Source organism: Kogia breviceps, chromosome 17, assembly GCF_026419965.1.
Source record: "Kogia breviceps isolate mKogBre1 chromosome 17, mKogBre1 haplotype 1, whole genome shotgun sequence".
Classification (NCBI taxonomy): domain Eukaryota; kingdom Metazoa; phylum Chordata; class Mammalia; order Artiodactyla; family Physeteridae; genus Kogia; species Kogia breviceps.
In genome coordinates this window covers 3,341,073-3,845,887 of record NC_081326.1, presented here as the reverse complement: position 1 = coordinate 3,845,887, position 504,815 = coordinate 3,341,073, and the positions used below count along the sequence as shown (strand labels likewise).

Genomic DNA, 504,815 nt, shown 5'->3' with positions numbered 1-504,815 from the left:
AGCTCTATCTAGTTCCGAGAACATTTCATCACCCCAAAAGGAAACCCTGTGCCCCTTGAGGCAGTCACTCCCCATTCCCTTGTGTGGGAGCCCCTTGCCGGCCTGGCAGGGATGCTTAGACACCGGCACTCAAAAGTAAAACAATAAAGCGTCACACGTGTTTCTTGTGGGGCATGAATCTCAGCCAGGAATGCAGAAACGACCCTCTTCCTTGAGCTGTTCTTCTTGCTGTTGAGATAACAGCGTATTATTCTTTTGTCAGAACGGGATTGAATCTGATCTATTGAAACTGGAACTTACGATACTAAAGCTAGAAATCTCTTAAGTTGGAATTTGAGTAGTATGCAATACAATATTATGGAAATATGCATAAAATATCTATTTCCTTCTAGGTTTTATTCACATTTACTATAGAACTTTATAAAAAATTGTTGGCTGGATTCTTCTCAATGAACAAAAGCACTTCAAACAGTAAATAACCCTCACACCTATTTATATTTTATTTAATATCTATTTTATTAATATTATGATTTATTTAAGCATCCTTCAGACATTAAACATAAATGATTGATATTCTTCTAAGTATTTACATGCTGCTTAAGATGAATAAATCAAAAATTACACATTTAACAAATTAAATTATCTATCCAAATGCTTAAGCATTGATTGCAAACATTTAATCATACTCTTCTAAACATTCAATAAAATCATGGATTTCACCTATCCAATGCTTCAAATACCTTAAGAAGCAGAAAAGAAATGCACAGAAGTATAGTGATAATTACCAAACTGACGACACTTGCTAATACCAGTTGCAAATGTGGCTATGTCATGGATTGATTAATCGATTTCACATATTTTTCTGGAGTTGGCCTTCCTAGAGTTGCAGAGAGATTTAAGAGCCCTAAGAGGAAAAGACTTCCTCCTCAGACTAGCTGAGGCTGCAGCATTTGGTTGTCAAGCAACTGATTCTTGGTCAGGACCCAGAATCCACTGTGGTGTCCAAGTTAAATGTGAGCCTCTATAAAAAGGCCAAGTCTGTTTTTATAATTCCATTTTTCTTTTACATCAAGGGGAACTTTAAGTCCATGTCTTTTAGGAGGACTTTAGTTCTTGAAGCTTCACGTATTTCCAGGAAATGATATATTCTTTAACTTTCACATGGTCTTCTGCATGATCAAGGTCATTTTTGCCATTATGATTCAATTTCTTAGTCTTACTGGAAATTTGTGGGTTGTATGCATTATATTTAATAAAGTTATTCAGAGTGTATGTATGTAAGTGAACGAGGGGTAATTTAATCTTTGGGACGGTCGGCTAACTGACTGACAACTAGTATTGATGGCCTGCTTTCTCCAGGGGATCTCATAGTTCCCTGAGGTTCTGTGCACTTTTTAAAATATACATTTTTTCCCTCTGTTTTTCATACTGGAAAATTTCTATTTTTATCTTTTTAAGAAATTCTGACGTTCCCAGTCTGCTCTTAAGCTCATCCAAAGAATTTTAAATTTCAAATATTAAACTTTTCAGTCATAGAATTTTGATTTGGTTCTTTTTTATGGTTTCTATTTTTCTGCTGAGATTTTTTTTTCCCTCTGCATTAATTATGAACATATTGTTTTGAATCCTAGAGCATAGTCTTAATAGCTGCTTTAAAGCCATTCCAATTGCTGGATCACCTCAGAGTTAGTATCTACTGATTGTCTTTTCTTTTAAGTACGGGTCACGTTTTCCTGTTTCTTTGTATGTCATATAATTTTGGAATGTGTCATGAATGTTGTGAGTGATATACCATATAGATCTTGATTCTGCTATGTTACTACAAAGAGCATTAGTGTTTTGTTTAGGCAGATGGGTAACTTGTTGAACTCAAACCACAAGCTCTGTCTTCCCTGTTTCATTCTACCTGGAGTTGGGCTGTGCAAGTGTGATTTAGAGGTTGGCAAGGGTCTGGGCCACGTTGATACACAGAATTTAGTTCTCTGGCTCTCTTGTTTCTGAGGACTTTCCTCCTCATTTCCCAGCTGTGAATTCTATCCAATCTCGGTTCTCTTATTCTTCAAGCAAATAAGACTTAAAAAAAAACTTTTTAAAATCTCAAGTGGAGGCACATGATACAGACTGGGACATACCCTCAGGTTAAAAACCATAAAAACAGAAAATTCACCCTGTGCCTTGCCTTCTTCCTTGTGCTAATCTCGTTCTGATATCTTCCTGCTCTTGTCTGTTCTCTAGTATCTTCAGCTAGTTGTTTTTATATTTTATCCCGAGTTTATAGTTATTATTTGTGGAAAGATTGGTCCAACAGGAACTACCTGGCCATTGCCAGAGCATCTTTTTAAGGTCAACGGTTAAGCCAAATTTTTCCGGTTTACCACTATATATGTTGTTCTCACTCCTTTTTACAATATGAAGTCTCAGTGACATAAAATTGTTTTATTGCACTATCAGAAATGATTGCAAGGGAAGGGTTTCCTCCAAAAAGGGAGTACTAAACAAGTTGGCTAAATCTTGTATAAATGTAATTCTATAGTATTTTGCAAGAGGTTATGGGGCGGGGAATGATCTACACAGATTCTGATCCCACCTGATCACAATTACACAATCTGGGGCAGACTTTTAATTTCTCAAAGTTGTTTCTTTCTTTTTATAAGAGAAAGACTGATTCACTCTCCTCTCTACATCCACAAAGTTGACATTAAAATTAAATGATATGCTACACTGAAAAGTATTTTAAAATAAAAGCAGAAGAAATCTGCATTTTTGACAAGCAGGAAAATCTGAGATTGATGGCGAAGTGATGGCCGGAGGCATGGTGTAGTTAGGACACACTATGTGGTAGATGGTAATATTATGCTTTAAAAATATCTTGACACTTAATATTTACACTAACACAAACAAGAGAAAGTTGAATTAAATAAATGTAATGAACTCTATTAGAAATAAATTGGTTGCTCTACTATGGTTCATATAAAAAAGAGATTGTAGGATGTAACATGGTACAACGTAAGTGTAGGGTTCAGGACAATCAGTGTTAGTGTCCAAGTCAAAGGATGTGATAGCTCCACACTGTACACTTTTGGATCACCGTACACTTACATGTCCATCGGCGCCATTACTTTTTTTTTTTTTTAAATTTTTTTTAATTTTTTTTTTTGCGGTATGCGGGCCTCTCACTGTTGTGGCCTCTCCCGTTGCGGAGCACAGGCTCCGGACGCGCAGGCCTAGCGGCCACGGCTCACAGGCTTAGTTGCTCCGCGGCATGTGGGATCTTCCCGGACTAGGGCACGAACCCGTGTCTCTTGCATCGGCAGGCGGACTCTCAACCACGGCGCCACCAGGGAAGCCCCCGCCATTACTTTTTGAGAAAGCTCCTCATGTGTTGGAGTATATCTGTAAAAGGATGACCGGAATTAGCATGGGGTAGAAGCCCTCAACCGAAACCAACCCCTGCAAACTGTTCAGGGTTCTGTAGCAAAAGAGCTGAATTTATTCTGTGCAGACACAAGGCACAGAACTAAGACCCACTGAGAAATTCTTGCAGAAGTGGATTTTACCTTTATACGAGGAAGCTCTTTTTAAGAATGAGCGTTGTTCAAAAGTGGAGTGAATTTTCCTGAATCACAGGAAGTATTCAAACAGAATAAATAACCATGAGTTGGTGATGTTGTAGCTGAAATTTCTGAATTAAGTAGACAGACTCATTTCAAAGATACTTCCTCACTCTAAAATTCAAAGCCAATTTTTAATCCTTTGGGGGGCCTAAGTTTCCTCATAGGTAAGATAGTATACATCTTACAGAGTTTTATTAGTATATGATGATTCCTTTTATTATAAAAATGTAAAACTATTTCAAGTGACTAGATTCTTTTTCTTCAGCATGTCTGTGGAGAAAGGGGTGTGAATCTGTATGATTGTACAGGGCAAATCTGATTTCCACCCTGAAACTAGTGTCGAAGATGGAACGGCCAGCCTCTTCCTACTTATTCCCAGCTCTGGGACTTCTGGCTTGGCCTCAGTGGCCAGTTTTGTCCCATCAGCTAGCTCTCTGTTCTGTAAACGTGAGCAGTGAGATTAGGGCCTGAAGGAGAGGGAGGTGGAATAAGACTTTCCAATTTTATTGCTGAGTTCTTCCCGTTTGAAGATATTGAATCAAAGCCTCTGCTACTCTGATAAGTTTCTCTTCTTTCTTTTAAACAAATTGTGGGCAAATTAAATTGGCTTTATCAATTTAATGGTGGGGGAAATTGTAAATCTCCCCCCTCCACACTTTTGGATTGACAAGGACTCTGTTCATTGGAAAATATACAAACACATCAAAGCCCCGAACTGACCAGGTTTTGAGTTGTTCTAATAAATGGAATTTGGAAGAGGCCAATCACGGATTCCTTTTAAATCTGTCACTTCTCCTAAACCATGTATAATCATTGCCATGTGAGCGGCTCTATGTCTGGGCATCTGAAATGGATTGAAGGCAAAATGATGGACAAAGATAACTGTTTATAAATGTTGTGAGTGACTTTTATTGACACTTAGTGAGCCTTCCTTGTCCTAATTCTATAACCCACAGCACAAAGCGCCCTGAACTTTGCCTATGCCTCCTTTATTTGTTCTGATAAGGCTTCCTCATTTGTATAGTTAATTAGACACCAAAGTTAATTAAAAACCTGATGAATACTTCCTGCCACCTGAATTCCTCAAGGTCTGTTATAATTGCTGGTTATTTTGTTTATTCATAATAACTCTGTTGGAACTTCCTCTCTGGTTGGACTCAGGAGAATTCTTCTATGTTTGCTTTAAAACTTTTACAACTTCGTTCCCTAGACAGATCTTCTGTAGAAGACTAGCCAAAGAAAGCAGGAACAATAAGAGCTATTGTGGCTGGAATAGTGGAGAGGATCCAGGACCCCAACTTTCTGGCCCTTCTCTTTCATGTGATTCCACTTAAGGATGCACTGGTCTGTCCTGTGTTTAAGCAGGAAACGTCTTTACTCCCCTAAATTACCGATCCACTTGGAACATTCCATCTAATGATAGCAGCGGTTCCTGACAATGGCTAGTTTCTTTTCTCAGGCTAGTAAGTGGCCTTTGAGAACTTATTACACTTGATTGCTGTTATGGAGAAATAGGTGAGGGACTAGATGGTTCACAGTCTCTGCTGCCTTTGATTTTGGACGGGGAACTAGTCAGAATAGGTCACGTGAACTGACCATGTATCTTGGTCACTGACGCGTACACATAACTTGTAATGAATACTATTGTGAGATTCAAAATCAGCAGCAAAGACAGTCTACTGAGAAATTAGATGAGTATAAATAGTTTGGAAGAGGGGTATATTTTGCTTTCCTTTTACACCCCTTATAAAAAAAATGTACATTCATGATTTGAGCTGCTTTCAGATGCATTAGGATCTTACCCCTCTGGTCCTATTTGCTGAAGATATGCGTTTATAGTCACAAGTAGAAGTAGTCTCAGGAGTGGTTGTGCTCTATAAGTAGTGAGAAAGAATGGTTTAAAACTAACTACTCTAAAACCTTTTAGATCAACATTTACGGGAAATGCCCTCAACATTTAATTGTCAACAATTTTGTGTAGTTGGATCAACTCCCTTAGAGGCTCAGGAGTACATTTTCCAACTAATTTTGCCCTGGAGGTTTTCTAAGACACTGTTTAAAATCAATTATTTCACAGGGGCCTCATTGAGGGTTTGTTTGTTTTTTTTAAATGGCAAAGGTGAGAAGTTTATAAGTGCCTTATATTTTTTTCCAGACCAAAATGACATTAATAATGTCCTCCAGGGCTTCCCTGGTGGCGCAGTGGTTGAGAATCCGCCTGCCGATGCAGGGGACGCGGGTTCGTGCCCCGGTCCGGGAGGATCCCACGTGCCGCGGAGCAGCTGGGCCCGTGAGCCATGGCCGCTGAGCCTGCGCATCCGGAGCCTGTGCTCCGCAACGGGAGAGGCCACAGCAGCGAGAGGCCCACGTACTGCAAAAAAAAAAAAAATAATAATGTCCTCCAGTGTGGAATTTTGGCCCCCAGCCTGGAAGCAGACACAGAATTCTGTTTTGAAGAAATGTTGGCCCTAACTGGAGAATATTCCTCCTCGCCCGTCTTCTAGTCTGACGTAAGTCTGATTACGTTCTTAATTTTTATAAGATGATTCAAGTCTATTAAAAAGATACAGCTCTTTAAAAATCTTGCAGCAAGAATGTGTGCCCTGGGCTCTTGTTAGCAAATATACCCTTGATCACAACCTACTTCTCTTTGTAGCTTCGTTTCAGGCAGAAAGAGGGAGTGTCTGAAGGATATATAGTTCATCCATCCCACGGAGATTTGTGTTTCACAAGGTCTGGTCCGTGGGCCAGCAGCACAGAATCACTGAGGCCTGGCGCCCGTGCTCTTCTGCAATCCGAACCTCTGGCCTGTGACAAAGACCCCCGCAATGAACCGAGCAGGGCTGCGCTCTGGGTGGACCCATCCTCTCCACGTCCTAATCTACCCAGACCAAGCCAGACCACAGAATCTTTATACGACATGGTGCTGTGGTGTTAGGCCCTCAGAGACCTTGGAAGAAGCAGTCGTGTAGAGAAAGAATCCAATTTTCTGAGAAGCCACGGCTGTACAGCGGCCCCTCTCTGGTCTCCGCCGTCTGTGTGGACCGGAGAGGGAACCACCGGAACTTGTAATTCCCCTCTTTGGTCGGCATTCACCCACCTCTTATACACCCACCTCTTATATGGGTCTCAGAAGTCTCAGCTTCTTTTTTATTTTAATCATTAAATAGAAATGCAATATTGTTGTGGCTTTTGTAGGAATGTTTCTCAGGATGTCGCGGATGTCTCTTCTGTGTCCTCAGTGCATAGGAGGTCTCTCAGTGTCAGCTGGGGTAATTTTCTTTAGGTCTTGCTGCTACTGACAGCTGTAGCCTCTCATGCAAATAACATTCAGTCCGTCTCATGGGCAATGTGAGTGCTGGAACTGCTCTTTTTTTTGGCCAAGCCATGCAGCTTGTGGGATCTTGGTTCCTCGACCAGGGATTGAAACCGGGCCCTCGCAGTGAAAGCACGGAGTCCTAACCACTGGACTTCCAGGGAATTCCCTAACTGCTTATGTTTTTGGCTTTGCTTTGGTAAGTAGGCAATTCAGCATTAAGTGTGTGGCCCACTTTTAATAACTAATTGCAGGCCATTATGACACATGTCGTTCTTAAGTTTTCTTGTTTTTAATCTCATTATGTGACATCAATTCTTCCTTCACCAAGATTTTTTAATCTTTGGGGCAAAATCTTTTAATTGTCCAATATATTTTTTGATTCTTTAAATTCTTTGGGAATGAAGATACAAATTCAATACTAAACAAAATGGAACGAATTGGACTTCCCTGGTGGCGCAGTGGTTGAGAGTCTGCCTGCCGATGCGGGGGACACGGGTTCGTGCCCCGGTCTGGGAAGATCCCACGTGCCGCGGAGCGGCTGGGCCCGTGAGCCGTGGCCGCTGAGCCTGCGCTCCGCAATGGGAGAGGCCACAACACTGAGAGGCCCACGTACCACACACACAAAAAAAAAGGAACGAATTAAATTTTTGTTTTCAATTGTGCTCTGCACATAAAAGATACTTAATGAAAATTTGCTGAATGAGTGGTGAATTCTGGAAGGTCTGTAAGGAAAATTTGGACATAAGCTATTTTAGCAGAAGATACAGGAATAGAACCAATGGTCAGTAATAATAGTAATAAAAACAGCGATTGCGAGCTGTATGCTGTAGATGCGACGTCACTTCCTCTTAACAAGGAATGAGTGAGCAAGCTATAACTATTACAGATAGAGACCGAGAGCCACCGAGAGGGTGATGACACCCCCAGGTCACCAGGGGGCAGGTGGCCGAGCAGGCAGTTGGGCACATCTTATAGTCAAAAGCTTGGTTTAGGAATTGCTGAGAACCCAGAGGATACGGGACCTTGGCTGGCTTCTCTCCACTTTGCTCCAAGTGTTAATTTGCTCAGCCTAACTCAGCTTTCAGCTGAGGTGGTCCTGTTTTCTGAGCTCAAGCGAGATTAATACAAACTCTTGCCTCACATCCTGGATAAAAACCAGTGCCTTCCCTGAGTTCTCCTTGGATTCCTGGAGACTTTTGTTCCCCTGCTCTGTTCTGGCCCAAAGTTCCTGCTTCGTGGGTTCTGGAACTTCTACCGTCTCTCCTTTTGGACTATTTCTTCTCACTTCTCTCTGTGCTGTGCTGACCCAAAGTGGAAGTCTGTTGCTTTGGCTGATCTCCACAAGCCCTCTCTTGTGATGCACTTGTGTGTGGCAGACTTTAGGAAGGTGTGGGGAGACACACTATTTCCAGGCAGAATCTCAAGCCACTTAGCGTTGGTCATTGGGCGCTCCAGCCCCCGCTACGTGTCCTTGGGTTGCCTTGCTCAGGACATTGCTTAGTGGCCACTTTTTCCATCAGGTGCCAGGCTCAGCACCTTTCCCTTCTCCCCACCCAGTGGCTGCACAACCCGGAAATGGGCACTGGAGATAAGGGAGTACAAAAGGCATCCGTGTTTTTGGAGCATGGAGAGCTTTAAGGTAATCCACTTTAAGACTGTCAACATGCAGGACAATGGATGTGCCTGAGAAGGGCCCCCTGTGGCCCAGGTGTTTTTCTGCTTCTTTCCCACCACCCCTTTCATACTGACCCCTTTCCTGCTTAACAGAAGGAAGGGGTACCTTGCGCCCATCCCAAATCTTACTACAGCATATTTTGCTCTGAGCCCTTTTTTTTTTTTGGCTAAGCCATGCAGCTTGTGGGATCTTAGTTCCTCGACCAGGGATTGAACCTGGGCCCTCAGCAAGAAAGCACAGAGTCTTAACCACTGGACCGCCAGCGAATTCCCTTACAGCGTATTGCTCTGGAGTGTTGACACCTTCATGCAAAGGGATCCTTTGAAATATTGATGTGGGTCTGAGAAACTGATAAACTCTAGCAAGTGGGTAGCTATTCCTTTTTAAGTCAGGTGGTTTCCGATTCTTGGCTTCCAACAAAATTGAAGGAGAACTTGATTGTCAGCGGACAGATCATTTAAAAATACATTTTGAGGATACATAACTATGCTAATTGGGGGAAATAGAACTCTGGGAGAATTCAGCAGTTGAGTGACATTATATCCGCAAATGTCTTCATTCCCATCTACGTATTTAGGTGAGTAAGGAATTCTCAGCATTTTCATCAATGAAAAAGAAAAGTCAGGATAGAATTAATGCTGTGCCCTGTGTCATTTTAGCAATACGTTGTCATCACCTAAGGATAAAGGAATGCATCAGAAAAAAAGAACTGTGCAAAATCTGTTGGGGTGAACATTTCCAATTTTTCTTTTACTTTGCATGTAATATATTTGACCATCTACTGTATCAGTCATTTGACTGATAATTCAATCCACACATTTTAAAACATTTCGAACTTTAGATTCATAGGAAATAAACAACCAACTCCAAATTGTAACTTGGATTCGTTGAGGGTAATCAATAAAAAGGCTTTCAAACGTAAAAATATATTAAATTTGAATAAAATTCTATGGCAGAAATGGAATGGAAACCCACGTTTAAGGGTAAGACAAACATTCACAAAAAATAAGATAAACAGAAGCATAAAAAGAAATAAATGAAGCTGTAGTGTTTTTTCCCCCGGTAACTCAGGAGATCATCCTGCACAGAACATAGTACAAAGGTACCCAAACCACGTGGGAGGGTCCTCCGGGGATCCAGCGCGTGGACGCGTCTTCTGCGCATGCGCGAGAGGAAGCGGGCTGGTGAAGACGGTTCGTGATTCTGCTTCTGCACGAGTCACCGCCACCGGCCGGGGGTTCCATGTGCCCCGTGATTACTCACTTTTTCTTTCTTCAATATACTTACTCTGCGCTGAAAAATCAAAATGCTTTACAAAGACTTCCCAATAAAAACCGTGTTATCTCTTCTCCCCAGATGGTGCAGTAAAGACCTAAACACACCAAGGAACTTTCCTGCAATATTACAGGTAAGTGGAAGGAAGAGGAAGGGTCCTCATTCTCGGGTTATTGGGCAGTAAATAGTGACTTCAGGTGGGAGTGGAGGCGCATTGCTGGAGGCTTTTCGCCACCCTCGTGGTTTAGCGTGACTTGTGAAAACTGCTGGATACCAAGCTCCTTCTTTTGACGTTTCCCGGAATTGCCTTTTGAAACAGGCCCCATCAGGTTTGCTGCTGCCGGGTCTCCCGCGCCTTCGCCCAGTTCCTCCAAGGGTGACATCGCACGTAACTGCAGAGCAATGTCAAAGTCAGGACTCTGCCGGCTGAATAACAGAGGAGATTCCCCTCGGCTGTGTGGCTGCTCCTTCACCTCGCGGAGCTCAGGTGAGCTGAGCGCGCTGACACCCAGGAGGAGACGCGGGGAGGCGCAGGGGGACACGGAAGGAGAGGGAGGGCGCTGCAGTGCGGACACAGTTTGCTGATTCGGCAAATGCCCCCCCTGATGGCCCCCCAGGAGACGAGCCCCAGGAAACCTGGGGGCAGCCGCTGTCCCGTCCAAGAGGGATAGTTAACATCACACCCACGTGGCCCCGTGGAGACAGGAGGGAATCCTGATTCTGAGGGGCTGGAATAGGGAGGGATCTCTTGCAAGTGATGCTTCTCTGATTTTTTCCCCTTGAGATATAATTCACATAGCATAAAATTCACTCTTTTAAAAGTATACAGTTCCGTGGTTTTTAGTATATTCTCAGAGTTGTGCAACCATCACCACTACTGCATCTGATCCTGGAATATTTTCATCACCTCAGAAAGAAACCCCATGCCCACTGGTCCCCACTCCTCCCTCCCTTTGGCCCCTGGCAACCATTTCTGTCTCTATGGGCTCCTGTGATGTGCCTCTTACGGGCATTTTAAAAAAGTAGAATCACACATGTGAGCTTCTGTGTTTGGTTTCTTTCAGTCAGCACAGTGTTCTCAACGTTCTTCCATGTCTCAATCCTTCATTCCTTTAATTTTTATTTTATTTTACTTTTAATTTTTTGCCTGCACCGGGTCTTCATTGCTGGGTCCAGGCTTTCTCTAGTTGTGGCCAGCGGGAGCTACTCTTCATTGCAGTGCACGGGCTTCTCATTGCAGTGGCTTCTCTTGTTGCGGAGCACGGGCTGAAGGCCGTGTGGGCTTCACTGGTTGTGGCTCGCAGGCTCAGTAGTTGTGGCGCACGGGCTTAGTTGCTGTGCGGCACGTGGGATCTTCCCGGACCAGGGATTGAACCCGTGTCCCCTGCATCGGCAGGCGGACTCTCAACCACTGCGCCACCAGGGAAGCCCCAATCCTTCACTCCTTTTAATGGCTGAATAATATTCCACTGTGTGGATATAAGGGTTTTCCACAGACAAAGGCAGACTGAGGACATGGGGGGGTGGAGGGGAAGGACCATAGGGCCCTGCTCTGTTTCAAATTGAGGGAAATTAAAGAATTTCTATTTACTTCATTATGCATCAGGGATGTGAAGAGAATATGTTATTTGCCTGTCTCATCTACCTATTTTCAAATCTCCTTTAGAAATTTAGTTCAAAGGTGTTCATTGGGGCTTCCCTGCTGGCGCAGTGGTTGAGAGTCCGCCTGCCGATTCAGGGGATACGAGTTCGTGCCCGGGTCCGGGAGGATCCCACATGCCACGGAGTGGCTGGGCCCGTGAGCCATGCGTGTCCGGAGCCTGGGCTCCACAGCAGGAGAGGCCCGCGTTCTGCAAAAAAAAAAAAAAAAGGTGTTGGTTGATTACATCTTCACTTTTGTGGTTGTGTCACATTTGTACTTCAGAAAGGTTTCCTGTTATATAAGGTCTTTCATGGTTTGACTTCAACCTATTCACCAGCCTAGTGGTTTCCAAACTGAGTGCTGAGGTGCCTTTGGGTACCACAAGAAAATTGGCGGGGCGCTGCAGGAATTTCTGAAATTTTCACGTTTAGGGTACTAGTCCTTTTTTCCCTTAATTTCTGATCCTTGCTACATTGAATTCTCATTATTTCTAAAACATATCCCTCCCTTTCATGAGTCCGTGTGTCTCTTTAACTTGGAGTTCCCCCTTTCTCTCCATTCTTCTTTCCGCTGGAAAACTTTTTTTCACCTTTCAAGACTCCGCTCAAATACCCCTTCCTCTGGGAAGCCTTCCTGGACTTCTCCAGGCAAAATCGGTTGCTAAATCTTCAGTGATCTCATAACAACCAGTCCGTCCTTCCACTCCAATGCCTACAGTGGGTCACTGGGCTGTGAGTTTGTTTGGATTACTCAACTTCCTCTCCTAATCTGAGTTCCACAATCACAGGAACCACATCTTAACACCTCTGTACCCCCAGCCTGGTGCCTAATGTACTGTAAATGACTGGCTAGCTGCCTGGATAGACTGAGGATAGTGCAAGCTACCATCACTTCTCTTTCAGGATTCACATTTTTCATTGGAAGCAATTTACTAGGGCACTACTGGAGAGGACTGTAAATAACCATGATTGCATTGACCATAAAGCTTTGTAATCTATCAGAGAGACCATTGGAATACCGAGTGTGACAATTGCAAAGACAATTTCCCCACTACCTCAAAAGCATGTGGCAAACACAAAAGTTGTGACAATCTAAGATCTCCTCCACTTTAAACCATAGAGTTCACTGCAAGTTCAGCCTGAATTGGGCTTCAATGAAATGAAATCGATAGCAGATGAAAGCTCAACAGGTTCCAGAATAATTATATACTTGTTATGATGTTCTCGCTAATTGGAGCACCAGCTCAATGAACCTCAGCTTCTGGAACTGCTCCGGGGGTAACTGGCAGACACAGCTGTTTGGGACAAATCTGCATATTTGCTCATTTGCCAAAAATGTAAAGTAGAGCCCTGAATTAGTTTCAGTTCACTTCATCACTGCCAAGCTGAAGAATCAACTGAATATATTACAGTGCTGCCCCTCTCCTGCACATGCCAAATTTCATCCATAAGTGAACATTCAAAAAAGGCCATTTAAAAGCGGGTTGTCTGCAATGGTGATGCCCAGAGATACATACATCCTTCGGACGGACGTATACTACTCTCATTTATCTAAATAGGAGCTGAGCGCTCACACCAAAGAGGAGGGTGATAGAAAGAAACTTTGTGGAAGCTCTTATTTTCGAGAGGAAAATGAGACTTGCATTTTCTTAAAGGAAAACCCCTTTAACTCGCATTTCATTCCCTTTGGCAACGTGTGCGTTAATAGATAAGCATTGGCTTCGGGGTTTCAAAAATGGTGCTTCTCACAGAATTAACGTCGAACCTCGGTGGTATTGTCTCTAAAAGAACTTCTGTTATAGCCCTTGAAGGCCATGTTCATTTTACTTTATCATGGTTCTTAAATTATAATAATCCTCCCATCCCTTGGATCTGGTATAGAGCAATTTCATATTTATATTGTACGGGGCAAATTCAAGTTATCTTCCAATGTTCTGCAAAAATACAACTCTCAGCCTCCAAAGCAGCAGCCACCCCGCGGAGGTGAAATGAGAGCTAAGACAGCTTCACTTCCTCTTCACCAAGTCTGACCGTTAGAACAGAGCCTCACTTTGCTGCTCTTGGTTAATAGTTACGGAATCTTTATTCAGAGCGAGGAGCAGTGAGTGACTGAGTTAGCTTTGGGGTAGAAATTCATTTATGGGAAACGTCCTTACCTGCAAGGCGAGCTCCGTGGGCCTGGTGGGGGCCTGAAGCTCCTCCTCCCCGGGCCCCTTGCAGGTTTCCTTGAACTGATGCCATGATTCAAGGATCCACTGGGTCCCGACTGTGGGCCAGACTCTGTGTGTCCGGGAGTGAAGACACAGTCTGCCTGCCCCGAGGAGTTCATAGTCCAATGGGAGATACAGACCGAAAGGAACAGAGCCCAGAAACATCAAGATCAGAATAAAATGATAATACGGTTGAAGCAGGGTGATGGGAAAAGAATAATTTCTGGATATAAGGAGAGCGCTGGTGGTCAGGGAAGGCTCTTGTGAGGAGCATTGAAGATGAGGCCAAGGATGAGAAGGAGCCGGCCTTGAAGAGACCTGGGGGAGGAGCATCCCAGGTCGGGGGGACAGGAATTACGGAGCCCTGATCCCTGAGTCACCGAACCCCTGTCCCGCCCCCGCCCGCTCCCCTGCCTCCCATGAGTTCCCCCGTACTTTGTTTCATACATGTCAACTGACCAAAGATTCCATCAGGTAAACCCTCTGCATGGGCCCAAAGGGTCTAGGTGACCCCCCAAAGCCAGCCATACCTACTACCCAGAAGGCGGGGGTCTTAATAAATTACAGGAACTGATATTTAAATCCACGAAAACTAAAAATGCAGAGTTTTCTAGAAGATAGTTTTGTGGGGGGTGGCTCTGTGTTTTATCAGTAAACCCCGGGAAACTTACAGACCTGTAAGGCGGGTCCTGTTCTCACATTCTGTGAGTTCTACTTACCTGCAAGTTCTGTACAAAGATGAGGAGTTGCTATTTTGCCTGTTTGGTCTCTGAAAGGTTGCTAGCCTCTCGGATTCTTTTCAGGTACAGGGGTCCGAACCAGGCGGACCCGGCAGTACAGCTGTGCTCTCCCCTGTGGCCGGCGGGCGTTCCGGGGGCTGTGGGCACCCTCAGCATCTTTCAGTGACGTCATCTGCCGTCATCACATCCGTGGTTCTTCCTGCCCCAAGGGGGTACTTCCACTGAGAAGAGGTAAAATGAGCATCAAGGGTGACAATGCCTTTGGACGACCTGTTGCCATCTTCCTGGGATTAAGAAACAGAAGAACACAAAGATGGGACAGCTTTGCCTGGTGGGAGGCGCTGCAGTAAGGGCTGGTGATGCTCTCCCAGAAGCCTAAAGAATTCTCCCCGTTGGTGGTTCAAGACCCAGCCCAGATGACTCTCTGAAATTTTGCCTGATCACACCTCTTCCCAGCCCCGAGGGCACTGTTAGTCTACACAGTCTCTCTGCACCCATGGATCTTTGAACTTGTCCATCCCAGTGAATTAGAGTGTACCTGGCTGTAAACCTCGATCCCTGTTCGGACTGTGAGCTTGTCTGCATTTTGCTCATTGAGCTATCTCCAGAATGCCTGCTCGAAAGTTGTTTGCTGTAAATCAAGAAGTAAATGCACGATGTATAATCCATACAGCTCTACCGAAGCAATATCAGCAATGCTGGCTGCAAACCAGTAGCAGAGCCCAAGGCACTGTGATAACTTGGAGGAGGACAGGGGTGCCTCTTCCTCAGCAGAAGCCCCCCGTCTTCAAGAAATCAGGACCATCACCCACTTCGGACTGTTCATCTTTCATCCCGGTAGACATTTTATTTTCCTCTGCGTTGGAAAATAGGGGGCCGAAGGTGGAGGAACTGAGATGTTTTGATGAAATCATCCCAGTACTTAATGGGTTAGCCTGCACCCTATTTTTGTGGTTGTAAAGTCTGCCAAGATGTGTTTCAGCCTCTGTCTTCATAAGTGCAATCTTCTGAACAAAATGGAATCTTTCTTTGAAGGTTGAAGCTATTGTAATGCCCTAAGGCTATCATAACATCTAGACCCCCGCCATGGTTTCTTCTGGAATATGCACAGGAAATATAGCCAAGTCTTCACTGACCCCACGGCGTGACTGGCACAGTAGATTTTTGAATAAATCTGAAAATAATCTGGTTTCCTTATGACCCACCCTTTTCTTTCCAAAGTCATAAGCTATAAAAAATTCGGATGGGTTCACGTCTCTGGTTAATCAGGTTTACTGTCTGCTTTCAACTTAGTGCCAAGCGGCACCCAGTAATCATTCCTTGTTTGGAGCAGCCAGCAGCAGAGAAGTCAAATTCATCACCAAGTGACAGCTGCACTCACGTTCCAGAAGAGAGACAATTCATAAACCTCTCATCTTGATTTATTTTTCTTTTACCCCCATCATCAGGGAATTTTCTAGCCTGATGCTATGATTAGACAGAGCATGACCTTCCACACTACTGTAATATTTCTTCAGCTGGTGTGTTTAGTAAGAAGTCTCTGGAAAAATGGGTATGGAGAAAGCAGGATATATAATTCCTGCCTTCCTAGGATATGTCACAGTGCTAAGTGGGTGATGAATGCTGATGAGCGTTGACTACTTCCTCAATCAGGCCGTGTGTGTGTGTGTGTGTGTGTGTGTGTGTGTGTGTGTGTGTGTTTTGCAGCTGCTGTCTAGACCAGACTCTCTATTATTAAACCGTCAGGATGATCACAGCTCATCAAGGCAAAAAAACTGAAATGACATCAGATGCATCATTTAATCCATCTACGGTATTAACAGCGTGGCTTAACAAAACACCCTGGAACACATTTTGCCTCAATAATGTATCAGTGGCAATAGCTGCAAAGACTTTCTGAAATCTCAGTCAAGTCCCAGATGTGGACATGGTTTTATGAATTTAAAGATAACAAAATAATTGTTTTGACTAGAGGGTATGTAATGGAAATGGGTTTCATTTGATGATCATTCCTTTGTATGTCATCTACATCTGAAGACGAAAGGACCTGGATCAAACACCTGCTTCCAGGTACTATGGTCGGGTTATTAACCCTCCTAAACCTTGGAACCTGCTGTTGGGAGGAGAAGGCTGCAGAGGAAGGCTGTTACCGGGGGATGCGGGCCTGAAGTCTGATCAGCAAGCTTCACTTCTCGGCGACGGAGTCACACTGGTCCAGCTGTCTACCTTCTCTGAGTCCCATTTCCTCATTCAGTGGATGTGGATAACAATATAGTCCTCACTGGATTGTTAGGAGGAATTAGATGGAGATATTCCAAGGAAAACACCTGGAATATACCAGGTGCTCCCTGGGTGTGCAGGCTGTTCCCTCTCCTAATAAGCTGGAAGAAACCCTTTTCCTTATATGAGACCGAGATCAAATGACGCAAGTCAAATTACTCAGCACAATCAATAAATATTGGGTAATGAAAAACGATGTGAAAGCACTCTGTCAATATAAGTTATTATTAATGACAAAATTTAACGATCAAGAGACTTTCCCTCCCACTAAAATGTCTAAAACCGGATGCAACATAGGAGGCAAGTCTTTTCAGGTGCTGGTGTCAATGCCTGAAAAGTTATTTCACATACTATGCTTGGTCTTTAATTGCTTCTGGCGAAATGATAAATCCAGTCCAGGTTACTCCATTGTGGCCGGAAGGGGAGGACTGCCGGCGGTCTGCAATAAGTTAAAGATGCACATACTAAAAAAGTAATGATAAGAAGCATAGCTAAAAAGCCAATACAAGAATTATTAAGTATTAAAGAATATTAAAATTATTTGATGACCCCAGATGGAAGCAGGAAGAGAGAAACAGGCATAAAAAGTATGAAAAAATAGAAAACAAAGATATGGTAGATGAAAACCCAACCATATCAATAATTACATTGAATGTAAGTGAACCGAACATTCCACTTAAAGACAGACTGGATGGAAGCCAAGAGTATGGTGGACATAAAGCTGCTCTAGCAGACCCTCTTCAAGGAAGGACTTGTTGCCCACGCCCTTCCCAGTGCGGTTCGCATCCAATTACTGACTGAGGCAGGAACACAGAGACCTGACCATTTCAGCCCAAGCTGGGGCAACTCTGACAAGCCCCGCGTGCACCAGAGCTCCCTCTCGGGTCAGCTGAGTCTCTCTGCAAAGACTTCAGGGCAGCTTGACTTCTTCTTCGGCCCCATCCTGCTTACGCCCCGCCCCTGCTTCCACAGTTGCTGTGCAGTAAGTACTCTGCACAGCAAACTCCAGTTCAGCATCTGCCTTTGGAGAATGTAACCTATGACAAAGACCCAATTATATGAGGTCCATAAGAGATGGACTTTAACTATAAAGACCAGTAGATGAAATAAAAGGCTAAGTGAAAGAAGTCAATCTGAAAAGGCCATATTCTGTATGAGCCGCACTTCTGGAAAAGGCAAAACCACGGAGACACTGAAAAGATCAGTGGTTGCCAGGGGTGGGTGCAGGGGGAGGGAGGAATTGGTGGTACACGGAAGATCTCTAGGGCCGTGAAAATACTCTGTATGGTACCATAAGGATGAATGCATATCATTGTACATTTGTCCAAACCCATGGAACATACAACACCAAGAGTGAACCCTCGTGGAAACTATGGACTCTTGGTGATAATTATGTGTCAGTCAGCTGCTCCTCGATTGTAACAGATGTACCATCTGACGGGGGTGTTGACGGGGGGGGCTGGGGGGAGGAAGGAAGCTATGCATGTGTGGAGGGAGCAGGTATTTGGGAAATCCATACCTCCGCCTCAGTTTTGCTGAGAACCTGAAACTGCTCTAAAAGAACTGCCTTAAAAAAAGAAGAAAAAACACAAATCTCGTGGTTTACTTAATCAATTAACAAACACCAGGCAAAAGAAGCAAGAAAAGAGACATGGGGGTATTCAGCACATTTTGGAGAGAGTGCAGGCAGATGGAAGTGCCACCTTATCTGAACCCTGGGCTCTGCTAGGTTCACCTGTCCTGTCTCTCCCTCTGCATCATCTGCCTTCTCCACTGACAATGTGTTACAAGGACAAGAATTGAGGTTTGAGCAGGGGGCCTCACAGACAGAAGATGTCCTGGGCCAGTGACACACCCTTGCTCTCCTGGAATGACGTAGATGCAATAAAACCTGGCCATAGCTGTTGCTTGCTCTTCGCTTGTTGAACAGGCTTGGGTTTTGTTTCTCTTGAGGCCAGAATGAATGTCACCAAGGATGGTGAATTAAGGCCTCTTGAATATGGAGTGCCCATGAATATGTACTGTAACCTGAATATTTTGAGCTTCTTGTATATTTAGTTCTGTATACACCTCTTAAATGTTTAATATATCCCGAATATTTAGTACCTCCAGGGTACATGGTGTGTCATGAATATTCAGTATCCAGGTGCTGCATGAATATTAGGTATTTTTTTGCTCCTTCCACCCCCTTTACCTATGTTTAGCACACACACGCTCTACTTTGTAACTCCTTATCTTTACTTAACACATTTTAGACATTTTAACATTTGGGGGCAATGTTTATTCTTTTTTTTTTTTTTTTGTGGTACGCGGCGGGCCTCTCACTGTTGTGGCTTCTCCCGTTGCGGAGCACAGGCTCCAGACACGCAGGCCCAGCGGCCATGGCTCACGGGCCAGCCGCTCCGCGGCACGTGGGATCTAACCAGACCGGGGCACGAACCAGCATCCCCTGCATCGGCAGGCAGACTCTCAACCACTGCGCCACCAGGGAAGCCCGGTAATGTTTTTTCTTAAAAAGATTTTGCTTACTAAGTTATCTATACTTAAAACACTTAAAAAGTTTTTGCCAATGTTTTAGAAACTATAAACATTTTCATCATTTATAATAAAATTGAACATTTTCACAATAAATGTACATTACATGTGCAAGACCTGTACACTGAAATTATAAAACACTGCTGGGAGTAATTTAAACAGGCTGCCATAAGTGGAGAGATATACCATGTTCATATTTTAGAAAACTCAATATTGATAAGATATCAAATCTCCCCAAATCAATTCATGGATTCTACACAATTCCATTAAAAAAAAATTCCAGCAGTCTTTCTTCGGAGGGGTGGGGAGGGTAGAAATCCACAATTTGATTCTAAAATCTACATGGAAATGCAAAATAGTTTTGAAAAAGGAGAAAAAAGCGGAAGGACCTAAACTACCTGGTTTCAAGACTTAACTTCAAGACAGTGAAGTGTTGGCCACATGTACAGAAACAGATTCATGCTGATTTTCAACAATGGTGCTCAGGTGATTCAATGGGGGAAAAAGATAATCTCCTCAACAATTTGAGCCAGTTTAACTAGATAAAAAAAATGCAGTGCAACCTATACCTCATACTATATATAAAAATTAATTTGTTGCCAAGGGGGAGGGGCAGGGGGAGGGATGGATTGGGAGTTTGGGGTCAGCAGATGCAAACTATTATATACAGAATGGATAAACAGCAAGGTCCTGCTGTATAGCACAGGGAACTACATTCAGTATCCTGTAGTAAACCATAATGGAAAAGAATATGAATAATAATTATATATATATATATATATATATATATATATCGGAATCACTTTGCTGTACAAAAGAAACTAACACAACATTGTAAATCAACTGTACTTCAATTAAAATGAAAAAGTTAATTTGACATGTATCATTACCCTAAATGTAGAAGCTAAAAAGCAGAAAAAGTAGGAGAAAATCTTCATGACCCTGGAGTAGACAAATATTTCTTAGACACAAAACACTAGCATTAAAGAAAAAGTTCAAATTGGAGTCTACGGAAACTAAAACTTTCTGTTCTTCAAGGCCACCATGAAGACAATGAAAACGCAAGCCACTGACTGGGAGAAAATATTCACAATACATATATCTGACAAATGTCTTGTATCCAGAACTCAGTAGTAAGAAGATAAACAACTCTTTTTAAAAATAGGTAAAAGAGGGCTTCCCTGGTGGCGCAGTGGTTGAGAGTCTGCCTGCCAATTCAGGGGACGCGGGTTCGTGCCCCGGTCTGGGAAGATCCCACATACCACGGAGCGGCTGGGCCCGTGAGCCATGGCCGCTGAGCCTGCACATCTGGAGGCTGCGCTCCGCAAAGGGAGAGGCCACAACAGTGAGAGGCCCGCATACAGAAAAAAATAAAAATAAAAAATAAATAAATAAAAATAGGTAAAAGACTTGAACAGATACAAAAAAAACAAAAAAGAAGGAGAAGGAGAGGACCACAAATGTCCAGTAAGCATACAAAAAGATGATCAACATCACTAGTTATCAGAGAAATGCAAATTAAAACCAAAACAAGGTACCACTTCACTAAAATGAAAAATATGACAACACCAAGTGTTGATAAAGATGTGGAGCCACTAGAACTTCCCTACCTTGCTGTGGGAGGATACAGTCATGCAGGTACTTTGAGAAACCTTGTGCCAATTTCTTACAAAATTAAATGTGCTCCTATTTATGACCCAACGATCCTACTGCTAGGTATTTATCAAGGGAAATGAAAACATATGTCCACGAAGAAACTTGTATCTGAATTTTAATAGCAGTTTTATTCATCAGAACCCTGAATTGGAAGAAACCTAAAAATCTATCAACAGGATAAGGTCTAAACAATATATTAAAAAAATGTAAACAATATAAGGGTGCGTATTATATCTGCCCTCAGAAGTCCCCGAATTCCCTTGTAGCCGTCCATCTCTGCTCACTTGTGATGTGAGGGGTGATATAAACACTGCTCTGTGGGCCTCACCTCACAAGGCGGTGGAGGGCAGAGCTTCCCATGGCAGGTGGCTGAGATAGAGTCCAGGGAAGAGGAGAAACTTCTTTACTTCTCTTTTTTCTACTCCACCGAAGGGTTTTCAAACCCTTTTGAGAGCAAAGGAGCAAACTTGCTGTGAAAATCAGTTGGTGTGCAACGATTCAGCCGCAAAAAGGAACGAAGTATTGATACACACTCTGCTAGATGGATGAATCCTGAAAATAGGGGAAATGAAGGAAGCCAGGCAAACAAGGGCACACATCGCATGATGCCATTTATGCGGAACCTTTAGAGTAAGCAAATCCATTGAGACAGAAAGTGGTGGCCAGGGAGTGAGAACTGGCTGCCAACAGGTATGGTGATGAAAATGTTCTAGAATTAGACTGTGTTGATGGTTGCACAACCTGCTGACTACAGCAGAAATCACTGAACTGTATACTTCAATTTTAAGATGTATGATTCTATCTCAATAAAAATCCAGTGGATACTTTTCAGTCCTTAAATCTTGCTTTACTTCTCTGCTGCATTTTTTCTTCTTAATACTGTTCTCTGTCTTGATTTACTTTCTTCGTTTTTTTCTGTGATAACACATTCTCGTGATTTTACCTCTACTGTCATACTGTTCCTTTTTGATTTCCATTGGAATATTCATTCCTTAAAGAAATGTCGGTAGTCCTAAGACTGCTTTCACAGGCCTCTTCTCTCTCTGAGCATCTCTCCTCTCGTTTCAATTTTCCTCTGTGAAAGAATTTATTGGTATGTCTATGTCTACATCTGATAGACCCATCTCTCTGTCCCGAGCTTCATATCTTATGTCCAAGCCTGGTGATCTCACAGCCTCTCAGTCTCAATATATGCCAAGCAATTTACATGCCTTTGCCCCAAATAAAACTTGCTAGTCCTTTTGTTTTTTCCTTATCTCAAAAAATCCAGGGATCACTTGACACATCCACTCCCCTCAAGGTGGTCTCCCAGAGAAGTTGCTGGCCTCCAGCAGAACTCCATAAAACTGGCTACGGCGTACTCATAGCATCCAGTCTGGGGTGAGGGCCCAGGTGGCAGATGGGGCGTGGAGCCTCTCGTCCACTGTCTTACGCAGTTGTAGCAACAAGTAGGTACAAGCTTGAACCTCACTGCCTGTTTATTTCAAGAGGGATCCTGAGATTCAAAACAAAATGATTAAATGAAAAAGAATATAGTATAACCCGGCAAATAATTTAGTTTCATTAACAGGTAAATAGCTCATTTTTAGCTTTCTGGAGATGAGACTAAACGGGACGGAGGAGGAAAAACTGCCCTAATAGTGGAACTGGTTTAGTTCAATTTCCTTCTTGTTGCTTCGTGGACATGGTTCATGGATTTCCAAACTAATCCAGGAAAAAAAATAAGTTGTCTTCTTAGGGAAATATCACCTCATCGTAGTCCATTCATCATTTCACGGTGACAGAGTGAAACCACATCTGCCTAAACATAAAAAGGAGTTAGAGGGGCTTCCCTGGTGGCGCAGAGGTTGAGAGTCCGCCTGCCGATGCAGGGGACGCGGGTTCGTGCCCCGGTCCGGGAGGATCCCACATGCCGCGGAGCGGCTGGGCCCGTGAGCCGTGGCCACTGCGCCTGCGTGTTCGGAGCCTGTGCTCCGCAACGGGAGAGGCCACAGCAGTGAGAGGCCCGCGTACCGCAAAAAAAAAAAAAAAAAAAAAAAGGAGTTAGAGAAACCGCATCTACAGAAACAGAACTATGAGTGTTTATAACCGTGGTGTGAAGGAACCGTGGAAGCTCATCTGGTCAAGGATGGACGTTAAGAACAGCTTAGGACACACACGGGATGCTTACAAGACACAAAAGAACCGTGCAGAAGGAGGCCTGAGACAGCGAGCAAATGCATTAGGAGTGGAAAGAGAATGCCTTAGAGCTCAGAGAAATAAACCATGAATATTGCAAAAACTGCTGTCTCCGTAGGAGTTTTCAAATCACTGAACACGATACAGATAAAAGGCAGCACGTCTTCACCAAAGCGGTTTTCAAGGGCTTATTTCAGATGATAAAGCCGTGCTCGAGCAATGAAATGGTTACTTTGCATTTGTTTGAGAAAAAGGACAGAGAATGAAGATGGACTTCAGATCACAACCTCAGCGTTCTGCAGGAGCTATGGCAACAACTAAATCGTGCTCAGAGATGACCAGGCACCTGATGCTACAGAAAATGCATCGTCCTGTTTCCATTTTCTTCTGACTGTTGCTCTGAGAGCAAAGAATTCGTGAGACATGAAGCTAAATACTGGATCGTGAATTTTAGTCCTGGCCTTGCTCCAGGAGAAGTGCTTGATCTTGGCTAAACATTCTGCCTCTGTGTCTCATTGTTTTTTTTTTTTTTTTGCGGTATGCGGGCCTCTCACTGTTGTGGCCTCTCCCGTTGCGGAGCACAGGCTCCGGACGCGCAGGCCTAGCGGCCATGGCTCACGGGCTTAGTTACTCCGCGGCATGTGGGATCTTCCCGGACCAGGGCACGAACCCGCGTCCCCTGCATCGGCAGGCGGATTCTCAACCACTGCGCCACCAGGGAAGCCCTGTGTCTCATTGTTTTAAACCTAGCTGCTGAGATTGTTTACTTATTTGGCCAGCATTTCTGAGGCCCCCATTGTATGCTGGGCTGGATGGCCTCGCACATCTTCCCCCTCGAGTCTTTAGAGAAAGATGCTTACGCTGACGGGAGAGGCCGGTTTTTAGCTCACATCCCTCACTTAGAAGATGGTGTAAACTGAGACCCAGAGAAGTTAATAATTCAGTGAAGATCTGTCTGCTAGAACAGAACTGGGGTGAGAGTCCTGGTCCCTGCTGCTGGTTGCAGCGTAAAGGCTAAGTGGTGGGTGCTTGCTGAAAGGTGGAAAGTTCCAGTTAATACGGAGTGAACGTTCCTCTGCTTCATCTGGCAGAAAAATAATACCAGCCTTAAGAAGTTCTTTACTTTTTGAAATACATAATAAAACCTCGCTGCCTCCTCTTCTTTGGAAAAACAAACCTGTTAAAGATTAAATGCTCTAAGAAGACCAGTGACTGCTTACTGAATACACAGTGTGTGAGGAGAAGCCCGGCCTTGTGAGGTCCTTGTTGGGCCCATTTGCAGGTGAGGAAACAGAGGCCTGAAGAGTGAAGAGACTGGGCGCGGGGCTGGGTCCTGGGCTGAGCCCGGCTGCGCAGCGCACGTACTGATCGGAGGCTGAGGACCACGGCCCCGCGCAGGGTCTCCACGGGGAGAGGCCAGAGCAGGCGTCCCCGCCCAGAGCGGTGAGCCGGGAAAGACCACTGGGAACGGAGACAATGCTGAGGGGTGGTGGCCAGTGGCGGCCTGCAGCCTCCGAGACGGTCCAGCTCCCAAGGGCTGCCGGTGCGCCCACGGCTGCGCCGGGGCCGGGAGCACAGCTGCCCTCCCACCCACGAGCCTCCGGCCCTCGTGGCTGCCCGCTTCCTTCCAAAGCGGCCGATTCCGCCCTACTTCCTGCAAGTGGTGATACACGTCAACATACCAAATAATATTGTTATCGTTGCCTGTCTCCTGGTCCACGTGCCCTGCTGAGCGCGCCAAGGCCAGGGGTGGGGGCAGGGACAGTTGGCCCCAGCACCTGTGACACCCGTGGGCCACAGGGGGCTTCATCAACGCTGGGTTGCCTGTGGGTAGGAAATGCCGGGTAGAGTGCCTGGCAGAGAAGAGGGGCTAAATAAATGGTAGTGATGATTCGTTAGTACCCCAGCTCTAAGATCCCAGGGTTATAGAAAACCGACTAATTGCAGAGCCGGCATCTGGTGGGCATTGATCGCGCTGAGATGAACCTACAAATCTGCACAATTTGAAAACCAAATGTAGACTCTGCAGGGGAAAAGAATTCCCATTTACAAATGGAGCCCTGCCAGTGGCCCTCCAAGCGGCTGGAGCTGGGGGGGCCGTCTCTTTTTTTTTTTTTTTAACAAAATTCACATTTTATTTAGGTTGGAATAAACTATACAAAATTGATTTTCCTCAGCAAAGATAACAGCACTATTTTCTGGATTATTCCTAGATAAACCACAAAACACTTCTTTTTGTAGGTTTTCTAGGTGTCGCTTGTCAGTCCGGGGGGCCGTCTGGACAGCTCCCCTGCCGGGATCGCACCGCGCCCCGGGTGCCTGTGTGGAGACGCGACACCCGCTCGTGGGCCCGCGCCTGCCCGCGCTGTGGTTTCCTCCTTTCAGCGTCCACCTCGCACTTGGCGCTCAGGAGCCTTTCTTGACTTCCTGGCTAGACGTGATTCCCCGCCCTCCCCGCTCTCAAAGCGCCTCCGTTCGTGCCGTCCTGATGCTGGGAAGACAACCTGTGGGTGCCGAACCCCGAATTACGCCACCCGCTCGGGAACGTCACGTGTTACTGCACGCGATCTCGACCACCACCTCTGAAGAAGGTACTACCGTCATCCCCATTGTATAGATGGGGAAACTGAGGCTCCGACCCTTGCTCAGAAGCGTCGGAGCCCTGGATCTGCCTTGAGCTCAATTGCGTGAGCTTCTGCTCTGCCTCAGGGAGGTTGTTTTGTCTTACTTGGCAGGAGTAGACTTTAAAATATCTTTTTTTTTTTTTACTTTACGTTTTATTTTTCAATGTAGACGTTTGAAAAGAGTTTTATGTAGTCAAATCCCCTCTTCCCTTTTTAAGTGGCTTTGGGGTGTTGAATCTTTATTACAAAGATTTTTCCCACTTCGGGGTAATAAAACAGTCTCCCAAGATTTCCTCTAATCCTCGTATAAGGGTGTCATTAAAAAAAAAAAAAAAAAAAGTCGAAGCCTTTCAGACCTCTGTAGTTTATTTCAGTGTAAAATGGGAGTTCGTGATCCAACTAATTTTCTTTCCCGGTAGCTGCTTGTGGATGGAAAGGTCCATCTTGTCCTCACAAATGGCAAAGCCACCCTTGTCACTAACTAAACGCTCATCTGCGTGGGGGTTTATTTCTGGACTCTCTCTTCTGTGCCAATCACCTCGTTTATCCACACACCAGTGCTGTTCTGTTAGTTACTGCAGCTTTGTAACAGAGTGAACTCTTTGGGAGTCTAGTTCGCCCAAGTGTTCTTGTTTTGAGAGGAATTTTTCACATTGTGTTTGTATATTTATTCTGCAGTTCCTTCTTAGGACTTAACTTGACACAGGTGACACTGAAGTGTACACATTAAACTCACTGATGACTTCACTTTGGGCTTCTGGAAACAAGGACTTGTGAGCCGCCTTTAGACTGTAACCTGATTATAGGTAGAAAAGGTGTGCTTTGCACGGTCTGGTGCAGACGTCAGGGCAGTTAACCAAGGAAGGGGAAAGTGGGAAGGAAAGATGCAGAGTTGGGCAGTACACAGTTGCCAGAGATTCGAGAGTATTAGGTTTGATAGATGAGGAAACTTTTTGTTTTTAAATTTAAGTGACTTGGCTAAGATCACACAATTAGTTGGTGACAAAATCAGGACTAGAGCGGCCCAGGGTCCCATCGCTCCATTGAATCTTCTTCCTACTAAACAGTGTCTCACCCCATCTAGAACCATAAGCAGAAGGTTTTTGTTTTTGAAATAAAAGTGTGGGAGACTTCAGTCCTTTCTAGTCCCTCCCCTTTAAACTTTCCACGAAAAGGTACATATTAAAAGAAAACATACCAGTTCTGAAAATTCTGTGAGATTGTTTCTTCATTTAAAGCCTACTTAGTAAGTTAGCCAGAGTTGAAGCATAAAAATGGGACTCTGGAATGTTTCTCTTTACCCACATTAGTTAGGGTAACTCATACGTTTTGCATGAATTGTACACATCTTTACCTCTGCTTTTCATTTTTCCTATTGATAAAATACCCTAAGCCAGCTGGAGAGAGCTGGAGCTTGGCTTCATTTCTGTTTAGCGGCAATTTGGGCCAGGAGGGAGGGGAGTGAAATACCTCTGGAGTAATCGTTTCCCCAGCCAATGAATGCCAGGTCTAGGGATAACTTGATATGTTTCCCTACAGTGATGTAGCTGAAGTTTGCAAATGTTTGCTCGGGAAGCAAGACCTCTCAAATGCATACTCACTTCACAGAAAAAAATTCGAATGATATCTTCAGACAGCTCAGAGGAGACAGGTACTTTCTAAATTAACATTGACAAATAATGACTCAGTGTGCAGTTCAGAAACCAGGTTTATCTTCCAGGGTTAAAGCTGGATAAAAATGGTTGCTCTCTACATGTCATGTCATGCTGATTACTTGGGTGGTATGTATCTGTGTTAATCATTTTCTATTTAAGTGAAAGGCAGTTTAAAATGTGCTAAAATGTAGACCGAATGCATCCAGCTTTACCTCATTTGAGCCGTTTTTTTAATGCCCCATTTTCCAATAATACACCTTACTCCAGGCAGAAGTCTAGATACCCGGCCAGAGTTAAGGATATTGGATATTAACAGTCTGCGAGATGCATGTGACTATTTACAAAATGCTCTAGTTTTGCCATCTGTTCTCCACATTCCCTGGTCTCTTTATGTCCTTCTTTTCCTAAAATGTTAGTTGCGGCTTCTAAATTAATTTCCAAGTCTTTTTTCTTTTTTTGGCTGGGATTCCTTTTCAGCGTTTGACATCACTCAGGGTTTTTCTAATGAAATGCCCTCCACTCTGCTCAAACCCAGATTCCGTTCTTTGTTCTTGTCCTTCCTTCTGTTCAGAGCATCGCACATCCTCGTCTCTGTGCATCCCGCAGACCCAGGGCGGATGGGAGCCTCTGGAGTGTTCCTGAGGCCTCTCGCGCCGCTGGTGAGCCTTGAGGACGAGGCCCCGAGTTCCAGCCTGCGCCTAGCCAAACCATTCTCCTCAGAGGAGCTTCTTTCATCAAACCCGAATCCATGTTTAGATCACTGCATTTTATTTTATTCTACTTTAAAATTTTTCTTTTATATTGGAGTGCAGTTGATTAAAAATGTGGTGTTAGTTTCAGGTGCACAGCAAAGTGATTCAGTTATACATGTACCTGTATCTATTCTTTTTCAAATTTCTTTTCCCATGTAGGTTATTACAGAGCATTGAGCAGAGTTCCCTGTGCTGTACAGTGGGTCCTTGCTGGTTATCTCTTTTAAATATAGCCGTGTGTACGTGTCAATCTCAAACTCCCAATCTATCCCTCCTCCCCCATCCTTCCCCACCCCCGCTCCCCGCCCCGGTATCCAGAAGTTTGTTCTCTAAGTCTGTGAGTCTGTTTCTGTTTTGTAAATAAGTTCATTTGTATCATTTTTTTTAGGTCCCACATGTAAGCGGTATCATATATTTGTCTTTCTCTGTCTGACTTACTTCAGTTAGGATGATCATCTCCAGGTCCAGCCATGTTGCTGCAAATGGCATTCTTGGATTCTTTTTTATGGCTGAGTAATATTCCATTGTATATATGTACCACATCTTCTTTATCCATTCCTCTGTCAATGGATGTTTAGGTCGCTTCCATGTCCTGGCTACTGTAAATAGCACTGCAACAAACGTTGGGGTGCACGGATCCTTTCGAACCATGTTTTTCTCCAGGTATATGCCCAAGAGTGGGATTTCTGGATCATATGGTAGCTCTATTTTTAGTTTCTTAGGGACCCTCCATCCTGTTCTCCATAGTGACTGTATCAATTTACATTCCCACCAGAAGTGTAGGAGGGTTCCCTTTTCTCCACACTCTCTCCAGCATTTATTGTTTGTAGACTTTAAATCACTGATTTTAGATGAACATGATTTTCTTAGAAATTTCAAGTGTAGTCTCCCCGTTTTATGGGTGCGGAAACTGAAACTCAGACTGGTAAGCGGCTTGCAGAAGGGCACAGGAGCGTTGGCAGAGGAGAATATTTTCATTAGTAGAGTGTGTTACCCTATGTTTGTGACAGATTTAGAACATTTAAGTGTGAAGTAAAATTAACAGATCCTACAAACGAAATGATACTAGTGACACCCATGAACCCTTCCTAAGCCTCATGACAACCTTGTATATTAGTTAGCTGGGGCCGTCACAGAAAAATACTGCAGACTGGATGACGTCAACAACAGAGATTTATTTTCTCACAGTCCTAGAGGCTACAGGTCCACCATCATGGTATGGGCAGGCTTTGTTTCTCCTGAGGCCTCTCTGCTTGGCCTGCAGATGGCTGCCTTCTCGCTGTGTCCTCATATTGGCCTTTCCTTTGCCTGCTCATCCCTGGTGTCCCTTAGGTGTCCAAATTTCTTCCTCTTCTGTTAAAAAAAAAATTTATTTATTTATTTATTTTGGGGGGGCTGTGTTGGGTCTTCATTGCTGCGCACGGGCTTTCTCTAGTTGCGGCGAGCGGGGGCTACTCTTCGTTGCGGTGCGCGGGCTTCTCATTGCGGTGGCTTCTCTTGTTGCGGAGCACGGGCTCTAGGTGTGTGGGCTTCAGGAGTTGTGGCTCACGGGCTCTAGAGCGCCGGCTCAGTAGTTGTGGCTCACGGGCTTAGCTGCTCCGCGGCATGTGGGATCTTCCCGGACCGGGGCTCAAACCTGTGTCCCCTGCACTGGCAGGTGGATTCTTAACCACTGCACCACCAGGGAAGCCCCAGATTTCTTCCTCTTATAAGGACACCAATCAGATTGGATTTGGGCGCCACATTAATGGCTCATTTTAACTTAATCATCTCTTTAAAGGCTCTACTCCAAATATAGTCACAGTCTGAGGTACTGGAGGTTAGGGCTTCAACACATGAATTTTGGGGGGACACAGTTTAGCCCAAAACACCTTGTGAGGTCAGGATTATTAGTATCCCCATTAACTGATGATGAAAGGGTGACCCAGAGACGTTAAGTAACTTGCTCAAGGTTGCTCAGCGAGTAAATGGTAGAGCCAGGATTTGAACACAATCCAGCCTCAGAAAATCTGCTGAGAATGTTGGTTGGTGCTTAGAGGCCTGCTTAGAAGTGTTTCATAATAACACTATTGTAATGTTAAGAATCTTCCCTTGAATAATTTGTGCTAAATATATATATATATATATATATATATATATATATATTTTTTTTTTTTTTTAACAAGGGACAGTTTTTGTTCATTTGCCGTGACTTTTTCAGGTCCATCCCACTGTATGTAAGAAGGTCAGGCCCCATGTCTCCCAAGGTTGTATAAACACTGTCATGTCACCCGAGACATGCATGAAATATATAGGAAATAGTCAAAGCAGATATGAATTTGTCTTTTGAACACCTTCTCTTAGCTCATCCATAGCCAATTAAATCCGAAAGAAAAGGTGTATGAATAAATAATTGTAATCCCAGAATTTTCACTAAGAATACCTGATTACACCTTCACTTTATAGAAGGTTGCTATAGCCTATCATCTTAAGAAATGGATATGGTCCTGTAATAGTCCTATAATCTGCAGAAAATTTCCCAAGGAAATTCAATAACACAACCAAAGAGTTGAGTGTCTAGAAAGGGATGATTTTCTGTCTCAGAGGCTATAGGTTCATCATCATTACTGGTGACCCTATGGTCTAATGCAGCAGAGTCAGCCTGTCAACTCCCTTCTTAATTGTAACTTTAACACATGTAGGACAAAAATAGCTGTCCTCACTTCCATAGATCTTCCACAGGAAAAATGAGTTGCCCAGGCTCGGCTATTATAAAATTTTCATGGTCACTGTCAGCGTCAGTGAAACTGCGGAAGGAAGAACCCAGGCCTTTTCCTCAGCGAAAGTGAGGTCCAAAATTTAACCTCTGCTTAACACTTGCGATTGAAACAAGATGAAAGCATGTGCACAAATTTACACAGAAAATTTTTGTAATATTAAAATTAAAGTAAGGTCTTTTCCAGTCATAAATTTCAAACCTCTCAGCGAATAAATAAAATGCATTCACGTCCCAACTTTAACAACCAACTGTAATATTACAAAGTAAAATGTGAGCCTATGTTATGAGAAAGCCCAGCGACGGTAGAAGAGATGTTAATAGCCTCGTTAATAACAGCATTTCTAAAATAAAGCAGAGCATGAGGAGACGCGACATCTGTCTCAGTGTTAACGATGAAAGTCTAGAAAAATTAGTTGTCATCTCTCTCTCATTGCTTTCAAGGCTGGCTTCCAGTTTTTGAAGGAAACCTAGGTACTTTTTCACAGACACTATCACGTAACCTTAAGGATCAGGGAGTCAAATTTCTGATTTGTTTATGTGGAATTTTAGACCCAGACGAGTGTCGTCCATCTAAATCCCGCAGCAGATGCTGTAGGCTGGGTCCAGGACTAAAATCTAGGTCTCCTGCCTCCCTGTCAGCTTCTGTCCACCCTTGTCTTTATGGGAAGATGATACTGGAGAAGATGGTACAGAAAAACTTCCCCTGGCACGGAGAACCTTTAACCTTATGTCTTTTTTTTTTTTTTGTGGTACGCGGGCCTCTCACTGTTGTGGCCTCTCCCGTTGCAGAGCACAGGCTCCAGACGCACAGGCTCAGCGGCCATGGCTCACGGGCCCAGCCGCTCCACGGCACGTGGGATCCTCCCGGACCGGGGCACGAACCCGTGTCCCCTGCATCGGCAGGTGGACTCTCAACCACCGCGCCACCAGGGAAGCCCTAACCTTATGTCTTTAACCTTATTGAAATTATGATCCCTTTACTAAGGGAGTTTTATCGAAGGTAATGATATCATCTAGGTACTTCCATTAAACCCAAATATATTTTCCCCTTGTTCCTAAAACTACATTCACTACGATATTTACAATTCTAGAACCAGGTGCAGCGTTAATCTCCTGCACCATAATTAAGTATGGGAAGCAATCTGCAAAATCCCAAAGCATGCAGGTTTTACTGCAGCTGCAAACTTGTAAATATAGTGAGCGAACACATAAACAATTGTAGCTGATTAGTGAGAAATGCCAGAACACTTCGTTCTAAAAAGGATTTGAAAAGCAAACAAACACCTGCCTGTGTAGAAGCATCTACAGAAAAGGAAGAGACAATTATCATGTTATGAAAATGGTGTCTTCAGAGATGCAGTAATCACAGGTAGATTGGGTCTCTGCGTAGAACAGGGTAAGTTTACAAAAATGGGCTCCTGACGTAAAACACGTACGTCAGCGTCCTAGCAATCTGGGTTGACGTGGTGGCCTTGTGGTTGGGCTGCAAATCCGGATTGTAGGGTTGCAGAGACCAGAACAAGCCCTTGGAATTTCCCCTGAAGCCTGTGCAGAGTGAGATGCCTGGTGAGAATGGATAAGCCTTGTCTGGTCGTCCAGTTCTGTTCAAATATGGGTGAGAGTTCATAGGCTCCCTGGTGAGATGGAGTCATGTGCAGTTACGCTCCCTGATCCTTGTCAACAAAGTATCGGAATTCAAAGGAAAAGCAGTGATGCTGCGTGAGAGGAAATATCTACATAGGTGGAGTTTGTGCTGAAGGATGAGTCTGAAGTGTTCACTCTGGCAGAGCACAGACACGGGGAAAAGCAAAGGTCCCTGGCAGTGAACACGTTAAACAAAGTCACGGGTGCATCAGAGGGCAGAGCCTGGTCAGGGTTGGGAGTCCTGGGAGGAGAATTTGTGCATGAGGAGTGGAAAATAAGGCTGACCAGAGCTGGGCTGTGACAGGTCTTACGCTTCCATAGTGCATCAGTGGGGCAGCACCCCCAAAATGATGCCGTCAGGGTGTTTCCAGCCTGGTTCCACGGCATCACTGCCTCTTGGTTAAGCATCTGTCCTTTCTGGTTGTAAGTCTGGAGGCCTTACCAAGGTCATCTTACCAAGGGATGCTCAGATATTTCGAACCAAAGTTATGCCCAAAGTAGAAAAGTAGTTACTGATGTGCTTTGTATTTGACAGGACACAGTGGTTAGTCTTCTGCAGAATGTACTTCCTTTCCAGTTAGGTATGAGTCAAGGAGATAAGATCGTTGTCTTCTAGATCTTGGCTCAATCTTGGAATGTTGAACAAGGAAGCCAGTCCTCTAATTCCTTCCCCTCACCCCCAGTCTCCAGTGGGGCTGATTCATAGCACATAATCTAATCAGAACCAAGGAGGCATTTCATTTGGGTAGGTTGAGATACTGTTCCTTGGATTTGTCCTGGGACCATGAGCTGTGAGATGCTGACATCTGTTTGCAACTGCAAGGGGAGAGCATCCTAGAATGGAGCAAAAAATAAGAAGATGAAGTTCAGAGGTATGGAGGAGAAACCAGGTCCTGGAGACATTTTTTTAGAGGCCTGGATCAAGCTGTGCCTGAAGCATGATCAGTCACACAGCCGAGAAACCCCCCTTATGCTTAAGCGAGTTTCGGCTCAGTTGTCTCTTCCTCATAATGGAAAATCCTGAAATGGAAGCCATCTCTGCGATGGACATAGTCAAGTCATGATTTGGCCGGTTTAGTTTTTAAGAACAATGTCCAAAGACAGAGAGATCTGGGAATGACCCACATTCGGAGTCTAGGAAGACAGTGAGAAGCTGGACATGGACACCAGTCTCCTGGAGATAAAAGATGAGAGTCAGGACAATATAGCTTCTCTGGATCCAAGGGAAAAGAGGGAGGGACCAGCAGTGTGGACTCATGCAGAGCTCGAGGACCAAGAGCACCAAGAGAGACAATCAGGTTGGAGGACGGGGACGTCCTGGTGACACTGGAGAGAGACTTTTCAGGGGAGTCACGTGGCAGAAATCTGACTGCAAAGGCTCAGGAATACGTTGGTGGAAAAAAGTGGAAAAGCCAACTTTTAAAAATTACATTCGAGCCAAGAGGGATGGAGAGCAAAAGGATGCCACCTATTGGGCAGGGGGGCAAAAGTCTAAAGGGAACTCTTTTTTTAAAAAATTCTTTATTGGGCTTCCCTGGTGGTGCAGTGGTTGAGAATCTGCCTGCTAATGCAGGGGACACGGGTTCGAGCCCTGGTCCGGGAAGATCCCACATGCCACGGAGCAACTAGGCCCGTGTGCCACAACTACTGAGCCTGCGCGTCTGGAGCCTGTGCTCCACAACAAGAGAGGCCGCGATAGTGAGAGGCCTGCGCACCGCGATCAAGAGTGGCCCCCGCTTGCCACAACTAGAGAAAGCCCTCGCACAGAAACGAAGACCCAACACAGCCAAAAGTAAATAAATTAATTTTTAAAAAGTCTTCATTGAATTTGTCACAATGTTGCTTCTTCTTCTTCTTTTTTTTTTTTTTTGGTGGTATGCGGGCCTCTCACTGTCGTGGCCTCTCCCGTTGCGGAGCACAGGCTCCGGACGCGCAGGCGCAGCAGCCACGGCTCACGGGCCCAGCCGCTCCGCGGCACGTGGGATCCTCCCGGACCGGGGCACGAACCCGCGTCCCCCGCATCGGCAGGCGGACTCTCCACCCCTGCGCCACCAGGGAAGCCCCTACTTGTCTTTTAAAGATATTTTTTTACCCCTAAGGCCTTGTTCGAACATTTCTCTTCCAACAGAACATTCCAGATCCCTGAGACATTAATTTCTTCCTTCCCAGTCCTTCTGTACCCTCTGTTAATATCTCAGTTGTCCCGCAGGTCACAGTGAGCCCTGCTTTCAGTTTGCTTGGGTCTGCGCTGGTCTTTCCCCAGGACCCTGTGCCCCCGCAGGGCTCCCATTTGTCTCCATAGCCCCTGTTGCACTTGTCTAGGAGTGATTTGTAGAGAGGGAATCCTAAATAAATATGTGTTTTCCTGAATTCTCAGAAGTCATAATTTTCACGTTATTTCAAACCGTTTCATTATTACTATATTTGTCATGGTGATCTGTGATCAGTGATCTCTGATGTTACTATTGTGATTAAAGTTTTGGGCACCAACACTCCCATAGAAGATGGAAAACTTAATTGATAAATGTTGTGTGTGTTCTGACTGCTGTACCAGCCAACCATTCCCCCATCTCCATCCCTGTCCTTGGGCCTCCCTATTCCCTGAGACATGACAGTATTGAAATTAGGCCAAGGGAGACGAAGAGTCCCATGTCTCTCACTTTAAATCAAAAGCTGGAAATAATTAAGCTTAGTGAGGAAGGCAGGTTGAAAGCCGAGATAGGCCAAAAGGTAGGCTTCTTTCCCCAAACAGTTAGCCAAGTTGTGAATGTAAAGAAAAAGTTCCTGAAGGGAAATTAAAAGTGCTGCTCCAGTGAATACACCGATGATAAGAAAACAAAACGGCCTTATTGCTGATATGGAGAAAGTCTGAGTGGTCTGGATAGCAGATCAAACCAGCCACAACATACCCTTAAGCCAAAGCCTAATCCAGAGCAAGGCCCTAACTCTTTTCAATACTGTGAAGGCTGAGAGAGGTAAGGAAGCTGCAAAAGGAAAGTCTGAAGCCAGCAGAGGCTGGTTCATGAGGTTTAAGGGGAGAAACCATCTCCATGCAAAGTGAAGCAGCAAGTGCTGATGTAGAAGCGGCAGCAAGTTATCCAGAAGATCTAGCTAAGATATTCATGAAGGTGGCTACACTAAACAACAGAGTTTCAATGTAGAAGAAACAGCCTTCTACTGGAAGAAGATGCCATCTAGGACTTTCATAGTTAGAGAGGAGAAGTCAATGCCTGGCTTCAAAGCTTCAAAGGACCGGCTGTCTCTCTCATTAGGGGCTCATGCAGCTGGTGACTTTATGTTGAAGCCAAGGCTCATTTACCATTTTGAAAATCCTAGGACCCTTAAGAGTTATGCTAAATCTACTCTGCCTGTGCTCTACAAATGGAACAACACAGCCTGGAAACGGCACATCTCTTTATAACATGGTTTACTGAATATTTTAATCTCACCGTTGAGAACTACTGCTCAGAAGAAAAGATTCCTTTCAAAATATTACTGCTTATTGACAATGCACCTGGTCCCTCAAGAGCTCTGCTGGAAATGAACAATGAGATTAATGTTGTTTTCTTGTCTGTTAATACAACATCCATTTTGCAGCCCATGGATCGGGGAGTAATTTCAACTTTCAAGTCTTATGATTTAGGAAACACATTTCACGAGGCTATAACTGCCATAGAGAGTGATTCCTCTGCTAGATCTGGGCAAAGGCAATGGAAAACATTCTGGAAAAGATTCACCATTCTAGATGCACTAAGAGCATTCATGTTTCATGGGAAGAGGTCAAATTAACAACACTCACAAGAGTTTGGGAGAAGTTGACTGCAACCCTCAAAGATGACTTTGAGGGGTTCAAGACTTCAGTGGAGGAAGTACCTGTAGATGTGGTGGAAACAGCAGGAGAACTAGAGTTAGAAGTGGAGCCGGAAGGTGCCACAGAATTGCTGTAACCTCGTGATGAAGCTTGAACAGATGAGGGTCATCTTATGGATGAACAAAGAAAGTGGTTTCTTGAGATGGGATCTACTCCTGGTGAAGATGCTGTGAAGATCATTGAAATGACTGCAAAGGGTTTAGAATATGACACAAACTTAGTCGATAAAGCAGCAGCAGGGTTTGAGAGGACTGACTCTCATTTTGAAAGTACTCTCTCAAACAGCATTGCAAGCTGCAGAGAAGTCTTTCCTGAAAGAGGGAGTCAACTGGTGGGGCTAAGTTCATTATTGTCTTATTTTTTTAAATTTCCACGGCCACCCCAACTTCAGCACACACCACCCTGATCGGTGAGCGGCCATCAGCATCGAGGCAAGCCCCTCCACCAGCACAAAGATTAGGACTCACTGAAGGCTCAGGCGATGGTTCCCATTCTTTTGGCAATAAAGTATTTTGAAATTAAGGTGTGTATGTTGTTTTTTTAGACATAATGCCATTGCACACTTAATAGAGCACAGTATAATGTAAACATAACTTTTATATGCATTGGGAAACCAAGAAATTCATGTGACTCGATTTATTTTGATATTTGCTTTCTTGTGGCGGTCTGGAACCGAACCCGCAATTTCACCGAGGTGTGCCTCTACGTGTACAGCATTCCCTGTCACTTTTCCCTGAAGGAAGCTCACAGGGCAAAACCTAGGACAATGGAATACAGAAGTTTTGGTTTTCTTTAGGGACTAGAGGAGCCCCGGACATGGTGTGTGCTGAGTAAGTGTGAAGAGAGCCTTTGTATGTATCCTTGTCTGTATCCTTTCCTTCCATTTGGCTTCCTGTACCTTTGATCTGAATGCGCCAGCCGCTGTTGGAAACCATTTGGTGCTAATTACAAGTTTTACTCCTAAAATAATTATCAACCTCTTGGTAGAATTGTCGACATCATCCCAGGATCAGACAGGGCAGTCTGACCTTTTCAGAAGGGACTGTGTTTTATTTAGACTATTTGAGAACACAGAGAACACATTCCAGATTTAATCAAGTTAGTTCATGGAATTAGACATTTATTGTAAGGGGAAGTCGATTGTCAAGTGTGGCAAGTATGAATTGTTTGCACAAGGCTGAGATGAACGGAAATGAATATTTTTTTAACTTTTTCTAAGTCAGGTAAATTGGCCGGACCCCCACTCGCCAGAGTTGGTGGGAAAGTCACAGGTAGCCATGGCTGAGCTGTCTTTCTTCCTCAGGGTTCTAAGAACCTGGGAGAAAAATCCCCAGAACACAAGCCCTCATGTTCACGAACATCTCAACTTCATCCCACTAGTGTCCTGTTGGCCAACGCGGTCACGCGGTAGAGCCCAGAGGCAAATGAGTAGGGTGACTGCATACAGCCGTGGACACAGAGGTGGGTTCCTTGGGGGCCACACTGCAACCCCTCAGCACAGGCTGGCCTTGCTCACCCTCTTAACACGAGGTCACTGCTGGGTCCATTTCTCCGTGTCGTCGTCGTGTGTTTTTATAGCATTTGGCGCGTATTGTCTCTGTGTTCGATCCGGCTGTGAGTGCTGGCGGTAGAAACCACATGGGTTTTGTTCAAGGCAGAGTTTAAGTTTCTTATTTTATTATTTTGTCTGGGGGATAGAAAGGCAGCAAGGGCCTCAGTTATGGGAAGGATCAGGGTGGACCAGGCTTGGTCATACATGGAGAAAAGATAAGGGAATTGCCTGGAAATGAGTAGGAGTCTTTTAAAGACAGCGCTGGCTCAATCGAATTGTTCCGACAACTGTTGGCTTTTGTTTCTCTTAAACTCCACTGAGATGCTGTGGCGTAGAGCAGGCGCTGCGATGCTTTTGGCCTATTGAGTAACCACAAGTGGTTTCCTCGCAAGACCCCTTCGGCCGTCCTGGCTTTTCCCGCATGCGTGTTCAAGGTGGCCATTTCTCATTGCCTCTCTTTTTTCGTAGGGACTTTGACTGAAAAACACAGCCTTTTCCTAAAGTCTCTCCAGACCCAATCGCTTTTTATAAACCAGCTCCAGGTACAAATTCTTCAGAGGGACTTTCAATCACTGCCCTCCACGGTTCCCTCTTTTTCAAACATCTGTCAAATAAATTCAGTTCACACCTAGCAGAGCTGCCAATTTCGTACTCACTGATCAACTGGTGTGGCAGACGAGACTGTCGTCAGGTAGCTGCGTGTTCACCTACGGCCAGTTCTCTTCCCTGCAATGTCCTTTTGCTCGTTAGACCAGCCTTTGCTTCGTGTTCTATTGCACTGCTGCACTTTCGTTTATCGTTTGCCAAGACTTTTGTTTCTTTGTTCTTTACTTTCAAAAGGAAGTTTTTAACAGTTAATATTGTTTAAAAAAATTTTTTTTAAACTTAAAAAAATTGAAGTATAGTTGACTTACAATGTTGTGTTAGTTTCAGGTGTACAGCAAAGTGATTCGGTTTTATATATATATATATACTTTTTCAGATTCTTTTCCCTTATAGATTATTATAAAATATTGACTATAGTTCCCTGTGCTGTACAGTAGGTCCTTGTTGGTTACCTATTTTATATGTAGTGGTGTGTGTCTGTTAATCCCAAACTCCTAATCTATCCTCACCCCACCTTTGCCAATATTGTTATTTAATACAATAAAGATACTTTTAGAGTATTTATTAGTTTTAGTTGTTACGGGGTGTCTCACTATAAGAATGTACCATAGTTTATTTGATTTCTTATTGCTTGTTTTTCAGTTATTTCCAATTTTTCCTCTACGAACAGCATTGTGTATACATTGTAGGATGTTTGTCCAACCTAGTAGGTTCAAGATTTTTTTCAGTTGATTTTTGGACATTTGTATTTCTCCTTTAAGGGAAGTAATGGAAATCTATCTATCATCTATTTATCTATATCACTGTAGCCTACTTTCTTACGGATTATAATCTCTCTCTCTCTCTCATTTGGAATAAAACTTAGAAAATATTTCCCACCTCAGGTGATATTAACATACTAGTTTCACAGTTGTGTTTTTCTACCATTATATCTTTCATCTATACAATCTGATTTTGTGTAGGAGGTGTCCCTAGTAGTGCGCTGGCCTAAGACCATCTATGGAAGAGGCCGTCCTTTTTCTACTGATTTTAAATGATCACATATTAACTTCATTTATATTACATGTACAGATTCTGTTTCTGGACTTTTAAATGTATTCTTGTGCTGGTAGTAAACTTATGGTTATTGCAACTTATAATAGGTTGGGAGGGCAAACCTCCATCAATACACATTTAAAAACAAACTATTTGGTTATTCTAGTGTTTTTATTCCTCCATAAACTTTATAATCATTTAGTCAAGTTTTATAAAATATCTTTGGGGCTTTGTTTGGAGTTGTATTGTGTTTCTAGATTAATTAGAGGCAAATTACATTCCTTACCAAATTAAGTTTTCTAACTCAGGAGGATGGTGTGTTTTTCTTTTTAAAAAAATCTCCCCTTAAATATACATTTCATTGGTTTTCAGATGATAATAACAACAGTCATTCATTGTAGAGAAGATGAAAACAAACAAACAAATAGCCATTTCTTTTTCTCCTTGATTTCGGACCACAGGTAGAGAGAGTTGAATTAATCATCCCATGGTTGAACTAATTGTACATCACTAGTCCATGGAATGCTCCTTAAAAGCAGAAAGTAGCAGACAACCGCAAATGTCAGTCGCCCAACCCAGCAGAAGTTCATGTTTTGCTCGTGTCCATTTTGGTTCGGCCAGGGTGGGGGGGGGGACTCTGCTCCATCCACTCATGCAGGGATTCCAGGCTCCTTCCGTGGCGTGACTCCCCACCTGCACCCCTGCAGGCTGAATTCGAAACTCCTCTAAGAGCCCGGGCACGTCTCTGCTTTTGCTTTTACTAACAAACAATATAATAATTAGCGTTTCTGGACTCATTTCCCCACTACACTGTATTCTTTAAGAAGAAAATATGTTTTATTCATATTTATAACCCCAATACCATGCATGTCAAATGGTTGTGATTTTCAAAAATAGTTGTTAAAATCACAATGTAAAAAATACAAATGCTTACAAAAAGACTGGAAACAGGTACTTCAAAATGGTGGGCTTCAATATTTACATTTAGCACGTGTTACGACTATAGTCAGGAAGAAAGAAAACTCTGATGAATTACTCTAGAAAAGAAACGAGCGACACCTCATTGTAGTTTTGATTCATATTTCTCTAATAATTAGTGAAGTCTAGAAAAACGGTACAGATGAACTTATTTGCAAAGCAGGAATAGAGTCACAGGTGTAGAGAACGAACATGGTTACCAAGGGGGGAAAGGGGGGAGGGATAAACTGGGAGATTGGGATCGACATATACACACTACTATATATAAAATAGATAACTAATGAGAACCTACTGTACAGCACAGGGAACTCAATGTTCTGTGGTGACCTAAATGGGAAGGAAATCTAAAAAAGAGTCCATATATGTATATGTATAACTGACTCACTTTGCTGTACAGCAGAAACTAACTCAACATTGTAAAGCAACTATACTCTAATTAAAAAAAAAAAAAAGAAACAAGTGAATTCTTGACAATCTTTTTGCATGTTTTTGTTCCTTCTAAAAGTTTTGCAATTTGTTCTTATTTGTTATGTATAGCAGTTTCTACACACATAGAGCTTATGCTACAGCTCCTTTTAAACATTTTAAGAAAGGCTTCTATAAACCAGTAGAACGCTCACCAAACCACAGAAAATAGAACATTTCTTTAAAAGATTAGAATATTTTAAGAAATACAATTATGTATAGCATAAACCCTAATTTTGTAAAAAAATCAGGCACTTAGAAATGTCGTCTTTTTAAAAAGTACTTTTGTTCATTGACAATTTTTCCTTTTCTTAATGTTTAAACAAATTATTTACATTTTTAAGCCTCTTTGTGGCCTGAAACATCTTTTTGCTTTTATAGCGGTTCTAGAGAAACATTCTTTAGCGCTTTTCAGAAATAAAATGAGTAAGTGAAACATATCCTAGAAACTGATATAATTTGATTTTAAATTTATTTCAGATTTGACAAAACTCAGCTATTTATTTTCAGGTTTAAATCACATTGTCAGGAGACTATGCCCGTGAACGTGGCCTTCTCCTACTTTCTCATCTTAGAGCCACAGTGTCCTGCTCTCTTCTTAGACTTCGAAAGAATCAGGAACTCAGACTTCTGTTAAAATGACCACAGTGTACTTTATTTAATGATTTTGGTACCTTGTGTTGCAATAAAATAAAAAAAAAAATCTACAAAATCCAAATATATAAAATTTCAAGTTTTCTTCTTTTTTTTTTTTAAAGTTTTACAAGAAAAATCATGTAACCAAGGAAATCTGTTCATTATGAAGCACTACTTCCACTTCGTTTCATCACAAATTGCAACTTACTTAACAGACCAAAATAACGATGGTACTGCAGTACATCAAATACTCCACACACTGTGCTTTCAACTACAGCAGGTGGAGACCGTGTCCGGAGACAGTGGCCTCCAGCCAATAAAAGACACTCTTACGATCCGAACGCTAAAGGAATGTTTGGATACATGGAATTTGAATATATATATTTACAGGAAGGAAAAAAATTTAATAACGAGTTTAATTCTTCATTTCAAATAAAATTCCAAATACATTTGTACAGTGTTTACAAAGTAAAAGCACAAGAACTGCCAAGGTTATCACTGAGGTCCAGGCAATGCGCTTGTACTGGGGGCGGGGCGGGGAATGTCGACTCCATTCCCTAAACACACGCACGGGGTCTCTCAGACCTTACTTCTGTATTGGTCAAGGGAGAGGGGAGCACAGGAATGGCCATTTCCCACACTTGGAAGGTCATGCGGAGAGTTTGACAACAGGGCACCCAGAAATGATGGACCGTTCTCATCAGCTGGCTGTTCACCTCCCACCTGGTACATTTTCTTTCCAGAGATAGATTTAACACAAAAACAACAGAAAAATTGAGCTCGGAAAGGAGCACAGAATGTTTAAGGCAAATTAAGCAAATATAGAGCAGCTTCTCTTGGTGTTGAATGGAAACAAGGATTTCACCCGCACTCGAACTTAGGAGCAAACAAAATGAAGTACCACCTCTTGAGGCTGGGTTGCTTACGTCATGTACGAACTTTCTGAAAATTGCTTTGCACCAAGTATCCTTTTGGAATTTTAAATGAAAAAGCTTATTGGTTACAAAGTGCATAATTTCGTGTTTCAAAAGAAAACAGTAGCTGAGGTAGTTAGATGTGAAACTTATTTACTTAAGATAACTGGAGGATGAAGAACAAATGTCAGTAGCAAAAATCCTTGCTGTTTGGAAGCAGGTTTCCATTGTGCAATGGTTTAACGCTGACCTAAATGCTTTTACTTTTCTACTGGATATTATTAATGAAACCAAAATATTAGTGGTAGTAGTATATATGTTTCCAATTTGCTTGGTAGGATGTCAGTACAGGTGAAGTCTACATCCCCAGTAATTTTATAATTCATGCTCTCCCTATTTCTGCGAAGCTATAACATATCAGGGCATTATCGTTACTAGAAATTTTGATCTAAACTGTAAAAAGTATTTAGTAGGAACAGAGAAAAATCAATAGGAAGGATGACTTCACTCTTATACTTTTATGACGTTTTTGTCTTTAGCCCTAAATTCAAAGTACTATTTGGTTTCAAAGGGGGAGGAAACGTCTGGCTTACTGGCTGCCCTCCTTGTTCGGAGAATGGGAAAGCCTATTTGCATATCCATCATCTTATCTCTCTCCAGGTCACTGAGCTCTCTGTTAACTAAGATGAAATGCAGGAGTGACCTGGCAGAGGCAAAATTCTCACCCAACACCCCCTCTTGCAGCCTAAAGAGAGGCTTCAGGTGGGACAGTCAATAAGCAATTGACCGAAAACTTCCTTTTTTACCTGTATCTGGTACCATCTAGATATGAAAGGAGTTTTGTGATAATAACACGCCAAGGATAAGAATGGATATAAACAAGTTGGGAGACATTCCTTTTGAGCAAAACAGAATTTTCCATGTGTTTTCTTCTCTTTGTTTATGGGATAGAATGTTAACCGGAAGTAGCCGTGCAAGTTGACAGCTACGTTTAAAAAGCATCATCATATACATGATGAGGACACGACGACTGGTCCACAGCAGTATAATCAGATTTATCTTTGCCAGAAACTAGTTTTTCTAAAAGAGTCTCTTATTTTCAGGGAGGACGCTGGAGAGTTTCCTGTGGGGCTGGGAAGTCTTAAGAAGAGTGAAATGTGAGGGGCATTGAAATCCCCTTTTCCCCAGTAATTAGATACACAGCTTATATCTAATAGCATCTTGTCTCTAATAACATCTTTCCACCTGGAAAGCTGCCTCACCCCATCTTATTTCCAGGTCCTTGCACCAAGGCCAGTCAACCTCAGTTTTCTTGTGCAAAAGCAAAGGAAAGACATGGATATTTCCATTCATAGCAACAAGGATATTCCACCACACTTTCGGTTGAAAAGGTTTTGATGCTACGAACTGGAAATTTTAAAAAAGCCAGAGAAATCCAAATTATTTTGACTCAATTCCTATAATCATATTTTGAGTCTAAACCCCCCACAAAACCAAAACCAAAAGAACAACACCACCACCAAAATGATACTTAAGTCTGATGTGGCAACATAATTTTTTTCAATGGGTCAGATAATTGCCTAGGTTAAATTCATGCTTCAGAAAGCTTAATACCATGCATTAGAAATGTTTAACCAGTCTGAAATTTTAAGCCTTGGATGTACCACTGGCAACAAGATTTTAGAATCCAGAAGAGAGTCTGTTGGATACGTATGTTATGTCAGGTCGATAGGCACAACATGATTTTAAACCCACTTATCTGGTGAACGTTCTGAAACCCTATTTCATATTTTTAAGAGCATGCATTTTTTTTTTGCAAAGGAATATGGTTATTAAATAAGGGCACAATGATAATATTTATGTACAACAACTACCTCTCATGAAGTCACATCATTACAGCATTTTCTGCACTGTTAGTATTGTTTCATGGGTATATTCCCATTAATAATATTTTACAATACTGCCTCCCTGACTCAAAAATGACAAATCATATTCCTTAGCACTAGCTCTTCTCAGGACTAAATATTTAAGAGAAAACAAGTTCCTTTGGCAGGAAGTTGCACAGGACGTTCTCTGTGGTGGTCTCCCCACCATCTCCTCTGTTCTGGAAAGTACTCACATCTGTGTACGTGTAAGAATAGACGTGTATCCGTGTACAGCCGAAGCCCTTGTGTAAATGAACACTTCTCTGAAATATTTAAAATATATTTATAATCTGAAAGTAAATCAACTCAAGAGTTTGGGAAGAAATAAGGCTTTAGATTCTTTTATTGGGTTGTAAAGGGAGACATGTGTCCTCTTAGGGATGAGAAAGAATCTCATTGTAAACAACACAAAATCTAATCTCAATAGTATCTATTAAAATTCTCCCTCCTGGTAGTGGGTTTCAGAGCACCACTTGCTAATCATTAGTACTGAATCAGGTGTCATGCAAGCGTTCTGGAAAGCGTAGCTTGGGATCAGGGTGCCAACTTTTTAGGCTTCAGAAGGAGCCAAGTTTTCTGGATACGTTTGAGAAGTATTTCGTAAAATTCAGTTTGGTTGAGAGGAAAATTCCCATTCTCAGTGTTCGTATGAAAAGAGTTAATTTTCTCAGTAAAAAACTCATAATTAAAAAGAAGTTCTACAGAGACTTTTGAAGAAAAAGTTTTGCTTTTATTAAGTGATCAAGAATAGTCAGTCTTTGCTCGGTGAGTTATTGCTGTTCTGTTTTGTTTGTAATCTGCCTCCACCTGCCGCCGAAGCCTAATCCCTCCTGGCCGTGCGGTTCTCCTTTGTGCTAATACAAGTTCCGGGGTGTCAAAGCACTCTTTGAACTCTAACTGATCTTCCCAACGCGGCTATGAGGTGGGTAGATAAATAGCATCTGTCTTTCACGTGTGAGAAAAATACGGCCAAGGATGAGGATGCCAGGTGCTCAGGTTTCCCGACCCTGTGTCCCCATCACTGGACCAACCCCTCCGTGTCCTTGTTTCCAGAAAGGAATCTATGCCATAGTGTAAAAGGAATCTGTTTCATAGAATATACTTACGTATATTTAAAACAATCAGGATATTCAACACAGGGATTTTGGGTTTTCTACTAAACCATAAATTCTGTTTAATTACCACATAAGAAAAGATAACTGAAAAAATGCTTAGTGTTTTTGGGGCTTACTGACCGATTGTTGCCTCTTTGTTGCCAATTCACCTAAACCTTGGACTTGAACTTTCTGTCAATTACATGAAGGGAAAAAGAGGTGGAAAAGGGCTTAGTGAACTACACGTCTCAGGGAAGAAGAAAGGCAAATCCCAGCTAGATTGGTGTGCACACATGCACCTGGGGGTCGCAGCTCTCCAAGACCACCCTCCAAGGAGCGTTTACAAAGCACAGAGCAACGACCCTGGGGGCTGGAGGCCCTTGTGGCACCAGGGACCCACTTGATTTGGGGAAACTTCTGCATCTGATGGGAGGGGCGACCCGACAAGGAGGGGACCGCCTACCCCATGCAGGTGTTGTAACTTGGCACCCCGGGCAGAATTCAGCACAAACATTACCTAAGAACCTACTAGGTATTTTGGTTTTCTCTGGAAATGCTCTCACGGTCTTTGCATAGCTGAACACCCTCGGGGCTCTGTGTGCAGACGGAACAGCGCCTCGGATTTCATTCTGCAGCATAAGCGCCCTTTGAAAGGAATGGGTCTGAATTTGGACCGGCTTCAGGACAATGACGAAGTAGGCACACAATTGAGGAAATACACGCGCTCACCAATCCAGAGCCAAATCAGACGAAACAAGGAAGGAACGCCCTCCGATAATTACCAGTTTGAAAGTCCTAAGACTATCTCAAACTTCCCTTCTGGAAGGTGAGTTTCCCTCTGATGTAATCTTTTTCTTTTTGTTCCCGTGACTACAAAGAAAACACGAATATTCCAAAGTGATAAGCAGTTAGTTCTTGGCCATTGGAAGGACATCAATAAAGCAAACCGAAAACATTATGTGTTCTGTTGAACTTGGGAAAGACAGCTTTTGCTTCTTTCACGGTGAAATAACTGCAGTGAGTAAGGTCCACCCTGGGCCTCCACAGGGCATTGCTTCCAGGCCTGCGTTGGATACCAAAATCCGAGGATGCTCAAGTCTCTTACAGTGGCCCTCCCTCTGTATCCTTGGATATGGAACCCTCGGATACAGGAGCCGACTGTAGTTTATATTTTTATGCTTAAAAGGTCTAAGAAATCCTTAAAATCTAAACTTCCTATTTGAAGAATAAAACATTCACAAATTTGGATTTCCCGTGGATGATTCTGTCAGGTAGACTTTGTGAAGGATTGAGCATATGTGAAAAGCAGAGGCGCAATTATAACATTATAAAAGATGGAAAACGGCTGAACAACAAGGTTCCTTGCCAGGCGGGAGCAGAGAGGCAGGCCTCCAGAACTGTTGCTCTGCAGGAGGTCTGTGACAAAACCGCCTCCCAATACACCCAGGACAGCCTCCCAAACCTCTCCCCTCCACACGTTTGCCGAAAGTAAATAAAAATCAAATAGCATTGGCTCTGCATTATTTATTTCCCTTTGCACAACAAAGAGAGTTTTAGCAGCAGAATATCACCAGCAATAGAGCAATGCACAAGAAGGTTAAATTCCATGACCTACAGCACCTGAGCATTTTCTGTCTTATCTAGACAACGCCAGACAACCGCATGGAAAAGAGGATTCAAACATCTGGATTCCCCCAACTACCCAGATGTCTGACACCGCAAAGACCAGATTCCCTCCTTGAGTGACCTACTTCTTTACTTTTTGTTGGGATGTTTGCATTTGTGTGGACGGTCTTTATTTTTTCATAATGCCACAGTGTCTACTTCTGTTTAGTGAAGATGGATCAGCAGTCCTTTGGAAAATTCAGAAGTTGAAATCCCCCAAATGAAAAGAAACTTAGTCTTGAGGAAAAATCAGGGCTTTCGGGCTGTCTATGGTCTGGTGGTTTCGTCTCCATTGAAAAATTGCTTCCTTGTTCACCTTTTTTCACTTCCATTATTCTGAAAAGCATTCTCACCAGAATTCTTTTTGCTATTTGGGGATAGAGACACAGACTAGGTGAGGGCAGAATCAAGATCCAAAATATGTTGAAATGATTCAACTAATAAATTTGTAAACCTGGCTTAGTGGATTTGAACACAGAGGTTCTTGGGATGTCAGGATGTATACTTACAATGGGATGCTGGGTAAGGCCATGGCCACCCTGCATCTCACTGCTGTTGAAAGGAGGGAAGATTCAACGGTCATGTGTTACAGGCAAGAGTACTTACTATACCTTAAGATATCTCGTTTTGTAATCCGTCAGAAGCCCTTGGCGTGCAGAGCCAGCTAGCAGCGAACCGGCCAATGACCAAGGAAAACTGTCAAGGGGGAGAGTCCGCGTAGGGACAGAGTTAGTCTCAGACACAGAGCCACTGATGTCATCTCTGTCCTTCCACTTCAGCCATGCCTTGTCCTTTCATAAGTGGACGCATCTATTGTCATAACCTCCAACCTCTGCTCTACAAAGCGGCAAATAGTCCTGATGAGCCACTGACAGGTTTGCCCTTCAATCCCCATACCTGCACCTCTATGGCTATAGAAACCTTGTGTTCCAACACCTCTCACAGTTACTCTTACTCAGGAGCCTTGTTTTACAGGATGGTTTATTGCTCCTATGTCCCCACAGCCAATCAACTTATTGGACAACACAGAGGATCTTTGTGCCTTTTTGGGGGGCTTTGGAGATCAGGAAATTCACAGTCTTCACCCTCTTAGTTTTCATTGCCTTGCAATTGAAAATAAGTTACCTGCTGGTGGGCCACTGTTTACCATTACATTTCAGTGCTTGCGTCTAGAGCTAGTTCTGCAAAATGACTTTGCCAAAGCAGGGCATGCAGGACAATCCTGGTGCCTATACCTGGGACTCTGACTTGGTACCTCATGGTACATCTTGGAGACTCTGTCACCACGATGGCCCTTTATGAAGGAGAATCGCCTCTGGAACACACACAAAAAGCATCCCTGCTTCTGCTTTTTCTGTTAGATTGTTTACCGGATACATCTGAAGACTTTCACTCAATTCTTCTAGTGTTAACTCCTAAAACTGTTATACTGAAAGGTTAGACAGAAAACTTTACAACAACATAGGGATGCCTGACTCTCTTGCAGACTCTGAAACTGTGAACTGAAGTACATTTATTCTTACCTTGCAGCTCAAACCTTTCCTTAAAGACAGAGCAGTGGAAAAGAACCATGATTTTTAAGTATGAGATCACCTGTTTACTTTTAAGTGAACACTCAGGTGCTGAGAACGTCCGCTCCGTGATCTCAGAGCTCCTAACCAAGGTCTGGCAGGACCTCAGAAGCAACAGGAGAGCCAAGTCCACATACAAATGTCTCTCAGTTTGAAACTGGCAATGTCACCACCTAGGAAGGCAGGAATCAAATTACTCAATAGCTACATCCATGCAGATTTTACCTCTGAAATTGAATTATAGATTCAACTTTTATAAATTGGTTATTACAATGCTGACAATGGTACTCTCAAGAAAGGAAGAGCAGCACCTGTACTCAGACGGATCAATCATGAAGCAGATGACAATGAGTCTTTTCTCATTTCCAGATACAGGTAGATTTGTGTCCATTTAAGGCGAGCCTCCATAACCCAGTACCCTGAGATATGAAAGCCCCCAGGAATCCATTGACTTCTTTCTCTTTTTTCAAAGCCGTCCTTACTGGAAAAAACAAATGAAGCAGGTGGATATTCATAGCATGAATGACAAAGCAGGAAGCAGGAATTCCTGAGTGCACTACTTCACAGAGGTCTTTCTCTCCAGGCCTGGGCACTGACACCGCCCTACCAGTGCTCCTTTCCACCAACTGGTCCATTTCCCCTTGCAATAGCTTGGCTACAATCTTACAAGTCAAGAATTTGCAAGATTAAAGGGTCTGTTGGATTAAGTAATGCAAATCACCTTCAGTAAAGCTTGACAAATTCCGAGATGTTTCTGTAAAAAAAAGAAGGGAATCAACAGCATCAGCAGTATGCAGCTTTGTGGAAGCTGAGGCTCGAGTTTCTGGTGTGGCTGGATCTTCTCAGCCCCCTTCCCCTTCCTCAAGGCAGGAGAGATTGCTTTCTTTGCAGAGAGATCCAACACTCTGATTCAGACCAAGGAAAATGTTTCAGCCCAGGCTTTCAAGACACACTTCAGAGATTCGTTTCTTTCTCTAGGTACAATATCTTAGAAAGGTTAATAAGGGGGTCTGAATATTTTAGCTCCTTGAAAGGAAGATAAGAAATGACAATTCTTTGACCAGCTGACAGATCTTCTTTGGTTACAGGATGATGTGCTATCGCTCACAATTTGGATAGAATAAGAACTCTCAGCAGCACAAAGAGAAAGCCACAGGTGGAAGGTTAATTGTGAAGTTATGATAGAGGTACCCAACACCCAAACTCAAGTGCTCATCTGCCAGAACCACAATGGAATAAAATGCCAGTGTTGATTAAGGTGCATTCTACTGGCTTGTAATCAAAACAGGAATTTCTTACAATGGTAGAAACCCCAAACGTATTTTCAAAACACTTAAGAATGCTTTAGAACTTGTTTTGATAGATGAATTAATTTGAAATAATTAAGAGTGTTGATTTGATATAACTGTATACCAGACTGCCACTAGAACAGTCCAATTAAATTAGCTTAAACACATCTCCATTTGTTAGTATTTGTAGCACCTAAATGAAGTAAGAATTTGATTAGTTCCATTTGAATGCAAATCAAGCCAGAGAGAGGGGAGATGGCCACCCCTTAATTTGGTAGATGGAAGTAAAATAAAAACATGAAACCTTACATTTTCTGAAATTCTAATAACAGAGTAGGTGGCGGGCTTCAATAATAGCACGAGAGAATTTTGTGCTGGTGATATTTGCTTATCAAGTTGATGAATTCGTTTTGATGTTGATCTGCTTTGTTAAATGTGATCTTTTGTCTGCAGACATCATTATCAGTAACTGTACTCTTCTTGTCTGGTACCACAGCTGAAACAGCAGCAGTTATCACAATGAGCCACTAACGGTGGCAGGAACTGCGAAATCAGGGCTCTGACTTAGCACTATATCAGCTCAGCTGTTTAACTGATGCTTCATGGGGTTCGCCAAGGAATTCCTGGTGTTGTATTCTGTGCGCATAAAAATTAATATGCTTCCTTCTCTCTCTCCTTTTACTCCGTAGAGGACCTATGGGTTTATAGGATTCCCTGACTAGAATTATTTCACTCAGAGAAAATTAGTTATGCAAGTTAACAGACATCTTTAAATAAGATGCTCTTTACATCTGTGGGAAGCCAGTCACTCCGGGCCATATTGCAGGAGGGAAATGGATTGGGTACCATGCGAACATGTACCTCATGGGGTGGGGCTGGCTGTCCGGACTCCTGAAAGGTGATGCATCTCTTCCAGACCTGGGAGCAGGGCTTCAGAGCAACCTCTCAGGTTGCAATAACTGAGGTTTATGTCTGGAAATTTGTTATTCCTAAATAACGCAGATGCTGGAGGCTATGTTCTGGGGAAGTCTACTAGGACATCTAACTTTTGTCCACAGAGAGAGATCTTTGCGATGATTCTCTACTGATCGTGGGGAAAGGGGGTCTTTTATAAACCCACATGTCCCGTTTGCACTGTCCAGAGTGGGGTTTCTGGCGACCTCACAACACGTCCTGATGCTGTCTACCCGATGGCCCCTCTTCCATTCCTCTGTGGCCAGACAGAACCACTCCATTAAAAACCAGAATGGTGACTGGGACAAAAAAAGTGTCATATGTGCTCATGACGGATGCTTCCTGAAGATCAGAGAGGTGCCTATTAGAAAAGTTTTCAGACATCTCAGAGGCATCCTAATTTCATGTCTCTTCTTAAAAGAAATTCTCAGGAATATTTCCAAAGTTAATGCAGAGATGATTGGTTTGAGTCAAATACTTTGTGCCAAAGAATGTATCGATTTTTTTTTGTTGCTTTGTGGCCTTGATTTAAAAGTATCTAGGGTCGGAGAGGCATAAAAACAAACTACAAAACTACTTTTCTTTTTATAGGCTGCCATCCATTGTTGATTTATCTTTATCTTTATATCATTACCTTATGTTTGCCATTATGTGTGCTAATTGTGTATTGCGAGGCTTACGTAACACAACCTTGGAAAAGCTTATGTTTCTTTATTGCTCTAGTATAGAATTAAATATAGACATTAGAAAGAGAAGCAGTGTGGTAGAGTAGAAAGCATTAGAGCTGAAGTCAGCAGACTCTTCTTCTGCTACCAATAACCAAAGTGCGAGCTGCTGGAATGTGGAATTCCTTTTGCACGTGACTGTGTGTCGCCGGGCAATGGCAGTCATATAGATCACGTGTGACAGACGAATGACTGAAGGAATCCTGAAGATAAAACATGCCTGAAGGAAGTGTTCTCAAGTCACACAGATCTCGCTTAGATGCTATTTGCTATAAAGATTAGTGACTCCTAACTTCATAAAGATCTGCTTAAATGATATCAAAGTCAGAAGATAGAAGATTGCTTGTATTTTTCATATGTTAAATTCAGACTGATCCCTGTATCTATCTGTTTAAATAAACACCAGGGTTGAGAAAATTTGGGGTTTATTATTGGCTGCCTTTTTAGCACAAATTCAAGCAACACACACACAGCCATATCTTTGGTTGGGTCACAACTCTGTCATCCTGTAGGCCCCAGATGTGTTACATCTAAGCTGAGGAGGGAGAGGACACTTACATTATTTTACAATCCAACTCAACATATACTTGGTACATGTCTGCTCTATTTTTTGTAGGTAAGCTTTCCATCTAAGATGAGGTTCCCGGATTTATATGATGGTTCCACTAGTGGTATAATAGCCCTCACAAGTATTAAATTTTGTGACTTGCAAGACATTAAATAAAATTTAGGGAAAATTATTGCAATGGAATAGAATTATCTTATAATATGAAAAGAATGTCACTACTTCCTTCCTTTCTCTCGCTCACCTTTTTTTTTTTTTCCCCAGTCAGAGGGTCAAGGTAAGTAGTGGGGTTTGGCTATTTTTCACTCTCCCTAACTGGATGACAGTAGCATACATGTAGAGAATACAAGCAAAGAACCATCGGTTAATTTATATTTGTCACTTACTTTAGTGCAAAGTAGGGCCGTGGGGGCGGGTGGGACAATTGTCTGGATTGGAAGACAAGCATTTGTCTGCCTACTCTGCACTAGGCAGTTGCAGTAAAATTCAGTGACAGACGATAGAGACTCCTGTTTCTCATCACTGACTTTTTTATTTTCAACTTTTCATGTTGAAGGACGTCTCTGACTTTTCAATGAAATGTTCTTTGAAAAATGTGATCATCAGACCCTGTTTTTGTTTCTCCGGAGACCTTGCCCAGTCAGGAAGAGATTTTGGTGGGAAACTATTCCTTGGTTTTCTAGGAAGATTTGTAGTCATTAGAAGTCATGACAAGCCGTGTGCAACTCTCAGCTCCAGTGTTTCCTAGCTGCGGGAGCGCCCCTTGGATAGTTTAGTGTCTCTGAGCTTAAATTTTGTCATCTGTAAATGGTACTCAATTCACAGATGGCCTTGAGGAGGGGACGAGATCACACAGGTAAGGCTGGTTAGCACAGACCAGGCACACCATAGGCTCGGGCACAAGTCAGCTACCATCCATATGGGGAAATGAACGGCATGAGGTCTTTGGGGGTGGGGGGGATAACCAAAGCAAAAATCTGATTCAGTCAGTGTTCCTGACTTATGTCAGTATATTATGTCAATGATTTTAGCAAAGAAATCAGACATTAACTGACCCCTATTTAGCAGAACATAGGCCCACAAAAGGTTAAAGTTGTACAGTTCTGCGCTAGCTCACTGCATGCAGTATTACAAAGCATCCGATTTTGTTTCTTATGGAATCTAGAGAAAGAGCTTCAAATGGATGGCAAAACAACATGATGCCTCGAACACTCCAGGGAGAGCTCCTGAACCCCTCATTTCTGTGGGTAAATTGCTGTTTGCCACGTCCTCCATCTGGCTTTCTGCTGTTGCGGGAGCTGGCCTAATTGCTACAATTAGCAAAATTAAATGGCGCGTTGTCTTTTTATACAATTCCACCCACGTGCCGCCGAGTTTTACTTTGGAGGCTGTTGATCACAGACACTCATTGCATCTTCCCATGTGCCCATTTTTAGGACAGCCACCGGACGAGCCGTATGTCCACAGGGAGCGCTCTGCGGTAGACAGTGCAGCCTGCCCTGGGGAGGAGAGGAGGTGGTACCCAGCTGTCAGGATCGTTTCACAGCCTGATACAGGTCGGGACCAGAAACTTGGAAACGGAGGTGGGGTGGGGGTGACTGAGGGACATGGCCCATCCTTAGCCATTTTGAAAGGCTCCAGCTTCAGATGCGGAGAAAGGGTGTTATGTGTCACAACCGGGCAGAAGCCATCATTTTGATTGTTTTCAAAAGTGACATTGGGTTGCTGAAGATAAATGAACATGAGCTGATTGGCATCCATCACGGAAATTAGAGAAATGACCACCTCAGTCCTGCTGTGTTTCCACGGCGCACATCAACCATCCTCTGAGCTATTTTTCTGAAAGACAGCCTGAGCTATTTTTTAACAGCCTTTAAGGAATCCTCCTTAGAAACGTAAAAACGCAGGCAACTCATCCAGTAATGATGAGAAACAGTAATGGCTAAGGGCAAAGACTCGTCAGAATGCAGGGGAACGTATATTTCGTCTCAGAAATGGGTCATTAGAAAAAAAATTTCTGGATTCTTGTCCAAACATCGTGTCAGAGCTTGTTTCCACCTCAGTGGCATTTGGTACACTTAAAGGCAAATATGTAACCTTACATAATCCTGCTAAGGACACCAGAGGTTTTCTTTGCTCCATTCAATCTGTTCAGAGAAAGGAACTTTGAAATGACTCAAAACTAGTCTAGTCAACTGCTTACAAGATGAGATCCTTGAGGGGGGGAAAAGTCATACAAGCTAAAGGTGCTAAATTATATCTAGGTATTTCCAACCAAAGTTCACAGGTGTGCTGATGTCTTACAGACATGGGCTCTGTGCTTGGGCTGATGCCAAAAAGGAGAGGGGGAAAAAGCTTTTAATCTAAAAGTTCATGTGTCAGTAACATACCAATTTATATGCATGAAAGGGGCAGTACATACTTTACTCTTTTCATCTGTTACTTTAGTTGTGTGTGTGTGCGCGTGTACTATATGTAATATGTATCTGTTATCCATACCATACACACGTATATACAAAATTTCTTTAAACGGTCTTTGAGCTTTCAATTATTCCTGTTCACTTTTAATTGGCTTAATTACTTCATTTATTCATAGAGCCAAAGGAATTGGGCATTTAGGAATTAAGTAGAAATACTTCAATGTATTTTATCTTAGGATTATCTTCGTATTTTCTCTTTTGCTAATACTTGAATTGCATATTCTTGCCATGTCAGTAGGAGAATTTATTTCATTTGTCGTGTTCACAGCAATATCATAAAGGAATAGTAACAAATGTCTGCAAAGTCAAGGTTACTGAACTAGATAGTACATAGTTAAGTAGGACAACGGAAATGGGAGAAGATTTAAAGGACATAGTCATTTTGGGGGACCAAACTTTGACTTACATGGAGAAAAAATTTTTTTTTCTTCCACACAAATACTTAAAGTCTCCGTGTGGTTAAGATACCTGTGGTCCTTCATTTCAAATAAGGTTCTGTTGAGAAATGCTAATTTAAAAGTGAAAAAAATTTATAATATTTTCTTTTAGAAAATTTCATGGTCCTATGCAAAAATCAAGCACTAAAAACAGACCCCTCACCCCCTACAGGGGACTCAAGTAGACCCAGTCCAGGAAGTTAGTTGGAAGCCACAGATAAAGAATCCAGCGTTTCCAACTCGTACGCCAACCACGGCTGCTTCCTTTTGCATTCTTGAGTTACTCTCCGTGGACGACGTAATGGTAAATTGAAAATGAAATCTTAGGAAGAACTAAACTATACATATGAAAATCAAACTTTGTTCCTTTGTACGTTGACAATGTCTCTTTAAATCCTAATACTCTAAACTCTCTGTTATCGGTGGATCTAGAAACTAATACACGTTCTCATCACCACACAGTCTGATGGCAATGCAGCACTTTATGAATCATGGAAGCAAGATTAAGTCATGATTCTCCTTGGAAGTAAAAAATTTGTTGTTGTTTTTCTTGTTTGTAATCTTGAGAAAGTTTGTAATTTATAACATGGTGGAGATGTCATTGCCCTCACAAGAATTTTTGACTAAAACATCAAAATCTTCAAGTATGCTGGATAACAGAGTATTTACAGTATTTGGGAGATTACTGACAAATTCAAACTTCTTGCACCCTCCTGACTGCATTCTCACCTCCAAGACAAAGCACAGTGTGTCATTTTTTTAGCCACACGGCACTTATTTTGACTCTTGACCTGTGAAATGAAGGATCAAGTTGAGAAATAATTTAGGACTTACATGATTGAAGAGTGATGGGGTCTGTTGTGTTTGTTGACTGACATTATTATAATCTGTTATTTACTCGTGGAATCAAAGGTAGAGTTCAACTGAGCAATTCAGTTTCCAAAGATCATTAATTAATTAAGCTAGTGACTCGCGTGGTTTGGCACCAATGTGAAGAATCTGCCATGATAATCATTTTTTTCCTTCTACAGTTGGGGGTGGGATGTTTTCACTAATTGCTGACAAGAAGAGCGTCTTCCTGGGCCTCTACTGGTGACTAGATAATGTTTTCACATCCAGACAAAAGACTATTATCTTTTAGCGGACTCTTGCTTGAAGGATCAAATCAAGGAGTACTAGGAAAATATGTCTCCTGATAAAAATCATCCATTTTTGAAAACATTGCTTTGGGGTTTAGTACCAAAAGAAGTCCTAGGTCAAGCCCTCTGTCACTTCCTGTGGGTGTCATCATAGGGACAGCAGTCTCTGTATGATACACCCATTACAGGTGGTGGCTCTAGACCTTGACTATTTAAAGTTAATTGGACAGTCTGAAAAACTGAATATGTTACACTGATTTTTTTTTTTTAAGTGACTTGACTAATATTTAGTGTATCAGTCGGGTTAATATAAAACCAGGGAAGGAGGTCTAAGACATCTTCCACCGTGGTCAGGTTTGTCATCACAGATGGAAGAAAGTAACCACTTACGTCTTTGATTGCCTGGGAAACTTTGGCCAGTCTTGACAAGCCCTTTCTAGTTAAGCTGATTCCCTTGTCCCCTGATATTCTGATAGCACCCTTGGCCAGCTTCCTGGGGGCACCAACATGGCAAAGTGGGGTGATCTTGCAAGAGACGCATGTTCTTAACCTGCCGAGGCAGGTTGATGGGATCTGCGGACCAGTTTCTGACATCCCAAGTAACTGTGATGCTTAAAGTATTTTAAACGATTCCAGGTCTATAAAAAAAGTGATGATGCTTATATGTATACCCTATATTATTTTTTTTTATTACAAAAATATTGAAATAATCCATGAGTTATTCCACTCTGCACCAACTATAAAAAAATACTATCAAAGTTTGACCGGCACTTTTAATGCAACAAAAAGCACCATGACCGGGGGACGCTGGGAACAGAAAGTGAGGAACGTTTACTTGCTGGACGGAGGTATTTAAAACCCAGAAGCTTGTTGTAAGAGTGCGGCTTTACAAAGGACTCAAAGACGAATCTTAGCTGGATCTAGCGATAAGCCCTCAATCGGTTCAGAAGGGTTTTCTCATAGCACATTCACTGCATCTGTCTGCTCCTACTTACTAAAACGTGTCCCGAAGCCTCTAAAAGACACATCACTTTGACCTGGGATGGGGGAGGGACTTTGACCTGGGATGGGGGAGGGGGAGTCTGTACACAGCGGAGAACTTGATCGTTCGCGCTCTCTCTTCCTCTTCCGTGGGGCTCCAGCCAGCCACGCTCAGCCGTTCAGGGCGTCCCCGTCAGGCCCGTGTTGGACGGTGTTTGGCACTAGAAGGGTGTGGCGTGGTGTGTTCTGGAATCCGGCCTCTCCGCCCTCGCGCAGAGCCTCCACTCCCGGTCCTGCGCACAGCCCGGCTCTCCCTCCGCTCTGCCCTGACCTTCCCATGTGAGCTGCACAGGCCGGGAAATCAGATGCTCATTTTGCTTTTTTGCTCCAGCTTCCTCGTCGTGGTTTTATCAAATGTTTGAGCTTGAATACTGCATCCTGATTATCACTGAACTTTCATCACCGAGGTATCTAGCTCCTTGGTCTCGTCAAAAGCCAGCCATGGGCTGCGTGGGGTATCTGTCATGAAAGATGTTCTCAACTGCAAATTTAAAATGAAAAAAAAAAAAAAAATCCTGACGTGTTGAAAACGAACCATTCCATCAATTCTAATACATGCGTAAACACACTTGGGTTTTCTGTCCATTGGATGGGCTTTTCACGCATGGGATTGGTTTTCACGTGAGAATGGTTTATGAATTCTTTCTAAGCTTTACTGTCTTGTTTTGCTTTGCTTTTTCTGGAGTCTTGAGGGATATGTTTTCTCTCTCTTTGCTTTTATATTCCCGTGGGAATCACAGCTTTGCATCAAAAGAAATCACCTAAGCTATGTTGACAGCATTGGTGTGTGTGTGTGTGTGTGAGTGTGTGTACACGTGTGTGTGTGACTCAGTATATTCTTATGCAAAGATCAGTTATAACTCCGTCAAAACACCCTACTGATCAGAGGCGACAAGTCCTATAATAATAGTACCCTCAGGTGGATGTGCTGAAAGGTGGGGCGGGGGGGGGGGTTGGTGGCAACAAGGGGTCCTACTGAGCCGGCCTGTTCCCTTCCGATGGAGCAGGAGGGTCTCTGGGCTGCTTTTGCAAAGGAGGCCAGCAGTAGGCTGTCGGCTGATGGAGGGCCAGACACGCATCCTGACGACGGTCAGGCCGGGAACGTCACAGCTCGCTGCCCGACGCCAGGGCAGAGTTTCATTATTGCCACAGCCCGGCTGTCACCCCTCGGTCTGGAGCCCGGGGCCCCTCCAAGTCCTTTCGTTTCACAGAGTGGTTTCGTACTCCAGCCGCTCCTGAATGAGAGCATCGTCTTTGTACTGCAGCCTCGGAGGAGACGGGGAACCTTCGAAGGCTAAAATGGCCTTTCGGAGGCTTCGGTCCAAAACGTGCCTCTCCCACGCTGGGTACCTGTTCCTGAACAGGTCAATTTTAATGACGGATTCTTCAGTCCGCGGTGGGCGAGAGGACGGGGTGGGCGGGGCCGTGGGCCTCACCTGAAACACAGGTGCGCAGCCGTCCCGCTCCGCGAACTTCTGGTCGCGCTCGCCGGCGACGCTGCGGGTGCTGGAGAGGGAGCGCGGGGCGCCCGCGGCCGCCTCTGGAGACGGCGTGAAGGCGGCGGCGGGGTCCCCGCAAGCGCAACTGGGGGACCTCCCGAGTCTGGGTCCGTTGGGGTGGAAGAAGGCATAGTACATCAGCATAAAAACGACGCCCGTTAGAAAGCTGCTGAATACCACGCACAGCGCTGGGACGGCAAAGGCGTCCGCGATCTGGGGGGCCTTGTAGAGGTACCAGAGCGCGCTCAAGGCCGTGTTTTCCAAAAGGATCACCAAGTAGTAAATGAAGAGCCTGCAGCGTGTCCTGCCCTCCTTGACGTTGAACCAGCTGAAGATGTAGATGATTCCTACTACCATGTCGAACACGATCTCTTCCCATTTGGTGATGCAGAATTCCGTCTCACAGTGGACGACCCAGAAGGTCATGACGCACCAGTGAAGGACGATGAAGATGCCAAAGTAGAGCTGGAAAACCGAGGCGAAGAGGGCGAAGGTGATGACCCTGGCCGCAATGGTGAAGAAGTGCCAGCAGAACTGGATGGCCACGGCCATGTAGCTGATGGGCTTCTTGTCGTCGCGGGAGTCCCGGAGGGCCTTCTGGTAGGAGGCCAAGGCCCAGGCCAGGGACACGAGGGACGCGGCCGCCGTGAAACCTGCAAAGGCAGACGGGGAGACAGGCTGTCAGAAGCGGGATTCAGTGTCGCCCCTGGAAAGAAGTCACGTGGGGGCGGGGGCTTGGGGCGGGCTAGCTTCTACCACAGCAGAGCTCTTCGCGTCTCTAAACACTCAGATGGGGGTCCTAGGGCCTGTCCTCTAAGGGGCCCCGATTACATGGACAAGACGGGAGGCTAGCCTGGGGCTGAAGACGGGGAGGGGTGTTAGCTTTCTGTGTGTTCGGTGTAAAAAGACGGGGGAGGTCCCGTCCTATATTCCGGTTTGGCCGGAATATAACTGGCGATGGGGGCTTGACAGAACCTGGTTGCTGCTTCATCTCTGCCACTTATGACCTGCGCGACTTTGGACGGTCACTTAAATTGGCGCGTCCTCATTCAGAAAGTGGATGATCTCCAGGGCCCCCTGTCAGCTTTGAGATTCTGATTGAAAGGGACAAATAGTGACAGGTAACTTGAGGGGCTGGTTGGTTGACCTTTCTGCTCCTAAACAAGAATACATGGAGTGCATCCACCAAAGAAAGTTAACTGCTTCTTGAAAATGAGAAAAGGAGTCCGTGGAACCTCCTTGGCCGTGTTTCTTGCGATACCCGGTGTGCAGTCTGTCCTAATATGATCCGAGACTCTTCCTACAGCTTCTTCGCGCTCAGAAGAAGAAATGTCTGCTCAGCGTCACACACCTCTTATTCTTTCGCAAATTAAATATTGTACAGAAATCGCGTACCAGCCACTTTTCTTCATATGCGGTGAGCCCCATTTGGTCAGTATCCCCCCAAAAGTATGTCTCCAAATTTAAAAATATCATTCTCATTGCCCCCCTCCACTCTTACTCCGCCTGCTGTGTCGGAAACGTCACCTCTGTGGTCGTGATGTGGACGGGGCTCATCTGAAAACACACCACCTCCTTCAGGACAGAGCTCTCCGGGGGGTTCCGCTTTGTCCCTGACGCATCAGGTCAGTCTGCACCGCGGCTGGTTTCCTTAATAAGCCGTAACAAGGCTTACCAACACTAACAAAGGGTTTGTGTGTGTTTGAAGTCCAGCTAGCTTTTCCTCACCAGATCTACTCCTAATCATAGTTCTTCCGCTATGGAATGGGGGTTGCCAACAACTTAGGATGGAATTTGCACTTTTCTTTTTATACATTAATAGAGAAAAGCTGTTGTCTATGGTCCTTGAAAAATGAATTTCAAAAAATGACTCTTGTGGGAAAGAGCCACACTAATTGATAGAAAAAAAAAGAAAAACATTCAACCTAGAAAACCATTTCTTACACATTCTCCTTGAGAAAGGTGAACTCCCAAAAACAATTATTGATAAAGAAAATCTTTTCCGACAACACGTCTCGTGTCTGCTCTCAATCAGGCCAGCGGAACATCCACTTCTTACACTGGGCCTTCAGGTTTTGTTCCAGCCAGCAAAAAAAACCTTTCATTGCTGCAACCCTCAGGCAGTGTAGGCGATATTGCTAGGTCACTTACCACCAGGGCACCAAGGAGTTTGCGATAGTATAACTTCTAGGCAGTGGAGGCACCAACATCTATTCTAAAGCACCTCCAAGAGTGAGAAGAGAGGGAAGGAGGAAAAGTTACAGAAAGAAGAAACAAGCTGAGAGGATGGGAGATAAAAGGTGGTGGAATAATTATGCGAAGGACATACTTATGATCAGTTTCGTGTATAAGAACACAGCGTAGTGCCATTTTGATGTCAACACCCGTGTGGTGTTGGGACACAGAAGCCCTCAGGAGCTCGCCCCTGATTGGCACCATTTGCGACGGTGCGGGTTCTTTTTTTTTTTTTTTTTTTTTTGAAGGGTCCAGTCTGTTTTATTCACTGCCTTATCTGGAGCACACAGGATAAATAGCACCTGGTTTACACTTGTGTTAAAAGAATAACATAAGCATACCTCAAAACATAAGTAGTTGGTACCAGCTAGATTTTTGCCAAGTATGCCAACAGATCACGGTCATAAAGTTCCAGATAAGGTATTTCTTTTTTTTAATTTCTTTTTTTATTTTTTACTTTCTTTCTTTTTTTTTTTTTTATAATTTAACATCTTTATTTGAGTATAACTGTTTTACAATAGTGTGTTAGTTTCTCCTTTACAACAAAGTAAATCAGTTATACATGCGTTCTCCTTATGCATTTGAGCTGTGCACCTGGGCTGCTTCTCGACCTGCGCGCATCCTTCAGGACCGCGCGGAGCACAGCGCCACCTTCAGGAGGATGGCCGCATTGTTGGTCAGGCTCCGGCCAAGGAAGGAGCGAGCGACGCCATCGGCCAGTCGGATCAGGGTACCAGTTATTGAAGGCTGTTATTCAAAGCAGTGAAAGTAGCAAACACCACCAACAAACTTTACGTATACAGCGTCCTAAAATTATCCGTTGTCAGATTTTAAGAGAATTGGAAAAGTAGCTTCGTCCAAATTCCCCTGTAATCATCACCCCTTTTATTATTATGCCCTAAAAAAGGAATTCAGCCTGCATTTGACACACCATAAAATTGTTATGACAATATTCTGGCAGTAGACAAATGAAGACTTTCTATCAGCTTTGCTTTCTATGTATCTTAGGATTTAAAAAGCCATTACCGGGCTTCCCTGGTGGCGCAGTGGTTGAGAGTCCGCCTGCCGATGCAGGGGACGCGGGTTCGTGCCCCGGTCCGGGAGGATCCCACGTGCCGCGGAGCGGCTGGGCCCGTGAGCCGCGGCCGCTGCGCCTGCGCGTCCGGAGCCTGTGCTCCGCAACGGGAGAGGCCACAAGAGTGAGAGGCCCGCGTACCGCAAAAAAAAAAAAAAAAAAAAAAAAAAAAAGCCATTACCAAAGGCAAATTTCGGGTCCGTCATAACCGCTCCCTTCATGAATTATCTGTTTCACAAGAACTAGAATTTCCCTTGTTCATTTGATGGTGATTTTCTTTTTCATCTCTTTAGCAATTAATCTGTATAAGACAAATATATGCCTGAACAGAAAATAGGGGGCCATTTTAGAATTACACCTCATTACAAATTCACACCCGCCATGAAACGCTTTAATTCTTTTGCTTTTCATGCAAACGATATCAGCTCAGTTGTTTCAAATGCGAACGGTAGATGTCCTCCACAAGGCACTGTGTTATTATAGGGGTAGAATCCTCTAGAACTTCTGAGGCGCTGTGCTGGAACAGGGAACTCTAAGTGCTCCTTTAGCCAACAACCTATATTTTAACTTTTTATTTGAAAAGACTTGTAAACTTACAGAAAAGTTGCAAGAATAAAAATAGTAATTGGACACATATATCTTTGCCCAGATTGTCATTTGGCCTCATTTGCTTTTTCACTGCCTTCTCTCTCCCTCGAACATTTGAAAGTATACTGCACACATCACAGCTGCCGTGTTCCAAATTTACAGGTTGAAATCCTACCCCCTAAAGGTGACGGTATTAGTAGGTGGGGCCTTTGGGAGGCCCCCACGAGCAGGATCCCTGGAGACAACCCTCACTCTTCTGCCATGTAAGAATATCACGAAGAGTCTTCCACCCGGAAGAGAAGAGGGCTCTCACCAGACTGTGCTGGAACCCTGACTTGCGGCTTCCAGATTCCAGAACTGTGAACAAGATGTTCCTGCTGTTTATAAGCCACCCAGTCCGTGGTATTTTGATATAGCAGCTGCAAAGGACTATAGCACAAGGACTCTTCACCCTAAAATACACCAGTGTCTCTTTCCCATGAAGAGGGATATTCTCTTAGATAACCACAGTACATTTATCAACTTCAGTCCATTTAACATTGGTACAATTTTTCTTTTTAATCCACCATCAATGTTCCATTTTCATCCACTGGCAAACAAGGTCCATTACAGGATTTTCCCTCTCGTACAAGATTGAGTCTAGAGCCAGGCATTGCATTTGGTTGTCTTATCCATTTAGTTTTCTTGAATCTGGAATGTTTGCACAGACTTTCTTTGCCTTTAATTATTTGACATTTTTTGAAGAGTACACTACCTAAAAAAGAAAGAAAGAGAGAGAGAGAAAGAGAAAGAAAAAGGAAAGAAAAAGAGTGTTCCTCTTCCTCATTTTGGGTTTGTCTGTTTGTTTCCTCATGACTATGCATTCTAAGCTGCAATACTACATAAGTGACACTGAACAATATTATTCCCAGCACATCATTAAAATACTGAAATATAAAGATTCCTTCTGTAGTCCTGGGAGGTGTACAGTGGGTCTCATAGTATTTTCTTTCAAACCAATGAATAGCATATGAGCTCATGAAAACTTCATTCTAAGGTAAAAACCAGCTCCAGAGGACTCCATGGGATCGCACTATTTATTAGAAGGTTAAAAAAGGTGACAAGACCTCAGAGCTTCCCTAGTGCGACAATCTCATTTTAAAGAAAAGAAACTGAGTCTTACTCTCAGGCGTTAAGTGATTTATCTTCCCTCCCTCCTCTCTCTAACTTGCCTCCAGTGGAAATTACGGAAGAGGTGTGGGCAAAAGTTCTACCATCTGCATTTTAACATTATCTCCTCTTGGAAATTATGGATAAAGGGATTAGGATGGGATATAAGACCCTTGAAATATTACAATCCAAGAGATTGTTTTATGTTGAAACCTCTAAACTAGAAGGGGACTACTTCTGGCCCCTGAATGAAATTAGTTCTCTCTAGGAGCATGTTTTATATCAAGCACGCCCCTGCCCCGATTCTCTTCCTTCAGATCACTTATCCCAGCTTATAATTATGTTTTATTTTGTGCTTGTTTAATCATTGTGTTTCTTACTGGAGTGGACCTTTAGGCAAGGAAAAGTACCTGCTTATTTACTTTTCTGTCATTTTGTGCCTTGCGTGGTGCCTGGCATATATTACGACTTGGAAGGAAGAAAGAGAGAGAGAGAGAGAAAGAAAGGAAGGAAGGAAGGAAGGAAAGAAAGCAAGAAGGAAGAAAGGAAGGATTCTAAAGATAGAATCAGAACCACAGATAGAATGAGACATTCAAAAAATTTGCACCATTCTTCATTGCTCTCCTATTATGCTTCTTTGCCATTTCAGTCTGAGCTGCAAATGCCAAAACACTGTCAAATGAAACCTGTCCTCCCGTTGTGTTGTTCGTGGCCTGAGTGTAAACAAGAGTTCCTGGAAAAAACCTAGGGAACGCTTTATAGGATTTATAGTCTAATTCCCTGGATGTAGGAGATTCAGGGAATTGATTGAACTAATTATTTGATTCTTCAACAAACAGAATGAGCCTGTCTCTTTCCTTCTCCCTAGGGAGGGCAGAACTGCTGCCCTTGCCCTGCTACAGGCCAGCCAAGGGTTAGTGTCAGGGATACACCTGGCCACTGGCCCATGTTCACAACCAAACTGCAGCTGGTGAGAAGGGCTCTTTTTCTTTAAAAGAAATTATTATTGTGTAAAATTTCAAACATACATAATAGCAGAGAGAATAATAAAACAGGTGTACCCTTCGTGCAGAATTAACTCCTAGGTCTGAGCTCTGAAATCCACCACGAGGGAAGCGTGAGGTTTGGCCGGCAGGGGGCGCCTCTCGACGGAGCGTTGGCTCGCGCCTTCCTGAGTCTCCCTGATGCCCGTCTCCCTTTACTGCGAGACAGAAGAGCTGTGCTGCAAGCTGACTCGCCGATAGCGGACGTTTCTCGGCTCTTCCTGGGAAGCCTGAACTGGTAGCTCTCAGCCCGACTCCCTCTAGCTCACCTGGTTCCCCAGCCACCTGCCAGCTCTCCCTTTCCCCCGAGACAGGAAACGCTGTGCTCTTCCTTGAAAAGCCACATCTCTCCGGTTGATCCCTCCTCATCCTTCAGTGTCTAGTTTAAGCACCATTCCTCTGCTTAGGGAAGCCTGTCCCAATTCCTAATCCAAGTCCAGCTCCCCTGCTCTAAGCGCGCACCGCACCTTGTGCTCTGCACACGCACTTCAGCGTGCCAGCATCTGCCACCCTGTACCAATTTCCGCAAATAGCCCATTTGTCATCCAGGAGCTGCTCTCAGATTGTCTCGCAGTCTGCCCACCATCTTGATCGCAAACTTGTTCTTTTTTTTTTTTTTTTTTTTCGGCACGCGGGCCTCTCACGGGCGTGGCCTCTCCCGTTGCGGAGCACAGGCTCCGGACGCGCAGGCGCAGCGGCCACGGCTCACGGGCCCAGCCGCTCCGCGGCACGTGGGATCTTCCCGGACCGGGGCACGAACCCGTGTCCCTGCATCGACAGGTGGACTCTCAACCGCTGCACCACCAGGGAAGCCCACACAGGTAACTTTTTTGTTTGTTTGGTTTTTTTTTTTTTTTGGCGGTGCGCGGGCCTCTCACTGTCGCGGCCTCTCCCGTTGCGGGGCACAGGCTCCGGACGCGCAGGCGCAGCGGCCATGGCTCACGGGCCCAGCCGCTCCGCTGCACGTGGGATCCTCCCGGACCGGGGCACGAACCCGCGTCCCCCGCATCGGCAGGCGGACCCTCAACCACTGCGCCACCAGGGAAGCCCGCAAACTTCTTTGTTTCCCTTCTTTCCAACCCATTTCTCCATCCTGTCAATTTCAACATTTTTTGGAGGAAATTTTAAGTATTTTTCTCACCAATGGTTTGGGAACGGATTATTTACAATTTAACCCTCCTCGTTCTGGAGGCGAGATTATCACATGACCATTCACAACGTATGTAGTCTTTCATCACAAACACGATGACTTTTTCCCCCTACAGTCCCTGAACAAACAGACAAAATATTGAATTTTAAATGACCACATAATGTTGATTTCTTGCAGTCAAAACAAGTTATGGTTTCCTTTTTTTCCCTTCTTCACTCAAGTCACAGAAGATAAAACCTACAGCTTCTGACTTTGAGTTCTGAGTTTCTCTTACCCGAAAGAAAGATATACACTCTAAAAAAAAAAAAAAAGTTACTGTTCCGTTAGTGAGTGGGAGGTACATAATCATAGACAAAAAAGGAGGGAGTGTTTGTGGGGTCCTTGCTTTGTGCATAGGGATGAGCTAGCTACCTACAGCCTTTGTCCAATTTAAATTTCATGATGACAGTTAGAGGCAAGCACTGTTTTGCATTCAGGGAAACAGAGACCCAGAGAGAGGCTAAATAACTTGCCCAAGCCGATGTGATTAGCCAGGAGGATAGACATCTGAATTCATGGATTCCAAACTCTGCACCATGGCCACCGACTGGATGGGATCGGCTGCCCCAGCAGGCAGGGTGAGGTGTGGACACGTGTGTGAGGTGTAGACCTCGTGGTGCCCAATTCAAGAGTAGCAGGTCATGAAACCAGAAAGGTTTTCCATTTCTTCCGCATGTTTAGAGCTTGTCTCTTAGTTACAGAGATAAAAGCAGGAGATCCACTTGGCTGGACTCTTATTGAATTCACCTAGTTGAAAGAATGTCATAAATGAAAAAATGGAAAGCCCCCTAGGCTGTGATCTTTGTGGAGTGAGGTGAAGGGAAGGACAGTAATACAAACTTCACTGGGTCTAAGATGTTCGAAATCTTCTTGCGTTGAAACCGTTTTATCTCTGTTGTAAACCTTGTAATAGTTGTGATTAAAAATATTTAAATGCTTTAATATGTTTAATTTTGGTAGGGATATGCACTCTCTTCGTAATACGTCCTGAGGATTTCAGCTTCTTTGCAAGGCAAATTTAAGGCTGCTAAGGAGTTGATAAGGGAAACACTGAATTGAAATTTTAAAAAGTATTTTAATAGGAAAGCAGTGGAAGAAAGTTGTTGGGAGAAGCAAAGTGTCTCTCCTCCTTAAGAAATGTGGAAAGTAATTTCCTTCTGATTGGAAAAAAAAAATCTTAGGTGATCTCACATAGCTGCAGCTCATCTTAATTTTAAAATTATTTTTAGATTAAAAAAAAAAATCCCAAGAAGGCAAACATTCTGTGTGTAGGAATTTGAAAACATCTAATAGTTTTTCTCTAGGAAAAAATTCTGTATTTAGGAGAAGGTGAGAAGTCACCATTCTTTGTACAGTATTACAAATTGCAAGGTTAAATTTACATTGAAAATAAAAAGATGATAGAAATGACTACTCAAAAGACATAAAATAAGTAACCCGAGATGCCCAGTAGAATTAAATTGTTCTTTAGAGTAAGTTTATTTTCCACACCATTTTTTTTACTATCACTCTATTTTTTTCTTATAGATTAAAAAATTATTTATTTATTTAATTTTTGGCTGCTTTGGGTCTTCATTTCTGCACCTGGGCTTTCTCTAGTTGTAGCGAGTGGGGTCTACTCTTTGTTGCGGTGCGCAGGCTTCCCATTGTGGTGGCTTCTCTTGTCGCAGAGCATGGGATCTAGGCACGCGGGCTTCAGTAGTTGTGGCTCGTGGGCTCAGTAGTTGTGGCATGTGGGCTCAGTAGTTGTGGCTCGTGGGCTCTAGAACACAGGCTCAGTAGTTGTGGTGCACGGGCTTAGTTGCTCCGCGGCATGTGGGATCTTCCCGGACCAGGGCTCGAACCCATGTCCGCTGCACTGGCAGGCGGATTCTTAACCACTGCGCCGCCAGGGAAGCCCTCTATTTTTCTCTTGAAGTTTTCCTCTGTTGGATGGTAGGGGGTGTAGTGGGGCAAAATGAAGAGAAACAAAAAGGCAAAAACCGGGACAGAGACAGGCAGACAGCAGCTGTAACCTTCTCTCACGTGGCAAAGAGGGACACGGATGGAGAAGAGCAAAATTAAAATAATAATTAAAAAAAAAAACCCCGATATGTATCAAACTGCTCTGTGGTTGACTTTCCACATTGTTTAGCCCCTTTATTCCTCACAGCATCACTTCCTGAATGTAAGTATTTTGCCCATTTTACAGATGGGGAAACTGAGGCTCAGAGAGATGAAATATTCTTATCAAAGGGTGGCAAACTTTTTCTGTAAACATAAGAAATATTTGGGGTTTTGTAGGCCGTATGGCTCTCTGTCAGAAGAGTTCAACTTTGCCCTTGTAGGGAGAAAGCAGCCGTAGGCTATACTTAAACGGAAGAAAAAGTAGGTGATGGGCTGAATTTGGTCCACGGGCCTTAGTTTCCCAAACCCTCAGCTGACCCGTGGACACATTTTTAACAAGTAGCAGAGTTAGGATTTATACCCACATTTTTCTGACTTTAAACTCCCTAAACTCATTGAAACATTTTGGACCAATGATGAAACCTGGTAACTTTGGGACACTTTTTGAGGTGGCTATAGTGTGGTCACTGTCTGGATTAAAGCCCGGAGGCCCTGTCACCATTCCCCCAACCAAAGAAATGAAGCTACAGGAAAGCGCTGTTGCAGGGTATCCTGTACCTAGGATGACGTCTGGGCGTGAACAGTCGACTGTAAAGTTATCTAATAAGGAGCATGAATGCCCCACCTCAGTACGCTTGATCATTTCCAGGAAAGCAGGTGGGCATCTGCAAAGTGAAAGGGCAAGACGGCCCCCTGGTCCAGGCGGTTCCCCACCTGTGGGCAGACCATCTCCTGCTCCTGGTGGGGCCCCAACCGTACCAGTGGAAGCGTCTGAGACAGAGTCTCTGACTGTTTCTCTCCCCTTATGTCCCAAGGTGCTTCTGCAGTCTGTCATGCATGTAAATGTGATGGCCCGCATGCCACCACTCACCTGCTAGTGTCACCAGTATAGACAGTTACTGGCCTATTGAGAAAGACCTGTGATTCAGGGCATCCCTGGGAGAGTGACAGAGTCTTGGTCCCCAGGGTTTAAAATCAAGTATTAATTCTAATGAAGGCTGCTGTCTACTTACTCACCCACATTCAGAGTTATTCGTGCTTAGAGAACTTGGAAGGGGGCCCAGAGGATGCAAAATGGTGACACTAACCCAGGGTAAATAAAACTAACAAGAGTGAGGCACACAGGGGCGGCGGGTGGCTGGTGTCGGGGGGGGGCGGCGAGGGTGGAACAGAGCCAAAGATGTGTTCTGGGAGGGCGGGGTGCTGGCACGTGATGCTCTCGGTGACACGAGGCGGCATAAATATTTGTGTCGCTGGAAACGAGGGCCAAGAAGGTCTCTTCTGGTAGGAGAGTTGAGAATCTGCCTACATGGAAGGGAAGAAGGTGAAAAGAATGCCCCTGATGGAAGAGGGTCCAAAGCGGAGACCTGGGAGCACACACCAGCCGGCCTGTGTGTGGACACGCGTGTTTGGTGCCTTCGTGCAACGATAAAAGGGTAACGGGTTTGCATCCTGAAGGCCCGGACGCAGGTCCTCCCCTGCTTCCCTCCTCTCTGTCCCTCCCTCCACGCTTTCCGCTGATAAACGCTGGCACCTATTAAGTGCTGGTCGCTGAGGACACAAACGCAGGTCCCTAGAGGGTCAGCACAGGGGCGTGGGAAAGAGACATACTCCAACGAGGTGAGCGGAGTGCAGCGCAGAGAAACAGACTGTACCCCGAGGGGAGACAGCCCAGCCGGAGCCGCAGCGGAGAGCTGGCCAGGGAAGCCAGGAGACCGCGGACGTGACACGCCAGACAGGAGGGCGGGGGCCTTGCCTGGGAGCCAAGGGCACCTTCAGAGCCTGGCGGTGAGGCGCGTGTGAGCCCTGAGTGGCTGGGAGACACCCCCGGCAGAGGTGGGCAGCTTTGGCAACACATCCATGGAAATGGGGGGAAACTCTACCTACTGACCCCGAGCCTCTGCGCCGGTGGCCCGATCACACCTGCTCTTCACAGGTTTGACGGTCAGTGAACTAGGGTTCCTGAAAGTTCTGGTGAGCAGAGAACTTTCTGCAGAAACAGGATTGGCCTCTCCAAAGCCTAGCTGTCCTCTTAACTTCGCACCCTTCCGGCCCCTCCTCAGGAGCTCTTTTATGTCTGGATTCTTACTGAAGGAGGTCGGCTTCAAGAGAATAACAGGACAGAGAAAGAACAGAATAGGAGGTACAATTTCTAGGGTAAAGACTTTTTCTCTTTACAGATACGGAAGCCATTCTTTTGACAGGATCCAGTTTCTAAAAGTCACTTGGAAACAGGAGGAAAAAATAGTTGCCATTATCTACAGAGGTGGAATATGTACTTCACTTTATTTGCATGAAAAGCAGGTAAAATAGAAGCCACTCAGCTGAAGGAAGGAGGGGAGGTGGAGGTACGGTGTCGGGGGTGCAGGAAAGTCTGAGGCAGGAGCAGGCTTCCGCGGCCCCATCTTGAGAAACCCAGGTGATGGGGGACAGTGTTGGTCACAGGATTTCCCTTAACTGTGTACCAGGAGCGAGGCTCCCTGCAGGAGGGCAGGGCGCGGCCTGGGGCCCTCCCGAGAACAAGAGGGGGGCGGTGGAGGGAAAGATGCCGGGCGGGGCTGTGCGAGAAGGACCGGGACCAGGGGCTGGGGGGAGCAGCTGCCCCCAGACCGCCTGGAGGCCCTCGGGAAGGACAACGGACTCTTCGTTTACCTGCTTTCCATTGCTTCTTTTCCGCTGGCTTCCTTCCTCACAATTTCCGGCGGCAATGGATGTCCTTTAAAATAAAAGCCCTCTTTACACCCTGATGGAGCGTTCTCGAAGGATCCCCGACGTCGGATTGTGGGGTTCCTGCGGGCTTCAGGAAGGAGGCCTTTTGGGGGGGCGGTGAGGGCTGGAACCCCCGCTTCTGCTCTCATTTCCCGGCGCCCTGCCCTTTGGGTTGCCTGCGTTTCACTCTGCAAGGAAAAGGCCGGCTTGCGCTGGGACCATTTAATAATGCGGCAGTAAATTGTGCCTTGCGGCCCGACCAGGCCTTTCTGGCTGATTTACAAGAAGTGACTCGATACCCCGAGGCCTGGAATTTGCAGGCTTGTCTGCTCTCCCGGCGGGGCCGGCCCCGAGAAAGGCGACCCGCCGGGAAGGGGCCGGGCGGCGGCGCAGGGGCGCAGAGCCAGGCAGCGGGGGGCGCCCGGCGTCTCCGCGGCCCCGGTCCTCCGTGCGCGCGCCGCGAGCTTCCAACGCTGCGCGAAGAGCGCCCGCGGGAGGGGAGGCGCCGCCGCTCGGGTCCCTGCGCCCGAGCTGCCGAGAACTCGCATCGCCCGGGGTCAGGAGGCGGCGGAGCGAGGGTTTCGCCTCGGGCCCCGCGGGCCCGCAGCAACTTGACGCCCCTCCTTTCCCACCTGCTGGCCCCCCGGCGTCAGGACCCCATCGGGCACAGCCTCCCACCTGGTCCTTCCCATCTCCATCGCCCACCCGCAATCGGTGCTCATCCGTGGCTAAAGGGAGCTGCCCACGAAGGGCATCTGATCAGATCTCTCCACAGATGAAGACCCTTCAGGGGTTTCCGGCTGCCCTGCGCCTAACCAGGTTTCAAGCCCTTCCAGGACCTGCCCTTGGAAGACCCTCCGGTTCTCTCCTGCTCCCCCCCCCCGCCGCCCCCCGCCAGCCCCTTCCTCTGTCCTGCCTGTGAAAGGGCGCAGGACCCTATGGTCCTTACCACCGCCCCCCTACACCCCCGTGTCCTCTGCTGGCCTTTTGTCTGTGGAAAAACGTTGGCCGAAGAATAAGATTAATCAGAGAAGTGAGAAAATGCAGAAGCAAAGGAAGACAGTCCAAGGAGACCAAATAATAATAGTTTAGTCCTTGAGCAAAGTCGAGGGCCTGTAGTTCCTCCTGAAGGGCTATGGATAACATTCTGAGCCGTATCCTGGGAGCTGCCGTGTAGGTACCGAATCCCCCTCCAGGTGGAAGAAGGGAACTACACGATGACCAGGCTGTAGCCATGACAGAAGCTGCCACAATTCCGAGAACTGGCCTCAAGGAAATGGGAACAAACCGACCCCGGAACTGAAGGCTACGTGTACCTAAAACAGTCGAGATGACTCTGCTCAGACCACCGATGGCCAATTTCAAGATGCCGGTCAGAGCCGCCTGTGCTGTTTCCGCGTGTAGCCCCCTCCCTCTGTCTATAGAAGCTCTTGCTTCTTGAGTGTTGGTGGGGGGAGTCGGCCTTTGGACAGGCGTCTGCCCTGCCCCCTCGTTCGCCCGCCTCCAAAATAAAGCAAACTTACTTTCCAACAACTGCGCCTCTTCATTGGCTTTTGAGCGGCGACCAGCTGGACGCCACTTTTGGTTACACTTGGGCCTCTGTGTCCAGCCCGCCTGGCGGACTGCTTCCTCCCTTCCTCCAGCATCTACCACCGCAGGGGAGCCGCCAGCGCTGCCCGCCTCCACCATGTCAGACACCGAGGGGGAGCCTGTCTGCCCCTGGGTGCTGTGCTGTGGCTTAATCACCCGGACAGACTAGACTCTTAATCTGAGGGCCGAGGCTAGGAACTGGGGAGAGTGGCTGTGAAGGCACTTTGTAAACTGTAAGAGTTTTACAAATATTAGGGGTTGTCTCCAATGCTCAAAACATAAAATCCAAAGGAGAGACCCTCACAGTCTGGATATACTGAGGAACATTGTGAAATTTCTTTCAATACTTCTCTGGGTGTGAGTGATACCTTCTTGTCCAAAAGGTAGACTATCAGACCTGTCAAGGATTATTCTGGTCTCAGATGAGAAAACGTCCAGCACTTTGGGAGATCTTAAAGCTTGTGAAGGATGCCCGGCTTCCGGGCCCTCTGTCCAGGGGTGCAGAGAACAATACAACCAAGCCTTTTTAGTATAACCTTATTTTAGAAATAAGTGAGCCTTTCACCAGCTCGGGTAAACTAGTTCCATGTGCACCTTACACGATTATAGCAAGGCTCCTCCCAGCAACTACTTTTACGAATATGAGGGTCACCTTTTAGCTGATCTGTCATAGTTTGAGGTGCCCTCAATATTTCGAACCAAAAAACTCTGTTTGGGAAGCCACATTTACTTGAAATGACCTATGTCACTGCTAGTTTGGGATGATTATGGAGATTTAACAACAAAATCACTAAAAAGATAAAGAAAAAGAAAGGATAAAGAGAAAGGAAAAGCGGGGGGAAGGAGGCAAAAAATTTAACTCAAATTGGAAATTGTTCCTGGAAGTAGGAGTTCACAATTAAGTTTTGCCTTTGGCAGGGTTGAAGACAGGCTACCCCCAAATATGACACCTCAGCACACTGAATATTTCAAACTGAAAGAATGTGAGAAACAGCAGGTACAGAAAGGAGTTTCTGACCTTTTCCTGAAGCTGGTCATGAGATCCTCACGTGAGAGGTGCCCTCTCCATCCCAAGAGGAAAGAAGCATCCTTATCTCCAAAGATGGAGGGCCTCAGAGAGGAAGCTGAATGAACAGGCCTTGCTAAGTCTCCCCCAGTTTACTGCATACACTGTCACATTTTCCCATGACTTCCCCATCTTCATCAACCCCAGTATCAAAACACTCAGGTTTTTCTGCTTCTTCACGTCTTCACTTCCTTAGGAAGGTTCATGTGTCACGTAAAACATTTATTAGATACATTTGTAAGCTTTTCTCTTGTTAATCTGTCTATTGTTATAGGGGCCCCAGCCAAGAACTGAGAAGGGAGGAAGGAAAAGATATTTTTCAGGTCCTACAGCTCTTACAAATCAGCTTTTTAAAGCAACACAGTAAGTGGTTATGAAGATCACTAATAGCAAACGAGAAGCAGCAACAGGGAACAGGTCTCCAGCGAGAGGCTTGCAAACCTGCTCCGAATCTGTCTTAAACAGAAGGGAGGAGGGGCAGGGCTCCCGAAACTGTGCTGGATGACTAAGAAATGGTGACGAAACAAAAAGGTACAATTTCTCAACCTATATAACATTTGACATGCATGTGTGATTAAATTGAGTTAAATAGTATGAATAGACATTCAGCTATTTCATCTCCACCCCGCAAAGTTTATATATATATATATATATATTTTTTTAAGTTGAAGAATAGTTGATTCACAATGTTGTGTTAGTTTCAGGAATAGAAACAACTTTTTATTTTTATTTATGTATTTATTTTTGTGGTACGCGGGCCTATCTCACTGTTGTGGCCTCTCCCGTTGCGGAGCACAGGGTCCGGACGCACAGGCTCAGTGGCCGTGGCTCACGGGCCCAGCCGCTCTGCGGCATGTGGGATCTTCCCGGACCGGGGCACGAACCCGCGTCCCCTGCATCGGCAGGCGGACTCTCAGCCACTGCGCCACCAGGGAAGCCCAAAGTTTATATATTTAAATTGGCTTCAAAACTATTTTAGATCTCCTCCTTTCATTGACCAAATGGAGAATTGCTTTATATAAAGAAGCACCTCAGAATCAGGTAAATACACGGATTCCCCAGTTCGGTCTGTAGCCTGAATTTGGAACACCGTTAGAGGCCCAGATAAATAAGTAGTAACGACCCCTTCCTGATCACTTTTCACACGATTGGGCTTCTTTTGAGATTCCTTTGTACTTCACTCGTTCAATTCCACAGACATTCATGGGGGCCTTCCTCGCCTACCTTGGTTCTGCCACTAGGCTAAGGCTGAGAGCCCCAGGGAGATCCCATCTCTCTTGAATCTTTGGGATTTTTGACCCCTGTCTGGGCCTAGACTTCCATCACGTTTCCCCCTCTGACTGCTCTGTGATGCCTGAGCCACCCCCGTTGGAAAGCCTATCCTGCCCTCTCCCCACTGGCTAGAAACTCCATTTCTGTGCCCCCTTAGCTCCTCACGTACACCTTGATTTCAATGTTCGAGCTGTTGATGAGTCTTCTCTTTTTGTGAGCTCCACGGAGGTAGGGGCTGACTCCTGTTCATGGCTATACGCCTAGGGACTTGAAAAATGCCTAGCACACTTGATAAGTACTTGATAAATAGCACTGAATTGAATTGAATGGAACCTGGATTTGCTCTAAATTGGGGTATTGTATGGATGCCGTTCTTGCCTATAACAAAGAGATACAAATGTCCTGAATCTGGGACGGTATATTAGTGTCCTGGGGCTGAGCTCACCCTAAGGTTTATTAGTGTCCTGGGGCTGAGCTCACCCTAAGGAACAGACTATCTGAAACGCAAATCATCAAGATTCCAATGTGCGTTCCTTCCTTGACCAAGACATGTCCCTAATAGAACAGGAGTAAATTAAATGCATGCCATCACCACGTGTAAAGGTGCTTCAATTAGGATTTTGTATGCTAGCAAGCAGTAAAAGAACAGTCATTTCCCAAGGCAGAGACCTTTAAATGGAAATGAGCTATTCCAGATTCGAGGTTCTCTCGAACTCTTCTGAAATTGACCAGAAGAAATTATTTTAAGGTTTCTAAAATCCATGTAAGGGTGATTTTCATTGTATTAAGGATACTGAAGTCTGAGTTCTCAACAGAAACTCTGGGATTATATGTGTCTTAGAATTTTTCAATTAGTACAATACAAGGAACTGTACCAATTTGGAGACAGTGATATATATAAGTGGTCCAATAGTCATAACAATTACATGACCGCTCTGGAACAAATCTATTTCAGTTTATTCGGAGTGATAAACTTGTAAAAAAGATTTGAAGCAGATAATTATAAAATAAACATAGCTAAGTAAATGATTAATAGAGAATAAGAAAAAAATGAGTGACAGCACAAGCCTAGAGGCTAATATTATTCTTCTAATTGAACACTTAGATTTATGTCTGAGCTTCCAAGAAGCCAAAGTGAAAAAGTAAAAAAATGAGTTAAATTATTAAATATTAATTAATTATAATATTGATATACAAATATATAATATGTAAATATTAACTAATAGTTAAATAATTCTCACTGTTGGATAAAAGCAAGTAGTACTTGTCATGGTAAAATGTTCTAAAAGTGGTGAACCAGCAAAGTCACCGTACTTTTCATGGGCTAAGTTCTGGGTTCACAACCTATGGTTTCCATTACGAACTTTGCCAAAAATCTAAGACAGCTTATATATGCAGTAGGTCTGTCCTGCAAGGACTTTTCCCCTCAGGAAAGGAGAAAGGGCACAATGGCCTTAAGATATGAATCAAGCATGGCATGAAACCAGCTTTTATCAGAGATTAGTAGGGAAAAGGGATGTAAACCATGGACAGATAATGAAGCAGGGTGCGTGTAATATGGTCTCTACTTTGCAAAAAAGACGAGATTTTAAACAAAATCGGTGTTCTCTGCAAGGTGGAAGGTAGGGAGGTGGCCTTTCTAAGGCTTCAGCAAGGTGCTTGATAGGACACTGAGAGAAGGCAGACAAGAAAACACTGCAGCTGCTGCTGAGGGTAGTGATGAGGCCTTGCCGGATGGGCCTATTGTGCGTGCCTGACACTCAGCTGTGTTCCTCCTGACTGAGGTCCTGAGTGGGGACACTTGCAACTGGTGTGTGATTTCCACTGTGAGCCCTTCAGGACCATATCTATTTGATCTCTAGGCAGCAGAGACCCCAGACTGACTCAGCAGTCCTTCCTCTGCATTACCCGCTTTCCTAAGCCCCTCTGGGATGCCCTGTGGTTCGGCAGAGTTGCATCTGCATCTTATGCATTCATGGCAGGGGGAACACGAAAACTTTGATCAGGATACAGGCTGTGCTTTGGGAGGACAATTGAATTTTGCCCTTACGCTGTCCCAGGGCTATGAAAAGGGGCTACTGGTCTGTTGAAAGCAAACACCAGTTGTACAAATCCATATTGGATAGTGCACACCCCATATGACCAAATGTGACAGCACTGGAAACAGTTGCTTAAAAAGTTTAAACATATATTTTGATATAAGAAGATTATTTAATGTGTGGTGGACATGGTCTGAATCAGAAGAGATTATTTCAAGTGTCTTCTTTAGCTTTGCTAAGATTTGTTTTTAAAGAAAAATCAGGTGCTGAACAACCAGAAAGAAGACCAATAAGGAACTCGAGGACTTGAACAATCAAGGTACCAACTGGACCTAACAAACATAAACATATAAACAGACATGTTCTCACATAAACAGAATACTGCACCCAATGACAGTAGAATACACATTTTTCTCTAGGGTGTGTGAAACATTCTCCAGCGTAGACTACATGTTAGGCCACAAAACAAGTCCTAGTAAATTAAAAAAGATTAAAATTATACAAAATATCTTTTCTGTTTACAAGGGAATGAAAGTAGAAATCAACAGTAGAAGGGAAACTAGAAAATTCATAAATATGTGAAAATTAAACAGTACAATGTGTCACAGAAGAAATCATGAGGGAAATTAGAAAATATCTTGAGGCAAATGAAAAGAAAAACAAAACATATCAAAAATCATGGAATGCAATGAAGCAGTGCGAAGAGAAAATTTATACCTGTAAATGCTTACACTGAACAAGGAGAAAGATCTCAAAACAACAATCTACCCTTACACCTTAAGGAACTTGAAAAAGAAGAACTAAACCCAACGGTAGCAGAAGAAAATAATAAAGATTAGTGCAGAGATAAATAAAATAGAGAATAGAAAAACAATAGAAAAAAAAATCAATGAAACCAAAACTGGTTCTTTGTAAAGATAAAAATAAGTTGACCAACCTTTAGCTAGACTGGATGAAAAAAAGAGAGAAATTAGTAATATTAGAAATGAAAGTGGGAACATTATTACTGATTTTATGGAACTAAAAAGATTATAACAGACTACTATGAACAACTATATGCCAACAAATTGAATAACTTAGATGAAATAGACCAATTCCTAGAAATGCACAACCTACTAAGAATCATGAAGAAATAGAATATCTGAATAGACCTATAAAACTATAAGGGAATTTAATCGGTAATCAGTAACCCCCCAACAACTCTCCCCACCCCCCCACCTCCCCAGAGCTGATGGCTTCATTGGTGAAATATACCAAATATTAAAACAGAACAAAACAAAACCAGCAACACTTCTCAAAGGCTTCCAAAAAATTGAAGAGGAGGAAATACTTCCCTTCATTCTATGAGGTCAGGTCAAGATTACCCTGATACTAAAGTCAAAGATACACCAAGAAAATTACACACCAATATCCCTGATAAATATTGATGCAAAACATCCTCAACAAAATGCTAGCGAACTGAATTCAGCAGCGTATTGAAAGGATTATATAACACAACCAAGTGGCATTTATTTCTGGAATGCAAGGATGGTTTAATAGATGAAAATCAATCAATGTAATACACTACATTAATAGAATAAAGGAAAAAAAACCCACATGATCATCTCAGATGATTCAGAAAAGCATGTGACAAAATTCAACACTCTTTCATGATTAAAAGAAACACTCAGCGAACTAGGAATAGAAGGAAACTACCTCAACATAATGAAGGCCACATGTGAAAAGCCCACAGGTAACATCATACTCAATGGTGAAAGACAGAAAACTTTTCCTCCAAGATCAGGAATAAAACAAGGATGCCTACTTTTGCCACTTCTATTCAACATAGGATTGGAAGTTCCAAGCAGAGTGATTAGGCAAGAAAAAGAAAGAAAAGGCCACCAAACTGGATAGAAAAAAGTAAAACTATCTCTGTTCACAGGCGACATATTACATGTGGAAAACCCTAAAGATCCGCCCCCCCCACACACAAAAAAACTATTAGAACTAATACATTAATTGAACAAAGTTGGAGGATACAAAATCAACATGTAAAAATCAGTCGCCTTTCTATACACTAACAATGAACCACCTGAAAAGGGGAGGAGGGATAGGGAGTTATTGTTTAATGTGTACAGAGTTACCATTTGGGAAGATGAGAAAGTTCTGGGGATGGACAGTGGTGACGGTTGCACAGCAACGTGAATAGACTTAATACCACTGAACCATACACTTAAAAATGGTTAAGATGGTACATTTTATGCTTTGCGCATTTTATCACAATAAAAACAATCAGGTGCTGTTCCTAGCTAAAGGTAACCACTAAAGCAGACATTGCACAGAATATATCCTGAGTATTACACCTTGTCTGTTTCACTTAGTTACCTGCTGGGAACCCAAAGTTATTTGGGTTTGAAACCCACGTAATTCCACCTTGATCTCTCCTATTTCTATCCTTTTGCTAGCACCTGCCTGTGGGGTGAATAGCTGTTCTTAGTTACCTGTGGGAACGTGTGGTAGAATGGCAAGAGGCTGGATTTGGGACCTCTGTTTAGACTTAGAATTGAATGCTAGCTCTGCCCGCATGAGCCCTATGGCACGTGGAGCTTCAGTTTTCTAATTTGTAAAACAGGGTTAATAACAGTAATTTCATAGGACTTTGGGAGGGTTAGATGAGACTGTAAATACAAAAGCACCCAGTATGGGCCTGTGAGCACCAGAGGGTTCAGCAAACGTTGGTTTCCTTCTTCTTGTGCTTCCATAAGTGATGAGTCTTCCTGTGCAAGGGAAAGATGCCCGTGCCGTGCAATTTTCACACGTTAGTGGTGGGAGGGGACAGGAAGAGTGGTTTTAGTGGTTTGCATAAGGGCGTCCTGTGGTTAGCTGAACTGTAAGTTCCTGGATGACAAGGGCTGGCCGTTTTTGTCTTTCATCTATAGGTCTAACATGCTGCTTAATAAATGCTTAGAGAATAATGCGTGAATTTTGTCAACGCGGCAAAATAAGCATCAAAATGACATCCACCTAGCTTTGATGGCAGGGAGGGAAAAAATAGGTCATCTGGACCCTTAGGAATAGAATATGGCTTTCAGTACTGCTGAAGATAAGACTTTAGGCTTGCAGAAATCTGGAGAAAAATTAAAGCTAGAAAGAAAAATAGAACTCAAGGATTAAGAACTTATTATTCATTTTTTCCTTCTTGCTGCAATATTCTCATCTCTTTAAGTTTTTGGCCCAATTTTCAGGAGCAGATGCTTTTCCCAGGACCTCTGACCAACTTGCTCTGAAAGCTACCCCTCCTCCCTGGGCCACAGAGCCTTCTGGGGGTTACATTTTGGGCAGGAACAGCATTTCTTCTTACCTCTACTCTCAAATCCTAGAGAAGTAGAGTGGAAGAAATGAAAGAAGAAAATGAATGCTATCACATCTCTGACTCTGGCTCTTATTTTTCTTCCCTCTTACTTTCAAGAGATCTGCATGCTCTGTTTCCTACAGAGATGAGGAAAGCACACCCAGGGACTGATAAACTCAAAACTGGAGGAAAGTCTCTGGGCTCCATCCCGAATTCCAGCTGTAGCCCAGACAAAAGAAAACAAACTCAGAAAGGAGACTGTGGGCTAGAGATGGAGCAGTAGCTGGCTGTTTGGCCGACCACTGTGTAAATACATAATTAGAGACCAGGTTAGTGTCATTAGTGCAGGATGGCTCTCCCTGCCAAGCCGCTGCCATCATTCACTTTCAATGCTCCTCATCCTCTTTGCAAGTTTCCGCTTCTGGCCTGATTGGTCCCAGGGACCTTCCCGCAATATGCCACTGCAGATGTGGAGAGTGAGCTCTCTCTGCTTGTTAACTGACTACCCTTCAGGAACACTTTTCAGGTTCTTAACCTGTAAATTCGCAAAGATAATACCAGAAAAGATATTTTACCAGTTATTATTTTTTCAAAGACGAAGCCCTCTGGAGCTGAAAATCTCTGCTCCCAGAGTCCCAAGGACTAACCAGATGTGTGTCACATGGTAGGCAGGAAATGCTTTTCAAATAGCAGGAAGGATAATATTGAGAGAAAGTTACCTTAATTTAAGGACCATGTTAATAACCCATTTCTTTAATGAACCTCTACACTCCAGGCATTGAAAAGAATGATAATGTCTCCTTGAGCTCAAGTAATAGTATTTTGCAGTGCTTTTTCATATATTATCTTAGTGTAGACGGTGGTTTGATATTTTTCACATGTGGTGTTTAACCTTTGAGCCTATAGTTTCCATAAGGTGACTATCTAGAAGTCAGTCAACACCCCTCTGGTGTCTGAAGATATTAGTTAGTTTCCTCATCTAAACAGAAGATGACCAAATAAAATAAGATGGCATTTTATCTTACGTTTGATTCAAATAGCAGATAAATTTGCGGAGGCTTTATTTATGGCCAGTGAATTCTTCTTTCTCAAACTAAGTTTTGCCACCTAGGAAGGCACTACAATAGTCCAGTGGTTCCAAGCAGGGTCTCCTAGGCACGCTGCCTGGATGGAATCCTGGTGCTGTGACATTAGGCAAGTCACTTCCCATCTCTGATCTCAATTTTCTCATCTACAGAATGGGCACTCAGTCATGCAGCAAATTTTCGTGAACACCCACTTGCAAGTTTCCAATTCTAGGGATGCAGCAGTGAGCAAACCCTAACACGCCCTGCTCTCCTAGAGCTTAGATTTTATGGAGAGAGGATGCCATAAACACCTAATCATGAGGGTGAACACGTTCTGAAGAAAATTAAACCGGGGAAAGGGGACGGAGAAGGATGGGTGGGGAGGCTAGTTCTTCGGGGTGGGTGGGAAGCCGCCCAGGATGGCATTTGGCCGAGCTCCTGGAGACCTCAGGGACAAGCCCTGCGGGGTCTGGGGGGGCAACTGTGCAGAGGGAAGAAGCGGTCGTTGCAAAGTGCTGAGATGGGGCTGCCTGCACGTCTGAGGAACAGCAAGGAGGCGGGCTGGGCAGTGCGGCCCAGCGCAAAGTGAAAACGGGGGATGCTGGCCGGGGCGGAGCGCCACCTGCTCTTTCCGTGGGCGGTCATCGCACCTGCCACAGACCCGAGGGCCCGAGACTGCGGCCTCCCCGGCCCGGAGCGCGCGGCGCTACAGGCGCGCCGGGGCCAGAGCCTGAAGGTTTCGGGGGGCGCGCGGCCACCCAGGGCTCCCCTCGCCCTGCCCAGGTCCCGCCGCGATCGGGGCGACGGGGGGAGCGCGGCCTTCCTTCCCGGGGCGAGGGGACTCGGTTGGTCCAATGGGGACGGGGCGGCCGGGCGGGTCCCAGGGGGCCGGGGGCGGCGAGAGCGCATCCCCGGAGGCGGGTCCAGCGGGCGGCGGCGTTACCGACCTTCGCTTACGCGACACGCATCCCGAGATCAAATCGTGAAAAATATCAGCGCGCAGAGCGTGAAACCCCGAGGCGGGGCCCTGCGGAGTGAGCCTGGGCCCCTGCTCGATGGGCTGGGCGGCCCGGGAGGGGGTGTGGCCGGAGGAGAGGAGGGGGCGGGGCGCGCGAGGGGGCGGGGAGGAGAGGACCCCGCCCACGCCTGGAGGGGCTGGCGGCCAGCGCGTGACTTCCGGCTCTCTCTGCGTGCGCCCGGAAGCTGTGGGAGGGTCCTGAGCAGAGGGTGACGCTCTCTATCGGGCTTGGGCTTGTGTCTGAAAAAGATGTGTGGTCCCTGCAGGGAACAGGGATGAAGGCACGGCTGCTGCTTAGGAGGGAGCCGCCGGAATAAGCCAGGAGGCCGGGAATTAAAAAAAAAGAAAGCCACGGAAATGTAAAATTCCTAATTTGCAACTTGCTCATGGTTTGGATGTGGGGTGGGAATGAGCGAGAAGAATCGGCGCTGAAAGTTTGGGGCTAAAAAACTAGAAGACCGGAGTTCTTATTTTCTGAGATGGGATCTTGGGATGACAGTAAAGATAATGACGGGACCTGGTTCACTGGATTGTTTTGAGGGTAGAAAAGTCAATAAAGCAAAAGTTTAGAACAGTGACATATAATAAACATTCAAGAAATATTAGCTATTTTCTCTCCAAAGGACATTTAAAAACACTCAGCAGAATACATACGCTCCATATCCGTTACTATGGTCTATTAAAAAACATATTGAAATAATAAAAACGAACAAGTAAACAATCTGCCCACAGCAGTTTTGTAAAGTTAATATCAGAGCCACTCTTATAATTATATTTTGATTGGCACATACGAGTTTATAGTCAATCTTTTATGTGACTTTCACTGTTCAGATACAGTTCTAAAAATAATAAGGAAATGACAATTTGATAAATGGGCGTCTGGGAGATACTGCTCAGAACTGTGATTTTCGAGCTCAAAAATAGTTTTTACTGATCACTGAAAAGAAGGGAGACACTTTCATATACAAAACTGCATCGATAAGTCAAACTCCTTATCCTGATTCCTATGGGAAAGTGTTTACTTAACTTTTAGGTGTGGGGTTGGGGAATTCTTGGGCAAGCTCGTACAGGCTTCATTTTTCAGGTGAAGATCACTACTGAAGGAAAAACAGATTGGGTAGACTGGCATGAAAATGGGACTTTTTTCCCTTTCAACTACTCAGATCCACTGAATAAATCCTGATGTATCAAATGCTACTTTATTAGGATGGGATCATACTTTATGAAAATACTTCAAACATTTGAGAAATATTACACTAGGAGAATTAATTTCCCACTACATCCAGAATTATATATTTAGTGTTTTGTCTGAGGTGGATTTGTCGTATGTATGACACATAGGTATTCAAATTCAAAATCACATTCAAAAGCCAAATTGATTGCCTTTTGGAGTCTAGCTTTCAGTTTTAGTTTTTAAAGAGGATAACTGATCCAGAGTTGCCTGTAATTTCGGGTTGGTTTTATAATAAAAATATGCATTACTTACGTGAGTGCTCTGCAACCTTGAAACATTATTATCAATGCCCTGAATTTTTAGGTAAGTCATCTGAAGCTTAGCAAGCTGTTTTAAGATCCCTTTTCTAAGGGACAGGGGCAGAATTTGAACCCAGGTCTCTGGCTAGCTCAAAGGCTGATACTTTTTAAAAACGACAACAGGATTTTTTTTTTTGGGGGGGTGGCTCTGGTTAAAGAGATATACATGTTATCAATTCCTGGTCCAGGAACTGGCTGGGCTGCTGGATAAGAGATAGTGAGTGATTCTGTTGGATGTGGAAAGGTTTCCAGAGTCTTAATCTCTATCCATTAAGCATTATTTCTTAGAAGGGTTCTCCTTAACTTGAACAGCTCCATCCACTGGGTACAGCAAGTACCCCCTGCCCTCATTACTATTAATTAACATATATCAAATGTCTACCGCTGTCCTGGGTTCCTTACAGACATATAATCAACCCCCTCCCCGTGCCAGTCAAGCTCTCAGAGGGTCAGCAGGAGACCCTTCATTGAGAAACTGAATTCATTTTTTATTGACATACAGTTGATTTACGATGTTGTACCAATCTCTGCTGTACAGCAAAGAGACTCAGTTTTACACATATACACATTCTTGTTTAGTGTTCTTTTCCGTCATGGTTTATCCCAGGAGACTGAATAGAGTTCCCTGTGCTATATGGTAGGACCTTAGTGTTTATCCATTCTAAATGTAATAGTTTGCATCTACCAACCCCAAATTCCCAGTTTATCCCTCTCCGTTCCCTCCACTATCTATCTATCTCTCTATCTATCTATCTATCTATCTATCTATCTATCTAGTGCTTTTGAGGCATGTGAACATATACATTGGGAAAGAACTTCCTTTACTGTGAATGGACGGATACAAAGGTTATTAACTTATACAGTGTTTGGGGACCACAAGCAATTAATATCACAGTGAGCAGGAAATCAATACGATCTTTGTTTTATCCCTCCCTGAATGGGAAAATGAGAACTGTGTGAATGGGTAAAGCTATGGGGTAAAGGGCAGAGTCACCCTTACAGTCTGTTTCTGTATGGTCAGCCCAGATCTTCATTCTATTGTTTTCACTTTTATTCAATTATTTATTAACTAATAATGACCAAACACACAATGATTTATTGTGAGTTTCCTATATGCCAGACAATTTTCTAAGAGCTTTATAAACTACAGCTCCTTTAATTCTTGCAATAACCCTATGAGGTAGGTGTATCATCATCACTATTGTATGAACAGGAAGACTGACTCTTAGTAGGTGGAGTAGCTGGCCCAATAAACTCTGCCAAGTATCATCTGTTGAAATGGCCCCTACTTGGCCTTTTATACTTTCCCCTAAGCCACTGTGGCTGGAAACCTGCAAACTTCGTTTTCCAGACTCCCTGCTTAGTTGGGGTCCATGGGAGAAAACGGTAGGTGCATATAACTAATTAACTGTGAAAAGAAAGCAGAAACTACCCTGTTTCTGGCGGTGGCAGGTGACTGCAGACTACTGCAGTAGGTGCCAGCAGTTCTAGTACCACTGGAAGATGAGCATGGACCCCTACAGAGGCAAGAGCTAGCAAAAACCCAGGCCTTCTGGAGCACACCTGTTGGACCAGGGAAGAACAGTATGGGTTCAGATGAGTGCTACCTTCCTCCAGGATTCTAAGGCTTTCTGCCATCTCTGATCTCTGGAGACCCCCAACTTTTCCATTTTTCGCTCCTTCAGCCCCCAGATTTTGTCCTTTAATTCCCTAATTTAAATACCCTTATGTTCAAGATACCTAGACAGGTTCGTATTTTCCCAAATCAACAAATATCCTACCCATCTGACCTATATTATCTTCTTGAGCCCACTTTTCACAGTCTAAGTATGGCTAGATAGTATCTTTTTGGTAATCTCAAAGAGCTGTTGTTGGCATATCACCATTGCCCTGCTACTACTATGTCTGTGCCACATCTCTGTAAGGCTGTGCTGGTCCAGTGCTCACAGATTCATAGGGCCCCTATGTCAACAGAGTGACTTCAGATGTTACAGCTGCAAGTTTGATGGAGCCGTGTGAAATATCTAAAATACAGTTGAATATCAATATACCATCTGTAAGTCTTGAGACTGAAAAAATGCAGAATTCCATAGAGTTTAAAGGTTATATATATATATATGCAGAATCTGATTAATTGATAAACCTGGGTAGTTGTGGACTTCTATAAATAGACTGAGGAATTCGGTAATGTGTTTATCCTGAGTCCATGGATGTGGGCTAAGTGACACTTCTTGTCGGTTATGGCATCATTGACATAACAGTTAAAAATAGGACATGAGTCTCATCAGCACTGCCCAGATGAACACAGTGTTGTGTTGTGGTTAAGACCTGTTCACTTAACTGGAATGGCAACTGTCTTCCTTAATGGGTGAGAATCTTTCTAACAGGATTTAGTACAGCAGGGGTTAAGAAAAGTAAAATTGTGGCAGTAGCATTTTGGGGCTAACAAAGACTATGTACATACTTAGTGTTTAATGTACTTGTAATTTTTAAGAAAAGACAATCTTACAACTTAAGTAAGTTTAAAAAAATTCGACAGAGTACCCAGTACTAGATTTTTCCCTCTTGCCATTAGCAACTAGAAACCTGGACAAAATATATCAGATGACTGTTTCAGATGCTGGACAAAAGACAGCAAGAGCTTGCATCCTAGGTAGAAAGGAAACAAATCAGGTGAGACCAACAACTGCCATGGCTTTTTGCCTGTAGACATTTTCTAAACTATGGTGCAGCTAGGGGAACTCAAGTAGAGCACTGCTTTGAAAGATAGATATTAGTATTCAGGAAAGCTTAGATGGCTGGAATTTGTGGAGAAAATACTAGAGAGAAGGAAGTATTCTGAGAAAGAACTCTAGAAATCTGCATAGGCATCCTGTTGAATTTTTTGCTGAATACCAAGCCATATGTGCATAAGCCAGGCAAAAAAATTATGTACTGGGGAGCTGCAAGCTGAACAATTCCCAGAGCTTTCACAGGGCTAGGAGACTGTAAACTCTGACGAGCCTGACATAAAAGAGCTGATGGAGCATTCAGAAAAGAATGCAGAAAGAGCATGCTTTAAAAAATAGGGCTAAACTAGCCCTATAATATTTTGTACTCCAGACTTGACTTCCTGCTTAAAAAGAAGCCCTGAAAGCATCAAGCTCATCTCTAAGTAAATTAATTGCCTACCAGCTCAAAATTCAACTTTCTTCTAAAGAAAACAACAAAATTCAGATTCACAATACCCAGCATCCAGTCAAAAATCACTGGCCATTCAAAGATGCAGAAGAATGTGGCCCATAACCAGGAGAAAAACCAGCCAATAGAAGCGGAAGCTGAGATGACAAAGATGATGGAATTAACAGACAAAAACATTAAACTTGCCGTTATAAATTTGCTTGAGAATATAGAAAAAAGCATGAACATGATGAAGGAAAAAATGGAAGACATAACAAAGACCCAAATGAAACTTTAGAGATGAAAAATACAATGTCAGAAATTTAAAAATATACTGGTTAGGATTAACAGAATATTAGCTCTCAGAAGATAAAAATGAGTGAACTTGAATATTTAGCAATAGAAACAATCTAAACCGAAGCACAGAGAGAAAAAAGGTTGAAAAAAATCCCCCCGAATCACCCATGAAACAATCATGAAATAATAGAAACCTATCTGTCATACATGTAATTAGAGTGTCAGAAGGGAAGGAGGGAGCAGAAAAAAATATATTGGAGGTACAGTGACTGAAAATTTCCAAATTTGATTGAACTGTAAACTGAGATCTCAACAAACTACAGGCAGGATAAACACACACACATACACACCATACACATTCCCCAAAGCACTGCATGGCCAGATCACTAAAAGCTGTCAGAGCTAAAAGACATGTTATATGCACAGGAACAGAGCTAGGAATGATGGCTGACACTGGAGACAACAGAAGTCAGGAGACAATGGAATAGCATTTCTAAAGTGCTGAAAGAAAAAAGGAAGGACCTGACAAACTGCAATTCTATATCCAGAGCAAATATCCTTCCAAAAGGAAGGCAAAATAAAGACATTTCAAACAAACACAAGCTGAAAGAATTTGTCACCAGTACACTGGCACTATAAGAAATGTGAAAGGAAGTTTAGGTGGTAGAGAAATAATAACAGATGCAAATTTGGGTCTACACAGTGTAATGAAGATTGCCAGAAATGGTCGATAGTTGAGTAAATAAAAAATACTTCTCATTTTAAATTTCTTTAAAGATAACTGACTTATCCGATTGCAATATATTGTGGACTTTATAACACACGTGGAGGTAAATGTAGTATGGTAATAGCACACAGACTGGGAAGGGCAGATGAAAATACACTATTGTAAGATTTTTGCACATAGAATGTTATAAAGTAATTTGAAGGAAGGTACCAATAAGTTAAAGATGCATATGTAACCAGTTTAATGTGTAATTCCTTTTGACTTGATTTTTGTGTTGAAAACTGAAGTTTATGCAGTTGAAAATACTGTAGATTATTGTATTTATAAATGATATATTTCTAGGAATTATTTAAAACATTCTGAATATGTTGGACCCATGAAATAGTTAAAAAAGAAATTGAATATATTAAATGCACAGATCTAGTTTAAAATATTTGATGCATAATCATTATCTTATTTTTTCTCTTCTTTTTAAAAAAGTGTTAGAGGTCTAGTGAGGTTGACTCACGTAAATTCACACAATAGGAAGAGCCAAGACTTCATCTTTTCACTCCATTAAAAAATTTTTTTTAATTTAAAAATTTAAAAAAATTTTTTATTTTATTATTATTATTATTTTTTGCGTTATGCGGGCGTCTCACTGTTGTGGCCTCTCCCGTTGCGGAGCACAGGCTCGGGACGCGCAGGCGCAGCGGCCACGGCTCACGGGCCCAGTTGCTCCGCGGCACGTGGGATCCTCCCGGACCGGGGCACGAACCCGCGTCCCCTGCATCGGCAGGCGGACTCTCAACCACTGCACCACCAGGGAGGCCCCCATTTTATTTTTAAACATAACTGACTCTCCATGCCATTATATTTGCAAAAATATCTCTATGCCTTTATTATAAATGTTCTTAACTAATAAGTACTTGAAACCCTCTTTTGTGGAAAAATCAATAAGTAGTTTTTGAGAGGGTGTTACTGTTATGATTAAGTTATATCTTTAAAAAAATTAACAGATTTTATTTTCTAGAGCAGTTTTACGTTTACAGAAAAACGGAGTGGAATGTACAGCGAGTTCCCGTCACCAACAGCCTCCCCTCCCCAAGTTACCCTTGTTATTAACATCTTGTAGAAGTATGGGCATTTGTTGCCACTGATGAGCCAATATTGATACATTGTTATTAACTGAAGTCCACAGTTTACATTATGGTTCACTCTTGGTTTTATATGTTCTGTGAGTTGTGATAAAGTATAAGGGCATGTATCCACCACTGCAGCATAAAATGCAATAGTTTCACTGCTCTAAGATCCCCTTTACTCGGCCTGCTCACCCCTCTCTCCCCACCAGCCCCTGGCAGCCACTGATCTTTTTACTGTCTTCATAGTTTTGCCTTTTCCAGATGTCGTGTTGTTGGAATCACACAATATCTAGCCTTTTCAAATTGGCTTCGTTCACTTAGTAACATGCATTTAAGCTTCCTGCATGTCTTTTCATGGCTTGATGGCTCATTTATTTTTAGCGCTGAATAATATTTGATTGTCTGGATGTACCAGACGATCGAATACGATTTCTCCATTCACCTAGAGAAGGACATCTTGGTTACCTCCAAGTTTTGGCAATTATGAATAAAGCTGCTAGAAACATTTGTGTACAGGTTTCTGTGCAGATCCAACTTTTCACTCTATTTGGGTAAAATACCTAGGAGCGTGATTGCTGGAACGTTTGCTAAGACTGTGTTTAGCTCTGTAATAAACTGGCAGACCATCCGCCAAGGTGGCTGCACCTTTGTGCGTTCCCACCAGCAGTGGATGAGAGTCCCTGCTGACCCTACATCCTCATCTGCTTTTGGCGTTGTCAGTCTTCTGGATTCTGGCCATTCTAATAGGTATGTAGTGCTAGCTCGTTGTTTTATGTGGCCTTTTAAATGTTATTTACTGGGAATTCCCTGGCAGTCCAGTGGTTAGGACTCTGCGTTTCCTCTGCAGAGGACACGAGGTCAACCCCTGGTCGGAGAACTGAGATCCTGCATATGCCACGTGGCATGGCCAACAAAAAAATGTTATTTACTTACATGTGATAGACCATGAGACAGGATCATATTTCCGAGTTGTTAACTCTGGTTAATAACTTCTTGCTGCACCTCCCAGAGGCAGGATTCTTGTCGAAGAAGAACGGAAATTGAAAGGAAAGAGCCAAGCACCCTGAGCTGGCAGGGTTGTGCTTATTGAGAGCTGAGGTCTCTTGGTTTTGGAGGAAAGGGGTGTGACAGGCAGTTGGATGGTCCCCTGAAAGTTCTCTTCTCTCCGTTCAGGCACAGATCTCCGCAGCTAGACGGGTTTGCACACAACTGGAAACTAGGCCATTTCCCTTTCCCCTCTCTGCAGCTTCTTACAAGCTCCGACCTGTTTTCTCAGCTTGGCCACCCCAAGGTAAAAAGGCACCCAGCCCACTTCTTCCTTAGGCTCAGCCCTTGGGGCCCACACAGCAGCCAGTGCCTTCCCACGCTCAATCCCAAACAGAGAAACCACAGGGAATACAGTGGCAGTCTGTAAGCAATGGGAAAAGAAATATATATATATATATATATATATATATAGCAGTCTGCGGGCCTCTCACTGTCGTGGCTTCTCCCGTTGCGGAGCACAGGCTCCGGACGCGCAGGCGCAGCGGCCACGGCTCACGGGCCCAGCCGCTCCGCGGCACGTGGGATCCTCCCGGACCTGGGCACGAACCCGCGTCCCCTGCATCGGCAGGTGGACTCTCAACCACTGCGCCACCAGGGAAGCCCCATGTTGTCTTAATTTTGAGTTTGAAGATTTCTCTGCCTATTTTGGATAGCGGTCCTTTATCGATATGTGTCTTTTCCACATATTTTCTCCTAGTCTGTGGCCTGTCTTCTCATTCTCTTGACATTGTTTTTCACAGCGCAGAAGCTTTAAATTTTAGTGAAGTCCAGCTTATCAATTATTTCTTTCATAGGTCATGCCTTTGGTGTTGAAGACACAGTTTTGAGAGGAGGTTGAGTTCAATTCCGTGCTTGTTAGATTTGAGTCCCCTTTGGACGCCGGTGAGGAGGCCCCCTTGGGTGCCCAGCTGGTCACAATGCACTACGCTCAGGAGAAAGCGCTTGGCAAGTTCATCAGGGCCCTGACTTTCCCCTGCTTTCCTCCCCAGCACTCATACGCCTGGATCAGGACCCCCAAGGAAGTGCACTTCTCCTCTGGAGGCCTCCTCACGCTTCCTTCAGCGACCTCCTCTTCAAAAGTAGCGTGGCAGCATTCAGAGACAGAAGTGCTGTTCCCTTGGCATTCCAGGGCCAATTTTCAGTCTGCCATCAGGCAGCAAAGCTTTCTATGTGCCCTGTTCTCAGGGGAGAGCTTGGCTTTACACCAAGAGATTCTGGGCTGTGGATTCCTGAATAAGGAATGGGAAATCTGATTTTCAGCTGCACGATGGTATGCGAGAGAGAAATGGTTTGATGCGGATTCTCAAGGGCCTTTGGCTCAGAGGAGCCTCTGGATTTTCAACCACAAAGAGGGAAGACGGAAGCACGTGACAAGGCAGCAGAAGACCCCCCAGGACACCCAAAAGGGAATAGTGCTTGGCTTTCTGCCTGGAAACAGGGGAAGAGATGGCGTCCCATGAGAGACACGTGGAGTGCGCCTGGCCAGTTCTTCAGCCTCTGGGTGGGGGCTGTCTGAGCCGCAGAAGCTGTCTGTAGGGAGAGCCACTCAGGCTCCAGGCTTGGATCAATTAATAGCTAATGCTTAGAGGTGAAGGGCAGAGAGACTCTGTAATTAACCACCTGAACAGAAGCCTCTTCCTTGATACCTGCACAACTCTAGGTATTGACTGTAGAAACTGAGATCACCTCCTGGGAGAAGCCTGAGTTTGACCTAATATTTGTCCCCAGTAGGCCAAGCCGTAACATAGGAGGAACCGGGTTGCCATGAAAGACTAGGGCAAAGATTTCTTATTTCTCTTTTCCCTTGTCCTTAATGTAAATCAGTGTTCCTGGGCAAGTGAAGATGGGGAAAATAAAGTTCCATTTCTGCAGACTGGAGTGTGACAGTTTGCGTCTTCTACACAAGTCCCCGTGTCACTGCTAGAACGTGCAGCTCTTTCTTTGGACTTTCTTAAAGGCCATACTGTTTAATCACAGCATCCTTCCGTAACTTTATCCATCCTTCCCTGACATCTGCCTGCCCTTGCTCCCTGACAGCACCTCTAGCCCTTTCAATGTATTTCAATACCTGTGCGGGCCTTTTGTTCCTGCCTTTAGCCTCATGATTCCTTGACTTCTTGTTGCGAAATCTTCACCTCATTATAGCCACAAAGTAACAACTTACTGTTACACTATACCTCTCTGCTCTCAAAGGCTGGGAGTTGGCACGACCCTCCCTCTTTCCCTTTCTACATCCTAATTCAGCCTTCAGGAGCCAACCAGCTTTCACTATTCAGTAACCCCCTTGCTGTCTCATTTACTTCCCTGTCCAATCTGGATACCCTGGTCAGCCATTTTAACGTGTCTTCATTACACAAGGCTTTCCTACCATCTTACGGTACCCGATTTTCTAACATTTCATATCACTCATTCTGACCCATTTTGAAGTGTGGTGTTTAGTTTCCAGGAGTTTCCACCTGGCCTCCACTGACAATGCAGGAGTGAGGGGATCAGCTGGGCTTTTAAAAATTTACTTATTTATTTTTTATTGACGTATAGTTGAATTACAATGTTGTGTTAATTACTGCTGTACAGCAAAGTGACTCTATTGTACATTTTATATATATATATAATATATGCATTCTTTTTTACATTCTTTTCCATTCTGGTTTATCACAGGATATTGAATATAGTTCCCTGTGCTACACAGTAGGACCTTTTGTCTGTTTGTTTGTTTCTGGCATGCGGGATCTTAGTTCCCAGACCAGGGATCGAACCCATGCCCCCTACAGTGGAAGCACGCAGTCTTAACCACTAGACCTCCAGGGAAGTCCAGGATCCTGTTGTTTATTCATTTCTCAAGTCCTCCACGATTCGGCTCCATCTAACTTACAGAATGCTTTCCTGTTACTGCTTGCAACAAAAACCCCATTTCTGGACTAAGTTAATGTTCCGTGCCACTCTCTGAATATCACCTTGCGTCTTGCTGGCTTCACATGTCTGCTTATATTTAGAATTCTTTGACAATCAGTTTTGTTGTTTGTTTCTGCTTTTTTTTAGTTTCCCAGATAATGGTTGCAAAGTCATTCTAAGGCTATTCGATTGCTTAGAATAAAATTGTATTTGAACGAAATTGTACTTGAAATTATGGAAATTTAATAAGGAGGGATGATTCTGGAGGGAAAGATACAGCCTAAAAAGAGTGATCAGGTGAGTGTCCACAGTTTGGGCTCCTAACAATGCATGCAGTTCGTCCCCAGCTGTGCCTTGAGAGTGTGTGATGAATGTCTGTTGCGATCTCAGTAAATGATTTCATAGTCAACTCTCACTCATGTTCATTTGCTTTGAGAAAGCGAGTAAATTCTTCATATTTTCTGAGTTTCTTTTCAACAGGGCTAATAATGATTCATTTGCAAAATGCCTGTGGAAAGAAGAGCTCATATCTGCAAATTTTTTTTTAAACCCATAATTAATAACAGCCTGGCATGAGGTTTCACAGAATATTATTACAGTATTTAATCTGAGAGAACAAACACATCTAATTGAGGCCTCTTAAATAGAGATGAATAAAAAATTCTTTTCTGGAAACCAAAATACATTCAGTGAAAATTATTAGGTAGCAAATGTAATGCAAACAATTTCATTTTATTGTAACCCTTTGAATTTACATTGTACTCCTTTCTAAATTCAAAGAATTGAATGATTTTTTTTTTTTTTTTTTTTTTTTTTACAAAACCAACATATAATCATCCAGTAAAATCTACTGGTTACTAAATGAATCATAGAATAATACTTCTGTATGTTAGGTTTGTATATGTGTTTATAATTTCTAACATGAAATTTCACCAGTTAAAATGCTACCTGTTTCTTGCTCTGAGTGGAATTTTGATCTTTGGATGGATCACTCCAGAATTCCAGTCCCTTTCTCTGTACCTCTTATTCATGGTGGTTAGGAAGATCCATTACTGACTTCCCTTCTAGGTCACAGGTGGACTGGTCTTGGGTGAAAGCCTTTGGCAGTGGTCCTCACACTGGAGTCCTTGAACTCACTCTATCTTTGGGAGACTTGTGAAAATGCACTTTCCCAGGCTCTATGCCCTAGCCACAGAATCAGAATATACAAAAGTGATCTTGAAGTCTCCTTTTTTTTTAAAAAAAAAACCACTCTAAGTAAAATCAAAGCTCATGAACATTTATGAATCACTGGTCTGAAACACGACAACCTGTATTGTCAAGTATGGGATTTCTCCGTGCATATAGCACAATTAGGCTCACCTGCCCACGTCTCTGGGGGCATTAGACATAGCATGACTATCATTCTATGAATGTTGCTCTCTGTGTCTGGGTACCCCACAGCTGCTGCGAACAGAGGACAAGATTTTACTCTTCCTCTTGTCAATATTCATGGTCCTAACCTACTGTGTATCTGTGTACTGTTGTGTGTGTGACTGATTACTTATTATATTATTTTGCATGTGTTATAGGTGCTTAGGTTATTGTTTTGACTTGTATAACGTGTGTGTGTAGATTTTGTTTCTCTGACCAGATTTTAAACTCTTTGAAGACAGAGAGAATGGCTTGTTTCTTTAATATTCTGGACCAGTGCCTTGCTCTGAGCTCTGAGGCCAGCAGGTATCATGAAGTGCATTTTAACAGACTGGTTTCCTCGTACACACACTCAGTTTTAGAAGAACAAGTGTGGCCTGGGAGCTCTGAGGTAATGCAGTGCCTGGATGTCCATGGATGGATCACCTAACGAGACACAGAGGCCTAAATGCACGGCTCGGTCGGCACCTTGGGAGAGGGAAGGGGCCGTTCGGGTAGAGCTTTATTAGCATCCAGGGGAGACTTGCGATTAATTAAAAATGTTAGTGATCATCAGTGCCTGCGAGTCAGGGGAGACGGTTACTCAGCATCTGCTCTAATTATAACTTAAATGCCCCAAAAATTTTGCCTATGTTCCAGTCACCTTAATGTATAGTTATTCCAGGAACATCTCAGAATAATAGATGACATTTCACTGAAGCAATTAGCATTTCCTAAAACCCCAAGGATGCTTTAGTTTCATCTTCTAAAAAAATTATACTCTTTTTTTCTTAAGATGGTAGTGTGTGTGTGTGTGTGTGTGTGTGTGTGTGTGTGTGTGTGTGTGTATATACGAGTGTGTGGACCTTAGCAAGGCTACCTGATTTTTGGCTCTAATGAGGGCAGAGCATATTCTGCTAATACATGCTAATTAGTGGGTAGCATTTAGTTGTAATTGTGAAAACCGAGATCCTGTCCTAGATGGAAGGTTTTATATCCTTATGGTAACTGCCTGTCAGTGATCAATAAATTAGTATGTTTGCTTGTGTTGAAAAGTGGGTTTTTAACTTAACGTTTTAAACGAAGTTTTGCTGAAGGATGATGTCATGAGAAGCCACTGTATGAAATGTTCCACTACCTTTGTTTACAGAAATGCCCTCTATGTGAACATGTGCGTCTGAAGTTTCGTTGAGAACTTAGGCAAGGAGGTACTTTGGCCCCTCTGAGAAACTGGCACTCTTATTCCTTTATGAAAATAGGAGCTGTGTAATTGACAGTGTCCGGCTTTTTGTTTGGTTGCCAAAAACTCAGAGCTAAATTTAAACCTGAGCTGTGCCAATTATGTAGAGATTTAACAACTGAATATCTATGTTCTTTCATCACCTAGTCTTGACATTCTACTCATTATTTTTCAGACTCCTACCTGGAGTCCTTCATGGAAAATGTGGGCTGAATACATTAATAAAACAGATAAGATAGGATTGTTGCATCGTGATGAGGAACAGGGAGATATTGGACAAATCATAGGACCTCAATTTTCATCTGCAAAATAAGCACCATAATACTTTCCTACCTACTTCATTGGAGGGCTGTGGGAACTCAGTTAGGCCAACTCAGCTGTAAGGAACTATACACATGGTATTTTTATTTTATTTTTATTTTTTTTTTTTTGCGGTACGCGGGCCTCTCACTGCTGTGGCCTCTCCCGTTGCGGAGCACAGGCTCCGGACGCGCAGGCCTAGCGGCCATGGCTCACGGGCTTAGTTGCTCCGCGGCATGTGGGATCTTCCCGGACCAGGGCACGAACCCGCGTCTCCTGCATCGGCGGGCGGACTCTCAACCCCTGCGCCACCAGGGAAGCCCTACACATGGTATTTTTGTAGAGAAGGTCCAAGCTTTAAAGCCTGAGCTATATTTGCTCTAAGCGCTCAGACATGTCATCAGGGTATGTGGGGCAGGACAGGAAGATGGGCCGGATAAGAGGAATTCCAGAAGGGAACCCACCCCAGGTGAAGGGAGGACGAAGGTGAGCTCACTGGTTGTCTGGCATCAGTGGATCCCTATCAGCAGGTGGAATGATCTTCGAGTATGCTAGCCTTTGCGGGCCATGCTTTCCAGGGCCCTGGGGAAAGTAGAAAAATTAGAACTGCTTTCACTGAAATCTCTGTAAGCTACTGCAAATGTAAGGGGACCCTTCTGTAACCAAAGAACAGTGCAAGATATACATTTACCTTTGCTGCGCCATTTCCTCACCTATTTTTGTTTTAACCTTTTCATTCTCCTTAGTTGATGTGCCAAATTGTCCCCAGTTGCTCTACAGAAATGGCTTTGAAAGGTTCTGTGATGGCCACCTAAGAGCAAAGTCCAGCGTTTCATCTTTCTGGCCTCTGGGATACGGCCGTGCTCATTGCTTCCTCTTGGAAATGCTCTCTGTCGACTTTGGGGACACCATGCTGTTACTTCTCTGACCATCTCTTCTCCCCTCTTGCCGGCTCCCCTGCTGCAGCCCGCACTCCAGAATCAGAGAGAAAGGGACTGAGCCCTGACACCTGTCCCTTTTCACCACACACACGTGACACGTTATACATACTATTACTCAGAATAACAATGTAGGTTATTTATTTATTAAGGGTTTTTTTTTGATGTGGACCACTTTAAAAGTCTTTGTTGAATTTGTTACAATGTTGCTTTTGTTTTATGTTTTGGTTTTTTGGCCGTGAGGCATGTGGTATCTTAGCTCCCTGACCAGGGATCGAACCCGCACCCCCTGCATTGGAAGGCAAAGTCTTAACCACTGGACTGCCAGGGAAGCCCCTATTTATTTTTTTAAAATAGAATATACTCACATCTAACAGACCAAATCTGTATTTTGAGATGCTTCCTTGAATAGGAGAAAAAAGGAACCAGCATGTGGAGAATTGCACCCAAATCTAGACACCCCCTCAGAATTTACAGACACATATAGAAACGCTGTTTTTGTAGAGCTATTCACCCATCCGTTCCTGGCTAATGTACCACCGAAATTCTGATGACTCTAAATCTGTATCTCCATTCCAGAACTCTCTCCTGATTTCTAGACTGATACTCCCAACTGGATCATAATAATTGAGCATCGCTCAGGAACTCAAACTCAAACCCCTTATCTTTTCCCTTGAATATGTTTCCCCATCTATCCTCACCCACCCACCTGAGTTAGCCTAAATTCGTTCTTCCTCTGTATACCCCACGCTGGGCTACCGAGTTTCTAGTATTTCTGTACATACTTTTCAGATCTGTCCCTTCCTCTCAATCAACAGTCTTCCTCCTTCAGTGAGCATCAGAATTCCCTGAAGGACTTGTCACAGCCTAGAAGGCGGGGCGTCATTCTCCGAGTTTCTGATCCAGTGCGTCCAGGGTGTGCTGAGAATTTGCATTTCTAACGCGTTCCCAGAGATCCGATGCTGCTGGTTGAGGGGCTGGGACTGTGCCAAGTACGCTTCGAGAGTCATTGGCTCAAGTCTCTACTGATTTGTGGCTGCACCTTTTCTCCGATCCCTTCTCACCTGTGCTGGCTAGCGGTCCCCTGCTCTGCGTTTCCCCATCTCACAAAGCTCCAGTGCATCCTCTGTATCAGTGCTGTCCGGAAAGACTTTCTGTGACGACAGGAATGTTGATCCTGTCCCAGCCGGTTCACTCGCCCTTAGTTACACGTGGCTACTGGGCACTAACTGAGGACTGAGCTTTTAAGTATGAAATTATTATTTGATTTTCAATATATGTGGTGATTACTGGATTCGACCGTGCAACTCTACACTGTTGGCAGACTATTCCAAGACAAGAATCCATTCATATGTCTTCTTTGTTTCAAATGCTCTGATGGTCCATACTGTCCCCAGATTAAAGACGGATTATAGTGTCATCCACCTGTGTTCAGCTTTGAAACCAGGAGGACCTTATTCAAATATTGACCCCAATACTTAAGAGCTATATTGCTTTAGGCAAGAAAGTTAACCTTTGATTCTCAGTTTCTTTTCGTAGTTATCGTAGCAAGTGATCAATAAACAGAACCCATCAATTATAATGAGAAATTGATAATTATTAGTAAAAAATGGTAGTAACGATCATAATTATTCCAAACTCCTTTGTAAGGTATTACAAGTCCCTTTATAATTTAGAGCTTGCCTCGCTTTCCAATCTAATTTTGATATGCCTTATCTTTTACCTTAACTTCCAGACTCTCTAAATTGTTTGTATTTTCCCCAGATGCTTGCATCTAATTCATGCTTTGGTTGTGTTGGTTCCTTGCTGGCCTCCCCTGATGTATACAACTTTTCTTTCTTTATTAAGCCTGAGGGGTTATCTCATCTATGAAATCTTTCCGCTTTACCCTGTCACATTAGGTAGAGCTGTCACTACCACCTCCTTCGTGTCTGAACAACGCACGGCTTCTACCACAGCACCTGTCACCTTTAGTACATGTATCTGTCCACATATATATCCTCCTCCTCAACTGTGTTTCTGGAAAGCATTTCATTTCTATATTCTCAGGACCCAGAACACCACCCATCGCAGGCACTAAATACCTAATTGTTGAGGGGATGATGGGTCAGGTCCTCTGAAAAGGTAAGTTTTGATAGTTTCTTGAACTATAAAAAAACCGTTCAAATCTTTGGTCCAGGATTTGGTCCTGAGCAGCTGTGTGACCTTTGTGAGATGCCTCACTTTTCTGATCTTTTCCAGTGGGAGACTGGAGTAGAGGAATCTCAAGAGTCCATCCAACTCTCACACACTCAACCCTCAGTGTCTTCTGCACAGACATTTTAAAAAGTTGTTTTTAGATTTTAAAAAAATTAAACAAAATTCTTTTTGGCCGTACTGTGCAGCATGTGGGATCTTAGTTCCCCGACCAGGGATGGAACCCGCACCCCCTGCAGTGGAAGCGTGGAGTCTTAACCACTGGACCGCCAGGGAAGTCCCTGCACAGACAGTTTCTTTTAAAATTCTGCTGTATTTCACTGATATGTGATATATTTTTTGGCCCCAAGAAAAAAGAAATACTGAGCTTTTTTGGAACGAGGATAAAGATTTTAAATGATTACTTATTATTGTCTTCTTGTTTTAGCTTAAGTAGATACCTCAAACATTTACAGAAATTTTAAACACTGAAAGTAAGAATTCGAAACCTGACGAAAGGGCTTCCCTGGTGGCGCAGTGGTTGAGAGTCCTCCTGCCGATGCGGGGGACGCGGGTTCGTGCCCCGGTCCGGGAGGATCCCACGTGCCGCGGAGCGGCTGGGCCCGTGAGCCGTGGCCGCTGCGCCTGCGCGTCCGGAGCCTGTGCTCCGCAACGGGAGAGGCCACAGCAGTGAGAGGCCCGCGTACCGCAAACAAAACAAAACAAAAAAACAACAACCTGACGAAAAAGGCAAGGACATAGCAAAACATTCAGGAAGTGTTCAGGAAACAGCAGGTATCCTGGGTGGCTAAGGCACTGAGCATGAATAGAGGGGAAAGGCTGGAAAGCCAGGCTGCGCGTGTTGTAGAAGGGCTGCATTGCCAGGCAACGTAGTTTGTTCTTCATTCATAAGACAAGAGCTGTAGGAACATCAACCTGGCTGCAGTGTTTTGGATAACTCTTATCATGAAAAATAAAGAAGAGAAACATTTTTCAGCATTGGGTCCTGAAATGACATAACTAGGAGCCTGAACTAATACGCTGGTAAGAATCGAAAGAAGGTCAAGAAGACAAATATTGCAGCAGACACATATTCTGGCCTTGGATACTGAGTAAATGAGGGGGAAGAGAAAGATGATGAAAAAAGAGCTTGTATTTCATGTCTGCATACTAAGAAGGAGAGTGGTATCGATCCCAGGAATATGGAAACCGAGAGGTTTGAGAGGGATGGTAAGAGTACTCTTTTGGATCCATTGACTTTCAAAGAATAATGACGTGTTTTACAAGAATGCCTAGCAGGAATCTGGAAATTAAAAGAGGGGTCACCTGAAGGCACGACTTATGACTGGGACTTTGAAAAGGCCACAAAAGGATGTGAGCAGAAAATCTTGAGTTGAACATCCAGTAGAATCCGAGTGTTAGATTTGAGTAGGACCTCAGAGATCAACTAGATTAACTTCCTCATTTTCTAGACAAGGAAATTTAATGCCCAGGCTGCAAGAAAGCCTTAAGGAACTTACTTAGATCCTTATATTATGATTTACTCTCTATAAATGGAGGAGGGATTTGAGGCTACTTTTTAACAGATAAATCATAAAGTGATTTTGCTTCTGCCAAGGAGATATTTCATCGTTATCTTTTCGATTCAACAAGGAGAAGTGCTCTTGCCTGAAAGGCATACTTTCTTGGTTATCCAAAGTGTTGTTTTTTCCTGTTTTTTTTTTTTTTAAATAAGACTAGTTTTAGGTCCCAGATTAAAATGGAACTAGTGACTATAATATGGCCCTAGTGCTTAGAGATGGGGAGAAACTGAAGAGCAAGACTAAAGGCTTTAGAAAAAAGCGGATCTCGTCCTTCTGTTTGCTTTCAAATACTCAGAGCTGTAATTTGACAGCCCAAAGACAAGACAAGAAAACAATAAATAAAGCTGACGCTCTGTGTCCTGAACTGTTAACTGAACAATGCGGTCTACTCCCCTTGGCCAAGCCATTTGAAGGAAAGACACAGTCTTTGCTCTGGCAGGACACCTTAGGTTCAGAATCGGTTTATGTACAATTAGAAGTCTGATGGGCACTGAGTTATTAGAAACTTCATCTTTGCACAGTATTGGTTCAGTTGAGAGTCCCTGTCAGTCACCTGAGATGGAAACTGGAAACCCCAACAGATTCCTTTACTTCTCTTTTTAGAAATTAAAAGCTCAGGAAAACATGTCAGGCCATAAAATAACAACACGTAAAGAAACCATAAAAATTAGTAGGTCTGATTCTGAAAGTTAAACTTTTTTTTCTTTTTAGCATGGTGCAAGGCACTGGATCCCAGTTGAAAAGAAAATACATCAAGAGAAAGTACTTGCTATGTGGGCCATTAATAGTTAATATTCTTGACATTCAAAATAGGATTACAAAGCAACAAGTAACAGAAAATTAGCCCTAGGGAAAAACAGTCAAATAAATATTAATAGATAGATATTTTGCAAAGGAGAATTAAGAATTACCAAAGACCATAATAATCTTGACCCACAGAATAAACTTGACCCACAGAAATGGTGAGGTAATACATGTATTTCATTTGAAGCTGCAAAGTTCATGGCAATTTATTCCAAAGCGATAGAAGAGGAATACATATTTTGAGTAACTAAGTCTGACCTTGGGAAGTCATCCTGAGGTTATAATCAGACACACAAACAAAATTACATGTAAAAGGATTTTTGTTGAAGCACCATTTATTGGTGAGAAACAGGAAACAACCTAAAAATCTAATATTAATGGACAGAGCTATGGGATTTTGACCCACTACCACTCCCCACCTACATGACAGTTCAGTCAGCACCCCCGGCTCCAAAGCTGATGGTTTCCATTTCCAATCTCAGGCTGGTAACACCAGTGTTCTCACTTTCTGAACTTGGAGGAAGGATGCGAACAGTCCGTGTGAAGATCACAGACGGCCACTGCCCTTGCCTGGAGCTCAGAAAATTTTCAAGTATAAGTGCATCTCAATTTGCTATCTGCCTTTAGTCAGTTTCCAGAATCCTAAAATGTTTTTTCCAATTTTATACTTTTTTTTTTCCCTAAGTGGATTTGCTGAGCTGTTAACCTCACCATGGCTGGAAGTTCAAGCCGTCTATTGTTTATGCAATACACAAATCATAAAATTAGATTTTAGGGCTGTTGGAAGAGCTTAATGTAAAGCACTGTTTTGGGTCTGTAAGGCCGTTTCTCAGAGTCGCAAGTCGTGGCATGTCCTTCCATTGTCACTCTTTGATTTCTTGATCTGTGTACAGGGCTGCCCAGGCTGGTTCACCGTGGTTCCTTGTAATGTCGTGAGGAATATATAACAACCATGTTTGTGGTCTCTAGCTCATCCCTGTTCTAGGAAGCAAAGCTCTAGCAGACCAGGCCGACCACACTGCACTGCAGCTGACTATTGCTGTGTAGTTCATACCGAAGATCTTCGGTAGAGATAAATGGTGGGCAAGAATCCAGAAAACCAAGAATTGTAATCATCTTATTAAAGAGCAGATTCCCAATAAGACAGAAATAAATAAAATGTGCTAGTTAGTAAACCCCACCTGGAGCCTGTTCCCCAAACCACAATCTCTCCACCGATGAAAAACATCTCACTTATGAGTTAGATGTTACTTGGATGAGTAGATTTTGGTTTGATTAATCAAATTCCAGTAGCATGGGTTTGCCTGGATTCATGTTGATTGCCAAGATCCATTCAATCAGTTTCCTTCCTTGTAAAGGAAATGTTTAGATCTTCAAGACTAAGTTTTATTTTGCATGAGATGGTTTACGTTTCGTTGATTGTTCATAGCATGCACTTTGCTCTCTGGCTAGGAGTCCAGGTGTCTGTGAACAAGACCACTTCATTGAGTCACCCTTTCCCAGAGTGACACCTATTTAATAAAGTTTAATATATCATCTGGTAATGCCAGGCTAGTGAATAAGAATATATAAAACATAGAAAAGGAAACTGATCTCTGCCAACCTAAAAATACACTGAAAAAAGAGAGGAACTGCAAAATTGTACACGCTTGGCTGTTCTTACTTTTACTGTTCTTTTTAGCAAAATTGACAGGCAGCTTGCCCACCAGGGAGCTTTATCCCCGTGGCTGACTCAGTCTCAGGAGCAAGGGTGGCAGCTCAGTATGGTTCACTTCCTGATGCCCTGATATCCCACCAAGAGGATTTGAAAGACAGGCGCCATTTACTGTGAGGGGTTAACATAACCTTCCTTCAAAAGGAATAGTTTAATAAACTAAGCATCCAAAAAAGTTAAGGAAGTCTCAAATCCCCCAGTCTCACATTCCCAATTCTTCTGCTAGAGAGAAAACACAGATGGGAATGTAAGGAGATTATTGGCTGTTCCTTAAAATGCTACCAGTTAGAAAAAAGGTCTTAAGAAAGAAAAATATCTTGCCTGAATTGTATTGAATGCTGCAACATGACTGCTGGTGATGAGCAGTTTCCTTTCTGTGAAGGGAGGCCTATGAGGTTGTCTTTTAGACAGTAGAGGACAGATGCCATTTCTTGGCAGTCAAGAAACTCTCAATGAAAGGATAATGACAATGGTAGACAGTGATACTAACATTGAAGTAGAAGATAGTGTCACAGGGCTTGTCGAGTGGAGTCTCTTTGCTTCCAACCCTGCTGTTACCCTTGATCTTTCCTTTCTTTCTTGGCCAGTCTTCGTGGAAAACTGGTCTACATTTGCTATTTTCACTGCTTTCCCTCTCAGCGCATATCAAGAGCATTGGGGGTAAGAATACACCATCTGTTTTCCACAATTTCAACCTTTGAATGACGCACAGATTTGGCTTTCACTATGTATCTGAGTTAAGTTATACCCTCTTTTCACTCTTGCCACATAGAATGGTTTCTAAGCTTCTCTTGTGCTCTCTGGCCTTTTAACTACTAGCACATTCCTAGATTTAGCTTTGGCTATCTCCTAACTGGCAGGTCATACAGATCCTGTCCAGATAAATACAGCTCTCCATCTCTGCATTTTTATTGTTAGGGGCCTTATTCCCCACTTCAACCCTTGCTTTATGGTTTTTTTTTCAACCAGATAGGCTATACCATTATTTCAAAACATTGGATAAGATAGAAGACTCAATTTCTTCTCTGAGGTTAATGGAAATTAGATTTTTTCCTATCCGACTTTGCACAAAAGTGGGATTGAGCTTTTTGACAATAACATACAAATGGGAAGTACATTGTCCTTTTCTGTAGGGGTCGGCGCCCTGGAGACTCACTGTCCCTCACTTTGTAGGTGTCAATTGATCCATGCATGGGACCATTTCCTTGGATGATTGGAAGACTCTCTTCCAGAAGGTACCGTCTGGACAAGGGCTTGGTTGTCACTGAATAGGTATTTGATGGTGGATACATGAAGCCACTGTCCTACAACTTTATTGGGCAAGCTCATGGCAACAGAAGCACTTTCAGAAGGATCCCTTGCTGAAATTTGTGAGTTAAAGCACATTTGTTTCAGCCCAGCTCTTGGATAATCTCCCAGTGCCAAAATCCTGGAGGAACTACTGAGCCTGCCAGGCTTGGGCCCCACCAACCCACTGTAGCATGCAGACATGAGTCCCAAGAGCAGTTTGCACTGAGCCACGTAGCTCCATATGATGGGTGAGTTGGACCTGCAGCACACCTATCCTATGCAATCCTGAGGGTAAAGCTGTAGGTTTGGGATGGGGGCCAAGCCAGGCATTGGTGTGGCGAGAGGAAGGAGGACAAAGTCCAGAAACACAGAGGCTGCAGGTTGAGGACAGTAATTTGCTGCTGGCTCACTGGATCAGCCAATCCTTCACACAGAAGTGGTTCAGAGCCCCAGATAGCACAAAGAGACTTTTCTCTGGAAGATTTTCACAGGCATGCAGTTGGGGCCTTTTCTCTAGAGAATTTGAGCTTCTGCAGCTGGCACTGTAGACACAGAATGGCAGCCTATTTAGCAAGGCCTGGTATTGAGCATCCATGCACACGAATAAGAATACCTGACATAGTGTTGCTGCTACTATTACTGTGGGAACAGTTAACTCTTCTAATGGTTTTTCTCATTTGTCAAAGCTTTTGATGTGTGGTGGGAGGGACCATGTCAGAAGACCATGTCTTCTGATGTGGCCTGGGGCGCTCCATGCCTAATCAGCAGGCTAAGGGCAAAGGCATCCCAGTCGAATCTTCCTCCCCAACCAGTGTACGCTCTGAAAGTATGAACTTTCTTTCTGTTCATGGTCCAAAAAACGCACCCCAGAAGATGTAATTTCAGGCCAGAAAGTTGAAGCCATGATTTTTATGCCCTTTTCTTTTAGGGAAGAAATATTTAGCAGGTCTTCCTTAGTTGAGTGAGGGTCTCAATTAATGGGGGCAGTTATATTCTTACAGTCACTTTATATGAAATGAAAGGAATATAAAATAATCCGGGTACAGTGCCCTTCTGTGATTTGGTTTTCCCACTTCATTCAATTTTATATTTTAAAAATTTATCCATGTTAATATAGCTGTAGTTTATTTATTTTCATGGCAGTATAGGTTTCTATGATACAATTAGATCACAATTTTTATTTTTCCTCTTTACATTCAAAGGACATTTAGGTTGCTTTGTAATAATTGCAGATAATGCTGCTATGAATAATTTTGTGCTTGTCACCTGATATGTGTGCAAGAATTTCTCTAGCGTATACGCACAGTAGTAGAATTGCTGAGTCCTTGCACTGTGTATATTAAACTTTAATAGGCAGTGCCACAAGTAAGAATTTACAATGTTTTATTACTGTTGTATTCCAATTATTTTTCAACTTGCTTCATGCTTTGACTCTGTTGTTTTGGTTTTTGACTTTGTTTTTTAAAAATTGTATCTTTAAAGAAACACTTTTTAAGTTATATTTTTTCTACTGATTTATGTAAAGTTGTAGTCTGTGAAATGTTCTCTGTGTAAAACCAACTCTTTGAAATATATTAAGACCTGATTTATGGCCTAGAATTTGGTGAATTTTCATAAAAGATCCATGCATACACTAAAGGAATGTGTATTCTGGAGTTGAGTGCAATGTTCTATGTATGTACATTATCAGATCAAGCTTAAAAACTTATTTTTCAAGTATTCTATGTACTGACTCATTTTTGTCTAGTTTATTGTTTACTGAGAGCTTGCTCTATGATTTACTTAATCTCTTATTTAAATCTATTATTTAAACTCGCTTTGATGCTGGATTTGTCAATTTCTCCTTACATTTCTGAAACTATGTGCTTTTTATATATTTCGTTGGCATATTATTAGCTGTTATAAGTTTAGACTTATTCTATTTTCCTGGTGAATTATTTATTTTTAACTGCCATTACTTTCTGTGGCTATGTGTTTTACTTTAAAGCTTCTATTTTTTCCTGATTATTAAGTAAGTACACAGGGTATATATTGTCATATTTTTATTCTTTAAACCTTTGAGTCCTTAGATTTTGAAGTGGTGTGTTTTTGTTTCTTGTTTTTTGTTTTGTAGAAAGAGCCTGACAATTCTTGTGTTTTAACTGGTGATTGTAGTCCATTTACAACCATTGCTATTTTCAATATATTTGTATTTATCTCTACCATATAATTTATGCTCTATATTTGCCCCTACATTTTGCTCTCTCTTATTTTCTGCTTTTCTTACCATCATTTTGATTGATTAATATTTCCTCTCTCATTCCATTTTTTTGCTACTAGTTTGTAAGTTATACACTCTACTTGTATTCTTTTAGAGGTTGCCTTCAAAACCTTAACATGCGTGTTTAACCTAAAGTCTAAATAAGAATCTTGGCCCTCTCAAATAATCCCCAGACCATAACTTTTAATTCTGATCATGCTGTCCAGATATATATGCTTATTTTCCCAGGATTTCAATTCTATCTCAACATCTAAAATCCCCTAAATTAGACATTACTTTTTGTTGTTTAATACCATCACTGTTTGCTTAGATTTACCTACCCAGTGATCTCCTTTTCTCACCCCCTCTCACCATTCCTTTCTGTATCTTATATCTTCTTTATGGAATCTTTCTTGTTCTACCTATTTAATAAGTTCTTTTAGTGAGGGTCTGTTGATATTAAAATTTCTCAGTTTCCTTCTCTGTGAAAATGTCTTTAGCCCTTTTGTTAAACCATACTTTCACTTGATATATACTTCTAGGTTGATAGTTTTTTCTCTCCACATTTTGAACATATTTTTCTAACACTGGCTTCCATTTCTGTTCTTGAAAGCTCAGCTCTTAGTCTAAGACTAATTTCTTTGTAAATAATCTGTCTTTGTTCTCCTTCCTCCCACCCCTCAAGGCTCCTTTGCTCCCTCGACTTATCTTTGTTTCTTTGATGTCCTGGAGCTTCACTGTGTTTCTGTGTCTAGTTAGGGATTTGCTTTTATTTCTTCTGTTTAAGATTTATTGTTAGGCTTCTTGAATATGAAATACATTATTCAATCAGTTCTGGAAAATTCTCAGCCATTGTGTCTTCAAATACTGCCTATCCCTAAACCCATATAGTGCTTATCCTTTAGTAGATTCCTTTGGAACTACAATGAAATATATGGTAACACGTTTGTGTTCCGTCTTCTACACAGTTTAACATTTAAAACATTTTTTCTATGTCTTTGTTTTCTCGTGTTGCATTTCTTCAGAATTCTCTTCCAACTCACCAATTATTTCTCCGGCTGTATCTCACCTGCTGTTTAATCCATCGATTGAGATTATAATTTTGATTCCTTAATGTTTCACTTCTAGACATTTTATTTGGTCTGGCTCCACTTGATTGCCTCTCATTTTTGCACCATGTTTTACGTTTCTCAAAAATATTAAAGTATTTTATATTTTGACTCATCATTCTAATGTTCTGCCGACTTCACAGATCTGTTTCTGAGGTCTTCTGACTCTCCCACTTGGGGGCTTGTTTCCTTGTGTGTTTCGAGAATTTGGGCTGGGAGGGAGCTCTTGCTCCGTGGGATTTTCTATGTGGGCATTATTTGAGGCGTGGATTCAAAGTGCATTTGTGTTTCCTTCTGACAAGTGCTTGGGGGAAAACCAATCCGTGGCGCTTTCAATTAAATTGTTAGGCGTTTTGGGCCCCACAAGTAATGTGAATTTAAGGCACATGTCCAGGAGCAGGCCTCTCACTGTTGTGGGCTATCCCGTTGCGGAGCACAGGCTCCAGACGTGCAGGCTCCGGACGCGCAGGCGCAGCGGCCACGGCTCACGGGCCCAGCCGCTCCGTGGCATGTGGGATCTTCCCGGACCGGGGCACGAACCCGCGTCCCCTGCATCGGCAGGCGGATTCTCAACCACGGCGCCACCAGGGAAGCCCCAGGAGGTTTTAATCATAGTTGCTCCTCTGCTCAGAGTCTAGGCTTTCAAGTTCAAGTTCCCCTGTGCAAGATCATTCTCTCCACTTCCCACCTCTTCTCTGCTCTGGTTTCCCCACACCTTGAAGTTCTGGCTTTACTTGTGGGTCTCTGATTGGCCCTCGTCACTGCTTGGGGTGTCAATAAAAACTGGTTTCAAACTCACTGTTCTGGGTTATGCTTTCCTGTTGTTTGTTACTTCTCTTGTCCTTATATTCTTGCCAACTCAGCCATGCTCAATATTTTAAAATATATTATAGCCAACATTTTATGAATTTTTGTTCCAGAGGGTTTTCTTAATCTAGATAATAGGCCATATTGCCTGGCATAGAAGACCACTGATTCCTTCTTTAAATTGATTAGGGTGAACTTATTTCTTAGCATCTTCTTTTATAAGCCTCTCACTTTTTGATCCTCTCTTTGTGTTTTGCTTCCTATTTCCATATTTTAGTCACCTTCAGGCCAGAAAGGAGCCCGTCCTGAGTCACTGCTCACTGAACATGCAAGGCTATTTTGGTGCATTGCTTTAGGTGTTCCCCACTGAATTGCGCTGAGACCTAAGTTAACTTTCTTCATCAGGTAATGTGTCCCTAGTGTCCACCCACTGAGTCGTGCTGGGTCCAACCTCTCTCTGCTCTCCAGCTGCTCTAGTTATCACATCTTTTCTTGTGAGTATGCACAGAACTTTTCCAGTTTTAATCCATTCATCTTGTTTCTGCCCTGTCCTAATTTCTTTAAAGGAGGTCCTGTGATGCTTCACATTTGTGCTTCTTTGCTCTTTGTAACTCACTTAACGTTTCCTTTTTAAAACGTCTCACTCCTATTGTTCCCAGATCTTAATTGCCAGTCGGGCCTATCTGCGAACCGCAAAACAATTCTTGCTCAGCCATGAATTTTAATAAACATAGATAGATCATTTGCTAACTTTATCTGAGTATCTTCTTTGGATCTTGCTTTAATCACTGTGTAGCATTATCTCATTTAACCTTCCCAACTATCTCAAGAAGCAAGTATTATTTAAAATCTCCGTTTTATAGAAGAGAAAGTTGATGCATATACAGATTAACTATCATGCCTATCTTTTATTGACAGTGAATAATGTAGACAGATTTGACCAAGCAGTTGATTTCAAAGCTCACATCTTTTGCATTTCAATAAATAAAGCAATGTATGTATAGTAACTAGCACCGTTAGTGTCACATAGTAGGCACTTAGCAAGTGTTTATCCCTCCTCCTTACATCATTCATATCCTCAGATACATGTAATTAGGGGGACTGTGGGATTTCTTTATAGCAAGGCTCTAAAATTGACCATGTAGGTAGCTGGGAACCTAATTACAATCAAAGACGCTTTGGACTAGTGTTATAAACCCTTGAGATTAGATCAGAATCCTTAGACCATCATCCGTATTGCTACTTAACCCTGATTCAAAAATCACATGTAAACTTCTAAATCTGATTTGAGCTAGAAATCTCCCTCCTTAATATAGCAAATTGAATAAGCCTCTTGCTAAAACCATCTCTCGATTCAAGTTGTGTATCAGATCCTGCTATCAGTATCCTTATGCACAACTTACTTTATAGAATTTTTTTTTACTATGAAGAACACATATTTAATCTTCAATCTCTGGGTTGAACTCTGAGCAGAAACAGCAAATTCCATAACTTTTGTAATACAGATGATTTTTTTCTTTGTTTAGAAAACTAGATATGGCAGAAACAGCAATGAAAGTAATGAGAAACTCTGTGTTCTGAGAGCTCTCTGGGCGGGCACAGACCCTGCCCTCAGGTAGATTACCGGTGGGACCTTCCGTGATGTCTGGATCTATCAGCTCTTGGAGCTTGAAGGGTCCGTGAAGACAGTCAGGTCCAGCATCTTTACTTTGTAGAGGGAAGTGGAGCTCAGAGAAGAAAAGTGATGTGCAGGGTGGCCACCCATGAACCCTGTGCTGTGGTCACAGAAGCATGGGTCTGAGCCATTTCTGTCTTTCTTTTTCTGTGGTTCAGAGCACAGGACATTTATTTGACTTAATTGTTTTTATAAATATCTTTGCAACTGAACATGACAGCATAACAAACTGTGTGGGGCTTCCCCGGTGACGCAGTGGTTAAGAATCCGCCTGCCAATGCAGGGGACACGGGTCGAGCCCTGGTCCGGGAAGATCCCACGTGCTGTGGAGCAACTGAGCCCGTGCGCCACAGCTACTGAGCCTGCGCTCTAGAGCCCGTGAGCCACAACTACTGAGCCCGCGTGCCACAATTACTGAGCCCCCGTGCCACAACTACTGAAGCCCGCGTGCCTAGGGCCCATGCTCTGAAATAAGAGAAGCCACTGCAATGAGAAGCCCGCGCACCGCAACAAAGAGTAGCCCCCGCTCGCCGCAACTAGAGAAAGCCCACGCGCAGCAACAAAGACCCAATGCAGCCAAAAAAAAAAAAATAAATAAATTTATTTAACCCCCCCCCAAACCCTGTGTGTTATTTGTATTTGTTTCATTAAGTCTGCACTATCCATACTTTTCTATTGCTCCTGCATCATGAAGGCCCACAAAAGATGGAGGATTTCGCCCAAAAGTGGAGACTCAGCTCAGCAGGGTTTGGATCCTGTGATTACGAATGACGATTTGCAGGGGGAGCTGCTCAGTTGCCTGCGGTTCAGAAAGCTCAGGAGGAGTGTCAGTGGGGACCAGAAACACGGATGTCCTCTGATGCTGAGTCTTACCAGGCCTCCTGCTTCCTGCTGGAGTTTTCACAATGTTCCCCAGTACAGAGGTCTGGAAGAGCTGCTGAAATCTGAAACCGCAGTATTTGACCCGCTATACCTGTGCAACTCTAAAAGTGCTGTAGTTTATTACTTAATCTTGTTTGGAAAAGAATTGTATTTTATGGTGATGCAGAGTTACCTACTTGGCGTTTAGGAAAAAAAAAAGTTTCTGTACGCTGTGTGCAGTCATAGTAGGAATGTGAGCTATGTTAAGGACCGGCCATTTCTGACGACATGTACTTGACAATGACTTGGCCATGTGTGAGGTTAGCGGTCCAAAGACCCTGAGAAGAAAAGTCCTCTTCGAGTTATAAGAAAAAGTGTGGCCAAGAGAAGCCCAAGTAACTTTCCAATGTCATGAACAAAGACTTCTGAGATCAAATCGGAACACATCTCAGGGATTTTCCAGGATACACTTCAGCGTCTATGCAACACCCTTCTAATTTGGTCGTGGTAAATATAGGCTTCTGATCAGCAACTTGTCAAATACATTTATTTTTAAATCCCTCTTTACTTAAAAGCGCATCTGCAACTCTTCTTAGTAGACCAGTAAAATCAGTGACACTCATTTCTGACTGACTGTGGCAATGAAGAACTCTCAGGGGTTAAATTTTGGCTAAATTGTGTCATTAAAAATAGAAGCAGTGCGAAGTAAAGCACCTCAGCATTCTGTGGGCGATAAGAACCTGCTAATTTGTCTTAATAAGAAAAATGTTTGTGATTGAACATATTAGAACCCAATCCGTAAAATGGCTTGTACGTTAAACATAAACATAGAGATAATACATTTGCATATGTAAGGAAAATGGTATACTTGATAAATACGAAGCATTGGAGAAAAATATACTGTACGGAAAAGTGATTTGTAACAGGGCAGCTTGTCAGAATTAAACTGTCCTTCCGCTGAACAAAGAAAAGCAGCTCGATGTGCAAAAACTTTTGCAGGGCGTTTGTCTTTCTGTCCTCAAACACAACACTAGCAGCCCTTTGAGGATCAGCTGGAAGGTTTCAGGGGCAGCTAACTTATCTCTAAGTACGTATTTTAAGCGGATTAAAAAGTTAGGCTGCCTGTTAGCTCTAGCCACAGGCACGACTATGAAATGGGCAAAATTTGTCTGGAAGTTCCTTTCCTCCTGCTGCGGTCAACTATGAAGCCTTTGTCCTGCTCAATGCCCCACCCTGGGGGGACTCACAGGGTCCCTCCCAGAAATGCCCCAACCTTCAAAGTTGTCTCCTTTCCTCCACTGTCCTCCCTCCTAAGGAAGAAGACCACCCTTCTGTCTGGAGCACAAGGGGTCATGATGAGTCAGTCCTCAAACTAATATACTAACCCTACACATGGACGGAAAGTTTCATCCCAGCTAAAATGCATGCATCTTCTGAAAACCCTGAGCGAGGGGCACTGAGGCCACGATCGGTACATCCTCTGGTTCACCGATGGGGGTTGTCTGAGCCGCTAAGACGCCTGGTACCATTGTGGGCATGTGGGTGGCCCCGTTTTCAAAGCACGCCTATTCCTTAGACTTAGAAGGGCCTGTACGCCTGCTTAGTTGTGTGTGTGTGTAGCAAACACATTGATTTTTGCGGGATAAGGAGTTGTATGGTGGGCTGCAGGCTGAAGCCCACTTGGCATGTCTGGGAAGGGAGAACTGGCCACGTGGCCCTCCATGTAACCTTCAGAGCCAGGCAAGAGCAGCTCTGGGGCTTAAATAAGCAGGCATAGTGCAACTGTGCAAAGAAGTTCTGAATTAAACTGTCTTTTCACCGAACAAATAAAAAAGCAGTGAAGTAGAAGCACAGTGGGATTCATCCTCACTAGACTGAGTGGGTGGAAATTCCATTACCGTGAACAGATTTACACATGTAAGTCTAACACATCCACAGGAGACTGCTTGCAAACTTTGTATGATGAATAATAATGATGAAAATAAAATCTTAGGACTCTTTACTCTGTGCATGTTAATGAGGTGTAGCTTTTGTTTTCACATCACCAATCTCATAGTGGAATCTCATTTTCAATCTGGGTTGTTCACTATGCTTGGATTTTATCCAGTTAACGAACACCTAAACAGTCTTGAATACCTTCTACCCATGTATAGTTACGGACAAAAACTTAGTATCAAGCAAAAACATCTAAAATGAAGGTTTTCAAACTCACATGAAGTTCTTGCATGAGATATTTTCAAAGCTGCATTTCATTCTTTTCCATTGGCAGGACTACTGAAATCTACAAAAAGCTAAACGAGGAAGATTCCCTTGAGAGCTGATTCAATTATGTTACAAATTTTAGAGAATAGAGAAAACATACTAGAGTTTTACACTGTGCTTCATTGCTAAATTTATCTAATCTATATATAAGTTGACCATATTCTACATTATAAATATATATATATACATATAATTTAAGTAAGCAAACTATTTTAAAGAAAAAGAGAAGCACATTATCTTGAGTTAGATTTTTCTCTGGTGGTAGTTAGTTATTTAAAGAGCTGGACAATGTCCATCAACAGATGAATGGATAAATATGTGGTACATATATACAATGGAATATTACTCAGCCATAAAAAAGAATGAAATAATGCCATTGGCAGCAACATGGATGGACCTAGAGATTATCATACTAAGCGAAGTAAGTCAGTCAGAGGAAGATAAGTATCATGTGATATCACTTCTATATGGAATCTAAAAAAATGATACAAATGAACTTACTTGCAAAACAGAAACAGACTAAAAAACATAGAAAACAAACCTGTGGTCACCAAAGGGGGAAGCGGGGGAGGGATAAATTAGGAGCTTGGGATTAGCAGATACACACGACTCTACACACTACTATATATAAAATAATAATAATAATAATAATAATAATCAACAAGGTCCTACTGTAGAGCACGGGAAACTCTATTCAATATCTTATAATAACCTATAATGGAAAAGAATCTGAAAAAGTATATATATATATATACATATATATGTGTATATGTATACATAAATACATACAACTGAATCACTTTGCTGTACACCTGAAATTAACACATTATAAATCAACTATACTTAAAAAAAAAAAGAACTGAACCCTTGCTCTCTATCTCTCCATTCCATTCTTCATTTAACAAACATTTATAGGATTTTATTCATTTAAGGAAGGTTTTTGCCTTTGTAGAGAAGACAATGCCTTCTTCTCTAGGTTGAAATAGCAGCTCATAGAAACTCAAACTTTTCTTCATTTATGAATGACCATCAATAGACCCATAAGAAGGGAGAACTTCACTCAAATCAGTAGTCTTGAAAGTAAGAGTACAAAAAGGTAAGTAGAACTTGAGCTAATGATTTGCTATTATTGTCTGTTCCTATATTAACCACTGTTCAGTCACAGTTATAGTAAAAGCAACTCCTGGATTCTATTGGCAAATAACTGTGAAATGCCATCACTGAGTGAATTCTATATAGATTCACTATTATCAATGCCATTAATGAAAAAAAATTCCCTCTATGGTATGTTATGATTCCAAGGCAAAGTTTGTTTGTGAACTAATATTTAAGAAATTATAAGCCAATTGCATATATAGTTATTTTGCTCTTTTCCTCTGTGATATAGTTTTTTTCTCAATATTTTGAATAGAAAAAAAATTGATTCTTGGGTTGGGAAAAAACAAACTGTTTCTGCAAGAAAAGTGCCACATATACTTACAAAATACATCTGTATTTTAAATTTGAATTTCAAAATATTTTAAGTCAACTGAAAAGCACTGTTTCTTTAAGAGCCATACTGTCTCCTTGAAGACTGGACGTAGAGGGCAGGGGGTGACCAGTGATTGAATGGTGACCAGGAAGGAGAGAAGTGGGTGCTGGCCGAGCGGGGCCATGGGTGAACCACAGGAAGACCCAGACTGAAACGTGTTCCCTGGTCTTCCGATGCTTTGCCTTCCTCTGAGGTTAAGAGGGAGAGAAAGTCAAGGAGGGAAGGAGCTTAGATTTAAGAGGGCCAAGATGGCCTTTTCATGGAAAAGTTGATAAAAATAAGATCAAGGGAGGCAGTTAGATAAGAAGGCTTTCCAGAAGAAAGAGGAAGAATAAGGATGTAAGTAACATAATTTCTCTGATAAGCAGAATTTTCTGAGAACTTCAGACTTCCCCCCGCAAATGCTTTCATATTTATAAAATATGTAACTGTATGTATGCTCAACGACCTACCACTTAGTTTACTCGAAAATTACTGCCAATTCCAATGCAGCTTTCCCCACTCTGCCCCGCCCCAGCACCCCCATTTCTGCCTTTTTCTAATTGGAGACAAAGCCAGACCGGGTGCCAGAATAATACAAGGAATAGGTCGTTTGTAACGGCTCAAGGACGAACAAAAAACGCACTTACATATTGCTCACTTTGCGCCAGTGCTGTTTTAAGAGGTTCACAAATATTTAATCTTCACCGAACCCCTAGGAGGTAGGTATTATGATTGTCTTCATTTAACAGATGAAGAAACTGAGGTGCAGAGAGGTTCGAATAGTTACCCTAAGTCACACAGCAAATAGATGGTGGAGTCAGGAGTTCAGCCATGCAGGCGGGCTCCAGAGCTTACGCTCGTAAACATTACACTTTGCAAGACAACCTTCCCTCTGTCCCGGGCAACCACCACACATAAGTCTGTGTTTAGACTGCATGGAGCCTCTTCTTGGATGAAACTCAGAATTACAACTGTAAGAGATGGCATTTTTTTTAAATTTATTTTTTTAACATCTTTATTGGAGTATAATTGCTTTACAATGGTGTGTTAGTTACTGCCGTATAACAAAGTGACTCAGCTATGTGTATACATACATCCCCATATCCCCTCCCTCTTGCGTCTCCCTCCCTCCCACCGTCCCTATCCCACCCCTCTAAATCGCAGAAAGACCTAAATGCTGCAATCCATAATATTACGTGGGCATGATTGGATTAACCATCCTGTCCACGAAGAATGAATCAGATTCCAGAAAATTCAGTTGAGCCACCCCAAGAAATGCATCTTATCTGATGAGTGAGTTTCCCTTGAGTAGTTTGTTAGCTTTTCCAAGAATCCAGTTAAGGAAAAATACAGAAGGAAGTATATGATAATGAAGAAAATTTAGTACAAAAGGTGCTGACGCCAGGAACTGAAATGTACAATTTCAGATTAGCTGTATGTGGTGCTAATACTGGAAACTGTTCATAGGGTTGCGGATTTGCATACACCGCATACAGATCAGGTGCTTTTGATAAACGCCAACAAAGAATTCACTTTGAGTGGCGTAGATGCAAGCATGCCTACTTCCTGCTCAAATAATAGGAGCAACCAGAGGCGTTCTCAAGCTAAAAAAGAACCTACATTCCTGAAATCTCAGCTGGCCAAGGTAATTGATCTTTATTTATTTTTTTTTTTTTCTGTAGTACGCGGGCCTCTCACTGCTGTGGCCTCTCCCGTTGCGGGGCACAGGCTCCGGACGCGCAGGCGCAGCGGCCATGGCTCACGGGCCCAGCCGCTCCGCGGCACGTGGGATCTTCCCGGACGGGGGCACGAACCCATGTCCCCTGCATCGGCAGGCGGACTCTCAACCACTGCGCCACCAGGGAAGCCCGGTAATTGATCTTTAGTTATAGTTCCTGATATTATTAAATACCGGAATTTAAGAGTATTTTGAACTTTGATTCTGAATTCCTTTTAACCGGAAATGAATTCACATTCAATCTATACGTAGTGTTACACAGCCTAATGCTGTTTTGGGGATTAAAGAAATTCTGTCAATTTAAATCATTACAAAGCTTCTCTCTCTGCATAAAGCACACAGAAGCCCCCTTTAGCAGCACTGTTCTTCCTTCTTTGATGCTGTTGTCCCCTTAGGCTTCAGCGGGAAGTGATGAGAAGCCCTCGTGTTTGCAAGGCCATCCTGGAGGCCCAGGGGTTGGATCCATAGTTTCTTTTTTTTTTAAATGGACTTGCCTCTAGCAAGTAGGCTGTACGGTAAGAGAGGAAGATCCCTGGACTTATGTTTTGAAGATAAATTTTCACCTTCCACCCAGCTCTACCTTTAATTGCTCTGTGACCTCGAGCAAATTGCTGAAGCTACCAGAGGTTTGGCTACCTCACCTCTAAACAAAGTTACTGTGAGAACCAGACAGGAAAAAATATGGGAAATTTCATAAACTTCAAAAAGTTCATAAACTTCAAAGCACATCACTAGGATGAACTGCTATTAGTAGAAGATAGGAGTAAAGTAGGGCTTTTAATTCAATTGTTAGAAATTTTGAATTAAAAGTCTAATTGGCTTACCTGCTCGTTTTTTGGGGAAAGCGTTTTATAAAGCCAAGATGGCATAGAGCTCGCCAGATAATTCTGAAGTATACTTACAAATACTTTATATTTCTCAACCTTATTGATAAGATTTAATAATTAAACCGCAAGGAGTGAATAGTAACTGTCAGAATCTGTAAAGCTAATCAAACGTGAAAGAAAAATGCAGCTTAGCATCCTATCTGAACAACAGCAAGAAGATACTTATAAACGCTCTTCTGGACTTTCCTTGTTCTAGATGAGAAAGATAGCACAGCTCCCTTTATGCACACGCTTTTAAAATTGAGAGAGGTCAACTTAGTTTATTGTTTTCTTTGCATTCTGAGAAAGAAAGATTTAATCTCAAAAGTAATAGCAAGAGCAAATATAAAACAAAAGCCAAACCACACCAAAGCAAAGCAAAAAAGAGCTTTCACTATTTGTACAAGTTCTTGAGTGAAAATACCAAGGCTTTTTATTAAAATTATTGGAGTGATTCTTATTTCAGAAATCAAATGGCAAGAATTTCACTCTAACCTCAAAAGAACTTCGCGTTGTTCTCGCCGTGGATTTAGGAGGAAGGTACTGGAAGAAGAAGTCGACGAAAAATAGAGAGAAAGTTTCCAAATCTCTGCATTCTACCATCTAATTCTCTTCAATATCCTGAGTAATAAACAACAAGCAGACCAAACCAAACCCAAACACTCTTTTGATGTTTTGTGTGATGGAAAGAATGGTTATTGAAGAGACGAAGAGTCTGGAATCACTGAAGAGCAGATCAATCTGTTATTAACTTGTCAAGTAGTAGGATCCTAACTAGGTCTCGGGAGATCATTTTATTGATTCATTATCTGCTTGAGAAGGTACCATATTCCCTTTAGATGCCTCAGAGAGCTGGTGCAGTTACAGCACGCCTCAAACGTATTTGAATACAATAGTAGCAATAACAAAACACACAAGGAAAATTGTCAGAACTAGTGGTTCACACTGAATCATGGAGTCTCGAACGGTCAGTTTTAAAAGAGGCATCCAATCATGGCAGCGCCAATGAGGTGCTGCACGTGTTGCAACTCAGTGTCTCCTCCTGGGTCTTTGTGCTTGGACTGAGCTTGGGCCACAAGTCAGGCACTGCCCCAGGCGCTCGGAGATACCCGGGAAACACAATACGCAGAGATCCTGCCCATCCTAATGGAGCTTATATTCTTCTGGGAAGGACAGTCAAGGAGCACCTCTAAAAAGGAGAAATGGGTGATGCTTGATGGAAATAAATGGTAATGAGAAAGAGTAGGGCAAAGACTGGGGAGGTGAAGCGTCAAAGGGGAGGATGGCTGGTGAGGCCAGGCCGGGAAGGTGCAGGAGCTGCCTACAGAGTGTGGGAGGGCCAGCCAGGTAGAGAACGGGTTAGGACCCTGCCGAGCTGGGAACGGCAGGGGTCGGGGGCCAGGGCTGAGGAAAACCCGCACTGAGGCTGGAGCTATGACTCGGTGTGGGTCAGCGAGGACCTGGGCAGACCTTGAAGGATTGTGAACCTAGGAGTGAGCTGACCTGGGTCTCCATTCCACAGGATCAGTTCGGCTGCTGTGTTGCCAGCAGAGGGGCCGAAGGCAGAAGAAACGTGAGGGTGTGGACCAGTTTCTCAGGCTGCTTTAAGAATCAGGACAATATAGAATCAGAATGACGGCTATGGAGGCCGTGAGATGCAGTTGAACTCGGGATCCGTTTTTAAGTTAAACCAACGGGGTTTACGGATGGGACAGATGCAAGTGTGAAAGCTACAGTGGAGTCGAGGGTAGCAGTAAGGCTTTTTAGCTCGAACCGCTGCAAAAAAGAATTTGCCACTAACTGAGACGGGGAGGTATGGAAATGAACACGTCTGGGGAGGGCTAGCAGGGGCTCACGTCAGGTCTGAAATGCGCTTGCTACTACGGATGGCTCTGAGCTGAATTCCTCCCTGGGCGTGGCCCTCTGATGGGCGCTGCCTTGCCAAGGTCACGCCTCCAGTGGGCGCAGCCGAGGTCCAATGTCATGGCGCGGCTGCAGGCCTCGCCCACAGGCCTTAGCCAGGACCACTGGGAGGCTCCCGGCATGGGCTCAGGGCTCACCGCCCTGCTCCTCCCCTGGCCCATAAGGCACCTCACAGGCTCGCTACTGACAGCACAGCCCAGTAAACTTTCTGTACCCAAATCTCCGTCTGTTTTCCGGGGACCCACCTTAAGACCCCTTCTAGGGGCCCCCCACATAGAAACTGTGGCCTTCTTCTTGGTGTAGCTGATATCACCCTGTTCCGCTCAGTCTCTGCTTTACAGAGACCCGTAATGATCATCCTCCGACAAGATCACACGAGATCCGGCAACCGCGCTACATTTATTTATATACTTTGCTCCTAAAAGAGAGTGAATGAATATCTGTCATGTGGTTAATAGATAACTGTAATGCCCCCGAACAGAAACTAAAAAGAAGAAATTAAAGACGAAAAGCAGTACTTTCAAACTGAATTCAGATGTCTGTTTCCCTTTGAGATTCACGTAACGGCAAAAGCAAAATCACAACACCCTCTCGCTGTTGCTTCCTTGGCCTTTTGAGTGCTAGAAGTCTGATAGTGTGAAGACCGATTTGTAACCGGCTTTTCTCTTCAGGCCTCTACACTTGGATCTGCGTTCTGTCCACAGTTCAAAACAGAAACATCTAGGCAGCTATAAGCAATTGTTTTTGTCTGCAATGTTCCAGACAACATCACATTTGACTCTATCCTTTTTTTTTTAAACATCTTTATTGGAGTATAATTGCTTTACAATGGTGTGTTAGTTTCTGCTTTATAACAAAGCGAATCAGTTATACATATACATATGTTCCCATATCCTTTCCCTCTTGCATCTCCCTTGACTGTATCCTTTTGAATGGACTGATCTGTGAACTGAATTAACCAATTTATGAAATGTTTGACTAGCTGGACAGCCTATGAAAAAAATACAAGAGAAATATTTTTCTAAGACCCTTTGCTCTGTGTACAGGACGGACTGCACCTCGGCATCACTTAGTCCATTCTCAAAATGCCCACAGGGGAAAAACTCACACAACTCCTGAGAGCTGTATTTGGGGAAAAAGGAAACTGGAGTTTACTGACTGCTTCCCTCAGGCTGGGACCTTTGTGGGCCCTTTTCATTCAAGTCTCAGCACCGCCCTCCACAGTGCGGCTCTCAGCCTCGGGGGCCCATTGAATCACCGGAGGAGTTTAACGCCCTGGTGCCCGGATCCGGCCCCCAGAGATTCTGATGTAGTTGGTCTGGGGTTGTGGCCTGGGTATCAGGATATTTGAAAGCTGAAAACCTCCCCAGGTGACTCTAATATGCAGAGCAGGCTGAGAATCGCTGCTCCGTCAAGTGAAATACACTTGTGGCGGAAAACAATCTGCTGGCCAGCCTGTGGCCAGATACAGCGTGGCTAAGAGCAGCGAGGCGGGCTGCTGACCTCGGTGCCGTCCCCGACGTCAGCCCCTCCGGTCACCCCCTGTTCACGGTCCTGCAGCCTTGATCGCGAGCCAGAGGGAGTCAGCCGGGTCCTGCTTCCGCTCTGCACGCCTATCCCGGGTCACTGCCATCATATTAATGTCGACAACCTTCTATCAACAGAATTGACCTCCGCCAGCTGATTTCCAGTGGGATCCTTGAGTACTGCGCCACTGAGTCCAGCGATGGAGGCTGTGAAGCTATGGTTCAAACAGGTTAAGGAAGCAGGCGAGTAAGAGATGGACGTGTCGTTCAAACCCACAACTAAAGTACCTTTGAAAGGGATTCTTCTGTGAATTCAGAAGGTTCTTGTATAATATAATCGAAAGAGGATGAGTAACAGCCATCCTTCCTACAGCCTAAGTTACAGTCCTTCACAGTTCTTTTCCATTCTCTATAGCTTTATTTCTTCTGGGCTTTTCTCATTGGCCCCGTTCTCCGGCCCTTTAATCACTCGCAGTGCATTCCTCCAAAGAGCTCTCCGAGTTCTGCACATTCCTTTAACCTGCAGGGTTCCAGGCCAGGCCTTTAATTACAAATTTTATTTATATATATATATATATTTTTTTTTGTGTGGTACGCGGGCCTCTCACCGTTGTGGCCTCTCCCGTTGCGGAGCACAGGCTCCGGACGCGCAGGCGCAGCAGCCACGGCTCACGGGCCCAGCCGCTCCGCGGCACGTGGGATCTTCCCGGACCGGGGCTCGAACCCGTGTCCCCCGCATCGGCAGGCGGACTCTCAACCCCTGCGCCACCAGGGAAGCCCTAATTACAAATTGTAAAACGCTGGCGGCAGTGAAATCACAATGACCTCATAGTGCTTGTGCTGTGCTTTTGCTCCTCAGACGACCTTGTGCTGTTTCTGTTACATTAGCTTTATTTCCACATCACGCTAAGCCACCAGGTTACAACTCCCTTTGTGTGTGATTATTATTGTAATAATGCTGGCTTGCATTTACTGTGCAGCTACTCTATTCCAAGTGGTGCTCTACGGAATTTTCAAGAGTTATGTTATTTACTTCTCATAACTTTGTGCATTACGCCTTATGGCCAAGCTTATAGCTTTTAACTTGCAAGGCCATGGTCAAACCTAGGTCTCTCTGACTCCATAATCTATGTGTTTCCACCTCATAATCACTCTGTCCTTACAGTGACTTTCTAATGAGGTTTTAATTGGTTGAAAATTAGAAAATAAAAATGTAGTGGACCAGGAATTCTTCTGTAGTAGTACCCTTCGAGGGAGTCTAATGGTTTTCAAACACAAAAGAGGATACCGGTTTCCTGTAGCAATAAAATGTTGATGTATATTCAGATTTTTTTCTTCTTCTTCATCTCTGGATTCAGCACCTGACCCATAATAGGAACTCAGTATAGTATAATGCTTGCTGAATCCAAGGTTTAAGGACTAAGAATCTATTTCTTTTCTCACATCTCATGAAGGTAACCCAACTGTCGTGCATTTAGCTTCTGACATATTCATGACTTTTTACAACCATGGTTTTTCGGACCCAACTTCCCCACCAGGTGCACGAGGCCTGGCCCTCCCAGGCCCCCCACACCTCACACAAACGTAAACAGGGCAATCAGAAAGGGTAAAACTTCCCTTATCCCTAATCTGAGTAATCCGAGATGAAATCATGACTTTGAAAAGGCAGTACACATGGTCACCTGGCATTTCTTTGTTCAGCTGTCTTTAAGGCTTTAGTTCTTTTTCTGCGCGATCGCAGACTATTGTTGGCTACGCAAGACACGCTCTGCCTGTCTGGACAGGACTAAACATTCCGAACAGGAAACAAGGCGAAGAGACAGGTAAAGCTCTCCTGCACACCGAGTCTCCTGTCCTGGAGACACTCAACCACCACAGCTACCTCGAGATGGCTGGAGGACACAAATGTTATGATTCCTTAATAATATACAGGCAAGGCAGTGAGACACATAGGATGTTTGTCCTCTTCCCATCATTCTTCTTAGACTTTTGACTCAAGATGGGTTTGGAAAATTGGATGGGGAACCCCAGACACAGCAGCATTTACATAGGAAAGTAGGGCTTCCCTGGTGGCGCAGCGGTTGAGAGTCCGCCTGCCGATGCGGGGGACGCGGGTTCGTGCCCCGGTCCGGGAGGATCCCACGTGCCGCGGAGCGGCTGGGCCCGTGAGCCGTGGCCGCTGCGCCTGCGCGTCTGGAGCCTGTGCTCCGCGACGGGAGGGGCCACAACAGTGAGAGGCCCGCGAACCGCAAAAAAAATTAATAATAAATACATAGGAAAGTAGTGTATCTGTGGTAGGCAACCTCTGAGATGGTCCTCGTGGTCCCCACCTTTGTATGCTTGAGTAATGCCCTACCCTTGGATGTGGGCTGGACTTCGTGAATAGAATACAGCACATCGAGATTAGGTTATTAAAAAACTGTGGCTTCCAGCTCGCGTGCTGTTTCTTAGACCACCTGCCATGAGGAAGCCAGCTGTCATATCACATGGCAGCACTGCGGAGAGGCCCACAGGGCGAGGGGCCTGGCCAACAATCACACTAGGGTGTTTGGAAGTAGCTACCCCTCCTCACCCCACCCCAGCTGAAACTTCAGATGAAACTGTGGCCACAGGTGACACAGCCTGACTGGAAGCTCCGGAGAGACCCTGAGACAGAGGAACTCAGCTCAGCCACACCCAGATTCCTGTACGACAGTAACTATGAGATAACAAATATTTGTTGTTTTAAGCCTCTAAGTTTTGGGATAATTTGTGGAACAGCAGTAAGTGATTAATATACTATGTTAAAGATGCGGAAGCTTTCCCTCTACTAAATTCCAATTGTGTTTTCTGTCCCTTGTCCTTTGTGGTAAAATACTAACACATTCACTTGTGACATTCGCCCCTTTTTAACCTTTATCACAGGTATGTGTCATTTCTCCTGTTTGTCTGTAAATTTCTGGAGGATAGAAACTCACGGCTATTGACTTTTGAATTCCTCTAGATCCCAGAAATGAGCCTCACACATAGCAAATGCCGAATGAACACCTGGTTAGTAAATATGTGAATAAATCTTGCCTTTAAGGACCACGATGCAGCTGGGTAACTGGATGTAAGAGAAGGCTTCCATGTGACCTGCAAATCATTTCCTTGATTCGTCACAATCTTAATATATTAATAACTGACTTTCAAGCATAATCTCTGCTGAGATTTCTCTTTCTATTGTAGAAAACACAATTAAGGCTTGAGTAACTGACGTGGCTTCATTATTTCTTTATGATGTAGCGAAATTGTAACAGACAATCATAAATCAAAGCATAATCTCTATTTCTACTGTCAAAAAGCCACAGTTTATGTAAAAATGAGGAATCGTTTGAAAGTACATAGGGAATGAGCTTGTGTTCATCAGCAATGCATACAACTGTTACTAATAAGCAGCAAAGCAGTATTGTCACCTAAACATTTATTCTTATATTCTTGTCCTGTATTCGTTTGCTGTTGTTATCTTTGGACATAAAAACATGACTGGGAGAGGAAGGAGAAGAGGGTCACTGAGACCGATGTGGGACGCGGAAACCGTGGGCCTGGGACCCACAGATGTCACTTGTGTAACAGAACACGCTGTTCTGGTTATTATGCAAATTGACAGAAATCAGACTGAGTTTTGAAGGATTTGAACAGAGAGACAGTTTTTGTTTCTGTTTTTTTCTTTTGCTTACTTTTTTTTTTGGTGGGTGGGGGTGGAGTAGAAAAGGATAGTTTTATTACTTTGCCAGGCAAAGGGGGACACACAGGACATCTGCCTCGAAAAACTATGTGTCCTAATCTGGGAGGATTTTTTTTTTCTTAATCTTTTTTTTTTTAAACCTCTTTATTAGAGTATAATTGCTTTACACAGTTGTGTTAGTTTCTGCTGTATAACAAAGTGAATCAGCTATAAGCATACATATATCCCCATATCCCCTCCCTCTTGCGTCTCCCTCCCACCCTCCCTATCCCACCCCTCTAGGTGGTCACAGAGCACTGAGCTGATCTCCCTGTGCTGTGCGGCTGCTTCCCACTAGCTATCTGTTTTACAGTTGGTAGTGTATATACGTCCACGCCACTCTCTCACTTCGTCCCAGCTTACCCTTCCCCCTCCCCGTGTCCTCAAGTCCATTCTCTACATCTGTGTCTTTATTCCTGTCCTGCCCCTAGGTTCCTCAGAACCTTTTTTTTTTTCCAGATTCCATATATATGTGTTAGCATACGGTATTTGTTTTTCTCTTTCTGACTTACTTCACTTTGTATGACAGACTCTAGGTCCATGCACCTCACTACAAATAACTCAATTTTGAGAAACAGAGGTTTTAAAAATTGTTTATATTAAAGGACATTTAAAGGGTGCTCTTTTGCTGCCATCACAAAAGGAAGTAATAAGGGAAGAAACTTTAAGTGAAGATGGTGAGAGGAAAGTGAAGACACGTATGTCATAGGGTCAGTATAGCAGTTGACCTTTTATCTTCATTTCTTCTCATATCAAGAAAAAAGCCAGTAGGACATTGTCATATATATGACTATATATATATATATATATATATGATAAGTACATATATGTACTTATATATATGATTATATATACATATATGATTTTGGACTAAATACTACCAACTAAAGGAGCTGGAAATGTCTATAAAGTTATCCAGCATGAACTGGTCTAATGTGTCTTCTGATTCCCATCCTTCTGGCCCACCATCACTGTCAATGATTTTGTTATCTGACCCAAACCTGAGGGCGGTTCTGCTGGTGGCTTTAATTATTTTCTCATCAAAGCCGCTTTGGACAGTCTCAGAAATTTCTTCTTTGCCTCTTGGGGCGCCTTAAAGGACAAATCATTCTCCTCCCTCCGTCCTTCAACAGAAATGGCAGGAAATCATTTGGTTTCTGCAACTGCAGTCAGGTTCTTCAGGCACTGCGTGTGCGTGGCGGGGACGGGGGTGTGAGGGCATATTCCCGAGTCTTCTCACGTCCTGAACTAGACGTGGTTGGCTCTTCCTGAGCTAAGAGTCTCCTATTCCAACCAGGCTGACTAGCAAGAAGGGACCCGATGATTCTGTGTCTCAATTGTTTCAAATTATCTTAATTACCTGAGAACTAAATGAGTGTTTTGAGGGCTTAAAATGTCTCAATTTCATCAGTGTCCTATGGCCTCTTGTGACTGAAGGAAAGGGACCGTGTGCATTGAGTAAGCCAAGGGCACCTGGTACAAAAGTTATAAAGAAATGAATATTGGACCAAGGACTGGGGTCCTGGATCGTTGTTCTCGGCTCTGCCATTATAACTTCCTGGATTTTGCATTTTTTTTTTTTAAATAAGAGAGGTTGTTACTTTCCCCTTTACTTATCTGAGAACTACGGACAGGGGTCACAGTTTACAGAATGACAACTTAGTTGTGTAATTGCTTCCTCCTTCCTCCGATTTATAGAGAGGTGGGTTCTCATTTTCACGGTTGATCAGTGGATGCCAGAGCTTGAGAGACAGCTGGTCCAGGACACAGCCCACAGACCACCAGCACTTGCTCTGTTTCTTTTCTACTTTCCCTCAGTGACTGGTAAAGCGATCTGTGCATAAGTCCACATGAGTTAGCATCTACCCAGCTGCCCATTTCCGGTTGCCAGCCACAGCTCTGAGAGTTCCCTACTGTCCGGAGCCCTATGAAATCGTTCTAGGGGTTGACATCGTGATACGATGTTTCCCTGAATAACCTCCCTGCCTGATCTGGGGAGACCAAATGTGAATCTCCTAAGGGGAGCATCTTGCAGGGAAGCGGGCTTGTCAGGGAAGCCGCTTCCACGTCCGTGAGCTGCCAGGATGTCTTGCCGCCGTCCTTCACGGCTCAGTGTAGCCTGAGAGCTGCCAGGCAGTTCTGGGCCTGGGGACCCGGCGCCCACTGTGATGGATCATTACTGCACCTGGGCCACTTCACTGCACCGGGTGGCTCTATCCTTTACCAAATTCCGTTTCACTCGGCTGGAAGACAGACACTGATTGTCAGGGACAGGGAGGGATGCTGACCCACTTCTCCTGGCTGGCCTCAGTCCCACAGCACTGAAGGTCTTGGTCTCCGGTTTCTAGCCTGCTTTTCCATTTTGTGCTTTCGGTGTCAGCGTTATAGATAGGTGAGTGGTCAATTGACCGAGAACTTGCGGAAACATTCCGACCTCAGCCTGTTCCTAGATGGTCTGCATGTGACCCCGAGTCATGTCTTACCTCTGCTCTATTAATAAGACTGGAGTTAGTGGGTTCTAAAAAATTCCGTTTCTCAATTGAGGAGTAGATGCCTTTCTTCATTTTGCTGGGGGCTGGGACTTGTGGCTTAAAAAAAAAAAAATCACTTTTGAGTAGGATGTAATTTTTGTCTGTTTATTTTTTTTTTTAAGAATCCTCCAGAGCAGCATGGGAGACCCTGGATTTAAGAACGTTTTCTTGGAAGAATTTAATTTTAAAAACTCACCGAGTGCTTTCCCACTGCTCCAGGTACAAAACCGAATAATAATAATCATGACGAAATCAAAGATCGCATGTATTATGCACTCGTGTACTTACGGAGCATGGATTATGTACCGGGCTCCATGCTGGGCACTTTGCATCTATGATGCTATTCAGTCCTCGCAAGAATCTGCTAACCGAGGGTCGGTGATGAGCTCACTTGCACATCAGGAAAGTGAAGTGAGGGTGAGTGGGTCACCTGCCCCGAAGTCCACAGCTCACTAGCGCTGGACCCAGTGGTCCTCCGTCAGGGCCTGGCCCCTGAACCACCACCCAGCACCCAAGAAACGTGCGGCCTCCTTGCGGACGGCACTCCAGAAACTTCCAGTCTCGTGAAGGACGCAAGCAACCAACGTTAGTACGAGACAAAATTAAATAATTGTTGGACAGTGGTGGAAGCAACGCTGTGTGGGAGCACATGGGAGAAGAAGTTGTTTTTAGCTCAGATGCTGCTGGCTGAGGCCAGAGCAGAGGATGGACCAGACGTGAAGACCCAGGGGGGCTGTGCCTCGGGAACGCAGGGCTCCGCGAGCCGGGGGCGTGCGCCCCGAGGAGGGCTGGGATGGCAGCACAGCCTGGAACGCGGTCTGGAACCGTCATGAGTGGGTCCAAACCAACCGCGTGGGTTTTACTCTGTAGACAACAGGCGCTGACTTCGAATCTTAGAGGTGGATGCTGTGAGCCCCCCTGTGTTTAAGGAGGTGCCTTGGACGTCGGTAGGAGGATTCGGGCTGGAGAGACGGAAGCAGGGCGGCCTGTCAGGGTCCAGGTGAGAGGTGGGAGGCGTCCAAGCGGAGCGGGGACGAGGGGCGACGGACGGGAGTAGAGACACGGAGCCGGCAGGCCCGCGGACGGCTCCCGCACGCGGGGAAGGGCCCTGGCTAGCAGCCTGGGTGGCAGAGGCCGGAGCAGCCAGGACAGGGTGACCCAGAGGAACAGAGGTCGTGGGAAGTGCTGCAGAGCTGGGGAGTCTGAGCCCCGCCCGTGCACGCGTGACAGTGCTGGGGGCCACCTCTGCGGAGCACCCAGGGGAGCCCAGCGCGCGCGCTCAGAGCGCGGGACGAGGTGCGGGCTGCGCGCACGGGTGCAGGCGTGATCGTCGGACGTCCCACCGTGGGTGGCCGGTCCGGGCAGCTGGCGGGGCGGGGGGCCCGGGATGGCGAGAGCCCCTTGCCCTCTGAGAGGCAGAGCGCTCGCTCGAGAGGGGAGACATCGGAGAGACGCAGCGAGGAGGGTGAATCCAGAGACGGGAGGAGAGGCCCTCGGGGAGGAGAGAGAACTTTTTCCGTCTCCATGTCCGAAGGCCTCACTTATTTCTTCTTGTCTCCCCCAAGGCAAGCGACAGAGGGGAATCGACTTCGCACGGCAGACAGACAGACGCGAAGCGATTCTCCACCCCCACCCCCCCCAGCTCCGCTCTGACCATTCAACACGATTTATTTCAAACGGATGAAGGTGTGTTTCAGGGTGGCTGGGAGCAGTCAGTTAAAGGGATTAAAGGCAGAAGAGCTACCGCAGCAAAAGTATTTAAGTTTTAGTTCTTGGACAGCTGTGCTTCCTCTGCTTCTCGGCAAAGAATTCCCTCACCCAGCGCTCCTTCTGGCTGTTGGAACTGAATGGAAGATACTTCTTTCTCTCCTACAGGTTTTTTTTTTTTTTTTTTAAGCGATCCTAGGGTCACAGATTTCCATATTTTCAGTATTTATATTATGTATATGGTCGAAGCATGGGAGTGTTTTATGTGGTCTAAATTACCGTAGCCTCTATCCCCAACCTATAGCCGAGGAAATCAAAGTTAAAGGCTTTCCTAAGATTAAACACCATAGGTTAGCCCGCATCAAAAATATGTTTTGTCCCAACTGAAGGCTCTTGGTTTGTTTTTGTGTTTTTGTTTTTTTTTTTTTACCATTCATCTCTTTTCTGCCTATCTCCTGTGCAAAAAGTCCACATGGAACATGATCGAATGAGACCTCTTAGCTAAAGCAGTTAATATGAAGAATGAGCCCGTGCAGTGCTTTGGTGTCCTTAGACACTTCTTAGGAGTTTCTCGAGCATCCACTGGCACCTGGCCTTCTTACCTATTCCTGGCAAAAGACCTGGAAGAGAGAGCATTTTAAAACTCATTTTGCAAAAAGGGAAACTAAGTTTCAGAGAAGCTGAGAGACTTCCCTGGTGACACAGGGAGTAAGTGGTGGAGCTGCGTTTTGAGCTCAGGTGCATTTGACCCAGAGACTCTCTGCTTCTTCTACGGACGCTGCTTCTCCCAGCAGGCGCACGAACACCAGGCGGGCTCCAGGACACTCAGGCTGAGAGCTGATGGTAATGGGACCTATAGGCGACACTGCAGCTCTTCCAGGTCAGCAATTCTCAGGTGGGATATTGAAAGTCACCTTACTGACCGCTACAACCCCATAATCAGGTGCCTGGAGCTCCTCTCCCTCCCCGCACAGGGAGATCATTTAAGGCAATGAGTATCAGCAGCACAGCTAGACTCCTGACCGTTTCCCCTTTTCCCTGAAGACTCCTCCCCCCTTAATAAGGACCTGAACACTCACCATGTGAGGCTGACCCTACGTGGTCCTTCTGACCATGGTCCACATGGGGAGGGTGTCACAGAGTGCCCTGTCCCTGCCTCCCAGGCCCCCTGTGGTCTGGAGACTCTCAGGTTAGGCTGCTGCAGCCACCGCGGGACCTCACGGGAGGCCCTGGGGGTGGTGAGAGTGTTGCCAGGCCAGGGAAGCGAAGAGAAGGGTAACTGGGCTTTGCCGTCCTTCTGGTTTCCTGGCTCAGGCTTTGGGACCCCGGCAACGAGCGTAAAAATATGTGAATCTTTTTTTTTTTTTACTAAGAACTACTATGAACTATTGGTACATTTCCAGCAAAGAAGGGATGGAACATTTCGGTCAATAATGCTTCCCTGTCTTCCTCCCCGCCTTCGATATCTACTGACTCTCTGAAAGAGTAAAAGGAATTAATAATCAGAGTCTCATTCTTTCATTCATTCTCTCATTTATTCCCTCGATAGACACTGAGTGATTCATATGTACCAGATAGCATATTAGATACTATGTTCCCCACTGTACCTTCTCAACAATCTGTAGGTACTATTGTTCCCACTTTACAGCTTGGGCAAATTAGCCTCAGAAGCATTAAATAATTTGCTCCAAATCACAATGCTCATAAAAGATAGGGCTGGGATCCAATGCTTGTTGGCACACATGCTGACCAAAGTTCCTTGGCAGGTGAGACCTTAGTTCAGGGGTCAGACAGACCTGGGTCTTTATGCATATAGAGAGCTGGGTCTCTACATTATGTATATATATATATATATACATATATTTAATAGATAGTATATATGTATATGTAAAAGCTCTATGATCATGGGCAAGGTACGTAACTTTGCTCGGGCTCAGTCTCACCTGTGCACTGAGATGGGAACAGCATCTACCTCACCCACGGAGGTGCTGGGAAGGCTGGATGATGCACGTGCACCCTGAGTCCTGTGTCTGTACAGGCAAAGCTCATAGGCGACTCTTGTTTTTATCATTATCTCTGCTACTAAATCCAGAGGCTGGAAGAAAAGATGCCATCAGAGAAGCACTTGATTGTCTTCATGACAGTACTGGCTACATATATTTTACAAGTCTGATTACTGTCAAGTCACTCTTATCCAAAGGCCATGTCTCCAACCAGATGTCCTACACCCAGAGGCTGAGGAGGAGGAGACATCCCATTGCCGAGTCCAAGGTCAACAGATTGACCGCAAATTAGTGAAAACTGTAAAATTCACGTGCGTTTTCAGGATGGTTCAGCATCCCATGGCTTTGATGCTGTTCCGTCCTGCACACAAATGGAAGGACTTAGAAAGAAGGACCCCGGCACCGAGTCCCGGAGGCCAGTTTCCACTGGGCGTTGTCCCCCTTTAACAGAGGCCCTCAGAACACACCTTGTAAGAGGCAGCAGTGAAATTATGATGATAAAACTACCCCATCTGGGGTAAGTCTTACCCTTCTTGGACTCAGAGCGTGCTTCTGAACGAGCCTCCTTGTCCAAACACCCTGGAGGTGACCGTATTCCAAAATTAGAAGATTAGGGGAATTGAAGGGTATCAGGAGTGTATGTACCACCCCGTGTGTACTCCTCACTGGCTTCTCAGGGCCTCTGGGTCTTTGTCAGAGTCAAGTGCCATCCAAATCCTGAGTTGTAATGTTTCCCTATCTCATCTTGTTGCTTTAGAACCGATAGCATCTTGGAAGCACAGAGGCGATAACGTGCTGGCGTCTCTCAGCTCTCCTCACCATAAAAAAGGTGGTGGGATTTTGGAAGTTTCACGAAGCAAACAATAAAGCCAGCTAGCCATGCTTTCCTGATGACAGTTCTCATGGTGACGGTCATTTAAGCTTCTTTTAGGGAGCAAATCCCAAAACGTGGGCAGCGGCTTTACTGCCGGCTGTTTATTAGAGTTCCTCGTCCTCTCCGCTTGTCCATCCAGGCTGTCACGCCTAATTCTTTGCTACACGTGTCTAATCCGGCCATTACAATGCTGATGGCTTGACTTCCAAAGGGGCGAGGGTTTCTCCTCTGGTCCAAAGAGCGTTAGGAGAGGTAACACATCAGCGATATCTCAGGCAAACAGGACTTCCCTCTCGCGAAGCGGAGAAGCCCTTTAAAAGAAACGTCTAAATCACCTGCTGCACCGAGGCATCAAATTCTTGCACAAATTGTAACAGACATCTTGTTCGTCGCGGAGAGACAGAGATTTTGCGAAGATGTCAAATCGCGTAAAGCCGCAGCGCAGCACAGCTTCAGAGGTGTCATCTGCGCTGTCTTTTCGTGAGGCAGGAAGCCACGTAGGCATGAACCCACCCTGGAGAGAAGCGGCTCCAGACAAGGCTATGCCTCTCCGTGACGGGCAGGTGAATGCCTCGCAAGAGTTCCCCTTCTCTCTGCCCCTGGGTATCGACTGTCTTCTTCTCATCTGCAAGGCAGCCAGCGAGACAGGCGGGAATCAGGGGCTGTGAGACACGGGTGCGCAGAGCAAGGGCCGCGCAGGCTTGTGCAGTGTGGCTGTCGTCATGGATCGATCACAAAACTGAAAGCAGCGACGACAGGACGAGGCAGGGAAACGGACGCGAGGGCAGTTTTGTAGTCAGCATGGAAGTGGCTGTTTACTTGATCTTTCTTCAGACTGGGAGCTCTTGGGAAATGACTCTACCCCAGGCTCCAGACACACAAGACACAAGACAACAGGTTTGCTGCTCGTCATGGTAGCTAAAGATGACTTCAGGTTACATTTTCTGGTCCCTAATCACCGAAGGAAGAAGGTATTATAAATACCTATCTATTACCTATCTATGTCTATTTATGTATCTATCGTCTTTCTATCTACCTATCACCCATTTCTACACACACGCACATACATTGTTTAGCCTTCCTAATATCAGCAGGTACCAATAGAAACAGAGTCAATATTTTGAAATAATATAAGGATACTATGAAACAGGTTTTAAGGTAATCAAATACATATATACACAAACACAGACATATATATCTGTGTTTATATATATATATATATACACACACACACCTTCTCTTCCAGAAACTACTCCTGGGACTGCTCTCTGCTTTCCTCCTTCTCCAAGGCTGTAGCCGGCTGGTTGAGGGCATAAATGGGCCCTGGAAGAGTGAGCAATAAAGGCCGATTGGTGGTCAAGCTGGGAGGGGGCAGCCGGCCGTGCGTGGGGCATTCTGTGAACTTCTGAGCTGTGATGCTTGTCAGGTCTTGGCAGCGATCACCTTACAGCTCTTCGCCGGGGAAAAAACCAGAGTTCCTAACTAAATGGGGGTTCTCACTACCTGTTTATCGGATGGAGGAGGGTGAGAGGAAGGGGAAGAGAAAGAGAGGGAAGAAAGTTGGTGGGGAAAGGCTGACGGAGTCTGCTTGGAGCCCTCAGAAGACCGATGACGTTACACTGTCTCGAAAAGCTACTGGCTTCCCGTGGTTTTGCTTATAATGGACGCTCGGTAGAGACTTGACTGATTAATACGTGGTAATGAGACAAACAGAAATACACACAACCCTTCAGTTACTTAACTGCTGGCCATAAAGTGACAGCTGACTGGCCGAAAGGCTAATGCTTGTCTGTAAGAGGATGACATTTTTCTAAAGTAAGTCTATTTACTTGTCCTTCACTGGCAGTTGTTCATAGCGTGAATAAGTTACTTCTAATGGACTTATCTTACTTCAATTATCAATTGTTCCCACACAAGTAGCCTAGCTATACAGTGAGAAAACGATAAAAAATTGGGAAAACTACTGAAAAGCCCAAGTAATAGGTAAGAGATCATTTTGGACCCTAAGGGCGAAATTTGCAAAGTTAATGGAAAATGTAGTTCAAAAAAGATGTCCATAGAAATCTTTAAACGTTAAAAGCTGACATGAAATATTATTTTAAAATCTCAGCGAAATGCTTTTACTGATCAAGTTGAACGTAAGTACATAATCTCTATTGTAGAAATGGCGTTAGCTATATTCTGTAGATACACCATATGGCATCAGGTGCGGCGACCAGCAAAGCAGAACCTCCATATCCGGAAGCCTCCTGCTGCCAACGCGGCGTTGAGGGCGGGAGCCAAGCCCCGGCCGGCCCTTGCCCTTCCTGGTTCTGCCTTATGATGCTCCTGACCTTGAGCTGAGCTGGCAGGGGTCTGTGTTCCTGACCATGGCTCTGCAGCCTGGCTCCAGTGGGTGGGTCTGCTGCGTTTCCCCTCCAGGTCCTCATCTCCGTGTTCACCTCGCTCCAGCCTGTTAACCTGACCTTGGATCCTGTCTGATTCCCTGGCCTGAAGCTTCAGGTTGATAGTCATCATCTGGAATATGCTACCCTGATTCTGCTTAATCCCACCCAAGGAGAAAAGCAGCCAGTGTCCTCTGCCTGCCCCATGACATACAGAGGTCCACCTTTTCACAGTGAAAGTCAGAAGCAGCACTTTGGAGTCAATGTCTCTGATGTGCTGAACAGAAGTTGATACACAGAGGATGAGGTCTACGGCTGGGTCCATCTGGCAGGGGAGGAGCAGTTCCTGGCCTCCCAGGGTGTGGCAATCCCCCTTCCTAAGAAGCACAGCCTTGCAGGCACTGTAAGGGTGATGAGGTTACTCTTTGGGGTCCACATGAGCAAATGAGAAACCCGCATCCGCACGGGAAGCCTCAACCGTGAGATCCTTAAAGCGATGTTTCTGAGGCTAACTTGCACAGTGTTTCCTGGTCTGTGGTTGCCCTGCGTGTTGGGGAGGAGATTCCAGAGCAAACACAGCCAAGGGACCTGCACGGGTGTGTGCCCCAGTGCAGCCGGTCTCCGAGTGTGGTCTGGGGACCCTTGGGGTCCCAGACACTCTTCTAGGGAGTCTTCGAGGTAAGAACTGTTTTCAAAATAATACTAAGACATTTTTCACTCGTGAGTTATCCCGGGGAATTCTCTAAAGGCTACACGATGATATGCTGTGACAACTGAATGCAGAAGAAGATACAAGAATCTTCTCTTAGCCAGACATTAAAGAGATGTGCAAAAGCATCAAACAACATTGTTCTCATTAAATATTTTTTGTTTCGGAAGTTAGTTTTCTGGGCTTCCCTGGTGGCGCAGTGGTTGAGAATCCGCCTGCCGATGCAGGGGACACGGGTTCGTGCCCTGGTCCGGGAAGATCCCACATGCCGCGGAGCAACTAAGCCCGTGAGCCATGGCCGCTAGGCCTGCGCGTCCGGAGCCTGTGCTCCGCAACGGGAGAGGCCACAACAGTGAGAGGCCCGCATACCGCAAAAAAATAAAAATAAAAATAAAATAAAAAGAAAGTTAGTTTTCTTAAGATGGGCTATTTTTAACATGTAATTTTGATTTTATTATTAATTTAAAATGAATTGCTAAATGCATATTTTCAAATGTTCTCAGTTTTAATGTCCAAGATGGTAAATATTAATATATGTCACCAACACAAACAAAGGTCTTTTGGGGTCCTCAGTAACCTCTGAGGGGGTAAAGGGTCCCAATAACGAAAAGCATACGAAGCAGCGGTGCCCACAGCCAGCCCTCAGGTCCCTTCGCCCGGGGGCTGTCAGGACACTGAGTGCACCGCCCCTTGGCCCTCAGCCCGGCGCAAGGAGGGGGGGGTGCTGCTTTCTGTGAACTTGAAGGACTGGGTTCCCTCCTGCGGGCTCGTTCTCCTCTCCCCTTCGTCTGCCCTCTCCTGAAGATGCACGAGCACTGAAACGTCTCGTGCTCTCTCTGCGCTCTGCGCCCCCGACGGTAGGAGCTGGACCGACGGCCGGCTCAGGCGGGGCGTTCTCCTGGGTCACGGGTGACACAAGCGGGGCGCACGGCCCCGGACTGGTATCTACGCGACAGCAAAGCGGGGCGCCCGCAGCAGAGCACCGTCCCTGCTCGTCTGCATCCGCCGCCGACCCTCGGCTGCTCGACGCTTTCCCCGGGCGGGTCCTAATGAAGTGCCCTGTGTCCTGCGCACGGCGGGCGGCCCGGGCCGGCCGGGTGGGAGCTCCGGACGGAGGCTGAGCCGATGCGCGGCCCACCCGCGCCCCTCTCACTGCCTGCCTGTAAGGCCCTGACCTCCAGGTCTTTCTCTGGTGGGGGCACAAGGCGCTCAGTCCCTCACGTCGGACAGAGAGCCCCACCCACCGGCTCAGCACAGAGGCAGGCGAGCGGGCAGATGGAAACCGCGCGGTGCGACTCCTCCGGATCCCGAAAGCACTGTGGCAGCGTGTCCTGGTCCAGGGCATTCGGAAAAGCTCTGATCAGCGAGGACGCAGACCCTAGGTCTCAGGGATCAGTGCTGGGGTGGGAGCCTCTCCGGACCCGGAGGCGCGGGGGTGTCTGATCGGCTGTGGAGTCCCCGCTGTCCTCAGGGACCGTGTATCATTAAGGTGACATCTCTCCAGGTGTGCTCTAGTAATCGCCCGCATTCTTGGATCCAGCTCAGACAGCCTGCCCCCGATGGATCCAGGTGAGGAGAAGGAAGGGGGCTGTATTTATAAGGCCCCAAGGTGGTTCTTACACGGCCCCAATTTAAGGATCACTGCATAACGATGCTACATGTTTTCATATTGTGACCTTGATTTAGAGGCAGTTTTAAGAGCACACTGGCCTGAGTCTATGGGGGAGGTCTTATCTGAGTGTTTTCATGGAAGATTCCAGAGGGGTATATAGCTGATAAGCCAGGGCCAGGAAGGAATGAATGGCTTTGGGGGCGCAGTGAGGTGCAGCTCAGCTATGAACAGGACACTAGAAACTGGAATTGGGGACCTGTGGAGAATCCAGGTCTGAGTTAGAATTTTGGGGGGGGGGCATTTCTTAGAGGGACAGCGTTTAGGCAGATCACTACCACAGGATATGCAAGTAAGATGGCGCCGGTAGAATCCAGGGAGCAGGTGGGAAACTGGAGACAGCCTCTCACAGGCTAGAGGATTTTAGGTCTAGGAAGGTTCTTTGCTCCTTGGGGCGGTTTCCTCAGGATTTGAAACTTGCAAAAGATTTGTAATTTGGGAAGCTGACTTCTGCGTTGGCTGTCTTCTCTGAAGTGATGTTCTCTTCATTTTCCTTCAGTGTGTTTCTCTGGGTGAGTCCATGTGGCTCTCAAGTTGAAGACTTCCAGGACAAAGGTACAGGAGAAGTCTCTTCTGTCTTAGGGTGTGAGCTTTTATGAGAGAGGGGCCTGTTCTTGGCACATCGGGGACAGTGGGAGAAACCCAACAGCTCAGGAGTGGGGGCCCCAAAGCCCCTGAAGCCCCTTCCCCTCCAGCACCCTGGGCGTGGGGCTGCTCTCTTCTCTGCCCTTCCAGCCTCACCGCGGCTGCGCAGGGCTTGCCCTCTCTCTTCTGTTCTTGGGTTCTCTCTGCTCACCCAGCTTTTCTGCCCAGGAAAAAGGTATGGTATGTTCACTGGGCTCTTGTGTCTGGTCCAAGGCTGTCAACAAGCCCTCCCCGGACACCTGACTGACAGGACCACCCAGGTCATCTCCAGAACTATGCGAATGGTTTCCTTCTCAAGGACAACCGGGATTACATACTGGGATTCCTGTCTGTGCCCCGAGTCGAAGATCTCAAAGTCTCCCGTGCATTTCTACACATTTTATGGGTGGGGGCGGGAACAGAAACAAGTATTTTAAATGATAGAAATAGGAGGAGAGGCTTAATAAAATCAGGTAAAAATCAAGATTACAGGGACCATTACGCTCACACAGTGACCAGGTAACTTAGGAGCAGCCACTGGGAAGAAGGTAGCTCACAAGCCTATTGTTTAGCTACTGGCTTGTTCCAGAAAAAGTGGCTATAAATGCCACTTGGACTTCAGGCTGAATTGTATCTCTTTCCTCTGGTTCTTTCTGCTTCCTTCTCTATCAGATGTCCATCTTCTGTACATGGGGACAGTAATGGGTGTAGAAAACGCCAGACCTGGAGAGTCTGAAGTGGTGATGCCAATATAGTCCCGTCAGGACACACGTGTGGCGAATCCACACTCCCTGCTACGAAGTCAGGGGCAGAAGACAGGCTCCAATCCCGCTCCGAAGAAACCTCCTTCCTTCAGGTAAATCAAGACAGCAACTCGATAACTTCCTAATCCCCGGAGATCTTTGTTGGTGGCAGACAGAGGGGTGGACGGCGTTCCTGTGTATCCGATGTTGCCATGGTGCACAGTAAAATCTCATATTCGAGACGTTGTGGCATTCAACAGGCACGTGAACTTTTGTAGAAAACTGTTGCTGTTTCTGTAAGGCCTCAAATACTTAATTTTTTCCAAATAAAATAAATGTTTCAGCAAAACGCTATGTTTTTCAGATCTTACTATCCGAAGGCAACAAGAACCTTAAACGTTGTGTAAAGGTCACCCGGCTGCTCTCACAATGAATTTGCTGACATGTTTTCTTGGGCTTTAAATTTTTAAAAATAAATGTCTTCAGGGTGCCATCAAGCCCCGTTTCCTACAGCCTTGTGTTTTCATTCCTTTCTAGTTCTTTCTGGTATCCTCCCGATGGTTACGAATCTGATGCTAGATTGTGTTTTTTCAGTGTCTTCATGTTAAAGATGAAGGCCCAGGGAGGTGAAGGGATTTACTAAGGCCACAGAGCCTGTTCATTCACAAGCAAAGACGAAGCGTTCAAAGATGAACGCTCCTTCCACTTGTGTTCTTTCCTCGACGAGGCCACCTCACCTGAATTTTTTAATCCACTCAGTAAAGAGCAACTCTGTTCAGATGTATTTTCACATAGCGTGCTATTTTGGACTGATATGGAAATTTGCAAAGATACAAACGAGATCTGCAGAACGACAGCACTGGCCCGAGTGCAAACAACATCTGAACAAGACCCTCCAGTCACGGATCAGCGCTCATCTGCCCCCGAATTTGGTTGGCCAGGTGGGGCTGGGCGAGGGGAGCGGTGACCAATGGAACCGATGTCCCTCCCTCTCTGTGGGGTGGCTGGCTGAATCTGTGCACGCGTCACTCCTGGGAAGCCTTTCCGCTCGGGCTGGCCCGTTTTGAAGAGAGAGAGGAAGGTTTCGAGGATGGAGGGAAAATTCTCTCTCTTCCATTCTTTCGTAGTGCACGTACGCCTGGTGGGGTATCAAGTCTTTTCTCCCTAAAAATCGACTTTTCTATCTCTTAGCATCTTACTTGGAAAAAACGGCATAGGTTTTTCACTAAAGTTGGGTGATAGTTTGGGTTGGCCTGATTTCAAATAACACCGCAGTGCATGCGTGGGGGCTCCCCAAAGAGAAGATTCCACCCTGCGTGGTGAGATTGGAGCTCCCCCCAGCGTGTCAGGGGAGCTCACACTCTCAGGGGTGCTTGCCGTTCACGTGGTGCCCAGGACGAGGGATCCTGCTGAGTGCCCACGGGTCCTACAGAGAATCAGCTATGTCGGATCAGTCAACTGTGTCAGAACACCTAGGGCTGCCTAAGCTACTGGGGTTTTGAAAGATGTGCAGTGAGTCCTGGAGAGAACTGACCAATCAGGGGCTTAGCTGAAAAATTAGCTGATTGTGATACTGGACTTAAAACACATACCTGGGTGGGGGAGCATCGTGTGTGTGTGTGTGAGGGGGGATCGTGCGCGTGCACGTGTGTGGTGGGTAGGACCGCAGAAGGAGGTTCCTAAGGGATAAGGGAAAGCTGAGCTTCACCGGAAGCACTGCTCTGAAGATGTCAGAGTCACACCCCACTGACTGTACGCACTGATCGTGGTTCTTGCTGGCCGTGCCAATCAGCCCCTCTTCCTTTCAGGTCACAAGTCTCCAAACCCACGCCACCTCCTGCAGAGACATGCTTGTCTGAGCTTCAGGGTACGGCTCCAAGAGAGGGGTTGGCAGCCTGATGAATACAGCTCTTCCAAGGGCTCTGCTTTCCTTGCCTTGTTTCCTGAAAACCTCTCCATGGAGCTGACACAACAGAGGCTACAATAACCAGGGCAGGACAAAGTATAAATAGGACTGGCATTCTTTACAGATGTGCAGGCAGTGTCTGAAGAACGGAAGCGAACGCCACACCACTCGCCTCTGAAATGTGTTTCCATTGAAATAAAGAGAATCATTGAGTCAAAAAGTTAATGGTGTTCCGAGTCACCTCGAATATTGCCTTTTCTCACTTGATATTTGCAGACATGGAATTAGGTGAGCCAATCGGAGAGAAATGGTGGGGACGTATCAGTCCTTAAACAACAAGCCAGTTTGAGATGAATCTGTATTTCCTTTCACTTAGGCTGTTTTATGGGTGGCAATATACAAACTACTCCCTGAAAATGAAAGGGTAACAAGAATTATTATCGGGGGTTGGAAAATATATTCAGAGAGGTTCCTCAGCAGATTTGATGCTTTATTGGAAATGACACGAACACAACTCAGCCAACTATGACAGCTGGGAAATCCAAAGTGAATACATGTTCGTTGCTTAAAGCGTCGTTTTAGTTCTTGGAGTACGGTTAAACCTCACTAATGTATTCAGAAAAGCCAAGGCTGGAATGGGATGTGAACACGCATATGTGCATACAGGATAGATTCTTCTTAGAAGACATCACAACAAAACATTTTCAGTTCTGCTGCTCTCTCCTCCTGAAGCTAGCATCCAAGAGCAAGGGGTGAAGGGATGCAGGGGAAGTGCCAGCCTTTCCTGCAGCAGTGGAGTAGGTGCAACCTTTCCTTAGGCCCTTCTCTGGCTCTGTGCTTATTCTCTCCCACCCTCGGGGCCTCTGGTGGTTTTATGCTCCTTCCTTCTGCTGCGGATGCTCTTGGACTGGCCCCCAGCGGCCCTGAGTTCCCCGCGACGTGGATTTTATCCCCGGCAGCTCATCTTCCCCGTGCCCTTCATCCAAACAGAAAACCATAAAAACAAGGGACAGATTTGCTGTGGAGAATGTTCCCCAGCCCAATAGCAACTTGCATTTCAAAAGAGACCCTAGTCCCATAAGAACTAAGTGATATCAAAATCATCAGCACTGTTTCAGGGTCATGGATGCTACACGCTTTCCCCCTAGATCTCCGGTGGGCAGCGTGGACCCAACTACGTAAAAACCCTCCTGTCCTCACTTCTTGCTTCCAGCCCATTTATCCTGCCCGTTGTGCGGAGGCCACTGTCCCTTGGGCCACCTTCCCTGGTTCCCCATTACCGGCTAAACGGGTCCTGTCTTTAGACGTCCTGTGGGCAGCTGGTCCTGCTCTCCTGCCTCTCGTGTGATTAACCCCAGCACCAATCCTGGCCCCTCAGGCCATCACACTGCTTTCCATTTCTCTGCACCTGCACTTTCCTACTTCATGGGCACACCTGGCCTCGGCCTGGACTGTCTCTCCCTCCATCCTCCGTTTGCAAACTACCAAATTCGTATTTCCAGGTTTAGCTTACTTGCTCCCGTCTCTGCGGAAATCCAGCCTTGTATGCTCAGTATACCACAGTCTTCCTCAGTGGTTCTCTATGGAAAGGGGGACTTGTCATAGTTACTTGAGGAACTTTCCCAAAGGATTCCTAACCCAGATCACTTCATAAAGCTCCTCAGGTGATGTGATACCTCCAGAGAAGGAGGCGCTGCCCATGGCGACACTGATATATACAGAAGGGGTCATTAGCAGAGCACTCGCTGTAAGTCTACCACTTCACAGAGGGGGAAAATCTGACTAACAAATTGACCTCTTACACAATTCGCTCCCTCAGGCACGCCTTCCTGATGAACACCCGCAACTGTTCTGGTGGTCTCTCTTGGTCACTCTTGCTGGGTTTTGGATGGCAAAATGCAAAGCGATTATAAAGTGAAGGTGAAAATATACGGAATTTCATGAAGTTGATGAAACTGATGATGGGGAACCTAAACCACAAGCAAGATCAATGGGTATTGGCCAAGACTAGATAGTTGAAGGAGAGAAAATAAAAAATGATAATTACTGACACGACAGGTGCTTCTAAAGAGAATGATTTGAAGAGACCTGATTAAGACATGCTTATGAGAAAGCTGGTGAACTGTGTGTGCATTTTGAAAGAATTCTCTTTATGATCCTGCTGTGAAAGTCAAACAGGGAGTGAGGGTATTATATTACATGATTATACAACTTGTTTGGAAGATTATGCCCACACCCTCCCTCAACATGTGTAGTTCTTTGTTTTATGAATCTGTGCACGGTGTAGGATAAACTATGTCTTATTAAATACAAGAAAACAAATCTATTTTCATTATGCTTCGTTTCATTTTTTAAAGATTCAATTTTTTCAGTGAAGTTTTAACCTTTATTTGTGAGAGCTATTTTAACTTGATCTTTTCTAGTATCAGTTTTCTTCAAATAGTAAGGACCTCCTATACTTAAGTTATGCCGATGTCTAAATACCTTACAGGCAGTAAGCATCTTGCAGGCATGAACCTTGTCTTCGTTCTTCCATCCACATTTATGCAGTCAGAAGAGAGAGTGAATGAAGGGGAAACTAGTTAAAATTATCAGTGAATGTAAAATCTGTGTTGGTTTCCTTTTGCTTAGAAGGCGCTGACAATGGGATTCTTTCAGGCTTCAGAAAAGCAGTCTAGTCTTGTATCTTGGCTATCAAACTGAGATGTTGTTTTTGTCCTTTTCTTATGTCTATTTCTTGCATTTGTCCTATGTTACCAGTTAAGCTCTGTTTTATGGCTAGTGCTTCAAGATAGTTCAATCTCTTTAAAAGGACTGTTTGTTTATTATTATCAACCCAACTCCTGTGCTTTGGATGTTCACCTGAAACTAGGAGTCAAGTGGATGTCACTGTCAGGTATACTGTCATCTGCAGCTGGGTTGGATATTGCAGACAGCAGAGAGAGCCACGCTGATCCAGGGTTTCTATGTATCATAAGACTAAACATTTTCTCATTTTTCATTAGGAAAAGTTTCAAACAAAACAATAGTGGAAGGACTAGTATGATAAACTCCCATATATCACCGCATGACTTCAACTATTATTAATATTTTGCCATGTTTGCTTCATCTGTTTCCCTCCCTCCCTCCCTTCCTTCCTTTTCTTTCTTCTTCCAGAAGTGTATTCCATTCATTTGTCATTCCACCCTTACTTCAGAAGACCAGTTATGCTTTAGAATTCCCATAATTTAGAATTTTCTGTTTCATTCCTTGTGGCGTTAACTCGATTACATTTTCCTTCTTTTCTGGAGAGGAAGTGGTGGCGAGTCCTTCATGTTGCTTCATTTAGGAAGATACACTAGGTCTTGCTGTCCACTTTCTATGATGCTAAGACAGTCTGATCTCTACGTTATGACTTTTTCCATTGACCTTTTCTCACATGGCTTCATCCATGAACGATCCTTGCTGAAGCCATGATTTCCTTTGGTGTTTCAAAATGATGATTTTTCTCTTTCTGTCATTCTTTCCAGATTTATGAACTGAAATTCTTTTTGTACAGGAACCCACTGTGTAGCTATATCATAATTTTTTCAACCAGTCCTTTATTAATGGACATTTGGGCTGATTCCAATTTTTATTATTAGTAGTAATACTGTAATGAATAAAGCTGTTAAACATTGTTTCATATTTTGGAGGCGTATCTCAGGGTAGATTCTAAGAAGTGGGTTTGCTGGGTCAAGGACAGTGCAAGGATAAACTCTGTTAGATATTGTTCAATCACTGTACACCCCATCATCCATGCATGGGGGCTCCTGTTTCTCCACAGTGTCCCCAACAGAGAACACTGTCAAACATTTGGATTCTTGTCAATATTATAAGAAAGAATATCTCACTCGAGTTGCTCTTACTGTAAGGGAGGCAAGTCATTTTTGCATGATTCATACGCCCACAGAGAATGTTGTCCAACTTTTGCGGTGTTTTAGAGTAAAGCACTCAAACTCACCATGTAACCTGCCAATTTGGGAACTCAAATGTATTTTTAGATTAAAAAATTTGGTAGCAGGAAAGGAACAACATGAGAAGGACTTCCAAGTTTGTTCTATAATCTATTGGGGGGGCTCCCTCAGATAATTAAATCTCTCAGGGCACCTGGCAGTACACAAGGAGCCAACTCATTGTCAAGGTCACCACTGTGGCCCTGGGTAAGCAGCAAGCTCCAGGTGCCTTTTAGGGCCAGAAGCTGGTGTATGGAGAAGACCAGCAGGAGAAAGCGAAACGATGTTTTGAAAATCAATACGAGGGAAAGTGATTCAAATAGAAAGTTCCAAAGACTGTTTTACAACGTCAGGGTCTCCTACACGCTGAGGAAAACAATCATTTGATGCAAACTATAATGTATGTTGATGGAACAGAAATGCAGTGCTTACTTTGTGAAAAAGCCTTTTCAGAATTCTCTAACGTGACACCAAATGATACAGGACGAAGGCTAATTTCTTTTTGATGTAAAAATTATGTTTATTATTAAGGCTTATATAGCTAATCATAAACTTTACCTTGAAATGGACACATGATACCATTAACCTAACTTCCTCAGTGTTTTAGTGTGATTCACAAAAACATCACTAGAAGCGCAAAGGCAAGAAGTTAACTAGAGGAAGAAAGATTTTTCTTTCTGTTTTTAAGTGTACCTCAGCCAGAAGCCCCCACATGCTCACAAATGGGTTGTTAAATTTATCTCTTGACCTACCTATGGGCAACCTTACTGGAAATTGAGACAACCACAGGCCAGTTTCCATTTGTCAAAATTTACTTCTCTCCCTTAGCATTTTCTCCTGGGTTCAGGGGTTACTGAAGAGGCCCCGGTACAGCTTGCACATAACAGTTGGAGCACAGAAACCAGCCCCCAGCAGGGACTTTGACAGTGAGCCTTGGGCAGACGGAGAGAAAGAGAAATATTACAGGTATGGGTTCTAGCAGGTTCTAGCAACCTAAGCACATGGATTGGTTCCCATAGAAGGAGCAGGAACTCTGCAAGACGAGAGTGGGCTGCCAGGGACTTGAAGACAGGCTTATGGCTTCACTTTGTTTCACCAGATACTAAATAATAAGCACTGGGATGAGAAGAGCCTCGCAAACGAGAGGCACTCAATATGTATGTGTTAAATGAGAAAATGATTGTGAAACCCTGGAGTACACGCTGCAGGAGATAAAATCTAGCACTGATTTTAAGTTTCTCACTTGAATAGCGTATTCATGTTCTTTCTGTACTACTTGCCAGTTGATTTATTCCATTTTCCCTCGGAAATTTCATGTTAAAGGCACTTTGTCCAATACATTTTCTGTTGGATTCCAGGAGACTGACAGTGTTCATTCGCCACTATGTAGTCTTCATGTTACATGGCTCTTTATTTTATTTTGTCTTATTTATTTTTTTGCATGTCATATTTTATTTTATTTATTTTTAAATTAATTTTTATTGGAGTAGAGTTGATTTACAATGTTGTGTTAGTTTCTGGTATACAGAAAAGTGAATCTGTTATACATATACACATATCCACTCTTTTTTAGATTCTATTCCCATATAGGTCTTTACAGAGTATTGAGTAGAGGTCCCTGTTCTATACAGTAGGTCCTTATTTATTATCTTTTTAATGTACTGTAGTGTGTATATGTCAATCCCAATCTCCCAAATTATCCATCCCCCCTATGGCTCTTTCTTTTAAAGGGTCGATTTTATAAAAATCTCAGGTCTTCCGAACATTACATAAATTCTGAGTAAGTTGCAGGTGATTGGAGTAACATACTAGCCAGTAAGAAATCGTTTTCCGTCAGTAGGAAGATTGTATTAGTTTGCTAGGGCCTCCGTAACGAAGCACCACAAACTGAGTGGCTTAAACAACAGATATGTATCGTCTCACAGTTCTAGAGGCTAGAGATTGGAGACTAAGGTGTTGGCAGAGGTGTGCTCACCCCGAAGGTCCAAGGGAAGGATCTGTCCCAGGTCTCCCAGTTTCTGATGGTTCCCTGGCTTGTGGCAGCATAATTCCCATCCTCACATGGTGTTGTCCGTGTGTGTGCGCACGTGCGTACGTGTGTGTGTGTGTCTGAGTGTCTGTGTCCAAATCTCCCCTTTTTAGAAGTAGACCAGTAATACTGGGTTAGGTCTCACCCTAATGATGTCATCTTGACTAATTACATCTGTAACACTCTTATTTTTAAGTCCCTCACATCCTGAGGGACTAGGGGTTTGGATGTCAACGTGAATTTGCGGGTGTCACAATTCAGCTCACAACAGAGATCTCAGCGGTGAGATCACCAGTGGAAATCAATTATTGCTATTAAATTCCTGGGTGCAAAAATCTGAGGCTGCTAGAGGTTGATATGGGATTAAAAGGACCTATTATTCTCCATTGTCCTATGAGGTAGACATGGCTGGGGAAGCAGGACAATATGCAAAATCTTATTCCAGAATTGAGAATGTGCCCATAACAATAAGACATATACATTTGACCTTAAAGGAAATTATCTCACTGAGATGCCTGAACACGTGTATGAAAATGTATAAAGCGACATATTGATTAATATTAAATGACACCCTTCTGATCCTATCATGAAAAGAAGGTAAATATTCAGATTGCCATGCTTGTAAGAATTTAAGGCGAGGTTGACTCCCTAAATGGAAGAGTTAAGAGCTAGGCAGACCCTCTTTCCAGTGAAACAACCCTTTAACTGCTGAAAATTATTTTAAAAAAATACACAACACCCCAAATCTCTGAAAATTATCCTAAAGGACTATATCAAATGGAGAAACATCTATTCAAGAACATCTGCTATGGAGATATATATATATATACTCTACCAAACGTGGGGTGGATAGCTAGTGGGAAGCAGCCGCATAGCACAGGGAGATCAGCTCGGGGCTGTGTGATCACCTGGAGGGGTGGGATAGGGAGGGTGGGAGGGAGGGAGACGCAAGAGGGAAGAGATATGGGAACATATGCATACGTATAACTGATTCACTTTGTTGTAAAGCGGAAACAGACACACCATTGTAAAGCAATTATACTCCAATAAAGATGTTAAAACAAAAACAAAAACAAAAAACCAAAAAACATCTGCTAAATCTCTGTAAGAACAGCCAGACACTGTTCCATTGAGCCGGGACCTGCTCACGTTACTCCTCCCCTCCCCCAGCTCAGGGTGATGGACGCTCTACTCTGGGTGGGTGTGGTCACGAGGGTGGGGCTCCCGCTCCCTGTGTCTCTCGCTGTTTCACCCTCGGAGGGCAGGCTGCTGGCATCACTCAGCACCTCCCACTCCCAGCTGGGCTGTTGGGCTCCGTGCATCATGTGAAGGTCATGCGCGGAGCAGGCTCACTGGGACAGGTCAGAGGAGGCCCGGTGGACTCCCAGCAAGTAGAGACGTAATACACACCCCGATCCAGGAAGGGTCCCTATGCATTTGAATGTTACTACACTTGGTGTGAACGGATGCTTCACGTTGGTGATCATTTGCTGTATCGTAGTCCTATAAAATGACGAGTGTTTCGATGTGTTGATATTTCATTAAGCATGGGCATATTCTATTTCTGACAGTAGCTGTTCTGTTTTGAGTCTCTTTACATATGCATTAAATAAAATGGATTTACAAGAATTTAAAAATATTGTACATATGAAATCGCTAAACAATTAACAGAGAAAAACAGGCAGCACACAGAATTTGAAGGCACAGAATACGTTTGTGTTTCTATCACATTCACTACCAGCTTTTTGTGGATTCTTTCGGTTGGTACAATAAAATGTAAAATGTCTCTCCTCTTGGTTCTTTCTAAAGGGTTAAGCATAACACACACCTGAGTGAGGTTATATATTTTCTAAAAGGCGAGACTAAAGAGGAACTATTTTTAAACAGATATACCAAAATGTACACATCTAAGCTAGAATTATTGGTTTTTCCAAGCAATTTTCTTAGGAGGCTGTTCTATCTCCTCTCTTCTGTGATGTAACTTTGCTTGACATTCTCTGGAATTGGCTTGTTTCATTCGCTTACTCAACAAATATTTATTGAGTACTTATTACGTCCTAGGTACTCTGTAGAAGCTATAGGTACAAAGATAAAACATGTTTCTTGACTACAGGAAGCCCACAGCTTAGTGAAGAAGGGAAAAGTCAGGTACCTGCCAGTGGATGTGTGTTCCAAGTTCTACTGAGGGTCAGAGACGGCTTCACAGCAAAGAGGTAACATTTGAATAACCTCTTCTCAAGTATGGTGTGACACGAAATGCCGGAAGACTGGGCCAGACATCAGGAAGGGCTTCCAATAAAAGGGCTTTTAGTCAATAACACCTATCTCTTTCTTTATAATAATCACTTCCTGGTTGCCCCTAGAGCATATTGCAAATTTAGAGCACCCTTCTTTACTACACTTAATCCTGTAAATTTTGCTTACATTCTCCAAAACTCACACCTACTCTCAAAGAAAAAATATATACTATTTGTCGTATTAAGGACATTCAAAAGAATGGCCACCAGCCATGATGGCAATTCTCAGAGTGGCCCCTGGTGTATTTCCAGCCATGAGGATAATTCACTAAGCTTACCCATGGAGTCTGTTTAAGAGGTGATAATCATTATTTGAAATTTGTAAGTTGGGTGTATTTGCTAAAGAATCAGCCTTTACTACCTTATAAACACACCTCGTGCGGGCTGAGGGCTGCTTCCAGAGGCATCTTGCACTCACTCTCTGCTATTGGCTTCGATTGAGTTTCTTCACAGCCTGTATTTACTGTCATGCTTAATTCCCTGTTTACTAATTTGTAGGTAAATGTCTCCAAGGTGTTTTGCCACCTCCCTATTTTCACGGATTCTTCCCCTCCAGTCAGCATAAATTTAACTCCTTTAGTCATTCTGTCCAATGATTTAGTTAAAAACAAAGTAAAAAGGCCAGAGTCCTCACCTGGAATTGCCATTTCTCATCCTATCTTTGGCTATTATTTTCTCCCTTGGTAAAAATATTTCAGTAGCTAAAGGGTAAGTTACAAGGCTACTATTTCTAGGACTTTTTGGCTCCGACCCTGCAGCCGTTCTTGCTCTAACCATGACCTGACAAGTTAAACACAGCCAATGAAGTAATATAAAATAACACACTTGATACCTTACCCAGCTTTCCCAAGGTACACTTCCTCGTCCCCCAGAGAAGTGGACAAGTATTTTCCCTGAATGGTTTTTCTGCCGGAAGATCTGACACCAAGTGGCTCTTCCGAGCTTAGCCTACAACTTCCCATCAACAACCCCGCTGGTCACCTCCAGGCACGGAGGGCAAGTTGCTGTTCCCGAAACACGCCCTCCTGCCCTGTGCTCTGACATATGCCAGTTCTCCTCTTGAAAAGTTCTCCCCTGCGATGTTGTACTTTCTGCAGCGAGAACACCAGTGACGATTCACAAGGGAGACGTGTGGAAGAGGCTCAGGATTCTAATTCGACTCCTCCCTTCACTGAATGTACATTAAAATATAAGACAGAATGGGAGACAATTAATGGTAAATACGGTTTGTAGTATAGAGGAGTGGGTACGCATGCTATTTCTGCAGTCAGATGGCCTACATTTGAATCGTGGTTCTGTCCTTTTTTCTTCCCATGACCTTAGACAAGTTATTTTTCTGCAGCTCTGTTTCCTTTTACGTGACATTGGGATAGTAAAGTACCACCCCAGTCTTCTCATCACACTTTTTTAACATCTTTATTGGAGTCGAATTGCTTTACAATGGTGTGTTAGCTTCTGCTGTATAACAAAGTGAATCAGCTGTACGTATACATATATCCCCATATCTCCTCCCTCTTGCGTCTCCCTCCCACCCTCCCTATCCCACCCCTCTAGGTGGTCACAAAGCACCGAGCTGATCTCCCTGTGCTATGTGGCTGCTTCCCACTAGCTAGCTATTTTACATTTGGTAGTGTATATATGTCCATGCCACTCTCTCACTTCGTCCCAGCTTACACTTCCCCCTCCCCGTGTCCTCAAGTCCATTCTCTACATCTGTGTCTTTATTCCTGTCCTGCCCCTAGGTCCTTCAGAACCTTTTTTTTTTTTTTTTTTAGATTCCACATATGTGTGTCAGCATATGGTATTTGTTTTTCTCTTTCAGACTTACTTCACTCTGTATGACAGACTCTAGGTCCATGCACCTCACTACAAATAACTCAATTTGTTTCTTTTGTGGCTGAGTAATATTCCATTGTATCTATGTCCCACATCTTCTTTATCCATTTATCTGTCGAAAGACACTTAGGTTGCTTCCATGTCCTGGCTATTGTAAATAGAGGTGCAATGAACATTTTGGTACATGTCTCTTTTTGAATTATGGTTTTCTCAGGGTATATGCCTAGTAGTGGGATTGCTGGATCATATGGTAGTTCTTATTTGTAGTTTTTAAAGGAACCTCCATACTGTTCTCCATAGTGGCTGTATCAATTTACATTCCCACCAACAGTGCAAGAGTGTTCCCTTTTCTCCACACCCTCTCCAGCATTTATTGTTTGTAGATTTTTTTTTTTTTTTTTTGCGGTACGCGGGCCTCTCACTGTTGTGGCCTCTCCCTTGCGGAGCACAGGCTCCGGACGCGCAGGCTCAGTGCCCATGGCTCACAGGCCCAGCTGCTCCACGGTATGTGGGATCTTCCCGGACCGGAGCATGAACCCACGTCCCCTGCATCAGCAGGCGGATTCTCAACCACTGCGCCACCAGGGAAGCCCATGTTTGTAGATTTTTTGATGATGGCCATTCTGACTAGTGTGAGGTGATACCTCATTGTAGTTTTGATTTGCATTTCTCTAATGATTAGTGATGTTGAACATCCTTTCATGTGTTTGTTGGAAATCTGTATATCTTCTTTGGAGAAATGTCTATTTAGGTCTTCTGCCCATTTTTGGATTGGGTTGTTTGTTTTTTTGATATTGAGCCGCATGAGTTGCTTGTATGCTTTGGAGATTAATCCTTTGTCAGTTGCTTCTTTTGCAAATATTTCCTCCCATTCTGAGGGTTGTCTTTTCGTCTTGTTTATGGTTTCCTTTGCTGTGCAAATGCTTTTAAGTTTCATTAGGTCCCATTTGTTTATTTTTGTTTTTATTTCCATTTCTCTAGGAGGTGGGTCAAAAAGGATCTTGCTGTGATTTATGTCATAGACTGTTCTGCCTTCTGCCTATGCTTTCTTCTAAGAGTTTTATAATGTCTGGTCTTACATTTAGGTCTTTAATCCATTTTGAATTTATTTTTGTGTATGGTTTTAGGGAGTGTTCTAATTTTATTCTTTTACATGTAGCTGTACAGTTTTCCCAGCACCACTTATTGAAAAAGCTGTCTTTTCCCCAATGTATATTCTTGCCTCCTTTATCAAAGATAAGGTGACCATATGTGCATGGGTTTATCTCTGGGTTTTCTATCCTGTGCCATTGATCTATATTTCTGTTTTTGTGCCAGTACCATACTGTCTTGATTACCGTGTAGCTTTGTAGTAGAGTCTGAAGTCAGGGAGCCTGATTCCTCCAGCTCCGTTTTTCTTTCTCAAGACTGCTTTGGCTACCAGGGGTCTTTTGTGTTTCCAGACAAATTGTGAAATATTTTGTTCTAGTTCTGTGAAAAATGCCAGTGGTAGTTTGATAGGGATTGCACTGAATCTGTAGATTGCTTTGGGTAGTGTAGTCATTTTCACAATGTTGATTCTTCCAATCCAAGAACATGGTATATCTCTCCATCTGTTTGTATCATCTTTAATTTCTTTCATCAGTGTCTCATAGTTTTCTGCATACAGGTCTTTTGTCCCCTTAGGTAGGTTTATTCTTAGGTATTTTATTCTTTTTGTTGCAGTAATAAATGGGAGTGTTTCCTTAAGTTCTCTTTCAAATTTTTCATCATTAGTGTATAGGAATGCAAGAGATTTCTCTGCGTTAATTTTGTATCTTGCTAGTTTACTAAATTCATTGATTAGCTCTAGTAGTTTTCTGGTAGATTCTCTATGTATAGTATCATGGCATCTGCAAACAGAGACAGCTTTACTTCTTTTCTGATTTGAATTCCTCTTAGTTTTTTTTCTTCTCTGATTGCTGTGGCTAAAATCTCAAAAACTGTTGAATAATAGTGGTGAGAAAGGGCAACTTTGTCTTGTTCCTGGTCTTAGAGGAAATGGTTTCAGTTTTTCACCATTGAGAATGATGTTGGCTATGGGTTTGTCATATATGGCCTTTATTATGTTGACGTAGTTTCCCTCTATGCCTACTTTACGGAGGGTTTTTATCATAAATGGGTGTTGAATTTTGTTGCAAGCTTTTTCTACATCTATTGAGATGATCATATGGTTTTTCTCCTTCAATTTGTTAATATGATGTATAACATTGATTTATTTGCATATATTGAAGAATCCTTGCATTCCTGGGATAAAGTCCACTTGATCATGGTGTATGATCCTTTTAATGTGCTGTTGGATTCTGTTTGCTCATATTTCGTTGAGGATTTTTGCATCTATATTCATCAGTGATATTGACCTGTAGTTTTCTTTCTTTGTGACAACTTTGTCTGGTTGGTATCAGGGTGATGGTGGCCTTGTAGAATGAGTTTGGGAGTGGTCCTCCATCTGCTATATTTTGGAAGAGTTTGAGAAGGATAGGTGTTAGCTCTTCTCTAAATGTTTGATAGAATTTGCCTGTGAAGCCATCTGGTCCTGGGCTTTCATTTGCTGGAAGATTTTTAATCACAGTCTCAATTTCGTTGTTTGTGATTGGTCTGTTTATATTTTCTATTTCTTCCTCGTTCAGTTTTGGAATGTTGTGCTTTTCTAAGAATTTTTCCATTTCTTCCAGGTTGTCCATTTTATTGGCACATAGTTGCTTGTAGTAATCTCTCATGATCCTTTGTATTTCTGCAGTGTCAGTTGTTACTTCTCCCTTTTCATTTCTAATTCTATTGATTTGAATCTTCTCCCTTTTTTTCTTGATGAGTCTGGCTAATGGTTTAATCAATTTTGCTTATCTTCTCAAAGAACCAGCTTTTAGTTTTACTGATCTTTGCTATTGTTTCCTTCATTTCTTTTTCATTTATTTCTGATCTGATCTTTATGATTTCTTTCCTTCTGCTAACTTTGGAGTTCTTTTGTTCTTCTTTCTCTAATTGCTTTAGGTGTAAGGTTAGGTTGTCTATTTAAGATGTTTCTTGTTTCTTGAAGTAGGATTGTACTGCTATAAACTTCCCTCTTAGAATTGCTTTTGCTGCATCCCATAGGTTTTGGGTCATTGTGTTTTCATTGTCATTAGTTTCTAGGTAGTTTTTGATTTCCTCTTTGATTTCTTCAGTGATCTCTTGGTTATTAAGTAGTGTATTGTTTAGCCTCCGTGTGTTTGTATTTTTTACAGATCTTTTCCTGTAATTGATATCTAGTCTCATAGCGTTGTGGTTGGAAGAGATAATTGATACGATTTCAATTTTCTTAAATTTACCAAAGCTAGATTTGTGACCCAATATATGATCTATCCTGGAGAACGTTCCATGAGCACTTGAGAAAAATGTGTATTCTGTTGTTTTTGGATGGAATGTCCTATAAATATCAATTAAGTCCATCTTGTTTAATGTATCATTTAAAGCTTGTGTTTCCTTATTTATTTTCATTTTGGATGATCTGTCCATTGGTGAAAGTGGGGTGTTAAAGCCCCCTACTATGATTGTGTTACTGTTGATTTCCCCTTTTATGGCTGTTAGCATTTGCCTTATGTATTGAGGTGCTCCTATGTTGGGTGCATAAATATTTACAATTGTTATATCTTTTTGGATTGATCCCTTGATCATTATGTAGTGTCCTTCTTTGTCTCTTATACTAGTCTTTATTTTAAAGTCTATTTTGTCTGATATGAGAATTGCTACTCCAGCTTTCTTTTGATTTCCATTTGCATGGAATATCTTTTTCCATCCCCTCACTTTCAGTCTGTATGTGTCCCTAGATCTGAAGTGGGTCTCCTGTAGACAGCATATATACGGGTCTTGTTTTTGTATCCATTCAGCCAGTGTATGTCTTTTGCTTGGAGCATTTAATCCATTTACATTTAAGGTAATTACCGATATGTATGTCCCTATTATCATTTTCTTAATTGTTTTGGGTTTGTTATTGTAGGTCTTTTCCTTCTCTTGTGTTTTCTGCCTAGAGAAGCTCCTTTAGCATTTGTTGTAAAGCTGATTTGGTGGTGCTGAATTCTCTTAGCTTTTGCTTGTCTGTAAAGGTTTTAATTTCTCTGTTGAATCTGAATGAGATTCTTTCTGGGTAGAGGATTCTTGGTTGTAGGTTTTTCCCTTTCATCACTTTAAATATGTCCTGCTACTCCCTTCTGGCTTGCAGAGTTTCTGCTGAAAGATCATCTGTTAACCTCATGGGGATTCCCTTGTATGTTACTTGTTGCTTTTCCCTTGCTGCTTTTAATATTTTTTCTTTGTATTTAATTTTTGATAGTTTGACTAACATGTGTCCTGGCATGTTTCTCCTTGGATTTATCCTGTATGGACCTCTGCACTTCCTGGACTTGATTGACTATTTCCTTTCCCACATTAGGGAAGTTTTCAACTCTAAGCATTTCAAGTATTTTCTCAGTTCCTTTCTTTTTCTCTTCTTCTTCTGGGACCCCTATAATTCAAATGTTGGTGCTTTTAATGTTGTCCCATAGGTCTCTAAGACTGTCCTCAATTCTTTTCAATCTTTTTTCTTTTTCTGCTCTGCAGTAGTTATTCCCACTATTTTATCTTCCAGGTCACTTATCCTTTCTTCTGCTTCAGTTACTCTGCTATTGATTCCTTCTAGAGAATTTTAAGTTTCATTTATTGTGTTGTTCCTCATTGTTTGTTTGCTCTTTAGTTCTTCTAGGTCCTTGTTAAACGTTTTGTGTATTTTCTCCATTCTATTTCCAAGATTTTGGATCATCTTTCTATCATTACTCTGAATTCTTTTTCAGGTAGACTGCCTATTTCCTCTTCATTTGTTTGGTTGGTGGGTTTTTACCTTGCTCCTTTATCTGCTGTGTGTTTCACTCTGTCTTCTCATTTTGCTTAACTTACTGTGTTTGGAGTCTCCTTTTCACAGGCTGCAGGTTCGTAGTTCCTGTTGTTCTTGGTGTCTGTCCCCAGTGGCTAAGGTTGGTTCAGTGGCTTGTGTAGGCTTCCTGGTGGAGGGGACTGGTGCCTGTGTTCTGGTGGAGGAGGCTGGCTCTTGTCTTTCTGGTGGGCAGGACCACGTCCAGTGGTGTGTTTTGGGGGTGTCTGTGACCTTATTATGATTTTAGGCAGCCTCTCTGCTAATGGGTGGGGTTGTGTTCCTGTCTTGCTAGTTGTTTGGTATGGGGCATCAAGCACTGTAGCTTGCTGGTCGTTGAGTGGAGCTGGGTCTTAGCATTGAGATGGAGATCTCTGGGAGAGCTCTTGCCGTTTGATATTACATGGAGCCGGGAGGTCTCTGGTGGACCAATGTCCTGAACTCGGCTCTCCCATCTCAGAGGCTTGGCCTGACAGCCGGCTGGAGCACCAAGACCCTGTCAGCCACATGGCTGGGTTTCCACTGCAGCACAGCCTCGGCTTGAGGCGAGTCTGCCAGCCCGGTCCTAGGTTAGCAATGGCCAATGGTGCGCACAGGGACCGCCGTCCTCCTTGGGCTCACTTCTCGTCACACTTTTATGTAAAATGGGGATAACATTAGAACTTCAAAGACCACTGTGGGGCAGTGGGGGTTCAATGAAATTCATACATAAACAGTGAGAACATTATTCTAATTATTAGGAAGATGGGAATCATTTCAGAGACGTTAACTATTGAATACTTATCATCTTAGCAAATTCCAAATCATGGTACTAATTTGCCTAAAATAAGTTTCATCCACACCGAAAAATAAAACAATGCAACCAAAAAGTCCTGCTCGATCAAATGCCTAAACTAAGAGGTCTCATAGTTTCCCTTACACTTGATTAAGTGGTTTACTCTCCTCCTTAGGCACTGAAGAAATTCCTGTAGCTCTTGCTGGAGGTACTGAGGATCAAAAAATATGCCAGAGACTTGAGATATGGAAGAAGTTCAGTCAGAGGTGTGATTAGGCACACAGGAGGCTGGGGGGAAGGACTGCTTTCAGTCTGTTTAGGTTTGAGCATTTGGCATTCATTTACCACCTGAACCTTTGCCCTGGTCTGTGGCATCTACATCTACACTCTCCCCACCATCCAGCCCACCCTCTGCAATATTTGGGGAATTAATGAGACCAGGTACCTAACGTCCTGAGTGATAAAAGAAGAGATACTAAGAAAATAGCAAGTGTCAATGAATGGGATTTCCCTCCAGAATACCAGCTGATAAAGCTTGGTATTAGTCGGGCACCCACCCAACCTTTGGTAACAAAGGGATTTTTACAAACTAATTTTCCACCTTTCAGTGTTCCAAGTGTCAGTGGAATCAACACCTAATTGAAATCTTTGGGAATCGAAGTTCTGACCTTCCCAACACCCGCCCTTTCTCCTTCCTTAATGGCTACACTGCAGTCCTCTTGGCAACGTTAAGAATTACCTGATCACCTTTATTGCTATAAACCCTAAAACGAACTGCCTCAGCCGTATCAGCCAAAATATATTGCCCCTCAGGAACTCAGTATCACCTCTTATTCTGCTTCTCAAAACCTAGTCGCTAGCATTTTATTCTTTGGCATATATTCACAACAGCTCTTAAAAAGTGGTTCTCTAAAAATAAATGCTGCCACTTTGTGTCATGTTCAGAGTAATATCGTCCCAGGTCAGTGATCACTTCCATTCATGACTGCATAGTCTTGTTGGAATAGAGTGAAATACAAGCCACACTTTGAGTTCTTCTGCTAAAATATCAAACCTCAGCATCAGAAAATTAATTATTGCCGCCTCTCTTGGCCATTTAGGATGAGAGACATTGACAAAGCCATCTCCAATTATAATGTTATAAAGATTTAAAGAATAACTCTTTTCTTTAATAGTAATATTTAGAATTTGCATAATATTTAATTTTGTTTTGGAGGAAACACAATGTAAGCGGAAGACAAGACACAAGTCTCTTTCTGACCCTGACTTGACATCTCCTCTTAGTCCTAATGTTTGACCTTCTGGACCTCAGCTCCCCATTTGGAAAACAGGAATAAGGCTAGAGATTCTACTTGTGGGGGAAGAAAGAGGTGTGATGGGAGTGCAAGTGCTCTGATGAAATAACGCTGTGTAAAAGTTCCAAAATCACTGGAAATTTTCCTTAACTTGAGCACCTACTGAGTATGCTCAGAGAAGTCATATTTACAGATGGACACCTTATTACTGATGCTCAATTATTTTCCTCTGCCTTGGCAACGAAAATAAAATATTTCTTGGTTAAGAGGAAGAGGCAAAGGAAAACAATTTGGAACCAACAAGTATGTGACAGACTATGTAAGCTGAGATCTGAAATACATCATATTCAGAATAATTTTACTATTTTCTTCTTGAAATGAAAATAATCACCATTTTTTCAATGTGACTAATAAATTTGGATTTTTTGATATCTGGTTTTGTTAACTATATGAAATATATATGGCCAAATCTTTTGTGTTGGGGGTTCAGCACATCACTATTTAATTTCTTTTTACACGTGAAATGGTTTTAAAGGATAATTGTTACCGCAATACTAGATCCACCAAAAAAGATGAACGGAATATTAGTAAAACATTTTTTAAACGGAAGTAAACATGTTTTAATGTATTTTGAACCTTAGGTTTAGAGATGATCAAGTTGGATTGTTTCCTCGAATGCATAAATCACCTCTATTCTGTTGAGAGTCACTATGTTGATAAACAGTAGGTGTGAAGCACAGAGCAGGCGCCACAGACACCAAAGCCACCCCTGCAGAAGCCACAGAGATTGTTCTGGGAGCACCTGGGTGGTGGTTGGGGGCTTGGGTTCTCCTTCTGGTGATTTAATGGATAAAGCCCAGTCTCTCCCTCTGCACGTCGGGCCCCACAATAAATCACTTGATGGTTCTCTGAACAAACTGAAAACTTTAAAAATAACTGGGAATGAAGGAAATGACAAAAATACAGCAGCTGAAAGTTCACCTAAATCGTGTGTTTTTGCTATTATCTGGACGTTGGCAGAAGCAGAAGAATGTCACAGGACTCAGATTTAATTTCCTGAGGGGTTTCCTTTCTTCTTTCAACATTTAGAAGGAACACGTCTTTCCTCGATAATTTTGATGATCATAGGAATGGCTTGTACTCTTCTACATGTTATCACAGATATTGTGCACACATTTCTTATTTATCCGTACTCTGGACTCTTACTGAAGGGAGCTGGGGTAAGGAACGTGGCCAAATCACCTCCAAAGAAGCCTCTCGATGACATCGGTCTTTTGCTTTTGCTTCCTCAGATGCCGCAACACGTCTGGTGGCCTGCGTTGCCTCCCTTAAGTGTATGCTTCAATGTGATTATTCCTCAGGAAGCCTGGGCATCTTTGAGAGAATTGGATGCTATCAGATTCCCTCAGTCAGACTTTCATCGGAACCAACAGAGCAGGATGGCAGCAGGCAGTTCTTCTGAGGACAGAAGCTTTCCCTTGGGAACGTGACTGTGGATTTAATTTATTTAGTTAGAACTCTAAGAGGAAGCACACGAAATGGTTCTTTTTTCATGACAATGGTTTCACTGTCAGCATCATTATCATTACAAGTGTGAGACCTTAACATGCCCCAGAACCAAACTCACAGGCGCTTTATACACATTATCCCACTTAATTGTCACCGCCACCTTATGGAGTAGATCCTGCTGTGAACACAGGCCTCTGTGACTCTACGGCCACCTTCCCCCTCTTCCAGGATCTCATCTCAGGTAAGGAACAAAAATATGGTAGAAACACAGACTATGGGCTGAGAGAAAACTCTGTGATGTCCCAGGAGTCCTCTGGGTTTGTCAGTGTCTGAATGGGCCGGAGAACTCCCCCGGCCCTGATTGGCTGGGCACTCAGAGGGAAGTAGGGTCACGTTGGTTTGTTTCTTTGTCACCCACCCCCAGGCCTTGTCAAAGAGTTCCCAGACCTGAGACACCACCTAACAGAACACTGTCTCCTGCAGCGTCTCTTTCCCAAACAGTCCCAACTCAGTGCTCTGCTGGGAGAGCCGGGAGATCCCTGCAGGGGTCACGTCACAGGGTGGACACTTGGGGCTGTCGTCCAGCTGCCTCAGCTATGGCAGCTTAGGCTGGGATGATTTGGGGATCAGGCGACAAAATGCTTTTTGAGTTAACAGTAAGCGGCAGGCCTCGAGCTCAGGGTCTTATGTGTGTTATGCCAAAATTCGTGTTCACAGCATTCATTGTAACACTTGAGGTAGTTCCCCATCTCAAAGGGAATAAATAGAGCCTCGGAGAGGTTAAGAGCTTTACCCCAGTTTTCAGAGCCCAGGACTCTGCGTGGGAAACCAGCCCGGGGTGTGAGCTGGGCAGAGTCCACAGAAGTGCATCCTGATTCTTCATGTGACACTGGAGCCTCAGACAAAACCCGAAGGGGAAGAGAGCAGCTCCGATCTACCTGTCCTCCTCTGACGCTGGAATCTAAATGCGTGTGAGCAAATACCAGTGCCTGGGAAATTTGCTACAATGCCCCAGAACACAGCCATAAAAATCAGACCTCCTATCTGTTCTCTGAGGAATTAAGTAGGAACCAGCAGAGGACTTGGCCCGGCCTAGGCAGCCAGAAACACTGGCGGGAAGAATAAGGAAAGAGGATGTTTCTGTCTTTTGGATTCTGCAAACCAAAAAGGAGCATTTCCTTGAAACTCAGCTGGGAGGATTAGCCCGGTCCTGAAAAGCATAGTTACTTTTTCGGTAATTTGAGGGGGGAGATACAATGCACCTGACAGCATGAGCATGAAATAATTAAATGCCTCTTGAGTTTATGATGTTGCCGTTTTACATTCAGAGAAGCTCTGAATGACAAGACGGGTTGACAGACCGAGGAGGAATATGGAACGCAGTGCCAGCCAGGACCACTGACTTTCCCACACCGTCAGCGCCATCACCTGATGACTCCATAGCATCTCGCCGCATAAAGAATCTCCAAAACTCCACTCAAGGAACAGCAACTCGGAATGAGAGAATAATTGACTCTGCTGGTCAAACGGGCGCAGATGATTGGCTGGTCGCTGTTGGATTTGTTGTTTTTGCATGATGAAAGATAGTATTTCCCCAACATGACTAATTCAGCGAGACTGTATTCCACGTGATAAACATAGAGCTGTATCGTTTTCAAGCCAAGGGGAATATACTGACCATTGAGCATGCCTTAATTAAAGCTGAGAAAACTGAGGTTCAGCCGAGGTGACACGCTAATCCTTTAGCTACTTAGCGGAAGAGTCAAGAATTGAGTCCTCGGCCCCGGTTCACTTACTTGCCACCTTCTATATTCTCTCTCTCTCTACCTCCTGAAGTACATTTTTACTGTGAATGTACGAAATATCTATGTGGAGCTCCAAGAAGAAGAAGTAAATACGCTTCAACTTAAGAAAGTGAACGTAACCGATGTCTCTGACACCCTTCTTCTCTCCACCTCACCCCCACGGGCAACCACTTTCCTGAAGTTCAAGTTAATCATTCTCTTGTTTTTCTCCATAGCAGACTACCTCTCTCGATCTGCAATATTTCTTTTGTTATGAGAGCCAAATGCACAGATGATCCCCAAAGCACAATGGATGTTTTACAGCTCTGATACAAGATCAGAATTTTAAAGCCATAAAAATAGCCAATTAGGCTTCCAGATCAATCCTGCATTTGAACTCCATTAGTCACCAACTTTCTCTCTCTGGCTGGGAGATGACACTACCGCTTCTGACCATTAAGAACTTGCTTTTTGGCCTTTCCGTATCCTTTGATAATGTAAATTTATAAGAATAATGAGCTCCTTTGGGGGATTCTTTGTTTCTCTGAACTCACTGGACTGTACTCATTTTATTTATTTATTTATGTTTGGCTGTGTTGGGTCTTCGTTTCTGTGCGAGGGTTTTCTCTAGTTGCGGCGAGCGGGGGCCACTCTTCATCGCGGTGCGTGGGCCTCTCACTGTCGCGGCCTCTCTTGTTGCGGAGCACAGGCTCCGGACGCGCAGGCTCAGTAGTTGTGGCTCACGGGCCCAGTTGCTCCGGGGCATGTGGGATCCTCCCAGACCAGGGCTCGAACCCGTGTCTCCTGCATCAGCAGGCAGACTCTCAACCACTGCGCCACCAGGGAAGCCCCTGTACTCATTTTAATGTAGTATTGTCTTGAAACCAGAAAACAACAACAAAACTAGACCTCCTCCCTTTTCAAGCCCTCACACTGCTTACAGGAACCAACAAAAATAATTACACTCAAACATTGTCAGTTTTAATTTCTATTCCCCGATGAAGATGAAATCTGATTGGTACCATGGCAACACATTGCCTGGGGCATCCAATAGCTATTACTTGTGCACAATCTCGCTCACAAATTCTCTTTATATGTGTTAGGAGAGGTGTGATCTTCTCCTAGAATGCACTAAATTAAAAAAGGCTGAAGAAAATCCAATTAGCGTTTCCAGAAGTACCTTTCTAGGGTCTGATAATATCAGATTACTGTTTCACATCCCCCCCCGCCCCGTATCCACTAGGTTCAGGCAAAGCATTAGACATCCTGACAAGCATCAAGTAGGTGGAGAGTTGAGGTACCACTGGGGCATGGAGGCACAATGAACTTACAGAGTTCTGGCATTTTTCTTTGACTTTTGATATTTCAGTTTGTTGACTTTTTCTACCTTCCTTCCTTCCTTCCTTCCTTCCTTCCTTCCTTCCTTCCTTCCTTCCTTCCTTCCTTCCTTCCTTCCTTCCTTCTTTCCAGGAAGAAGCAGTGACGTATGATGTAGTACTCCTAATTCCCTGAATTGGTAGTACAGTCTTGGTGGTAAGGTTGATACCTTAGTTATAGATGATCTGTTTTCTCATTGTCTGTACCAAGACATCAGAGTTAACTATTCCCCGTGTGATGTAAGAGGATGCTTCTTGAGTACCTGCCATATACTGGGTCTGATTCAGGGCATTTGTCCTTCACAGTGTCTCAGCAAATTCTTCCAGGTGCCTTTCTTATGAGGTAGGGCTTGCTTTCCCCACTCCTTTGATGAAGAAATAGATGCAGACAAGTAGCGAAATGAGCCGCAGCTCCAAGTTATTAGGTGGTGGAGCCAAGATCACAACAAAGTCTGTTGAATCTGAACTCTCTCTCCATTCTGCCCCTTGAGGAGGCAGCCTGCATCTCTCTCTCATCCTCTGGGTGGTGGGGGAGGTTGGGGACAAGTGTCATTGTCATCAGGCATTATGGCTTTCAAATCTTGTGTTATAACTTGAGACGCAGTCTGTCATGCCCCTTACCTTAAATACCATTTGCACCAGCACCCCCCAAAATGAAATAGTAAGTATACATCTAACAAAATATGTACAATATCTATATGGAGACAGCTATAAAACTCTGATGAAAGAAATCAAAGAACTAAATAAATGGAAAGATATGCCATGTTCATGGAAGAAAAAAAAGAAGACCCAATATTGGCAAGATGTCAGTTCTTCCCCACTTGATCTATAGATTCAATTCAATCCCAATCAAAATGCCAGCAAGTAATTTGTGGATATTGATTAACTCATTCTAAAGTTCATGTGGAGAGGCAAAAGACCCAGTACAACCAATATAAAACTGAAGGAGAAGAACAAAGTTGGAGGACTGACCCTACCCCACTTGAAGATTTTCTATAAAGCTCCAGTAATCAAGAAGTGTGATACTGGTGAAAAACTGACAAACAGATCAATAGGACAGGACGGAGGGTCTAGAATAGGTCCACATAAATGCAGTCAATTGATGTCTGACAAAGGAGCAAAGCCAACAGAGAAAAGATAGTGTTTCCAACAAGCAGTCCGGGAACAACTAGACACCCACGTGCAACAAAAATGGAATCTAGACACAAACTGTGTACACTTCATAAAAATTAACTTAAAATGGATCACACTCAACGCAAAATGCAACACTATAAAACCCTTAGCAGATAACATAGGAGAGAATTTCGATGACCCTGAGTATAGCAATGACTTTTCAGATGCAACACCAAAGGCGTGATCCATAGAATAGATAATGGATAAGCTGAATTTCATTACAATGAAGAACTTCTGCTCTGTGAAAAAGACCATCAAGAAAACAAAATGACAAGCCACAGACTGAGAGAAAGTATTTGCAAAAGGCAACTGATAAAGGATTATTATTCAAAATATACAAAGAACCCTTAAAACCCAACAATAAAAAAATACAACAACCCAACTCAAAAAATGGGTGGAAGACCTTAACAGACACCTCACCCAAGAAGAAATACAGATGGCAAAAAAGCATATAAAAAGGTGCTCCAGATCACATGTCATCACGAAAATGCAAACTAAAACAGCAGTGAGATACCACCACACACCTCCTAAAACGGCCAAAATCCAAAACACTGATAACATCAAGTGCTGGTGAGGAATTGTCATTCATTGCTGGTGGGAATGCAAGATGGTACAGCCACGCTGGAAGACAGTTTGGTGGTTCCTCATGTAATCCTTGATATATTACTAAAGGAACTGAAAGATTTATGTCCACACAAAAACCTGCACACAAATGTTTACAGCAGCTTCATTCGTAATTGCCAAAACTTGGAAGCAACCAAGGTGTCCTTCAGTGGGTGACTGGATGAATAAACTGTGGTCCATGCAGACAGTGGGATATGATTCAGCACAAAAAGAGATGAGCTCACAGGCCATGAAGAGACGTGGAGGGGCCTTAAAGGCATATGACTTATTTTCCTGGGGGAGCCGCCGGGTGGAGAGGGGCGTGGCCTTCTCCTCGCCCCGCCCTGGTGTGTGCTCGTCCACTGATATCAGCGTACTCCAAAAAGGGGGAGTCATCTGGCAAAAATGTCACTTTGCCTGCTGTGTTCAAGGCTCCCATTCGACCAGATATTGTGAACTGTGTTCACACCAACTTGTGCAAAAACAACAGACAGCCCCATGCTGTCAGTGAACTAGCAGGCCATCAAACCGGTGCTGAGTCTTGGGTACTGGCAGAGCTGTGGCTTGAATTCCCAGGGTTCGACGTGGCAGGACTCACACTCTGGCCAGGATGCTTTTGGAAATATGTGTCCCGGGGGGGCCGCATGTTTGCACCAACCAAGACCTGGCGACGCCGGCACCACGGAGTGAGTACCACACCGAAGGGATATGCCGTCTGCTCTGCACTGGCTGCCTCGGCGTTACCAGCGCGGGTCATGTCCAAAGGTCCTCGTATTGAGGAAACTCCTGAACTTCCCTTGGTGGCTGAAGATTAAGACGAAGGCTACAAGAAGACCAAGGAGGTTGTTTTGCTTCTGAAGAAACTTGAGGCCTGGAATGATATCCAAAAGGTGTACGCCTCTCAGCAAATGAGAGCTGGCAAAGGCGAAACGAGAAACCGTCACCGTACCCAGTGCAGGAGACCCTGCCTCATCTGTAATGAGTGCATCATCAAGGCCTTCAGAAACATCCCTGGAATTACTCTGCCTCATGTGAGCAAACCGAACCTTTCGAAACTTGCTCCTGGTGGGCATGTGCTACGTTCCTGCGTTTGGACTGAAAGTGCTTGCCGCAAGTTAGATGAGCTGTATGGCACTTGGCGTAAAGCTGCTCCCCTCAAGAGGAGCTACAACCTCCCCGTGCACAAGATGCTCAGGACAGACCTTAGCAGAATCTTGAAAAGCCCAGAGATCCAAAGAGCTCTCCGAGCACCACGCGAGAGGATTCATCAGAGTCCCGAAGAGGAGCCCACCAAAAAGCCTGAGAATCACGCTGAAGCTAAACCCACATGCAAAGACCACGCACCGGAACAGCACTCTGCGCCAGGCCGAGTACCACAAAATCCGGATGGATAGGGCAGCATCAGCACTAAAAGCCAAATCAGATGAGAAGGGGGTTCCAGGCAAGACGCCCGTGGTGGGAAAGGAAGGAAAGGAGGATGTTGGCATTAAGAAGCAGAAGAAGCCTTTGGTGGGGACAAAAGGCTGCAGTGACCAAGAAACCAGCAGCTGAAAAGAAGCCCACAGAAAAGAAACCCACCTCAGAGAAAAAAAAGGCTGCTGCATAACCTTAAATTTGCTTATTACGTGGAGGTCAAATCATTTTCGACAGCTAATTTTGAATAAAGACCTGATTTTTAAAAATGCGTATGACTTAAGTGAAAGAAACCTATCTGAAAAGCCCAACTATATGACATCCTGCAAAGGGAAAAGCTATGGAGACAGTAAAAAGATCAGTGGCTGCCAGGGGTTGGGGGTAGGGAAGAATGAACAAGAGGTGCATGTAGGATTTTTAGGGCACTGAAAATCCTCTGTATGATATTATAACGATGGATATATGTCATTATACATTTGTCCAACCCCACAGAGGGTACAACACCAAGAGTGAACCCCACGTAAACTATGGATTTTGAGTGATAATGATGTGTCAACAGAGGTTCATCCCTGGTAACAAACGTACCATCTGCTGGAGATGTTGATACTGGGGAAAGCCATGCCTCCGGAGGCAGGGACTACATGGGAAATCTCCGTGCCTTCCCCTCAATTTTGCTGTGAACCTAAAACTGCTTTAAAAAATAAAGTCCATGAAAATATGAAGAAAATATGACCACCAATGACAGGAATCATACTTTCTTAGACTGTAGAAAATATCTCAACACTTACAATATGAATGCTAATAAGCTTGTGGAAAACAGATTCGTTTCCACGTCTAATGGCGTGGAGACGATGTGCTTAGAAAATGTAAAGAGAATGCACATTTGTTCTCCTCATAAATGTATATTCTTTCAAAAAACGTCAAGGCTGAAAGTACTTCATGCTAAAAATATAGGTCAGTGGACAGATCAAAGTCTGTGTGGCATTTGCTGGAAGACCCCTGAGGTTTCAAAACCCTACTGGACACCTCTGAGGTCAACAGTCAAGATCACAACACGGTCAGTGGGCACTGACCGTGCGGGACAGAAGCGACCAAGGCCACACAGAGCGGCCGGGGCGAGAGCAGGCTCCGATTTACTCCCAAAGTTAGGGAAAACGAATTCAAATGGGTTTACATCCATTTAAAAGAGAAATAAAATGGGCATTTTGAAAGCTCATTTCATAGCACATTTAGAAATACACTACGGGTGCCCTTCTCCACGTGAGACGGGAAGGAAGGAGGGCGGAAGACGGCCCACGTGGACCACTTGACACCCCCAAGTGCCAGACAGGAGGTTAAGGTCCTTTTCATCGTTTATGTGATTCTAACACAACGTGGCGACTTAGATCAGGAAATTCGTTTTCGATCAGAGAAGCGAATTCTCAGTGTGGTTAAGGAACCCCACTGAAGGCTACAAGGTGAGTGAAGATGTAAAAGGTCATTCATGATGGAATGTCTCCACGCCGGGGTCCTTTATCCATGAGAGGAGCCCTGAACCCGGGGCTCTGGTCCCAGCTGCACCTGCTCCTGGTAGTGTCACTTTTGTTAACTCACACTAACCTTTGTTAGCTACTAGGGAAGGAGAGCAGGAACTGGATTAGATAAAGATTTTGCTTTTGTTCTGCTTCTCAAGCCTACCCTTCACCGCATGGTTTATGTCTTATGGTTTTTTTTGTTTGTTTGTTTGTTTGTTTTCGGTACGCGGGCCTCTCACCGCTGTGGCCTCTCCCGTTGCGGAGCACAGGCTCCGGACGCGCAGGCTCAGCGGCCACGGCTCACGGGCCCAGCCGCTCCGCGGCACGTGGGATCCTCCCGGACCGGGGCACGAACCCGCGTCCCCCGCATCGGCAGGCGGACCCCCAACCACTACGCCACCAGGGAAGCCCCTGTCTTACGTTTATGTCTCTTTCTTGAAACTTGATTTTCTTCTTCCTTTTATAGTCTAGAAGTTCTACCCTGCTGCCATGATTTCTTCTCCTCTAATTTGCAATCTTTACTTCTTTCCTAAGCTTGGTCCTGATGACAGCAATGTCATCATTGCCGAGTCTAATAGACTATTCAGTTCTCGTCTTGGCTGGTCCCTCATGAGCATCTCTTTTGAAATAACCGCCTTGGCTACCATATCACCGTGCTCTTCTGATTACCCCACTTCTCTCTTACTTCCTCTGCTTCACTGACTGGTCTTGGTCACCATTCTTCTAGCATTCAAATCAGTGCCTGCCGTGGATAGGGACTCAACAAATGTATGTTCAGTAAATAATGTAATAAATAATGAAGAATTTTTTCAGGTCCTAATTAAGACATTGTGGTCCATTATTGAGAGATGTGTTGCTGGACCTTCTATGGACAAAGAGGTTCAGGACCCTCGAGCTTCAAGATCAAGTTCAAATCATGCCCCTCCTACTTCTGGGAGTTGGTAGTGTTACAACACAGGCACCTCTTGCTCTGACTTCCTCCTCAGGGCCCAGCAGACCTGCCTCCCAAACATTTCTACGTTCAAAACCATTTCACTCATTCTTTAAGATCCAGTACCCTCTCTTTCACAAAATTCCCTAGCATCTCTGAATTTGGAAAAAATGTCTTCTTCTGGGCTCACAAAACATTTCAAAAATGAAATTTTTTTCACATGCTTTTTCTTAATAGCTTCTTCACTTATCTGCGTTGAGTTTTAAAAATCTGTGAATTTAAAAATCTATGCATTTATTTACTCAGTCACTTATTCCCAAAGTCTATGTTAAAAATATCTATTGCCTTTTTACATACTAGCAGATGTGTTTTAGATATTTTTAAATCTGAATTTTAACTCAGTGTTTTAGCTAACAAAAATCTGGTAGTACCTGCCTTCACAGAAGCCTACACACGGGAAAGGCCTACATTTCAACGCTGCACTGGAGAACTTCACACCCTATAAGATGGTCCAGGTGTGTGAAGTGATAATATTATGTATGCTTTAAAAGTTTGGGAGGTTTGGAGTCTCCTTAGCCTCACGGACTCTCAAGACTTTTTCTACAGCTGAGTGGAAAGCTGTGGAAATTTAGAATCACAATGAAAAGTGCTGACAAAACCTTCCACGGGCAGCTCTCAGCAGGCCTGTCCTTCCGCAATCAGAAGCTCATTGTGAGCTTCGGGGAGTGAATCTCCATGTGGTTTTATACTAAGGAACGCTTACAGACCAATTGAATCAGTTGCTCCTTTTTTGCTTCTGCCTGCATCTGGCTCAGCATGCAGGGATCTCATCCCTCCCGACTGCATACATATAGGCTCCCATGCGTGAGGGAGCAGTACGGTGAAGAAAAGGCCTTTCTGAAATCAGTCAACAGGAAATGATCCCAGTTTTTTTATTCCTGCTGAGTCATCAAGAAAATATTAGCCTCCATGTCTAAGCACTGCTTCAAAACTCAGTCTAACTCCAAGCTGCCCAATGAATGTAAAATATTTCTAGACTCGACTGCGTGCTCTGTGATGGTACAAGTTTGTCATAGAGAAGAGGTTTCAGAGTGAAAACGATTTCATTGGTTGTGGGTGCTTCCCTCATTCACCCGCCCAATCATAATTGGGTCAGAAACTCCTGATCGTGTAACTGTGTCTGTGGCTTCCTAGAAAAAAAAAAAGTTATTTAGGGAAATACCATACTGAGCCACTTTTGAATTTTTTATTACGTTGACCTCACTTTGACTCTGCTCAGCAAGGATCTGGGTTACTATTCACGATAGTTATCTTTAGTTTTTAGAAATAACAATTACAGTACATGGATATTCAAAGTAAATACCTGCTCTGAGTTTGGGGTAAAGGTCAGGTGAGTGGCCTGCTGTTTCCTTTGCAGACAAACAAGACCTGCCCAAAGAGCGTTGCACATCAGCCAGCTCTACAGGGGTTCAGTCGCTAGTCACCGCAGAGCTGAGGGACAGTGCATCCTGGGAGAGATGCAGGGTGAAGTCAGGATGAGACGCTCTGGGCTTTGGAAAAACAGTCCCCTAGACAGTTAGATGTGTAACTCAGGAAGAATTTTAATGAACCCAGATTCTTGCATCTTCTATACATAGAAAAGCACTGAAATCATTAACTTGAGATATCTGTTCTTCAAGACCAGCAGTACCATTTTACCAGGACGTATGCTGGACTACACACTTTCCCAGCCAAAAATCACATCTATCCTGGTTCCTTTCCTACCTCTTTGGAAGAGCTTCCTCGGAGCTAAATTATCTAAATTTATTTATCACCCTAAATAAAACTTAAACTCACGACTCCTACGTTGTACGTTTTTTTTTTTTTAAGTTGTCGCCTTGAAGGTACGAAGTGCTGAAAAATTACTGAAATATTTGAGGAGGTTGGAGGTTGGCAAACAAGGAAGCCACAAGAAAGGCGAAGGAACGGTGAGTGTTTGGGGACATCATTCCCTGCAGACACAGCCCTTATGTCTGTTTGCTTCTCTGCTGCGCCAACCTCTCCGCAACTTCCCGCCAGGCTGCTGCTCTCCCAAGCCAGGCGCGTGCGATTGTTCGCATCTGTTCACCAGCTACCCTCACCCCACCCGGTCTATCACCCAGTGCCTGAACAAGCACGCACCCATGCTCACTCCCATCTCACCGGGAAGGAGAGGGAGAGAGAAGGAATACTGAGTGGAAAAATACCAAGATTTGTGCTTGATTATTGGAGATAATTAAGTAGGACCTAAAAATAGTCACACCCTTATTTCATATTATGTTCAAAATGATTCAAATTCAAAACTATTCACAGCTGTGCTGGGGGCTGCTACCATACAGAGTCGATTTCAAGCACTTGAATCAACGATCAGCAAATGAAGCTTCTCTCTGTTCTTCTAAGTATAACTTGGAGTGGTACCATGACTCAGAGGCTATTGAATGTGAAATAAAGGGATCAATGATATCATTACCCTCGTGACACCCATCGTTTATTCTGCCAATACTTTTCAATAGAGGGAAGCGGTGTGGCCACCAAGCCCTGTCGGCTGTGTGAGCCTCTCCGTACAAAGATGTTGATGATGATGAGTCTTTAAAATTCAACTCCGTATAGGTATTGATTAAGCAGACTGGCAGTTTACTATCTTATTGATTGATTTATTGATAACCCCCAAATGCCGAACGATGCCGAAACAGGCTGGAAAGTAAGACGTACAGAAGAATACATGTATTTTTTAAGTATATATGCAGGACTTACCCTGCTACTAGAAATATCTTTCAAATATGAGGAACAAATCTAATCATGCGCCACAAGTAACACCAACAATCCCATTGCTTTGAGGAGACTGTTATCCACCAGCATTGCTGAGCAGACCGGTGTAGACAAAACCCCTGGCCTCCCTCTGGTTTTATTCATGTTGCTATCTTGTCTTTACTGAACATGACAAAATGTTAGGCTTCGGCTGTGACCCAGCTCAAAGGCTGCTCCTTTCATGAAAACTTCCCCGATTCTTCCAACATTCTCTGACGTCACAGACGGCACCGCATTTCTACTTTCTGTGTGTCATTTTCTTTCTTTCTTTTTGATTTTTACTCAAGTGTAGTTGATTTACAATGTTGCACCTATCTCCGCTGTACAGCAAAGTGACTCAGGTATACACATACGTACCTTCTTTTTTTATATTCTTTTCCGTTATGGTTTATCACAGGAGATTGGATATAGTTCCCTGTGCTCTACAGCAGGACGTTGGTGTTTATGCGTATTCTAAATGTCATCCTTTGCATCTACCAACCCCAGACTCACAGGCCAACCTTCTCCCTCCCGCCTCCCCTTGGCAACCACAAGTCTGTTCTCTGTGTCTGTGAGTCTGTTTCTGCTTTGTAGACAGGTTCATTTGTGCCATATTTTAGATTCCACGTGTAAGTGATATCATATGGTTATTTGCCTTTCTCTTTCTGACTTACTTCACTTAGTATGATCATCTCTAGTTGCATCCATGTTGCTGCAAATGGCAGTATTTCATTCTTTTTTATGGCTGAGTAGTATTCCATTGTATATATGTACCACATCTTCTTTATCCATTCATCTGTTGATGGACATTTAGGTTGTTTCCATGTTTTGGCTATTGTGATCTGTATCATTTTCTATAAGAGATCATTTTATGTCACCAAAGGGCCTTAACGTGGCCACCAACAGTAAAGAGTGCATTGAATAATAACAATTTTTTGGTCTTTCTTTTCCATTAGGTTGAATTCTTTGAGAGCAGGGGCTATGCCATTTGGTTTTGTATCAAGTACACCTAGCCTAGGGCTTTGTCACCCAGCAGACATTCATTCCTCCTTTTATTCAACAAATATCCACCAACTGCTTATAATGGGCCCAGAGCAGAGGGTCCATGCAGCCGCGAAGTAATGCGTGCCAGGCTTTGCTGTGACATCATCACCCGCGTCAGCCTCTACGGAATCTGTCAGCACCTGGGAGGGAGGACGTGCTGTCTTTTTTTAATACCCAGTGGGCCTTCACACTAAATACTATTGAATACATTTAACGTATCCATAACGCCAAAAGAAATCACACCTGTCCAGTGTAAAGGCTGCTGTTTTATAATTTTTGTGTGGTTTAGCTCTTTAAAAGTTTTCTTGGGTCAGATTTTTGTTATGTGTCTTGAGGAACCTATGTCTACTTTCCTAACAATTTTGGTTCAAATTCAAAGTCTTTGATGAAGCTGTTCTTAAAATTTTGTTTCCTCAATAATGAGCTGCTGCTTAATAGAATAGATTTAATAAAGTTTAGATGGTGGGTACAATGAATAACAAGGGAAGAAGCTAGGACACTTCTTGGAATTAAGCCCTTCCTATGCCAGTGGGCACCATTAAGAGCTCTTTCCCAAATCTCAAAAGATTTGTCCCATTCCCAGTCCTTGGCACATTTATTGCCCTCACTGACTTCCTGTGCATTTGGATCAGAAAGTTGAGACACTGCAGAACTCTCAAGAAGTGTACTTTAAAATTGCCAGTTTGACATTAAGTATCAACAGCCTTCAAGCCCGCAAGCTTGCCCTCAAATCCACCCATTTCACTTTAGGTATTTAACTAAGGCTGCAAAGATTTTCTTAATGTGTTTATAATAGGATTATCATAGGGTTATTGATTATGGTGACTACAGACGATCACTTATCATTCCGAAAACAGGGAATCAGTGGAAAAGAAAAAGATAACCCATGTGCTAGTAAATTACGCAGTAGATAGAAAGGATGTAGAATTACATACATCGTCATGGACATATATTCATGATGTATTGCCAAAAACGAGGAGGTTACAAAATAGTATCCATATTTTAATTCTATTTTAATGTGATATATACGAAACATGAAAGAACTCGATAAGCACTAAAATGTAATTAATTGTGGTAATATGGTAGTAGGTGATAGGGGACAATTGTTTTAAAAACAAAGATCAGAGTTATCACGGTGTGCTTGTTTATGTGTGCTGGCAATGATCCAGTAGAAAGGAGAAACTGATGTTGCAGGAGAGAGAGAGAGGGTAATTTCACGAACAGGATGCTTATGTAGGTGAGAGCGCACGGGATCCAGCGCAGAGGAAGAGGGGTCAGGAGATGGAAGCAGGCACAGCTAACCCGTAGTAACTGGAGGGAAGCCAGGCGATGGGTGCGGAAGCAGGCGGGGTTAGCGGTGGGAAAACAAAGGCGCTCTTATTTCACTGCTTCTGTTTTCTCACTGACATAGGAAGTGAAAGCAGTGGTTTGAAGTGATGGAGGTGGACGGCTGAAGTGTGAGGACCCAGAAGAAGGAAGGAAACAGTCCGTTTTATAGCAGGAGAGTGAATTTCAAGGAGAAACAATGTCGGAGGCTTGACAGTGCTGAGTGACCACTTGAGATCTGTGGTCAGACGTTTCAGGGAGATGTTTCAGTTGCCGAACTCGGCTGCTTGGATATATTTAATACGACACAGTCTCCGTGGTCCAAAATGCGTGCGTTTGTCTCATACGATAGTCTTTCAGGCTTTCAGGCTTTTAACTAGCTTGATGATCAGCTCTCTTAGGTGGAAGCAGGCGAAAGGAGCCCAGCAGCGTGGGGCACGCGTGCCAGTTACCTGGCAGAGGGGGGTCCCCAGCTCCGTGACTCCAGCTTCCCGCTAGAGTGGGCGGTGGCCAGAGCTTGGAAAGTGGGAGGCGAGGAAAGGAGACCGTTTGCTGGCTTCCTGCTCAGATGAGCGTCCAGTTAGTCCTGGACTTCTCCAGCCACCAGCCCTCGGCTCTTTTTTATTTTTATTTTTATTTTTTTTGCGGTACGCGGGCCTCTCTCACTGCTGTGGCCTCTCCGGTTGCGCAGCACAGGCTCCGGACGCGCAGGCTCAGCGGCCACGGCTCACGGGCCCAGCCGCTCCGCGGCACGTGGGATCCTCCCGGACCGAGGCACGAACCCGCGTCCCCTGCATCGGCAGGCGGACTCTCAACCACTGCGCCACCAGGGAAGCCCCGGCCCTCGGCTCTTTGGGGCGCAGCCTCAGGGCAGCGTGGGGAACGGCAGCTGGGACGGGGCCCTCAGAAGTAAGATGATTTCTGTGAGCGTCGCTCCATCCCTGCCTGGCAGCCTCTGCAGCGGCTAGACTGGCCCCTCTGGTCACCCAGCACTTGCTAGGTCGGGCCGCTCCCCAGAGACCTGTGCACATGTTCCTGATTCTCCTGGCCCCCGGGCCGGGAGCTGCTTCCTTTAATGAAGAATCCTGGACTTGTAGAAGCACCCTCTTTTTGTCGGCTTATCTTCCTGCGGAGTAGATTCCCTGATTTAAATCCCTTCTTTCTGAGATACCTAACCTGTTTTGTTTTCCTGGTTGGGGATGATATTCTAATGGACACACAAAAAGCAAGACACAGCAGCTGATGAAACAGCAAAAGTCCCAGAGTGGTGGGAGGACATTAAAGTATGTGCATAAGCTCTTGGCAAGGGCTGTGCAAGGAAGAGCCAAGGGGCAGGTGCAGCCCCCCGACCCGCAGCATCCTTGGACCAGACACCAGGGGGCAGGAGAGGGGTCCCAACGCTACGTGATTGGAAACGCACTGCCCTCTGATCTACGTTTTCCAAAGCTATCAGTATAGATCTCATAGAAACAACTCTCTTTTCACACTCGTATTTCATCAGTTTAAATGCTAATTAAGCGAAATGACCACCAGAACAAGAACCTTGAGATACGCAGCTTCAGAAAACCAGACTGACCCTTGCCAAGCGTTCGGCTCAACTTGAGGAGACAGCTGGGCCTGCGGACCCAAGGCCTCCCGGTTGGCGTAAACGTTCAACGCACTAAGGGCATCAGGAAGAACATTCTGCAGAGGGAATGGAGAACTGCCTGCCCGGCGCTGGAGAGGAGAGCTTTTGCCGCATCCCTGTTGCAATAACGAGCAGCCTTCCTGGTGGGAGGGTGGAGCCTCAGGTTGGCACTGGTGAGCGGGGGTGGTTTGGATCAGAGACCCACGCGTCAGGTGGTGACGGGCTAGACGCCCGTGACCGTGCCTTCCACGTGGTGTCTGTGATGCAGCGTGAACTGCCCTCTGGTGAAGAACGGGCTCAAGCAGGGGCTGTGTGGTCCCTCTGTGCGGGACGGGGACATAGACCTGCTCTCGTTTCCTCTCATCCCATCTAGAAGATGGAACAGCTCTTCCGGAATACACCCAGATGAGTTAGGCCTTTCTAAATATGTTTTGTCACGCTGTTTATAATGTCCCATTACAAACTTCTAATAAAAAGTGAATTTTTTTTTAGGACAAATTTTACAGCCCTTCATACACCATCATGCACACAGTAGACATTCGATAAATGTGTTCATGAACTTAACAAAAATAGCAACAGAAAACCAGACAGATCAAAAGGGACAGGACACAGTCCCGCTCACAGGCTGACACTGTCCCCGGCGTTTTCCCTCCCCTGCAGAAATCCACGGGTGGAGCCGGGTGCAGAGACCGGAACTGGGCACAGAGGACTGGGGCCTGGGGGTTGACGGGTTCCTTCTCTAACCTCAGCCTCGGGAAGGTAGCCGGGCGTGGCTCCACCTGCTTTACCATAAAATGGAGCAACTGGAAATGCAGCGCTTTAGGTCTTAAAAGTCCTCATCAGGATGTGACAAAGGAGGCAGCTGTCACACTCAAGGTGTCTCCTACCGTGACTGGCTGGGGACAGTGTTTGTTTAAGGAGAGCCCCTTAACTTCTGACTTCCCTGTAGCCTCGTGGGATGCAAGACAGGAAAAGAATAATTAGAAACTTCTTCCAGCCCCCTTTGCTTTTTTCCGTTCACGAAGTGTTCAGTAGGCAAAACGGGTAACCACGGGGGTTTTGGATACGAAGAAATCGGAACCGAGGTAGGTGTAGGTGTCTTTTCCTGCTCAGCAAAGCTTTCCCGGGCACACGGCCTGCGGGAGAGCATTTGTTCCCAACTCACTCTGTGCAGCACAGCTTAAATACACAGGGAGCGTAAAATGAGATTTTCCAACAAGGGCAAGTAAAGGTGGAAATCGGAAACGAAGAACTAAAGCCATCTGGAAGAAGTGGAAACGACTGCGCTGCTAGGTAGGCACCCACTTGCATCTGGCGAGGGCCTGATTTCTTCTGTTTTAGACGGTTCCTTCCAGGAAGCGCTGTTCCCACACGTGGGCGTGTAGCGCTGTTCCTACACGTGGGCGCGCGCACCTGGCCGTCAGAGCCAGGTGACTGTGCCGCATGCAGCCTGCGCCGTGGTTCACACGTCCCGGCTGAGAAGCTTTCACGGTGTGTGCGCGCGGTGACCCCGCACGCATGGGCTTCCACCCCATGGCGCGGCTCTGAGCAACGCTGCCGGCTAGGCAGGGCCTGTGGACACCTGTCCCTGCACGAATCCGTATCCTCTCTGCCAGCTGCTCTACACAACCAAAGCCGAGTGCTCAGAGTATCACGGAGCTAAAAGTGACTTCAACGACCCTCCAGCCCAGCCAGCCCTTTCGTAAGGAGGGGTAGCTTTGGTCTGCAGAAGGTACTTAACCTTCTACCTTTGCTTGCACCACCTGTAAGAGATAGAATCAAATGTCCTGGATGGGTTTGAGCTGTTGCTTGAAAATAGGACTGACAGGCCTTGGACCGCATCTTACATCTCTAACACAGAGGGCTGCATCCTCTACACGGAGACCACCAGAGCCCTAAGGAAACGTCGGGGCGGATCTGTTATCAATGGAACCGTCTTACTGACGAGATGATCAAACACGACGGCAAAACCCCCAAATATCAATCTGACTGTGATATTCATCTTATAAAACTTAGTACTACATAAACAATACATTATTAAATGCTGACCACATTTTCCCGTATGACCTTCTTATTAAAAATATTAAGGTGATCTTTATCATTTCCTTTCATCTCTCTCCTTTTGTGTCCTAATATCAAAAAGAAATGGTGGCGATTACCCTAATATTCCAATATGTATTATGTATATAAATTTATACATAAAATGTATATAATATATGTAATAGTTAATATACATACAACATTAGAGAGGGCTATGGGTCTTTCTTCAAATTCTTGGAAATTACCGTACAAGCCAGAAAGCCTCAGTGGACTCTGTTCTCAAATTGAGCAAAGCGTAAAATCATAAGGATTGTTTTTCCTACTCGGAGGGCAGCTTGAGGGCAAAAAAGTCTTTCTGTAAATTACCCATGATAAGTGACGGCGAAGAAGAAAAGAGGCGTCATTCACAAATACAGGCGTCAAGCGGCCGAGAGTAACACGGAGCGCCGTGACCCGCGTCACAGGGTCCCGGAACGGGGCTCGGGTTGCAGAAGAGGAGCCGACCTCCTCTCCCCCAGCGCAGAAGGTGAATCGCAAGCCCTTACCTTGGAGGGCCTGCAGGCTGTGAGTCTGTACGACGATGCAGAGCTGGAGGACCAGCTGCGGCGCGCTCTCCAGGAAGGTGGCGAGCAGGTGCAACAGGCTCACGTCCGCGCACTCGTAGACCATCCGCCAGTAAAACCTCCACCGGCCATTCTCTCCGCCCCGCCGGCTTCGGATACCTAAGTATATCGTGTGGAAGTACCTAGAAAGGAAACACAGAGGAAGAGAAAGACCAGGGTGATGACGAATCCTTCAAACAGCAGGGCTGTTGTTTCTCTTCTGCAAACTGCCGTCTGTGCGCAATTGCATCCAGGAAACAACTATCTTAGTGGCTTATCACTTAAGGCCCCAAGCTGGCCCTTATTCCCAAAGGGTCACTTTGAGGAGCCACTGCAATCTGGGTCTTCATTAAAGCATCCCATTGCGTTGTAATATGAAGAGGGAGGTGAGACACAGGCGTAGAAGGGATTTGCCGCTTTGATCATCTACAGACACCCTTCCTGGTCAGTTCCACCACGTGCTCGATGGGCCTCAGCAGAGGGAGGTCCCCAAGGGCGTGACGCAAGTCAAGTTCTAGGACGTATGTGTTTGCAAACCCTCCTGACGCCTTTTCAAAAAACTTTTACCACTGAAAATTTCAAAAGCTATACAAAAGAAGAAAAAAAAAAACAGTGTATTGAATCCATAATAAAATTACCCCACTGCTTGAAGAACGTTTCCTGATAATAATCACCAACGTGGTAATCTTAAATATTGCATATTAATTTTCCAAATGTGTTTGGAAAAGTATGAGAATGAAAACAAGCCTGGCGATCCTGAAAGCCAGTGCCGTCTCCCACTGGGTGTGAAAGATGCTGTCTCTGAATGGTCATCGCATTTTATTCTGACAAACTTGTATTTGTTCTTTAATACCATGAAAAAGAAGTCAAATTCTCCTATGGAGAGAAAAGACAAGAGGCGATAGATACTACAGAGAGAGTAAAGCGACAAAGTCCTTGATCTAATTGGTGCTCTGGCTTTCTTGTTCTTTGGGTCATGATGTGCTCATTCCTTATGAATAGTGATGAAGTTCTCAAAATCGGGTCCTTGAGTAACAGGCCAGTGCTGTTAGGGAGAGCGTTTCTGAAACTGGTCCTCCTGCATCACCTTTGCTTCCGGTTCATCCCCTGAGGGTCACATTGAACAAATCCAATGCATCTTTTCTACACAACCTTTCTAATCCTGGAAGACACCTCAGAGACCCCAGAGATTTCCGCTTTCCTCCCCTCCCTTCCGAAAGTCCTAGTGACCCCAGCCACGTGTCCCATGACCCCCCCAAGTCCCCTGACACCCTGGTCACTCTCTGAACATGCTTCAATTTCTCCTTCACAGCACTTGGAACTTTAATTACTTCTAAATGGAACATGTATACATACAATGGAATATTACTCAGTTATTAAAAAGAATGAAATGATGCCACTTGCAGCAACATGGATGGACCTGGAGATTATCATACTAAGCAAGGAAACTCAGGCAGAGAAAGACAAATATCATATGATACTGACACGGAGCCAGACCCTATTGTTCTTCCCCTATGCCCCGCCCCCCCGTGTCCTCTGCTGGCCTTCTGTCTGTGGAAGAAAATTAGCCAAAGAATAAATTTAATCAGAGAAGTGAGAAAATGCAGAAGCAAAGGAAGACAGTCCAAGGAGACCAAATAATAATAGTTTAGTCCTTGAGCAAAGTCGAGGGCCTGTAGTTCCTCCTGAAGGGCTATGGATAACATTCTGAGCCGTATCCTGGGAGCTGCCTTGTAAGTACCGAATCCCCCTCCAGGTGGAAGGAGGGAACTACACGATGACCAGGCTGTAGCCATGACAGAAGCTGCCACAATTCCGAGAACTGGCCTCAAGGAAATGGGAACAAACCGACCCCGGAACTGAAGGCTACGTGTACCTAAAACAGTCGAGATGACTCTGCTCAGACCACCGATGGCCAATTTCAAGATGCCGGTCAGGGCCGCCTGTGCTGTTTCCGCGTGTAGCCCCCTCCCTCTGTCTATAGAAGCTCTTGCTTCTTGAGTGTTGGGGGGGGGGGAGTCGGCCTTTGGACAGGCGTCTGCCCTGCCCCCTCGTTCGCCCGCCTCCAAAATAAAGCAACCTTTCCCTTCCTACCAACACGTGTCTCTCGAGAATTGACTTTTGAGCGGCGTAACAGTATCATTTAAATGCGGAATCTTAAAAAATTGACACACATGAACTTATTTACAAAACAGAAACAGACTGACAGACACAGAGGACGAACTTATGTTACTGCAGGGGAATGGGGGGGGGGAGGGATAGACTGGGAGCTTGGGATTGACATGTACACACGGCTATATTTAAAAGAGAAAACCAGCAAGGACCTGCTGTGCAGCACAGGGGACTCTGCTCAATGCTCTGTAATAACCTACATGGGAAAATAATTTGAAAAAGAATAGATACATGTGTACGTATAACGGAATCACTTTGCTGTACACCTGAAACTAACACCACATTGTTAATCAACTCTACTCCAATATAAAATAAAAATTAAAAAAATTAAAATTAAAAAAATAATATGGATTTATGTTATATGTTCCCTCCCTGTGAATCCAAAGCTTTCCTCTGCTATAAGCATCTTGATCAAGTTGACTGTAGGTCAACATTCCTAAGCTGCTTGGCCACAGTTTTTCCTGATTTATGTTAAATTGGTTTGTATATTTTCCTTTGTGTTCCATTTCATTCATTCCTTCCATGAATAACATTTGAAAATTTGATTCTGGAACAGAAATAAAAGGTGATTTTGTTTTCCCATCACAGTATTATGGCACAGGACAGTGGCGGGGGGAAGGTAGGGGTTAACAGAGCCGCAGGGGCTTGTTTAACACCCATACATCACTGAATACAAAGGTTGCCTTCTTGCTTGAAGAAAGTTGACCAGAAAGTCGAAGTCCTTATAATAATTTTATCTGACTACTTAAAAATTCCAAGGTGACCCCAAAACACACACATTATATATATAATATATATTTATACAAGCATTATATATATGGGTAACATGAATGTGCAAAAGATTTCAGAATTTTATAAATTCAGAACACGCAAAAATTTCCAAAAAAAGCCCCAGGGAACTACATATGTAAAGACACAAAGATGGGGAAAATGCCCTGCGTTCTGATAAGAAGTGTATTTGCATACGTAGCTCTCTTGCCCTGAAATGCATTTTTCACATTCACGTTACCTTTTCTTAGAATGACCTTATCTCCTTTCTCCACTGGGGAAACTTACAGTTGTGGTTTAAAACTCTGCCAATGTGTCTCACCTCAGAAGACCTTCCTTGATGACCCCAACCGAGAATCCTTCCCTGCACCCGACTTGTGCATGCCGCTAGCACGGGAGCTACCTCACTGGGTGGGTTTATCTGTTTCTGTGTTGGCTTCTGTTCCAGACCTCCAAGGCTGGAGGGTGCTCACTCATCACTGAAGCTCACCACTGGGCACTATTTGCTGTTCACGCTGGGACTCACCAAAGTGTGTGAGATTGAACTGGGGGGAAAGTCTCAAATTCTATTTCTTTATAATTAGCTACTGTCATGAGACGGACCAAGAGCCTACATCATACCAGTTTTTGCTTTCAGCTGCAAGCACACAACGGTTTATGCGATTTATCGGACATTAGCCCGATTAGGAGTATTACACAATATCAGGAGAGTTTTCTACTTTGTCTAAATCAGCAGTGATGGACTCAGGAGTCTTATGCCCACAGCTCAGTCAGCTTGGGCTTTTCTCGAGTTTGTGCTCTGAAAAACGATGACAGTAAAGAGGCTTTGAGATCACAATTGGTTCTCTTCCATCTTGTCAATATGTAAATGGTTTACCACATTTTGTCACGTTATTAGTTTTTTTCACCATCTTCTTTTTTTTTAATTAAAAAAAATTTTTGACTTCGTTTCTGGGTGCGGGCTTTCTCTAGCTGTGGCGAGCGAGGGCTGCTCTTCGTTGCGGTGCGCAGGCTTCTCATTGCGGTGGCCTCTCTTGTTGCGGAGCACGGGCTCTAGGCGCGTGGGCTTCGGTAGTTGTGGCTCGCGGGCTCAGTAGTTGTGGCTCGCGGGCTCAGTAGTTGTGGCTCGTGGGCTCAGTCACACCGCGGCATGTGGGATCTTCCCAGACCAAGGATCGAACCCGTGTCCCCCGCATCGGCAGGTGGACTCCTAACCACTGCGCCCCCAGGGAAGTCCCTCACCGTCTTCTTTATCAGCTGCCGGAAGGGAAGGTTGGAAGAGAAGAGGCCCAATGAGCGTGAGTAGAAATGTGGACCGTGAGTCACAACTGTTCCCACCAGCCCCTCATACCACATGGTAAGAAAAAGTTGCCCCACGTGAACGGGGGATGAAAGCACAAATTTGTACTTCAGCGTCACGTTCTCTCCCCTCTGCCACGGCCGTCGCCCGTGTGGGCGGTGCGGACACCAGCCCTCCAGTTGCAGAGCAAGTCCCTGAGAGAGAGGTCTTCAGGGCTTCAGCTCTTGTTCCACGTTTGACCTGTATCATGCAATTCCATGTCACGCTTCCCCGGAGCGTACAGACAGAGGTTTGACTCCAGGGAGATCTGGTTTCATAATAATTTACTTCTCAGGGCAGGGAATTTTGTCCACGTTGACCGACAGCCCCAAACTCCCCTCTACTAACTGGTAATAGCAGCTGTTCTAGAGCCAGAACATCCGTGCAGAAAGCAAAGGAAGACTGGTCATATTTGTCATTGAGTTCTAACACATGGGGACAGATGAGAGATTATTCAAAGAAGCTAGACGATTATGTCTTTTAATCTAGTAAACTGCATAGGGAATTGAGAAATAAATATAAAAGAATAAGCTCATGAGTTCTTTCCCACAGAAATTTAGAATGACGTGAAGAAAGACTTGTGTTCCAGTGAAAAGTCATTGTGTTCCAGAAACAAGAGCAAAACTGTCAAGTTAACTCTTCTGTGCAGGTGTTTTGGTTTGTTTGTGTTTTTAGTAGCTACCAGGACAAGAGCCTTGGAGGTACTACTTGTGTTAAGCACCCTTAGGTGAGTTTCAAAAAGGGAAGAGGTTTTAAAACAGAAATATTCTGTAAGAAGTTACAATCCCTTTGGTGAGAACTAATGATGTGGTAGACGTGAGGCCTCAGGTCTGAAACTGAACCCCCGGAGACAGCGGCCCCCAACGAGGGACAGCTGTGTAAGAGGTCCCCGAGTCAAAATCAGGACCGAAGAAACTTGGGAGGTGCTGAATTGCACCCTTGGTCGTAGACAGCTATGATGGCGACGTGACCCTGTGCTGTCTGCCTCCCACGAAGGGCCCTCATCATGGCTGCCTCTGCACCTTCACTCAGCGGACCTGACAAGACGCTTCCACCGTGCTCCATCCGACCCACCAGTGGAATCTGGGAACTTACAGTGCTGGTCAGAGATGCCGAGGGGACGCCTTGATATGTGACTCCACAAGTTACCTTTTTGTAAAAAATTTATTTATTTATTTATTTATTTTTGGCTGCGTTTGGTCTTCGTTGCTGAGCATGGGCTTTCTCTAGTTGAGGTGAGCGGTGGCTACTCTTCGTGGCGGTGCGCGGGCTTCTCACTGCAGTGGCTTCTCTTGTTGCGGAGCAAGGGCTCTAGAGCGCAGGCTCAGTAGTTGTGGCGCACGGGCTTAGTTGCTCCGCGGCATGTGGGACCTTCCCGGACCGGGGCTCGAACCCGCGTCCCCTGCGTTGGCAGGCGGATTCTTAACCACTGCGTCACCAGGGAAGCCCCCAAGTTAGCTTTTGAATGGTTCTTGGCAGTCATCTACTGGGTAGACAGAGTCGAGAAGTTCATGGTTGTGAGCTGCCCTCCTAGAGTCTAATCCAGATCCTTCACATTGCATTCGAACATGTGTCTACTCTGGCGGAGGGGAGGATGGCTGATGGCCTTTCCCTGGAAAGCGATCCTTGGCATACTTGAAGACAAAGGCCAAGCAGTCTTGTCGGCTTGGCATCTGTGTTATCATGATTTAACTGGGAGGTATTTTCTCCCCTCTGATTCTTATGGCCACTTAGCTTCTGATCCAAGTTTCTTTATCTGAAGGTGGAGAGAACCGTACCTCCTTGACGGCTGTGTGAGCGCTAAACAAGAAGACGTGTCTCGTGCACGTGCTGGGTTCACGATGTGCAGGGATGTCACTGTACACCAAGGTTATCGGTGTTCTGGGCTCATCTATAAGGCCGTCTCTCTGACCCTAAAAATTCAGGTGGTTTTCTGTTTTCAGTTCTTTTTGTTTCCTTCAGGCATTTTATTCTGGGAAGTGTTTCCATCCCGTTGGATTTGGCCTTTGCCTGTTCTTCCCGAGGGCAGATGCAGAAGGTCACCACTCTGCCTGGAAACAAGGTAGTTTCTAGCCCTCCCGAGTGTCAAAGGAATCCGGCGTGGGGGCCAGGTGGGGCTTGGAGGGGTCACTCTGGTTCTTTTTCTTAGGATTCTGCTTTGCTGTATTAATAAAAAGACAAATAACACCCAACAGGCATGGGTGACCAAGGAAGTTGATGTCAATGAAAAGACATTTAAATAGGCAGGATTTGGAAAAAGCCATATTTACGGTTAAAATTTTAGCATAATTACCAATGAATTCCCTTCATTTAAGAAGGAAAAAATTTCAAGTCTTCGTCATCGAGGATGGAGGATGCTGTAAGCACGAGTGGGTAGTGGCTTAAACACACAGCTCTCATTCCTGCTAACAGGAGATGTTCCCGATAAGCCCCACCCTGAAATGTCAGCGTGTCCAACTCCTCCTCTGAGGTGAACACATCCGGAAGATGTTCGCCATCTTTACTGTATGACGGATTCATTTTCTGATAGGGTCATTCTTATTTATCGTCTTGTGGAGCATGCTAATGGAAGACAGCGTTTTCCTTACATCACAAAGTGACGCCAGGAATTCTGCACCAACCTTATCAACATAATCTCATTCCTAAGAATATCTTAACTTTGTAATTTCCTCAGCATTACTGAAGACGCAGACACACAGACACATCTACGTAACTCCGAACCACAGCTCACACACAGACACCCACACGTAACCCACGCCCTCCACATACCTACACAAAATCTAGTCCACTGATTTTCTGAAGATGCAAGTTGCATTTAAATTCTAGGCTCCCTTTCATCAATATTTTCCAGGTGCAAAGAGAAACCTGGACTAAATTCACAGCCCCTCACATTACCACCTTCAGACCTAAACATAATATGGCAAAAGTGATAAGCTCGGGAGGAAAATTCCAAACATTCAGCATGTCAAGCATTATGTATCTAGTATGTATTTAATCTACGATTTAATGTGATTGAGATAATCTTTACATTACTTGTGGGAAAATGAGATATATATAACAAGTTTCAGATAGTGCATATTTATGAGGAATACCTCAGTCCTTAAGTAATATTTGATTAAATGTTAACTACTGAGATAGCTGAATCAGAAATCATTGACAGCTATGAGGGTGTTATGCATATATATTCTAATATTGCATTTTCTTTCTCTATCTTATAGCACATTAAACAGGTTAGCTGTTAACAGCTGTTATTTTTACTCTCTGAAAAATGCAGAGAGTAAAAAATCTGAACAGAAGAGCTTTAAAGAAACAACATAAATAAACACTGATTCCAGCAACTGGTATTTTCTTCTGTGGCCTGGCTACAAGCAAAGCTTTAACTATTATATATGTATATACAATCACTATATATATATATATATATATCATACTACACACACATATGTCTGTCTATCGATCATCTCTCTCTCTCTCTCTCTCTCATCAATAGTAGGGACTGACAAGGAATGAAATTGTACGGTTTGTCATCTTAAATATTCTGTATTGAATATTTTAAACAACAGCCATGACCACAAAACCTTGTTTGGACACCAGAACATCAAGTTTCTGTTGTCTCCATTATGCCAATAACAGTAAAAGTGACACTATTCTGTCCTATGTTTCTACAGTGGAAAATTTCCTCGTGACTGTTGTTCTAAAATTAGATTCTATTTCCCATCAATCATTCCAAGGGGGGGAAAAATGTGCGTTAGGAGGGAACGAACACTTCGCTTGACCTTACGGTTGACCCAAGCGTTAGGGGTCACAGCCCTAAGAGGTCAGGCCGAGCCACGCTGACCCGAGGGGACAGCGCTGCCGAGCCGTCCCCTCACAGCGTCCTGGGGGTCACCGCTCACCCAGAGCCCCTAAGCGCTCCAGTGCGCGTGTGCGTGTCGTGCCTCTCCTGTGCTTTTCACGGATATTTGCGATAAGGGAAGAGAGATCCTTGGGGTCTCCCAGAAATCCTCCACTGGGACAAGAACCTCAACGCCTTTTCCTCACTCACGATGCTTTTATTTTTCTCCCCAAAGCAACACTGCCTCTTAGACTAACGAGGCTTTGGCTTTCTCTGCATGTATCTGACCTGTGTGCTGTGTTTCCCTCACCTCTCTCTCTCTTGCTCAGACAGTTAGAATTAATTTGGGTTCTCAGAGGAGAATAGTACTCTAGTGCTATTAAGATATTAAGAGCTTCTATCACGGTATAGAGCATTCTCATACAGTATGAGCTTACACAACGTGAAAGCATACTCGGTTGGCATCTTGTGTTTGATAAAAAGGCCCTCTTATTGATTTTATTTTTAGTCTTCTCGGAAAATAAAATGTACCTATGGGATATGGTTATTTTTGTTTTTTTTAAATTTTCATGCATACCTCTCATAATGATACTTATTGCATAAACAAGTTCTCATGTATTTCTCAAACCTAGAGTGGGAAATAATAGAACTTTTTTCTCCACCAAATAATTTTCCTTGTAATGGGCATTGTGACCAGGGCCTCTGGGTCTGCTTAGTAAGTTCAGCTAAAACAGATGAGAAAGTTATTGAACTTGAAAGGAAGATTCTTTATTCACTCTGAACACCTCATGGCAACTGGTACCCAGCCTTCAGAGAGAATAAAAGGAGCATTTCTCCCCCGATTAGTTTTTTCCTTAGAGTCCCAATATACTAATATTTCATAGTAAAACCAACGTAGTAATATTTTAATAGTAAACAATGTGTTAAAATGGAGAAGGGTGGCTTGGAGCTAATATAGCAGTGACTACTATTTGACATAATACTGACATGGTACAACTTAAGACTTCAAAAGATTAAAAGAACACTAGTTAAAGCAGAAACTAACAGACCATTGTAAAGCAATTATACTCCAATAAAGATGTTAAAAAAAAAAGAACACTAGTAGAAATCATTAACTATGTTTAAAAAAACAGATTAATAGAATATTTGTTATTACTCAGGAAATAGTGATTGTGACAGAATCAGAACTTCTATCCTCAGCCCCGTTGAATTGACTGATTTTATGACAAATGAGGAAAGCTCCGTTGTGTGCATGTGTATAATGTTCTATTCTTTTTAAAAGACAAGCTATTGCCTTGCAGCTTTTTCATCCTTCACTTGAGCAGACTTATGGCGATTTATACTTTTAAAAGTTGCCTGACAAATCCACAGGCCTGGGGCCTCTGACCCATCACGTCCATTGGGCAACCGAGTTGGGAGGAAAGAGAGAAGGAGAGGCAGGTCAGGCTACCGCGTTACAGCCCAGGGTGGGCTGGGGTCCTGCCTGAAAGGTCCACGAGCAGATGTACATTACAGGGATCGATTTCGCCAGCACCACTGGACTCTTAGAGTGGTTCAGGTCCAAACACAACGATTTTGCATTCGCCTTCAGACGCTTTATTACTGTTCATATCGTCGTCTTATTAGAATTGTATTGTCTATTTTATTTATTCATCCATTCTAGGGGAAGAAGAGATTCAAGTTGCGTCTCTCCAGAATCTTGGCAGAATTAGACCACATAAAACATAGCGCTGTGACAAGGTGGGGGACAGAAAGACGGTAGGTCTGCGCTCATTGGGTCTAAACTACGTCATTCTGATGCGGAGGAGAGCTTCGTCGTGAGTGGCAGGCGTCTGTCCCTTTGCCCGGCAGCCTCACTATCCGCGGAGGCATCGACCGTGTCTCGTGTCGCCAGATGCTGAGAGCAGAACACTCGATGCTCGCGTGCTCCAAGCTTACACCGGCTGGTTTGACCCTGAGCACCTAATTTCTGAGAGCAGAGAGTTGAAAGGCTCCTCGGGCCAGAGTTTTGCAGGTCGTGCTGTCAGCTCAGGAGGAGGCAAAGCAGAGGAACTTCCCGTGCTGACAGCTAGCACTTGTTCTAAGCTTGGAATGTTCCCTCCTGGGGAGGGCTTACATGGAATGCAGTCCAGAGTGGCTCATGGAGATGCGTTACGATGGGGAGAAGACGTTTCTCCGTCATCACAGACACAATGATTTCCTTACCCTATTTGCTCAGCAATCTGTGTTCTCAGCTGTGTTTAATAACCCAGAGAAAATCGTCATACCACAACTGGCCGCAAAAATTTAGTGAACGGGATGTGAAAAAACAAAGTGCTAAACATGGCAGGGGGCTGAGCCTCCACGTCGAACAACATGTAGGGTCCCTTTTGGGAAGACCCCAGTCAAAACATCCATGACCACGTACCAAGCTAATAACTATGGAGATGGTGCCCTAGGAATTGTACCCACATACATAAAGTTCAGTGTTTCCAAAAGGAAAGTCCCCTTCATCTAAAACAATGAACTCCTTTACTCATCCATTCACTCAAGTATTTGTTGAGCATTTATCTGGAGACAGCACTCCTCTGGGCTCTGGAACAGAGCAGGGAATGAAACATGTACAGACTTACATCGTAGTGGGGGAATGACAGACAAAGAGCAAGATAAACAAGTAGAAGGTAAAATATAAACTCTCATGCTAAGTGTCAAGGAAAATATAAGCCAGGAAAGGAAATGAGGAATGTCAGGGTGCTGGTCAGTTAAGTGATATAGCCAGGGAAATTCCCTGGAGAGATGAAATCTGGGTCAAAATCCAAAGGAAGGAGAGGAAATAAGCCATCTCCACTTAAAACCTGAGGAAGAACGTTCCAGGCAGAAAGGACAGGAGGTCCAAGGGGCCGAGGTGGAGGTGGGCATGTGCTGAGTTCATCCCCGGAGCACCAGGTAGGCGGGTGTGAGCAGGGGAGGGGTAATGGGGAAAATGGGAGGGTCTGGTCTGGTCACAGAGGGCCTGGTGGGCTCTGTGCAGACTGCATCAGTGAGAAAGGTAGCGATTTGCATATTCGAGCAGGTGAGGGACACAATCCGGCCACGAGGCTCCTCTGACAGCTGTGCTGAGCATAGAATGAAGGGAAGCAGAGTAGAATCAGCACGGTTATTGCAATAAGCTTGCAAGCGATACTGTTTGGATCTGGACAGTAGCGGTGGAGAATGAGGCAGATTCTGGGTATTTATTTGGCAGTTAAGGCCAAGGGAACTTGCTGCCAGATCAGATGTGGGTGTGAGAGAAGGAGGAAGCCATCTAGAATCCAAGCCGTTTGCCCTGAGCTACTGCGGAGATGGAGCTGCCGTTCACTGCAGTGAGCACATTACTGGATGATGGCGGGCTTCACACGTGGCAATTCGGAAGTGTGTTTCAATATCCAGGTGGAGATCTTGGGTCGGCCATGGGATCAGAGTCTCAAATGCAGGCCCACTTAACGATGATTTGGGAGGCATTTTAGAATTTACAGCCACAAGATGGGCTCACCCCTACTTACACTGAGACTGTGCCAGCCTTACTAAGCATGGCGCAGCTCCTCCCTAGGCTTGGGTTTGATGCCCACTGAGAAGGCTTTGCTTAAAAGGCACCACACCTGAGTACATCAGGCAACCTTGGGACGGGACATCCAGCTTCTCTCGGGGACGGTGAGTGCTCAGGGGGTCTTTCCCTTCCCACAGCCTACCTCAGGGGGTGCCGGGGTTATTTCAAACTCCTAGGAGAAAGTTGAACGGTAGGGGCTTGGAACTAATGTGATAAGGTTTCCGTGATGTCTAATCCTAGATGCAATTTTGGTTGCCTTTTCTCAGTGGATATGCTGACCAAAATGGCACAGATATCTTTAGAGAGTCCATCTTTATAGAGCAGCCAGAAATGGCTGGGCTGCCCCTTAACTGAACTGGGAGGATGGGAAACACGGAGAATCTGGGGAAGCCTCACGGCGAGCTGAATCCCCGTCCGCAGCCCCGCATCACCCGCGCTCTGGTGCGAGACGAGGGTTTTCTCTTGACCCCCATGCAGGCAGCTTGGAAGGGCTGAGGAGTGAAATGCCCTGGGTCAGCCCTCCGCCAACGCCCAGAGGTATGGTTGGAAAAACACCCCCGCTGCCTCAGGTGCTGTAATTCTGAAGTGAGTCCCTGGGGGGCTTGAGTCCCCGAGGCCCACGGTGCGACCCACTCGTTGACAGCCACCCCTCTGACTGTCCTCCCTTCCCGGTCTCACTTCCCCACCCCCACCAGTGCTTCCTAGAATTGCCTTCAGATCAGCCACGTACACTCAAACCCTCCTCTCGGGCACATCGCAGGCGCACGGCAGCACCTTCAACGATGCACTCTCTTCCCTCTGGACTTAAATCCTCCAAAATACCACTCACGCGGCATCAGTGCCATCGGCCCCCAGACGGCCCCCAGTTTCCCCTGCTCGGCTCTCCACACTTTCTCTTATCAAGTCCGACGTCACAGGTTACCTTCTCACGTGGAAATGCACACGCGGCCCGTGCAGACTGCTTCCCCCTCCCCGCCTGCCCTTTTCCCTTCTTCCTTTGGTGTCTGTGCACACTTGTCCTCCTGCACCAAGTGTCCAGCCAAGTCCAAGGGCCACGTCTCCAGGCTTAGCTCAAGCTTTTCCTAACCTCTCTTCCTACCACAGTGACCCTGACGCCCTGAGTTGCTACTGAACACTCACTCAGCACCGGAAGTCCGGACACCACGTGGTCCCTAATTCCCGAGTGAAAAATAGTTTGGTTTTGCATGCAAACTCTCATCAGTCGGAAATAAGTGAGTTGGGAAGCATTCTGAGCTGGCCTTTGAGCTCCTTGGTATCAGTGAGTGACATCTGCCATCGGATGAGTGATATAGCCAATGCAATAGGTATTTGGTCGAGTTGCTTCATGTGCTATTTACTTTTGACTCTCACTAGATTACAAATCCCTGAAGGTGATTACTCTGCGATACGTATTTTCTCTCTCCTTGTTCCTTTCCAACTCATCGGTCTAAATGTAAGTTCATTAATCTAAACTTAAAGCTGAATTATGAGGTTCAAACATATATGTGTGTGTATATATATATATATATATATATATATATATATATATATATATATATATATAATATATCCACACACACGGGGTGCATCAAGAACCAACATCACACAGGCTCAGCTGAAAATGCATCTCTGTGGGCTGGCAATTGACAGTTGTGTATGTAATAGCATATAAAGTATTTAAAACCTTTTTTGTTGTTATTCTCATCTTTGAGCATTCTGTCACACAGACCTTCCTCCTGTGTCACCATATCATATTTTATTATCAACTAGTGCCTGCCAGCCAATTTTCTTTAAAATCATAACACAAGTCAAGAGAGAATGGGAACGTACACGCATTCTTTCAGGATAGAATTTGAGCTTTTCTGGTAATTTATGAACTAAAGTCATGCATTGTGCTTTGGACTCAATTCAACCACATTAGTGATCAATGAGATTTGATTTTGTGTATTACGTCACAGAGGAAAATCCGACCGATTTCACGCTTTATTTAGGGGACGGTTTTAGTTGAGGAAAAATAATAGTAGTAAAAATCTAGCATGTCCTTACAGCCTTTGCCTGAACTTCTGCTGTGGTTTATGGAAATGTGATTCAAGATGATCTATTAAATATTAAAACCAATGTAAGGTTTAATTGAAACTATAGGGTGGCTTTTCTTAATTTACTGTTTATCGCGTAATTTTTAGCACACTGCATAAAGAACAAAAGATTGCCTACCCTTCTGTTGTTTTACCATAGCCCAGAATGAAATTAAACTTGCTGACATTAAAAAAAGGAGGTGCCATGCCACCCTGACTTGAACTCCCAATATGGTTGTGAATGGGCAGCTGAGGGGTGTACATGGACCCCGTCTGAGGGAGGTTAAGCCAGTATCTGAGCGGTTTCAAGGTTTGCTTTTGTTTTTCAGCTTTTGAGAATGAATGCACATAACCAGACAAAGGGAATTAACAATAACTTTCCTCCTAAAACACAGAGGCACTGGGTAAAATGCTTTATATACATTTTCTTTTTCTTCTCAGACACTTAATGAAGGTGGTGCAATCTACTACCTCTGACCCGGGAGGAATCCTCACCATGAGAGGACATTTAGGAAGGCTGCACAGCTAGTAAGCAGTTGAGCTGATCATAGATGCCATTTCTGTTGGTCTCCCAAATCCACGCTATCTACACAGAACCAGAACCACTTCAGCATCGTAAGTTATAAAGCAGCCTCAGGTTTCCAGTGCAGGAAAATGTGTCCGCGACCTATGCCGAAATTGCCACTTGCTCATTTTATATCAAAATGTTACCTGGGGACTATTACTCAGCCATAAACAAGAACGAAATTCTGCCATTTGCAACAATGTGGATGGACCTAGAGAACATTATGCTTAGTGAAGTAAGACAAAGAAAGACAAGTACTGTATGTGGAATCTAAAAAATAATACAAATGAATGTATATGTAAACCAGAAACAGATATAGAAAACAAACTAGTGGTTACCAAAGGGGAGAGGGAAGGGGGCAGGGACAAATTGGGAGTATGAGATTAACAGATACAAACTACTGTATATAAAGTAGATAAGCAACAAGGCTATATCATATAGCACAGGGACTCAGAGCCATTATAAGTGTTACGAAAGTCTTGGTAGTAACTTTCAATGGAGTATAATCTGTAAAAATACTAAATCACTAAGCTGTACACCTGAAACTAATATAATATTGTAAATCAACTATACCTAGATTAAAAAAAATGTTTAATGTTATTTGGGTCAGAACTAACTGGCTCCCTCAATATGGAGTTGAACCTGATACACCTGTGATTCAGAGCACGCTTTAAAGGTTGCGATTCTCTAGGGCAAAAGGCTGAGATTCCTATTCTGGGTCCTGACACAGAACCGCCTGCTTGTGAACAGCAGCCTGAGATACTTCAATTTATTTATTATTTAACGTTGTCACAAATAAGCATGAAAATGCTTAAAAGTGTCGCCGAGTGATTGTCCCGACCCCCACGGCTGCCATGTGACATGCCTCCCAGCCTCTGCCTAACTTTACTTAAGCTGTGGCTGACTTTATGGACCTCAGAGAGGGGGGATGAGTAGAACCTTTGCTGGAGCTGCGGTCTTTCCTCCTCATCTTTGCCCCAGGACTTCTCATTCTTGGGGCCACCCTTGACCGGGGAGGATGAGAGGAGTCACTGAATCGGAACTCCCTCTCCCCTCACCTGGGGGTGTCTAGCCCATTCCCCACAGTGGAGACCAGCTCCACAGTGCGCCCTGGGCTGGTGGCCCCTCCTTTCCTGTCTCCTACTCCCTGAAACCACCTCTCCAAATAAACCACATATGCACACTGGCTCTTGTCTCAGGCTCTGCTTTCTGGCGGATCCAGGCTAAGATGTTGGCCAGAAGTGAATCTAGAGCTTTATTTTTCTCCTCAAGGATTGTGCGGGAGGAGGAACTAGGTTAAGTGAAAGTTGCCCAGATTAAAGATGTGAATTTAAAAACAAAATTTGGGAGAGCAATTAGCATTTTAAAAAACAGATCCTTTTTTTATTTTTAAGAGGACATCTCTCTCAAATCCACACGATTTTCTATTTTCATGAAGCCTAACAAAATTGTTACATTTTTAACTTATTGCTCAATTAAGTTTGTCACACGGGGTAATCCAAGCCAGGCTATTTCTGTAATCAGTTTTTGTTTCTACCCAGCTCAAGCAAGAGACAAAGCAGAAGACATGCTGTTCACAGGAAAAGGAAGACACTTCCTATAGAATATGGCACCAGGGTAATCAAGAGTCACGTGGCTGACTTTCTTATATGATAGGGAGAAAATACCCTGCCTTTCCTGTCAAGAATAAGAAAACTACTTGTCCTCTTCTCAGAATGTCAACAGCATTCAGAGAAGAGAAAAGCTAGCAAAGGGTCTTCTTTTAGAAAAATTCCCTCCAAGGTAGTTCAATGATGTTTTCAGATCATGTGAACTTTTCAGAGCGCCCCCTTTCACGTCCACCTAGTTACTGAAAAACCCATCAGTTTACCATCAACCCCCACCTCCACGTACAAATTCTCTCTCCCACCCGCCTCCTTCCTCCCTCTCTCCCTTTCACTGACTTCTGTCTTTTCTCCATGTCATCCGTTAACATGATGTGCTCTTCCTCGATGTTTTCACTCTTCCCCAGCATAAACCAGCAACAAGGAGTAAGATCGTTTCTCAACCTTCATTACACATTTAAGGACGGCAATTACTAGTTGAGAAACACGGCCTTGATTCATAAAATATCCAAAAGGAATATTAAATTACACGCGGGCCCACTTAAGGTGAAAGAGGAGCATGAGGAAAATACAAAAGCTAGTGAAACAAAAAATGTGGTTTGATTAATGGGGCATCTTAATTCAAGAGTTCCAGTTGGGTTCCAGAAACCTCCATGTGGACATTTCTAGGAACTATAATTTCTCTTCTGTTGAAAGGAAAAATCTTGACGGGAAGAGACACGAGGGCCCTTCTCGGGTCACATTGGTCTCCCATCTGCTTTTTCCACTGAATTCCTGAACTTACTGATGGCAGTCGCATCCTTTGCGACTTTGGGGGAAGAGCTAGGCATGATATAACTGAATCATACAAAAATGTTTCAGACCTAAATATAAAGCGTAACGGTTAAAGTATGCATTCACAAAATATCAACATTTCCACGAAAACAGTAACACAGACTTGCGAATTTAGGATTGGTGGCTTTATGGAGTTCAGCTATGAAATAGATATGTTCACTAGTTCATTTGTTCAACAATAGAACGAATGTTCATTCTGAACCTAATATACACACATCGCTGTGCTAGTCACTGAGAGATCCACAAATAACTAAGAAACAGTTCTTGACCTCACGGTGAGTATAATCTAGTAATAGAGAACTGCAATGTCGCCCCCTTAAAATTATAAATCAAGTATTTAAATAGACTCTGGAATACCTTTCTCTCTGCCCCTCTGGTCCCCATTTCTTTCCTCACATAGGCAACCATGAAAATGTGTTTAATATGCATTCTTTTAATTGGCATTTGTTCCTAAAAAAAACCTTTTCACTTAGAAATAATTTTAGACTCACACAGAAGTTGAAAAAATAGTATAGAGTTCCCAAGTGACCTTCCCCAAGAATGCCCCAAAGATAACATCTTACATAACCATATTACAATTATCAATCAGAATATTGACATTGACACTGGAGCAATACTATTAACCAAGCTACACACCTTATTTTGGCTTTCATCAGTTTTTTTGTTTCTGGGGTTTTTTTTTTCGGTACGCGGGCCTCTCACCGCTGCGGCCTCTCCCGCTGCGGAGCACAGGCTCCGGACGCGCAGGCGCAGCGGCCGCCGCTCACGGGCCCAGCCGCTCCACGGCACGTGGGATCTTCCCAGACCGGGGCACGAACCCGTGTCCCCCGCATCGGCAGGCGGACTCTCAACCACTGCGCCACCAGGGAAGCCCACACAGGTAACATTTTCTTTTTTTTTTTTTTTTTTTTTTTTTTGTGGTGCGCGGGCCTCTCACTGTTGTGGCCCCTCCCCTTGCGGAGCACAGGCTCCGGACGCGCAGGCGCAGCGGCCACGGCTCACGGGCCCAGCCGCTCCGCGGCACGTGGGATCCTCCCGGACCGGGGCACGAACCCGCGTCCCCCGCATCGGCAGGCGGACTCTCAACCACTGCGCCACCAGGGAAGCCCACACAGGTAACATTTTCTCTTTTTTTAATTTTTTTATTTTTTGCGGTGCGCGGGCCTCTCACTGTTGTGGCCCCTCCCGTTGCGGAGCACAGGCTCCGGACGCGCAGGCGCAGCGGCCGCGGCTCACGGGCCCAGCTGCTCCGTGGCACGTGGGATCTTCCCGGACCGGGGCACGAACCCGTGTCCCCCGCATCGGCAGGCGGACTCTCAACCACTGCGCCCCCAGGGAAGCCCACACAGGTAACTTCTTTTTTTTTTTTTTTTGCGGTACGCGGGCCTCTCACCGTTGTGGCCCCTCCCCTTGCGGAGCACCGGCTCTGGACGCGCAGGCGCAGCGGCCACGGCTCACGGGCCCAGCCGCTCCGCGGCACGTGGGATCCTCCCGGACCGGGGCACGAACCCGCGTCCCCCGCATCGGCAGGCGGACTCTCAACCACTGCGCCACCAGGGAAGCCCACACAGGTAACATTTTCTTTTTTTTATTTTTTGCGGTGCGCGGGCCTCTCACTGTTGTGGCCCCTCCCGTTGCGGAGCACAGGCTCCGGACGCGCAGGCGCAGCGGCCAAGGCTCACGGGCCCAGCCGCCCTGCGGCACGTGGGACCTTCCCGGACCGGGGCACGAACCCGCGTCCCCTGCATCGGCAGGCGGACTCTCAACCACTGCGCCACCAGGGAAGCCCTCATCAGTTTTTATAAGCACACTATTTTTCTTTCTTTGGTGTATAGCTCTATAAAATTTCATCACATGTGTAGATTCATTAAACTTGTCATGAGTCAGGCTAAGGTTATCCTAAACAAACACCCGGTGCTATACGCAGTTATACTTATACTCAACCCTAACCCTGGCAGATACCGATCTGTTCTCCATCACTGTACTTTTGACATTTCAGGAATGTTATATAAACACAATCACACAGTGTTGAGTATTTTGAGATTAGGTTTTCTTCACTCCACCTGAGATTCATTCAAGGTGTCGCCTGTATCAATCAACCGTTTCTCTTTGTTGCTGAGCAGTTTTCTGTTGTACAGAAGAGCCACAGTCTGGGCCGGCTTCCGTAGTGTACTGGTTTCCACGTTCCCCTCACACAGTCTGTTTATCCATTTACCCTTTGAAGGACATTTGGGCTATCTCCATGTTTGGGTGATTGTAAATATAACTGCTGTAAATATTCAAATGCATGATTTTGTGTGAATGTATGCTTCCTTTCTCTAGAATAAATAACTAAGTGGGATTGCTGGGGCACATGGTGAATGTATGTGTAACATTCTAAGAAACTGGCATTCGTTCTTGTATTTGTTCTGTTTGCACGCATTTGTTTATTAAATGGCATTGTATTAAAAATATTTTACTTTTTCATCCAGTGCCATGTTTTTCAGACCCATAGGTATTGCTACGCGTATATCTAATTCATAAAGATATTCCGTTAATTGCCGCATAGTACTGCAAGGAACTCTTTACTGCAAAGAACCCTATAATTAGTCATTTTGTAAAGCAAGTGATTCTTTGGAAATGTGTATACCCCACAACTGTAGTTTATGTTTAGTGAATTTAGGTTTCTACTTATTGGGTTTTCTAATATAAGGTGTATCTTTATTACCTTTGGATTTGCTTCGTGGTTTTACACATTGATGAAAACATCATCAGGTCCTAACAGCAGCTGTCTAAGTTCAGGAGATGCCTGGGTATATGCCCATCTCAGGGATGTCGAGGTGAAGAGTTCAGGAAGTTTAAGATCTCGGTAGAAAGCTTCGAGGGAGCGTGGCTTCATTCCCGTTGAACTCAGTCACTTTGGGTAGAAGAAGCAACCCTTCAAATGTATTAAATCAAGAGGATTTAGATAGCTTTTGAGGTACTGTGGGCTCTAATATATATTTTTATAGAACAGCACGTCTTCCTCAAGTTTCTACCCTGAGAGAAGTTGGTACTAACGTAAATGATAATTGAGTGCGTATCATGTGCCAGATACCCTATTAAACCCTATGGGCATTTTCTTATTTTACCCTTGTTTCCTGCCGCTGAGGTGAAGACAATTATTTTCCTCATTTTTCAGGTGAGGAAACTGGATCTTAGTGAGACTGGGTAACTGGAGAGAAGTCACATAACTACTAAGTGGCAGAGCTAGACTGCAGCGAAGTCTTAACTGCTGCTACACAGCCTCATTTATTCTGGTGACAGATACTGGGAAAAGAGAAATATTATATGCCGATTAAAAAACCACCAGTAATGTCTGATCTGGGTCAAAGATAATGATGATGGTGATGATTCGATACCATTTATAACCCAATTTAAAATGCTCACATTTAAAATGCTCACAATTTTTAAATGCTCACATTTAAACCAAACTTCTGTACTCAATGGCTAAAATCTGTTATTACTTATGTTGCCTCATGTCAGTGTGCTTTTGACAGTTGAAAATGGGCCGGATATGGAAACACAAAGCAATAGTCTTAATGATAAGATCAGATGATTTATTTATTGTTTCGAGTGGATTGATGAAAGCCTTATCATTTTGTAGTCACCTTTTATAGGGAACATTGGGAAACCTTAATGCATCTCAGAGAAAGAACAAGGGAAAGTGAGTCTGTAAAAAGTCTAGGAAGCACAGACTAGAAAATAGAAATGAAATCTTTAGAATCTCTAATTACTAAGGTGTCAAGTGCAATTAATTATGTTCTCTTTTATCTAGTGTACTACTTTTGTTACTTAAATTTGGTCCATGCAGAGTATTTATGTAGACTCTACGGGCTAATTTGGGACTGTGGCCACCTCTTTCCTTCAGCTCTTTCCCTTTCCCATTTTCCTCCACGATTTTAAATACATCAACTGTGAACTGTAGCTTCCTGAGGTAGAAGCAGAGACAGAGGCAGAGGCATAAGAAGGTTTAGGAAGCCAACTTTCCTGCTTGAAGGGGAAATGCCATGTTATTAAATCAGGAGAATTGTGAAGATTCCACACACATTCGCTGAGGGTCCACCTCATTCCCAGCAGTGATCTGGGCACTGGAGACAGAGTTGGGAACAAGACGGTCAGGGTCCCCCGTCTTGGGGAGTCTACAGGTCGTGGAGAAGAGACCATGAACAAATACACAAACAAGGTCATTTCAGAGAATTATTTCTATGAAGCAAAGAAAACAGAGAGCGTGCGTGTGTGGTGGGTAAATTCAACTGAGTAGTTAGGGAAGGGTTCTCTTAGGAGGGGACATTGCAGCTGAGATCTGAATGACGCGACAGTGCTAGCCCTGAGAAGGTTCAGGGGAGGGAGCTGCAGGAAGAGAAGGGTAAGTGCAAAGGCCCTGAGGTTGGCATTTTCTGCTCTTCAAAGAGCAGCAAGAGAGCCACATAGTGGGATCACTTGTGAGTGACGGGAGATGAGGCTAGGGAGGGAGCCGGGCCAGGCTGGGCAGGACCAGGCAGCCTTAGTAGGTGGCTGCTTCTTGCTTGGCTGTACAGGGCGAACCCACTTCAATGCTCCCTGTGGAACTGGATTGCAGGGAGTGTGGGTGGAGGCTGCTGTGCTTCTTTCTAGAGGCCAAGCTGATGGTACTTTCCAAAGGCCTAGATGTGAGGAGTAAGGAGATGCATCCCAAGGCAATTTAGAAAATCTGAGACACCATACAAGTATTATTTTGTAATTTGTGACATTCTCTGGGACACTGATATTGTGTCCCTACGTCAACATGGGGACTGTCCCCTCTTTACTCACCATGTACCTTTCCAGTAACATCATGAACCTTTCTTTTGAAGCCTAGACATGAAAAATTCCATCCATAGAAATTGGGATGTGAAATTTTCCAAGATTTGGTTGATGCCATCACCACACTATACTAGCATTTTGATCGCAAAACTGTACCTCATTTTCTGCTGCTAGAGTTAACTGTGTGAACTTGGCAATTGGCATCTTATTTGTTCTGGCTGAAAGGTCAGGCAGACTTATTTTTCCCCATGCAAAATGTCACAAAAGTCAAGGTTATTATAGGGAAAATTTGTTTTTACTCTGGTATTTTGCTGAGTTCTATGTCAAATATGGTCCTTTACGAGTAAAGAATGTTAATAACCTTTGTGGCAATCATTTAAAAGATACTGTGCTGCACTTCTATTCAGTAAGCGGTAGGGAGGCTTATTTTAAACTCTGGTTTTACTTCTGTGCCATCTCCAGCAATGAATTAACAATATTGTTTGTTCGAAATCAAAGGGGAAGCTGCCTTAAACATAGCACTTAAGCAGTTTGTGTACTTTTAGGGCACTGATTTCCCTCCAATTCTTTTGATTTGGTGACAATATAATGAGGCCTTCTAAATCAGAAATGGATTTCGAGCATATATTGAAAATACTTAATTTTTCTAAATGAGGACAAATCTACCGACTTCAATAAAAAGGCCCTGACATAAAGGCCAAACTAGCCAAACTGTGAAGCAGGTCAGGGTTCTTGTGACTGCCCTGCCGCCCTCATTTAGGCGCCTGCTGACCCCGTGCTTTGGTTTCCGCCCACGGTAGCCGAAATCTTTCAGCCAGAGATGATCTGACATGTTTCACATATGCCTCGGAGTGAACGCAACTTGTGTGTCTTCTCTTGGGGCTACTGGAATCCTAGGTCTTGCCTTTTGTAAAATGATTTTAAGCAGCGGAATGCGATGCACGTCCTCACTGTTCCTCAAATCATCTTGTGCAACAGTCCTGCTTGTGACCCTGGCCATGTTCATTTTCTGGCCTCTTTAGGCCTCCTTGTCCTTGAAAATTCAAATCAATCAGGCTTAGAAGCTCAGATATAATTTTGCAGCTACACCCATTACCCCAATCCACCTAACTTTCACAAATGAGGGTAATGTTGTGTAGTACTTCTTAGGATCCAGACAGACCCGATGACTTGATTTATAATCTCATGGAACAAATCACGTAATCACTGTGAAACTCTTTCTTCATGTGCAAGATGAAACAATAATATGGATCTCACTTGGTTACCATGAGAAATGGAAGTAATATATGCTAAGCACCCATGTCAGGGCCTGGAATAGTAAGTATGAAACAAATAGTGGTCACTAGTATCACCAATATCCCTATCCACGTGTACACAGCTTCCTGTCTGGACAGTTATATCCCCAACAGATCTGCCTTCTGCCTGTTTTCTATCCTCTATATTCATCTTCCTAAATATCATCCCCATCAGGTCATTCAGCAGATCAGATGTATTCTGTGGTTACTTGACTAAAGGATCAAGTCCAAAATATCCCATTTGGGCATCAAAATCACAGGCTACACAATTTGACTCAATCCACACTTCATCCTTACCTCTGCTCTAGATCCTGGCGCATGTATGCTTCTGATTTGAAACTGATCATAATTACACCTTGTGTAATAGTTTTTTCCCCTTGTGAACAAGCCTTATCTCCCCAACTATATATGAATTTCTTAGAGACGAATTATCATGCCTTATTCTTTTGTAAACATTTCCCCATAGGATCTATATGTAGAGTGCCTCTTACACATCAAGTTTCCGAAAAATTGTTCCTGACCGTGATAAGATTGCAGGTCAGGAAGACGGGCAATTTTGTATAATAATGATGAGGAAAGTGAACAATATTTTAGTAACTAGTGCTTTTGTATTTTGTCACCTCTTCCTGAATCCTTCTGAAATTAATTAGGAATGAAAAAATAATATTTAAAGTTACATAAAGCTTTTTTTTTTTTTTTTAACAAAGTCTTCAAAACCTCTTTAGGTGTTAAAGCCATTTTATTTATATTCAAACTCAGAGGGGAATTATTCTCTTCTTAAAACGAACTGAAGGCCTGGCAAAGTAAATTTTTACTCATGCCTACACACTAAATCAGGAAGATTTAGGATCAGAATCACATCTTTCTACCTCACTGTCTGGATACTCAAAACAGAGGGATTAATGGAAAGAATATGTGAGGTCAGAAGCCCTGGATGCAGACCCAAAGGTCAGCCCAGTGTATAGAATTGAACCTAATCCATTAAAATTAAAATAAATATATACACAAATCTGTAGGAAACATGTTCTTCTCTGTTTTTGTTTTCTGATTCTAGCATAGCAATATTCACATCTTCCAAATGGAATACTCTTTGAGCTTGTTAGCCAGAACATAGCTAAAATTATGCTTCATATTTTTCCCTTGACTAGGGTTTTATTTAGGTTTTTTTTCAAATCTTAATGTGCATTTATTTAGCATCTATTAAGTGGAATGTAAAATTTGTGGTATACAAAAGAAGTGGTAAATATTTTGAGAGATACACGGAAGAAACAGAAGACTCAGTAAACTAACTGTCAAGAATCTGTCATTCTTAGTGGAGAAATAAGTTAAATTAGTCAATGACCCTACAGGACCATGTGCTGAGAAAGGAGGTGAAAGATTTATACAGGGGCCATATTAAAGGCCTTTAAAGTTTGATATGGTAAGGGAAGGTTTCATGAGGCTGTGAAAGGTGGTGGTCAAATAACAAGTTTTTGCACGAGATGATGATTCTCCTTAGTTATATGATCTTAGAAAAGTTATTTCCCAGTCTCTAATCTCAATCACCTCCTATGTAAATCAGGCATAAACATATCCACTTCACTGAGGCATTGCTTTCTAACACAAGGTTTAATACATACAAAGACCTCAATAAATGATAGTTTTCTTTTACATTGAGTTAAGCCATAGTAAAAATTGCCTAAGTAAAGATGAAGGCAAAATCATCAAAGGTTGGTAGAACACTGAGCAAAACTTCATGTTCAGAGGAAAATGGCATGCTTGTATAATAATGGGTACAAGTTTATTTGAGCTACAGAGCCATGGGCAGTAAAGATGGGTAGATAGAAACAGTAGCGTGGGGACCTCAGGGAAACTGGATTTGTAAATAGCAAGGGAGATGCTAAGGTCCATAGCACCTGAGCTCCTAAAGAAGTAGCCTTTTTGTGCTGATGTATAACTGAAAGCTCACGTTACAGACGCTTGTTTTCTGTCTCAGTTTGAGAAGAGTCTGTTCTTCCTCGATTCTTTTATATCCTGATGAATGGAGAAAGGGGAATTGCTGCAAAAATGAAAAACAGACTTGGCAGCGCAAATTCAGGGGTGAATACAGAAGAGAGGAGATAAGAAAATGCTTCTGTAGCATTAGAAGGAGGAGATGGAATAGTCTGATAAGCTGGATAATGGCAGAAGAAAACAGAGTTGAGAGGTATTTAAACATCGTCATGTTTAAGTGACGGTGTGGTTACCGAGGAGCAGAGAGAGGGAGGTATCCAGAATGACTCCTGGGCGTCTGCACAGCTGGAGGAATGGCGTTGCCTTTCATGAGAGAAAGGCTTCTACAATAGATAGGACATTGGTAGCAAGTGCTGTGGCCCTGCAGGTCAAGTGCTGAGGCAACCCAAATGCCCTTCAACTGGTGAATGGATAGACAAATGACACATCTCCACAATGGAGAACTATTCAGTGGTAAAAAGGAACAAGGTGCCAATAAACACAGCAACAGGGCTGACTCTCAAATGAATGGATCTCAAATCTCAAGTGAAACCCAGCAATCTCACTACTGGACATACACCCTGAGAAAACCATCATTCAAAAAGAGTCATGAACCACAATGTTCACTGCAGCTCTATTTCCAATAGCCAGGACATGGAAGCAACCTAAGTGTCCATCGACAGATGAATGGATATAGAAGATGTGGCACATATATACAATGGGATATTACTCAGCCATAACAAGAAACGATATTGAGTTATTTGTAGTGAGGTGGATGGACCTACAGTCTGTCATACAGAGTGAAGTAAGTCAGAAAGAGAAAAACAAATACCGTATGCTAACACTTATACATGGAATCTTAAAAAAATGGTCATGAAGAATCTAGGGGCAAGATGGGAATAAAGACACAGACCTACTAGAGAATGGACTTGAGGACATGGGGAGGGGGAAGGGTAAGCTGGGAGGAAGCGAGAGAATGACATGGACATAGATACACTACCAAACGTAAAATAGATAGCTAGTGGGAAGCAGCCGCATAGCACGGGGAGATCAGCTCGTGCTTTGTGACCACCTAGAGGGGTGGGATAGGGAGGGTGGGAGGGAGACGCAAGAGGGAGGGGATATGGGGATGTATGTATACGTATAGCTGATTCACTTTGTTACACAGCAGAAACTAACACACCATTGTAAAGCAGTTATACTCCAATAAAGATGTTTAAAAAAAAGCTACATAGTAAACGATTCCATTTATATGACAGTCTAGAAAACATAAGATTATTGAGACGGAAAACAGATCAGTGATTGCCAAAGGCAAGAGCTGGGGGTGGGTTGACTACAAAGAAGTAGAATAATTGGTTACCCGTTGGAACGACGAACCGTTCTATGTCTTGGTTCCAATGGTGGGTACGTGACTGAATGCCTTTATCAAAACGGATAGATCTGTACACCAAAAAAGCCAATTTTACTCTAAGTAAATAATAACAATAATAATAATGTTAGTAAACACTGACCACATTAATAAATTAAAGGAGCAAGATCATACGATTATCTCAAAAATGCACAAAACCCACTTGTTTTAATGAAACATCCACTTATGATTTAACTGAAAATATTTTAACAAACTGGGGCCATAAGAGAAAGTTCTTAACCTAATATATGGTATGTACAAAACCCTTATAGAAAACAAACTGAATGGTGAAACACTGAAATATTAAGGTAAAGAAAATTATACAAGAATGACTGTTCTCATGCTTCTTTTCAACATTACACTGGAGGCCCTAGCAGGAAAGAGGCCAGAAAAAGAAATATAAGATATAAATATTGGCAATGCAGAATAAAGCTGTCACTTTTGACAGATAATAATTTTTCCTGTGTTATACTAAAAAGGAATCTAAGGTAAATGATTAGAGGATTAGCAAGTGTGAACTGGACAAAATCAGTGCACAAATTGTAAATATCATTTTAAAAGATAGCATATTCTGGAGCAGGGAAATGCAAATTAAGACCTAAATGAGATATGATTCTACATTCATCTGATTGGCAAAACTTAAAAAGTCTAACCATATCGTGTCTGGTAATCTCATAGAGCAAAAGGAGCTCTTACTCTGTAATGGTCAGAGTATGACTTGTTTTTTAAAAATCCTTTGAAAACACTTTGATAATATCAGGCAAATTTAGAAATGTTCACAGCCTACCAATCCTGCCAATTTCAAGCAAAATCATATCCTGGAGAGAAACATTTGCACATTTGTCAAAGATGATGTGTATATGAATGCTCAGTCATACCACCCATCTATTTTATCAATATTATTTTTATCTTTTCGACACTTAATAAGAAGCAAAGTAAAAAATATCTAACATCTAGGAAGGAAGGATGAGTCTGCAAGGAAGATGGAGACTATGAAGAGGGGAAAAAAATCAGAATAAGATGTCACTGAAGCCAAGGTCACTGTCAAGAGTCTCCAAGGGAGCTGAAAAGCCAAGGAAATGAGGACCCAAAAGCTCCCATCGGAACTCACTGGTAACCTCAGGAGAACAGTTTCAATGAAGTAATTAATGGGTGTGGTGGGTTGAGTAGAAAGTCAAGGTTAGGAAATGGAAGCAACAGAGTACAGACGATACTTTCAAGAAGTTATGCTCTGATGGAGAGTACAGAGAGCTGAGTAGCTGGACATTAGACAGGTTGTTGAAGGAAGGTTTTGTTTTATTTATTTCAATGAGCTTGTTGAGTTTAAAACTAACAAGAAAGAATCTCATTAAGAGACAACTTGAGTCAACAAAATAGAGAAGGGGGTAGTTCGTGGTTTAGGTTTTATGAGAAAGCAAGAAGAGGCAATGATCAAAGCAAAGCCAGGTGGAAGGACTGGTCCCAGGTAGAGGGAAGGTTAGCTCCTCTTTTCTATAGGAAGAGAAGGGGAAAAGGAGGCAAGCGGTGGGGGTGAAGATGGAGCTTTAATGGAGGGACACTAAGAGGCTCCAATCTGACTCCTTTTTTCTCTGTAAAGAAAGATGTTTGAAGAAGGTAAAGAGGTGATGTCTCAGGTTTGAAGAATGTAGAGAAAGTCTGAAATAGTCCTTTTGGATACAGAAGTCGATCAAAGGAACAAAGTAGGGTTACCGCAGAATATTGGTGACAGCATGGGGCGGGTGGTCATGAATTTCTCACGGCACCGATCTGTATTATTGTCGGAACCACTGTGGAAGCACGCAGTGCTGCTCAGCTGCTCTGGTTCAGCTGAAGACCCGGGTACACCCAGGACTGGGACTTTGTCAAATGCATGTGTCAGAAAAAGAGAGTATACTGGGAGTTCAGGATCCTGGTGGAAGTATTATGTCAAAGTGAAGAAAGGAGAAGACTGATTGGTAGTCCTTTAATTCAAGGAGTTTGTGGCTACCTTAAATTTAGAGGGAGACACAAATAAATCAACAACTCTGATAGGAGACTGATCTATCTGGAAGGCACAAAGAAGGCTGCATCTCGTCGAGGTGAGGGGATCACGTCTGGCTTTAGAGAAGGGTTACTGGTTTTTTGTTTGAATTTTATTTAATTTATTTTTTATACAGCAGGTTCTTATCAGTTATCCATTTTATACATATTAGTGTATATGTCAATCCCAATCTCCCAGTTCATTTCCCACCCCCCGCCCCGCCAAGGGTTACTGTTGAGTTGAGTCTTGATCAATGATGCCTACATAATAGATCAATGATCTATTATGTAGGCAAGTGATCAGAATAAGGGGTGATGAAATCAGTCAAGATTCAGTGGAGATGCAAGAGAAGGATATGCTCCCCCCAAATAACATTAGGATTTTAGGTAGATCTGATGTAACATAATTAATGTACCTGAATTTAACATCCAAATAAACCATTTCTACTTTTGTGAAAAGAAGCCCAACCACTGTGTTTTCACAGTACTTGTACAAAAAGCAGAGCATTCCTCCTTTCTCCAGCTCGAAGCGCGTTGGTTCAGGACCAGTTGGCTGTTTCTCGATACTACGGCAAGTGGCCTAATTTACACTGAACTCAAATCCCTTTCATCATCCTGGAAAGTTAGCTAACGGCTAGGTAAGCACATTCACTCCTGCAAATTATCAGGTCAACTTCTGAGTCCAAAGGTGAAGTACTGGGGTTATATAAAAGTCAAGTAAGTGGTTTTGCTTTTTTCCCTCGCTTAAAAATATGCATTGTTTGAACAGACCGTTAGTTCCGTTGTTTTGCATTGTTAAAGGCTGTTTTTCAGATCAATATATAATAACTCTTTCCAGCCTGCTTAGCTTGACATAACTCATGGCAGTGCACTGGCTGCACTGCCAGTGCAAGAGGGGTTCTAAACCCCTCTTGTCGTGCGAGAGACGGCACAAGATCAGGTGCAGAAATGAAAGCAGGCAGAGGGGGAAGTCAGTTTCACTTTCCAGCAAGAAACCGGGGTGGGGGGGGAAATCATAATAAGTGCTATCAAGGCTCACCTTTATTTTACTTCTTCAACAAATGCTACCTTCTCCTTGATCACACAGCTTTGCTGAGAGGTATCAATTATTGGTCGTACAATCATATAGACATGAATGTCATGTCTACCACTGCCTAACTAGGAAAACGTGGGGCGACTATTGCATCTTTCCAAGTAACTTTTATCTCTAAGATAAAAATAATAACTTACTTTCTAGGATTGTAAAGATTAGGAGATGAAAATAGCTTTAGCCTAATGTAGGTCCTTAGTGCATTGTTGTATTATATTACGAGTATTTTGTAGCACTTCCCATGGTTGTTTTGAGGGTCACGGTTAAGTGTGCTTATGTTGTTTCCTCCAGGAGATGAGATGGTAAACTCCTTAAGAGAAGGGCTGATGACTGATTCATCTCTGTAGACCAGCAGTACATATTACGTTTGCTCGCCCATGAACTAACGTAAATTGGAGAATGATTATTTTCATATTTTTATTCTTACAACAGAATGGCCTTTAGGGGCACAGCAAATGACTTCAGTGTACCAACCTTTTGGTATCCAATAGTGCATGCACAAAGAGAGTGATATAGTTGATACGGGAAAAGAACTTAGATACTTATATTTCATGATATGTTAATGGTTAAGGAACAATGCTTTTGCTTTTCTGTAGTACAACTATTTAAAATTCACCAAAGAATCACAAACTGCAAAATGTACTTCTGAGAACCAAGTCAAAGCTTATGAGTCTAGGTTTTACTTTTCTTTTGAACTTCTCTTAGAAAAAAATCACAGAAAAAAATAGGTAATGTAAGAGTGCCTTTGATCTGAATTGATTATGAACTTTTTCCAGTGATTTTCTCTTTTCTCTCTCACTCAGAAACATAGAATGTCACAATGGCCTTAAGTTTCCCACACAGAGAATCAGATGCAGAGAGAGCAAGCTGCCACAAACAGAAAAAATGAACAAAAGTCAGATAATTTACAATTTCTTGGGAGACTCTGCTCTTATGCTTTGACAATATGTACTGTACTAAAACATTCTTGTCCTGCAATTTTAAATCGTGAAACCAAATTTATTATCCCTAGATGCTCTTTCTAATTGTGGATCTATGTTGCCCTGCTTATTAATTTGTCACATCTGATGATAAAAAAAGCTATAACAACTCTTCTTGCAAAGGGGGAAGCACTGTTTTGTATGGGATGTCGGTGTTGAGCTTAGGTGTCTGGTGGGAACAGACATGTTCGCTCCCAGGGAAACATCCTATGTGTGTGTCCTCCCTCTCAGACCATTTCAAGCCAGTGACCCTGCTGTGCTCCTCTTTGCACCCCAAAAGTCCAGCGCCGTGCTCGACACATCGTAGGTTCTCAATAAACTTTTCCCAAGGGCAAGCATAAGCCCACATTTCTGAGATAGCTCATTTCACAAGAAGTCAGACTTGCACTTGGTCTACTCTCTGGTTTGGGGCCAGGCCACGGAGAGAGATCCCTTGGTGTCTGTCTGAGGTGAGAGAACAGAGGCACTGAGGTCAACACTGTTTGCTTTATGCCATCAGAACCTCCTGCACTCTTCCCAGTTGATAGCAGGTGCTCAGTTCAACACTGTGGATGTGAATAGAAACATTTTAAAATTTTTATTTTATTTATTTATTTTTGGCTGTGTTGGGTCTTCATTGCTGCACGCAGGCTTTCTCTAGTTGCGGCGAGCAGGGGCTACTCTTGGTTGCGGTGCGTGGGCTTCTCACTACGGTGGCTTCTCTTGTTGTGGAGCACGGGCTCTAGGTGCGTGGGCTTCAGTAGTCGTGGCACACAGGCTCAGCAGTTGTGGCTCACGGGCTCAGTAGTTGTGGCTCGTGGGCTCTAGAGCGCAGGCTCAGTAGTTGTGGCGCACAGGCTTAGTTGCTCCGGGGCATGTGGGATCTTCCCGGATCAGGGCTTGAGCCTGTGTCCCTTACATTGGCAGATGGATTCTTAACCACTGTGCCACCAGGGAAGCCCATGAATAGACACATTTCATTGGATTTTTACTTTAATCGAGAACAACCATTTATCAATAATCAAAATCAAAATACTTATAATGTAACTTTTGGCTTCATCACTCTCCCAATTATCTGTTCTTTTTGTACTTTGTTTGTTTGTTTTTTTGCGGTACGCGGGCCTCTCACTGTTGTGGCCTCTCCCGTTGCGGAGCACAGGCTCCGGACGCGCAGGCTCAGGGGCCACGGCTCACGGGCCCAGCCGCTCCGCGGCACGTGGGATCCTCCCGGACCGGGGCACGAACCCGTGTCCCCTGCATCGGCAGGCGGACTCTCAACCGCTGCGCCGCCAGGGAAGCACCCTTTTTGTACCTTTCTGTCATGATTCAAATAGACGGAGGACGTGTGCCAATGATACAAGCTAGTGAGGGTAATTTTGCAGGAAGATGTTTGCAAAATAGATCATCCTGGCTCCAAACCTAACATGACTGTGTCGGCAGACATGTCCACCCAAGCCAACTGAGGCCAGCTAGCATCAAGCCAACTTTGCCCTGGTTTTTGTCCAACGCTGAACATTGGTTCTAGTAGACGGGGCTCTTACTTGGTCCCTGTGAATAAATTACAACCTGGTACTACATTTTCAGGAAATAGCTTCCTATCTTTTTTTCTTTTTTTTTCCTGGACTCTGACTCCATCTAGATCGTAGCTGTCATCCTTGGGCTTAGGGTCCTGTTCTGAAGCCGAGCCCCTGGGTCGCCTCCCACAGACCTCTTTGCCACCAATCCACTCTGTACTGCCGGGTGGTTTCTACCATGTTTTCCTGACACCATGCGCTCTTCCTGCCTACCTGCTGCCCGGGGTGTCTCCTGTGGTCTCCATCACCCACAGCAGTGCAGGGACCTCTAGATACTGAGCCTTCTGTCACTGCCTGGGCCCCGCGCGGACCAGATCAAGGTCTGTCGTGATCACTGGCTGCTGGAAGCCTGGGGCTTATTCTCAGCAGACTCTGAGCTGAGAGCTCCACGGTACCGGCTCCTGTCCATACAGATATCAGAGCCAGTATCAATAGTCAATGTGCAAATGCTACATGCTATAACTCCTGCTTTCTCAGACGTGGTATGAATTGTTTTCGAACAAACATGGCATGATTGGCGGGGGGGTATTTCATTTTACCAAAGCCTTGCTCAAAAAACTTAGACTAAAATCCCAGACACAAAGAGACCCAGGAAACCTGAGGCTAGAAAAATGATGACCAACTGTGGGGAGGGGGTTGGGTTTTTAAATGTATTTATTCATGATCAATCTTTCAGAGACACTTAGATGCAAAACTGGAGACTAATTCCATGCTATTTTAGATGTAAGTCGTTGTTTTGGCCACGCGTGGTCTATGATAGCACGCCAAGTACTTCAGTAATTATTTTAGAGGGTACTGTGAGTGGTGAGAGGGGCTGTGGATGCTGTGGATCGGGGAGAAAAAATAAAAATGGTTAAAACACAGTAAATTGAGTTGTGTTTATCCTCTTCAAGTGTTGCACCTTTCAGCCCACCCCAGTATAGGAACAATAACTATTTTAGGGTATACGAACCTGGCACGGCAAGGCCACAGATATTGCTCCAAGGACGACCTTAGACATTGCATACAGGCAACCTCCCTACTTTGTATGTAAGGAAATGGGACCAGTGCAGTAAGGGAGAGCAAGAGGCACCAGAGCCAGAATTCAGATCTCTTCACGCAGATTCTCTGCCCACCGTGTCATTTAGACATTTACACACCCACGCATTTGGATCGCTCTCTCTTTGGGGAATTACGTCAAGGCTTGTTGGCAAAACACATGTGCTTCTGGCACATGTTGGCAAAACACATGTGCTTCTGGCAAAGCACGTGTTTACCGTCCAGCTTCTAGGTAGTTCAGGCTCCGTGAGTGGAATCTCAAGAATAATTGGTCTCATGGGAAAATGGCCCAGAAAAGAAAGGACGTCAAAAGGAGAGGGGAAGTGTAAAGTGATGTGACCAAGGATAGAATGTAAGAGATGCTTAAAGTAGAAAATTTTTTAATGTAATAAGCCACTGCTTTAAACAAATAAGATTCTGGAGAATTCCGATGAGTTACGCACAGAGCACCACCCGTCACTGACTCAGGTCTTCCTGAAGTAATCATTTCATCCGAGATACCGGTTATGAATTTAATTGACCAAGGACCTCTCTCTTGTCAGGAAAGAAAAATAAGTCCTTAACTATTACAAGCAAATGAAATCCATCTCAGGCTATTTTTAATGAAGGCTATGGAGTCGTCTCCGTGCTCTCCCCTCCCCTCCGGCAGCCTTATTTTTAAGCCATAGACAGTAAACGTTTATTAAAAGCTTCCCAGCCAGCAATTCCTTTCAATTAACAGTCCCCTTAAGATCTGATATCCTTCTGGTGGTCCCTGAAGAACCATTTTAGCTGCAATCTGCACTTAATATTGAATTTGCACCAGAGAAATCCTTAAATACAAAGAGCATAATTCCTTTATGTTTCTATCCTTTTAGTTCAGTCCAAACCACTGTACCTCTGAGTCACATCAAACACGCTTGGAGGTTGGGGTAGAGCGTGGATGGAGGGGAGCAGGACCTAGGGAAGGAACAGAGAAAACGGACCTGGGTGCGGAGACAGGTAAACGCAGGTGAGTGCAGGTGCGCTGCAGGGGCCAGGGGCCAGGTGGAGAGGGACCAGGGCAAGGGATAGAAGAAAAGAGGGGGGAATGGGAGATTCACGCGGGTTAGCTGCAACACAGGGCAGCTGAGCTTCGTAAACCATCTTTCCAAACCCAAATCAATGTGATTTGCTTTCAACGCCATCTATAAACGATACATCTCCTTAGCAGAGTTTCTCTTTTAAATAGATCTGTGCTATAATCAACTTTGAAAAAAGAGTTTATCGAGGCAAGTCACGACTTTAAGCTTGAATCAAAGGCACGTGTTGCATCGTAGGCACATATCAGGAATCGTGGGCCAAGGGCTGTGGGATGAACCCCGTGAGGCTAGAGCTTGCGTGTGACTGTCCCCTTCTTTACAGCCTGGGATTTGGTGCCGCTGGTCACAAGGGCCAGGACAGGAAAGCTTCCGTGCTTGGGTGAGGAACTGCCCTCAACAGAGACACAAAAAGAAAAGAAAATGCATGAGAATGCACTTTAGAAATTGCAGAATTTCAGCCTGAGATATCATTGTTTTCTTGCAAAGAGTCCACATAAAATGGTTCATCTGAAATCAAGCAGATCCTTCTGTTTTAAAGCCTCTATTAATTCAAATAACCAGTTTGAGTGACTTCTTTCCTTTCGAGCTGGTTGTTTTTGTTTCATGCAGCCGTGAGCCAAGGTCTAAGATCCCAGGACGGCAGGGACTTCACGAGGTGCACCGATGAGTCATCTCATCTTCAGTTCGAATCACGCTAACCCATGAGGGTCCACCCAGTTTTTAGGATTTTCAGAGAGGTGCTGTCGTGTTCCTGCGCTGAGGTTTTTACTCAGTGAAGAGCACTGAAAATATGGAAAGGGCACTAAAAACTCCAGTGTTTCTTTATATTTTACTAAAATCATGGGGAGCCACTTTCTCCTTTTCGCAGAATATTGATTAAGCACATCTTGGCATTTTCTGGACTGAAAAAACAAAGTGAGGTAGTTTTGCAGAATCAACAGTTCCTCCCCTCTGAATGGGCTCCAGGACCTCCTGGGAATTGCACAACCCAAGGCTGAGGTCACCGGCAGCTGACTGTCCAGGCGTCTCCCTCAGAGAGCAGGTAAGTTGCCCTTGCAAAGCTCTATTTATTTGGAAACATTGCCCAGAAAATGTTCCTCTCCTACACCGACCAAGGCCGGACAGGAAACCCAACCATTTATTGCATTTCCAAAAATTCCATTGGCGCCCTTGGACGGTAAACTCCTGACATGTAGCACCTGGTTTACTCTTCTCTGTGTCCTTGGAGCCTAGCACAGCTGGTCCGTGAATAAGTGCTAAAGCTAATTGCTAATAAAATTAGTACCTGTCACTTAAAATAGGTATCTCTGTCCCATTCCACTCAGGTATCAAGTGGACACATTGCTCTAACCTGGAATTGTTTTTTCACTAGAACACTCAGGAAATGCATTTTTATTATTTTTTTGTTGTACCTAAAAAAATATATTTATTTATTTGGTTGTACTGGGTCTTAGCTGCGGCTCCAGGGCTCCTTAGTTGCGGCTCCAGGGCTCCTTAGCTGCGGCATGCAAACTCTTAGTTGTGGTGTGCATGTGGGATCTAGTTCCCTGACCAGGGATGGAACCCGGGCCCCCTGCATTGGGAGCATGGAGTCTCATCCAGTGCGCCACCAGGGAAGTCCCAGGAAATGCATTTTTAGTCTTAAAGGCTGTTAGTAATGAAAACGATGCCGTAAAATCACCTAGCTCAGGAGGAATGGCAAAGGCTCAGCCTGTTTGCTTTCTCGCGACTCTCCTGTCTTTGTAAGGTCAATATTCCTTGTCCATGTGGGTGAGGCTGCACTGCAGAAGAACCCACCTTCCCTCCTTGATCTAGTTTAGTTTGTCTTCACATTTTATGGATGGGAAGCTGAGCTTCAGAATATGAGATGACTTTCCCCAGGGGTTTGGTGGGGGGGAGGGGATTAGCTACCAGATTTTAGCAGGTTGTTAACCATTGTTTCTCTCCCTGTCTCTCTCTTTCCCTCTCTTTCTCCACCTGTCAAATCTTTTCTTCTTGTTGCCGTTTTTGGGGGAAAGAGTAGGAACATAGGATGAACAAAAAGGCAAATTCTGCAAATTATACATTTTGTTATTTACTTTCTTTTTTTAAATTGGGGTATAGTTGTTTTATAATGTTGTGTTAGTTTCTACTGTATAGTACATTTTTCTATTATCATGAGCAACGTGAGGGCAAATTAATTTAAAAATTTTTTTAAAAACGGAGGCTTGAAATTATTTCACGTTTAACTATGCCTTAATATCACTTCTTAAATACCATCCTGGCTGCACACTTGCTGTCATATAAAAATATCTTTCTTTAACATATTGACGTGGACAGATTTGACTACATATGAATTTTTACCATGCTCACAGTATCTAAATAATAATAATCATAATTAGTAGTAGTAGAAGCAGAACTTTATTTTTTTTTACATCTTTCTTGGAGTATAATTTCTTTACAATGTTGTGTTAGTTTCTGCTGTATAACAAAGTAAATCAGCTGTACATATACATATGTTCCCATATCTCTTCCCTCTTGCGTCTCCCTCCCACCCTCCCTATCCCACCCCTCTAGGTGGTCACAAAGCACCGAGCTGATCTCCCTGTGCTGTGCGGCTGCTTCCCACTAGCTAGCTATTTTACAGTTGGTAGCGTATCTATGTCCATGAATAGCAATACTTTAAAGGCAGAATACTTATATTAGAAAGAAAATTTTTTTTGAATTTTTGAATTTTGAATTTTGTTTTTTTACACAGCAGGTTTTTATTAGTTATTCATTTTATACATATTAGTGTATATATGTCAATCCCAGTCTCTCAATTCATCACCCCCACCACCACCATTTTCCTCCCTTGGCGTCCATACGTCTGTTCTCTACATCTGTGTCTCTATTTCTGCCCTACAAACCGGTTCATCTGTACCATTTTTCTAGGTTCCACATACATGCATTAATATACAACATTTGTTTTTCTCTCTCTGACTTACTTCACTCTGTATGACAGTCTCTAGATCCATCCACGTCTCTACAAATGACCCAATTTCATTCCTTTTTATGGCTGAGTAGTATTCCATTGTATCTATGTGCCACATCTTCTTTATCCATTCGTCTGTTGATGGACACTTAGGTTGCTTCCATGTCCTGGCTATTGTAAATAGAGCTGCAATGAACATTGTGGTACATGACTCTGTTTGAATGATGGTTTTCTCAGGGTATAGGCCCAGTAGTGGGATTGCTGGGTCGTACGGTAGTTCTCTTTGTAGTTTTTTAAGGACCCTCCATACTGTTCTCCATAGTGTCTGTATCCATTTACATTTCCACCAACAGTGCAGGAGGGTTCCCTTTTCTCCACACCCTCTCCAGCATTTGTTGTTTGTAGATTTTCTGGTGATGCCCATTCTAACTGGTGTGAGGTGATACCTCATTGTAGTTTTGACTTGCATTTCTCTAATGATTGGTGATGTGGAGCAGCTTTCCATGTGCCTCCTGGCCATCTGCATGTCTTCTTTGGAGAACGGTCTATTTAGGTCCTCTGCCCGTTTTTGGACTGGGTTGTTTGTTTGTTTTTATATTGAGCTGCATGAGCTGTTTATATATTTTGGAGATTAATCCTTTGTCCGTTGATTCGTTTGCAAATATTTTCTCCCATTCTGAGGGTTGTCTTTTCGTCTTGTTTATGGTTTCCTTTGCTGTGCAAAAGCTTAAAAAAAAATTTATGGTCAAAAAATTCTACTCCTTAAAGAAAAACATTTCCACCTCAAGATCTTATCAGAAATACGAACCAACCCTCCAGGAATCTTTCTGTAATAAATGCAGCAAAGGCAAACTTGGCCATCAGCATGGCAGTTTCCCAAGGAGGTGAATGTCAGAACAGATGGTGTCCACCTGCTATTCTCCAAGGTCAGTGCCCCAGAGATGTGGGCTTGGGGCAGGAAGGGCATCCCAGGATATCTTTAGCCCAGAAAGACCTATTATAACTACCAGGCTTCCTGGGGTCAGAGCGCCTGCATGCCTGGGGCTGCGATCTAATTGAATTACCCCTGGTAAAAGGAATAACATCGCTGACCTAAATTCAGGCTATCTGTCTGCCAGCTTTCGGCACAAGTTTGGCTCCTGAGTTGACTACGTTTTAAAATCTTCATTGCTCTCGTAATTGGGTTTTGCCAAGTTCACCAATCGGCCAAGATCTTAGCAGAATCTGAAGCAAAGGATGGAGTTTGCAGTTGGTGTTGGCTGCGTCCTGAAATCACTGCCACTACTGCTGCTGGCCCTCTCTTCCCCCTCTGATGTACTGATTGAAGGACTGACCACTTTTGGAGCTCACTTACAAAGTACAAAAGGTAATGTCATTATTGGTGGCTGCCACTGCAAAGACAGAAAACTGCAAGCATCCAAGGTTTAAATGACTGGGCCAGAATTACCCAGAACTCGGGAGAAAAACTAAGCAAAACTCCTTATTTCTATGCTAATTAGTCATTCTGGATCGATCCGTTTCCCAGAGGAAAGCCATTCGCAATCAGGAGCCCCAAGGCCCCGAAGATCTAAATGGCAACCGTTCCCTACTGAAAGCATGGGAGGCAGCAGCAGCCCCGAGTGACTTTTTTTTCCTTTCTTTTTGAAAAAGAATTTTATTGGAGTAGAGTGGATTTACAGTTCTGTGTTAGTTTCTGCCGTACAGCAAAGTGAATCAGTTATACATGTACATATATCCACTCTTTTTTAGATTCTTTTCCCATATAGGTCATTACAGAGTATTGAGTACAGTTCCCTGTGCTCTACAGTAGGTCCTTATTAGTGATCTAGTTTATATATAGTAGTGTGTGTATGCCAATCCCAATCTCCCAATTTTATCCCTCCCCCAGCTTTCCCCCCATAACCATGTTCCTTTTCTACATCTGTGACTCTAGTTCTGTTTTGTAAATAAGTTCGTTTGTACTATTTTTAATTTTAATTTGTAAATTAATTTTTATTGGAGTATAGTTGACTTACAACGTGTACTTTTTTTTAGAGTCTACATATATGCAGTATCATATGATATTTGTTTTTCTCTGGCTGACTTACTTCACTCGTATGACAATCTCTAGGTCCATCCATGCTGCTGCAAATGACATTATCTCATTTTTTTTATGGCTGAGTAACAGTTCATTGTATATATGTGCCACATCTTCTTTATGCATTTCTCAGCACATTTCCCCTTCTGTAGAGGAATGGTCTTGAGGAGGATGGAATTTACCCTTAGATCAACTTTTACTTCTTTTTTGCCAGTGGGCTTATGGAGTATTAGACCAGATTAAATAAGCAGACACCCCCATCTAGTGGCTTCCACCGACCAGCTCTCTCAGCACTGGGGCTTCTTTTCTGCCCAAACATCATATACAGCTGCTCTGTAGCTTGTGCACCTACTTCTACTGGTGCCAGAGAGTGTTCAGGAAACTGTCAAGGGCACTGCCTCCCAAGCCCTGATGCCACTTTGATCTTTTCCCCGAGGTAAATTTTAGCAAATTCGCACTCTCTTCATTTCACCCATTCTTCTAATTGTGTCCTCAGAATGGGTCGGACACTGAGCTTGTGCAAATCAATGTCACAGCTCTTTGCCAGTTACTGTTTATCCCACCATAAAACGTTCCTCCTACTCATGATAGGGTGTTGTAAAAAGCACACAATGTATATAATAGCAACTTTATTTCAAAGAGAGTCTACCAAAGCTCTAACAGACTGGGAAATGCATAATAATAACACTTTTTACTTCCATGGGTTCCATCCACCAAAGGAATTATGTATGCTTTCTATGAAGCACAAGATTAAAACAGCAATTAAAATGCCATAACCCTAGAGAAAGGAAGGAAAACGAAGTAACCAAACAAGTGTGTCATGTGAAGTTCTTTAACAAAAACTCATCAAGTGCTCTGTCTTGTTTAAAGACTCTAAATGCAGGGCTTCCCTGGTGGCGCAGTGGTTGAGAGTCCGCCTGCTGATGCAGGGGTCACGGGTTCGTGCCCTGGTCCGGGAGGATCCCACATGCCGCGGAGCGGCTGGGCCCGTGAGCCATGGCCGCTGGGCCTGCGCGTCCGGAGCCTGTGCCCCGCAACGGGAGAGGCCGCGACGACTCTAAATGCAAACCTATCCTAAGAGGTGGGACTGAAAGATTCCCATCTAACACAACCACAACAGCTTGGGTCTCGGCTCTTTCTACTGGTCTTGATCCACCTGTAAGATCAGGCAGGTCTCAGGCTGCTTCTGGCCTTTGGAGTCTAGGGATTAGAACTTTATCAGAAAGATCTGAGTTAATTCCAGAAGAATAAAAAAAATTACCTTCGTTATAAGAGAAAGCCACTCGTGAAATTCATGAAAAGAGAATACTGCTAAACAAGGTCCTGCTGGGTATTAATTACATTGATGACGGAATGCTTGTTCTACCGATATCCCAACAGAAGGAATATTTGCATCATGGTTAAATTCCAATGATCAAAGCTCAAGTGCCTGCAGTTTTGTATCTGAAGACTTCCTACTGTTCAAATACCACCAAAAGTGCTAAACTGTGGTCCTACGATAGAGATCTCGGAGGTGGCAGATATAATCACAGTTTGGGGGTTTCTATTAACTTGTTAAATATGCAGAGCAATTGGAACGCTCTTGCAATTGATCATAAAAATAAATGAAACAAATACCAAATTTACTGCTTAAAAGACTCATGCAATGAACTTTGAAAAAGACGAAGGTTTTTATTGTAGGTTGACAGTGTACGACTTATTGCTATTGCCTTTCACTAACTTGAGGAAATAGTTCAGTAATCTGTAACAACAGAACTATCCAAAGGTGATCTCCTATTTTAGTCCAGAGGTCACCAGCAAACACTTTATTGTATGCACACCTAAAAAACACAGAACAGGTTTAGAAGAGGCTACTTTTGCAGCTAAAAATCACAAGAGGCTCAAGGCTAGAAGCTTTTTGGAATAATTATCCTCATTTGACCATGAAATTAAATTGTACTAGAACAGGCTGTCTCGGAGCAAATCTAAACGAGAATCTACAGATTTAATTCAGTAGATGGTAGACTAGTCTAGACCACGAAATGAGGAAAATCCATAACATTATAGCATAATCAACCATAGAAGCTCTTCTTGCGTTTAGTTTTTTTTTTTTCCTAAGCTAAATCACACATACATTTCTAGTTGTTTTAGGCTCTCTATACATATTCCTTTACCTTCAAGCGTGCAAGGAATATAAAGAGAAATTTAAACCTACCCAGCTTCAATGCCTTCCAAGTGTTTGGGTGTCCCCAGTGACTCCTTTTTCTATAGTTCATGGATGTTAAGGGGAAAATAGGATCCAGCCTACAGGTTATCATCTCTTTGTAAATTAAGAAATTTGCATCCTTTTCTCAGCTGATACTTGCCTCTATTCAAAGTGTGTATTTTTGGACTAGATCCTTCAAGTCAACTCATGTCATTCCCTTCACAATCCAGCTTCGCCTCACCTTCCAGCCCCATCTTCAGCCACCTCCTTCTCCTTCGATCCAATGATACTGGGCTTCCTTTACTTCCCTGTGTGTCACGTTCTCTTTAGCTGGTTGGACCACGTTCACCTCTCAGTGCCTCCCTGTTTTCCTTGGCTAATCCCTCCGTTCCTTCATTTGCTCCTGGGAGCGCTCCAGGCTCCTCCCTACCAGCCAAGGTGCATTAAGGTCATCTGGCCTGTGTTCTCCAGCACCCTGTATGTATCTACCCACTTCCAGCCGTGTAGCTACTTGTCACTTCTCCACTGCCTTATAAGTGCCATCAACGGAGAGTAAAGTTCCCCCTTGCAGATGTTGCCGATACTTTGTCCTGAACGTTTTGGACCCCATTTCAACTTCAGGCACACAGCTCATGGTGTGCTTTCAGTCCTCTAGTAGCCAACACTCCGTGTGCTTCTGCCAAAAGGCTGCCCTCGGGCAGTCAGAATTTGCTCGGCTGGCTCTTGCACAGAGCAGGTGGTGCCTGGCAATTTATGTAGATGTGACCTGCCCTGGACAATGACCAGCTGGTACAGGGGTACAAATACCCCAGCTCCCTGGCCTCTGGTGGGGGTGATGTTGGGGTAACTTACATCGTCTCTAGCACTCTCTGAAAGATTGACCCCAAGCCACCTTCCGTGGGCCTTTGCTTGAGCTTTTTCTGTTCTTCTCACCACTTCGCCATTTGCTCTGGGTTTCCTGGATACACCAGAAAAACTCATTCTCGTGAATCCCTGCTCCGGGTTCATGAGAACTTCTGGGGACCTCAACCTAAGAAGAGCCTAAGGGACTGCCCTTAAATGCCTGTGGAGTGAATTAAGGCATCCCGATAACCCGTGCAGAGAATTACTCCAAATCACAAAGCTTTAGTCGTCTTATTCAATGAGCCAGAGGCAGAGCAAGTCTACCGGCCTCAGTGCTCCTGCCACGAAACTATTCTCACTTTATTCTGTTATTTTGAAAAGTTCCTTTGCAAAGAACAATCAGAACCTTTAGTTCTTTCCGTTTTAATCACAATACTAACAACACTAACAAGGGTGATATCTACTGAGTTCTTACCACGTGTGAGGCACTCTGCTAGATGATTTATATACATTACTTCATTTGAAACTCACAATGACCTATGAAATAGGAAGTATTAGTTTCCACGTTTCATAGATGACAAAACTGAGGCTTAGAAAGGACAATAATCTTGCCATAGGTCACAGTCTAATATATGACAGATCTGGGATTGGAAACTTGGAAACCTGACTCCAGAGCCCATTCTACTAAAAATCATTTACACTTTCTCACATTTAAAAAAATGGATGCAGTTGTGCATACCATTACTTTAAATAGCTCCAAAGATATATATATATATATATTTTTACACTCCTGTCTTGCCACTCCCTTTTTTTTATTATGTAAAAAACACACAACATAAAATCTACCATCTTAACTATTCTCAAGTGTACAGTAGTGTTAACTATATGTACATTTGTTTTGCAACAGAACTCTAGAACTTTTTCATCTTGGAACACTGAAACTCTATACCCATTGAATAACAACTCCTCTTTTCCCCCCTCCCTCCTGCCTCAGTTTCATAATGATCCTGATGCTGAAAATTTGGCCTCTGTGCACTGGTGCCAACTCAGATCTTGGAGACATTGGGTGAAGTAGGAAAGGATAGCTTTATTGCTTTGCCAGGCAAATGGGGACACAGTGGGCTCCAGCCCCAAAAAACTATGTGTCCCCAAAGACATATTTTTTTTTTATTTTTTTGTGGTATGCGGGCCTCTCACTGCTGTGGCCTCTCCCGTTGCGGAGCACAGGCTCCGGACGCGCAGGCTCAGCGGCCACGGCTCACGGGCTTAGTTGCTCCGCGGCATGTGGGATCTTCCCGGACCAGGGCACGAACCCGCGTCCCCTGCATCGGCAGGCGGACTCTCAACCACTGCGCCACCAGGGAAGCCCCAAAGACATATTTTTAAAGTTCATATTTAGTGTGTTTCTAAGGACCTTGTTTCTAAATTATAGGATTGCCAATTTCTGAGGCAATAATTCTTGATCATTTTTTTAGGGGAATAACAGAACCCTTAGAAAAATCATAGGCTCTTTTGAAAGAGGCACACACATACACATGTGATATTGATAGCAATTTCCAGGTGAATTAAGGACTCCCGATCCACGGAAACAGGTTAACGTTCCCTGCTCTAAGGCACATTCAGACGCGTCACCATTAATAAAAAGCGTCTAAATGATTAATGCCATTTGCTGCTGAGGATCTAGTGTACAAGGGTCATTAGGCAGCCTTTCCCCTACCTTCGAAGTTTTAACTAAGACAGTTCACAGTCACGGCTATACTAAGATAACAATTTTCTACAATATTTTTCCTTGAAAATTTTATAGAGAGAACTATAGATTCACAGGCAGTTGTAAGAAATAATACAAGAGATCCTTTGTACACTTCACCCTGTTTCCCCAGTGATGACATTTTGCAAAACTACAGTATAATATCTCGACCAGAATATTGACATCTACCAATATTACTCACATTTCCCAGTTTCACTTGTACTTATTTGTGTGTGTATTAAGTCCTATACGATTTTATCACCTGTATAGGTTCGTGTATACACCCCTACAGTCAAGATGCTGAACAATTCCATTGCTACAAATACCCATCATGTTGCTTTTTTAAAACAATACCAACTTTCCTTCCACTCGCCCACCCCATTCTCAACTCTTGGTAACCATTAAATCTGTCCTCCTTTCCTAAAATGTTGTCACACCAAAACTGTTATCTAAATGGAATCAAACAGTCTGTAAGATTTTGTGGCTGGGTCTCTCACTCTGTATCATTTTCTGGAGCTTCACCCAAGTGGCCGTGGGTATCAAGTTCATTCTTTATTGAGCACTCATGGTGCATGTATTAGTTTTCTATCACTGCTGTAACAAATGACCACAGACTTAGTGGCTTAAACCAACACAAATATACTATCTCATTGTTCTGTAGGTCAGAAGTCCTGCATGGGTGTCACTGGGTAAAAACTAAGGTATTGGCAGGGTTGCGTTAGTTTCTGGAGGTTCTAGGAAGAATCTATTTCCTTGACTTTTCCAGCTGCAACCTTAATTCACCTTTGCCATGTAACATAACATAGTCACTGGTTCTAGGGACCAGGCTGTGGACATCTTGGAGAAGCCATTATTCTTCCCATTGCAGCCTGTTTATACCAGTTTGTTTATCCATCACCTGCTTAACAGTGTCTGGACTGATTCCAGTTTTTGGTTATTTCAAGCAAAGCGCCCATGAACATTCATGTACAGAGTTCTGTGCAAACATTTCACTTGTCTAGTATAAATGCACACAGACAGAGAGAGAGAGAGAGAGAGAGAGGAGAAAATGATAAAACAAATGTGGTGATATATTAAACTTGATGATTTTAGAGTAAAGGGTGTAGGAAATCTGTGTATTATTCTTGCAATTTTTCTGTAAGTTTTGAATTATTTTACCAAAAAATGTTAAAAAGAAAGTTCTAGAATTTTTGATTTCCAGTTTTGTAACTGTTGTCAAGCAAATGTGAGAGATTCTGTTCTTGTCATTATTTTTGGTTTATAAGAGCTAAAATTAAAAGGTGTCATAGAAATTCTTACAGTATAAAATGTTTTATTTAAGAAAAATTGCTGGGTAAATGCCAGAAGAATAGACTGTAAGTGAATTAATCATATACAATGTTTAGGAAAATCCTGAGTGTACACAAAATAATATTACCATTGGACAGTGGAACTGTTGATGGGATTTTACATAATTTTATTTTCTTTATTCTTATTCTTTTGTCTAATTTAATACAGTAAATATGTGTGAATTGGTTAATAAAATTGAAAATAAATAAGGTACTTTACGATGAACAGAAAAAAGAAAAGAGAGCAAATAGGTTCCATTTTCGCCATAGCCTTGGCTGATGGGGTCTGGGAATAAAGCACGTTTAGACAGAGCCCTCTTGAGAAGCATCTTAGGTTAGTTGGTTGTCTATATACCTAAGGAGTCTAATTATACCTTTCTAGAGATAGTCACAACATTTTTATGTTTTCCTTATTTCCATCCCTTTCCCAATAAAACGTCAACCAGCCTTTGCCCTGTAAGGATGAACTTTTGTATCACAATAGATCTTGATCGATTATATGACAAACACGTTTTGCCATATCTCAAAAATCCACCTAAATTCTGGATCCTATAAGCCAATGTTGTGTGTTGTAGGCTTTCTGAAGAGAGGGAGCCTGCCTGTTTCAACCCTGTTGAGTACCCAGCACATGCTGATTTTTAAAATTAATTTATTTATTTGTTTTTATTTCTGGCTGCGTTGGGTCTTCGTTGCTGCACGCAGGCTTTCTCTAGTTGCGGCGAGTGGGGGCTACTCTTCACTGCATTGCACGGGCTTCTCATTGTCGTGGCTTCTCTAATTGCGGAGCACAGGCTCTAGGCATGTGCGCTTCAGTAGTTGTGGCACGTGGGCTCAGTAGTTGTGGCTCGCGGGCTCTAGAGCGCAGGCTCAGTAGTTGTGGCGCACGGGCTTAGTTGCTCCGCGACACGTGGGATCTTCCCGAGCCAGGGCTCGAACCCGTGTCCCCTGCATTGGCAGTCGGATTCTTAACCGCCGCGCCACCAGGGAAGCACCCACATGTTGATTTTTAACAAACACTTTATGCAGAAATAGCAGCATTCTAACCCAACCTTGCCTCAACTGGACATTTTCTGCCCCTTCTAATTTGTTAATTTTAATTTTAGTATTGGATCTTGGTTTCAGATAATAAAATTATAATTCAGTGTTACTCACTCAACAAATTGGATGGTTCCAGTATGAATTTGGAGCCCCTTCTAAGCATGTTCCCCAAGCAACTGATGGGTCTTCCCATCGGTTACTGCATTTTCCAGGCTGCACTGCAGTGGCCTGTGCACGAGTCTGCACCAAACCCCCAGGCCCAACCCAAGAGAACATTAGTTCCTTGAAGCATTTATTCACATGTCTAGAACGACGTGTGGCACAGAACTGATTTTCAAAGAGCATTTTCTGTGGTTAAGAAATCTAACGTGACATCCTTATTTTAAGAAGAAATGTAGACCTTGGAGGTGAAACGTCTTATTTAGGACCACACGACTAGGTATCTTCAGACAGTAATAAGAACCCAGACTTCTCATTGCGATTTGTTGCTCTTTCTTTTGTAATATGATTCTTTATGAACCATTGCTCTTTTTAAAAATACTATGATTCTGTTGTTTTTTTCTTTTGAACATCTACATATGTTCATAAACACGTAAATGCTTCGGCCCAAAACAAGAGATGTAGTGAGTGTGAGAATTTCTGATTTTATCTCAGTCCAATTTGATTCCCCATCTGCAGGCCTCCTCTGATCCCGCCTCATCTTAGGCAATTTCTTTATGTCTGAAACTATTAATTCCACCTTCTCATCTCAACAGGAGCTCAACTATGACCTTGCATGTGTGCATGGGTTCATTACTGTTCATTAACTCTATACATTTTCATTGGAATTAGATTCCAATGATGAGTTTCCGTGTAGTATCCGCATTTCTTTTCAACACGAGGAAAAAAAATAGTGGCTAATTAGGCAGAAGGATAAAGGAACAAAAGGTTTTCATCAACGAAATGACTTGCTTATCATTTTAACAGGTCATTATGACAGAAACCATGAGCTGCAGCCCAATATCCAATATACACCTTTAATAATAGAATGCCACCTCTTAGCCGGTCATATGGACATTCAGCCAAAGGCTCCATTTTGCAGTCTCCTTATGAGGGTGGCTCTGTGACTAACTTCTAAACAGTGGAATGAAAACGGAAGTGATACGTACAATATCTGGTTCATTACCTTAAATGGAAGGAATATGTCCCTATCCTTCTCTCTTTCCCCTTGTGCTGGCTGGAATCCTGGTAGGTTAGTGGAAGATGGAGCGTTCCTATTCAACATGAGATAGAGGATGTGTGACAGGACACAGTCCCCTGGACCATTCATCTTCCTTTTGTATGAGAGAGAAATGAACCTCTATCTTATCTATGTCACTATTATTTTGAATTTCTCTGTTACAGCAGGCAAACTGATAGCCTATGAAATAAAATCTTCATTTAATGCTATTCAATCAAAGTCTTAATAGATTTGTGGAGTATGAAATAATAAAAATGGAATAAAACATTAATTAAAACCACTGGAACATAAAGTGAATACATATGATCCATAAATCTACCCCATCTATAAGCTACGAGGAATAGACAGATAATTAGTATTTATACTCTACTGAGCATTTTAATTATCTTTTTTTTTGGCAATTAGCTTAGAAGACAAAGTTCTAACAAAGAAGAAGTTTGAAGTCCAGTGAGTGACAATCAAACATACCCTGTAAATTAACAAGTGTCCATTCTTATCTCAATGATCCTATTTTGCACATACACAGCTTTTATCCCTTATTTTGCACAGCTCGTTGCTCCAGCTCCACTGACTTACTTACAGTTTGACTCAAGAATCACTTAATATATTGTTGCTGATTCTTTGTCCCTGCTACTAGCACATAGTAGGTCCAGGGAAGACCACCACTCATAAGCGAGAGGGAGAGATCCATGTGTGTGTCGGGGGGAGGGGGGAGGGGGGATGTGGATCTATTGGAGTGATGATGGTGTGAAGGAAAACGTGCACTTGACCAACACAGGAATAGTCAGTTTGAAATGTATCATTAAGGTGGTGCTTCAGGGAACTGATCTGAAAATCAATCAGTATAATCCATGATGATAACAAATGATGCACAAAAAACATTTGACAAAATTCAACACACACTCATGACTTTTAAAAATCCCTCAGAAAAATAGGAATAGAGAACTTCTTCAGTTTGTTGAGTATCTGCAAAAAAATCTATTTGTTCCTATTTGCAGATGAGATGATCATCTACATGGAAAATCGTGAAGAATATACCCAAAAACACCCCACTCTTAGAACTAATAATTTGGATTCGGCAAGGTCGCAAGATACAAGATAACACGCAAAACTCAACTGTAATTCTGTGTACTAGTAATACACAGCTGGATGAAACTAACATCTTTACTTCTCACAATCACGCAAAAAAAAAAAAAAAATGAAATACTTAGGTGTAAATCTAACACAGCGTATAGAATTGTATGCTGAAAGCCACGATCTAAATAAATCGAGAGATGTACAGTGCCCTTGGATTGGGAGACTCAGCATAGCAAAGACGTCAGTTCTTTCAAAATTAACATATGGTTTTAACAAAAAGTCTATTAAAAAAATCCCAGCAAGATTATTTGTAGACTTAGACAAGATAATCCTAAAATTCACATGGAATGTGAAAGGAACTAAAATAGCTAAAACATTTTTGATAAGAAGAATAAAGTGAGAGCAGTCAGTCCACCCAATTCCAGGACTGATTATATAGCTCTGCTAATCAAGACTATGGAGTATTGGCAAGGGGTAAACACATAGATCAGTGAGACAGAATACAGATCCTAGAAATAGCTCCATGCAAACATGCCCAACTAAGTATTGAGAGAAGTACAAAAGCAATTCATGGAAGAAAGACAGCCTTTTCAACAAAGGTGTTGGAACAATTGGACACATATAGACCAAAAAAAAAAAAAATCCCAATCTAAGCCGTACACTTTATATACAAAATAACACAAAATGGATTCCAGTCTTAAACACAAAACATAAAATGATAAGCGTTTTAGAATAAACATAGGAAATATTTAGAGAAACGTGGGAAATCTTCAAGATCTAGGGCTAGGCAAAGGGTTCTTAGATTTGACGCCAAAGCATGATTTAACACCAAAATCATTATCCCTAAGGATTAATAGATAACTTCATAATTGAAAACTTTCACTCCAAAAAAGACCTTGTTAAGAGGATGAAAAGACAAGCTACGGTCTGAGAGGAAATATTTATATACCACACATCTAACAACAATCTAGTATCCAGAATTTATAAAAAGCTTTCCATACTCAACAGTATGTATACAAAAATAAACAATCCAATTAGAAGTTGGGCAAAAATGTGAAGAGGCTTTTTCGAAACGAGGATATACAGATGGCAAGTAAGCACAGGAAAAGGTGTTCGTTAGCATCAGCCATTGGGGAAATGCAAATTAAAACCACAAAGAGATATCACTAAACACCTACCAGAATGGCTAAAATGAAAAACAGCAACATCGCCAAATGCTGGTAAGGGTGCGGAGAAACGTGATCAGTCATTCACTGCAGGTGAGAATGTAAAATGGCCTGGCCACTCCAGAAAATAACTTGGCAGTTTCTTATAAAACTCAACAGGCAGCTTCCACAGGACCCAGCAATCACGCTACTAGGGACTTATTCCAGGGAAGTTAAAATTTATGTCCGTACAAATGCATACACGTGCTTATAGCAACTTTATTCATAATAGTAAACACCTGGAGACCACCCAAGTGTCTTTCAACAGGAGAACAGTAAACAAATAGTGGGGAACCTCCTTGCCACCGAATACAAGTTAGCAAGATGCATGGGAAAACTTGGATGAATGCGCACAGAACTAGGTGAAGAAAAAGCGAATCCCCAAAGGTTACATACCGTATAATCCCACTCATACAACATTCTTGAGAAGAGAACTGTTCGGTAGTTGCCGGGTTTAAATCAGGGGTGAGCAGAAAGAAGGGAGCGTGTTTATAAAAAGGCCACATGGGGCTTCCCTGGTGGCGCAGTGGTTGGGAGTCCGCCTGCCGATGCAGGGGTCGCGGGTTCGTGCCCTGGTCCGGGAGGATCCCGCGTGCCGCGGAGCGGCTGGGCCCGTGAGCCATGGCCGCTGGGCCTGCGCGTCCGGAGCCTGTGCTCCGCAACGGGAGAGGCCGCGTTAGTGAGAGGCCCGCATACCGAAAAAAAAAAAAAAAAAGGCCACATGAGGCTCCTTGAAGTGGTAGGAAGGTTCTTGACTGTATCAATGTTAATAGCCTGGTTGCGACACTGTGCTCAAGTTTTGCAAGATGTTACCCTTGGGGGAAACTGGACAAAGGGTACAAGGATCTATCTCTCCGTATTATCTCTTACAAGTGCGTGTTGGTCTGCAATTTTGTCGAAATAACAAATCATATCAGAAAAATGCAACAGAAAAGACAGCAGTGGGGGGAAACAATGGGCATTTGTTTTAAAAACTATTTGCTCTGTACTGAACTAAAATGTTCTCCAAGTATAAACCTCAGTATTATTTGGTGCACTAGGAAGGTGAGACTGAAATGGCTTTTACAAGTGAATTATAATACCTAGTTTCCTTCCTGAAAGTACCTTCAGGATCCACTGCAGAAGCCACGATTCTGAAGCTTTTAAGCGCAAGATTTTTAAGTGAATTAAATGAATTGTACGTCCCTTAATCTTCTTGGCAATACCTTTCGCTATTATTCTTTAACTGCTGCAAAACAACAAAGGCTAAAATGAAGTCAGTAGGCACTGTAGTCTTTGCAAAAGCCACAGGGTTCTTTCCCTGAATGCTGAGCTGCAGTCTTTGTGTGTGACTGAATACTGAATGCTGCCTCTGAAACTGATAGAATTCCTCATAATCTTAGATTCAGGAAGGGGGAACACGTCCTGTGCAAAGGAAGTTCGGTCAGGTTCTAACAGTAAGTCAGAATTACTCTTTTTCCTACTAACGAACTTGGGTTAGCAAAGCTCAGAGAAAACCGCTTTTAAAACGTTAGCTTAACAGGTTTCTAGGAACGATACACTGCTGCTCAAGAGGGCTTTCAGCTCCCACAAGCAAAGGCCCCAGGAATGGCATTCTGTGTAAGGCCCTTAGAGAGAACAGGGGTGGGAAAAGAGGTCACACGGGCTGCCCCCCTCCCCCAATAGGGGGAGCAGCCTGCTAGTCTGCAAAGAAAGCTTTCTGGTGAGGCTACCATACCTGGCTTTGTTAGGAGAGCAGGATCTGGTGGGCACACAGCGCATTTCAACATCCATTTCCAAGATTTCCTCTCTCTCGTTAAGTAAAAGGTTTTCTTTGGCTCTGGGTTCCCTGCCTGGAATGCTAAGGCCTCTTAGGAGAAGTTGAAACATCTTGGATATTGAGAATTAGTACCTGGGCGTTCTTAATGCCTGTTCTCATCAGCACTTCAAGCTTAGCAGCTGTACCTGAAGTCTCTAATATGCAAATATGCTTAAACTTCAGCTGATTTTCTAGATAAGGCTTTGGACTTGGTAGCCCTACACAAGACTGTCCTTTTGAAATTTCCAGTGACCAGTAGTATCTGATCGCTGAGTATGTGATTGTATTCCAACTTTTGGCACTTCTAATTCGCCTATGTATATTTTGACTTTTTGAAAATATAAATTGAAATGATTAAAAATGATAAACTGAAATTTGAAAATGTTTGGTGATTTGTTCTCGTATTTTTTTTAATTTAAAATGCTTCCTGAGTCATGGAAGTATTTTTCAAGAAACATTCGAAATACCTGTTTTGACAATTAAATTTCAAACCTCAGAATATAACTTTCTCTTCTGTATGTCAATGATCTACAAAAAACAAAAACAGAGAGCCTCTAACCGACTAGATTTTGTTTGCCTGTTTTCACATAAAGGTGTGGGACCAACTAGAACGCAGTTATTTTAAAAGAATCTTTAAAGCATAAAGAGAAAAAAGGAACCGTGAAAATGAAAAACAATATAAATGAAGAAGTATCACAAAACTACGCTGCATTTTTGGAAGTTAAAAAACCCCTAGACTACATAATTTTGTTGTCCTAAAACAGAGTTTAAGGACAATTTCTGGAGGGCTTTAGTTTGGTCCTGAGCAGAAATCTATGTCAGGTCACTTCGTGTATCTTTCCTTAGAACACAGACCACCCTTTAACATTTGACACTAAATACTTTTAAATCTCGGTCTTTTGCAGAAGGGCTCTCCTATTGGACAAGAGGCGGGGGCTAATAGCATCTAAGGACGGTCCCTATCATGCACATTCACTGAAGGAATAAACCTGAAGGCTCTGTGATCCCACAAAGGCAGGAAAGGAGCCCAACCCCCCAGACGTTACCAGCTTTCGGCTGCAGGCACCCTGCCATCGAGGTGAGCACATCTGTTTCCTGGACAACACCGGCTGCTGGCTTGGTGCTCAGGGACCTGTGCCAGCTCTGCTGTTGGGGACTCTCCCTCGCAAGGAGGCTCACGCCTGCCTTCCTGTGGGCTCACCACTCAGAACACCATCCTCACCATCCCGTATCCCCGTGAAGCCAGAACACGCAGCCTCCTACCCAGTGCTCCCAGAGCAGAGAGGCTGCCTTTGGGCACAACGCTTTGGAAAGATGCTGTTCTGTGCATTCGCAAGAGGGACGCGGGAGAAGAAATGCTGCCTGGTGTCCAGTTGTAGCCCTGAAGACGACATTCTCTCTGGGCTGCCTTCCCCCTTCACAGCCCAGCTGCACCTCCCCATCTTCGGACCTTCCCAGAGAATCTCACTGTGGCGTGACTCCTTTCTCTTTCTCTGCCGTTTTTAGTTTCAGAACCAGAACTACTCATTTCACAACTGTCATCTTGAGATAGGAGACCCTGGGAAATCCTCTTTATGCTGCACTGGGGGACTTTTTGACGAAATCTATGACAATTCTTTCTTCATGCAGGAAATAAATGTTGACTATTATTCCCAAGCCAGGTACCGGAGGGCTCGATGCAGCCTCCTCCGAAGATAGATTCATACATGCCATGGATGAAGAATCAATAATGTCTGCAGGATTGCTGCAAGCCCCACATTCAGAGCGGCTGGGGGCAGAGCTAGTATGTAAGAGTGGGTCTTCTAACGAGAAGATGCTCAATATTGCTAATTATTAGAAAAAGGCACATCAAAACTACAACGAGGTATCAATCACCTCACACCAGTCAGAATGGCCATCATGAAAAAGTCTACAAATAATAAGCGCTGTAGAGAATGTGGAGGAAAGGGAACCCTCCTACACTGTTTGCAGGAATGTAAAATGGTACAGCCGCTATGGAAAACAGTATGGAGGTTCCTTAAAAAATGAAAAATAGAGCTACCATACGATCCAGCAATCCCACTCCTGGGCATGTATCTGGAGAAAACTCTAATTCGAAAAGGTACCTGCACCCCAACGTTCACAGCAGAACAATTTCCGATAGCCAAGACTTGGGAGCAAGCTAAATGTTCATTGACAGATAAATGGGTAAACAAGGTGTGATACACACACACACACACACACACACACATAGTGGAAAATTACTCACCCATAAAAAAGAATGAAATAATGCCATTTGCAGCAATATGGATGGACTTAGAGATGATCATATTAAGTGAAGTAAGTCAGACAGAGAAACACACACATAATATGATATCACTTATATGTGGAATCTAACAAAAGGATACAAATGAACTTATTTACAAAAGAGAAAGAGACTCACAGACCCGGAAAACAAACTTATGGTCACCAAAGGGGACAGCAGGTTGCGGGGTGAGGAGAAATTAGGAGTTGGGGATTAACAGGTACTCACGACTCTATATAAAATAGGTAAACAACAAGGACCTACTGTACAGCACAGGGAACTCTATTCAATATCTTGTAATGACCTGCAAAGGAAAAGAATCTGAAAAAGAATATATATATATGTATAACTGAATCGCTTTGCTGTACACTTGAAACTAACACAACCTTGTAAATTAACTTTGCCTCAATGAAAAGTGGGTCTTCTATCCACTACTGCATAGCTACTTCTCCAAATCACCCAGTTGGCATTAAAAATAAAGCATTCAGCGCCATGCCAGCTATATAATAACAGTACAATAAATTATTGTCATGAAGGAACAAAATGATATCCTGCTCTAAAAAGCACAGTGGCTAGAGTTCTTCCACTATAATTAGTTTGTGATACGGATTCCTCCGACTCCATCCCATTAGAATCCTCACTTGGGTGCCCTGTCACTTCACAGACTTGATGCTGGGGCGCAGCTTCCACTGACCAGGCCTTGGAAAGGAGCACATGGCCGCAGAAGGTATTTGGTGAGCTCCACACTTACTTTGCCAGCTCACTCTGTGGATAATCCTCCCTGGCAGGGCTGTGAGGGGAGGTTTGGAAGAAGCAGTATGTAAATGAGCCATCAAAACGTTAATGTGAACAACCTTTTACTTTCCAGCAGGATGAGGGGGCATCTAGAAAAGGAGGACAAGGTAGCCAAGCTGACCCAGGTAGGATCGTTCTGGCCAAGGTCTCCAACAAGGATGAGGTGTTTCAAGAGGAACGAGACAAAATAAGGGCACACAGTTTTACTTAGGGCCAACCCTACACACCACGTGCTTTGAACTAATTAGTATAAAGTAAACAAACTTGGGATCGCTCCGTCAACCTGCGGACATGTGACCTTTTCTTGGCCGAGCGAACCGCTGAGGGAGAAATCCATGAGGAGTGCAAACAATAGCCTACTGTATTTTATGGCAGAATATTCGTGCTGCAACTCTGCATTCCTGGCTGGGGATGCATTTCTTCTCAGGATGACCCAGCCATGAAGAAAGATTGTTGGGTCTCACGCTCCTAAGACCTTTTCCTGACATTCTGTAGCTTCATTACACCCAAACCAACAATGCTATTTACATCGTTTAGCCCTGAATGACTGTCTTTATTATACAATATCTTGGAGGAGTCAAAGATGACCATGTGATTTCAACTTTCTTTCCTTATGTAAATAAAAATCAAATTTCATTATTGTAGTTCCTTTTTCAAATATTTAAGCTTTAGTACCATAAAATCTATTCACACTATCTTCTACAATAATCGTATATAAGACAGCCTTATGATAAAGTTCCATGTTTTAAAAAGCTATTTTTAGATACTTTATTCTAAGTAGCTATTAAAAGAGAAATGTGAAATAATGAATACTTTTACTTTCAATATTGAAATGATTTTCTTTAAAGCATGTCTGTCTTTCAGATATTTTGTACAGATGTTTCATTTTATAGGATTTTCTGCAAAACACATAAACATTAAATTTTAAATAAGATTTTAGAATTCCAGTATTCTAATATTTCCCTAGAAAACAAGATGTAATTCCAGATGTTTCAACACAGCAGTCTGTCTTTTACCCCAAACACACAATAAAGGCTCCTGCTCTTTGCTGCAAGAGGCACTTGTCATGGCTGAACTGTGTCCCCCCCCTAAAATTCATATGTTGACGTCCCAACACCCCAGGACCTCAGCATGTGACTGTATTTGAAGACAGGGCCTTTCGAGAGGTGACTAAGTTAAAATGAGGTTTTCAGTGTGGGCCCTACTCCAAAATGACTAGTGTCCTTATACGTAGAGGAAATTAGGACAGAGACAGCCACAGAGGGAAGATCGCGTGAGGACACAGTGAGAAGGCGGCCGTCTGAAGCCAAGGAGAGAGGCCTCTGAAGGCACCCACCCTGCCCACCCCTTGATCTTGGACTTCCGGCCTCCAGAACTCTGAGAAAACAGATGCCTGTTGTTTAAGCCCCCCTGTCTGCAGTAATTTGTTATGGCAGCCCGAGCAGACGCATACAGCACTAGACACACTGTGAGCAATGGTGGCGCTGTTATTATTTTGTTTTTCGCTTTTCTGGACTGATGACTCCCATATGCAGCATCTTTATCTAGTTTATATGTACCTGAACTTGTTCAGTGCCCTCATTTCAGTTTGCTGAAATTCTTATGCAGGAACACAGTGAAAGAAAGGGCTCTAGGCAAACAAGCTTTATTCCTAGACTCCTCATCTTTTTTTTTTTTTTTTTTTTTTTTGCGGTACGCGGGCCTCTCACGGCCGTGGCCTCTCCCGTAGCGGAGCACAGGCTCCGGACGCGCAGGCGCAGCGACCACGGCTCACGGGCCCAGGCGCTCCGCGGCACGTGGGATCCTCCCGGACCGGGGCACGAACCCGTGACCCCTGCATCGGCAGGCGGACTCTCAACCACTGCGCCACCAGGGAAGCCCTAGACTCCTCATCTTTAAGGGCAGGAATTCAGAATGAGAGAGTACTGCTTATACCATCTCCTTTGAGCTTCACTAGTTGCTGCTGGCTGCTGACAAATCTACTAACAAAGGCATAATGTAGTCGGTGAAGCCATGGCAGCACACACGCACGCACACGCACGCACACGCACGCACGCGCACACACGCACACGCACGCACATGCACACACGCACACACGCGCGCACACACACGCACATGCGCACACGCACACACACGCGCACACACACGCACACACGCGCGCGCACACACACACACACGCACACACACACACACCCCTTGTTACCCCATACTTTATTGCCTTCATTATATTCTATTCCTATTACGCTTGTGGGAAAAAATTAAGTTAACAGATATTGTAATGTTTTCTCCCGTTCAATGTGATTACATTACCCCATCACACCCATTACAGCCAGGCTGAGGCATTCTAGGCATTTTTGTTGAAATACAGTTAACTGGCCTACAGTGGGTATTATATATCAGAGGAGTCTATGTCCAGTAGTTTAGATATACCTCCAGGCATGATTAATTAATAGAGAAAAGTCAGTCGTTCTACAGCTAATTAAAATTTAGTCTAAAACATCATTCTTAGAATCCTTCTTTAAGGGACAGGGTAAATAACTGTTCTCCATAATGACAGCTGAACACACGGAGGTGTCATGGGCAGCAGGTTGTAAGGGTGTTGAGAGCGTTGAAGTATAACGTGGCGCTTGTGTTTGCTGATTCAGCATCACTCAGGGGTAGCAGAGACAGAAACTAAGGGAGAGGCAGGTACCCAAGATAAATTCCGCGAGATCCCGGAGGCAGAGCTGAGGCTGGCAGATGGACCATTAATGAAGCGCTAAGAACCTGCCAGGGATGTTCCAAAGCAGCATCCAGGAAGCAGGCTTCCATCTAACCCTGGGGGTGGTCGGGAGGCGTTACGTCCCATTGGATGGCTTCTCCTTTGCCACTGCTGTCTGTATTGGGCTGGCCCATTACACCGCGGCTTCACCTGGCAGCATCTTTCAGGCCTTATGCCCACAAATCTGAAATTTATTTTCTATCCAATTACCTGTTAATTGGGGTTACTAAATTACTCTGAATCTTTCTTTTTAAGGTCAAAGCCTTCCACTCCGTACGTGCTCTTAACACTGGTAGCACGGGCCCTATTCTTGTATGAAGATGCCCCTGCCATCTTAGTGAGGCTTGTTTTACGGAGAATGACATCATTTCTTACTGCCTGCTCTATTAACAGCGGCTCCTCTTAAGGTCTATCCCCGCCTAGACACCTCTGTGGCCGACTCCCTTCCCTGTTCCCTGCCACCACCATGCTCACACATAGACAGCAGACTCTTAGTTTACATCTCTGTCTTGGGAAACTAGATATACAAATGGACGAAGGCCAGAGGACATATATAAAAATTGAACTTTGACCCATAACCTGGAGCAACCTGCCCAGGAAACCAATCCCTTCTCTACGATAAACAGCCCAGAATGCCAGCATCTGTAAGTCAGACTTGGAGGAAGTCAGACCAATATCTCTAGAGACAATCCAGGAAGCTAGACAAGAACTTCTGTAACAATCAGCCCCAAGTGGCGAGGACGTGATTAATAACTGACAGCTTCCCTAATGTTTGTCCCTGCTTCCAACTTACGACGAACCGGACAGAGCCAAGTATGCTCCCCTACCGATTCTGTATCCGCTGCTTCTATGCAGCCCACTTACAGCTTCCCCGGGCCAACAGCCTCCTCGCAGGGTGCACGCATCTGAAGCCTTCCCTTTTTTGCACTACGAGGCTTTGCCACTCCTCCCTGGGCCTTTGAGTCTCTGCCAAAACTCCAGTAACATGGCAGACGCCCTGTTCTCAAGCTCAGAATAGTCTCTGCTTTCCTCACTTGGTTGGTTTTCATTTATTTCTACAATCTTTTCCTTCCCTGACTTTTCTCTTTATCGTTACTTTTCGGAGTCCTTAAAACAAAAACAAGCCCTCAAAGATATGTGCCCTTAGCCTTGCCTTCCATGATTTTATTTCTCTGTAGGCTCAACGTTTACTTTATTTAGCAACAGTTGCTACTGTCATTCGGCTTTCCAATTCCCTCATTCCCTTAGCTTTATATTAATTAACGATTAACTTTGATATATTATGCTTTCTTTTTTTTTTTAAACATCCTTATTGGAGTATAATTGCTTTACAATAGTGTGTTAGTTTCCGCTTTATAACAAAGTGCATCAGTTATACATATACACACGTTCCCATATCTCCTCCCTCTTGCGCCTCCCTCCCTCCCACCCTCTACTATGCTTTCTTGAACCAGGAAGCAAGCAGTGGAGAAGGAACGGTGGCTTCACAGGTGACGAATCCAGGACCTGATGACTTTCTCGCTAGGAGGGGGCGAGAAAGAAGAGTTAGAAGTCAAAGATGACTGTGATATTTTGAAGACCAATGACGGGAAATTGGTCATGCTTATAAAAGCAAAAGCGGCAGTGTGAAGGAAGGGGCTTGTCGCAGAGAATATGCCAGCTGTCCACCCAAGTGCATGCTCTCCACTCCTCTTGATCACAAGAACAGGACCCATGTCCCAGACCCGTTGCTCTTAGGTCTGGCCAGAGGACAGTGTTCTGGCCTATGGTGTTCAGCAGAAATGCTGCTCTGGGCGCCAGAGCCTTTAAGGCCAAGGTCTACTTCCTCTTCACTGCCTTCTCCTGGCCAAGACGGCCACAGGCAGCGTGGCCTTGAAGCCATGTGTTGAAGATGGACTCAACGGCCCTGGCAAGAGAGCCAGCAGCAAAACGGAGCAGCTACCCTGGTCAGTTAGCCGTTCCAGACTCTCACACGCTGAAGAATCTGGGGGCATCTGGTCCAAGCCGTTTCGCCTGTGTTTTCTAATGTACGTCAGCTTGAATCATATATTCTCAGGGCACTGTGATTACACTGAAACCACATTACTTGAGTACCTGCAACGCTCTAGGTGTCAGGAGAGACCCCGGGAGCATGAACACGCATAACACACTGTGCTCACAGTGGAACGATCCGACAGACAAGCCATAGAGCACGATCAGCAACCCAGCCAAGCGGGTCTGAAGCACAGAGGCCGTTCACGCGGGGAGTAGCTAACTCTTCCTGCCCGAGTGGAGAGGGGGCTCCGAGGCTGGAAGCGCAGGCGCTGCCTCTCGAAGGACGACGAGCAGGTTGCCCAGCGGCCAGATCTCAGCAGAGGCACAAACGGAAGACGGTGTCGAAAGCAAAAGGGGGAGGAGCGCTAAGCCGCAGCTCGGCAGGGCACAGAGCGGGGGCCACACAGGGGCCAGGTGGGGTTGACAGGGGCTTTGATCTGACATCCATCTGATGGACGAGCCTTCTCTACGGCCCCCCAGGCATGGGGCCCGGTCCTTCTAGAATAACCAGAGTACCGGGAACTCAGAGCTTGAAGGAGGGGTCCATTCTTCGAAGAACACGCCTCAATGTAGGATATTTTTGTTTACTCTGAGTTAAAGGAAGGTGCTGGTGACATAGTTAAACTGATTAATTCATGTTTGGCCAATTGCTAAAAATAAAAGGTATAGATAACGACAGCAGCGCGACTCTCGAGTAACAACACCCCCAGGAACGCAGCGCGATTGTACCGGCGACTCAGCACGGTGACCCCCTGTATGCCTTATACGTGCAGAACTTACTGACTGACATTTCTGTCACGGGGGTCCCCACGTTCACTCAGTTACCAACCACAGGGGGTCCCCGAGCACAGTTACCAGCAGAAAAAGTGCAAAACCCGCAGTGGGCAGAGCATCCAAGCTCCAGATCCCAGGATTCCTTTGTGCTTTTGCCACTTTCGGTCTGTTCTTCAGGCAGCTGTGAAGATGTAGGTTCTTGAGGTCAGGGGAAGCTCGGATCGGCTCCCGCCCTTGTAAAGGCCGGCTTCCCCGGACCTGGCTCCCGCCCTGGCTCTCATCAACCAGGACAGGACCTCGGATGGTGGCTCTCATTCTAACCCCTCCTTCCCTTTTGCTCTTTCTCTGTCCACGGACGTACGCAGCCTTCCGGGGACATCACATGCATCCAGAAGTACTTTTTCTGTCCTGGAGGCGAAAGCTGAGGGCTTTGGAGCCACACCGATGATTTCAGATTAAACAGTCCATAAACTGTGCTCAGGGTTTAGTGACCATGAAGAGATTCTAGGAGGTAAAGTATTGATGATGTTTTCTTCTCGCAACCGTATGCCACGGCATCTCATTTATTCTGTAGCCTAACTGCTCTCATCCAGGTGCGGAACCAGAAGGGAGACGGAACAAATGACTAGAAGCCCGAGAGCAGCCAGAATACACAATGTTTCTTTCACACATGCATTACTGTGTTGCGAGCAAGTTCACCTGGACTTCATTCACAGATAATTTACTCTCTCACTAACACACAATCCGAACTGTTTCGATTCCTGCCAGTCTGAAGCCACCCAGAAAGGGACCGGAGCCCCAAAAGCACCACATGAAAACAAAACGAAATGTGGGCTACGCAACCCTCCTACGTAGTCAAGGCAAGTTCTCAGGAACGCTTCTGTCCTGTGGAGCCTATGCCGCGTGCACTAGCCAAGTTCATCCAAAGTGACTAAGACAGATACAGGCACTTTGGATATTTCTTCATGTATCTGCAAAGTTATTGACGGAGGACCACCTGTTCTCTGAGAGCTGGATGAACGGTCTCAGCCTCTATTTCCTCGTCTATAAAACGGAGGCAGAAATCGCGCCCCTCACAAGGTCAACGCGAGGTTCACGACTTCACGCCGGCCGCTATTGTCGCCGTAGTTATTATTACGGATTGTCGCTCGTGTGACTATTGCCTCCCTGACTCGATCTTCTCCTTTCTGGAAGGCAGGGACCGTATATTAAACTTCTTTTTATTTCCTCTACCACTTGGGACAGGGCCTTGCTTTGGGTACATATGTAGTAAATACCTGTTGACTGAGGAAACCCGGGTACATAATACAGTAATTTACATACCCAGTATTAAAATATTTATGATAGCACCGTTAAAAGTATCCATGTCATTTGCACCTGTCCTTCCTTTATGTGCTAAATGTCTTCAACATGGTAGCCATGGAGGCTACCATGGCTATGAGTATGCTTATTTACTGTGAAGATAGAAATACATTCCTTTAAAAATTATTATCTCGTAAAGTTCTCCTCTGCTAGATCTCAACTGAAGTGCTGAAAGTATGACATACTTTCCTTTCTCAAGATGAAAATGAATGACTCTAATTTATGGAGAATCTTGTTACTCTGCCTGTTTATTTTAATCTTGAGAAGGTAAGAGGATAATGTACCCTTGATGGCAAAATCAATAGGCTTGTGCACTGTTCCAATAATGAATTTTCATAATTGTATATTATCCATTAGTTGATGGGATAAACATGTAAGATAGGGCAGAGCCCAACTGCACGGCTTTATTTTTTTTCTCATTTCCACATGTTTCTTTACCTCTCCTTTTATTCCTCAGCTCAGATTTTTTTTCCTAAATCAACATCATTCAAAAGAGAAATAAAGTTGTCTCAATTTATACATAACTACAAAGTATTCCGCAAATGTTTGCTTTCTTTCTTTCTTTTCTTGAATTTATCAAGTTAGACGATGTAATTCTCCATGGGTCACGATCGCTAAGAACAAAACAACATAATGGAAAGTGGAATAAACCAGTCAAGTTTATAGTTACCCTGATTTAAGAAAAAAATTCACAAATAAAATGTAACTTTCCAAACAAATCCTTACAATGATCATATGATCACACTAGATTTTATTCTAATTTACAAAAAAACGGTTAGACAATCACATAGTATCAAACGCTTCAACACAGTGGATTCCACTTTGTCAAGAAAGAAAAAAACAAGCAGTTCTTAAATTTTCTTCGCTCTCTGTAGCAAATGTTGTAGAAAATTAAAGTTTTGCTTCTAAAAATACGTTTCCATGTGGTTGTGGTGTTGTCAACTGGTGCTATCAGGGTCAGAAGCACCAAAGACATGAGAAATTTAACCACTGAAGTGTCATTTTCCATAAAAGCTAAAAATTTCCTTAAAAGTCTGGAGTGAGGTCCTCTGCTGGGTGCGTTAGTCATTTTAAATTAAATGTGGAATAAAAGCTACAAAAAGTATGAGTTCTTTCAACATAAAAAGTTGTGTAGGGCTTCCCTGGTGGTGCAGTGGTTGAGAATCTAACTGCTAATGCAGGAGACAAGGGTTCGAGCCCGGGTCTGGGAAGATCCCACATGCGGCCCGTGAGCCACAATTACTGAGCCTGCGCGTCTGGAGCTTGTGCTCCGCAACAAGAGAGGCCCGCACACCGCAATGAAGAGTGGCCACCGCTTGTCACAACTAGAGAAAGCCCTCGTACAGAAACAAAGACCCAAACAGCAAAAATAAATAATTAAAAAAAAAAAAAAAGTTGTGTAGCCGAAGTGTGGGCTCCTTTGCCATACAAAAGCAGCCTCAATACAATGTTTCAACAAACATGTCCTGCGAGCCCTCTTCTTCCTGCAGAACACAGACTCCGCATAGTGGGAGAAATCATGCCGCCCGAAGCACAGGCTCTTAAATGAGTCCCGCCTTCCAAGTTCAGAAAGTGATAAAAGGATTGTCCTCTGTCAACTGTTAAATTATTATAGTTTCATTATAAAATGAAACTATTTTAGAAAACCAGGAAACAATAGATGAAAGAAGTAAAATTCATCCGTCTGCCACACTATCAGAGAACAGCCCTCAGCATCACCTTGTGATGGGCTATACTTCCTGCAAATATAAGAACCACAATATCGCCCACCCCATGCGTTCTGCTTACAGCGGCCCAATGACACTCCCCACATTGTACCTTGTACCACTGAAGGAATTAAAGCAGGAAAACAACATAAATCATTTTTAGTTTAAAGAGATCATTTCAGGGCTAGGATGAACGGAACAGGCAGGACTGAAGGCAGGGAGACCAATGGGGAGAGAGGGTGCTGATGAACTAAAGCAGGAAGAGCAGGGGCGCCCGGAGGACAGACCGACGTAAGGGGAAGCGGCGGTGCGGGGCTTAGAGGCTGATTCTGTGGGGCGTGCGTGGGAAAGGAGAAACCTAGGAAGGCATCTCCCACTTCCTGGGTTTCTACGCTGGCGAGAAAGGAGTTACTCCCGTGAGGCTCTAGCTCCTTAGACCACAGTGATCCCAAATACTTTGTGGCTCCGCCTGGCCCAGTCGGTACCCCCTTGCCCACGGCAGCTTCCTTGATCCCATATCCTTGTAAGTGCGTGCTCTGAGACTGGACAGAGCTGGATTCTCATACCACTGTCTTAGCGCAGGCTGCCATAACAAATACCACACACTGGGCAGCTGTTCTGGAGGCTGAGAAGTGCAAGAACAAGGTGCCAGCTGATTCGGCTCTTGGTCGGGCTCTCCTCCTGGCTTGCAGACAGCCGCCTTCTAGTTGTGTGCTCAGATGGCCACTGTGTGCTCTTGGAGAGAGAAAGCTCTGGTCTCTCTTCCTTTCTTACAAGGAAACTAATCCCATTATAACAGCTCCACCCTCATGACTTCACCTAAACCCAACCACCTCCTAACACCATCACACTGGGTGTTAGGGCTTCACCATATGAATTTGGGGACACACACACACACACACACACACACACACACGTTCAGTCCATAACAACTCATTAACTCTCAATATTTAGTCTTAGGCAAGTATCAGACCTCTTGGAGCCTCTTTCCCCAAGCATTTCATGGGAAAATAATATCTCCCTCACATATTTGTTGACTGTATTAATTTTGGCAATGTATATGAAAGGCTTGTTCTGAGAAGTTGTTTAATAAATGTCAGTGCCATTCTAATTAACATGTTTCATTAATGAATTAAGTTATTTATCAACATCCTGCCTATTTATTAATGTTCAGAAAATATTTACATGTACATTCTCCATTAATACTACACAAAGTCAAACTCATTTTAAAACTAAGGCAGTTTTCAGATGAAATCAGGGAAATGTTTGTTCTGACCTTGTTCATCAAAGTTCCCCAAATTAGGGCTCCCATGATCTCTCATTTTAATAAAACGAATAAACTCTCTCTCTCTCTCTTCCAGGACATGGATAAAGATTGATCACAATCTAACAGCAGATCCTCTGTATGAGTATATATTTTTTAAGCCAAGTCTTCTATTTTTCAGTGGAGACAACTTAATATTACCAGCAGCATCCCATATTCCAAAAGAGTGACCCTTTAGCCTATTAACAACCAAAGCCGATATTTAAATTCCTGGCATTTCCACCCCCCCCCCCCCCCCCCCCCGCCCATGGAGAGTCAATGTGATATTTACAGAAGGAAATCTGCTCTGGCTGCCTGTTTCCAAATTCCCATTTGTTTCAAGCCAATTTTATTTTCAAAGAAAACTTCTAGCTTTCTTTTGCATGTTTTGCATGAGCCTAGAGAACAAATTTAAAAGGTTGCCAAAGGCCACCTTCCATCAGTTTTGAAAACCCTGACAGTTTTGTTTCTATTACTCCTCAGAAAATGAAGGGTCGGCTTGGGTGCAAAGGAATTCAAAATAGAAGCCCTTATTGCTCCAATCATGTTGGAGCGATACTTATACCTGTGGAAGGAAAACAATTTCCTTAGCAATTTCCTTAGCATGGTAGAAAGAAGCAAAGCCCGTAAAAGGTCCCTGACGTTAGAAAACATATTTTAAGTTAGTTTGAGATGCAGTGTTAGAGCTGGTTACACCTACAGTCGATGGTTGGATGTAGAATAATAGATCTTTGGAGACCTTCGAGGTCCTCTGGACGGACCCACTCATTCTCCAGGGAAGGAAACTTAGTTCTGGAGAAATTCAGTACTTTCCCAAAGTCACATGAAGTAATAGCCAGCATTAGAACCCAAGTTCCTGACCCCTATCCTTTCCACTGTATCTTTTCTTTCCTCTCCTTTTTTCCCTCGGATAGAATATGGTTTCCCTGAAGTCTCACTTCCCTGGCCATTAATGAGAGAAAATACTAAAGAGTCTTTTCATACCTTTCAGAAAAATAAATTTAATACATCGAAGGCAAAACAGACCCATATCACTTACTTACTAGTTTAACTGAGGTCACAACAGGCGATGGAATAGAAATAAAACACCACAAAGAGTTTTAGGAGCAAGTTGTCAAAGAGGGGAGGTAGCCTGATTAGCTGGAGAATGTAGGTTCTGTGGACTAGGCGGGCCGAAGAGCGGGCAGTCACAGGGGAGACGGTACGGATGTCTTTGTCCACCTGTTCTGCAAGGGTTCACTGAACACCAGCCACGGCGGCTCTCGCTGTAGCGCGGGAGATGGAAAGCAAGCAAGGTAAGTGCGTAAACACAAAGAATCCCGGATCTCGGTAGGTGCGAAGTAGGACACAGAAGGAGGGAAGAATAACAGAAGTTTCCTCCGTCGGTTGGGCGGGGGTGCGTGCATGTGTGTTGCTGGGAATTGCAGACAGGACGGCTAGGGCACCCCTCACGGAGATGCTATTTGAAAACCATGGGAAGAGAATTAAGTTTAGTAAGAATTTCTCATTTCTGAGTGTAATGAATTCAGAACCATTAATTAGCGTAAACCTTCAAATTCTACACTAAAAAGTGCCCTAAGAATGACCAGATAGGCGGATCAATAGGGCTAACAATTTCCATCATTACAGTGCAAGAGGCTTGATAGAAATCCATCAGGTCCCTCGACTGTCTCACTGTGTTTCAGCCTCAGGCACATCAAAGGAGGGTCCTCACGCACCCAAGGCCGCTGTGCTTCCTGGGAGCACGGGGGTGTCTGAGGGTCTCGGGAAGGCAGGAGGGGCGGGGCTTGCTGTCAGGTGCACCTGAGAACTGCCCCCACCCCCAGCTGCTCTAATAGCTTTGTAACCCTGGACAGACGTCATTCATTCTCTGCCCCTGGGCGGCCCCATCCACAACAGAGGAATAAGGAATAAATCAATTAATATAATATTAGTAGCTGTCATTTATACAGTGTTTATTATGCCAGACCCAACGTTAAATTCCTTCCCTACGTTACCTAGTTTAATGCTCATGATTAAAGCAGGTATTATCATCACCATCTTGCAAACGTGCAAAGAAACCAAGCGTTAGAAGGTTAAAGAATTTTCTCAACAAGGACCTGAACCCACAATCATGGGCCTGAAGCCCCAGGTGAGCTCATCACTGGGCTGCATCCCCTGCCCGGGGGTCCCTCTGAGGATGCAGGGGCTTGACCCACACTGACTTCATTTTCTCACACCTCGTGCATCGAGTTGTGGGATACGGCAGCTTAAAGAATCGCAGGCGTTTTTCCAGTGTGGCAGCGCCCCTGTGAGCGGACTGCACCGTGCTGGCTGAACCAAGCCCTTCCTGGAGGCCGGTGAGCGCCTGCCACTAGAAAAGGAGCTAGCCCGGCCATTCACGTCAGATGAGCCCGCTCCACTGGCATAGGTACAGTTTGTGCCAACAGAGTGATGTCTGGGCTCACAGAGTGAACCAATGCTCTATTTGTTCAATGTTTGCGACCCTTCTCTCTGTGATCTAGAAAAATAATAGAGGTCAAGACTAGAAAGGTCTGCGTGGACCCAAAAACTTGCCTGTCCAATCCCGAAGGACAAGGGCCAGGAGAGATAAATCACCCAAACTTCAGCTAAAAGCAAACATTCTGATGAGGGAAATGTCAGCAGAAGGGCTCCCGCGCCAGAAGGTGGAGACGAGGTGGGAGAGGAGGGGCGCTGGGTGAGAAAGGAGGAGGTGGGCTCCAGAGTGAGGACCGAGGAAGAAAGGCCGTGGAGAACCTTCCCCGTAAGGCAGGCACCTCCTCCTTCCCCACAGCCAGCACTGCAGCTGCAGGACAGCCAGGCACGACCTCCGGCGGAACCTGGAACCTGGGGTCCCTCGGGCAAACCCCCTCCTGCTGCCGGGAATCACGGCGAGGATGGCAGCGCTTTTAGGCAAGGGTCTCTCCGCCACAGGCCACCCCTTTCCCAGAAGATACAGGGCACTGAGGGGCCAGATTAGCATGTATGAGCCCCCTGTGTGAAGGGCCTTTTTAAAGGTGGATTTCTCCCTAAGTAGAACAGGGAGGAACTTATCTCTTTTTGCCCCCAGTAAAGGCAAAGAGTGTTTAAGGGGATTTCTTCCTGGGTAAAAATGATAGTAATTGAATGTTATTAGAATGGAGCATCTTGCCCCAGGAAAGGAATGCTAAGGGGTGGCTCCCCTGGTCCAGCCTGCTACACTCAGCTGGGAGGTGGCGCCTCTGAGGTCAGCCCACCCAGGGCCACACCAGCACCGGGACAGCCTGGGGGGTCAAGGTCTCCAGCGAGGGCTGCAAGCAGGACAGGTAACACCGGAGGCTCCTCGTGTGCTGTGACTGTGTCTTTCCACCGTATCCTGAAATTTCAGTCTCACTGTGATGAAGACACATTCAGTTGACCGTCCGGCCAAGAGCAGGCTGTGCCCTTAAATCTGGGCAGATCCTAAAAGCAACCTGTCCTGCCTTGGCTTCGCCCCCTCCCTGGTGGCCGCCCAGTCCCTCAGCTGTGGAGTGTGTGTGATTTATAGGGGACAGCAAGGAAGTCACAAGTACTCTAAAGCCCATTCTCCAGGGCAGTGCAGATTCAGACCATTCAAATCATAATAAAATACAGGGAATTCCTGGGTGGTCCAGTGGTTAAGACTCTGCGCTTTCACTGCCTAGGGCCCGGGTTCGATCCCTGGTTGGGGAACTAACATCCCACAAGCCAAGCGGCGGCCGGCCAGAAAAAAATAAAAAAGATAATAAAAAACAAAAGATTTTTAAGGAATTATTCCATTAAGACCGGTATTAATTAAACACACAATAGAGCTTATTTTAATAATGATGATGATGATTGCAGAATATGGAGTGTTTCGTCATGACCAGACCTGGGGCTAAGGGCTTTTCCCCGTGTTCTCCTGATTTCACATCTCCAAGGGGAAGACGATATTATCCTTCCTTTGGATTGGACAGAACCGAGACGCGGCTGTTAGGTGCCTTGGCCAAGGTCACCAGCTCAGGCCCCAGTGCTGGGACTTGAACCAGGCCTATCCACTCCTGCTCACAGCCTGTGGCCTGAACTGGCTCACTGGCTTCCCCCATCTCCGGCCACAGCTCCTGCCGGCGTCCACTGGTGGCAGGAAGGAGCCTGATGGCCAATGGGGGTGCCTCCTGGGAGGACAGAGCAGGGTCTGTGTATGAGGAAAACAGGTGTGCCCTGAGAAAGAGCTGAAAAGTCACAGAGGCTCAAAGAAAACACCCGAATGCAAAAATCAATCGCTTTCCTCTTTCTTAGCCCTGGAAAGGTCTTCCCTTCACTTGAGAGTGAATATAGCCATGGTATCTATTCAATATTAATAACTATGTGTCACAAACCTGAACATACCCTGAAAAGCTCAAAATGGAAACACATGGGTATTTGGCGTACGTGTATATTATGGATTCTGTAGATACTGGCAAAACAGTTTAAGTTTCCCACTTGAAGAAGGGCGAGGGACTGCCACTGGATTTTTAGTCCATGCTGCAAGTGGCCGGGATCATCTTCAAATTCTCATGAACAGAACGTTTTTTCTCCTCCCATGAGATTCTCTCCCTCTCTCTTCTTTTCTTTTTCCCTCTGAATTGCTCCGTACTCTCTTTCTCCTCTCCTCTCTTCCCTCCTTTGTTTTTTCATGCTTATCCCCTCTCTTTCTCTTTAAAAATATTTATTTTTTAATATTAAACTGTGAATACATGTCTACTGGATGAACTCTTTTGATGCCGTTCTTTATTTTAAAATTTGTGGGTTGACTGCTTCCCCTAATTCTCCAGGAAGCCTTAGGAAGTTTAAAGTAATGACACACAAGCTTTTATCCCCCCCACATTGGATCAGCTTTCTACTTGGGTTATATACGTGGGTCCACTGGTCACAGTGATGCCATAGAACCACCTCAGACTGAAATTCCTGTCGTTCTTGGGGTAGATGACCCCACGCCTCTAGTCTAACCCTCTTCTCTGAGGTTCAAGCTCGAAATCTTTAGCATCCAACAAGCATCTCAGATCTGCCCCATCATCTCTACCTCTAAAAACCCATCCGTCCTCTGGCATTCTCTCTCTCGGTGGATAAAATCAACTTACGTCTTAGCCATGCAAGCTGAAAATCTCAAATTGTCTTAATCTCTTCCCTCAACTTCACTCCAACAGCCCATCAATCATCAAATTTCAGCTGATATTATCTCCTAAATATTTCTCAAATTACTACCTACTCTCCATCTCAACCTGCACGGCCCTGGTCTCCAGTTTCTCAGACTAATTGCAAACACAGTCCCTCTGCTGTCACCCAGAACCCGGTTCTGTCTTCCTCGGATCCATTCTCCACAGAGCTCCTGCGGGGATTCATTCAAAATGCAATCTGGTCACTCCATTCCTTGGCTTAAAAAGTTTCGGGGCAGCAAGTATCTGCAGAATCAAGTTCAAGTTCCTTAATAAGATCCATGGGGCGCAAGACTTCCCTTACTCTCAACCTCATCCTTTACCCCCTTGCAACGTAAGGCTCGACCTCTACAAAGTCTCCACTTAATTTTGCTAAATATCCTTCTCCTGGGATGCCTTCACCCTGCCCTGCCCTACCTCCAGGTCACCTCCAACTTCCCTGAGCTACTGCTTTACACCCCAGTGAGGCACAACCCCACCAGGAAACAGCCCTTCCTCAGCCCTGCCCCAGGTACCCATGGAATCCTAGGCTCACCTCTGTCACTGCTCTTCTCTCCCTATTGTCACCGTCTGACTGTGTCTCTCTTACATTTGCCTGTAAGCTCGTTAGGGGCAGGAAACACATCCTTCCTGCACTTTTACTTCCAGCACCTAGAACTTCACCTGGCATGGGATGAAACTCATTTGTATGTCTCTGGTTCTGACTGCAAGTGATTTGTCTGTCCTATAGCTCATGTAATTCATTACTGCCCAAGTTAAGAACAGAGCTACTCCCTAATCTCAGTATCTCCTACTTGTATAGTCTTTGTCTGCATATGCAAGTGTTTATTATTATCACTATTTTAAAAAAGATTTATTTGGTTCCACTGGGTCTTAGTTGCAGCAGGCAGGCTCCTTTAGTTGAGGCTTGAGGGCCCCTTAGTTGCGGCTCGCTGGCTCCTTAGCTGTGGCATGCGAACTCTTAGTTGCTGCATGCACGTGGGATCCAGTTCCCTGACCAGGGATGGAATCTGGCCCCCTTGCATTGGGAGCGCGGAGTCTTAACCACTGTGCCACCAGGGATGTCCCTATTATTACTATCAGTATTATTTGACATCACGCATTAAAATTTCATCATTCATTCATCACTAAGCACGTACGGAGTGCTTTCTCTGTGCTTACACAACAAACAGTGTTAATGTTGAGATTCCAAACACAAAAGATCCCGTCTCTGCCTTCATGACATTTACAATAAAATGTTTATTTATTAATTGGGTCATTCGGTGAAAATAAAAAGTTGTTAGGATATATGCTAGGAAATGTGGAGCAAACCGTCCTGGACACTAATATAAGTGATGGGTAGCTAATTTGAAAAGTTCTACATCCATTGAATATTCCTTATTTACCAGGCACTGTGGTAGGCACTTCACCTATTTTCTCTTCTGTTCTTACTATAGACTCTGAGGAGATAACTTGCCTAAGATTACATAGCTAGTAAAATTTAAAACCACACCTGTCAGATTCAAAACACACACCCTTCACTACCCAGAACCTGAACATATGCAGAGATCAGTTTCCTCTAAAAGCGAGTGGAGGTACGCAGTTTCCTAATGGAAATATCGCCTTTATACTCGAGAAAGCTGTGCAGAATAATTCAAAACCTGTGAGCTGTGCTCGGTTTAGCTCGAATTCCACAAACAGAAAGTGCTGGTTCCTTTACGGCAGCCAGGAGCTCAACTTCGCTGTCAGGTAGGACACTGGCTAGCAGAGAACGCGTATCGCCGCTTCGGAAGTACAACTTGCTGGTGGATAAAATCTTTCTATATTGGGGGTCTGCAGGAAGGAGTCCTAAGAGGGGCCCTTGGCAGTCAGGCCGTTTGTTACCAGCAGGTCAGGCAGTTGACAGGTGTAGGAAATCACTGGAGCCTGGACTCCACTCCCGGGGGCAGCGGCCGCAGCACGGGGACTGATCTGAGATGGCGTGAGAGTCTCAAAGTCACGGGAACAAGTCAGCACCCCCCACCCCAGTTTCCAGCACAGCCGGAGGCACGACCAATGCCTCCCCAGCACCAGCGACAAGAGGGTCCAGGGGCGCTTTGGGTCTGACTGCCTTTATCCAAGCGTGAACATTTCTTTCCATTTTAAATAGCACAGGGAGATCAGCTCGGTGCTCTGTGACCACCTAGAGGGGTGGGATAGGGAGGGTGGGAGGGAGACTCAAGAGGGAGGGGATATGGGGACATATGTATATGTATAGCTGATTCACTTTGTTGTACAGCAGAAACTAACACACCACTGTAAAGCAGTTCCACTCCTATAAAGATGTTAATAAATAATAAATAAATAAATATAAATAAATAGAAAGGATCACTTGTTCCATGAGATTATTTAGCAAGGCATTGAAAAAGAGCCATTCATAGATTTTCTTGGAAAAAAGAAAAGCACTTAGGTTCGTGCTTTACCCTGTACTTTGAACTGCTTTACAGCTCACCCGTGACTCTTCTGTGTAATGGGGACACGTGTGCCAATTGTGACAGAATTACGTACACTGATTATTTGGTTGGGAGAAACAGTTCCGCTGTGTTTAAGATGTGCTCAAGTCCGTCCTCATAGGCACCACACAAGTTGATGATTTTTCATATTTGGAGACGAAGAGGAGGGCGGTGAGAACAGAAAGAGCCTATCTCATCAGTCGTCTTTATTTTTTTTTTTTTGGACATTTTTCAACTGAAAAATGTAATCGGTATCAATTTAACAACTTCCCTGTAGGAAGTACTTTCACATGATGAAGAGAAAAAGACTGAAGCATGAGTGGAAGAGGAAAGACAACGTGTGCACGAGAACTTGAGACGACCTTTGAGAGAGATGCTCGCCAGACACAACGCCACGTGTCCCAAAGACCATGACCCCATCTCTGCTGACTGTGATCTTCTCTGAATAAAACGTGACTTGCTGCCTGCGTTAAAGCTCATCATAAATCCTTGCGATAAGACTCTTGGAACGCGATGCCGCTTCGGCGGTGCCCGAGGACAAAGGTTCTAGAACTCTGCTCATCTTTCATGTGCGTCATGGCCAGTCTGAAAACTACGGGGTTGAATATTATTCTACCAGTACTTTACCTATTGCTGTAAAAATAAACCCAGTGAAACTGGTACATGCAATTGGCCCCCCCAAACTGTGCTTCGCTACCATCTACGTGATAAATGGTATAAATCCATCATCTGTGTGAAGAAGCGTCCCAGGGAAAAAAAACACGGCGCTAGGTTGCCGCTGCTTTGCATTTGGCTTCCATGGTGGCTAAACGTTTAGGGATAATTTTTTACCACCATTGAGCTGAGGAAGGAAGAGAATATTTACAGAGAAAGGAAAAGGCATAGCACAGCAAATAAAATTTTCAGATCACCCAAATACTCCATTTTTGCAAATTGTTTGTGCACACAAAACTCTTCAAGAAAGCAGTTAAAATCAGGCAGGTTCATTTGACTTGTGTTTTTGCCATTCCGCCACGTTTTCCTGTATCTTACTGCACTGGCTCTGGTTTTAGGAACTCTAGAGACCAGGGTAACCCTTTTTTGGTCCCCTGCCTGCATAGATTTATACAAGCTAAGGAAGGCTGCAGGTGTGAGCGCCAGGAATAGCCTCTGACATCTCATTTGGTCTCTGCTCTTTCTGATTTGACTCATATCTATTCTCTGTGGTAGCTTCTGCCTTAGACCCTCCAGCTCGACACAGAAACGGGCTAGGTCCCAGCTCCTCACCTTTCAGGTCACCTCAGAGACTTCAAGAGGGATCCCTTCCTTCCAAGAATGCTCCCCCATAGGCCGACTCATCAGTAATCAGTAATCAACGCATTTTCTGGCGTAAACAACACGGGCCCTCTCTCCTATACGGACCTGGATGCAGCTCGTGCTGGGAACGGCCCATTTGGTGAGGGCAGATCTCGGCGGTTTATGCACAAGACTAGGGACTGCGAATTCTTACAGATTTCAGATGATTATTTGCAGCAATTCGATTTTCCATCCTTGGAAAATCAGTCCCTCTCCCGTGCTTTACCTCTCCTCCCCGGCCAATGACTCAGACACTCAGCAGACACTTATCAGTCTGTATTGTTCCAAGCACAAGCAGTCAAAATACAATGATGAAACAAAACTGGTCCCAGCCTGTCGGGGTGCGTGGTTGAAATCCTTCAGCATGAGGAAAACAGGAAAATCAAAGCCAAGAGTTTATCCCATTCTACACCTGTTTTTTTGTGAATAGGAAATTTCAGCAGACTTCTCCGTCTTGATGCCAAGAATCTAACTGAAAAGAAGACGTCATAGACTCATTTGCTTTTCTCATCCTGTGTTGAGTTACCGCTGCTCTCAACAGCTCTCTCGCTGAAACTGCTGGGCCGCACTGAATCTCGCTGGGGAAAATTTCTGCACATGCACACAATTTCAATCTGCTGGAAGAGGAATGACATTTCTCCAAAGTTTTATCCGTTCAGATCCACTGTGGGACAAGCATGGATTTTCCATCAGGGAGGAAACTGATACGGCTATAGAAATACAAGCCTCGGGTACTCAGGGGATTTTGCCAGTTAGTATAATATGCTGTGACAAAAACGACCAATAGGGCTTCCCTGGTGGCGCAGTGGTTGAGAGTCCGCCTGCCGATGCGGGGGACGCGGGTTCGTGTCCCGGTCCGGGAGGATCCCACGTGCCACGGAGCGGCTGGGCCCGTGAGCCGTGGCCGCTGCGCCTGCGCGTCCGGAGCCTGTGCTCCGCAACGGGAGGGGCCACAACATTGAGAGGCCCGCGTACCGCAAAAAAAAAAAAAACGACCAATAATGACAAACAGAGCAAGTACCTGATATAAAAACTGGCCCGATATTATAGCAAGGCATGAGAAAGCTAATACATTTGTTTTGGAGACTGACAAACTATGCTGGAATATTTTCTTACTAGCACTTCGAGCCAAACATCTGTGAAGTCCCTAAAGACAAAATAAATGTTCCCGTCATTACTGTATCTGAGAAGAGGTACAAGGGGTAAAAGTACTGGAACAATGGCTTCATGCTCATTTGGATCCTCCTGGGCTACTGTGTTAAAATCAAATAGAGGATAATGGAGTGCCCTCACGGTTTAGAGATTTAGATCTAGAATTTTTAAAAATTCGTGGATTCTTTTACTCGTCAAGCTTGCACATCATCAACAAACGTGACCAAAGCTGTGTGGGTCTCTAGGACCTCTTCTTCCCTTGCTCCACAACTAGCTGTCTCAGTCAACGGTATGTAGGTCTAAACAAATTCAACGGGTTGACATGGCAACAAAGACAATATTCCATGTAAACCTTGCAGAAGAACCAGCTGCCACTTAAGTGCAATTTGAAATTTAACACCCCTTTAGGATTGGGCAGCTGAGGGCTGTCTCTAACTCCGTTCATCTTGACCTTAAATGATTGTGGGTGGTCTTCAGAGGTCTGGATGACACCAGAAGGTTCAGTCATTGGTGGGAGCAGGTAACAGAAAAGGACACTATTAATAGCTGTAGCTATGCTTATTCCTATTCTTATTTGCATAGCTTCTGGAGGGTGTATCTGGTTCCCTGTTGAATCCTTAGGGCTGCCACAGTATGTGTAATAAATAGTATGGAATCTATAACTACACTGTTCTCCCAGAAACGAGGATGAATTATGGTGACCGCTGAAAGTGGCATGATACCAGTTTCCTGCCAAAGTGTCTAACAGCAGGGTTTGCACCATTTTAAGGTAAAGGATCACTCACTGAAGTATTCATAAAGTACAAATGGCTGACCCTTAAGTACTGAGTCCTGTCTTCATGTCTACATTAATTGAACACCCTAAAATTGACATTTACAGTTGGTATTCTATTTTTTTTTCCATTTCAAACAAGATGATCATAAGTCAAAGCATGTATTTTATTAGATGTTAGAAAGTGAAAATGGTAAAATGACATCTATGAAAAATCTTCTTAATTTAGGGGAACCCACAGCCATTGGGGGCAGGTAGGATGGACCAGATGAACGAAGATGTGGGGCTCACACGAGGTGGTTCTAGGTTCTCGTGGGAATTAGGGAACTCATCCAATGCTCTTAGAAAAGCTTCTTATGAAGCAATAAATTAGACATCCAAAGATATAGAATTAGGGCATCCAAAGCCAGAAAATGAAAAAAAAAAAAAACAAGTAAACAGAAGGAGAGGCAGATGACCTGTTTTTGTACACTTCCCTCAGGATCTACAGCATTTTTTTTTTACAGTAAATACGAGTCATTCTGTCATGTTTTTGTTGGAAGAAAGATAATTTTGTCGTTATGTGTGGAAACCAACCTGCTGCATCCTTTCTGAAAAAAAAAAAAAAAATGTGTTCTCTGATTCACATGTAGCTATCTTTTAGCTGTCCCTAAAGTTCATACTTCTTAAATACCCATAGTAACTTTCTAGTCAAACCATCAGAAGCTTAAGCCACTTTCTCTGACAGAATTATGAAATTTTAAAATGACCTTGAAAATAGGTATTAACTTTAATGCCATTAAGGTTTTAGTGGATGAGAAAAGGCTCATGCAACTTGCTAATGCTAGAAAGAAAAAGACACACGTAACTTTTCTGATAATTTCCCTGATCCAAAAGGTTGAAAAAAAGCATTAATAAGTAGTTCCTGGGTATTGAAGTTTTTAGTTTCTCACTCGTATTCTTATACGTTAGAATGCCTCAAGTGATGCTATTTAATGACGGTCAACTCTATACACAAACAAATGTAGTCAATATACATATAAAGTAAGAATCACAAGAGTCGACACATTAATTCTACAGAATCATAAGCCTAAGTGGGACACTAAATGTGATGTGACTACATCACTGGCTTGTCGTAAACAAGCCACTTCATCTTAATTAGGTCTTTGTGGACATTCTCTGATGCTGAGTGCGACTGGGTTTCCAGAAAGTTGGAAAGAACGTAACCTATTCTAATAGATGTTCCCAAAGCTTGAAACTCAAATATGGCAAATTTGAAATTATCAGCCCACAAAACCACGCGAGCTGCATCGTGTCCTCGGTCCAGGAACGGAGTCAGCTCCGGGTGGACCGGGCCCGTCACGAAAGCCAGGAATTCAGAGATTCCACTAGGAGGTCGGGGTCAGGCCGCCATTTGACCACGTGTAACTCAGACAAAGCCCATCTACAGAGGGAAGAGTGGCGCTGCCGTGAACAAGTACAGAAGAGACACAGACACCCACAACGCTCGAGCAGCACGAGGGTGAGGGCAAGGGCCATCGCTCTATCTCCAAAGACTTCTTCATTTCCGATTTAGCCCTTCACGCCCACTGATGAGATGCGTGTCCTCGAAGGTCACGACACACCTCTCTGAGAGCCGGAGCAGGTTTCCTTCCGTTATAACCAAACAATTCCAGACCAGAATACGAGCTTCATGAAAGCAGGAACGTGGCCTGAGTTGACCATGACTTAAGAACCATACTTAGCAACCAACAGAGATCGTTGAATGAATTGACTACACAGAAATATAAATCCCGCCAAAGGAGTGTGGGAAGGAGTCGTGGTGAGGACAGAAGCAGAGCAAGGCCTTGAATACTGGGAGGGACTTAAATGAGAAGCAAAGACAAGTTTCAGGCAGACAGGGCACCCGTAAAAGTGTGTTTGGATCTAACCAACGTTGAGTGTGTGCCTATGTGCTCCAGGAACGGGGTGAAGTGATTTCCCAGACGTAATTAACAGAGGACCTCACTTTGCTGTTATGTCTCAATGCCTTAGCCACACCCTAAAGATCGAATCTTCCTTTCTTTGTGTCTCCACTGAGACCTATATGAGGAGGAACAGGCAAAGGAGTGCCTACGAGTCAATATGAGATGACAGTGCTCGAGGCCACCTGCTCCCGGACTCCCGCCCACCTACCTTGACCATCGCAGCACTTTATGTAGTTTTCAAATTTATAGGGACGGTGGGGGGGGGGAGTCTAGGAAAGGCAGAGAAAGAAAAGAAATAGATGGCTTAGCTTATGTGAAGGAATATTAAGTTTGAAAATGTGCTGTTACCTATATCTACTGTATAAGAACATTTAAATTATTTACCGGCAGATGCCCCTATGAAATATGCACAAAAACGGAGGCTAAATGAGGCAGAGTGGCCACGTGACCATTTTGAGGAGCAGAGAGTCTCTCTGTAAACACAGGGCACGGTTATGTATTATTTTGATATCCAATAAAAGATTCATCACTGAATGAGGGACACGGAGGGAAAACCCGTGTGTAAGGCAATTTGGTTTTCAAACTCAGCCGACACGTCAGCTAATTCTGAGCTCTGATGCTAGTGGAAGCAACCACATGCACGTGGGAATGTCAAATGTCGGAAAAGAAATCACGGAACAGAGGAAGAATGCTCTCTGGTGGGAACGAATCAGCTATTCGGAAAGCAGGTCTGACGTCGCGTGTCTATGAAAAGGGAAGATGGATAATATTGGAGACGGGGCTTCATGGGAGGGGTGATAAATGTTCCAGGGAGAGGCTTCCAGAGGCTCCATGGGATCTTTGGTCGGGTAACTAAAAAGAAGGCGTTCCAGTACGGTTGCTCGGAGCAGCCCCACTGAGCTCATAAGAGAAAGGGAAAAGCACTGTGAACTGAGGAGAAGAAACCAGATCTTTAGTCCGGCAGAAAATGCAAAGGGGATGAACGCTTGCAGGTCACGGGCGTTCCAGCATCATTTCCTTGAGTGCTCAGTAATATTTCTATGTCAAGAGGCTACAAGACTTACACTTAGAGGTCCTAGGTTTCCATCCAACCGTATGATTTGTTGGCCAGACGGGCTCAGGAAAGCCACTTCCTTTCTCAAGACCCGGCGTCTTCATCAGTAAAACGATGCTAGTAATGCTTTTTCCCCCAAGCAAAGAATCGCGAACATCAAAAGGGCTAAGGCTTGTAAAAGTACTTCCAAAATTGGTATTATAAAAACTGCATCATGAAAAACTTTCCTTGGAGGAGTCCTAGGGCAAGGCTGGGGTCAGGGAGTTTGAGACGCAGCTTAAGTGGCAGGAAAAAGGATTACTCTCCCGAATGGTTCTAGGACAGTTTCTGGCTCACAGCCCCTGATCTGCCTGTTCACACCCTTTGAACCTCCAATTGCACTTTCAGAATTCCCCTTGCTGTTCATATGAACACAATTTCTTCCCTTTGGCTTAAACCGTTGAGAAGACGGTGTATTGGGGAGGATGGGGAAGAGGAAGCAAAGCAGCGTCGGGGAGGGTTTTCCTCAGCCCGGGTCCCCCAAAGAATGCCCCCACCCCACCTTTCCATCATCCTCCCGGAGTGGATTTTATGAGACTCTTCTCCAGACACTAAGATGTCTTTGCACTCAGCTCACCCCTAGGGATTCTCCTCCCAGAAACCCAGGGCACAGAGAACAAGGGGGAGTCTCCACGACGCTCTGGGAGGTGGATTGTGACAGCTTTCGTTATTTTCCTGTTACAAATGAGCAAGGTTAGGGGCTGAAAGGCTGAGAGATTGATTCAAAGAACAGCTCTGAGTCACTGATGAAGCTGAAAATGGAATCCGAACCTCCTCCATCTGGACTCAAAATTCAATGAGGTCGGGGCTTCCCTGGTGGCGCAGTGGTTAAGAATCCGCCTGCCAATGGAGGGGACACGGGTTCTATCCCTGGTCCGGGAAGATCCCACATGCCGCGGAGCAACTAAGCCCGTGTGCCACAACTACCGAGCCTGCGCTCTAGAGCCCGCGAGCCACAACTACTGAGCCCGCATGCCACAACTACTGAAGCCCGTGCGCCTAGAGCCCGTGCTCTGTGCACAATGAAGAGTAGCCCCCGCTCACCGCAACTAGAGAAAGCCTGCGCGCAGCAACGAAGACCCAATGCAGCCAAAAAAAATTCAATGAGGTCTTTCTTCTTGAGACCAGAAACCTCCCAGAATGCTCATTACTCTCAATGGTTTTGGGAGGAATTTGCTTTTTAAAAATTTTTTATTTTTCTTTATTTTTTAAACTATGTTTTTTAACAGTTGATTTTCAGTGTTGTGTTAATTTCTGCTGTACAGCAAAGTGACTCACTTATACACATACATACATTCTTTTTTATATTCTTGTCCATTATGGTTTATCACAGGAGATTGGGTATAGTTCCCTGTGCTCTGCAGTAGGACCTTGTTGTTGATCCTTTATCGTACATCCCAGATTGAGGAAGAAAGGAACATTTACCTGCCTGATATTAATTATATACTTGGCAGGTAGAAGAAACCCTTTCAAGGGACTAGGATAAGGAAACCTGTTCCATAGGCCATGGAGTCAAGAGCGGATCAGTCCATTTGATTTGTCTGCAGGTACAACCGGCCACGAATCAACGGGACCAGGACATTCTTTCATTCCTTTCCTCAAATTACGTTCTGGCTGCTGACCTGCTGGGGGAACCACAGCCGCGCTCTCTCGTGGTAAGCCCTCCCCCATGCTCCTCTTTGCTGTGTGTGCCGACCTAACGACCTGCCTCGGACCGAGTCCCCGCTGCCACCGAGGCACCAAGCGACAGCAGATCCTCCTCCCCTCCCGCCTCGCTGAGTGATCTTTTAGGCCCTCATCCATTTCTTCAATTCCGTGGTGTTTTCCAGACACTGGTGGGTCCCAGGGATGCTTGGGTGAACGAGGCAGACACACTCCCCGCACAGAAACATGAAAGACAGAGGCTGCTGAGGGGACAAGGGAATAGGGCTGGAAGGTTCTAGGTGCGTGTGTGAGCGTGTACACGGGTGTGCTGGAGCCTCGCGCGCACCGTCTTAGCCAGGGGGGTCCGGGACGGTGAGGGCTGAGGGGACAGCGGAGAAAGTCAAGGAGGAATCGCGCGGATAACTGGGCTAAGAGTTTTCTAGACGAGGGAGTAGCAAACATAAAACTGCAGCGTTGGGCTGCACGGAGGGCGGGTCTGGCCACTGAAGATCTTACAAGGCGTGGTAAAGACCTCGAACTCCTTCTGGGACATCCGCATTTCAGATGGAGAGCAGTGGGGGGGGGGGGGCCTTGCAGGTTTTTCACCCACCGGATGGTTTCGAGCAGTGAAGCTCGAATAGGAACGCTGTGGCTGCAACCGGACAAGGAGACCCGTCTCGGCGCGGAGAGTCCAGGCGACAGATGAGAGAGGCTCCGACTGGGGTGCGTGGAGTCGAGCCGGTGCGAAGCGGCTGCGTCGGGGGCCGTTTCGGAGACAGAGGTAACTGGAGTTGATGGCCGCGCGTGGGGTGTGGGGGAGACGGGGGTCAAGGGGGACATGCAAGTCACGGCCCGACCCGGCGGGGATCTTCGGCCCCTCACTGAGACGGGGACACCCTCGGGCAGCCTGTGGAAAACTCGGTAGTTCTGCGGCGGGTTTGTTGAGTTTGGTGGGTCTTGCTCAGTCTCCAAGGAGAGATGCCCTCTGGACACCAAGAGCAGGAGAAACGGGCCAGCAAAAAACTCCCTCAAGACTGGGAGATCAAGCAAGAGTGGGGACTGATCAGCGGGGAGACACGAGGGCCATTCTTTTAGGCTGCTGGTCCACACTGCAGGGCTATGTTTCTATAAAAGGTTTATTGCTTACTTGGAAAGAAAAAGGATTTACTGGGGGGAAATATAAAATAGCCAAAAAATAAGAATCATAATATTTAGTATTCGGTCTGTAGCCATTGCCCGTGAGCACACAGGCACGTGGGCACAAATTAATTACGCCAACGCTTATTTACTGAGTGCCTCCCGCGTGCACGGCAGGCGCTGCCTCTTCTCGGTGAACCCGCACCACTGTGTGTCAGGGAGATCCCACCATCGCCTTCATGCCTGAGTTGTGCACTTGGCAGAGCTGTGACCGGAACTCAGGTTTTCTGATTCCGGAGCCTGGGCTTTGCCTACGGCACCCTCGAGCCTCCCAGGACTGCAATCAACATGTGCAGATTCAGCAACGGGAGCTCTCATTCATCGCTGGTGGAAATGCAAAATTATGCAGCCACTTTGCAAGACAGTCTGGTAGTTTCTTGCTAAACATACTCTTACCATACGACCCAGCAGTCAAGCTCCTTGGTATTCACCCAAATTAACTGAGAACTTAGATCCATGCAAAACCCTGCACACAGATGTTTATAGCAGCTCTACGCGTAATTGCCAAAGCTTGGAAGTAACCGATGAAAAGACATGGAAGAAACTTAAATGTATATTACTGGCTGAAAGAAGCCAATCTAAAAAGGCTACATACTGTATGATTCTAGCAGTATGACCTTCACACCTATAGGGACAGGAGAGAGATTGGAGGTTGCCAGGCTTTGGGGAGGAGGGGTTGGGGGGGGATTGATGGAGTACAGGGAATTGTTAGGGCAGTGAAAGTTATTCTGTATGATAGAACCGTGTTGGATACATGCTGCTATATATTTGTCAAAACCTATAGTGTGTACATTCAACACCAAGAGTGAACCTTAATGTAAGCTACGGACTTTGGGTGATAATAAGTTGTCAGTGTGGGTTCGCCGATTACAACGATGAGAGAGCTGCATAGATGGGGCCTTTACAGAGAGCTGTGGAGCTGACACTGCCACCCCAGTAGGTCTTCAGGGCAGAGTGATAAATCAAAGAGGATTATTCTTGAGTCTTAAGAGCTAAAGGAATTTGTCTTGCTAAGTTTTGGACACGTGTGGGACCCATCACCCCTTACTTCTTTCCTGCTTCTCCCTTTTGGAATGGGATTGTCTACCCTATGCCTGCTCCAGCATTGTATTTCGGAAGCACGTAGCTGTCTGGCTTCACAGGTTCACAGCTGGAGGGGAATTTTGCCTCAGGATGAGTCATACCTCAAAGCCTCACCCACACACATATCTGATTTCAGTGATATTTAGATGCGACTTTGGACTTTATGCTTTAGTAGACGCTGGAATAAGTTAAGACTTTGGGGGCTGTCGGGATGGAGTGAATGTTTTTTGCATGCGAAGTCATACATTTAGGGGATTGGGGTAAAATGTTTTGGACTGAATGTTTGTGTCCAAAATTCACTTGTTGAAGCCCTAATTCCCAGTGTGGCCATATTTGAAGCTGGGCCTCCAGGAAGTAATTAAGATTAAATGAAGTCATAAGGGTAAGGCCTCTGATAGGATCTGATGCGATTCATGTCCTTATAAGAAGAGACAGCAGAGCTCTTGCTGTGTGTGTGTGTGAGCTTGCATGTGTGTGCGTGTGCTCTCGTGCACACAGAGGAAAGATCATGTGAAGGTGCAGCAAGGAGGTGGCCATCTGCAAGCCAAGAAGAAAGTGCTCACCAGGAATTGAATCACTGGCATCTTGATCCTAGGCTTCCAGCCTCCAGAACCATGAGAAATAAATTTCTGTTAAGGCCCCCCAGTCTGTGGTATTTTGTTATAGCAGCCAGAGTGGACTAATGCAGTGCATAATATTTTTTATTTAGTGTCTTACATTTATTTTTTAAATAAATGTGATGGTATTTGTAGGTGGGGTCTTTGGGAGGTAATTAGGTTAGATGAAGTCGTGAGGGTGGGGCCCTCATGCTGGGATTAGCGTCCTTACAAGAAGAGACCCCAGAGAACCTGCTATCTCTCTCTCTCTGTGAAAGCACAAAAAAGAGGTTACATGAGCACACACAGCAAGGTGGAAGCTGCCTACAAGCCAAGAGGAGAGCCCTTGCAGTGAACTCCACCTGCTGGCACCTGATCTTAGACTCACAGCCTTCAGAACAGTGAGAAATAAATTTCTGTTGCTTAAGGCCACCCCATCTATGGTATCTTGCTACAGCTGCCCGAGCTATGACACTCGCTACAATTTTTCTCATGTAATGAATGCTTTTCTTTTTTTAAAAAAAAATTAATTAATTTATTGATTTTTGGCTGTGTTGGGTCTTCGTTTCTGTGCGAGGGCTTTCTCTAGTTGCGGCGAGCAGGGGCCACTCTTCATCGCGGTGCGCGGGCCTCTCACCATCGCGGACTCTCTTGTTGCGGAGCCCAAGCTCCAGACGCACAGGCTCAGTAGTTCTGGCTCACGGGCCCAGCCGCTCCGCGGCACGTGGCATCTTCCCGGACCGGGGCACGAACCCGCGTCCCCTGCATCGGCGGGTGGACTCTCGACCACTGCGCCACCAGGGAAGCCCACAAATGCTTTTAAACAGAAATCTCTGGACACATTTCTGATACCATCCAATGAAAAAATCCCTGGTACTAAAACTGTACGCATGCTTCCTATGCCGTTCACTGACAACTGTCCTCTGGGACCATGACACTGACCGGAGCCTCACTGCAGTGCACACGCAGGCCCCTCCTCCTGCAAGCCCACCAGCACTCTGAGTTATTGTTTTTTTTCACTTGTTACCATTTTGAAAGTGATAATGGTATCTTACCAAATATTCTGTTTTCATTTCCCTGATTGTCAATGGATATTTTAAAATGCTTTTATTCACTCTAAAATCCTATTCCTTTTTGAACTGTCCAAGTGACTAGGAATCTCGTCTTTATGTCTTCCTTCTTGCACTGTCCCGTTTTATGTCTCATCCCATCTCCTCTCTCACAGGTGATGCACTAAGTTCTGTGGTCCAACCTGTTTCCCTCCAAGACTTAGGAAGACAATTGATGCTGACGTGGCAAGGATGAAACTGGTACAAGGCTACTGTAGGCTGGTCCCCGCCATACTCCTTGCCCTCATAACCTTATACAGAATGGAAGGAGGACACCAAGGAGGTGCTGATTCTGACTTCCTCTTCCCAGCAGAGTCTCCAAAGAAATGCTAACAATCAAGACAGGAGCAGAGCTACGGAACCCTACGGGGAAGTGAAAAGAAATTCAGAAGGCATTAAGTTGAAAGAAAGTAAGAACAAAACTAGTATTTAGTGAGGGGATAAATGGATGAACCTAAGTTGCGTTTATCTTTTGGCATTTAATACATCACTTAGGGTGTGAAAGAGTTCTTTTTTCAATAGTAATGTTTTCTAGAAGAGATAAGAACTAAAAGTTTAGGAGTTTCAGATCTGTAGATGCGTTAATAGCCAAAATGTATTATTATTATTTTCATCATTGCTATTGTTGTTGTTACACAGAGCTAGGAAGTTAGAATCATGTTTAAGCCTTAATCTATGTACTAATCACAGTAATTACATTTATCTATAACAGCTATCATTTACTATCTAATACATGTCAGGTGTTACGCACTTATAAACATGATCTCATCTGATTAAAATCCAGCTCCGGAACTCTGAAATATCAAGGCAGGCCAGAAGTGGAGGTAATCGCATCAAGTTCCTTGAGCCAAATATGAAAAATAATGAAGGGCACCTATAGGCTGAATGACCAACACTCTGAAGTCCTGTTTTTGAGATTTTGCAAAGAAGAGGGAACGAAGCCAAGGCAACCTCTGAGAAGGCCAGAAATTCCCTGCCTGGGAAACAAAACACATCCAGGGACACGGGGGCTCCCAGGAGTCTCCAGGCCAGTCCCCGAAGGAAATGTGTTCTCGGGCTGAAGGTACCGCAGTGAAGACAGAGAAAGGCTGGCTGTCAAGGGCTTAAGAGAAAAAGGATGTATTCGGTCACGGCTAAAGTACTCGCGCGACTTTGAAAGAAGCGAGCGCAGAAGCAATGAGAGGACAACCAAGGCTGCTGCTGCAGGGCAGGGAACACTGCCACTGAGTGCAAATCTCAGGACCTGGCTCAATACCCCAGGGAAGGAGAAGGGGCTGCTATGGACACCCCACGAGGACAGGGACATACAAGGACCATACAAAGAACAGACGTGGAAAATATAAATAGGAAGAGACAACAAATTCTTGCTGGAGGAATGAATGATTGAGGAAATGAATGAATGGGTTCGAGGTTCCAATAACCAAAACATGAGGCGAAGCGCCAATTCACCATATACTCATTGTCTGAGGTTAAACCAGAGTCATACACGGTAGATTCTGGTTTGCCTTCATAGCTGTTTTTTGTTTGTGTGTTTGTTTTTTACTAAGCATGCACAGTCTGTAGGCAAAGGAGAAGGGAGGTAGGGAGAGAGTGGGTGTTGAGGGGAAAGGTGATGTTCTTATAAATGTACCTGCGAATGAATCTATGACAAATAAAAATGAGCTTAGGTTTACTGAGTGAGTGTGACCTTTTCACTCACTACTACAATTAACAGCTAAAACACACACACTGCTTGCCACAGACAGAGTGCGGCTCTAAGCCCCCTATCTCCATTACCTGATATGACAACCTAGGAAGCAGGGGTTCTTAGCACCCACCTTGTAATGTTGAGGCCCCTTCGGTGGGTTGAACAGCGACGCCCCCCCAAAAAAAAAGAAATTCCTGTCCACCAGGAACCTCAGAATGTCACCCTATTTGGAAACAGAATCTTTGCGGAAGTAACTGAGCAAGAACGGAGGTGAGCGCATACAGGGTTAGGGTGGCCCTAAATCCAGTGACAGACGGCATCGTAGGGGAGACGACACACAGACACACAGAGAAGAGGGCACGTGAAGTCGGAGGCAAAGAGCGCAGGGATGCACCTGGAAGCCAAGGAGCCCCAGAGACTGGTGGCCACCGCCAGAAACTGGGAGAGAGGCGAGGAGCATCGGATTCTCCTTCCGAGCCTCCAGCAGGAACCAAACAACCCCGGCGACACCTTGGTTGCAGGCTTCTGGCTTCCTGAACCGTGAGAGAATAAACTTCTGGTTTTTCAAAGCTCTCCAGTTTATATAGTTTTTTAAGGCAGCCACAGGAAACCAGCAAAGCCACTGACACCCTTGTCCAAGGACACACGGGCGCCAGTACAGAGCCGAGCAGTCCTGATCCAGAGTCTGTGTTCCTGTCACTCTGCTGAGATGCCTCCAGAGCTCAGCGGCTCTGTGGATGCCCTGAGAGGGTCCCTAGGGCCTTCATACCTGGTTCTCACTGCGTCTTTAATGCCTCTGACGATTGTCTTCTTGGTGAGGAGCCGTTCAGTGTTCCCATTTGCTGCAATGTTCCTGGGTTTGCTCAGCTGGCTGCCACATTACAATGCTTGTTAAAATAAATATGCTTCGATAACCTTAAAATCACTCAACACTGCCAGGGTCCCGACTGCTGTAAAACGACTGCAGCGATACACATTTTAACGAGAGTTTGAATTGCGAAGTGATAAGGTTTTGTGATATGTGTAATGCGGAGTGATTTCAGCAGAAGACATTCCGAAATGTCGGGTTCCGACTAAAGAGAGCTCAGTTCAGAGGTGGTCTTTAGACTCAGCCTCCAGAGGTATTTAATTTGGGGCGACCTAAAAATCTGTGCCTCTTCTGTTTTTATCAACCCTTTTCGTTCAAAATTCATGTTTGTTTTCAATGAAAAGTATTTTTGAGGTAGCTATAAAAGGACAAGGATGGAAAACAAAGTATTTTTCCAAAAATCTAACTACTACAATCAGAACATTTTTTTTTTTCTTCAAGAAGAATATCCAAATCTATAGGCTGGATCCAAGCCTGACAGCATTTTTAGGCCTGAGGCTCTCCAGGCTGTGAAAATCACACCAGTGTGAAATGGAAAGCTGCATCTATGTGGGTAATGAAGGACTCTCCATTCCTGGACCATGGGAATTACATCTTGCTAATATCTTTCTTGACCACAGTTTCCTAAATTCCATGCAATATTAATTTGGACTTCAGGGGATGGATAACGGCACTGACTCTGGTACTTGCCCACAAGCTCCGCGGGCTCTGGCACAGTTTTCTGGGTCTCCCATTTAGGACAATTCTTCTTAGCCAGTTTTCGTCTTTCATCTCTAAGTCCACAGATGTAATAAGCACAACCCTGGAAATACTGTCTTCTGCTCCTGCATCCTTTTTTTCACTTTATTCAGAGGGTTTGCAATAGGTATACACTTGTTGCATTCTTCTAGCCCAGTATTAAGGGCGGGTGTTTCAGTGGAGTTAAGGAGACAAGGAGCTAAAGCAAATGCGGGAGAAGCTCGTGAAAATGTGTCAGACCTCATTCACAGGTTCCTTAAATTTCCAGTTCAGGAAGCTTGGGGGCATTTCCTCCCACAAGTTATAAGCTCTATGGAATCAGGTCCATCTTGCTATGGCACATGTCACGGCGTTTAGCCACGTGATCAGATGTACTTGCAAACACGGCATGTCCGCGCCTTCTCAGAGAATCTTCCAGAGCCTGTGGGCTGCAGGCCTGAGGGGCCACCCTTCTCACACAACAGCCAACTGGACCCAGCGCTGCTCCGGACCCGAAAGGGACCATCCACAGATGTGTGTCCTGGGGAAAAAAGGGGTGGGCTGGATCGGACTCTCCTCTGGGGGCTGGGAGGGGATGAGACGAAGTCAGCAGCAGGATGGCAACCCGTAGACCTGACGGAATGTAGGTGAATTTTATTCTCCGCTGGACACTGGAGTGAAATTCCACCTCTACTTCCTGCCCTTTCGGAGACCAGGTCTGTGAAACATCTCCGTGTCCCTGTAACGAATTCCCCTTCCCGACACAGTGGCTTTAATTTACAATCAGTTGCCTGGATCAAAACACAGAGTGAAAAATGACCCCGGAACAGAGCTTTCCCCAGACCAGTCCGGCCAGCCCTGCGAACACCTACTTCCTCTCCTACAGATGCCCTGTCCCTCCTTCCTGCCGTGCCCTACTCACAGTGTGGCGGGGGGGTGGGGGGCCAGTGCAGAAACGATAGATGGACACAGCCTGAAATGGGTGCAGCCTCAGAGATGGCTGGGAGAGACAAGGGATCCCAGAGAGCCAGAAGGCAGGGTGCGGGGAGGGTGAGGCGGGGGGCGGGGGCCGGGCAGGGAGATGCACCAAGCGGAGAGAACCAGGCCCGCGGAGGTGGGCCAGGCTGTGGGCGGCTCAAGTATGCCCACGGGTTGAACCCTGGGATGGCTGATTTGACTGGGCCAAAGGGTTCCCTGGTGAAACATGGTTTCTGGAAGTGCCTGTGAGGGGGTTTGGGATGAGCTGAGCATGTGAATCAGTGGACTTGGCCAAGTTGGTTTTCCCTTCCCAGGGTGAGGGGGCCCCATCCAACCCATCGAAGGCCCGAACAGAGCAAAACGAGGGAGGAAGGAGAAATCTGCGCTTTTCGTTGCCTCCTTGAGCTTCTTCTGGTCTTGGGTGCAGGTTGACACCACTGGCTGCCCTGGACTCAGGGGCGGTCTTTGAACTCGGAAGATCTCTGGACTCAGACTGGAACTAAACCAGAGGCTTTCCTGAGTCTCCAGAGGGTGGGACTTCTCAGCCTCCATAATTGCACAAGGCAATTCCTCATAAGAAACTTCCTCCTATATAGACCCTACCGGTTCTCTTTCTCTGGAAACCCTGACGAGTACAGTCCCTTATCTCCTTGTTGGAAGTGCCTGCAAGTGAGACAGGAGACACGGAGGACCAAACAGTTGTTTTCTTTAAGCCTAAGGAGAGCCACCATCCTAAGATTTTGATACATCATTATCACTACTGATTTTTTCATTTCGCTCATAAGCTATTTTTTAAGTATGGGTTTTGCATTTGACACAATCCTATTATGGGAAAAAAAGCAGGCTTCTACATGATTCTCTGTATGTGCATAAAGATAAAATTTGGCAAATCGGTGCATAAAGATAAAGATTTGGTCTTTCACCCGATGTTTCCAAACAAGCCTCGTGTACACCCAGCGCATGGGGGACTGACCTCACTTTTCACTTTTCTTCTGTCTTTTTGATGCCTGAGGGACCAGGTATCAAAATGATGGTGGAGTACAATTCACCTCTGCATGCGTTCCAGGAGAGAAGCACGGTTTCCAGGCTGTGAACATACAGCGTGCTTCACATTCCAAACCGCAGCTGGCAGCTGGGCGGTAAGGGACTCTTCCCAGCGGTGCGCCCGGCTAACGGCTAATGGCCTCTTCCTGGCACTTGGTCAAGCATCGCTAACGACCAGCAAGCACCCTGCCCACACCCAAAGCGAGTCTACTTTCGTATTTAAGAGGCAGCCGAAGGTCTCTCCCTTTGGCCACAAGAGCCAAGGGACTTGGATGGACAGCCCAATAGGGAACGAGTTTTGAGAGGCAAGATATGCTCAGTGGTCAGAAGGACAAAAGCTTGGGCAAGGAATCACTTCTGAACCAACGATGCCTTGTCAGGAAGACATCAAACTGCAAGGGACAAAACGCCTTTCTGTTATGAGCCCATCCATCAGTTTGATGGGGATGTCAATATCAAGTATGTGTGAAACTCCCCGTTACCCTAGATGGATCTGGAATGATGACTGGCCCTCAGGGCTGGACTTCTGCACGTGAATGTGTTGGAATTGAGAATCTCAAGCTCTCTCAGCTCCCTGCCCCTTCCTCATGCACACGGGGCGGGGGGGGGGGGGAGGGGGCAGGAACTCTTTCAAACTAGATCAACTGGGAGGGATTTCTAGGGTTGATGCCCCCACCCTCTGCTCTGCAGCTGGGGTTCACATGTGGACCCTGCATCCATGTCCCTCTGCACTCACTTTCCCCTCGGCTCTTTCTAGGCAGCACTGGAAGTCCTCACAGCACACTCACAAGATCACATCCACCTGCCAAGATCAGGGATCCCAAGCCTCATCATTCCTTTGCCAAAAAAGATGAATTGGCATGATTGATGGGTCGCCCGCCCTCTCCCTTTTTTTTTGGCTACCTCAATCTGAACTCTACCTCAGTCAAGAGTGGGAAGGGTACGGGGGCTGGAGGAGAACAGAGCAAACTCAAAGGGATGAAAAACGACGGTGTCCGTTAAATCAATGGCTCCTTTGCAGCTAAATGAGGTGGGAGGGCAAATTCTCTCCAAGGATGTCAGGGATGGTTTTGTTTTCCCCCCAGACTAAAAGGATGTGCGTGAAAGGTCGATTTTCGTCATCCCGTCCCATTCACTCTGATGTTCTCTGCTTTCCCCAACTTACAGATGTCAAGGGACCCAATGGCGAATCAAGAACAGTTTCAGTTTCATACTTTGATTTATTCCGCATCTTCTGATGGGAAGATCCTTGCCTATAATCCTCGATATTTTAATTTGAGTTTATGCGATGGTAAACCAGATTTCAAGGAATACAGGGCAGCGCCTGACACGGGGACAGCGTCACCAGTCCAGGGAATAAGGAGGTACAGCGGCCAGTGGTTGGAGGTTTTCACAAAAGCGTTGCTTCCAATGTGAAAGGTTGTCTTCTGAGATTGCCATGTCTACCACTTAGGGTTAAAACGTAATAACTGCTACCACCGACGGCAATTTCAGAAACGCCTTTACTAGGAGAAATACGTGATTTCCCTCCCTAATATTTTTCTAGTTTTGATTTTTTTTCTAGCTTTGATTGTTTTTTTCTAGTTGCTTTATTTACTGCTCTATCATGTCTAAAATTCTGGGAAACCACTGCCTTAAGCTAGAACGAGTCACTGGAGACTTTAAAATCAGAGAGTCACGTGACCAGAGAAGTAATTTGGGAAAATTAATTGTTCTTCAGTGCATAGTATCAACCTCAGTGGGAAGAAAATGGAATCAGGAAGCCTGTTTAGAAAACTGCAACACAATCATGACAGAGTGAGAGGACTGAGCTGGGAGTGAAGTGAGGGGGGCGCGGGGGCTGCGACAGCACCAGGCAGAGGAGAGGCAAAGAGGCGAAGATGACCATGAGATTTCTGGCCCAGCTACCCAAGGGGGCCAGGAAAACCTGGAGGACCTTGAAGAAAAAAACCCACCTGATTAATTTGGGGATAGCTCTGGTTGGTTTGGGGATATGGTAGATGCACGGCGGAGATGTTGGCCCAATTGGAATTTGGCGACACAAGACCAAGGTTCTGTAGGGGGGCTGAGGGAATCCTGTGGGAAACCCACAAAAATGGGGCCATTCACAAGAATGGAGAGAGAAGAGAGCCACAGAGGACCAAGGGCTGGAGAGAGTACTGTGTCCTTCGCAGAGGATTGTGACGGAGACTGATAAAATCAGGAAGAAAGGAGAGTTTTCATACAGAAGAAACAGTGTTCAAGACCTTCCTTCCTTCCTCCCTCTCTCTCCCCTTTCCTCTTTCTTCTTTTCATCCATCCATCCAACTATTTACTGAGCACTTCATATATTCCAGACCCTGAACTTGGTTCCAGACAAGCCAAAGGCTGCAGTCTAGGTACGGAGAAGGCTGAAACCACCAAAGGAAACGATCAGGTTCTAAGGAAGGGTGGGGCACAAGGCCATCAGCCCAGAGTCTCCTAGCTCTCCCTCTCTGCTTTACTGTGCTTTTTTGCTCATGACCTCTGGTCACGCCCAGAAGCACTGGTCAGAGTGCCGAGTGGAAGTCCACAAGATGTGGACACAGCGACACCAAGTGTCAACCCACGTAAGCTGTAGGGCAGAGGCTACCGTCGCAGCCTACGTTACGGGCAGAGTACATTTAAGCAAAAGGACCATCAGGATCCTTATCCAAGGGAGGTAGGCTCAGCTCCGGGCACCTGGCCGCAGACCTCTGACAGCACGCTTCCCGTCGGGGGCAGAAGCTGCTGCCCTGAACCTCTGCAAAAGCTTTACTTAGTTCTTTAGACAGAAGAAGTGCCTTAGCGGCGAGATATAGAAATTCCTGGCTGAAGGGAAGGGATTCCTTTTGAACTAAACATCAGTCAATGGCAGAAGTCTCCATGACCAGTGCTGTTTACAGACAACCTGTGCTTTTAATAAACCCGTGCATCCAGAATCACAGCTGAGAAACAGAAACAGAAGCGTGTATGTGTGTGTGTGCGTGTGTGTCTACCTGTGTACACACACACATACACATGTTATATACATATACACACATAGATGCATACACACATCTCAACAAAAAATTTAATGAGACACACACAACGAAAACAAAGAAAACAATTACAACAGTGGTCAGCTATGGGAAAAACAGATATGGTTCTACTACATAAGGAATAACAGGAGGGGCCCTACAGGAAGCTAGATTTAATCTCCTCATCTTGGAGACAAGGGTGAAGGCCTTATTAAATTCTTGAAGTTGGTACATGTTTTAAGTGATTTCTTCAATTAAATTGTAAACAGTAACATTGCATTGATTTTTCTTTTCCTTTCTGAGAATTTTAACTATTGGATTTAATTATTCCATTTACACCTCACACACACACATGCCCCAGGCTTCTGAGAAATGAGAGCACTGGGAATAAGTCAAATAAATAAAACACATTCTCAGATGACTTTACATTAAAGTCTGACTGTCCTTAAAAGTTGCTGTTTCCTGTAGGTTCATCCTCTTTATTTAAAGAGCAGTTGCTTTTGCTTCTTTCTGATATCTGATCTCCATAGCAAATTATTCTTAAAACTGTGTCGTACAATTTGCTACATTCAAAGATATGGATGCCTCTTTTGTCTCCTCTCTCTGACTATCTCGGTCTCCTCTCTCACCGTCCCAGTGTGACCGTGACTCAAGCAGCTCAGCCAGAGCCCTTCCAAGGCTTATGGGTTCAGGCAACTAACGTAGTTCCCACATTTTAAGGAAGAGACATTGACCAAAATGGAGAGAGCTGGGTTTGGACTCAGGCCAGGTGAGGACCCTCATCTGACCACACCGTGTCACTGCCAGGCGAAGCCAGCAAATGGGACCGCACCCTCAGCACTGGCTCTGCCTTAGCTCCTCAGTGATTACTTAGTGAATGAAATCAGTTATCTGGAAATTGCATCTGTTGAATAAGTGAAACTTCTCAAGTCTCTGTGCATAGCGCAGTGGGACCATTCCATCACTAATGGATAATAACGGTAACAGTAAATAATGATAATCAGTAACTAGTTGAGGCCCATCACATGGCAGAATTACTCGTGGTCTAGGAGAAGGACATAGATAAGAAAATAGGCAGGATGCATGTGACCAAGGTCATGAGAAAGCTATGCCCAGGGCACCCTGGCAGAAGGGCGGGTGGCATTGGAGTGTCCCGGGAGGGCTTCTTGAATGAGCTGGTGCCCAAGAGTTTGCACTGAGAAGCAAGACTGGGCCCGGCGTATGGGTGCATTTTATGAAGCAGCCAGACAGGAGAGGCAAGGCAGTAAAGATCCCCACACGTCTCGCTCAGGTTCTTGAGTTTCATCTTCAAGGTGACGGGTGGCCAGTAAAGGATTCCGAGTTACAGGCTGACATGGTCAGATTCATGTTTTAGGAAGACCACTCCATCAACAGCAGGATTCTTCTACCAAGACGCATTGAAAGGAAGGTGGGGGGCGGGGGTTCACTTGTTCGAAGGTGGCTTTGGCAGTCCGGGCAAGAATGACGGCGACGGTGAGGATGGAGAGGAAGACAGAGCGGGAGCTGCTGAGGAAGTAGGACAGGTCGCACTGGACGACGTACTGGACGTCAGGCGTGCTGAGGGAGGGGGCGCATTCTGGGAGGGATCTTCGCAAAACGCGTCGGCGAGACGGATTTTCACCCAGAAGGATGCATGCCTCGCTCTCTACCGAAGCACGGCTGCCATTCCTCTTGACATTCAGTGTGAAAACATTTCATGCTGGGAGTACACAATCATTTCACAGGTCACAGACCGTGTGAAAGCCCCCCTCTGTCATTGTCTTAGTTTCATACCTAAGAAAATGTCCTCTAGCTTAATGCATATGCTCAATCACTGAGTGTGCATTTTCTCTCTTCCGTGGATTAATGCACAATTTCTGTAGATCTGAGAAAAGATGTGTATTCTTCCCTTAATTTTGAAGTTTCTTAAGCCACAGTTCCGTCTTGTTTCATGAATCCTTGAATCAATTATACATTGGTAATCTTTGTAGAGAAAGACGACACTGACCTACCCTTCTCAGGGTGTGTTGTGGTTCTTGGTTATATATATATTTTTGTGTGTGTGTGTGATACACGGGCCTCTCACTGCTGCGGCCTCTCCCGTTGCGGAGCACAGGCTCCGGACGCGCAGGCCCAGCGGCCACGGCTCACGGGCCCAGCCGCTCCGCGGCACGTGGGATCTTCCCTGACCGGGGCACGAACCCCCATCCTCCGCATCGGCAGGCGGACTCTCAACCGCTGCACCACCAGGGAAGCCCTCTTGGTTATATTTCGAAGGACTTTTTAAAAGGCTGCTTCACTGGTGGGTTTGGCCCAGGTGTCCATGTGGACCTTGGTCGCCAGGGGACGCACAGTGGGGAGCCATGGCTGAAGGCAGAGCTGTCCGGTCCACGCGGGGACGTGGGTCTTAAGACCGTGCCCGTCTCCACTCTTGCCAGCTCTCATCACTAAACGCTTCCCGTACTGCTTCACCTCTCACACAACAAAACAAACTTCCTTATTTTAAAAAAGCAAATAAACGAAGACACCTGAGACTCACAACAATAAATTCCACGTGGAGTGTCTAGTTTCACTTTCTGGTTGGTGCTTGTTTCTAATGTTCTCTAGAAAACAATGACAGTTCTCAGCACCACACCGTGCAATGCCATTTACTCCAGACAGTTGGTCACTGCACTGGAACCACTGATGTGCACTTGTTCATGGGAGCTCGTGCTAAGATGTGATGGTCTCCTGCACAGCTCAGCCTTTGGATCTGGAGAAATATGACCAGAATGCAAACAGGAGTCCAGGAGCTACAGCACTGGGGTCCCTGCCAAAGCCATCTGCCTGCATAGGAGGGGAATGGCCCCATAGACCCTTTGCAGGCGTGGATATCATTCGTATGACCATTTGTCGCCGTGCACCGTGGGGCGGTGGGTCAATGACAGCAATGATCCTATTACACAGCCCATTTAGGCTGTAGGAAATGCAGCAAGGCTAACAGGCAAAGAGTGCCATGGAGGTCATTATAATGGTCTATGCCAGCCAAAGTGCAATTTCTAAATATTACAATTGTGCTATAAAATACGTATGCTTATCTAGAAATAACCATTCAACCTGCAGAGGCCGCCATCATCTTTTTAAAAATGTAAGTACACACCGTGACGTGTACGCGCCACATCTGCCATTTTAGCAAACGCCCTGGTAGCTGCTCTACACCAAGCAACTTGCCCCACACTTTGCTAAGCCTGACACTGTTTGAACTTTGTTACACTTGGGACAGGAAAGCGGTCTCATCGGTCATCTCCGATGCCTGCACCTCCAGGATGCCCTCCAGCCGTGGCTGCACGCAGAGGCTCTCCCTAAAGGTCCAGGTGGGTGAGTGAGCAGAGCTACTCTGCAGACTTTGCAGTGAATTTTTGGAAATCGCCACCTCTAATGGCTGCTCTATACTTGACCTTGTAAAAAGAGGGCTTACATCTGAGTTTAGAGATGATCTCATTTCTTTCTTTCAAGCTTCATCAAAAGGTGATACATTTTAGTCTGTCCTTTACTTAGAAGCAGAATAAAATCTTACCTAAATGGAGGTACTCATACCTTGAAGGGATTGCAGTTGTGCTGAGATCCCTGGGCACGGAACAGAGAAGAACAAACCTGACTCCGTATGGAATCCATTCCTTTAGCTCTAACCTTTGTGCTCTGCTGCCTGAGCTGAGCCCTGCTGGCTCTGCACCTTTTGTAGAAAACTGTTGCCTGTCGCCTGAAATATACTGTAGAGCCCATTCTCAAGGCTCTGTCCTTTAACATTATAACACTTTTCTATTCATAGAGAAATAAAAAGTTGCAGAACAGAGGATAACATTTGTCCTGCTGGAGGGCTGTGGGAGCATCGTGACCAGACCTAGCTAGACAGGTGCAAGAAGCAAGAATGCCAGCACCAAGAGGTCTGCAACAGCCAGTCACACTGGCTCCCCTTTTAGTATAAAAGGAGCCTGAATTCTAACTTGGGTAAGACGGTTCTTTGGGACGCTAGCCCACCATCTTTTCAGGCTGCTGGCTTTGCGAATAAGGCCGCTATCCCTTGTCCCGGTGCCGCATCTCTTGATTAGTGGCCCACGGAGCAGTACAGGCTTGGGCTCGGACACACACAGGACCTCAGAGCCACAGGACAGCCCCGGTCCCTGACCTCTAAGCCATAAATGTTGGCCATTTCCAGGCAGTCCATGCTGACAGAACTTTGGAAGTGCTGACTAAGGAGCCTTCCTGGTGAGGAAAATGCTAAGCAACATGCTGATTGCAGCAAGCACGAGAGGCATATAAGGAACGTATCCACGGTAAACTGTGCAATGCTCACCGCTGGTCTGGAATCGTTTGCATATGGCACTGAAGGTGAACTCCAAGTCCGTGAAGGGTCCCTCTGGCGAGGGCATCCTTTCAGGGTATGGCTCAGTCTGGAAAGCACAGTGTGTAGCTCTTGCCTACACACCTCCTAAGGCAACTCCACACCTCTGTCAGAAGTCCCCCCACTCGGGTCCTATAAATCATTTCACTTCCCGTAAGGCCCTGAGCCAACTGGCGTAATGACATATCGAACTTCGAGTCCCTTGTGCCCCTGGCTGATTACATATTCACTAGCTTTTAAGAGGCAAGTCCAAGCTATTGAGTACCCTTCAAATTTGAGGCCAGTTCCCTCATTAGGGGTTCGTCCTTATTAGAATCTGAATGGCTGTTGGCACCGTTTCTTCCTCTCCACACTGTTTGCCTAAATGAGAAAATTCTCGAGCAGTTCCTACGCTTTAACACAGGTAACATGGAGCAAAATGAACACCGAAGCCTCCATTTTGTAAATAAAGAAATTATGTCTCCAAAGAATGATGCTCCTTTTCAATATTAAGAGGACGTCTGATTTAATAACACATTTGCCAAACCACATAGAGAGAGGCCCTATTTGGACAAACAAGATATTGATTGGAAGCAGCCTCTTCCTATAAACGCTCGACGGTATAGGCAACAAGAGGCCACACAAATTCAACGGGCAATCTCAGTGCCTCTCCAGAGCCACGGGAATGTTGGCTTTCGATTTGGTCATGCAGTCATCCCTGTTTTCACAAAGGGCTGGAAAATTCCAGAACATTCCAGAATCAGATCTAAATCATTCCTTCTCTCTCTCCTGATTACAGAGCTCCCCCATGGCTCTCTCCCACGTGAGCTCTCCTACAGACGGGGTAAGAGGTGAAGCTGGATGTGCCCACTGCACAGCAGCTGTGTCCTCCCTGGTGAATTATAACAAATTCTCTGCGTCTCAATTTTCCCAGAAATGCTGTGAGAAAAATGACATATTTTAAATTACCCTGGAGTCCAGAGAGGACAGGGGTATACAACTGAAACACAGCATTCTCCTTACTGTTTAGGTTAAACTAAGTTTGCATTATACCAGCTTGAGCTCTGTCACACCCCAATTGTTGGCATAGAAACGTCCCAGTGACGTGACGTTTCAGATGCGTTGTCTTCTCAATTCGGCTGCAGCCACAGATTTTTTTGAGTGCCTTTTATTTGCCTGCACTGTCCTAGGCTCTGCAGATAGACATTAAAAGACAAAGTACTGATTAATTTTTTACTACTTCCTGATTTTCAACTAGGAGATAGAAAGCCAACCTTATCCGCTTGATTCACTTTTAGATTCTCGTTTGTTTCATTATCTGTGCTGGAGCCAAAATCTACCCTTAAAAACACAAGCAAACAGCAACTGCAAAACCCCTGAAGAGTACCTTACGATATTCGGCTGAAAGGAAATGTTACTCAAATAGGTCGTACCTCATTATTATTAGTTAACATAAATTTAAAAGGTATTTTAGTTAGATTCAGCTGGTCTACTATTAACTAGGATTCAGTACTGATACAGCTTAGAGCAACAGTTTACAAATATTTAGTTTGTCTAGTTTGTTACCTTCTGTTTAACCTGTTTAGCCATCATTAAAACATTAAAAACACGACTGTTTCTGCTGGCAGATGCCCCAGAAGTCAAGGAGGTGTAGATTCTGGTGTAGACCCAGCCATGCTACAGACAGCTTCCCTCCGTCATAACTTCCATCAACAAGGCTTTCTTTAGGCTTGGCCAAAAAGTTCATCTGCATTTTTCCATAACGTCTTACTTTTTGGCCAACGCCAATAAAAATGCTGTTAAGTCACACTACTGTGTCAACATGTTATTGCAAATCTGACTATGGAATATGACCTGATTTATTGGATAAATACGATGATTTTTAACTCACTCCTAAAATGCTTGAAGAAAACGTGATCACTTCTATTTCCACAATCATTTTACTGATATGATTTTTACATTTAACTTTCCTGGCAAACAGATCAAATATAAACTTTAGGATTGCCTAAAATACCTACCAAAAGTTCTGAATATTTCACTCTATTTGTAATCATTTTTCTGGCTACCTTTCTTCTTACCATCTCTTATTGGAATGATAAATAGGGTACAGACTTAGCCACATGGTATCATATAACTGATGCGGTGAAATGGTTAGGGGTTGAGGGTTCTGGAATCAGTCGGTACGTTTCATTCTGAGGCTCTAAACTTGTCAGCTGCATGACCTCAAGCAAGTCACTTAATCTCCTTCAGCCTCAGCATCTTCTTCTAAAAAGTAGACAAAATGGTAGCACCGACCTCAGAAGGATGACGAGAGGGTTAAAGGACAGAGCAGGTAAGATGCTTAGTGCAACGCCTGTCACACAGTAAGCCTGGGATACATGTGAGCAGTTCACATGAAGCAGCTGTCTTACATGTAGTTCAACACTAAATCTTCCATTGATCAAATTAGAGGAGTTTTTGGTTTGTCTATTTGAGCCCATGTTAATGGTACGGAGCTACGATCAGGAGAGCTGGCATACTGTAGAAGCCACTGAATTGAGTGCAAAGACTCGATGCACTGATCCTGTAACTTATTAACTCCGAAACTCTGTGCAGGTCATTCATGTCCCTGGGCCTCTGTTCCCTGCACAATGGGGCCGTAATTCATAGAGAAGTTTGTGAGGAGGATGAAATAAAGCAGCCATATGCAGAAATATTTTGGAACTTGTACAGCAAGCACCTAAGAGATGTAAGTTATTATCAATGGATGTTTTAAATAAAATGTAGTCATGATGAATTGGCTGTGATAATTAATTATTTAGTGCTTTTACCACGAGGCAAACATAGTGCTAAGCACTGTAGATGCATCATTGCCTGTCTCTAGGTGTAATCCGAGACCATCCAAAGGGAATTTCGTAGTTTTGCAATCTATAAATAGCTGAATTGCAGATTTTAACCTCTCTTCTTTTACTTTAGTGTTATTATTTTTTAAATCAAGGTCTGATCCATTCCACTGTCGTTTTGGGAAATGCCTTTGGCCTTCTGTCACTGTGCTATTACCTCTAGCTCTGTAATGGACCATTTTACAATGTATATAAGAAGTAGTACTTACATATGTAAGAAGTAGTACTACAAATGCATTTATTGCCTTAATCTTGTTGCCTACACTGAGATAAGTTTTTAATAGCTTCTTTGTACGTGAACTGAATACTTTCTTTGCTTTTTTTTTGTGTGTGTGTGGTACGCGGGCCTCTCCCTGTTGCGGCCTCTCCCGTTGCGGAGCACAGGCTCCGGACGCGCAGGCTCAGCGGCCACGGCTCACGGGCCCAGCCGCCCCGCGGCACGTGGGATCCTCCCGGACCGGGACACGAACCCGCGTCCCAGGCGTCGGCAGGCGGACTCTCAACCACTGCGCCACCAGGGAAGCCCTTTCTTTGCTTTTTAAAATTACTTTATATATCCTTTCCAATTGCAGGAAGCTGAGGTGCTTATAGCTGGTTCAAAGTCTAGACTATCAATTTCCTAAATTTAAGGTTAAATTATGTTTTTTGTAGACATCAGAATATGTAATAACTCTCACCATAAAACAGAAAGAGTTGAGGTGCATTTGTTGTATTTACCCTAATGTTCCCAAAGGGCCACCACCTACATTTATTTATAAGTTGTATTTTGTACAGTTGTAGAAGTCCCATTCACACTGTAATGATTATCTATTTATTATGACAGATATTAGTCTATTTTTCTAACAAAATCAGTATTTTAGTATAATTTTCTAATTGATGACAAGGGTATTCAAAAGTGGAATCTACTTCTTCATTTACAGGAAGGCGCTTTTATGGGCTGTACCTCTAAAATATGTATATTGATAGAACATATATGTATATATAATCAAAATAAAGTATTTATAAGTAGATCTATAAAGTTATATTCATAACTATTCTTGATTTAAACACTCCGAATGTAATCCTCATCAGTTTTAAGCTGTTCTTTTACTATTTCTATTGATTTTTGATCATCTCTTCTGTATTCCATAACAAAGGTTATTGAAGGTCAAGGAGCTGTGTTTTAGATGTGACATGAAACTGCAAGTTTACCCAGGCAGAGTAGATTAGACTTGACATCACTGTCACGATCAGTCATTACTTTGACAAAATCACTACCAGGATAGCACAGATATCTCAGTCCGCGGAGACCCAATCCGGTTGACAGGTCCACAGGCAGACCACTTTTACCTTCATCTTTTAGCTGCTATCTCGGAATCAACAGCAGCCATGGCAGAGACGTATCAAAACTTCATGAAAAACACATCAGGAAAATCAAGGCCTGATATTGTCAATTAGGCAAGACCTTTGATTTCCAGGAAAACACTTTATTTGGCCAGCGTAGACGCTGTTAGGTTGGGCACTGATTTTTTTCTGACAGTCTCAGGATTCTTAGGACCACCATAAAATTAGGCAGAGCTTTAGTGAAAATTCCTTACTGTACTTTTAATTAGGGATCTTAGTCATAAAACTTCATTTGTAAAAATCTGGCTGAAGCCCGTGTTTTTGTGTTGGACAGATTCCATTTTAAAGTTCAAAATACAAAGCTCATAAGGAGCTTACTGTCTCTATTCATTTCATTACATTAAAATTATCACAAAGTGAATGCTTTTTGTCCATAAAGTAACAAAAATCCAATTTTTGCAAGAAGCTCATTAACGGTCACTGTGGGTAGGGATACTCCTCACTAAATACTATTCATACACCAGCAACCCACTGCCTCCTATGAAGGTATGTGGATACACCCCTTTAAAGAATCACGGAGCAAAAGAAATTCAGATTATAGATGGATGAAAATGACTGAGACAGTGAGTAAACTAAATCATCAAGAGTTGTGGCAACCTTAAACTTTATCACCCCAAACATCAGTAGCGTTGTCATGGCAACTAAAAAGCAAGGTCAGCTACCAAGTCGAGGGTTCTCCCTACTGACATCCATAACTGCCAGATGATAGAAGAGGAATATGGCCTCTTTTCCCCTCCACACGTCTTCTCTGTAGTCAGGCTTGTGTTACTAGTTACTTATCTTGCATCCGTCAATCATACCAGGAATGACCGCAGGCAAGCAGACCACAAGTCTTCCACTGACCCTACTCGGGACGGGTTCTCCGCCCAAATCCTCGTGTAAAGTCCAGCCACGTCTACTGTGTGCACCGCTGGGAAGCACGGAAGAAAGCGAGGGTCACCCTTCTCTCGTTCCCCTTTGTGCTGCCTTAAATATTCGAACACCTTCTCCCTCTTTCCAATCCATTCTTTTGTTTTTTTTTTACATCCCCTAACAACTTCTCACCCCATTTCTCTTTTCAGCCCTCATTATCTTTTGACTTTCCAAGTATTGAACTTGTTTGTGTAGTGTCTCTCCTTCCTCACTGGATTGTAAGCTTCACGAGGGCAGGGGTATTTTTGCACTTTGTCATTGCTTTACCTCCAATACTGCACATTGTAAAGTAGGGACACAATAAATATATGTTGGAAGAATGAATTAATTACATGAGATCAAAGAAACTTTATAATTCTGTGGTTTCTTCGAATCCACATATGGACCTACAAGTCAGCGTTTTTCAGTTGCTACTTAGTTTTCTCTTTTGTTTTTCGACCTTTTTAACATCTTTATTGGAGTATAATTGCTTTACAATGGTGTGTTAGTTTCTGCTTTACAATAAAGTGAATCAGTTATACTTATACATACATCCCCATATCCCCTCCCTCTTGCATCTCCCTCCCTCCCACTCTCCCTATCCCACCCCTCTAGGTGGTCACAGACCACCGAGCTGATCTCCCTGTGCTGTGCGGCTGCTTCCCACTAGCTATCCACCCTACATTTGGTAGTGTATATATGTCCATGCCACTCTCTCACTTCGTCACAACTTAGCCTTCCCCCTCCCCATATCCTCAAGTCCATGCTCTAGTAGGTCTGTGTTTTATTCCCATCCTACCCCTAGTCTCTTCATGACATTTTTTTTCTTAGATTCCATATATATGTGTTAGGATACGGTATTTGTTTTTCTCCTTCTGACTTACTTCACTCTGTATGACAGACAATCCATTCTTATTCTTTTAACAGAAATCTAGACATTAGCACTGTTTTATTTTTTTCTGATTCTTTTATTCAACAAATTCAATTGTCTCCTAATTTTTTTCAACAGGTAAATTACATAAGTAAATTATGTCTTTATCTGCCTATGATATTTGCTCTTGCAAACCCATAATCTGGTTGAGATTTTTAAGGTTGTAAGAAAATAATGCAACGTTTTTAAGACACCCAATTATGAGCTTTGAAAACACAAATTTAAAATCCTCAGTGAAAGCACAACCACACATTCATGTGAAGGTTAATATACTTACGACAAAGGAGTTGGGGGAAACTGCCTCTTATTAAGAGATCACCATGTATCGGGCACAGTTCTCTCTGGAACAAGTGGCTGCTCTCCCTCCCTCTCCCACTGCTTCCCTGACAGCTCAGATGACAGCAGAAAGATACTGCCCTCAGCTCTGAGAAACAGAAAAGAGAAACTCTCCAAAAGGGTCTGGACAAGCTTAGGCTGTGTCCGTTGGTGCCATAAAGCAGCAGATGGTAAGCTAACTGCTTGGCTGACACACCTGGAGTGATTTATAAAACCATAGATTCCTAAGCCACATGGCCAGAGATTCTGTTCCTGCAGGTTTGGGGGTGTGGCCAGCTTTAGTACTGGTAAACGTAAAAAGACCTCAAAATGGTTTTGATAGGTAGCCTCATTTAGAGACCATGCCCAGTATCTTAAACAGTAGTCTTCAAATATTTCTTTGTATACTCAGAAGGATTTTGAAGACCAGATACCTCCTCTGACATTTAAAAGTGAAAATCTGAAATGTTTCATTGTAAGCTTTAAAACGTGTAAAAAGAAGTAAAACTGATGCCATTTTAAATGTTAACTATTATATCACCCTTTAAAATATTTGCAATGGAATCTAAGTATCTGAGCAATTTGATAGCCAAAACTGTCCATTTAAAAAATACGTGAAAAATATGGAAACACAAAAAACCCTTCCAAGTGGCCAAAGCAATATTGAGAAAGAAGGACAAAGCTAGAAGCATCTCGATGCCTGATTTCAAACTATATTACAAAGCAATCGTAATCAAAACTTTGGTACTGGCATGAAAACAGATACATAGATCAATGGAACAGGACAGTCCAGAAAAAAACCCACACATATATGGTTAATTAATTTAGGACAAAAGAGCCAAAAATACACAACGGGGAAAGGACTGTCTTTTCAATAAATGGTGTTGGACAGACACATGGAAAAGAATGAAACTGGACCCCTATCTTATGCCATACACAAAAGTTAGCGCAAAACATATTAAAAATTTGAACGTAAGACCTACCACCATAGAACTCCTAGAAGAATATTTAGGCAGTAAGTTCACTGACATTGATCTAGGCAATGATTTTTTGACTTGACACCAGAAGCAAAGGCAGCAAGAGCCAAAAAAACCAAACAGGGACACATCAAACTAAAAAGCTTCCACACAGCAAAAGAAACCATCAACAAAATGGAAAGGAAACCTACCATCGGAGAAAATATTTTGCAAATCTTATATCTGGTAAGGGGTTAATATCCAAACTATGTAAAGAACTCATACAACTCAATAGCATAAAAACAAATAATCTGATTTGAAAATGGGCAAAAGATCTGAATAGACGTTTTTTCCAAAGAAGACACACAGATGGCCAACAGGTACATGAAAAGATGCTCAGCATCACTCATCCTCAGGGAAATGCAAAGCAAAACCACAAGGAGCTATCATCTCACACCTGTCAGAATGGCTGTTATCAAAAAGACAAGAAACAACAAGTGTCGGTGAGGATGTGGAGAAAAAGGAAAATTTCTGTACTGTTAGTGGGAGCTTTAATTGGTGCAGCCACTATAGAAAACAGTAACTTGAAAAGATATCTGCACCGCCATGTTCACTGCAGCATTATTTACAATAGCCAAGACATGGAAGCACCTTAAGTGTCCATCAATAAATGGATGGATAAAGAAAACATGGTATATACACATACAGTGAAATAGTAATCCGCCGTAAAAAGAAGGAAATCTTGCCATTTGCAGCAACATGGATGGACGTGAGGGCATTATGCTAAGTGAAATAAGTCAGACAGAGAACGACAAATATCATATCATCTCACGTATATGTGGAATCTAAAAACAAAACAAACACACACAACCTCATAGATATAGAGAACAGATTGGTGAAATAGGTGAAGGGTACAAAACTTCAAAAGGTACAAACTTCCAGTTATACAACAAATAAGTCCTGGGATGTAATGCACAGTATAGTATTGGGATTAGTAATACTGTATTGTATTGGGACCGGTAACACCGCATCGTACTGGGACCGGTAATGGTGCATCGTATTGGCACTGGTAACGCTGCTTCGTACTGGGACTGGTAACATCACATAGTATTGGGACTAGTTAATACTCTTTTGTATGTTTGAAAGCCGCTAAGAGAAAAAATCTTGAAAGTTCTCATCACAGCAAAATTTGTAACTGTGGTGTTCAGTTGATATACAAATATCAAATCATTTTCTTGTACACTTGAAACTAATAGAATGTATCAATTATATCTCAATAAAAATGTAAACATTACTTTACATATTTTTTACATAAACAACTAAACATTTTTTTCTCTAATTCCTTGTACTCCATGAATTTCTAATCTCCATTTCACTTCCCTTATTGTACTTTAGACTAATATATGTTTATTTTGAAAATTTAATTAATCATGCTATCAGACTTTCTTGACACAAATATTATGTATTTAAATGAAATTTTTAAAAGACTGATATAACCGTAGATCTCTAAAGTGTTAAAAAAAACCTTTTTTCACATTCATTACATGATGAAATGCGATGCCTGCCTGCCTCGCTTGTGAGGTTCTTTAAGCGGGTCAGCACTGAGAATCTACACAGCACCCAAGTCCTTCCTCAAGGAGGGAGGTTTTCCCTGAAGCCTCCAGAGAGAGTGGGTCGGCACCTCTCAGTCATCAGGGGTTCTGGGGAGCTGACTAAAAATATCCCACAGCATCTGCGGGGCTGAATGACACGTCATTTCAGTGGCTGCTGGGGGCACCAAACTGTCAGTCTGCAAGACAACTGGACCACTCAGTCTGGATTAAGGAAACGCTCTCTCTCTGAGACATCAGGAAATCCGACCTGGCATTTAGTTACTCTACAGATCCTGAAGGCAGGTGAGCGCTGCAAGGTGTCCAGGGCACAGGCTCAGAGGCAGCCGAGAGGGGTACCTCCCCAGGGGGCCTTGTGACCTGGGCTAAACGCCAGGGGAGGGGGTGGGGGGACGAGGTCACAGGCCAGCAAGGAGCTGATGGAGGCCTCACGTTCTCAGCCGCTGGTGGCCGCTCTCCGGACCAGAAGCACAGCGCGTGTCCCTCGGCTGTGTCACACCTAGAGTTCCCAAGCGCCCGCAGGGGACATTTTCAGCAGCAGCAGCCCTGGTGGCCTAAGAGGGCCTCCTGCCCCATGGCTGCTAAGACAATCACATGGACGCTCCAGTGTTCCCGTGGGGCTCCTTGCGCCCTGCCTTTTCCAGCCCAGGGACTTCTGCAGACCAGTGGCCACTGCAGGAGGGGACCCCAGCAGTAGGCTCCTGGGAAGAGGGGGGTCGGGAAGGGGGCCATGGGCGCTGGACCCCAGGATGCGGTGGAGGCACCTGCAGGGGGGCCCAGTGAGGGAACCAGGCCAGAGACGCAGCGGAGATCAGGACGCAGAGGGACAGGGGCGTGGGGACCGTCCCAAGGGTTCTACGCGCAGAAGGGGATGAAATGCGTGTGTGCCCGGAGGAGCATGGAGGTCAGCCACGAAGAAACCACGGAAAAGACAAGAACGGGCAGAGAAGACAGAGGTTCAAAAGGCATCCGTGAGATTCCTCACCATAGAATGGCTGGAGTTCAAAAGAGGAGTCTGTTTCTGTTGCGTAAGTAAGTTCGTCGGGCTTGGCACATACACACTGCTATGTTTAAAACGGGGAACCAACAAGGACCTACTGTAGAGCACAGGGAACCCTATGCAACAACCTAAACGGGAAAAGAACTCGGGAAAGAATAGGTACTCGTATATGCACAGCTGAATCACTTCGCCGTACACCCGAATCTAGCAACGTTGTTAATCAACTACGCTCCGATATAAAAGAAAAGGTTTAAAAAGACAGCGAGAGGAGCATAAATAAATCAAGGTTATCTGCCCCAGGCAGCAGTGCGACGGCTGACGGGGAAACGCGAGGGCAGCTCTCGGCCAGCCGAGCCGGTCCAGCCTTTTCCTCCCAAGACCTCTGCACAGTCTCCTTGGACAGGTCGCTTCTACGTCCCTGCATCCCTTCGCATTCGGAGGGGACAGGACGGGAAGGATGGAGCGCGGAGGGTCTAGGCGGGCCTCCGCGGTGCTCTGAGCCCCCCTCCACCAGCCACGCGGGGACGTTCACCCACGAAACGGGGACCTGAGCCCCCCAGCGCCGCCCCGCAGCCCGTCTGCAACGCCGCGCCCGCTCCGGGGCACCAGCCCAGCCGTGGAGCGGCTTTTCCTCCCTGGAGGCTTGTTATCCTCACTTGCTCTCACCATATGCGCCCCCAACCCTGGAGCCCCCGTGAGTCTAACGAGAACAAAGGCTCCGTTAAGATGAATGACGTACTTGCTGCATGTTCACTTTTGTACAGTACACTTGCGCAGCGCCAGCTATTATGTTGCTATACAGCTGGTAGCAGAAAAATCTAGAATGCTCCCCCTCCCGAGGTCTGCCTCAGTAACACAAGAGTCCCCAGTCATTTACACGGCTGTCTATTTCAGATCAACTTTGATCCAGTGTGAAAAACTCTGGATTTTCCTTTTTGTGCCTAAATGCACAAAAATATATATAAACGTTAGAAAAACAAAGCATATACATTTATTTTAAAAAACGGACAGAACTACAAATCATTCGAAATTGCCCATATTTTGGTACCCAGGCATCAAATTCACCACTTTTTAATAGTTTGATTTAACAAACACCTCCTAACTTAACTTGGTGGGTTTACGTTGCAAGTCACTTCTGACCATAATTCAACATGGAATGGGCAGCGCAGGGACGTCCACAAAGAAGTTAAGGAGCTCTGCAAGAATCATATTTTAAAAAAAACTGGCAGTGGGGGGCTTCCCTGGTGGCGCAGTGGTTGCGAATCCGCCTGCCGATGCAGGAGACACGGGTTCGTGCCCCGGTCCGGGAAGATCCCACGTGCCGCGGAGCGGCTGAGCCCGTGAGCCGTGGCCGCTGCGCCTGCGCGTCCGGAGCCTGTGCTCCGCAACGGGAGAGGCCACGACAGTGAGAGGCCCGCGTACCGCAAAAAAAAAAACAAAAAAAAAACCTGGCAATGGAAGCATGGTCTACTCCTAAGTGTCACAGTGTATGTTTACATAATGGTTGAGTGACTTATTGGTCTTGATTTACTTGGACACTAAGCCTTTTAACGCGTGCTCCTGCAAAGAGGCAGATCCACAGAGAGCAGGTCACGGTCTGTAGTGAAAGGCTAGTTCTGGGCAATTGAAGGTCTAAAGGTCTAATGGCAGAGATCTGGTTTCAAATAAAACCTAAGGGACTGAATCAGAATGTATAACCTGAACAAATATCATCAACTATAGAAATCTGGCCACCGTACCATCCTGTCTGTAAGCTGCATTCCAGGATGGTCACAGGATTTGGGGGAGGGGAGGAGTACTCCCAGCAGACAGCAAAGCCAGCAGGGCCTGAGGTAGCAGAAGGAGAGGCTTGAGGGTCTTCACAAACGCTCAGTGTTTGGAAGACTCTTAGGAACTCGTGAAACAGGACACAGACAGACTCCTTGAAAGCCCACCTCTCCACCCAGGCTTTAAAGGAGGATGGAAGGGGATTTGCCCACAGAGCCATTGACTGAGGCAAACTCGATTACAAATGAAGACTAGAGAAATCCCCCTCATTTAGTTCCACGGGGCTTTTGAAGGGCCAGACATTTACCTAACAGCGGCTTTCCATTTTATACACACCCGTGTATATGTGTCAATCCCAATCTCCCAGTTCATCGCACCACCACACCCCCGCCGCTTTCCCCCCTTGGTGTCCATTTGTTTGTTCTCTACATCTGTGTCTCTATTTCTGCCCTGCAAACTGGTTCATCTGTAGCACTTTTCTAGGTTCCACATATATGCGTTAATATACGATATTTGTTTTTCTCTTTCTGACTTACTTCACTCTGTGTGACAGTCTCTAGATCCATCCACGTCTCTACAAATGATCTAATTTCATTCCTTTTTCTGGCTGAGTAATATTCCATTGTACATATGTGCCACATCTTCTTTATCCATTCGTCTGTCGATGGGCATTTAGGTTGCTTCCATGACCTGGCTATTGTAAACAGTGCTGCAATGAACACGGGGGTGCATGTGTATTTTTGAATTATGGTTTTCTCTGGATGTATGCCCAGTTGTGGGACTGCTGGGTCATATGGTAATTCTATTTTTCATTTTTTAAGGAACCTCCATACTGTTCTCCATAGTGGCTGTATCAATTTACATTCCCACCAACAGTGCAAGAGGGTTCCCTTTTCTCCACACCCTCTCCAGAATTTGTTCCTTGTAGATTTTCTGATGATGCCCATTCTAACTGGTGTGAGGTGATACCTCATTGTACTTTTGATCTGCATTTCTCTAATAATTAGTGATACTGAGCACCTTTTCATGTGCTCCTTGGCCATCTGTATGTCTTCTTTGGAGAAATGTCTAGGTCTTCTGCCCATTTTTGGATTGGGTTGTTTGTTTCTTTAATACTGAGCTGCATGAGCTGTTTATATATTTTGGAGACTAATCATTCGTTTGCAAATATTTTCTCCCATTTTGAGGGTTGTCTTTTTCTCTGTTTATGGTTTCCTTTGCTGTGCAAAAGCTTCTAAGTTTCATTAGGTCCCATTTGTTTATTTTTCTTTTTATTTCCATTACTCTAGGAGGTGGATCAAAAAAGATCTTGCTGTGATTTATGTCAAAGAGTGTTCTTCCTATGTTTTCCTCTAAGAGTTTTATAGTGTCCGATCTTACATTTAGGTCTCTAATCCATTTTGGGTTTATTTTTGTGTATGGTGTTAGGGAGTGTTCTAATTTCATTCTTTTACATGCAGCTGTCCAGTTTTCCCAGCACCACTTATTGAAGAGGCTGTCTTTTCTCCATGGTATATCCTTGCCTCCTTGGTCAAAGATTATTTGACCATAGGTGTGTGGGTTTATCTCTGGGCTTTCTATCTTGTTCCATTGATCTATGTTTCTGTTTTTGTGCCAGTACCATACTGTCTTGATTACTGTAGCCTTGTAGTATAGACTGAGGTCAGGGAGTCTGATTCCTCCAGCTCGTTTTTTCCTTCAAGACTGCTTTGGCTATTCGGGGTCTTTTCTGTCTCCATACACATTTTAAGATTTTTTGTTCTAGTTCCGTAAAAAATGCCATTGGTAATTTGATAGGAATTGCATTGAATCTGTAGATTGCTTTGGGTAGTATAGTCATTTCCACAATATTGATTTTTCCAATCCAATAACATGGTATATCTCTCCATCTGTTGGTACCATTTTTAATTTCTTTCATCAGTGTCTTATAGTTTTCTGCATACAGGTCTTTTGTCTCCCTAGGTAGGTTTATTCCTAGGTATTTTATTCTTCTTGTTGCAGTGGTAAATGGGAGTGTTTCCTTAATTCCTCTTTCAGATTTTTTGTCATTAGTGTATAGGAATGCAAGAGATTTCTATGCATTAATTTTGTATCCTGCAACTTTACCAAATTCATTGATTAGCTCTCGTACTTTTCTGGTGGCATCTTGAGGATTCTCTATGTATAGCATCATGTCATCTGCAAACAGTGACAGCTTTACTTCTTCCTTTCTGATTTGTATTCCTTTTATTTCTTTTTCTTCTCTGATTGCCATGGCTAGGACTTCCAAAACTATGTTGAATAATAGTGGTGAGTGTGGATATCCTTGTTTTGTTCCTGATCTTAGAGGAAACGCTTCCAGTTTTTCTCCATTGAGAATGATGTTTGCTGTGGGTTTGTCATATATGGCCTTTGTTATGTTGAGGTAGTTTCCCTCTATGCCCACTTTCTGGAGTTTTTATCATAAATGGGTGTTGAAGTTTGTCAAAAGCTTTTTCTGCATCTATTGAGATGATCATATGGTTTTTATTCTTCAATTTGTTAACATGGTGTATCACATTGATTGATTTGCATATATTAAAGAACTCTTGCATTCCTGGGATAAATCCCACTTGATCAGGGTGTATGACCCTTTAATGTGTTGTTGGATTCTGTTTGCTAGTATTTTGTTGAGATTTTTCCATCTATATTCATCAGTGATATTGGTCTTTAATTTTCTTTTTTTGTAGTATCTTTGTCTGGTTTTGGTATCAGGCTGATGGTGGCCTCATAGAATGAGTTTGGGAGTTTTCCTTCCTCTGCAATTTTTTGGAAGAGTTTGAGAAGGATGGGTGTTAGCTCTTCTCTAAATGTTTGATAGAATTCACCTGTGAAGCCATCTGGTCCTGGACTTTTGTTTGTTGGAAGACTTTTAATCACAGTTTCAATTTCATCACTTCTGATTGGTCTGTTCATATTTTCTATTTCTTCCTGGTTCAGTCTTGGAAGGTTATACCTTTCTAAGAATTTGTCCATTTCTTCCAGGTTGCCCATTTTATTGGCATGGAGTTGCTTGTAGTAGTCTCTTATGACGCTTTGTATTTCTGCGGTGTCTGTTTTAACTTCTCCTTTTTCATTTCTAATTTTATTGAGTCCTCTCCCTCTTTTTCTTGATGAGTCTGGCTAATGGTTTATCAATTTTGTTTATCTTCTCAAAGAACCAACTTTTAGTTTTGTTAATGTTTGCTATTGTTTTCTTTGTTTCTATTTCATTTATTTCTGCTCTGATCTTGATGATTTCTTCCTTCTGCTAACTTTGGGTTTTGTTTGTTCTTCTTTCTCTAGTTCCTTTAGGTGTAAGGTTAGATTATTTATTTGAGATTTTTCTTGTTTCTTGAGGTAGGATTGTATAGCTATAAACTTCCCTCTTAGAACTGCTTTTGCTGCATCCCATAGGTTTTGGATCATTGTGTTTTCATTGTCATTTGTCTCAAGGTATTTTTTGATTTCTACAGTGATTGCTTGGTTATTTAGTAATGTATTGTTTAGCCTCCGTGTATTTGTGTTTTTTATGTTTTTTTCCCTGTAATTGATTTTTAATCTCATAGTGTTGTGGTCAGAAAAGATGCTTGATATGATTTCAATTTTCTTAAATTTACTGAGGGTTGATTTGTGACCCAAGATATGATCTATCCTGGAGAATATTCTGTGTATACTTGAGAAGAAAGTGTAATCTGCTGTTTTTGGATGGAATGTCCTATAAATGTCAATTAAATCTATGTGGTCTATTGTGTCATTTAAAGCTTGTGTTTGCTTATTAATTTTCTGCTTGGATGATCTGTCCATTGGTGTAAGCGAGGTGTTAAAGTCCCCCACTATTACTGTGTCACTGTCGATTTCCTCTCTTATAGCTGTTAGCAGTTGCCTTATGTATTGAGGTGCTCCTATGTTGGGTGCATATATATTTATAATTGTTATATCTTCTTGGATTGATCCCTTGATCATTATGTAGTGTCCTTCCTTGTCTCTTATTTTAAAGTCTATTTTATCTGATATGAGTATTGCTACTGCAGCTTTCTTTTGATTTCCATTTGCATGGAATATCTTTTTCCATCCTCTCACTTTCAGTCTGTATGTGTCCCTAGGTCTGAAGTGGGTCTCTTGTAAACAGCATATATATGGGTCTTGTTTTTGTATCCATTCAGTGAGCTTGTGCCTTTTGGTTGGAGCATTTAATCCATTCATGTTTAAGGTAATTATTGATATGTATGTTCCTATTACCATTTTCTTAATCGTTTTGGGTTTGTTTTTGTAGGTCCTTTCCTTCCCTTTTGTTTCCCACTTAGAGAAGTTCCTTTAGCATTTGCTGTAGAGCTGGTTTGGTGGTACTGAATTCTCTTAGCTTTCGCTTGTCTGTAAAGCTTTTGATTTCTCCATCAAATCTGAATGAGATCTTTGCTGGGTAGAGTAATCTTGGTTGTACGTTTTTCCCTTCATCACTTTAAGTATATCATGCCACTCCCTTCTGGCTTGTAGAGTTTCTGCTGAAAAATCAACTGTTAACCTTATGGGAGTTCCCTTGTATGTCATTTGTTATTTTTCCCTTGCTTTCAATAAATTTTTGTTGTCTTTAATTTTTGCCAATTTGATTACTATGGGTCTCGGCGTGTTTCTCCTTGGGTTTATCCTGTATGGGACTCTCTGGGCTTCCTGGACTTGGGTGGCTATTTCCTTTCCCATGTTAGGGAGGTTATGGACTATAATCTCTTCAAATATTTTCTCGGGTCCTTTCTCTCTCTCTTCTCCTTCTGGGACCCCTATAATGTGAATGTTGTTGCATTTAATGTTGTCCCAGAGGTTTCTTAGGCTGTCTTCATTTCTTTTCATTCTTTTTTCTTTATTCTCTTCTGCAGCAGTGAATTCCACCAATCTGTCTTCCAGGTCACTTATCCGTTCTTCTGCCTCAGTTATTCTGCTGCTTAGTCCTTCTAGTGTATTTTTCATTTCAATTATTGTATTGTTCATCTCTGTTTGTTTGTTCTTTAATTCTTCTAGATCTTTGTTAAACATTTCTTTCATCTTCTCGATCTTTGCCTCCATTCCTTTTCCGAGCTCCTGGATCATCTTCACTATCATTATTCTGAATTCTTTTTCTGGAAGGTTGTCTATTTCCACTTCATTTCGTTGTTTTTCTTGGGTTTTATCTTGTTCCTTCATTTGGTACATAGCCTTCTGCCTTTTCATCTTGTGTATCTTTCTATGAATGTGGTTTCTGTTCCACAGGCTGCAGGATTGTAGTTCTGGCTTCTTCTCAGCTTAAATTAATTCCCAGACTGTCCTCCCCTTTTTGTTCTCTCTCTCTTCCTCTTTCTCTCATTCTTTCTTTCTTCTCTCAATTGATAATGAGCAGAGGAATAGAGAAAATGGAATTGATCTGCTAGTGTTGGAGGGTCTCCTGCAGAGGCGGGAGGTGGTTGTGGCTCACCATGAGGACATGGACACTGGCAGCAGAAGTTCTGGGAAGTACTCCTTGGCATGAGCCTTTCCCGAGTCCGCCAACAAAGCACTATCTTTCCCAGATGATGCTAGCCTCTTTTTCTAGGTATATATCTAGATATGCTCATTCTTGGGAAAAAAAAAAAATACTGAAATAAAAACTAAGGTGAACAGGGGTCACAATTCCATTGAAAGCACAATTAACTCATCAGTTTAGGAGTTGGGGACCTGGTAGAGCAGAGAGAGAGTAGCTTAAGACTTTGATCCCATGTATCTAAACTCGTACATGGAATTATAACAGTGTTTAGATTTCTGGTTCCCAATCAAGATCACAGAAGAAATTTGTGTATCCTATTACCTAGCATAGAGCTGGTACTCCCTATATATAAGTCAAATCAATAATAACTGATAATAATTGAACACTTGCTAGAAGCTAGATTCTGTGTAAAGGACTCTAACTCACATTAGCTCATTTAGCCATCTTAACCACTCTATAAATAGATACTGTTATTATTTCCATTTTATAGATGGGAAAACTGAGGCTTAGCAAAGTTAAGTAACATGCTTGATGTCACACAGTTACTAAGCATTGTCCCATACTTGTCACCTACCTAGGATGTGGTGGAACAAGGTTTTAAGCCCTAGGAACTTGGCCCTAGACCCCAAACTCGTGATCATTTCTTTCTCTTCCTTTTGTAGATCAACTCACTTGGGCAACACTGGGAATTTTATTTCTCCAGTTTTAAAAACTTCAAAAAATGACCCCTCCTTTAAACTTAGAGGATTGATGAGGCCAGATCTGTTGAGCTAATGGACTGTCTTAGGAAAGGGTGCACTTCCAACTTGAGGTCTTATTCTTACCATTTGGCTTCTCTTAACCACTGAGGATTATTTTGGACAAATTGTGAATGAGTAAAAGGTCTTAAAGAGTTGTAAGGCTGCTTTTTTCTTTAAAAAAAAAAAAGGAGGTTAGTTGCAAGAGTTAGATCCATAGATTTAACTCTAGTTGTAACTTAAATACATACAGTCTGGCATGTTCCTATGAATCCAGACCCAAATGTCTAATTCAATATCCACATTTCTGAAACAAAATTAACAGCATTCTTTTAACAGATCATTTCTACACTTTTAAGAAAACTATACAGTCACCAGGAAAAAGTTGTGATTTTTGTCTTCATTGGAAAAGGCAAAAACCATATACACACACTGCAGAAAGCTCTTAAATTTCCAAGCAGACAGAAAAAATTCAATCTGTTTGTGAAAGAGATGGCTTTTATAATTAACTTGAATTTAAAAAGCAAGGAATGTTTACAGCTAATAGGAAATGGAGCTACTGGAAATGCTTCACAGGACCTCCTTTGCAATTTTACATCCATCACAGGAGTTTCTCAGTTGGCGATCTGGTCTTACTTATCTCCATTTCTCTGTGCCAACCATGGAATGAATAAACACACAGAATTACCCAGAATCTGAAAAACATACAACATCCCCAAACAAAGACAGACAGAAAACAAGAGCCTTGAGGTCTATCTGAAATGTAAATGTTTTTGCTAAATAGAATTTTTTTTTTAAATGCTATTATCTCTAAAGTAGAATTCTTATGTTACATTGTACCAGTAAAAACAAGATTTTGATGGCCTAGATTCCTGGGAAAAAAAACTACTCAGCCCCATTCACATGTATAACAAGGTCTCAAAACCCCTTAATATTCACAGGCAAGTCAGACAACTTCAGTATATATTTCCCCCCCACTGTTCAGTTTTTCCATGTGTTTACTACTGCCCTAGTCCATTCTGGCTGCTATAACAAAAAAACCCCGCAGACTGGTTAGCTGATAAAGAGCAGTTCTGAAGCTGAAAGTCCAAGATCAGGATGCCAGCACAGTTGGGTGGGGTGCCAGCAGGCTTCTCCCTGTGTCCTCACTTGGCCCGAGGGGCTAGCGAGCTCTCAGGAGGCTTCTTTTTTTTTTTTTTTTTTTTTTTTAGTTTTTACTGGAGTCAAGTTGATTTACCACGTTATGTTAGTTTCAGGTGTACAGCAAAGTGAATCAGCTATATACATATGTCCACGCTTTTTTTAGATTCTTTTCCCTCAGGAACAAGACAAGGATGTCCACTCTCGCCACGCTTATTCAACATAGCTTTGGAAGTCCTAACCACAGCAATAAGAGAAGAAAAAGAAATAAAAGGAATCCAAATTGGAAAAGAAGAAGTAAAGCTGTCACTGTTTGCAGATGACATGATACTGTACATAGAAAATCCTAAGGATGCCACCAGAAAACTACTAGAGCTCATCAATGAATTTGGGAAAGTTGTAACAGGGAAGAGCTAAATCGGACTCCATGTTCCATCTGTTTCTTTGACTTTAACCTTTGCTTTTCATTGCTTTTGGGAACCCTGCCCCTCTGCCTGAATGTTAAACTAAAGTGCCTTTGTTCAGCTCACAGGGAGACAATGGGACCCTGCCCACCTCTGAATGGCTGCAGAAAAGAAGAAATTAACACATCGCCTCCCCAAGGCTGGCCATTCCAGGAGATGTTTTGCAAGACTGATGGCCCTTTTTACTTTACTTCCTCACCACCTCTCCCTCTCTGATTCTATTAAAGAAACTGGCATCCAGACCCCCAACAAGATGGTTTATCATAGACACTAGTCTGCCATCTTCTCAGTCTGCCAGCATTCCGAATAAAGTCGTATTCCTTGCCTCAGCACCTCCTCTCTGATTCACTGGCCTGTCGTGCGGCGAGCAGAGCTAGCTTGGATTCGGTAACAAATTTACAGGATACGAAATAAATACACAGAAATCTCTTGCATTCCTATACACTAACAATGAAAGATCAGAAAGAGAAATTAAGGAAGCAATCCCATTTACCACTGCAACAAAAAGGATAAAATATCTAGGAATAAACCTACCTATGGAGGCAAAAGACCTGTACTCAGAAAACTGTAAGACACTGATGAAAGACATCAAAGGTGACACAAACAAGATGGAGAGATATACCATGTTCTTGGATTGGAAGAATTAATATTGTGAAAATGACTTTACTACCCAAAGCAATCTACAGATTCAATGCAATCCCTATCAGATTACCAATGGCATTTTTCACAGAATTAGAACAAATAATTTTACAATTTGTATGGAAACACAAAAGACCAAGAAGAGCCAAAGCAATCTCTGGAGGCATTTTTACAAGGCACTAATCCCATTCATGAGGGCTCCACCCTCACTACTTAAGCATCCCCCAAAGGCCCCACCTACTAATACCAGCACCTTTGGGGGTTAGAATTTTAACGTATGAACTTACTGGGGGACACAGACATTCAGACCATAGCAACTATGTTTCCTTAGTTCCATCACTATCAATAGCAGGTGTTTTTTATCTTTCTTTCCTTCTCCCACTAGACAAGAGACCCTGTCAGGATGCGGGGGTGTGATGCCAGGCTGTCTACATTCCTGCACAGAAACACTGCAGTCAATGATTCAAATCCTTGCTGTACTGTAGTTACAGGTAAACCACCATCCTTCAAACCACAAGTCTCTGGGTTGAAACTAAGAATGTCAAATTCATGAATGCCAAGGGTTCCTGTATTAGATTGTGTGTGACAGACACGCATTCCTTCAGACCTAACCAAATATTCTCTATAGATTAGAGGCTGTGTTACGGAAATGTCAGTCTTAAGAAAAAAAAAAAAAAAGCACAACTAAGAGGGTTTATCTTTCATCATAATTACTTCTTTAGTAATCATAGCTCATATAATTGCTTGTTCCCTAGATACTGGCCACTTATGACTACATAATTACTGATTACAAATATAATGGTCTATTATTTCATTACTTTTATTATCTTAATCTAGGGAGCATTATTTCCTTCAAGAAAAGCAGGATATATCCTGAAGCACATTTGAGGGTGAAAAAAGTCTATACGCTGTATAAAACAATTCACAGTTGATTATCTCAGAGAGATCACCCCTATTTGGATTTTTTAAGCCAAATTTTGTTTTCAAATTCTTAGATATTGTCATCACTTTGACTTAATTAAGCACTTCCTTAACGTAAAGGGGGGTCCAGGTAAACACAAATTCGCAATTTTGTTATGAGGGTTGAGCTTGTATTTATACTGATCTTCTGCATTATTCTGAGAGGTGAAATAGTCCATGGCCAGCAAGGATGGGACAACTGAATTACAGCTGACTCTTGAACAAGGCAGGGGTTAGCGGCGCTGACCCTCTGAGCAGTGGAAAATCCAGGTATAAATTATAGTCGGCCCTCCGTACATACCCACAGTTCCTCTGGATACATAGTCCTGCAGCCAGGGATTCAACCAACTGCAGACAGTGTGCTGTAGTATCTACTACTGAAAGAAATCTGCGTATAAATGGACCCTTTCAGTTCAAACCCGTGTTGTTCAAGGGTCGACTGTATTGAGTTTGCAGTTTGCTTTTATCGGGCTCTTTGGGGTAAACTGAATGTCTAGAACCTTAGAGAGACCCTTCTGATGTAAATACGGAGCATTTCTCCAAAAGAAAAATATAAGGAGTTTAGTAATTACCAACCATTTTTGACGATCAGTTTCATGCTTTGTTTCCATTAACAATCTCACTTGCTTTTTTGAGCCTAAGAAGTTCACGTTCACAAAAACTGAACATGACTTGGCTGCATGAAGGCCTTGGGTAGGCAAAGATGGCAGGCATTTAACTGTCCTCCCTGGGTGGAATCAAACTCTTACACTCTCTTTTGGGAAACTGCTACTGTCTATTAATAAGTTAATAATCTGTCATTTCAGCTACAGCTATGATGCATGTAATTCTCTAAGCAGAGCTACATATTTTAACCAGGCACTTTTCACCTAACCACAGAAAGTGACGGCAAACCCTTAAGAGTCCAGAGTTCTGAAATTCCAAATAATGCTTAAATACCTATGATTGCTTTTCATCAAAACCTCACCTAGTTCCATTCCTATTACTCTAAATATCATCCTAATGGGTGTTTTAGCAAGGACTTTTATTAGGTGCTAAAACATCTTACAATTATGAAGAGGTAATTCAAATTGTGGTTATTTTCTGTTTGTGTCCGTCAGAAAACTCAGAGGATATGAAAAAATAGCTTCATGAAAGGAAGTGCATGTACACTGGATGTAAAAGAAGTTAAAGGAAGACTAAAGCAGGAGAAGGTGACTTTTCAATAGGAATTACTGCCTCAATGTCACTAGGTAGAAGTGGGATTTCTAAACTCAAACATATCAATACTGAAAAAATTACTCTAAGTCAATTACACAGTGATAGATGGGCTTTGGTTTGAAATGGTTTTGCAAGTGAGATCGCCTCAAGCAGTAAAAACAGGATCCCCATATTTCTCTGACCCCTTTTCACAAGCTAAGCTATTTTTAAAATAAATTTGCTTTATGTCACTGCTTACCAACACAATGTTTCAGATCAGCTTATATGCAAAAATTGGTTTTTTGTCTTTTTTTACAATTTGAAATTGAATCTCAAATGATATAAGATTAGATGAACTATAATTAATGATTGGCATTAATTATTCATTCAATATTAAGATACTGGTATTCATAGCTTTTTGGAGTTAAGTGATCCTTCAGCTTTATATTACTGTGCTGCTTCTAATAATGATTTATCCCTAAAAAATGGAAAAATAGAAATACTCCTGAGAAGATTTCTATTATCTTAACACAACACACATCCTGGTTAGAAGACAGAAGAGCTAGGGTTAATGCTGGAGAAATATTGCTTTGGAGACTGTAAAAGTGAGTGATGTTTACCACTGATATCACTGAGATCATCATCACCCTTATTTAACACATACTCAGCAGTGATATCGAGTGGCTCAGAGATTCAAAAGTAGCTTTCTTCCAAAAAAAATAAAATAAAATAAAAAAAGAAATGATGTAATTATACAGACACACAGAACAGATACACTTGAATATGAAAGAGAACAGAAGAAATATATACAATTTCCAATGTGAAAAGTCAATGCTTGAAAGCGTCCAGAAAGATGGAAGTAATATTCTGCCAGCAGAGAGATTCAGGAGACCATGATTCCTATAAACAAGAAAAGCCAAAGGGAAAAATAGCACAGATTGCTATCAGCAAGGTGGTGGCAACAACAAAAGCAGAGATTTTCAATTCTCAAAAATATTTGCAAGGCATCTGGTTCCAGCCTGGAAATGTGGAGAGTGTCACCTCCACTCTTACAACAAGGTAAACGCTGAAGAAACAGCAAATTAACAACTCTTCTTAAGCTGATGAGAAATCAGGTTGGAGAGCAAATCACCAAGGTGAAATCTGGGGAAAGAAAGACATTTACAGGGAACAACAGAACTCAGGCATTTGCTTATGTGGAGCAAACACTGCTGAACACCATATAAGCTGGTAAGAAAATTCAGCTAAAAATGTTTCTAACAAACTAATGAAGGCTAAATGTAGGTTATATCAAGAGGGGCAAAGTCCCTGGGGATGCAGAATAGGAGGATTCACACTCCTTGTAGGATTCCTCTCCATGAACCCTGCCAGGCACTCAGGCAAGTTTGGTGAGAATCCTGAGAAAGTTTCCTTGATGGAGCTGACTGAGGGACGGGAAGGGTAACCATCCTAAATATATACACCCTAAAGAGATTTCAAATTACACAAGGCAAAAACCAATAGAATTGAAAAGGGAGATAGACAAATCCACCACTGAAATTGGAGACTTCATAATTCTCCTCTCTCAGTAATTGATAGAATATGTAGGCAGAAAATAAGTAGGGATACAGACGACTGGAACAACAGTACCTGCCATCTCAGTTGACGTTCATAGAACATCCCACTCAACAACTGCATCACAGACATTCTTCTTAAGAGACCATGCGGCATTCACCATGACAGACCATATTCCAGGGCATAAAACAAACCTTGACAAATTTAGAAAACTAGAAACCACACAAAGCATGTTCTCAGATCATAAAGGGATTAGATTCTAAATCAATAACCCAAAGATACATGGAAAATCTGTAAACATTTAGAAATTAAACAGCACACTTATTCATAACCCATGAATCAAAGAGGACATGTCATGGAAATTTTTTAAATATTTTGAATTGAATGAAAGTGCATATAAAAATGTATGGGGCACAGCTAAAGCAGCATTTAGAAGTAAGTTTGTAGCACTAGTGCTTACAATAAAAAAAGAAGAAAGGTCTCAAATCATTAACTTAAGTTTCCACTAGAAGAAACCAGAGAAAGAAAGATAAATTTAAGCACAAAGCAAGCAGAAGAGAGACAATAATAAACACAAGAGCAGACATCAATGAAACTGAAAATAGAAAAATAATAAGAAAATCCGAGAAACCAAAAGCTGGTTCTTAGAAAAGATCAATAAAATTGACAGAACTCTAGCCAGACTGGATAAGAAAAAGAAAGAAAATACAAATAATCAATATTGAGAACAAAAGAAGGACTATCAGTATTGACCCCATAGACATTGAAAGGATCATTGGGATACTATGAACAACTCTAGCCTCATAAATTTGACAGCTTATGTGAAATCAATAAATTCCTGAGGATACAAACCACCAAAAGTCTTTCAAGAATAGACAACATGAATTAAAGAGATGGGATTATAGTTAATAATCTAATCCAGGCCCCAATGGCTTCACTGATCTAGAGCTAATAAGTGAGTTTAGCAAGGTCACAGGATATAAGGTCAATATACAAAAGTAAGTCTGATTTCTAAATGCCAGCAATGAACAATTGGAATAAAACACAGACACACACACAAAACAAAACATAAACAAAACAAAAAATTTTTCTCACGGGATGTGGGTTAGTAACTCTAAAACTACTTTATAGGTACATGAGGGCTGAATAAATAATGAAATACATTGTATATAATGACAGGGTCTCAATTTTGGATAAGCTACAAAATAAGCAAAGGGGAATGCTAGAATGAATCCATCAGCAGTATGGACTCTCATGTATATTTAAATAGCTTAGATAGATAGATTGATAGAGATACAGAAATATAGATGCATGCAATCCATGCATTATTACACACACATACATTTCCTAACTGTCTGCTGAAAGGGATTAGAAGCGGTGACCCCCAAGTATCAACCAACACATCCCGTGCCCAGAACTTGGATTCGAAAATAACATTCTCCAATAAAAGGAACTGGGGCTCCTTGGAGAAACTGCTGAGTGTAGGGCTGGGGCAGGGAAAATACTAGAAGAACCTGGGGCGTCATTCTGTGCCAAAAAGTAGGAAGGTGCATAACCTCCCCTCCCCTCCCCAAAACACCAAACCATGGGTCTTAGGTAAAGGACACAGAGGTTGATCCATAAAAGCTCCCAACGCTGGAAAAATTTTACCAATAAAATAAATGACAATAGTTCTGGATTCTAACACAAAGCTTAAAATAAATATCTGTGAGTCTACGCAGATATAAATAGGTGATAGTATAAATAAACTTATGGGGGAGAAGGAACAAGTCTTCCTTATAGAAGAATTCCAGTCAAAACATGTAGAAAAAAATTAGAGAAACAGAATCACCATTATAGCATTATCTCGATAGTTGTTGCCGGCAAAAATCCACCAATGAGTGCTGAAATCAGTAGACAAAACTCTGAGGAAAAACAGGATATTTGCGTAGGCTCAACATGTCTCCTCCAAAATACTATTTCCTGGGTGGTTTTAACACATGTCCACAAATTCTTCGACTTTCCTTCCTTCAGGAGGCAGGGCTTAAGTTCCCTTTCCTTGAGAATAGGCTGGACTTCGTGACTTGTTTACAAAGAATATAGGGTGTAAAGAAGAAATAGTGATTTACAATGGAGAGGGAAACCAGACAGACACCACCTTAACCACGTGATCAAGATTAACATCACCAGCAATAAAACCTATTGACAGCACGCACCACTGATGTGATGTGACAGGAAGGGGACATCACTTTTGGGATGATTCTCCCCCAAATGCATAACCTTGAGTTATTCATGAAAATATATCAGACAAAGCCCAATTGAGGTACATCATACAAAATACCTGGCCAGCACCCTTTAAAAGTGTCAAGATCATAAAAAAAAGAAAAGAAAAACAGTGAAGATTAGATGGAGGAACTTTGAGAGACACAGGAGGAGACTAAGGAAAAACGACAACAATCTGTGGTATTTCTGGTGCAATTCTAACACAGAAAAAGGACACGGGTGGAAAAACTTGGAAAATCTGAATCAAGTTTGTGATTTACTTAATAGCATTTACATTAATTTTTGATTGATCACATTAACTGGTTATATGTGCTATATTAATATCAATTTTTAAATGCTGATAATTTTACCGTGGTTATAGAAGGGACAGGAGCTTCTAGGTGAAGGGTATATACCAGAATGCACTTTACTATCTTTTTACTATCTTTTTACTATCTTTGCCACTCTTCTGTATGCCTAACAAAAATTTAAAAACGTATTTGTAAGTTACTCATGGATTTCTGACCCCTGTTTTATGGCAGCCTGAGAAAGTCACAGAACTGGAGTGTCTTCAGATGTAAGAAAATTGTACAGAAAATAACACGTGCGTTCAACATGAAATAGGGATTCGGTCCCCTGGTATCTGCTGAGGACTTGAGACCCGCAGGCCATCATGCCATGTGTAGAAGATAAATACTGAATCATGTACAGCCTCAGACTTGAGGAGATCATAAATCTTCAATGTTTAAAATCCACAGAAACAAATAATTTTAACTCAATATAATGTGATGGAAATCAAGAGACAGGAGCAATTCATTCTGTTTGAAGGAGTTCAAGAAAGATTCATGGAGGAAAGGGAGGATTTTGAGCTGATCGGGCCTTAAACTGTCCACTGAGGACAGAAATTCTCCACTCCTCTTTGCCCCCCTTGCTTTAATGTACACCCCTCCCTCCCCCACAAATCTATACCCAAGTCCTCTGCATCTTACCATTCTGCTGCTTCTCATCTTTCTCCTCCCCTCTCTCCCCAAAGTCCAGGTCCTTATCATCTCCTGCTGGCAAGGAGGCAGCAGGCTCCGGATAGGTCTTCCCGCCTCTCAGCCTTCACCCTGTTGCACAGGTGGCCCTTCTCACGTGGACACGAGTCACTCCTCATTCGTTCCACAAAGACGTATCCAGCGTCTACTGCACATCAGGGAGGGGGCCTTCATCTTGCTTAAAACATTTCAATAAAGATTCCCCACAAACGAACGGAATGAATGGAAGGAAGACAGAAAGGAAGGGAAGGGAGTGAAGGAGAAGAAAAGGCTAGGGGACAGGGAAGGAAGTACAGAGGCTTGCGGAAACGTCATCAGAGCGACCCCCATATAGGATGTGTGTGAGGTGCCAGGAGATGCTATGACCCGAATGAAATGTGTGGAGAGAAAGAAACAACAATTTTAAACCCAACCATTTAATCCCCACAAAGAATAGCCTGGAGAATATAGATGCTTATTTGAAAATCAAGCCTAAGTACCAGAAGAAGAAGGACACTGGAAGCCAGAGAGGGATAATAAATAAGACGTGCTCCCTTTCCTCGGAATTGCGAATGTACTCCATTGAGACATAGTAGGAACTTGGACCTTTTCATAGAAGACCTGCCAATAGGGCTCCAAGTCCAAATTCACTTTAAGGTTTGTATTCAATGGGTTCATCAATCAACTTGCATTGATATCGTCAAATGCCAACATCATCCATCAACATTACTCTTCAGTAAGTTTGTTCTGATTGTGTCAGGTAGCTTCTCACTATTTGAGAGCAAATCGCATCTCTCTTTTGTAGGCAAGAAAGCCTGAAGAGGGAGAAACAAGTACACAAAAATACATGATATTTCTGTACAGATATGCACAGTCGTACTTAAAAAATGACTCCTCAATTCTTTTGGCCACATTGACACCTCTGGGCTAGCACAGCACGGGAGATGCCCAGGGAATGAGATCTCCTGAGTAAGGCGGGCAGTGAGCCGCCATCGAAGCTCTGAAATCTGCATATGCGGTTTCCTTACCAAAGACTTCAGTCCACCAGCTGCATATCCATCTAATTCATGCTAACTCACAGACAGGTGTATGCACACACCCCTCCAAGCAGCCGTGCCTACATACATAATCTCTGATGGATTAACGGTCAACACATGCTAACACACGTGTTGCCATCAGTGGCCTTCACGAAGTAACTTCTGACTCATGAATCTTTTCAGCTATCCCATGTAAGATGATTTAGTTCGTTTGAACCAGTATTTAATTCAAATAGAAAGGTCCATAATCCACGTGTTGGCATCAAGATATAGCTCATTATGCATATAATTATAACAACACTGTGTTCAAACATCACTGCACAAAAAGAATGACTGTACTCAATGCCTTCTAGGCTGATACTGGATAATTCTAGTTTCTCTACAAGAGGAAGAAACTCTTCTATAAAGACGTCTCAGAAATTTCCGGTTTCCCTTGAAAAGAAAATATAATCATTTTTAAGTAAGTTACAAGTAATTTTTATTATAATATGGTAGTAGTGCAAAGAGCACAAAAGACAAATGAAAAACGGTAAAGCGGAGAGACTTCCTCCAATAAATCCATTATACCAGCCACACTTTGCTGTTTATTACATTCCATCCTGTACCACTGCTGTGTGTCCAGGAAGCCAAAGCAAAGCTGTATTATTACCTAGGCAACGGAAATAGACTCGTACATGTTCCAGTCAAAAACGCAAAGGATAAATACCCTACCTTTGACATTTGCAGATCTGAATGCAAAGCTGAAACTTACTCCCTCAATCTTTACAAAAAGTTGATTAATAAACCAGAGTTTTAAAAAGCAATCATCTTTAGGCCACTGATTACTTTCTAATGGTCAGAAGCACAGCACAAAAGCAATTAATTGGTAGAAATCCACGGATGGATAACAATCTGAAAATGTGAGAGATGACCTGTTTGAGGGACAAAACAATAGCCCTCTTGCTAAAACTGGAGGATTTTAGGGCTGAAAGGGGATTTTTAAGAAGTCTTGCATGTCACTGGCATAGAGCAGGCTCTCCGTGCGGGATAAGCGAGTCAAGGAGTAGGTAGGGACCCTCAAGCTTCGTCATTGACAGGTTGTAATGACGTCATCTCAGGAACACTGATCTCTTTTATTTCAAAATTTCCAGGGTAGATATTCCAAATATTGTTTGGTAATCGAATTCACTGTTAACAGTGTCAGGATTTTTTCTACTGAAAAACTCGACTATTCCATCCCTCTATACCAGTCTGGTTCCATGATTTCTAGCTCACTCCGCTGCATTTAACTCACTTGTTCTCCTCTAATTTGTCAGGGAAAACAAAGAATGGGTTCTCACCATTCCTCAACATTCCCTGCTGCTCGGATAAATCCACTTTCCTCACCACACTCCACTCACAAGAAGTGAACCCCAAAGTGAACATTCTGACTTCTTTGCTACTTAGAAGAATAGGGCTGGATCCTTCTGGGGGGAGCTGAGACCACTGGGTCCATGATAAGAACCAGGAACCTGAACCAATAGGAGGGGCTGTTTTCACATTTGTAGACCGGAACTGTTCGACATGACAGAGTTTTTAACGATTTTTTTCTGTTTCCTAGCCTTTTTTTCCTTCTTTTTAATTGGAGTCTAGCTGATTACCAATGATGTGTTAGTTTCAGGTATACAGCAAAGTGATTCACTTATACATATGCATGTATCTGGTTTTTTTTCCAATTCTTTTCCCATTTAGGTTATTACAGAATACTGAGCAGAGTTCCCTGTGCCGTACAGTAGGTCCTTGCTGGTTGTCTATTTTACATCCCGTAGTGTATTCACTCTTGATGCTATGAGGAAACGAAGGTCAAAAGAATGGGATTAATATACTAAGGTCCCGTTGACTAGTGAGTGTCCGGCTGGGGCAAGAACGCAGGTTGTCGGGCTGTTGGCAGGGCTGCCTTCTCCCACGGGACACAGACTCTGGAAGGATATTTTACCGGGAGAACATGTGAGCATCTGACAGAAGAAGCCCTCTGCCGGCTAGGGTCAGGAGATGTGTGTCGGCAATGATGTTCACAGTTATTGTTACAGGGAACACTTTTAAAAATAGGCCAGGCATGGCACTAAATGCTTAATGTTCATATACCTGGGTTTTTTTTGGGGGGGGGGGGTTGTGGGGTTTTTTTGCGGTACGCGGGCCTCTCACCGTCGTGGCCTCTCCCGTTGCGGAGCACAGGCTCCGGATGCGCAGGCTCAGCGGCCATGGCTCACGGGCCCAGCCACTCCGCGGCACGTGGGATCTTCCCGGGCCAGGGCACGAACCCGCGTCCCCTGCATCAGCAGGCGGACTCTCAACCACTGCGCCACCAGGGAAGCCCTCAATACCTGTTTTAACTTCACAATAGCTCAGTGAATCAGATTGTATCACCGTTTGCATTTTACAGATGAGGAAACCAAGGCACTGGGTTTATATGATGAGCCCAAAATCACACCGCAGTTGGCACAGCTTGTCCTTGAAACTGACCCGACTGGTCACTTGACATCTCTCAGCTGCTACTGAGTCAAGACGATGAGGGGGTCGAACGGGAAGGCCCCATAGGTTGTGAAATAGACGTGGGGATAACACTCTCTGCTTTGCCTCAATTTTCCTAGAAGGGCCCCTTATCTCTGTGCGTTTGTGTCCAGAGACATGGTCTCTGCAACCCTGGGGAAACCAGAGGACAGTGCAGAGATTGCTGGCAGTGGTTTCTCTTCCGGAGAAATCACTGCCCTCTAAGGGTTTTGCTTTGATTCTTGAGCACCTCCACGGGGCAGTGGGTGTCCCTGGCAGGCTGTGTTGGTCCTTGGCTGTCTACCTGGCTCTGTGCGGTGGGATCTGAGGGGAGGGACCAGAGCTGGGCAGGGAAGCTGTGGACACATCACATGTGCTCAACATCTGCTCTCAGGGGACGAAGAACACTAATGAGAAATGCAAAGCAGATGAGAACCACCTGGAAGCCCGCAGCAGCTGTGCTGTAACACCAGATCCTCTGCGGAAGCAGCAGTGTGACATTTCTGACTTCAGAACAACGACGTCTCTTGGGTCGGCGTCAGTGAATACCACCTACAAGGAATATGGCAGAGAGAACACATCTCTTCCCAGCAGGGGGGACTTGCCAGGGCTCACTGGCCTGCCCACTGCGGCCCCAGAGCTAACCCAAGTCAGGAGGAACGCCTTTCAAAGCCAGTGGAAGATCAGGCATGCGTCAGCTTTAGGAGGAGTGCCTCTGGTAGGAAAGAGATTCCAAGGTGGGCACAAGATCCTCTTCCTGCTATAACCATCTGTCCCGCCGTGCTCAGGGTCTGGCTGCATCCACTGTGCTGGCGGTGGCCCCTCGCGGGGGCGCCTTACCTAACTGTGTCATTAGGCATCCTTTCCCTTTTTTTTAAATTTAAGTATAGTTGATTTACAATGTTGTGTTCATTTCTGCTGTACAGCCAAGTGATTCAGTTATACACACACACATATATATATATATATATATATACACACACACACACTCTTTTTAAAAAATATTCTTTTCCATTATGGTTTATCATAGGATATTGAACATAGCTCTCTGTGCTCTACAGTAGGACCTTGTTGTTTATCCATTCTCTCTATATAAAAGCTGACATCTGCTGACCCTAACCTCCCACTCCATCCCTCCCCCTCCCCTCGGCAACCACCAGGCTGTTCTCTATGTCCGTGATTCTGTTTCTGTTTCATAGTTAGGTTCCTTCGTGTCATCTTTTAGATTCCACATGTAAGTGATATCATATGGTATTTGCCTTTCTCTCTCTGACTTACTTCACTTAGTATGATCATCTCTAGTTGCATCCATGTTGCTGCAAATGGCATTATTTCATTCCTTTTTATGGCTGAGTAATATTCCACTGTATCTATGTGCCACATCTTCTTTATCCATTCCTCTGCCGATGGACACTTAGGTTGCTTCCACGTCTTGGCTATTGTGAATAGTGCTGCTGTGAACATAGGGGTGCATGGATCTTTTTGAATTACAGTTTTTCCCAGATATATGCCCAGGAGTGGGATTGCTGGATCATTAGGCACCCTTCAAAACATAAGGGACAGTCAAGGAGAAGTATGTCGTCTTATGGTTACAAAGGGTAGACCATTGACATTGATGGATTTAACGTTTCCGCTTGTGGCTATTTGAAACTTATTAGGCAATTACATCTGTTATTTTGTAATTGGGCCGAGCACAAATGTGCCTTGCGGACACCAAGATGGATGTTGTCATGGGGAACTGAGCGAGCCAGGGAGTGAGATAACTGACCAAGCCACGGGGCTCATGATTCCCATGAAATTTGAACATCACTATTTACTCGTGAAAAAAAATATGGCCATCCAGTAGGAGAAAATTTCAATACATGCCAAAAGTATACCAAGGTGTGCCATGAACAGGAAACACAGGAGTCTCAACGGAATTGAGGTCAAAGTCAGAAGCTCACCCATGTTGGGAAATTTAGCCATTTACAAAGGTCTAGAGAGAAAAGCCTCGTGAATGGCAGTGCCCTGCCGTCTCCTTCCGAAAGAAAGGCATCAGGCAGTATTTCCAGGCCTGGCAGACGATGAGAGTGAATTAGGAGGCTTTCCTCCACAGGCACACGCCCACTCCCACACACCAGCCCCCAGTCCGAAGTACGGGGTGGACTCCGTGTTTACGCGTGTCTCTTCCGGAGGCAGTGGTCCAGGGACCGTACACAGGAATGCAAAGCTGGCAGAGCCAGATCCAGTGTGAGCCCATGCGCTCACGAGGGACCCAATCTGTGTATGTGGAGATGATAATCCCCAGCTCGGGATGCTACATTTATAGAATCCATACTTCTGAGCTCCTCGAAAACTGATGCGATGTAAGTTTCATACGCCAGAGATCGACATTAGCAGCCATGCACGAGGTGTTCTTTCATTCTGACAATACAGATCTGAGTTCTGTCACAGGCCGCCTGCATCTCTGTGATTTGCTTTCTTAAGTAACTTAGAAAGAGGATGTGTGCTTATCTCAAGTTTACAAAGGAAGTCTCAACTTCACATCTGTCGAGGACAGAGAGAAAAAAATCCCACGTTTTTATGGATGTTAAGGATTTCATTCTATAGAGTGTGAAGTGACTATTAAGTGATTTAACCTATCTCCCCTAATTATAGTAACTTATAGGAAAGGTTCCTATACCCCCAAACATCTAAATGTGCGCTTTCCCTAAAAGTTATGGACTAATACCATAATTGATATATGCTTACTTTATTTATTATTTATTTCGAATATTTGTACACCCTGGTATGTGATTTCTGATCTACAAGGGGGTGACTTAAAGGCAGATCACTTCTTATAAGCAGAACCTAAAATAAAGCTTAATCAAGCACAATGCTCTGTTTCTATTCTGACATCGCTGATGTGCTTTGATGTCTCTATTTCCACAACAAAGCCTTAGCCGTTAAGAAAGCTGAAGTTCTGAATATGATGCTTTCTTCATGGACCTAGCATTTGGACATAACTCTGAACATATAGGAAAGTGCTTTAAAAAGACTTCTTTTTTTAAAATTTTTATTGGAGTATAGTTGATTTACAATGTTGTGTTAATTTCTGCTATACAGCAAGGTGAATCAGTTACACATATACATATATCCACTCTTTTTTAGATTCTTTTCCCATATAGGTCATTACAGAGTATTGACTAGAGCTCCCTGTGCTATACTGTAGGTCCTTATTAGTTGTCTAGTTTATATAGAGTAGTGTGTACCTGTCAATCCCAATCTCCCAATTTATCCCTCCCCACCCTTGCCCTCCTGGTAACCAAAAGACTTCTTGAATCATTGAATGTCCAAGCATAAATCTTGATTATTTCAGCAGGAATTTTTAATAACAAAACTGGACATTTAAAAAATTAGTCAACTTTCTTTGGTCAAGCTTTTCTTTTCTAGCTGCATCTCTTAACAATGTTTCCAAGACTTCGGAAGCTAGAGATTATATTATTCTAATGTTATTTATAATCTGCCTAAATTGACTCCATAGGACTAAAATATTAGATATAACACTGCTTTCTGTCAAAGCCAATTTCTATTATAGCTTTGAGTTACAAGCCTAAGCGTCTCCTAAAAATGTCTTTAAAACCTCTTCAACCATCAGGTGAAATTTTGGCTTTAAATCTCTAATTATTCACCGTAGACCACCATTGCCTGGGTTTTCTGACAGATCTCAGCTAGATCATGATCATGTTCAGAATGCTAGCTTTGGGTGTATTCTGAGCCAAGTGCAACAACGTTTTATTACTTGTTGTTTTGCATTATACTGTTTAACATTGATGTGTGCGCATGTATACAATTCTGAAGAGTCTCCTAATGAAATTACTTCTTCCAAATCACCACTAAAAGAGATATCGCCTTGGTCACATCTCTCTCATTGTCTTCTCATGCGAGGAGGAACTCAACGCTGTTCGTAGATCCTGGAGGACAGCCTGAGACAGACGGGCATGATGTGGGGTCACTGGTGGAGACATCACACTGTCTCAGGTCCCTCTGTGGGAGACGCTTCTGGCGCTGCTGAATCAGCCCCATCTCGGACCTTTTGCATCATAAGCAATCCCTGAATTACCTGTAGCTGGTATATGATCATCCCGTCAACTGGGAAAGATTCGTGACAGTTACTGCTCCAGCCAGCTGACAAACCGAGTTAGGTCAAAGCCCCAAGTCTCCCAATCTTTACCATGTACTCTGCCCCAGTACCTCCTGGCGAGGAACCCTTCAGTCATGGATGGAGAGTAAGTAGTAAGGGTTAACCTAAAGTCACAGGATGGTTGCTTTCTTTCTTTTTCTGGACCAAATGTCCAATTAGACATTCATATGCATTACTAAATGTCGTACGCAGAGTAGACTGACGCTCTGGACACTCACAGACATACAGGTGGTCTCCATGCTTCCGCTCTAGTGCAAGCAACATCCCTTTGTTCTCTGGAAGGAGTTCAGCGCAGGAAACAAAGAAACCTGCTTTACCCTTCCTTTAGGTGGATGTAAGATCCACTTATACTACTGCTTGTACTGTAAATAGAAACTGACCTACAAAAGCGAGGTGGCTTGATGTCCTAGGATAAGGGGTTTATGCAAGAAATCTAGAAGTCATTTTTTCAGACATTTTTCTGATATGAAAAATAAAACAGATATTGGATATATATGTATATATATATACATATATATGTGTGTGTGTGTGTGTGTGTGTGTGTGTGTGTGTGTGTGTGTGTGTGTTTTATTTGTATAAAGGAACTCAGAAAGGATGCAGAAAAAAATCTACACACTGTTGCCCGTTTGGAGCACAGGAGCAGCTGTCTGAGCGGGGTCACTGTGCGATGAAGACTTACTACACTGGTTTGACTTTTGACCGATGGAAATACGTTATCTATTTAAAAATAAAATGTTTAAATCCTCTAAGGTGGCATACTATTACCCCCATTTTAGAGATGAGGAAACTGAGGTAGAGAAAAAAACGTGTCTCTGCCGAAGCCCCTGATCCTGCAAGAGAAAGGAGCTATCGAAGAGATTTAACGACAGGGCATGTGTCTGTTATAAAGACCCCGGCGGGGACAGAGAGCAGGATGAAGTGGATGGGCTGGAAAAGGAGAGCAGGACGCCAGCCAGGCAGCAGTGGCAGAGTTCAGGTGAGGGACAGTGAGGATCTGAGCTCGGGAGGACAGACGGGGAACCGGGAAGGTAGCTCAGGTTGTGAGAACGCAGCATAAACTGAGCGTGTTACCTGATTGGCAGGTGATGGGAGAGAGTGAGGGCAGTTCCTGGGACTGAGGGGTGAATGGCCTGGAGTGTTCCGAACAGAGGAAGGGAAAACAAAGCGATGTTCAGACGAAGAGTTCAGTCCCATCAGGAAACTATGTCGTGGCACAAGTCAGGGCTGGACATAAAGAAAGGGGAGACCTAAGTGATGACTACCTAAGATGACACGGCGATTCTGATAACAAGGGGATAGGACACAGGCAACCTGCTAAGTAAGACCCAGCTTGTCCCATGTTGTAGGTGGACCTGTGGAGACCCTGAGCTCTTGAGAGCCTTTCGGAAGGGTCTACGGCTGAACAGCAGATGGGATTCCAGCCCAGGCTTGCCTGGCCCCAAGCCCGAGTTTCCTCTCTTCTCCCCACACTGCATTCCGTCAGATGCTCTAACAGATGCTGGATACGTTTTCTATCAAACGCCTCACAAATAAAATTCAGCACTGACACCTCGAAAATATTCTTCAATTATTGAGAAATGTAGTTTTAGTTCCTAAGACGACTGAAATCCATCTCCACCATTTCCTGAGCTGGTTGTTTTCACTGTATTCTGCATATACGTGTAAGTATTTTGATCCGTTTTCTGCCCTTCTCCGAAGAAATATCATCTATGAAGTATATATATATTAGCTCTTTTCAGTTAATGTTAATTGCTAGAAGGCATGTAATAATCTGGTGCCAGAAATACCACAGAAGAAGTGACAGACAATTATTAGATAACGCTGCCAGGAAGCAGGGTTTACTGCTTAACAAGACAAGGTTGAGAGACTTTGACCTTCTGAGGTCTGACAGCAAAGCTATGAGCTGAGTCTCATCCTTTGCCGTTACCACCACACACTTGCCAGTAGCCAAAAAGTCAGAGGAAGATTTCAGTCCAGAAACCAAACCGTGGGGGAAATCCCGCACCCCAAGTGCTTGTTGGCTGTAACGTTTCCACGGCGCCCGCCGTTTCCATGCTTTTCCAGAATAAAATGAGTACAACCAGTACATACTACAGAAGGTGATGGACGCGTACGTCTCGTGAGGATCTGTAATTATCTCCCACCGCGGCTGCAACAAATCGCAGAGCAACACAACTTTATTTTCTTTCAGTTCTGTAGGTCCGTAGTCTGAAAAGGGTGTCAGCGGGCTCAGATTGAGGTGACAGCAGGGATAGGGTCCTTCTGAGGCTCGAGGGGAGAATGCGTTTCCGGATCCTCAGCAGCTTCGAGAGGCCGCCCACGTTCCTTGACGCACGGCCCCGTCCTTCCATCTTCAAAACCTTCACTGCACCTCTGATCCTGCTTCCGCAGTGGCAGTCGCCTCTGACTCTCTCTCTTTGCCTCCCTTACTCGCTTTTAAGGACTCTTGTGATTACCTTGGGTCGTCTAGGGTGATGCTCTCCCTACCTGAATGTCAGCTGATGAGCAACGTTAATTCCATGCGTAAGCCCCCTTCGCTTTACAGCCTAACATGGTCCCAGGGACTAGGATGTGGACATCCTGGGGGGCCACCGTGTATCTTACATACACGACCAGCCCATCAGACATAAACATAATCCAAGAATGTCATATGTTTGAAATACGCTATAAACTTGTGGCTGAAGTATATGCATATAAAGACAGAACATCAATACGGATATGCATTTAGAGAAGAACAACTGTTGCCTATTATCTTAGAGTATAAGACAATAAGTTACTTTCATAATTCAAGATGCATGCGATGTGATAAAATGGCAGATTAACAAAAGTTAAACTAGGCTTAAGAGGATGTTAGCTCACTGATTATTTTTACCAGAATCAATACTGGTGAGGAGAGTAAGAACTCCTTGCACCCAAAGACTCCTCTTTCATTTGGGATTTCTTGTCTCTATAAATATCCCTGTTCAAGGTCTGAATGGTAGATATTTCCACTGTGGCTCTACAATTCTAAGTTTGTATTTAATTGAAGAGACAGCTTGATATCACTTCATCTGAAATCCGTAAAGTTTAGATGGATGGAACACAGAGAAAAATGCGTCAGTTTTTGCACACTGGTGTTCCTGACAAAGGAGGGAGGTTGTCCTGACCCTGACTGCCCACTCAGTCATGATGGTTTTGTGAAAACACGAACCCTGGTGCTGGACTCTTGTCTTCCTGGTATTATGCTGGAACTGGGACATAAAACACAGAGGGCCTTGAGACGGTAACGAGTCAGTGTCCCTCTGTAACCCTGAATTGATGGCTTTCATCTTGGCTTTGGCATTTACTGTTCAAATTCAATCTTCTCAAAGGGATGAAACCACTGGTGGGCATTATCGCCATCTTACCTGCCCTCCCATCTGCCTCCCTGCAGTTTCCATAGAAACAGGCTGGTTAGAAACCACCCCTGGCAGCAAGAGCTACAGGGTCTTCCCCAGCACGGAGGTCACGGGAAGTAAGATGAGTTTTGCATTTTAAACTATACATAATACATTAGCAAACGACACCAAGTACAAGAACTTAGAAGCGTGCCAATATTTTCAAAGGGCACATGTCAAAAACCTGACTGCTTACTTTTCAGAATTTAGTATGCAACATATGTCTGGATAGAATGAAAAGTAGAATCAACATTGCTTCAAGGGAACATGATTTGAAAAAAAGCCTACTTGTTTCTGAAATGCTCATGAAGAAACAGTCTATCAGATATGAAGCAGATTTTCCACAGGGCTGCAGTTTGCTAGGAATGCACCCAAGGGTGCATCAGGCTAATCAGTTCATTGGATACAGGCGACCAGAGAGTCTGTTCAGTGTCTACACTTCGGAATTAATCACCACCTCCTTGTTTGTAAAATAAAAGCCCGAAGTCCTGGAATCTCTTGCTATTATGAAGGAGAAGAGTATGTATGATCAGCAAGGAGACACTGAGAAGGTGATTTGAAAAGTCTCAAATCAAAGTATAAGGATGGTCTGAAAGAATTTCTACCACAATTTTGACAGGAGGAGATACACTGGATAAGCATATGAATGCTTACTAAAGCGAACTAAAGCGAACACATGTGATGGCACAGGGTGAGTGGACCACAGGGCCTCCGTTTTTCCCATGGTACAGACCAGCACCATTCATTTTAATGACCTCAGACCAGTATTTCCAGAGTGATTTTCCTGCCTCTGTAAAATAAAGCACAGGAAAGGGGCTCCCCTGGTGGCGCAGGGGTTGAGAGTCCGCCTGCCGATGCGGGGTACGCGGGTTCGTGCCCCGGTCCGGGAGGATCCCACGTGCCACGGAGCGGCTGGGCCCGTGAGCCGTGGCCGCTGAGCCTGTGCTCCGCAACGGGAGAGGCCACAACAGTGAGAGGCCCACGTACCGCAAAAAATAAAATAAAATAAAATAAAGCACAGGAAAGGAGAAAAGTACGCGGAAGTGGAAAAAAGGATGTGTTGAAATCTTATGATAAAGTACAACCTCTCAGCTTCTCATATAACTTAGAATGAAACCACACAGGTTTCCTTCAAGCCGATGAAGGATTCGCATTTGTCACTCCTCCCCCAATGCCCGTTTTTCCTCTGTATCCTTGATGAAAACACCACCACAAACAAAAGAGAAAAAGCAATGCAGATGCCAATTTCTGCTCAAGGTCAGAAATGAAGAAAAATGAACGTTCGGCCAGTAGCAAAGTTACAGGTTCAGGCAGTGACTGAGAACTGAATATTTCACTAGAACAACATATTTTCTATATGATAGTACTCTTCTTGAACAGCGCGTATTGTTTTTAAAACGGCTAGAGTTTTCCAATTTTCATGTCTGTGTTACATTCTCATATAAAAATGTTCATGTCTCTGTTACATTCTACTCTAACGTTCTCTTCTCTCCAAAAGTACCAATACTTACCATAACGAAACGGCCAATTCCTTACCATACTTGACCCATCGGTTTCACTTTATAGCCGGTCACTCCCTCCTCCTTGAAATTCTGCTTAAGCGGCTGTCCTTCTAGCTCCCTGGTCAGCCCTTCTCGGGCTCCGGTGCTGGTTCATGCCTCATCTCCTGGACCGCTAAATACTGGGGTCCTCAAAGCTCAACCCCTGGGCCTCTTCTCTTTCCATCCCACGCTCATTGCCCTGGGGGCCACACCCACCGTAGGGCTCTAAAAACTCTGTCTATAAGCCGGTGACTCCCCGACGTATATGTCAATCCGGGAACCGTACTGGTTAGGGTAACACGAATTTCTCTAACAGATGAACTATCAAATCTTAATGCAACAAAAGTTTATTTCTTGCTCCCCAGGTCTATAATAAGCATTCCTAATTGGCAGGTAGTCTTAGAGACCAAGGCTCTTTCCATCTCATTGTTCTGCTTTCTGATGTTACAAGTCCTCTAAGGACAGGGAAAGACGCTACATCCTCCTGCTTGCGAGATTTTCACAGCCTGTGCCTGGAGGGGATGCATATCCCTCGTGCCCACATTTTCAGGCTGGAACTCAGACACAAAGCCAGATAACCGCCAGGAGGCCAAGAAATATAGTCTAGCTGGTTGCCACAGAGGAAGAAGAAAGCCTAATAAACATCTCAGTCTTAGCACGCTCAAGGAGTTCTCCTAATACGCCTTCTCAAATGAACAACCCCCGCAAAGCAAAAAACCCACAGAAACAAAGCAACAACAACAAAAGCCTCGTTTTCCCCCAGAGCCTTTCCCATCATATCAAGTGACAATTCAGTGCTTCTTTGGCTCAGGCCAAACAGAGTGTCATCCCAGATTCTCATCTTTCTCTCCTATACCACATCCAGTCCATGGAAAAAAATCTGTGGACGCCACCTTTAAAATATATACAGAATCAGATCACTTCCCACCACTTTTGCCACTTGTATCCCAGTGAAACAGTCTATCCTCTCTCTCTTAAAATTATGGCCAAAGTTTTAAACTTCTACTCTTGCTTTCTTACAATCTACTCTCAACTCTTAGCCCAAATGATCCTTTTAAAATGTAACTCCACCGTGACTCTCTGCACAAAACCCCGCAAAGGCTCCATGTCTCACTCAAAGCAAAAGCCCACCTTTGCGCTGGTCCACCAGGCGGGACAGGATTTGCGGCCGTCCTTATCCTGCTCTGCACCCCCCACTCACTCTGATTCAGACATGTTGACCCTCTTGCTGCCCTTGGACATGCTGTGTGAGGCCCTCGTGGGTCCCTCCGCCTGAATATCCCCCAGACGTCACACAGCTCACTAAATACCACCTTCCCCGCAGGCTGAAATCATGCCCCCCCCCTCCCCCGCTCAACTGAGAACGCCCTGTACCGCCCCCTGCTTTATTTTTTCTGCACAGCACGTACCATCCTCATACATGTTACATGTTTTTCTTATTAAGATGTTTCATTCTGTTTCCTTCCATTAGAATGCAAGCTCCATAAAAGCAGAGACTCTTGTGTATTTTTTGTTGTTTTTGCAGCTGTATCGACAATGCTGGGATCGTGTTTGGCACGTGGTAGGTGCTTAAGACATTTTTTTTTTTTTTTTAAATTTTTTTGCGGTACGCGGGCCTCACTGTTGTGGCCTCTCCCTTGCGGAGCACAGGCTCCGGACGCGCAGGCTCAGCGGCCACGGCTCACGGGCCCAGCCGCTCCGCGGCACGTGGGATCTTCCCAGACCGGGGCTCGAACCCGTGTCCCCTGCATCGGCGGGCGGATTCTCAACCACTGCGCCACCAGGGAAGCTCAGGACATATTTTAAAATGAATAAATGAAACATTTATCTTTAAAGACTCAGGCTAGATGCCTGTTCCCATGCCAGCAAGCCAGTCTCCTGACGCTCCATCAGCAGGAGGATGGCTCTGGAGCTTCTCTATAGATTCGGGGTCCAACGATGCCTAAGTATTACCACAGTACCTCGCCTCATGGCCAAATAAAAGAAGGTTCCTTCTATGGCCAAACACAGCAGAGACAGTGGATTGACTGATCCTTTATTGACAATATGACATTAATCGGGCCACCACTGGGGCGTCACTAGCACTATCCTTCCTCCCGTCCCCAACTCACCTGCTTGGCAGCCGATTCCACACTTTGCTACAGGTACACGTTTTCCCTGCCTGCCATTAATTTTGTTCAAAGTAATGTCCCAAGCCATTTCTGAACACATCGCACTTGACCCTGAGTGGGACAGACAGAGAGCAAAGGTAAAAAGTATCCCAACTCGGGCTTCCCCGGTGGCGCAGTGGTTGAGAGTCCGCCTGCCGATGCGGGGGACGCGGGTTCGTGCCCCGGTCCGGGAGGATCCCACGTAAAAAAAAAGTCACAGCATCCTTAGGGAAAAATTAAGAATATCTGGAATTTCATGTTGACGTGAAACCCTATTTGGAGCCACGCAGGTCGCCTATGAAAGCAGGACTCCCCCCTCTTTGCCGTTTGCTCCTGTGTTTTCTCTCTCAGCCCCACGGGGTCTCCACGGTCTCTTCCTGCAGCCCCGACTTAAACACAACCTATTTTAACGGAAGAATCTGAGACTCACGCACGCCTAGATGCAAACAGCTACAGCAAGTAAGTCTTCTCTTCCCGGGGTTATCTGCACGTTAACAGCGATCAGAGCCTCGAGTTTAAAAAATTAAGCTTTAAATGGTCCAGCAGTTTCTATTAGGCGGGGGGTGCATTTATTTTCAGGAGGGGGCATCCTCCTATCAATGAAATTACAACCTAACTGCTCTTGCCTGTGACAGGTAAAGCCAGGACGAGGAATGCGTGTGAATTCTAGCTCTTTTGTACCCCGTGACATTAATGGAAAATGGAAAGCATTATACATTACGTATTTATATAATATGTATTTCATAACACTTTGGGTTATCATATTTTTACAATTGTGTCCACTTATATGTTCAGAGATATATACTATTAAGTCCAGATGTTCTGCAGAGTTTCGCTCAGAATAACCAATTCATATAAATAGATACAATACTTTTTTCTTATTAGAAAAAAAAAACCTTTTAGTATAGATTCTGGACATTTCTAACTGAATATAGTTAGTAGATTATAAGCACAGTTGGCATTGATTTGGGTTTGAATCCTGGCTTTAAAAATAATGATCGTAAGAATAATATCATGTATTCAGTGATTCCTATGCACCAAGCTTTGAGTAAAGCATTTAAATGACTTTATTTAATTCTAACAACATTTCTACAAATAAGATACTCTCTCCATTTTAGAGATGAAGAAGTTGCAATTTGGGGACTTCCCTGGCGGTCCAGTGGTTAGGACTCCGCGCTTCCAGTGCGGGAGCCCAGGTTCAATCCCTGGTCAGGGAACTAAGATCCCACGTGCTGTGGCAGTGGCCAAAAAAAAAAACAAGTTGCAATTTTAAGTCCATTTGGCTACTAAGTTATTGAAATGATATTAACATTTAGGTCTATACTGATGCCAAAGATCACAGGCTACACCATGAACTCAATCATTTCAAAAGGCACTTCTTGCCCCCATGCAGAGTGCTGTGGATACAAAGAAGGCACGCTTTATATTCTTATAGATCTCCAGTCTCATCCAGAGACCTGGGCGTGCACCTCTATGACCACAGGAAACTGTGAAGAATGTCACGAGAGGATGAGAACCAAGGTTGTCTGGGCCTCAAAGGAGGTGCTCATATTTGTACCGCGAGTTAGATTAAGGAGGACTTCCTGGAGGAGGTGATGCTCAGGACGAGCTCTAAAGGACAAGGAGGAATTACTTAGGTAAGGACAGGGCACTGGTAAGGAGGAGATCATGTAAAACTATCTCCCTAGCATCCTGAAACCATGTGACACTGTCAGTGCCACTGTCAGATCGAAAGATCTGAAGAACAGAAGTGACTGACCTAATGGGAGAGCAGAGGCCAGATCATGAAAGAATGTACCCGAAAAATGGAAGAAGCACGGCAGGCTTTTAAGGAGGGGCTGACAGGAGCACATTGGTTTTTAAGACCTTGGCTATTTAACTTTGCTAAGCTCCATTTTGTCATCTGTAAAATGGAGAAAAGGATTTAGCAATGACTAAATAAGTTAATACATACGGAGCTGTAGGTGGACCTGCCCAGAGCAATTGCTCCGTGATCAGCAGGGAGGAAGCAGGTTCTCCTAGACGCTGTCCAGGTCGTAACCCATCCGATCTTCACTGCAGCCTTAGGAAGTGGGAACTACTCTTCATCCACAGGTAACCCATGAAGGCAGGTGGACGGACGTTTGCACATTGTTGCCTGCCCTTTCCTGTCCCTCCAGATGGCAGCTGTGAAGGGCCCATCACTGCCCAGCCCATGGCAGGTGCCCCAGGACTCCAGGTGCCCCTCAGGGGGCAGTTTCAATGTATATGATTAGAACAGTGATGCCCAGGAGACACTCCTGAGTGACATCAATCCAACTTTGTGCTCTTATACACGAGCTCTGCCTATGGGAACTCTAACACAGCTTCTTTGATCAACTGCTCCATATGGCGACCGTTCTAGGTGATAACTACTGGCCTTCTTGCTGAGAAACCTACGCTCTGCACCAGGAGTGGCACCAAATTCAACAGCTGTAGGCATCTTGGTGGCTAACAGGAAGGAGGAAAGAAAGAACGGATACCAATGATGAGCGGGTAAGCCCCCATCCCACACCAGAGCTGGGTCTGAAACAGAGAAAATCTCTGACGAATAAAGGCAAAAAATTTAAGAATTTCCCAATTATATTTCTCTTCCCCTGGATCACACTGATTTTCTATATTATTCCAATTTCACAATCGCTGCATCAGCTCTACTTGTAAGCTTCCTACTACTTCTATTTTTAAACCCATCCATAAATATCTCTATAAATAATGTAGGGTGTGGATCAATGTTTCGTCACCAGATAAAGAAGTCAGTAAAGTTCATGACCTGCCCAAAGTCACACAATGTAGATGGTGGTTTGTTCTAGAATTCCACAGGATGACTGAACCACGGACATTTGCTGAAGAAGTTACAGAAGCAGACACTAATATCCAGAGTAGGGTTGGGATAGGTGACCAATGATGGGATGTCGACGTAAGTGCGGTAGGAATACCACCAATTCTGACCAGATAGGGAACCAGAAGCTGTCGTGGGAAAGGTTCCTCAGGGTACACGTAGTAAGAAAGGTAACTCGGGATACTGATAAGTCAGCATACATCTGGATATTATCAATAAAGAGGAGCCAGTACAGCATCAAATGGAATGAGACAGCTGAGAGTAAGAACTGAGCTGTCCTTGGTGGATGCGGTTGCCTTAATTCCACTTGCCTTTATTTTCCTGCAAATTCCCTGGCAGAATCCAGACCTAAGTGACATGTATCTGAAGGTTTGCTAGGAAAGACAAGTGGGGAAAAGACCAAATGTGGGGAAAGAACTTAGGAAATGGACCTTGCGCCATATTCTGACATGCTGAAAGGTCAGGTATGGCCAGTAAAAAAAAAAAAACCTAAAATCTTTTGAAAGGCAGTGCACAAGCCAACAGGTCACTTAGCTAAATGGTAGAGGGATGACTTAATTTTTTTCAGTCCTCCATGCAGTAGGTTTTTGAGTTGCAAGGACAGAACAAAGAATTATCTGCAGGAACCACATGCACCTTAAAACACAATGAAAAATGATTATATATACTCACTGAGCATCAATTTAGAAGACTGGAATTCTGGATATTCATTTCGTCTCCGTGGCTAGCAATCTCCTTAGAGACTGGTCTACCCTCAAAGTTTGTGGATACCCTGCTAGTGTAGCCCCGTGTGCCACAATGTGGGCCTTCCTATGGATGGGTAACAGACATCACAGCCTAGAGGGGATGTAACAAGATTTTGGACCCCCTGAACGCTTATGCTGCATGTCTCTTTTCCTGTCTCTTCATTTCTTTAAGGATTTTTAAACTTTTGTTAAACTTTAAACCTATATCATTTTAAAAAATCAAATCGTCTTAAGAGATTTACATTGGGAACCCATGCTCCGTTCTTTCTTAGCTAGGATGCCCAATCCCACACCCCAGAGACAAGTATTTTCAACCCTATTTAGGCATTTCTTCAAGCATTTATCTCCAATCTCTTTGCTTCTCATTGTCACCTTATACATTTTAGACACGATTACAGAATTAATTAAGGGAAAGGTTTAACTCTTACATCCCACCCCGCTTCTCCCTTCCTCTCCTATCTCATACTGTGACAGTGTGACATCTCCTATTCAAGACACTTGGTGACATGTCCTTACTCACATTTATACATTTATTTTAATTTAGAATTGTCTCCTTCTTCTTCGGTTGTTTTCTTATATATCTATCACTCATTTCTTCCCAGGCCTTACAACAGATTTGCCAAAAGTCTAGCAGGATAGTTTTCCAAATGTACGGAAACAACAGCAAACCGTCTACCCCTGTGCTCCTCATGGAGCTCCTCTCCCACATCTCAGCTCCGGTCAGAACTGGCTGGTCCTGAAGGTCCCTCGCCTACGTCCAAAGCCCAGTTTCTTGCATTGTATCTCATGTCTTACTCACTCTGGGGTAATTCTTCCTTTGGCTGAATCACATCTTCTAGTAGCTTCTTAAGATGGCTTGTTTGAGAGGTAATTTGTGTGTGTGTGTGTGAGTCCTTGCACGTCTGAAAAGTGTCTTTATTATTACACTAGATGGACAAATGGCTGAATGTGTAATTTTATATGGAAAATCATATTCCCCTATCTCCACTGTTTCCTATTATTCAGGATTGATATGAGCATTGATCGTTATTCCCTGTGGATGGTCTCATCTTTAAGATTTACACTTTCTCCCTGCTATTTTGATATTTTACAGTGGTTAACATGGGTATGTGTGTGTGCTTTTTTTTTTTTTTTTTTTTTTGCGGTACGCGGGCCTCTCACTGTCGTGGCCTCTCCCGTTGCGGAGCACAGGCTCCGGACGTGCAGGCTCAGCGGCCACGGCTCACGGGCCCAGCCGCTCCGCGGCACGTGGGATCTTCCCGGACCGGGGCACGAACCCGCGTCCCCTGCATCGGCAGGCGGACTCTCAACCACTGCGCCACCAGGGAAGCCCTCTGTGCTTTCTTTTTTAATCAGACTGGGTGTTTGAAGGTCTTTTTAAGTTACTTTAGATTCCTTGAAATTTAATGTGTTATTTCTTGAATAACATCTTCGCCTGTGTTTTTATCTGTTCTGTTTTTTGGAACTTCTATTAGTTACATTCAACTTTCTGGATCGATCTTCTAAGATTCTTATCTTCTTTCTCTTAATGTCTTTCCTTTATACAACTGACTCCTTCCAAACTCTCGACATTTTCTTTACATGTCTACTTTATTTTAAATTTCTAGTTGTTTTCTGATGGTCCTCTTATTACAATATACTCTTATTTTATAATATATGCGATAACTTATCGTGTTAAAAAATATTGTTATTTTGAATTTTTTCTTCTGCTCCTGTATTATACTGCCTCTAGGAACTTTTTTAAACAAATGCTCGTGAAGATGTGGAGAAAAAGGAACCCTTGTTCACTGTTGGTGGGAACGTAAATTGGTATAACCACTATGGAAAACGGTATGGATGTTCCTCAAAAAATTAAAGATACAACTACCATACGATCCAGCAATTCCACTTCTGGGTATTTATCCAAAGAAAACAAAAACACTAACTTGAAAAGATAGCTGCACCCATAGCAGCGTTATTTACAATTGCTAAGACATGGAAGCAACCTAAGTGTTCACGGATAGATGAATGGATAAAGAAGATGTGGTACGTATCTACGACGAAATATTATTCAGCCATAAAAAAGAAGGAAACCCTGGCATTTGTGGCAACATGGATGGATCTTGAGGGGACTGTGCTAAGTGAAATAAGTCAAACAGAGAAATAATCTCACTTTTATGTGGAAGCTAAAAATACATAAATAAAACCAAATTCATGGAAAAAGAGATCAGGTTTGTGGTTACCTGAGGCAGGGGATGGGATTGGGGGAATTGGTGAAGGTGGTTAAAAAGGTATACACTCACAGTTATAAAATAAGTAAGTATTGGGGATGTAATATAAAACATGATGACTATAGTTAACATTGCAGTGTGGTATATCTGATACTTGCTAAGAGAGCAAACAGTAAAAGTTCTCACAAGGAGGGGCTTCCCTGGTGGCGCAGTGGTTGAGAGTCCGCCTGCTGATGCAGGGGTCACGGGTTCGTGCCCCGGTCCGGGAAGATCCCACGTGCCGCGGAGCGGCTGGGCCCGTGAGCCGTGGCCGCTGCGCCTGCGCGTCCGGAGCCTGCGCTCTGCAACGGGAGAGGCCACGACAGTGAGAGGCCCGCGTACCACAAAAAAAAAAAAAAAAAAAAAAAAGTTCTCACAAGGAAAAAACATGTTTTTATAACTATATGAGGTGATGAGTGTTAAGCAAACCTCTTGTGGTAATCATTTTTCAGTATATGTGTGTCAAGTCATTATGCTGTACCCCTTAAACTTATACAGTGCTGTCTGTTAATTATATCTCAGTAAAAGTGAAAAAAAAAAAAAAGGACGCTTCCATTTAAAAAGTATTTTGATTTCAGTTTTTCACAATGGGAATGTTCTAAGACCTGGTGATTTTCGTCCTCTGTTCACGTTAAGAGTGTGTGATTTTGTTTTCTCTGGGGTTGTTCAGCTTCTTCTGAGAATGCAGAGGAGGATACCGTTAGTTGTGGGTTCTCTGGGAGCACACGGAGGGGGTCCAGGATCTCACAGCATCACAAGCTGCCTTATGGTACACCTTTTTTCACTCTTACATCTCCACCCTACCTCTCCCTGGACTTGTTGACCAAGTTGAAGCTCTCTGGGTGGACTTCTCTAGAGAAGCAACTTTCGGTCTACAGAGAGGGTGAGGAAGAAACGTCATCTGTCCACTGGGGTCGAAGAGGGAGCTCCCTGTGTCCCTGTGCCCGGGACACAGCCATGTGTTTCCTTGGCCGCGTTTTAACAACCGTCTTTTTCTTAGTCCTCCCGCTGGGCACGAGCAACATTCTCTGACTGAGTGAATATAAATTTAATAGTGATTCTTTCCAGTCAATATGTACCCCCAAATCTCCATTTAATTAACCTATTTTCTTCCTCAATAAATAAGCTGCTTTAATTATAACTACTTTCTACTAAAGCATTTTAAGTGAGTTTAGGTTATTTGCAGCTGCTAATAACCTAATGACAGGAATAATTTCTTATCTCTGTTAAAGTTCAGGGTCCTGATGAATAGCCCTTTGGCCCCAGTATATCTCCAGGAGAAGGTTTTCAGAAGATTTTTCCCGGTACCATGAATCTGGAGAGGATGCTGTGAGGTCTGAGGCAAACCAAAGGAAGCTGATTCATCATTTCCTATCCACCACTGTACGTGGCTTGGTGGAATCTAAGATCTGATGTCACTGACAGTAAGGACATTTCTCTCGGGAATCTTTAACTTTATAAAATAGAAAAAGTTTGGAAATTCCCTGGCAGGCCAGTGGTTAGGACGCTGCACTTTCACTGCCGAGGGCACGGGTTCAGTTTCTGGTCGGGGAACTAAGATCTCGCAAGCCGCGCGGCACGGCCAAAAAGAAAAAAAAAAAAAAAAAAAATTAAAGTAGAAAAAATTCTCCCAAGTATTTAGAAGTATCAACTTTTGCTAGGTTTTAAAGTGGCAATACATAACAAAAGAGATTGTACCTAGAAAACGTCACAAGAATGATATAAACCTTTTTCATACAACTTCCTCAAAATTTCATTCGTGTAGAGACTCAAAAACAATGACTTGAATTGCCATATTTAAAACATGTTATTATTAAAATCTTTTCAAAATGATATTAAAAACATCTCTTGAAACGTAATCACTGAATTAGTAAACAGAATCTGAAAATAGATGGACAAATTCAAAAGTGAAGGCCAGACGGAAACGCTACAATCTTCCCTGTGTACATAGGGAGAGGAATTCAATCTTCTTTCCTGTCCTCATGAGCTCTAAATGCGATCAATGGGCCATATACTCTCTCATCTATGCCTGGAGCTGTAAGAAATGTCCATAGAAACTGTGTTGGAAGATGAAGGACAGTGAGTTTATCAATGTATTTACCCTTCCTGGGAATACACTCTCATCAAAGGTACACTCTAAGCCAACCTGCTGTGTCAGTTCCCCAGTACCTTTGAATTACCTGTATGTCTAATATCTTCATGGATTAATAAGCCTGGCTTTCCTTTTTCCACGTGGATTGGAATAGACTCAAGACAGCAGTGTACCTATCAGCGTAGAGGAACTAGCTGATCTGTCTGTACCGAGGACTTGATCTCTGTTTCCATGGTCAGAAGGGTGACAGAACCGGGCACTGAAAGTCTGTTAAGATTTGACATGAAAACAAGTCTTTCAAAGAGGGGGAAACTGTTATCAATCTGAGCGTGTTGTCTTTGTACTGCAACTCATGGAATGTTCTCAGGGCTCACCGTGTACAGTAAAGTAGGAAGAAACAAGTGATTCAACTGACCCACATCTCATGTGTTTTGTTTTTAATCATTAAAGTAGATACACATCTAGGAAGGCTGTTCTTCTCCTAGCAACAGTGGTGCTCACTTCCTCCTGGTCTTCTCCCTGGACGGCCGAGTGTTGGTGTATAAGCTCTTTGAAGGCCCACGGGTCATAGAATAGTCTTTGAATATTTTCTCTCACTACGAGTTCAAAACTTTAAGAAATAACTGGCTCTCTGTCCCTTATATCTTCTCTTGGGGGAAACACTAGAAGGTGAAAGCACGGAAAATGTCGAATTTTTAACGTGTGTTCCAGTGAAAGTTTTTCTGTACTATACTTGGACCAAGAATTGTGTGTGAGCTGAGTAAACACAGATATCCCACTTAAAACTTGGAAGACCCTTGAAAGGCCAATTTGATGCAAAATGTATATGGCAATTAGGGCAATTAAAGTCAACTCGAGTGTGGACCTCAAGTCATGATCATTCTAAATCAAGGAAGTGTACGAAACTCAACCCGGCACCAGCCTCGCCGCTCCCAAGGGAGCACCAGAAAAATACTGCCCAAAATGCACCCCCAGGAACAGAAGTGATCACAGCCAGTGCTTCGCCTTGTCCACCCCAGATCCTTGGGTTCATACTTAGAAAGAACAGGAACCACATGGCGAGTTAGACCCTCCAGCTACATTATTCAATTCTCACTCTTCAGAGGTGATTAACTGAGGCTCACTTACCAGGGGTCGAGTCTAGTTAAGAGATGAGCCAGAATGAGACCTCAGTGTCTAGTCCAAAACGTCATGGGATCTATCCAGTTCTCTGATAAATATCACATCTCTTCTGGATCTGATTGCAGACTGAATGCACGGCACAATAAATCAGTTGACTTTCATTTTGTAATCAATGATCTGGATGTTTCTAATTTTGCAAGCCCTCAGCATTAATAACTTTTTGCACGTTTTGTTTGGATGACTACCATTGCCAGATTTAGTGTATAATTTAACTGACGTGAAAATTGGAAAGGCTCGATTAAAAAGTGCTCTAAAATGGGATATAAGATGCGCAAGTTACCATCATACCAGGAGGCTTACACATCTTCACATTTTGACCCAGCAATTATACTTCTGGGAATTTAAAGAAAGAAAGATGCACACACACACACACAAATTACTCACAAGATTCTTCATTCTATTTTGACAGTAAAAAAATCATAAAAGCATGAGGGAAATGGTTAAATAAATTATGATATATTCACTCATCGAATATTAATAAGGCACTAAAATCCTGTTTTTGAGAACCATTTAATGATATGAGAAAATGCTCATCACGAAATGTTAGGTAAAAATAGGATACAGCTTGATTCCAATTCTATCTATGATTCTACCTATGGATCAAAACTGTCTTTGCAGTTCAACAAAAATACACAAAAATACTGACAGTGAGTGGGGGGCACAGAGTGATTTAAATTTTCCTTTTTTTATAGCTCTCTCAATTTTTATAAGAAACATGTATTCATTTTATATTTAGGAAGATCAGTATCGAAATGGTTGGTAAGTGCACTCTGAAACAATAATTACTTATTTTTTGCCACATAGCTAGATGTCTGTGCTCAGAAAGACAACATAATGCCTGCATCCTTGCGTGGCTTTCTCACTGATCCCTGTATGGTCCTGTCACGTAGAAGACAAAGAGGGACACGAGTTTGCAGCGTGATCGGCGGCAGGTCTCTTGCCTCAGACGAAGCGGATGATAGAAATTCACCTCACATTCTGCCGTTTTTCCCTCAGTCTCAGCTGCTTTTACCGTCAGATCTGGTATTGCACCACATAATTCTTTAAGGTCAGACACTGTCTTTTCAATATACTTGTGAATTTTACTTTGCAAACCAGAAATTCAGGTATAAATGCTAGATATAAGATCGTGCTATTCTCAGTCCTCTAATATGAATCTGCTGCTGAGCGAAATAGGTTATTGATAGGCCATCTGATTGGACTTGTACTTGAGTGTGTATTACCAGAGCTTGAGAGATGATAAGGAGAGAAGAGACAGCCTCACACAGACAAAAAGCACTGCATTACTATCTTTAAAGTTCCTTTAAATACTGAATGCAAGTCTAGTAATTACTAAATCAAACACTATTATTTTCAACCAATTATACCTTGGCAAAGTACTTGTTCCTTAGAGAGCTGAAATGCAATGCGGAGGGAAATATTAACTATCTCGCTTACTGACACAAACTTAGACACATGCACTCATTCTCCCTTCATCTGTCTGCTACTTCATTCTTTCAGACAATACACTCTTTGGCACCTTCCGTGCACCAGACATTGGGGCGAGATCTCTCTGAAAAAGACACCACCCTCTTCCCGTGGACCTCACACTTTACCAGAGTAAAAAAAAAACACAAGCAGTTGTGACATGTGATCAACATTATACGAGAGGTACTTACAACGAGCTGTGCATGTCCAGAAGAAAAAACATTTAATTGTCTGGCAACTGGGATTTTCAGGATGAGGAGTTCACTGTGCAGGAAGAGGGAAGGGGGAGAGGACAGCGTGTGGAGCCCAGAGGGCTGAGCCCCAGTGCAGTGAAGACACGGGGTCTGCTGATGGAACAGTGACGGTCGAGTCGGGTACGGTATACGGACGCAGGTAGGGGTAGGGCGAGTTGAGTTGAGGAATGGGGGAGTTATAAAGGATCACACATGACTTGCTAGGTACGACTGATATCTTCACAAAGAGCATTCCATCATTGTGTGATGCTGAAGTTACATTTTATCTATGTCATCTGGAATAGGTAAATCTAACCCTCTGTTAACAACTGTCTCCCTCCTACCTCCTTCTTCAGCAACTCGTACAGTATACTACAACATGCCCGCATCACTCTGCAATAAATCTGCTGTGTTTAACTTATTAGCACAGACTTGCGTGTAAACTGAACCAAAACAAGAAGAGAAAGAAATGGCAGAAAAACGCGGGTTGCAGTTACAGCTACCCAAAGTGTTTGAGTCCAGGTGTGGAAAGTGCTTGATGATGAAACTATTGCTCCGATTAATTTTAAGACTCAGTTATAAAAACCAATGACAATTAGCAACTAACCCATGAAAGGGTGTTTAGATCACCACAGAGCCGTACGGCATAACGGAGGTCATAGCGGGTCCACGTTTTCCAGCTGAAAAAACGAAGGCTTTATGCTGATGGTCCGGGAATATACAGCTCGAAGTGGAACGGCCAGTGCTCGGTCTAAATCTCCAGGTTCACAGGGCAGGGCCATCCTGGCGCACCGTGGCGCACGGCTGGAAGATGGTCATTTCCAAGATAAACAGCAGATCAGTGTGGTTCCCCCCCTGTATGTAATTACTGCCAATAAGTAGCCAGCATGGGTGTTGAAAGGCAAGCCTCCCTAGACCCGGCAACAGCGTGCTGCTATGCCTGGGCAAGGTGCCTGCGAATTGGCCCCATAAGCCAGCACAGCTTCTGCAGTAGATTGCAAATAACTAGGCTCGAACACAACAGCTAGTTCTTTCCTAATTCCGGTCTGCTGGCTGCTGCGCCGCGATGGCCCTAAGCTATAAATACTGCAAAGGGCAGAGCCTGTGGCAGCTTCTGAAATGCTCTTTTCAGTTGATGACCGAGATGAGAATGATCATCTTGTTAGTTATCAAAACCCTTCCCCATGATGCCGAGAAACCCCAAGGAACATTACGTAATGTCTAAATTTAAACTTTTTCTCCCTTCCAAAGGCTCCCCACCACCACATCCAGACCCACTTCTTTTCTTCCTCTCTCTTTTCTCCTTCTTGTGTGTGTGTTAAGCTTTTCAAATGCAGCGTCTCTGTGATCCTGTCCTGGACTCCTGTGTCCCTGCATTCTCTCCTATTTCATAGCACTTAGGGCGGCTCTTTAGGACACTATTACAATTTCCCCCCTCACTGGCACTTAAACAAAGGAGTTCAGTCGAAAAAGAGGACTAGCTGCCTGAAGTAAGTGAGAAGGACAATTCAGTGAGATGATTCGGTGAACAACTAGCATATTCAGATGGGTCAGGCACGGTACGAAGTCACAGAAACTTGGATGCTATAGACACAGCCAGCAAATGGCCTGCCTGAGATCCAAGAGAAGGGACACTGCCCGTTATCCAAATGATTAATTATGAACTTGTTCCCAGGCAAAAACTAAACAGGACTTTGGCTTAGAAATCAAAAAAAAAAAAGTTAAAGCGTTTCCTGACCGGTGTTTTTTGAGTGTCATCTAATTAAGCCATGGGGGAATTTGTTTCATTTGTACACTTGTGTCTTCGACATTACCTCCATTCTCAAGAATTTAAGTGTTAATAATAGGAAAGAAAAATCACTGAGAAGGAAAGCTCATTCTCTGCTAAGGACTCTTTCCGGGTCAGAGCGAAGGAAGTGTATAACCCCGAGAAATAAATCACCAACTTTAATGTAGCTGCACATAATTTTAATTTCCCCTTATGTTAATTTGACCACTTCATGGGTCTAGGTTTGGGTTTTTATTGTGAAAGGAAATAAAGAAAAAAGAAAAAAAAATTTTTAATTATTTCAAAGACAAATTATAAATTATAATCCTCTAGATAATTAAATTGGATACAATTCAGCATGGTTTGTTGGGGCAGGGTGGAGGGTGGGAGAAGACAGAATTTAAGAATTTCATGCTGTCATGTATTTCCCATTATTTGACCTGATGATTTAACAACGACTTAAAAGAGAAAGCTTTACATCACATTCCAGGTCTGGACATGAGACACACTTGTCACCAAGGAGACAGAGATCATCAGTTCCTGGTTAAGCTAAGCTACGGTCATTCTTAAGAAAAAGAAGCGGTATGCTTCTGTGAAATGTTTTCTTCTTAAATCCAAACCTCTTAAAATTCATACATCAGAGCTCTTGTACTTACAGAGACACTTGAACGTTCAGCGTTTGTGCATTAATGCCGTTACATGGAGCAGGGCGCCTGTCATGGACCGCTCCCCACCCCCCTTTTCAGTAGGTTAGAGAAATGAGGAAGGAGAGCCCAAGGCCACCAGCCGTCCCAGCCTCTGTCCCCTCCCTCCTACAGCCCTGTCCTCCAGAGTCAAACACAGCCATGACTCCACAGAGGTCAAAAGTCTTGGCTCGCAGATGTAGTGGCTTTAGTTTTCCTGATTTATGTCGTCCATTTGGTTACACTTCCCCCTTTGGGCACAACTTGATATTTATGCCAGGCAGTTATAAAATATACAAGATAGGCACACGGTACCAAGGCCTGAGGGACTTACGGTTTCATCATTGGTCAGCTGTCCACCTGCCGTCACGTGTTCACAGAGAGTCTTCCGAAGTCTGGCTGTCAATGCTCTGAGAAACACTACCCTTCAAGCCAAGTGCACAGGTTGAGAAGAATGAAAAGGAGACAAGCAGTCACCAGCCTCCTGCTTCTTCCAAACAGAAGTTTCGCAGCAATGGGCAAAGCCCCTCCGTCCCGCATCACAGCATCCAAAACCTGACTAAGCCACACATTCTGCTCTTGATGTACCGGAAATAATTAAGTTTGTCATTTAAGAGTCTAGAGGATCTGCAAAGCACGAAAATTAAATCTGAATCATGAGGTTCAGCATAAAATAGGATGTTCCTCTTAATTAAAAGACAAAAGAGGTTATTAGATCTCTTCCCTACAGGTCTTTAAAAATTGAAGAGCGATGCCTCCCTTTCAGTGTTCTCAGCTCATTCTGGAAGCTGGTCTAGCCAACTTCTCCAGTCTCTTACTTATGGTATTTTACTATTGGATGGGCTGCTTTGTTTGGTTATTTTACGACCAGAGATTTTATTTCAGATAAAGCATGAGTCTCTTCTAATGGAAACAGATACTAATTGAAGCTGTATGTTATAAAATGAAGCAGATGTGAATTGATTTTCTTATATACCTGCTGGTCACATTTACTGGGACACATACGCTGAAAAATAGGTGTTTGGCTTAGAACCTACCTTAACGATAAGCGTGAATATGTTTAATGCCGGGACCTATCAAATCATATTGCCCTTGACTTTAATAAAGCGCCCGGGGTTATTTTCAATACAATGTTCATTGTATTGGATGTAGCAGGGCTTCTCCCTCTATGTGACGATTATCTCTAAACTGCAGCACCTGCTGCAAGCGTTGGCATTCTTCACCTGCTCAGCGTCAGTCCCGCCCCTCGCCCACACCGCCCACATCCGATCTCTCTCTCTAAAATCTTCCTCCCTGAGAAATTAAAAAGCAAAGACCATCCCTGAAGATATCTGAGGTTCTTGACCTGGACCAAAGAGAAAAAACTATTTCAACCTGTTTTAAAGACATGAAAAAGATCTATTTTCCTCCAGAATTGGCCTGTCCAATATGGTAGCCACTGGTGGCTACTCACACAAGTTAATCGAAATTAAAAATTCAGTTCTTCCGTCACAACTGTCACCTGTGCCAACTCTCGAGTGCTCAACAGCCACAGGTGGGACAGCACAGACCCAGAACGTTTCCATCACTGGAGCGAGCTCTGTAACGGGAAGTGCTACTCTAGAAAATACGGTACTTTGTACTCAAAAGTTATTTGTCATGTTAGAAACTAACTTGCACCTCCTCGAAATTGTTACAGGCTCTTCACACTGTTTCAGAAAGTCTCCTCCAGTCTCACCCCCGACTCCAGGCTGTCCTGTCAGTCGTCTGCTAAGTTACAGCGCTGGTTTAGGAGGCCTCCCAGGGAAAGTCTGGCATGTCCTGGGGAATTTCAATCCCGTGCTCGGAGCAGGTGAGGAAGGCATATCCCAGACTCCTAGAACACTAGGGGTCAAGTCACTCTGCAGCACATAAGAGGCCGAACAAAAACAGTGTCGCCTTAGATCACATCTCATGCTTGTGGTGACTCGGGTCACAGTGTTCCTCCGTTGTTCACATTCCCGAAGCACCAGCTTTATTTCACAGCTTTTTACCCAACTGATAAAAATAAACTCAAGATAAAATCTACATCACCAACTGAGCTTGAAACCTTTCTTCCCCCAAATCTAAATAAGCCATCTTTTGTTTCACAAATAGATCTGCTTCCAATAATGAAACGATTCAAATGACTCCATGAGATCACTGGAGTGAACCAACCAGCCAACTTGTACACACTCGGCATCTACTGCTGACAAGGTTTATGGGATGGAAAGATATAAATAGATGGCCTGTTCTTAAGGACTTCACAAAGGAAGTATACCTTCAGGAGCACACACATAACTAAAAGTGTCTATTTCAAAATCCAGACTAGGGGCTTCCCTGGGGGCGCAGTGGTCGAGAGTCCGCCTGCCGATGCGGGGGACGCGGGTTCGCGCCCCGGTCCGGGAGGATCCCACGTGCCGCGGAGCGGCTGGGCCCGTGGGCCGTGGCCGCTGAGCCTGCGCGTCCGGAGCCTGTGCTCCGCAACGGGAGAGGCCACGGCGGTGAGAGGCCCGGGTACCGCAAAAAAACCAAAAAATCCAGACTAAATGTGTTCCAGGTTCTTCAATAGCAAACAAAACACTTTTAAGTCAAAGTATCAATATGTATGTACTGCAACTAACTGAACAGTTGCTAAACTATCACGACCGTTTTAAAGGGTTGTAGATGCCACCTCACACTCTACGTAATCCACCAGCCAATGAAACAGCTACTGAACGCTCTCTACAGGACCCGATTGTGCCAAATATTGCTGGGGCGAATGGATCTAAAACGTAAGAGTGGATAATCCTGTTAGGAAATGAAGTTCTAAAAGTTTTACGGTAATTTTGGCGCCAGTGACTTTAAATGTAGCCTGTTGGAAAAACGAGGAATCAGTGTGTCTCTCCTGAAGCATTAAGAGTGGCTTCACGGACGAAATGGGGTGCCAGTGAACTTTAAAGTTAAGAAGGAAGTGAGATGGCTGGGGGTAGAGAGCATGAGGGGATTAATTTCCAAAACGGCCGCAGGTACGAGTGGACCTGTTCTGTGACAAAGACAGGGGAGGGGCTGATCTAACTGAAGGTAAACATGCACAGCCGAGAACAGAAAATCACGGTAATGGTGAGGGTGGCCTCAGCTCCTGAGGGTCAGGAGCTAGGATGCTGGATGACGTACCTGCATTTAATGTATGTGATACTGGGCTGAACTCAAACGGGCGGCTTGGGGACCACATCTCACATACAGAACCTCTGTTTTTCTGTTTGTTTTTGACATACAAGTTTTTCCCCGCAAAACATGAATTAGATGCTAAAATCTAAATCTAAGGAGATTTCATAGAAAACTCTGGCTTTCCCAATCCTTTTGAAAAATTGGAAGATGTAAAAACACTACGCCAGACTCCATTGTGTCAACAATTGCCTAGAGCTGAATGGTGCAGACAGCTCTCTTTACGTGGGGATTTCCTGGGTCCCACCCCTGTTTCTAGTTGGGCTTGTGCTGTTGCTGTTACTTTTTGTATTGTAAGGTTAAAAGGGAAGTGAATTTTGGGTTTTGACTCAGTCTTTATCAAATCGGGGAAATGAAACCTAGACCGAGAGGTCCCTGGATCTCAAGGAAAGTTGAACAAACCACAGTTCTCTATGGACTTAAAGAGTATTACTAGATGCTTAATATGCCAAGTTCATTCCTCGGTCTTCTTCACACACTTGCATTACCTGGTCCCACAGGTATACAAGTGTGTAATTCCTGTTGAAGAGTACTGACCAAAAGAGAAGCAAGACAAATTCGTTGCGTGGTAAACACTAATCCTATCAGTAATATGCTGGGATATTTTAGCGATGACAGAAGATACCGTTGAGGAAACCAGCCAAGGGCTTGTTGCAATAATACAGCCCTGGTGTGAGGAGGACCTGAGTCAGAGGAAAAGTCATCAAAAGGGAAAGGAAAAGGATCAATGTGGTATAAATGACAGATTAGCTATTAGAGTTTAAAGTGAGGTAGGAGTCAAAAATCATTCCGGCAAAAATACTGTAGGGATTTGCTTTTCCTTTAAGGGTTAAGCTCGTAGGCTACAATGCTCTGTTCTCTCTTTCCTAGAAATTCCCACATTGCCTATTGTACTGACCTGCCCAGAGAAGGCCGCCAAACTTGTCTGTAGAACTGAATAACAATGAAAAGAACAGGGGCCATAGAAAGAAGGGACTCCGCGTAAATCCTGCCCTGCCTCTCCCTCACAGCATGTTCACGGTCCCACCCAACCTGGGGGAATGTTTCATATCTGCAAATGCCCTAGACGACCTCTGGGTCTCTTCTGGTTGAAAAATTCTAGTCTCTTCTGTGCCCTTTCCTTCTTTGAATAATGGTTCCTACTTTTCCGGAAGTGAACAAAATGCAGTTTTGACATTACAAAGGTATTAGCTCTTTAGAGAAAAATCAAAGTTTTATCAGATGTTAACTTTTTTTTTAATCTCTGAATCATCATTAAGAGGTAAAACGACTCTGGAGACTCTACTGGGCAGTGCCTACGAAAACTGAGCATCTAAGGAATTTATGACTCAGCCATTCGACTCCTAGTCAAGGTCCCAGAAAATTGTGCACATATGCTCACCAAAAGGTATGCACTGTATAAGAGTGATCACAGTAGCACTTTCTATCACACCCCAAGTTGGAAGTAAATTCCCAAACATCCAGCAATAATTGAATGCATGGTAAATTTTTAAGATGGAATACTGCACAGTGATGAGAAAAAATGAACCACAACAACACACAACAAGGATGAATGTCCTCAGTTTGATGCTGAGTGAAAGAAGTCAGACAAAAATGAATATATACATTGTACGATTCCATTTATGTGATGCTACAAGACAGTCAAAACTGATCCCAAGTGTTAGAAGTCATTCCAGTGGTCGCCCTGGAAGAATTATTGGCCAGAGGGGGCATGAAAGGGGCTGCTGGGCTCTGCTTCTTCACCAGGGTGCTGGTTGCATGGCTGGGCTCATGTGATGAGTATCCATTGGACTGGATTTCATTGTGCATGTTGGTGCATGTATGTTACTATTTCAGACAATCATGCAAGAAACGCTTCCTAAGAAACAACAACAGAAAACGTAACCCTCAAACTTCTAGCTTCAAAGTTCAGAAGATTGGTGGACTGACTTACCAAAATTGGGAACTTTAAAAGAAAAAAAGAAGTTTATTGGCTACCAAGAATTAATACACTTCTAGGTCCTACTTTTTAAAATTATTTCTCTGTATTTAAATCTCTGGAGGTCAACTCTCCAAATCTAAGTTGCAAAAAAAATAAAACTCCATCTATGATACACTTGAAATAAAATATTTTAAAATATACTTGAGTAAAAAATGTTTAGTTAATATTAAAAAATATAGAAATCTTTTCCTGTGGCACTGGTTCCTGACCTGTGTGTGGCCCTGAGGCCTGGCCCTCAGAAGGAGCCGGGAGGATGGGCTGGACCGCTGGCAACTTCAGGAAGAGGTAAGTGGACCCAGAGATGGAGGGGCTGGGGAGGGGAGGGGTAGAGGGCTCTTAATCAGGACAAAGAGGTGGGAAAGAGGCGATCAGTCAGCAGCCCGAAGACAGCCTTGCGCACACCCTCCCCGTCGCCGGGAGAATGATGGCTTCTTCTATTTTTGAGAAAAATGGAGAAAGAAAGGAAAGGGCTGCCAGCCGGTTTCAGCGGTGAAATGGCCTACTTAGAGCAGCAGACACACAGGACAAGACAGAGTGCTCGGGAGAGCAACCCCTGGGTTCCCTGGGCTGGGAGAGCGGACGGGGGTGGAAAGATTAACAGTGCCCAGAAGCCGGAGGCCACCGGGGAGATGGCAAGGCCAGAGGGGGCGGAGGAAGGAGACAGGAGGCCAGTCTCTGCCGCTCGGGACCGCCAGGCTCGGGCCCCAGTTGGCCTTCCTTGGGGATGGAGAGGAGGGGCCGGGGAGCCTCTTCGAGCAGCCTTGGGCGAAGGGAGAGGGTGCTGCAGCTGGCCGGCATGTCTCTCCTCTCAGCCCTGCTGGCTCTGCCCCCCGCCGCCCCCGGGAGGCTCAGCTCCCACCGAGTGTGCCATGGGTGGGAGACCCCCTCCCTGCCTCCCTGAAAGCTGATCCCCTCGAAAGCACACGTGGTCAAACACACTTTCTGTCCCGGGAGCCTACAGCTGAGATCCAGGGAATGGAATCTATGGCAAAAGCTGTTCTGAGGACCAGGGCTGATGGATGAGGAGAAAGTGGCCCAGAGGTCAGGCCACTGAGGGAACAAGGAGAAATGTCCCCCGGCCGCCCAAGTCCCCAAACAGGGCATATGCCCCAGCCCCCCCTGGCGTCTCTGTCCTTGACTACGTCAGTTTCACCAGGTTTCTGCTTTGTGTGACCCAGCATTCCTTAAGGCAGATGGGATTTGGGGGCTCCGGTGGAGACGGAGAGGCAGGAGGAGAAGTCAGACGCCCTCGGCCTGGCGGGCAGGGACCTCACGGGACGCCAAAGCAGCGACGATAGAGAGAAGGTGGTTCCAGGGGGAGGACAGGGGACAGTGAGAGGGGAGGGGAAACCGCGCAGGGGGGCGGAGGCGGGGGGGGGGGGGGGGTAGAGGTGCGCGTCCGGGCTGCTGGCCGGGCAGGGCGATCTGAGCTGCTGAATGGAAACAAAATATTCACTGCAGCACAGGGTGGAAACTCACAAATGAGCATCTGCGATTCCTCCGAAAGCTCCCAGGGATGGCTTTATGATTGTAGCTTTAGTTTTCCATTGGATGGAGGGGAGTGTGTCCATCTACAGGCAGGCTACCCTCTGTCACGTAAGCCGAGGTCCCGCCCACCCCCAAGCATCCTGTACAAGCGGGCGCCAGGCACAGGACGAGCACCCCTCACGCCAGGGAGCACGGCGGCAACACTCAGGCTGATGTGCACCGTGGGTCCATCACACGCACCCCCGTACGGTCCTTTGTCCACTTCGGTGGGAAAGGAAAACAAGAAAGAGAAGTTGAAAATCCCCAGAGCATCGTACTTTCCAGGGACCTGCAGCAGTGCCGCGGCATCAGTGGTCCTCGGAGCACTTGACGAAAGGACGCCGAGGAGAGTGACGGCGTCGGAGTGCCAGGAGGGGGGACATGGGCGCCGTTGCCCCAACCCTTGAGATGGAGCCATTCACTGAGCTCAGATCTTCATCTGCTGAGACGTGGGGCCTCAGCACCGGGAACATCTCTTAATGAGCAAAACGAAGACGTGTCTCTGTGCCACGTGGCATCATAACATGAAGTCTTAATAACAGTCTGTGATCAAAACAATGGCCCCCAATGCAAAATTTTTCACAGACTTCCACGATAACCACATTCCCGAATTTTCTCACTTCTCTCGCTATGAGCTGAAACAGACTCCAGGATTTGAAACTAAAAATTATATATTAAAGCCTGCAGATTAAACTTAACTTTGAGATAATTACAGCAAGAAAGATATTCTGTTAAGATGGTATGAACCCAGGATAACTTAAAATGTTCACAGTTCAGAAAGAGTTCACCTTGTAAAATGGTCTAAAAAGTGATATTTTTCTAATTTACTAAACAGAATAGGATGTGAAATTTCCCGGTAAGACTTTCCCAATTTTTGCTAGCTTAAAAATCGTCAGCTAATTCAAGTGGAAAGGAATCAATGATTTATAAATATATTACCCTTCGTTAGGCATAATTTGGTAAATTAAGGACATGTGCTTAATGGTGTACATATTCAATTAAGCAAAAAGGTTTTAATATTATTTTTTATTGGTGAGAATGACAGAGATAACAGCTAACCATTCCTGAGTACGCCTTCTATGCCAGGCACACTTTAAATATATCAGTTCATGAAATGCTCACACACATCTTTTAAGAGAGCAACTGTTATTACTTTCATTTTGCAAATGAGAAATTGTATATTTTAATTCAGTACTTCCTCAAAGATAATTGTACCAGAAGATTATTGGGATCTTCATTTTGACAGTATGGCATTGGTATCAAATACCTTTTCCTCTGAGTAACCTGTTTCAGTAGAACCCTACTTCAGTTAGGGCTTAAAAGTACTGATAGGGCTTCCCTGGTGGCGCAGTGGTTGAGAGCCCGCCTGCCGCTGCGGGGGACGCGGGTTCGTGCCCCGGTCCGGGAAGATCCCACGTGCCGCGGAGCGGCTGGGCCCGTGAGCCGTGGCCGCCGGGCCTGCGCGTCCGGAGCCTGTGCTCCGTCCGCAACGGGAGAGGCCACAGCAGTGAGAGGCCCGCGTACCGCAGAAAAAGAAAAAAAAAAAAAAGTACTGATACTTAAATAGCACTTCTTACTTTTCCCTCCTATAAGTCCTTTCTCATCCATGAATGGGACCCTCCTGGGACAAAGATCCGATTAACATTACTACCCGCTTTTCAGAGAAGATGGAACAGTTTAAATTCAGACAGGTGGGTGGGGATTGGAATTTGAGTTTCCAGAATCTTGTCGCAACACACACAAAATATACACATGGCACCACTTAACACTTTTCACTCTCTACTGTTTACAGATTAAGTACAGAATTTAACAATTTCGGGCAGAAGAGCGGCCTCACTCTTAATCAATTGTGAACCCTTAATAATATTATACGTGTTCTTGATCTTACTCCCTCCAGTCTCTTCCAGAACTTGCTTTGACAGTTATTTCCTCTCTTTCCTGTATATTCATCTTATCTTCTGGCATGACTCCTCCACTGCCAGGATCAATTCTCTCTTGTTTAAAAAAAATTTAAAATAAGCAAAACTAACAAAGAATCACCTCCTTCAACTCTGCATTCCTACCTATAAAACTTTCCTATCACTTCCCTCAGCACAGGGCCCTGCCTAGCAGACTCTCAGTAATCTTCGTTGAACAAACAGATGAGCTGAATGTAAACCTCACTTCATAAGAGACAACACTAACTGACAGTTATCTTTCATTAGATGCATGGTCTTTGTTTTGTGGAGCTTATTAGCATCCACTCTTAGATACCATGTTTTAGAAATATCTAGGTTATCTTGAGCAATCATTCTAACTTTAATATACTTCTAGAGCATCCGAGAAAGAAGACTTCATTTTTATCTGTTACATCTTTTTTTTCTAGAAGACTGAATATTTTCCTGAGTTAATATGAAAAACTTTGCTCATCTCTTCATGTGGCCCAGACCCCCTCTCTCCCTCATCGTCCTCCAGGGCACACTTTTGGTTCCCCATTATTGGAGGGTGAGAACAGAATGAATTCTGATACCTGCAAATGGTTACATCCATTGGATTCAATTTCCTGCTCACCCATCCTATCTTTTTAACTAACTTAGTAACAGCTAGTAAACTGTCCAAATGACTTAAATGTCAATAAAGGAATAACTGGTGAGACAGCCCTAAGAAAAGAAATACTTTTTAATAAAAAAAAAAAATAAAAAAGGCACCGTTTGGACTGAGAAACCATAAACAGAGACTTGCTTTGGAACTAATAACGCTTTGTATCCATTTTAGGACACAAAGTAATGCAGGGCTTTAAAGAGTTAATGAGCCAGCTTCCCTCCTCCTGGGATAGAAGTCTGTCACCCACTCTCCCACCAAAAGCCTCTGCCTAAAGATCTTGGCTCAGTATTAGACCTTAGCTCTGAGAGATTATATATTAAACATGCAAACACAGCCATTCCTTCTTAATACAAATAATACTATTATGTGTGCCCTCTACACTAGATATTAACGCTCTGCGACCAACTGATTCTTTCACTCCAAGATTGTCTTCTATAATTTTCTGTGAAGTGTCTGTGCCTCTTACCATTTTTAGCTTTGGATTACTAGTTATTCAGATCTTTCAGGTATTTTTATATGTTATTTCTCCAATTACATAATAATCCCTTAAGAGGCTTGAGAAAACCTGCTATTTTTTAGATGTCTCTTTAACTTAACTGAATCCCTTCATCAGAGTAGGTGCTCAAAATATAACTTGACTGGATATCAATGGACAATTGAAGTCATCACCTTAAAGGTAAATTTTAAGATCTCTAGGCAGAGGTTAAGAAGTCTGTTTCTGACTTACTTCACTCTGTACCACAGACTCTAGGTCCATCCATCTCACTACAAATAACTCAATTTCATTTCTTTTTATGGCTGAGTAATATTCCGTTGTATACATGTGCCACATCTTCTTTATCCAGTCATCTGTCGATGGACACCAAGGTTGCTTCCATGTCCTGGCTATTGTAAATAGAGCTGCAATGAACATTGTGGTACTTGACTCTTTTTGAATTATGGTTTTTTCAGGGTATATGCCCAGTAGTGGGATTGCTGGGTCATATGGTAGTTCTATTTTTAGTTTTTTTAAGGAACCTCCATACTGTTTTCCAAGGTGGTTGTATCAATTTACATTCCCACCATATGCTAACACATATATATGGAATATTTTTTTTAAAAAAAAGGTTTTCAGGAACCTAGGGACAGGACAGGAATAAAGATGCAGATGTAGAGAATGGACTTGAGGATATGGAGAGGGGGAAGGGTAAGCTGGGACGAAGTGAGAGAGTGGCATGGACATATATACACGACCAAATGTGAAACAGATAGCTAGTGGGAAGCGGCCGCATAGCACAGGGAGATCAGCTCGGTGCTTTGTGACCACCTAGAGGGGTGGGATAGGGAGGGTGGGAGGGAGACGCAAGAGGGAGGGGATATGGGGATATATGTATATGTATAACTGATTCACTTTGTTACACAGCAGCAACTAACACACCATTGTAAAGCAATTGTACTCCCATAAAGATGTTAAAAGAAAAAGAAAAGTCTGGAAGGAATTTCAGAAATTCTCATTTATCTTCTTTCTCTCCCTACCCATTCACCACCCAATGACCCCAAATTTCTTTTGACTTTATATCAATCCGATCTTTTTTTTTTTTTCTCTAGCAGATGTTCTGGATATCTTTCCAGGAGTTGACATGAGAGTCTAGCCTTAAAGATCACTAAACAAAATGCTCCCACTGTAAGTTCAGCTCCAGGATCTAAAAACTGTTGTTCTCAGAAATGTCTCGCTTTATCTTTTCTTCTGTGTTTAAGGCCACTTATAACTGTAACATATGGGAGAAGCCCAAGGGTATTGTTTAAAACTATTTTAGGAGCTCAAATTGTTTAAACTTTAGCTAAAATGATTTAACAGGTTTTCTCATTTCATCTACCATTGTAAAATCTTCGTCTCTAATTACAGAAACATAATCAGTTTGTTAGAACACATCAGACTTACCCACAGTAAAAGGAGACACTGCAATTCATTTAATATCAGGGAACAAAAATTATCAAGGCCTATAGATTTGAATTACTCCAATTATTACTAAATAGCCACCTTTCTGATAACATACCCAGTCCAGGCTTTTAGACTATTCTTGGAAGCATGAATGTTATATTAAACATACTGCCCCACATACTATCACTTATTCAAAACGCTCATACACATAACACTTTGCTCATGTGAGAAAGAAAATGAAAGGATATGGTCTTTATTTTAAATGCAAATATTCACCAGAAAGCCTTAGACCAGTAGTTAAACAAAGGAAACACTTGATGGGTAATTCATTCATCTCCAGTCTGTCAGGGACACGCAAGTGAATATGTAGAAACTGTAGACTGTTTTCTTGGAAGGAAGCAAGGAACATCTTCCACTCCCAAACCAATTCCCTACTCACCCCAGGCACATCCACTAATATGCCCCAATTCTAAAGTAAGTGTGTAATTGTATTGTGATTTATCTGCAGTAAAGCAAACTCTTGAGCATGCTGAGAGAAAACCTAGGCAAAAAAAATAAAGGATGTATATCCAATCTCTTCTTTGAGGGACTTCTCACCTCCTCAGACAGGAGGGAATGAGCGGCCAACAGACAGGAAGCGCGTGAGGAGCCCCGTCTAGCAGGCGTGGCATCGGGGAGGTAGCCGAGGAGAGAATGCCCGGACCCCTTCTCTGGCTCCGCCAGACCACTGCCTTTACCTTGCCGCCAAGCTTGCAGAAGAGTCCCCAGGAAATCTAAAGCTGATGCTAAGGGTACACGAGGACCCATGGCAAACATCTGCTGTGCCTTTACCCTCCTGTCCTTGGAAAACTTAGCTCTCCAGCCCACCCGGCTGCCCCTCGCGCCCCCTCTCCAGATCGCTCACATGTGGCGGCTGCAGAAAGCCACGCTGTCATTAGATCGTGCTGCTTGCCCCCAACTGAAGGAAAACAGTTAACATTACAGGTAAAGGAAGCCTGAAGCTCTTGGTTCGGATAAGATTTTTGGAGGATCTGCAAATGTCATTATTCCTACTTATTATTCACAAAACACTGAACAAATACGTATTGCATACCTACTATGTACCGAGAATTTTTATCAAATACAGAGGCGTTATAACATAGGGGTTAGAGAGCGTGAGATTTAGATTAGTGTTTTTGAAATTGTGCATCATAATTGATTTGCATAATCAATCAGTACATTATCATAAAAAAGAATATATTCTATTCCATATATATGAATATACTTTATTCCACGCATATATGTCTGTGGATGCATCACAAAAAGTGTGACCTGTTTCATGAAATTTTTATTTCAAATTTACATGCATACATATAGATACATGTAGATACACACGTGTATACAGAGAGGTATATTAGATATACATCTGTATTTATCATAGCTATCTGCACTGAGTCACAAGGTAAAATGTATTTCTTACTATGCACATTGTAGAAAAAAAAAAAAAGACAAAACTGCTCTAGATATACCTGCCACTGGGGTCCAAATACCAGTTTCTCTACCTACCAGCTCTGTGTCTTCAAAGTTCTGTGTACCTCATATATTGTTTTTTAAACATCTTTATTGGAGTATAATTGCTTTACAAGGTTGTGTTACTTTCTGTGTATAACAAAGTGAATCAGCTATATGTATACATATATTCCCATATCCCCTCCCTCTTGCGTCTCCCTCCCAGCCTCCCTATCCCACCCCTCTAGGTGGTCACAAAGCACCGAGCTGATCTCCCTGTGCTCTGCGGCTGCTTCCCACTAGCTATCTGTTTTACATTTGGTAGTGTATATATGTCCACGCCACTCTCTCACTTCGTCCCAGCTTACCCTTCCCCCTCCCCGTGTCCTCAAGTCCATTCTCTATGGACTTGTCTTTATTCCTGTCCTGCCCTTAGGTTCTTCAGAACCATTTTCTATTTTCTTTTTAGATTCCATATATATGTGTTAGCATACGGTATTTGTTTTTCTCTTTCTGACTTACTTCACTCTGTATAACTGACTCTAGGTCCATCCACCTCACTACAAATAACTCAATTTCATTTCTTTTTATGGCTGAGTAATAGTCCATTGTATATATGTGTCACATCTTCTTTATCCGTTCATCTGTCGATGGACACTTAGGTTGCTTCCATGTAAAACAAAACCATAAACAAGACGAAAAATTTTTATGGAGAGTAGATATCGATATATTTTAACACTGTGGGGAAAGTAGTTTTTCTCTAATCAGTTGTTTTAAAGAGTCTTTAACTTTCCTTTTAAATTTAGTAATTGAAGAAACCTATTTTATAAACTGATTTTAGAGAAAAAAAATCTATCTGGGCAGAAAAATTTTCCAAAACATCTAAAAGCTTGAATTTCTGAGTCTCAGGTGTCTGTAGCTATTGTGGACTTTCTCACTTTCTAAGCAATCCAGCACTGAAAAGGCTCCAACAATTTTAACTCGGCTGCCTCTCCCAGAATGTCAAAATATCTCTTATAAATCTTCATCTCCATTATTTGTGCTTAACTATTCAGACAAAGTCAAGTGCAACATACTCTCCCTATCCACCTCTTTTTAATTGATGGATGACAGTTACTGGGGGAGCAAACGCCAACCACTGTGTCTCAAAACACCTAATTCGAGGCGCTGGTAATCTGGGCGAGTAAGTCCGTTCTCGGCCCCCCTGTGCCCTGGGGTGTGAACTTAGTCTTCAGTCATCTTCAGGATCAGCTGCTACTGGAACCCGTGACTCTGCTCGGTCACAGACCCAGACGGCACCACACAGACAACGCGTTTGCTTCCTGCAGAAGTGAATTTGGTGAGAGTCGGATGGCGGCTGCGCGTGTGGGCTGTGGACAGATTCCCGCTTGTCCTGCACGGAAGCCTTTTCACCCACCTGCTCCTGTCCACGATGAAGCACGTGCCCCCAGGTCTCGGCACACGAGTTCCAACCAGAGCAGTTTCATAAGTTGTACTTTCACCCCGGCACGAACCCTTCATGGTAGATTTTTTTTTTAATCTCTTGTCTATCCCATTAGCTCCTTTGCCATAAATCTGTGGCTGTTTTCCAATAACCAGTCCCATTTTTTTTAATTAAAAGAATTTTTTTAACATCTTTATTGGAGTATAATTGCTCTACAGTGGTGTGTTAGTTTCTGCTGTATAACAAAGTGAAACAGGTATATTCATATGTATATCCCCATATCTCCTCCCTCTTGCGTCTCCCTCCCATCCTCCCTATCCCACCCCTCTAGGTGGTCACAAAGCACCGAGCTGATCTCCCTGTGCTATGCGGCTGCTTCCCACTAGCTATCTGTTTTACATTTGGTAGTGTATATATGTCCCTGCCACTCTCTCACTACATCCCAGCTTACCCTTCCCCCTCCCCATGTCCTCAAGTCCATGCTCTACGTCTGCGTCTTTATTGCTGTCCTGCCCCTAGGTTCCTCAGAACCTTTTTTTTTTCAGATTCCATATATATGTGTTAGCATACGGTATTTGTTTTTCTCTTTCTGTCTTACTTCACTCTGTACAACAAACTCTAGGTCTATCCACCTCACCACAAATAACTCCATTTCATTCCTTTTTATGGCTGAGTAATATTCCATTGTATATACGTGCCACACCGTCTTTATCCATTCATCTGTCGATGGACACTTAGGTTGCTTCCATGTCCTGGCTATTGTAAACAGAGCTGCAGTGAACATAATGGTACATGACCAGTCCCATGTTTATGACGATGTGTTTGGAGAAACAGAAGGGACAAGGCAGATGGGCTCTTGTTCTGCTCAGGCAAACATGCATTGCTTTTTCATCTCAGCTCCACCTCCCAAATGGGTCCAAACCTTATCATCTTCCAAGGACCAGCCTGGTCACTGAGCTACTTCTCATCCACAGGCTTGACCCCAACCCCAGGCAGGACCAAGCATGACCGATTATCAGATGCGTCCAGCCATCCTCACCAGTCTTCAATGGCACCGTTTCAAGTCACACCCCTGGGCACCCCAGTCTGGGTGATGGGACAGCTGCCTTTTGCCCGGGCCTCCATCTCGTCCCCATTCCCTCGCTATACTTCTGCTCTGATAACATCCCGGATGTGCCACCCCCACCCTACACCTGGATTTTCCCACTCAAGGGCTGCTCTCGTGGCAGGTACGCTGTCTATTCCTGCTAACCTCCTAGAAGTTAATGGCCTGACACCCCCAATTTCTGACCAGTGGCTCCAGCACAGAGGTTAGTAACGTGTCCCTAGAGTCACGTACGCCTGGATTTGAAAGTTTGCTTTTCCTGTTGATTACGCGACCTTGGACAAGCCTTTAACACATGTCTCAACCTTTTATAAAATGGGCAAATGGCAGTGCTTGTATCGTGGAGGTCATGAGAATGAAAGATTATGTATGCAAAGCACAGCGGCCGGCACTTGTTAGAGCCACGTTACCAGTCCTCCCGCCGTTGCCCTGACCGTCTGTGAGGAGGTCCGGACGCCTGCACGTTCGTACGGCCCGACCGAGGACACGGCAGAGCCACACCCCTGCGTCCTGTGCTTTAGCTCCTGCAGGAAACTGCCCTGCCGTTTCTGCCAGGGCGGGGACGGGATCATTTTCTCCCTGGAATGGCTTTCATGACACCACGCGTAAGGCCAAAAGCATTAACAGCACTCACCCTGCAACTAATATCGCAAAGATGTTGAGAAACTGTTACAGACATCCTTTCGAAGAGCGCACTCGTCATGCATGCGAGTTATTTAACTCGGCTACGTTCAGGGGAAGCTGAAGTGAGACATCTGAGGTAGCTGAAGTGGCCCAGGCTTCCACGCGAGAGCACTCTTATCTAGAAAGACCAAAGGATCTGGATCTTGAAAGAAAAGATAAGATGAAAAGGCAACGATTTCCCCTTACACGCGTAACGAGGTGACGTGTGCTCCACTTTGTAGCAAAGTGATGATACAAATGTTTCTACTTTGTTCAAAGAACTTAGAGAAGGTCTCTTGTTAGACTGTGCTTAGAACACGAACGATGTTGGGAAAACGATCTTAAATAGAAAATATAAACGCCCTCCAGTTTTCGTTTGTTTTGTTTTGTTTTTGAGGAACTCCAGAGCAGCGCGTCTGAAGTTCAGTATGCATACGAGTCACCTGGGATCTTGCTAAAACGTGAATTCTGCTTCTAATCCATCCGACTTGAGGCCCGGGAGTCCGCATTTCTAACAAGCGGGTGAGGACTGAACTTTGAGGATCAAGGTCCAGGGTCCTGACCGTGGCAATGAAAGCGAACTACAGGTCAGCTGGCCACGTCCAGACTGTCAGGGGAGCCTGTGTGTTCTGCGCACACCCACCCCCACACGCACACGCACACCCAGCACAAGTTCCGTAAGCTCTCACAGATGACGGGGACCCGGTCATCTGGTCACTCATGCCGCGGGACTGGAGACCAGAAACGCTGTCCAGGGCGAGACAAGAAGTAACAGGCACGTACGTTGCCAGTGGAGGCTCGTTCCGAAGGGGCAACTAGAGAGAAAGCGGGGGGACCCCCAGCCCGGCTGTCCCCCGCCACTCATACCCCTCCGGGTAACCCAGCCTCCGTGCGGGGCCACGGTGCCCGCGTGCCGGCGGGTCGCCTGCACCACGGACCCCCGCCGGCAGGGCACGGGCACCAGCGGCTCGCGGTACGGCGCGTGCGCGGCCAGTGCTGCGCCCACAGCACTGACACGGCCTCCGGTCCGCCAGGGGGCGTCCCTCAAATCAAAGCACTTATCCCTCAAGGCCACGAGGTGCGGCAGCGCCGGGCCATTTCAATTCCCCGCTTTCCCGTGCGGCCCCTCCCACTGCGGCGCTCCTCGGCCAAAGGCCCTCAACCTGTGCTCGTCCCCTTTGCTCAACACCCCCGGCAGAAGCCCGCCTCACGGTCGACCTTGTGCCGCCTAAAACCGTTCACTCAAGGTAAACGCCCAGGTCCCCCCCTGCGGCCCACACGACGCCCCGAGCTCGGCCCGTGATCCCTCCCCCTCGTCCCCTCGGCCACCTGCTCCCTCCTGTGCAGCTGCCATGCGGGTCCCTCTGCTCCTCCTGGCGGCCTCCCGGGTGCGACGCCGCTGCCCGCGGGGCTTCTGTCTCAGGTGTCTGCAGGGTCGACCTCCCCCCGCTTCAGTGCTCGGCTCAAACGTCACCTTACTGGAAACACTCTCCCAAACTGCCTTCTGGAAATCAAAACTCTCCCCCCAGCTCTCTCTGTCCCCCCTTTACTTTTCTTCATAGCATATATGACCTGATACGTTCCGTGTTTATCAGCTTTTAAAATTATTGTCGGTACTTCCTCTCTGGAATCTATGGTGTCATATATTTGGTGCCAACTGGAGGACCCTAATTTTTTTTTTTTAAGCTGATCGGATGCTGGCAAATGTCTAAATGAATGCTTCTGAGAATCCAAATGCTGCAGAGAAAAATGACAAATCAGGTAGATTGGTAATGCTCCAAAATCAAGGTCATCAAACGCCACCGGGCCCCCTAACCCTTCACCTTACCAGATTTCTCTGGTCCGGCTATTTTTCCATCCTTTTAAGTCACTATGTCTTCATACTTGTAAATCCTGCTCTAACTGCATACCCACCCCTCCCACAGTAGATGACCGTGTCTCCTCATTCACAGAAAGGATAGAAATTACCAGATGGCCAGCGGCCCCTGACCGTACAGGTTCCCTCCACTGCCTGAGAAAGGCCCTTGTCTCCTGTGCTCTGGGTGCCACGCCCCCTGCTTCTTAGAAACCTTACCTGTGAAAGAAATCAAGGTTGGTCTCAGGTGCCACGTCCCTCTCCCACCCCCTCTCAGGTCCATCCAACCATATTCACACATGTTCCAGACTCTCCCATTTAAAATATAACACAAGAAGGCACGGAAGGAAAGGGAAGAGCAGAAAAGAAGAAAAGGAAAGCTGGGAGTTTCGCCCTCCCTGGGCCCAGATTCCTGTCCAGCCCCTCTTCTCTGCCTCAAGGGCAAGCTTTTTCGTGTCACCCACACTCACCTCCCCGCTGGCCCGCCTCTGACTGCGCCCCCCACCGCAGGAACCTGGCTTCTGCCCTCGGAGCTTCGGCGAAACCCGTCTCGCCCAGGTCACCAACGATCGAGCGCCATGATCTCAACCTGATGAACATGTTTCGGTCACGTAACAAGTGAAGAACCACACAGTCAAGGCCAAACTGTTGTAGCCAGTGAAGAGACCACTTTGTAAACTGACACTCTCCTCTAACTCTGCCTCACTTCAAGTGCAGGTGCAGCCCTAGCACACGCTGTTACGCCTCCTGGAACCAGACGTGCCAGAGGGTTTGAGAGAATTCTTGTGCAGGAATTTGCCCACAGGGGAGAAGTCCCTTGAGGCTGTCACTCCTTTACCCTGGAAAATTATTTTCTTGACTCAGAATACAGGCTCTCAGAATATAACATGGGTAACCAGCCTTGTACCTAGAAAGACAAATATATATATTTTTCCCCTTAGAACTGAGGTCTTTGGGTTATCTCTCCGTTTCCAAAACTCAACAGATATTTATCCCTTCTCAGGATTTTGCTGAAAAATATTTTTTCTGTATTATTGTTTCTGTACAATATTTTATTGTAAATAAAATAGTATTTCCCTATTTTGATTCAAATCTCCTGAGTTCAGCTGGAATGTAAGGATGTCTGCAGAAGCTTCCAGTTTGCCTGGGTTGGTTCATGAAGGTTTCAGTGCCTCTTACCACAGGTGAGATGATCCTATAAACGGAAGTCTGGACTGCATTTCCCCCAAAATCCCAGTTCTTAATCCACCCTCATGACCAGGCATCTCTGTTTCCACATCCTGAATAACAGTGCCGCTGTATGAAAAACGCTTGGGGCTATTTGTTGCACAGGTCAAACGTAAAGAGCTGAAATACCAGGGATTGTTGTACGTTTGGTGTGATTTTGTCAGAAACCTCCAGGCCCACATTACGAGCTTTCTTCTTTTCTTTCCACTCTGATAAGTTTTAAGTGAGCTGAAAGTATATACAGTCATCCAGGACAGACTCAATCACTGTTGCTCTGACTTCCTTGCAATGAGCAGAGCAAGACGCCTTCTTAAAACGAAGCCAGTTAATCTCATCTGCTAAGGCTTTGCCTCAAAGACACACTTGACTAGATCTTTATCCAAAGAAGTGGGAATGAATGTTCGTGGCCGAAGCAAAGTCAAGGCTGGCTCCGCAGCCTCTGTTTTCGGGTACCACTCCCAGAGGATGCTCACGCTTCCACAGATAGAACAGTACGGAGCGACGGTCCATGGGAACACCGACTCTGCTTTAGGCCCTAACACTTCTTTTCGGGATATGCTTGCGGCCTCACCACAGAATGGCTTAAAAGTGGACAAATCCGCAGCCTGTCAACCAGCTTTTCCTGTTTCTCCATGTTTCCATCACACCCCATGCAAACTACCAATGGAGAATTTATACTGCATTGTTATGACTGGTTTTCTAACCTGTTTATCCAACTGGATCAAATTTCCTTGAGGCTGAGAAACTATGGGGTTGGCCAGAAAGTTCATTCTGGTTTTTCCGTAACACCTGACGGAAAAACCCGAGCGAACGTTTTGGCCAACCCGGTAAGTCCTGTTCATCTTTGAATCCCCTTTATATTTTTTAAAGGATTCCTGTTAAGATTTTTTGAAAATAACAAGTTGTTACTTGGGTTTATACGTTTTAAGGAAAAGGCGTATCATCTAAATCAAAGTATGGCTGAATTCTGTAACTGTGGTTAATTTGATGAAGCACTTGATTGATATATTTGACTAAATGAAAGAGTAAATGTCTAGAAAATAACGTTTTATGAGATTTCAGTGAGGAGACTCAAAAGCAAATTTAGCTTTCAATTTACAGTATTTTTCAGCGGTGAAATAGTTAGAACGGAAAATCTCATGGAACCTTTTTATGGGGCTCCTCCTGGCTTTGATGCCTCTGTTCTCTGCCCCGTCCTCCACCTCTACCCTCTGGTTCCCGAAACACAATTATACTTTTGAAATGTACCTCTCGACTCCACTCCGGCCGGTTTAAGAAGAGAAGGATTTATTACAAGGTATTAAACGACTTGGAAGAATTTCTGGGGTCACCAAGGAAAGGCCCGGATGTCCCGTGGCCAGGAGCCATGCAGCCGGCAGGTGACTGTCCACGTCTGGGACCTCACTTCCGGCATCTCTGTGCTGCCACCGCCCGCTGTTCAGCGCTTAGGACCACAGGATCCGGGCACCACAGCCTCTATCACAGCTTTTCCCAGAAAAACAAAACACTTCCTGGCACACGGCCATCACCTTCGCTTGCTCCCGTCATCAGTCCAAGTCACCACAAATGCAGCCTGTTGCCAGCACGGGTTCTCCAGATGCACGAAAGGATTGAAAACGTCCCCTTCCTTGCTCCTTCCCCATCCCCCCACTTTTTTTAAGCTTTCTAGTTTCATCACAGAAGAGTCACTAGAAGGGAGCCAGAGTGGGTATATTCGGTGAGCCAATCTGAAATATCTGCCACTTACACAAAGGGATAAAAAATCTCAGCTTTCCAGGTGAAGACAGCAGACGGGGCCTACTTCCCGCAGGTACAACCCGGGCCGTATGTGAGGCCCCGCACCTGCTTTCAAGAGACCCGAGCAAATCCTCTATGTGAGGCAGATGTAAACAGCTTGAAAAGAGGAAGTGAATTTCTTCCTTTGGAAGTAAAATTGTCCGTCTTTTGTGTGCTAAAAACATTCTTTTTCTATAAACTGTCTACAAACGTTTTTGCCCATTTTTAAAGCGGTCACTGGCCATTTTCTCTCGCATCGATTGATGAGAATTTTTATGTGAGGAGAAAGAGCCCTTGTCTGTAATATGTCATGTGTGTTGCAAAGATACGTAACCAGTTTCTCATATGCCTTTCCACATTTGGGGGCACGTGTGTGTAGGTGTGTAAAAGGATTTTACCATGTTAATGGGCAAACCAACTTACTTGTAAAGAGTGAAAACCAGCAAGTGCACGTCGGTAGACAAATACTGTTTCTCAACACAGCTCTGACACACAACCTGGAGCCGTCTGAAGGATGCCTGCTAAAGGATTTCCTTACAGGGTGACATCACACGTCCTTACTTCTCCTATCAACACCATTTTCCCGAAAAAATGGCTTCATGTTAAAACCAATAATTTATGAGTGGAAAATACCTCCAGAGGCTAGCAGAGGCTGGGTGGTGGTGTGGATAGTCTCAGAGTTTGGTAGGATCTTATTAAATACTGCTCATGAATTACTGAGTATGCTGTTTCAAATATGGATAGATTAATTATTACTGAAGAAAATGATGGTGATCTTGTATTATACTCGGAAACCTTGATCTGGCTTTCCAGCTAAAAATAAGGATATTTTAAGTGGTTTGGGTGGTGTCTAGGAATCAGAGGAGAAAACAATAAAACGACAGTCCAATGTCTGTGTTCTCCAGATGCTGAAAACTCTTCTGAATCTCAGCACTTACTCTGATGCTGATGGAAGACATCATAATAAAAATACAGCTAGCTTTAAAAGCTCGTGAAAATGCCGTGTGCAAGACGAGAGTCACACCACACGAATACAAGATGTCATGTCACCACCACCATTTCCACTATTGTTGTTAACCGCCAAGGGCTTCAAATCTCACAGCAGCCCTGGTGTTCACAAACACGCTGCAAGGAACTCCTGCCTGTGGACCCACCAAAGCACTTCGTGCCCTGCCTTACGTGAGCTCCGTGGGCCCAAGAGGCTGGGGGGAAGGGACGCAGATGCAGATCCTGTTCACTCCCCAGGAAGAGCGGAGCAGAGGGCGCGCTGATGGCACAGGCAGTGACGGCAAAAGCACATGAGTGACCGACGAGCACAGGAAAGGGGACCCATTTAGAGAGAGGACGGTGACCAGGATGGGAAAGGCGGCCCCCGCTTTTCACGGCAGGCGGGGCTATAGGTCCCTGGAAGCCTTCGTGAGCCAGATGCAAGTTGAGATTACAGCAGCACTGGGGAGAGGGACGGGGGAGGGCGACGGGGCACAGTTCAAACACGAGGCTTCATCTGGCTTTACAGATGGTGGCACAGTCATAACAGCAGACTTGGAGGGACCGCTATGAACGAATGGACTTTATGGCGCCACACAAGCAGGTACGAAAGATGGGACGCTATGGTTACTGCTGCCGGGTGCTTCTGTCCAGTCGGAACTGTTAAGTGTAAGATGTAGGATTAGGGTAGAAGAATATGGTGCAGATTGTATCTCTTGCTCACTCTTACTCCACGGGACAAAATAAGAATGGGACCACCTGAAGTTATAAATCATGGCTGTCACTGGGCAACCCCGGGGACCTTCCCTGTGGGACTCACAGTGCAGGAGAGTATTATGCAAAGACAGGCTCTGAGGCTGCTTCTAGGAAGAGGCGGCATATCCAGCAGGACCAGAGCTTCTACTTGTGAAAATCCAGGCTCACCTTGGGTCCAGGAGGGAAGGCACACAGTTAGCTCGGTGGGTAGCTTCTCCTGGGATGTTTGTTCTCTAAGGGAACTGACAAGCACACTTAGATTACGCAGTGTCTTTTCAGGCTGGGGGCTCTGAAGAGCTGGTACCAATGCTCTGGGGTCTCAGTTCTGCAGAAATCTAGCCCTTCCATCCCCTCGCCTGATACCAACAACAAAACTCAACAGGGAGGCCACCAGGCACGCGACGAGGGCACGTCCTGCACATCATGTGCTTCTTAAATCCACGGGTTAAATTCACAAGTAAAATAGAACATACAGAAATCAGGAATGCACCCAAGGATCTTATTGGAATGATGACTTGCTAATTTGTATTTCATTCATTTAATCAACAAGTACGTATTAAATGACAGCAACGTGCCAGACACCGTACTAGATGCTAGGGACACTGCTGTGAACAAATAAAAACGTCTGCTCTCAGGAAGCACACATTCCAGAAAGGGACAGAATTTACAAACGAAACTAACCAGTGTGAAGCTGATAAAATCAAGTGTCAATCTTATCTGAAACCTATATTCCAAAGTAAGCAAGAGACATTACTGAAGAAGCGCAAGCCAGCACACGAATGCCACGTCCAGGTGAGCTCATTAAGGCGTTGGTACACCCGCCTGACCCCCAGCCCGCCTTTCCTCCCCTCTCCCATCCTCCCATCCCGTTAATCTTTCTCTCAAGTCCTAGGAGGCCCTCCAGGTAACACAGCAAAAGCCCCAGGTGACTGTGGGTTTAATTAGTTATTTCTTAAAGAGAAGAAAAGGAAGACAGCACTTTGCTGCAAGTCACAGCATGTAGATCAGAGTGCATAGGAACTGTATTTCTTTTTCTTTGTTACTGCATCTCCTCCTTATTCCTAATTCGGTACATTTCAGAACTTTCATGTCTCTACCAGATAAAACTTTGTTCTTTCTTTCAAGCACCTGAAAAAGTGATTCTTTAGCATTTCTTTGCTAATCCCCGCCCCCCCCCCCACCAAAATCAAGTGCCCACAGACTGGCCATTCACGCATGGTCCCATTACAATCAACAGACTCACGTCGATCGTCGCGACAGAGAAGCAAACATCTCAATCCGCTTCAAAGCTGAGGCCTCAACCAAATGGAATGACTGGGTCTGTTTAATGAAACTGGTCAAGTTTTACTGGCCTTCTCAGCCAGATAGCTTTACTAGAATTGTCATTTCACATCATGTCAAATTTCCACTTTCACAAATATTTGTATACAATTTTAAAACCAAAAAAGTTGGAAATATAGAGACAAACGCGGGGACTTGGATTGAAATGAATACTTATGCAGAAAGCAAAGACATCTGACACTGATACTCAAATTGTTTCTACATAGAACAAAGGAAACAAGGAAATTATCTGATTATATGATTTAGGCTAAAAAGGATCAACACGTTCATCTTATTGATTGCTTTAGTCCGACAGATGAGAAGGAAAATTTTAATTCATTGTCTGTTTCTAAGAATTACAAAAATAATTCAGTTCAATCTTAGCTGATACTATAACACTTCAAATAAAGGTTCTGACGAGGCCTTTTAAAAGGCGGAGAAACCAAATTTCTGCCGTCCATCTGTGCATTGATTTCCTTTCAACTCCACTGGAGGCAAAGCCCAAGCTGAGCTGGCAAGAGTGAATCAGGCTGTCGCCACCCAGGGCAACTATTCAAGTCTCTGGCAGAACTCCAGAGTATTTTTATAGGATTGTGTGTGTGTGTGTGTGTGTGTCTGTGTGTCTGTGTGTGTGTGTGTGTGTGTCTGTCTGTCTGTCTGTCTGTGTGCTGTGATTTTTTTTCACTGAAAATTATTTACCCCATGGTTACATTTTTACAGGAACAATTACCAAGCAGTTTTATAAATCCATGAATATAACTAATCTCAAAGGTACATTTTTTAAAAGGCTGATTTTGTTCCAATAATTTTTCTTACACCCATGTGAAACCAGAGTTGGTACCAGAACTCAACGTCTAGATGTCCAGCAAAATAATTTCATAAAGCTACTCAAATGCATCACTGGAACAACTAATATTTCACTGTAATTTAAATTTTTATTATTTTACCCATTTCTCCATTTAAGAATAACTATGTGATTTATACCATAAAGCATAGATCCTGATCAGTAAATCCCTCCAAAATATTAAATTTAGAACTAGTAACTTGAACAAGTTCACGGTATCTTAACTCTTTCTAGAATAACATCTTGTACCCTGGTTCACTAATTTCGTACCCTCAAACAAGGAGTACCTGGCACATGGTAGACACGCAAAAGTTGTTAAGTGTGGGGGTATAAAACGGTACAGCTACTTTCGAAGACAGTTTGGTAGCTTCTTATAAAACTAAACCTATTCTTCTCCTAAGACACAGCAATTGTGCTCCTTGGTATGTATCCAAATGAGTTGAAAACTTACATCTACACAAAACCGGAACACAAACGTTTACAGCGGCTTCTTTCGTAATTGTCAAAACTTGGAAGCAACCAAGCTGTCCTGCAGTAGGTGACTGGATGAATAAACGGCGGTGTGTCCAGACAATGAACAATTATTCAGCACCAAGAAGAGTGAGCCGTCAAGCCACAAAATCCTGCGGAGAAACTCTAAATGCACAGTGCTAAGTGGAGGAAGCCAATCTGAAGAGGCTACATACCGTATGACTCCAACGATATGACATCTGGGGAAAGGTAAAACTATGGAGAGAGTAAAAAGGTCAGTGGTTGCCAGGAGAAGGGGGAGCACGGATGAACAGGTAGAACACAGAGGATTTGGGGGGCGGTGAACTGTTCTATGTTAGGCTGCAATGGTGGACGCAAGTCACTACTGCATACACTTGTTACAGCTCATAGAATTTACAACACAAAAAGTGAATTCGAAACTGCAGGAGTTTAGTTAATAGTAATGAGAAATGTATCTGTAAACAAAGGATGTCACAGGCCATCAGCCATTGCGGTCCACTGGTGAGCCCTGAGGAAACTCCGGAAGGAAAGAACACCTGCCAGCTAGCAGCCATCAGACTGCAGCCTCTCCCTAGGTGAGCCCTGCGGAAACTCAGGGTGTGAAAACACAGGATACTGGCCCCAGAGAGATGAGGTGCATGTCAAAGGAACGATTTCAGTGAGCCCAGACGCTTGCATCTTCCCATACGGAGAAAAGCGCTCAATTCCTTAACTTGAGATACCTGGTTTTCTTTAATTAACAATACTCTTCTGACGTTCAGACTACCTGCCCTTTGTTGCAAAACTCCTATATAACCTGGCTTCCCCCCCCTCCCCGCCTCCTCGAAGCACTTCTCTCAGGGTTACTTGAGGTGCTACCTCCCAGGTTGGAAGTCCTAAAACTTCCCGCCCAATGAAACATAACTCTCAACTTTCAGGTTGCGAGTTTTCTTTTTTTTTCAGTCGACACCATGTATCAGTTTGGGTCCATCAATTGTATAAATGTACCACACTAACAGAAGACGTTGGTCATGGAGGAACCTGGAGGTGGGCGGAGAGCATATGGAAACTCTGTACTTTCAACTCCATCTTTTCCGTAAACCTAAAACTGCTTGGGGAAATGTTTATTAATTAAAAACTAAAAATTAAGAAAATTGTGAAGGTTGTTAAATGAGGATTTATTGAAATAAAAGAGGTCAGCTGGGCCTCTGTGGAGTCTTCACTGAGCTGAGTATCCCAGGTGGACCATCCTCTGTGTCCTAATGGCTTGAATGACCCGGTCCATAAGGGAAGGTTCCCTCACCCACGAAGGTCTGTTCCAGGTGGAGTGCACTACCCACAAGGAGAACAAGGTTCATTTCCTAAAGTAAGAAAGGGAAATCCCACGGAAAGCTAAACTAGCACCCGGAGCCCAGGGAATGGAGGCCAAGGAGAACTGAACCTACAACTAAACTCCTTTAAGGCTCAGCCAGTAGCCCATGAAAGAGGAGTAGCTACTCACCGCAGGTCAGAGTTCAGTCAGCAAGCTCCACCCCCGGGAATCCCTAATTCACTTCTGTGGGGAAATCTCCCAGCTAACTGGTGTTGACTGCAAAAGCAAACCCTCCTTCTGACACGCACAGATGTTAATGCACTCTTATAAAAGTTCAGGGTTGGGGCTTCCCTGCTGGCGCAGTGGTCGGGAGTCCGCCTGCCGATGCAGGGGACGCGGGTTCGTGCCCCGGTCCGGGAAGATCCCACGTGCCGCGGAGCGGCTGGGCCCGTGAGCCGTGGCCGCTGCACCTGCGCGTCCGGAGCCTGTGCTCCGCAACGGGAGAGGCTGCAGCGGTGAGAGGCCCAAGTACCGCAAAAAAAAAAAAAAAAAAAAAAAAAAAGTTCACGGTACTCGTTACTGAGTTGTCAGGGGCCCATTAATTATCCACGACGCTGTATTTAGCTTTACTCTGGTAAATCTTTTTTAATTGCCCAGCCTACATTACAGAGCATTTTTATTTAACTCTGTTTATGTTTATGCCTTTTCCAATAGCTCATTAAGTACTATTAGGATCTTTAGTGAGACTCGCCAAGCTCTTCGGGGCTTTCATTTCACTCACTCATTCCACTGCATCCTAAAGTTCCGGAGATTTCTCAAGTCCACCCCTCACTCACAGTTTCTTTTCCCTGCCCCTGAAGAATGCAGGAGACTTCCTTCTCCAGTATTTCCAGACTGCGATTCAATCTTTCCCACTGCCAAAAGGCAGCTGTTTGAAAGTATGTATGTATCTACACGTGTCCCCGGAGCCTCCATTTACCAACAGCATCAAGTCCTGATTCCTCAGGAAAGCACCCAACGCCCTGGCTAGTTTGGCCCCAAACTCACGACTCATCCGCTAACATTCTTGCCCTCCTACTTTCCGCTTCAGCTCTTCACAGACAGGGCATGAGATGTCTTTGTCCCTTCTCTGCTTTCTGCTTGGAACGCCCTTGGCTCCCACTCAAACGCTACCCCTTCTTCCAGACAGAGGTTCCCCAGCCCTCTGCTACACTCTCCCAACACTACTCCTGCCGTCGCTGAGGCTGCATGACCCTCCGAGGTGTGAACAGGTACAAACGGGACCGTCTCTCGCCAGACAGAGAACGCCTTTAAGTCAGGGAGTGCACCCCTTTCATCTTGCTGTGCCAGAGCCCGCCCACAGTGAATGCACGAGAAATACTTACTGAAGGAATGAATGAAGGCATTTTTACTCCAGACTGAGTGTAATCAGATCATGTCTGTTCTTTCCAGCATATCCGAACCTACATAACTGCATGATGAGGTGTATACATGGAAGAAAACCATGGGAAAAATAACTATCGTATAGTATAGTTATAACTAAGTATAAATAACTAAGTATAGACATGCATGTTTCTTAGAACGTATCACTTGGGATTAAAAACAACAACAACAGTAAGTCAGAACACATTTAACGTCATGACATTAAAAACGTACTTGGAAATCAGTCTCTCTGGAAAAAACTATACTTGCCAAGGATGCTACTGAACTAAAAGGAAAAATGATCCTGTATATTTTTCATGGAATGCCGCCAAATAATAATAATAATGAGCAGATTGCAGTTGCCAAGCCTTTTCACAAAGCAAGTCATATCTACTTTGGGGGGCATCTTTGGGGAGGAATTACTTGATTTTTAGAAATGAATATCTGGAATTGCTTTTTCCAAGACCGGCTGTGTCCGATTCTGAAAATTTTGAATTGTGTGCATTTGAGAATGAATTTTCTAGCACTTGCATATGCTGGACTATATAGAGCTGGTCCTCTGAGATAGGTCTTAGGAGTTGAATCTGAAGTTGTGACAGTCACATAGATGCAAATCCTGCTGGTCTCAGAGAGAGAGATGTGACTGACAGCGGGGCAGGCCTCGAACGGTCGTAGTTGACGTCATAATTTATGAACGTATGTGGGGCAGGACACCGGCATGTGCAAAGCATGGCTGCATGTGCAAAATGAGGATAAAAATACAGGTTAATTACATACTCTTCACATGGGACTGGAGCCTACTTACTATTCTTTCGTGTCATGCATTTGCCAAAGGAAACAACACGTATTTTACCAGTAGGCACCAAATGAAAGTGACACATTATGGATAAAATGGGTCCACAGTCTCTGTGTTTGAAGTCTGGTGTGAAATACCAATTCCAGGAGTAGTTTATCAGAAAACTAGCCCAGGTTAATAAAACATGCATATTGTTCCCCAAGTGGATATTTAATAAGGTGCATGAAAAGAGTTGATATGCTCCTTTTAGACACCAGGTCTCACAGAATTATAAAGCTGGAAGGGACTTTACAAATGATCTGATGTAACTCCCACCCACTGTTTTGTAGTTGAGGAGTTTCCCAGCAAAGTCAGGACTCAAATCTGACCTCCTGTCCTCCGGTGGGTCTCTCCCTTTCCCGGTAGTCAGAGGAAAATCCTATAAATTGGTATTAACTAATTCCCACTGATGTCGCAGTACAATTGAACTCACTGCAGTTTTTGGCGCAGCTGCCAGCCTGAAAGGTCAGGAAATGCTCCTCCAAGTGGTCCTCTTGGATTAATCTTGTAAGATACAGTGGGAAAAGCATGAGATTCAGAAGCTGAAGTTGAGGATGTGAGTGCAGGCACCTGCTGTTGAGGAGCTGTGTGCCCTTGGGCAAATCTCCTACCCTCTCTGAACCTTAGTGGGTTCATCTTCACATGGGAATGCTGATAATTCCTGCCTTGAGAGGCTGGTGGGAAGACTGGATGGTTTAACAGGAGTCAATGTGCTTGGCAAGCTACCACGGCACTTAACCAAGATTTAGTTCTTATTCTCATCGGTAAGATTTATTTATTAAACCACCGAAGAAGCACAGTGGGTCGCTGGGCCTGAAGCAAGGCAGGAAGCAGGGAAGGCCACGGGCTGTACCCACATTTAGGTGCCCCTAGAGACCCTGTCTTTACCAGCAGGTACCCGTATTTGCAAAAGCCATGAAGTCAACCTGCCTCAGCAGCGAAACAACTCAGTGTTCTTTCCTTGGTAGCTTCTAGCAAATTCTTAGCTTAATATTCTGAAACACTTCACTTTGGATTTATCCTCCTCTCACTTCAAGAACTGAGCTCTCACGTCATCTAGAGCATCTGTGTCCAACAGAAATACAATAAAAGCCACGTTCGTAATTTTAATTTTCTTGTAGTCACATTTAAAAAGAAAAAAAGCAACAGGTGAAATTAATTTTAACAGTAGAGTTTATTTAACCCAATATATCCAAAATGTTATCAGTTCAACATATAACCCTTATGAAAGTTATTAATGAGATAGTTACCGGCCCCTTTTTTTTCACACTAAGTCCTCAAAATCCCCTGGGTATTTGACACTGACAGCTCACCTCAATCGAGAAGAACTACATTTCAATGGGAAGAGCTACCATATTGGAAAGACATGGAGGTCTGGAGCCTGGCAGGGTCACCACACCTACTGATAAAGCAGACTGAGAAAATTTAACTTAGGAACTCTCCATGGAAACACTTAAGAACACTGAACAAAACAATCACATCCTAGCACACAGATGGGGGAGGGAACCCTAGCAACAGAAATGACAGCCTAGCAACACCAGATGTTGTACGAAAGGGAAATTAGAAAACTATTACTTTGAAAAGAAGCATTTCTGGGAAGGCCATCGTTTTCTATTTTGTTTGATGTGAAATAAGGAAACTGATCGCACATCTACCCAAATACACGTCTTATAAGGCGCCATCCTCTTTATCTCTTTATCCCACAACCCAGACACTGACGTATTTTGTCACGCTGTTGATGCCATCGTTCTCACTTAGGAGGACAGATAGTAAAGCATGAAATCGGGCTGAACTACCGTATTTCTTCCCATGGCACAGCCTCTGCCTCGTGAGCCTCACGGGTCACCATAAGGAGCTAGTTGGCCATCAGAAGTCTTCCCACGTCATTTTATAAAAATGCCCTGCCAACTCCTGCACAGGACCTGGCCTCGCAGGCCTGGGTTCCTGGCTCGTTTCCGTTACTCCTCTCTTGGTTCCTCTTTCCCATGTAGAGGCAGAAGCTCCTTGGTCCAGCAGACTAAAAGCTAAGGATGAGGGATGCCCAGAACCTGACCTCCCGCTCCACTATCCCTGACACCCAGTGATGGGACATCTCTGTTCACCCTCAAGGCTGCTCCTTTTTCAGAAAAGTGTGAATAAGCCTAGCTCCGCCTCTCTGAGCAAAGAGCACAATCATTATGTCTTTGCTGGCAAGAGCTTCCATGCCCCTCTTTTCATTCTCTAACCTCACGGTCTGGTTACTCTGAACCCAACGCTTTCCTAGTGTCCACCTCCGCTGAGAAGGTCTGGTCCGTTTCTCACCACCCCTTGTCCCCTCCATCCCAAGTAACCAGATGGCCTAAGGTCTGAGTAGAAAATAAAACAGTGAGCAGAGTGCAGTCAACAGTTGTGAACAATAAAACCATAAGACAATGGGGTTTTCATAAAAGATTTTACTACAATCTTTCACTTTGTTTGTCATACTTTTTGCTTACAGTGCCGTCTGTAAGGAGGCTCCTGGGTGAGTACGTGTGCGCCTATCACTGGCACGGTTTCCAAGCTTTCGTACTGGGTGTGATAACTAGCGAGAAAGCCAGTTACGGTGTCTGGATCAAGTATCTTTTCCACGGATGTCCAGCTCAGATGAGCCCTCCCTGACCATTTCAGCTGAAAGCGGTCCTCCCTCCTCCGTAGCAGAATGGATGCTGTATTCTGCTTCTCAAACTTAAAAATGCCTCCGAATCCCCTGCGGATTTCGTTCAAATGCAAGTTGTGACTTAGTAGATCAGGGGTGAGATTCTGCATTTCTGAGATGCTTCCAAGAGATGCTAAGGCTGCTGGTTGCTGACCCTACCTTGAGTAGGGCAACAGCTCACTCAGTGCCTCAACACAGACACGTTCCAGGGGTATGAAAGCGACTTGCCTCCGTTCCTAGACGGTAAATCTTTTTTTTTTTTAACCGTTTATTTTTATATTTATTTATGAAGTACAGTTGATTTGCAATGTTGTGTTAGTTTCAGGTTTAGAGCACAGAAATTCAGGTAGACATACATATATATCTATTTTTTCCAGATTCTCTTCCCTTATAGGTTATTACAGAATATTGAGTAGAGTTCCTTGTGCTATACAGCAGTAGGTCCTTGTTGGTTATCTATTTTATATATAGTGATGTGTATATGTGAATCCCAAACTCCTAATTTATCCCTCTCCCCCTTCCCCGTCTGGTAACTGTAAGTTTGTTTTCTTTGTCTGCAGGTCTATTTCTGTTTCGCATAGAAATTCACTTGTAACATTTTTTTTAGATTCCACATAAACTTTTCGAGAGCATATTCTTTTTAACATGTTTTCCTTACTATGATCTCAAGCAGATGTTTGTGGAAAACATGACGAAAAGGTTATCACTGGTCACTTATTTCTGTCATTTTATTCTCAGCAGCCGATTCCAGTGACCACGTAGTGATCTGGCCAACGGGCTGCTGACGAATCTGCAGGTGTCAACAGCGCACGAGTGAGAACCTGCCTTCAGCCCCAGCTCTCTGCCCTCCCCTCAGTGGGATGAGAACTCAACCCCCAGTCTTAGGCCCTAGTCTTGATACCTGACCAGACAGAAGTTATATAACGAGAACATAAATGAAACAAATCTCCCTTCGGTTTTACACTTTGAAGTCCGGGTGTCACGGTTTGCCAGCACGATGACCTTGACCTCAGATTCTAACCTCCCTTTACTATTATCAGGTCTGTCTCTGGTCCCTGCTTAGATTCCTGGGCTCTCAAGATGTTCCCCTTTGTGAGCATGTGCCCTGGCCTTGACCCTCTGCCAGCTGACTTGCCCTCTTCTGACCTGTGTGATCATCCAGGACTCAGGTCAAAGTCCCTCAGACTGCAGACCCCACGGGTGTCCTCAGTCTCAACTTGACCCCATTGACGTGACCATGATCACAGCTGGAGCTGCCAGAACAAACTCATCGAACGGAAACTTAGCCTGGCTGGTGAAGCCTTTGCTTCAAACTCTGCTGTCCTGCGTTACAGAACAGGGATTTTCCCACCCCTACGACACAGGATTAAAACTCCGTCCTCTGAGTTTGGAATAAAAGTCTCCATCTCCGTTCATTTCTCTCATGGCCATATTTTTTCTTCCTCCAACTAATCAATCCATGCTCCATCTGCAAGACCCACCTCTTCTACTAGCAGATCAGAGGATGGGATGAAATGATAGTTTCCAGGGTATCTGGACATAGTTCCTTGATCAGAACTTCAGGTTTCCTCTCCCTTACTCATTTGATTCCAACCTTAATTAATTAATTTATTTATTTATGGACATATAGTTGATTTACAATGTTGTGTGAGTTTCTGCTGGACAGCAAAGTGATTCAGTTCTACATATAAATATAGACATATATTCTTTTTCATATTCTTTTCCATTATGGCTTATTACAGGATATTGAACATAGCTCACTGTAGGACCTTGTGGTGTATCTCCTTTATTTTTATTATTTTTTTAACAACTTTATTTGAGTATAACTGTTTTACAATAGTGTGTTAGCTTCTCCTTTACAACAAAGTGAATCAGTTATACATATGCATATGTTCCCATATCTCTTCCCTCTTGTGTCTCCCTCCCTCCCACCCTCCCTATCCCACCCCTCTAGGTGGTCACAAAGCACCGAGCTGATCTCCCTGTGCTATGCGGCAGCTTCCCACTAGCTATCTAATTTACATTTGGTAGTGTGTATATGTCCCTGCCGCTCGCTCACTTCGTCACAGCCCACCCTTCCCCCTCCCCATATCCTCAGGTCCATGCTCTAGTAGGGCTGTGTTTTATTCCCGTCCTACCACTAATCTCTTCATGACATTTTTTTTTCTTAGATTCCGTATATATGCATTAGCGTACGGTATTTGTTTTTCTCCTTCTGACTTACTTCACTCTGTATGACGGACTCCAGGTCCATCCACCTCACTACAAATAACTCAGTTTCATTTCTTTTTATGGCTGAGTAATATTCCATTGTATCTATGTGCCACATCTTCTTTATCCATTCATCTGTTGATGGACACTTAGGTTGCTTCCATGTCCTGGCCATCGTAAATAGAGCTGCAATAAATATTTTGGTACATGACTCTTTTTGAATAATGGTTTTCTCAGGGTATATGCCCAGTAGTGGGATTGCTGGGTCATATGGTAGTTCTATTTGTAGTTTTTTAAGGACCCTCTATACTGTTCTCCATAGTGGCTGTATCAATTTACATTCCCACCAGCAGTGCAAGAGGGTTCCCTTTCTCCACACCCTCTCCAGCATTTATTGTTTCTAGAGTTTTTGATGATGGCCAATCTGACCGGTGTGAGATGATATCTCATTGTAGTTTTGATTTGCATTTCTCTAATGATTACTGATGTTGAGCATTCTTTCATGTGTTTGTTGGCAATCTGTATATCTTCTTTGGAGAAATGTCTATTTAGTTCTTCTGCCCATTTTTGGATTGGGTTGTTTTTTTGTTACTGAGCTGCCTGAGTTGCATATAAATTTAGGAGATTAATCCTTTGTCAGTTGCTTCATTTGCAACTATTTTCTCCCATTCTGAGGATTGTCTTTTGGTCTTGTTTATGGTATCCTTTGCTGTGCAAAAGCTTTTAAGTTTCATTAGATCCCATTTGTTTATTTTTGTTTTTATTTCCATTTCTCTAGGAGGTGGGTCAAAAAGGATCTTGCTGTGATTTATGTCATAGAGTGTTCTGCCTATGGTTTCCTCTAAGAGTTTGATAGTGTCTGGCCTTACATTTAGGTCTTTAACCCATTTTGAGTTTATTTTTGTGTGTGGTGTTAGGGAGTGTTCTAATTTCATACTTTTACAGGTAGCTGTCCAGTTTTCCCAGCACCACTTATTGAAAAGGCTGTCTTTTCTCCACTGTATATCCTTCCCTCCTTTATCAAAGATAAGGTGACCATATGTGTGTGGGTTTTTCTCTGGGCTTTCTTCCAGGAATGCAAGGATTCTTCAATATACGCAAATCAATCAACGTGATACACCATATTAACAAACTGAAGGAGAAAAACCATATGATCATCTCAACAGATGCAGAGAAAGCTTTTGACAAAATTCAACAGCCATTTATGATAAAAACCCTGCAGAAGGGAGGCATACAGGGAACGTTCCTCAACATAATAAAGGCCATATATGACAAACCCACAGCCAGCACTGTTCTCAATAGTGAAAAACTGAAACCATTTCCACTAAGATCAGGAACAAGACAAGGTTGCCCACTCTCACCACTCTTATTCAACCTAGTTTTGGAAGTTCGAGCCACAGCAATCAGAGAAGAAAAAGAAATAAAAGGAATCCAAATAGGAAAAGAAGAAGTAAAGCTGTCACTGTTTGCAGATGACATGATACTACACATAGAGAATACTAAGGATGCTACCAGAAAACTACCAGAGCTAATCAATGAATCGGGTAAAGTAGCAGGATACAAAATTAATGCACAGAAATCTCTGGTATTCTTATACATTAATGATGAAAAATCTGAGAGTGAAATTAAGAAAACACTCCCATTTACCATTCTACTTTATATATAATCATTTGTATCTGCTAATCCCAAACTCCTAATTTATCCCTCCCCAACCTTTCCCCTCAGGTAACCATAAGTTTGTTTTCTATGTCTGTGAGTCTGTTTCTGTTTTGTAAATAAATTCATTTGTATCATAGTTTAGATTCCACATATAATATAGATAGATATTAGTATATCCTTAAGTAATTGTAATGATTGTTTACTTTTCAGAAGCAGGAACACAACTAATATTTATGCTTTCATTGGGACTGTGTTATATTACCTGTTCCCATCTAGAACCCAGTCTTTCAAACCCGACAATCACCAACCGATTCAGGAAAAATCCCACAGGATATCTGTGATTGCCATTCTTAATAGCAGTACATCCCCTAGAGATATGAAACCCTATGGGACATCCCTCCTAATTTACAACAACAGACCCAAGTACTCAAAATCACTTTGGAGAGTTTCCTAGAATTGACCTACATTTAAAAAAATGATTGTTATTAAATTTACTTTGGTAAAACAGCACATTAATTAATCAGTCGAAAACCCTATCAAGACGAAAGAAGGCTTTACAAATCCTTTCCCCTCTTGCCTGAAGGATCATTTCTTCACTGTTACTGTCACCCTGATGCAGTGATTATGCCACGAACTAATGAAGGAAGAGATGAGGGACTGTTCTGTAACTGTTACTGCTACAATGGCTACCTTTGTGTTGAGTATTGACTCCCTGCTACTGAAAAGAGACCTGGGAAGTAGAGAATGGAGCCCAAAACTGATACTTTATTCATAATTGTTATCCAGGCTGCAGAAAGAGCAATGAGACTGCTATTTACATGGATGAAATCTCCTAGGCTGAGGGTTCAGAAAGGTGACTTTTTCCTTCTTAAATAATGTACTTCTTTGTCGTACAGTAGAAACTGACACCGCATTGTGGGGCAACTATACGCTAATAAAAATTAATTTTAAAAAATTTTTTAATTAAGAGGGTAGGTCTCATGTTAAGTGTTGTTACCACAACAAAATTATTTTTAAAGAATGAATTTAAAAAACATCATATTATACACTTAAAAAAAATGTTCTTGGTGGGAGGAAGTCAAATCAGAGTCAGCTCCAGTCTTTTTAGACTCATATTCACCGCAGCTCCTCCTTTCTCCTATAAGTGCCTGATTTTGACTCACTAATCCTCACCCACCCCACACACTGCCCACCGCTGTTTGTGTCGAAGGATTCCCCTGACAGGAAAACAGTGCAAGTACATAAAGTAAGCAAGAGAAGTAGAACTGATTCAAACAGCCTACTTATGAATCATAAAAGGGGGAAAACAGTTTGACATACTTCAGACGATTTTTAAATAAATGTATAAAAAAAATTTTTTTTTCATGTAAAAAACTGAAATGTTGTCGTGAGGTTGAAAATTGTGCAGTGTCACAACAGATCTCTAACATCCTAAAGATCCAGGCAACCCCCAACTGGGAAAGGTTAAGGGGTTGATCTCTTCTTCTGGCAGGATGTAACACAGCCCGGTTCCTCAACAAGTGCAGGCCTGGGTACAGTATCTTCGTATAGCATTTAATTCCATTTCCAGCGTATTAAATCAGTGACCGTGTAACCCAGGACAAGCTTTTAATTTAAAAGCAAACCTAGCTCTGACAACAGCCTTCTTGTTGACCTAATGGAGAGTCCTTCTCAAGCCTGTGAAGCATTGTTCCCGTTTGTTAATCGTAGCACGCCAGCTGTGCATAGCCCCCCACACCATGAAATGCAGAAGGCAATTCTGGCTTCCCAAGTCTACATGGTGCATCTCTTAAAATCAGTGATACGTAAAACTTGGAACATCAGCTTCAAATACTTAGATGTGGGTTTTAATGAAAATGGTTTAATTTGATTATAACTAAAATTTGGAAATGATACAAACTAAGTTGCACTCCACAAATAAGCTTAAGACTCTCTCCCCACATATAATACCGGTTCCTGGGTTTCGGCCGCTAATAGTGCCACAACTCTGGAAACCCGCCGTAGACCCCCGTTGACTGACTTACACAACGCGCTACTCACGGCCTTAGAAGAACAGACTTTCTGGTGCATATACCCTGGCGACGGGACAAGCAAAAAAGAACTCATAATAAGAGCAGGATCAGAATTTTAAGCGTGGCAAGAACCTTGGACACTATTTTTGACTAATCACATCATACAGGTAGAGAACTAAGATGCAGAAGGAGGAAAGCAAAGGAAGACCGAAACTTGGCGGGCCGCTGGCAGGTGCTGTCACATGTAAACCCGGGACAGCAGGTGACTGCCGGGGGTCTGGGCCCCCCAGTGGCCAAATCATCTGACCCCCTTTTAGTCCAGTTCCCCCAAAGGCAGCTGCCCCTCTAAATAAGACCCATCGTTGATACAGTAACTGTGACCCTCTGCCTTCCTCTCAGGGTTAGGAAAGATCTACCGTTGTCCTTCAGACCACCTCTCGCCTCTAGAGGATTTCTGGACTGGTCCATTTCCATTTTAACCCATCTTTATGATCCCTCACCACGCGTAACTGTATGAGTTCTGTACATACACTCGACATGGAAGCAGTGTTCTGTGGTGATAACAATTACGGTGATGGCGGCCGCGGCCATCATAATAGCAGAAGCTACAGCTTTTCTTTGCGTAGACAGGTAGGAACACCCCAAGTCGTTCTGTATCCAGGCGCACTCTCAGATGGTCAAGAGTACGTAAGAATGAAGGGGAAAATATCGATCCCAAAGCTTCCCCAGCCTGACTTTTCTATCAGCAAGAACAGGTAAGTGACGGTGAGCGTCTAGCTGCATCTTTTTCAGAGGAAAACTAGTATTTTGTGAAATTCAGCCCCACTTGCCTAGCGCCAGTGACCTACAAAAGGGCTGCGGGACTTGTCGTATCCTTTCTAGATAACATGGCACCTTTTCTGATTCACTGTACCAGTAGCAACTCAAGAAGCAACCAGGCAGCAAGTGCAGCTACACTCACGCAAAGAAGAAATAAGAACCCCTGGGCTTCATTCGCAGACCAGCAAATAGTCACTGAACATGTCTGCCTACACGTGTACGATCCACGACGACTAGAGTAGCCTCCCGAGATTTGCCCGTGGTCCTCCTTCCCGGCCACGCCAACAGTTCCCGGGGACACCATCACACAGCTGGAAGGAAGTCACATGGTGTGGCAGTCAGAATTACGCGTGCCATTCAAGAGAACGCTTCCCGTGGAGAATTACTGGATGTTTTTCCCATGAAATCCATCAACGCAGTCCAACTATTTCCCAAGATTACACCTGATAAGCACCACACTGCGCCTTCTATTTGCTAATACGTGAGACTAATAAATCCGATTCTAATACCTAGTCTTGCTTCCATAAGCTCAGAATGTGTGCTTTTCAAATGCTAAAACAAATCAAGGAAATGTGCGAGTCAGATCGGGCCGGGATTCCATACAAAGCAGAACCATTCTGGTATTTATCTGTTACTCAGTGACTGGTGCTATTTAAATTCACTGGAGGACTATTCCATTCAAACTGTAAAAATAAAGAACGTATGTAACAGAAGTCATGTACTTGGATATTCAAACATTAAGGAACTTTTTGTAAGCGACGGAGCAAAGACCTTCACAGTTACTGACCCAAGGATTGTGGACGCTATTCAAAAAGGATAGCATCCACCTGCATAGATACTACTTTCAACTGCTCTGTGAGTAGCCTGCAATTTCATGGGGTATAATAAGTATAACATTTTTTTTACCCTTGTAAGTATATAGTTCAGTGAATGGAAAAATTACAACTTTTGCATTTATTACAAAGATACTGAAATAGTTATTATAGTTACCACACAGATTTATGCATCAATTATTCCAGCTCATACAGAAACCCAAGTAAATGGACAGAGGACTGTCTGATTGTGTGTGGATTTATATCTGCGAGCTAACTCAGAGATTTAAATACCAAGCTCAGCACTCAAGGCTGTGGTGTGGATTCACGAGGCTCCAGGGAAGGTACTGGGTCCGTGACCAATGAATAGATTTCAAAGTGACACAGCCGCAGTAATTCAAGCAAACTCCTACTTCTTTCACGCAAAAATAGCAAAGGTTAGTCCATTATGTTTGGAGCAGCATGTAATGATAGAAATTGTCAAAAAATCTCAGAGCTGGGAGATGATCTAGTCCAACCCTCTGTATAATCAAGGATCTTCTACCGTAGTTTTGCCTACAGTTCTCCAAAGTATGCTTAGACACTCCAATGATGAGGAAGTCGTTACTTCTAAGGAACCTTAGCTGATCTTGGGATCCCTTATGACTACTTAAAAATGTTTTCCTTACCTTAATTCAAAATCTCTTCTTGTAGATCCTATCCATTTTGTCCCAGAGGGCTGGCGCAAAAGTTTCTTCCACATTAGAACCCTTCAGTACCAGGGGGCTCTCGAGTTTTCAGGTTTCTCTTCTACCAAATCACCCTCAGTTACATCAACAATTTCCCGTGTTCCTTCTTCTCCCTCCCACCTCAGTACCGAATTCTAGCCTAGAACCTGCGCAGAACTACGTGACCTAAAGAGAAAAACATTTAAACTTCTGCCTCAATTTCCACGTAGGCAAAATGTGTCGCCTCAAAGATGAGTCTGAAGATCACATAAGAAAGAAAACTTGGAGACCCTCTGAAAATTGAAGTGTTACACAAACACAAGGAACAATTTTCTAAGGATTTCAATAAGGTGAAGCCCACCATATCCTAAGGAAAATCTCTTCAAAAAGTAACGCAAAATGAACTTTCGCCAATAATTTACTGTGGTATAAATACAATGAATCTCAACCAATCTGTTTACAGCTCTCTCGCGATGTTGGCCCTATTTATATGCTCCAATTACATCCACACTCGATGCGTTTAAAATCAATGGACTTTTATGAATGAAAGCGACATGACCGAGTTAGAGAGGGATTGATGACATTTCCTCCGCAACTTTCAACGTTTTGTCACTCGTTTGAATCAAACAAGGTTTTCACACTTTGGTCAACAATCCTCACCCTTATAATCCTTCCATGGTTTCTCAACGCCTCCAGAATAAAATCGAAATTCCTTTCACTGTCCAACCCAACTAATTCTCCATCTTCACCTCTAGCTACCATCTCTCAATCGCTCTCGCTGTTCGAAGCCCACAGTTCACCTGCCTTATTCTCTCCCGCCTCTCTGCCCTTCCGCACAGTCACATCCAAGCCCTCACTGCCAACCTCCACGTTATTCCGGTAGCAGACCTGCCCACTACCACAACCTCTGCTCAAACACCTCCTGCTCCAGAGTCTCACCTGAACCACTAAGGTGGCCTGAGTTTCCTGTTTCTATCAGAGTGCTCATTTCCCAGTACTGAAATTGTGTGTTTACTGTTCCATCTTCCTCATCAGACAGTAGATTCCTTGAAAGAAGAAGTGTACTTTATTCACCTTGGGACGATTAGCAACTAGCATAGTGCCTTGCGTAGAGCAGGGCCTCAATACGGATGAATAGAGAAATTAATAAGCAGTTCTGAGGGAACACAGATATTCGGGAAATGACTGTTCAATAAACTCAGGGGGCTTCCCTGGTGGCGCAGTGGTTGGGAGTCCGCCTGCCGATGCAGGAGACACGGGTTCGTGCCCTGGTCCGGGAGGATCCCGCGTGCCGCGGAGCGACTGAGCCCGTGAGCCATGCGCTGAGCCTGTGCGTCCGGAGCCTGTGCTCCGCAGCGGGAGAGGCCACAGCAGTGAGAGGCCCGCATACCGCAAAAAAAAAATAAAAATAAAAATAAAAATAAATAAAATAAAAAATAAATAAACTCAGGAAAGGGCACCGGTCTTGCTTGACCTGTATCAGGATTCAGGACTAACTCAGAATCAGTAAAGTACTTTTTCAACACTCGCAGCTGTACCCAGTGCGCTATTTTCCTACCCATTCCATATCTCTAGAATGTTTTATCATGTGCAAAGCACTTCCCTATGCCACTACAACAACCTCAGCGTGTCCAAGTGGTGTAGGAAGAAGAACACTGGCCAGGTGATCTGAGCTCCAGCCTCCGCTCTGCCCTTGAACCACTGGTGTGTATTAGAGAAACATCCTAACTTGTCTAAACTCAGCTCGCTCGCTCTCAAACTTTGCCAACCTTAGCGAAGGTAAGGTGTCATTTTTATACACTGTTGTCCTTACTACCCACATTGGCATTTGGAGGTATAGCTAACTGAGCCGAAAAAATAGACTTTAGCGTAAGACAGGCCTGGTTTTTGACTCTGAGCTACATCACATGATAGTTGGGTAATCTTGTGCCAGTTACTTAATCTCTCTGAGTTTAAGCAATCTTGAGTAATCTTTGAGTAATCTCTCTGCCAGCTTTCTCATATACAGAGGTACTAACGCTTAGGCGAGAGAGGAGTATAAAAATATCTGTAGATGTTTAAAGGGCCACATAAAATTCTTGTTATTATAATTCTTGTTTGGGCAGGTTTAAGAATGGCATAGAACAGTGTTTCTCAAAGTGCCCTGTGTGCCACATGATTACAAGAGGATTTAATAGCTGTGCCTTTAAAAACTTATTGACAACTGCACAAGAGCTTAGTAAGTAAAGGCTCTGAGAAGTCCTGCTGTGGAGAGATTTGCTTAATTCTGCTGCTTAATCCGTCATTTTCCCAAGTACCTGAACATGGGACACATGTTAATACCTCGTGGGGGATCAAGCACGAGAAACACAAGAAAGCTGTTCTTCCACCAGGTGACTCTCACGATAAGATATTCAGAAGCAAAACCAAAAATGGTAAAAAATATTCCCCATCCTACCCTCCGCGGAGTCATCATTTACCATGTGCCTATTTGCTAGAAAACAACTGAATATGTACTTACCTACACATGTACATGTGTAGGAGAAATTCAGGTCAAATTTGAAGAGTAAGTCATAAACTCTGAAGGAAGAAGACGTCCAGATATAACGGATCATGGGTATTATGAAGACTAAAAGCTGTTCTGATCGCGCATTTCTGATTCCCACTGGCTGAACTGCACTCTTAGTAACTTCTGGAATCATATGATGTGAACAAGAAAAAAAAAGTACATCCTCATTCACTCACAGACACTGTTCCTTTAAAGTCACAGTTGCTCTTTCCACATGGTAGCAAAAACTCACTTCATTATTTCAAACAGCTTTCCCAGTATCAACTCCTGCGACTTTAAAGGCTGCCATTAATTTTTCCATTAGTAAACGTTAATTAAAATGAATATGTACCATTGCTTTCAGCAGTTGCATTTGTAATAAATGTATGAATACATGCAAATCTTGTCCAAACTGTTTCAAACAGCTATTTCTGAGCAAGCAAACACTTTGATGGTACTTCAAAGGATTTTATCTACAGAGAGCTTTTAGAATCTGACCCTTACCTAAAATAACTTGAATTCCATGGAAATACAATGAACAGTTACCAACCTCGATAAAATCTATGTTGTTGATCTTAGAAAGTAGCATGTTAAAACATGAGTAATGAACTCTGAGCTTTGAACCACTGATACATTGGTCTTTCTGCAACATTTGTGCACAATGCATTGAAAAGAAAAGCTTGAAAGAGCAGAGGGGTGCTCCTAATTAAGGAACCACAGTGGTCAAAGACAATGGTCTAATATAATAATGTGAGATGACCTGCCTTTCACCAGTATATTATCAAAGATGCACCCATCCCCCCAAGTTCCGTTCAAATCTTCTACACTCAGAGAAACTGAAACAATTCGGAAACAATTCGGAAAGCGTCTGAGCGTTAAATTCCATGAACCCTCTGACCTCATTTCAATTTCCTAAATTAGGCTAAAGTTTTTGGTGGTTTATTTTTTTTTGCTTTGTTTTTAACATTATAAGGAGAAAATGAGGCTGAGTCTTAGATCATGCTTCCACCAAGTTACCCCACCATCCTCCAAATATCTTAGCCAGAATCCAAGAACAGTAAGATTAGATAATTCAGATATACATGATCAAATACATTATTCTGAATATGTAAACAAATATTTTAAAACATATGTATATATATATATATATCTAAAAAAAATACTATCTCCTCCCAAATGACCATGTGTTAGCAGAATAAACTTTGAAGGCTTTAAGGAAAATATCGTAGAAATGCTTGACAAAAAGGAGCCATGTGTGACCATAGTTTCTCCAAGGGTTGGGCTGGTGAATGCATTTGTCTGACAGCCTGTTTTCCTTCTGCACTGAACCTTACCCCATCCCTGCCCCCCACCCCTCCATAGCTTTGCTGTGTGGCCAAATGACCCAGTGGCTATGGTCTCGCTGAGACGTATTTAGGCCCTTTTCTTTTCCTAATTATTTCTCACTTTCCACATTTTATGTCCTGAGATATTAAACACCATTTTTCAATTGGGAAATTGAATTTTCAATCTAGAAGGTCTAGTATACACAACTAGAATTTGATATTCAATTTTTCATAAAGTATAAATCGGTAAGAAACATAGATAGTTCTTCAGTTAATAGAACTGAGAAGTGTTTGCATTATTTACATAAATCTAGACATTTTAAAGGTAAAAGTGAGTTTTTTCCAAATCCTGCAGGAAGTTTGCAGAAGTTAACAAATGGAATGTTAAGCTTCATTTACCAGATTATCAGATTAAAACTGCTAATCATACGAATCTCAACCCTTAAATAATTTCAGTAATTAAATCAAGCCTTTGAGCTCTTCATCACACTCGAAAAGCACCAAGCTGCAAGTCTTTGCAATAGTCAACCATGGGAAATACAGCTATCACATTTAACTGACGTTTCAAAAAGTCCTCTAAGTCCAAGGCGTGGAAGTTTCCAACACCGGTTTGTCTGACTGCATATCATACAGCACTTTACCAGAAAGTACCTGCTTGGAAAAAAAAGTTTCTCAGTTTGAAAAGTCGCTGTCTGTGGCAATGCTCACACTGCTTTACGAAGCAACGGTCCCGGAAAAGACTGAAAAATAATCACACTTGCTCTTCTCAATGAAAACACTACACTTCACCGTAAAGAAAAGGACGATTTTAGTTCCGTTCCACAAATCTCTGAGTTGTAGCAGTGTTAATGACTCATAATCGTTTTGGTTTTTTAATCACAAAAATAACTACAAATAAAATTGAAAAGGACACTGGCATATCAGAGTGTAGTCCCGTTATCAGTGCACTTGTGAGGTTTCCTCCTTTTACTTACACTTACTAAGTTATTTTAAACACCCCCCCCAAAAAAAGAAAAAAAAACCCAAAAACCAAAACTCTGGGATGTTAGCATTTAAATGCTTCAACACAAAGAATTCTTGTAGCTGTAAAATATCACTGCAAAAAGCTATCGAAAACATATAAAAGCTGGAGAAACGCATTCCTGAGCATCCCACTTCATTACATTCCTAAATCCAGGCTGTGACGGTTCCAGTGATGATTCCCTCTGTCCAAAGGAACCATGTTCCAGTTTGTAAGTGCAAGTGATATCTGTGTGAAGACTTGCTAGATCAGGTGACAAGCAGCAAAGCAAGTCAATGAAGATGACAAATGTGGTCAAAGTTTACAAGATGCACCACCCTTTTCCAGGGGTTCTCAGTTATCCCAGAAATCAGCTGAGGCGATACTGCAGGATAGCCAGAAAGGGCACCACTAGAGTAAGTCTGGGCGCCATAAAGTGTACTGACTGGTATTTGGAGACGGATAGAAAAATAGATATAGATATACATAGCCCCCCCAAAAAACAAGTGTGTCCCTACTAAGCTCTTGACTTGAAGCACAGCACTTCTCTAGCGGTGAGAGTTAAAATGTGGGTACTTTTGAACGGCAATAACTCCACCTAACTGGAATTAGCAATTTTTCCCAGGGAACAAAAGAAGCCATCCAAACTGCAACACACACCTCAAATTCCACATAATTAAAAAGGATTTTTAGAAGATGTGAGTGATAGGAATCCTCTCCTACTCACAGAAACAGGATCACTAAAGATGGGGGGGAGGGAGCGGGAAGGGGGGTGTAGCACATAAAGAGAGAAGCTGGTTGAACGTAGTGGGAAGACGAGGGCTGAGTGCTCAAAGCCACTCTGCTGCCTTTCCCTTACTCCTCACTCCTCGCCCACCCTCGGCTGTGAGCACAAATTTAAAACCAAACCAACCCCGGAGGGAGCGTGATCACACCAGGGTAACGACCACAGCAACCCTCGACGATTTTCCTGTGCAAAAGCAAAGCAGCGGGGATGCAGGAGCGCGGCAAACCTCCCTCTTCCCCCACCCCCGGTACGGTACCTCCAGATCTGCCCGAGCTGCAGGACGTGGATGAGTGACTGCAGGAGCCAGACGCAGAAGGAGCAGGACGCAGACCGGCCGGCGCTGCCGGGGCGGCCGCTGTTGGTGGCGGCGATGCTGCTCTTGCTGGCGTTGGACGCTTGCCTCTGCGGCGCGGGAGGGCGAGCCTCGCCTTCCGCGGCCGCAGACCCGCCGCCGACCGACGTCTTACAGTCGGCTCCGGGCTGCGGGCAGCTGGCGGCGGCGGCGGCGGCGGCGCTGTCCTCGGTGCTGAAATCGTGCGCAAACCAGCGGAAGCTGAACACCTGCACCGAGAGCGAGCCGAGCACCACGAAGAAGAGCGTGAGGCCGAACCACCAGCGCTGGCCGCGCAAGTAGTAGTCCACGGCGAGCCAGATGTCCGTGCCCACGTCCGCGAAGTACACGGCCACGGCGACCAGGATCCAGAGGCAGTCCCACAGCGAGTAGCGCCGCTGCTCCGCGCCCAGGCGCAGGCACGGCGCCGCCGAGCCCGCCCCGCCGCCGCCGCCGCCGCCCGGGCCGCTCGAGCCCCCGGAGCCGCCGCTCCCGGCGCAGCAGCAGTAGCGGCGGCAGCAGCAGCGGCAGCGCGAGCCGCCGCCGCCGCCGCCGCCGTCCGGGCAGCAGCCGCCGCCCGCCGCCTCCTCGTCCTCGGCTCCCGAGCCCGACGGCAAGCCCGGGGCCAGTCCCTGCCCCGAGCCCGAGCGGTCCGAGTTCTGCAGCGGGGTGAACGCCACGTCGCTGCTCTTCTTCATTTTCAGCCTCCCGTCTGACTTAGCGGCCATGATGCCTCCCAAGCGGGGAAGAGCGCTCCTCTATGTGGCACCTTTCCCGCGGTCGGTCTCCTCCTCCCGCCCCGCCTCGCCTCGCCTCGCCTCGCCTCGCCTCGCCCCGGCTTCCCTCCCCGGCGCCGCGGCCGCCCCGCTCCCGCTGCGCCGCCGCTCCCGCGCCGGCTCGCCCGCCGCCCGCCGGGCTAGCGGCGCGCCCGGAGCCGGCAGGAGCGCCGCCTGGCTGCCTGCGCGGAGCCGAGCTGCTGGCGGCGCCCGGCGCGCGCCCCTGCCCGCCGCCCGCGCTCCTCGCCGCCCCGGCCCCGCGGCCGCCGCCCGAGCCGCCGCCGCCGCCGCCAGCAGCAGGAGCAGCAGCGGCCGCCGCGGCGCTCCCCGGACCCGCACATTCCTCTCCTCCCCACGCGCGCTCCCTCCGCCCGCTGCCTCTCCTGCACCAGCTGACTCCGAGGGAGAGGATGACCTCATCCCTTCGCTTCCAGCCGCCGCCGCCGCTGCCACCCGGCTCGGGAGGGGCGAGGGAGGGGCGGGCCCCGGAGGAGGGGCCGCGGCCGGGAGGGCCCGGGGAGACGGTGCGGGGCCCCGGCCCACGGGGTTTCGGGGGCCGCCGGGTGGGCGTGGCCGGCCCCGGGGGAGGGGCGCGAGGGCGCAGAGCGGAGGGTCCCCGCGTCCAGCCGGCGCGGAGGCCGGAGGAGACCGGGGGGCCGGCGGGTGGGGCGGCGGCGAGGGCCGGGGGGACGCAGGCTCTTTGTGCTCCTTTCCGAGCGGCGGGGAGCGGGAGAAGGGCTGGGTGTGCAGCTGCGGCCGGCGAGGGTCGGGAGGCTGCGTGTAACTCGGACGCCGGGGCCCCGAAGGCCGGCGGCGGCGGTGGGTGTGCCTGGCCTGGGAGAGCTGTGCACGAGGAGGGTGGCAGGGCCCGCGAGGGCGCGGAGCGCGCAGCCGGGCGGCGGAGGACGGGCGGGCCCGCAGGGAGCCCCGAGCCCGCGCCCTCGGGGGAAGAAGCGCGCGGCCCGAAGGCGCCGGCTTCTCGCGTAGGCCGGGCGCCCGCGCGCGGGGAGGCGAGGACGCGGCTCGGCCGCTCTCCGCTGCCCAGGCCCGCGCCGCGGGGCCGCTCCCCCGACGCGCTCTCCGCGGCCCGGAACCGGCCAAGCCCGGAGGAGCGGCGGCGGCGGCGCGGGCCGCGTCCTCCCGCAGGTGGGAAGCGCAGCACCCCCGGCGCCCGCGGCTCTCGGCGCCGCGGGTGGCGAGGCGGGGCGGAGCCGGCAGCGGCGGGCCTCGGTGCCCTGGCCCGCGGGCCGGGAGTGGCGGAGCCGCGAGCTGACGCCGCCTCCCCGGCTCCAGCCGAGAGCTACCTGCTCTTAAAGCTGTAGGAGTTGCAGATTTGTGGAGTCCCGCAACTGCAGAAAGGACTCGAATAAATTAAACCTGTGATCGGAGTGGTTCACCGAATCAGATATAAGAGAATATGAAACATTTTGCGCATTGAAAAGATTCTTGAAAACCCCATAGGTATCGGATCCTCTTTTTTTTTTTTTTGTATAAGAAAACTTTGATTTGTCTCACTTAACTTTCGCAAATGTAAGAGACAAGGAGTGTGATTCTTAAATTGTACTGTGACTCACATGTTTTAAGTAAGCCCAGAGGGAAGTGAGGCAACACGTGTTACACTGCCTCGAGAGGCACCAGTGTGGTCTTCTGTATCTTGAGGCAAAACCCTAACATCCTCCCACTTCCTTGTAGACAGCAGGCTCAGTTCGAACTAGTATGTGTGTCATTCTTAATTAGAAGCATTATGAAGTGGAAGTGCACACATTTCTCTGCATGCAGAAATAGCCGCCCCGGACGTCTTGTGCTACAGCTCTCCTACTGTTTCAGCACCAACCTAATCAAAGTGGAATTTGCCCACCCCTGTCCTTTATTCTTACAGACGGGTGCCCTGGGCCCAGTCAGGCAGGAGGGGTGCTGGGCCACAGGGCCCATAACCGCGACCCGGTAGGTACAAATCCCGTACCTCTGGCGCGAGGCATGGCCAAGTGGTGAATGAGGGTCGGTGCAGGGCCACGGGAGCCAGTTAGATTGCCAAGCAAAAGGTGTATTTTAAATCTAGCTTTAAAACTGGACCCTCTTACTCAATACTCTGTAGTGGCCTATATGGGGAAAGAATCTAAAAAAGAGTGGATATATTCATATGTATAACTGATTCACTTCACTGTACACCTGAAACCGACACAACATTGTAAACCAACTCTACTCCAAAAAATATGTATATATATTGGACCGTCTTGAAGTAGGACCGTCCTTTTTTGGGAAAACACCCCGGTTCTTTTCCCCCAAGGTCCAAACCTAAGACTGCATCTCCAGGGCACTACAGCTGATCTTACTTTGTGCCAAACCACTGGGGAGAGGAATGATCTCGTAGGTAACTGGGTCCTAAGAGATAGGCTGTATTCTAGGTCAAGTGCGATGCCTTACATTGACATGAAAAGGCTGCAGAGGATCTGAGGTTCTGGAGGCCTGGAGCTGCCGGAAGTTTCCCTTTGAGCAGGGATGTTTCTTATTCAGCTGTATCCTCTGCATCTAGCACAGTGCCTGCACAGACTATTCTCTCCATAGGTATTAGTTGAATGGATGCATGGATTTATAGCGAGAACATTCCACAACAGAAAGAATGCTACATTCTGTACTAATGTTCCCATGGAAACAGGAATTACGAGACTTATCCTGTTAGGTTCTAAGAGAGAAATAACCAGTAATATTCTCCTTATTAGTATATTTGTTCAAAACCGTTTAGACATTTTTTTTTTTTTAAGTTTCCATCTGAACTATCTCCTGAAAGTGGTGGAAGTTAGTGGGAAGAGTACATGAGTAGGAGGTCAGAGGAGAGGCATTCACATCCAGGCTCTGCTACTTATTGGTCCCATGATCTGGGCAAATTGCTTAATAAACAGGATTAATATGAGGATTGGATGAGGTGATGCATATTACTGCACTTTGTATACAATAGTGTTCTTAAGAGCTTCTAATCCCCTAAATCTATTACTCACATCTCGGGATGCAGATTTTAAGATTACCTGCTCTATCGTGGACATATTGGCTAAAAGCTCAGAGTTTAGACTCAGACAGAGGTGCGCCTGGGCATAGTATTCAACCCGCGTGGCCCTCATGTTCATCATTTGGAAGATAAGGATGATAACAATCTCTAGCATCCAGGGTTCTTGCCGGGAATAAATAAAATGATGCCTGTGAACTGTTTGACACCGCGTCCTGCACGCTCAATACACACCCTTTTCTGTTCATATCGTTCATGTTTCTTCCACCCCTTCATGTTTTCTGGTTTAACTTTAAAACTTTATGTGTAGCTAGTCAACTCTGCCTAAAATAGGATTTCCTCAGAGCACAGCTGCTGGACCCCCTGCATCAGAATCAGATGGTTTTTAGTACAGATTCCTGGCCTGTGAGTCCTGTGATCGCCTTTCCTTCGATGATCTTGTCTTCCATCCTAAGAGATCCTCTCCCATTGTCCTAACTTAAACCATGTCACCACTCAGCAGCTTCATGATCTCGAGTTCAGGCAGCCCGCTCTCTGACTAATCTCTCATAAGTGGTCAACTCAGTCCCTCGAGTTCCCTTGGGCTCGATTCTGCCAGGCTTTCACGTCCCTTAACCCCTTCACACCCTGACCTTTCTCCTCGCCCAGCTTAAATCCCGTGGTCAGCCCCCATCAGCCCTCCCTGGGACACGTCCCCGTTTCCGTTGTCCCTCTTACTTGACCAAACACCAATGCTGCGTCAACCCTTCCCTCCACTGACTTCAGGCCGGAGCCTGTGCAACTGGCTGTGTCTGCAGAAAGGGCAGCCATGCTGACCGGCTCCCGTGGACGCGTGACCACAGACCTGAAGGGAAGGCTGGGCCTGCTCGGCGATCACACCGCGTCCCCCCAGTCCGTTTGCTGCCCTACTCTTTTGCATGATTATTTCCTTTCTTCTTTTCCCTTCTCAAACTTCTAACACCTTCCGCTTCCTTGCTTTCAGCTGAGGACTCGGCTTTGCCATCTCGCTGAGAAAAACGAAGCAACCACAAGAGAGCAGAGCCCACACGCGAAGCTCTCGGCACCTCCCCTTGCCCCCCGACCAGCATCTGTACACGTGTGCCCCCTCTTCGACAAGGGGACCCCCCTCCACTTGATTACCAGCTCCCGTCCCCTCGCCGCTGAAGAGCACAGTCCAACACCGATTTCCATGGCCATCAGTTTCCCCTCTCTGCTGGATCACCCCCGGCCCGTACAAACTACAACAGCAACCTAACCGAAAACGCTAAAACCGAACCCAAAAAACTTCCTTTTGATTCCAGTTCCCTCTCTAGCTACCACTGCATTTCGCTGAAAGCTTTGACAACAAACTTCTTCTAGAGTTGCCCAACCTGGCTTTCTTCAATTCCCGTTCACCCGTCCTCTTGAACGCACTTGACTAAACCACCAAGCACTCACTCCGCCAAAACTGCTCCCGCCAAGTCCATGCCATCTCTTTCCACTTTACTAAACATCCCAGCCCTCATCTTATGCGAACCCTTCAGCAGCATTTCACCTAGTTGATCACTCCCTGCTCATTGAAATGTGTCCTTCGCTTGGCTTTCACTACACCACACACTCTTGTTTTTCTTTTCCCCTCTCTCAAAGCCTGCTTCTTGGCTAATTCTGGGCCTTTGCTAATTCTTTCTCATTTCCTCTGTCTTTAAATAGGCTCCGTTCTCAAATCTTCCTCTACGTACCCTTGCTCTCTTGATAATTTCATGAAATCGTATGTTTTAAAATGCCGCCCATATGCTGACGGCTCCCATATTCATTTCTCCGGCCTGGATATGTGCCCTTAACTTGCGGAATACACCCAACTGCTTCCTCAACATCTGTACTTGGATACCTAATAGACATCTCAGATTTCAGTAGTCTGAACCCGAACTTCAGATCTTGCCCCCAAATCTGTTCCTCTTTTCTCTTTTCAGTGAATGACAGTTCTGTCCTTTCTCGAGACAAAATGACAGTCATCCTTGACCACGTCTTTCTCTTAGACTCCATGTCTAATCTGCCAGTGAATACTTTTGGCTCTACCTTCAGTATCTATTTTGATTCGATCAGTTCCTCCCATCTTCTCTGAGGCCACTCGGATTTGATTCCCAATTATCTGCCCCCTGGAGTTTTCGCCCCCTTCCTGCTCTTCCTGTTTTCACCCTTCCACTTCTACAGTCAACACAGCGGGCAGAAAGCTCCTTTTAAAAAGCAAGCCAGAGCTTCCCTGGTGGCGCAGTGGTTGAGAATCCGCCTGCCGATGCAGGAGACACGGGTTCGTGCCCCGGTCCGGGAGGATCCCACGTGCCGCGGAGCAACTAAGCCCGTGAGCCGTGGCCGCTGAGCCTGCGCGTCCGGAGCCTGTGCTCCGCAACGGGAGAGGCCACAACAGTGAGAGGCCCGCGTACCGCAAAAAAAATAATAAATAAAAATAAATAAATAAAAAGCAAGCCAGATTACACTGCTCATCTACTCGCGTCGGAACTGGCTATGTATTTGGGGGGCCCGGTGCGAAACGATGTTGGAGGAGCCCAGCTGCGGGCAGGGGAGTCAGTCTCCCTTCCCACGGGCTTCTGCCCCCGCCCAGAGCAGACCAGCAGTTCCCAAGAGATCGCAGCCCTCTTACTCCGTGGATCCTGGGGGCTGGGGGGTGAGAGGCCCCGATGAACGCAGCTGCTGCTGCCGCCCAAGGAGGGGCGGGGGGCGTGGCCTCGCCTCACCCTGAAATGCCGTGGGCCCCACCCCTGACCCCTGCACTCCCCACTTCTCAGCCCGGGTGTCTGGGGATGGAGGACAGCAGTGATGATGGCACAGGGGTGAGGGCGGGTGGGGGGAGGCCCGGCAGGGCTGGAGGATGAGGAGGTGGTGGGTTGGGAGTTGAGAAGCATCCTAGGGGGGCGGGACCACTTGTGAGCTGAGGCTCCAAGCCCCGGGCATGCGCGCCACGGTCCCGTCAGGCTTCGCTCATGAAACGCAGTGCTGTGGGGGGTTTTTCAGATTAATTTTCACTGCAGTAGAGTGGATTTACAATGTTGTGTTAGTTTCTGTGTACAGCAAAGCGAATCAGTTCTACATATACTGTATGCACTCCTTTTTAGACGCTTTTCCCATGTAGGTCACTCCAGAGCGCTGAGTAGAGTTCCCTGTGCTGTACAGTAGGTCCTTATTAGTTATCTAGTTTATAGAGAGTGGTGTGTTTTTTCTCCAAAACTATAAAGGCTCTTGAAGCATTTAACATACGAGAGAAGCACGACTCGTTTTCCATTTTAGAGTGACCATCTGGTAGCAGGGTGGAGAAGTAAGGGGCCTTGTGCGAGACCCTTGCTGTTTGGTGACGGCCCACCAGCCCTCCACGTCCGCTCTGTGCCCAGAGCCGGATGCCGTGTCTGACACGTTAGCAGGCATTTGATAAATATTCTGGAACAGGTTTTCCAGACAAGCAGTCTATGCCTCTTCTGACGACGTTAGAACTACAACCGTGGCCTTCGAAAGGCCAGAGCTGCAACACCATAGAGACTTCTGAAATGCTAAAAGAATCAACGAAAAACGGGCTTTTAAACAAAATTTAGAGCAAAGCTAAGGAATGTAAATATTCGAAGGCAGTTGCAGAAAGGGCAGATGAGCGCTGAGGGAAACAATTACCAAAACTGGTGAGAGGAATTTAGAGGGTTGAGTTGCCTAAATATTTTAACTTCCAAATTGGCATGGCAACCCGAGCTGAGTAAAAGAAATAGAATGGGATGCAATTTAGGGTCTGGAATGAAGTGTCTCCAAAGCTGGGAACACAAGCTTAGATTTGATGCAGAAAGAAAGAGGGGGCCCTGGGTTTCTTTCTCTCTTTTATAATAGCCTCTGACTGCGAAGTGTGTTTTGTTTCTGAAGTATGTTAGTAGTCATTTAGGTCTTAATACGCATTTCCCCGTAAGCACAAAATGGTAAATGGTGATTAAGTCCCCAAGCAGCCAATAAAAACCTATTTAACCCTGACATAGCTGAAATGTACATTTGCAATAAAAAAGCAGAAAATACATCATTTCCATACTAGCACTTAGATAAAATTTTCAAAATACTATACTATTGAATAAGAAAGAGTTTTATTTGTATTCGATACTGGCGCTTGAGAGGAAACAGGAGAATTTGAAAGTAGAGGAGCCCCTTCTGAAGAAGGAGATAAACTCCTCCCCGCACCCTTCACCCTGAATATAGCCGGCACTTAGTGACTTGCTGTCAGATAATAGAGACCAGGAAGAGAAGAGGAGTAATTTTGTAGTGAAGTCTGGAGACATCCTGTTGGTCACGTGATCTAGGTCAACATCAGCTGAGATACGTCGTGGCCACCGCAGAGACTCCTGAGAAGATGAGAGCAGGACACCTCTTCTCCGTGGTCCTCTTCCCCCAAAGCTACAAGGTTTCCTATGTGGAAAACATCAGGCAAATCCCCACTGAGAGGCATTCTACAAAATACCGGACCAGTTCTCTCCTAAACCGTCAAGGTCATCAAAAGCAAGGAGAGTGAAAAACTGCACAGCCAAGAGGAACCTCAGGAGACATGATGACTAAATGTGCTGTAGAAAACTATTACATATAGAATGGATAAACACGGTCCAGCTGCATAGCACAGGGAATTATATTCAATATCCTGTGATGAACCATAATGGAAGACAATATGAAAAAGAATATGTGTATAACTGAGTCACTTCGCTATACACCAGAAACTAATACAACAACATTGTAAATCAACTACACTTCAATTAAAAAAGTAAAATAAACTAATATGTTTCCCATAAAAATAAATAAATGTGATGTGGAATCCTGGATGGGATCCTGGAATAGACGTTAGGGATACACCAGTGTAATTAGAATAAAATCCAGAGTTTGGTTAATAGTAATGAATCAATGATGGTTTTTTGGTTGCAACAAATGTAAACATGTAATGTTTACATGTAAGATGTAAGATGTCAATGTAAATCTTACATGTAAATGTAAGATGTGAATAAGAAAGAAAACAGTGTCTCACGTCTGTACATATAGGAAATCTCAGGGCCATCTTTGTAACTTTTCTGTAAATTTGAAACTATTGTAAAATTAAGTGTATTGAAAAAAAGCAGTACTTTGAAAAGGTTAAGAAAATGGGTAAAGTTAAAGGCAAGAATGGTCAATAAAAAGGGAAAACAAAAAAGTACCAATATCAGGTGTGAAAGAGGGAACATCGCTTCACAGTCTAGACGTTAAAAGGATAGTAAGACATGTAACTACCATGTGGCCTAGCAATTGTAGTCTGGGCATTTATCCCAGAGAAGTGAAAATTTATGTTCACACAAAAAGGAATCTTCCTGGAAGCTTTATTCATAATAGCCCCAAAATGGAAACAATCCAGACATCTTTCAATGGGTAAATGGCTAAACAAATCAGGGCATATCCACATCATGGAACACCACTCAGCAGTTAAAAGACACAAACTGTTAATACGGGCAACAACTTGGGTAAATCTCCAGAGGATTATGCTGAGTGAAGAAAGCCAGTCCCAAGAGAATGCATGCTATGGGATTCCCTTTATATAACATTCCTCAAATGACAAAACTTAGAAATGGAGGCTAGAAGAGTGGTTGCCAGGGGTTAAGGATGAGGTAATGGCTATAAAAAGAGCCTCTGATCATGGAACTGTTCTGTATCTTGACCAAGGTGGTGGCTACACGAACCTACACAGGTGATAAACCACCCAGAACTGAGCACATGCACACGGAGAGTGAGGGGTGATACGACCAACTTCAGGCCAATAAATTTAACAACTTAGAAGAACAAATGAGAGCTTTATAGAGATATTGAAGGAGGCCCTCCCACTTTCAAGCACATTAGAAGCTGATGGAAAGGGTTCTTTATTCTAAATTTGTCTCAAGACTTAGAGTCTCCCTTCCCTTTGATGCAGATACAGCACTCTCATTTTTCACTTTAGGGCTTTGGGGATGTAGAGGGTAATGAAGACAATCCGTGTGAGACAAAGAAGAGGAAATAAGGAAGAAGGGAGGCAGACGTTTCATGAGAAATCAGTTGGAATTTGGAAGAGGACTGCAAGGAGAAATAGAAAGAACAAAAATGTCCTAATAACGAGATGAACTTGCAAGATTGCACAAAATGGGGGCGTTCCCTGGTGGCCTAGTGGTTAGGATTCCAGGCTTTCACTGCTGTGGGCTGGGTTCCATCCCTGGTCGGGGGACTGAGGTCCCACAAGCTGCACGGTGTGTCCCTGCCCCCCCCCCAAAAAAAAAGATTGCACAGAAAGAGGCAGAAAGGAGTGAGTCAGTACACCACGGCACAGCCAGTACAGGATGAGCTTTGGGGGCAGAGGGTGAGCCAGACACGACGTAACCTCAGGCAGAGGCTTCACTTCTCGACGCTCCTTTGCAAGATGAGAGAATGGTACCAGGCAGGCGTCCGTTATGCCAGGTGGGCACATGTGCCCCGAGGAGACAATGGTGGAGGGTAGCGCCAAGCACAGGTTGCCAGGTGACTGACCCCACCCGAGGAGGGGAAGCCCGACGGGAAGAGGCTGCAGGGCTGGGGCCGGAGGAGCCGTGGTGGGCACCGCGCCACCCGTGTGGGCAGGATCCATCGTAAGCCAGCCCCCCATGTTGTAGTGGCCTGAACGGTGTCCCCTCAAAATTCACATCCACTTGGAACCTCAGAACATGACCTCATTTGGAAAGAGGGTCTTTGTAGATGCAATTGCGAGTGGGATTAAAGCATCCTGGAGTCGCGTGGGCCCTCAGTCCAAGGGGAGTACCCCTATAAGAGCCAGAACAGGAGGCGCAGAGCCGCGGAGGAAAAGGTAACGTGAAGGCAAAAGCAGAGGTTACAGTAACGTGGCCACAAGCCAGCAATCACCAGGAGCCACCAGACGCTGGAAGAGGCAAGAAAAGGAGCCCCCCCAAGTCTTCTGAGGGGGCAGAAGCCAACACCTTGACTTCAGACTTCTGTCCTCCAGAACTAGAAGAGAGTTAATTTTCTACTATTTTAAGCCACCCAGGTTGTGGTAAATTGTTACAGAAGCTCTAGAAAAGCAATACACACATCTACCAAAAATACACAAGGAGGAGGTCATAACGACGTAATTATATGACTACCTGCCCATTTGAGCTCTTGTGGATTTGTTTCCGTTCCGCCATTTTGGTGATGTGTCAGAAACTGGAATCCTCTTTTAACCTCTTGTATTTATTGCCCCCGCAACTTTGTTTCTCTGATGTACTTTTGACCAGACATGCTTTGGCATGTTTGCAAAGGAAAGGGAAAGCCAAGCTGGAAAAAGAAGGAAGAAATACAGCAAAGATCAAAAGAAAACTATTACTTTAATGAAAGGAGGGAGTGGGTGTGTCTATGCATGTGTATGTTGCATTCTGATATCACTGTACCCAAATCGTAGGTCATACAAACGAATTGGAAATAAATTGACTTCCTTGCTACACAGGTTTATAGGTGAAAGATACACTTTCAGAGCCAACCATATTAGTAATATAGTATCTTTATTTTATCTAGTAATAAACCTTTCCAATCTGTTTTCCAGGTCTTTTTTTTTTTTTTTTTTTTTTTTTTTGGCGGTACGCGGGCCTCTCACCGCTGTGGCCTCTCCCGTTGCGGAGCACAGGCTCCGGACGCGCAGGCGCAGTGGCCACGGCTCACGGGCCCAGCCGCTCCGCGGCACGTGGGATCTTCCCGGACCGGGGCACGAACCCGCGTCCCCTGCATCGGCAGGCGGACTCTCAACCACTGCGCCACCAGGGAAGCCCAAGAGCATTTTTAATAGAAATACAAAAGTGTAATTTTTTTAACATCTTTATAGCAGTATAATTGCTTTACAATGGTGTATTAGTTTCTGCCTTATAGCAAAGTGAATCAGCTATACATATACCTACTTCCCCATACCTCCTTCCTCTTGCGTCTCCCTCCCACCCCCCCATCCCACCCCTCTAGGTGGTCACAGAGCACCGAGCTGATCTCTCTGTGCTATGCGGCTGCTTCCCACTAGCTCTCTGTTTTACATTTGGTAGTGTATATATATGTCCCTGCCACTCTCTCACTTCGTCCCAGCTTACCCTTCCCCCTCCCCGTGTCCTCAAGTCCATTCTTTACATCTGATGTCTGTGTCTTTATTCCTGTCCTGCCCCTAGGTTCTTCATGACCTTTTTTCCCCTTAGATTCCATATATATGTGTTAGCATACGGTATTTGTTTTTCTCTTTCTGACTAACTTCACTCTGTATGACAGACTCCAGGTCTATCCACCTCACTACAAATAACTCAGTTTCGTTTCTTTTTATGGCTGAGTAATATTCCATTGTATCTATGTGCCACATCTTCTTTATCCACTCCTCTGTCGACGGACACTTAGGTTGCTTCCGTGTCCTGGGTACTGTAAACAGAGCTGCAGTGAACGTTGTGCTACTTGACTCCAAAAATGTAACTTTGGTGAAGAAGCGACAGCAGTGGTTTTTATACTGATTTTGAAATAAGCCAGTAGGTTGACTCTAACTCTCATTTATGATTAAACAAAAACACAGATCAACTGAATGCAAATTCAATAAGATAATCTCCTTACAATTCTTTTTTCTGCTTTTTGAGGTCTGTCACTGCTCTGCATTGGTCTGAACGTGCAGAAGCTTAAGTTTCCTAATCAAGAGGCAGTGTGCTGAGACTGAAGTGTCTGTACCAGGAGACAGGAAACCTGGGTGTTACACGCTGTATATGCCAGGATCCTCTTTTCTGTGGCATTTGAGGCTCCTGGTCAATAGAGAAGGAAACGGATACCGGTTTGGGGCCACGGAACCACAGGAGAATATTGAGATGTGATTCTTCTAGCCAGCGTCGCAGGGACGAGGTTTTGACGGTCTTCAAGCTCACTCAAGTCAGTATTTTGGCCAAAGCTTATACGCCAGGAAGACCTTCTCCCCTCACAGTATTTCCAAATCCTTTCCTCGGTTTCCTCTTTCTTTGCCCTCCCTGCAGTGGTCTCCCGTCACCTCACCCCAGAACCAGCAGCTAGGGCACTGTTAGGAGAAATCACAAGTGTAGCTTTTAGGCCAAGTCTGCTTTGGGGTTTCATCCCATATTCTCCTGAGTTCTTATCACCACATGCTCCGAGCTCGGTGATGCTGCCAGTGGATGTGGGTTAATTTCACACTTTGGAACCAAGAGAAGTTCCCTTAGACGCCTCACCCCTTGACCCCCATACCCAGCATGAAAAAGGTCGTACAAAACCCAAAAGTGTAAAAGCAGAGGCTTGTGCCTTCTTGTGACTTTTACCACCCGGGGGGATACAGGTTGTCAGCAGTCGGTCCTACTTCGTAAAGAAGGGAAAATACAGGAAACGAAAGGCTGGCCGGTGCCCCGTGATGAAGAGCAGGGAAACAAGCAGTAACTGAAGCGCCTGTCAGCGCCGAGCCCGGCCGTCCAGTCCCGATCGAAGCTCTCTCCCCACTAGCTCCCCGTCTGCCACTTGTTAGCTGCTTAACTTGGACCTGCCCTCTAGCCCTGTGGGTCTTCGCTTCTGTGACCACAATGAAGGTGCACTCGCTGTTCTGTGGACCCCATGCTTTCTGTGCACGCGGCACCCACTCCAGGGGATCAGGTGCAGTAGCTCTGCCTTCTCGGGTCTATTATTTCTAGAGACGGGCCTCTTTCTTTACTGACCATGAGCAGGTCACAAGCACCAAGGCTGGTGTGAACTTTCTAAATCGATTACTTCACTAATTCAAGAAACCTTGGTAGAACCCTGTCTAAGCTTCTCAGCCGGCGGTCTGCGTATCGGTCTGCAGGACGTGGTGCCTTAAGTGAGCCTCCACTTTGGGGTCCAACCGGCCGTGACTTCATGCTGGGCTGGAATTCATGGTGTTGACCCTTGGGAATATGCTGCTTCTCTGAACAACATTCTCTGAGCTTCAGTTTCCTCGCCTGCAAAGAAACTGGAGATTTTATATAGTCTTCATGTGATGGCTGTGAAACTGCTGTAAAAATTAGAGAAAATGTCAACGATTTTGGACAGTACTTTGATACATATATTTATAGACAATAAACCCAGCACCTCATAGAGAAGATGTGACTCATACCTTCAAAAAGTCCAGTGTGGCAAACCGACACAAATACTAGTAATATTGTATGAAAAGTATATTAGCAACATGTACACAATAGAATAAGGATTCAAAGTTGTGTATAATGAACCCTCTGGAGTCGGGATGGTTTTGCAGAGAAGATGGTGTTTGATGAGGGTCCCTAAAGAATTAGTAGGAATCCATCAGGCCAGCAGAGTCGGGAATGTATTCCATGCAGAGTAAGAAGCATTTGAGACTAAAGAGGCATGTTTACCGAACTATATGTGATACTATTTCACAAGGAGGCACATGGGAACCTAGGGACAGGAGAATTTTCCAAACGATGAGTCCAAACGGAATATACCCAAGATGGCTGGTGAAAAATGGATCCGCAGAAATCGGCATCGTTGCAATATGAATGTTGCCGGAATTGTGATGAGCAGATTCTGTCCCACAGCACTTGACCCCCGCTACCCTTAATCCTCCTCTGGATTGGATCCCTGGGCTCCCATCGCGCACAGGGACAGAGGCAGCAGATACCCTGGTGCCCAGAGACCCTGTGCTCACCTCCCCTCGCCTCCTCCTGGATTCTTCTGCACTGGGAGCTCCCTTTTCAGTTTGAGAGAGGACGGGGTACCGTTCCAGCTTCTGTCCATCTCCTGTTTCCTAACTATGTTTCCACGTTCCTTGAGGGAGAGCATTGCGGCGTCCGAGGTGAGTCAGGCAGGCCTCAGAAAATGCGAAGGTGGGAAGGCGGTGGAGACAGAAACGCCCCATTGTTTGTCTAATAAAACTGGAAGTAATTGAAAACCCCAGCGGCTCTACATTTCAACTTAACTTCTTCCTAAATTGGATGTAGAGTTAAATTGTTTTTAATGATTCTGATAAAAAGGCTATGACTAAACATAAAAATTAAAATGGGCAAGTCTGGAGTAATTCTCTTTTCTCTCACAGCGTACTTTCCGAACAAAAACCAAATCAAACCAAACAAACAAATAAACAAAACCACCCAGCCACACTCAGCCAGGATTATAATAGGTATATGATGTTTCTGCTGCTTCCAAAATGTTACAGATAAATTGTGGAAATATAATAAACCACTTGTCAGGAAGAATGAAGGTGTGATCCTCTTTTAATAAACAATCTCAGGGGCTTCCCTGGTGGCGCAGTGGTTGAGAGTCCGCCTGCCGATGCAGGGGACACGGGTTCGTGCCCCGGTCCGGGAGGATCCCACGTGCCGCGGAGCGGCTGGGCCCGTGAGCCGTGGCCGCTGAGCCTGCGCGTCCGGAGCCTGTGCTCAGCGATGGGAGAGGCCACAGCGGTGAGAGGCCCGCATACCGCAAAAAAAAAAATAAATAAAAAAAAAAAAAAAAAAATAAACAATCTCAGGAGAATTTGAATTCGGTTGAATTAAATTGAATCACGACACTTTTTAAAAGGTGATAATAAGCAGACATTTGTTAGTAAAACATCCACCGAAATATACAGATATTATCTTGGACAATGGGAAAATGCCAAGGACTTACATAGATATATTAGAAATGTACAGAGGATTAATGTGAAAAATTAGATTAAATAGCATAAAAAGCCTAGCAAAATAATTTCTCTACTCAAATGCAGCTTTTATTTTCTAAATTTACAGAGGTTAGATCTCATTCTCCGATTCATTTGGGAACAAGAACAAAGAGAATTGTGGTCCCCCCTCAAATAACTCTGAGAAGGCAGATGCCAATGAGAAATGCGGTTCAGGTAAACTTGCTAGGGATACATGATGGAGGCCGTGTGGGATGCCCAAGCTTTACAGCCTCCCAAGAACTTGAAAGCCTTGGGGATGATGACTGAACAACTGTCACATCATGTATTCAACTCAAGTATGTCCCTGAATAGGCAAGTTATAAACCACACCCCGCGCTTCCTTCACAGACGGTCTGGTTCTTGTTGAGCCCTGGTGTCATTGAGTCCAAGGGCATGAAGGTCAGTTCGACTTTGTTCTTCAAAAGGTAGGATTAGGCTTCCTGCTTTTCAGAACTTGGGGAAGTCAACTGACTTCTCTGAATCAAGAAAAGGGGGAGTCTACAACTTTTTCCTAGGTGACAAGTATAGGTGCAAGAGATACTTGATGGTGAGGAAGAGAATCTGGCCAGGGTGGAGGTGAAGGAAGTCGAGACTTGTCACCGCTATGGTATTAGGATCAAAGAAACAGAGATAAGCTCTAGACTCCTCAATATTGTGTTGCACTTGAACCCTGAAAATAACCCTGTTGATAATCAAAATTAGCTGAAGCCCTAGAGCTACCCGGTTGTACCAGAGTGTTCTTGCCAAGTCATCCTTGGGGATAGCTATAGCTCCAGGTGTGCTGCAAAACAGGTATAAAGACCTGTAAGAGATGAGGCGTGTGGAAAAAAGGACCATGATCTTAACTCAGAAACAATGGATCAATGACCACGCAGCTCGCTGCTAATCAGAGTCCCCTGGGGGACCTGACAGAATTTCCCACTCTTGGCCACCAATGAAAGGGCCTGTCAGCGCTTAAAATAGGATTTATCTATGGTCATGCTTTATTCAGGTGAAACCAATGAGTGAAATGAACTTGTAAGGATTTAAAAACAAAAAACTCAGATGCACAGCTTAGCTTGTTGTACTGAAAGCACACTAAGGAATAACTAAAGGTGCCCACACCATACAAACAATTATTGACATACTTTTACCATCCAGAAACCTTGAGTCGTGTTCACTTTTTATTATATCAGTAACAACTGTGATACATCCACAGTGGATGTATTCAAGTGTGTATTGCTGGAGAAAACTCAACTGAACAGAACTGCATGTTTTACGGCATCCTACCCGTCATCTAAATGTTGTAGACAGTAGCGGCAATAACGTTCTTATACAGGAATGATGGCCAAAGGAGACAAGGTCAAAGTTATTCGAATTAACTCAATAAATACTTGTTGGTATAAAAATACTTTTTAATTCTTCTATAGATCTGTTTACGCTAAGGAATTTTAAATTGTCCTACTTGCTTCCTGACTTAGATGAACTTTTTGGACTGATTTATTTCCTAATAATGTTTTGTCGTTAAACATATACACATGTATGTGAGTATCTATCTACCTACCCACCTACCCATATTAAATACGTACATGAAGTGTTAGAAAGTTGAGAAAACAAAAAGAGAAATATCCCTTTTCTTTGTTAAAATACCTCATTCTTCAGTTTGTGCTTCCTGTTCTCTTTTCAAATATGTCCTTTCTAGTTATTTACTCAGTTGGTTTCCCCAACACTTCATCCATATAAGCCGCTTGGAAGTTACTCTCCATTTTGAAAGGCTAGAACTATAATCCATTCCAAGGACAATCTCTAAAATTAGAGAGTAAAGTTGCTACCCTCACTACTTGATCGTATTTGAGTGAGTTTTAAGGTGAAAACACATTTCCCACGTTGTCGACCCATAATGGACGGGTGTATGATCAAATAGACAGGTGTGTAAAAGCAGCAGCACAGCCACTAATGGAAAGTATTCTTTATTAGTAACAGAAAATGAGTGGATTAGGCAGGGCTTATTTACACACGAAAATCAAATATGATATGGAAGAGAATTAATATGACCCTCAATTCATGAAAGGCACCGTACATAAGCAGAGCACATAGCTGGTGACAACGAAGAGGGTTAGTATAATGAATACTGATGCTAAGTAACCACCTTATACTCTGGGGGTTGGAGTTAAAATCCGTTGCCGGCCCTACTGCAGCAGTACAAAGGGAAATTCTATTTCTGAAGAACTATTATTATGTCATTATTTGTCTGCTCGGATCCTCTCGGAAATCACTTGAATTATTGCTTGTTAGGACACAGAGAAACAAAGATCAACTTCCAGGAGGACCCTGTGGTTTTCTGTTGAGAGAAAGCTTTCAGCCTATGGGAGACGTTCAGTCGATAATCACTCCTGAATCTGATTTTTCAGAACAAAAATTTTCATCTCAAATTTGAAATTAGTGTTATCACAACGTATAGACTTTATATTAAGCAAAGGACTGCTGTGAAAACAGGACAGGTCAGGACAAACATTTGGTCTACAGGGAAAAATCAAGAGAGCTTAGGCAGGGGCAGAGTCTGCATCTGATATTTGAAAGTTCAGGTATGTTTCTCTAGTTAATTTTCTCCAACCCCTACACTTTTTATTTCTGATCATAGCAAAAAGAGGCACATGCCAAATCTTATGAGAAAGGCTGTTCACAGGGTATTTCTAGCCTGTCTGAAAATAGGAAGCGCTAGAAATTTCATAGGAAAGTCACTTCTTGTTAGCTTTCTGATTCAATTTTTACAGACCAAACTGACTTGGATAATTAAAGCCTGGAAAAAACAATAAAATCATAATTATTACCAAAGGCAGTGACAATCTACACGAGGAGGCAATGGAGTGCAATGAGAGAGTACTGCACCATGCGTCAGGAAACCGGGAATCCTTTTTCTAACTCTGAAATTGACCGTGAGACCTTGGACAAATCACCTAACTTCCTTTAGGCTCAGTTGTGTAATCTTGAAGATGAGGAAGTCAGACTACGTCAGTAGTTCCTGCATTTAACTGTGTAATAGTTTCTTCAAAATAAATATATTGTGGACTTCAAATAATAAAGACAGATAAAAAAAATGGAGGTGCTCTTTTAGAAGAGAGGGCAGTGGTCACATAGTATGTGTTCAATAAATACTGGTTGACTGATTCTCAGACAAGAGCGGGACAGTGGCTCTTCGCTGGAGGGCTTCAGGGTCCCTCGAGGAGCCACACGCGCTCAGGAGCGCCAGGGACGCCCCGATGATAACCGGAGCCTGAGTGGTGTGTCCTGGTGGAGCTCCGTAACCATCTCGCTCCACCGCTCGGGAGGGAGATTTCATAAGCAGTGTTACGCCATTCCAACCCAGGAAGAATTTTGGAGCCTTTCTAAGGCTTGTTAAGAGATTTCAACTATTTTAAGTGACTAAAATCCGGCAGATTTCAGTGATTTAGAAGGAGCAGCCTGCTGACACGTGAGCCCCTGGTTCCTCATCTAGCTCCTTGAGCCGCCAGTGAGAGAATTCAGACAAATAATTAAATCTCCCTGAGCCTCAGTTTCCTCATTTGTACAGTAAAGCTATTAATATACTCTCTACAGGGTCTTTGTCGTTTTTAAACGAAAATACGTATAAAGTGTCTGATGCCATATCTGGTGGAAGGGTGTTTGGAAAACTCGGGTTCCCTTCCCTTCCCTCCTGTATTTCATCGAAACACAGGTTCTTTTCTGATTTTGAGCTGGTTGTCCCAGGATGAGTTGACTGAGAACTAAAGCTGAAGATAAAAGCAAAGCAAAGAGCCCAGGCGAGAGATTTACTGTTTCATTTTTAGTGGATGGACTACTTGGATATTATTTCAGGACAAGAGAAAATCCCTGCTTTAGGCCTCCTGCAAATGAGATGCTCCGCGAGCTACAGGCTCTCTGGCTGGTGCATAAGTCTCATGGGTGACAGTCAGGAGGGGTGACCAGCGAGGCTCTGAAGGGCGCAGTGAGGCAAGGAGAGCAGCTGAGGAGGAGCGCAGGGGGTTTGAACACGCAGAAGGTGCTACGGGAAACACCTCCTTGTTTCACTGCGCTGCACTTTCTCGTGCTTTGTTTTTTTACGGATTGGAGGTTTGTGGCAGCCCTGCGCTGAGCAAGTCTCCCAACCTAGAAGGAGCCCGTAGCCGTGCCTGTGATACCTCGCTCCCCCTCCTCCACCCAAAGACCTGGAACGACGCAATAAACAAGGAAGATTCCTGCTGGACAGATAGTGTCTCTGAACTAACAGCCAGAGAGGGGAGTAGAGGTTGAAGGCAAACACTTGAGCAGAGCTGTCAGCAGAGCAGGGCTGGGTACCTGTCATGAGGTTATGTGTCCCCCTGTGTCATACGGGGACAGAGTGTCAGAATCTAGTTGGAAAAATAGAGGACTGAAGCAAACACATAGAGAGGAGCAGAGAACAGGAAGCAGGGGGTGAGATAGAGGAGGTCCCTAAAGGCAGCTTGGTATCTCTTCTTCACTCACCCATTTATTTATCCAATTATCCCACAAATATTTACGAAGAGCCCACCGTGGGCCAGTCTAAGGGGAAAAGAGATAACAAATGAACACAAAGGCACATACAAGCTGAGGTGCTGTTAAGTGCTCGGAGGAGAGATAATGGAGCGTAAGGAGGATAAAAACAAGGAGCAGGACATGTGTCATTTTACATCAGGTCTTCAAGGAGGACCTCTCTGACCGGTGACACCGAGCTAAGGCCTGCTGGAGAAGCAGCAGTTATGCTCGTGTCTGGGGTGGGGCACCCCTGCACGGATGCCGATGCTCCGGGGCAGGAGGGCTCCTAGCACACTGGCGTCACAGCCAGGGGCCAGGGGGCCAGGCAGCCAAGGAGCCAGGGATGGAGGGAGTAGGAGACATGGGAGGGCCAGAGTCAGAGAGTGCAGAGGGAGGTGACAGGCCATGTAGGGTCTGTTGGTAACACCTTCCTGTAGCTTCAGAGTTTTTTTGGTTTTGTTTTTTATTTTTTTCCCCTGGGTTCTTAGAAGATCTGTGTCCTTCAGAAGAAGAGGACATTCCTGTTTTGTTTGAGGAGGTGTTAATAGATTTTAGATCCTTGAAACAGAAGAAACTTTTATGGAAACATCTATATCTTCTAGCATTTTTCAGTTTCTATAGTCTATGAATAGGCCTTTCCGACTGTTGGTGAGCCCGCACCCCGGGGGGTGGTCTTCGTAAGTACTGCTCAGTCGTGTTTGTTTTTCTCTCTTTGGATGAGAGGGAAGGCTGGATGGGACCGCAGCTGGGTGTGTCCCATCCCCCAGGCTGGTTAAGCACTGATGAAACCCCAACCCCTTAGGCTCCCTTAGGTGTCTGTCCCTGAGCTCCTGCCCCCTGGGTCATGATTCTCTGTATCTGCCTGTTTCTCCAATTCTGGGAGCAGCCGTTTGCCCTGCGATCTCAGTTCTCTGGTGGATCTGACGAAAGTACTCGATTTCCAGTCCGTTCAGCTTTTTTTTTTGTTGTGTGGATGGGGAGGCCATGAAACGGACAGTAAAAAGACTGAATCAGTAATCAAAAAAAAAAAAGAAAAATTAAAAACAAGAAGCCCGGACTTGAGGGCTTCACAGGTGAGTTCCATCAAACATTGAAAGAAGAATTAACACTAATACATCTCACCTCGTTGCAAAAAAATAAGGAGAACGATTCCTAAATTATTCTTTGAGGTCAGTATTACCTTGATAACAAAACCAGACGTTTATTTTAAAGTTTCTATTTGCTTTAAAATTGTGTAACCCAATACCTCTCCTCCCATTTTAGAGTAGAATCGCCCCACTCCAGAGATGGTATATATCAGCCTTGATTCCTTTTCTTGGCACAGTATTGCTTGATGGAAGGAATGACTGAAGTCTAAGAACATTTCTTTTTTTTGATAATTTACATTCTCTGACTTTTGCCTGTGTATGTAGGGAAAAGAATGGCATAATCAAAGGATTTTTTAAAAAATAAAGAAATAAAAATAAAGAGTCCAGGTGATAAATGTGTGTAATTTCTTTCTTAAAAATACATTTTTTATTTAATTATTTATTTTTGGCTGCGTTCGGTCTTTTTTGCTGCGCACGGGCTTTCTCTAGTTGGGGCGAGCGGGGGCTACTCTTCGTTGCGGTGCACGGGCTTCTCATTGCGGTGGCTTCCCTTGTTGCGGAGCACGGGCTCTAGGCACGCAGGCTCAGTAGTTGTGGCTCACAGACTCTAGAGCGCGGGCTCAGTAGTCATGGCGCACGGGCTTAGATGCTCCGCAGCATGTGGGATCTTCCTGGACCAAGGGTCGAACACGTGTCCCCTGCATTGGCAGGCGGATTCTTTTTTTTTTTTTTTTCTTTTTTTTTTTTTAAATTTATTTGTTTATTTATTTATGGCTGTGTTTGGGTCTTCCTTTCTGTGCGAGGGCTTTCTCCAGTTGTGGCAAGCGGGGATCACTCTTCATTGCGGTGCGCGGGCCTCTCACTATCGCGGCCTCTCTTGTTGCGGAGCACAGGCTCCAGACGCGCAGGCTCAGTGATGGTGGCTCACGGGCCCAGTTGCTCTGCGGCATGTGGGATCTTCCCAGATGAGGGCTCGAACCCGTGTACCCTGCATTGGCAGGCAGATTCTCAACCACTGCGCCACCAGGGAAGCCCTGGCAGGCGGATTCTTAACCACTGCGCCACCAGGGAAGTCCCTAGATGTATAATTTCATCTCATGGATGCATCTTCTGGCATTTTGCAAAACTCAAGTGTGTATGACATGTCTCACCTACACGTGTTTGCTGCTCTCTTCAAAAGATATTCAAGATTCTTTCCTAAAAGAAGGTGGGAATATCAGAGAGAACTGAAGGAAGCTGAAAATTGGGTTTAGAGTAATAATTTAAAATCAGATCCCTGTGTCAAGATTGGATAAAGAGTATTTTATAGGGTGATAGTTTGAGTGATAGGATATATAAGTAAAAATTTGGGGACTTTGTATGGGGAGGGGGATAAACTAAATAATAATAAGAAAAATAAGCAAAATAAGTTTACATTTAAACAGAAATTCCTAAGGATATCACTTTGTAAAGGTTAAAAATGTTTAAAGATTCAGAGAGAGAATAACTCAATTTATTCTTAAAATGGGCATTATTGTTTCCTTTTCTCCTTTCCTAGACTCTCTAACTAATCAGTGCTGTCTTTGTTTTCTTTTATCAAAAAGCACAATAGGGCTTCCCTGGTGGCGCAGTGGTTGAGAGTCCGCCTGCCGATGCACGGGACGCGGGTTCGTGCCCCGGTCCGGGAGGATCCCACGTGCCGCGGAGCGGCTGGGCCCGTGAGCCGAGGCCGCTGCGCCTGCGCGTCCGGAGCCTGTGCTCCGCAACGGGAGAGGCCACAGCAGTGAGAGGCCCGCGTACCGCAAAAAAAAAAAGCACAATAAGTTTAAAAGAGACCTTTGGCTTCCTGCTAGTTCTAAAAAGGCAGACTTTAATATTCCTCACCCCAACCTTCATCATTTCTTCCTTTCACTCGGCTCTCTTCCTTCTTCTTAGCTTTGCTCTCCTCTCTTCTCTCAGACAGGCCACAGCTTGTCCGCTATTATCGCCTTTGGAGACAATTCCTGGCAAAAGTGTTCAAAACCTTGGTGACCTAATGAGAATTGTCAGGGTCTTCTCAGGCCACTGTTATTCTCCTTTGCTCCACCTGATTAACAAGGCTCTCTTCAGGCACATGCTGGGCTCCCAGAAAAATAGGTCTGTACAGCGTGGTGTAATCAAGAGAGAACAGAATCTGGAGTGAGAAAACCCATGTTGAATCCTGTCTCTGTGACTTACCAGTTATGTAACCTGATAAAATCACAGTCCTCCAGAGCCTCATCTTTCCCACCGGAAAACTGGCTATTGGTGACCTCGAGCTCAGTGGCGGCTTTGAAGACTAAATGAGAGGATACACAGCTATTGCAAGAGAGAGCTTTGCGCGCGGATGTAACAATGTATATATCATGGTAACATCGGACTCTTAATGCAAGAGGGGGTTCTACCATCCCAAACTGCTACTCTTTATCCCCAGCTTGAGAAGCAGAGAGACGAAATAATAAAATAATATTCTTTTTTTTCTTTTTTTTTTTTTTTGCGGTACACGGGCCTCTCACTGCTGTGGCCTCTCCCGTTGCGGAGCACAGGCTCCGGACGCGCAGGCTCAGCGGCCACGGCTCACGGGCCCAGCCGCTCCGCGGCACGTGGGATCTTCCCGGACCGGGTCACGAACCCGCGTCCCCTGCATCGGCAGGCGGACTCTCAACCACTGCGCCACCAGGGAAGCCCGACGAAATAATAAAATAATATTCTTAATAATGGCAACTATTGCTCATTAAGAACTTACTTGTTGCTGCCTGTTATGCCATATGCTTTACATATGTTATTTCAACAAAGCCTCACAAGAACCCAATGAGGTAGCTTAACTGAAACGCGAAAAAACAAACAAACAGGGCTTCCCTGGTGGCGCAGTGGTTGAGAATCCGCCTGCCGATGCAGGAGACACGGGTTCGTGCCCTGGTCCGGGAAGATCCCACATGCCGCGGAGCAACTGAGCCCGTGAGCCATGGCCGCTGGGCCTGCGCGTCCGGAGCCTGTGCTCCGCAACGGGAGAGGCCACAGCAGTGAGAGGCCCGCATACCGAAAAAAAAAACAAACAAACAAAAAACAAACAAACAAACAAACAAAAAACCTATGAAGTAGAAACTGAGGCTCAGAGAAGTTAGGGTCACAAAGTCACTGAAACGTCAAGCTGGGATTTGAACATGTGTCGTCTCTGATACCAAAGGCTGTGCTCTAATGACTACGTCACCTGTTTCTGGACAGCCATTCCGTTCTCTCCCGTCGGCACCTCAGAGATCTATTTCTGTCCTTTGGCAGGAAAGCGGAGCTCACCCTCACCGTGGCAGAGGGGAGGGTGCGAGACTCATATTAGGGACGATGCGTCAAGAGCACCCCTGGTGCGGAAGTAGTGGTGGTGGTGTTTGCTCAGCGTGGGGTTAGTCAGCAGCAGCAGCAAATCGTGCCCGTGTGAGTCCTGGGAGCTGCTTGCAGGCTATCCCTGCTCAAAGAGCTGAAGCCACGTGGTAGCTGCCATTTGGGGTCTGCCTAGCCCGTTCTCCCCTCTTCCTTCTGATTATAACCCTTTCCGTTTCCAGAACTCCTTCTCATTCCTCGGGGCTCTGATTCAGTGTCCCAGCCTCAACCGCTACCTGAAGGGCGGGCACGTGCCCAGGGCTGGACCTGTGACAGTAACCCATCCCTCTGGCAACAGCATTAATCCCTGCTTGGGGACCTGCCATCAGTCCACGCCCTGGAATGTCGTTTGGCCTGGGAAGAGAGGACGTCTCTTGATACAAATAATGCTAAGTGGAGGCGTCGCCAAGTTGTGAATCTGAGGTTCTGTCTTGCCTTCTACCTGCCCCAAACAGAGTTAAGCACGTCTTCAGTAAGAGAGAATCAGAAGAAATTATGGGAAAGAGGAGAGAGAGCAAGAAAGAGAGAAATGCTGACAGTGTTGTCTGTTTCTAGATTCAGCCTTGCCTGAGGCCAAGATCCACTTCTGAGCTTCCTAAGAACCCAAACAAATTTCCTTTTTGCCCGTTGAGCTCATTTGAGTCAAGACTCTATCTTTTGTAATCAAAAGATTCTTGATCCAGATAATTTCACACAGTGAAAAGAGGTAGAAAGCCTAGAGACAGAGGTGGAGGTCTATCACTAGATTAAGAATATACAAATTATAAGACGGCTCCACTCCAAGACGAAACACAAGTGTGTGTACAGACCTATTGCAAAAAAGGAACTAACTGTCTTTTCTTCCTGGACATTTCTGTATTTTCTACCTTAAAAAAGAAAAGAATCATAAGCTATAGGGGAAGAATACTCAAGTGAGAAAACATTTTAATATGCTAAACATTCAGCTAGAGATAGAGATTCGCTGTGTTTTTATTCTTACTGTGAGCCTGAGGCTTGTAGAGAAATACTGCCTGAGAGGTATTTATTATTATCACCACACCCCACACTGAAAGCTAAAATACATAAAGCTTCAGATCATTTAAGAAAGTTAGTTAGTGGATACGGTAGGGATTATGAGGACAGTTCTCAAAACTCTGAAGGTGAGTCTTGACCTCATTTAAAGTACAGTCCAAACAGCAGCTTAGTGAATCAGCTCAAATTAACAACAAGACCAATTTCTACATTTTAATTTTGCTTCTTCTCCCACTGTGAAACACTGGTAAAGAATGTTCTAGTGCCTAATGATGTAGCTCCTGATGCTCTAGCCAGGTAAGACAGCCAGTCATGGGAGATTTTAGATTTTTCCCAAGAAAAAGAGAGATTTCTGAGTGGATCAGACTTAAAGGGCAGACAGACCTTCACCACCTCCGGGCTTTGGACTACATTTACTCACCTAGTGTGTTACAGATTTTGGTCAGTGCACGATTCCACATTTCCATTCTGAACACTTCAAAGCAGCGGTATTCTCGGTTCAAGGGCTACTTTGCTGATTAAGGCAGTGCAGGAGGAAGGTCCATGGACTTGGTGAAAAGATAACTAGCCTTGTGGTCTTAACCTCTTGGAGCTGCAGTTACTTCATTGATAAAACTATGACTGTTTTAAGTCATTTATAAGACCCACTAAACTGTGATTTTCTACTAACACAGGTACCAATACTAATCCTCAAAAAGTGTTGTGTATTCCTCTCACTTGTACAGAATCAGCTCATCCTACATTAACATTTAAGCATAGTTCTGTTATTTAATAAACATGAATGGTTGTTTTCTTGGCCTAAGTGGTCCTGACAGTCTAGCTGATTTGTGTTCATAAAATATAAGAAATATACTTTTCTACTACCATTCCAAGGAGAAATGCTGACATGTAATTCATTGCTTTGACTTATGACAAAACACATGAAGAAAACAGTAGACTCAAGCATATTGAAGTGCATTTATAAATGTTCACTGAAATTTGATGGAAATGCATGGCTCTCTGCGTGCTAATATTCTAGGAAAGACTATTGTATACATAGAAATTGGTTCCCAAAGTTAGTCAGCTTCTAATCTTTTAAGAGTAGCTTCTAATCTTTTATGGGTAGAAGGGGACGCCTAAATAATCTACATATGTTTTCCAGGACCTTTAAGCTGCTGAAGAAAGATAAGGATTTCAAACCCTTACGCTCACAACCAGGAAGGGAAAATGGATCATGAAAACATGATGGGAGGGAGTCATCAGTCGAACCTCCATTGTTGGCAAAGATCCTGGCCAGTTAAAATACTCTGAAACGTGGATTCCATAGGTTTTGTAGACTGCTATAAGCTATATACAACATTGTTCCCATGAACGAGAATTTTTCATAGCTTTATCTATATAGATCTGTGTAATTTGCACATAGCAATGCTATAATGTAGATACTAGCATAACTCTCACGGTACAGATAGTTTACCGGAAGGAGAGAGACGGCGCCCGGCTTCCAAAGGACATGAGCTCACAAGGGACACAGCCCAATGGTGAACCTGGGTCACAAATCTCCAGCGTCACACTTGTGACCCTAACACCACAGTGCCTCTCGCCAGGGGGAGGAGACGAACTAGGACTGACTGTGGAGGATCTTGTGTGTCTACACCAGTTAGGCCATGTGCCGTTTGTAAGTTGCATGTATATTTTAGTATGGTTTCCACAGAACGTTGTTTCGCGGGAAATACTAGCAAGCCCTTGTTTGCTCCTAGGACATCCCTGAAAGATGAGCAAATGTTGAAGCTGTATGTGGAGCTCACAGCAGGGGACATTAAAGCAGTCTAGCTAAAAGAGAGTGGACACAAAGGAACAAAGTCTTCTAGCAACACAGGAGGACCCTGGCAGGTAGGAGCTATGGTCTTTAATGGCAGTGAATGTAGGCCAGAGGCATAAGAGTCTAGAGCCTGGAGGATTATGCAAGAGATTGTGCTCAGGTGGCCGGTCACACAGGAGGGAGAGTAGGCCCGTGGGAAATGGATGTTCTGCATCCACGTGCACAGAGCCAGAGGCTCCCTTCACCAGTTAAGACCCGGAGTAGCCATCACACTCTGCTCAGGGGTAAGATGTCCCGCGGGCAGATGCCGGCACCCTGGTCAAGAGGGCGCCGTGTCCCTGGCGGGGCTGGGCTGGGGAGACAGGAGTGCCAGGCTGCGGGCCTGGGTGGCACCGGGTGGCAGGGTCCCAGCCACGCAGCGGGGGAGGCTGGGGTTTACCTCACCGTTCAAGTGCATCGTCCTGGGCGTGTTAACCAGGGCTGCCCGGGAGCCAATACCATTAATAAACCTCTAGATGGGAGCAAAAAAAAAAAAAAAGAAAGAAAGAAATGAAACCTTGGAATGCAGCCAGCGAAGTGGCTGCACTGAAATGTTCCTTGCAACTTCCTGCCGCTCCAGAGGTGAGGCTAAATGCGTGACTGTGGATTCAATAAAGAACGGATGCAATAAAGTGAACCGAAACGGGGAACAAAAGATGTGAATACGTGCCGTTCAAGCATCTCAAGCTAGGGAAGGTGGACACGAGGCAGGTGGACATGGGAGCTACCGGAGATGGCCTGACTTCTTTCTCTTCTTTCTCTTCTTTACGAAGAAGGCAGAATCAAAAATAGCAGCACGCTCAGCAAACAGCATCTACAGCTGCTAAGTAAGAAAGAACAGGCTTCATTCAAATGCACTGCAGAAGGGACAGCTGGTCACACTGGTCTTTTCAGCTGTCCTTCGCACACATTTAGCAACACAGGCAGTGGCAGAGTCTCTTTGAATATAAAAGACACGGGTAGATATCTGGGGTGACTCCAATTCAGTTACATTTTCCTCGAGGAGAACTTACTAAGTCCTTTCCCATTATGCCCCAATTCAATTCTCTCTAGCTGTCCCAGATTCTTTGTTTTAATATGGAACGTCTCAGCCTTCAAAATAGAAAGAGACGGGGCTATTAAAACATGGAGAAGTCAGAACATTAAACATTGAGATCTTGGCCAGTTCCGGTTTGTGACGGCACCAAAGAAATGGATGGAGGGTGCTTTCCGTATTCACTTGCAGTTAATAGTCTCCTCTTTAAATATGAGCAATGTGCTTTCCAAGTGATCAATGGATAATTCTTCACTTTGAAGAGGGACGAGGTCACCACCCAGTTATAATTTGACAAAAGGACTCAGCAGACTATCATGTAGTGTCACCGAAGCTGTGTGACACTACACTACAGCACTAGACACTGCAGAGGACACCAAGTGATGCAGTTCATGACACAGGGCAGAATGGTTGGAGTACACACCACACACACACACACACACACATACACACACCACACACACACACACCACACTCACACTCACACACACACACATACACACACATACACACACAACACACACACATACACACATATACACGCACACAACACACACACAGACAGAAATGTGAGGAGGGCTCAGAAGGAGGGAGGGTCGCATCAAGGAGAAGAGGAATCAGGAAGTGATGTGGAGATGGACCTTCAAGAATTAGGAGGATTTTTTTTTTAATTGAAATATAGTTGATTTACAATATCATGTTAGTTTCAGACGTACAGTAGAGTGATTCAGTTTTACATCTATACATGTATAATATATATATATATTCTTCAGATTCTCTTCCCTTATAGGTTGTTACAATATACTGAGTATAGTTCCCTCTGCTGTACAGTAAGTCCTTGTGGGTTCTCTATTTTATATATAGTAGTTGTGTATACGTTAATCCCAAGCTCCTAATTGGCAGAATTTGACAGACGAAGATTTGTGTGTGTGTGGCGGTGGGGGGGAGGGGAGGAGTGAACTTGAGAAACTGTAAAGTCATCGAGTTCAGATATGAAAGAAGCGGCCAAAAAGGGAGGCTGAGCCCCGTGTGAAGGGATTTGAATTTGCGTTTGAAAGGTTTGTTTGGGGCAGGAGAGTAGCATGGCTGGAACTGCAGTTTGAGAAGGTGTTCAACACAGTCAGATATTTCACCGTTTATTATTGTTGCCCAGTAGCACAAGAGCATAAAGTAAGATAAGTGCTTGGGATTGTGTCTTGTTGCTAAGGCTCCTCCCTCTTTTTATTTTGAAAATGTAAGATGATTTCTCAGAATCCGTTAGGAAAAAATGGCAATATATTTCAAATTAAAATCTTTATTCTAGAGCAATGTAAACATACAGACAAGAGCAAGAAGCATGGCTCCAAAGGCTGTTCCAGTGATGACAGCTAATATGAGACATTGTGACGGCAGCAGGGCAGGTGACTGTTGGCTTTGATGGCAGAATGGGAAGCTCAAGTTTCTCCTTCGGGCAGAAGACCTGGCCCTGTCCCATCACCTGTGCTCTCCCGCGGCGAGCATCGGACCCTCTCACGTTCCCTGTGTTCCTTCCTTCCTTCCGGAGTTGGTCCACTGGGGTCTTGACATCTCAAAATATATTCAGGAGGGTGACGAGCCCTCCACTAGCCTTTGCCTCTCTTTCCTCCTTCTTCATAAATCTACTTTGGGCGAGATGGTCTGCAAATGTGGTTGTCAAAGTAAACATTTCTTGGTAGAAGAGAAAATCTTGAAGGATTTTGGAACTGACTAGCAATATAAGGTGGGAGGGAGAAAAGAAAACCCTCAGAGGCCCGAGTGACTCTCACAGGAAGTAAGGACGGAGCAGTTCCGGTGCAACCAGAACAGGTATTAAAAGGTGGGAGAGTGTAGCCCCGAGGAACAGGGCGGACACCCACCAACCACCGCGACACCCCAACTCGACGTCAGAGCCTCGCACTTCTTCCGCAGGCTGCTCCTCTGACCTACACCCACGCAGGTAATTCAGCAGCCGATGCCCTGAGTCTTCAAGCGGGAAAAATGTAACTGACATAAACATCAAGTAGTACAAAGATTTCCTTTATATCAGAAAGTGAAGAGGATGATGTGTCTGAGTAACGCTTATTAATGTAATAGGACAGACTTAGGAAAACACCTTTCCTCTTTCAAAGGGTCCGAATGGTCCCGGGACCGGGGAGTAACAGGGGTTTAGATGAGTTTTGTTTTCCAGATAGTCTGGTGGATATCAGCATCGTTTCCTGTATCTTTAGCATCACCTGTATACACCTTAACTGGATAGCCAGTTACACTGCGTCCAGGCCTTTCGCGTCCTGGGAATTAAAATGATTTCAGCACCAGAGTCAGTTCTGGTTTCTCACTCCCTTCGGTCCTTCGTTTCTATAAATAATGGAAGATACTGAGTTTTTTTTTTTTTTTTTTTTCTTGAATTTCAAGCTTATCAGTGTTCATAATGAACCTTCTGCCAAGATAATCAATATAAAAATAAGATTTGTTAACATTTTCACTGTGAGGCACCAGAAAAACAAGTTAAACTCACTCGGTAAACTTGGAAATCTGCTTTCTGAAAGCCCCTCGTTTTTTCTGGGAGGACGGCCCACTCCCCACCATAGGGAAGAAGGGCTCGAACCTAGTCTTCTGGACTCGGTAGGGCCCACGAATCATCTCTGCCCTGTGTTCACCCTCTCACACAAGGAAAGAGCAGTCTCTCAGCACATGGGGTGAAGGGGAAGCTCTTTCCTCCCACCTGTAAAGTCTATACCTCCTTTCTGCCTTTTCAGGAGACACTGTCCTTCCTTTCCAACCAAGCAAGTGGCTTGTGTTTTTACAAAGCTGGGGTCAGTTGCACCAGAGGAAAGCCATCTCCTGAAGGAGTGATGGAAGATGCTTGTTCTTTTCAGGGGTGTCTTGATTTTTTAAAAAATGCCCAGTGAAAGTAATGATTGCTCCAAAATTATAAACCTTTTATTGTAGAGTCCCAGGCCCCTGGGTATTGGGGTTGAGTGGGGTGGTGAAAAAGTGGGGTATAGCCACACCAGCTCGGGCGACTAGAAAGCCCAGCCCTACCAGGAGCCACAGACTCTGCTGATTCCCAGTCTTGCCCAGGGGGTTATCTAGGAACGGGGCGAAGCAAGGGACTGGTGTCACGGGCACTTTCCAGTGCAGCTCTGACTCTCACTGGCCCTGTGACCTCAAGATGGCAAATTTTGTGTCTCTCAGCCTAGGTTTCCTAATCTATAAAATGAAGGTAATAATCATAATTTGTAAGGTAATGATGACAACACAAATACATACTATGAGTTACACATTCGAATGTGAATGGAAGCTCTAATTCCTGGACCTCTCCCACCACAACCCTTCCCCTCAATTCCACCCCGATATGGATAAAGACCTATGAGGTCACAGTTTGGGATAAAATGTTTAAAAGTCTTGTTTCTACCTGAAACACTGTTTGGTGGCTCTTAGACCTTTTGTATTCCTATTTTTAAAAATTAATAACTGTCTTCCAAGTTTGTAAAGGGGCTTAGCATACCTGTCATTAGGAAAGTAGAGATCTCCTTTATTATGACCCCTGCCCACCTTAGAACAAGAAGGAGCAAAGAGGAGGAAAAAGCCCAAGGAACAGGCTTCTTAGGTCTGTTCTTAACCTAGTGCGAGATTGTAAGTAGGTGTCCTCTCACGTGCCAGAGAGAAGGATTCCGAGGCCTTCTCTGGGTCCTGATGGACTCTCCGTGTCTTGGGGGTGTCTTGTCGGGATGCAGGCTAGGAATTTACCCTCCCTGGCCTGGCTCATACAGCGCAGGTCCATGAGAATGAGTCCGGATAGAAACTCGAGGCTAAAGCTGTAGCTATTTAATAATATAAAATACACTTTTGCCTTTCGTGTCTTATTGCATTAATTTTTCCCAGGAGTTTATTGGGCTGTGGCTTTGTCAGCTCACCCCATCGAGGATTCGGGATCCTGCCCAAGCCCCCTTCCCTCAGGAGACCCAGGCAACTTCCCGACCCACTGACGCGCCTTTATTCGGGAGACGATAGCTTTGCTGAGAAGGCTGGCTCACAGGTGGGACGAAGCAGCCTGTTTAGGGCTGGTGGACCCCACGGGAGCAGTGCAACCCATCTGGTTAGAGGAGGGTCTCCCTGGGGCCACGCAGGCCCGCAAGTCTCGGGTGGGACGCGGTGAAGTAAAGCACGTTCGCTCCTCTTCCACCCTCCGTCCCTGCTTTCCCGGGAAATGCAGATCCACGGGCACAGCTTGGAGAACTTTCTGTTCCAAATGCAGACAGGCAGAAAGATTGTCGTGGACCGGAGGTCTCTCTCAGTGCAGGATTAGGGTACCAGGAATGCAGAAGCCAAAGAGAAAGGTTGAAGAAGTGTTCTTTAAATATTTATTAAGAAGCTAAAGAGGATAAAAAGGTCTTGGGGGGGACCCCAGGGCTAGTGCTGCCTGCATTTAAAGTTTCTCAAGTTAGTCAGAAAAACAGTGTTTCTGAAGACCCTCTCCTCACAGAAGGCTGTCTGCCCGGTCGTGGGAATATCTCTGCAGTTAACCTATTTGGAGGAAACGTCTCCCAAATGCACTTAAAATGAGCTAATTTACAAAACAGAAACAGACTCACAGACATAGAAAACAAATTTATGGTTACCAAAGGGGGCGGGGGTAGGGATAAATCAGGGGTGGGATTAATAGACACACACACTATATATAAAATAGATAAACAACAGGGCTTTACTGAATAACTCAGGGAACTATATTCAGTATCTTGTAATCACCTATGATGGAAAAGAATTTAAAAAAAGAATATATACACAACCGAATCACTTTGCAGTACGCCTAAAACTAACACGATATTGTGAAACAGCTATACTCCAATAAAAGAATTTTTAATTAAAAAAAGAATACCATAAATTTTACTAAAGAACATGATGGGTAAAATTTACAAAAGAACTTCTCCCGGGAAAAACATGGACTAGAATAGAATAGAGTAAAATAATAACATAAAATTCACTGATGATCGAATCTTGCTAACTCGTACAGTCGGAGACTAAAATGCATCTCTCCTTTTCTCTCTTCCCTTTTCTCTATCTTGTCCTTCCTCCTCCGGCACTGTGTCTCTGTGTCCAGCTGACAAGGGCAGCAGCTCTGGAAGGCGGCCCAGGCGGGCTCCTGGGAAGAGCCCCTTTGCTGGGGAGACACACTACGAGGTTCTTCGATGCCCATGGGGTGTCGGCTGCTGCACAGGTCCGTTAGACTCTGGGCTTTGGCGCTTTTAGCATCTTGTAGAAATGAGGTGGTGGCCGAAATCCACTGCGAGAGCTGGACTGACTCCAGTGGGAACTGATGCAAACTTCAGCTACCGAGCCAGAGATCCCCAGATCACCCCCGGCCTCAGAGGGGACCCGGCAGCCAGGGCTGAGCCGAAGGACAGTCTGAGAGGGGACAAGCTTTGTATGTGTCTTGTAACGTTCATTTCTCTACAGTCCTCAGAGGGAGTCAAAGAATTAACCGGTACGACTAAAAGTTGATCAGGTGATGGAAATTTAATTGACATTATTCTATGTATGGACAGTGTTGAAGTCCAGCACACATGGCTTAATTTCATCCCCTGGCCTTGGATGACGTGGAAAAGCGGAAGTGAACCTCCAGGCAGGAGATGGCTTTGCTGTTCCAGTTCGTTTTACCACAAGCCACGATCTTTCTCGGGCTTCACCCTCCATCCTGAACAGAGCAGGATGTCGCCGCCTGTCACTGGGAGACCCTTCCTGGTCTGGGGCACGAGGGCCATCTCTCCTTCATGAATAACATAAAACCGTCCCTTTGGGTCCCAAATAGCAGAATTGAGCTCCGCGATGGTAACTGGCTTTCTATCCCATTGCTTGAGAATAAAACCTCATCTCCTGCCTTTTTCCTGGGAACTGAGAAGGATCTGCAGGGTTCACAATCACTGGAACTTCTGTCTAGTGTCCTGACAACGTAAAGTTATCTATGAGGGCAGTCACAGGGGTCACTGACAACTCATGTTTAGGCGTCTAGAGGTGAGCATCTTTAAAAGCCTCATTCCCCTCTACGCCCATTTGGTACGTCGCCCATGTGGTGTGGGAATTAGCCTGGTGAGCTCTCTGGAAACGTCTGACCCTTCCTGTGACTGTTTATCTCACAGGTGGGGGAGATGGGGACGTTTGCGTATTTGCCGAAAGTCCGCCCAAGCTCCCTACACACCAGATTGTCTGGTGAGCTTTAAGGATCAAACTTATTGATTCACTTCAGAAGCATAAATGAGCTCTCTCCTACGTGTCTCCTTCAGGGGTAGTGTTTTAATCGCTAACTTACAGGTGACCCAAGGGAAGGAACATTTACTTAGGTAGCTTGTCCAAGTGCCTTCCCTGTGTGCTGGCTTTAGGCAGGCAGAGCTCTCAGGCCATCTCAGCGTAACGCAAGGGGTCTGCCTGTCCGTATTCTATTTCACACTCCCAAAGCACGAACTGATAACTATTAGCCGTTATTATTATTCCTCTCGATACTATGAGAAATATTCTCCTCTATCCCCATTTGATAGAAGTGTCCATTGACATTGGACAACTTCCCCAAGATCACAAGACTGCTACGTGATAGAGATGAAATAGACATGAAACTGAAAATACAGAGCCAGGTCACCTAAACCCTACACGCGCCGTCCTGCAGCCCCCCAGTAGGTAACTTCCCAAGGACACGCCTGCTCCTCGGCGATGGAGCCGTGACTTGAACTAAGGTCTCTCTGAATCTCCAGCCCCGCTCTTTGTGCTCTGCCTCCCCTTCTTTCAAGGTCCGGGGAGAAGATAACAGGCAGCTTTCAGGGTGCTAAGACGCAGGCACCTATGCAAAGACTGCTGACACCTTCCCCGGGAAGGAGAAGTTAAGACGGTTAGCCTTTGTTTCACATTGTACATTAACAGAACACTTTCACTGCTCTCAGTAACCCTGAGAGGCAAGAATTCTTACTTCTGTTTGCATCTGAGGAAGCCACAGCCCAGGACTCAGGCCATTTGCCCGAAGTCACTGCATTCAACTCTAATCCACCTCATCTGGCTTCAAACTCTTTAATTTTTCCATCATCTAGTTTTCCATAAACATTTTACCCTTTAGGAAGTTGGGTTCTTTCTTTCCTTTGAAATGAATCAGAATCATCGCACCTTTTGTGAATGTGAAATTTGCATGATTTTAAGCATTTTTGAACGTCAGCCTGTGGCCATTTGGGCTTTTCTTGCCAGAGCCCAACTTCGGACCTGCGTTACCTCATTTCACCCAACATTATATACAGGTGGATATGTCCAGGTGTATAAGATGCAGTGTCTGTGTAATAATGCTTGGTTTCCTTCCCCCTTATCCGAAGTCTCCTTTTGCTAGGAGACTATGCTTCTCACACCCTTTCACAGATGGACAAACAAATCCACTTGCGTCTCTGCTTCCCGCCTCAGGGATACACAGGAGTGAGGGTTCATTCTATTACACTTTTGGAGCTTTCTGGGGTAAGCAGGAGTGGAATCCCATGAGGCGACTTGCTTCCTTGCCTGGGCAATGATTTTCCCACCTGCATAAAGCCTGCCATTTCTCCAGAGATCTGTGCTGCACACTTTTCCTTCAACAATTCCTGCTTACTTAAAGGATACATTTGATATGCTACCATACAAGGTAATGTGATGCAGTGTTCCCAGTTCAACAGCCTCCAGGACAAAAATCACAAGAGTAACAACAACAAAAGCTTCCAGGATGGTGATCAAGCCACTGGGAAAATGTTATTAATTCAAAGACAAAGGAAAAATGAAATGCGTTCCTAGAGAGAATGAAAAGTAGACTACCTCCTGTCTTTTTCAGGATCTGTTTCTGATTAGAGAGAAAGTTTCTGTGCCTCTACTACTTCTGAAGATGAAATTTTTAAGGTGAAGTCGATTCCCCAAGTTTGGAAAATGGCTAGAAATCAGTGTCACCTGACACTTAAACATTGCTAAGTGATAAGAAAACAAAAACAAAAATAGGCTATCGCTCTAACTATATCTCAGGAATCTACTTCTAAAAGATGGCATCATCTTTTTATTTTAAAGTAACACACCCAAATGAAAGTTGAAACACTTCACAAAGAGGTAGCATGAGTTTCAAATTTTTACTACAACTTTAATGATTGTAATATAGTAGCAGTTACAAATTACATGCTTTATTTCAGAGATCTATAACATGGCTTCATATACACTTTCAGTATATGTCTATGAATATATGTATATTATATTTATAATATATTAGAGTCTGTAAGTATATAGACAACTTTTTTCTCTCAGTAAAATATGTTTTGATTCTTGAAGCTTTAGAGAACAAATCATTTAAGAGGAGATAAATTCTGAGAGATCAATGTCAGTTAAAAGTTTGCAAAACAGTTCAATAAGTCCATACAGCATGGACGTTTTATGTATTAATTCAGTTATTGAGTATTTATTGAACCTAAACTTTGCATCCCATACTATATTTGGTTCTGAGGATACAGAGATAGTATTAATAGGTTGAACCCTGCTTGCTGTTTTAGTAAAGGTAAAAACAGTTAATGCAATTTAGATGGCAATTTAACATGATTTAACTTACGTAAAACATAATCCTTTTTCTCACGGGGCGCAGTCTGGTAAGGAAAACAGCCTTATAAACAAGTGCACGTACAGAGTAAATAATTAGAGTGGGTTTTTAATGGTAGGTTCTGTATTTTTAAAAGTAGGAGCTGAACGGGTCGACCTGCAACAGATGGGCGAGGTTGCAATAGATTAGAACATTGAATAAGGGATGGAGGGGCGGAGACAGGAAAGGCAATGTATCATTTGTTAAAGGTTGGCTGTGAAGCTGAGCGCATCAGCAGTCTCTGGGGATGGTTGTGGTTCAGGATGTATTTGTTGGTTTGTTTTTCTTTTGAAGTGAGAGGGGAAGTTTCTGTGCTGAGGGGGGAGGGAGGCCCAGGAGGAAGGCTGTGGAGAGTGAGCCCGGAGGGGTGTAACGGGACAGACTCTGGCGCGGACAGATTAACTGCGTTGTGCGCTCTGTGTGCCCCGCACGTGACTTAGCAAGTAGGAGGCACACAGCCAAAGGTTTCTTGAACTGAAGGGAAAAACAACGCTAGATTTTTCTATCTAATTTTGATGGTACCTGTGCTTCTCTAGGGAAAATAGCTCATGAGAGTCGATTCTGGGGAAAAATCTTGAAATTTTATTTCTAAATGCTTTAGGTAACTCGTGGTATGAGGAAAGAAAAAAGGAAAGAAGAGGAAACCCATATTCTAGAAAGACTTTGAACAGAGCCCAGAGCATAGTAACAGAACAGTTTGGGGTAGAAGCAGGAGAGAGAGAGGACTTACACGCAGAAAGAACGAGCCTTGCATAAGAAGGATTCAAGGGTGAAGACCTGGATGAGAAAGAGGTATTAAAGATGAAAAATACCATAAAAATGAGAGAGGCTCTTTGAAGCTCAGAGCATAATAGTCTAGAAAAGGCAGCAAGAAAACTCTTCGTCCCTGATGACTGAAAGAATGTCGCTGTTAATTACCGGGTGGAGTACAAAGGTCATCCCTTTGTGTGACCGAAAGCTGATGCAAGAGATTTGTGAATGGAGATGCAGTAATGGCTCCAGCGGGCTGTGCTCTGCCAAGATAGCCAGGGTGAGTGGTAGAATCAACTTAATAGGAGAGAGAGACAGAGCCAGAGACAGAGTGAAAGGGATCTGAGTGGTTCAAGGATACAAATAAGTGAGAAAATTCTGAATGTGTCTTTACTTAATCTGTGATGTTTCCAAATAATTCAGGCCAATTCAACTCCTATTTCAGAGCTCCTCCCCCAAGGAGCACTCCCTTTAAAGGACAAAGCTTGCACTTCTTCTCCATTTGCAAAGAGCCACCAGCACTGCTCTGCTTGTAGAGGCCGGGGACCTAGCGTGAGTCTGTGTCAAGTCCAGTCTCCAACCTGACCCCTTTCTTCAGCATCCTGTCTGTTAAGACATCGCCATGGATCTCAACTTGAAAACCGCTCTGTAATTTATGTAGCCTTTTAAAAATGATCTATGGTTTTGGAAATTCTATTTACTAGGTGTCCAAGTAAGCCTCCTAATCCCAGTTTCTTTTTTTTTTAACTTTTTATTTTATATTAGAGTATAGTTGACTAACAATGTTGTTTTAGTTTCAGGTGTACAGCAAAGTGATTCCATCATACATTTTCAGGTATCATTTTTCAAATTAATTTTCCCATGTAGGTTGTTACATAACACTGAGCAGAGTTCCCTGTGCTAGACAGCAGGTCCTCGTTGGTTATCCATTTTAAATATAGCCGCGTGATGTACAGATAGACAATGGAATACTACTCAGCCATTAAAAAGAACGAAATAACGCCGTTTGCAGCAACATGGATGGACCTGGAGCTGATCATACGGAGCGAAGTCAGTCAGACAGAGAAAGACAAATAGCATATGATACCACTTAGATGCAGAATCTTAAAAAAAGGATACAAATGAACTTATTTACAAAACAGCAACGGACTCACAGACTTAGAGAAGAACTTCTGGTTACCGGGGGGAAGGGTGGGAGGAAGGGATAGTTAGGGAGTTGGGAATGACGTGTACACACCGCCAATCCGTGTTTTCCGTCCCCCGCACACAGCCCGCCCCTCTGCCGCTTCCCAGGAGACTTGCACTAGAGGTGTAGGGCCTTAACTATATTTACACCCCTACTTCCCTATCGATACTTTTGAGCTTTTTCGGCTGGCAATAAGATACTGGAATGTCCCCCCTGGGCAGAAACCGTTCCGAGCAAACAAGTGTGGCGGGGGATAAGACCTCGAGCAAACAACTACGGCGGGGGGATAAGAATGATTAAGCCAGAGTTTAAAGGTCGCCCTAGCCAACCATAACTCATGTGACTCAACCCCCCCACCACAAAACCACGAAAATGTAAAGTAGGCATCCGACAGCTAAGCAATCAAGGAACTAGAGCCAAGACCCCACTCCGGTAAATGTAAAGTAGGCATCCGACAGCCAACCAATCAAGGAACTAGAGCCAAGTCCCCACTCCGGTCCGGAACAAACAAACCAATGAGAAAAAAAACCCTCGATATATCCACACTTTGCATAATGAAAAATGAAAGCTATAAAATGTATGTGATTCCGCTTGGGGGGGGTTCCTCTTCGGCCTCCTGCGTGAGGACCAAGGAACCCCGGTGCACCGGCTCCTAATAAACCTCTTGCGTGTTGCAGCGACTCTCGACTCTTGGCGGTTCTTGGGCGAGCTGGGATCCCTCGGAGACCGTTCAGGTCTAACAGAGGTAGGTGTGCCCGCATCACCGGTAAGCGTGCGCAGGGCTCTGGGTGGTGCCGGGTGTGCGTCTGAATTACATGTTTGTTACCACTTCACGGGGGCCCCGGGGTGCTGCACCCACGTCCACTTGGCCTCCAGTGTTCCCTTACCTGGTCACCAACTGGAGGACAGCTCGCTTTACTGGAAGCTGAAGACCTCAGACCGGTAACTCCTCATCTCCATACCCCCGAGGTCAGCGAGAGAGCGAGCTGATCCGGGAACTCTGAGTTATTCCTAAGGTAGACATGGACCTCCTCTCAGCTGGGGTCTGGTCCCGATCCTGATAATGGCCATGACCAGCCAAGGGAGTTTAGCAGAGCAACTTCACCTTTCTGAGTCTCCATTCCACCGAATGTACAAAGGAGACAATAATCCCTACGGAAGCTTTGACACCTTAGCCGTGTTACACGTAAAATTCCCAACACTGTTTCTAGCTCAGGGGAACCACTCAATAAATGATAAAATAATTATTAATATTATTTTTGATGTGGCCTATATTTTCTCAATTTTTCTAGAATGTCAATGTTCCCCAAAGACCTTCTCGGTGTATGATGAAATGGCTCATGACATGCAGTACCTCAGAGTTAGTGTAACGTGTCGACCAGAGTTGCCCGCTGAAGAACACACCCAGGGTGGGTAGATGCTTCTAGCACCAATACCTCTCTGTCATGACATTCTACTTAAACAATCAATAGACAAATCGGAAGACCTTAATGATTTAGCATATTATTAGCATAATGCAGTGTCTGCTTGAAAGGAGACTTTGAACTGCTGTTGGAAATTTGAAGCAAGCGATTTTTTTTTAAAGGCCACTTGGCTTTTTTGGCAACTCTCCACTGACAGCATGTTAATTCTGTTTTCTTTGTCAAGCACAGAAAAACAGGAAGCACAAAATCAATTTGGACTGGGAGTGGGGCGGGGAGAGAGAAGACAGAGATGCGGGCTGTTTCTAGCAGTAGCGTCTGACCCACCTTATGTGACAGGAGATCACTTTGAACTTGGCCTGGATCCCTGCTGCGCTGCCGCTTTGAGCGTTGCTGGACACACTGAGAAATTCTTCTGTACCTTTGGGGTTTCTGGCTCTCTCCCCAGGACCTGTTTTTTTCTTTTTTTTTAAAATGCCTGTGGGATGTACAGGACAGTGGAATACGTGAGGACCGGAAAGACTGAGGCAAGGTCCAGCTATGCGGTGAATTAGCTATGTGACCTTGATAAAGTAAATCCTCTGGCCTCTGGTCTCAGTTTCTTCACCTCTGTGAGTGATACACGAGGAAGAAGAGGCTCACATGCAAATTCCCAGCAGGGGGCGCATCCTGGGAAAATGGAGGTGACCCAGAGAGCCTGGTTTGGGCTGTGGCCAACGGGATATCTTGTGCTCAGTCAAAAGACATTCGAACTCCGATAAAAAATAGTCATGTTCCACGACTGAACACCTGTTGGCCGTCGCTTCCAACACTCTGGGCCGGGTGATGTGTAAGGTCTCCTTCAGGTGTATGATCTGGGCTGCACCCTCCACCGGCACCGGAAAGTAGCGCCGAAGGATATTGAAGAATGTGAAACAGAGTGTCTTGCCAAATACCATTTAGCTACGCATCATAAGAAGAGCTTGAAGTGTGTAAAAAATAAGCTTCCTTTAGTTATACTAATCCTAAAACAAAAACTAAATTAATTTCAGTTTAATTACTATTAAATCTGGGATTAATGCATGGCTTTTCAGGAATTTTTAAACATAAAATAATGGAGTGAGAAAAATGTCTATTAGATGGTATTAGCTCCAGAATCATTTATCATCTTTTGAGCAGCTAGAGGTATACGAGACAGAGCTTCCCTTAATCGCCATTCAGCAGGGCCTCAATCCATCTGTCTCCATTGAAAGAAAGAGGAAGTGTTTTATTTATAGAAGGCTAAACGTATCCATTGTTGCTTTCTTCTGCATTTTAAAATGAGGAAGAAACAGGGGTTCCCAAACTCTTCACAAGTAGGACTTTATTGATCGTTCCTAAGTCAAGGGTATCGGAACCTAGAAGGCAGTGACCTAAATTGCCACCTGATGGGACCGGCTGCTCAGTAAGAAGAGCACATGAACTTAAAGGGCTCCTTGATTCTGTGACACAGGGTGTCAAACAGACAGCGACTTCCTTAGAACATCGGAGCCAGATTAGGATGTTTTTAAAAAAACTCTTTGCTTTGAAATATTTACAGATTTGTAAGAAATTGCAAAGCTAGCACAGAGAGGACCTCTGTACCTTCACTCGGTGCCCCCCACCACTGGTTACCTCTTGTGTAGAGTATGATATCAAAACTAGGGAGCTGACATCGGTGTGAAGTGTGGGGATGGTCCTGTCCCATTATTGCACGTGTAGATTCATGTCATCACCACCGCAACCAAGATATGCAACTCGTGGGGCTTCCCTGGTGGCGCAGTGGTTGAGAGTCAGCCTGCCGATGCAGGGGACGCGTGTTCGGGCCCCGGTCCGGGAGGATCCCACGTGCCGCGGAGCGGCTGGGCCCGTGAGCCGTGGCCGCTGCGCCTGCGCGTCCGGAGCCTGTGCTCCGCAACGGGAGAGGCCACAACAGTGAGAGGCCCGCGTACCGCAAAAAAAAAAAAAAAAGATATGCAACTCGTCTATCCACGGAGTTCTCCCGTGTGGCACCCTCTGTGGTCACACTCATCTCCCTCCTCCCCAGCATCCCAAGCCCCGGCATTAATTTGTTCTCCAACTCCACAGTTTTGTCATTGTGAGAACGTTTTACAAATGGAATCATACAGGAAAGGACACAGAGGCTTTTCTTTACTGGATTTGAGTCACTTGGCCTAATGTCCTTGAGATGTCTCCAAGTTGTTCCATTTCTTTGTATTTGTGTGCATTCTTTTGTATTGCAGGTTGGTATTCCATGGAACGGGTTTGTTTAACTCTTCACCTAGTTGAGGACATTTTTGTTGTTTCCAGTTTGAAGCTATTTCAAATAAAGCTGCTACGAACAAGAATATATGGGGTTTTGTGTGGACTTAGTTTTAATTTCTCATAAGTAAATGTCCAGAAGGGCAATTGCTGGGTCATATGGGAAGTGCATGTCTAGTTTTGTCTTTTTTTTAGCAAACACACGGCTGGACAAGTTTACATTCCCACCAGCAATGTAAGAGACATCCAGCTTCTCTGCGTCCTCAACAGCATTTGGTATTGTCACTGTTTTTAAATTTTAACTATTCTAACAACTGTGCAGTGATATTTCATTGTAGTCTTAATGGCTAGTGATGTTGAACACCTTTTATGACCTTACTTGCTCTCCATATATATCGTCTTCAATAAAATGGCTCTTCGTGGGATTTGCATTTTCTATTTGGATTTTTTGTTTGTTTTTTACTGTTGAGTTTACATGTTCATTGCTAGCATATAGAATACAATTGTTTTTCATCTGTTGATCTTGTATCCTGTGACCTTGCTGAATTCAATTATTAGTTCTAACATTTTTTTTTGTAGATTCCTTGGGGTTTTCTGCATGTAAAATCATGCCATCCATGAATAAGGAGGGGTTTACCCACTTCCTTTGTACATCTATATTTCTTTTTCTTACCTTATGAAGTGATTAGAACTTCTAATATTACATTTGATAACAGTGATGAGAACGGTCATCCTTGCTTTTTCCTGACCTTAGGAAGAAAGCATTCAAACTTTTGCCATTAAATATCATGTTAGTTGCAGGTTTTTTGTAGCTGTTCTTTGTCAAGCTGAAGAACTTACCATCTGTTCCTAGTTTTCTGAAATTTCAATCACGAATTAGTGTTGAATTTTGTCAAATGATTTTCCTGCATCAATTGATAAGATTACATGATTTTTGTGTTAATATTGGTGGACTGCCTTATTGCCTTCTAAATATTGAATCAGCCTAGCATTCCTGGGATAAATCTCATTTGACCAAGATATAAAATTCTTTCTATATATTGCTGAATTATATTTACTAATGTTTTATTAGGGATTTTTTGTCTATATTCATGAGTGCTATTGGTCTATAATTTATGCTTTTTGTTTTGTTTTGTACTGTCTTTGGTTTTGGTATCAGGGTAACACTAGCTTCATGAAATGAATTCGCAAGTGTTTCCTCTTTTATTTTCTAGAAGATATTGTGTAGCATTGGAGCTAATTTTCCTTTAAATGTTTCATAGACTTCTCTAGTGAAAACATCTGGTCTGGAGATATCTTTTTTGGAAGGTTTTTAATTACAAATACAATTTCCTAAATAGTGGCAGAGCTATTCAAATTACCTAGTTCACATTGGGTACGTTGTAGTAGTTGATGCTTTGGAGGAATAGGTCCATTTCATCTAAGTTGTCAAATTTGTGTATGTATGGTTGTGTACAGTGTTTTCTTATTACGTTTTTGAAGTAGGGTCTGTAGTATTACTCTATTCTTCACTCCTGGCATTATTAATTTGTGTCTTCTATCTTTTTGTTCTTTATCACTCTTATTTGATCATTTTATTGACTTCTCAAATAAACAGATTTTTGTTTCATTGATTTTCTATATATTTTTTTTCTATTTTCAACTTCCTCGATTTGTGCTTTTTATTATTTCTTTCCTTCTGCCTGCTTGGGTTCATTTTGATTTTCTATTTCTAGATTCTTTAGGTAAAAGCTTAGATGACTGACTTAGGACTTTTCCTCATTCCTAATGTAGGCATTTAATGCCACCAAGTTCCCTCTCAGCAGCTGTTTTACCTGTGTTCCACAAAGTTTGCTGCTATTCTGTGTTTTTATTTTTGTTCAACTTAAATGTAATTTTAGTTTATCCCTCAGACTTCCTGGCTGACCCATGGCTGAGTTAGAAGTGTGCTGCTTGGATTCTAAAAGTTTGAAGATTTTCCTCCTACTTTCTGCTTTTGATTTCTAGTTTGATCCCATCCCGGTCAGATATCACCCTGTCTGTGGGATTGGGCATCTTATTGCAGCCCAGACAATGTCTCCTCTGGGCCACAGCAGTGATGGAGAAGCAGCTGCACTTCATTCTGTGGGGAAAATGGTCAGAGGAGAGTGGTTATTACCTAAAAGATTTTCTGTCTTTCTAGTCTTCTCCTTTTTTGGTCATTTGGCGAGAGAGAGCGCAGGACTTTTAATGGGACTTTTTTTTTTTTTGCGCCTATTGGCATTTCCAGGCTGCTAGCTTCTCCAGCATTCTGTCTGGGGCACGTGAGGCAAAAAGAAAAGCCAAGAGGCTCCACCTCCACATTGTTCTTTGGGTCCTGATGGTCCCAGTCAGCCTGACTTCTTCTCTCACCTTTCAGAGTCTTCTCGTATTTGTTATACATGTTATGTCCAGGGTTTTTAGCTGTATTTAGTGGCAGGAATATAGAAATGCATTTCTACTCCATCTATCTGGAAGCAGACATCCCCTCAAGTCAGAGGTATTTAGCCAAAATTTTTCACATTCTTGAACTGATTCTTCTTGAACCTTTTGGCATATTTTCCATGTGCTTTCTGACCAAATTATATCAGGATATAATAAGTGTAAGAGAAAATTATTTTCATTATGAAAACTGTGATAACCAAAAAAAAAAAAAAAAAATTCAGGAGAAGGAAATATATTTTACTTTGTTTCAATCAAGCATTTCTGGAGGCAGCAGAACCCCCAGGGGAAAGTGTCCTCGCCATTGCCTGTATTTGCCCCTACTTGAAATCAGACAGACAGGCGTGCAGGAGAAATGAGCTGTTTTAGAGAATTTATGTTTCTTTTGGGGGCCAAACTTATACCAGACAGTAACTTAAAGATCCCAGAGAAATTGCTCTAATAAATAAAAATGTGTACTTTGACTGGATAATAGAGTCTAAACATATTGCCATTTTGGAGTAGCATAAGGAAAATGTAAAGAGACTTTCCTGCAAAGGACAGTTCTCACATAACAGCTAACACGTGACCAGATTGAAACCGACAGGCACGATATCCGGGACAGTGGTAAAAGTCTCACTTGATTGCCAGTACTGGTGTCTTAGTGGCAAGGCATCTACATTTCTGCCTTCCTGGATTTCTAATTGAAAAGGAGATTGAAATCCAAATGACTGTTTTGGCAAAACCGTATCTACACGATAATGAGCATATGTATTCCTTTGTGGGTAGGCAGTTGAGGATCACTTAGATTAAGATTAAACTGAGAAGAGTCTACAATGTGATTTTTTTTTTTTTTTTTTGCGGTATGCGGGCCTCTCACTGTTGTGGCCTCTCCCGTTGCGGAGCACAGGCTCCGGACGCGCAGGCCTAGCGGCCATGGCTCACGGGCTTAGTTGCTCCGCGGCATGTGGGATCTTCCCGGACCAGGGCACGAACCCGTGTCTCCTGCATCGGCAGGCGGACTCTCAACCACTGCGCCACCAGGGAAGCCCCTACAATGTGATTTTGTACTTAACTTTTCCCTCCTCGACACTGCTCTGCACAACGAGCTGGTTCTAGAACAAATACTTTGAAAAGCTTTAGAACTAGATACTCACAATTTTTCAGTTTTAATTATTCATGCTTCTTGTACATAATTATTACTCCCACTGGTTTGGATGTATCTGAATTAAACAGATACTTCTAATACCAAGCTGATTACTTAAATCATAACAAGATACAGTTGTATGCAATAAAAGACAATAAAAGACAACTTTTTCTTCCATGATTTGGTGGTAAAGTCAGTAAAAGCCCTTTTTTGATCTGGTAGGTCACAAAAGAATTCAGACCAAATTTGCAGTATCTGTCCTCCTTGAGAATTACTTGTTAAACGTATTCAAGATTTTTAATAGCACATTGTCTATAACTTAATTTGCTATAAGCAGATGACAATGATTCACTTCCTTTCAAAAAAGTAATAAAATTAAGGCTAGATAATTAAAAATTAGACAGTAATGCACATCCTAACAAACACTAGCAGACCGCCCGCTCACCTGTGGAAATAACACAGAGTAAGTATCAAAATGTTTTCTTTTGTTTTCTTACAAATAAATCATGAGGTCTGTAAGAGGTAAAGCATTTCGCTGTTTGCAGCTAGACCACCCTGGGACCTTTGGGGAGAGGTGTGAAATGGATCTAACAAATTCCCAGACGTCAACTTCCAGTTGCACGTCCTAATTAAACAGGATGAGACGCAAGCACGGTCTGTTGTGCGAAGGCCGCTGGGTCTCGTGATGAGTTTTACGTGCGCGTGTCATCTGACTGAACCTCACGTCCCTCTCAGTGACCACAGCGCTGAGAATCTAAGTCTTGCTATCGTTGGAGTGTACGTATTATTATCTTTTTTTCACATTCTTCCAATAAGTAAGCCCCAGAATTGGAAATAAAGTCAAGTTCTGCTGATTCCAGCTCTGCCTGTTATGCTGAGTCTCTGTTGGCCACAAACTGGAAACGGTTACGACGCTCTCGGACGGCAGAAGCAACAAAGATCCTCTGCTAGGTCACTCCTCTCCCCAAACTGTTTTAGAAAATGATCAACACATTGATAATTATTGTGAGTACCTTTATTTTAATAAAAGGAACAACAACCCCCTGTGGTTTTTAGTGTAGTTGGGGAGCAGTCTGTTCTGCTCCTGAGCAGGTCTGAGCCACAGGTAGTTCCCTTGCGTTCGTGGGTGTCTCGCTCACAGCACCTTCTCCAAATGCCAAAGCCCTGCCTGCTTTCTACATCCCATGTTTGCAAAAGAACAGAGACAACTGCTTCCACCCGGAACACCTCCGCCTGCAGGAGGTTCCAGCGTGGTTAGCAAGGATGGAATCCTCATCTGTACCCTGGGAGAAGCACAACAAGATTTTCATTCTAAGAAAAAGAGCTGACTTTGCGTGAAGCTGAGTCACAAGCTCCAGCCCCCTCTCTTCGTGAAATACACTTGAGAGCTCGTAGGCCTTTCCGAGACGGGCGCCCTCGACCAACTCCGTCCGGAGTGAGAGTCTCTAGGATGCGAGGTTCCGAATGCCAGGACCTCTCATCGGAAAGGAAGAGGTGCTTTCAGAATGGAGAAAACCACCGCTCAATACATGAGCTGGTTTCACCTCTGGAGTGTACGGGCAGACGACATGCCACCTACAGTGAAGACACAAACACCCTTAGCGTGAAGTCTTCCAATCAAAAGTTCAATCTAAACTGTTCACTGGTTCAGAGGAACCAGAACAAATTACTGACAGGAGAAAAGAGGGGGAGAAAAATGAACAGGTATGTACTGAATGTCACTGTACATATGTACTGAATGTCACTGTTCATATGTACTGGATGTCACTGTACATATGTACTGAATGTCACTGTTCATATGTACTGGATGTCACTGTACATATGTACTGGATGTCACTGTACATATGTACTGAATGTCACTGTTCATATGTACTGGATGTCACTGTACATATGTACTGAATGTCACTGTACATATGTACTGGATGTCACTGTACATATGTACTGGATGTCACTGTTCATATGTACTGGATGTCACTGTACATATGTACTGGATGTCACTGTACATATTTTTATCTTTTCATCCTCATACACATTCCTGTGAGGCTGATATTCTTTCCTCCATTTTGCCATTGGGCATAAAGAGACGCAGAGAAGTTAAATCATTTTCCCACATTTACAAATGTGATAAGTGACACATAAAATAGAAAGACAACACTAAGGGCTTCTAATTATTAAACATCGATTATTATGCCAGACACTGTACATTCACTGCTTACATAACCCTGTAAGTTGTGTTATTTCTCGTTGGACAGGTAAGTAAGTTAAGCCTTGTGGCGGTTAAGAGACTTGCCCAGTGTCCCATGGCTACCAAGTCAGGACTCTAAGAGACGCTCCGCCCGGCCCCAGCTCACTTTGATCCCACCAGGTCCCACTGCTTTCTGCCTGTGTGACTTCAAGTCACGTGACTGTCATAACAGCACCGCGTCTCCCAACAGCAAGATAGCGAATGCAGAAATTTTGAGCTCTGTGAACCAGCTCAGTTTGAAAGCCACACATCATCTATTAAAAAAGAACTTGAACACTTTGCCAGTTAACATATAAGGGGGAGAAATGGGAGTCCGGGTAAGACGTGTACCATTCTGGAAAGAGGATGGATGGAGATGCAGGTTTGGAGTTTGGAGCAGCTTAGCCGGAGCTCCGGTCTAGCCTAGTCTTGACAGGCCAAATTTTTTCATCTCCAAAATAATAAAAGTTGATTTAGTAATACAACTAAGGCCTCCCAAATTTTTAAAGGCTATTTATAATAGCTGGTGAAGCAAATTCACTGTTGTGCCATTTATTACCGATTTCACTCTACAATATAAAGTGTGTAACAACCCTAGCGTTCTGTAATAAATTGACCCACCACTCTCTTGAGGAAAAAAAGAAGCTGAGGTTTCTTCTAAACTCTAGAGCACCTTGCAAAAAATCACGTTGAAAAATTTGTTTAAAGTGTGTCATTATCCATGAAACCAAACGAAGAACGTAATGCCTGATGGCTAATGAAAAGGAAAGCTAAGACGATTAAGTTCTGAAGGCATCAGGCAGGAAGCTCAAAGAGACTTTGTCAATCTGCAACATTTTTACCGGGATGATTTGACACTTCATTTAAAGAATTTCATAATAAGCTGGGTCAGTGAGAACTTCTACCCCCAGGGGCTTGTCTGTGGTCGCCCAGATGCTGCTGTCCCCGGAGCCAAGGGGGTCTCTTCATATTAATTTAAAACACCCAAATGGAGAACATTTTAAAAAGTAACAGAGGGCTTCCCTGGCGGCGCAGCGGTTGAGAGCCCGCCTGCCGATGCGGGGGACGCGGGTTCGTGCCCCGGTCCGGGAGGATCCCACGTGCCGCGGAGCGGCTGGGCCCGTGAGCCGTGGCCGCTGCGCCTGCGCGTCCGGAGCCTGTGCTCCGCAACCGGAGGGGCCACAACGGTGGGAGGCCCGCGTACCGCAGAAAACAAACAGACAAACAAAAAATAAATAAATAAAAAGTAACAGAAAAAAATGTAGCAAATTAGTTAACCAGTACAATCAAGTGTTCCTCTGGGGATCCTCTGGGCAATAAAGAGAAGATTGTATGCAGGTGCTGGGACTAAGTAGACCAGTGAGAGATTAAACAACGTACAGAGGGAGCAGTAAGACGCCAAGAAGTGATGGGGACGGGGTCCTAGGAGCAGTAGTTTGGAGTGAGAGATAATGAGTAACAACTAGGAAACTAGGACAAGAAATTCTCAGCAATATTTGAGAAATGACTGCATTTTGTATAGTCACACTATATGGGAGCCATAAAGAATTTTATTTGGATATTAAAAGGAAGGTATGATCCCAGAAGATTATAAAACAAGATAACGAGTTCACACAGAGAAAGAATGGCCCAAGATTCAAACGTTGGTAGTGACTCTATTCATTTAGCCAACAGACTCGAGAATGTTATTCCACTGGCAGGATAATTGTGACTATGGAGATAAATGCATCAAACTATCTTAGTCTGATGTCATCAAATATTTAAATCACTTATTGATTTTCCCTTGATCTGACTCCATGCTCACCCAGCAAACTTCTGATTCTATCTGGCTTCCCACATAGGTCTAAGCAAGAGACACTGCCCTTCAGCTTTCATGACAGCTCATTTCTCACTGTGAATTAATAAATCGATCTTCTGATTTTATCCATCGACCTCACGCATGTGTTTATTTGAAAGATGAAACCACTCTCCATTTGCTGTTGGAATCAGTTTTCAAAGCTAACAGGCTTAAGAACTAGCTTCTGTACTGTGAAAAGCTACTAAGGAAGTGTCATCTTTTGGGGTCCTGTCTGAGTGGGGTTCTTTCTCAAATGAGCCTCCTCTTTCCCTCTTGAGTATTTTCTTCGCCCATCCACCCTACATACAAGGATCTGTGTTAAAAACATTTGTTATAAAAAATAAGTATAAACACGTTCCTTTATTCTGAGAGTCTACAGCCTACTTAGGAAGAAAAAACTTCTTCACAAATACCTTCGTTCATTCAAAGTATTTATGGATTGAATCGTACTATGTGCTAAATGACATAGAAAATAAGTACTAGAGTATGTAAAATTATTTTAAAAATAAAGTAAAGTAAATGCATTTACGATTCAAAAAAATTGTCAACTCCTGTTAGAGAAATCAGGAAGAGTGACATGGAGATAGCATGCATTATTGGATCAGACTTGCAGGATGAGAGCGATTTCAGCAGGAAGAGATTTTAGGAGAACAGAGGTAGCAAGAGAGTCGAAACGAGCAGCCTGTATTCAAACACTGCAAGTAAAACAATACCACTTGTTATAAGTTGAATTGTCCCCTTCCTCATCCTCTAACCCCTCCCACCCCTGACAAATTCACCTGCTGAAGTCCTAACCCCAGCATCTTAGAATGTGACCTCATTTGGAATTAGTGTCGACGCGGATATAATTACTAAAGATGAATTCATTAGGATGGGCCCCCGTCAACATGGTGTATCCTTATAAAAAGGGGAATTTGGACACAGAGGTGCAGGGAGAATGCCCTGTGAACATGAAGACAGCCATTCGCAAGCCAAGGACAGAGGACTGGGACAGTCCTTCCCTCTTAGAAGAAACCGACCCTGCCGACACCTTGATCTGGGACATGTAACCTCTTGAACTGTGAGACAATAAACTTTCGTTGTTTAAGCCACCCAGTTTGTGGTACTTTTTAATGGCAGCCCCAGCAAACCAACACACCATTGGTGTAATAGAGGTCCAGTTTTGAAAGTCATAGGAAGTAAGACTAAACCAGTGTTTGGGAGTTCTGTTTTGTTTTTTAAGAGTCATAAACACCAAGTCAGTATTTTATCTTGAAAAGGGTGGAAAGGACAAGAAAATAATTATTACCAATCCCCTACCACGTAACAAGTTAACAAGTACTTTTAAGCAACTTTACCTCATTTATTTCTCACAAGACGCCCTGCGGCAAGTGTTATTAGCGCTGCGGTAAAATGGATACCAGCTCTCAGACGTAATCTATGGACTGGAGGTCAATAATCGTCCCTTGAGCGGAGGAGCAGGAGATGGTCCTCTGCCGTCGGTTGCACTCAACCACTGCAAAGTCTTAGCACAGTGTTTTTCCCTTAGTAGGCATCCCATAACACTTCTCGAGCTGGTTGCCAAATGTCCTGACTCTCTGCAGTTGCTATTAAATGTGAGAAAAATTACATTTTCTCACTCTTTCAAGGGTCAGTATCTCACAGAGAAGATCCATTTCCTCCTTTTTAACAGCGAGTTTCTATGAAACAAAACACATTCTATTTTAACCTGAAAAATGTATTTCCAAACTGTAGCCCCATACGTGTCCTGCCTACATGTTCCATCCTCTTTTCAAAGAGAATGAATTCTTTGGTGTTGAATTCATATTCCTCACTAAGACATGGAGAATATGGCAGCATGGCTGGTCTAAGGAAATGCGTGTCTTTGGCCCCATTTCCCGTATTCCTATGCCTTCTGTATTCTTTCTCCCTCAAACGTTTGTGACCACATTAGCTAGAAATTAGATCAAGGGTCAGAAGAGACCCTTTCTTTTGCCAGAAAAACCGTATCTTCGAAGATGTTTTAAATTCCTCTTAATAAAGCTAGAGAGAGTGATGAAGCGGCGCTTTCGGATCATCGTAAATCCCACTGTAATCAAACGAGAAGAGAAAGTCCTCGCATCCGTGAGGGCTTTCTGAGAAGTCCTATTCGTTTCTGAGAAGCATTATGGACCTCTGTGGCTCCGGCCATTTAGCTCACCCATATAATGCGCATTTTGAGTGGTGCTGGGAAGAGAGCCGTCCAGGACACATCAACACTTAAATATTCCTCGATAAAGAACCACCTTGAAGCCGATCTGCGTTCGTTCCCAAGCGTGGGCCTGTCTGCACCTGCGGAAGACCGACAGCGGTACCATCACATGAGAAACAAGACAGCCTCCCGGAAAGGAAAGACGGAATTCACGTCGAAGGAAGAGAAAGTTGAGGTGCTTGATGCGGAGGGTCCTCGAGGGCGAAGGATGAGTTTCGGGTGGGCATCTGGCTCCAGGTGCTGGCCAAGCGCTCTGACCGAGGCCTGGGGCAGGAGAGCCCCATCCAAGAATGAAGGAGGCGCTTTTGCACAGTCAACGGAGCTTTGGTGTAGCTGTCACTGTGACAGCCCAACGACGAGGCCTGGGGCCACGTGGGGGCCTGTGAGCGCAAGATAAAGGTCCAGAGGGCGCAGCAGCCGTCATGAGGGGGCTACAAAGCCAGAGCAGAGGGCCCTCCATCTGGCAGCACCTCTCGTCCCCCAGCAGGAGCTGCGACACTTGAGCTGCATCTTGGACGGTCACTGAGGCTGTAAGTGCCTTTTTTGGGCTTTAGTCCAGCTGCAGTGAGCTGAGAGCTCTCTAGAAAGAAGGAAATGGTAGACAGGCCGTTTTCTTTGCTGGTAGACACGCACTCCTCCTTTTAGATCTCAGGGGAGACCACTTCGTGGGGGCTCCTGGGCCTGTTTGAGGGGTGCTCGAAGACGTGAGAGCTTCTGAAGAGGGCGCAGGGGACGGCTTAGACAAGCTGGTTTGGCACAGGCCTGGCGTCTGCTGCTCTGCTGCTGCCACGATGCCGGACCTGTATTTGCTCCTGGAACGTGGCTCTTGCCCTGCTGTCCCGTCTGGAAAGACATCCTCTGCGTCCTGAGTGGACCATCTTCCCGTTACTCAAGTCTCCAATCCAGTGGCAGTCTTTCCTCCACCCACAATCCCAGCCCCGTCATGTGAAAACTGCCTCGCTGGCAGTTTTCACATCACTTGCGCATATGGCATTTTAAAATGTATGTCTACTATCTATTTACTCTTGTTATTTGCTGTCGTATATTATCATCCGTCTCTCTCCCAGTGAATTGAAGCGGGAAAGACGCGTACCCTGCTTGTCTTTTTCGTTTCTCCTTCTCTAGCACCTGAAACGGTATCGGGCCAAAGGCAATCTCCCAGTCAGAACTGTTGACTGGCTGATTTCTTCTTTCAGATCAGTATGCGGGAATCACATGGAATACAAGTGCAGGGGAATGAACTTATTGTATCCATATCTTATTATAAAGTGATCATCTAAGACAATCCTGGGACTCGAGGCTAAGAGGATTTTTAAGGCCAAGGCAGCATTACAGGGGATCGGAGGGGCCTGGATCCAGGTGAGGGGGCTAAAACACAGAGACCTCTTCGCATCCACCCTTCAGCCGTTTCTCGGACTTCGGTGATACCAGGTGACAGTGACACTCATGTCCTTCCCTCGTCTCAGGGACACAAGAGAAGCCAGGCACGTGGCCGTGGCCAAGCCTATCTTTAATCCTCTCGAGCAGCACTAAGTAAGCACCTCTCGCAGCCCGCCAGAGTCTCTCCTGCTAACATTTCTTTGTGCAGCTGTTGCCATGGCACCAACCTGCCTGGTTGACGTCTAAATATAGTGATAAAAGATTTCATCTGCTCTCAGCTACTAAAAGACAAATTTGAGGAGCAAAGAAAAATAAATGTTCCTGTGTCATTAGTTTTTGTTTGAGGGAGAAGAATACATTTTTAATCTATTATTTTTCAGATGTAAGGAAAAGAGTGATTTATAGTTTTTAATGTATATTTAAGAGGTTATTTGTTGCATGATCGTACTGATGTTGTATTAAGGTTTTTTTTTTTCTTTTTTAAGATCATAAGCTTTTTTGGAGTTTGGGGGGGATAAACAAACAATTACGTTTTAGAATGGCTGTTTTAGTAACTCTCAAGTAGGTATGACATACATGGAAATAACTCAGGAGAAACACCCTGCGATAGCTCAAAACATTTTAGGATGAAGGGAGAAAATACATACTAAGGAGGAGATGGGGGGAGGATCTGTCATCCGAAGTCGTAACCCAGAGAGAGAGGACGCTGTGTTGATCCACAGCATGGAACAACTCCCCACGTGTCGCAGGACAGTTCAGGCAGGAGCAGCCAAGATGATCATCTTTACAATGGCCCTATTTATCAAAAGACTCTTGAATACTATATAAGGCTTGTTCCTCCCCTTTTCCAGGATACTGAATAGCAACTTGAACTTTGAGGGAACTCACAAAACGTGAAGCAGTCAAAAAGAAAAGGTAGTGGATTAAGTCATAAAAGGACCAGTTTGGCCCCGGTACTCTTTTGTTCATGGAAAGCAGATTAACTTACTTTAAAACCAGCCCCTTTGAACAGCATGCCAACCAAGTTACCCCTTTGTCTGGAGAGAGTCCTTGCGCGAGACTTGGTTTCCGCAGGCGCTGGGGCTCGGAGTCACGACCCTGAGGGCATCTGGCCGCCCAAGTGGGGTCTGCCCGCCCAGTCGTCCGTCCCCAGGCTGGCCCGGGGCAGGGCGTCTGTAATCAAGAGCGGTGTGATCATCTGGACAGGGACCCCTCTGAGGCTAGTGTCCCCGCAGTCAAGCGGGGTTTGCCCGGGACTACCTCGGCGGCACCCCTGCTCCCCTGCCTGCAGGGGAGAGTTTACTTAGGCTGCGAGCCGTGGGCAACCCAACTCCAAAGTCTTTGGAATTGAAAGGTCGGAGGGAGGGAACGGGGCTAGGAACAGTGTCCACGCCCAGGGCAGGTGTGAAAGGAGCCCTGAGGAGGTGCTGACAGGCCACCCTGCAGGTGCCCTACACGGCCTCCCATCAAAGCGGCTGCCTCGGCGGGGTGGGAGCCGGTGGGCACACGTTTGTTTGTCACCCACTCCGGACTCCGTGGGGTCGCCTCCATTTCAGCACCCTCGTCTGCACCAATGTTTCTTTCTACCATCGAAAAGAGAAATCTGAAAAATTAATTTCCACTAAAATGTGAATCCCATTTAGTAGATTTCAACATCTAGGAGGATTTACCTTTTTAAAATTTTTAATTTAATTTAAAAATAATTAATTCATTTAATTTAAAAAATTCTTTTTTGGCCGTGCTGAGTGGCATGCGGGATCTCAGTTCCCTGACCAGGGATCGAACCCCTGTCCCCTGCAGTGGAAGCGTGGAGTCTTAACCGCTAGGCCGCCAGGGAAGTCCCATTTCCTTCTGAAAAGGTAAATAAAGAAATAGGATAATATTTAATCCAAAGACTTAAATTGCTAATTCCCACTCTAGCTGTTTCTCAAAATATCCACACATTCGAATGCAGGGAGAAGGGTGAGGGAAGTCATACCACCTCTAGCCAGAGCAAAGACACGTCAGAGAAGAGGATAAAGCCATTGAACTTGGTTAAGACTGAAAATAAACTTTTTAGGACGTCTCAAAAATCACCCACTTTGACGCCATATTTTTTTCCTGTGATGTCTGATTTACGGCGTCATTAATGATATCAACTGTACCTCTTTGATTTTCCTATGAATTTCCTGATGAATCCTTGTGCCAGATCCATTCTTGCTGCCTTTTTCGCACCTGAACTTATTTTCTTGTCTAGCGTTCTCACGTGATAACTTCAGCTCTGGCCTGTCCAATATATTCTAGCCTCACGTTTTTAAGGCCTTACTTAGTTTTTGACATGTCTGTTTTAGCTTCACCTTCAGCTCAAGTGAACATAAAATCTAACTTGTAATCCTTGCCCATAAATCTCCCCCACCCCAGTACCCCCATTTTTATCCATGGTCCTATCCTATCACACCACCATTTTTAATTTACAGGTAAAAATTCTTTTTTTCCTTCAAAATTTATCTTAGCTCGGTCACTTTCTCTCTAGTTTAGGGTCAGCTCTCAGGCCTGGAATTTATCATGAGCCCCAAGAGGGGACCTGCCTCTCAGCTTCGGTCCAATGAAAGGGTTTAAGCAAGAGAGTAACATGAATGGTTGGATATTCTGTCACATATGTGTACGAAGCCACCCAGCCCAACTTCAACACCCAGTAAGTGTATTATTCAGTCCATGTGAAAGAAGAAGCAAGTAACGGCAACTGGATTGAGTTAGCCCCTAAGTGCCGTAGGTAGACACGCTCAGCGGTGACCCTCTACTGTTACAGAGGGCAAAGGCTGGAAAGGCTACAGTGTGCTGTTGGCCCTCTCCCCCCTTTCCACGGGAAGTTTTATCAACTTAAACAAGCTGATCAACTTACACAGATGACCACAGTTACCAAATGTAGAGTCCAATCCCTATTCCTAAATAAATCTCACTTTGGAGAGAATTTGTTATCAAAGAGTGACTTTTTTAACATGTTTAGGCTCTTTGATGAGATGAAGCAATTTACGTCTCTGTCGGTTGAGAACAAAAATCCCAAACACATTAATAAAAGTATATTATCCTTGCTATGTGCTCTTGGAAGACGCAGCTTAGCTAAACTTCTATGACATGGCTCCATCAGTATCTTGAAGGCTCTCTCTCTCAACCTGTTCAAACATGCAGATCAGTTGTGATGACTTATGTCCTTCATTCAGTCAACAAGCAGATACTAAGCACATATTTGATGTGCAGTGACCTCTTCTAATCATTCTTAGGGCAAAAATCCTGGGGATGGACAATATCACTGAAATGTATTCTTTGCCTTATTTACCTGGCCTATTTATGGCTCCTGAATTTGATTTTCATTCTTACTGTGTTTGAATATAAAACTGAATGTGAAATTTAATTTCCATTGACCCTACAGCTGGTGTTTGGCTCACAAGGGGGAAGAATCTATCATTTTCTAAATGAGCTTTCAGTTCACGGCAAATCCATTTGAATGTTGATGTTTTCCACTCTCCTTTGCACCTTGCCAATCTTCGGGGCGAAACAGACCTAATATTTGTGTGCTCAGTAGCTGGCTTGCTATGTAACTAATTTAATATTTTGACAGCACTTTATTTCAATGATAAAATATAGTTCCTGCTTACTAGCACCTTTGAAGCAAGATCAAGTCTTACAAGAAAGGAGAACTTTTTTTTTTTGAGAATGGTAATGCAACTTAAAAAATGAAAACCCCATTTCTGTTACTCTTGCAAATGCATCATCTTTTAGTCATAATGGAGCATTTTCTACCTGAAAACTATGAGGAGCATAGGTATAAATGACAAATACACCTTTTAAATATTTTCTTCAAGTCACTAGCCCAAAGCCATAGCATTTAGTTACTCATGAAACCATCACTGTATTTAATAAATTATATTATCATTTGCACCCGAGAGTAATCCCCATGCATTTTTTTGGTCTCTTGTATTGAGTGATTTCACTAGTGCCCAAATAATAGTTCACTATAGCATAGTGTCTAAGAGTGAAGTTTCTGAAGACAGTGGGTTAGGGTTTGGGTTAGAGTCTTGTTTAGATTTAGGTTTAGGGTTAGGGTTGGATTAGGGTTAGATTTAGTGTCAGAATTCAAACTTTGGCTTGTTTACCTTCTAGCTGTATTTTATCATCAAGAGCAAGAGCAAGGTATTTAACTTAATTATACATGAGTTTCCTTATCACATAAAGGGCATATTAATGGTGCTCAAATTATGTAAGTGTTTTACAGGTTAAAAGCTTAATACATCCAAAGTGCTTAGAAGAGTGGCCGGCTCAAAGGAGGAACTCAGTACAATCAGTCTCATTTCTGTCAAATGTAAATCCAGTGACGGTGCTAGGACTAGTCAGTACTGCTTTAAGATAAAGGCTTATTTTGAAGTCTTTGTAATGACTGAGAAGGAAGGGGCAGGAGCCAGCTTACCCAGGAGGCCAGAAGCAGGGGATTATGATTTAAACCCATCAAGTAGCAATGTACAGCCCAGGGGCTCACACAGCTGGGAAGCCAAGGTCTTCTGGGCCCCCTCACTCCCTAGGACCCAGGTTTCAAACTAAAAACCTGTCTTCAAGTTCCACTCATGTCTTTCATCAGGCACCAGCAGCCAGGTGGGCATATCTGATGGAACAGGGGAAGAAAACAACAGCTGTGTCCTATATAGTCTCATCCAATAAGTTGCCAAAAGGTGGTCAGTGTGTTACTCACCACGCACCCTTAGCTGTCCCTAATTCTAAGCAGTCACTGCATCCGGGAAATGACCTGTGCTCAGGTGTGCAAACTACCCTCCTTTTCAGGAGCAGCATGTTACCTTCAAGAGAGTTATTCCTTTTTGAATTTAGAAGTACCAACAGCCCACAGGACAAGACGGCTACTTAAGGAGAAGCGTCCCTTTGGGACTCTGACAGCCTTCTAAGAAGTCCAAGGTCATTTTCAAATATCCCCCCAGGAATCAGGGAGGAAGACGCTTACTTTTGAAAGGGTATGGTCTCATTTAGGCCTATGGAATTCCAGTTTGGTCGCTGGAGCAGTGAGCTATTTCCTAAAGAAAAGTGGCAACAATTTTGAAAAATTCATTCACCTTCAGGAGGTGAAGGTCAAGTACATTGGTGCAGCTCAAGCAGTCAGAACAGCTCCTCGTGGAGACGGCATTTATCAGCCTTATTTTTCCAACGGGGAAAACGAGGCACCAAATTGCACGGATTCTGCATAGGTGTTCGGGACCTTGCCCGTGTCTCTGACCGATGCTGGGCGCAAACGTGGCTGCGTGAAGTCACAATGACAAGAAACGTGACTGACCCCTGGGTGATGCTGGCTGCTGTCCTGAGGGCTTCATAGGGTTCATCTTCACAAAAGCTCTAGGAGGTGGGTGCTATTTTCATCTGTGTTTTATACATTTGGAAAGACATGTGGCACGTAGCGGTTTTATGTGGGGGGCTAGGATTTGAATCGAGACTAGAGACAGAAATGGCCTTGAGGAAGTGAACGAACAGGGAGAGAGGGGGAGAGCGATATGAGGAGAAGGCAGATGGGTGGGAGGGCGAGGGGAGGGCGGCCGATTTCAGCCAAGAAGAATAAGCATCTGTGGGGAGGCGCTGAGAGCGCGGTCCTCCTACGGCCAGATACCTGGTCACTTTTCCATGTCACAGCCACCAAGGAATAAAAGGTATATGCTGAAAAAAGTATCAATAGCAGAAAAATGATCTGATTCCTTGAAGAAATAAGTTGCCCAACATAAAACATTTAAACATTCATTCCAAGAAATGACAACGATGCAGAGGAAAGGAAATCCGAGCAGAAGTCAGGAAATCTGAAAACGTATCCCCTGCTTTTCATCTTTTGCCAAGTCTCCTCCCAAGGACTGTTGAGGACCCTGAAGGGTGACACATGGTTCAGCCACACTGCCTGACCCCGGGGGCTGTCTGGTGGGGATGGAAGGAGTGGCTTCCGTCTCTGAAGCAGAATGCAGTAGCCGTGTCATAAACACATGGTTAATTAATACACACCTAACTTAACCTGGTTCATTTCCATTTTCGGTGAGAGACTGAGCTGCAGCAAATCCAGGACCTTTATGTCGTCATCAGTTTTACCACATGATTTGATGACACATCAGACTCTTGGTCTACAACTGTGGGGTTAAAGCTGACCGAAGATTAGAGCACCCATGTGAGTTACGATACTGTAAGTGGAAATTATCCGTGTTGAAAGGTTGCCATTGTCCGTGTTTCCAGCTGCGTTATCTGGCCTTGATGCCTCCGTGAGGGTCCCTGACCGTGTATGAGGGTGAGGGGTGTGCCTGCCTAGGCGTGAGTGTGCAACTACCAGAGGGGATACGGGTGAGATTTCCCGTAGGCGGGCACGATGGACCGCATGTGGTCAGAGAAGGTAAAGGAAGGAACTAGTGGTCCTTCTGAGAAGAGCAAGCCTAGTCAATAAAACCTGGGAAGGGAAATTTGGGTCATTTTCAATAAGACGCAAACTTTGTTCGTCACAAAGACAACAGCCTTTCCAAGGGCCTCTGGTGTTTACTTTGCACTTCTGTAAAGAGTAAACCTAGGCGTGACCGAGCTGAGATCACCCCTTTGCTGCCCCAAAGACTCTGGTCAGCTTCCCGTCCACGTCCCTGAGGACCCGTGCGGTCTGTACTTCACGGGCGTGCAGGGGAAGCCTAGCATCACAGAAGTACAGACTTTGCATTTTGTGCTTAAGAAAAAGTACCCAAAGTGGTAACAGTACACTCCTAAGCAAGAGCTCATTGGGTGATAGGCAGCTATTTTATGTAATTTAAAATATCATCATGCAAAAACATTGCTTGACCTTTCGGTGTTTTTTCTCGAAAGCAGGACAGATGTGATTAAGAGGAATAGCTTACCATAGAACTGCATTCTCAGCCACTCTGCATCTTCTGTTTTTCTGAGGAGCTTCAGGACAGAGGATCCTAGGTGCCCTTGATTTGCCCAGTGTTTGAGATTACCCAAGTACACCAGATGGAGAGTAATAGTTTCTATCACAAGCAGTGACACTGGTTACTTGCTACTCTAGTAGCAAGTAGTTATATGCTACTCAAACATTACATTACTTTCAGATTAAAGCAAGAATCAAATAAAAATACTCTGGTTAACAAGGCATCTAAGAATTTTCTCTACCACTGAGATTTCAGGAATAAAGTCTCATTCCATGGAGAGATCATGCATGCCATGGCTCAAGAGGAAAAGAACATCTAGCTCTGGGCTTAACCTGGCTTTGCAACACCATTTTTTTCCTAATAACTTTTCTAATAACTTTCTACTAACTTTTCCCTGGCCCACCATTTCCTCTTAAGAACAAACTTCATACCCCGTGGAGAGAAGAATTTTAAGTCTCCTTGGAGATCTGAAAACATAATAAGAAATTTTGCTGAATTAATAATTCTGGCTTTTTCTACATGAATTCTACAGGCCTAACAAAAATTTCAGAGAAGAGATGCCATGACTGGAAAAGCAGGATAGTTTCAAGTGAGCAATCAAGAAGATGGATACAAAAGCAAGTAGATCTGGATTAAAAATATTTCTTCTATAAATATAGATGTATAAAATACAGACATTTGTAGAAAAAATATTTTACACACATGAGAAATTTCGTTCAGTCTTTGACTCACAAACCAAGGATTATGGAATCTTGCATATTTTGTTTTATCTTTGGTTTTATATACTGGTTGTCAATTCCACTATTTCCTGTTTGCTGTCCATATGACATACGATATTCTTCTGGTTAAGAGGACAGAAAATATATTGTCTCTTATTTCAAAGCACTTGTTTTCACTTTTGCCATTAATTAATTGATTGGCATAGATATCAAGCTTAATATAATCACCACCACCTGGCTACTCACATACCTTGAAAACCAGTTCACTGATGGACCAAGTCTACTGAGCTAATGAACCAACTGGGTCCCTTGATAAGTAAACTGTACCAGAATGACAGCGCCTGGATGATGGTATTATGACTTAATAAAAAAAGGCAAACTTAAAACCTAAATCCACACAGTCTTTCTTCAAGAAATGACAGCCCAACTAAGCCTGGATCAGGATTTGTAAAAGGGGAAAAAGGAAAAAAGATATAACTAAGCAAGTGTTTCGTACAGAGATGCCACTTTACTTTCCAGCAATATCAGACTGTCTGCTATTCCCTGCCTGCATGTAGGATGTTAATTTCCCCCACCTTGACTTTCCTCATCCTGGCCCCCTCCCCCTGTCCCTACTCACCACCTACCACTGGGATGGTCTTTCCTTTCCTAATCTTCTTAACTTACACTTTTAAAATTTAGCTCAGTTATTATTTCCTTCTGATAGATTTCCCTATTCACCACCGGCTGTACCTCTAAATCCTATTGATTCCTCTTGGTGTCTCTGTAATTCCCAGCTGCCTCGGAACACTTGTCTCAGAGCTCCTTAGTACTTAGTCTGGTTCACTCACCAGAGTTATAAATCTCAGTGTATGGTTCATGAATGAGTGCATCACAATCACCTAATTATCTTAAGTCCTAGCCTAGATATAATGAAATATAATCTCTCTATATATGTGATCTAGCAATATTTACCTTTGAATATTTAGGAAAATAGTTTTTCACATTAAAGTTTGAGAATAATGTGGAGGACATTGCCCTCCATGAGGGCAAGAGAAATGACTTCATCTACATTACCAGAACCTTAGCATAGTGGTTGGCCCTCAAAAATGTATGTGGAATAAATGAGTGTAAAGGTAAATGGGTCAGAACAATACAGAAAAGCAACAATACCAACAGCTGGTTCTTTGAAAAGGTAAACAGAATTGACAAAACTTTAGCAAGATTAAATGGGTGGGGCAAACAACAGATACTTATTTCTCATGGCCCTGCAGCCTGGAAGTCCAAGGTCAAGATTCCAGCCAACTTTGTTTCTAGTGAGTACTCTCCTTCTGGCTTATAGGAAGTAACTAAGGTCAAATGAGTTCATAAGGGTGGGTCCTTGACCCAATAGGATTAGTGTCTTTATAAGAGATGACATCAGAGAGCTTGCTTCCTCTCTCTCTCATGCATACAGTAAAGAAAGGCCATATGAGCACACAGCAAGAATACAACCATCTACAAGTCTGGAGGAAAGTTCTCACCAGGAACTGAATCAGCCAGCACCTTGCACTTGGACTTCCAGCCTCCAGAACTAGGTGAAAATAAGTTTCTGCTATTTAAGATACCCAGTCAGTGGTGTTTTCCTATAGCAGCCTGAGCGACTAATACACCAAGTAAAGAAGACAAAACACTCAAATTACAAAAATCAGGAATAAAAAAGAAATGACTTTACAGAAATAAAAAGGGTTATAAGGGGTTACTAAGAATAACTGTATGCCAACAAATTGGACAAATTTCTAGAAAGACATCAACTATCAAGAAGACTTAGGAAGAAATAGACAATCTGAACAGACTTATAAGTAGAAATTAAATTAGCAATAAAAAAAAAAACTACCCACAAAGAAAATTCCAGGTCCAGATGGCTTAACTGATGAGTTCTACCAAATATTTAAAGAAGAATTACACCTATACTTCACAAACTCTTTAAAAAAATAAGAAAAGAAGAAAATCTTCCCAACCCACTCTGTAAGGCCAGTATTACCCTGATACCAAAACAAGACAAAGATACCTCAAGAAATTAAAACTACAGAACCATTTCCCTTATAAATATAGGTGTAAAATTGTCAAAATATACTAACCAGATCCAGAAATATGTAAGTAAAGCTATACAGTGTGGCCAAATGGGATTTATCACAGGAATGAATGCAAACTTGACTTAACGTTTGAAAATCTATTAAAGTAATACACCATTTCAAAAGAATAAAGGACAAAACCACATGATCATCTCAATAGACAGAAAAAAGGCACATGACAAAATTCAACACTCTTTCTGGATTAAAACAAAACAAAAAACAAAAACTCAACGAACTTCCTCAACCTGATAAAAGACATCTATGAAAATCCCATAGGAAGCAGCATAACTAATAGGGAGACCAAAAGCTTTCCCCTAAGAATGGGAACAGAGCAAGGATGTCTAATCTCACCAGTTGTAGTCAATATCGTGTTGGGGGTTTAGCTAGGGCAATTTGACAAGGAGGAAAATGTCATCCAGGTTGGAAAGGAAGAAGTAAAAATCTCTCTTTGCATATGACATGAATTTATAGAGAGAATTATAACAATTCAAACTTAAAGAACACTTAAAGGAGTAATGTCAGGGACAATGGCAGAGTAGATAGCTCAAAGGCCCATCTCTTCACAGAAACATCAAAAAATATCCAGAATAGATAAATCCATAGAAACAGAAAGCTGACTGGTGGTTGCCAGGTACTGTGGGTATATGGGAATAAGGGAGCAGCTGCTTATGGGACAGAGGGTTTAGTTTGTGGTGAATGAAAATATTTTGGAACTAGAAGAGGTAGTGGTTGCACAGCAGTGTGAATGTACAAAATGCCATTGAATTGTACACTTTACAGTGATTAATCCTAAGTAAACTTCATCTCAGTAAAAAACTATTAGAACTAATAACTTCAGCAAGGTTGCAGGATCCAATATCAATATAAAATCAATTGTATACGCTAGTAATGAACAATCCAAAATTAAATTAAGAAAACAATTCATATTACTACAGCATCAAAAATTACAAAACACTTAGGAATAAATTTAACAAAAAGTACAAAACATACTCTGAAAGTAGAAAACTTTGCTGAAAAAATTAAAGAAGATCTAAGTAAATGAAAGGACAACGCATGTTCATGAATCAGAAAACCTAATCCTGTTAAGATGGCAGTACTCCCCGAACTAATCTAAAAATTCAACACAATCTCTAGCAAAATCCCAGGTGGCTTCTTTGCGGAACCTGACAAGCAGATCTTAAAATTCTTATACAAATTCATGGGACCCAGAGTAGCTAAATCAATCTTGAGGGAGAACAAAGTTAGAGGACTCAAACTTCCTAAATTCAAAAATTACTACAAAGTTATAGTAATCAAAACAGCATGACACTGGAATAAGGACAGACATATAGATCAATGGAATAGAATTAAAAGTCTGGAAATAAACCCTCACATTTACAATCAATTGATAATCAACAGGGCAAGACAATTCAATGAGAAAAGTCTTTGCAACAAATGGTGCTGGGGAAATTGGATATCAACATGCAAAATAATAAAGCTGGACCTTCACTTCATGCCACATATAATTATTAAAACTTAATTGAAATGGATCAAAGACCTAAATGTAAGAACTAAAACTATAAAAGCTCTTCAAAGAAAACTAAGGTATAAATCTCCATGACTTTCAATTAGGCAACTGTTTGTTAGATATGACACCAAAAGCACAAGATACAAAAGCAAAAATTAATAAATTGTATACTATCAAAAATTTTTTAATTGTGCTGTAAATGAAACCATCCAGAATGTGCAATGGTAACCCATAGAATAGGAGGAAATATTTGTAAGTCATATATCTGAGAAGGGACTTATATCTAGAACATACAAGTTAATTTAAAAACAAACAAAAACAAAAAACCTCAACTTAAAAATGGGCAAATGAACTGAATAGGCATTTCTCCAAAGATGTTAAAAAAAAAAAAAAGAAGATATACAAATGGCCAATATGCACATGAAGATGTGTTCAACATCATTAGCCATCAACGTAACTCAAAACTACATTGAGGTACCACCTCACACCCACTAGGATGAGTAAAATTAAAAGGACAGATAATGATGAGTGTTGGTGATGATGTGGGTAGATTGGCACCCTTGTACACTTGCAGAGAATGTAAAATGGTGCAGCCACTATAGCCACTCACAAGGTTACGTGTAGAATTACTCTTTGACCTGGCAAGTCTTCTCCTAGGTACACACCCAAGAGAACCGAAAACATATGTTCACACAAAAACTTGTACATAAGTAATTCATAACAGAATTGTCCATAATAGTCAAAAAGTAGAAACAACCTAAATGTCAATCAACTGATGAATGGATAAGTAAAATGTATAAACCATACAGTGAAAATGAAGTATTAACACAGTGCTGCAACTCTAATTGAAGTAGCTACAACACAGATGAACCTTGAAAGCATAGTGCTAAGTAAAAGAACCCAGACACAAAGGTTCACTACGTAGTTACCACAGTGATGCAAGCAAGCTGGGTAACTTGTCTATGCAGCTTAGTGTCCCAGATCCTGAGCTGTACATACTGGAACACAGACAGACTAGTAAACCACTTAACATGCAGCTAAATAAGCCCATGACATTGATCACATATGTGATTGGGAAAAATTCAAAGAACACAGAGATTATGCTTTCAATCATGTGTAGAGTGAAAACAAACATCAAAACAGAGTCACAAATTCTCCTACTGGAGACCAGAGATAGAGGTGGCTTTGCCTCTACTATCAAAGTGCCTATTAAATTCAAGAAAAAACTATCTACCTCCATTTCAGGGGACTGAATCACTTGTCCCTTTTTAAAAAAATTATTTTCATTGGAGAATAGCTGATTTACAATGTTGTATTAGTTTCTTCTGTACAGCAAAGTGAATCAGTTATACATGTACACATATCCACTCTTTTTTAGATTCTTTTCCCATATAGGTCATTACAGAGTACTGAGTAGAGTTCCCTGTGCTATGCAGTAGGTCCTTATTAGTTATCTAGTTTATATATAGTAGTGTGTATATGTCAATCCCAGTCTCCCAATTTATCCCTCCCCCCTTTCCTCCTTGGTCACCATAAGTTTGTCTTCTACATCTGTGACTCGATTTCTGTTTTGTAAATGAGTTCATTTGTACCATTTTTTTAGATTCCACAGATAAGCAATATCATATGATATTTGCCTTTCTCTGTCTGACTTACTTCACTCAGTATGACAATCTCTAGGTCCATCCATGTTGGTGCAGGTGACATTATTTCATTTTCTTATGGCTGATTAATATTCCATGTCCCATTCAGAAGTTTAAATTTATCAAAAAGCTTCACTGAAAAAAACTCAAATTATTAAAAAATGTTTATTCCTTGGTATCCTGTGCCAGAGAACGGAAAACATCCTCAGCAAATCAACTTTTCGAGTCTGTATCAACAGGTCATGAGTCCTCTGTGTACAGGATCTCCTTCCACGTTTGGACCTTATCAATTATAGCCTTCCCCACTCATTGCTCCTAAAATTCCTGGATTCGGGATAGTAGGACTTGGTGGTAGATAGTATTGGAGAGGTTTACACAGCATGTTTACACGTCTTGGCTCCCAGAATCCCACAGCAACCCTGTGAAACAGCTCTAATTCACAGATGTGGAAACTGGTGCTCTAGGAGGTTGTGTCCTATCCTGTGCTTGTTTCATTTGCACTGCATCTCTACTGCCCCGTGAGATACACACCAGGCTGTGGGTCAGAACCTCCCTTTGCAAACTCCTTGCACAACTCCCCGGCCGTGTAGGGCTGGACACAGACTCCATGCCCCACCTAGAGGACCCGTTTTTTAACGTCAGAGGAAGATCAAGTCAGCAAGTAAATACTCAAATAGTAAAGACTGAGAAAAATTGTATTTTTGGTGTAAAAGGCAACATTACAACATTAGTGATGTCTGGAAGATCAGCGCCCCTTGTGTAATTAGGGGAGGAGAAAAAAAGCTTGGAAAAAACCCCTACTTTTGTGAGTATGAAGGATGCTCATGCATCTAAATGCATAACGCACAAACGCACGTTATTTTATGCCTGGAATTTCGAGGCTGATATTGAATATTCCTGACGTTCCATCTACCTGAAGCCTGTAGGACCCCCGAGCGCATTCCTCACAAAGGGCTTTCCGGACAGTTAGCTAAGAGCTCCCGCCAGGCAGGCCCGGAACCCAGCGCGCGTGATTATCATTAAGCTCTGCAGACCTGAACATGCTGTGTAGAGAGACCCACACCCCTGCACCCCGTGTTTGCCACAAGAAAATCTGACACACTTATCAGCTCAAGTGAACAGCAATGCCAAATTGACACGCCAGCTGTGAAAACCTTCGGGATTGAATTCGTCTTCTTCTTATTATTCCAGCCGCTCTTGTTTTAGCGTGGCTTGAATCATCGCCGGCTTTGGCTGAGGGTACTGTGCCAGCAGTTAATTACAAAGTTCCAGCCTGAGTCTGAGCCTGTTCCTGAGATCCCCAGCCGGTGGGCGCAGTCTTGAAAATCACTTTCAAATCTGCCAACTGGCCTGACATGTGCATCTTTCACAGGACGAGGGAGGTGTCTTTGGCCGGTGGGTCTGCAAATGAATGTCTGCTGTGTGTTTCATCGCGCTACTGGTTTCCATGCTTCACGACTGGTGAAGAGGTTTTCTTTCTATTCTCATAAGGAAAAACAACAAGATATTCTTAGATTCAGGCTTGTAAACCTTCCAAGGAGAGCTTCCATCCTTGCTCTTTTTTCTTTATGGCCCAAACAAATGTATCAGTATCTAATCGGCTTACCACTGGGGTGTTTTTGCACAGCGATTTTGATGGGATCAGAGGATTATCTTCGGCATTGCAGACCCTTAAACTATGCATTTCATTTTTAGCACGTCAACCAAAGTGGCAGATACTTTTGTCAAAGGCATTTCCAGAAGCTCAGTTTATGACCTCTTTGGGATTATATGTACGGAACGTATAACAGCCAATTTGGAATTATGGTAATAATCTCTTGCGTGCTCACAAGAGTGAAAATGGATTGAACTGGGTGGGACAGGCAACCACCTCCCACTCTCCTCCAGCTAGAAATTTTTTTTTTTTTTTCCTGGTGCGCGGGCCTCTCACTGCTGTGGCCTCTCCCGTTGCGGAGCACAGGCTCCGGACGCGCAGGCGCAGCGGCCACGGCTCACGGGCCCAGCCGCTCCGCGGCACGTGGGATCCTCCCGGACCGGGGCACGAACCCGCGTCCCCCGCATCGGCAGGCGGACTCTCAACCACTGCGCCACCAGGGAAGCCTACTTTTGTCTCTTTTAATCTAAAATTGTCCTCTCCACCATTTTCCGTCTTTCATTATATTTTACTTCTTTGGAATCCAGACTAGTTGATTTGTAGAATGTGCCACAGTCTGGATTTGTCTGACTTTTTTTTCACTCACGATCAGATTCAGGTTAGAAGTTTTGACAAGAATACCACAGAGGTGATATGTGTTTTCCATGGCATCCCATCAGGAGGCACATTTGTCATCTGTCCTACAATTGGTAACATCACCTTAGACCCTCTGGTTCAAGTGAGTCTACCGGACGTCCCCTTTGTAAAGCATTTCGGTTGGTAACTAAATCGTGGGATGGTGCTTTGGAAAATCATGAGTATCCTGTTCAACAACTTTTCATCCAATGGATGTGCTGCTTCTTGGGCAAAGCGCTGAAGAAACCAATGTTTTCCTTCCTCTTTTTCTGCTTCCGCTGGCTGGGTCCGGGTGATGCAGGACCACAGGGGGCAGTGGAGCCAAAGGACCGAAGAAGGCTGGGCTCCTTAAGTCACAACACGGAGGAAGGTGACCTGTGACGCAGGACCTCTGCTCCGGGACGATGCACAGCCAATAAACCCCTATGCTGCTAAGACTCGGACATTTTTGGTCTATTTGAAATTGCAACTAGAATTACTCTAAATAATGTACTTACTTCAACACTTGTTTTTACATCATTTTGAAATGCTGGTTTTCATTTGGATTTATTTGGATACTCAGGTTTAATGGCCATGATAGCTGAGGAAGATACTTCATAAAATTATGCAGACATCCAAACGGGGAAAGTGCATCATTGTTTGTCCTAACTGGATTTTGCTACTGATTTTTCAGTGCCATTCATTCACTGCAAAGGTTTGTTTTTCACTGTTGTTGGAATTCAGCTTATAATTATGTCAATAAGTTGTTTTGAAAACAAATAGGGAAGGTGTTCGGTTTGTATTTTAAGAAATCGAATGAATATTCGTTAAAACTATTCATTTGGAGCTTTTATAGAGATTAGAAAAATATGTTTCCAAATTTTTAAAGTTTATATTCACAAATATTTTTATAGGTAGCACATATGTTGATTCCAGCAACTAGTATCATAATGGAGGAAATATTTCCAGATAGCCGCTTGCAAAATTCTCTGTCTATGGCATGGGTTTCTTTTGAAAATGAGTGAAAATTTATACTCTCTTTTTAAAGTCACTTTAATCTTTAGAGAGTGATTAAATGCATTTTTTGAAATTTGTGCTTGGTAGCATAATACTAGTCAATAATAACATAGAAAATGTCTGCAAGTTTGCAATGCCATTAAAAAATTTTTATTTATTTATTTATTTTTGGCTATGTTGGGTCTTTGTTGTGGCACGCAGGCTTTCTCTAGTTACAGTGAGCAGGGGCTACTCTTCATTGCGGTACGCAGGCTTCTCATCGCAAAAGCTTCTCTTGTTGTGGAGCACGGGCTCTAGGCACGTGGGCTTCAGTAGTTGTGGCTCGCGGGCTCAGTAGCTGTGGCTCGTGGGCTTAGTTGCTCCGCGGCATGTGGGATCTTCCCGGGCCAGGGCTCGAACCCATGTCCTCTGCATTGGCAGAAAGATTCGTAACCACTACGCCACCAGGGAAGCCCCCATTTTTTAATAAAAGAATAAGGTTAACATTTTTAAGTTCAATAGCTCTTTTAAGTACTTAAAGTACTTTTAAGTACTTTAAGTCGTGTGTTAAAAATATTTAGCGATCACTCCCTATTTCATTACAAAATATTGTATTTTAAAAGGTTTTAAAGTTTAACTATACAGATATGGATGTTGTCCTGTAGAACTTTGTACATTCCTGCTTTCGGCTTCTTTGCTACAATAACCTGACTATAAAAAAGTTAGTGAATAAATATAAGAGGCTTTAGCTCTGTAACCTTATCCTGAGATCCTCTATTATTCCAGTCAGAGCAATCGCTTCATTAATGATTACACTTATACATCTTTTCCACAAACTATAATTTTTATTAAAAATATCATTCACTTCTTGTATCTTCTCTGGTACCTCTTTTCTTCAATGATCCAGAAAAAAGTGGATTTGCATTCCATAGTTGCTTCATTGAACATCACAACTATAACACATTAGAAACATGTTTATTTCCAACTAACTGTATAGTTAGCACTTGTGCAAAACTGCATAATTTATTCTAGTATACACTTTTTCAACTTTAAAGCAATCTTTTCTATGTGTCTTCCAGTTATATGAATATTTGCTCACAAAGGAATACTTAGTTTGTTTTCATTTTGTTATCCATTTGTTACTTTAGCCACTTTTATTGCTATAATAGGGAGAACAAATGTTTCTCCAACACTGTGTTGCTTTTTGTTTCAGCTATTAGTTAAAAAGAAGAAAATCTCAAACTTTTAAACCTTTAGCATAAGGTTTGGTGAAGTTTTATAGAATACGGATTGTGTGTTAAATAATTTATACTTGGTAAAAACAGGTAGAAATTTGCTTTTTATAATCTATTTGTTCAGTTTTTAAATGCCTTAAACATCTTTGTGCCATGGCTGTATTCTACTTTTTGCTCATATCTAAAGGTACCACATAGACTTTAAGAAAAATTTTATGTTAAAGACAGTGAGAGTAAACCCATATTCTGAATAGTCTTCTTGATAATTGAGTTTCTGGGGTTTTTTTTCATGACTTCTTGTCAACTTCCCATTTATTTTTACCTGTAACATGGCCAAAAAACACCATTTCTTTTCTTATTTTTTTTACACTGAAAACAAATAGAAAAAAAAATAGAGATTCTAACGTTTCCTTCCTAAATAACCCATTGGATCACGTTACAACCCTTTGGTTGTATATATTCTTCTTTGGCGGCTCGCTGGTATTGCTGGTAAATACAACAACGGGGCTTTCAAACACTTTCTGATGTGACAACAAGGAGAATATGTTTTATATTGTGGCCCTACTCGTACGCACACGCTATGAAGGAACACAATTTTTATAAAGTATTCTTACACTATGTGCGCTGCACTGTAACAAGTTTATTGCTTTATTTCACTGCAGTGGCTTTTGACCTACAATTTGCAAAACTCTGTGTTGCCGTGTCTGCACACCTTGGTCCTTGGGGGGAAACTAGTTACAGCAGCAAAAACAAGTGTTTTGGAGTCACACTGGGATTAGAAACTCAGGTTGGCCATTACACAGCCTTTTGACGCTTTAAAACTTATTCAGTGTCTCTTCTCTCACTTGCCCCATGTATAAAATGAGAAGAATCCTACTTATCTTGTGATAATTTTGAATGCAATAAAATAACGTTTGTAAGCATCTAACACCATTCCTGGCACATAGTAAGTACTCAATAAATAAATGATAATCATCACTGGTAGTACTATTATAATAGTAAAATGCCTAATTTTCTTGTTTTTAATAAATGTATTTATTTATTTATTTTTGGCTACACTGGGTCTTCGTTGCGGTGCGCGGGCTTCTCATTGAGGTGGCATCTCTTGTTGCGGAGCACGGGCTCTAGGCGCACGGGCTTCAGTAGTTGTGGCACGTCGATTCGGCAGTGGTAGCGCGCGGGCTCTAGAGAGCACGCTCAGTAGTTGTGGCGCACGGGCTTAGTTGCTCCGCGGCACATGGGATCTTCCCGGACCGGGGCTCGAACCCGTGTCCCCTGCATTGGCAGGCGGATTCTTAACTACTGCACCACGAGGGAAGTCCCTGCCTGACTTTCTAATAGGAAATATGGGTGGGTAAAGAGAAGCCAGAAATGGTAACTATGGGGAAAATGTTTTTAAAGAACAGTGGTAAGAATTCGGGAGTAGAGGAAAGATGGGAGAAGATAGAGCAGTTGGCGTGGCTTCTGATACCAATCTCTTGAGCCAGGCCCTTCCCAGGGCTGTTCCCGGGACCGCCCACTGCAGAGTGTTGAGAACCTGTTCCGATTCTACCACCGCTTCTAGAATGCCAGGAAGCCCCAAGTGCATTCTCTCCTTAATCTTACCATAATCCTGTAAAATGTTAGCAGACCCATTTTGCCAATGAGGAAAGTAGGCCTCCGAGGCATTGTCAGTGCCTACAGAAGTGGTGGAAATGGTACCCCATTGCCCTGATGGGTCCTCTAATTTTACAGTCCATTGCCCTTCCACACTTATCTTTCTGGAAGGGGTACAAGCCAGCTGGGTTAGGAGGTGGGAAGCTATGACACATGACTCAGGATTTCTCCAGACGCAAGGAACCCCGTTTTGCCTGTTTTCCTAAATTCCAGAATTGTCTAAGACAGCTATTCTACAAGAAGTCTGTCTGGCGAGTAGCAGCTGGAAAACCTACGTCTCCTGAAGAATTCAGAAAGGCTTCCGATCAAAGGACACAAGGGAGGGGACCAGGGACTCCTGGAGGCGACGTGAACGACTGGCTGGCCCCCTCACTTCAGGCTTGGAATCGTGATGCTCTATTCCTCGCAGGATCTGCTACAATATCCTGCCCCTCCATATTCCTGTGACATCTCAGGACTGTAAAGTTTCTGGACCTTCCTCAGTTTTCAGTAATCTTACCAGTCAAGCTGAGTTTGCAAGTTCTCTGCCTTCTTTCAGGTCTTCAAGCTGGATCCCCATTTCATAGATAAGCTTCAGTGGTTACTTCCACAGAATTTTTAAAGCTCATGTCTTCCAACAGGTTTTAGTTTCTGTTAAATGTAGCCTTTCTCTAAAACGATGTGCTTTCAGGTTTTATAATCCATTGCCACATCAATATCTTATATTGACCTGATCTGTTAGCAATTCTGCAAAATTATATATATATGTCTAGTAAGTATTTTGTTGTAATTAGTGGCGTTATTCTGAGATTTTTATCCCCCAGGAGATGACAGAGAGAAAGAGAGTATTTCTAGGGTGAATTATTTGTTTCGTTTCTTGTATCAACATGTGGCTAATCTATCAGTTTCCCACTCCCAGTGGGACCCCTTCCTCCCTGCAATGGTAATGACCAGCAGTGCTCATTCATTCTTCTATTCTCAGGACAATCCCTGCTCTTCCTAGAACTAGTCAGCTTACTCAAAATTTCCAATATCATGCCATCTCTTCTTACAACGAAAGAAGAACACATATCACTACTTTATAAGTCAATATATACTTGATAGAAAAAAACTCGAACTCAGATGCATCAGTACTCACTCAAAGTTCATTAAAATAAATGTCCTATGATATGTCCTTTAGTTGTAGTAAAAGTAGCTCTTATATACTTTATTTTTAACTTTTCTCTCTTTGAATATCATTCACAGGCACAGACTCAACTTCTTATATAACGATAACTTTTTCTTACTGATGTTCAAGTATTCACAACTTAGCTACTCGTAGCAGCTTTAAGATGACTCTTTGTCCTTTCAACATTATCCTAGACAATTTCTTAAAGTATCTTTGCTTACCTGCAAAAATAAAATATTCCTGGATCCTCTGGATTTGTTCCTGGTCCTCAAAATGGAATGGGCTACTCTCAAAGGGGTCCACGTTCTTTTCTCTGGAAAATAGTCTAAAGGAAGGTGTATATTGGTAGTTTCACCTGAGTTCTGCTGTCTGGCAGTAAATTAAGCCACTTAACTGAGGACAATAAATTTTTTTCTGAAAAAAAATACTAATACTAGTTCCCAAGTTCACATGACATTTCCAAATTAACTCTAAAATTACTAAATCGTATCTTTTAAAGATTTTGTTCCAATATAAAAATTGCAACTTTCTACATTATTTCTTTTTAACCCCTTACCTATGAAAATAATGCTTCATCTACATGAAGATCTGTTACGTGGACTAGAGAAATTACCGTCATTTCATTGCCTATAAGAAATATCATAAAGAGTGAAGTGCGGGGCACTGCTCAGAAGCTTTCATCTGTTAGTTATATGTTACCCTGTTAGTTATGTTATACATTTAAGTGTAACAGATTAATATGCAATACTAAACAGTGCCTTGTATAGTTTAATTCGTCTCTTGAAACATAGGCCAGGTAATAGACAAGAAACTTTAATCATAGCACTATGCCCTCAACATGCACCTGTAAAATGACGGGGATAAAAAAGAAAAGAAAAAGAAATCCAACAGAACAGCATCACGAGCAAGAAACTTTCCATAGTAGGATTTAAAGCATATTCAGTTGTTGGCATTTTTCTAAAATAGGTTGGTATGTGAGCAGTTCTGCTTCCTTTAGATACTGTTGCATGTAACATCACAAAGCCCAGTCTCTGGAAAATGATTTAGAGCAGCTAGACTGAATTATCAAGGAGTCTGCCAAGATTCTCTGGCATTTGGGATTTGGCAGAGGATGTGGCAAAATAAATTGGCTCAGACAATTCTGGGTTTTGCTACATACCCGAGTGCCTGAGAAGTAATTTCAAATGTTCCTCTGACCGCAGACTTCCCCTCCACATCTCCTGATTGTGTTACTTTCTCGTCTGCCTGGGTTAGAACAGCAAAGCAGACAAGCTTGGGATGAGATCGAATGTCTTGCTTCCTTACTCTGTTTCGGTCAACTCTTTCATATTTTCTTTAAAAAGCTAACGTGATTGAAATTAATACTTTAAAAAGCAAACCTATCAAATATGGGCCATCTCTTCAACAAGTTTATTTTTTTAATATCAGTTTTAGGTTCTTGGAAAAACTCAGAGGAAGGTACAGAGGTTTCCCATATAACCCCAACCCCACCCCCTACACATGCAGACCCTTTCCCGTCATTAACAACGCCTACCACATGGTATATTTGCTACAACTGATGGGCTACACTGACACATCAGTATCACACAAAGGTCATCATTTACATAGGGTTCACCCTTGGTGTTGTACATTTTATGAGTTTGGACAAATGTATAATGACAAGTTTTCAACAATATAGTAAAATACACAGTAATTTCACTTCCCTGAAAATCCTCTGTGTTCTGCTTTCCTCCCCACTTATGCCTGGCAAACACTTATCTTTTTAATGTTTCTATTTGCCTTTTCCAAAATGTCATATAGCTGGAATCATCCAGTAGGCAACCTTTCAGATTAATAATATGAATTACAGATTAGCAATAAGGCTTTCACTTAGAAACATTTAAGTTTCCTCCATGTGTTTTTATGGCTTGATAGTTCTGTTTTTGGGTGCTAACTGATATGCCATTGTCTGGACGTACTCATTTATTTATTAATTCACTAGTTGAAAGACATGTTGGTTGCTTCCAAGTTTTGGCAATTACAAATGGTATAAACACTCATGCGTAGCTATCTGTGCGGCTATACGTTCTCAAATCCTTTGATTAAATATTAAAGCGCACCAGAGCTGGATTGCATGGTCAAAGTACGTTTGGTTTCATAAGAAGCTGTCAAGCTGTCTTCCAGGGTGGCTGTACCCTTTAGCACTCCCACCAGCAACGTATGAGAGCTCCTGTCGTTTCACATCCTCACCGGTATCTGATGTTGTCAGCATTTTGAATTTTAGCATTCTAACAGGTACGTACGTAGTGGCATCTCGTTGTTATTTTAATTTGCATTTCCTGAGGAACTAAGATGTGCAGCATCTTTTCATATGCTTACTTACCAGCTATCTTCTTTGGTGAAGTGTCTGTTAAGGTCTGGGCCCTTTTTTTTTTTTTTTTTTTTTAAATTCTGGTATAGTTGATTTACAATGTTGTTTTAGTTTCAGGTGTACAACAGTGATTCCAAATGTTTACAGATTATACTCCATCTATGGTTATTTTAAAATATTGGCTGTATTCCCTGTGCTGCACAATATATCCTGTAGCTTATTTATTTTATACATGGTAGTTTGTACCTCTTATGAATCCCCTACCTCTATCGTTCCCCTGCCCCCTCCCCTCTCCCCACTGGGAGCCATTAGTTTGTACTCTATATCTGTGAGTCTGTTTCTTTTTTGTTATATTCATTTTTTTGGCTTTATTTATTAGATTACACATATAAGTAATTTCATACAGTATTTGTCTTTCTCTGTCTGGCTTACTTCCCTAAGTATAAGACTCTCCAGGCCCGTCTACGTCGCGTCTCAAACAGCTCAGGGTCTTTCCACTTCACCATCTTGGGAACTCCCTTGAACCATGTCTTAATTGGGTGAACTTCACAAGTGTTTCATAGCTGTTGCCTCACTTAAGTGGGACAGGATGGCTAGAGCTGGCTGGAGCTGCTCATTTCCCGTCTGTCAGGTCAGCTAGGTAGGCTCTGCTAAAGCCCGCACGTGCAGGCTCTGGTGAAATAGTTCTTCCTGAGGGTTGATCTTCTTAAGTGCTCTGGTGTGTTTCAGAATAATTCCTTTTCCCTTTTCCGTGCGGGAAATACAAGGGGATTTCCCCCCCGATATCTTCTGCGGGAGTTTGGTCAAATTCCTGGCGGTAAAACTCACAAAAAGGTGGGACCTCCCCCTCCAAGACTGCACTCCAGACTTCCAGTGGAATCGTCCACACTCTGAGCTGCCAGCAATCCTGCGATTATAGTTTAGCTTTTCCTACTCAGCGCTGGTTTTCGTGGAGTTTCAGCTCCTGTGTTGCTGCGTCGGTAAACCGCAATTCTCTGGTTTTGCTTGTTGGTCTCTTTAATTAGGGAGACAGCCCTTTGCCCGTGGCTTCACTTCTCTTACAGATCTAAGAACTGTTACTTATGTTTCAGTTTGTTCAACTTTGCGCTTGTTAAGACAGAATGATGACTCCCAGGCTCCGGACATGTGGAACCAGAGACTGGAATATTCCCTGCGTCATTGTTCAGATGTTTAACGTTCTGTGCAGCAGGTCTTCCTCTCATTCCAACATAGTCTCGCATCCTCAGCCGAGGGGTGTTTAGACCCCGCTTGCTGTTTTCTCTCCATTATTCAAAGCTGGATGACTATTTACTCCGAAGCTTTGAAACAATCATTATTCACATGTGTAAATGTTGCTTATCGTAGACAATGCGGAGGAAACGCTGTTGTGGAAAAGATTTCCCCCCCCATATTGCATCCTAGAATATTTGCCGGGCTCAAGGGACCTTGTAACTCATTACAAAATTCAAGTGTCAAAATGAGTGGTGAAGACACTTCGTGTTATCGGAGCTCAGGGAAGCGTGGAATGGGCATTGCAGGGCGTGCAAGGAAGGGCTTGTGGAGCGAGTGGGGCTTGTAGAAGCCGTGAGGGATGGATGCATTCTGGACAGCAGAGAGGAGAACGGACACTGGAGAGATGGGAGTAGCACTTGTGAGCGCAGGCCCGTGTGCCCGATGCGCAGCGAGGCCAAACAAACCGGAACGTCGGAGTTTGGAGCAGAGCCAGGTTTACTGCAGGGCCATGCGGGGAGCTGGGTGGCTCATGCCCTAAAAAGCCCCGCGCTCCCCGAAGGGTTTCGGCAAAGCACTTTTAAAAACCAGGTGAGGGAGGGGGTCGCCGGTACGAGATCAGCTTGTGCACAGTTCCCTGATTGGCTGATGGTGAGGTCACAGGGTGATGTCACAGGCTTTAACATTATCAGTCCTTAGGCTCCAGGAGGCCTGGGGCCGTGCGCTCATGGTCTCAAGTAATTAACGTCTTCCATTTGCTGGGGGGTTTTGACATCTGTAAAGAGCTCAGGAAGTGTGCATCAGATACTGTTATCCAGGAACTTCAGAGCAGGAGCTGCAGCAGAAGGGGTCTGTCCCTGGAAGGCCCCGTAGGGTCCTGCTCGGTTACCCACTGACAGTGACCGTGGTACCTCAAGAAGGCGTCCGGAAGCCGCTGGGTTGGAGTGAAGAGTTGGGTGAGGAAGGAAGTGTGGGTGCGATCAAAAACGTGGGTGAACTGGGGGGCTGCGGAGGCCAGATGAGGGGGGTAAGGCCCAGCGGGTTCTTTCCGTGTGCCGGCGCCCTGCTGAGCATGCGAGGTCTCCTCCCTCCACCCTGCAAGGGAGGCGTGATGGTGGAAGCAAGTGGGGCAGAGAAGGCGTGAACCTGGCATCACACGGTTCACTCCTTTGGCCCCGCTGCCTAAAACAGTTCTAAAGATGTCTAATCTCACACATGGCAATTCGTTTTCCATCTTAAGCATAATGTAAATAAGTTCATTTTCATTAGGAGGTAGAAAATTCTAACCATTTTATGAGATGAAGTATCTACAATAGAAATTGACATCTCATAAAACAATTTGATGAAATAGGTTTAAACTAACTTGTGTGAACATCCAACACGCTGATTTGGAGAAGAATCACACAGAATTTTTATTTATGGGCATTACAGAATATGTTTTGAAAGCTTTTGGTAGTCCTGGACAGTTAGGGAAATTTAGGCTGTAACTGGAAATTTGCTTTTATAATGGAAACTATAGTTTTGTTCTTAGCTAAATCAGAGAAATACTGAGCTCTAAATAACAAGATGGATATTTCTTTCAGTAGGACTAGGACCTCAGGGAACTCTCTCGTTGAGCGCTTGCTTGTCCAGTTGTAAGTAAATATGTGAGAGAAGGTACAGCTGTGTCCTTCCTTTGTAACAATCTAACCAATTTTCTGGCTGAAACACAAGAAAGAGGGTGTGTTTACTTCCTCAAAACGTTATGATGGTAAATGTGTAAAATACACCTGTAACATTCTAACAGAAATGAGTCACACAAGTTAGAAAAGAATCAAAGCAAATGAACAACCAACGTCCAAAAATGCAGGCAGTTTCGTTTGATGAAACCATCAGCGGCGCTGGTCTGTATAACCCGTAACTGTCACGTTTCCATTGGTTGCTTTGACAAAATCACGAGGTGTACGTCTGAGGACTGCTGATTGGCGGGCGCCAGGGTGCAGACTCGGGGTGTGAGCAGAGGCACGCTGGCTTGTTTCCCCACCGGACGTTTAATTTCTTAGCCAACCAGAGGTGTGTTACACGGCTGCGGTGCAATTGTCATCACCCTTTATTTGCCTAGATCGTCTTTATTCCAACAGAGGAAAGATATGTGAAGATGCATCCACGGAAGTTCTCTACCGATTGCTGGTTCTAAGTGTATTCGGTGTTTCTGGACACGTCAGAGACCGCTGCTTGCCTGATACAATTCTCTTATAGTCCGTGATATCGTAGCGGCAGCAACAAGCCCAGCTAAATATTTTCACTCCCTGGGCTCCTTTACAGTCTGGGGGCTGTGGGACACAGTTCTGGCTAAAGAGATGCAAGCCAGGAGGGGAGGGAGGGCGTCACCACGAGGTAAGCTTTGAATAGGAGCCGCCGAGCTGCCGTAAGCCACCTTCTTTCCCCTTCTCTGTTCCTTTCTTCCCGCTTCAAACAGGAGGTGGCCCAGCAGCAGCCTTTCTCTTCAGACCACGAAGCTGTGGCTCTCACCCTGAAGGTGGTGCAGCCGAGAAAGAGCTTGACACCTTTTTCCAGCGACACCGTGGGGTCACTACACCACCCTTGCGTCACCCAACTTGGCTTTGACTCTTGGTGAGCGAAAAAGGTCCCCCTCTTCCGGTTAAGTCAGAATCAATTCTGCTATCAACACGGGATGCATTGCTACCTTTAGAAAATGTAGCAAATAGGAAAATTAAAGGCCAAAAAGCATGACTTTAAAGCCTTTTCATGTTTTTAATATAAGATTATGTTACGTGACAAATATAGGCTTTGTGACATATTTGCGAGAAGCCAGACAAAAGAAACACAACTTGTAAAAATGAAAACACAGAAGAAGCCAGATTTTTTGTCGCTTTACTAAAAATTCTGTGTGGCTTTTACCAGAGCCAATGTCCACCACTGTCCCAGTTCGCTAGAAACCCTAACAGGGAAAGAGATTCTTTACTTTAGATGGTAAACAATTAGACCTTTTATTTTTCAAAATACGGATGGCCAGAGAAAGGAAATAGCTCTTCTTTTGACAGAAAATAACACTGTCTGCCGCAATCCTGGAGGTGAACATGCCAAGAACTGGATGAGTCCAAAATGTGCAAAAATAAATGCACAGGTTTTGAAATTAATCACATATGTGAAAAATGCTTGTGATAAACCCTGACTTTTTGTGGTCCCCAGGAGCTTGGCTGTGTTTTCGAAGCCACACAGAGCACCTGCCATATGCAGCCAGGTTCCAAAAGCAGAGAAGCATGATCTATCTTCTCAGTACTTCCGCCTGGATTCATGTGATATGTATACAAACAGACTTTCTGTTTATTGTTTAACTGGCAAGAAATCACACTCAGGAGAAACTGACCAAAATTCTCCCATGTGATGAACACTATAAAAGGTGCGCTTGGATTACAAAAGAAGCATCATTTGCTAATCTCTACCCACATACCACTTTCCTCTTCCGTGTTCCTGGACGCCTGCATCAATACGGTAATGTCTCAGAGTTCTTCTAACTATTGAATCAATCTTTTGTCCAAACACCTTCTTACATTAATACCTAATATGCAAACCGGACTTAAAGCAGAGGAACTCTGCACTGGAGATAGCTACAGGCGAGGAGAGGAGAGCATCACATGTCACAACAACAAAAAACTCCCAGCTAGTTATTTATTTGGCTTTTGTATATGAGGTGATCAAAAGGTAATTCCCCAGGAAAATGAGAATCTGTTTCTTCTGAATTCCTCACCTGTGGATGCATAATGGAGTAGCAGGTGAAGATTCATTCATGTGACAGGCTTCTTGAGTGCTCAGTGCATGGTGGATACAATGTATGCTTCTCACTCATGGTGTGCTCCTATCACTGTTTGATATTTTTTAATTTGTCCTTCTTAAATATTGTCACTGTATTTTGACTTAATATTCTAATGAACTAGATACTTCAAGGGTTTCTATGCATTTTAGAATATCACATCTGAAAAAACATAACGTGGAAAACAAACTCAATTTCTCAGCCTTCTATTTTTTTCAAACGTTAGTTATTTAATTCACTGTTGAGATTTGGATTCTAGATAAATTGGAATTTTTGCTAAATACTATTAAGTAGGTCCAAAAAGTATTTTGACTTATGTTTTATAATATTCAAGCAGGATGAGGCCAACAGTCTATCTCGAAGTTACACAAAATGAATGGCATATGCTGAGGTCATAAGCCAGTCCACGTCTGGACTCCAATCTCAGTTCTCTAAGCCACTTCTAAATTGAAATAAAAGCAAATACATGCAAAAAAAATGTTTCTTCGGGGCTTCATTCTTTCATATCTCAAAATTTTCAATGCAGGCAACTCTCAAGCGCAAGATTCTAGAAAGTCTAACACACAGTTTGAGTTTGAAAAGTACAGCCATTTTCTCTGTGTTTCTCCCTTCCTGATTTGAATAAAGTGAATTCAAAGAATGTCTGCGATTCTTTCTTTAGTGAACACGGATACTTTCTGATAAAGAAGCACATTGAGAATTCCCATGTTCGGGAATCTATCACTAACTAACTAAGAGTAAACCCCAAATCTCCTAAATTATGTGATCCCTGAAATCTATGCACTTTTGGGGAATCCATTGGCCCAGCTTGCTTTGAGAAACAGAGCTTTATTGTAATAAGCTGAAACAATGCTACATAAAACCCTACTCCTTTTTTGGTTTTCTCAAAAGGGAGGGGACTAAGAGTGCTTAATGAAAACTGATAATAATAATAATTAGACACATTAAATTATAGCAATGAATGCAGTTCTATTTTAATACATTGTTTTTATTTCATTGTTTGAGAGAGAAAAATTAAATTCTGCTTTAAAAATTATCACCTGCGTATTACTTGAGAACAATATGGAATTAATCTAAAATAACGAAGGGAGTTAAAATAGTAATTCCTCAGTAAACGTCTCTCTATATATTTAACATATGACAAAGTGCTATGGTCAACCTAGAGGTAATTATTTTCCATTGCCAAACACTGTAGCTTTCTACAAACTCTGGGATTCAACGTCACCTGCTTCAGGCTCCCAGGGTGCAAACATCCACCCGTAATTAAGCGAATTGGCGACGCTGAAGGGAAGATGTGATGCTGCAGGGCACCAACTGATTTAAAACACGTCTTTCACTCCTCTTTTTGGCAGCCTGTGAATATTTTTGTGTGCATTTAACTTGTACTGATTTCCTTAACTTCTTAAAAATGCAATGTCCGCATAGTTCAAATAACCCTATTACATTTAAGGCCTTTAAGAATCTTTCAGAGATGAAGAAACTAAAGCCTGGGGACTCCAAGTAAGTTGCCCTGGGGTGCAGAGCTGGTTGCAGGGAACTCGGGGGGGACTCTCACCTCCTCTGCTACGAGAAGGTCTTGGGAATTTTAAGCATTGCCGCTGTCAATGATATACAGTGTTTTCAGAAGCTTCCACGCCCAGCTTAAGGTTCCACTAAGCATATCATTGCCTGTCAGCTGTTGGGACATACGTAACCAAGTACGATGACACAGGATCACTTGTAGAGGAAGACAGTGTATCTCACAAGAGAACCAGAAACCCTACCAGTGATGACAGCTTCTAAATACTCTGCATTCAGCCTGCATGAGCTCACAGAGCCACGGAGAATGATTTAGAAATGATTTTAAGTCCCAGTAGCTGAGAACAAGCATGGAAAGGGTACGGAAGGAAACCAAAACTTGGGAAACCACATAATCTTATCACGAGGAGGATATATGACGGGGGAAGAAAAGTGACGTTCTTTTCTTGGAGGTATTTTTCTTCAGGAGCACCCGAACTGGGAAAGAGCAGATCATTTAGTAATCAAGCACTTTGCAGAGGAGGAAGAGAAAATGTGTGAGACCCGCTAATCTTAGGGGGAGAGCCGCTGAATTACTACCAATATTCTATCTCATTCCAGTAAGCTGATATTTTTATATTTTTCCCCATTCTCGCAGCAAGTAGAATAATAATTTGTCTCAATCCAATTTCCTAGTTACATTAACTTCGAGGTCAATACACGAGGGAAAAAAATCTACTTGTTAAGTTTGATCTGCAGAAGAAAAAGATTTTACATTCTTATGTTTCCATTACTAATTCATAGGTTTTTATACCTATCAGTCTAATCGCACCGTTCAGGATTAAATGAGATGGAAAATTTTAAGTAATACTGTCCATACCAAATCTGTCTCTCGTTCTAGCAATTTCAGTATTCGGTGGATCCACCCACCACCCCTTGACCTTCTCAACCCCGAGGATCCTCCCTCCCCTCTACTTACCACCTATGTAGACAAACTCGTCATCATCAGAGTTTCAAAACCTCTGCAATCTTAAGGTAAGAGTTCACTCTCTCCCTGAGGGCTAGGTGGGCCCCTCTTCCCAATGTATGTGCTCATTCACACCACTAATCTCCTTGATCTCCGCCCCCCCCACCCCCGCCCCCCAGTTAACCATTATCCAGTTTCGCTGGTCTCACTTCCTCTCCTCAGTGACCTAGTTCATAACAGCAGTTACTTGAGTATTTCTCTCCCATCACCCTCATTTTCCTGTGGCATTTTTCTTCTGCACCTCCTGTTTTCTCAATTCCCTATAAAACTAAAACATAATTTCTCTGTGCCTCCAGTTGGCTTTCTTTTGTTTTCTGGTTTTGTTTATTTGTTTTTGAATTATCTCTTCATGCCCTTTAGCCATTTACCTATGGGGGTGGGGATGGCTTTCTTATCTGGATGCTAAGATCTTAGTTGTCATGTGAATTGCGTAAGTTTAATCTTCATGTTAATATTTTATTTGAACAAATTGCAAGCACATTCTCTCAGGGCTTATATTTTAATTCAAATATAGTGTATTTTATTTTACAGAAATTTAAAATTTTAATATGGTCGAATTTTAAAATCTTTGTGTCTTGATCCGATTTCTTTACCATAAAATGAAGGTATTCACTTTTATTTTCTTCTAACACTTAAAAGTTTAATTTTTCACATTTTGGAGTTTCACAGAACTGGAATTTATTTTTGCGTGTGATGTTAGGTAAAGATTAGAGATAATCTTCTTCAGTGTTGGTAATCAAATGCCCCACTCTTTAAAAGTTCATCCACAACCACTGATTTGTGATGTCACCCTGTCATATTCCCAGGTTTATTTCTGGGTTCTTTATTTTGCCTTGTTCTACTTGATTAAGACTGTGTCTACACTATGTTATTTTAATTACTAAGCTTTGTAATGAATAAAGGTATCTAGGAGGGCTGTTCCCAGATGTTCTCCAACACTGGCTACTCTTGATCTTCTATTATTTTGCATGAATTCTAGAATTAGCTGACCAAATTTCATGAAAAGAAAGAGGAAGGAAGGAAGGAGAGAAGGAAGGAAAGAGAGAGAGAAAGAGGAAAAGAGTGAAAGATTTATAGATTTGTTGGTATTTTACTAAAACAAAAATGAATTATTTAGATTAACATGACTGAAGTTTTCTCATCCATGAACAATATTGCTCTCCATATATTTAAGCAAATTTTGCATTTTTCGGTAGCTTTATTTTCTTCACCACATCTTTTGTTGGAGTTATCCCTATAATCTTATGATGTTTTCTTCTGGCTGGCATATAGGAATATAGTTGATCTTAAATCCAACATGATATCTAAGCCTTCTTACTTGTTTGTGTATAATTCCCTTGTACTTTCTATGTAGAGAGTAATATTGTCTGTGAGTAAAGACAGTTTTTACTTCTATTCTGATGCACATTCTTTAAATTTTTCTTTTCTTTTGTTATTGTTTACTATAGATTTTTGGTAGATATCCTTATCAAAGTGAGAAAGTTCCCTTCTGTTCCCAGTTTTCTAAGTTTTTTTTTTTTAACATTAGTAAATGCTTAATTTTATTGACCCTGTTACAGTACCTTTTGAGATGGCTTTGCAAGGATGGAGAAGGCTGTGTTTGCACTGGTTTTCTACCAGCTCAGAAACCTCAGCTGCCCTCCTTGAGAACCAAATGAGACAGAATTGTTCTAAACTCTAGTGATGTCAACACTGGGTTCTAGTCCTACACGACAATGACCTACTCACAGTGGGAGACAGATTCAATAGATCTCCAAACACCCACACAGGAGGCTGCACTTGAGCTCCTAGGCTCCCTCTCACAGGCTAGCAGCTGACCTGTATGTGGAAGATTCAGGAGCCAACAAACGAGTGTCCTAAAAATGCATGCTTTCCCTTTTGTCAAATAACCCCCAAAGGATATCATGAAATCCATTCTTTTTTCCTTCTCAACAGAGGAATGTGGAAATTGGGACAGAGGTGAGCAGTCATCTAGAGTGTGGCCCAGAACTGTTGGTTCTCTCATCAGCATGTTCTGGTCCTGCAGGTGTAAGGAGATGACCTTACATGAAGTCCTGTAGTATCTTCAACAGGTTTTCCTAACGTTAAACCACCCAGGACTCCTGGAGTAGAGCCAACTTATTCGTAACATATTATCGGCACCATTACTAAACCCAGGTGGTAAATATTTAATTTAGGGTTTTGCACTCAGGTTTATGTGAATTTCTGTATGTTTTATACATACATACATGCATACACATGTAGAGAGAGATATAAATATATGTGATGTATGTACATTAGTTAGAGTTTTTATACATACGTTTTATATGAGTTAATATCGTTTCTCTCATTTATTTTCTTACCCAAGGCATGGCTATTTCATTAACTCCTTCACAGAACTAGCTTTTGGTTGAATTGATGCTATTTATTATTTCTGAGGTTTAAAAAATTATTTCCTGCTTTTTTCCCTATTATTTCCTCTCTTCGCCTTTCTTCAAGTTTACAATGTGGTTTCTTTTTCTACCTTCTTGAATTGAATGATGAGGCTATTTATTTTTAATTGTTCTCCTTTTTGAATATGTATGCTCAGGACAATTTATTTCCTTCAAAGGAAATTTTGCCGCATCTAAAAAGATTTTATACGTGTAGTGTTTTTGGTCGTTTAGTTCTTACTACTTCATAATTTACATTTTCTTGTGGATCCATGACTTATGTACGGATGCTATTAAATAGCCATACGTTAGGTTTAGAACTAGTCTCTTTATTTTGGTCCTGCTTTTGATAAATTTATTGCATTTTGGTAGGAGAGTGTGTTCAGCATTCTGCTGCATTCTCAGAATTTCCTCAGCTCTGTCTTCAAGGAACATTGTTTAAAATTCAGTAAGTATATTTTTATGTCTTGGAATTCTGTTTAGTCTTATTTCAAATCTGCCTATTTTCAAGATAGTGCCCAAATTATTCATTGAGGTAGTTTTTCTTCCTTTTATAATCACTTCAAGTACAATTATTCTATAACGCCAGAGTGTTAATTTCCAGGAGAGGGGATTCCGGGGTTTCTGAGAGACACTCCCTCCTGTCACGACCCACTTCCTTTCTGTGCTGTAGAAAGGGGTTCATCTTCACCTCGGCTGTGCTCCCCTGTGGAATCCAGCATGCTGGACTCTGGCAAATCCTGTACCCAAAGCTGCGACTACCGTTGTGTCTAGGAACTTAGCACTGCATTCTCTCCGGAAACCTGATGGGAATCTGTTTTCAGATTAACCCTTTGGCTCAGCGTGCTTATCCCAGAAAGACGGAGAGAGACCGAGACAGGAGGGGAAACAGACCCCGCAGGTCCCTGTGCAGATACGCTTTTTCGTTTATCTGCCGCCAAGAGACCCAAGCAAAGACAGATTTTTCTGTTTCTTTTCCGGTGCCACTTCCTGGGCCAACAGGCAGGATGTGTAGAGACGATGGCCCCTCCTGCCCCAGGCAACGCCCCGGGCCTGCCCTCCTCCTGGGGTCCCCGGCCAGCCCCCTGGCCCAGTGCCCGTCTTGGCGCCGTCCCCAGCGTCCCCTGCAAAGAGGCCGCGTGTGTAACGAGGAAGGGGCATCAGCTCAGCAGTCTCATTGCATGACTGGACGTTCTCCTCGGGCTTCTTTCCCTAACCTCGAGTTTCTCCCATTTTACAATAAGACCCACTCCCTGCTGAGCAGGTGCCCTGCTCTGGCCGTTATCTTCTCTCTCCTCCTCGCTCTCCCCTCTCGAGGTACAAGTACTTAACCTACTTGGTCTACGCTGCTGTAGTCTCCAGCAGGTCCCCCTCTTCTAACTCCTTTCCCTGCAGACAAGGCTCCACACTGCCGGAGGAAGAATTACTCACATCCAACACTCAACTTCCCTGCTGCAAGGACTCATCACCCGGGATAAAGTTCGAGTGCCTCAACAAGGCTGCAGAGGCTCCTTTGACCAGCCCTCCACCTTTATTCCCTCCTGTGGCACTGTCCCTTTCTTTAAAACCCCGGGAATTCCACGGTACTCCTAGTTTCTTGAAGATGCAACGTTACCTCCTACCTCTATGCATTTGCATACACTGTACCTTTCTTATCTGACTGAGAGTCGAAGAAGCGTACTGGGGGGGGGGCGTTAAATTCATCAACTAGTCACGTGTGCAAAAGCGCCAGTGCCAGGGGCCACTGCTGACATCCAAACGTGGAACAAGTGTCAGAAACTCAGGTCCACAAAGCCTGCGAATTTGACTTAAGAATGGCATTTGAGATCCAATAAATGGTCTCCCCTATTTAAGAAGATTAAGTTTTTAATTTTAAGAAATATGACAGGCTTTTTGGTAGATTTTGTCTTATTTATTCTGCCCAAACAAGATAAATGACAATTCCTACTAGAAATCGTTAGAAAACTATCACTACATAGATTATCATGCTTAGCTTTGTAGCTAATAAAATTGGGATAATTTTATGGGGAGAAACCTTCTCGAAATTTTGGAGAAATGTTTGTTTTATGAGCTATTTTTAAGGCTCTGCTGTTTTAATTGGAATAAATATCACAGACAGTTTTTAATTCATGTAACGTGTTTTAAGGCCAGTGGGAATTTAATGAATCAGACCCAGGTTTCCTCTGAGTTCTGGTGTCACATTTGTTTGATAGGCCTGATAGGAGTTATAATTCTTCTCAATCTCTCGTAGTAGGATTTAATTTTTCTTCTTTTAAAATTAGTAACTTCCCACATCTAAGAGGCAACCCGGAAAAACAGTTCGGACACAGACCAAAATGGCCCTGTTTCTCATCACAACAGGCTGTCTGCTTTGCTTTAACTGTGTCCATTTCCAGCCAGTAAGTTCTCATCAGAGAAGACATGTATTATAAAGTCAAGTCATTCCTCTTGGATCTGAACATTCGGCTTCTCTCCCTTTGCAGGTCAAAATTTGGCCTCGGATCTTATGCCGATTTCCAAGGATGACTTCAGAATTTTAGGACTTCAAACCACAAAATGCTTCGCTAGCAACTCAGCTGAGGCTTATTTGAACAGAAATAGGAGACTATCCTGATTTCATCATTTTCTTCTGAAACTTTAGTTTACAGGTGAAACATTTTCTTTAATAACACGAGGCAGCCCCGGGATTCCAGCCAGGCCGGACGGCAGCTGGGCCATGAAGTAGGGAGCACGGCTGCCTAATTTCCTTGGTGTCACCAAATGCTCTGGGGAGAGGATGGATTTCACATGGGGGAGGAGGCGCCTGGGTCCCCGGGCTTTTCGTGTGTGTGTGTGTGTGTGTGTGTGTGTGTGTGTGTGTGTGTGTGTTTTATTTATTTATTTTAAAATTTTAAGTTTATTTTTTATTGAAGTATAGTTGAATTACAATGTTGCACCAATCTCTGCTGTACAGCAAAGTGACTCAGGTATACACACACATACATTCTTTTTCACATTCTTTTCCATTATGGTTTATAACAAGGTACTGAATATAGTTCCCTGTGCTATAAAGTAGGACCTTGGTGTTTATCCGTTCCATATATATACCAGTTTGCATCTGCTAATCCAAAACTCCCACTTCTACCCTCTCCCACCCGCCCTCCCTTGGCAACCACCGGTCTGTTCTCTATGTCCGTGAGTCTGTTTCTGTTTCACAGATAGGTTAATTTGTGTCATAGTTTAGATTCCACATGTAAGTGATATCATATGGTATTTCTCTTTTTCTGTGTCTGACTTACTTCACTTAGTATGATCATCTCTAGTTGCATCCATGTTGCTGCCAATGGCATTATTTCATTCTTTTTTATGGCTGAGTAGTATTCCATTGTGTGTGTGTGTGTGTGTGTGTGTGTGTGTGTGTGTGTGTGTGTGTGTGTGTATATATATGCCACATCTTCTTTATCCAACCTAAATGTTGATGGACACTTAGGGTGCTTCCGTGTCTTGGCTATTGTGAGTAGTGCTGCTATGTACATAGGGGTGCATGTACCTTTTTGAATTATAGTTTTGTCCAGATATGTGCCCAGGAGTGGGATTGCTGGATCCTATGGTAGCTCTATTTTTAGTTTCCTGAGGAACCTCCATCCTGTTTTCCACAGTGGCTGCACCAACTTACATTCCACGTGGGATTTTCAACTCGTCACCTTGCTTGACCGCAGTGGTCCTGCCAAATGACATGGCAAAGAGTATTATCCCATTTTGTAGATTAAAGAAAATCAGATTTCGTGATGTGAGGTGACTTCCTAAGGTGACACATCTATGAAGACCACAACGGGGCCTCAGGCTCACCCCTGATGGTTGTGTCACTTCAATGTTGGCTCCCGGGGCTCCTCCATCAACAGCCCCCCTCTCCAGGCAGCTCTGTAATAACCAATAAGCTGCTTCTTTCCTGATGAAGCAGTGATCCAGCTCGTGTGATGCCCCCCAACAGGTAGTGGGGGCCCCGAGTGCAGCCCGTGTCCAGCCAGGGGACCGTCACTGCTGGCACGGAGCTTCCTGCGCCCTCAGGAGGAGTGGACTTGCTCCCAACTGACCTCCCCCCAGGCCCCCTTCAGCCCACTCCACACCCCAAAGCTTTGCATTCACCAGACCCCTCGCTCAGCCATGTCTCCAAGGGCTCTGCTGTCACGACAGCAAATTTTAAGTTTTTAAGGACAGCTCGTCGCAAATTCTTGGAATCATTTAGGTTGAGGCCGAATTTTATTTTTTACTTTTTGAAGTTTAATTTAAAAGAAACATTAGCACGGAAGACAAAGAACAATTCTTTCTCTGTATTTTCAGGAACCTAAGTCCCAAAATGTTGTTTAAAAATCAAGAATAATCAGAGTTCTGCAGCAAAGCAACAGCCCAGACAATACTTGCTTTTGTTGCTGTTTTTCTCCAGTTTTGTTGTAAGTGGCGTATGATATTATGTTAGTTTCAGGTGGACAACATAATGCTTTGCTATTTGTATACATTGTGAAATGATCACGGTAACTTTAGTTAACATCAATTGCCTCACGTAGTTATGAAAGTTTATTTCTTGCAAGGAGAAATTTTTTTAACATCTTTATTGGAGTATAATTGCTTTACAATGGTGTGTTAGTTTCTGCTGTATAACAAAGTGAATCAGCTATACATATACATATATCCCCATATCCCCTCCCTCTTGCATCTCCCTCCCTCCCACCCTCCTTATCCCACCCCTCTGGGTGGTCACAAAGCACTGAGCTGATCTCCCTGTGCTATGTGGCTGCTTCCCACTAGCTCTCTATTTTACATTTGGTATTGTATATATGTCCATGCCACTCTCTCACTTCGTCCCAGCTTACCCTTCCCCCTCCCCGTGTCCTCAAGTCCATTCTCTATGTCTGTGTCTTTATTCCTGTTTTGCCCCTAGGTTCTTCAGAACCATTTTGGTTTTTTTTATATTCCATATATGTGTGTTAGCATATGGTATATGTTTTTCTCTTCCTGTCTTACTTCACTCTGTATGACAGACCCTAGCTCCATCCACCTCACTACAAATAACTCAATTTCATTTCTTTTTATGGCTGAGTAATATTCCATTGTATATATGTGCCACATCTTCTTTATCCATTCATCTGATAGACACTTAGTTTGCTTCCATGTCCTGGCTATTGTAAATAGAGCTGCGATGAACATTGTGGTGCATGACTCTTTTTAAATTATGGTTTTCTCAGGGTATATGCCCAGTAGTGGGATTGCTGGGTCGTATGAAATAGAGACACAGACGTAGAGAAGAAATGTATGGACACCAAGGGGGGAAGTGGGATAGGCTGAATTGGGAGATTGGGATTGACATATATACACTAATATGTATAAAATAGATAATTAATGAGAACCTGCTTTACAGCACAGGGAACTCTACTTCACTTTGCTGTACAGTAGAAACTAACACAACCTTGTAAAATGACTATACCCCAATTTTTAAAAAAAAGAAAGAAAACGTGCTCATTCTTACTGATAATACAATATATAGATCAAAGCTGCATGGAGATATTTGTACTGTGAAATTCCCGTTTTTTAAATTGTAATATTGGTTAGCAAAGGAGCCATGTCTTCTCTTCCCCAGAAGATTGAACCCACACAGAAAACAGGAACCACGTGTTTTATTTCTATTTATCTCAGAAGCATCTTAATAAATATCTGATTAATGAATATCGGAGGTCATGACCGGATGCCAATGTTGTGGATGCTACAAATGTTATTTTGTTTCTCTTCAAAGTTGCCACTGCCTTGAGGACTAGAAAAAGCAGCGGACTGAGGGGAGCCAGTGGGAAAAGACACCGTTGTTTTCTCTGCCTTGAGGTGCCTCTACTGCTCCGGAACAGGACATTCAGTCATCTTCCTCTCTGGGGACAATTTTGAAGGAAAAAAACAGTGGGAATTCACTGTTGCAAAAAACAGCGGCGAGCCTATTTTCTGTGGCAGGCCTGTTCCTGGCCATCATCTGGTACTTTAAGAGAAAGCTTTTTGAATCATTCAACCACGTGCCTAATTCCCGGCACTGCCTCCTCTCCTTCTTAGATTAAAGATCACAAAGTGATTTCTAATCAAAGCAGTCAAAAGAAAGGTTTAAGACAAAACAAGTGTGAAACTGGCTATGAGAGATGGCTTGTTGGGGCAGCCAGCCTGATGGGGAGGGGACGAGCTAAGACCACCCGGTGACAGGAGAAATGTCTCCAAGATGTTTTTTTTTGTTTGTTTGTTTGTTTTTTTGGCGATACGCGGGCCTCTCACTGTTGTGGCCTCTCCCATTGCGGAGCACAGGCTCCGGACGCGCAGGCTCAGCGGCCATGGCTCACGGGCCCAGCCGCTCCGCGGCACGTGGGATCCTCCCGGACCGGGGCACGAACCCATGTCCCCTGCATCGGCAGGCGGACTCCCAACCACTGCGCCACCAGGGAAGCCCGATGTTTTATTTTTAGATGTCTTCTTGCTGCCCTGTTCATCAGCTTTTCATATTGAATGATATAATGAAAGGGCTCAATTCCAAATATTGTGACATTTTACACAGTCATTATTTAAAATACTTCCGAAATGCCAAAAGGAGCATAATGCTAATGAGATAAAAGGCAATTTTGCACAGTTTTGACAAAGTTAGGATAAAAAAGATAATCCCTAGCAGGAGGGCAGGTGAAATCTGGGAATTAACACGCCTACTGAAGAGGCGTGGTACCAACAAGGATGTACGTCTATACAAGCAAAATAATGTTTTGATTTCCTATAAGTTGTAAAGTGAACAAAACCCATAAAAGGGAAGAAACATTTTCAGTGTTAACAGCAAACTTCATTCTTCTAGCTTTGGTACAAGAGTAGGTACAAACATTATTAATATGCTATTAAACATGCCATTAGTTGAAACTATTAATAGAACATTAAAAAGCACCAACCCGTACATTTTTAGGACTATAGTCAACAGTTAAAGGTACTTAGAGATTCTTCTGAGTAGAAGACTGTATATATAAGTTGTACTATACGTAGCTTTTGAGCTGAGTGAAATGTCTCTCCCTTGAGTTGATTAGTTTCTTCTGGCATCTGTTAGTTTCAACACCTTGTGTGACTTGTGATCTGTCAGGTAGACAGGGGAACAGCGGTCAGCAGGGCGCCTCGGCAGGCTGGGTTCAGGACCCCAGGTCCTTTTGTACCAAGTGTTCCAGAGTTGTGGACCTGGCTGAAGGGGCCTGTGAGCTCCAGAAATGCCCCGATGAGCGCCTGAAGGAGGGGGGTCCTGGATGTCTCATTCTTGGGTTTCTCAGGAGGGAGCCTGCTCAACATATGAGATCTCCTTTGTGAGGAATGTATATAAGCAAAAACTTATATTGGTCTGAAAACTTTTTTCTTCAGAACAACTCAAGAGTGAGGCACAGTGCTAAGGACTTGATAGAGGAGAAGTAATTTGGAGTCGGAAGGAGGAAAACGACTGGCTGATTAGAAACGGTCTTTTTCCAACGCGTCCTCGGCGACGTGGGAGCCCGCAGTGGCGAGCTGTGCCCAGGCATGGGGTCCTTATGGGCAGAACTAAAACTGAATAACCTTAGTGGTCGTGAAATATTCCTTTCCACCAACCCTGTTTTATGCATATCAGTAGAAGTGACCAAATGTGTTTCTTTTTAAAACTTTCAAATGACTCTGCAGACTGAAGCCGAGGCGACAGTTACAGAAGGATCCCTGTCCTCACAGAGTGCAGAACGTATATTGCAGGGCAAGAATTGATAGCTTAGGATAGAGCGGGCATCAGATCTGCCTGGGAAAATCTGGCAAAGCTTTCCAAAGGACCTGGACTCTGCTCACTGATCCATGCACCAAGTACGTGCACTGATTGTCTACAGCACGTCAGGACTCAGCCTGGTGTCAGGAGTGGGGAGAGGAGACAGACACGTAGTAAGAGTGACCATGCCGTTTGGGAAGGGACATGATACGGATACTTGCAGTACGTTTTGGGAGCCCCCCGAGACTCACCTCACCCAGTCCCAAGGGGAAGGGCTGTTACTGACGGCGCTCGAGCTGAGTGCAAAAGACGTGACGTAGGGTCGGGAAAGACAGACAAAAATGAATCTATATGGAGAGCACATTCTGAGCAGAGCCACAAAGGGAAAAAACAGACTTTGAATAGTGATGGGAATATTGGGAGTTGGGGGACTGAACGATTTAAAACACAGAGATGAGGGCTTCCCTGGTGGCGCGGCGGTTGGATGTCCGCCTGCCGATGCGGGGGACGCGGGTTCGTGCCCCGGTCCGGGAGGATCCCACGTGCCGCGGAGCGGCTGGGCCCGTGAGCCGTGGCCGCTGAGCCTGCGCGTCCGGAGCCTGTGCTCCGCAACGGGAGAGGCCACGGCAGTGAGAGGCCCGCGTACCGCAAAAAAAAAAACCAAAAAAACCCCACAGAGATGAGAAAATGTGAATCCGCTGAACGCATACTGAATGTGAGGTGAGGGCGCTGAGGCAGAGGAAGAAAGTCTGTCGGAGGGGGGAAGAGTGAGGGGTGAGGGGTGCCATAGGAATGAGATGGCAGGAAAAGGAGAGGCTGGAAAGTCACGTGAAGTTCGATCTTGTTTTCTACCCAATGGGTAGCCGCGTGCTCAGTGATGACACTCAGAAGAGGACCTTGCAGCCAAGGAAGGAACGGTATCCAATGGAGAGGCAGCTTGGCTAGCTGGGAGCTAGCAGGGCAGCCTGGGTGAGGGGTGCCAGTCTGCTCCGAGGCGGCCGCAGGGTGGGTTGCTGGAAAGACAGCACCGACGCAGAGTAACTGCGGGTCGCACGTGGCAGGAGCGAAGAGTCCGCAGTAGCTGGGGCTTCTGGCGCGATAACGGCATCGCCTAACCAGCTCCGTAGTGAGGGCATCAGCTATCTGGGCGTCTCCTCTCTAGGAAATACCTGACGCAAGCCGTGTCGGGGCAGTAGGTTGCTAGGAAACTAGCTGGAAGGAAGGAAGGATGGAAAGAAAGAAAGAGAGAAAGGGAGAAAGGGAGAAAGATGGAAGGGAGGGAGGGAGGAAAGGAAGCAAGGAAGGGAGGGACGAGAGGAGAGGAGAAGAAAAGAGGAGAAAAGAGAAAAGGGAAGAAAAGAAAGCCCTGATTTGAGACGTTTTCCATGGTGTAATGCTTCCACTATGGCCAATTTCAAGATACCAGTAGTTTATCAATTGGCTTTTGCAAAATTCCTGGGTATTTACCAATGGACACTTCCCAGCCAGTCTGAGAGGGCTCGCATTCTCTGCGTTCTCTCAAATGCCAGGCATTTGTTCATGCAAAGAACTAAGTACGACTCTAGAGCAGTACCCCCAGTAGAACTTTCTGCAGTGATAGAAATGTTATACATCTGTGCTAGTGGCTATTGAGCACTGGAACTGTGGCCAGTGCAATGAAGAACTGAATTTTTAAGTCTAGTTAATTTAAATGTAAAGAGTCACGTACGGCCAGCGGCTGCTGTATTGGAAAGCCCAAGTCTGGGTATGTACAGAGCCGGTAGAAAGCCCTGATTTTTATGCAAATAATATCCCATTTCTAGGGAGCAGAGAGAGGGAGAGAGAGGGAGAGACTGTGCTAACATTCAACTGTCAAGGCCTACGCAAAGCCCAGGAGGGATGTCAGCGAGACGGTAAATAGTTTTCACCGTCTTGCCTCCAGAGAACACCCGTTTTGACTATCACTCACAGATGAGAGTGACTGTGTGAGTCAGGGAGTCCAGCGAATTTCTAGTACATCATTGAAGAAAAAAAAAAAAATCTGACATTGGATGCACTGAAGAGGGTAAGAGCAACCGTTTCACTCTACCTGCATCACCCCTTCCCCGAGGCAGTCAGTTCAGTGCCAAGAGACACCCCCGAGCCAGCGTGCACATTTTCTCACGGGGGAAAGCGAGAGCATGTGAGCGAGGTGAGGGCCAGACTTCCCTGGCCATGCGCGATGCTGCTGGAGAGGCCCACTGCTTTCTCATCCCATCCAGAGCACTGAGGCGGTCTGCGGGACGGAGGGCGGGGGAGAGGCTGGGCACACAGCATCCAGGCCTCAGAAATCATCAGATGCACGTGGATCCTACGAAGTGCTTTGCAGACTCCATCAGGGATGCCTCTCTTATCAACCACCCCCAAGTGACCCATGGGCACGCTACACTCTGTGCACAAACACACATGTTCAAAGTGCCACGTGTTCAACGTGATTATGAAAACATCACATAGGCAGTTATCAAGAGGAGGGAAAAGTAATAAATTTATAAGCAACTCAGGCAGCTCAATAACAAAAAAAACCAAACAACCCAATCCAAGAATGGGCAGAAGACCTAAATAGACATTTCTCCAAAGAAGACATACAGATTGCCAACAAACACATGAAAGAATGCTCAACATCACTAATCATCAGAGAAATGCAAATCCAAACTACAATGAGGTATCATCTCACACCGGTCAGAATGGCCATCATCAAAAACTCTAGAAACAATAAATGCTGGAGAGGGTGTGGAGAAAAGGGAACACTCTTGCACTGTTGGTGGGAATGTAAATTGATACAGCCACTATGGAGGACAGTATGAAGGTTCCTTAAAAAACTAAAAATAGAACTACCGTATGACCCAGCAATCCCACTACTAGGCATATACCGTGAGAAAACCATCATTCAAAAAGAGTCACGTACCAAAATGTTTATTGCAGCTCTATTTACAATAGCCAGGACATGGAAGCAACCTAAGTGTCCATCGGCAGACGAATGGATAAAGAAGATGTGGCACACAGATACAATGGAATATTACTCAGCCATAAAAAGAAACGAAACTGAGTTATTTGTAGTGAGGTGGATAGACCTGGAGTCTGTCATACAGAGTGAAGTAAGTCAGAAGGAGAAAAACAAATACCGTATGCTAACACATATATATGGAATCTAAGAAAAAAAAATGTCATGAAGAGATTAGTGGTAGGATGGGAATAAAACACAGACCTACTAGAGCATGGACTTGAGGATACGGGGAGGGGGAAGGGTAAACTGTGACAAAGTGAGAGAGTGGCATGGACATACATACACTACCAAACGTAGGGTGGATAGCTAGTGGGAAGCAGCCACATAGCACAGGGAGATCAGCTCCATGCTTTGTGACCACCTACAGGGGTGGGATAGGGAGGGTGGGAGGGAGGGAGACACAAGAGGGAAGAGATATGGGAACATATGTACATGTATAACTGATTCACTTTGTTGTAAAGGAGAAACTAACACACTATTGTAAAATAGTTATACTCAAATAAAGATGTTAAAAAAATATTATCATGTGTGATACACTCACATATTTCAAAATAAAAATATATAAAAACTTGAAAAAAAAAGGGAAAAGTAATAAAATGTGAAGCTCTGCTGGCTTGTTCTCAAAGCCTAGTTGACACTGTTCTGTCTTCACCATTATTTTTACCTGATCCAAATGTTTTGGTCCTTTCTCTCTGCAGAGAATTCTTTGACCGGTTGCCTGTCTTTCTCTAAAGAAAGAACCAGCAGCCACAGTCAAAGTTCACCTCGTGATCTGTACGTTCCTTTTCTATTTGAAAAGACTGGGAGGGCTGGTGAGACCTCACAGCTGACCCGAACCCGTGCAGGTGTACCGCATGCAGGATGCAGTCTGCAACAGAGTATGAAAGAAAGCAGACACCTTAATGTGCTGCAGAGACTTTAGAGGAACAGCTTCAGCTTTGGGAAGACCATCCCGTGTAACAGACGTTGCGCTAAATAGGAACAAGCAGCCCTCACTGGGTCCTCAACAATCACCCTGTAAACTAGGTATTACTAAGCGCGCCTTCCAAAGGAGGAAACTGGGGCTCACTTATATCAGTAGGAGAATTAATATTTGTACCTGGTCTGTCTCACCCCCCAGCCCACCAGTGAGTCAACCTGTCAGTTGCAGCCTTTATACAGTTATAGTTCATATCAGTAGCTGATTGAATCTGATTAGAGTTATTTTAACGTAATTCCTCTCTTCACTGAGTTAGTGTCTAGCCAGCCTTAAAAAACATATGTTAGGCTAGCAAGACAAGAGGGCAAAGAAGGTCTGCATGGTACGTGTTTTTACGCACAGAATGATCTGAAGGCGGGCAGCTTGCATCTGAGAGCATCTGCGGTGAAGAATGATGAGCCAACTCAGTACCATGAACTACTATTAAAAACTCCCAGCTGCGAGTTGTCAAACGAGAGGGCTTAGGTTCGTTAATATTTGTGAGGATGAGTATAACTAGATAACGTTATTGAACTGTTTCAACTCAATTCCACTAAAAGATTTTCCTAAAATCTGGGGTATTATAAAAGATGACTCACCCCAAAATGCCCACTTGCCCCAGGACACCAGCAATGAAAAAATAAACACGATAAGGTAGGCGCGAATCATTTCAAGTCAAAGAGAAGATCAAGTGTCTGGTTTCCATGGAGCTGACCAGCAGGAGCTCGGGCCTGGCCTCTGCCTGTCCGCACGGCGCTAACAATACAGCCATTCAGTTCTTGTCTTTGTCTTTTTTTTTTTTTTAACATCTTTATTGGAGTATAATCGCTTTACAATGGTGTGTTAGCTTCCGCTGTATAACAAAGTGAATCAACCCATATGCCCTCCCTCTTGCGTCTCCCTCCCATCCTCCCTATCCCACCCCTCTAGGTGGTCACAGAGCACCGAGCTGATCTCCCTGTGCTCTGCGGCTGCTTCCCACTAGCTATCCACCCTGCGTTTGGTAGTGTGTATACGTCCCTGCCACTCTCTCACTTCGTCCCAGCTTACCCTGCCCCCTCCCCGTGTCCCCAAGGCCATGGTTTATGTGACACTTGAAAGAAGTCACACAGAGGACGGCAGTTTCCCCTCGGGGTGGTTGTTGTTTTAGACAGATTGTGGAAACTTGTTGAAGAGATGTATTTAACTATTTTATCCAATTAAGGACTTTCTTTTTTTAATTAAAACTTGGAGAACGCCAATTTGTCAGACGTTAAGTGGGTCACGAGATTTCGTTTCTCGCCATCTGGACTCTGAATCCTATCTTGCAGCAAGGAAACCAGGGTGGGGCTGAACTGGTCCCAAAGACAGTCCAGGGCTTCAGACTCCAGCTGGACACGCGCACAGCGCACAAAGCCACCACGCGCTGCCCGAGTTCCCCTTTCCAGGTACGCGCTGATGCTGCCGGGGACTTCAAGAAGTTGCAGAGCTGGTTAGCAGAGATGACATCACAACTTCCAGGAAGGGTCACAGATTTTGGTAAGTGGTTCAATTACTTTTGCAGCCTCTGGAGCACAGACTCCAAATGTCTCTGGATTATCACTATGTGCCCTGCTTGTGGCTCAGTGTCAGCGTGTTCACCGGGAAGACAAAGGGTCTCCAGCCTCGTGTCTCCTAGGGAATCTCGCACTGTGGCTACGACTGCACTGTCTTCGTAACAACTAGCTCCAGTAAAGCATCCTCTCTTGAACTGGTCGTCTGCGATGTAGGTTTGGAAGCACATGTGAAATACACTCTAAAACCCTCCCTAACCCCTGCAATTTCAAGACCAGAGATTCTGTCGCTGAAGTTTCCAGGACTACTGTAGGGCTATCCTGCTAAAAGAATTTACTGAACACTTTAGTGTCTGCTTTTACACTTTTGCCTACTACAATCCGTACGTTGAATAATTAACAGGGTACTGTTAAACATAGCATCACGATCAATTAAACATTTATATGTATTATATATACAGTTGGCTATCTCCCTTTTAGCTCATTATTTTACAAAAGTAAAAGCTTGGGCATCCCTAGGACACAGAGAGCTTCACCTTACTCCATCTTGCCCACGGTGACCCCATTGTGGTTTAACGTAACCTAATACTGATCGTAAATCTTTAGAGAATTTGTTCTCCGAGTTTCCATCCCCATAAACCACTTCAATTTAGGCTACCCAGGGTGCATCCCTACTCCCTGACGTTACAAAAGGGTCTGCAATCAAGAGTAAAGCTGAAAGAGAAACAAATGTGAACAGTTTGCGCTCAAAAGGGAAACAGGTACTGAAGCCTCCCTTGGTCAGCCAAGGCATCATTAGCTCTGCCCAGAGGGAGAGGCACCTGTTCGCGTGGCAAGATCAAGAATTGTAATGGACCGTGTTACAGTTACTATCAGGATCACGATTTTCATCATTTTAGAGCAATTTTACATCCATTACCTCATTTCATCCTTGCCGTAAGTCCAGAGAGGTGGACAGTATTATTCACATTTGACGGCGGGAAACAGCAGCCTTGATAAAATGGCTTTACCCAACACACTTGGCCAACAAGTTATGAGCTGAAATCAGAAGGTCGTTTTTCTCATCACCATCTTTGTAAGTTTTAGGGAGAATGATAATCCCCTAAGAAAGAACGTGGCAGGTTTGTGCATGGCTGCCCTCTGCCTGGCCAACGTGGCCTGTACCAAGAAGGCTGGACCAGCGCGTGTACTGAGAGAGGATCTCTGGAGTTCACGCAGTGTGAGGGGAATTCTAACTAGACATCTGATCACTTTCCTGTGATTGGAGACGATATGCTTCGTTAATAGGGATCCCATCACTCAAAAACCTTCAAAGTGTTTTGGAAATTTAAGGAGAACATATAAAAATGACAAAGTAGCTTTTCTAACGTAGACTGCGAGTAGAAAAAGCGACTTTGCAAGCTTGTACAGAAGTGTAAATGGAGTAATGCCAACTGGGAAGAGTTTCGAAGAGGGAACGCTCTGTCTTCCCTACCGTGACCTTGGTTCTTCATTAAAGGCAAACATGGCTTCACGGGAACCATACATTCTTCCCCTGAGTTAACAGCATACCCTCCACAGAACCATTAAAGTCCATGCTTTTCACAGCACTAGACTCATCTCTCAATCTAAGTCTCAATATAACACTGGATCTTTTAGGAAAAAAATGTATTTGAAATCTCTTGGTTTGGGAAGATAAAGAATCTTGCAAATCAGCCGACTCACTGGGGAGGACATCTTGCACCCTAACAAACATCCCCTGGCTTCCGGTTCTTACTAGCAAAAGGGACTTTGAACAGCAATGCCTTCATAGATATATTTTTCCCACATGCATTTACACAAACATAGGAAAATACCTGGAAGCCTTTTAAAAGAATATTTTGTTGGAGTCGATGGTTTGGATTGCTGTCAAAAAGACTTTTTTTTAAAACTCAGCTTCTCAAAGTCATGGTGATTTTCACTTACTTGGTGATTTTCACTGCATCCATACACAACGGAGATACATTTGCAACCAAACTTCCCTCCTACTCACTAATTTTAAGATGTTCTTCAAGAAACAGATTTTTTAAATGCTTGACTATTTTAGTTAAATTCATCAGAATGTTGGCCTCCACCTAACTGCTGTTTCATTACTTTGCTACATTCTTCCTACCACTCAGAACACATCAAACTTTTATTTCACTTCTGAGCTTCCAGAAATTTTATCCAATTTATCCCTTCTTCCAATCTCTACCGTCTTAGGGTTATATTCTATTTTATCGTGCCAACTGAGTTGATCATTACACGGTTACCCTCCCCCAATTAAAAACCATGACATGTGGAACGCTGCCAGTTTTCTTAAGTAATGAATGTTCTAATTCCCATAAAGTCTTTACGGATAAAGGCAGCAAAAATGACTAGTGACAATGTAGCCTATGCAGTCAATTCTTTCTAACTAGGATGTTTTCCATGAAACATCAACTGTCTAATGCTACACCCTGCTGTTCCCATTATTGTATAGTATTTTTAAATTGGTAAAACGTCACAATCCATCCAGAGAGTAACACTTCAAATTTAAAAAAGAATAATCTCTTCGAGAATACTAATGTTCCAGCAAGATCATGTGTAAACAAGGATGAAGTGTATCTCCTCCCCATGGATCTTGACCAATGAGAAGTACGGAATTCTATTTCCAAGTGGCCAGTGAGTTACCTACCCGAGTACAAATGTGAAGTAAATACACCCGCATGAAGCCGAAAGTAAAATAAATGGTCACAGTTTGCAGAACTGTCTCCCTGAAGGATACCTCGCGGGTATGAACTGAAATAGACACTTCTGATCATCAGGAAGCTGTGAGGCTGGGGGAATCTGATCATGTTTTCTGTCCATTCGGTTTCATGAAACTCTCAGACTTCATATTTTTATATGACAAGCAGACCATGAAATAACCCACAGGCATTTCAGAGACTTTCAGCACCCTGAGGCAGGGACTTGTGCTTCTCCCCCAGTTACTCTCTGGGGTCTGAATGGTCGGGGGGGGGGGGGGAGACGGGGGGGGGGTGCCGGTAACAGCTGGACCAGAGTGGCTTCTCTGTGTCACACCACCCCGGGCTCAGGCCACCTTCCTGGAGCCGCCCCTCACTGCCAGCCACGGGCATTCACCTTAGAAGAGGAAAGCCTTCTCTGGCCACGGTGGAAGAGACCCAGGTTCTACGTGCAGAGACAGTTCTGTCATTGGTCCTCTGTTTCACCAAGAACTGGTGGTCAGCCATGGCAGGCGTGGCCTGGCAGAGGTTTTAGGATGACAGCCCTACCAGAGTCTGTTACTTTATACTTGTGACCATGCAAAGATTTAGCCTCGTTCTTCTTTTTTTCATACAATCTTAGGCTCGGTTTAAAGATATCCACATTTCAAGATAAAGATATCCTAGTTGGAAAAGGGGCAGCTATCTGGTCTGATTGGTTCTTAGGGCTAGTAACCTAGTATTCGATCCTTCATCAGAGATTTGTGGGATCCTACTGTGTGCCAGACACCACGGGCCCCCAGGATCCTGCGATCAGGAGAACAAGAGGGCTGCTCTTCTAAGAGCCCATGTTACAGTGGGAGAGAGCCAATGAACAAATAGACCATCAATATGTACTCTCTTGGAGGCTGTGAAGTTCTACAAAGACATATGGTGGGGAAATGGGACAAGAAGTGCCCGTGAGTGGGGCAAGGGAGGAACGGGGCACCTGGAGGTGGCCTGCGAAGCCACGTGTGCTGCTGACACCAGAGCTGAGATCTGATGAGATAGAAGAGGCTGCTCTGGGATGGGCCACGAGCACAGTTCCCAGTGGATGACCCCAGAGCAGGGACCACTAAGTGCTGGGGTGCTGACCACCTGCTCTATAAATAGCCCATCGAATGGGCTGGGAGTTAAAACACACGCACGTGCACAATCCTGAGGCGTTTTAGTTTGGAAATGCACACTGGACACACCCACTGCCTGCACCCAAGGCACAGCAAATCCTTTCTCTCCACACGGTCTCTGTCTTCCTGTTGGATTTCCACAACTTATACCGGGCACATCCCTCGGTGGCTTCCCAGGGATTCACCGGTAGCTGCGGGAAGAACACCTTGTCCTGGGGTGACTGGTGAAAAGGGGCCGGGGTTATGGCTTCTTCCTCTTCAACCATGAACCACCTGTGTGCTCTTCCCATCCTGAGCTTCTGCAGAGCTTTCAACTGTCCTAACTCCTACCACCCATCTCCACCCAACAGGTATAAATGCTGTTGAATACTTGCCGACATCAAGGGCTTTAAGGCTTAATGACTCATCATCCTTCTAATCTTTAAGAGGGCGTATGCACTTGAAAAAAAAAAATTGAAGCTGAGAACTATCACACCAAAAATATCAATGGACTTCAGATTACCTTTTTAAGTTCAAAATGCGATCTTTTAAGTATTTAATTTATAAGCTTTTTAACTTCTAATTGTGGAAGATATTTCGAAACTCATTTGTTTACAAAGCATGCATCACCTCAGTGCCAGGAAGGAGCTAGCTACTGCCAACTAAGTAGAAAATCGTGGCTTCTTTAAGACCTTAAAACCTAATGGTGATAATGTTTCCAAACATGAACCTGTATCGCAGGTAAAATATTCTGGATAAAATTATTCCTACGTTCAATATTTCTGGTTGCTTTTTGTGAAGGGTACCTTTTGAAAAGTAGCAACGACAAAGCATTAAAGAGATGAAAGGTTGAAAAATCTCTTTTTACTCACAGGCAGAGTAAGGGAAATAGATGTGACACAGATAAAGAAAGATGCTCTGAAGAAATAGTAATTCAGATATTTCCTTCCTTTTCCCCATATGAGTATACTTCCATCTTCCAAGGTCAGGCTTAACACACTTAGAAATCTCTAAAGCCTCAATACCTGGAGCATGGTAAGTACTTGGTAAATACCGACCGAATGGAAGGGAGGGAGGGAGGCAGACACTCCATGAAGAGTACATGTGCCCCAAAATGTGTATTGAGATTATCAGGATCCAGTAACACCCTCACCCCAGTGGGTTCCAAATAAATGGAGAAGAAGACAGGCATCCGATGGGCATCGAAATACGAACTTGACACTTGGTGAGACTGGATGGACCGGCTTTGAGGCCCAGGTATGTGGCTCCCCGAGGCAGCACTTGCCCTCTCCACCTCAGTGCCGAGCATTTTCCCGTGGGCGTCAGTACATGTCTCTCGCATTACGTACTAACTGAGACAATTCAGGGAATACAGGGCCTGGTGAATAATAACTTAAAATGTCAAGAAGTGACTGAGTCCACCCCAATTTATAAAGAACAAGTGACCACTTGCACGTCTGTTATTTGAGTCTATGAGTAATAAAAAGTTCAGGCTGACGGAGCCTGTGTCACTTCTGGTTGAGAATCCTGCACCTCTAGAAAGGGCTGCTCAACCCCACGCCCTGTAATCAGAGCTCTGCCTGCCCGGGTGTCGCCTCCTGAGAGCTCAGCACCTGACACAAGGTGGAACATTTTCTGTCTCTTTGAACAGCCAGGCTTCAAAGAATTTAGAGCAAAAGTTATTTTAGGCACTTTGGTTCAATTGGCAGGGCTGCTCCTTTCCTTAAACTACCTGTGAGATGCTACATATATTCCTGCTTTGGGTTCCTGAACTTTGTAACGCGGGGGAGACTGGTTCTTCACAATTGCTCTGCGTTCGGGAAACTTGGCAGGGTGTGTAAAGCCAAAAGGAACCCAGGCCGCCCAGCGTGGCCTGCCTGAAAGGTCCCCACTGCCTGCGTAGTGAAGAAGACCCAACAGCGGTAAATCAGAAATCCCCCAGGCTGCACGATTTCCGAACCTCAGAGACACAAACGTAAACGTGGATACGTCGTCAAAGGCAAGATGTACAAAAAGGATAAAAGATGGCGCAGCCTCAGTCTCACCACCGCGAAGCAGTGGGATTCCCGACTGAGCAGGAATTGCCAAGGGGATTCCCGAGCGCTCCAGTGGTTAGGATCTGGCGCTTTCACTGCCCAGGGCCCAGGTTCAGTCCCTGGCAGGGGACCTAAGGTCCCGCAAGCTGCATGTCGCCAAACGCCAACATGGGGACCGGCATCCACCAGGTGGCGTGAGACTCACTCTGGGAGCTTCTTGTACTCAAACAAGTGAACCAATAGAAAACGCTCAGGACCACCCTCCCGAAAGTCCGGCGCACGAAGCCTGCGGGGGGCCCAGGCGTCTGCATTTTAAATAATGTCCCCGGCTTGTTCTGATGTGCAATGACATTTGGGAATAAAATCCTGAACAGAGACAGACAGAAGAACACTCTTACTTGGGCTTCCTTTGCAGACTTTTTTTTTTTTTTTTTTTTTTTTACATCTTTATTGGAGTATAATTGTTTTACCTTTGCAGACGTTTAAAAAATGTATTCAGAGACAGAAGATGTGCTAGAAAATGCATTTTAAAATCTCTTCACAAGCAGGCCCTGACCACCTGCACTTCGAAACCACAAAGAGAAACTGAAAGATGATCTTCATGTATTAAATGTATTAAATGAAAACAAAAAAATACCCTGTGGTTAGAAACCAGACCACTTCTGGGTTTCAAGAGGTGGCTTCGGGCAGAGAATTTTATTCCTTAGCATTTCCTTTCCTTTGCATTGGAATGGAAATGGAAGCAAAGAGAGTGTGTCCGAAATCTAAATAAAACCTACGCCACAAACTCAAGTGCTAATTGAGAGACTGACAATGACATAAGAACTCACACGTCTGCAGCCACCAGCCCTGGAAGCCAGGCCACAAGTCAGTAGCAATGGCCCCAGATGGCCAGGACTTGATCAATAAGTGCCAGCTTCCCTTACTTCTGTCCCTTCTTGCAACTTAGGATCCACCAGCAAAAGCCAAATATACACCCCAAGCACTGCCAGGGAATGCGGCTTCCACCCAGGCGCTTCAGCCGCCTCCAGCCGGGGCCACCGGAAACCTTCCCTCCTTCCACTCTCAAGCTTTCCGTTTCTGGCCAGGCCCTTGAGTCTCTGCCCAGGGCAGGTGAGGGTGGTGGAGCTTCTTGCTACGGCAAGCTCTGAGCGAACAGCCTCCGCGATTCTCATTAGGATGGTATCTGTTTATGTGCGCACATCACCGTCAAAGTAACGTAAAACAACAAGCAAAACCCATTACTCTTACTATTCAAGAGCTCCGTTCCACAGGGATGTCTCTGCCAGCGGCTACTCACTGTAATTTTCAGCTGCACTAACTGACAATGACATCTGGCAAAACGAGAGACTTCTCAGATCTCTTTTTCTAAGAACATCTTATGGGGCGAAAACAGAATCACAGTAACTGTTGGGGAAAAAAACCAAGATGAATTTCTTAAATTATTTCCACTTTCTCAGCCTCCCAACTATCCCCATTATTCCTTAAGCATATATTTAATTTCCATTAGGGAAACATAACAGTCTTTTGTGCCTGCACTGATCCAGGTGGAGGATACAAGATAAGTGAGATGAAAATTCCTGCCCTCCAGGAATTCACCGTCCAATGGGGGCAGTGGACAGCTGTGTCCGAAGTGGTCCTTCCTGACTTCTCTCCCCTACTCTTCTCCCTTCCCCGCTCCCAAGCAGGAGTCAGGGAAGGCAAATCTCTGAGCCTAGAATCCTGAGGAGAAAGACTGGGGCTCCTCCAGGAATGTATCCCTTACATATGTTGGTAACTAAGATAGCCCCCATTTACTTTCAATCATTCATTCAATTATTCATCTATTCTTAATTTTTTCAACAGACTACAAGTTCAGTGATTCGAAACAAGTGGCATGAAAAGGCTCATTCCCACCTCCATCTGCCACATCCCGCATCCCCATCTCTGCCCTGCCACTGGTAACCTTTTTTAAAAAACTTTTCAACTAATCTCTTGGATGCCTGGCAGAAGCAAATTCATAGAGACTGAAAACAGGGTAGAGACGACCAGGAGCTCGGGGCAGAGGGAGATGGGGAGATAATTATTTAATGGGTACAGAGTTCCTCTTTGGAATGACGGAGTTCCGGAAATGGATAGTGGTGATGGTTGGACAACAGTGTGAATGTCCTTAATGCCACAGAATTGTACACCTAAAAGTGGTATCACCTCACACCAGTCAGAATGGGCATCCTCAGAAAATCTACAAGCAACAAATGCTGGAGAGGGTGTGGAGAAAAGGGAACCCTCTTGCACGGTTGGTGGGAATGTAAATTGATACAGCCACTATGGAGAACAGTATGGAGGTTCCTTAAAACACTAACAATAGAACCAGCATATGACCCAGCAGTCCCACTACTGGGCATATACCCTGAGAAAACCATAATTCAAAAAGACACATGCACCCCAATGTTCATTGCAGCGCTATTTACAGTAACCAGGTCATGGAAGCAACCTAAATGCCCATCGACAGACGAATGGATAAAGAAGACGTGGTACATATACACAATGGAATACTACTCAGCCATAGAAAGGAACAAAATTGGGTCATTTGTAGAGATGTGGATGGACCTAGAGACTGTCATACAGAGTGAAGTAAGTCAGAGAGAGAAAAACAAATATCGTATGTGAACGCATGTATGTGGAACCTAGAAAAATGGTACAGATGGACCGGTTTGCAGGGCAGAAATAGAGACACAGATGTAGAGAACAAACGTATGGACACCAAGGGGGGAAAGTGGGGTGTGTGTGTGATGAATTGGGAGGTTGGGATTGACGTGTATACACTGATGTGTATACAATGGATGACTAATAAAGACCTGCTGTATAAGAAAATAAATAAAATTAAATTTTAAAAAAAAACCAAAACAGTTCAACCCCTATATAGAATTAAACATGACATACAGAATGTCTTACCCGCTTTGGGAATGTATACAGAGCTATGTTCGTATATTTGTATTTCTTTCCTATTTTGCCCAACAGCGTGTTGATGAAATTCATCCATGTCATCGATGTGTCTGTAGTTCATTCATTTTTGTTGCTGTTTTATGGCCCAACCCATGCTCCGTATTTGTGGTGGTCCATGGATATCTGAAGAAAGTGTGCATTTGGCATGTGGTGGATGCAGTGTTTTATATTTGTCTAGTAGGTCCTCTGTTAATCATGTTATTTAAATCTTCAACGTCTTTTTTTTTCTTTTTGCTATTTATTCTCTCAACTACCAAGAGAATAAGTATCTGTTAAAATCTCCCAATGTAGGGTGGGAGCGAGGGAGACGCAAGAGGGAAGAGATATGGGAACATATGTATATGTATAACTGATTCGCTTTGTTACAAAGCAGAAACTAACACACCATTGTAAAGCAATTATACTCCAATAAAGATATTAACCAAAAAAATCTCCCAGTGTTATTATATATCCATCTACTTTGATTTGTGCTTATATTTGCTATATTATTAGTGACATATTAACTTAAAATTATAATATCTTCCTGGTATATTAAACCTTTTAATCTCACATACACGTTTGCAAATTTTATCCTGTTTTTTTTCCTTTCGGTGGTTACACTAGAAATTCAAACACACGTATTTAATCTAATCCCTTTATCCTCCTAGATAAAGCAAGGGCTTTGAAAAGAGTGCTTTACTTCCCCCTCCCAACTTATAGACTTACATGGTATTTCTTGTTTCCTATTTTAATTCTATGTCATTTTATTTTAACCCAGTACTATCACATGCCGCAGTCGATGTTATTTTAGGTCTTCCTACTTATTTGCCACTTTCTCCGATCATCACTCCTCTGAAGTCTCAGTCTTTCCATCTGGAATCACTTTCTTTCTGCCTGAAGCACCTGCTTTAGAATTTCCCTTAGTGAAGGTCTAGTGGCAAACTTTTAGAATTTTTGTGCGTGTACCTTTTGTGTTAGAAAATATCTTCATTTTGGCCTCACTCTCCCTGGCTGGAGAGTTCTAGATCCTCCTCACAACTTTTCAGAATTCCCAAGCTATCCCTCTGTTCTCTGGCCGCTTTGCTGCTGCTGGAGCACCGTCTGCGACTTTACGTCCTCTTTCTTTGAAAGTAAAGTAACTGTCCTCTCAGGCTGTTTGTTCATTGTTCTTCACGGTTTGGGTATCAGGCAGTATATTCCGTGTTGGCGCTAAGACGTGGGTCTCCTTTCACATACCCTGTTTCAGATTCACTGGCCTGCTGGAAATGGTATCTTTCAACTTTTCTGGAAACTTCCCCACCATTATCTCTTCAAATATTGTCCTCTAACACTCTCTGTGTTTTCTCTAGGAATCTGATTAGACGTAATAGAACTTACCATTTTATTCTCAAAGTCTCTTCACCTCTCATTCACACATATCTTCTCTTTAGTCTTTCTCTGCTACATTCTCGAAAATTCTTGTTAACTTCCGGTAACAAATTCTCTTCTTAACTGACCTTCATTTGCTATTAAACCCACACACCTAGATTTAAATTGTAAGCATTCCATTTTAAAATTTCTACAAATACTATTTGGTTGGTTTTTTCAGTATGCTAGGTTACTTTTATAGTTTTCCACTTAAACAGATATTTTCACACCAGTTGCTTTTGTGCTATAGGTGTTTTTACACTCTGTGGACAATTCTAATATGCGAAGCCTTTGTAGTTCTATGTCTCCTAATACTCGTAAGTGCTTCTTTCTTTTTATTCAGAGATGAGCTTTGATTTTACTGGGCACCGTCCTTTTTGCTGAGCAGATTAGCTGTGCAGATTCCTTGAGGCTTAGTGAGAGGAGCGCTCCCTACCCAACCTTCCCCCGCACAGCTTCTGCCTGATCTCTGCCCTCCCCTTGCTCGCTAGGCTCCACACAGATGCCTGCTCCAGCTGTTAGGAATACAAAATACAGCTTTACTTCCCGGGAGGCTATGTACCCTTTGGAAGTGGGCTTACGCTGGCACTTTCTAAGATCTGCCACTCCTTGGTCCCTCAAGTGTCTGTTTCGGTTGTTTGTGACAGACCATGTCATGTATCTGGGGGTCTGCAGATTCCCATTGCCTCAGGCAGTCAGTGAAATTGAGATTGTACATTTCAGTCCCTTTGTTAATTTGACTAAGAACAGAGGGGAAAGATTCTTTTCTCTGCCATCATCACGTTCATACCGGGAACAAAGTCCTGTCTGTCATCTGTGAAAGCCAAACTGTACAAGAGTTTGTGCTGATGGAGGAGAAGGGAGAGGGTTTTTGAGAAGCAACGAGGTAAGGAGAAGAGCTTTTTCTCTACCAGGAGGAAACAGGTCTGCAGCCCCCAGAGCAATGGGACCCTACTGGATTTGTCATCGTCGTGTAAGGAGAGACCCCGAGGAGGGGCAAACTTCCCAGGAGAGGCTGCAGAGCAGCCTGGAAAGGAGGGGTCAAGGCCCTCAGGGTACCAGCCTTGCCAAAACTCCTGGCATTTTGAGATTGGCCCAGAAGCAGAGAGAACCTGCTTCGGCAGAGACAATGAGAGACGGGGGAGGAGGAGCGTTTTCCGTCCTTTCCAAACAGAGCGTCAGCCTGTCGGATTCTCCTTGGGAAAGAGGACGTGCCACGACCACGCTTAAGAAGAAATTGTCTACCAGGCTGCGGGATGGAGACTTCGAGCCAGACATTAAGTCGGAGGATAGAAAATAAAAAGTGTAATATCTGCCACAGTTCTGAGTATATAAATAAAGATACATGCCAACTATGGAAATGAGAGTTACCACTAGAGAGCAAGCGCAGTGATATGGAAACACAGAGGATGGGGTGACATAACTCTGACTGACGCCGAGCACTTCAAGCTTGGTCTCAGAACATGAAAGCCCATTTTCCAGGCAGCGAGGGAAGGCCCTTCCACGCACACAAAACCACACGGGGACAGAGCTAGAGAATGGTGTGTCTGCAACATGCCAACCCATTGGCATGGTTGAGCTTGCAAAGACTAACGTTGACCTTATAATCACGATTTTGCATATTTATAAACTTAGTAATCGGTTTAATTGGTTCTCTCCAGTTGCTGTCACCGAGGCATGGAAACAGCCCAAGGAAGCTGATGTTACTTTCCCAGAACTCCAGACCTTTTGTGGTAGAGAATCAAGATTAATTTCTGAACTTGAGAGCCTTTGTTTACTATATTCTATTCCACTGCCTGAAGGAACTGAAGTGAACCTCCATTTTCCAAAACGTCTGCATGAGGAGGGTCTACTTTGCAGAGGTTCTTTGCCTCTAAAAGTAACTGGAAATGTGAACTATTCAGAAGTATGACAAGCCCTCATAACTGCAGGGTAAACCTAACTCTGGTGGGCTTTCTAGAAAGCCCCTCCTCCCTATCAAAGAGCAATCAGCTTAGCTCTCCAAGACACTGCATTGCCTAAAGCCACAAAGAAGCTGTAGCATCCTTCGGTACAAGAAAGGCACCACCAGCGTTTCCCCACGCCTGCTGGAGCAGTGTGTGTGTGAGAGCCCTGCGGAACCGGAAGGACGCCAGCATCACCGCACCGTGACTGTAGTCTGCTGGCTGAAACAGAGGATTCAGCTCCTCAGATGGAAGTGCTCTTCACACCCTCTTGACTTTGCCCCAGACTCAAGCAAACACGAGGAGCCGCCAGGGCTGCGCCAGGCAATCTTGGCACTCCGTGAAACAAAAGCCACGTTTTGGTTTTAGCCCTTGTTTTCGCTCTTGTCTCCCAGCCCTAGCGTTTCCCAGAGACAAACAGGCAGTTTCTGGATTAGGAGTTTACATGATTCTCTCCACAAGGAAAAGACACTTCTTTCCACTTGACCGTATACAGCAGAAACTAACACAACAATGTAAAATAAAGCAATTATACTCCAATAAAGATGTTTAAAAAAATAAAAAAGTGTATGGGAGGATGTGGGTAGGTTATATGCAAACACAACATCATTCTATGCAAGGAACTTGAGCATCCATGGATTTTTAGTTTCTGCAGGGGGTCCTTGATCCCACCCATCCCCTGTGGATACTGGGAGACATCAGTAATGATGTGCATCTCTTCCCAACAGTGAGATTGAAATCAACCACAGTGCCAGTATTTCCACCACAGAAATTGGCAAATGCAAATCAGGCCTTGATTTATTGTTTTGTTGATTGTCTAGCCATAAAGTGACCAAACTTAAAAGTGTGCTGTGTCTATAGCCCTTACAATGTGAATAGCACCAGAACTTGAGGAAATATTTTTTCTGGATTCAAAAATTATCTTATTTAACCAAAACTTTTCTTGCATAATTGGTGAATGAGTGAAGTCCCAATATATGTCTTCATTGTTTCATTTTTGTTTTATTAATTAAAATGAAAATATTCACCTTAAAAAAAAAAGAGGGCTTCCCTGGTGGCTCAGTCGTTGAGGGTCCACCTGCCGATGCAGGGGACGCGGGTTTGTGCCCCGGTCCGGGAAGATCCCACATGCCACGGAGCGGCTGGGCCCGTGAGCCACAACTACTGAGCCTGTGCGTCCGGAGCCTGTGCTCCGCAACGGGAGAGGCCACAGCAGTGAGAGGCCCGCGTACCGCAAAAAAAAAAAAAAAAAAAAAGAATAATGCTTTAGAGTTCACAGTTCATTCATACACCTTCATTTGATTTTAAATGATTCAAATGAACGAGGAGGAACAGGTATTATTTCCACTTTATGAGGAAATTGAACCTCAGAGACATTGACAGCTATACCCACGTTTGCAGAACTAGTGGGAAACAGAGCACCTGTTTGAGAAACAGAATCAAAAACCTGTTTTCTAAGTCCTAATTCAGCATCCTTTCCATTTCAGCATGCTTATTCCAGAAGAGAAAAATGCTAAATGTTACAGCATTTAGTAATTACTAGTGTGGATAAAGAACGGCTTCCTGGGGAGAGAAGGGCTTCAGCTCTGGTTTTAAAGGAAGGGAGGAGGTGGCCAGACGGAGAGAGGGGGCAGGCTGGTGACACAGCTGGAAGAAACGGACAGTGACAGCACACACCTGTTGCATGGGAACAGCACTTCTTGATTGCCATCTTCCTTTTCAGATTTAACAACAATCCTCTCAAGAAACCAACCGTTTACCTATGTAAATTGACAAAGGAGATCGCTTTGACTCTTAGCATAAAATATACTAGTATTGTGATTTTATTCATAGAATCTCCTAATTTCCTGTTAAAATACACTTCTCAGGCAATTTGCGTACAAAACTATGCACATCCAAGTTATACCAGCAGAGAAATGCAAGCCTCAGTGAGCTACCTGATTACTCAGAGCAGGGGAAGCAGAAGAAGAGAGAGGGTTCTCTGCCAGGGGCACAAACTCTCTGTTAAATTCTTTAAAACGTATTTAAAAGCCAAACACAGCAAAATAAACTCACATAAATGCATTTCGGTACGTTATTTATAGAAGACTGATGTATTTAAATAATAACGTAAAGTCACAATCATCATTCTTAATGGTAAATATTTTTAAGTTATCACTGATCGTTGCATTTGTCAATGCAATTAAATAAAGGGGAAAAAAGAAAAAAGGAAGGAAAGAAGGAAGGAAGAAAGGAGAATGAAAAGTAATTTGTTGGAAAAGAAGAAAGAGAATGGTCATTAGTCATGGATAATGTGACTTTCTAAATTTAAAACCCCAAGAAGTTACAGAAAACAGTGGAATCAAGAGAGATGAGGAAAATGGTTAGATATATAATAAACACATAAAAACCCATGACATTTCTATTGACCAGAAAGGAACAGGCAAGAAGTGTAAGTCAATGAAAGTTACAATGTTGAATTGCTATACAAACTTAAGAATGTAGGGTAAATCTAAAAACTGATGTAGTATAGTTTTAGAAAGATTACCTAAATTTCAGGAGTGACAGTAAAGAACACATCAACAAATAGAGAGTAAGCCTATATTCATGAGTATAAAGAAATTACAGAGATGTCAGGTCCAAAATTTTAATGTAATTACATCAAATTCACCATAGGGTTTTAGAAGAAGGTTGACAAGGGCATGGTAAGATGTATGTGGATGAGCCCAGCCCAGGACTGTCTCAGGCACCCCAGGACTACAGTAAGGTAGGAGAGCCGTCCTACCAGGGACCAAAGTGTATTATAACTCTATACTAAGACAGACAACACAGACTTGGTGCTGGCATAGATAAACTGACTGATGGAATAGAAAAAAGGACTTGGAATTGACCTACACGTTTACACAACTTGCTCAGAGCAATAGGGCAGAGCCATGAAAAGACCACATGCTGACACCATGCGTGATATCAAAAGACATCAAAGGGCTTCCCTGGTGGCGCAGTGGTTGAGAGTCCGCCTGCCAATGCAGGGGACACGGGTTCGTGCCCCAGTCCGGGAGGATCCCACGTGCCGCGGAGCGTCTGGGCCTGTGAGCCATGGCCGCTGAGCCTGTGCTTCCAGAGCCTGCGCTCTGCAGCGGGAGAGGCCACAACAGTGTGAGGCCCGCATACCGGAAAAAAAAAAAAAAAAAAAAAAAAAAAAAAGACATCAAAAACTCTCTGTTAGTTATAAACGTATAAGATGAAACAAAGCGACACCATATTTAGAACACTGTAATTTAATACATTAGAAACATTGAGAATTAAAAGGTGTACATCTTTGGGGCTTCCCTGGTGGCGCAGTGGTTGAGAATCTGCCTGCCGATGCAGGGGACACGGGTTCGAGCCCTGGTCAGGGAGGATCCCATATGCCGCGGAGCGACTAGGCCCGTGAGCCACAACTACGGAGCCTGCGCGTCCGGAGCCTGTGCTCCGCAACAAGGGAGGCTGCGATAGTGAGAGGCCCGCGCGCCGCGATGAAGAGTGGCCCCGGCTTGCCGCAACTAGAGAAAGCCCTGGCGCAGAAACCAAGACCCAACACATCCATAAATAAATAAATTTAAAAGGTGTACGTCTTTGTTTAAAAAAAATAAACCTTATCAAGAGTAATTTGGTGCTCGCCTTCTCAGCATACAACTCACCGTAAAGAGCAGGCATCATTTTTCTGCCTTAGCAAACTGCTCACCTGCTTTCTGAGGTTCCCTCAGCTTCATTTTCTCCTCTGTGATTTTCATCCCATAAAATATCGCCGAGAGTTCCTTTAATGTGACGTTTTTACCGACATCACTTTCTCTGGGACGTGTTCATCCTTCTGTCACAACCACTTTCCTCATTTATGGTCACAAGTTCCTTTCACGAAATTCTGCTGGCTATTATCTAAAGTCTCGCGAATGGTGACAGTGTCGACATTCCCAGAGTCGGATGTCGCTTCTGTAACTCCATTTATGTTTGATTTGAGCTTCACTTGCAGCATCATCCCTTTCGGTTTCTTTGACGTGCTTTCATCTTTGAATTACACAGTTTTGTAAAGTGTCAGCTGAGTTTGTCACTGGGGGACAAGGAGTCAATACACCTACAACTACAACTACACGCTCTGCTGTCTGTGCATGAACCGTGTGACCGACGGGCAGTGACCTCTGAACTTCCTTCCTATCCAAGATCGTGGACCCTCAAGCCCTAACTGCCTTGGCAGCTCTTCAGTGTCTTCAAAACCAATTAAAAAAGACAAACATTTCTACTTGTCAGCAGGATGGTCATTTTGTTACAAGCTATACTGTCCGTCCTATCTGGAGGTAGAATCTTGGATTTTTTTTTTTCTGTTTGGTGGGGGGTGAGGGTACTTGTTTTTAACAGAAGAGGAAACTGGTACTTACTCATGGTGGCATTGTTCTTGGCTAAGTCCTACCTCAACTCAACTTGAGGACAAGATGCACACCAAGAAATGACCACACCTACTGTACTTCCTAGCTGGTATCAAATGAGCATCTCAGGAATTTTCTGTTTGAGCGTCTTTTTAGTTAGAGAAATTAGAGGAAAAATTGTTGGCACGAATTCAGAAGGATCTTTTTATTACCTGTCCAAGCCGAAACTTGACTTTGTTATTTTTGGATTGATGAAGGCTTCGATTCCCTGAATCTCCTCTGGTGCTGATGAGGTTGATAAAACACTTTAGATTCTGTCTCGGCACGTGGCCTCCTGCCAGTGTACACGTAGATATCATAAACCACCACTGAAATGTCAGAAATCTGGTATTATCTTTCTCATATTTATTTTCTCTTTGAATGTAGCTAGATACCCTGGAAGGGAATCAGAACATTCTTTAATCTAGTTGATGTGAGTTTTTCCATGGTACTTGGCCTTGGCCCTTTTTCTTATGTGCACCCCTATTCAAACACACTCTTGGCTATTTCATGTTTAACCCATTCATACAGACTCTCAGCTATTCCCAGAACTACTGTTTCAAAATAATTATTGTTAGCAATTACGCACTTTCATTAACCACTACACTTTCACAGTTATTATGAGAAATTGTATTAAAAAAAAAAAAACTCTTCTCTCTCTTAATTAGATAAAAGTGGCAATTTTTTCCCCTGAAGTTTGGCTGTTCTAATCACAGCTGGTCACTCATGCTGCTACTTAACGGAGATCACTATTCCAATAATGGAGTTTTTAATAGCCCTCTTGAGAGGGAAAAAATACAAAGATCCTAGAGAGATGCAAATTTAAATATGATTTTTAAAAAAGAGCTCAGTGAGGTACCAGCAAATTATGATCCACTATATTTGACCTTAGAATTAAAGCAATTTCTGAGACACTGGTAGAAGTCACTAATTAGGAAAGAGATTGCTCTTGCTGATACTACTAATATGAATAATATCTTGGATACAATGAGTACTTTTTATTCCAGGATCCTAGAACTCTTTCTAAACCATCCTCCGTGCAGTTGAACAGTTGCATTTATAGAAATACACATTAACATTTTCCAAAGAACTCAGACATGAACATCCAACAAGTAAGAAAACAAAGTAAGCGAGAAACATTGTCTGTTTCCATCACACCTGACCTTTAAAAAGACAAACGTGGTATACTGGGAAAAGGTGTAAGCAGAGAAGATATATCCGTTTCTTTGTGCCGTCTTACATATCCTAAAATGCCCCAGAATGAAACCCAGCTGAGCTTAAGCAGAAAATTAGAACACTGATGAATTTAGGACAATCACAGAAATCTTAAAAGCTACCTATTAAGATGATCTGGTCTTACAACCTGTGTAGCTGCATGAACTGAATTAAGCTAAAACTTATGGTAGAATTCTTCATGAAGGCAAGTATGTGGAAAAGCGTGAACACAAGTCTTTATAGAGAAGCCTGGTTTCTGTTTTTACCCAGAATATTTTCATTTAAGGCGAACAGAGAACTTGTTTACAACTTAAAAAAAAAAATAAAGATACTATATATAAAATAGATAACTAATAAGGACCTACTGCATAGCACAGGGAAGTCTCCTCAGTACTCTGTAATAAACCATATGGGAAAAGAGTCTTAAAAAGAGTGGATATACATATATGTATAACTGATTCACTTTGCTGTACACCTGAAACTAACACAACACTGTAAATCAACTCTACTTCAGTAAAAATTTTTAAAAATAATAAAGACCTTTAAAAAATTAAAATACATATGACAAAAATGAATGGTTAAAGGTTTAAAACGTGCATATCAAAAATTATTTAGAACTGAGACATATATCTGCAGCACAAGCAACACTCAGCCGTCCCTCAATCATTGTACACGGCAATGACCACATCCTGTACCTTGACTGCTAACTGCACGCACCTTCAATACTTCTCAACTCTGTGCTTCCAGAAGCTGCTATAAATTAAGTTTAACATACACGCAGCAGAAAAAAAAGAAAACTTAACTGATCGTCTGAATTCAAAGAAAGAGAAATAAATGTACTAGAAATTTTAGAACAAAGTGATTATCATAGATGAGCACTAAATTTTATTCTCAAATTACATCAAGAAGAGTCACATAGTTTATATTGTTAAGTTGAAAGAAAACATATGATCCCGCTACGAGAAACAGGCGTTTTGCTGGAATCTGTAACAGTAACTCTCCTTTACTGGTATTAAATAACATGATTCACAAAGCATTTGCTTCCGCAATGAAAGCATGTAGATTCTTTTTAAAAATGCTAAATGCATCACAATAGATTCTAAAAACTCCAGACTTCTTCATGATCCTTAAGGCAATATAAAATTCTTCCTTATCTAACAATGCAAAGGGAACTCGTTGCTTAGACACACCTTAAAATACCATGTGCCAAAACAGCAAATGAAGATCAGGAATCCTTTGTTCAGTGTCTGTCCTTGGGCATGAAAGGCAGGGCTCGATGTTGTTGGTTTAACGGCAGGGCTGTATGTTCTAGCTTAACGACACGCATTCTGTTGTAAAAATGTAGAGGCTGGCAAATTATCTTTAGGAGACGGACACCCCACACACAAGGGTGAACTCCTGAGGGATCCCAGTGATAAGTCCAAAATGTGAGTTAGAAGAGAACCTTCAATTAGCTCGAACACTTGGAAACTATAAGGATGGGTCTCGGGGTGTCAATGTTATACAGAATGGAAGAGACCATTTTACGTGAACATATTCAAAGGCAGGTACTACTAACCAATCATTCTGACTACAAATACCATTCTTGAAGCACTGGATTTTAAGTAGTTACTTTAAGTAGTTGTCTCTATCAGCCTCTTAGCTTAGAGTATTTGAAAAAGTTAACCTGCTGATTTAGGTTATCCGTATATGTTGGGCAATTCTGCCAATATTGTTTAAAAGTTCTTTTCACCGTAGCTGATGTTGACTTTTTCTTTCCGACAATTAGTCCGTAGCTTCAGCTGTTCGGAAAGCCTTTCCCATCCGCCATCAGCACGGAAGAAAATTCTTGTCTTCTATTTGCCGCAATTGTCATCCACTTCCTTTAATAGCTGCTTGTTTTCACTGTTTGGGGGCGTTCTTTCCCTTGTGTTTGTAATGGCACCATCGTCAACACTCTCGTCCTATATTTACCGTATTTATTGTCATTTCAACGATGTCCCCATCTCTCAAGGAATGCACAGTACATGTATCACTGCAAAGCTCAGCATTCTTCGGGCTTTGTAAACCTTTGGCCTACATAGTAAGATTTAACACCATCTCACGAGGGACACAAAAATCTTTCAAATTTCCCCCACAGTTGTTTTTTTTTTTTTTCAAACATCATTTTAGGGCAGAATCTGTGCCAAGCATTTGTTAATGATGACTTATCAGCCTCAACTCCAAGCCTTAGTATCGCCATAAATGGTATCCTTATGATTTTCCTTATAAGGAATCTTGGACTCTTCTGCTTCTCCTTGCTGCATACAAAGAGTTAAACATCCATCTATCTATCTACATTTATATTTACATTACATATATTTGCTCTTCGTGGGGACATATATAATTCTTTAGTCATAAGGCTATATTGAAAATGTCACATGGCGGGGGAGAAAGCTACAACATGATTTTTCAGTGGATGTTTACAAGAGGGAAACCCAAGGCACAAGTTAAGAGGGAGGAAGCATTACCCAAAGAGGAAGTAGGAAGAGCCGCCCCAGGGGTGGCCAAGGACAGAGGGCGCTGCTCACGCAGGGCTCCTCGCCGCAGCTGAGGGCGAGTCCCGGCAACTGACGTGTCCGCTTGGCGGAAAAGGGAGCAGAAAGGCACGAATCCCAAACCGACCAGTTTTCACCCGAGAGAAACTAAGCTCCGTGTTGGAATGGACGGAGCTTATTTTGAATTAAAAGGATTAAGATTGCCATCATCAGTGGAAATTGGGGCTTGGAATATTTTTAAGTCAAGAAATACTATTCACTTGTAGTAAAATTCACTCTGTTAAGGTTTGCGGTTTGACGAGTTTGGACAAATAGGCACAAGTCCTTTAATTATCACCGTAATCAAGACAGAGGACACTTCCATCACCTTAAAAAGTTTCCTCATGAGGGGTGTGATTTTAATCAGTTAGAGAACAAAAAAGATTATGGTTTTGCAGTCCTCGAAGTTATGATTGTGAAGACTCAAACCCATCACATGATGATGAAAACAGACAGAGTAACAGCCAGGATGATATCTAGAGATATCGTCTCAGACATGATACCTGCCTGATTTGTGAACAAGCATATAAAGGCATTGAATCCAATTAACTGTTTATAAAATGTATTATATTTTATATATAATATATAAATATATTATATTTTATATAATATATAAATATATTGTATTTTATATATAAATATATTATTTTTTATAATATATAAATATATATTTTATATATAATATACAAATATATTCTATATAATATATATTATATTTTCTATAAATATATATATAATATATAAAAAATACATTATATATCATATATAAAATATATGATATGTGGTGATGTTCTGTGATTTTACTGTCAATTCCATTTGAAGGGTCACCTCTCAACATCCCACCACGCCAAGACGTTTTTCGTCCCCTTGGGGCGATCCCTCAATCACCCAAGGCATCAGCTGTGGGGTGGTGAGGGGCAGCCTCTTCACAAATCTATGGCGTAGTAAGCAAAGGAGTGACAGGGTCTGATTGACATTTTCAGAGGGCCCCTCTGGCGGTGGGGCTGAGAGGAGCCTGTCCTCTACCCGAGCTCTTCTCTGTGTTTGCCCTCCCATCACGACACCGGCCAAGCAGCAGGAAGGAAGCAGGACCGAGAGACAAGTCTCAGGCAGAGGACCAAGGAATCAATTGAGCGCTGAGTGCCACCCAGGTGACAGCACTGCGGTCACACCCTCTCACTCCTCCTGACGGAAGCCCCACGCAGGGACCCCTCCCCGGTTTGTCCGGAATGGTCCCAACTGGCATCTGTTGTCTGGGCGTCATGATTAATGGAGCCCTTCTTGGCTCGCACATGTGCCCTGCGTGGGATGGCCAACGCCACAGAGATCACGCTAGTATAGGTATCAGCCCCATTTCACAGACAAAGTAACTGAGACTCAGAAAACCTGTGTAATCTGCCCCAGGTTGAGACCAGGATCTGAGGCCAGACCCTGCTTCTCTGAGCTTCCGCTGTCTCCCTAATGAAAGGATCTGCCTCTCTCCGGAGCCCACATTTTCCCCTTGAACACGGCTATTGGGATAAAGGCTAAAGCATCAGGGAAAGCTTGCTTGTTTTTTAAACTTACCTTAGCTCAGCTGTTCTCCTCTAAAACTGGCTACAGGTTGTCAGCAAGCATTTTGGAAAGACACTCATCTTCCCACTGCTTAAAGTCTGACAAACACAAATATTTTGAAGCAGACACATTATTACGATGGTACGTTCTTATACTCTCTCACAGTTATTTCTGGATTTGAGGGAAACCACGAAGCACACCCCGTGTGCACTTGCCAAAGCCTGGCATCAAACACGTCTTCACCCCCAGATGTGGCCCCAACCCTCATCTGCCGTTCCCACCCATCTCTTGTGGAGAAAGCCTGGAGCCATAATGCAAGCAGGCTGCGGAGAGCTGAGCCGGCACCCTTCTCAGCTCTGGGCGTCCCTGCCAGGCCGCCGACCACAGACCCTGCAGGACAAGCAGCTGAGGGCCAACAGCGGCTCCCAGGGCCTTGTCCCCACGAACGGCAGCCGGGACCACCCAGCAGGAAGGCGTGGAAGCCGCATGCGTGAAGGAGTTCCACTTGCCGGGGCTCACGTCCGGGAGGAGTTCGCTCTGATCCCATCAGCAACCTAGCTCAGGCCCCCAAAGGGTGATGATTTAGAGTCTAATCGTCTCAGAATCCTTTTCTTTTGAAAACATTCCAGCAATCTTTTGAAAAGAAGAGGCAAACTCACAGTATTAATTGGCTCGGAGTGTGAGGGCCAGATGCAAGGAAAAGCACTATTTTGTGCTACCAAGTTAAAAATACGTATTAACCTTCAGTGGGTCCCTAGGACTCTATGCAGCCTGGCAACCCAACGGATTAACAGCTTAATTAAAAAAAAAAAAATTCCTCCACATCCCTCTTTGTGTTCTTCCCGAAGCCGGCTTCAAAATGTTTTGACACACGAACAATTTTAAAATATCGAAGGTCAACCCCTCCTTACTCCTCCTTCCAAATCCAAACCGGAGAAGCAGCGATTCAGTGGCTTGCATCTGCTGTGGCTTCCCGTGATATCACAGGAAGAGTAAATGAACCTCTCCGTGGCACCAACATGATTTTCCGCACCCCAGACTGCCCCGTGCTCACCAGGACACTTTGATCCCTACTTAATGCCTCAACACTGAGGTGTCATTATTTTCTCACTTTCTTATTTTAATGGTTTTCTCCTAAATGAGCAAATACTCAGTCTGGGAAAGGGGGACCTGGACTGATTTGTCAGAACCGGAGAAAAATGAGAAGTCTGGCTGAGATTAGAGCGAGGTATCATGTATTACCTTATGTTATTTTGTAGGAGAAAATGTCTTAAGAAATGGTTGGTGTGTTTCAGCTAAGAGATTACCCCTCTAAATGGGAACTACTAACGGAAAAGTTTCATTAGCTAGTCTGGGGAAAGGATTAACAGAAAAATGCAGGGGAGGCCTGCTGAGGCTTTACTGCTGCTCAAGTTAAATGAACCCCAAATCAACAGTTCGTGTAAAGCACCACGAAGTTTCTTTTGTATCCTGGATTTTTTCAAAAACCCATACAACTGCCTTCCACGTTTATCTACATGTAAAAATTGTGCAAATGTGTCAACTAGGAGGCAACTGGAAAAACTACAAAATAGTGGCCTAATAGAGTTTAAATAAAGTTCATTTTAAAATAATGCAGCCTTCTAAAACACTGCAGATTGAGAAGTAACAAATAAAACAAACCCATAAGATTTCTTCTCTTTCTTATTGGTACTGTGGACTTCAAAATTCTTCTATACATCGTTTTTAAAAAGCAGAATGGATTCTTGACAAATGTTAGCAACGGGGTGGATAGTTTAGGTAGGTCCTAGGGTGATGAGGGGTGAAAGCCAGGAGTCTACATTTCTTAGGATCCTTCTATCTTTTGCACTTCAGTCTTCTGGACACCCCTGGACACCACTGCCAGCCTCCCATGACTGCAGAACAACTAAAACCATCGCGATCTGTAGGTATCAGATCAGCTGTACGTATTGAATAAGATTTTATAAGAAGAAGCACTTTTGCAAACTGTCAAAATACATACAAAAAGAATTACTATTATACAACATTCCTGCAATCATTAACCCGGTCTTATCCTAAATCTTTCTCACCATATCTGAACTAACCCAGTATTTCTATGGCACACGGCCCAGGCATCATTCTAACACGTGGAGGTCCCGCGGGGAGATGCAGCTACTTCACAGGAAGCCCACGGGGAGGGTAGACTCCCCACGTACACGTAGAGGAAACGGGCTGAGGCGGAGGGGAATGTGATAGCTTCCAAGCACCCATGATCCTCGGAGCCAAGGCTTCCGAGGGAAGCAGAAAACAAGCAACTGATGGGAGGGGAGGGGAGGGGGGTCGTTAGACGGAAGATGCCGACGAGAGCCGTGAGAACGGAACCGCTGCGGGATCAGGAGCCCTGTCTGCACGGTGCGCACCACCCCTGGCACACACTAGGCACCCAATACCTGTTGGTACACATGTGTTTACCGTTGCGTGTGGAGTGGTTGAGTGAATAGACCATGAGTGGGTATTAAAAATGACGAGACGTTGAGTCGCTTAATGGGATACTGGTGCTCTGGGCAGGAAAGAGGACAGAGCTGCTGAGGGTGAAGGTTGGTTTTCCTCTGTGCAGTGTGAATGTCAGAAGTTGGGGAGGGCTCAACGGGCAGGGAGGAATCCAGCATTTCAACCTGCGTGTTCAAGGGACAAGGACCAGGCGGAGCCAGTGATAAAAACAGAAAAAAATCAGAGGAAACAGAACTAGGCTGGTATCACACGATGGAAGTTAGGGCTGGAGAGAGAGTTAATGGTAGTGACGGTCATAGCTAGTGTTTATTGAATGATTACGATGTGCCAGGAGCTAAGTACCCGAAGTACATTATCCTAAAGACTAAGTGCATTAGCTCAGACTCAAAGCAATCCTAGGACACAGGCACTACCTCTATCCCCGTTTTATAGACAAGGCGATGTTGGCCCAGGGAGGCTGTAAGAAGGTTGCCCAGGGTGACGAGGCTATAAACACATGGCCACGCCCAGACTCACCCAGTGTGTCTGCTTCCAGGGGCTCCACAAATCTCTGCCTCTTCACACGAGGGGTCTGGGGCACAGAGAAGACGCGTGCACGCATGCAGACACGTACACACAGGGGCATTTAAACAAAGAGGCCGTCGGCATCCGTGGAGAGAACGAGTTTACTACAGTGATGGCAGCAGTAACAGGGCGGTTATCAGAGACACGGGAAATGGACAGAGAGAAGAGTGAGGCCATGTATGAGTTCACTTTGGGGCAAAAATAAAAACAAAAACTTAGTAAATGAATTCAGGTGCTTCTAAGTTCACGATTGCTAACATTTGTTCACATGGTATAGCCAAGAAGAAAGGCACAATTAAATGGCTAGCAAAAGAGTTCACAGAAAGATGAGCCGATGACACGCACACCTCTTTTTGTGGACAGTTTCTCTTCTGAGCAGCCAGACAAGTGTCAACCCCAAAGCCCTAATGCTCTAAGTCAGGCAGAGGCAAACTACGGCCTCTGGGCCAAATCTGCCAGCACCTGTGTCCACACAGTCCGGGAGCTAAAAACGCTTGTTGCTGTTCCTCACTGGTCAAAAAAAAACCCCCAAAATATCCAAAGCAGAATACTATTCCTTGACAAATAGTATTATAAAAAATTCCAAATTCAGTGTCCACAAATAAAGTTTTTTTTTTTTTCTTTTTTTTGCGGTACGCGGGCCTCTCACTGTTGTGGCCTCTCCCGTTGCGGAGCACAGGCTCCGGACGCGCAGGCCCAGTGGCCATGGCTCACGGGCCCAGCTGCTCCGTGGCACGTGGGATCTTCCCGGACCGGGGCACGAACCCGCATCCCCTGCATCGGCAGGCGGACTCCCAACCACTGCGCCACCAGGGAAGCCCACAAATAAAGTTTTATTGGAACACAGCCATTCCATTAGTTTATGTATTATCTATAGTAGTGTCTCACTAACCGGCAAAGCTGAGTAGTTTTGAGAGACTTCATGGCCCCCAAAGCATATTTGTAAAAAGGACCAAAATAGATAATCTTGTGAAAATGCTCTGTAATTCGTAGTGTCAACCCATACAGGTCTAGGGACAGAGAGCAGGGTAGAGGGGTTTGAAGAGGTCTCTAAAGAGTAAGCAGGAGGGTTTGAACTGACATCTTGGGATCGGACCACCATGATCGTCTTCTTGGAGCTCATGGGACTGAAAAAGCTGGGGAAATTAGGCAATAATTTGAGGGTTACTCAAGAAAGAATCTCAGGATTATCACAAGAAAGGATATTTTCAATTGTGAACAAAAATGGAAATGTCCATGCAAAAAATAGCAGAAAAGATGCTCAACGTTGAAAAATCAACTTGACTAAAATACATTCCTTTTTCAACTTCCATAATACAATGCATAGCTTACATTTTCAAAGAGGAGGCCTTTTTACACTAAAAGTAGCATAGCATATGAGAGAATGGTCAGATACAGAATTATGAAGGAATAGTCTATATTTTCAAGGAAAACAACATGCCTAGTGGATCCAGGAATTTCATCTCCCCGATGAAAGGATCTGTCTCTCTCTGAAGCCCACATTTTCCACTTGAGTACGGCTACTGGATAAAGGTTAAAGCATTAAGGAAAGCTTGCTTGTTTTTTAGACTTATCTTAGCTCAGCTGTTCTCATCTAAAACTGGCTATAGGTCGTCAGTAAGCATTTTGGCAAGACACTTATTTTCTCACTACTTAAAGTCTGATAAACACAAATATTTTGAAGCAGACACATTATTACAATGGTACTTTCAAGATATTTGAATACATAATTAAAATAAGAAACAAAATACTCATATATTCAAGCTATCCATAAAGTAAGTGTGTAGTTTTTAATTTTAATACATTTGCATCTATGGAGGATATAAACAATTTGCAAAATGTAGGAGAGATGGTAATTACTCATCATGTAAATTAAATTGCTAATGATTCATTTTTTTCTAATTTCTTTCTTTCATATTCCAGATAATAAAAACTATGCTATGCTGAATGACATCAAAATTATCCCAAATCACGGTGGATAGGTTGAAAGATAAGATTTACACAATCAAATATTCTACTCTGTGGGCAGTGTTTTCCATTGCATTTTGCAGATTGTTTACATCTTTTATAGAAGTGAATTTATTAAAATTTCAAATAGCACAGGGTTTTACAGGAATCCCATTTATTAACACTCCTTTATTTACTAAAATCAATAAATAATTAAACATATACTATTATATATACCCTTCTTTGTATTACAACTACATTTTGTACATTTCATATTCACTTTTCTCTTTTGAATGCAATGACTAATTCATGGCTTTTCACAGTCTCCACTTATTTCAATTAACTATTATGATTATCATCACTATCACGAAGATAACACTTCCAGCTCAGCGAATGCAAACCCCTTTAAATTTCTCCTTCTGTGCTTCAGCACTGCCCTTGACATTTTTGAAGCTATTACTGATTCCAGACAACAAAATGATATTCCAGACCAATTCTGTTTTTCCCACTGGGAGACATCGAAGCAATTTCCCACCCAGGTATCCTGATTCTTTTTCGTGGTCTGCAACATTAGGCACAAAACATGGGCACTAGGGACACATGAGAGTGCGTGGGTGAAAGTGCTGCTGCTGTTGGGACAATTACTGGTGACGGATTGAAAAAATCTGCACCTTTTTAAGGTCATGAGTTCACACTAATTTTTCCAGTTTATCACGTTACGTTGCTTTGTCTACTTTCTGTAGTACGTGAGATTGCATCCACCACTGAAGCCGCCTATACTGAGAGTTTGATGTTCACAACCAAATATAAGGGATTATATTTGTACCTCTTTCTACAGATCAGAAGGCAGAGTTTTAGAAAGTACTGAATTGGCCATCATTACCCAGAAAAGCAGAACATGGTCTCAAACCTGTAAGTATGATCATTTCTTTCAGACGATAGAAGCCTATTGAAATTGCTGTAAATGTGTTCGTGAATTATTCATATGGCTTAGCAGGATCTTTCTGTTGTTTTGAACAAACACCTATTGTATTATCCTTAGCACCCCCAAAAGCTGCCACTGTGTATCTGGACATGGGCCACTTTCCACCAGTTGTGTGTAGAACTTGATGGGCCCTTTCGTTGATATGTGATAGTCTTTCTATAACTCTAGAAGTTGTGTTCCGCTCTATTTTTTATGGCTATCATTATATTTTTTTGTTTCTTTTTCCAAAACACCTTTACTTTCGGTTCTCCACCCACGCCTTACTTTATTTCTCTCTCTCTCTCTTTGTCCCGGGAGATCGTTTCTGGCACGTCCTACATCGCTGATTCAATCTTGGCCCTGCTATTTCTCACTCCCGGATTTAAGCATGAATTTCCATTCTGCTGTTGCCTTTTTGTTTCTAAGCCACTTCCAGCTTTACCCCGCAGCTTGCTACTTGTCTCAGGACTCTCTCTCCTTATGGGTCCCCTTTATGAGGTCCTGGGACCAAGGCTTCTTGCTCTCTGGTTAGGACACCGCTGTCCTAAACTCGTCTGGGCCCCGCGGTGGTCTCACATCTCCCCATCTTCACAGCCCCTCCCTGCCCCCCCTCTGTAATCATACTGTTCCCCGAGTCCCTTCTGCCCTGTCTCCAGGGCTTCGCTCCTGAAGACGTCACTTTACAAGTACACTCTGTCACCACCAATTTCCTCCCACTCTTTGGTCCCTGGTTTCGGAGATTTGAAGTATCCGCCTTGTTCTGAGATCCTGGCAGTAAGGGTCCTCCTGCTTGAAGAAAAAGCAGAGCAAACAGTAATCCGCCTCTCACAATAGTTCCACAGGGCAACGACAGGTGGCCGGCTTCTCCAGCAGGCGTAGGCCCGGAGGAGTTCAGAGGACCGGGCGGGGATGCTCCCAGAGCACACCTCACCACCTTTCTTGAGGCAGGGGCCCTCCTTACGTAAAGCTGAGCCCCACTTCCTGCCTCAGTGCCACTTAGATGTCCTTCTGCATCAAGATGGCTGTTGTTAGCCTTAGTTTTTTCCATGTTGAGATTTTCACCGTTACTCCATCTTCATGTGTTTATTGGGAGATCGATGCTGTTCTGAACAAAAAGTCTCAACCTAAGTAAATCTGATGGATTTTTACAAAATAGCATTTCTTAGGGCTCGTGGAAGTTAGAGGACTGGAAATCTGTCAGGACAGGCCATCGTTAGCATAAGGCTGATTTCAGCCACAGTTTGCCTCTTTGCAAATACACTGTTCATTGAATTCATCTCACAGTTGAGAAAATTGAGCTAAAGTAGCTAGTCCAAGGTTATACAGGAAGCACACAAACTCACAAGGCAGGCCTCCAGCACATTTGGTTCAAAACTATCAGTCAAGTTTATTCTTAACCAAGGCAGCGGAAGACGACCTTCGTGTGAGAAAATGAGCTCAGTGGTTGGTGTTAACATAGCCCATCTTTGCAGTGTTAAAAAGGATTGAGAGGTTTTTTGGTATGTTTTTGGTTTTTTCTTATTTTATAGACAAACTCTGGTTGTGAGCATTTAAGTTGTTAAAGTTTTATAATAGGAAAAATAAGCTCTATTAGGAAATGTCGCATATCCCAGTTATGAAATGGCTTACATAGTTCTCTTCTGAAAATAAAATGAAATAGGCCATATATGAATTATGATTTCCTCTGTAAGTGGGATTTTGTAAAGCTACAAGCCAAGTCTAATAAATTAAAATGAAGAGCGCATATTATTTTTAAAGAAAAATGTTTTACTTTATGTCTGTGTGAACATCAGTAGAATTAACAGATAGAGTGATGAGGTGTTCTAGAGTCATTTAACAAAAATTATTTTGTGTATAAGTGAAGCAATTGTTTAGAAAATTAATTGTGACATAATTTCCTGTGTATTAAACATAGTTTTAGTTTGCACACATAAAAACACACATTCTAGTTTCCACCAAGTCATCTTGGAGGCTTTCATAAGTCCATTCATTTCAGAATTACAATAAGAATTTGGGTCTTTCACTTAGAACGAACCCAATCTCACAACAACAACCAAGTCAAGATCCTATAGATGTTTTTCTGGTGTCGTAACAACAGTGACGAGGACAAGGCCTGAGGTTCGCTGAGAGAAGGAGAGTCACGGCCAAACGCTTTCATGTTACTTTAAATCCTTGCAGCGACCCCGAGAGACACGTAATTCTCTCCATGTTGAAGAAGAGGAAAGGCAGCTTCAGAGAGGTTGTGTCATGTGCCAAAAGCCCCCTGGGTCCTACGTTTCTGAGCAAGGACTTTAATTCACCATGCCTGGATCCCATAGTGCAAGGCCTTTCCACCCCAGGGCACACGAAAACCGTCGTAAGATTTAACCCAGGAGGTGAACCCGGTCCACGGAGGAAAACAAAACAAAACTGTAACGACAATCGCCAATCAGCGTTTGACACGTAAATCAAATAGTTTCTCCCCTCCCACCGCTTCCCGTCTACCCAATCACCCTTGTGTAGACGCAGCTGGGCCATCCAATGAGCGTCATGTGTGCATGTGGAGGCGCGACTGCACCGCAAGGACCGGCTCCCCAGTTTCGACAATATTCTCTAGGGAATTACGTAATATTTCGTCTGCAAGAGCCAACACTTAAACAACATTAAGGCCGATTCAGTTAAAATGTCCTCTGCATCTGCTGAGCGGGGAAGGTTTCCAATTTGCTCTAAGTGTAAGCGGGCTGACAGCATCCGTCCACCATTCCTGGGCTCTGCGGGCAGAGGCCTGGCTTAAGGGGCACCTCATTTCTAGTCCCATTCGGGGCAAAGGTTAACCATTTCTGCAAATGCTGACACTACACCGAGGCACAACTAAATAGTGAAGCACAGGCGACACACGGAGCCGACTGGATTAGGGCAGCAGAAGCCTC

The 504,815-nt window shown here is 44.0% G+C and overlaps 1 protein-coding gene and 1 pseudogene across 2 annotated transcripts; one reads left to right on the top strand and one right to left on the bottom strand.

Annotated features, from left to right (window-relative positions):
• Positions 1 to 47,141: 47,141 nt before the first annotated feature.
• XKR4 (XK related 4) lies at positions 47,142 to 375,275 on the bottom strand. Of its 2 annotated transcripts, XR_010837419.1 has the most exons (4): positions 374,415 to 375,275; positions 176,897 to 177,096; positions 56,153 to 59,650; positions 47,142 to 49,041 (listed from the first exon to the last, which is right to left on the bottom strand). XR_010837419.1 is itself a non-coding variant. In XM_059043384.2 (3 exons), the coding sequence occupies exons 1-3, from the start codon at positions 375,215 to 375,217 to the stop codon at positions 58,704 to 58,706; spliced, it is 1,950 nt and encodes a 649-aa protein (XP_058899367.1). In that variant the 5' UTR covers positions 375,218 to 375,275; the 3' UTR covers positions 47,142 to 58,703. The 2 variants fall into 2 exon arrangements, 1 of the variants encoding a protein (XP_058899367.1); XM_059043384.2 differs by having other exon boundaries at positions 47,142 to 59,650.
• On the top strand, positions 163,933 to 165,257 carry LOC131744174 (large ribosomal subunit protein uL4 pseudogene; annotated as a pseudogene).
• Positions 375,276 to 504,815: the final 129,540 nt, after the last annotated feature.

What these genes read in the sequence shown, in the direction of transcription:
- XKR4 (XM_059043384.2), bottom strand. Translation starts at nt 375,217, where the DNA reads ATGGCCGCTAAGTCAGACGGGAGGCTGAAAATGAAGAAGAGCAGCGAC. An exon ending in CAGCTCGGGCAGATCTGGAG is followed by an intron (nt 177,097 to 374,414) that starts GTACCGTACCGG and finishes TTTCCTTTCTAG; the next exon opens with GTACTTCCACACGATATACT. An exon ending in CAGCCTGCAGGCCCTCCAAG is followed by an intron (nt 59,651 to 176,896) that starts GTAAGGGCTTGC and finishes CTGCCTTTGCAG; the next exon opens with GTTTCACGGCGGCCGCGTCC.